Source organism: Meles meles, chromosome 11 (genome assembly GCF_922984935.1).
Source record: "Meles meles chromosome 11, mMelMel3.1 paternal haplotype, whole genome shotgun sequence".
Classification (NCBI taxonomy): domain Eukaryota; kingdom Metazoa; phylum Chordata; class Mammalia; order Carnivora; family Mustelidae; genus Meles; species Meles meles.
Genome location: NC_060076.1, coordinates 9,924,263 through 10,380,242, shown reverse-complemented (window position 1 = coordinate 10,380,242; position 455,980 = coordinate 9,924,263). Strand labels below are relative to the sequence as shown.

General features: G+C 46.2%; 8 protein-coding genes and 1 pseudogene across 16 annotated transcripts; 4 read left to right on the top strand and 5 right to left on the bottom strand.

Annotated features, from left to right (window-relative positions):
- Window positions 1-23,208: 23,208 nt before the first annotated feature.
- On the top strand, window positions 23,209-47,430 carry ADGRD2 (adhesion G protein-coupled receptor D2). The gene is made up of 27 exons (XM_046021801.1): window positions 23,209-23,329; window positions 26,892-26,992; window positions 27,376-27,439; window positions 27,775-27,987; window positions 28,314-28,955; window positions 29,369-29,467; window positions 29,831-29,916; window positions 30,191-30,472; window positions 31,626-31,737; window positions 32,336-32,470; window positions 32,975-33,098; window positions 33,517-33,622; window positions 36,305-36,360; window positions 37,023-37,149; window positions 38,378-38,481; window positions 38,675-38,777; window positions 39,060-39,213; window positions 39,522-39,655; window positions 39,742-39,857; window positions 40,689-40,809; window positions 44,740-44,781; window positions 44,898-44,951; window positions 45,034-45,148; window positions 45,708-45,766; window positions 46,042-46,065; window positions 46,825-46,971; window positions 47,317-47,430. The coding sequence occupies exons 1-27, from the start codon at window positions 23,209-23,211 to the stop codon at window positions 47,428-47,430; spliced, it is 3,555 nt and encodes a 1,184-aa protein (XP_045877757.1).
- A 4,520-nt stretch (window positions 47,431-51,950) lies between these two features.
- On the bottom strand, window positions 51,951-71,478 carry NR5A1 (nuclear receptor subfamily 5 group A member 1). Its single transcript, XM_046023486.1, has 6 exons — window positions 71,377-71,478; window positions 71,109-71,250; window positions 68,440-69,065; window positions 61,762-61,881; window positions 59,878-60,025; window positions 51,951-52,316 (listed from the first exon to the last, which is right to left on the bottom strand). The coding sequence occupies exons 1-6, from the start codon at window positions 71,476-71,478 to the stop codon at window positions 52,069-52,071; spliced, it is 1,386 nt and encodes a 461-aa protein (XP_045879442.1). The 3' UTR covers window positions 51,951-52,068.
- Window positions 71,479-85,994: 14,516 nt separating this feature from the next.
- NR6A1 (nuclear receptor subfamily 6 group A member 1) lies at window positions 85,995-316,465 on the bottom strand. 6 transcript variants are annotated; one of them, XM_046021989.1, is made up of 10 exons: window positions 316,157-316,465; window positions 277,283-277,324; window positions 123,833-124,063; window positions 113,102-113,157; window positions 104,667-104,821; window positions 102,808-103,032; window positions 101,224-101,478; window positions 93,758-93,879; window positions 91,537-91,689; window positions 85,995-89,772 (listed from the first exon to the last, which is right to left on the bottom strand). In XM_046021989.1, the coding sequence occupies exons 1-10, from the start codon at window positions 316,254-316,256 to the stop codon at window positions 89,684-89,686; spliced, it is 1,428 nt and encodes a 475-aa protein (XP_045877945.1). In that variant the 5' UTR covers window positions 316,257-316,465; the 3' UTR covers window positions 85,995-89,683. The 6 variants fall into 6 exon arrangements, with proteins under 6 accessions (XP_045877945.1, XP_045877943.1, XP_045877944.1 ...); XM_046021987.1 differs by having other exon boundaries at window positions 123,833-124,075; window positions 316,157-316,463; XM_046021988.1 differs by having other exon boundaries at window positions 102,808-103,035; window positions 316,157-316,463.
- OLFML2A (olfactomedin like 2A) lies at window positions 315,112-350,895 on the top strand. 2 transcript variants are annotated; one of them, XM_046021984.1, is made up of 9 exons: window positions 315,112-315,211; window positions 321,401-321,746; window positions 329,898-330,161; window positions 336,567-336,674; window positions 338,383-338,592; window positions 340,414-340,663; window positions 342,859-343,089; window positions 344,949-345,134; window positions 346,498-350,895. In XM_046021984.1, the coding sequence occupies exons 2-9, from the start codon at window positions 321,624-321,626 to the stop codon at window positions 347,100-347,102; spliced, it is 1,977 nt and encodes a 658-aa protein (XP_045877940.1). In that variant the 5' UTR covers window positions 315,112-315,211; window positions 321,401-321,623; the 3' UTR covers window positions 347,103-350,895. The 2 variants fall into 2 exon arrangements, with proteins under 2 accessions (XP_045877940.1, XP_045877941.1); XM_046021985.1 differs by lacking the exons at window positions 315,112-315,211; window positions 321,401-321,746 and adding an exon at window positions 323,161-323,178.
- A 7,782-nt stretch (window positions 350,896-358,677) lies between these two features.
- On the bottom strand, window positions 358,678-358,776 carry LOC123953682 (annotated as a pseudogene).
- A 24,246-nt stretch (window positions 358,777-383,022) lies between these two features.
- WDR38 (WD repeat domain 38) lies at window positions 383,023-387,700 on the top strand. Of its 2 annotated transcripts, XM_046023960.1 has the most exons (9): window positions 383,023-383,141; window positions 383,654-383,774; window positions 385,316-385,432; window positions 385,536-385,633; window positions 385,949-386,029; window positions 386,276-386,407; window positions 386,487-386,636; window positions 387,323-387,370; window positions 387,474-387,700. In XM_046023960.1, the coding sequence occupies exons 1-9, from the start codon at window positions 383,073-383,075 to the stop codon at window positions 387,546-387,548; spliced, it is 891 nt and encodes a 296-aa protein (XP_045879916.1). In that variant the 5' UTR covers window positions 383,023-383,072; the 3' UTR covers window positions 387,549-387,700. The 2 variants fall into 2 exon arrangements, with proteins under 2 accessions (XP_045879916.1, XP_045879915.1); XM_046023959.1 differs by having other exon boundaries at window positions 387,323-387,700.
- Window positions 387,701-387,842: 142 nt separating this feature from the next.
- RPL35 (ribosomal protein L35) lies at window positions 387,843-392,212 on the bottom strand. The gene is made up of 4 exons (XM_046023961.1): window positions 392,138-392,212; window positions 391,577-391,713; window positions 390,189-390,270; window positions 387,843-388,022 (listed from the first exon to the last, which is right to left on the bottom strand). Exons 1-4 carry the CDS (start codon window positions 392,138-392,140, stop codon window positions 387,873-387,875), a joined length of 372 nt encoding a protein of 123 aa, XP_045879917.1. The 5' UTR covers window positions 392,141-392,212; the 3' UTR covers window positions 387,843-387,872.
- Window positions 392,213-397,242: 5,030 nt separating this feature from the next.
- ARPC5L (actin related protein 2/3 complex subunit 5 like) lies at window positions 397,243-404,197 on the top strand. The gene is made up of 4 exons (XM_046023598.1): window positions 397,243-397,537; window positions 401,628-401,700; window positions 402,617-402,793; window positions 403,651-404,197. Exons 1-4 carry the CDS (start codon window positions 397,389-397,391, stop codon window positions 403,711-403,713), a joined length of 462 nt encoding a protein of 153 aa, XP_045879554.1. The 5' UTR covers window positions 397,243-397,388; the 3' UTR covers window positions 403,714-404,197.
- A 1,006-nt stretch (window positions 404,198-405,203) lies between these two features.
- GOLGA1 (golgin A1) lies at window positions 405,204-452,587 on the bottom strand. Of its 2 annotated transcripts, none has more exons than XM_046022565.1 (23): window positions 452,456-452,587; window positions 451,594-451,643; window positions 450,449-450,751; window positions 445,082-445,172; window positions 443,007-443,081; window positions 441,979-442,076; window positions 440,598-440,630; window positions 437,871-437,999; window positions 437,382-437,551; window positions 436,820-436,931; window positions 428,531-428,656; window positions 426,701-426,796; window positions 423,507-423,602; window positions 421,891-422,040; window positions 421,080-421,175; window positions 414,662-414,751; window positions 413,760-413,862; window positions 413,473-413,630; window positions 412,843-412,986; window positions 409,106-409,165; window positions 408,388-408,558; window positions 407,877-407,963; window positions 405,204-407,385 (listed from the first exon to the last, which is right to left on the bottom strand). In XM_046022565.1, exons 3-23 carry the CDS (start codon window positions 450,581-450,583, stop codon window positions 407,305-407,307), a joined length of 2,301 nt encoding a protein of 766 aa, XP_045878521.1. In that variant the 5' UTR covers window positions 450,584-450,751; window positions 451,594-451,643; window positions 452,456-452,587; the 3' UTR covers window positions 405,204-407,304. The 2 variants fall into 2 exon arrangements, with proteins under 2 accessions (XP_045878521.1, XP_045878522.1); XM_046022566.1 differs by having other exon boundaries at window positions 450,449-450,679.
- Between the last annotated feature and the right edge of the window lie 3,393 nt (window positions 452,588-455,980).

The following is a 455,980-nucleotide window of genomic DNA, read 5'->3' as shown; positions in this document are numbered from 1 at the left end:
GCTAGGAAATGGAGGGAGGAGAAAATGGGGAGTGAGCGATGGGCACAAAGTCTCTTTTTGGGGTAATTAATATGTTCTGAAATTGGACTGTGGTAATGGTTACATGACATTGTGAATAAACTACTACCCACTGAACTGTACATTTTAAAATGGTGAACATTATGTTAAGTCAATTTTATTTCCATTTGTAAAAGGCTGCTGTGAGAATTGAAAATGGTCCATGGAAAGCATGTATCCCAGGCATATAGCAGCTTTTCAATGAGCAGCTATTAATGTAAATACATTCATTTCATAGCAAGTAAGTGACAGCCTCAGGAATGGTGGAATGAAGTTACATTGGTGACTTGGTGGAAAGAAGAATCTGTCACAACTGTGTGTTCAATAAATATTTGTCAAAAATTAAATCCTCTTTCATTACTTTTCTGGGTCTTTTGTGGGGAATTAGGAAACTAAGGCCTCACCTACCTGTTTCCACAGGAATCTGATGAAAAAGTCTGAGCATCTCCTTTGGTGAAAGTCAAAAGTAAGAAGATCTAAGCTCTGCTCTAGAGAAGTCCATTTCCTGATGACAGAGACTCATCTCCATAAGACCTAGACAGGATGGGGGATAGTTGGACATGTCCTGGACACCGTGGGGGTCAGCAGATAATCCAAGGATGAAGGACTTCTAGAACATTCATCAGATTCTCTCACTCTTGCACTGGGCTCAGCCCCAAGGGAATGAAAACAAGGTAGACCAGATGTACTTCCTCTCCTAGTGTTAGGGGCTGATATGTGCCACCCTAAAATTCTTAGGTTGAAGTCCCAACCCCCTGTACCTCAGAATGCGACCTTATTTGGAGACAGGGCCTTTACAGAGGTGATCGAGTTAAAATGAGGTTAGAATGAGGTCATTACTATAGCTCCTAATCCTGTATGACTGTTGTCCTTTTAAAAAGGGGAAATTTGCCGACGGACAGTCACACAGGGAGAGCTATGTGGATATGAAGGCAGAGATGGGGTGATGCTTCTCCACACCAAGGAATGCCAACGATGGGCAGCAAACCACCAGACCCACCAGGCAAGAGACCTGGAACAGCCCTCAGAAGGAACAAATCCTGCCAACACCGTGATTTCAGACTTTAGCCTCCAAAGCCGTGCAACGATATATTTCTGTTGTTTGAGCCACTCAGTTTTGGGTACTTCATGAGTTCGCATTGAGGGGAGAAGAGAAGCCCCCACGAAGACTCACAACCCACCTAGGGGCTGGGTGCGGGATGGGACCTCCAGAAGCCTGGAGGCTCAGGACAGAGCCCATGCTCGCTCGTGGAATGCGAAGGCAGAAGGGACAGACATAGGAGCGAGGGCTTGGCGTATAGAACAAACAAAACCAAACAAAAATCCCTGGGCGCCCACTGTTTTCCGGAAACAGTGATGTATCTGATTAAGTAGCAGGCAGTGAAGGAAGGGGAGAGGCCTGCAGCCCCGGAAGGTGAGGCCAGGACGCCTGTGTCTTCCCACAGCATCTGGGGGGGGGGGGGGGCGGGAGGAGCCAGGAAAGGATGTGGAAATGATCTGAGATCCCAGTTCGTCGGGGGGCTCTCCTCATCTTAACTGGATCTCTTGGGCATGGTTTTCATGCCCAGACAACTGAAGAGGTGGCATTGCCTGTCTTAGAGCCTCTAGAGGTGGCCCAGCAGAGGGCGACAGAGAGCCTCCAGGCAGCCTGGGCCTGGACCTGGAGAAGCCCAGCCCAAAGCCAGGCAAACTGCGCTCAGCTAGGACTGGGTCTCAGTACCTCCCACTGTTTGGAGGGCAGCTCCAGGTCCCCAGTACCCAGAGACGCCCTGCTTTAGCCACCCTGTCCAACATGACTGCTGCCCCCTGGAACTGCAGCCCAGTCCAGAATGCCCTCCCCAGGGCCCAGACACAGTCCCACTTTATCCCTAGCAGTGGTTTGCCTCATGCAAACCCGACAGACCAGTAAAGTCACCCCTTCTGCTCTGGATTTCGCTGTGTGATCTCAGGGGAACCACCATGCTCTGTGCCTCAGTTCCCTAATAATAGAATAACAAGCAACCTTCCCTGGGAGCATCCAATCTACTTTATATAAAGGAGCTCATGATCATTCTAGGTACCTAGGACTGTGCCAACACAGGGAAAATAGATGATCAAGAGACAGACACGCTGTCTGCCCTCCAGAAGCTACCCAAGGAGCAGGCGTCATTGCCCCACTTTATAGATGCAGTAACTGAGGCCCAGAGAGGGAAAGTCAATGATTCAAGGTCACACAGCGGCTAAGTGGCAAAGTCAAAATTCAAGCCACATGCCTCTCAGTCCCAGACCAGCCACAGCACCACTCTGCCCTTCCACAACCCCCATCAATTATGGCCCAGCTGGACCCCAAGTTCCCGTGTTCTCTAGGGCTTTGCCAGAGCAAAAGCAATGTTTCCTCCTCAAGGACTCTCATCCAGCCCAACTATTTCCCAGCTGATCATGGGCTGATCTCTTCATCTGTCTGAATCTCAGTTTCTTGAGCTGTAAAATGGGAGAACATTACAGTGTGCCCCTTACCTTGTGTGTACTGAGTAAGGACATGGCACTATAAATGTAAGCACTTCATTCATTCATTCATTCATTATTTATTAAGCCCCTCCTCAATGCCAGGCTTTGGGCCAGATCACAGCCTTAAGGGGTGCTGGTCTGGGAAACACACTGTCAGTTCCCTGCCCTACGTGCCCTAAAGGACATGTACCAGAGCACAGCCAAGAAAGTGCTCCCAATAGCTTCTCCCTGAGGCAGCAGGATGGGCACCCAGAGGACAGGAGTCAGCACCAAGACCAAGAGACCAGACTGTACCTTTCCACAGAGAGTTCAGCTGTGCACAGCCCTCTGCATCAGAGAGGGGCTTCCAAGGGCCTGGCAGGCTCCCTCCCCCAACCTGTAGGCTGCTAGGAATCCAGCGTGGGAAGGTCTTAGAAGCTTCACCCCTGTCCTCTGTCAGGATACACACACATCTGGGGGTGCCCCCCACAAGGAGACTTGGCCAATTTCCCACTGCAGAGAAAGAAGGCCATGATGCTCCTGGTTGCTAAGGCAACTGGGCCCTTGTTTTTCCTTCTTCATAAATAAGCTATAAATAGACGGGGCAAACCTGGGTGCCTTCCTTTGCATGAATTAGAGCAGCTGCTTCAGGCTCTCGGGCTCCTGGCACAGCACCCAGGTGCTGAGCCTCGCCGCCCAGCCACTGAAACACAGCTTTGGTGGGAGGGCACAGTGGGGTACATGGCCGTGTCTCAGTGTGGATTCCCACCACCTGTTCCAGACTCCCCTGGGACACTTAGCAGGTTTGGGGACAATGAGACCCACAGAGTCCCAATTGCTGTAAGCAGGGCCTGGGATGGGTGTTCAACTGCCTGTCCCCAGAAAATGAGATGGGCCCTGAGTTTAGGGCCCCCAGCTAATGGTGAGCAGGAGTGGGGCTTTTTCCTATCTAGGGTTTGTGCAGATCTCTGGGAAATCATGAGAATATCTCCCACTTCCCTAGCATGCTAGAATTTACAAATCCTTTCTCTACCTGGTTTAACCATCATGGTCGACACCCACTGAGAGCTGTCCACATGCCGGGTGCTCTGTTAAGCACTATACATTCCAGAACCCCATGAATACTCCTAACCACCCCAGTGGTGCTACTAGATTTCCACCTCTCCGGTGCGGAACTGCCAGCTGGGAGAGAGGCACGTGCCTGGCCCAAGGTCATGCTGCTGGTTAGCAAGGGAAACAGCACTTGAATCCAGTCCTGGCCTGTCCATTTGTTCTTAACCCTGGCCTCTCTTTTCAATGTTTCTGGTTCTCATAATAACCCACAAGGGCAGGAATCACAGATGGGATGCCCCAAGTGGGGAGGAACCAAAAGAGAAACTAAGATTCAGAAGGGCTAGTGACACACAGTGAGGGAGAGTCAAGGCTGAGACTTGGGTCCCCGGAGGGTGGGCTGCAAAAGTGCGATTGTTTTCATTACAGAAGATGCAGGTGGACAGGAGTACCTGGTCAGCGAGGACAGGTCTCTTAGAGGAGGTGAAGCTGACACCAGATCTTTTATGAAGGCGACAGAGAGAAGAGCTTTCCAGATAAAAGGACAGCCTGTACAAAGATGTGGAGGACGGGTAGGGCATGCCAGGTCTGTAGAAGAGCAGGTAGGTGGGTGTGGCTACGGGGCAGGGGCGGGGTGGGAGAGGAGAGGGTAGTAAGCTGGTTGGGCTCCAATTATGAGGGACTTGTAGGCTGGCTCAGAAGCCTGGGCCTGTCCGGAGGGCACTGGAGAGCCACAGAAATCTTGCAAGCAGAGAAGCAGCATGTCCTCTCTTGGGAGAACAGGCTGCCCATCTGACAAAGAGAGTTTGAGCAGAGAGTGTTGCCCAGACAAGGCATCCTGAAGGCTGCCAGATCAGAGCTGATGGATGCTTTCTCCAGTTAAGCCTTGCAGGGTCCACCTCTGAATGTGGACACTGTGTGTCTCCCAGGCACATCCCGCTCTGTGTCTTCTCCATAGTTCTAGACCTTTCCGCAGCTAGGCAAATTCTACCCCACTCATTCATGCATGCATTCATTCATTCCTTAAACTCCTGTTCTGTGTCTGGCACTGTGCTGGGCACAGGAACACAAAGACCCTGCCCTCAAGGAAAATGAATACAGAAATAAATAAGAAAGTTAAAAGACCAGAAGTTTCTGATAGGGGCAGGCAGGACCCGGGAGCACATCCTGGAGCATTAGTCAGCGGGATGATGTGATCACATCATCAACCTGGCAACTGGTCAGAGGATGATGGACAGGGAAAGACCGGAAGTAGGAAAGCAGAGAGGGAACTACAGCCATAGAGCAGGAAGGAGAGGAAGGTGGCCCGAACTTGGGTGATGGCAGTGACCACAACAAGGGAGGAGTTTCAGGAGCTAGTACAGAAGGTTGGATAGACAGGATGTGGTCAGAGGTTGGAAGTGAAGAGCAGAGCGGGGGGGCGGGGGGGCGGGGGTGAAAGGAGGTATCAATGTTCTCCAGGGCTCTGACTTGGGGGTCAGGATGGATGGTGGCAGAAAGGCCCCTGTGGGTCCCTTTGGGACATCTTGCATTGGAACTCAGGGCTGGGGAGAGGCGCTAGAGTTATTGAGAAGCTCATGCAAGTCCCAAGTGTGGATAAGATGCCATAGGAGGGTGGGCAGAAGGAGAGAGGAGTCAAGGACAAGGACATGGTCAGTAATTTATCAGGCAAGTCAAGACAAGGCAGGTGCAAAGTGGGGTGAGAAGATGCAGGCAGGGAGGCAGGTGGGGAACAGGGGAGAATAATGTCAGAGCTGCCGAGATGGAGGAGAAGTCTGGGGATGGAGGGGGAGTCCCAAGGACAGTCAAGCAAGAGGAGGACTGAAACAAGTCCATGGGACCATTCTCACCCACTGTGCTGTTGTTACTTTCCTAATAAGAATACACACTGTTAGGGGCACCTGGGTGGCTCAGTGGGTTAAAGTCTCTGCCTTCGGCTCAGGTTATGATCCCAGGGTCCTGGGATCAAGCCCCGCATCGGGCTCTCTGCTCAGCGGGGAGCCTGCTTTCCCCTCTCTCTCTGCCTACTTGTGATCTCTATCTGTCAAATAAATAAACAAAATCTTAAATAAAATGGTAAAAAAAATAAATAAAAAAAATCTTAAAAAAAAAAGAATACACACTGTTAGTAATGATGCTTTCATAGTTTGCCAGCAAGTGTATAGAGTGGTACAAGCTTTCTGAAAAGCCATTTGCCAAAATGGTTCAGAATCCTGGACAACTTAGTGCCTAGAGTTCACAATGCAGTACCGTGCGCTTCCAAATTTGTTAAGAGGATAACTCTCGTGTGTTCCTGGCACACACACACCCCGATAAGAAAAAAGGCACACAAGGAAGCTGTTGGAGGTGACAGATACATTCATTACCTTGATCGTGGTGATAGCATCTAGGTGTAGGCATCCGTATGTCCAAACTTCTCCAACAGTGAATATTAAACCTACACAATCTTTTCCTGGTGTATCAATCCTATCTCAGTAAAGCTGGGTTTTTTTTTTTTTAAGTTTAAAATCCTTGAAAATGTTCGGAACATTTAACCCCCAAGTTCCCCTCCTCAGACTTGTATCCTCAAACAAAGATTGGTGTGTAAAGATGTCCACTGTGGCAAATTAGATTATACTGAATTTTTTAATGTATTATATGTTGGATATATATTGGATTTCACAGATTAGATATTATAATGGATTCTGCATATTATAGTCTATAGCAATATGATAATGAGAATCTGGAAACTTTTTTAATGTCAACAGGGAGTGTGGTTGAATATTTTATGACAGAATATAAGAGGCATTAAGAGTGTGTTTTTCAATGCGTGTTTAATGACAGAAGAGAAGCAAGCAAAATGTATGTGGTTCCAACTTTATAATATATATGCATATTATATATGTATATGATATATATGTGTGTAACATATATGTTATATACATATGTATATAATATATGTATATGTTATATATAACATATATGTTATATACACATGTATCTAATATATGTATATATATTATATATTATATATATTATATATGTATATATGTGTGTGTATATGTTATATACATATATATATATTATATTTTAAGAGAATCATATTACCAATAGTGATAGTTCCTCCCTAGAATATCAGATCATTCTCATTTTCCTCTTGGTGCCTCCTACAGTATTTTTCAAATTCTCTACATAGACATTATTTTTTCCCAACTTCTGATTTCGAAGTTTTTCAAAGCTTCAGAAAGTTGCAAGAGTAATACAACGAACCATTCCCCTTCCCACCCTCTCTCTCTCTGCCTTGCTGTCTCTGTCTCTCTCCGTTCAATCAACTGAAAGTTACACGACTTTACACAAGGTTCCATCCCTAAATACTAGAGCACAGATCTCCTCTAAAACAAGGACATTCTCCTACATTTCACACCACCATTGTGAGGATTTAGTATTGCTATCAAATATTTAGTCCACTTCTCAAGTGTCCCCATTATGGGGGAAACCATTCTGAGGGCACTTTAGAATGTGGGACTCTTGATCTTGGGGTCATGAGTTCAAGGCCCATGCTGGGCATAGAGATTCCTTAAAAATTTTTTTTAAATTAAGAAGAAACCACTTGTGATCTCTGTCTGTCAAATAAATAAATAAAGTCTTTTTTAAAAAAACTTAAAAAAAAAAGAAGAAGAAAACCATCCATTACAATTTTTGTGATCCAGGAGCCAGTCAAGTTATCACACACTGAATTCAGTTGTCCCTCAAATATTTCAGCAGGATTCTCCTAAAAACAAGGGCATTCTCCTACAAAACCACAATACCTAGAAACACCGTATGACCCAGTAATTCCACTACTGGGTGTTCGCCCAAAGAAAATGAAAACACTAATTCGAAAAGATATACTTGCTTCTCTACGTTTACTGCAGCATTATTTACAGTAGCCAAGGTATGGAAGCAGCCCAAGTGTCCAAGAACAGATGAATGGATTAAAAAATATATAATATTATATACATACACATATTTATATATGTGTGTATATATTTATTCATTTATTCATTTATTTATCTGTCTCCAATGGCGAACTACTCATCCATAAAAAAGAATGAAATCATGGGGCACCTGGGTGGCTCAGTGGGTTAAGCCTCAGCCTTCAGCTCAGGTCATGATCTCAGGGTCCCGGGATCGAGCTCCACATTGGGCTCTCTGCTCAGCAGGGAGCCTGCTTCCCCCTCTCTCTCTCTGCCTGCTTCTCTGCCTACTTGTGTCTCTGTCTGTCAAATAAATAAATAAAATCTTAAAAAAAAAGAATGAAATCTTGCCATTTATGACAACATGGATTGACCTAAAGGGCATTATGCTAAGTGAAATAAGTCAGATGAGAAAGACAAATAGCATACGATTTCACTTTTATGTGAAATCTAAAAAACAAACTAAACACAGACCAAAAACAGACTCTTAAATACAGAGAATAAGGGGCACCTGGGTGGCTCAGTGGGTTAAACCCTCTGCCTTCGGCTCAGGTCATGATCTCAGGGTCTTGGGACCGAGCCCCGCATCGGGCTCTCTGCTCAGTGGGGAGCCTGCTTCCCCACACACCCCACCACCACCATCTGCCTCTCTGCCTACTTGTGACTTCTCTCTCTGTTAAATACATAAATAAAATCTTAAAAAAAAAAATACAGAGAACAAAATGGTGGTTGCCAGAGGGGAGAGGCGTGGGGGGGATAGGTTACACAGGTGATGGGGATTAAGAAATACAAACTTGCAGATATAAGTAAGTTACAGCAATGAAAAGTCCAGCATAGAGAACGGCATCAGTAGTATTGTAACAATATTGTATGGTGACAGTGCTACAGTTACCTTGGTAGTCACTGAGTAACGTGTAGAACTGTCCGGTCAATAGGTGTACAGGTAGTCACTGAGCAACGTATAGAACTGTCTGGTCAATAGGTGTACACCTGAAACTAATATTTGAAACTAAGGACATTGTATGCCAACCACAAAAAAAAGATAAACGAGTTCCAAGGATGTAATATACAGCATGGTGATTACAGTTAGCAGTACTGTATTCTATATGTGAAAGCTGCTTAGAGAGTAAATCTTAAAAAGTCTCATCACAAGATAAAAAAAGATTTGTAACTACATAAGGAGATGGACGTTAATGAACTGTTAATAATCATTTCTCAATATATGCATATATCAAAGCATTATGTTAGACCTTAGACTTGGACAATGTTATATGTCAATTACATCTCGATAAACCTGGAAGGAAAAAAACACATCCTTGAGAATATTAGACGTATCGTTATATGCTCAAGTTAGATTTTTATTGTATGCAATTCCTCCCCAAGTGGAAGTCACGTTGTAGTTGAAGGAGCAAGAAATTAAGTTTAGAGACCAGTGGATTCGTCTCAACCCCCACAACAGAGCAGGTGGCTTTGGAGAGCTGGGGACGCCAGTCTCATCGGGGACTGGGGATCAGCTGAGAGCCTGCAGATCTAGCTGTGATCTTGCTACCAGGTCAGGGCTCCCTTGGGACTGAGAGCATGTCCTCTTTTCCTTCTATTTCAGCACCCAGAACAGCACTAGGCACCCTGTCCAGGGGTAGTAAATACTTGATGAGTTGAAAGCGAAGCATTCTAGTTATTCTCTGGGGAAATGTACATATGCAGACATTTTTGGAAAGTGTGAGAAGCATTCTGACTACGGGCACATGTTAACTATGAGAGATGACGGGTCTGTTAATTTTCTTAATGTACGTAATCATTCTGTCGTGCATATAATGAAACTGAATGCTGTAGATATACTCAATTATACTTGTCAATTATTCCCCAATAAGGTTGAGGAGGAAGAAAAAACAAAACCATAATATCGCTGTCACATTCAGACGATTTAATAAGGTCGCGATACAATTTTCTAATATTTAGTCCACACACTCGAATTTCCCCAATTATCACCTTTATGGTTTTTATGACTTGGATCTGATCCCCATTGAATTGGTCCTTGTCACTCTTTAGCCTCCTTCAGTCTGGAACAGTCTCTCATGAAGAGGCTAGGTCTGTCGTTCGGAAGGATACTCTTCAGCGTAGACTTGTCTGATCATTCTGGAAGCTTTTCTGGCAGAAGTTCCTCATAAGCAATGTGTCCTTTCTTAGGGTCCCAGACATACAGGCTTGTCCTGAGGTTAGTGGTCTTAAGTTCAACCATTTGGGTAAAGGGGTGTCTGTCAGATTTCTCCATTTGTCAAACGATTATTTTCCCTACATAATTAAAATGTCACTTTGTGGGTCATTCTTCCAGACTGAGGGCATGGCCTATTCCCAGTGATGCTGACACCTGCTGAGGATTTTTGCCCCAATCCCTTATTACAGTGTCCACTGTGAGATGCCACTTTCTGTTTCCATCACTTACTAGTTGACCCTCTTCCTTCTTTGTTTTTTTCTTAAGATTTATTTATTCATTTTAGAAAAAGAGAGAGAGCACGGGGAGGGGCAGAGAGAGAGAGAATCCGAAGCAGACTCCCCACTGAGTCCAGAGCCCAACTTGGGGTTCCATCTCAGGACCCTGAGATCATGAACCTGAGCCAAAACCGAGAGTCGGCTGCTCGACCGACCTAAGCCACCCAGGTGCCCCCCAAACTGACGCGCTTCTGTTAGGAATCTTTTTTCCTTATCCTGGATTGTCTGAGTTTTTAAAATTCTTCTTTCTTTTCCAACTTCAAGGACTTTTTAAATTCTCTGGGTCATAATCCATTCATGTTATTCATCATTTTGATCTTCCATTGCCCCCAGTCTGGCCATTGGAAGGAGCCCCTTCCAACCAGCTCCCCACAAGTTCGAGTCCCTCCCTGTTTCCCGGCACAGTGGGTTATGTCCGCGGAGTTCTCGCTCCATGCATCCAGCCTTGTGGGCCCAGAAACAGCCACTCGCATCTGGACCCTTGCGGGCCTTGAAGGAACACAGCGGACAGCAAGTGCAGCAACAGGGGGCGGGTGAGCCCCTGAAGTTCCCTCCCCAGAAGGACCACGAGCCGGTGCTTTATTTCCTCACAGAGGAAAAGGCGGGAAGAACGCTCTGATGTTAGGGAGGACAAACATATGTGTGCCTGCAGGATGTGTGTGTGGGCGTCCACGTGTGTGTGTGCACGCCCGTGTGTGCACACGTCCCCAGGTTCTCCCCAGCCCTCTCCATCCCCCTCTTCTTTATCTTACTTTTTTCATGTTGAAGTGCGGTGTGCATCCAGTAAAAGAAACAGCTTTAAAGGATACAGCTGGGTGGTTTTTGATAAATGTGGGCACCAGCACCCCAACAGGACTATGAACATTTCCACCACCCTCAGAAAGCTCCCTCATGCCACTTCCAGTCAGTCCCTTGGAGAGGCCACCACTTTCAGAAACCCGAACATTCTAGAACTTCCACAAACGGGGTTGTGCAGTGAGTGCAACTCCTTTCCTTCACATGCCAAATAAAATGGTGGTAGAAAGTCTGGCAGTCCCACCTTTACACCCCCAAATATTTCTGAGGCTTTCCTGGGGAGAGAGAAAGAAGCAGCACCCCGCTTGCTCCGAATCCCCGCTCCCAGGCTGGTGGCCAGGGAAGGGGTCCCAGGCCAGGCTCATTTCACCACCCAGAAAAAGTCATCTTCGGTGGCCCAGAAAAAATGGCCTTGAAATCCCGTCTTCCCAGCCTTGAGGCTTGGACACTCGAATGGCCCCCCAAGCCCCTGACTGGGGGAGACGCCCTGGGGGACTGTGGTCCTATCCATCTACCAGCAGGAGCAGTGAGCGGCACCAGTGGCCGGCCGGCCTCCCGCATCTCTCCTGTCAATCTGCCCGCTGCCCTGGGTTGTTTACTGGAAGCCGGCCTCCCTGCGAGGGTTCAAAGCGCTGGCCCTGGGCACGTCTGCGGCAGGAAGCAGGCCGGGCGGTAATTGGCGGTGCAGCTGTGCTGAGCGGCCAGCCCTGACCCACTATCCTCCTCCAGCGGTCGCCTTTGAGGGGCTCCATGCTGACCTTCCAGGCCTGCAGGGACTTCCTGCTGAATGCCAAGCCGGCACCAGCAACAAATTACTCATTCCCTGAGAAATCTATTAAAAGGTGACAGCAGTTTGGGGGCCGGGTGGCAGGGGAGCCCCCAGCTCCAGAAACCTAACATCTTCTGTTCCCAACGGCCACTAGCTGACTCTTGCTGAACTAACTGAGCTAGAACTCTAAATTTGGGGGCCCAGGGAAAATGACTCAGGGACGATGAGAGGCTGCCATCCTGGAGACCCATCTATGGCTTCCTGAAGACGGAGGAGGCAGCCTCTGAGTCCCCTGGACCCCATTTCCAATCTGCTACTTCCACTCTGTGTGACCTTGGGCCAGCCACTTGGCTTCTCTGGGTCTCCCATGCCCACAAAGGACATAAGAAGCCCAGCCCGCAGATCGGCAAAAGCGAGTGACTGCCAAGTGCATAACAGATGCTCTGTGGGCGTTGCTGGATCAGAAGCAGACTATGTTCATTGCAGTCTCCAGCCGAGAGAGGCATGAGCACGGTGACCTGCGTGTGTATGCTCATGTCCCAAGGAGGACAGTGGCCAAGCCTCAAGATCGAGGGGAGGAGAGCTGCTGCTGGAGGGCCTGGGGTTGGGGCAGGGCCCAGCAGCCTCTGATTTTCTCTGGGGAGGGGTTCTTACCCTCTCCAGCGCGGCTCTGGCTGGGTACTGAGCCCCTGGGTGGATCAGTGAAACTGACGAAGGAATGTGGTAGGCTTAGCAACAGCCCCCAAAGTTGCCACCTGTGAAGGGGTCACCTTACCTGGTACAAGGAACTTTGCTGATGTGATAAAGTTAAGGATCTGGAAATGAGAGGATTATCCTGATTATCCAGGTGGGTCCAGTGTAATCACCAGGCCCTTCTAAGAGGGAGGCAGGAGACTGGGAGTTGAGGCCTAAAGGGGGAGGAAAGGGAGAGGTATTTCTAGTAGGCCTGGTGCCATCCAGGCCTGGGCCTCCGAGTCCTAGAACTCGGTCCTCTGGACCTGGCTGGGCAAACACCAATGTACTATCTTCATATGTGTTGAGGTGTTGCTGCACCCACCTGACCTTGTGACTTGGGGGATCGCAAATACCAGCTCATGACTTGTAGCTCAATCCCATAGTTACTGGATGTCCCACGGTCAGGTGCTGGGGCTCCACTTGGGTCCAGCAGGTCACAGGAGCTCATTCTCTGCTACAGAGGTTGTGGACTTGCTTGTAAGCCCTAGTTAAAATAAATATATTTTTTTAAGATTTTATTTATTTATTTGACAGACAGAGATCACAAGTAGGCAGAGAGGCAGGCAGAGAGAGAGAGGAAGAGAAGCAGGCCTCCTGCTGAGCAGAGAGCCCGATGCGGGGCTCGATCCCAGGACCCTGGGATCATGACCTGAGCCGAAAGCAGAGGCTTTAACCACTGAGCCACCCAGGCGCCCCTAAATATTTTTTTTAAGTTTTTTCTTCATTTATCCGAGTGAGAGAGTGCACGCACACGAGTGGGCCAGAGGAGCAGAGGGAGAGAGATAAGCAGGCCTTCCACTGAGCAGGGAGCCCAACTCGGGACCCAGACCTAGGACCCTGGGATCACATCTGAGCTGAAGGCAGACACTTAACCAGCTGAGCCACTCAGGCATCCCAAAAGAAGTAATTTTTGCTTAACAGATACATTTGATTCATTTGGCAAATTGCCCATTTCTTTAGTGATGGAATCATTTGTTAATTGGTTTGTGGGAACCTGGATTTGGAGAATTGGGTCTTAGCAAAACTGATCAGTGCGGACTTCAGAGACAACTGGATTCAGTAGACAAAGAGGGCCTCAAGAACTCTTTCCTGGGTGCCTGAGGAGCTCAGTCGTTACGCCTGCCTTCGGCTCAGTTCATGATCCCAGGGTCCTGAGATGGGCCCGCATCAGGCTACCTGCTCAGCTGGAGGTCTGCTTCTCTTTTTTATTTTTAAGATTTTATTTATTTATTTGACAGAGAGAGAGAGACTGCAAAAGAGGGAGCACAAGCAGGGGGAGTGGAAGAGGGAGAAGCAGGCTTCCCGCCAACAGGGAGTCAGATGGAGGGTTCGATCCTGGGATCACGACCTGAGCTGAAGGCAGACGCTTACGACTGAGCCCACTCAGGCGTCCTGGAGGCCTGCTTCTGCCCTCTCCTGCTCCCCCGCTTGTGTTCTCTCTCTCGCTGTGTCTCTCTTTGTCAGATAATAAATAAATAAATAAAATCTTTAAGAAAGAAAAAGAACTCTTTCCTGCTCTTGGTTTTGCTCTCTTCTTGCTTGGCTTTGCTTTCACTTGACTTTTCCCTAAAGTGTGGAATAGAGATGAAACACGGTTCTCCCGGGCTGGCTGCCCCACTTGGAAGAGCATGACTGTCCCAGCAGTTCTCATAGAAGACTCAGGGACCCACCTCACTCACGTGTCCATTCTACAGTGAATCTCCTTGGCCAGGGATGTGCAGTAACACCGTGACTAGATGAACCCCCGTTATTTGTCCCCCTATGGGAGGCAGAATTCTAAAGATCCCCTCCCACCTGATTTCTACTGTTGGTTATTCAACTAAGCACTAGCCTAGGTACTACTTGATACATGCAGTAATTTTATATGTCAGCTTTCTCCCAGATGTTGGGTAAAACAGTATTTGGGATTTTTTTATAAAGGTGTTTGGGATGAGAATCACATTTAAAGCAGTGGACTTTGGGGGTGCCAGGGTGGCTCAGTCATTAAGCATCTGCCTTCAGTTCAGGTCATAATCCCAGGGTCCTGGGATCGAGCCCTGCAGGGAGCCTGCATGCATCTCCCTCTCCCTCTGCTCTTCCCCCTGCTTGTGTTCCCTCTCTCCATGACTTTCTGTCAAATAAATAAGTAAATAAATCTTTAAAAAAAAAAAAAAGGCAGTGGACTTTGAATAAAGCAGATTTCCCTCTGCAATGTGGGTGGGCCTCGTCAAATCAGGTGAAGGGCTTAATGGAACACAAGACTGACCTCCTCAAAGCAAGAAGGAATTCTGCCTGCAGACTTCCTTTGGACTTGAATTAAGACTTCCCTGGGTCTCCAGCCTGCCAGCCTGCCCAGCAGATCTTGGGACTTACCAAGCCTCTATAATCTTCTACAAGGCAATTCTTTAAAAAAAAAAAAAAAAGGTCCTTTTGTTTCTGTCTTTCCCTCCATATTATACATATACATAACTCTAGTTGGTTCTGTTACCCTGATATATGGACTTTACAGATGTAATTAAGGTCATTAATCAGCTGACCTTAAAATAAGGTCACACTGGATTATCCAGGTGGCCTGGTGTAACCAAAGGAGCCCTGAAAGGCGGAATGGGAAAGCAGAAACAGCAGAAAAGAGATGGGACCAAAGAGGAAGGTGCAAGAGGAGGACAAAGAAAGGGAAATTGGCAAGACATGAAGCAAAGCCCTGCTTTGCTGGAGGGGCCACGTGAGAAGCATAAGGACTGTGGCCAGCCACTAGGACAAAGCCCAGCCACTATTGACAGCCACCAAGGAAATGGGGACCTCAGTGCCATAACCAAAGAAACAGAATCTGGCCAACACCCTGAATAGGCTTGCAAGCGACTGACCCACAGAACGTCCAGAAAAACGTGCAGCCCAGCCAACAGCTTGACTTTGGCTTTGGGAGACCCAGAGCAGAGGAGCCCTTTGAGCCAACCTTGACCTTTGACCCCCAGAACTGTGAGATCACGGATCCATCCTGTTGTGATCTGCCATGTTGGTATAATTCGCTTGGCAGCAATAGAAAACAAATACCACACATGGAGAATGGAGCGGGTCAGCCCCTCCCAACACCACAGGGGCTAACCATGGAAGGGGGCTCCCCCCAAATCAGGTGCTGTTCCCAGAAGGAGCGGGAAAGGGGCCTGGACCTGAAAAAACATTCACTGCTGGCTGGCCCCCTGGAACTGTCAGTGTCAGGGTCTGACCCGCGCTGGGACAACCAGGTGGCAGGGGCCATGTCTGCTCCTGGCACTTCTCTAGCTCCGCCCCACCCTTCTCTCCAGTTTCCAGATTCTTCAATGTTCCCCCCATTACTCAGGCATCCAGAAAACTCACCCGAGCCTGACCGGTTCCCCGCGTCAGACAGGAGGTGGTTTCCAGTAAACCCTCAGTGATGGGGGTGGTGGTGGTGGTGAATCGCTGGAGGGGGACAGGAGCAAGTCCCAGGAGGAACAGCAGGTCCCCAGGCGCCTGGCAGAGTGTCGCCGTTCATCTTTGTCACAGCTCCACCTGGTGGGCAATAGGATCCCCATTTCTCAGAAGAAAAACATCAAGGCTCCAGAAAGGTAAATCCTTCCCCAAGGTGAGCATACTCTTCTGGTTACAAGACACAGAAACTCCTCGGTTCAACCTGACTTGAGAAAAAAAGGACAGCAGATGCTGATGCAGGCAGCTGGGAAGGCTGAGGGTAGCGCTGGCGTCGGGGGTCAGTGAGGTCCTCATCCCCCTCTGCCTCTCTGCCTCTCGCTATCTTTCTCTCCCTTCCGCTCTATGTGCTTGTTCCTTTCTGTCTCCTAAGTGCCCTCCTCTTGGCTTGGTTTTATTTCCTCCCATTGCAGACAGATAGGACAGGAAACGTAGCCTGTGGCAGAGATGAAAGCCTGGTTTTATTTGGAGGGTGAAATGCTCAGGTGATAAAAACCATTTCTCCCTTGTGACCAGCGATATGTAAATAGAAGGATTCTATGGTCCTTTGGGGAAAGTTGCCTCAGGGAAGGCAAGCTGACTCAACTGGAAGGAGCACCTCTCTTGCCCTTCCCCACTTTCCTCTCCTTGTTGCCTAAAACATGGGTGAAATGGCTGGAGCTCTGGTAACCATTTTGGGCCATGACATGAGGCCGGACGTCCATGCCAGCAATATGAGCTCTGGACTGACCACCACCAGACTTCTTTCCCATGATAAACAAACTCTTGAGGGTTTAAACTGCTTTATTTAGAAATTTTGTTAGATGCAGCTAAACTTAACTCCATGATACCTGGCCACAAGCAAGTTCTGATTTCACACTGTTCCTACTCAGAAACCCCAGAATCAGGAGGACCCTTGCTCTCGTCACTGCACAGGACATCTAGGGCAGAGCTCTGAATGGCACGGCTGGTGCACATACACAATGACCGGAGAAATGGCCATGCCATGGCCCAAACCCGCTGTCAGTGTGTTTTGTGTGGCTTGTTGCTTGCTTCTGAGGAGAGGCAGCCAGAGTGGGGTCACATGAACAATGGGGGAGGGAGATTCCCCCGAAGTCGTGGGAAGTGATGGGCACCCACTACAGCTAAGTATGCAGGGAGCCCCAGTTTACATGACCCCAGTTTACATGGGTACTCTCCACCCTACTCCGTAGTAGTTCAGTCGTTAAGACAGCTTCCCCATCCGGTGGAGATCATGAAGGAACCCACTGGGGCTGGTGAACCTCTTGCAGTGAGTCCACCTGGAGTCCACTGTGAGTGGGGTCGGGAGGACAAAGGTGTGGAGAGCTCCAAGGTCAACCCCAGGGATCATGTCTCAAGCTAGCCCTGCCAGTTACTCACGGAAGGTGAATGTGAACATTGGAGTCAGACAGAGTTGAGGTCAAAGCTCCCTCCAGCTGCGTGGCCTTGGGTGAGTTGCTTTACCTCTCTGAACCACCATATCAATTCCCTCAGATCTACCTGGCGGCTTATCGTCGCTCCCTCCCTGCCAAACCCACACACACCTAGGATCCCATCTTCTGCCTCTCACCCCATCTACCCATCCTCCAAAAGGCCTACCTCAGCAATACCCACGCTCCACACCCCATTATCTGCACAGACCCTCCCCCCCACACACACACCGAGCCCCCAGCCAAGACTGAGCTGACATACTCTCCTGGATGCTAGCACATTCCAATGAGAGTCTAAGAAACAATGAACATTTTCAGATATTCTGAATTACCAAACACGCAAAAACAGACCACCTCTATCCCACCCAGAGCCCCATCCCTGCACAAATGACTCCCCCCAGCCATGGCCATGAGGGTCACAGATCAACAGCCCCTGGAATCCTACCCCAGAGCACGGAGGCAGCAGGACAAAGGTTCCTTGTCGTGGTGGAACCCAGGGACCCTCCGCTCCTAACCTAAACTAACCTAATGTAACCACACACGCTGAACAAAAATGTCCTCCTGGGGAGGCAGGCCTTAAAGACCGAGGGAAAAGGTAAACCTTAATTTTAAAATTACTTCTATTATTAGCCTCATTTTATTTTTTTTAGTTAATTTACTGTTTATCTGATATGCATTACCATTCAAAATTTAGAGAAATGAATACACTAAAAATGTAAGTCTCTACTAATTGTAGTGGAAGTACAACGCCTCTTGTGCTCATCTCTTGATTCAAAAAAAAAACAACAGAGGAGGATAAAAAGAGACAAAAATGCAATTCTTCACTTTGTCACCGGGAAGCAGCTGTTTCTGGGTGGCTATGTTACTGGCCTGTCCCCACCGCCCACGAGCCACGTCTCATCATGCTGACAACCGTCCACACAGATGCCACTTGAGGGCAGGGATTTGCATCTGCCCCAAGCAGCCGGCACAGGGCCTGGTGGAGAGGAGAAGCTCAGTGTGTTTGTTGGAAACAAGGGAAGAAGAGTGGGATAGAAGAGGAAGGAAGGCAGGCGGGGAGACACCCCAGTTCCTTGTTAAAACAAGAGGATGAACAAAAAAATCCTGCGGGGATCCACAGAGAACAAGTCAAGTCTGCCTGGGGTGGGGGGAGGAAGAAGCCAATGATACTGAGCTGAGTCTTGAGGAATGCCTAGGAACTCTCTAGAACTTGTGGACATCCACCAGGCAAAGAAACAGGAAAGGCAGTTCAGGTGGAAGGCGTGGTGTGCAAAGGCATGAAGGTGGGAGAGAACACAAGTCTGGGCCTTCATGAAAAGCCTGGCACAGTCCCAGAGGGGGCGCTGGAGAAGAGAGAGGGAACAGGAGAGGAGACAGGACATCAGAGAGGAACTTCTGAGCAGGGCCGCGTTGTGACCTCCCCCACTTGATTTCAGGGAACACCTACTAGATGCTCTCGGAGCTTTGGCTGAATTAACCACATGGGCAATTTTTGAACCAGATTAGGAGGAGGGGACCCCAAGTCCAACCACAGGCGGGACAGAAGCCGCGGACCCCATTCCCAGCCTGGGCCCCCAAGCAGCTGCTCCTTCCTCCCATTTACTCCAGTCTGGATGTTTTTCTCCGTGCTTGATGAAGTTAAAATAAGCCCTCTCTGGGGGGAATCGCAGGCGTTCAAATTGGATTGGCACGCAGACGTCGAGCAGTTGGTGGCAGGAGCCAGGGGACCTGGAGAGCAGGTTTTCGCTGGAGGGGACATGAGCTTTATTTCCCTCTTGGTTGCTGACAAGGAAGCAGCTGTCCTTCCCTGATTATTTTTACCTCGAGTCACAGCCGCTGACGCTGAGCCTCCCCAGTGCCCGCCCGCCTGCCAGGACCAGGTGAAGAGCCCAGCGCCCTGGCCCAGCTCTGCCATGAGCCTCGAGCTCCACCTACCGCCACCTTCACACAGGACCAGAAGACAGCCCTCGGTCTCAGGTCCACTCCAAGGTGGGGGTCCCTGCCCGGAGGACAGAGAGCCAGAACAGTCTTGAAGAATATCTGGAACATAAATTAATTATTTAATTAACGAATGAAAAAGAAAAATATTCATGATCAATTCTCCCTAACACAACAGCTCCTTCACTGTTTTTGCATTAGTTCAGACTTTTAGTTTGATAAGTCTAAATCCAAATATCACTTTGCTGTTCACTAAATGCTTCCACATCTGCCATGTCATTCTAACCTTGAAAAGCCCAACAGGTGGATGTCATTAGCTCCATTTTTTTGCTGAGGAAATGGAGGCTCAGAGGTCAAGAGGCTTGACCTGAAATCACAGATATACAAACAGAATGGGAGAAATGGGATTTGAATCCCTGTTTGTCTACCTCCAAATCTCGTATGCCATCCAGTGTATTTTCATGTCTTTGTCCATGTACCAGTTGAGAATGGTCCCAGCTGCAACTAACAACAGTGCTTTAAATTAATGGGGTTATTTTCCTTATATAACAAAAGACTGGCAGTAGGTGGTCTCTAAGTTGGAAGGCTGCACAATGATGTTATGGACCCATGGTATGTCAATCTTGCTGTTCCTATCATTCTTAATAGATTGCCTTTTGACATGACATGTTGTAGCCTCATGGTCACAATATGGCTGCCACAGCTCCAGGCACCTCACCTGCATTCAAGACAGAAGAGATTTTTTTTAAAAAAGAAGAGATTAGGAGGAGAGGATGGTGAAAACAGTAACAATCCCTGTTATCAGAAAAGCAAAATATTTCTCTGAGTTCCGCCAGAAGACTTTGGTTTACATCTTAGTGGTAACATGATGACCCACAGCTGCAAGGAAGTCTGAGAACAGAGAAGAAGGATACAAATGCTATGTCAGTCACCAACAATATCGGCCAGTCTACACAGAGTTATACTTAGTTTTAATTATATGATAGCTTTTTTTTTTTGCTTCCTACTTTTCTTACTTCCTACTTTTTTCTTTCTTTTTTTAAAAATTGAGGTATAATTAACATACAACATACTAGTTTCAGGTGTACAGATAGTGATTAAATATTTGTCTAGATTGCAAAATGATCTCCACCATAAGTCTAGTTAACATTCATCGCACCGTACATACAAGAATTTCTTTTCTTATGCTGAGAACTTTTCAGATCTATTCCCTCAGCAACTTTCAAATACACTCTCAATATTATTAGAGCCTCCATGCTGTACTTTACATCCCCATGACCTACTTACTTATTTGTTGATTTATTTATTTTTAAGATTTTTTAAAAATTTAATGACAGGGAGAAAGAGTACAAGCAGGGGTAGTGACAGGCAGAGGGAGAGGAAGAAGCAGGCTCTCTGCTGAGCAGAGAGCCTGATGTGGGGCTTGATCCCAGGACCCTGAGATCATCACCTGAGCTGAAGGCAGATGCTTAACCAACTCAGCCACCCAAGCACTCTGGAGAGAAAATCTTAAGCAGACTCTCCACTGAGCACAGAGTCTGACAGTGGGCTTGATCCCAAGATCCTGAGATCAAGACCTGAGCTGAAACCAAGAGATAGACAACTAACTGTGCCATGTAGGCACCCCTTTGATGCTCTTAATATAGTACTCTGTTGGTTTCCAAAAGGATTGTGCCATTCTGCCTGGTGTAACAGTACTTGGATATATCGATTTCACCACAACCGTGCCAGCACAGAGTTTTTCCATTTTAGAATGATACCTTAAAGTTGCTTTTTTGTTTTCACTCCTTTGATTAAAATTGAGGAGGAACATTTTTTTCCCCATATATTTTTCTCTTTGTTTTTCTTCTTTGGTAAAGTATTTGTTCATTTCTTTATCCAGTAATCTTTGAGAGTGAGAGAATCATTTTTATGGAAATGGCCGTATCAATACTATTGACACTGGTATCAACTCTGGGAATATTACAACTCAACTTCTTCATTTGATCTTACAAATTCCTGGGAGGAAGGCCAAGTGGGGAACAGGATCCAAGTGACAGAGCAGGGGACTTGGGGTCAAGAAGCCCGTGCAGCTACACATCTTCTGTCTGGCGCTTTTTCTTGCACACTATGGTTATTTTTTAAAATAAAAGTTTACTGGGATATAATTCACATTCCATGCAACTCTAAAGTATACAACTTGGGCACCTGGGTGGCTCAGTGTGTTACCCTCTGCCTTCAGCTCAGGTCATGACCCTGGGGTCCTGGGATCAAGCCCTGCATCAGGCTCTCTGCTCAGCAGGGAGCATGCTCCCCCCCCACCCACCTACTTGTGATCTCTGTCAAATAAATAAGTAAAATCTTCTTTAAAAAAAAAAGTTTTAAAAAAATAAAGTATACAACTTAATGGTTTTTAGGACATTCACACAATGGGGCAACCATGACCACAATCAATTTTAGAACACTTCATTGCCCGCCCCAAAAGAAACTCTGAACCCGCTAGCATTCACTGTCATGTCAGATCGAGGTAAAAGTTATTTTAAGCTTGGAGAGAAGTGATGGGGGGGAGGCTGCTTGGGGGAAGTGAAGGCTTAGGCTGTGCCATGGATTGCTATGTGACCACAGGTCACTTTCCCTCTCTGGTTCTTGGTTTTCCCTAATACAAATAGACATTTATTGAGCACCTGCTGTGTGCCAGGTTCCACACCAGGCATGTCGCAGATATGCAGCACAACCATTCTCTCTAAACTGGGGTAAGAAGCCCCCAAGAGAGGAACCAAGACCAAGAGTGGAGATGTGGTCATTTGGGTCCCTATTCTTGTTGGTCACAGAAAGGGGCCCAGAATGGAGCATGGGGCTGGCCTTGACTCCCAGCTCAAGGCCTCTGCATCAGCTGCCTCTGGCTTCTGGAGCTGCCCTAGTGACAGGTAAGGACATGTGGGGACATGTGGGGACAGGACTAGGAAGAGCTGAGAATGGCTGGAAACAGCTTGGCAAGAAGTAGTTGTTGCTTCACTCTCCTGGGGCCATAATCACTGTAGGTGATTATGGCCTGTGGGCAGCAGGTGTGGGGGTCCACTAAGCAGAATCCTTTCCCCTCACCCCCCATACCAATCCCCCAGGCACACACGCCCCAATCTTAGAGTCACAAGGTATCTGTCTGGGTATGCCTAGATCCGTTAGATCATTCCTTCTGTCCTTCAGCAAACACAAGTACTCACTCTGTCAGGCCCTGGACCTGGCACTGCGGGGCGGCGGCGCGGATGGGGCCAGTAGAGACAGACAGACAGTTCCCCAGCATTTACAAGGATCTGGGGTTCCTGAAACAGTTTAATATTGGGGGCAGGGAAGGTATCCTAGAAGGTCTAAGCTGAGACCTGAAGGATGGGTAGAAATGAGCCACAAAGGATTTGGAGGAGGAGGGCTCCTGCCTATTCCTGAACAAAGGAACAGCCTGTGTAAAGGCCCGGGGGTGTGAACTGACAGAGGTTTCCTCTGGCTACAGGTTGGGCTGTGGAGTGTGATGGGGAAGAGGCACAGTGAGGGCGGACAGCAGGGGTGGAGGGTGGGGTGGAGAGACCGATCATGTTAGGCACATGCAGACCTTGGATTTCCTCCTGGAGCACGAGGGAGCCACAGAGAGGTTTTGAGCGGGGGAGGGACAGGAGCAGAAGGAAACTTTACAGAGCTCACTCCGCCTGCTGAGTGGAGAAGGGGCTAGAGTGGGCAAGAAGGGAGGCAGGCTGGTTCTGGGCACATCGGTTTCTCAGGAACCGAGGTGTGCAGGGCTGGGGGGAGGGGAAGGGGCTCTTTTACCTACAGAGCAGGAGGCAAGTGCCACCAGCGAAAAGTGACAACTGGGCCAGGTTGTGGGGCTCCCCCAACCCTGACACTCACACGTCTCGCCTCACAGCCACCCTTTATGTCCCCAAGAAGAGGGGGTGATTCTCTACATTCTGTGTGAGAAGACACAGGGCACAGAGACTGGCCCAGGTCACAAAAAAAGTTGGCTAATGGCCAAGTTCCAATTCTGTTGGGCTGGTGGCAACCCCAAGGGGAAAGTGTCCCAGCTGCTAGCTCCTCTTTCCAAATTCCTACACTTGGACTGTGAACAACTTCGCTGAGGAGACAGGGCAGGGCCATGCCCCAGGATGAGCACACCGCTGGCTGCTCCCAGGGCCCCCCACCCCCGCCCCATGACAAAGACAATGAGCCGGGGGACCTCAGTGGCTATCACTCCACTCACAGCCTCCAGGCCCTATGTAAGGAGACAAGAGGCCTGTCAGAACCACCGCCACAGGCACGATGAATGGCCCTGGGCAGCCGGTCGGACAATACCCAGGCTCCGGAGCGGAGAGATTAGGCTAGAACAGCGCCCAAATGTGTGGGTCCATGGAGGTGCACCCCCCCCCCTCGCCCCCTGGAACTTAGCCATCTCCAGGAGTGACTCCCAGGAAATGTGACCCCACTGAAGGAAGACGGTTGGCCCAGAGCCCCCCGGCAGGGACATTACTGAGGCTGGGAATGTCGTAACTCGGGCGACAGGGCAGAGAGATTGGGGCTGGGAACAGGGAAGGCCGGGAGAGTTAGAAGGCGTACAAAGGAGGCTGGGAGAATCAGGGTAAATACCAAGGCCACCCCACCCACAGAGAGAAAGTGGCAGACCTGGGCTTCGCCTCTTCCTTGCTGCCCGGAGTCCTGTGTTCTCTCTGGGCTCAGTTAGCAAGTATGGAAAAATGCTCCCCCCACCAAGAGTCCCTGTCTTGAATGACAGTGCAAATGCGGGAGGGCCCAACCGGACCAGGCAGCAAGGGCTCCCTTCTGGGTGGGGTGCCGGTGGGCCACAAAGACAAGGGACAGCCACGTCCTGCAGACATTCTGCAGGCCCAGGAATCAGGGAAATGCTCAGGACTCTGCCCCAATGGGACCTCCTATCTCCCAATTTTATATTGCAAATTCTCAAACCTGGAGAAAGCTAGAAGAGCCCATTGCACACCAATATATCATCCAGTTTGATTCCCTGCCCTTTTCTTTTAAAAATAAACCATCATATGGGGCCCCTGGGTGGCTAAGTTGGTTAAGTGTCCGCCTGCTTTCGGCTCAGGTGGAGATCCCAGAGTCCTGGGATCAAGTTCAGCAGGGAGCCTCCTTCTCCCTCTGCCTCTGCCCTCCCCCGCGCTCTCTCATGCTCTCTCCCTCAAATAAATCTTTAAAAAACTAAATAAAAACCGTCATAAGATGGTAAATTCTGTTCTACATATTTTACTACAACAGAAGAAGGTGTGGGAGAAAAACCCATGAAGCATTGTCTGGCCAGCATGGTTTTGTAACTGTAAGCCAAATTTTGACAAGAACGATAAACGTACTAAATGCCTGGTACAACCCACAGGCTTTGTCAAGGTCACGTAAATCACACAGCAGCCCCTTGACGTGTGTATTATTATCCACATGTTACAGATGGGGAAACCGAGGCTCAGAGAAATTAGGTAACGCGCCTGAGTCAGTCTAGATCAAACTGAATCGGTCTGACCTCCCTCCCAAGCCGGAATTCTCCCTACTGAGGCCAGGGGGTGCCTCCGGTCCCAGCTGGGGGCCGCTCCTACTCAGAGCGCCACCTCTGCGTCCCTCCTCCCTCTCCTTAACCTCTCCTGGCTCCTGCCCCCCCCCCACCCAACCTGGCCCAGGCTCTGCCCTCAGAGGCCAAAACCCTTTCATTTTAATTCCCCCCACCTCACACACGTGGGTTCTCTCCGGCCCACTTCGCCCTCACCTTTTGAATGGTCTGGATGAAGACCCAAAAAGCCAGGTTCAAGGCCGGGCTCCGCCTCCCAATAGCTGTCTAACTTGGAGAGAGCCCTCAGTCCTTATTTGGAAAATGGGTATAACAGTCCCTCCTCAAAGTGGGGTTAAAGGTACAAGAGAGGAGGCCTGTAGGGGGCCAGCTCGGAGTCCTGAACGTTCCTTCCATTCCCACCGTCCAGCCAGAGATGCGGCTGGGAAAGTCCAAGGATCCTTCCACTTCCACAAGTTTATTTGGGATCCAAGCCTCACAGAGGCTTCTAACCGAGTGCCTTTTCCTGCGTGTCGTGGGGAGAAGCACAGCAGATCCGGTTCAGGAACCGAGGAACTCCCTGACACAACCCTTCTCCCCGCCCGGGCTCTCGGGCCAGCGGGAAGACTGGACAGTCCCGCGCGCATAGGAGGGCGGGGAGTCCCTGACTCCAACGGGCTGGGGCCCAGGGGCGGGGTCTCCTAGTACCGCCCCCGGCACCGCCCCGCGCCCTCGGGCTCCGCTGCCAGGTGGAGAGCTAGCACAGAGGTGCAGCCACCGGACCTCGTCTGTCCCCGAAACACTTCGCAGCGGCTGAGCCGGCAGTAGGCGCCTGGCCTGGCCAGACGGAGCAGGTGAGGAGCTCGGCTCTGAATAGGGGAGGGGTCAACGCGGGTGAGGGAGGGGGAGCCCTTGTCCTGGCCCATCAGCCTAGGAGGCATTCCCCACTGGGCCCTCACGGAGGAGGCAAGGACATGCAGTGTCACAGTGTCCGCTGGACTTCGCATCTCCCTCTCGGGTGCCAAAGAGTGTACGGTGAGCGAGGAGGGTGGGGCAAGGAGTTTGGGGGCAGGGGCGCAAATACAGGCAAACGTGAACAAGGGAATGAGGCGGTCCCCATTTATTGAGCCCATACTATGTGCCCAGCACATGCTAGGGACCAAGCCTCAGTCTTGGTCTCCTACCACTGCCCACCCACTGAAGGGTGGGGGGTGGTGGAGGGTGGGCACAGGTGCTGTTTAAAAAGGGGAAAAGTGGGGCGCCTGGTTGGCTCCTTTGGTACAGCATGCAACTCTTGATCTCGGGGTGGTGGGTTTAAGCTCCATCTTGGGTGTGGCGCCCACTTAATTTTAATTAATTAATTTTTTAAACGGGGGAAAGTGACAATAAATGGGTGTTTTTCAGAATCCAGGTATTCCTGCAGGAATGGGTCTGATTTCCACACTTAGGCATTTTATCTGGAAAGGGGGAAAGGGTATGAATTGTCACTGGGGATGGCTCCAGATGTCCAGCTGGCATGAGGCCGACTGGTGGGACACAGTGGACCATTCTTTGTTCTCCAGTATTTTCTGGGACCCACTGGTGCTCGGCCACTGCTGGAGTAGAGACCCAGGAGGCCTAAGGCCCCCCAGACTGCCAAGAGCGACCCCCAAGCCACCCATGATTAGGGTATCCTCAGCTCACCACAGCGTGTGGCCATCAGTGCAGGCGGAGGCCGGGACGGCAGGCTGATCGGTAGAAGGTACCCCTGAGGGAGTGGAAGGCCAGTCCAGGCAAGAGGGACTGTGCACCCCAAAATCTGGAGAAGAGATGCTGCCTGGAGAAATGGGAGCAGCTTGGGGGACAGGGGAAAGGTGACTTCAGGGGAGCTAGGAGGGAGGTGGGTAGTGAGACTGGTGAGGCCAGCGAGCTCAGCAGAGCCTCATGAAGTCAATGCCAAGCTGTGAGCCCAGAAGAACACAAGGAAAAGCCTAACAGGGATCCTGTGCCCGGTTCCACCTCTCTCTGGCCAGTCGGCTACTGCTGCCTTCCCTCCCCACACCCAGCCGTTCCCAGCTCACCAGGGCTACAGCGTTCCCAGCTGTGGTCCTAGAAAGGGCTCCTGGAGACCAACCTTTTGTGCAAGTAAATGTCAAGTAGATGTGCCCAGCCCATCCTGGGCTCCCGGCCCAGTAAGTTCTGGGAGCCAAACCTGGGGGAAGATGACCCTGCCGGAGACAGAGCAGGTAGCAAGTCAGGACGCTGAATGTTCATTTGCTTTTTTCCTCCTTCAGTCCACAGTGGCAACATCTGTGACCCTTGCTGTCCCTCCCCTGTCCCTGCTGGATTCCAAATGACCTCCTGGTCCTACTGCCTCATCTACCTCCTGGTACCTGTACGTGGGGGATGGGGGTGGGGCAGCCAAGGGGACTCAAAGCTGCTGGCTTCCAAGTGGGCACCTCTGAGGTCACTGTGAGGTCACACGAGATAAGCCTTTGGCAATAATAATAGAGTAAAAGCACCCACTGCTTTTACACTGCATCCTTTTACATTCATTCAACAGCTTGTTAATTCCTCACCGGTGGGGTGGTGGGGAGTGGAGGGGGGCTGGAGGACAAGCTCAAGGCAGTGAAACGCCCTGCCCAAGATCCCCTCTAGGTGGGACTAGAACCCAGGTCTGACTCCAGAGCTTGGAGCTTCCAAGGCATCCTGCAGGAACACACAATAAATAATTAGTCACTGACTGACCCAGCCCCAACCTGTCTGCTTCTTTCTCAGATAAGGAGTCTCTCTGGGACCCTCTCCAACTCACCAGCTGAATCAAGGGGCTCCTGGGTCACAGGTTGGTATGAGGGTCCCAGAGGGGTTCCTCCGTCCTCCAGCTCAGCCAGGCTGTGGTCCACCTGGTGTGTTGGCGTCTAAGGCAAAGGAAGGGAGGAGATGCCATTTAGTTCAGCCCCATCATCCCCGGGCCCTGGACTGAAGGTTTCAACCGTGTCCATCTTATTCTTGGCTCTAGAGAGATGACAAAACAGGCTCAGCAAAGGGTCTACACCCGGCGGGTCACAGAGCATTGAGCTGCGAATGACTCCTAGCTCGGTGTGCATGGCCGGCCCCACCGGAAGGGTCACATGGCCCACACCCTGCTATCCCACACTCTCTCCTCTGACCCTGCAGCTCCAGTGGGTCCCGGGGAGGTGGTGGAGACTGCAGATGGGGTGTGCACGTTTCCAGGACAGCACCTGACCTGGTGGCAGGCTCAAGAGGCTTGTGAGCAGAGGTTTGGCCACCTGGCACTCGCGCCCCCTGCTGGGGCCCTGGCTCTACGGCTGCCCAACCCCATCTGGGTGGGCCAAAAAGAGGGCTCTCTTCGGAGAGCCCAGAAAAGGCGTAAGTGTGGGCCCAGGACCTGGGAGGAGGAGGCGGGGGGGGGGGGCGGGGGTGCAGAGGCTTTGGTGACCTCCAGAGATGGAGCCCACAGTGACAGTCCTCTTGGGTTGAGTCCAGAAAAAGTCCCCGTTGCATCTCCAGTTCCCTTGTCCTGGACTAAAATAGAGGGTTGACCGCATGGGTATGAGCACAGGAGCCCCCATTTCTTCCTTCCCGAGAGACGGAGATACCCGACGGCCCACAGGGGCCCTGCAGCTGCGCCAGTGGGTAGCCAGAGGGTTTGCGCCGCTGGGGACACTGAGGGGCCGGCCCGCGTGTCCCCGCAGGCGCGCTCACATCGGCCGCGCTGGTGTTCGGGGAGCGGACCGCGGACAGGGCGGCGCGGCTGCGGTCGCCCCTGCCCGCGCTGGGAGCGCTGACCGCGTGCGCGCACGTGCAGTGGGACGCCGCCTCGCCAGACCCCGCGGCGCTCTTCTCCCTCGCCGCGCCCGCGCTGCCCAACGCGCTGCAGCTGCGCGCCTTCGCCGAGCCCGGTGGCTCGGTGCACGCGGCGCTGGTGGTGCGCGGCCACCACGCGCCCTTCCTCGCTGCCTTCCGCGCAGACGGCCGCTGGCACCACGTGTGCGCCACGTGGGAGCAGCGCGGCGGGCGCTGGACTCTGTTCGCCGACGGGTGGCGGCGCGCCGGGGCGCGGGGACTGGGCGCGGGCCACCCGGTGCCGGCAGGCGGCATCCTCGTGCTGGGCCAGGATCAGGACTCCCTGGGCGGCGGCTTCTCGGCGCGCGATGCCTTCAGCGGCAACCTCACCGACTTCCACCTGTGGGCTCGGGCGCTGAGCCCCGCGGAGCTGCGGCGGGCGCGAGCCTGCGCACCGCCAGCCGTCGGTCTGCTCTTCCGCTGGGACTTGGGCGCCCTGGACGTCACGCCCTCGCTGCTGCCGCCCCTGCGGGTGCGCCTTCTCTGTCCGGGTACGGCCAGCTCCGCCTTAGGGCTGCTAGGCCCCGCCCTCTAGTTGCTGGGGCCCGCCCCCTCGTTGCTGGGCCCCGCCCCCTGACTCCCGCAGGTTCCCTTCCGAGCTCGCGACCCAGCCCACGTTTCCTGAACCTGGCCACGCCCATCTCTGGTCACGCCCTCCCCAAGCCGGTCAGGCAAATACCCAGTCCGAGCAGCTTGACTAGGCTCACCCCTTAGCAACCTTGCCCCACCTTGTGCTGGCTGCAGCACACTTCACCCAGGTTCCCATGTTGCCCCCTAAGTCGGGGGCTGTGCGTTTTGGCCCCCAAAGGGGTACAAGTGCCTTCAAAGCCCGAACAGGCCGGTGGGTCACAGGGGCTCCTGGGGAGCCACGATAGGGGCCTGACCCCTGTCCCATCCCTGCCAGTGCCTTCAGAGGAGTGCCCTACATGGAACCCAGGATCCCGTACTGAGGGCTCTTCGCTCTGCCTTCAACCACGGCCCTTCCTCTGCTGCTACCGGACAGGTGATTCCTGTCCCAGGGCTCTGCTGAAGGGGAGGCTGGGTATGGACAAGTGTAGGCTGAGGGGGAGTAAGCAGTTGGCACAAACTGGGAATTCAGAATCTTCTCGAAGTTTCAGGGCCTCCATGGAGTCCAAACTACAGGACAGGGGGTGGAGGGGGCAGAGAGACCCGGAGGTGCGTGCCAGCTGTGTGTCCTTGGGCAAGTGATTTTGCCATTGTATGACTCAGTTTCCCCATCTAGAACACTGTAAGGCTCCAGACACGTAGCAGTGAACATACTCTTCCTCCTAGAGCAGCAAATGGTGGATGGGGCACCTCTGGGCTGTGTCGCTCGGGACCCAGCCTGGCCTCCCCTCCTTTGCAGAGACTTACCAGCAGCTGCAGGATGCCCCGTCATGGCCTGGCCAGGATGTCATCAGCCGAGTCAATGCCTTGGCCAACACCACTGTGGTGAGCCCCCCATCCAGGGAGCTGAAGAATTGGGGACGCTCTGGGTCACCTTCCTGCATCTCAGCTTCCTTACCTACAACGGGGACACCCCCCTAACATGTCTTCAGCAATCAAGATTGTTCATATTCCCTCTTTTGGAGCCCTTGAGAGCTGGGGGCTTGTGATATGTTTGACATGGGTCACCAAGAAGACCCTAGTGGGGCACAAGTGTGGCTTGGGCTGGGAGACCCCTCTTAACAGCCAGACCTGCCGTAAGGAGCTCCCCTGCCCACAGCTCCTCCCGGACCCTCTCTCTGAAGTCCATGGACACCTGTCGCCAGCTGAGGCCTGCAGCTTCCTGGGTATCCTGGAGAGAGTCCTGGCGAAGGAGGCGGCTCCCCTGGGGCCCGCGGCACTGCTGGCCGTCATCCACTTCCTGAAGAGGGTGACAGCCCTCGGGGCTGGGGAGCCAGACCCCTTGACAGGGCCCTGGGAGCAACTAGGCCAGGGTATCGTGTCCGTGGCCAGCTTGGTCCTGGAGGAGCAGCTGGCCGGCACGTGGCTCTCAGTCAACGAGGTGAGGCGGGCAGGGCTGATGGTGGGGGGCGATGGGGGAGGCCTGGGCTCCCATTCCGTCCTTGCCTCCAGCTTCTTGCGTAGCCATGGGCCTGTCAGCACCCATTCCTGAGCTTTATCTCTCCATCTAGCAAAAGAAGCTCCTCTTAAAAAAAAAAAAAAAAAAAAAAGAGAGAGAGAGTTTTTTTGTTTGTTTTTTGTTTTTTTTTTTTTTGAGAGAGAGAGAGCCGGAGAGAGAGAAAGCGCAAGCAGGGGGAGCAGCAGAGGGAGAGGGAGAAGCAGACTCCCCACTGAGCAGAGATCCTGATGTGGGGCTCGATCCCAGGACCCTGGGATCGTGACCTCAGCTGAAGGCAGACGCTTAACCCACTGAGCCACCCAGGTGCCCCAGAAGCTCCTCTTTTATCTGTTATGAAAGTTGGACTCCCACACACAACCACACTTGAAGAATAGTTTCTACAGTCGACAATAAGAGCTACTAATCCATAAGGACCTCCCCCATATCCAAGAGTCTGGCACCCCCCTAAGAGGGAGGACGTCTCTGCTGAGTGTTCAGCCACCTGTCTTCCAAAGCAACCCAGACGCTCAGGAGAACAGGGCAGCTGCTACCCAGATGGCAAGGGCGTTGGAAACATCCTCGGGCAGAAGTGGCTGTAGGCTTGGGAGTAGTCAGCCTAGAGAAAGGAGAGAACGAAGGGTCATAGACATCATCTGAAAGTCTCTGGGGCAGGAGGAGCAGAGGTGGTCCCTCTTGGCCTGAGAGGACGGAACCCAGCCCGAGGCTTGGGACGGGCTGGAGATAACACAACAGGGGGCCCTGGTTGCACGGAATGGCTCCCCTGGGGAAGTGAGCTTCGGAGGGTGCCCAGATGGCAAAGAGCCAGCAGGCACAGAGCCCTGGGAGGCCTTTGCCTGGGCTAGCGCCAATGACGGCTCAGGAGAGGCTCGGAGAGGACAGAGGAGGCCCGTGGGGCCGGGTCTCAGACACCAGCCCGAGGACCCAGGACTCGATCCTGGAGGCCCTGAGCAGCCACCAAGTGTCTGGAGCAGGCCGGCCACTTCACAGCTCTCTGGGAATGCGTTCATGGCGGTCAGGGCGGGCGGCAGCAGGATGTAGACAGAGCAGGAGGGAGCTGAGGTGCAGCTCCTTCCAGGTGGTTGGCGGCCCCATGGCCTTGGTGGCAAGTGTCCAGCGCCTGGCACCCATGCTGAGCACCGTGCTGACCTCCGAGCGGCCGGGACTGCGTATCCAGCGCCATGGAGCCGGTGAGCCTGCGAGCTACCCGTCCCACCCAGCTGGGCCCTTGGAGCTCAGACGTCTCTTCTCAGCCTCCATCACTTCCAGTCGGTCTCCTGCCTTTGCCTGCGCCGTGCCCTCCCTCCAGATGCCCTCTCCCCCTTGACCTCCTAGTGGACTCCTATCTATCCTTCAGAACCTTGCTGGAGCATCAACTTCTCCAGGAAGCCTCGCCTGGTTTTAGTTCTCCTGAAAGTCATTTCCTCCTTCTGCCGACACCCCAAACGCAAACACATCTCTTTGCATTTGTGGTGATGACCTCCTTCCTCCTGAGGCCCCCGAGTACCAGGACCGTCTCTGAGTCATTTCTGCCTCTCAGGCCAGACCCCAGTACACACTCAGTGTTTGTGGATTGATGGTTGGAACTTTGGCAAAAACCTGTGTCCTTTGGGAACCCAGTGGTTTCTGGGGTGCATTGATATTCAGATCCTGGCCTCCAGGGACGCCTCTCCATGATTCCCCTCTCCTGGACTTGAAGGAGAGGGGAAGCTGACCCTGCCGCGGGGGCCAGTTCAGCAGAAAGACCTCCCTCCGGAGGTCCAGCCACTCAGCCCTGTTTGATCCCAGGTCTGGAGGTGCGGACCCTACACCTGGGGGAAGCCAGCAGAGAGGGCTGTGTGTTCACGATGCCCCGTGGACATCTGGAGGGGCCCGGCCACATCCGTATCCCCGCAGGAGAAGTGAAGCAGCTCCTCAGGAAAGGTGGGTACGGAAGGTGGGGTGGGTATTGGGTTCCTCTTGGGGTCTGGGTCAGCTGGTGTTGCTAACTCCGCTACTTTGAATAAGTCACCTCACCGTTCAGAGCCTGTTTCCTCGCCTGGAAGACTGTCCTCTTTGTACTTGCCTTGCGGGTGATTATGAGCTTAGAAGCACTTATCACATCATAGATGTTCGCTGAGTCTCCTCCACACGTTGCCTCTTGGAAGCGGGTGGTGGAGGAAGCCCGCAGGCTTGCTGCCGCCCGGGGTGGGAGGATCAGGACGGGCAGCAAAGGGCCTTAGAGCTGCCGGGTTAAGCGCATGAGCCGTGGCTGGTTGGAATTCCGGTTCCACCACTTATTAGCTGTGTGACCTTTGGGAAGGCAGTCAATCTCTCTGAGCCCCGGTTTCCCTGTCTGTAAGGTGAGCAGAGCATCTCCCTCGGGGCCAACCCGTGGCACTTGCTCAGACACAGGGTGGGGTCTTGGGCCCCCTCCCACTCAGCCAGGCCTCTCCGGAGTCACCGTGATCCATAGCTGGTTCAGCTCCAGTATCTTCCAGCACACCCTCGGGGAGCCCGGCCTAGAGCCCCAGGCCCCTGACAGCTCAGAAGAGGCGAGCAAGGCGCAGAGGTGAGTGGGCCCCAGCCAGTAGGCTGCTGAGGGTCTGGATCCCCTCCCCAGGGAGGGCCAGGCCTCCATCCCATCCCAGAGCCCTCATTCTGATAGGCAAATCTGCCTTTAGCAGCCAAGACCAAACCCTCCCCATCCCCAACACACACAACGCTGGGTGTGCCCCTGGAACCTGACTCGACCGCTGTCTGGGGTCCAGGTTTCATTGTCGAGACTCAGGGAGAAGACAGGACTTACTGAATTTCCTAGCAAGTCCCCAAGGCAAAACCGGAACTCATCACCCTAATTCCAAGCACAGGACATTTCCTGATGCTTCTTTGGACACAGAAGGTGTCATCTCTGCATATCTAGGCCATCCACAACCTCTCCTGTACAGCCAGCTGGTGCCCTTAAAAGCTCCCTTTCTCGCTCCCCACAGGTTTCTAAGCACCCAGGTGGGCTCAGCCATCATCTCCTCTGAGGTATGGGATGAGACCGGGGAGGTCAGCACAGCCGTGACTTTTCACCTGAAGCACCAGGTGCAGGTACTGGGCACGGGGGGTGCTTCTGGGAACTGCCACCGCACTACACTTTTCCTGGTTTGGTGTCCCCATTCCCCAATATGCATTCAATTGAACAAAGTTCTAAAAATGTACAAGAAAAATACTCATTCCCAAGGCACCCCATTGTCTTCCAGGGACCTGAAAGGGAATTGGTTTATTACACACTCACTTTGTGCTGGGGGACTTAAATAAGCAACGTCCATGTAACTCTCCAACTGCCCATTCGACATAGGCGAAGAGTGAGCTTGGCGGAGGGGCTGTGATGGGCCCCAGCCTGTAAGTGGCAGAGCTGGGATTTCATTATCAGTGTGCATGACTCAAAACATTGGTGGTTCCCATTGGAACATCCAGGGACATGTGCAGAGACCTGCACGGCCACGTGCTCCTGAGAGCTGGAAGAGTCCGAGAGTCCACTAAGGGGGACTGGGCAAAAAGCCATACACAGCTACGCACTGGAATCATCCATCCGCTAGGGTTATGCAAAGAACAGTTCTTTTTCTATAAACTGATCGGGAAAGATCACCAAAAACCTTGCTTCATTTCATTACGTGAAATACACACACTCCTTCCCGCTTTTGCAACGTTAATTTCAGAGAAATCTAAAGTTGGTTTTTACCCACGACCACTAATCCTAGACACGAACACACACATACACACCCCCCCCCACACACAGTTTATCAGTCTTCGGAATGTCATCCCAAGACTGTAAAAATCAATCTCCATACACTGCAGTGTCCATTTTAACTATATAACGTGGTGGGTTTTGGCCCACATATACATTCAGGGACCACTGCCCCAAGCAAGGTAAAGACTGTTTCCACCTTCCCAACGGGCTTCCCAAAGGCAGGTTTCCCTTCCTTTCACCCCAGGGAAACACTGATCTGCTTCTTGTGACTGTAGATTCTGTCTGTCTTTTCCAGCATTTCCCATAAATGAAATCATAGTGTATGCTGTGCTCTGGGGTCTTTTGTCACTGGGGATTTTGGGAGAATCATCCATATTGTTTCCTGTTTCAATAATTTGCTTCTCTTTAGTGCTGAGTAAGATTCCACTATATGGACATACTATGATTAGTTTGTCCTGATTTCTATAGTTTTTTCTTAAATTTTTCCTAAAGCCTCAATTTTGTCTTTTTGTTTTTCCTTTTGCAAAATCAAAGTCCTGGCTCCTTCAGCTGGGTCACGTGAACATTTGTGTTTCTTACTTTCCCTGAATATGTTTTCTGCATTGTCTCAGTCACAGATGTCCCTTCGCCGCCCTGTCTTTTGTCATGGCTGCTAAATCCTAGCATGCATAGGCTTTGACCAAGGTCAAGTCAGAGCCACCCCTTCCCCAGCAAGGGTCCAAAATGAACTTGGGTTCTGCAGGGTTTTTTCGATTACAATGACCCTGCCTGACTCTGTCAGAAAGCAAGAGAGATCACAGAAGAAGAGGGACAAGCAGACTCCCCGCTGATCAGGGAGCCTGACAGAGGGCTCCATCCCAGGACCCTGAGATCATGACTTGAGCTAAAGTCAGATGCTTAACCAACTGAGCCACCCAGGTGCCCCCAAAATCATCCATTTTAAAAGCAATCAACTGGTTTTCTTTGTGTTCCCAGCACCCAACATAGATTCAGATACTTAGAAAAAAATATTACGAGTGAATGAATACATGGGGTGATAATTCAATCACCCCATGAAATAGCAAGAAATGCTACATTCTCTGGAGAATCACAGAGTGGCCGAAACAGCATAACCAAGTCAGGGCCCACCCTCAGCTCTGTGCTGTGTGATCTTGGGCAGACTAACATCCCTCTCTGAAGCTCAATTTCCTCATCTGAAATTACATGAATTTATGCCTGTCTCCAAGGTTGTTATGAAGATCGGCCACAATAAAGGATATGAAGAACATGACACAGAGTCTCCTGTTCTAGTGAGGTCACACTGCTGTTACCCTTGTCCGTGGGGACACAGAGCCCAAGTCCTGAGCTCAGGCTGCTTTCCCTGCCTGCACTGGGGCTGGTACCATGGATTGCTTATGCTTAATGACGTCTTATAAAATCCATGTAGTTGTCATTGTTTAATGACATATTGAAGAATTAATATGTACATTACGACACATTCAAACTGAGACCGAGCCATGATTGAATTAGCTGTGCGTTTAATCCCAGACTTCGTGTGTGTATGTGTTCACAAGTACATAGACCGTATGTATGTATTTTATTTTTTACGTAAGTGAGTTCATACTATGCGTGATGATATGCAGCTTTTTTCTTTATTTGGCAAAGAATAACGGAGCTCTTTCCCCACCGGTAGATGGAGACTTGTCTGTTCATCTTACCAGGTGCAGAGCTGGTCCCCAAGAGGGACGAGTCACAGTGGTTTAACCGCTCCCCAAAGGATGGGCATTTAACTTTTTCCCAGTATTTCAATATCACACATGATGTTAGCACACCAGCCTCCTGCCCTTCCCTCCCCTCTGCCTCCCCACTGGTCTTTTTTCCCACCTCTTCACTTGTGACCCACGCTGGGCAACCCCCGGTCCCTCCAACTCAGAGACCTCACCATCCTCACCATCCCCCTGCACCCTCCTGGTCTCCGCTCTCCATACGCATCCACGCTCCTGCCCCAGGTCCCCCATATACCCTCACACGCCTGCTCTGGCCCTGTTTCCTGCCCTTAGGCCTTCCCGCTGAGACTGGTGCAGCCTGTCTGTGCTTTCTGGAACTTCAGTATCAGGTGAGTTTCCATTTCCCAGTTCTTTAATTAAGGCAATTTGGTGTTAGTTTTTTTTTGTTTGTTTTTTTGTTTTTTGTTTTTTTAAGCCATCCATTCTGCTTGAGGGTGAGGTGTGTTTTGGGTCACCAGTCACCACCTGTCTTGCTTCAGGCCCCTCCCCAACTCCAGGACAAGCTGGAGAAGAGAAGCTGTTACCCAGGAGATAGTGAGCTCCCCATCATGGGAGATACACGAGCTCACTCTGTGGGGTGCCTAGGGAGAGACCCATCTGTCAAATAGGTGTTAGACTTGATGATATGACCCAGGCCAGGGCGCTTGGATGTTTGAAGGAGCGGAAGACAGTTCAGAGATGAGCCCCAGCTCCCAGCCCTGGATCCTTGGCTGAACGTTGATCACTGTCACTTAGCAATTAATGCCATTAATCGGTTGTAATCATTGGTCTTGGCCCCATGACCCCCTATCACCCCTAAGAGTGTTAAGTCCATTTTACAGATGGGAAACTGAGGCCCCAGGAAGGGCAGAGGCTTGCCCAAAGTTGCAAAGCTGGTTAGAGTGGCCATGGGCCCCAAGGTTTGGAGAGAGGCTGTCCCCTGCTTGCCACCTACCCCTACCCCCACATCCTCCCCATTTCAAGAGCCCTTCTGTTCCCTGCCCTCCCCCAGCCCGGACACAGGGGGCTCATGGGCCACCGCTGGCTGCTCCGTGGCCGCCCTGTACGAGGCCTCTACCGCCTGCTTCTGCAACCACAGCACCAACTTTGCGGTCCTGCTGCAAGTGTATGACGTTCAGGTGAGTCCCAGGGAGGTAGGGTTGGGACAGAGGCGTGGGGGAAGGCGATGTCGGAACAAGTCTTAAAGGATGACCAAGAACTGAACAGAAAGGCATCCCCAGCAGAGGGCCAGTCTGAGCAAAGGCAAGGAGACTAGAAATGGCAGGCTGACTCCGACACATTTGAGAGCTTCGACGTCTCTGGAGCTGCCTGTGCCGGGCCCAGGAGTGGAAGAAGATGGAGGGACGAGTTGCAGGGGTCAGAATCCAGAGCCCAGGATGCTCAGACGCTCAGATGGCGATCCTGTGGATCCTATCTGCAGGGGACCTTCGTGAGGGTGTTCAGCAGGTGTTGGCTTTGCCCCAAGGGCGCCCTCTGGTGCCAGGAGTGAGCTGGAGCGGCAGAGAACCTCAAGGGGTCTGCGGGCAGGGGGCAGGCCCTGCATGGGGGGACAGCGGGCCAATGGAGGACACGGGACTGAAGGAGGAGGAGGTGGTCTAGGACAAAGGCCTGGGCAGCCGGAGGGTGAGGGAGTCATCTCAGAGAAGGCCCAGGACAGTAACGGGGTGGGGCAGGCCACGGGGCTGAGGGTTTCGGGGTGGGAGAGGTCTCAGCTAGAGACGAAGGGCCCGCAGGTGAAGCCATGGCTGAGATGAGTCAGAAGTAACCGAGACCAAACCAAGGGAGGCCCCTGGAAAGACCCAGCATTTACACCCAATCCCAAGAGCAGAGCCGGACCGGTGTGCTCACTAGAGCTGACAAGGGACGCAGAGGGGTCACTTGCTAAGAGACTGAGTGACACAGGGCCAGAGGCTCAGGAACGCCAGGGTTCCGAGGAACTTGCTGCAGACACATTTGTCCTGTAAAAGCAGAGAGTGGCCATGCTTGCGTGTGAGCTCCATGCCCCCTCCCCCCAGCGTGGGGGGGTTGTGACATGCCATCCTCTCCCTGTGGCTGCCTCAGTCACCTCCCAGCCTGGGCTCTCAGGAGCTTTGACATCAGCGAAAGCGGGACCGCTCAGGGCCAGGTTAGGGAGAGCCAGCAGGAGAGGACAGGTGAATGCTCTTGTAATAAGTGCCTGCTGTATGTAAGCCTGGCCTTGCCGGCTGCTGCCGTCGCCATCCCTGCGTCACCACAGACAAGGAGGTCTGGGGAGCCTTGCTGGGCCGGGACAGGGCGAGACCCGTTGTGCTCAGGTCGGGGCCGTGATGGGGTTACTGTCCTCTGGGCTCTTCGGCCGGCCCGCAGAGGAGCGCCGAGGAGGAGTCACTGCTGAGGACACTCTCGTTTGTGGGCTGCGGCGTGTCCTTCTGTGCCCTGGCCACCACCTTCTTGCTCTTCCTGGCAGCTGGGTGAGACGAGCTCCCGTTGTGTCCATCCTCGTCCAAGAAGCCCCTGGTCCGGGTCTCCCTTAGGGCTGGGGGCCCCCGTGAAGCCACCATCTCTGTCTTCATTAGCTCATGCACAGGGGCCCAAGCAGGCACGGGCAGATAGTGGGTGGGAGCTGCGGGTGGTGACCGTGTTGACGGACCCCTCCCTGTCCAGGGTCCCCAAGTCAGAGCGAGCCACGGTCCACAAGAACCTCACCTTCTCCCTGGCCTCGGCCGAGGGCTTCCTCATGGCCAGCGAGTGGGCAAAGGCCAATGAGGTGAGCACCCAGCACGTGTGCTTGTGAGCTCAGGGGGACCAGCCGTTTCTGGGTGGCCCCCACTTCACTTGGCTCCATTTCCTGGGGGGGGAGCATGGCCCAGAGATGAACAAAGCCCCGAATGCTGGAGGTGGGCGGGGGGGGGGGGGGGGGGGGCGCTGTCCAAAGACCTTCCTTACGGATCCGTCCTTGTATTGCTGATGCCAGACACGGGCGTGGGACCCAGAGTTGGCTGCGCCCACAGCTGGCCTTGGTGGGGCTCTGCCCCCCTCCCACCCACAGGTGGCCTGTGTGGCGGTCACAGCCGTAATGCACCTCCTCTTTTTGGTGGCATTCTCCTGGATGTTGGTGGAGGGCCTCCTGCTCTGGAGCAAGGTGGTGGTCGTGAGCATGCGCCCGGGCCCCCGGATGGCGCTCTACTACACCACAGGCTGGGGTGAGGCCCCCCTGCTCCCCGCTCCTGCTCTGTTGTCAAGTCTGCTTCGTGCGGCCTCTCGATGTCTGACACCGCCCGGTCTCCGTCTCCACCTGGGATCCAGAGCCCCACCCAGAGCTCCCCGTGCCCACAGCATCTGCTGCCACGGACAGCTCTGGGCGGGGTGGGGAAGAGGGCCTGGGGGCGGGACCAGACCCTGGGGGCGGGGCCGGGTCCTGGGGGCGGAGTCGGGTCATGGGGGGCGGGGCCGGGTCTGGGAGAGGACAAGCTGAGAGGCAAGGTCCGAGGGACACCCATTCTTCTCTTAGGTGTGCCTGCAGCCATTGTGGCCGTCACCCTGGCCCTGTCTCCCCATGACTATGTGGCGGCCGGGCACTGCTGGCTCAACGTGCACACAGACATCATCTGGGCCTTTGTGGGGCCTGTGCTCTTCGTGCTGACTGTGAGCCGGGTGGCCTGGGGGCCGAGAGGGGTGGGCCACGCTGGGGAAGGGGGAGGCCCTCTCACCTGCTGACGCCTGGTCTCCAGGCCAACACGTGCATCCTGGTCCGCGTAGTGATGGTCACTGTGGCCAGCGCCCGCCGCCGTGCCCGCATGCTGAGCCCACGGCCCTGCCTGCAGGAGCAGGTCAGGATCCAGACATGGTGAGGCCCAGAAGTGGGGGAGCGCGCGGGAGGCTCACTGGATGGGGGCCTGTGCGAGTCTGTGGTGGCAGGATGTGGTCCTAAGGCCATGTGTGCTCGCGGGGCCAAGGCTGGACCTGAGCAGGTGTCACATGCTCACGTGTGGGGACGAGGGTGAGCACGTGACCTCGCAAGTCACCTGGGGGGCAGTGATCAGTCCTAAGTGCTGATGGGTTGGAGGGTTTGTAGACACAAGCCGCTGTCCTGGGGGCTCACTCTCTACTGATAGCACGGATGGCCTGGAAGGGACAAGGTAGGGGAGACCCCCAGATCAGGCGGTCCCCAGAAGTTTAGGTTCAGAGTGAGGATTTAGGTCCCTACCCTGCAAGAACTCTCCTCACTCTCCAGGGCCATGTCCTGCTGAAAAGAGGATGCCCCTGGCTTTCCTCTCCCCACCCTCATTCTCTGCCAAGGGCAGGGCAGCCCAAGCCAGTGGATCCCTGAAAAGCCAGGGAGCCCCAGGGGTCCCAGAGAAGGAAAGATTTTGGACTCCATGCCACCTGGATCCCCTCCTCAGTCCTTAGCCCTCCCTCTAGGCAGCTGCCGCACCCTTCCTCTGAGCCAGGTTTGGGACTGGGACCCCATCTCCACAGTGCCAACCACTTCTGGGTCTGAGAAGGGACAGCCAAGTCCCGCTGAAGATCCCAACTGCACCTAAGTCCGGAGCAGCGGTCCCCGGTCTGCACGTCCGACCCCCCTCTCCAGGCACTGCCCACGTGCTGCCCTACCCAGCTGCCTGCAGGGATTCCCAGGCCAGCCTGGCCTCCCTCAGCCCGGCCTGTTCTCCTGCAGGGCCATGGTGAAGCCGGTGCTGGTCCTGCTGCCCGTCCTGGGCCTGACCTGGCTGGTCGGAGTGCTGGTGCACCTCAGCCCGGCTTGGGCCTACGCCGCTGTGGGCCTCAATTCCTTCCAGGTACTTCTAGGCCCTGGACCACCTGGGACCAGGGCCCTGACACATAATGGAGCTCAGAGGGCGGGACTGGGTTGTCAGCAGATGGGAAAAGGAGTGTCCTGTCGGTCGTGGGAGGCACCAACAGCGACTAGGGGACATTGTCAAGAGGCAGGAAGTTGAGGACAAGAGTGGGAACCAACCCTCAAATCAAAGAGGCAGCACGTCAGGGAGGATTTTGTGCCCATTTTACAGTTGAGGGAGGTGATGTCCAGACCCTCAGGGGTGTGGCAGCGGTCCCAGGCCCCGGGCTGGCGCTAGAGCCACTTCAGGCCTCAGCAGGAAGCCAAGGACGGGGCGCAGGACCCCTGGGGCCTCTGCCCTCAGGCTCAGTGTGGGGCCTGCTGTGGGGCACTGGTGAGGATGGCAGTCAGGAGAGGCTGTGTCAGGAGGACAACACTCAGCCCATGTGAAAGAGGCCGTCACAGGGGCGCCACGGGAGGCCTCTCACAGGCCTGTGTCCAGGAGTCTCTGAGAGGAGTCAGACTTGGTCCTTGTCCTCAGAGGGTGGCAGTCCTGTGGGGGGACCTAAACATAGACACAGACAGGCACACCCCAGGGGCCTGAGTGCTGGGAGGGAGGTGGGTCCAGGCAGGGCCTCTCCACCCTGCCCTTCCCCTCAGCCTCCCTTGCACCCCCGGCCCCTCTTCCTGCTGTCCGCCCTGACACCGCCCAGATCCTATCAGGCCTGAGAAAAAGGGTGGCTCGGGGATGGACAAAGAAAGCTCAGGAAATAAGATACAAATTCTGTCCAGGTTCCATGTGTCCCAGAGGTCCTCCTGGGGACCTTTCTACCCTTCCTGGGATGAAGGGGCCCCAGGGTATTAAAAGGCATTTAGATCCCCAGGTGCTCTGAGGCCCGGGACAGAGCCTCTGTCCTGTATTTGTGTCTGCGAACGGGCCTTACACATGAGGAGACAGACCCCAAGAAGTCATCGCCCAGGGCCTCGTGGGAGGAAGGAGGGGGTGGCGGGGGGGGGGGGGGGCGGCTGCCAAATGTGGCCTGGCTGATTCCTGGGAGAGCTGCAGAGATCGTGAGGGTGGGGAGTGGAGGGGGGCGGGGCTGGCATCAGGAAGGGTCCGATCCAGTCGTTCATCCATCCTCCTGATACATGTCGAACATCTAGGAGGTGCCGGCTGCGGGCACTGTTCCAGGCAGTAGGGACAGAGCAGGAACGGAGGCTACAAAATGCCGTGTTCTTGCGGAGCCCGCCACAGCCAAGGCCAGGCGTGAAGTGCTGGGCGGGAGCAGAGAGCAAGGAAGGGCACCAGGGGTAGTGACTACCAGGTCCTCGTCCACGTCACCTTCTTGGCCTGGGACGTGGGGACCCTCGGCCAGGCGTGGGGGTGGAGAGAGGAAAGAAGGGACCACTGCTGGGGAGCCTGGAGGCCATGCCCAGAGACAGGCCCAGAAAATGAAGAAAAACGGGGCTTCCAGGTATTCCCAAAGAAACACAGCTCCCAGACACCTGTGTGGGCCTGAGCAGTGGGGGACAGAGGGCAGCGCTACACCCCTTCCTGGACACAGACAAGCCCTTCCTCAAGCCCCATGCTCCAGAGCATCCTGGGTTCAAACGTGGGCACTGCCGGGTTACCTGCGACCCTGCCTGGGGTGCCCCCACCCCCCTCCAGGGGTGGCCAGATGGCAGCAGCCCATTGCCATGGCCACCACCGCAGGGGCCACCTCCCCGCCTCCCTCCCTTTGTCCCCCTCCCTCCTTTCCTCTCCCCTTGTCTCGCTTCTTCGTCTCTGTCTCTGAATTTTCTCTAAATTTCCCCTTCTCCTCTGGCATGGTCCTCCCTCTATGTGTCCCTTTCTATTGACCCCTGACCCCCCCAGCTTTTGTCCTTGAGCCTGACCCCCCTCCTCCTCCCAGGCAGCCACAGACCTTCCTTGCCAAGGTCTCCTGCTGAAGGAGGGAAAAGGCTGCCTTGCAGGGTCAGCTGGCGTGTGACCTGGGCCCACCCTGCCATTCCCGACACCGCCTCCAGGAAGGTCCCCCAGTCAGGCTGAGTCCTCTGGGTCCCTCCCCATGCCTGGCCTTTCCTCTCCTCCTGCCATGCCTCCCTGTCCTCCTCACCCCGCCCACCTCCAGGTGTCCCTCTCGCACTGTGGCTGGGCCATCAGCTGGGAAGGACCTGACCTCAGGACCGCCCTCCTTCCCTACAGCAGGCCTGGGGCAGAGGGACTGAGCTCAGCGGGGCCTCATTCCCTCTGTAGGGCTGATGTGTCTTCTTGTGGCTCTCGGGCCAGGTTTCCGGGCAGGACAGCCGCGCCGCCCTTCTAACCAGCTCCCGGTCCCGGTGCGGCGTCCTGCTGGGAGGCCCAGAGGAGTTGAGACAAGACTCAGCTTCCACATCTCTCTACAGGGGATCCTAGTCTCCACCTCATGGGATCCTGGTGGGGTTCAACGGAGGTGATGTTTGCAAAGGGCAGAGCGCCACACGTGGCACCCTCCAGGAGCACCATGGGCGGGAGAACCTTTGTGTGCTCTGTGCTGGAGAGAGCTTGCTAGTGCCCAGGATCTGAGCACCGGGCCACACGCCCACGGCAGGGCATGGCAGAGGCTGAGAGGCTGAGAGGACATGGCGGCAGGCTCGGGACAGAGGAGCCACTCGGGGGGACACAGAAAGGGTGCTTCCTGCAGGGAGTGATTCTCGGCTGAGATTCAGTGAGAGAGAAGAATGTTTTAGGTTAGGGAAATATGGGGGGAGTCAGTGGAGACATGAAGGGGGGGGACACGTGAGCTGGTGAGAAGTGGAACAGGAGGAGACATGGGGGCCAGACCGTGCAGGGTCCCCAGAGCTGTTGTAAGGAGCTCGGACGTCATCCTGGGGGTGCCAGGGAGCCTCGGAGAAGGCTAGGCAGGGAGGTGCTGGCCGGGTTGGGTGCAGTTTGGAAAGCTGCCTTTGTTTGTTTGAAAGGCTGCAGAGGGAAGACAGGCTAGCTGGGGGTGGGGAAGGGCGGGAATCTGGGGGGCACCAGGGTCTGTCTTAGGGTGGAGGGTGGTACCAACCCAGTTAGGGGCTAAGAACCAGGGGGAGCAGTCAGGCTCTGAGGCTGAAGCTAGAAGGCCTCAAGGAGGGCCCCCGGACCCCAGCCTGTGTCCTCCAGTCTGAGCCTCCGGGCAGGGGCTGTGGCCTGTCCAGGTAAAATCTGAAGAAGGCCTAGGCTCCGAATTCCACCTGCTGGGTCACGCTTTGGCCTAGGACTCATTGTTCTGTCCCCTGCCCCAGGCCCTAGGGTCCCACTCCATCAAACAGGAAGGATTAACCCACCCCCACGCTCTCAGCATGGAGCTGCTGTGAGGGTCGTCACCTTGTGTGTGACAGTACTTCGCGAGTGGCCAGGCCCTCTTGGGCCTCACGTGTGTGAGCAGGAAGAGCCAGCTACAGCTCAGACACCGTGCTGAGTCCTTCACACACAGCAGGAGCTGAGTCCTGGCTTCTGCTTTCCAGAAGAAGAGACAGAGGGTCAGAGACACACGCAGCTAGAGGCATGAATCAGCATGCATTCACACATCTGCTGTCCCAGGACTGGAGTTAGCCTTGATTTCAGGAACTCCTGCAGCCATGATGAGGCTGTGAGGATGGGGCAGGTTGGGGTCGGGGGACAAAGAGGGACAAGAGGGCAGAGAGGCTGCCTGGTGGCCAGAGGCTGAAGGTATGGGGTCAGGTAGGGGAGGGGCCCTTCTGGTTCTCTCTGCCATAGAATGTCACAGATGTCCCCTCCCAAGTGCAGGAGGGGGACAGAGGAGGATTTGTGTTCATCCGCCTGTGTCTCTCAGTGTCTCTGGGTATCTCTGGGTGTGTCTCTGTTGTGGCCCCAGGGCCAAGCTGGAGGGGGCTGGCTCCAAGGCAGTGACACCCACCCACATGCTGGGTCTGTCCCCAGGGGCCGTACATCTTCCTGGTCTATGCCGCCTACAATGGGGAGGTGAGTTGGGGATATGTGTGGCTGAGGGGTGGCATGGGCAGGGCTAACTTGCATGGCACCTGTGCCTGAGGGTCAGGGCGAGGGGCCTAGGCTTGACCCTGATGCCCAACCCCCAGGTCCGGAGCGCCCTGCAGAGGATGACGGAGAAAAAGGCAACAGAGGCATTGACGGTGGGTGCGGGCAGGTGGGGATCCTGGGGCGGGAGGCCCCACTCCCTGCCAGAATTCCAGTGCCCACACCCCTTCCTTTCAGGCCTGCTCCAGCCCCATGGGCCCAGCATCCCACCCGAGGTCCCTGGGTCCCTGGGAAGTGGCTCAAGACAGCCCTGCAGCCTTGGCTCCAGCCCGAAGACACTTGGCTCTTAGAGGTAAGGCCACACCAGCCCCCAGTCTGTACTACCCAGAGCCTCAGTTTCCCCGGTGCGCAGGTAAAGCTGGGAAGGCGATGGCGATCCTGTTGGCCCATCGAAAGGCAAAGAGACTGAGGCCCAGGGAATTCTGCAAGCATGGGGCCTGGAGGATGGCTTAGAAGTGGCTTATTTTTTTCCACCACCACCAGGGAGCAGGGGTCCCAGCTGCCCTGCCCAGAGGCAGGGCTTGCCCAGGGTCAACTTCCTTGGGTCTCCATCCAAAGGGGTTTTGGGGGTTCCAAAGCCAGGTGGGTAGATGAGGTTTGGGACCCTGAGACAGAGCATGGGCTGAATGACTTCAAGGCTGGGCCAGGAGTTTCAGTCCCATCTCCTAGTTTACCTGCTGTGTGCCCTTGGGCATGTTACCTTCCCTCTCTGGACCTTGTTTCTTCATTAGTCTGTGGAGTAAACCTTTGAGTGGATCCTTAGGGTCTTTGATTATGGGGTCCTGTCCAGGGCGGGAGAGCAGAGAGTGAGCTTCCTGTCTCAGTCTCTGAAAAAGGTTTTTCTCCTGTAGGGACCCACAGCCCCAGAATCCCCACAACCTTCTCCTCCATTGCAGAACCTGAGAGGCCGGTGAGGCTGGGATAAGGGTGGCAGGGTGCTAGCAAGTATGTCCCACAGGGTAGGGGAAACCACAGGGACCAGGGGAGGGGTGAGGGGCTTCCTCTGGGAATCCAAGGGGCCCCATTCCTCAGTTACCAGGTGGTAGGGCCCTGGGAGCCGCCAGGCAGAACCTGAATGCCAAGGCCACTGGGCGTGGGGAGTCATTACCAAGGTTTCCCAGGGCCCCAGGGCAAGGGGGAGCAGGAGTGGGGGGCCCCTCCCCTGACGATCTCTTCTGTCCTCAGGCTGTGGAGCTGACAGCATTCAAGGTATCAGGTACAACTCCACCCCCCCCCCCAGGAGGCTCCCTTTTCCCCTTGGCACCTGGACCTCCCCCTCCCCTGCAGCCCCACTGCACCAGAATGGAAGCGATTGGAGAAGGGAGCACACCCGAGCGCTCCCACTGCTTGCGGGGCCCTTTCCCATGCTCTGCTCCTCGCTGGTGCCCAATCGGTCCTCCATTAGCACACTGGGGGCCTGTCAGGAAAGGGCAGTGCTCTTTGGGGGAGGCGCACTCAGGGGACAGGTTTGGGACCCCTTCCCAGAGCGGGTGCTGCAGGAGGGGCAGTGAGCCAGGAGCCTGCCTTCCTCTGCGCACCTGCTCTGTCTGCCTGCCCCCCCACCCACCCCAGGCCCAGCTCTCTCAGAGCCCCTACCCTGATGCCTCCTGGGCGGAAAGGACTTCCAAACCTGGTGAGAAGCGAGCACTTCCCTCTCAGGCTCCGTTCCCCAGCCACAGGGCTGACGGGGCCTGCAGGCAGTGGGGCGAGGCTGGGGCCGCGAGGGGAACCCAGGGGCCTCTGGCCGCTGTCAGCCTCTCTCAGCCTGAGTCCCGCAGACTTAGAGCACAACTGGCTGTAGGAGAGGGCCTGCAGGCACCGCCCCGCCTCAGACCGAGGGTTCCTTCCCAGCATGGGCAAGAGGCCTGTTTGTCCGGCTCTAACTGGGGCTGGGCTCAGGGCTAAAGCCCTGCGTTGGCTGACTCCTTTAACCTGGGGACCTGGGGGAACTATCCTCCCATTGTGCAGATGGAGAAAGTGAGGAACCGGGGCAGTCACACCGGTGTAAGCGGAGGCACATTCGAGACCATAGTCAGTGGGACCCCAGGTTCCCGCGGGCCTCCTCCCCTGCTTGGTGTCCCGGTCCCCTGGAGCCTCGGCTCCCCCTTCCGCAACGTAGGCAGGAGGCGCCCCCTGCAGGCCGGCGCGCGGTGGGCCTTCCGCGGGGCCGACAGCTCCCCCGCTCCCGCGAGCCCTCGCCACCCCCCGCCCCCCACCCCCGCCCCTCCCCCCACCCCCGCAGGCGAGGCGCCGGTGGGAACAAGAGCGGTAGCGGCGCCTCTGCGCTCAAGTGACAGCGCCTTTGTCTCTGCTGAATGGGTGCGTTGCTAAGGCCGCTCGTAGCAACGAGCCGCTTCCACCTCGGCCCGCGGCGGCCCCACCCTCCGGACCCCCAACCTGCGTCGCCCTCCCTCCGGACGCCCTAGCCCCCTCCCCCTCCGCACCCTGCGACCTTCTCAGGTGGCCCGAGACGAGGTGCGGGGGAGCGAAGTCTGCCAGCCCCGGTCCCTCACGAGGCAGCCACCGCCCTTCCTGAAAGCCTCGGGGCATCAGGTGTTCTTCGAGAGAAACTGAGGCTCCGAGAAGAGGGAATGGGGGACACTGCCCAGGGGCCCCCGGGGCCAGAATCCCCCTGAGGGCTTCCCCCCAGCCTCAGTTTCCAGACCCCTCCAGGGACCCCCATCATGATCATCTGCCAGCTCAGCGCCCCCCGCCCCACTTCCTCCCAGGTTTCTAGAGAGAGTGTGTGCAGACTTGACCCCAGGCTCGTCGGGGGGACCTCTAAAAAGGTCCCACTGGGGGCCCCTACGGGACAGACAGCGGCCTCAGCCTCCCCCTGCTTCCAGTACAACTCCTGCCCCCGTGCGGTGCCAACACAGCTGCGCCCCACAGCTCAGGCCCCCCAACTTTGACCAAGATCGTCCCCCGCACACCCTTCCCGCCTGCCTTGAAGTTGACAGCCCCGTGGAAGCTCTGTAATAAACGGTACTCCTGTGACCCGTTCCTCCCTGGGGCTCACCCTGGCCTGGGGAGGGGGACAGGATGCTGCCCCGGGAGGGTGGGACAAGGGAAGGGGCCTCTTTGTCTTCGGGACTCAAGACAGCCCCAGTTTCATCAACAGGGTCGGCGCCGCCAACACGCTTGCCAGCACCCACTGTGTGCCTGGCTGGTACTGAGCCCCCACCTGCCTTAGAGCTGTGGGTCCTCCCTCAGCCCCGAGACCACCGTCACCCCTTGTTGTACGGCGGAAGAAGTGGAGGCTCAGAGAAGGTCTCCCCTGCCGGTAGCATGGGCGCCAGTCACCGTGAGGGGGAGTCCTCCAGGCAAGATTGCTCAGAGAAGGGGGTTAGGCTCCAGGTGTGACGGGCCATGCTGCGGGGAGACCCCAGCTCACACTCTGGTTACAGGTCCGGGTCCTGCCACCACTGATTCCGTGGCCAGGGGCAAGATTCTGATTCTTCTGTGAGTCCGGGTCATTTCTTAGGTAGAGCTGGTTTCCGGGCGGAGGTGAGCAGCGTTAAGGCCTGGCACTGGGTGGTCCCTGAGGTGGAAGCCAGGCGATGGAGGGGCCCGGGGACAGCGTACGTGGTCCTGCTGACCTCAGGCTGGCCCAGATGCTGCCGGAGGATGTGGCACAGCCGGGGGGCATCAGAGCAGCCTCCCTGAAGGAGGTGCCCGTGCGTGGAGGCGGGGCAGGGCTGCACGGGAAACCCCGGGACCCAGCCAGGCCCAAGTCGCTCCCCACAGCCTTTTGTGTCGTTTCTACTCTGGGCCCCACCTGGGCTGTCTGGGACAAAATCTACCGGGGGGAGGAGGGGACCCATCACGCAGGGAACAGGGGTCTGGGTATTTCATTCCGGGGGTGGAGGCTGTCGAAACTTCTAAAACCCATCATCTGCAGAATGGGGATGTCTGCCCCCCACCCCACAGGCGACAAGGGGGCGGGTAGACGCAATCTTGTGCGGTAGTCACTGGGCCCAGCACAGGGTAGGAATGTCGGCTGTCTTTGGAGAAGGATATGGGGGGGACTGGGGTGCACAGCAGCCGAGTAGAAGAGGTGGAGTATAGGGCTTTGGAGACCCCCAGTAGAGATGGATGCCGGCAGGTCTGAGGGGTTGGGGAAGTCACCAACGGTCCGTGCACCTGCTCTGGGAAGACACAGCAGGGCCGCAGGAGGAGTGGAAGGCTGGGGACCACGGCTGAGGCTCCAGAGAACAAGGCACTCAGCCAGGGTAAGGGGCACCGCGACATGGGGAATCGAGAAGGCGGCTCTGGATTGGGCAAGCACTTGGTCTCTACTGCCTGCGTTTGCCGTGTCCTCTGACGGCTTCCCCTCACCTCCAGGGGTTTCCTGCCTCCCTGCCCACTAATCATGTGGATGGGTGGGAAGGCAGGAGGGCGGGAGGAGGGGTCCAGGGGTGGGCACCAAGAAGTCCTTCCCAGTCTCCCCTCCTCCTGCTCCATACCCTTCCTCCCACCACCCCCTCTCTTTAGTCTCCAGCCCACATAGCTTAGCTTAGGTCCCCAGACACCTATCCACGCTGCCCGCAACTCTTGTCTTAGCTGGCGAACCCCTGAACATCCCTCAAAACCCAGTTTGGATGACACCTCCCCCCAGAAGACTTCCTGTCGCCCCAGGGGAAGAATTAATCCCTTCCTCACCTTCGCTGGCTCTTAGTGGTGGGTCACCCAGGGTCACAAAATGACAGAGAGTGGCCTCACGCGGGACTGGATGCTCCCCAGAGGCGGGAACCAGAGCATCTGCTTCCCTTCTGAAGGTGCCAGGCGGGAAAGGGACACACTTTCTTTGCATGAAAGCCACTGCCAATCTGTGTGCCTAGGGATACTTCTCCCTAGAGGGGGGGAGGGGTCTTTTTTCTAATCGGCACAGAGGCCTGAAGTAGACCCGGAGTGGCCCAGGGGTGAACTCAGGGTGGTCGGGATGATGGTCGCGGCCATGATGGCTCCGCCCCTTCTTGGTGTGTGATCGTGGACAGGCCACTTCAGCCCCGCCCCCCGACCTCGGTGTCCTCATCTGTAATCCGGAGCTGCCACCTACCGAAGTGGCTTTGAGGAGCAGATGGGACAACAAAATGAGACAAAGCCCGTGAAGTCCTGAAGGACATCTCAGAAGAGGCAGCTAGCCTCAGAAATCAGCCAAGCTCACTGCTGCCTCCTAGCGGTGGGGGAGGCAAGAGAACCAGCGAGAAGGCCCAGGCCCAGGGCCACCAGAGGGACTGAGAGGAAAGGTCCGGTGCTCTGAAGTCAGAGGGACCCAGGTTTGAATCTGTCCCTTAAGATTCCTGACTGAGGGGCACCTGCCTAGTCCCTCTCCTGGATCATAGCCCCTGGCTGACTGGGCTTCTGCAGGGACAGAGAGATGAGGGGACGGCACACAGTAGGTGCTCATGAAATGACCGCTCCCTTCTTCCCAAGATGACGGTTGAGATGCACCGCTGGGCTAGAACTCTGGCCGAGGACCAGGAAGACCCAAGCCTCTCCCAGGCCTCCTGAGTATGGCAAGATCCCAGGGATGACGTGGGGCCCACAGGCTCCCCAACAGTGCCTGGTGTTTTGAACCAAAGCTTATCTGACCGTCATGCCCACCCCAGTCAGAGCATCGCCCCGCCCCAGACCACCCAAACCCAGCTTGGAGGCTCTGCTTTGGCCCCAGAACGTAAACAGACAGAGGGAGCTGGAAACTAATTGCAAAATTTATTCCAGGGCTGCAAGGGCTGGGGGGATTCTTAAGGGCACTTCTCATTTCGGGGCTGTGGGTCTCTGGCCTTGGCAGGGGCACATGTTTCAGTGGGCAGGGGCGGGGACAAAGACAGGGCGGTGGGAGGCAAGGGGGGCATGGATGCCCAGTCACCTCCAACTGGGCGGGCTCAGCACAAGCTGCAATGGCAACGTGAAAGCAGGAAAGACGGCAGACACCCAGCCCGGGGACCAAGGAGAGCCAAGGCCTCCCCTAGCGCCTGGCCCTGGAGAGTGTCCTTCAGGACACAGGGCAGGAGGAGGCCAGGGAGCGGAGACCCAGCTTCAAAGGTTTGCAGCAAGGGATCCAATGGGATGGGGCCAATGCAGAAGGGGCTTATCAGCAGTGTCCCCCGTCTGGAGACCCATACACCCTCCTCAAGTTCACCCGTATTCCCACACACACAGACTCTGAGCCCCGACAGGACATCCTGCTGTTCATCGAAGGAGGGGCAAGCAACAGCTCCTCTCCGGACCAAAACAATGGTCCAGCACGACCCACGGGGTCCTTGGCACGCGGTGTTTGGAGAGAAACCATAGGCTGTACTTGGGGCTAATCCTCAAGTCCCAGCCTCAGTCCTCAAATCTGTTCCCTGCCCCACCCCCCACTACATACCCACCTTTCCAAGAGTATGTAGATTACTAGATTAAAAAACGAAGCCCCCAAACCCACAAACCTCTTGACTACAGCCTTTGCAGACACATACCAGCCTGGGCTGGCCAACTATGGGTGGGGCTAGAATGTTCTAGCTCCCCGGCGAGAGAGGGATAGAAACTTCTCCTTCGGTGGGAGAGAGATAGAGAGAGCTGACTGCGGAGAAATTCTTTTCAGACAGCAAGTCACATTCTCCCCTGCACGAGTCAGAGGGGGTGGAAGGGCTGGGGAGGAGGGCTTGGTCCTAACCCGCCCCCTAGTGTCCTCTTGGCCCCACAGTGCCTGCCTGACCAACTTCACCAACTCAGTGACCCCTCGTTGACAGAACAGAGGTCTGCCCTTCTGGTCTCTGGGAGGGAGTTCTGGAGACCCTCTCTTCTCCTCCACTTGGTGCCCCCTCAACGTCTCTCTGCTTCTGTTTCCCGGAGAGGGGAAAGGGACAACTTGGGACCCAAGGGACATGGAGGCCCACCAGGGAATCCCGAGCCTCCTCCCCGGACCTGTGCGTCCAGACTCCAGGACAGGCAGGGGAGCAAGGGGAGGGTGAGAGGGTGGTTAGCAGCCGCCTTCTCGGGGGCCCTCCGAGCGGGGACCACCCTACCTCCACCAGACCCCGTCCCCCCTCACCCACCTTCCCAGACACAGGGCTGCAGAGAGCGCAGGGGCAGGGGCGTGCAGGGTGGGGCTCCCTGGGCGGGCAGAATAAACTCAGTCCCCTGGAGGGCGGGGGGGGGGGGCGGCTGCGGCTGCGGCCCCGCCCACCTGCCCGGCCCCCGCCCCCGGCCCCGCCCAGCCCAGGCTCAGGTCTGCTTGGCCTGCAGCATCTCGATGAGCAAGTTGTTACGCGGCATCTCGTTGCCCAGGTGCTTGTGGTACAGGTACTCCTTGGCCTGCATGCTCAGCGCCCGCACCTCCACCAGGCACAGCAGCAGCTGCTGGAACTTGTCCCCGCAGTGCGGGTAGTGGCACAGGGTGTAATCGAGCAAGGCGGCGTTGGCCTTCTCCTGAGCGTCCTTCACCAGGCTGTGGTTATTCAGGAACTTCACATCTGCAAAGGGAGGGGCTCCGTCACCATCAGCAGCCCATCGCATCAGCCGCCGTCACGGGCAACGCCAACGCCAACACCCCCTAGAAGCACCAAAGACACGGGCGCCACTACCGTCAGAGACGCGACCAGGCCTCCCGGGGCCACCACACCGCCATCGCAGCGGTGGAGGAGCACAGCCCCCAGCATCCATCGCCCATATGGACAGCCCCGCGTCCCTCCCAAATGTGGCCACTGCCGCCACCATCCCCCCAACCACCACAGCCGTTCCTGTCACCACCGTCCGCCGCTGTCACCAACACCGCCCTCTCTGCAGTTATCCCAAACATGGCCACTGCCACCATCACTCCCCTGACCGCGATCACCTGCCACCATCACGACTGCCACTGTCACCCTCCCACTGGTCAGGATGAACACCTCCATCGTCTCCAAAACCATCCCCACCTCACCAGCTGTCTCCCTGCGCGTGTGACAGGTGACAAGAGTACCTACTTCGCAGGACTGTCGGGAGAATTCAAGGACATGGTCGGTGGGAAGTGCTTGGAGAACAGTGTCGGGCACATAAGAACACCGTATGTGGTGACATACTTGAACACAAGTAACCCCTACTCTCACCCCACCACGATCAACACCAACCCCAGCCCGACGGTCAGAACCATCGTGGGGCGCCTGGATGGGGCAGTTGGTTAAGCGTCTGACTCTTGATCTCGGCTCAGGTCTTGATCTCAGTGTCATGAGCTCAAGTCCCACGTGAGGCTCCACGCCAGGCGTGGAAACTACTTTAAACAAACAAAACAAAAAACCATCCTGTTGCATCATCCCCACGACACCATCAATGGACAGGCCCGATTCCAGACAGCGACAGGCACTCCTCTTGTCTACCGATCAAGAGCCTCCGGTATCACAAGGAGATTCTCTCATGGGGCTATGGGGGGATGTGGATGCTCACGGCAACTACATTTTGGGGGGGCACCCCAGGGAGTCCCGCATGGGAGACACGAGCAACAGAACAGACATAACACAGAGCAAACGGGCAGATCTTTAAAAGCATAGAGCTATGTGGAAAAAAACAGAAAAGGAAGGTCCAGAGTTCAATCTACAAGGCAAAGCCGTCTACATAAATTAAAAATGCTTGCACAGAAGACTGCACATTATGTAAGAACAGGGAACAAACAAGGAATCCAAGTTAAACATGAAGGCGTGGCTGCCTGTGGGAGAGGCAAGGGCTGTCCGCTCTCCGTAGGCCAGTGATCGCTTGTGCCAGGGACAGAGGAGTGTGACCAGTGCCTTCTGCACGCCCAGGAGAGGTGCAGTGAAGACACGAAAAATAAAATGTCTTTGGAGAGAGGCGATTGGGGTTCAAGACCCAGTCCCACCAGTTAGGAGCCGTGGCATTGTGCCCTGTCCCCTCCTGACCCACAAGGCCTCCTTCCTCTGTGAACGGGGCACTCCCACCTTGCGCAGGTGCCTGGGCCCCGGGGGCACCCAGAGAGGGTCAGTTTGTCACTCAAGTCCTCATCACGGCTTGGTGGGTGTCTATCAGCTCCTGGGCCACACCCCAGGAGGTTTAGCAGGAATCTACGGGATCTGTCCCCCAGCCCCAAATCTGGCCCGGCCTGGCCTGTGAGTCGGCCTCCAGTGGTTCAGGCAGTGGTCATCCTTCCACTTCCCCTCTGCCCCCATCCCCATCAGCTCTGTGGCTGCGGGGGAGTCTGGAGCCCAGCATGTGCAGCCCTTGGCCCTTCTAATCCCTCTTAACACCCACTGCGCCAGGAGGACTCGATGCTCCTGGCAACCCTGATCCCCAGCCGCCCCCGCTGCGCCTGCTGAGGCTTGTGTTGTCCAAAGTTGGATTTAGGGAAACCTGAGCTGCGCCCAAGGCGTATGGCAGGATCTGGCCCCCGTCCTCCACCCCCACCCCTGGCCGCCTCACCTCCCTGCTGTGAGCCAGGGTCACTTTCTCCCTTGCCTCCCCAGGATGACCATGAGCCCATAAGGCACCTTGGTGCCAATTAGAAAGAACTTTCCCCTTGTCCACAGAGACAGTATGGCAAGGGGCTCACAAGCTGGATATCAGCCCCTATTCATGCCCTGCCTAGGGTCCCTTGTGCAGTGAACAACGTGTTCAACTGTGCATTGCAGCCCTGCTCCTTAGCCTGGACTACTCCAGACACACTCAAAGGTCATGGGAAGCCCCCACCCTCTATGAACCCGGCCTCCTAGGCACAGGCACAAGAGGTGACTACTGGCCCATCCCTGTCCCAACCTGTTTTCATCCCATAGAGTCCCGTCTACCTTCACCTCCCACCCCCCACCTCTCCTCATTGCTCCCTCACCCCCCAGCCCCCAACCCTAACCCAGGCTGGCCAATTCTCCTGATATTGTCTTCTGACCATATGCAATAGGAGACTGAGGGTCCAGAGAAGGGTAGGGACCAGCTCAAGCCCACAGAGCAGTAAGGGGCGTGTCTCCCCCCCCAGGAAACAGCGGGGGGTGGAGGAGGATGGGCTGGGATGCTGCAGTAGAGGCAGGAGTGGGAGGGGGCTGGGAGGACCAGAGCCTCGGCTTTACCAGGATTTACTGTTCCCCACAGCCCCGCAGCACCGCACAGGGACAATGGGGTGGAGCGCAGGGGGTGGTGCGGACAAGGACAGCGCTCAGGGACAGCCCCCACTCTTAACAGTTCTCTGGATCTCTCAGCTCTCTGCAGCCTGGAGACCCTCACCACACCCATGCAGTGGGCTACTGTGCTGGGGAAGTTAGCCATCACCAGTTAAGCCCCAGTGACCACCCTGCAGTGTGGGCGCACCCAGGTTCCCGGGCACCCGCAGGGCATCGTGCTCCAGCTCAGTTAATCCCCAAAGACACCCAGGCAGGCAGAAAAGGGCTTCCCCCAGGCGCAGGGACCGTGGGGTGTGCCTGGGACACCGAGTAGATGCCAGAGTCTGGATGCAAAGCCAAGTCTCCTGGCTCCAAAGCCTGGTGGGTAAGAGCAGGAGGGGTCAGGCTTGGACATCAGTTCCTGAGAACTGGGACATGAAAACTTTATGTTTCATCCAATCCAGGAGTCCTGTCCAAGGGCCCCCACCCCCCGGGGATCCTAGGTTTCCCAGGCTACTGTGGACTCCGGACTCCTCTTCCTCCTCACCCTGAAGGAGACCACTGTCAAGTCGTGCCCCCTCTCCCACCTCCCCGCACCCCCTCTAAGGGGCTGTCGTGAAGATTCTGTGGAATAACAGGTGTGACAGCCAACATCCCACTGAACGCCACGCCCTTCTTCCACTGGATGGGGGGAGCCGGAGTCGCACAGACCTGGAGGTGCCCCCTTAGTATGTCAGGGGTTCAAATCCCAGCTCTATCACCAACTGGGTGACCTTGGGCCAGGCCCCTCCTCTGAGGGGTTTGTCACCTGCAAAATGGGAACCGGGTCTGATGTGTGTGCCCAGCTCCGGGCCCTGGGACACCGCAGGTTGGAGATGGGCCCAGGGGAGAAAAGCCTGCCGTGTCCTCCCCCCCTGCTTAGCCCCAGCAGTCCTGGAGGTGGGAGGCGGGAGGGGGCTGGGAGATGGCACCCCCACCTCGGAGAGCAGCCTGCTAGCGCTGCGGAGCTGGGGGCCCCCAGGTTCTCAGAAAAGCCCCCTTTTCACGGTTTAATTGAATATTTGAATAATCCTTTCATTCCAGCGAGGCATAAAGAATGTTGTCCCAATAGCGGTGACTCAGGCAGGCGCCCCCGCGCACAATGGCCCCTCGAGTGGGGCTGCTATTCAGGCCGCCTTTTGTTGGCGCGGAGCAGTGGGTAAATTGCAAACGCTTAAGGGAATGCTGCGGCGGCCGCCTCAATGGGAGTCAGGAAATCGAATGTTAGGTCAATCCATTAAGCTTCGATTAAGTCCTCTGCGGAACAATGCCAGCCGGGCCCATCTTCATAAACACCGCGATTGCCAGGAGAGAGGCACTAATTTTAATTAAACCTCCTTACCTGCCTCCACGCCTGCAGGGAGAAGGCTATTTAGACGCCAAATGGCACCCTTCTGCGGAGGCAGGCAGGAAGGAGGCGCTGAGGGGGCTGCAGGCGATGGGGTGGGGGGGTGGGGGGGGGAACAGTCGTCACAGGGTCAGGGCTGCCCAGCCCAGGGAGGCACTGCCCCAAGGGTGATATCCAGCATGCCAGGTGGCGGTCTAAGAGCCAGTGGCCATCCCTCTCTGGGCTCCAGGTCCCTTAGGGACTTACTCCTGGGGCCTGGGGCCGGGGACCATGGGAGAGCCACCCCCCTCCACCTTCCAAACTCTGGGCAGATCTTCCCTCCCATCTTCCCCCAAACTTGTCCACTCTACTCCAGCCCCAGGTCTAGCCTCTTGCAGGGCTCCAGGCTGCCAACTGCCAACCTTCTCCCCTGCAGCAGCTGGAAGGACCTTGCTAAAATGCAAATGCGATCATGTTACTCCAGCTGAAAAGCCTTCCCAAGGGAAGGGTCAAGGTCCTTGGCCTGACATTCAAAGCCTTGCACAGCTCAGTCCCTGCCCGCCTCCCCAGCCTCCGCTCCACCCCTTCCCTGCCCCACACCACAGCAGACCGCCTGGATTGCCCATCTCTTTGCCTTTGCTGCCGCTTGCTTTGTTTCACCTAGAACACTCCTACTCATACTGCAAGGCCCAGCTCAGAGGTCCTTCCTCCAAGAAGTCTTCCTTGATATCTTAAGTGTGGGGTGGTTTCTTCTTTTTGCCCCAACCCTGATCACACTGGCCTGCTCAGGCTCCTCCTGGAACCTGGAACTTACCAGCCAACAGCCTCTGTAGCTCAGCTGGCCTCCTCTCTTACTTCTCCAAGGAGCTCAGGCAGGTGCAGGCACCGGGGCCTCCTCCTCCTCCCCTCCCAGATTCAGCCTCACTACAGTTTCTGACCTGCTGGGCTGGGCATTCCCCCACCCACCTCAGCCAGACCTGCATCCCTGTGATAGGGCACTGTGCCAGACAGCACGCGATGAAGATGGAGACTAAATTGATCATTCATTCACTTCATTCCTTTGCTCACTGGTGGTAATGATGGTTAGGAAGAAAACACCACCAATGCACATTCCAAGTGCCCACGCGATGCACTGAGCACTTTGGGGGAATTCCCTCATGAAACCCTCATAAGCAAATTAAGGATTATCAGGATGGTCATCTTACAGATGGGAAAATAGAGGCTCAGAGAGGAGAGTGACTTGTTCAAGGGCACACAGCCAGAGAGAGAGTCCAGATTTAGAATCCAGGCAGTCCGTCCCTGGCTCCCATTCCTAAGCACTGTTCTGCTGTGCCTCACATGTGTGAACACACACACGCGCACACACACACACACACACACACACACACACACATCCACACACTCTGGCTCCTGTATCCAGCCCCTCCATCCTATGCCAGCCAAGCCCTGGAGAGTGTCCCTGTCTCTCAGGCCCTAGCAACCCACTTTGGCAAACAAGAGGAAGACTAGCAAGAAGGAGGGGCCATGCACTTGGACCCTGGGAAGAGGGCTGGGCTGGGCTCTGCTAGGCTTATCCCCCCCCCCCCACCTCCCATACAAGGAGAAGTCCTGGATTTATCATCTGGCTGAGGCCAGAGCTGCACTGGGCCTGGTAGTCCAAGCCCCCGAGGCTTTATTGGAAGAGAGGCAGGGGCTCCAGGGGTGTGCCTTGGGCTCTGGGGGTCTAGAAAGCCAAAGCAGGGCAGCCGCTCACAGGGAGGCCTGACCAAGAAGGCTGGTGGCTGGCAGCCCACCTTCCACCCACCCCACTTCTGGACCTCCCTGGAGGCCTCCGGATTGGGGTCAGGTCAAAAAAGCAGCCCTACCGCCACAGCCCTACACTTCAATTCTATGCGCACTCCACATCCTTCCCACCTCCAAATCTCCCATCACTCCCCACTTACAAACAGATTCTTTCTACGATGGGACATGGAAAAAGCCACCAGCCCGTGAAAGTTCATAGTTTGCTCATGTGTGAGAAGTGATACAACCGCAAAGGCACAAACACGCACATGCCTTCTGGAGTCTCCACACCCCCAACCACACGCTCCCATGCCTGGCAGCTCACAGAGACACGGCTTGGAGGCGGGTCTCGCTGGAGGGAAGAGAGGGCTTCCCCCAGCTGAAGACAGCCTGGCCCGAGCCCCAGAGGCCCCTCCATGGGCTCCGGGCCACAGCTCCTAATTGGCTGCCCAAGATTCTGTCCCCAGCCAGCACCGTGGTTGTCCCCTACCAGCCCTGTAGCCTTGCATGGAAACCCTCCAACTACTGCAGTAGTGGGGAGAGGAGACCCGCCCAGGAACCATAGTCAACCTTAATACCCGCCCATCCCGCCCGGCTCTCCCCAGTCTTGGGCAGGTGCTCCCTTGCCGGACAGGGGCTAGGGTGTCAATTACCACAAAGATGACATCTGAATCCTGCCGCCTCCCCAAGTGACGAGGCAGTCATGCCCCTCCATTCTGACCTTCCATCCCATCTACACCTCTGCGAAAAGACTGATCCCTCCGGCACACTCCTACTCATCTTCTAAGGTCCTGCTCAGATGTTCCTCTTCCAGAAAGCCTTCTAGGCAGAGCCCTTGTTCCCCACTCGAGTTCCCCATCTCTGTCCCCGCCAGGGCAGCACAAGCTGGAGGACTCTACTGGACTGGGAGCCACCTGAGAGCAAGGACACAGCCGCCTTCACAGCCCTGCTGAACCTGGGGAAGGCACGGATGGCTTGCTAGGTGAGGGAGGACAGGAGGCCAGCCTGAAGAGAGCCCCGAGTAGGGCAAGGCTGGAGCAGCATTAGCTGGGCAGTTCAGGAGGTGATAGGGCAGAGACCCCTGACTCAGGACACGGGGCTGCTGGGCTGGGCTCACCCTCTGCTACTTCCCTGCTTTACTTCCCTCCTCAGCCCTACTCACACTCTTCCGGGCTGTACATTTCACTGATCATTTCACTCATGTCCATAGTTTACTAACCGGATTATGCTTATCGTCTCTCCCCCAATAGGGCTGGCTCCGCGACAATACGGACAGGAAGACACTCTGTGTCCCCAGTGCCTTGCAGAGTGCCCATGCTCAGCACGTTTATAGAACGAATACATGAGCGCATGAATGAATGGGGAGCCCAGAACCGGAATCTGGGCCCCTCCTAGAGCAGGGAACCTGGAAAATGGGATCCCAGGATGGGAGCCAGGGAACAGAGCCTCCCCAACTCACACGGGCCCTTTTCTGGAGGCGCCCTGGGCACTTTTCTGGTGCTTCCAGCCGGGAATTTACCGAATTCTCCGGAGTCCTTCCCCACAGAGGGCCAATCTTAGACCCGGTCTTGGTCCGCCCTACTTCCAAACAGAGAAACTGAGGCCCAGGGAGGAAACAACCTCCATTTTAACAGCCGGGCCAGGGCCAGGTCCCTTCATGCCCTGACTCACCACGGGAGGGGTCCCCGCGCGCCGCAGAAGCCCCCTCGGGGGCGGAGCCTCACGGAGCTGGACGGGGGTGGGGGGGGCTCCAACCTCGCCCCCTCCCCACCTCAGGTCGCCCTCCCGCCGCCGCAGGTGGGCAGGCGCACTCACCGAGGCTGAAGAGGATGAGGAATTTGAGGCAGACGAACTCCTGGCGGTCGAGCTGCAGCGCGTGCAGCTGCAGGACCAGCTCCTGCGCCCGCAGGACCAGGCTGTGCAGCAGGGACCCCGCCTGGGCGGCCACCGTGCTGAGCTCCACCTGCGCGGGCGGAGGGCAGGGTCAGGGTCGGGGGTCGGGGGACACGGGGCGGCGGGCAGGGGGCGCGGCTGGCAGGGGAGGGGAGGCCCGGAAGGAGGCTGGGGAGGGTGGCCCGGTCCCTGGAGCTGAGGGAGTGGGGGCCGCTCCCCCGGCCCCAGAGACCCTCCAGCCCCACCGCGCGGACCCCGCCTCCCCAGGGCTCCTCACTGCCGGGCCAGCTGAGGGCCCCACGGCCGCAGAGCCAACTCCGGGGTCCCTCACGCTCGGAGAGCTGCCGCCGACCCGGTGGCTCGAGCGTTTTGTGTTTCGTGTGGTGTCCGCAGCAGACACCGTGTCGCGCTGGGTGCGGGGACAGGGTGGGGGCTGCTCCTCCCGGATCCCCCTTCCCGGGGCTACAGCCTCGGCTACGGCCACGGGACTGCCCCGGCCCCCATGCCCACTCCCGGCAGCTCAGACTGGGGACGTGGTCACACCTCAGTTCACACACACTCCTGGGCACACTTGCAGGGTGGTCCAGCCATTTCAGGAAGTGAACGCGCATGCGCGCACACACACACACACACAGGCGGTTGTATGGTCACCTCACAAGGTAAGGGGACAGACACCCACCGGTGTTTGCGTTCCCACACGTGGTGACAGGCAGATCTCAACGACCACAGGCTTACGTGTGTGGAGATACACTTGGGCCTGCCTGTTGACATAGGCCAACAAACACGCTCACCCCGCAGACTCTCCTGTCCTCAGACTCTCCTGTCCGCACTCCCAGGGGGCCTCCAAGCCACAGCCTCAGGACCGGTACTCCCTGGCCCTGGAGGCCCTGAGACACCCAGCGTGAGAACAGAGCAGGAGGACCAACAGCCTGGGTTGGAAATGTGGGATGGGGAGCAGGGCCTCAGCTTCCAAACCCCACCCCCGCCCTTCCTCCCGTCCCCCCCTTGGGAGTGATGCTCCCCCCACCAGCCTAGACCCTGGCATCAGCCTCTCTTCTTTCTCTCCCTCCTTCCCTCCGTCTCTCCCACACCTCCTCCCACCCAGGAGGGGTCTTCCTCCTTGGACTGTCCCCTCCCGGGTCCCCAGCATTACACAAGGGCCTCGACTTCCTTGCCCCCCTCAAATACAACCTGGATGAGCCCTTCCTCACTTAATACTCTCCTGTTGCTCCCTGCTTGATCTCAGGAAGTCCCAGCTCCTATGCTAGGGCCCTAATTCCCTGCTCAGGGCGGGGAGGGGACCCTAACTCCTTCACCCATTCCTTCATCCACCCAGGAATTAGGGCCTGCCCCCCCCTTACCGCTCGCCTCACAGGGCTCCTGGCCCCCAAACTCACCTACGAGCACCCACATACCGGCAGCCTCCGGTAACTCAGAGGTTCTGAACACCCCCATGTGTGCCTTTGTCCATGCTGTCCCCTCTGCTGTGACGGGGGTGGGACTGGCCCCCACCACCCTTTACAACCTGACCAACCCCTATGTGTTCTTTCAAGACCCAGGGCCACCTTCACCTCCTCCAAGAGCCTCCCTGACCCTCCCCACATCCCTGAGCTGCTTCCTCGGGGCAGGAACCTGTCAAGGTCAGGGCCAGGGCTGGTCAGGGGGTGCTGGGGCATGAACTTGGGGAAAGGGCTGACATTGGGGGTGCCCAGGGCCAGCCCTGGAGAGGCCTAGGACCTCTTCTGGGCTCAGAATTCTGGAAGCATCCTTCAGGGCACGGCACAGGACACAGTAGGGTCTGGTCACCTCCTGCCCGGTGACCAGCAGGATGCTGCCCTCCTTGCCGTGCTGGATCTGGCGGTAGATGTGGTCGAACACCAGCAGCTCGCTCCAGCAGTTCTGCAACAGCGTCATCTGGTCGGCCACCTGCAGGGAAGAGGCACGTGTGGGGCTGGGGTCCAGCGGGGTCTGGCCGGGGACCTTCCTCCCACCCCTCCCTCTCCCAGTCCACGATGCAGAGGCTCACCTGGACATGTGACCTAGGCAAGCTGCTTCCCCTCTCTGTGCCCTTTTTGCTTATCTGCCTGCTTCATCAAAGGGTAGCAGGGATCAAGCAAAAAAAAAAAAAAAAAAAAAGCCACTGGAAGTGCTCAGAACTCCGACGGGCCTGGCTTCAGGCCCCAGCTCTGCTCCTACAAGGAGTATGACCTTAAGCAAGTTCTATAGCCTTCTGAGCCTCGAGTCTCTCATCTGTGAAGTGGGCAAAGTACGGCACCCGGTGGGGGGTGTCCTTCCGCCCCAGAGGGTCAAGACATTCTAGCACCGCAAGAGTGGACACTCGTGACCATGGTGAGCGGGACTCGGGACCGTGGGATGCCAGAGCCAGAAGGGCCCTCAGGCATCCTCTGGCCAAAACTTCTATTGTTTAGATGACAATCTGCTGCCCAGAGGAGGCGAGGGACTATCCTGGGCTCACAAAGAGGTACAGCAAGGCCAGAGCCATGGCTGGCCTTTTCGGTCCACAACCCTCTACAGTGACAGATACCGCGCTCTCCCAGGTGCTCCGAAGTGCCCGGGGCACAGGGGCCCGCAGGTCACCCTGGGGAGACACACTAAGACGCCAGTCCCTGCCAGTCCCTCCCAGTCCCCGCGACTCATTCGCCCGCCACCATCTGCCCAGCTGGTACTTCCTGGGTACCTTCCTGGGCCCTGCCCTGTGATGGGAGCCAACTCTGACAGCTACTAGTCTCCATGCTACAGCTCCATGCCCCTAGGAGGCTGGGACAGCCCCTAACCCCAGTCTAAGGACAGAAGACACCCCAAGGAGTCAGGTAACTTGCCCGAGGTCACACTGCCCCGTCTGGTTCCAGATCCACGCTCTGAACTGCCAGGGATGGAAGAGGACCCAGCCCGGCCACCCAGGAGTTCAGGGCTCACTTGTTCCCTCCCCACGAAGCTCCCCTCAATCCCTCCTCCTCCTGCGGTGCCCTCACCATCCTCTGGCTGTGGCACCTGCCACATCCGATGACACCAGTTCACACCTCTGCCTCCCCCAACACCTGCGGGGGCTGGGAAGGTCTGGGAAGGCAAGGCTGGTGGCCAGCTCGTCGCTGGGCTCCCCGAGGAGGGGGTCGGTGAGCAACTGATGAGCGTGTATGTGCTCCCGAGATAGGCACAGGGAGCAGAGAGGGGCTGCCCCAACCCTGGAGGGCCAGAGGGATCCAGGCAGCCTCTGGCCTGAGGGGAACTAGCAACAGGCCAGTGACCAGCTCTCTCTTCTTGGGGACTGAAGCCCCCTCCTCCCGTCGGTTCCCCCCTCCCCCGGGGGCAGCCTGGGGCCCATCCTCAGGCGGATGGAGGCCGAGAACAAGTGCACAGAGAACGAGTAAGCAGCTGGACACACAGGCTTCCTTCGGGCCTCGCCCGCCCACTCTCTCCACGGCCCACCGCGGCTGAGAACAAGAGGGAGGGCCTGTCTCTGTCCTGCTCTGCGTCACCAGTCCCCCACCTTCCCTTGCTCACCTCGTCTCTGAGTCAAGAACCCGCACACCTCTCCCCTTCCCTCCTAGCAGAAAGTGCTTCCTAGAGCCCAGCTACGGTCAGAGCAAGAAGCCCGGCTGGGGCCCTAGGCTCAGCCGCAAGGAGCCCTGGACTGAAGGGGCCAGGAGAGAGGAAGGCCCGGGCAAGGGTGAATCACAGAGACATCTCCCCTATCTCTCCTCAGGAAGTGGCCAATCCCCAGAGAACCACAGGCAGGAGGCCTCCCCACCAGCTTCCGAGGAGGAAGGCAAGGTTCGGGGAGTGCCTGTGACCGGGCCCAACTCTCAGCGCGCCTGCCCCGGCCTCCTCACCCCTCCTGTCAACATTCTGCCCATGTTACAGATGAGGAAACGGAGGCTTGCCTAAGGTAACCAGGGGCCCCTGATTGAGCCGGGCTGCTGGAGGGCCCCAGGAAGTCCCGAGGCCCGCGTGGAAGGCGCCGGCCAGGAGTCAGTAGCCTACCCTGGGCAACCCAGATGGAGGCAGAGAGAGAGGGAGGACGTGCGGGGCTGGGCTCTGCTCACCGCTCACTGGGGCCCTTGGGCCGGCTTAAAGGAGCAGGGGGTGGGGAGGTGGAAGAGTGGGAGATAAAGGGGAGAATTAGGAGATAAGCAGGCTGAGCTTCGGGCAGAAAGCAAGAGGGGTCACAGTGACCCGGCTGGCCAAGCCCTGGGAGCAGACTCTGTACCCAGACCTCAGACCCCAGGAGTGGGGGCAGCCCTGCCCACGGGGCTAATGGGGGTGGCAGGGCGGCGAGATGCAATATTGGCTGAGCCGCGGCGCCCTGTCCCTCTGTTCGAGTCCCCACTCAGCCACATCGCCTTCTCTGCCCCCCGGATTTTCTGTTCTGAGGAGCTGGAAAAACAAATGCTCCCTCTTTGGGTTAGAGAAGACGTGTGAGCCCAGGGGCGTCTGTCGTGAAGGGCTCTGGGGCCCCGTGGCGGGCTCTCCTGCAGATCCTGCCCCCGCTGACCTGGCCACCTACCCCTGGCCAAACGGACTTGTCACTTGCTCCTCCTCTAGGTGGACAGATGGATACATCCCAAACTCTCAAACACTGCCCACACACAGATGAGCATGCGTGCGCGCGCGCGCACACACACACACACACACACACACACACACACACACACACCTCTTTTTATTTCAAAGAAAACCAGAAGGCCCGCGCTGCAGGCCCCTCTCCACAGGAAAGCAGGTGGCTAAGAGCCTCACTTAACCAAAGAGGCTGGTTTTCACCTTGCTTCGCTTTCTCCCTAAGCAAAAGTTCCTCCTCTGCCCTCGGACCTCCCTGGCACCCGGGGAACAAGGACGTTTGCCGGCGCCCTGGCCCTGGGGTCCCTCGCCGGCCTGGCCTGTCTGCTCAGCCCCCCAGCCGTCCACCCCTCCCGCCGGTCTGCCATAAATCCTCCCGGAGCCTTGACGCTTCGCAGCCTGCCCTGGAGAAGGGGTATTTATGGGTGCCGAGCTGACCTCCCTCCCAGCAGGGTCCCCCCCTGGAGCCCCCGGGGTCTGATCCGTCTGGCAGCCGAAGGCCAGCGGGCCCTGTAACTCTCCGGTGACTGACATGCCGCGGGCCAGCCAGGGCACGGTCCGGGCGGAGCGGTCGACGGGCCGTCGTTTGTCAGGCCGGGAGCAACAGAGTTCCTGCTGTTTAAATGAAACCATCAATCTGAGCCGTTCAATCTGTTGCCGATCGGGGGCCTCCCAGTTGGATGTTGAGGGTGAAATGATGTCAAATGGGTCATTAGGCACTCTGGGGGCTCACCTCCCCCTCCCTGACTCCTCTGGGCCGTCCTGCCTGCCTGCCCTTCCTGGGAACTGTCCCGAGAGGCTGACGGCTTGGGCGGACACACCGCCCTCCACCGAGCAGAGCAGCAGGGACAAGTGCTTCTGCCACCTTGCTGCCACACAGTGGCTTTCTAAGCCCAGGGCAAGGTGGCCTGGGACATAGTGCCCAGGGGAGCGTGGGTAAAGCCTGTGCTTCCGCACTCCTCCCGGCCAGGCCTGCGCACCTCCTGCAAGTGCAGGTTGCAGGGGCAGCAGCAGAGGGGACAGGAAGGACAGGAGCCACCGCTGCAACCTACCAAACTCTCCTGTGCGCTGCGCCCTGTGCGGGACCGCTGACCCGTCCCGGCTCACTAAATCCTTGCAAGAGCCCTACGAAGTAGAAGTTCTTTCAACTCCCCTTATTGTAGAGCTAAGGACACCGCGGGCCGAGGAGTAGTGCCTCGCCCACCGTCATGCCCGGGGTTAGGCAGCAGAGCAGAAGGAGCTGGAACTTGAACACAGGCTGCTCTGATCCTGGTCTCTGTTATGAACTTCTCTGCCACGGTCAGCGCCAACACATCTCGATTGCGTGAGATGAAAAACAGAGGAAGAGGGACATCGAAGCCGGGAGAGGGGATGGAGGAGGAGAACCCCAAGAGGGCGGGCGTCCAGGCTCCCAGTATCCCTGGCAGCTCAGGAAGGACCCCAGGCCCTCCCCTAGACAGCGAGATGTCATCAGCATCACAGCAGGCTGGGTGGCCTCTGGGGAGAGCTCAGTCTCCGTGGTAGGACCCGTCCCTGTCCCAGGATTCGGGGCCTCTGCCAGCCCTGGCTCCTGGTCCAAGCTCTGCTTCTGACCCTGCCAACCTCTCGGGACACAGAGGACCACCTGAAACTCCCTGACATATGACACCTTTTCACATTTCTAGGTCTTTCCCTATGCTGTTTCCCCTTCCTGGGATGTCCTTAACCTTCTCAGACTGCTTTCTGGAAAGGCAGAGATCAAAGAAAACCCTGATTTCCTTAGATAGAGCCTTTTGCCCTGCTGCTGGGCCCCACTACCCCCCCTTCCATCGCTCCCAGAGCCCTGGATGGCCTGTGTTGGCATCATCTGCGTGCCTGTCTGTCTCCTGCAAAAGCCTGGCTGCCTCCTGGGTCCAATTCATTTCAAGGTGCCCAGTGCCCAGCCCAAGTGCCCCACTCTCCGAGCCAGAGAGCTCCCCACTCGGTCTCCTAAGATGTATTCTGCTGGAGGTGGTGGGGGGGATGAATGGTCACCCAAGAGGGAGAACAGAGTCATTCAGCCCCACTCCCACTTTTCTGCTTCCCCACCTCTGGTTTTGCAAAGTCAGTGAGCCAGGCTCGCTGGACCAGTAGGAAAGAAGTTCCACGTGGCTGATGAAGAGGCCCGCTATGGGCTGGGCTGGTACTTATCTGCAAGGTTCCTTTACAGAAGATGGTGACCATGGTTCATATTCCTGGGCTCGATTCAGAGATTCTGGGAAGGGGAAGCAGGAAGGTTTGGACCACAGAGAAGCCAGAAGCAGGAAAAAACACTCAGCAAAGCTGGGACAAAAGCCCTTCCCATCCTGCGTGAAAAACCCCAAGAGACTAGGAAGGCGGCCAGAGGAAGTGCCCTGCCCCTGGATCCAGGGTTCTGGAAAGCCAGGAATGCTCTGCTCCTCCTCCCCTCTGCACAGGGGGCTCATGGGAAGTCTGGAGGGGAAGCTGGCAACCAACCCAAGGGTCCTGGGATCCTCATCCCCAACCAGGGCCTCCAGCCAGGAGTGAAAGGCAGATGGGATTGTTCAAGGTCCCACCTCTTGTCCCATCCATGAGGTTGGGCTAGAGTGGGGACAAGGGTGAGAAGTCCCAGCCTGTGGCAGATGGAGGGCACATCCCCAGCTCCTCCATTGTGGAAGCAGGAATCATCACCGCCAATTCCAGGCCCCCAACTCCATGATGCCTCAAGGGCTTACAGGCCCAACCTCCTATTTTATCCCGCCGGTGGCCAGTCCAGGCAGGCAGTGCCCCCGGCCCATCCGGCCACATGCCCCTGGAGGAAGCCCAGGCGTCAGCATTGACAATGCTGCTCAAGGCTGCAGTGGCCCCAGCAGGGAGGGCAGCGGGCCTTGCTGTTTACACCCAGCCCGGGAACAGCCAGGGAGGCCGGCCGCGGAAAGCTGCACACCGATCAGCCCAGACTAAAGATTGTCTGTGCCCCAGGCCAGCGAGAAGGGCCTTGCCTGGGCTTGAGCGGCCTCACCTGTTCACAGGGAGCCAGGGCCCCAGAAGGGCAGCTCCCAGGCCTTGGGCCATTTAAACCACCAGGCAGAAGGACTGGGAACCTCTTCCCTATCTGGCCTCAGTTCCCCCCCCCCGCCCCCCCGCTGCTTTCTTGCTTACTTTTGCTGCAGGTACTTCAATCCAGGGGAAGGGAAGACTTGGGAAAAAGGTAAACGGGCTCCTTTGGGAAGATCCGTGATAGGACTCCCAAGCCCCACCTAGTCCCCACTGCACACACAGACACACAAGACCAGAGATGCAGGGACAGCAGGAAATTTCACCTTAGCTGGGAAGGAGGATGAATGTCCATAAGCATTCCAAAATCTGGGATACGAAGACCCCCACCCATGAGATTTGAGGCTGGCAGGGACTGGCGGCCTCTCCAAATGGGAGGACGGGATCACATGTGTCCTCTTCTCGACACTGGGCTGGGGCATCCAGAGACAGCTTCCAAAGGACTCAGCTAGTCCTTTGGGGGAGCTCAGGGTCTCAGAGGAAGAGAGATAAATGCCTACAGAGACCCTGACCGGAAGAGAACGGAACAGAGACCTAGAGGCCCAGAGAAGCAGAGATGCAGAGAGACGGCACATCAGGGAGAAAAGGATGACAGAAAGAGACAGAGGCAGAGACGAAGAAGCAGAGTCTGTGACAAATAGAGACTCAAGGCACAGAGAAGGAAAGAGAGCAGGAGGGGTGAGGGAGAGGGGGGAGAAGAGCAGGGAAGGCTGTGATGGGCCAGAAACACTCCTCAGTGTTCCCACAGAAACCTGTGCCCAGATGAAGCCAGTGGGCAGGACAGCTCCATCCAGAGGTTAACTGGGATGGAGGCTCGGGCGCCAGGAGGACACTCCAGGCCCAGCGGCCAGCCAGGTGGGAGGAGGGACTCACCTCCAGCTCCTTGAAGACCATGCACCTGCGTGCCCAGTCCACGATGGAGATGAAGGTCTGGTCAGCCATCCTGCACAGGAGGCTGAAGGGCGCGGGCTGGTCAGGGCGGCCTTTGGCCGGTTCCTGCAGGCAGCCCACGATGCGAGCCCGCACCTGGTCCTCTTCTGGCTCCAGCTGCAGCAGCTGCCGGATGAGCTCGGGCACACCAGGCCCTCCGGAGAAGGGCTCTGGGTAGCCATAGGGTGGCCCAGGTTGCGGGGGACTGGCATAGGGCTCTGGGTACTCAGACTTGATGGCACGGCCAGGGAAGGTGGGATAGAGGTAGCCGGCCAGCGGCCCGTGGGCACCGGGCACGGCCATGGGCAGTGCTGGAGCCCCAAAGTCGCCCAGTGGCCCAGCAGGTGGACCAGAGGCCAGGCCCTTGGGCTCAGGCGCGTGCAGGCCAGGGGGCAGCATGTAGTCCGGCGGCGGAGGGGGTGGGGGAGGCACCCCCATCGGGGGGCCTGTCTCCAGCTTGAAGCCATTGGCTCGAATCTGTGCCTTCTTCTGCTGCTTCAGGGCACGGTCTCGTTTGTACATGGGCCCAAACTTGTTCCGGCCACCCCGCATGCGGTCAGCACGCACAGCTGCGGGCAGAAGGAGAGCGTTGGTCTCAGCCCCTCCAAGCCGCCTGCCATAAGGCCGCACTCACGGATCTTTCCCAAACTGTGTCCCTTCTCCCGCTCAGTACCTTCCCGTGGCTCCCACTGCCCACAGAGGAAGTCCATCTCCTTAGCCTGGCATTCGAGGCTCTGTTTGCCTCCCGGATCACCCTTTCCAAGACCCCATGTTCTTTCCCCAATCGTCTTATCTCTCTGCTCCTCTGGCTTGGCGCGTGTCCTTCTTCCCCAACCCCCGCTTTCATATTCTTTCTGCCTCAAACCCTTTCCTTCTCTCGTGCCTGCCAAACATCCAGCCCTAGGGTCACCACCTCCAGAAGTGTTCCTGGATTCATCTAGGCACACTCCACTGTCCTTGCCCCAGATGTCCCGCCTCTTGTCCACTATCATCCTGCTGAGTGCTATCATGGCATGTGACCCAGGCTGAGAGTTTCTAGAGACTCAGCAACGGGTTCAGGTGCCTAGTACAAGGCCGGGCAGGGAGATGGTGGCAGGAAGCAGGCCCCGGTCAACCTTCCTCACAGCCTCCCCCCATGCCCAGGGTCCAGCTGCTTGCTTCTTGACCGGCTGCCCGACTCTGTCGAGCCCCTCCTGCAAAATGACTCGGGCTTCCCCCAGTGCCTTCAGATATGACGCTGAGTTTAGGGCTGGCCGGGGTTCCGAGCTGGAAGAAGGGACCTCCCTGGCTCACCAGATGTCCCACTGCCTGGCCAAGAATGTGTCACTGGCCGGACCCAACAGGTGCATCTCTGCAGCTGGGGTGTGGCCCCAGGCCCTGCTCACATAGGACCCACCCTGAGTTCTAGCAAAAGGGACAGAGCAGGAGGGAGAGGGTGGTCCCCAGGAGGGAAGTGTCTTGGAGGTCCATTCAGCCCATCTTCCTGCCGCAGGGGTGAAAAGCCCCGCTCTGCTCTCTCTGCTGCATCCGGAGTGTTGCTGCTCCTTGCACACAGCTAGCTCCCCTGGCCCCAGAGGACCCAGAGCTGGGGATATTGGGACAGTCCCCTCTCATCTGGGAGTCCTTCCTCTAGGTGGCAGGACTTATGGTCAGCGGCTCCCAGAGCCACTAGGGACCTTCTACATTGTTTGAAAACTTGAGCCAACAGCTGCCTGCTCGGCGCACAGCCCGGCTGGGGCCAGCAGGGCGGACGCCAGGACTGTCCACCCTCAGAAAGTTTGAGGTTTTCCTGCTGAAACGTTTTCCCTCCCCTGTGGATGGAGGGGGTGGGAAGGGATGGGCCTGGGTCCTCTGGGACCCGTTGTTCCCCTTCCCTCATCCTCTCAGGGGCCTCCCTAGAACATGGCAGAAGGACTTTCACCCACTAAGTGATCGACCTGAGCGAACTTTTGGACGGACAAACATTTGGGTGGGCTGGATGAATGAAGGCTGTGATGATGGACAGATAATAATACAAATAATGATGATAATAATAATAATAATAGGAATAGCAGTTGCTCTATACTAGCCTTTCATACAATTCCCTCTCTCTGACTCAAGAAGGACATAACTACTATTAGGTCCACATTTCAGATGGGGAATCTGCCGCTCAGAGAGGTTAAGGAAGTTGCCCAGGATCAATCATCCTGTGCGTGGTGGCCCTGGAACTTGAACTCTGTCTGGTTAAGGTATTAAACACCCTGGCTCCCGTGGCTGTTGGGTGTCAGTGGGGGGTGTCCTAAGTCTCCTTGCAGAGGGAAGAGGTCGGCCGGGCTCTGCCCGGAGCTGCGCACCCTCTCAGAGGCTGGAGAGACGGTCCTCTCCCTGGGGTTCCCTTGCGGATGCCTCTGGACCCAAGCCCGCGGAGCCTGCACGCATCCCCTCGCCAGACAGAGCCACTCCTTACCCCTCCACGCGGAGAGCCGGCCTCACTCCACGTGCGGGGCCCACCGCTGGCCCCAGAAACTTTAAGAAGGCCACGGGTGCCCTCCTCGCACCCCTTCCACCACCCGCACCCCCGGAGCCGGGCTGTCAGAGGTCAGCGGTCCCCGGCCGCCGCGCCGCGCGCCCACCTTCCAGGCGCATCCCCACCGTCAGGCACTTCTGGAAGCGGCAGAAGGGACAGCGCTTGCGCTGCGTCTTGTCGATCTTGCAGCTCTGGCTCTCGGTGCACGTGTAGTGCTTGTTGTTCTGCACCGTGCGCTTGAAGAAGCCCTAGGGGAGAGCGGAGTCCGCGCGGGAGGCGAGCAGGCCCCGTGTCCCCCTCCCCGGGCCCGTCCCCGCGTCCCGGCCGCCCGCGCGGCCCCCGAGCGCCCAGCCCGCCGCCCGCCGCCCGCTCACCTTGCAGCTCTCGCATGTGAGCAGCCCGTAGTGGTAGCCGGACACCTTGTCCCCGCACACGGGGCACAGCTCATCCAGGTCCTCGTCGTACGAATAGTCCATGCCCGCGGCGTCCGCCTGCGGAGGCAGGAGAGGGTCACCGCGGGCGGGACGCGAGGGGCGGCGCGGCAGACCCGGGGCCGGCGGGGTCGGCGCCCCCACGCCGCTGCCCCCCCGTCACCGCGCCCGGGGCGAGGCCGCCCATTCGAGCGCCCCGAGCAGCCCGTCCGGGGATGCGGCCGCTGGGCCCGCGCCTCGGCCCTCGCCGGCCCCGTCCCCCTGCTCCTGCTCCCGCTCCCGCTCCGCGCGCCCCCGCCCCCGCCCGCGGGCTCCCCCGGCGTGGTTTGCGGCGCGCCCGTTCCGGGACCCTCGGTTCGGTGCGCTCGGGTCTGGATTCGTTCGTCTGAGGACAAAACCCCGATTCTGAGAAAACGAGATGGGCTCGGCCGCGGGGGAGACACCGGCGAGCCCGGCGGGAGTGGGGCCTCGAGTGTTCTGCGGCTCGGACGGGGACGAAGGAGACAGAGACAGAGTCCGGGGGAGACCGAGAGATGCCAGAGCGAGGGCGAGAGACACCGACCGACGCCGCCTAACGGAGCGAGCGCCCTGGGGCGACAGGGACAACGAAAATCCGAGGCTGACAGAGACACACGGATGCCGGGCAGAGAAAACCCGGGGGGGGGGGGGGGAGACGAGACAGAGAGGTGGAGAACGAGAGAGAGAGAGAGAGATCAGAGACGCCGAGAGGCAGAGGCCCGGGAGAGAAAACCTGAGAAGGAGACGCGGAGCCAGAGACACAGCGGTAGACGAGAGACAGCCCGAGACACGGAGAGGCGAGAGAAACCCAGGAGGGAAGAAGGCGGAGAGGGGGACAGAGACACTGGGGGAAAACCTGGAGAGACGGAGGCGCCCAGCAAGGGGGCCGGGGCCGGGAGACGCGCGGGAAGCGGCCGGACCCGTGCGCCCGAGCTCCGAGGCGCGGCCCCGCAGGGCCGGACCCCGCCGGGGACTCGCGCCGAGGGAGGCGGAGGACGACGGCGCCCGGGACCCGGAGCCCGAAAGCGCCGAGCCGCCGGGGCCCCCGGGCTGTGGGAGACAAAGCCCGCGGCAGCGACGGCAACGGGAGGCGCAGCCTGTGCCACCGAGACCGAGACGTCGGGCGGAGGGCGGGCGCAGCGGAGACGCCGGCTGTGGAGCCGCAGGCCGGGCGCGAGGCGCGGAAACCTCGGGCGGAGACCCCCGCGGGCCCCGGGGGGCCGAGCCCGAGGCGGGGGAGCGACCTCGGGCGGAGAGCCGAAGTCCCAAGGAGGGAAGCGCGCAGAGCCGGGGCCCGGGAAGAGAGAAGGGGCGCAACGGCGGCCGCGGCCCTCCCGGCGCCCACCTGGCTGCTCCTGCGAGCAGCAGCGCCCCGCGTCCCGCCCGCACGGAGCCCCGCACCTCCTGGCCGCGCCGCCGCCGGCGATGAGCCGCACCCGGGCGCAGCGCCGCCTGCCCGCGATGACGGCCGATCGGGCCGGGGGCGGGGAGGCGGGGGCGCGGGGCCTCGGAGTCCCCCCACCCCCCAGCCTCTCCACCCCCCGCCGCCTCCAGGGCCGCGCACCAAGGCGCACCTGGGACCCGGGCCCCTCCGCCTCCAATGCGCGCTGCGCGAACCCGCCTCGCCCCGGCCAGGGGCCGGCCCCTCTATATCAGCGCGTGCGGTATCCGGGGGCGGAGGCCCGGCCCGCGCCCTCCCCCGCCACCAAGCCTGGCTAGCGCCTTTACCCTACCCTCTCCGTCCCCCATCCCCAGCCCGGGAGCCTCGGAATCCCGGCAGGTGCTGGGCGCCTGGAAGCCTCCAGCCACCCAGGAGGCGAGCCCCTGTTTGCTAATTCAGCTTAGTCGTGGCAAGGGCCACGCTGGGGGCGCTGGTCGTTTTGCAGCGTGGAAGTGGGTAAGGGCGAACGTGGGGGTACATGGCCAAGGCACGGGTTCAAGGCTAGAAACCGGGTTCGAGCCGTGGCCCTGCCGTATTTTCTCACTGGAGACAAGCAAATTTACACACACACACACATACACACACGTCCTCAGTTTGTTTATCTGCGAAGTGGTAATGATGACTGGACTTCCTTAAGAGTGGGCGTGCGGATGAACCGAAGAGGTGTTGACAAAACGCACGCCTTAACACTGTGAAGCGGTCAGTGGCACCCCGCTGGGAGACCTGGGGCAAAGCCTTTCTCCAACGGAGACCTCAGTTTGCTGGGCCGGAAATGGGAATCCTCCGAGGACTGGCGAGGACCTGAAGCCACCAAGGGCGCGGGAGCTCGGAGAACAGAGGGACGTCTGCCCCCTTTCCGTTCTGAGCCCTTCTCCAGGCTGAGGGAGGCGGGAAGGGAGCGTCCGGCATCCCCGGGACAAAGGGGTCCACCGAGCAATTGTTCTGGGTAGGGAAATGCTACTTGATCACTCTCATTTTTCAGATGAAAAAATTGAGACCAGGGAAAGGGGCCTGCTCTCATCTTGCCCCCACCCGCTCCGCGGAGACGTGTATTGAGATCAGCAAGGCCAAAAAGCCACGATCTTCAAGCGGACGGAGGGGGGGGGGGTTGACCACAGTTAGGCACCCGCAGCAACGCGCGGATCTGAAGGCTCTGGCCCTTGGCGCTGGCCAACTTCGCCTGGGCCCCCGACCGGAGCCTCCCCCGCCCCAGGAGCCTCCCCCGCCACCCGGCTAGGGCTGGAGCTGGCACCTTGGTCCTGCCCGCCATGGCTGGAGAACTGGGGCAGACCATTCCTCCTCTCTTTCACCCGCCGAAGAAAGGACGAAAGGACGGAATAGGCAGCCGACTTGCTGTGCAAGCTCTGCGAGGTCACTTTGCTTCTCTGAGCCTCAGTTTCTCGGCTTGTAAAATGGAAAAGTCCGGCCCTACAGAAGGGGTCCTGCAGTCTCTGTGAGATGCCATAGATGAAACTCGGTGAGAACAGAGAGAGCTGAGCCTGAGTTTAGCTGCAGAGGCCCCCCATGGGGACCCCCCCCCCCAAGAAACAGGAGCATCTGCGGGAACTGGAGGTGGGGAACTAGTGCCTCTGAACAGCTCTCCTTCGGGGAGGGGCCTCAGAAGAGGGAAATCAGGACCTGCACTACCTCTGTGGGGGAGTGACGGGGATTGAAGGTGAGGGCTGGGGTCTACTGGACATTGCTGAGGAGCTCAGGCAATGTAAGCACAAGTCTGGGCTGGGGACCCAGGCGGTCTATGGAGCTGCGCCCCTCTCCCTCCACCTCTCTCTACCCCGTTTCTCTCCAGAGGCTACCCTATCCTAGGTTGGGAGCCCTGGGGTTGACCCGGGCTCCATTGCACCCCTGTCCACCTACCCAGGGAAGGAAACCTTGATTTGCACCAGCCACAGAGCAAGGACTGACAGAAGGACATTGGAGACAGACACACAAATCCATACAAATCCACGGAGACAACACAGATAGACAGGCAGGGAGACCCAGAGACCCAAAGACAGGCCCAGAGACCACGGGCGCATTCCCGGACCGCTAGGCTTGGGCCAGCACAGCCCTGTGGACACTCGGCCGCTAGCAGACAGCGGGACACCGCAGACCCCCCTGGGGCCTGTCCCCATAGGCCTAGCTCCTCCCATCAGCTGCCCAGGGAAGAAGAGGGGGAAGCATGATGGGAGGGCAGGTTGGGAGTAATCTCTGGCCCCTTCCCTGCCCAGAGCCGCGGGCACCAGTCACCCAGCCGAGCAGGCAGTGGCTGGCCCAGGCCGCAGGGAGGCACTGAGGAGGGAGGCTGGCCATTAGAGGCCTGGGCCCAGGCCCTCACTTACGGAGCGGAAGGACAGCTCTCACGCCGGATGAGGGTGGACAGTGGGCACCAGGGGTCCGAGGGAAGGCTCCGGCAGCCCAGGTGGGGCAGTGGTGACCGTGGGCACACGGGAACTCCTTCACGCCACGGCGGGCGGCAGGCGGACAGTAGGCTGGCCCTGTCCGTCCGTCCTCCTCCTCCCCGCCCTGGCGGAGGTGGGGGGGGGCACCGGAGGCCCAATTGGTCTCTGCCCCCACGTGACTCTGCAGGCCTCTCTCCTTCTTTGTTGGTGTTTCTCTTCATTTAGGTCGATTTTTTTTCTTGTCCTAAAAGAAAAAAAAAATACCCCTATCTATCTGGGGGCCGCGGTGGGGGTGGAGGCCAAGGCACTCTGGAGGCCTTGGCCAGCTGGCTGTTCCAGGCCGCTGTGGGAGCCCAGAGGCAGGGACCCCATGTAGGCGGTTAGGCAGCCCCGCTTGTTAGTGACTGGGTGGGAGTGGGGCCTGATTTATGGGCGGCTCCCCCACCAGGCCTGCAGCCTGGCCTCTCTCCCCTCGGATGGCTACCTCCCTGAGGCCTGGCCCGCCGGGGTCCGGCCTGGTCCAGACGAGGGAGTGGAGTCAGGTCGGGCTGGAGTGGAGGCAGGGGCATGGATGACTTGGCCAGGTGGCTCTCCTGCTTTGGCTTGATCTTTTTACTCTTGAAGAAGGTGAAGAGAGGAAGAAGGGAACGGACGGCAAACAGGTGAGCCGGCTGCACACCGCCCGGGCGCATTCCATGGTGGCTGCTCTGAGGGTCACCATCTGCTGGGGGCTGCTGATACTCCCCGTGGACAGCTGGGGAAGTTGAGGCTGGGCTGAGACTGCCCCAAGGCCAGGTGGTTGCCTATCGTGGTCGCAGGTTGGGCCAAGTGGGTAGCTAGGCCAGAATAGGGCAGGGCAGAGGGCATGGGGTTTTGTCTAGAAGGCTGGGCCTTCGCACGCAGCCAGGGACGTCCCCGTCCCACCTCCAGGCCCAAATGGGTCCTGAACTGTCCTAGTTCCATGGGGCCCCAATTGCTCTGTTTTGCATCCCTCTGCTGCGTGATACCCTCTTTCGTGCATTCCTGCAATCGTCTCACATTTCCTGAGTGCACCCTAGATGTTAGGCATGGGTCCAGACACTGGGGAAAAGGGAAGAAAAAGGAAGAAGTTTCTGTCCCTGGACCATTTACCTCCTAGACATAGGTCCTGGGGGTTGGGGAAGGACACAGAGAGGCCATGGGGCAATCACTGTTGAGAACCACCACCACACCCTTTCATTTAAGGAAACGGGCCCATCACACAGCATCTCACTTATCTGGCTTGGGAGGAGAGGGATTTTCTGGATAACTGAAGTCAACAGTGTTTAAAACCTGGAGTGTCTTCCTCATTGTGCCACTTAACGCATTTTTTAAAAAAAATTTCTTTATTTTAGAGAGAGTTTAGCAAGAAAGAGAGAGAGAGAGAGAGAGAGTGAGAGTGAGGCTAGGGGAGGGGCAGAGGGAGAGAAAGAGAAGCAGACTCCCTGTTGAGCACGGAGCCCCTCGGGCTCCATCTCAGGACCCTGAGATTATGGCCTGAGCTGAAACCAAGAGTTGGTCACTCAAGTGACTGAGCCCCCCAGGTGCCCCCAATACTTTTTTTTTATCGTGAAAATACCTGCAAGACAGAAATTTTGTTGACAGTCTTATCTAACCAATTCTACAGATTAAATGCACAGTAGTCCCCCCTTATCTGTGGTTTTGTTTTCCACTGTTTCTTTTAAAGATTTTATTTATTTATTTGCCAGACAGAGATCACAAGTAGGCAGAGCGGCAGGTGGGGAGGGGGGCGAAGAGAACCCGATGCGGGGCTTGATTCCAGGACCCTGGGATCATGACCTGAGCTGAATGCAGAGGCTTTTTTTTTTTTTTTAAAGATTTTATTTATTTATTTGACAGAGAGAGATCACAAGTAGGCAGAGAAGCAGGCAGAGAGAGAGGAGGAAGCAGGTTCCCTGCTGAGCAGAGAGCCTGATGCGGGGCTCGATCCCAGGACCCTGAGATCATGACCTGAGCCGAAGGCAGCGGCTTAACCCACTGAGCCACCCAGGCACCCCTGAAGGCAGAGGCTTTAACCCACTGAGCCACCCAGGCACCCCTCATTCCCATTTTAATACAATGATTTCGTTTCTGGATTAATACCATTCATTGTGTGGATTTAAGAAACAGCCCAGCACCTTGACGTCGCTGACATGTCACGTCCACGGAACAACAACGAACAATCCCGGTCTTTTGTGCTTCCTTTGCTGGGAGACTGTGAACTGGGGTTCACTTTGACTGCCTTTGTGAACAGGGCAAACAGGGCCTTTCAGCACGGTGGCGCCGTGGGAAGAACTCGATTGGTCTTGTCAGTCTCCCGCTGAGGCTCTGAGCCCTAAGGAGAAACGTGAGGGCCTAGTGGTAGAGACTCGGGTTTAAATCCCAGTTCTGCCGTTCCCTAGCTGTGTGACCTCGGACCAGTCACTTCTCCCTCTGGACCTCCCATCCTCTCCAAAAAATGGGGACAAAATGAGACAACGCCTGCACCACGCTCAGTGGCTGCCTGGTATTTGTCATGCGTGCTCAATAAATGTTTTGCAAAACACAAACAAACAACAAGCCCCAGGACCGGCATGTCTGGCCTCAGGGGCCCTTTTGGTGTGGAGTCTGGATTGCACCATCATCCTGAGCTCTGTTTGCCCTTCTGGGAGAGCGTGACTCACCCTAGCCTGGGGAACCCTCAAGGAAAGGCTCAGGGCTGATTTATCTCTGGGTCCACAGCGGCCAGCAGAGCCAGCATCAACGCGCATTTGTTCAATGCCTACTTGTCTCTGCACCAAAGGCCCCACATGCTGCCTGCTGGGGTCGAGTTCTGCCGCCAGTCCCTCCTGTCCTGTTGCATTCTCTGTAGGCGGTCATTGGACACGTTCCACTGCCCGGGCTGGGCACTGCTCACCTCTGATCACCCTCGACACCTCTATGGGCATCCCCTTCCTCTGCGCTGCCCCTCCTCGGCCCTCACCCTTGCTGGGTGAGGCAGGCAGGGAATGTGTTGGGGACCTAATACAGAGGTCCCCAAGCACTGCGTCCCCTACTATTCCACCCTTGTGGTCCGCCTCCACCATCCTGGAAGGTAGGTAGTATTTTCCCCTCACCTTGCATGAGCAGCATTGGAGAGATGAACAAACTCGGGGTCAGGGAGAACCCAAGTCTTCCCAAAGTCACAGAGCAAGGGTGTGATGGAACTCGGATTTGAATCCAGGCAGTGGGCTTGGAGAGTCCGCATCCTCTCTCCTCTGCCAAAGCCCCTGGGTGGCCCATTTGTCTTTTCCTTCAAGCTCCAGCCCAGGTGGTCCCAGGCCATGAGACCCACCCAGAGGGGAAGGAGAAGGGGGTGATCCAGGCTTCCCCCTCCCACCCTCCCCAAGTAAACAAAGCACAGGGTCTCTCTTCTAAGTGGGGACTTTCCCAAAGTGCCAGGCCTATTTCCTGGAGGTGGAACAAGGAACAAACAAACTAGAGACTTAGAAACTGAAATGAGAGGAGAAAGAGAGTCAGGCAGGGCTTGGAGCACAGTGTGGAAAGACAAAAAAAGAACCCACAGAGAAATGAGGCAGAAGATGAGAGAAAAGAGACCCACTGACAGCATAACAGACCCAGAAATGGTCAGAGAAAGAGAGAGAGGGAAAGAGGGAGGAAGGGAGAGAGGTGAGGGGGAGAGAGAGAGAGCAGGACTGAGGAAGGAGAGAGGCAGAAAGAATGAGAGCAATTTAGAAAGAGGGAAAGTAGAAATGGGGGAGAGGGAGACTGAGGCAGAGAATGAGAAAAGAGAGAGGGGCAGGGCCCGGAGCTGGAGGCAGAGAGGATGTGGATGTGGAGACCCCTCGCAGGGCAGTGGAGGGGGGCGGGGCTGCTGGCAGCCGCAGACGCTGTTTCCGCTGCACCCCTTATCAGCCTGCTGCCAGATGTTCAGATCCGATGCCAATGTCAGAGAAGTCCATAGTGCCAGGTCAAGGCCGTGGCCAGCGGGAGCCTCAGCTGCAGTGTGGGGAGGGGAGCTGGGGGCCGGCAATAGACCTGCTTGCTCTTCTCCCTGTGCCTCCTGGTTCTCTGGACTGGACCACCTGGTGGGGGGTGGGAGACACCAGGTGCCTCGGGGGGCCACTTCTCCAGGCTGAGAGCAGAGACTCGCAGCGGCAGAGTGGGGCTCCCGGCAGCACGTGGACACACACATGTGTGCAAGTCCCCACGTGTGTGGGAGCACATGGACACAGGCGCACAGACCCACACGGGTGCACGGGGTGCACAAAGTTACAAGGGGACCACGCACAGGCCGGAGCACAACTGCCCCCACCGTGGCACTCCTCGGCTGGAGGCCCTGCTCTGCCTGGTCTCCCTCACCTGAGCCAGGAACGCAGCTGGAGCTGGAGAAGGAAGGCTCTGTGGCCGGCAGGGTTCCCAGGGCCCACCCTGCTCTTCCACAAACGGGACACTCACGGAATCTGCACGCCCTGAAGGGCCGGCCAGCCAGACCTGGCACCTTCTAGAATCTAAGGCCTGGTGCAGATCCTCGGGAGGAGACGCAGGAGCTGGGTGTCTGGCAGGGCTGGGGCTTCAGCCTTGGGCCCGGGCCCCTCCGCCATGCTCCTGGAGCGTGCAGCCGCAGCTGGGGCCCCCTTCCTGGGATAGTTTATCTCACAGTGCACACGCTTGGCCCTCAAGGGGTGACCCAGCCTTGCTCCCCACATTCCTCTTCAGCCACGCAGCCGGTGGGCCCCCCACAGCCCTGAGACAGGGCCTGTACTTGGGGGGTGGTCGGGAGCAACAACTCAGAGCCGTCTCGCTGACCTCTTGGCCCCAGTCCTTTGCAGCTGTCTCTTTGTTTTTCTCTGCTTTCGTCTCTGAGTATCTCTCTAATGCTGTCTCTGCCATGATTAATCTGTGTCTATCACTATTTTTGCCTCTGTCTTTCTCTGGGCATGTTCCAGTTTGCTTCTCTCTGTTTCAGTCTCTTAGTCCATCTCTCTCTGGGGTCCTTGAGTGGGGCTCAGTCTGAGGATCCCCCCGCTCTGCTCTCTGCCGCAAGGGCCAACTGCAACGAGACGCCGGCTGTGGGCAAGAGGGCAAAGGGCTGGGCAAGTGGAGGCCCTAGACCTGTAATGGGTGAACTGGGGTGGCCCAAGCCGAAGTCCAGACCCCCTGCCACCCACCTGCTGCAAGCCAGCCCAGATAAGGGACATCGATCAGGGTGTGCAGCTGCTGAGCTCCCCCATGTAGAGAAGACTGGGAGGGCGGGGGGCGTAGGAGGAGGAAGCTGGGGCTGGAGGTCTCCTGGCCTAAGGGCCTCCTTCCTGTTTGTTGGGAAGTGAGTGCCTCAGAAAGCTGCTCAGGGGAGAGGAGGGAGGCCATGGTGACTTCCGGGAAGCTGGCCAAGGGCCCGAGGCCACCCTCCCTGTGCCCACATGGGGCCTGTTGGCCCTGGCTTAAAATAGTGCAGTTCCTCTGCTGCTGCAGGGCGCAGCCCAGGCCTCAAAGGGCTGCTGGCTGCTGCTTGTGCGACAGCCAGGGCCCAGGGTGGAGGGGATTCACCCAACTGTCCGAGCCTCCCGGGTTTGCAGCGGCCGTGCCTCGACACTGTGGGTGGGGAGTTGCAGGGGTTCCTGAGTCAGAGACCCCGGGTTCAAGCGTCAGCTCCAACAGTGACCAGCTGTGGGACCTCGGGCTGGCCCACTGTGTCTCCATGAGCCTCGGTTTCCACTGTGTAAAATAGGGTAAGTGCTGGGCTTTTGATCTAAATGAGACCACAGTATGTAGACGCCTCAGAACCTTGCGAGGCTCAGAGCGGACACGAAATTGGAAGTTCCTTTTGCCTCTCTTGCCGGCTGTGTCCCAAACTCCTCACTCCGAGGAAGGGCCCCCCTGGAGCTCTCCTCCATTCCTACACTTCTCCTCAGACTAGGTATTGAACAGGGACGGTCTGTGGAGAGGCAGATTGCAAGGGAGGGCAAGGATGGGGCTGTGGTCTCCATGGTGAGACTTGTTGCCAAGGGAACAAGACTCCAAGAGCCCTGGGTCTGACAGTTGGGCACTTTTGCCACAGGATCTCAGGCAGACTGATTACCACCGTGGACCTAAACCCTGGTGGGCAGGCAAAGCCAGAGAGGTAGCTTCTGGCTCTGCTAGGTTTCCGTTATTGGGGGGTGAGGGCCCGCGGCTCCTCTCATACAGCTTTCTCTTACGGATTGACTTAATTAAGCCCTACTTTGAACCAGCCACAGTGAGTCCTCCTTAACTCCTAAGACAAAGGCACGTCATCTCCGTTTATCTGACCAGGAAAGTGAGAGGGATCTATCTGGGTCAAGGCCACGCACAGCTCGTAAGGGAGAAGAGCTAGAATTAGACCTCAGATGGTGAGACCCTCTGATGGGCCTCTGTCACACAAGCTGCCTGAGAATGGTCCCTGAGAGAGCGTCCATGTGGCCACATCCAACCTGATCCCAACACCCTCCCCCTAAGCCGTCATATCTGGGGGTTTCTGGCTTCCGACTCTGACCTGTGCCAGAGCTCCGTTTCCTCTTCAGTTCCATAGAGATGATCTTATTTACCTCAGAGTGTCGTGTAAGGATGAAGATCTCAGCACAGATCCGAACAGGAGGCACTCAGTAGTGCTTGTTTATGTTCATTCCTGAGGTTATGTACGAGTTATGCAACCTTGGGCAAATTACTTACCCTTTGTGGGCCTCGGTTTTCTTATCTGTAAAATGGGATCTTTTACAGCATCAACTCCATAGGGCGGCTTGGAGGAATTCAGTACCGTAATGCATATAGAACGCTCGGTGCCATGCTTTGCTGCCCTCCACAAATACTCTCTATTCTTCCAGATTATTGCCAGGCACTCAAGGAAGTCAAAAGCTCAGCATTAGTTCAGTAGCAATTTATAAATCTAGAGCAGTGTTCTAAATTTTATGCCACAGAACAGTGTCCCAACGGAATTTTAACAGGAAGAAAAAATGTTCCATGCTGGAACACTTTTTTGGTAGGCCCTGGGCAAGACAGAATTAGTTTTCTTCAGGCAAGACTTCTCAAAGCCTTTAATATGCCAACGAAGGTTGAGAAGCAGTAAGAGGACGATAGAGTGAGTGCAGTATTTCCCAGATTTTTGCCAGTGGAACACCTACTTCTTTTTCCATGAAGCCATCTTGTTGGGTTGTCTATGTTGAGAAGCCACAGATTCGGTGTCTACAGCATTCTACATACTTTGGGGACAACATTGCTTTTCAGATCAATTTGGTTGGGTCTGTTCACTTACCTCTTACAGAAATTAACCCTTTATTAGTTTAATAGTTCGTTTTGCTAATAGCAAGAAGTTCAACCAAAGGCCATTACGGAGTTTTGTTACAAACTCCAGACATTCGTATTCAGCACTAGAGAACGGGTCAGGAAGAGCAGGGAGGAAGCCCGGTGTAACATTGGTATCAGAAAGACCTGGATTCAAAAGTGAATTCTGGGCGCACCTGAGTGGCTCAGTGGGTTAAGCCTCTGCCTTCGGCTCAGGTCATGATCCCAGGGTCCTGGCATCAAGCCCCGCATCGGGCTCTCTGCTTAGCAGAAAGCCCGCTTCCTTCTCTCTCTCTGCCTACTTGTGATCTCTGTCGAATAAATAAATGAAATCTTTAAAAAAAAATGAATTCTGCCACTTACTCAGCTGTCATGTCAGCTTAATGTCTTTGGGCCTCAATTTGCTGCTGTGTAAAATGGGGCTGAGACATGAGCCTCATGAAACTGTTACGAGGGTGACAGGAGACAATGCGTGCAAAGCCCCATAGTGCCTGGCACTCACTAGGGGCTCAGCAAATGTATTTCTTCTCCTCCTCACACCTCTGTGTCCTATCTGTCCCCTCTTGCGAGGCAAGGGAGTCTATTAATTAGTTCTGCAGTGTTTCCTTTGCTCTAAAGCCATCTCTTTCTAACCTCAAGGGCTCTCTGGTCCCTTGTGCCAGAGAAGGCTGAGGTGTGGGATGGCTGCTGGGCTTCCCCTCATTTCACACATGGGGATTTAATAGACTTTGATCAGACTCTCCTCAGCCTTTATGACTGCAAACTGGGAAGTCTTCACCTTTCCTGTCTTCATACAACCCTCAACCCAAACTCTGCTGCTTCTCTGACCGTATGCAGAGGGATTACAGGATGTTGGGCTTTGAAGTTGGGCAGATCTGGGTTCAAGTCCTAACTCTGACACTTCCTGTGTGACTTTAGACACATCCCTTGATCTCTCAGAGCCTCCATTTTCTCAGCTCCAGAAAACCTCATCTATTTCCTGGGCATTTCCTAGGTATTAACTTGCTGGACCATGGTGACAGAATAGGCAGGCTACCACCAGAACACTGCTGTCATGGAGATGTAGCTCTCTTTCCTGGGACTTAGCAGACAGCTTTCCTTCCTAAACTCCTGAACAAGGCGAGGCGCCTGGGTGGCCCAGTAGGTTAAGCCTCTGCCTTTGGCTCAGGTCATGATCTCAGGGTCCTGGGATCGAGCCCCACATCGGGATCTCTGCTCAGCAGAGAGCCTGCATTCCCCCCATCCTGCGTACTTGTGATCTCTGTCAAATAAATAAATACTTAAAAACAAGCAAACTCCTGAACGCGGCATTCAAGGTCCCCAATAGCTTCTCCAGTCTTGCTATCCCTTCCATCTGCCACCGTTCCTGCCATGGCAGTCCCTTGTTATGCCTGAATATCCCATGTTTCTGATTCATGGCCAGGTGATCTCTTACCTCTACCTGATCTAGCCGCCTCTGCCTACTGCCTTTCTTCAAAACCCACCTTCAGTGCTCATCTGTAAAGCAGTTCCTGAGTAGAACAAGCCACTCCCTCCTCTAGATCCTTACCTCATAGATATCCTTAATTATAACTACTGCAAAGGTCCGTGTTTGCCTCCCCCACCAGACTAAGTGCCTCTATTTGTGCCACTTTCTAACTGGGAGTCTTTTCACCTCACTTCAACAAAATAGAGGTAATAATCCTTGAAGTTCGAGGAGGTTCAGGTTTGTGAAAAGTCCCCAAACAGTGCCTGGCACACAGGGTAGACAGCTTGTTTCGGGACTGGTTCATCGATTCAAGCAGCTCTGACGAAGAGCCCTCTGCCAGACCCTCAGCAATAGAAACTGAGTTTCTATTAGAAGCAGACACCAGCCAGGTCCTTAGGACACCCCACGGTCCCTCCCTAGAACCCCAGACAAGCTTCACAGACAGATGCCATGTGCAGAAGAATTCACATTTATTGGTTCAAATACAGTACCTAACATTTGCTAAACATGCATTTCACACTAATTGGTCACATTTCCACAGGTAGTCAATTCACAGAAAAGGGCCCATCCCTTGCCAGCTGGCAGGGTGGGAGGTAGCAGAGGGCCTGGGTAGCCTGCAGAGCCCACCAACTATCATTTGGTCATGCAGGGTTGATGGAGCCAGGTTGGCGGGCAGCCCTTGGCCGGCCCCTTGGGGACAAGGGCTCAGAGACATCCCATTTACACGATTCCTACACTGGCCTGTGGGCAGAAGCGGGCCTAGGGTAGGCAGCCCAAGGATATGTTCACTGGTGCTTGTGCCACCACGGCCCCTGGACATGGGGTGGTGACAGGTGGCGCTCCCTGTGCCCTGGATCACAGGAAAGAAATGATAGCCTCTTCAAAGGGGTGGCTAGTCCGTGGCTGGGCGGGTGACTGGGACTCTCCAGACATGGCCCAGACATCACAATGCAGCCACAAGCCCCTATCGCAAGCCTGGGATGGCAACACAGACAAAAACAGCAACACCCCAGGGCAGGCAGAGTTTCTTTCCCGACAGAAACATGTAAACAGAGCAGGAGCTACGGTATTCTTTTTCCCACAGGACTCCTCAGAGAGGAATCGATCAGGAATGTCACTCAAGAGGTAGTTTTATTTTTTTTTCTTTTTCATGGAAATTTGAGTCAACAACATTATTATCTATCATAAGACATTTCAGAGAAAGAAAAAAAAATGGTCACCAAAGGGCAAAAATGATCCTTTGGCTGGCAGGGCTGGCTCCAGGATTTGGAAGACTAGCCTCCACCAGTAACACAGCTTTCTTCCTGGGCTTGGAGCAAGCCCTGGCCTAACCCACAGCTTCCCTTTGAGCCTGCAACTGAGTTCTGAGCAGGCTGTGCTCCACGGAGGGCTGCAGGCCCAGAAGAGGGAGGCCGAACGGGCATGGACTGGGCAGGGGGACTGGGCATTTCATGGGCTGGGGGAGGCAGGGCCGTAGTGGCTCCTGTTGCAGGACAGCCAGAATTCCTCAAGTTTCAAGGTGGCCCAGGTCTAGCCAAGAAGGAAGCCCCAGTGTGTTCCTCAACTCCGCATGTTCTCTGGGGCTCCTGCCTCTGAGGAAATGGTCCAGGTCCGGTTCTCAAGCCCAAAAAAGAAGCTGCTGCTTGTGGCAGCCAAGAGAGGGGTTTCTGGGGACCCTGTAATTAAATACACATCCCTGAGCTATGGCCCTAGAAACCCTTGCCTCGAGGCTAATCAGTTTCCAGCACCTGGTGGAATGATTGCCGTTTCTCATCCTGAGACACAGATAAAACATCATTTCACAGACACTGGACATAGATGCTTCGAGCTGAGGAAAAAGGGAGGAATGATCAACTACAAAGGCAAAGGGGAGTGCAGGGAATTCTCATGGATCAAACTGGGGAAAGTGAGAACAGTGGTATTTTTGTTTGTTTTTTTGTTTTGTTTTGTTTTGTTTAAAAAAAATCAATAAAGAAAAACTTAAAGTTTAATAAAAGAGCTGATCTGAAAGACTGGATTTCTTAAAATAATTGCAAAATTTTAAAAAGCAACAAGGAAAAAGACATAGACCAGGGGTCCAGAGCTAAAGACTTGGAACCACTGCCCAACTTCCTGCCCTGCTGGGAGGCCAGGGTCCCCTTACTCTGGTCAACCTTAGGCGTGGCTTCGATGCTGCCCATGCTGGGTTTGTCCATCTGTCTCCACCTGCCCCACTCTCCAGGAAATCAAGAACAAACAAAGGTAGGAAATGGGAAGCAGAAGCAGAGCAAGGCAGCTCAGAGCCCAGGTTTTTAAGGACCTGGTGACATGTTGGCCACGGCAGGTACTCACATCCCTGAAAAGGGGTGGCAGGTGAGAGGCAGGTCAGTGTGGAGCGGGTGACTGTCAGCAACGCTGTGAAGACCCTTAGATTCCCTCTATCCACCCTCTGGTTCTGGGGAACAAGACCAGGGGGTTCCTGCATGCTGCCTTCTATCCCGGGAGGTTCGCCCACCTCGGTTACGGGTTAAGCATGGGGCTGGGTGTCCTCTGAGCCAGGTGGAGTGCTTTGAGACAGGTTCTGGGGAGTTTCTCCAGACTAAGGGCAAGACCACCAAACCTTGTGAAAGACTCCAAAATTCTACAAAGGAGCCAGAGAGCGTAAGTTGTAGGTGAAGTTCCAAGATACCAAACTTTTGTCTTGGGTCACGAAAACATTTAAAGGGAAAGGAAAGGAAAAGCCTGTGTGTTTCAACGCAGTGCAAGGAGGTAGGACTCTCCTCTACCACACAGCTTTCAGGGTTACATTTTTGTGGTTGAAAAACTCTCACTCAAAGTGAGTGCTGTTGGTAGCAGGGGATTGAGAGAGGACAGAAGAGAGGGGAATTAGAGACAACATGCACAACTTTTTTCTTCTTCCACTAGCAAAAAGGCTACCTGTTAACCAAATGTTATGGGAAGAAAGGCAAAAAACAAACACACCAAACCTCCCCCTCCAACCTTTCTCTGTGTCCTTCAAACCAAATTCACAAATACATCTAGTGGCTGACCTAATGTCTCCACGCTGCTAGCTACACTCCTACCTTCTCCTCATAATACCTGAGTTTGCAATGCAACACATTCACTTTACCCTGTTTAAAAAAAGCCCACGTCATAAAAGGACTGGGTGCAGAAGACATTAAAGGCTGTCCACAGGTCAGGCTCCGGCTTGGAACACACGGCCACTTGGCTCAGAGATTCTGCAGGGCTCTTGGCAATGAATGGGCTCTTTGTTCTGTGGAATCTGCTGCAAACATTTGTAAAAATGGATTTGTACAATGGCAACTTGCAGAACCTTTCCCCCACTCCACAAATTAACAACTTGCTCTATTTAATGCTGCATTATTGGAGACATGTTCTTGTCTTGTCAGAGAGCAATTTCCTTTGATACCCAACACAACCAGTAAAACGCTTAATTTAAGAGAAAAGCAATTTCAAAAAATAATAATTTGACAGATGGAGGTCTAAGCAAAGAAAGATATGGCACACAGGAGCAGTGTTGGAGAAGGGACTCTGATATGTGTCTCCTCCCCTATCTTGAGGAAAGCAGCTCGGAGTCTGACCTGTAGCCAAAGAATGTGATCTAGTTGGTTAAATAAAAAAATCAGGGAAACGAAAATATCGTGAACTTAGAAATAAACAGATACACAAACATAAATCTTCCCATCAACATGTGAAGAACATTCTGGTTGGAGGTTTTCCTGAGGAACATGTCTCTTTTTTCTTTCTCAGAGCAGCTGGAGAAATGGCAGTAAGGAGTAATACTCTGAGTTTTAGATCCATCAAGGGACAAAGTCATCACTCTGCTGGTACCCGTAACATTTCACTGGAAAAAAAAATTCTCATCTGACACAGACTACCTGGTGTGCACACGATGTGGTGGCCACTAGGTAAATTTGCTGGCTGGGTTGGGAAGAGAGCAAACGGCCTTTGACTGAAACAGGCAAAACAAAATGCTGTAGGCCCCTCAAGCCCACCCAGGGAGGTACCCAGCTACAGTGGTCTGTGTACTGCACTGGCTGTGGGAGGTACCTGGGTACGGGCAGGGACAATTACAATAGTAAGGTACGGAAAAGCACCTGAAAGAGTTCTAAGACAGACATGGTGTGGCCATTGGCCAAAGCCAAGAGGGTAAAGAACATTTCCCAGGACTAGGCAGGGTAGGTAGTGAAAGAAGAGGAGGTCTAGGCCGTATCTGCAGAGGGGGGCAGCCAGGCCCTTAGGAACATGAGGTAGTTTCAAGCCCCCCCCCCCCCCCTTCCAGGTGCTTTGGACTCCAGCCCTCTAGGCTTGCTTGGTCAGCCAGGCCACCAATAACCTAACGGGCAGGTGGGCCAATTCTGGTACTTGGACTTTCTGTTCTAAGGAAACCTGGTCTCATTTTGGAGAGATTAGGAGAACTTGGGAGAATGAAGGGGCAAAGCTTCTGTTTAGCTAATGGGTGAATGGTCCTTCCCACTGTATGAAAGACGGCAGGTTCTGGATTCAGTCCTGAGGATGAGACAGGATGGAGTGAGGGGAACAGGGAAAGGAAGATTGTTTATTCTTTTAGCAGTCTGGCCTTTGTCCCACTACCCTTTGAAAAAAAACAAGGTGAAAGGAGAATAAATCAGTAGTGGGCACCAGGATTCAGAGCATGACATTTTGTTCAGTTGTTCTTTCCAAGGGCCAAGAGGAAGTCAAATGTGTAAGACAGAGTGGCAAGGAGTCTGAGGAAGGGAGACCTTGGTAGACTCAGGTAAAGACACTAGGTAGCTGTGAGCTCCAAGGGTGCTAGCAGACAAGTCCCAAGAATTAACTTACTGCCAGGACCACGTGTGGATTAAAAAGTTGACAGTAGCAGAAACCAGTAGTGGCGGTTCGGACGGTGGGGTGGGGGGAGCCCACAGCACGGTGTGAGAACAGAAACCCTTCTCCCGGAAGAGTTGTCTGGAGGGAGGACATCTTAGATTCGGTCACTGCACCCTACTCCCTCAACTACCATGCTTTCCAAAGAAAAGAGAATGCTAAATCCTCATATCCCGTTTCCAATTATTTCACCCACTTTGCTTAATAAATCTCCCAACACCACTTTGCCCCTTTATGGTGTGCTCTTTTACTTTTACCCGGTAATTCGGTGACTAAGAAAGGCAGTCTGCTCTCTGACAGACTAATGTCGGAGTCTGCTGAGAACATGTGGAAAAAGTAGGGATGGTTACACCCCTCCCTTTCCACTGAGGTAGTCGTCTTTGTCAACATTATGGAAATATTCATCTCAGCCCCATCCCACCCTCTCCCTCAAAATACAAAAGAACTATCTCTAAACAATGACAACACTGTAACATTAAACGTCTTCACATTCTGTAAACCGCAAGGAAATGCATCGGCTGCATTCACACAAAAGCATGTGCATCATGTTGAAGGCCATACATTCAACTCTGTCGTGAAATAAATATATAGAAAAATGAGGTTAAAAAAACAGACAAACAAACAAAAACTCTTCTTGCTATGGAGGCAACTGGAAACACTGCTCCGCAGCCTCCATCTTGGTCTCTCTGGCTCTTTCTTCCGGAGCCTGTTCTGCCCACCCAAGGCGCCATGGCTGGCCCGAGGAGGGGCGCCGGGAACAGGTCATTCCTTGCCCACGCTCGTCTTGCAGGAATGCAGCACCACCTTAAAGAGGAGGGGCAGCTGCTCCAGGGGTACATTCACCATCTTTCCTGGTAACACGGTGGGAAAAGAAGAGTTAGTAATGGCCGCAGTGGAAGAGTGTGTCTGCCTCCTCTTGGGCTGGGGCAGGGACGATGTTGCTTTTTCGAGGGACTAGAGCGAGAAAGTGCCAGGAGTATCACAAAGACAGGAGTATCAGACAAACTGTGCTAACCACCTGATACCCAGACCCGTGTCGGTACCCTAGAGAGTCTAGTAACGGTGCAAGCTATAAGCGTCGCTACCATCTACTTACTCCATGCTAGCTGTTTCGATGCATTATCTAATTCTCGTAAAATTTCCAAGTAATAGATATGACTTGTTATCTCCATTTTATAGATGAGGAATGTTAAACTGAAAGGTATTCCCTAGGTATTTTCTTCTAAAATATCCTGAGAAACATACCCTATTTTTTTTTCCTGGTGGAGTCTCTAATTAACTCTTCTAATTAACTCTTCTAAACTGTTCTTTAGAAGAGTATAAAGGGTTAATAAAAGTACTGGAAAAGAAAGAAGGGTTGGTCACAGGGGCAAATAAATTTGAGAAATTCGGGTTTGACAAAGGTGTACAGGTTTCTTTACTGGAAAACATCTCAGAGCATTCAGTGTGCTAATATACTTTGTAAATACCAGACGCCATCATTCTTCTCCCTGCCAGTACCTTTGAGTCACCTGGGGGTTTTAAAAAAATATTGATGCCCAGGTCCCACTCCATACCAATTAAATCAGAATCTCTGCAGAACAATCCAAGCACAGATATTCTTAAAAAATTTTCCAGGTGATTCAAAATGTTGCCAGAGTTGAGAATCCAGCTCTCTTGGGGAGAGTAGGGTATTAATCACTGACCTCCCTTTATTTCGGAGAGCACCTGATTAATACCTTATTCAGTAAAACATAGATTTGGAAATGCCAAGCCATAAACTATCAAAGCACCCCTAAAATTCCAATATTTTAGGTCCAGTTCAGATCTGCTAGACTACCTAGGTCCAAAAAGTTGGGGAAAAAATTCCTTTGTCAGACTGAAAATTTTTTCCTCCAAAATTGGGTGGCTGAATTTGACAGAACAGTTTTATCACAGAGGTCACATTTCTGAGTTTTTCCTCAGTATATGCTATTACTATACACAAGAATCTTTACCAGAAGACCTAAAACAACAATAAAAACAAAACCCAGGATTTTATATTGGAACGGACCTATTTAAATGTCAAGAAGCTCAGAAGGGGGTCAAGATTACAAAGCAAGAACAACAAAAATTCCTTTGCAAAGGTAGGATTCTTGAGAATTATTTTAAAGATATTGCTTTAAATGAATAATCTCCAAAAATCTGTAAGAAATTCTATGAAATGAAGTTAATTTTAAAAATTGAGATAAAATTAATTCACATAGCATAAAATATATCATTTTTATTTCTATGTTTTAAAGTATAAATGCAGGAAATGAAGTTAATTTGAGAAACTCTGAGCCTATTTCCCCATCCATAGAAGGACCATAAATATCACCAACAACCAGCCTTGTAGAGTTGGTTCTGAGATTAAAAAAACATAAGGCTACAAAGCATCTTGCACATGACAGGCACTGGGGAAATGTTAGACTCTCTTCCCTACAAAGAAAACACAAACTTCTCATTACAATATAACTTTTCTGACGGCAATGGTAGTAGCTCTTTTATGCAGTTGGTGACGAGCCTGGAATGAGCATCTTGAACACACTGCTTATCTCATTTCTTTCACAAGGCAAGAGAAGCGGGAAGGTTTGCAAGCCCCGCCCAGACTGTACCTGCAATATAGCGAATCTCAGGTAAGCACATCATGAGGTCAGGAAAGCGGTTCGGCTGGTGGGTATATTTATATTCAGTGAAATCCTGGCAAATGTACCAGTACCGCTTGTTCAACTGTTCCAGCTGTGAGGCACTGGTCAGACCCCTGATATCTGTGGAAAAACAAAAACAAAAACAAGAACAAAAACCACACAGGAAAAGGAGGGGCTTTCTACTGTAGAAGAAACATGAGCTCCTTGAATATGTGCATCTTTCGATTAAAAACTATTCAACATTGTCACAACAGGAGATCTCTTTCTCTTTCTATCCCGGAGAAACAAAACTCTGGATATGGGAAGAGAAATCAGATAAAAAAGGAAAAAAACTATAAAGGACAGTCACTAGACTGAGACACTTGAGCGCTGGGCGGCATCTTTCTCAGCTTCCTGCACAGCTCCCAACACAGGGCTCGACACAGAAGAGGCACCAGCGGATGCGGAACAACTGACTGAGTAATCTCCCCTTCACGATATATCCGTCAAAATATCTTAAACTGGCCCTTTGCTGGAGCCAATCAAAAAGTCTGCTGATAGCTGCACGTATTCCCACATGGTCTCCTATGTGCGTCTGCTCACACTACCCGACCTCAGCGGTCCCTCCAGCTTTTCTCTATATAGACCTCTCTCTCTCTCTCTCATTCATTTATATATAAACGCATATGTGTATATATATAATGTATACGTACGTGTGTATATATAATGTCTATGCACATACCTCCTTTTTATACACAGAATATAAATATAACTTATCTATATAATTTATACATAAAATAGGATATAAACATCCTCTACATAAATCCTACCCAGCCTTTGCGGCCCAGCTCAGATTTCTCCTCCAAGTAGCTGTTGCTGATCTCCCCCAATATGAGGCTCATGTAATGTGTCAGGTCCCATTAGAATGTGTACATCTTTTTTTTTTAAAGATTTTATTTATTTATTTGATAGAGATCACAGGTAGGCAGAGAGGCAAGCAGAGAGAGAGGCGGAAGCAGGCTCCCTGCTGAGCAGAGAGTCCGATGCAGGGCTCGATCCCAGGACCCTGAGATCATGACCTGAGCTGAAGGCAGAGGCTTTAACCCACTGAGCCACCCAGGTGCCCCTAAAGTGTGTACATCTTGAAGCCAGGGACCTGCGATCTATTTTATTTAATGTCTTTAATGGTCAACACAGTGCCTAGTCTAAGGGAGGCATATGGAACAGCAGATAAATGAAGATGAATGAATGATCGAAGAAGCAGCTGGAAGAAGGAGTAAGCCAGAGGAGGGGTTCAGACTCTGGATTAGGAAACTGACTATAGTAACAGAGCAATTTCAATGTCACAGGAAGCAAAACAGCCCTGTTCCACTGTGAGAACAGAGTAGTTATAAGCTACTTTGGAAAAAAGAGAATATAAATTCTCCTTCATGCTCCAGTTATAAGCAGCTACCAAGCACCACTTTGTAGGTAATGCCCCACATAAACTGCACCCAGCAGTCTTCTAATTAAAAGCCATGCTTGAGGGGTGCCTGGGCGGCTGCCTTCAGCTCAGGTCCTGACCCTGGGGTTGTGGGATCGAGCCCCGCATCAGACTCTCTGCTTGGTGGGAAGCCTGCTTCTCCCTCTCCCACTCTCCCTGCTTGTGTTCCCTCTCTTGCTCTCTCTGTCAAATACATAAAAAACCTTAAAAAACAACAACAAAAAAAAGCCACGCTTGATCCACGTTGTGGATCCATGTTGTTTTTATACGCCCCCCACCCCCACTCTGCCCTGAAGAGGCCGTCAGAACCACTGCCAGCCTGTCACACACGCCTTATCTCCAATAGTTTCATCAGTCACCCTGCTCTTCTTCAGCCACTGGTAAACTTGGTACATATTTTAAATGACGCATGTACTGTCCTTGGTGTCTGTGTTTAAATGCATTAAAACTGACTAAACAAAGCAAATCTTCTTCCTTCCTCTATGAGTTATAGAGACTGTGGCATTTAGGTTTGAAGAAAAAAATCCAAAGCATGCCTTGCGCTATAGAGGGGCAGGCTGAGGAAAGCATAGGTCTTCTAGGACTGGTACCCACATGGTGTGACAGATTCTGTGTGACAGTCCTGAGGGGGTGGGAGGTGGTGTGTGAAACATGAGGGAAAATGCTCTCTGGCAAAACAAATAAATAAACAAACAAAATCCCCTTTTCTCACCTCGAGCTACTTACCTTGATTTAAGAAGTTAATTGCTTTCATGCACGCGTACTCCTCATTGCTGACCTTTAGCTGATGGAACTTGTGATACAGGTAGATGAGCCGCTCGATCACCTCCATCCCTTCATCACTGAATCTGGGGAACAGACAGGTGTGAGAGGGCTTTGATACCAGTGGGGGTTAAGGAAGGGGAGAAAGAGGTCTCCTGCAGCTCCTTAAGGCATCTAAGATAGAAAAGAGTCTGAGCTTGAGGGAAATGGAATCCAAAATCATTACGAAGGACAGGTAGATCCACGGTCTGTCTAGAGGCAAGGCAGCTCAGACAAGCTGCTGTTCCTAAGGTCAGGTGGGGTCAGTCAAATCTAAGTTCACATTCAGCTCCAACATTCAAAAGCTGTAAGACCTTGGGAAAATCATTTGACCTCTCTAAACTTTGAGATTCTCTTTTGTAAAATAATAATGCTTGCCTGTTTGCGGGTAACAAGGGCCAAAGGCAGTCTGAAATGTAAATGTGGAAAAATACGACACTATCAAGATACTGCTATAGCTGAGACGTAGCCTCCAGGTTCAATGGCAGCTGCCATGGTGATTCTACCTGAGCCTTTGCCACCGTGAAGAAAAAGCTGATGATTGTATTTTTTAGGTTCACTGCTTCCAGCAGGGCTGAGGTTACACACAATGAAAAATTTTACTGGCATCCCTCACTTTAGGGAGGAAGGGAAACATTACCTAGCCTCCATGCCCTGCCGGTCTCCGTGCTAGGCACTTATTGCACTTTCTCACTGAGCTTTCTCAGCTCCATGGGCTATGTGAGATTATCTTTACCCCTGGACAGATGAGCGGCTCAGGTTCGAAAAGCAGAGGGGACTGGTCCACAAGCACACAGCTAGCTGGTGGCAGGGCTAGAACTTGGAACCTAGGCTCACTTCCCAAGCCCTTGGTTCTTCCGGTATCTGAGGGCAGCCTCACACTGTAGCAGAGAAGACTCTGTGCAGTCCATGCTCCTTTCTTTGGATGAGAAGCAAGCTCCTCGAGGAAAGACCAAGTTTTAGAAAAAGGAGCCCCAGGTTAGGGGACTAATACTCTGGGTCACAGTGGGACATACCTCATACCAGAGGTGGCGATACCACCAAACCAAGCATCAAAAAGGCTTAATGGGGAAGCAAGAGTTTATAATAGCTGGGGTCATGGTCAGTCTCTGCCCTTCTAGCAGTGGACTAAGGGGAGTTCCAGACAGGCCTCCGACGCAGCTCAGTCAAGGGGAAAAGATGCCCGGCACTGGGCCTACGCTCTGGGGACATACTCAGACCTGAGTACTGCAGCTCTATGCTGGGCAAGAAGTCCCTATGTGGGTAGGGTCCTGAATGCCTGTCTGGGCTCTACTGCCTTCTGTGTTGACACTGAAAGCTTTGCAAAGGCTTGGCCTCTGGGCAAGCAGCACATCTCCTCTCCCTGGGGGGAAAGCCTGGCTTCGTTCTGGGCCAGAAACGTCTGTACTTCTCAAGCAGCAGAGGGAGCTATAGGAGAGCTACCCGCAATCTAGAGCCTGACCCCTTCGCCTCAACGCCCCATCACAACCCATCACAACCCGCGGCTCCTGTCCTCCATCTGCTGATTTGAACAATGAGGGCTGATTCCATTTCTCTCTATGCCTGGCCCAATGGCTTTTACAACTTTATTAATACTTCCCCAAACTGGCTGATAGACAAATTGATACTGAATAACTACTATACTAACCTTATCTATCATTCTATCCTTTGTTGAGTGTTTGCTACCTGCCAGTTAACCTTGTTAAATATTCTACGCTTATTTCACTGGATACTCCCAATAAATCTACAAAATTGGTATTACAGCCCTCTCTGTGCACATGTGGAAACAAAGCTCAGACAGGTTATCTACTGGGTCCCTGGGCCCCTCCTGCATTCTTACATTTTACCTCCCTGACAACCTGGGGGCTAAGTAAGATCGTGCGTTAGGGATGAGGAAACAAAAGAAGAGCATCCTGCCTACCCCAAAGCCGCACAGCAAGTAAGTGGTGGTGGGGTGGGGCCAAAGTTTAAACCCAAGTTTTCTGACTCCAAGACTTTTGCCTTCTTAGCATTACACTGTCCACTCTGTCTTGTCCTTAACTGGTAACTGGGAAAGGCTGCCTCATGCCACCACAGGGACTTCAGGAGCTCTGGGTTCCTGCAGCGACTGAGCCCCCGGCCCGGCTCAGTCAGGCGTGGGCTCTACTGCAGTGCCTCCATGGTGCTGAGCCATGCGGGAGGCAGCAGGCCTGGGAGTGAAGGGCGCACCCCATCGCAGGACTCTGATCACGGTTTCTGTTCTTGAGAGGGAAAAGGTCTCTACTGTGAATTCCCTCTAGTAGCCGGCTGGAGAGCTGGTGTGGGGAGGAAATGTGGTAGGGCGTCAAAAAGGAGGACGCCGGCAGAGCGGCAATGCCAGCATCTGTCTGCGGCCGAGCAGTGTAGCAAACAAAGATAACGTTCTCTGCCTTAATCAGCAACCGCTTGGCCCAAGTGCTCCCTCTGGCACCGCAGAACCCGCAGGTGTGTGGTTATCAGCCAGACCCTCGGCCAGCAGCACTGAACTTACTGCCGGCTGAGTCCTGATGTGAGCCACACAAAGGAGCTCCCAACTGTCCTGCGTGAGCTTCTGTCCCAAATCTGACCTTTCTCTTGGGGACAGCACGTACTTTCTTTTCCACATTTCCTAGGACAGGCAACCATCATGGACCCCTGGCAGTGGTGGGGGGCTGGCAGCCAGCCCAGTAGCCCCCACTCAGTCTCCACAGGCCGACTGCAAAGCCTTCCTCCACACCCCGCATCCCACCCTTGATAAACAAATCGTTCTCTGTTCCATGGGCCTGCTTTCTCCTGCAGCCGTGCCTCCTCCACATCTGCCCACTCCGCAGTTCTAACGCCCCTGTATTCCCTGTCTGCAAATTATCAGCATTTAAAGCCAGAGAGTTGGACAAACACACCCATTCTTCTTCGAGGTTCCCATTACACAAGCATGCTGGGACAAAGAAAACATTCCCGCCAGGATCCCCCAAACCACTGGACCATTCAGTCAGCAATTGAAGCTGACACTGGGTAAGTTATGTCCCATTAAGGGGGCTGAGAGGTCCAGCTGTCTCTTTTTCATTCAGCTCAGTGCACGTACCCCCAGGAGCAGTCATAGCTTTAAAGGAATTGTCACCTCAGCACCCATGTAAACACTCCGAGACTGAAAGTAAGACTGTTAAGTCTAGGACACACTGCAGAAAGCTAAACTTTTTAGAAGGCTAAATTATTACGTAGAGGGTACTGGTAAGGATTCTGGGCTTTGGAGTACAATAGATTTAGGTGATAATCTCAACTTCATCTCTTTCTAGGTTTGTAGCCTTGAGTTTTTTCACCTCTCTGAACCTCAGGCTCCTTATCTGTGGAACAAGGGGAACATTAGTGCAGTTGCTTGGGGTGGTGGTGAGGACTAAACAATGTTTGTAAAGCACTGAAGATGGAATTTGGCACAATGAACAGTCCATACTTGTTAGCTATTATCATTAATGGCATCATCATCATCACTCCCGTTATCACAACAAAAAGAAGAGATTGTTTCTTGAACCTTACAGCTAGAGTGTGAGCAGGGAAGCTGGGAGGCAACTTCCCAGAGATCTGACAGAAATGGAGCTACTGCTCACGAGACAGAAGTGCCCATTAAGGCCCATCTAGTGCAAGGCATCTTCTCTTGAGAGTGAAGGAGTCTTGATTAGGGCCAGGAGCAGTCACTGGCTGGTGCTACAATCTGCTTTAAATCAAATTTGCCCAGCTCACTGTCTGATAACAGCCTGATTAAGGAAAATGGGTACCATAAATTTGATTCAATATTTGAGAAGAGAAAAGGAGGTGGTCATGTATCATCAGGGAAAAGCCTTTTCATGACAGCAGGAACTCACTGGCACTCAGGAGTCGTGAAAAAGTAAAGGCATTTTGGGGGAGTAGGAGTAATGCAGGAGCAGGCAAGGTAGAAAAGAGCTATGGCCAATTACAGACTCCACACCCTGAGTTTCCAGCGGAGTAAGGAATGCTTTACTCTGATGTACCTGATTCCAGAGGTTCTCATACTTCCTTTTCCTCTGACCTCTTGGGCTCTCAGGCTCAACAGACTCCAAACCAGACTCAGAGTGGTGCATCTCTTGGCCTGTTCTTCTCAGGCTCCATTATCTTGGCTAAGAGAATTCGCACTCACCTGCCCGGCAGCATCCCCAACCCCAACTTCTGCCTCCCTGAAGTCTCACTGACTATACCTCCTTGTTATCTCTTAACTCTGTGCAGCCTTCTCTATTCCCATAGTCACTGCTGCCTTGTCCAGGCCATTTTCCCTTCTACCTGGGTTATAGAAAAACCTCCTCCCAACCACCATCCTCTAGTGATGTCCATGCCAGTCCATCTTGAGCTTTACGGCCACAGGGATCTTTTCAAAATGACACCTGACCATGTAACTGCTCCACATAAAAGCATCTTATGACTTAATAGTATTTACATAATATAATACAAATTCTTTTGGTAGGCATTTAGTAAATCTTTTTTTAAAAGATTTATTTATTTTCTCGAGGGAGAAAGTACACGTGTGTGTGTGTGAGCACGGGGCACAAGCAGACTCCCTGCTGAGTGGCCAATCCCAGGTCCTTGAGACCATGACCTAGCCAAAATCAAGAGTCAGACACTTAACCAACTGAGCCACCCAGGATAGCATTTGAACACCTCCATGATCTGTTTTTTTTTTTAAACCTTTTTCTCCAGTCATTTCTCCCTTCATTTCTATCTCTCAGATTTTCTCTATACCCTAATCCACAGAATTGCTTTTGATTTCCTGCACGAACCAACCATCCAGGATCTCTAACTTCTAGGACTTTATCTCCTGCCTTCTTCCTATTCTCTACAATCTACCTAGAGATACCCACTTCAAGATGCAGCTCAAGTGTCTTATCCTCCGACAAGCATTACTTGATTAGGCAAGAGAGGTACTTCTTCCTTGGCTGTGCTTGCACAGTCCCCCATATGCCCCTCGATCTCCACCAGTATCCCCCTGGATTACAGATTGTTATCTAAGTCTCTGTTTGTCTCCCAGTCCCCCAAGCTGAGAATAGTGGCTCTCACGTCAGAGTCAGAAATCACGTCTGCACCATCTCAACCCCAATACCCCTCCTTTTGACACACACAACAGGGTCCTAGGTATATGGGCATGGAATCGGAACGAAGGTATTGAAGTTTAACTCCTATTTTCCATGGATGGATTCCATAAGCTTCTTGCATGGAGTAGTAAGTCCCAACCATAAATCTATTTCTTATCCTCAGAACACATTGTAGAATCCGCATTTTCAACAGAACTTTCTGAGATGATGGAGATGTTCTATATCTGCACTGTCTGGTACAGTACTCACTGAGCACATGTGGCTAGTGCAAATGAGGACTGAATTTTTAATTTTATAAAATTCTAATTAACTGAAATTTAAAAAGTCACCTGAGGCTACCAGGTAGTATATTGGGACAGTGCAGCTCTACATTCTCCTCGGTAAGGAGCCTTCCTAGAAATAAACACTCCCTTACTAATTTACTAGCCTCTGCCTTGCTCCTGGGACTTAAGGGACCGCACAGAATAGGATGGGGTGTTCTATGAAGCTCAGAGCCACAAAGAGCCCTGCATGGCCAATGATCCCTGCCTACCTGCAGAGGGCCTAGAAAAACCCATCATTCTACAGGAACTGGAGCTCACAGGCCGACTTTCTAGACAGCCCCGGCTGCACTGGTGGATTCCAAGCAAATTCCAGGCGAATAAACGGGCCAGCTCTGCAAACCCTGGCAATACTGAAGTCTGCTGACTACAATTCAAACGTTCAGGTTGGCCCAGAATGAAGGACCAGCAGATAGGAATTGGATGGAAATAATGAATTAGAGGCTCAAAAGAGGGGGTTTGGTCATCTGCAAAATCAGATAGCTCTGTTTACAGGACAAAGTGTCACATGGGTTCAAAACTCTGTCATTTATAGATTATCCTGAAGCCAGTAAGCATCACTGAAAAGGAAATATTAGAAAACCAGGGCAGAGTGTCAGCACCCAGACTCTTCCCTCCCTCAGTGGTGCAAAGGGCCCTGACGGTCTTGGAACTTTACTTTCAGCCTCAGCCTAACACATAGCCTGTCTGTATTCCATGGTATTTGGGTGGCAGAGGAAAGGCACTTTGGTCCTGCGTAGGGAAGTATGGGGGCTAATACCCCATCTCCTCCACTTTTCATTGATGGGGGTATCTCTTCACCCCTCTTTCTTGGTGTTCTGGAATCTCATGACTTCCATTTTTAAAAACTGTCCAGTAAAGGTGAATTATTGAAATGTCTATTTAAATGTGATTTGTTTTATTTTTCACGTGATAAATTAATAAGCCAGAAAAGTTGTATCAACAGCTCACTTGTCCTGATTTTGAGGACTCACCCAAAATCTAGGAGTTCAAAGTGAGAAAGTAAACGCTCTGTGCTAGACTGGGAGATTAGGATCCTGCCCAGATAGGATGAGAAGTTCTGCCAGAAAACACTGAAGAGCGTGGCTTGGTCAGTCCCACTGCATCTCAGATGCAGTTAAAGAGCCTAAAATTTGGCATTAGGCAGGCAAAGGTTCGAATTCAGGCTCTGGGTTCAAACCCAAAACATTAAAGGGCAGGTCAATTTAACTTCAGTTTTTTTAATCCATAAAACAGGCAAAACAATGCCTATAATGCTAGAGGCTGTGAGAAAAGAGGAAGACGGTAATATGAAATACCAAGCCCAGTGCCTGGCATATAGTAGGTAACACAATGACTTCTACACCTTCTTTTTTTTTTTTTTTTTTTTTAAAGATTTTGTTTCTTTATTGACAGGCAGAGATCACAAGTAGGCAGAGAGGCAGGCAGAGAAGAGGAGGAAGCAGGCTCCCTGTTGAGCAGAGCCCCGATGCGGGGCTCCATCCCAGGACCCCGAGATCATGACCTGAGCCGAAGGCAGAGGCTTAACCCACTGAGCCGCCCAGGCGCCCCAACATCTTATTCCTGAATTGTAAACTATAGCTCAGAGCCCCTCATTTTATAGACGAAGTTTAGAGTTTAGGTTTTTGTTCTCCCCAGATATATTCTCTTATCTGAGTAATCCGGATGTGACAAAAAAACAAAAATAATAATAGTCTAGCGCTCTGCTAAGGCTTGCTGCACAGTATCATTTATTTTGCACAATTATCTTGTTGCAGAGGTACTGCTATTACCCCATTTTATAAATTTGGAAGGTAGGAATCAGAGACTTGACTATGGTTACAAAGCTAGTCAGTGGCAGAGTAAGGATTCAAAGCCAGGCTGTTTGTGGCTTTAATTCCTATCCTCTGGAGTGTCAGTGGGGGCACTCCATCCCCACCTTGCAGGGATGACAGTGTTTTGGTTGCTTGGGACTTCCTCCCCAGCCAACAGCCCTTACCTGTGTAGTTCTTCATCAGAGGGTGAGTACTTGGCAGTGACATCAGCCAGCTCCCCAAAGATCTGTTTGCTATAAACGGTGAGGGAGGACAGCAGGATTAATTCCTGCCAGGTAGAGCTCAGGAGGCACGTGTAATCCTTGATTGAGAGCTCGCAGAAGAAAGGCAGTTTCTTGATCCAGGCAATCTGCCTAAAGAGTAGCTCATCGGCCAGGCGGCAAAGCAGGGCAAATAGCTCTGCCTGAGTCACAGCGTACCTGGAGGGACAGTGGAAAATCACTTCCAGTGGCCAGAGAGAGAGGATGGGGGCACAGGAAAAGGGTACTCCTAAGAGTAAAAAGGGTCTCTGGCAGTGGGTTCCTTGCCCTTGATCATGGGTCTCCAGCTCCATTCAATTGAGTCTAATGATAAAGGGGCAAGACTGGGGCCAGCAGCAAGCTCAGGGCTTAAGAGGTGGTTTTGGTGAGAAAAGGTTGAAGAAAGGCAAAGGAAGCTTGGAAACTTGTGCAATTATTAGGGAATATGACTTTTAATGTTAACATTTCAACATCCCACTAATGTTCCATGTGTTAGAGAAAATTCCATCACTCCTGCATTATTTTTGGAAACGAGAGCTCCAGTAGGGCGGATCTGGTGCCCACCCAACACAGGGACTGGCGCAGAAATGCGCCCAAGGCCATAGGGCTGAAAGAGAAGAGAAAACACGGTTAGCTTTCCCTGCTCTCATTGCACCCCCTGGTGGAGAGACTTCAGAAGCTAAAGTTGCTCAGCCCTTGTAAGCTACCCTTGCATGCAAGGAGCAGGGCATTTCTCATCGCTGGGATGGATGAGACAGGGTCCCAGTTTTCTTCTTCGCAAGGCCCCTGGCATGACTCGTCTCCACAGCCCCACGCCCAGGTTTATAAAGATTTTGTGTGGCCTTCTTGTAAGCAGATCTTTGAATTTCCTCTTCTGATACTGGAGACTAGCTTGAGAAATCTCAGGATACGTCCTAGGAGGTCTAAATTGATAACAAACAGCCTGTGCCTCAGGCCCAAAGAGTAATGGGTGCAGCAACTGATGGGCCTCGAGGCTGAGCGAGCATCGACTCAGGTAGAGTGACAGAGAACAAGAGTACTCCTGCCCCGCACTCAGGTCTGTACATGGCGCACACGGCACCAGTGCCCACGGTACATTGGCTGGGGATGCGGACAGCCCGCACACAGGTAGTGCCTTGAATGCCTTGTTCAGGAGCCTAGACTTGCTGTAGAATTACTCCCAGAATTACAGCTCATATCTGGCTCAGAGCCAGAGAAGCACTCAGGCCACTTCAAGGCATGGCTTACCTAAACCCAAGCAGAAACAAAAGTCCTTTAGTCCCAATTCCCTAAGGATTAAGAAACAGCCCCAACTCTGAAAAAAGATGCTCAAGAGAAAAACACGGGATTGCTGACTTCAAAAATAAATACAGATTTGTCCTCTGAGGCGAGTCATTACTCATTACCCCCCTGACTCATTTCAGAGCCTATGGTATTAGCAGCCAGGGATGAAGGTGGGTGTGGGGTAAGGGTCATTGTGAAGTTGTAAGGGCTAAACGGGGCACTCACCCATCTTCGATCAACATGGGCGTGCCCAGTGGCTCCAGGTCCTCGGCTGACACCAGCTGGTGAATCAGACTGTATGACTGGGGATCCAGGCTGCGAGCTTGTGGGGGCAGGAGTGGCGAGTGGGCAGAATAGCTAAAAAGGTGCGGTATGTATTGGTAGTGTGGAGGCACAGACATCCCCATGTACTGCTCCCTGAATGCCATGAATCCATTTAGTTCCACAGACCTACTGAAGAGAAAAGTCTCATGTCAAGCAGAACCATAGCAGGTCTACTGTCTGCTCAAGGTGGCTAGGGTGTTTTTTGGCCATGCAGTCTGTCTTCATCAGGGACATAATTAATGGTTACCTGCATGTCTCCCCCACTAGACAGGGACACTTTGCAAGTGTGTGTATGTGTGACTTATCACTGGACATCCAGGACCTGGCAAAATAGGTACTGAATAAAGAGTGGTTGAATAAATTCTTTGTATAGGTGTCACGTTTAAAGAGATTTTTTTTTTTAAATCTTTTTATTTTTTTAATTTTTTTTTTATTTTTTAAAGATTTTTATTTATTTATTTGACAGAGAGAGAGGTCACAAGTAGGCAGAGAGGCAGGCAGAGAGAGAGGAGGAAGCAGGCTCCCTGCAGAGCAGAGAGCCCGATGCGGGGCTCGATCCCAGGACCCTGAGACCATGACCTGAGCCAAAGGCAGCGGCTTAATCCACTGAGCCACCCAGGCACCCCATGTTTAAAGAGATTTTAATGGATACTCACAAACTATGATCCACAAATGTGGGGGTATGTATTTTTCTTACTGTTAGGAAAACTAAGGCATAGACAGGCTAAGGGCCTTGCCAGGCCATAAAACAAACCCACCACCTAGCAAGGAATCTGACATGGAATCTGGCAAAGAATGTGGCATGAACTCCCTAAACATTTAAAGGAAGGAACAAAAAAGGAACAACCAAATGAATAAAAGTTATAACAAAATACCAAGAGAAAGGCAGATTCTTATCTTCTCTTTCCTGGAGAAATCTAACCACTCTGTCACCCAAAACAAAAATCCTCACCTAAAATCCAAAATCCTATATGCATTTGCTGTAACAGGGGTTGACGAACTGTAGCCTATGGCCCATTTGGTAAATAAAGTTTAATGGAACACAGTCACATTCCATCATTTATATAGTCTCTGGCTGCTTTTGCTCTGTAATGGTAGGGCTGAGTAGTTGAGACCCAGACTGTGTGGCCCACAAAGCCTAAAATATTTATTATCTGGCCTTCACAGAAAAAGTTTATCAATCTGTTTCCTCTAAGAAAGATTTCTGCAAAAAAGGAAATCTATCCTGGTAGTTGATGGCTACATTTTTTATACGTAGCGACTAACTTAAGATAATATTCTTGAACCAAGAGTCTCCAAATTAGTATTCCACGATAGCAGCAAATTTAATTAGCTTAAAAATTTTCAGTTTCTTGAAACTTATAAAGTGAAAATCTTCACTCTTGCTGAGACAGAGAAATGAGAACTTAATTCAATACTGTCAATGTGGTGTGTTTTATTTCCGTGATCAGTGTGAGAGAAGAGCTACATCTAAAATGGTATTGTGTTAGGTAGAGAAAGTATGGGCACAGACGGCAGCAATATCACTTTACTAGCCTACTAAGAGAATGCTGACATTTTTCAAGGTCTTTAACAAAGAGTATGCTGTGAAAAAAAAAAAAGTATGCTGTGAAATGCTGCTTTGCGTCATCCTGCCCCCCCCCCCCCCCTCCAAAAGACTGAGGGAGCAAGAGTGTAATGGCTGAGACAGACTGGCAGGAATACCTAGCCCAGAGATTCCCTGTGGGTCTACTCTTTGGGTGGTTTGCCTTGAAGCTCACCTGGAGGACAGTGTGGAGCCTGGTGAGGGCTGGTTGCTCTCTGAAGCTCTGTTCCCAGGGGAACTGTGGTCGCTGTCACCATGGTTGCTCCAGTGATTGGCTTCTTCCTCAAATTCCTGCCCAGACATGATCCTTTCGATCTCTTCCTCTGATATCTTTGATAAGGAATTGATACATGTTAGACTGGGTGCTCGGGTTAGCCTCTGTTCCTTCTTTAGGACCAAGAATTCATTTAAACCTCATAAGGATTCCCAGATCTCTCTTGAGAGATACCCAGATTCCCTCCCCTCCATCTCCATACTCCAGGGCTTCTCACTCATCTTAGGACAGCTCAGTTGCTTGCTTCCCAGCGCCATGGCTCACCACGGCCTTCCTCTTGTCCGTTTAACCTCCTCTCAAGTCACAAAGCCTCCATGTTCTTCAACACTCTTTGAGTCTGTTCTTTCCTACCCCTGACACACTACTCTTCAAGAACAAACTCCTGCTTGTCTTTTAAGACCCAATTCAAATGTCACCTTCATTGTGAATCCTTCTACACTACTTAGACAAAATTTTAGGTCCTTCCTCTATCCACTTCTAATTCTGTGTATTCTGAGATAAAAAGAATAGCACAGTAGTTAAGAGGATGAATTCTAGAGTCAGACCACCTTTGTTCCAATATAATTTCTGCTACTTTCTAGTTGTACAAGTCATTAAACTATTTGAACTTAAATTCAAAATCTGAACAAAAATTATCCGTGTGATAGAGAAAATAACAGTAGCTGTCTCATAGGATTGTTGTGAGGATTAAATTAGTTAATACATCATCACATGGTTAGAAAAGGGCTTAACACATAGCAACAATTATGGAAGGTTGACAAGGATATCTTCACCATCACTGCTGTTTTTTATAGCACTTATGGTAATGTATCATAAAAATACCCTCTATTAGGGGAGCCTGGGTGGCTCAGTGGGTTAAAGCCTCTGCCTTCAGCTCAGGTCATGATCCCAGGGTCCTGGGATCGAGACCCGCATCGAGCTCTCTGCTCAGTAGAGAGCCTGCTTCCTCCCTTCTCTCTCTCTGCCTGCCTTTCTGCCTACTTGTGATCTATCTGTCAAATAAATAAATAAAATCTTTAAAGAAGGGGCGCCTGGGTGGCTCAGTGGGTTAATAAGCCTCTGCCTTTGGCTCAGGTCATGATCCCAGGGTCCTGGGATCGAGACCCGCATCGGGCTTTCTGCTCAGCAGGGAGCCTGCTTCCTCCCTTCTCTCTCTGCCTGCTTCTCTGCCTACTTGTGTTCGCTGTCAAATAAATAAATAAAATCTTAAAAAAAAAATCTTTAAAGAAAAAAAATACCCTCTATCAGACCTAAAGCTATAATAGAACCCAGAAAAAAGTACTCAAAGAATGCACATTGGATAAATAAACAAATGTTCACTAATTAAGTACTGTCCATGAAACTTCACAAGGATTTTCAGGATGAGAAAGACATTCCCAAGCCTACAGAATAAATAAGAAGAAATTTTAGCTCAGACAAGTGAATTGACTTGCCCAAGATCATACTGTGTGCCTGTGTCTTGGGAGGAGTTTGAGGAAGAGGCCAAAGTACCCAAGTATTCAGTCTACGGCTCCTGCTACCATACCGTAAAGGGAGTGAATAAATACATCTTCTATGAAGTGTTTAAATCAGAGTTGAAGTCTAACTGCTAAACTTAGCACAGAATGAGAGTGAATAGGAAGGAGTTAAAGGGCCAGATAAATTTTTATTTCTTGCTCCTATAGTATGCCTGGGAGGACATTTTCTTTCAAGTCCGTCTGACTCAAACCTACATAACTCTTTGTTCCAGCAGCCTGTGAGGAAACCTTGAGCTGCTCTGATCATCAATACAGGAGGCATCTAGAACTGGAAGCCAGCCAGCACACAGGACTTGGGAGGGAAAACAAGAAACATTTAACTGGTACAGAAGTTGAACGGTTTGTCTTAAACTTAGATTGTATTCTGAGTTACAGGGGTAGTATTTCTTTAGTCAATAACATGTAACAAAACAAACAAACCTCTTCTCTTAGTGATCTTTAGAACACTGAAATCTCAGATGTTATAAGACATGTAAAGACAAAAGACTCCATCAAACTACAAGACATCTACTGAGACCCTGACTGAAGCAGCCTCAGTAATGGTACTGAGAGCAATTCCAGAGCTTGGAGGTCATGCAAGTACTTGAGCTGGGTGAAAAGAAGCAGTCTTAATAAATCAGATTATTCCAGCTGGGAGCCAAAGTTGGACTGCATCTGTTCCTCCCTATGGGTCCCACAGGACACTGGGCAATCACTATTAAATTAAGGGGATAGAACATATCCGGAGGGCTTGTATCTAGGTTCAGATCTCATCTGTCATTTCCTAACTGGGTGCGTACTCTTGGGCACGTCACTCAAGTTCTCTGAGCCTTAGTTCCCTCCCCTATAAAATGAAGCTAGTACCACCTACTGAGTAGTTTGGTCTCCCTCTTAGGGTACAGAACTGAATCAGTCAGACTTGAGAGGCTAATCTAAGGTAAAGTGATGAAGTGCACAAGAGGTACTCAATAGATCGTAATTTTATCCCTGATTTTTAATTATAATTAAACATAGTTAAGAACTTGGGAGAACACAGCTCTTTCTTCCTAACACTCCCTAAAAAGTAAGAAAGAAAGGAAAAATTATATGCTCAGTATCAGAAAGTCAAATGCAATGACATATAAAATCGGTTTCTCTGAGCATCAGCTCCCTCCATTCTAGAAAGAACAGAAAGTCTAGAGACGTAAGGGCCTGAAGATCCCTACCATGGTGGGAGAGGGGTACTCAAAAGACACTGAGTAATGAATGCTGAGAAGGTTTTTCATTGCGGAAACGCTTTAAGAATTCTTTCCAATAGATAAACTTTCTACTACATCTAAATATAAAAAGAATGACTATAAATAAAGGCTATACATGAAAAGTCTACACTAACATCATACTCGATGAAAACCTAAAAGTTTTTTCTCTAAGATCAGGATCAAGGCAAAAATGCCCATTTTGACATTTCACATTTCTCTTCAACACAGTACTGAAGTCCCAGCCATTGCAATTAGATATGTAAAAGAAATAAATAGCAACTAAATCAGAAAGAAGTAAAATTATCTCCGTTCACAGATGACATGATCTTATAAATAGAAAACCAAAAAACTGTTAGAACAAAAGAATTCAGCAAAGTTTCAGGATACAAAATCAACACAAAAAAGTCAGCTGCATTTTTACATAGTAACAGTGAATCTGGTAAGGAAATTAAGAAAACAATCTCAGTTACAATAGTATCAAAAAGAATAAGATACTGAGGAATAAACTTAACCAAAAGGATGAAAGACTTGTACAGCGCTGAAAGAAATTAAAGGTATACTGGGGTGCCTGGGTGGCTCAGTGGTTAAGTGTCTGCGTTTGGCTCAGGTCATGATCCTGGGGTCCTGGGATCAAGCCCCGCATTGGGCTCCCTGCTCAGCAGGAACCCTTGCTTCTCCATCTCCCACTATCCCTGCTTGTGTTCCTTGTCTCGTTATGTCTCTCTCTGTCAAATAAATAAATAAAATCTTCAAAAAAAAAAGAAAAAAGAAATTAAAGAAAGAAAGAAATGGAAAGGCATCCTTTGTTTACAGATTAAGACAATTATTGTTAAAATATCCATACTATCCAAGGTGATCTCCAGATTCAATGCAATCCCTATCAACATTCCAATGGTATTTTTGGCAGAGATAGAAAAAAAAAATCCCAAAATTCATATGGAAACCCAAAGAACCCCAAATAGCCAAAACAATCCTGACAAAGAACAAAAATCTAGAGGTCTTACACTTTCTGGTTTCAAAACACATTAAAAGTTACAGTAACTGAAAGAGTATAGCACTGGCATGAGGACAGGCCTACAGATCAATGGAACAGAACAGAGACCCCCCCAAATAAACCCGCGTATATATAGTTAAAGCTGCCAAGACTACATAAGAATAGTCTCTTCGACAAGCAGTACTGGGAAAACTAGATATTCATATACAAAAGAAGGAAATTAGATTCTGTTCTTATACTTCATACAAAAATCAACTCAAAATGGGTTAAAGACTTAAATATAAGACCTGAAACTATAAAAGTCCTAAAGGAAAACATAGAGAAAAAGCTTCGTTTTTTTTTTTTTTTAAAGATTTTATTTATTTATTTGACAGAGAGAAATCACAAGAGAGGCAGGCAGAGAGAGAGGAAGGGAAGCAGGCTCTCCGCTGAGCAGAGAGCCAGATGCGGGACTCGATCCCAGGACCCTGAGATCATGACCTGAGCTGAAGGCAGCGGCTTAACCCACTGAGCCACCCAGGCGCCCCGAGAAAAAGCTTCTTGACACTAGCCTTAGCAATGATTTCTTGAATATGATATTCAAAGTACAGGCAATTAAAGAAAAATAGACAAATGGAATTACATCAAACTAAAAAGCTTCTGCAAAGCAATCACAAAGTCAACAGGAATATACACAATGAGAGAAAATATTTGCACACCATTTATCTGATAAAGGTTAATATCCAAGAGATATTGGGAATTCCAACAACTCAACAGCAAAACCCCCAAATAACCTTATTTAAAAACGGAGCACCTGGGTGACTCAGTTGATTAAGCGTCTGCCTTTGGCTCAGGTCATTATCCCCAAAGTCCTGGGATAGAGCCCTGCACCAGCCTCCCTGCTCAGTGGGTAGCCTGGTTCTTCCGTATCCCTCTGCCTGCCACTGCCCCTGCTTGGGGTTTGCCTCTCACTATTTCTCTCTCTCTCTGTTAAATAAATAAATGTAGGGTGCCTGGGTGTCTCAGTCATTAAGCATCTGCCTTCGGCTCAGGTCGTGATCCCGAAGTTCTGGGATTGAGTCCCACATCAGGCTCCATGCTCAGTGGGAAGCTTGCTTCTACCTCTCCCACTCCCCGTTTGTGTTCCCTCTCTTGCTGTGTTCTCTCTCTGTCAAATAAATAAATAAGATCTTTAAAAATAAATAAATAACATTTAAAAAAAATTAAAATGGGCAAAAGAGACACTTGGGTGGTTTAGTCAGCTAAACATCTGCATTCGGCTCAGGTCATGATCCCAGGGTCCTGGGACTGAGTCACGCATTAGGCTCCTTGCTCAGTCAGGAGCCTGTTTTTCCCTCTGCCTGCTGTTCCCCCTGCTTGTGCTCCCTCAACCCCTCTCTCCCTGACAAATAAATACAATCTTTAAAAAAAAAAATAAAAATGGGCAAAAGATTTGAATAGACATACAAAAAAATACCTTCTCCAAAGACATGTAAAGAGCACAGCCAATTATGTGTATGAAAAGATGCTCAATATCACTGATATTGACGCAAATCAAAACCATAATGAGGTATTGTCTCACAACTATCCAGAATACCATTATCAGAAAATAAGAAATACCAGAGAAGATACAGAAAATTGGAACCCTTATGCACTGCTGGGTGGGAATGTAAAATGATGGGGCCACTATGGAAAATAGTATGGAGGTTTCTCAAAAAATTAAAAGTAAAACTACCATATGACCCAGTAATCCCCCTTCTGAGTATTTACCCAAAAGAACTGAAATCAGGACCTCTAAGAGATATCTGCCCTCCTACATTTACTGCGGTATTATACATAATGGCCAAGACATGGAAACAATTTTTTAAAAATATTTTATTTATTTATTTGACAGAGAGAGAGAGAGATCACAAGTAGGCAGAGAGGCAGGCAGAGAGAGGGAGAAGCAGGCTTCCCGTGAGCAGAGAGCCTGATGCAGGGCTCGATCTCAGGACCCTGAGATCATGACCTGAGCCGAAGGCAGAGGCCTAACCCACTGAACTACCCAGGCACCCCAGAGATGGAAACAACTTAAATATCCATTGATGGATTAATAGATAAACAAAACAAAATAGATAAATACAACAGAATATTTAGTCTTAGAAATCCTAGCATATGCTACAACGTGGATGAAACTTAAGGATATTATGCCAAGTGAAGGAAGTCACAGAAGAACGAATACTGCATGATTCCACTTATATGAGGTATCAAAAGTAGTCAAACTCTTAGAAAGAGGAAGTAGAATGGTGGTTGCCAGGGACAGGGAGAAGGGCAAATAAGGAGTTGTTGTTCAATGGGTATACAGTTTCAGCCCTAAGATGAAAAGGCTGTAGAGATCTACTGCACAAAAATGTACATATAGCAAATAATACTGTGCCATATACTTAATTTGTTAAGGAGATAAATTTCATGTTATGTTTTTTTTTACCACACGCACACAAAAGAACACATATGGGTATAGACCAAAATAAACTAATTTTTATTAAAACATGAATAAAAATGTTTTATTATTTATTTATTTTAAAAAGATTTTATTTACTTGACAGATCACAAGTAGGAAGAGAGACAGGCAGAGAGAGGAGGAAGCAGGCTCCCCACTGAGCAGAGAGCCCAATGTGGGGCTCGATCCCAAGACTCCGGGATCATGACCTGAGCTGAAGGCAGAGGCTTTAACCGACTGAGCCACCTAGGTGCCCCAAAATGTTTGATTTAAAAAAAAAAAAAAGATACGAATACAGCACATGCCCATAGCCCAATTGAGTGCATATATGTGCTAGGAACTGTCCCATATTTCATTGGCATATGTCTCAAAATAACTACAAATTTCTGTCTTTCTCTCATTCCCTCACGTTCAACTGGGTAAATCCTATTAATTTTTCCTATTACATCTCTCTTGAATCTATTCTCTCCCCTTCAAACTGTACTACCACTGCCCTACTTAAAACCACTATCTGTATCTCTTAGCTGGACTGCTGTAAAATCTTTGAACTGCTTTTTCCTCTGGTTCCAGTTTCATGGACACTTACCCAGCTCCTCAGAAACCACTGCTATTGCTAGAATGATCTTTCTTTTTTATTTTTATTTATTTGACAGAGGTAGAGAAAGAGAGCAAAAGCAGGGGGAGCGGCAGAGGAAGGAGAAGCAGACTCCCAACTGAGCTGGGAGCCCAATGTGAGACTCGATCCCAGGACCCTTCGATAAGGACCTGAGCCGAAGGCAGACTGCTTAACTGACTGGGCCACCCAGGTGCCCCTTTCTTTTTTAACTGTAATTTTATAATTTCTTTTCTAAAAGATTTATTTGTTTTAGAGGAAGAGAGCATGTGCATGGGGGCAGAGGGAACAGGAGAGAGAAAAATCTTCAACAGAATCCCTTCTGAAAAAGGAGCCTGATGTGGGCCTTGATTCCACAACCCTGAGTTCACGACCTGAGCTGAAATCAAGGGTGAGTCACTCAACCACTGAGCCACCCAGGTGCCCCTAGAATGATCTTTTTAAAATGCAAATCTGACCATGTCTCTCTCTACTTAAAAGCTTTTAGTAGTTGCCTCTTGGTCCAGAGCAATAATCCCTGAGGCATGGTCCTGCTCACTGGTGTGCTGAGGGATTCGCTTGTTGGGTCATGAACAGATCCAATTTTCTACCTTCATGAAGTTCTTCTGTTGGCAAGTGAGAACAAGTTGGCGCAGGCTGGCCCTACAAAGAATTTAGCTAAGAAACTATAATCAAGGCCATTCTTTAGAGAACAGATTCCACACTCAAGGAATCTGCCCTCTCTTCTGCCGCTCCACTACATGTGCCCAGTGCTGCAGCCCAACTCCATCACCTTCCTGTGATTCCTTAAAGATTCATCTTGTGCTCTTTTTACTGTCTGTTCTGTCTAGCAGTAACAGAAGATATTTGGCTCCCCAACCCTTCCCAGCATAGCTAATTCCTCCTTTTCCTTCAAGACTCGGTTCAAACTTTACCTCCTCTAGGAAGGCTTCCCTAAATGTCTTCAGTTCCCAACCATGCTCCAATTAAAAAAAAAAAGTCCCTCCTTTCTGTACTCCCTGGGCATCCTCTGTTACCATTCACTATACTCGGATGCCCATTCACACATCTGTCTCTCCCACTAGACTGAGTTCACAGTACAAAGGACCTGCACACAGTAAGTACTTAAATATCGGTGGGATAGAATGGTTATTATTATTCTTATTCTACAAGTAAGGCAATGAACTTTCCGCTGATATATCTTTAGAGACATTGAACAGCAAAGTAGTCTTACTGATTTCTGCTAGGCTAAGTTACCAACAACCTTGAGTGATTGACATAAAAATCCTCTGGCTGGTTTAGAACCAGAATTAGATTCATTTCCTGTGAAATCCTTGGGATAGGTTGAGAGAATCACAAGAAAAGCTTTAATCATTATGTTACATATTTAAGATTTTCAAAGCACTTTCATAACCAGGCTCTAAAAACAATTTTACGGTAATGAAAGCAAGATGGCTCCCCCCATCAGGAGGTGAGAGGATCAAGGTAAGTGGCTACAGGAACATGGAAAGCACTGGGCTTCCAGGACAGATGACAAGGACTGGGGCCTAGAACTCACCTGGACGGGCCCGATGCTCTTATTTCGGCCTCCGGGCATGCCATCTTCTCTGATTGCTGGAAGGAAACATAAGTCAAGACAGTCAAAAGCATACCCACAGAAATCTAAGCACAGAAAGAGAATTTATTTGGCCAAAAGCACGAGGTAGTAATTGGTGAAATCAAGACTAAAACAGAGGTCTTTCTGGACCAAAGTACATACACTTTGCATTATTGTAGGCTACCTCATAAGCAACAGATTCTTCTGAGCCCCCAAGGCAATGGACACATACTGCACACCTGCATACATTTAAAATGCTCAGCAAAGGTGACGACATTATTAATAGTCCTGTGCACAATTATGAATATCTCACCAGGATGATGCATCTGAAGGCTTCAGTAAATTCAAAGAGAGGAATAGAACATTTCCATTTTTATTGTATTTTATTTTTTTAAGATTTTATTTATTTGTCAGAGAAAGAGGGAGCACAAGCAGGGGGAGCAGCACACAGAACAGGCAGAGGGAGAAGCAGGTTCCCTGCCTGTGGGACTCGATCCCAGAACTCTGGGATCGCGATCTGAGCTGACAGCAGATGCTCAACCAACTTAGCCACGCAGGCGCCCAGAATATTTCCATTGTTAAAGAAAGTTTTTTCGGGGGCACCTGCATGGCTCAGTGGGCTAAAGCCTCTCAGCCTTTGGCTCAGGTCATGATTCCAGGGTCCTGGGATCAAGACCCGCATCGGGCTCTCTGCTCAGCAGGGAGCCTGCTTCCTCCTCTCTCTCTTGCCTGCCTCTCTGTCTACCAAATAAAAAATAAAATCTTTAAAAAAAAAAAAGTACTTTTTTATTTCCAGGCTAAGTTTGAGTCTGGATTGATCTGACTGGCTTCTCCCTACAAAAGCAGTCAATAAAGGGGTGCCTCGATAGCTCACTCCGTTAAGCATCAGACTCTTGGTTTTGGCTCAGGTCATGATCTCGGGCCCTGTGTAGGGCTGTGCACTGTATGTGGAGTTTGCTTGGGATTCTCTCTCTCCCTCTGTCCCAACGTGTGTATGTGTGTGCGTGTGTGTGTGCGTGCGTGTGTAGAGTAGCAAGAGATGGAACTTGGAAGTTGAAGAGGCCAACTGGGGCCAGATCAGAGATAGCCTCTCATGTCAGGGTAAGAGTATGAACTTCAGCAGAAGAAGCTGAGGGTAAGACGGAATGCAGCGGATGTGGTCAGGTTGGCATTTTTGAAAAAATCTTTGTGATGGCTGCTGTGGAGGCTAGCTTGGAGGAGACAATGTTAACAACAGAAGATAAGCAAAAAGCATCATATGACAGTAAGCTCTGCTATATATACATATACATATATAAATAATGTACCTTCTTCCAAAAAAATTAACATGAAGAATCTAGAAAGTCTTTGGGGGCAGGATTGAGGGTTCTAAGCATAACGCTCAGTTCCTGTGGTAACTGAAAGGCTAAGAGGAAGTTCATTTTCCTTAGACATCATCCTCGGTATTCTTAGAAGATTACACATTTCAGAATTAGACAAGCTTGTCTAAATCCAGTTTTGGGGGCACCTCTGTGGCTCAGTCTGTGAAGCGTCTGCCTTCAGTTCAGGTCATGATCCCAGAGACCTGGGATCAAATCCCACATGGGCTCCCTGCTCAGTGGGGAGCCTGCTTCTCCCTCTGTTCCTCACCCCTAATCCCACTAGTGTGCATTCTCTCACAAAAATAAATACATTAAAAAAATCTTTTAAAAATAAATAAATCTGGTTTTTGCCTGGTCTGTGTAACTACAGGCAAGTTTCTTCACCTCAGTTTCTTGAAGAATAAATGGGGCTACTGGACCCTGTCTTCGAAGTTTTACTGAGGATTACGTAAAAAATAACATAGCTAAAGCAACAAGCATAGGTATTCAGTAACTAACCTTCCCTCTAACCAGCCTCTTTTCTATGTACACAGTAATTAAAAAACCAAGGTTCTAGTGCCAGCTTTGATGGAGCCTTAACATCTTCATCTGTGAAACAGAGACAACATAATCTTCTTTACAAGGCTGCTGTGGAGTTGGAGTGGGAAACATTCACAGCTTTTATTAGAATCAGATGCATACTGGTTTTTGTCTGGAGATCTCTTTCAACCTAACTGCAAGCTTAAAAATCCTTAAAATTCCCTCTCTGCTGTTCTAGAGTCAATGATAGACTTCGGACACTTCTATATCAGTACTGAGTTTTCTATGTCTTTGCTTCAGCTCACAGGTGCAGAATAAAGATCTATCAGCAGCAGATCCAACACCGAATACATTTTACTTGATATCTCACTCTGTCTTGGAGGTGAGGAAGAAACTGAACAGGTTTTTCTTTTTTTTTTTTTTTAAGGGCCACAGATCTTAAAGATTTACAACTTACCAATTTTTTGTTCTGATATTTAAAAGCTCATGTTATCTCTCAACCCTCCCACCCCTTGGACTAAGGAAATTCACATATGATGGACATGTACTATGTTTTAGGTACCATCTTGTGTAAAACAAACCCATGAGGGAAGTGTCAGCATCACTCCCATTGAACGAATGAATATAATAAGGCTCAGAAGAATGAACTATTTGGTTTACGGTAACAGAAACTAAACAGCAGAATCAGGGTTGGAATCCAGACTATTAGATTAAGACCAGACTTCTTTCCACAACTAGTTTTCCCCATAGTATGTCCATATACCATAGCTGCATAAACTCTTAATTACACTACCCTAACATTAATTAAAATACACGATTTCCGGGGCGCCTGGGTGGCTCAGTGGGTTAAAGCCTCTGCCTTTGGCTCAGGTCATGGTCCCAGGGTCCTGGGATTGAGTCCCCCATCGGGCTCTCTGCTCAGTGGGGAGCCTGCTTCCTCCTCTCTCTCTCTGCCTGCCTCTCTGCCTACTTGTGATCTCTCTGTCAAATAAATAAATAAAATCTTAAAAAAATAAAATACAGGGGCACCTCAGTGGCTCAGTGGGTTAAGCCTCTGCCTTCTGCTCAGGTCATGATCTTGGGGTCCTGGGATCGAGTCCCGCATCGGGCTCTCTGCTCAGCAGGGAGCCTGCTTCCTCCCCTCTCTCTGCCTGCCTCTCTGCCTACTTGTGATCTCTGTCTGTCAAATAAATAAATAAAATCTTAAAAAAAAAAATAAAATAAAATACACTGATTTTCCAGCCACTGAGGTGATAAAAAATTCCCTTTGAAAAGTAACTTTGATTTTCTTAAAATATGATTTAAAGAAGAATATAGGGGCACTTGGGTGGCTCGGTTGGGTGTCTGCCTTCAACTCAGGTTAGGATCCCCGAGTCCCAGGATCAAGCCCCACATTGGGCTCCCCGCTTGGTGGGGCATCTGCTTCTCCCTCTGCCCCTCCTCTGGCTCAGGCTCACTCTCTCTTGCTCTCTCTCTCAAATAAATAAAATCTTAAAAAAAAAAATAAAGATGAAATAAACAACAGTACTGGTTTGGTCAAAGATGGTAAAATTTGTCAAGATGGCATGAAACTGTCTGAAGTGTGGGAAATAATACAATATGTCACAGTGCTCCTGTCAAAACAAAAACTTGGATCACAGTTTAAAGCTTATAATATATTCACATATATGGTATCACATATGATTCCTGGAAGGTCTACATTATTATTATCCTATGTAGTATAGAGATGAAAAAACCTGAAGCTCAGAGAGGTTAAGGGACTTGTTCAAGACCATTCAGGAAAAAACTGACAGAGTGGGGAATTTTAGTTTAGGTTTATATGTATTGTCTTAACTGCTATACTTCTGTAGCAGTTTCTATATCTTAGCTATTTCTAACTTTTCTTAACTCTGATTCTATATGCTATACTGAGCAAGTTTCTCAATGGGGCTGAAAATCTGATAGTGAACTGATCTGGAAAAAAACAAAAACAAACGGCTTCTGGGTATAAGATCACAGGAATGGTTTTGCTGTATCTCTTATCCAAGTCTGAGTGGCAGCAGCTATATTCTTCTACCTGCTTAAAAGAAGTACGAATACTTTTTCTGCTGTAGAACTCATGTATCTACCATTTCTCACTTAGGCTTAGGCAGCCAAACCAAACCCCAAAACGGAAAGGAGAGTAAGACATAAAACTAACTGTATCAAAGTCCTGCTCAAAATGCACTGGTGACTCCCTTTGGTCTATGGGGTCAACCTTAGCTCTCTAGCTTATCATTTAAGACACTCCAATGATCTGGTTTTTCTGGGGTTCCCCATCTTCATCTCTGCACACATTGTTGCCTGTACCAGAAGGTGGGGAAGTCTGGCAACACCACCTTATCTAAGTGACATCACTGCCACCAAGTAATTCAAGTCAACATGACCAATAGCAGAGCAAAGCTATACCACACACTCTTGATAGAATGCACAAAAGGACCCAACATCGTCGTTGTGGCATTCTTGGAAAAATGCATAACTTGATTGTACTGTGAGCAAACTGACAAGACCAAGTTGAGGAATAGTCTACTTGTTTTCTTCGAAATTAACAATTATTCAAGACAAAAAAAAAAAAGGAATCATTTCATATTAAAGGAGATCAAAAAGACTTTATAAAAGCTAAATGTAATGCATGATCCTGGAATGGCTCCTGGATCACAAAAAATACACTGCTATAAGGACACTGAAATAATTGGTGAAATTTGAATAAGGTTTGCTAATTAGATTACAGTTTATGCCATGTTAAAGTTCCTGATTTTGATAATAGTACTGTGGTTATGTTAGAAAGCAAAGAGGAATGATGTCTTTAACTTCCTCCCAAACAGTTAAGAAAATATATATAAACACACACACTTTCCTTTCACCCTCTATTCCCCTCCCTCCTTTTCTCTCTCTCATGCTTGGAGAGAGCAAGAAGGGGAGTTGTTTTTAAAAAGCTCTTAAGTGGGGGGGCACCTGGGTGGCTCAGTGGGTTAAGCCTCTGCCTTCGGCTCAGGTCATGATCTCAGGGTCCTGGGATCGAGCCCCGCATCAGGCTCTCTGCTTAGCAGGGAGCCTGCTTCCCCCTCTCTCTCTGCTTGCCTCTCTGCCTACTTGTGATTTCTGTCTGTCAAATAAATAAAATCTTTAAAAAAAAAAAAAAAAGCTCTTAAGGGATGCCTGGCTGGCTCAGTCAGAGAGCGTGCAAGTCTTCATCTTGGGGTTGTGACTTCAAGGCCCACACTGGGTGCGGAAATTACTTAAAAATACATACATACATACATACTTATTTAAGCTTGTAAGGAGCATGAACTTCTATGCCTTCAAGATTCTGCTCAAATATTCTCACTTGGGATTTCTTGGTGCTCCATTTTAATCCTGGTACAGCAGTATGGCAATGCTACAGAGTCATTCTCACGATGACATCAACCCCTTCAAAGAAATTTTCCTTAACCTTTTTACTTTTTAACTAGTTAACTAGTAAGTTATGAGATGAGTAAGTTAGTTTAAATTTTCTCAAATAATTTTTTTCCACATTAATTTCTGCACTGAATAAATTCCCTCATGAGGTTCAGTGTAACTTCCTCTTGCCTCAGATGAAATTAACAGTATTTCCCCCATTCTGCTTCATGCTCTGGCCCCCCCACCAGAGTAAATCCACCAAACCAGAAAGCATCTTACTCATCTTGGTTAACTGGTGAAGGACAGGAGGAACGTAGGACTTGGCATAGCCCTTGAGGGCCACACTGACTAATAATGGGGGGGAACAGAAAAGGAAACAAAGATAGCTCAAGGTAATTAGGGCTATGGCGGAGGGCAAAAGGGGCTATGGAAGTCCAGGAGGGTCAGCTTTCTGGTTGAGGGGTGGTGTCAGAGAAAGCTGGTTAGAGGATGTTACAAAGAAAAGCTGAGCCTCCAAAGAAAAGTGTATACAACCAAGTGAAGAGGAGAGGGTAACTCATTCAGGAAGATGGAACCACATGTGCAAAGCCCCCCAAACATGAAACATCATTGAGTTTTCGGAGAATTAGGATGGAATGTGCATTGCATGGGGGGCAGCAAAGGGAGAAGGGATGAAGCGACTGATGCCAGCGTCAGAGGGGCTTTGAAAATCATTCCGAGGAGCCAGAATTCACCCTGAAGGCTGCAAGATGGGTGAGCAGTTGGTGTCTGGGGGGTAATGGGGTAGTAGTGAAGATGGACAGATGGGACCCAGCCTCTACTCACCACCCTTATTTAAATTTCCCTCACTGTCTTGCTAACTAATTTCCTGACTAGCTAAATTCCAGGTATGAAGATATATCTCTGTCCAGAGATGAGGGACTAGAGAAGGCTGACTCACACATGTCAGCTGAAATTTTTTGAACATTTTAAAAAGTTTTGGGGTATGTTTAGACTTACAGAAGAGTTACAAAAAAAAAAAAATAGTACAGAGAATTCCTATATACTCTATACCCAGCTTCCCCATCGGTTAACATTTTACATAACCCACAGACTATTCGTCAAAACTAAGAAATTAACTTTAGCATAATAATATTGACCGAAGTATAAACTTAATATTCAGATTTCTCCACTGATGTCCTCTTCTGTTCCAGAATCCAATCCTGGATTCAACAATGCATATGGTTGTCATGTCTCCATAGTTTCCTTCAATCTTTCTTAGTCTTTCCTTGTCTTTTGTGACCCTGACACTTTTGAGAATATTCTGCATAATGTCAGTTATTTTAGGGGTACCTGAGTAGCTCAGTTGGTTAAGTGTCTGCCTTAGTCTCAAGTGCTGTCAAATGTAGTCTTTGAAAAAAAAAATGTCAGTTATTTTGAAGAATGTCTTTCAATTTGGGTTTGCCTGTTTCCTCATGAGTAGATTGGGAATGAATCCATCCCTGTGTGTCTATGTGTCTTTACGTTATCATACCAGGGGGCATATGACAGCAGTGTAAATACACTGGTGATATTGACTCTGCCTGCTTGGCTAAAGCGCTGTCAGAATTCTCTACTGAAAGTTACTATTTTTCCCTTTGTAATTACTAAATATTTTGGGGCTATGCAAATACTCTCATTCTGTTTAAAACTATGCTATCTTATTTAGCATCCATAAGTCAATTCTGCCTACAGCAATTGTTACTGGTTTTTTTTAATGGTGATTTTCTATTTCCCATATGCCTTCTAAACTTATAATTTTTCTATGAGAAAGAACGGTCACTCCTCTATTTATTCAGTTAGTTCTATCAGTATGAACTCATGGATATTTTATTCTTTGGGTTATAAACTAATACATAGTTATTTTGTTGCTCAAGTTTTTCCAACTTTGGCTACTCAAAGTGCTTTTTGGTTGACCTCTCTGACCTTTTGATAATGCCCTGCCCCCTACAGCACATTCTAACTTTCTGGCATCAGAAAAACACTCCAGGCTCCTCTTATGTTTTCCCTGCCTCAATGCTTAAATCAACCCCTTCTCCAAAGAGTCCTTATTCCTTTTACTGATATTTGGAAACCAAGATCTGGCTTTTCTAAATCTTTTCTCCTAACCTTGAGTACATACTGATGCTTCCAATCTAGCACCAGAGGTTTCAGTTCAGCCTTCCCCTTCCTGATTTATAACTTTTTTCTCTGATGTGAGCAACCTAACTTTCATCATCAGTACATGCACTTGTTTGTTCAGCTCTAGTATACAAACAGTGCCAGAATTCCCAACCCATAACCTTGAGAGAAGTAAATTTACAAACTAGAGAGCTTTGTTTGTATACAGTTTTTTGTCTTCAGTCCTACAGTGTACAGTATATAGCTAAAACACTATTTCCCAAGGTCAGATCCTTTCTCTCCCATTCCCTTCAGTGTAGCTATGTGATTCATTTATCACAGTCTACATTCTGTCTTTTCCCCATATACTGGTTGTTTATAAGCAAATTTATATACAGTAAAATTCACTTCTTTGGTGGTGTATATTCTATAGGCTTTGACAAATGCATAAAATTATGTCAAACGCTACAGTTCCATACGGGACAGTTCTACCAATCCAAAAACATTCCAGTGGCAACTGTAATTTTAATTCTGCTTTCTCAGCACCAACCAGGAGGTGGCAGGGTTTCTCTCCGAGAGGCAGCCTTCTCAAGGCAACTAAGCCTCTTGTAATGCATGAAAATGGACATAGGAAGGCAGTTCCCACCCCTCACACTCCCCGTGTCATCTTCTGGCTATGGCTACAGGAATTTAAGTTGTTAAGCTGCTTCTTCCCTGAAATAGGAGATTTTGGTTAGAAGTGCCAGAATCTCACACTCCAACTGAATAAGGAGGATGAGTCATCAGAGAGAGTCAAGAAGGCAACCCATAAATGTGCTTTGATAAAATACAGTTAAAACAAAAAAGGGAGACGAGAAAATGAGACCAAGACCAAATCAGATGAAAGTGGGTAGATGCCCACAGACCATCTCTTCAGGCATTACCTATTGGTACTGGTGGGAAAGAGTGGGGAAGGGAGAGGACTTCCAGGCAAAGGAAAGAACCTGAGCACAGGCAGGATAATGCAAAGCAGGCTTGAGGCACAGGAAGAAAGTTCCAGACAGAAGATGAGATCAGAAATACAGGACAAAGTTGTTAAGTTTTTAAATGCTCTATTATAGGTATTTATCATCCAGTGAACACAGGCTATTCCATCACGCAAGTAGCTATGCCATATGATAGACATGTTGTCCATGTGGATAGTTAGGTACAAGCTCTGCTTGATTAGTAACAAACTACAACTAATAATTATTACCAACATAATCAATTATTACCAACTAATCTATCTACTGGTAAGTCATTTTACCCCCCCCAACTGCATATATAAACTGAGGGTAATATTTTTTTAAAGATTTTTAGGGGCACCTGGATGGCTCAGTCATTAAGCGACTGCCTTCGGCTCAGATCATGATCCCAGGATCCTGTGATTGAGCCCCCCATCAGGCTCCCTGCTCAGGGGAAGCCTGCTTCTCCTTCTCCCACTCCCCATGCTTGTGTCCCCCCTCTAACTCTCCATCAAACAAATAAAATCTAAAAAAAAAAAAAAAAAAAAAAAAAAAAAAGGTAATTCTTAAAAAAAGAAAGAAAAGAAAAAGATTTTATTTTTAAGTTATCTCTACACCCAGCTTAGGGCTTGAACTCGTGACCCCAAGATCAAGAACTGCAACATTCTACCAACTGAGACAGCCAGGTACCCCTAAACTGAGGGTTATATTTAATAATAGGTGCATATTCAATGGCATAATGAATGAAAAGTGTATAAGAGTTCTCTAATATAAATAGTAATCAATAAATATTAGTATTATAAATAAATTATAAATGACCTAAATTTATCTTAATGCCCTTCTATAACTTTCTTACCTTCATAATGAGCAAATTTTCAAAAGATCCTTCTTATCCCACACACAGTAAAAAAAAGTCTGAATATCTGATAGTCTGCATTTATTAATGTGACAAATCCAACTTGAATAGTTCGCTAAACCTAACTCCTACCCCTATACACTACTATTATGAACCCCCTAGTACCTTCCTGAGTAGATATACGTTGTCATATTTAATCCTCTAGAGAACTCTGAAAGGTTAAGTATTATCATACTATTTTAAAGGTAAGATAATTGAGCATTAGGGACAGAAGGCAAACTGCCAAAGGTCACAGAGCAGTCTGTCACCAACCTTTGCCTCCGTTCTTTCTACTGAGCTATACTGTACTACTCTCTACCCTCCATGAAAATACGGAGTTTCTGACATTGGCCCTCTCCTCTTCTGTATCCAAGTTCTCTCTAGGTGATTTCTACTCACTAACAAAATTTTACCATCTGATTGCGAACAGTTCCACAAACATCCACTTCAAGGCAGGACTTTTCACTTCAGTTCCAGTCCTACATACCCAATTCCGTGATGGACACTGTGTGTGTCCTCCTTAGATACCTCAAACAATGCACAGCCAAGGCCAACATTTTGCCCCACCCTGCCTTTTTAGCCTGGTAGGGTTTTTTGGGTTTTTTTTTTTTTTTGGCTGTTTGTTTTTTTTTGTTTTTTTTTTTTTTTTTCTGGTGGGGCCATTACTATTATTCCAAGTCTGCAACTTCAACTTCTGATGCTGCGCAATACCCAGTGTGTTACCAACTCCCATCAGGTAAGCTTCCCCACATCTCCCCACTTGTGCCATTACTTTTCCTGCGCCTCCATTCTTCACACCTTTCTTCTGGACTCTTCTAAAAACTTTCTAGGTGGCCTTTCTGCTTTCCCCACACCAATCCATTCTTCAAAGCCTGCCCCCTTGGATAACCCTCTTAGAATATTGGTTTATTCACATAATCTCAGGCTATCAGCTCTCGAAAAGCTTCCCAATAAATCCCAAACTCTTCACCAATCTGGTTGCAGATTTCTGGGCATGCCCAGCCTCCTGAGTATGCCATGATTTGTAGCAAGCAAAATGATACCACATTCAGGTGACATACTGCCTTTTTGCTTCTTCATCTAAAATCCCCACTTCCTGTCATTATGCTCTGAAAGAAGAACTAGTGGAGTATTAATCCGAGTTAGGACTTGGTTGTTAATTGGGGTCTTGCCAATTGGAGCCTGTGAATTCATTCTCATAGAATCTGTAACATCTCACCCAGTCTTTCTCCCCACCTAGTCTGGGAAATCCCTGTAGGCAGAAACTGTGTCAAGTGTGTTTTGGGGGTTATGAGCACATGGGACAAGACCTGCCATATAGTGCAGGCCTGGGAAATGAAAAACTCCAAGGCTTAATAGCTAACTCTAAAGGTAAAGTGATGGTAAAGTGCGTAGTCGAGCCACAAGCACCACTCACCCTTCCGATTCATCCCCATCTGGAGGCATTTGAGCAGACGGCAGTACTGGCACCTGTTTCTCTGCTTCCGAGACATGACACAGTTCTTGTCACGACTGCACCGATATACCCGCTTGTTGCAAATGCTCCGCTTGAAAAATCCCTTGCAGCCTTCACAGGAGATGATTCCATAGTGCAAGCCTGTGGCACGGTCCCCACAAATGAGACAGGTTCGTTGTTCAGCCCGATCATCTGGAACAGAAACTGAACATATTCAAATCAGAACACATGGAAATAATGGCTTTAAGCCTGCAGTTCTCAAGTAAGCAAACTTGTTCTGGGAGGATCAAGAACATCACTCTTTTCCGGCTAACTGGTAAATAGGGGTCATTTTTAGAGCCTTCGTCCTAGGAACAGACCCTTGCATCTACCTGCAGGTATCACAAACACAGCCTATTTCAGAAAAATAACTCATGGTACGCCTAGGTGGCTTAGTTGGTTAAGCCGTTGCCTTCGGCTCAGGTCATGATCCCAGGTTCCTAGGCTCGAGTTCCACATCGGGCTCCTTGCTCAGCAGGGAGCCTGTTCCTCTCTCTGCCTCTGCCGCTCCCCCTGCTTGCTCTCTCTCTCTCTCTCTGACAAATAAACAAATAAATAAAATCTTAAAAAAAAAACAACAAAAAACTCATGCTCCTCTCCCTGGGTTTCATCATCACTTGGACCAGTATCCAGGTCAGAAACTTAGGTGATATCCTCGACTCCTCTATCTCCCTCACCTTCCTCAGCCACAGTCCATCACTTAGTTCTACCCTGTAGAAAGGAGATAAGGGTTACTGATAATTAATGTAAGTGCCCAGCAAACGGCATGCACCTAGTAAATGAAAGTTGTAATTACTAACCAGTGAAGAAGTGTTAACCAAGCCCAGCCAGCCAACCAGTCTTCCACCTATTAAACAGATAGGTATTGGACAACTATTCTGTTCTACGCACTGTTGGAAGGCATGGCTACAGCAGTGAATGAAAGTCCCTGGTGACGCTTACGTTCCAGCAGAACATCTACTCTGTGACCAGGCCCTGTGTTCGGTACTGGGTACTCAGAAATAAACCATCATGATCCCCACAGTCAAGGAACTTACTGCCTCGTAACAAACAAGTTAGTCAAAGAGGAAATTCAGGCTGGAATACAACTCTCTAACTTCCTCTTCCCTTAAATTTCACTTACTTGGGATCAAGCAATTGCCAAATAACAGGCATATGACAAAAAAATGCAGATCTGTGATGTCAGATCTTGCCAGCAGGTACAAGAAACCTCCAAGAAAAGGTTTTGATCAGAGGCCAAGGCAAGAAACCAGAGATCTGAACCACGTTCCTGAGTAACAGGCAAGATATAATGATTAAGAACACAGCCCTAAGAGTTTGAGAAATCCTTACTTAAACCCCTGTTCTGACACCTACCAGCTGACTGACCTTGGGCAAATTAAGTTACTTCACCTCTCTGAATCTAGTTTCTCTCATCTGTAAAATGGGGATTATAATGGTACCTACATACATAAAGTATGCAGCACAACGCTTGGGCTACAATGGGCATTTAATAAATGACAGCTATTATTTCCATTATCATTGTTATCCTAACAGGTCCATGCTTGATGTGATAATAACATTCCTGAAAAGAAAAGCATTTGAAAGCAATGTTACAGGAGGAGCATGGTAGTATACATGGGAGAGATGTAGAGAAGCAAGGAGACTACCATTTAGGCAACCTTTATTATATGCCAACTTTGAGATGTCTTTATGATCCCTATTTGTAGTAGGTTGGATAATGGCCACCCAAATATATCAGGTCCCAATTCCTGAAACCTGTAAATTTTATCTTGTAAGATAAAAGGATCTTTGCAGATGTGATCAAATTAAGGATCTTGAACTGGGAGATTATTCTGGATTATAAAGGTGGGCCCTACTTGCAATCACACATGTCTTTTTTTTTTTTTTTAAGATTTTTATTTATTTATTTGACAGAGAGAGAGAGATTACAAGTAGGCAGAGAGGCAGGCACAGGGAGAGGGGGAAGCAGGCTCCCTGCTGAACAGAGAGCCCGATGCGGGGCTCGATCCCAGGACCCCGAGATCACAACCTGAGCTGAAGGCAGAGGCTTAACCCACTGAGCCACCCAGGTGCCCCCACACATGTCTTTATAAGAGAAAGACAAAGGGAGATTTGATATAAACAGAAGAAGAGAACACACACACATGCATGCACGCACACATGTACACACAGGAGACGTGATGTGAAGACAGGCAGAAGGTAGCCAAAGCCAAGGAATGGCTTCCACTACAAGCTGGATGAAGAAAGGAATGAATTCTCCCCTAGAGCCTCTGGAGGAAGTGTGGCTCTGCCCATCTTCCTTTTCACCCAGTGATACTCATGACTTTTGAACTTCCGGTTCCAGAACTGTGGGAGAAGAAATTTGTGGTAATTTTTAACAGCAGCACAGGAAACTAGTACACAATATCTTTTTCATACAGGTAAACAGACATATATTAAGGCCCTTGCCCAAAGTCACACAGCAAATAGCAGGTATGCAAAGAGAAGCAGATACTAGGGAAACAGAGAAAGATTCATGTGGAAAGAGGAATTGCCTAGGCTCTTGAGGACTTTGTATTTCCTAGTTATAGACCTTTCCAAACCTTTCTTCTTCTATTTTTTTTTAAAGATTTTATTTATTTATTTGACAGAGATCACAAGTAGTCAGAGAGGCAGGCGGGGTGGGGGTGGGAGGTGGAGAAGCAGGCTGCCTGCTGAGCAGAGAGCCCGACATGGATGCGGGGCTCAATCCCAGGACCCTGAGATCATGACCTGAGCCGAAGGCAGAGGCTTAACCCACTGAGACACCCAGGCACCCCTCCAAGCCTTTCTAGGGCTTGGATGAACTTCCTAACTATGGGCAAAATGGCATACCATGACAAACTGACTTCCCATGTCTTGTAACACAATACCTTCTTTTCTTTTTTCTTTCTGGAGCTAACTTAAAATTGAGTTTTTGTTATTTGTAACTAAAAGAAATTTGGTTGAAATATAAAAATGGCCCTCATGTAATAGCCATTCTTTTTCCTTTCCTTTTAAAAATGCAAAGGAAAAATAAACAAACTAAAAAAAAAAAAAAGAAATGCAAAGGAAACTCAAGGTAAACATTAGAGCAAAGTTATGATAGAGAATTCAAAAACTAAACCAGGAAAGGCCAAACAGGCAAAATAAATGGCACAGCAACAGTACTCTGTGTGGGATGGGATTTCCTAGAGTGCTGGGCTTGAGATGCTGAAAGGGCTTAGAAACAGAACAAACAGGGAATGCTGTGAAAAAAATCTAGATTGGATACAGAGAACTTAAATTTTCTCATTTAAAATTCAAACATTCAGTATTATATATAACCTTTCTATACACACACACACACATATGTGTATCTCACATTCTACCATACATAGGATACATATCATACATATATACACATTGAAATATACACCAGAAGTCTTCTAGAATAGACTTAAAAATCAATATCTAGAAGAACCACACAATCCCTTTTTCCCTTTCTTCAGATCTATGACCTCACTGAGCACTGACCATAACTAAGTACCATGCTTTGTGTTGTGTCACATAATTCTCATAATCCCAAAGGTGGATACAACGGCTATTACCATTTTTGTAATTGAGAAAACAGAGATATCAAAAAAAGTTAAGGAACCTGTCCGTTTAGGAAGTGGCTGACCCTAGTCTGCCGATATCCGAACTGGAGTTTAGTAACCTTTTCAGAAAGCATTCGTATGGTGTTCTGTGCAGCATCTGGATCCAGGGCAAAGGGTCCACTGGACAACAATCACATACAGAACTATTAAGAATCTGCTTGTGGGGGCACCTGGGTGGCTCAGTGGGTTGAAGCCTCTGCCTTCGGCTCAGGTCATGATCCCGGGGTCCAGGGATCGAGCCCCGCATCGGGCTCTCTGGCTCAGCGGGGAGCCTGCTTCCTCCTCTCTCTCTGCCTACTTGTGATCTCTGTCTGTCAAATAAATAAATAAAATCTTAAAAAAAAAAAAGAATCTGCTTGTATCTTGTAACACTACTTGATCTTTTCATGAGCACTTAAAAGGCCACGATAAGATCAGAGATGCGGTGGGACTCTCTCCACTGATGGTCACAGATTGGATTCCCTTTGGGTCCTATGACTGCTTCTCTTCCACAGCTATTCTTACTGCCATTTTCTGTTTCTGTAAAGAGCACTGGTCTACACCACAGACCAGGAACTAATTCAGAAGGAAGTCTCTCAAAGGTATAGGAGAAAGGCCCTCTCCCAATCAACTGTGAAGCTCTCAAAGAAGCATTTTACAAACTTCCCTCACAACGTGTGGGAAAGGATCATAAAAGCAGGAGAAGCTATTGCTAACTGACCACTTGGGTACCAGGTTCTGTGACAAGCACTTAACACGTTATTGTGGTGAATCATAAAAAATAAGTACCCATATTTACCAGAAGCGGAAACTGAAGCTGATGAGGTGATACCACTTCTCAGTGGAAGCTGGGCTGGAACCCCAAAGTCTGTGAACCTAATCATCACATTCTGTGGCCACAGCAAGTCAAACCTATCTATACTATATGCAGGTAAGTCAGGTCCTTCCCTACTTGGGAAAAACAGTTAAAAAGTCAAGCCCTTTGTAAGTGAATAAATTGAAGCAGAATGTCCCAGTGGTGCCCTGCCAGATGTCAGATACGGATTTCTGCATCTCCTATTCTTGTAAAGAACTTGAAGGACAATTAAAGCACGTCTATATTCATTATCTCACTTGTACCAGGCCAGGGTGAGGATTATTCTTACAGCTACCACAAAGAACATTATTGAGCACTAACTGTGTCCCATGCAACATTCAAGAACTTTCTACATGGATGGCCTTACTTATTCATCACAGTAACGGAGAGGTATCATTATCCCCGTATTACAGAAACCTGGAATCTTATGAGTTAAAAAGTACCTTAGAAATTGCCTTGAGCAGACCTTTACTGGAGGCATGAATTCCCTCTAGGATATCCCAAAACAAAGGGTTACCCCACACGCTATTTACACATCTTTAGTGATTTAGTAAGGTACTTCATTCCATTCATTTCATTTTAGACAGTTTTAATGATTCAGAAGCTTTTTCTTACACTGAGCTGAAGTCTGTTAACCTGAAGCTTTCCCCACTGGCCTGAGTTATGTGCTCATGGGCAAAAAATAATGTATAATCCAACCCAGTTCATATACCAACCATTCAGAAATTTCAAGCTAACTGGGGTTCCCAACTGTAAATTTTTTCTTCTCCTATTTCTTAATGAATCATATAGTATCAAAATTTCTTGAAGTATCCAGAACTAAATGGGGACTGGGGGGTAGGGGGGTTCTTAATATAATTTAAGATTTCATTAGCTTTGTTTATGTTTCTGCAGCTATCAATACCAGTAAACAAACAATATTTAATAATTACTGGTACTATAAAAATGCCACACATTTTATAATGGGCAAACTGAAGCTTAACAAGGTAAAGAACTTTAATCTTGGTTACACAACCAGTCAGCAGTAGAACTGGAATTTGAATTCCATACCTCTTATTTCCAATCCTCCCCACACTTAATTAATATCTGATTCATAGACATCTAAAGCTTGAAGCATTACATATACTATTAACCCATGAAGTTCTCTTTTTTTGTTGTTTTTGTTTTAAAGATTTTTCATCTTTAATCTCTATACCCAACATGGGGCTCAAATTTACGACCCTGAGATAAAGAGCCATATGCTTTACCAACTGAGCCAGCCAGGGGCCTCAACCCATGTCTTTCTTACTCCACTCTTAAGAAGGTAAAGGTTGAACCCAAAGGTAGGACTTTGTATTTGTCCTTGATTTTTTTTTTAAATATTTATTTATTTTATTTATTTATTTTTTTAATAATTTTATTTTTATTTTTTATTTTATTTATTTGACAGAGAGAAATCACAATTAGGCAGAGAGGCAGGCAGAGAGAGAGGAGGAAGCAGGCTCCCCGCGGAGCAGAGAGCCCGATGTGGGGCTCGATCCCAGGACCCTGGGACCACGACCCGAGCCGAAGGCAGAGGCTTTAACCCAATATTTATTTGACAGAGAGAAATCACTAGGCAGAGAGGCAGGCAGAGAGAGAGGAGGAAGCAGGCTCCCTGCGGAGCAGAGAGCCCGATGCAGGGCTCGATCCCAGCATCCTGGGATCACAACCCAAGCCGAAGGCAGAGGCTTTAACCCACTGAGCCACCCAGGCGCCCCTGTATTTGTCCTTGATTAATTTTATCTTTATATAATAAATTCTGCATGTCTTGATATATCTTGATATATAAACACATTTTAAAAAATATTTTATTTATTTGACAGAGAGAGATCATAAGTAGGCAGAGAGGCAGGCAGAGAGAGAAGAGGAAGCAGGCTCCCCGCGGAGCAGAGAGCCCGATGCAGGGCTCAATCCCAGGACCCTGGGATCATGACCTGAGCCGAAGGCAGAGGCTTTAACCCACTGAGCCACTCAGGTGCCCTATAAACACATATTTTTAATTTATATATCTTTAAGTAATAATTTATTTAATAATAAAATATATGATTATATATTATATAATCATATAATTTATATAATAAATCATTACAAATAATAAGTCATATAATATATTTATGTATCTTTATATAATAAATTCTGCATGGCCTGCTGAAATCTTTAGGGATCCAGTCCACTCATTATTTCTCCCATATCCTTCTTTTCTCCATGTATGGTATTAGATTATTTTCCTTTTTATCCTTAAAACAATACAGAATGTGGCCTTTGTTAGAGCCTCTTTTCCAATCTGACTTAACCGTTAACATTCTGGAAATGGATGCTCATTAGCTTTGTCTCTTAATTAGAGTAGATACTCTAGTCTGGCTGACATTTCTCTATCTTATTCGTAAGGATATCATGAATGACTATGTCCTATAACTTACTGAAATTTCAGATTCATACAGCATCTACAGCATTCTGATGAGTGAGATAACACAACGGAAATGTTCATAACCATTCCTAATTCAGCACTGTTAATCTTTTAATTCCATGTCATTAATTTGTATTATTCTACATAAAATTACAATGGAAAGAAAATCAAGCAAATAAGTACTTCAAATTGGAGATTATGGATCATAGTAACTGTAGCGCTCAGAAATCAGTAAGAGACAGAGGAGTTGATGAAAAAGTGAGGACTTGAAAAATGACAGGTATTTGAAACTGTGAACAAGTAGTTCGCTATCTGCAAAAATAGCAATGGGTAAAAAGTACTGTAGGAAAGTGAAGACTTGCTAATTTATCAGAGAAACTGAATTTATCTTGATCAGCAGTACCAGAAGGGCTCAGATAGTGAACTTTGAAAATACTATTTTCTACACACATTAGCCCAGACTTCTTGGAGAAATGTTTGATTCCAGGTTTGAGTGTTGTTGTGCTACCTAAGACCAATAATGGGGTCATGTCAAAAGGATTCAGGAAACAACAGGGCGCCTGGGTGGCTCAGTCGGTTAGGTATCTGCCTTTGGCTGAGGTCCCGATCTCACAGTCCTGGGATCACGCATCCGCATCTGGGCTCTCTGCTCAGCGGGGAGCCTGCTTCCCCTCCTCTGTCTGCCTCTCTGCCTACCTGTGATCTCTCTTTGTCAAATTACAAAATAGGATATAGGAAACAACATAAAAATCCTCCCACTGGCCTAAAATGGAGCAACCCATGCATCAAAAAGAATAATGATAGCAATGGATTAAAATGCTTCGAATATAAAAATCAATGCATTCACAATAATATTCAAAAGAAAAATCTCACTAGTTACCATGGAGGTTGCTAGGACACCAATTCATTATTCTGAAAATTGATGTATTAAGGGAAAAATCAAACATTAAAAATAAAAACTATTGGAATCTTTCTCTTGCTCCTGTCCCCAAGAGTAAAAGAAGAGAGGAGGGTAGAAACTAAGACAGTTTTTTAAGAACTTTAAACTTTTAAATTTAAATGAAAAGGCTGATATTAGGTGAGTAAATAGATCAGCCTGGCAGTCAAGAGAAATGGGGTTGGATAGGAAGGTCGAGTTTATCTCAGGGTCTATGGCAAGGTAAATCTCAACCCAGGGATGGAAAGGAAAGAGACAACTCTCAGCTCTCTAAGTCTCTCGAACATAGGCAGTAGAACAGAGAGATTAAGAACTTGGGCTCTTAGGCTCAAATCTAGGCTGTCAATTGCCAGCTGTGCTACCTTGGAAAGTTCCTTTACCCTTTCAGAGGTACCTCAGTTTCTAGTCTATAAAATGGGGATATAACTGTTGTAAGAATCAAGGATTAACAGATTACCTACAGCTTATAAAGTCCTGTCTTAAATGGAGCTGAAAAACCTCTCTCCAACTTGGGTTTCTGCTGAGAAGAATCTCATTCCTTTCTAAAACAGCCAATATAGTTCATTAAACTTTAGCAAGACTATCAAGATGAGTTACACAGAAATAACCACAGATATATTATCAGGTTATGTCCTACCCCTTTATATGTAAAACAGTCATGATCTGCCCACAATTTTGTTCCTGTGCAATGTTCTAAAAGGAGTCTGCTGGCTATTCATGATAAATAAATGTAACCAGACATAAGCAATATTAGAAAAATCATAACATGCTTGTCATTGCTAGTTTTCCAAACCTTAGGAATAATCTTAAGAATTTTTTTTTAAAGATTGTATTTATTTATTTGGGAGAAAGAGAGAGAGCACGAGCAGGTGAGGGCAGAAGGAGAAGAGGACCCCCTGCTGAGCAGGGAGCCAGACCAGGGGCTTTATCCTGGCACTCCAGGATCATGACCCAAGCTAAAGGCAGACGCTTAACCACCTAGGCTGAGCCACCTAGGTGCCCGAAGAATTTTTTTTTAAACCAGTAATTATTCTAGTGGAGGTAACAGGAACTATCATATTAAGTTTCATTTCTTCAAATTTTAACACTCCTGCTGAGATTGATAAGGGTAAATGCAGAGCTCATTTGGGGTCTCTATGGACACAGATTAATTTTTTGAGGCAGCTATGTCAAATTCAAATGAAATAATGAAAACGACGAATAAAGTAGCTGACATAGTTGGTGTAGAAAAATAGATGACAACCTGAATCAGGTAGAGAGCCCTAGAACATCTCTTCAGAGCACCACTGACAAGCGTCTGCTCAAATAAATGGATGTTCCCATCTCTACATCATTTATCATGAACAGTAAGTAAATGAGAACAAAAATATTCATGAACTAATCTGTTCATCAATCTGAACAGAATTTTACAATAGTTAGGTTCTTGTTTTACAAAAGTAGCAGGACCCCTTAGTAATACCTAACCAAAGTTACATTGCAGGTTAAGTCTCAATCACAGCATTAAAAGTAACATCTGGCACCATGAATGCTACAGAGAAGATGCTCATTTTGTTGAATAAATGAATGAAAAATGTAAAAGTGTAAAAAATCTGAAATACATTGGCTTGGTAGTTAAGACACAGTGAGTGTGGATTCCAGCACTGCCACTTCCTACCTCTGTAACTGTGGGCACATGCCTCAGTCTCACTGTCAACTGAAAAACAGGGATAACCATACCATTCATTTCATGGACTTACTAGAGAATAAATGATATAGGTTACAATGATAATAACATGTACCCTGGTGCTATGCAACCAGTTCTGTTCTTTATGTATCACATATAATTCACTCTTTCCTCACAATTCTATGTAGTAGATACTACTGTTATCTCTATTTTGCAGATGAAAAAACTGGGACACACACAGAATAAGAAATATGCCCAAAGTCCTCCTAAGCAGGGGAGCCAGGATTCTAAGCACACAATCTTGCATCAGAATCAGAGACCTTTCACACTAAACTATACTGCTGAATACAATGCCTAATATATAGTAAACACACAATCGATGTTAGTTGTTTTACTGTTGTTAAAGATAAATTTTCTGTAAGATTAGAACCTGATAAAAATTTGCAACTTTAGGGACGCCTAGGTGGCTCAGTGGGTTAAGCTGCTGCCTTTGGCTCGTCATGATCCCAGGTTCCTGGGATCGAGTCCCGCATCGGGCTCCTTGCTTGGCAGGGAGCCTGCTTCTCTGCCTTCTTGTGCGCTAGCTCTCTCTCTCTCTCTGACAAATAAATAAATTTGCAACTTTAGGAAACATTTTGGAAAGTACTTTGTTTAAAAAAAAACATCTTAGGGGCATCTGGGTGGCTCAGTAGGTGAAGTGGCTGCCTTTGGCTCAGGTCATTATCCCAGTGTCCTGGGATCAAGCCCTGCATCGGCTCCCTGCTCAAAAGAGAGTATGCTTCTCCCTCTCCCTCTGCCTGCTACCCTGCCTGGTTGTGCTCTCTCTCTCTGTCAAATAAATAAATAAATAAATAAATAAAATCTTTTTAAAAATCTTAAATAAAGCAATAAATAGTACTTTAATTTTAAAAGTCTTTGATAGGGGCGCCTAGGTGGCTCATTCGTTAAGTGTCTGCCTTTGGCTCAGGTCATGATGCCAGGGTCCTGGGATCGAGCCCCGCCTCTGGCTCCCTACTCTGCGGGAAGCATGCTTCTCCCTCTCCCACTCCTTGTGTTTGTGTTCCCTTTCTCACAGTCTCTCTCTCTCTGTCAAATAAATAAATAAAATCTTTAAGAAGAAAAAAAGTCTTTGATAGATTTCAACATTATTATTGTTCAATTCTTAGCAAACCAGGACTAAAAACTTGTCTAATATAATAAAGGTTATCTAAAGAAACCTATTCCAAATATCATACTTGACGGTGAAATGCTTACAAAAGGTTTTTCTTTTCAGATCAGAAGTAAGACAAGGATGGACCATTGCCAACACCTTCATTCCACAGTGGAAGTACTGGAGGTTCTAGAATGCACAGTGAAATAAGAAATATACACAAACTAACCATATTTCTATACTATCCACAAAGAGATGAAATTTTTAAAAGATGCCTCTTAAAACAGTATAAAAAAAGAGGATGCGATCCAATAAAGATATGTTAAGATTTCTATGGAAAAACTATAAAACAATTAATATAAAATATTTCTAACATAAATGGGAGAGTTCAGTAAATGGAGAGGAAGACTATGTTCACAGATTGCAAGTTATTACTGTAAAGATCAAGAGATAAAATGAAATCCCAACTATGTGTGTTCATGTATAATTTAAGCTAACTGTAAAATATATGTGGGAAATGCAAAAGAACAAAAACAGCACAGATATTTAAGAAAAACAAGACTTTACCATACATCAATATTCACTTTAAAGCTATGGGAATTAAAATATGTTTTATTGGATTAGGGATAGACAGACCAAAGGAACAGAATGAAAACATACCATTCTGCACCATAACTAGGCATATTATGGATATCTAATTTATGACAAAGATGGCACTGCAGAGCAGTGAGGAAAAGACAAGTCTTTTCAGTGAACAGTGTTGGGACAATTAGATATCTATAAGGAAAGAAACTTAACTTGACCCTACCTCGTACCATGCAAAATACTTAATCCCAAGTAGACAGAAGACCCAAATACCAGAAGCAAAATAATATACCTCTCAAAAGATAATAAAAAAATCTTTATGATCTTGGGTTAGGAAGAGATTTTTTTTTCAAAGATTTTTTTTTTTTTTAATTTGACAGACGGATCACAAGTAGGCAGAGAGGCAGGCAGAGAGAGAGGAGGAAGCAGGCTCCCTACTGAGCAGAGAGCCCAACGCAGGGTTCGATCTCAGGACCCTGGGATCATGACCTGAGCCAAAGGCAGAGGCTCTAATCCACTGAGCCACCCAGGTGCCCCAAGGAAGAGATTTTTAAAACAGTCTACAAAAAGCACTAATCATAAAGGAAAACTTAAAAAAAAATTAGACTACATTAAAATGAAGAATGTTCAGAGAGTGAAAAGGCAAGCCACAGTGTGCAAGAAGACATAGGCAATACATACAACCTACAAAGAACTCATATTCAACATATGTAAAGCTCCTATACAACATTAAGAGAAATGCAAACCAGTAGAAAATTAGGCAAGATGCTTAACAAGCATTTCATAGAGGAGACTATCTACCATCATCAGTAAACTTCAGGGGGCGCCTGGGTGTTGTTAAAACACAATGATGGGCAGGTTGCAACAAGGTGAATGGCATGGGCATCTGGGTAACAGGAATAGGGAAAGGGTTACAAATGAACCTGAGGTTCTACACCACGGTGGCTATAAGAAATGCGGTATCACTAAAAGAAGAGGTGAAAATTAAAGCTGTGTGAGGGACAAAATCATCCTCTCTTTAACAGTCAAGCAGAAATATTCCAAAGGCAGTTATTTAGAGGACAATGATTAAAACTAGGATGAAAATAGGGAGTCAACACATGGAGGAATTGAAGCTATGACAACAGACTAGAACTCTATGAGACAGAGGGGTTTATAAAGAATACTGTCAAATGCAATGCAGGTCAAAGGGTGCGAAGAAGTAGGCTCAAAAGGTCACCACTAATAACATTTTCAGTAAATGATTAGAACAAAAATCATACCGAGTTAAAAAACAGGAGAGTGGTGGGGCGCCTGACTGGCTTAGAAGAGCATGTGACTCTTCATCTCAGGGTTGTAAATTCAAGCCTCACAATGCATGTAGAGATTACTTAAAAAATAAAATCTTAAAAAAAAATTGTTGAGTGGTAGAGAAATAAAATAAGCAGTATTTTATTGAGTAGTTATCACTCCATTTAAAAGTAATAGAAAAACACTGCAGGAAGAAGCAACAGCTTTGAAGCAGATGCTTATTTTTTTTTAACTAGGGTAGATTCATATGTATTTAAAGAAGATAAACATAAGAACAAGGTTTTTTTTTAAAGATTAAAAAAAATTTTTTTAAAGGCTTTATTTACTTTTTCGACAGAGAGAGCTCGTACACAGAGAAAGAGAGAACAAGGAGGGGGAGCTGCAGTGGGAGAGGGAGAAGCAGGCTACCATTGAGCAAGGAGCCCAACGTGGGGCTCAATGGGGGAGCCAGGGTGATAACCTCAGGCCAAGGCAGACGCTTAAACAATTGAGCTCTAAGATGGGACTGGGAGGGAGACAAACCATAAATGACTCTTAATCTCACAAAACAAACTGGGGGTTGCTGGGGGGAGGTGGGGTTGGGAGAGGGGGAGGGGGTTATGGACATTGGGGAGGGTATGTGCTATGGTGAGTGCTGTGAAGTGTGTAAACCTGGCGATTCACAGACCTGTACCCCTGGGGATAAAAATACATTATATGTTTATAAAAAAAAAAAATTGGAAGGGGAGGCGAACCATAAGAGACTATGGACTCTGAAAAACAACCTGAGGGTTTTGAAGGGTCGGGGGTGGGAGGTTGGGGGAACAGGTGGTGGGTAATAGGGAGGGCACGTATTGCATGGAGCACTGGGTGTTGTGCAAAAACAATGAATACTGTTACGCTGAAAAAAAAAATTAAACAAACAAAAAAACAACAACAACTGAGCTCTAAGATTTTATTTTTAAGTAATCTCTACACTCAACCTGGGGCTCAAACTTAAAACCCTGAGATCAAGAGTCACATGCTCCACTGACTGAGCCAGCCAGGTACCAAAAGAACAAAGACTTTTAAGAGAAGAATGAACTATATATAATTCAGACATATGTTCAAAATAAAAACTTGTATGAAAAGAAAAAAAAGTTTAACATTTAAATTTTTCTTACGTATTTTATTTTCATTAAGAAAAAAAGGGGCGCCTGGGTGGCTCAGATGGTTAAGCGTCCGCCTTTGGCTTGGGTCATTATCTCCAGGTCTTGGGATTGTGACCCATGTTGGGCTCCCTGCTCAGCGGGGAGTCTGCTTCTCCCCCGTATCTCTCAAATGAATAAATAAAAATCTCTAATAAAAGAAAAAAGAAGAAGAAGGAAAAAAAAAAGAAGGCAAAAAACAAAATTAAAAAGAAAAAGATAAGTTACTTGGCCACGGTCAGAAAAGTAAACTGATTCGCCCAAGGTCCCAAAGTGAGTCAAAGCAATGGAGCTGTCTCAAACTTACTACTTTTCCGAAGACCTCCCATTAAACCAGATCACCTCCTACAGAGGCAGAGTGCAGGAAGAGGAGGACGGTATATATCAAAATTGAGTCCCAGTGTTACTGCTGCCTCTTTTTCCCCAAACCAAAGAAACAACAGGAATCACAACAAAATCTATGAGACAAAGAACTAACTAGATGTATTCTTACCATCTTGTGCGTGATCACTTAGTACCACCATATAGCAACTAGTTCTACTTTAATTTGGCCAAATATTGAAGAAAGCCTGTTACAAAAATTTCTCTTGTGCTCATCTCTCCTTTCAGCCCTACTGTTACACAAATACCTCCCCCACTCCAAGAAGGACATTTTACTCATTCCAAGGGCTCAGGTTACGCAAATTACAATTGGAACTGATTTTTATCAAAACCTGTTTTACAGACTGTGATGAAGGCCAGATACAGGAAATGGAGAGTACAGCTGCTTACTTGGCCAAAATTACACTGACAACTGAGGCAATTTGGAACTTGCCTAGATAAAAGGTATTTAAAACAAAGGGTATTTAAGGGGCGCCTGGGTGGCTCAGTGGGTTAAAGCCTCTGCTTTCGGCTCAGGTCATGATCCCAGGGTCCTGGGATCGAGCCCCGCATCAGGCTCTCTGCTCAGCAGGGAGCCTGCCTCCCTTCCTTTCTCTCTCTGCCTGCCTATCTGCCCACCTGTGATCTCTGTCTGTCAAATAAATAAATAAAATCTTTAAAAAAAAACAAAAAACAAAGGGAATTTAAAACAATTTCAATTGGATTACTGGTTCTAACTCCCCTGATCAGCTGCCCATTCTTCTAAGTACTACTGACTCCACTCAGTTTCATAGGTCACCACCATCTGAAATGAAGTCCTTGAAATCAGGAATGAGTACTCTTAAAATTTCATCTGAAAACATAGAATTTACACGGAAATAAGTGAGCATCAAAGAATTCTCCACTACTGCACATACCATTATAAAAATCCATTTCCAGAGGCCACACGTGGAGTACCTCCGAGGACATTTCCTTTTTTTTAAAATTAACATATAATACATTATTTGCTCCAGGGGTACAGGTCTGTGAATCATCTGTCTTACACATTCACATCACTCACCATAGCACATACCCTCCCCAAAGTCCATAACCCAGCCACCCTCCCTGCCACGAGCAACCCTTAGTTTGTTTCCTGAGATTAATGAACCCTATCCCTGAGATTAAGCCATCCTATCCCTCCCCGGCCTCAGAAGACATTTCTAAAAAATATTACCAGTTGAATGAAAACAAGTGAGCAATTCCCAAGATTGGTATGGACTGAATATTTAGGAGTTATCTTTACAGGTCACTGAATAAAAGATGGGAAAAGACAAAAGACGGGTGCCTGGTTGGTTCAGTTAGTGGAGCATGCAATTCTTGAACTCAGGGTTGTGAGTTCGAGAACTCTGCTGCTTATAGATCTAACTTACACACACACACACACACACACACACAGAAAATGTTACCATCATTAACTGCTTAGGCCTGGAAACAGAAATGGTTCACAAATTACAATTAGCTGAAGTCACAGGAAATGAATCCAGGGAAAATGTTAACCTCTTCATTCAACAGGTGGGGCCTAGAAAATAAAAATTCAGACCACATCTCTAGTTCCTTCCTATCTCTTATACACATGTGGGAATCTTCAAATTAGGAATCAAGTTTCTATTTGAAGTGAAATAGTTTTCATATTCCTGTAAATTCAGGTTTTCCAGAGGGAGATAAGAACCTGCAAGTCTGTGGTTTGTCCTATTTGGACTGCTACCGGGAACTCTTAAGGATCCCTTATTTATTTAGGAGGGAAAAAAAGAGTTGGTTGAACCTGGGGTGTCTTCTCTGAAAAAATATAGATATTTCATTAATGGCTAGCTTGGATCCATGCACTAGAGCTCTAAACAAGTACATGTTTTTGAAGCTGGAAGTACAAAGTAGACAATGATTCACTATGTAATAATTACTACTTCTTGCTTCAAATCATTTTGTGACATTTATTCACTGAATAAACATTTGAGAGTTCCTCAGCACTCTTCACATATACCTCGCAAGAGTGGAGGAGACAGACATCCATTCCATAATTTCAATACAGAGCAGTCAACACTAAACTAGAAAGAGAAGGTATACTGGGCACAGTATACAGCACTGGTTCTAGTGCTAGATGAGGAAGCTGAAGGAAATATTATCTAGAAGAGGTGTCACCTGAACTGGGCGTTAGAGCAGAGGTATGTCAAAGGGAATTTCAGCCAGAGGGAACAGTTAAGGCAAAGAGGCTTTCTGGCTACAGGTATTTAATCGTATTTTAGAGGAGTATAGTTATCTGAGATAGAGGGAGGTGAGGAAGGCCTCAATGAATGCCTCGATGAATGATGTAACATGCAATTCTGGAGTCAGATTGACTTGGGAGTCTTCTGGCAGGGAGGCTGTAGGCATGCATGAGATTGCCAGAAGGCAGTGTATTGTTAGAGAATAGAATCTGTAATAGGTAACTTTTGGGTTGTCTGCTCAGCTCACACAAACCCTCTTTTCTTTGAGAACAGCCACTGCTGTGGCCTGTAAGGCAGCAGGCTTACACCGCTAGAAAAACAGAATGGAGCAGACGAGATAATGGCTACTGCTAACTGGACTACAAAAAGACAATGGCCCAAGCTGGTTCAATGAAATTCTCTGTTCCCAAGATTTTGAAATGAGGACACAAGGATTGCTAGCTTCTGATGAGCCTGGAACTGTGAATGTGACTGGTGAGACGGCCTTGTTCCAGAAAAGGAGAGGATGCTCATCTCTGTGGTAGTGGTGGTGGTGAGGGGTGGGATAATGTGAAGCAGAGGGGCTATACCTCATGACTTCATAAGGATTGAGAATGGTTGCTATGGTTCCTGAAGCTTAAATATGTAATTAAAACATACTTGTCTCAATTCAATCTGTTGACACTCCCAACCTGAGCATGCCTACTTCCTCCCTTCTACCAAGAGTTTTATAGCCTTTGGAGTTTAATACTACTAGTCTCAACAAGTAACTTACATAGTTACATGATTTCTAGTCCCCTTATCATACTGGTCATCTGCCTTTCCCTCTGGACACGTTCCTGCTTGTAAGGATCGTACGAAAATAGATTGTTCAGAATCTACTGTGCTTGGGGTGCCTGGCTGGCTCAGTCGGTAAGAGCATGCAACTTTTGATTTTGGGGTCGTAAGTTCGAGCCCCATGCTGGGTGTAGAGATCACTTAAAAATAAAATTAAGGGGCCCCTGGGTGGCTCAGTGGGTTAAAGCCTCTGCCTTCAGCTCAGGTCATGATCCCAGGGTCCTGGGATTGAGCCCCGCATTGGGCTCTCTGCTCAGCAGGGAGCCTGTTTCCACCCCCCCCCACCTGCCTCTCTGCCTACTTGTAATCTTAGTCAAATAAATAAATAAAATCTTTAAAAAAATAAAATAAAATTTACAAAAAAAAGAGTACTGTGGTTTGATGAGTATAGAACAGAGAGGGAGTCTATTTTTCTTACTCCCTTTTGTATACTATGTTTTAATTTTTCTCTGAAGATTTTATTCATTTTATTTTAGAGAGAGCTGCGTTTAAGTGCAAGAGTGTGAGAAGAGGGGGAGGGGAAGAGGGAAAGAATCCCAAGCAGACTCTGCGCTGGGCCCAGAGCCCAATGCACAGCTAGATCTCACAACCCTCAGAGATCATGACCTGAGCCGAAAATAAGAGTTAGAAGTTTAATCCACTGAGCTATCCAGGTGCCCTGGTTTTGTCTTTTTTTAAAGATTCTTTTATTTCTTTAAGTAATATCTACACCTGAAGTGGGGCTTTAACTCACAACTCCAGGATCACGAGTTGCATGCTTCACTGACTAAGCCAGCCAGGTGCCCCTACTATGTTCTTTTTTTTTTTTTTTTAAAGATTTTATTTATTTATTTGACAGAGAGAGATCACAAGTAGGCAGAGAGGCAAGCAGAGAGAGTGAGAGGGAAGCAGGCTCCCCGCCGAGCAGAGAGCCCGACGCGGGACTCGATCCCAGGACCCCGAGATCACGACCCGAGCCGAAGGCAGTGGCCCAAACCACCGAGCCACCCAGGCGCCTAATATAAATCTAGTCTATCACCTTTACATCAGTTGTAATGTATTTGTGAAAGTATACACTGTATGACTGCATAAAAAGATGATGGATTAATATTACTGATCAGTACTAAGTATATAGGGACTCAAACCTCTCAACTTTTTTTCATGTTTTGGTGCTAAGCTGCCTCATTCACATCCTGTAATGGCAAACTTAGACCCTGGCACCAAATACAAGACTTTGTATTGCCTTGAGTCGCTCCTGGTATGAGCTTTTCCTCCTAGCTTTGGATCATCAATAGAAGCACAATATCCACATTCTACATCTGTACTTCAGTTTTTATGTAAAACAGGTAAGGATTAAGCTAGGTTTGTGACCTTAGGCTGGTTATTTCTCTATATATCAAAAAAACAGTACAGTAAGCATAACTTTTTATATCAAATATTTTTATTTTAGCTATGTTTTTACATTTATACTCCTCTCCCCAAGTTTTGCTGAGATGTAATTGACATATAGCACTATATAAATTTAAGCTGTACAGCACAATGACCTCACATAATTGCCGCAAATACAGTGAAGTCAGCTGAAGTCAAACCGTCTGGATTCAAATCTCAGCTTTTACATTTATTAAATGTATGGTCATACTATTTCAGTTCCCTCATCTGCAAAACGTGGCTATGCAGGATCTGTATCACTAGTTTCTGTGAAGATTGAGTTAATACATGTTATGTGCTTATAACACAGATAATACATGCAAACTTTCTGACACATAATAAATACTCAATAGGGGAGCCTGGCTGGCTTAGTCAGTAGAGCATGTGACCCTTGATCTCCGGGTTTTAAGTTCAAGCCCCACGCTGGATACAGATTCCTTAAAAAAATAAAATCCTTAAATAAATTTTTTGAAAAGCTTAATAAATGTGAGCTATTATTATTACTAGCATCACTAGTTTCTCTCAGGATATTCAACAGAAAACCAGGGCAGTGATTTCCCCTTAAAGTTCCTATAAGGACTAAGCAGGAATTTATAAGAAAGTGCCCTATAGGGTGCCTGGGTGGCTCAGTTGGTTAAGCGACTGCCTTCGGCTCAGGTCATGATCCTGGAGCCCTGGGATGGAGTCACACATCGGGCTCTCTGCTCGGCAGGGAGTCTGCTTCTCCCTCTGACCCTCCCCCTTCTCATGCTCTCTCTCTCTCAAATAAATAAATAAAATCTTTAAAAAAAAAAGTGCCCTATATACTCTAAAGTTCAGGGTGCATATGAAGAAGGATGGTAGCGGCGCCTGGGTGGCTCAGTGGGTTAAAGCCTCTGCCTTCGGCTCAGGTCATGATTTCAGATTCCTGGGATCGAGCCCCACATCAGGTTCTCTGCTCAGCAGGGAGCCTGCTTTCCCCATTTTCTCTACCTGCCTCTTCACCTGAGTGAGGTCTAACTGTGGCATGCCTGGGGCCTCCTCGGTTTGCCTACGAGACTGGTATAGATAGAGTAGCTTCACATATCTTACTTTCTTCAGCAGCATGATTGTTCCCATTTGTATCTACTCACAGTTTTGGAGATTACTATTTGGGTTAGAGAATGAAAAATTTATTTATTGGGCCTTTGTAATAAATTGTCCTCTAAGTTTTTTGTTTATATATTTTATTTTTACTGTAATTATAAAGTCTAAAGCAAAAGCAACCCCAGCTTTGCATTGTAGCTATTCACTATTTGAGTTCTGAGATAATCTCTCTGAGCTTCAATTTCCTTATCTATATTCATGTTACAGAACTGTTGTGAAAATGAAGGGATTAAAATATGTAAAAGACCTGTACAAATGAAGATGTGGATCAAAAAATGTAGTTGCATTTAATTATGTTGTGGCTATTATATCTCCACCCAGGGTCTGTAGCTCTCTTTTTAGAAATACCTTCCATGGGACACCTGGCTGGCTCAGTTGATAGAGCATGAGACTCTTGATCTTGGGGGTGCAAATTCGAGCCCTACATTGGGAGTAGAGATTACTTTACATTAAAATCTTAAAAAAGAGAGAGCAAGAGAATAAAAAGAAATATCTTCCATGAATTTGAGCTTAATTTACAGGTCCCTACAGATAAAAACACACACAGTGCAATTACACCAGAGTTAAGCCAGAGTTGTCAAAATCTCCTTTAGGAAAGTGTGCATACACAAAATTGTCTCTGCCTTTATTCCAAAGAGACTCTTAGGGACTTTCATTATAGTATAGCTTGCAACTGTTAAAATCTTGTACTTCCACTGTCAAACCCTGATTTAGAGACTGATCTGGCTACCAAAGGTTCCACTGATGAGGATATTACTGACTTTGAGAGTTGATGTGTTTGTTATTACATATTTTGCGATTTGTGACTTTTCTGATTACTTGATCCTGGATTTTGCAGTTAAATTTCAGAGCCACAGGGGGCTTTAGAAATACACCAGTTCCTCATTCTCACTTTACAGACGGAGAAACTGAGGTCTAGAGAATTAAAGTAACTAGCACATGTTTGCATTACACGCTGCACTCCACACTCCAGCTGCTTCTGCATTTCATTTAGCTTTTAGATGACCTATCTATCTACAACACCTGATGGCTGCTATTCTGGATCGCATGAATTTGCATTCCAGACTTTCTGTTCTAGTGAACTGATAACTCTTTGCAGAAATTGGGAATACTATGGAATCCTGAGAAAGTGTTCAAGGCAACTTCCTGAAATTTAAATATCAGAACTGAATATAGATAGGTCCTCAGAATTACTATACAGCTCCACACTGAAATCCTTAAAATATACGTGTAAACTGTATGTGGACCAGCACTTTATCTGTCCTCATCATTGTGGGACCTATCCATGGAGTTTTACAAAGTGAAAGTACTCAGGAATGTTTGCTGAATGAATGAAAGAAATCGGACAAGCATCTGAACTCTTTGCTTTTTGAAACACTTTTTTTTTTTTTTAAAGATTTTATTTATTTGACAGAGATACAGGGAGAGAGGGAACACAAGCAGGGGAAGTGGGAGAGGAAGAAACAGCCTTTCCACTGACCTGGGAGCCCGACGTGGGGCTCTATCCCAGGATCCTGGGATCATGACCTGAGCCAAAGGCAGCTGCTTAACAACTGAGCCACCCAGGGGCCCCTTGAAACACTTTGTTCCCTTGGCTTTCATAATACCACTCTCCGCATTTTCTTACTGAGTTAAAGATAACTCTCCATTTCCTTTCTCAGACTACTAGTTTCTCAGTCACTTTTATTGAATATCTTTGGAACTCCTAGATGTTGGCTGGCATATCTGCAGGGGATAGTCCTGGGAGATATTGCTATCAGAATTCTCTCTTTAAAGGACTCAGTCTTCCATTTATTATTTTTTTTTCTAAAGATTTTATTTATTTATTTATTTGACAGAGAGAGATCACAAGTAGATAGAGAGGCAGTCAGAGAGAGAGAGAGAGGGAAGCAGGCTCCCTGCTGAGCAGAGAGCCCGATGCGGGACTCGATCCCAGGACCCCGAGATCATGACCTGAGCTGAAGGCAGCGGCTTAACCCACTGAGCCACCCAGGCGCCCAGTCTTCCATTTATTTATTGTGATAATTCCCCCAAGGTGTACTTTAACCAAAAACCTCTCTTGAGTTTCAGACTTCAATATCTAAAAGGCCTATTTAGCATTCCATTTAGCTTTCTAACAGGCATCTTAAATTTATTGAATGTAATTCTAGGTTCTATTCCTACATTCTATACTCAGTAATCTTCTTCATCTTATTAACTGAAACCCATATCCACTAGCTGTTCAAGCCTAAAATCTAGGAGTCACTCCTTAATCCCTTTGTCTTATATTCTATCATCCAAACCATCAGCAAACCCTATCAATTCTCCCTCTAAGACAGATCTCAAATCTCCACTTCATCTCCACTACCACTAGCACTACTTCAAGCTATTACCATCTCTCACCTGAATGACCATTTGGTCTACTACCGGTCTCCCTACTTCTCTTGGTTCTTATGAAGTTAAATATATACTTACCATAGGACCCCTTGAGTCCACACTTAGGTAATTCATCACAGAAAAATGAAAACTTAGGGGGCGCCTGGGTTAAGCCTCTGCCTTCTGCTCAGGTCATGATCTCAGGGTCCTGGGATCAAGCCCACACCAGGCTCTCTGCTCAGCGGAGAGCCTGCTTCCCTCCCCCACTTCTCTCTACCTACTTGTGATCTCTCTGTAAAATAAATAAAATTTAAAAAAAAAAATCCAGAAAAATGAAAACTTAGGTTCACACTCAAACTTGTACATGACTGTTTATAGCAGTTTTATTCATAATCACCCCAAACTAGAAATAACTCAAATGCCCTTCAAGAGACGAATGGCTGAACTACCTACCATACAATGAGATACTATGCATCAATAAAAAAAGAGAATCAGTTATTGATTGATACAGGTAGCAACTCGGATGAATTACAAAGGCATTTATATTGAGTGAAAGAAGCCAGCTTCAAAAGGTTACATGCTATGTAATTCCACCCATATAACATTGTCAGAAAGATAAAAGTATAGAAACAGAGAACAGACTGACCAGTGGTGGCTAGAGGTGAGTAAGGAATAAGGTGTAAGTAGGAGTGAGTAAGGTGAGTAAGGAGTAAGGAGTAAGTAGGAGTAAGGTGAGGTTATGACCACGAAGGGATAGTAGTATGAAGGAGTTTCTGGGGGTTAAACTGCTCATATCTTGACTACAGTGGTAATTCTACAAATCTATATTTATAGAACTGCACACCACCTCAAAAACTCAATTGAACTACATGTTTATTTTACAATAAAATTTAAAATTAAAAACAAAACAACTTAGTGGTACTTAACCAAAAACATTGTAATACTTTGGTCACTAATCATCAACTATTTCACCTAGATAACTACAATGAATATCTTAGTAAAAACATACACAACTTGCCCTAGAAAACTAAAAAAAAACTTTTAGTCTTAACTACTGAAAGAGATATTATTAAGAGAACACATTACTAAGATATTATTAAGACTCTATTTCTCCATTCATTAAAGAAATACAACAGAGCCCATTTCTGTCTGAAACATTCCTACAGAGCACAGATGGCCCTAGGCAGGGAGTATAACTTCTTAAAACCATTTAACCAAGATCTCTCCCTCTGAAAGGAACTGGCAATTTGCAACAAGGTTAAGTAAGGTTACAGCATATTCTCTGTAAATCCCAGGTACAGTGGTAAACAGGCTTCCAGCTCTGTGGCGGACCTGTGTTGCCTTCTAGCAAAGTACTACATTAATCTCTTCGATATATTTGCAAGGCATGGATTAAGAGGAATGTGAAGAGGGCTCTCTTCTGCTCAACAGGGGTAAGGGCATCCATTCACAGACTAAAGCTCTCTCTAGGGATTCCTTTGCATCTAGAACCTTTATGGGCCTTACTTATAACTCACAGGATGCCCTGTCAGGTTGTTTTATATATATATATATATATATTATTTTGTTGTTGTTGTTTTAAAATATTTTATTTATTTGACAGAGAGAAATCACAACTAGGCAGAGAGGCAGGCAGATAGAGAGGAGGAAGCAGGCTCCCTGCGGAGCAGAGAGCCCGATTCGGGGCTCGATCCCAGGACCCTGAGATCATGACCTGAGCCGAAGGCAGAGGCTTTAACCCACTGAGCCACCCAGGCGCCCCTATATTTATATTTTATAGTGCCTTCGCTCATGCTGTTCTTTTCTGCCTAGGAGACCCTTCCCCACTTTACCAGCCTGGCAAATGTCAACCAATCTCTCATGATGCCTTCCTGGGTGAAGTCTGACAGCCCAAACAGAAATGATCACTCCAACCTCTGCACAACCTCTGTACCCTCCAGGATTGCTATCATTGCTCCTCCAATATTTTATTGCACTTACCTATTTATTTCCCTCTACTAAACGGTATGCTCCACAGAACAGGGGGAGATTCTTACCTTTTCTGCATCCCAATATATACCAAGCACAGAGCAACCATCAGTGACTATCAGTTGAATGAAGAGTATAGCTTCTCTACTTGCAAATCAAAATGCACAGTTTGTAAGGATTCTAGATGGCAAAACAGTGGGCAAATACAGATACCTTGTGCCAATGCTTAAAAGCTCAGTACTCAGTTCCCAGGTCCTTCTAGTTCTAAGGTGAAAGAGAGACCAATTAGCATGCTTTAAGTAAAACCATATGCTCTAGGAGAGTGGAAAATGTAGTTGCCTCATTTTCCTTTGACTTACCAAAAGGAAATCTTCTGACCAGATTTAATTTAATGGGGCCAGAAAAGATACATGTGCATTACTGGAGATTCTCATGCTATTTGCCAAAAAGTACATTTTTAACTATTTCCACATGTAAAATAATGTTCAGAGTAAGTGGTACAGTCTCTCTACATTCATCACTAGGACCAAAAATCATGAAACTTAAACAAGGAATATAAGCACTCCTTCATACTTTATACACGCACACAGTTTTACTAATGTAGCCAAAGGGTTCGGTTTCCCTGAGGTCTAAATCAATACTTTCACCTTCCATAAAACTAGCACTCCTTTACCCAACCCCTCCCTAGACATTCATCATTCTCTTACTTTGGGGTAAGACTAATGGTTGGTAGAGATAAAGAATGAAGAAACTGAATCTATGTATGATGAATTTATGATATTTTTTTAAAAGATTTTATTTATTTATTTGATAGACGGAAATCACAAGCAAGCAGAGAAGCAGGCAGAGAGAGAGGAGGAAGCAGGTCCCCAATGAGCAGAGAGCCTGATGTGGGGCTCGATCCCATGGATCATGACCCGAGCCAAAGGCAAAGGCTTTAACCCACTGAGCCACCCAGGTGCCCCTGAACTTATGATATTAAAACTATTCTATGATGGGTAGTTTCTATCTAGTATAAGATTGGTAAACTCATGGCAAATATTTTAGTGTATATGATTCCAAAAGGCATGTGGTCATGACAGCAAAGGTGCTGAGGAAGAATTAATTTCTACATATTCAAAAGGAACCTAGAATCCTAAGCAATTAACAACTATCTCATGGCAAACTTAAAAAACAAAAGCCATTGGGGTGCCTGGGTGGCTCAGTGGGTTAAAGCCTCTGCCTTCGGCTCAGGTCACGATTCCAGGATCCTGGGATGGAGCCCCACATTGGGCTCTCTGCTCAGCAGGGAGCCTGCTTTCCTTCCTCTCTCTCTGCCTGCCTCTCTGCCTACTTGTGATCTGTCAAATAAATAATTAAAATCTTTAAAAAAACAAAACAAAACAAAAACCCAAAAGCCATTAATGCACATGAGTGTGTGTGCATGTACATATACTCTTATAACAATAACAGTAGCCAAAACTTCTGTGACTAGCACCTATTGGGCACCAAGCTTTTCTGACTTTTTTTTTTTTAAGATTTTATTTATTTATTTGACAGAGAGAGCAATCTAAAGTAGGCAGAGAGGCAGGCAGAGAGAGAGAGAGAAGGAAGCAGACTCCCTGCAGAGCAGGACTCCATCCCAAGACCCTGAGATCCTGACCTGAGCTGAAGGCAGAGGCTTAACCCACTGAGCCACCCAGGTGTATCCAAGCTTTTCTCTTAACACACCTTTTCTTTCCACACTGACTCATGTTTATGCACTTTGGGATTAAATGGCCACTGGGACAGTGTTTACTTTTTTCTTTTTTTAGCGTCCAAAACATGCATCTGCCATAGAATGGTTATTTAATGAACTGTAATTGACATTTAATAAATTACTGATAAGTTATCACTCCTTTGAAAAGCAAAGCTAGGATGCCGCAGCCATCACTCTTCGGGGAGCATACTGAACCTCAGAAAAGGAAATGTTTTTTGCTAACAGTGAAGAGAATGCAAACAGAGTAATGTTGTTTAGAGTATTTCCCCACTTTTGCCAACTGCAATCCAGAACTCCAATTTTACCATGTTAAGAAAAATATTTGAATATTCTATTTTGGAGCCATAAATTTGGAACAAAACAAAATTTCAGAAATGTAGAGCAAGCTTAGTTTAAAAAAAAAAAAAAGCTAAAGAAATACAGGGCCCCAAAGTGAAACAAATCCTTCTGCAAGTTTTGAATAATGCTTTTGCAGCCAAATGTTCCTTGTCTCCTCGCAATTGTTAATATCTGTTAAGTAACATTAACATTATTAACTTTTTGTGGTTCAAAACTGAGAGCTGCAATTCTAATTCACCTGTGTTCCCAGGAATTTGAATACAGTAAATGCTCAATGAATGTTGGCTAAATAAATTATAATTTTATACAGAGAGATCAGAATAATGAGCCACTGAAACAAGCTCTTAACCTCCAGAAGGCAGGGACATCAAAGATTCCAAAGTTAACTCGGGCAGTGATTAGCATGATAACAATATTCCCAACTTTACCACTTCATGGTAAAGCTTCTGAGAAGGGGCTATTAAACATGGCCACGGTCACAGTCTTGGCATCTATTTATCTAGCAAACACATGGAAGGAAGTGGCCATCCTGACTATCCTTCCTTTCCTGTGGATTACTTAATGTGTGTGTTCACTAAGAACCCATCCTCTCTCCTTTTTCTTCTAATCAGCACAACTGTAAAGACTCTCGTAGGGGAAAGAAATCCACAAATTTTGCAGAGACACTGTCATTACTAATTATTTTTATTAGCCCAGGAACAGATTATTAGCACAACAACTAGTTGTAAAGGAGAAGACTCAGCAGCTCATCTCACTGGTTATACATTTTCAAAGCTAAATTTCCAAAGGGCTCATCCCTGAATGTTGTTCACTGAATGAACTAAAACAAAACATTTGTATGCCCAGCTGTGACACTGGGGGGCATGCAGACTTTTCTACTTGGAATATTAAACAGTACCAGCCACAGGCTCACCCAAGAATCTTCTCCTTCCTAATCTCCCTAAACTTGACATTCTGTAAAACTCATTTCAATGTCAAGGCATGTTAAGCATGTGCTGGGCACTATGACAGAGGTTCTCTTATTTAAATCTTATAGCAACACTGTGAGATTGGTATTACTATCCCCTGTTGTACATATGAGGAAATTGAGGCCCACAGAGGTCAAGTGACTTGGCCAAGTGACAGAATCAGGCTGCTGAGATTCTTTCCCCAATACTGGGAATCCTATAGCAAAGCAATGGTTGCAGCCAAGTTTTTAGGGGCCACTTGGGCAACAGAGGATGCGTCCTAACCATAGAGATCAAGAGGTCTGCTCAGAGGCCATGAAAGCAGCAGCAGGTTTTATTTTTGTTTTTATTTCATTTTAATGGCTAAAAATCCTATAGGAATTCTTACTGGCCCCATTGAGAATCCACAGAGGCCACCAGTCAGTTGACTCCTGACCTTCCACGCTTCTCATCCTAATTGATGCAAGGTCCTTGGATGACAGTGTGAGCATCAAGACCTTGTTAGAGTTAGCAATGACCTTTACATCTATCAGGCTTTTCAAAATATGTAAAACAGCTGTGCATTGGGAACGCCCCCAAATTCTCAACCTTGAAATAGGAGTAGATGCATTTTTCCTAATTATGGTGTTTTTACCAAATCTTTTTTGGACATGACTTTTTACATGGCTAAAAAATATTTGGGGAGTGGCTTGTTTTTCGATTGCCCAAGCAAACCAATGAGGCGTGCAGAAAGAAGACTCTTACAAACTGATTTCTCTTGCTTACAAACAAAGAATAGATAGTAGCAGGGGAGATAGGGAAAAGAGAACGATCTGAAAAAATTGGGGGGGAAGGGAGAATGTTTGGTTACCATGCTTGTGCCTCTAATATCCTTTTGTTTTCCCACCTCATTGTATTAAGGATGCTAAATAAAACACGATTGCAGTAATGTTTGTGTGTGAAAATGACAAAATGACAAAATGACAAAAGCAATGTGCTAAAATCCCAACCTCATCTTGAACCCTGAAGACTTTTATGGCTTTTCCTTCAGTAGACCCTCCCCCTTAAAGCACATTAAACACCACATTGTTCAAAAGGGTCATGGTAGTTTTCATACCCCATTTTAATACAATGTAAATGGTAGCTGAACTTCCAAGTTTTGTCAGTAATATTTGTATCTCTCTGGAAAATGCCCATTAAAGCAAATGAACTCTTGGTTTAAGTATTAATGAAGGATGTAATGTATCACAGAGGCAAAGCAATGGTATCAAGGAGGTACTGTGATGATTAAGTTGGATTTTAATACATCATTTTCCCAGAAAAGGGATATAGATAAGAGATGGGTTAAAAATATCCAGATGATCCTGTTCAGTGTCTACATATTCTCTCAAGCCTCAAAACTGTCCAGGAGACTGTGTCACCTCAACTCAAGAAGCATAAGATAAATTAAACTTGGGACTCATTTCAACCAAAGGTCTTTCTTCCTGCCCACCCCCCACCCCTGCCCTTATTCCATTAGCATGTCTGCAAGTCACATTATGGACCCCAAGTTGGCTTATGCATTTATTCCTGAAAGATTTCGAATGGTGAGAACGATATTAGAGGCTCTTTCTGATTCCATTTCCCACAGCTGTTACCATCAGTTGTCACCAGCACTTCGGGGGTTTAGTGGGAGAGAGGCAGCAATGACTCCATTACTCTTTCCAACAGCCATAAAGAATTTGCATCATAAAAGCACCTACTGAACAACTGCCTTAGTCCTCTGAAAAAGGATACAGTAAAAAAGGAATGTTACAGGTGGGTTTGGGAAAGAAGAATTCAAAAACTGAAAAACTAGACTGGAGTAAAATTACAACAAACTTGGTAGTGCTTTTAAAATCATAATTTCATTGGTGGAACTGCTCACTTTCCCAAACTCAGGTATCTCTGTTCAACACCCACATATAATATGCATTAAGATGTGGCATGACATCATGAGTTAAATGCATTTTAAAATAAACCCTATGATTTTTGTAGATTTCTTGGCTGTGAAACTGGTTTAAATGATTTCAAAATAACCACTAAGAAGAGCATCTGTTTCGTTCAGATGAAGTTTCAAGAGCCAATACCAGCTGTTGGGGGAGGGATTTCACACAAGTGTTACTCAAATCCTAACCAAAAATTTTTTTTTTCATTCCCTTAATGATGTTTCCAACCCCAGTAGGGTAAAGCAAACGTTAGAATTTGAAAAAGAAAAAAGAAAGGAAAAGGAGGGGAAAAGAAAGGAAGAGAAAGAGAAAGAAAGAAAAAGATTACTCAATGCATTGATGCATGTGACTAAGACCAAAATGATCACCCTCTCCAATTCAATACAGTATTAGCATGAGGACAAAGGCGTTTAAAAATCAATTTGGAGTTATTTCTAGTGGGGACTGCATGATCCTAGCAAGTTGAGGAACGAGAATATTCCCAACATTAAAAGGGCACTCTTTTAAGTATTTTCTCCTTTAAGAGCAATCTGATTTTCACAAGGAATTCATTTGGTGGCATTGTTTTGGTTTTAGGTGTCTGTCCTGGCAGGCAGGGGCCATGCACAAGGGCTGCATCTATCTTGAAGTGTGCACAATGGCCTCTCTTGCGGCTCCCTTTCTGTTATTGATCCTTACAGATGCTCCAAGGCCCTTCCCCCACCTTTCTCCAAATCCCAACCCCCCATTCTGAAAGATAGCTTAAGAAATAAGACTTCCTGCCTAGCGACTGGCAGGGCTGAAAGACCAGATTGTATGACTCCACAGATCAGGCCTGCCACAGTGAAAGCTTGAATAGAGTTAACCCTCTGTGAACTAAAACAAAACATTTGTATGCCCAGCTGTGACAAAGGTTAATTTAAATGGACAAGGGCCCGATATCTAAAACCAGGCAACACTTTTTTTACAGTAGCATTTTCACTCAACTCTTTTGTAAGTAGTCTGCTTTTGCTTTTTAAGCTTCCAAAGGTCTTCAGCTGGGATAATTCATTTTATTTTAGAATTATATACAGAAGATTCGGTTGAAAATTTTAAAATTCACTTCCTTGTTTTTAAAGAGTTGTTTTAGTACAATAATTTATTTTCTGCCATTGAACAGCTAGGAAAAATCAAAGTTTCAATACTTAACTAAATAAGAAGTGAGGGAGAACTTTCCCTTCTTTTTTTCTTTCAGAACTTGTGGACTAAGATTCAAGCTGGTTGGAAAAATATCTAAATCCTCCAGGGCTATCCCTTCCAAACTTATGCAACCATCGCTCTGGTATCTCTGCCTGCCCTTAAACTCCTATTTTAATGGGTCCAGGGCAAATCTTACTTCTTAAATGACTCCTTTTTGGAAAAGCTAGTATATCCAGAATACAATGAATTTTTCTGTATTTTGGAAGAAGAGGAGGAAGCTGTTCAAAATTTAAAATAACAGGAATTGCATGTAACCAATAATTTCTACAAACATTTTGTTCCCACTAATAGACACTAAAAACCAATGAGGTTGTAATCCTGGCATATATGGTGCTGGGAGAGAATATACAGGAAGTATTACTATGAAGAATAATGTCGTTTGAGAAAAGACCAGTTCCCCTTCCCTGGGTGTGTGCATCCTCAGAGTGAGAACGAAACTGCAAAGCTGCCTGTGGCAGATGTTAGCCATGCTGCACGGGGCTAGGAAGCTTTCCTAGGACTAGCTATTTATTAGTTAATGTCCTAGAAATTTACTAATTTCCTCAAATCTGAAACTCTTCTAGCTATAGCTCAACAGAGCTTGTCTACAAGAAAGAAAACTTTTGGCAAAGTCATAGACTCTATATTTTATAAACACAGCAAACAAATACAGGAAATCTTTAATGCTAAGATTCATCTTCCAGCTGTTTCTTTTAACTGTTGTATCTGGCCCAAATAATAAAGTTGTGGGGCACTAGGGTTTCCTCACACAAGTAGGAGCTTTTCTCTGAATATACAAATTGCAATACCAACCAGTTGCTATTAAGGAAACACACACACACACACACACACACACACACACATATGAATCTACCCATTTTGAAAACAACCTACTTAAAAAGAAATTAGCAGTGGCTTAGTCTTATACCCCAAACCGTAAAATATCTAAATTCCCCCAAAGGAAATGAGGCTGCCTTATCAACGGCCTCATGACCCCAATACTATCTATAATTACAGTACTAAATAAGGCTTTCACAGATGGTGAACTGGATTAAGGAATTTAACATATAAACAAATTCTGTCAAGAGGTAAACAGAACAATTTTTTTAAAATGTAAACTTTACCTAAGGACTGTGATGTAAAATTAAGTTGAAAGTTTTTTTCAAGTCACTATAAAACTTACATCCTGGTTTTTTTTTTGTTTTGTTTTGTTTTTGCCTACTCTTTTCTTACAATCATCAACCCACAACAGTCAATTTATTACACTCTCCCTCACTTTTCTTTCAATCCAAAACATTTTCATGCTTACATGAAAGCTTGTTGGCTGAATTCTGCTAAGACACAAAAACGGAGTGAACTGCCTCCCTCCTCCCTCAAGGCTACTATTTGTTCTGAGCCTTCAAAGGAAATTTCTAAACCTCAGATTTGGGCCCAGACTTAAACAGTCAGTTCCTTTACCTTCCCATGTCTCCATTTCATGCTTCTGGGAGTCTGTTGAGAAGTTCTATCGCAGCCATGAAGAAACAGAGATTACGGGACAAGTCCAGCTTGATGACTACCCTTCCGACACTTGGCCAATTTCTCTCTTAGCTGGGACTACAACAGTCATCCTCACAGGTCAGTTTACAAGCCAGTCATGTGATTAGAAAGTTCAGGCGCTAAGGTCACAATGTGTATGGAGTTCGTTTATTACCAAAGGTTATCTAAGTGGAGCTGATGGACTTACTTTCTTTTTTAACAATACTGCCTAGAATATCTCTCTGAAAAGTACTGTGGGAACATGTAACAGGAAATACTTGTCTGGTCTTCTTTAAATTGAGATCCTAAAATTAAAAGGGAGCATTTTAGAAGATTGGATCTTCATCTAATTTAGAAGAGTTCTAATACATGGAGCTTTTCCCCTTTTTTCTTTCAAGAGCTATTCTATACTCTATTTTCCTATATTCTGGATTAGAAAATTTAGAGTTGAAATATTTGGCACAAGGAAAAGACAAAGCAAAAACTCCATGTTATGCATGTATTTGAGGGGGGAGGGTAAGACTGGGATTCCCTGCTTTTTGTCATTATAATAAACAATGACAAGGCAAATTCCTCTGCGAAAATTAAAAGTGGAGCTCTGAGTTATTTTGCAGGGCTCACTTTAATTTTGGTCCTTAATTTCCATGCTCTGGTTATACACACTAGTTTGAAAGAACGTAGAGAAAGAAAGCTATGTCTGCAAAATCCTTTTAGAAAGCACGATGGTTAGAAATATCCCCTGCCCCCAGCCAAAAGCTTAACTCTTCAAAGTAAGCTACCTGCTTCATTCCCTTAGAACTCCTAAGATCTTGAGCAATCTTGTGCTATGCCTCCTTGCTAGGGAATCATACCAGTAATACAGCAGAGTATGTATGCTTATTTATGCTCAAACTCTGCCACAGAGCTGCAGAGGCTGGCAAATCTGAGCCATATGCTAATGAATATGATGTCAAACAGCAGCTATCCATTCAGACAACACTAATTACAGGGCGAATTCCTCAGAGAAGGTGGTATGACCCAAGGACCGACTGATTTCAGGGATAAATTCTTTCTAACTGTGCAAAATGTTTCACTCTATGAAATCTCCCTTTTTCCCTAGCCTTGGGAATAACTTAAGGCCAAGCACATTCTATAACAGTGTTCCAGAAAAGGAGACCCTTCTTGGGGTGGAAGAGGAATGTGTCACTTGGCACCCATACAAACTGAATGGCAAATATTGCTACCACAGTCACGAGAGGGCTTTTCCAACTAACTAGTAGAGACCGTTAGGGTCATCTTACAAAGTAGGACCTAAAGAGAAAGTAACCAATGATTTAGAGGAGAAAAGGCTATGCTTTGTCACCTAAAAATCTATGTTCTGCCACTGCCACCACATACCTCACCACAATACAAATACATCAGCCAGTTTTCAAACTCCTCTAAGAGATTAACATTTTCTTCACAGTCTCTGTGGAACTAAGTGCAGTTCTTACAATTTTAGTAAAGTGACTATAAAAAGAATGAGGGGGAAAATCTGAACAAAGGGAAGGTCTAGCGGCAAAAAGCTATTCAACGGGAAACACTCAAAGGGCAGCTGTCTGTCTCCCTGAAGGACATAGGTATATCTAAAACTTAGTATCTGCACATCATAGAGTACATGCAGTACGCATCTTTGCTTTATTGTACCAACTTTTGGAGGAAAAATGAAAGGCGAAGCTATTCTTCTGGCTCCCAGATCAAGACTAAAGCAATGCACTTGATTTTTATTTATTTATTTATTAAAGATTTTATTTATTTATTTGACAGAAAGAGATCACAATAGGCACAGAGGCAAGCAGAGAGAGTGAGAGGGAAGCAGGCTCCCCGCCCAGCACAGAGCCCGATGCGGGACTCGATCCCAGGACCCCGAGATCATGACCTGAGCCGAAAGCAGCAGCTTAAACCACTGAGCCACCCAGGCGCCCCAATGCACTTGATTAAGGGCAGTTCTCTCTCTTTTTAGTATTTTATTTATTTGAGAGACAGAGAGACTGCATACCTGAGAGAGCACAAGCAGTGAAGAAGGAGAAGCAGGCTGCCCATCAAGCAGGAAGCCTGACCTGGGGCTCAGTGCCAGGACTCTGGGATTGTGACCTGAGCCAATGGTCGCTTAACCAACTGAGCCACCCAGGTGCCCCTAAAGCTGGGTTTGAGTAGTAATCTTTGATACACCCATAAGCCTGGGAACAAATCTTTAAAATAGCTTAAGAAGATGGGTAAATCTTAATCTTTGGATACAGAGTCATAAACTTCAGCATCCTCAGTACCACAGGTTTTCTTAAAAGTCCTTTATAGGTTCTATTGGGAGTAAGGGGAAAGAGAACATGAACATACATCTCATTTGCCAAGTGAATCCAAAAGACAAACTGTAAATCTTAACCGGGGGTCCCAGTAAGATTGTTAAAAACAACTACATAAAAATAATTTTATTTTATTTTTTATTTTTATTTTAAAAAGATTTTATTTGACAGAGATCACAAGTAGGCAGAGAGGCAGATGGGGGGGCAGGGGGCGGAGCAGGCTCCCCGCCAAGCAGAGAGCCCAATGCAGGGCTCCATCCCAGGACCCTGAGATCAAGACCTGAGCCGAGGGCAGAGGCTTTAACCACTGAGCCACCCAGCACCCCTTACTTTATTTTTTAAAGATTTTATTTATTTGTCAGAGAAAGAGAGCACGCAAGAGCACAAGCAGGGAGAGTGGCAGGCAGAGGGAGAAGCCGACTGCCCCCCCTGAGCATGGAAACCGGTGCGGTACTCAATCCCAGGACCCTGGGATCATGACCTGAGCCAAAGGCAGCCACTCAACTGAGTGAAACACCTAGGCATCCCAAGAAAAACAATTTTATAAAGATTAAAAGTATTTCTAGAATTTATGAATGGGAAGGAAAGAAAAGAAAAGAAACCAGCAACATTTTTACTTCCTAATACTAACTTTGTAATGTAGAAAAAAGTAGATGAACAAAATTCTACATCTAACCATTTACATTCTGCATATCTAACAGAATCCAAACATTGAGTCTGAATTATGGCAGAACCTTAGTGAATCTTGCAACAGACTGGTTAAACGTTCATTTTATAGATGGGGAAACTGAAGCCCAATGAAAGGAAAAGGCAGGAGTCATAAGAGCAACAATGAAGGAAATACCCTAGTCCCTTATTTTTTCCATTATACCACATATCTTGAACAGAAAAAAAAAACCCTCTGCTCAGATGTTACTATTTAACATTATTTCCCATCTGTTTATTATTCAAACGGCAGCTTTCAAAGAAGGCTGAAGATTCTGAAGCTAAAGGGAGGTATCAAGATGTAATATGCTTGGTTTTTCAATGTAAGACAAAAGAGAGCCATTCTAATGGCCACCCAATCACTGGAATCAGCTCAGCCTTAATTTTAAGAAGTTTCACGGAAAGTATGATGCAAAGTGAAAGCCATGTGACCACTATGACGGAGGAGGCCTAGTTAGAAAATCTCTATCCATTTCAGAAAATAAGAAATATTCAGAAAATACTTTAAATTCCTTTTTAGCCTTGCAAACAACAAAAAACAAGAGTCCAAGGTCTCTTGTTTCTTATCTGTCAGATCTTTGATATAGACATCCCCTGTGGCAAGGGAAAGAGCTGAATTCAACGAACAGGAATAAGGAAACACAGCCAGGTGAAATCCATACTATCTAGGACTAACAAGCAAAGCTCTTGAGTGCAGAAAAAGAACAAGAACAACAAATAACATACTTAGATATGATTTCCAGTTTTGCCTTTTATCATGGGGTTGGAGAAGGGAATTCACAGTTTGGGAAACAAGAAACAACAACAGCAAAAAAAAACTCAGAGTTGGAAACTAAAAATATTTCAGAAATTGGGGTTTTCATCCAATTCTACAAACATTAGTTGAGCATCTCCTGTAAGCTAGGCATTATGCTGCCTGAGACAACTGAAATTTGTATTACGTGATCCTAGCCCTAAAGGTGCTCACCATCTGCTGACTTCTCCAGCTTCACTTTCTACCACTCCACACTAATCCACTTATAGTATAAGCATAACTAAACAGATAACTGACTATTGGATGTTATGAGTGGTATAACAGAAGTACATATAGAGTGGTATAACAGAAAGTACCAAGTGTTAAGGAAACACAGAAGAAGGTATAATTCATCAGACTGGAGATGTAGAGAGGGCCTTACATTTGAGCTGAACCTTGTAGTTCTGCAAGTAGACAGGCAGCAAAGGTATTTCAGGACTTGAAGGGAGGAGTAGAACTGGGAAGATCTCAAAAACTTTTTAAATACTTTTTAGTACCTATGCAATAAAGTCATGAATGAAATCTGTATACAGAAAAGTAACATGACTACCTTAAGGAAGAAAAGACTACAGGGTGTGATTTAAAAACCACCTTATACAATAATAACCAAATGCAATGTATATAGCTTATTTGGATCCTGATTTGCACAAATCAAGTATAGAAGTATATTTTTGAGACAATCAAGGCAATTTAAATATGAGTAGGGCAACCACAGACTGAAGAACCTGGAAAGAGGAAGCCCTTCCTCTATATAAAAAAAAATTTTCCATGGGGTGCCTGGGTGGCTCAGTTAGTTAAGTATCTGCCTTCGGCTCAGGTCATGATCCCAGGGTCCTGGGATCGAGCCCCACTTCGGGCTCCCTGCTCAGAGGGGAGCCTGCTTCTCCTTCTCCTTTTGCCATTCTCCCAGCTTGCGCTCTTTGGTTCTATCTCCCTGTCAAATAAATAAATAAAATCTTTAATAAAAAATAATTCTTCAGTCAAGATTTTGTATGTAAAATTGTAAAGTATCATAATCAAGAACAGATTATAGTATGAATAAATCAGTCCCTTCTGAATAAAAAGAAAAATAACCAGATATACAGTTCAAACAAACAAAATATATACAAACAAAAATGTAGTCAACTATTATGTCTCCTGAGAGGTCTGAAAAGGCTGAAAAAGTCATCCCATACACCACGCCTGCCTGTTTAATCTTCTTCACAATTAAGACCCAGGCCAGCCCAGAGAGTAATGGAAATAAACACTGTAGCTCTGTATATAGACTAGCTCAAACTGTTATTAAGCCGCATGTGCAAATGAGGTTTAAAAAAAATTGAGAGAGAGAGAGACTTAAGTAGTAAAAGCAAGACTTAGGGGCAGGTCAAATGGACAGGTAACTTTCTCGTGGTGCTTCTAAAAAGGAAAACCACTTGAAGCCCAATAGTTTCTGGACAGACTCAAGTTTCAACCCTGACTTCTCAAATGGTTTCATTTTCTATTCATCCATCTGCCTAACCCAGAGGGGTAAAAAAGTCAGATAACACAAGAGGTTTCTGTCAATAAGTAATTAAGTTCTACCTAAGGGAGGAAACTGGGCAAAGGCCTGTAAGGTACACGACCACTACTACCATCGGCCTGCACCACCAATAACTGTGGCATAAGCTCACCTAGAGAATAAAGGTCCACACTCCCCACACCCTTTACAATCCAGCCCCTGCTGATCTCCGGCTTCATCTATCACCACTCCCTGTAAGTGCACAGCACTCCAGCCATACTGACCCACTCGGAGTGCAAGCATGCTACTATCCCATCTGCCTGGAGTAACTCTTCTTACTACTTCCTTATTGCTTCCACTACTACTTACTCATCTTTCTGGAATCAATTTAAATATCTGCTGCTCTGTGAGGCATACTAAGACTCCATCCTCTCAGCCCCCAAATCAGACAAAGTCAAATCACACCCTTTTTGTTTCCACCTGGATCCCTAAAATACACCATGACAATACAAATCACTTAGTGTTTTTATTTACAGTTCCATATTCATTATTAATCTGAATGTACCCCCCCCACCCCCGGCCAGAGTCAAGCCTTGATAATCCCAGGGTCCAGCCTTGGGTTTAGCAAATTGCAGGCATTATGTTAAAGCAATTAGAAGGCTCTTGGTATATGTGTTGTGTGGGTGGATGGATAGTGTACAGTTCCTTCATTAAACTTAATCATGTGTTAATATTCTATTTTATTTCCACATTTTCTAACTCCTTACTTCATAGGAGGATTTTTCCCCTGGATGAACTCCACTTCAGAGCCCTTTATGTGTCAGGCCCTTTGTTTTCTATGATTTGTAAGCCTATGTGACAGTGAATCTTCTAATAAATAAAGGTCCAACACTGGTTGTATAAGATTTCTAGCCAGTATGTCCCATGTGGAGTTCCTATATTAGTGTGGAGTCATATGTTGCTGGTGATCTTTTGATTAACATGTATATCTTGTTAGATTCCAAGCTATATGAAGGCCGAGACTGTGCCCCTTATTCTTGTTCACCATTATGTTCCCAGTGTGTTCCCAGTACCTGACATAAAATTGGTGCTTAATGAATACATGTTGACTAAAGTAAGGAAGAAAGAAAATAGTTACACTTCAGAGAGGAGGAATATAGAAGAAGAAAAGAAAATGTCAAGAGTACAAATATTCACAAAAAGGGTTACACGAGGCCACTCCTGCAAAGTCAAAACCAGTTCACGTAGCCTCAATTCCAATTCCAGTAAATCCTACCCATACACACAGCTCTCCTCTAATTGAGGGACTGGGTGTAATAAATCTGAAAACCAACAGGACCGGTTGCAAACCAGCCAAGTGGCAATCCTACCTGTAACCAACCCTGTCCTTCCTACTCTACTGGAGATTGAACCTGACTCTCTAAGGATAGGCACAACAAGAGAGAAGGCAGGCAATAGGGGCTTACTAATCTTGCTCTGGGGTAGAATGTGGCTTCTGACAGCAAAGAGACTGATTTTTATCAAACAAAATATAACATACATAATCCTAATCTGAGTCAACTACACATAGCAACTGAGCCCTATCCTGGGTCCTGGAGTCATGGATCGCTCCCCTGAGCCTTACATCTTGTTATCTAGCTGCCTCCTGGGCATCTCCACCTAGAGATCATAATTACCTCAGACATGTCCAGACACATCCTCTCTTTAAAACCTGCTCTTCTTTCTGAGCTCCCTGTTTCAGTGACGGGCCTCAACTCCCAAGCCAAAAGGACTCTTTCCTTGGCTCCTTTTCCTCCTTTGACTTCACCCACATTCAACCTGCCATCATTCCTCTTTTCTATCCCCTCAGAAAGCTGCCAAAACAGCCATTTTCTAACCAAAGATGGACAATTTGAGTATCCTTAAAAAAAAGTTACAATTAACAGAAGCACAAATGTTTAAATCCAAAATTATTAATAATTCTAAAAAAATTAATTTGCCACCACTGAAAGATGATAGGGAACCAACACAGCATTTTGAAAATTTTTACATAAAGGGAAAGAATCATGCCTTCCCTAGGTGAAATATACCACAACCTACTCAAATTTCTCTCCATAGAAGCATTCCAGAAAATAAATGAACAAAAAATACTGGAATTAGAATATTACTATGAAATAATGGATCCTAGATACTGACTACAAACAGCTAAAATAACAAGAGAAAAAGGCAGTAATACATATTCTGATGTAAGAACTCAATATCCCCATGAGACAGTAGTCTTGCCAAAAAAGTTGAATCTGAAGATGGTCATGCCTCTAGATCCAACTACTAAAATAAAAAAACTACTACAGAGGAACATATTCATCTAAAACACAAAGACGCAATTAGCAAAATCTGGGCTGTGGCAAACTCAACAAGACAAATTACTCAATCTCTCAAATTAAATTAGAAGAAAAAAAGATGGAGGAGAAATCCGTAGGTAAAAAAATCTTTTAGAGATGGGGTGCCTGGGTGGCTCAGTGGATTAAGTCTCCACCTTCGGCTCAGGTCATGATCCCAGGGTTCTGGGATCGAGTCCCGCATTGGGCTCTCTGCTCAGCAGGGAGCCTGCTTGCTTCCTCCTCTCTCCCTCTGCCTGGCTTTCTGCCTACTTGTGATCCCTCTCTCTGTCAAATAAATAAATAAAATCTTAAAAAAAGGTCTTTTAGAGATATACACTGGAATCTTAATGGATGAAATAATATCATACCTAAGATTTGATTCAAAATAATATGGAAAAAGTGAGTGGATGTATGGATGAGACAGAATTAGACACTAGACAGATGACAGCTATTGAGGATGGGAACATGGTTCATTATATTACTTTATGTATTTCTATGTATGTATAAAATCTAATAATATAAAGTAAAATAAGCAAATCTTCCTGAACTCATATATTTATTTCATCTCCACTGTACTATTCCTGGCCACCATATCTCTCATCTGTTTATTTCAAGAGCTTCATTATAGGTTTGTCTTGTTAGCTCCTATTTTTTTCTACATGTCTTTTCTCCATCCCTGTCTCATCATACCCTCCCCATCATACCACTGCCCCCCATTCTGCCTCCCCACTGCCCACCATCCATTCTCTACTCTGGCTGCTTTCTAAAACTCAAAACCCTGACATTCCCACTTCAAATCTGTCACTGCTTTCAGAATAAAACACCTTCCCAAGCTTATGAGAGTCTTCGTGATCAAGTCCCTCATCAACCTCTCCATTCTCTCTTATTATATTCCCAACGTTCTCAACAAACTGCGTTACTGCAGTTTCCTCAATGTACCTTTGCATGTACTCTTCCTTCTGCCTGGCTAGTTTATGAATCATTTACTTCTCAGCTAATTCAGACATTATAATCATCAGTTCTTCCCTACCCTAATGGTTCTAATCCTATTAATTTTTACAATTTCATCTTTTCGTATGCCTGCCTATCCATGGATCTGTGAGTATTACAAGAACAGAAACAAGATTTGATTTATCTCTGTATTCCTGGTACCTACCATAGAGACTGGCACAAAATGCATGCTTGATTCACTTTTGAAGAATTGGGGTGGGAAAAAAGCCTAGGCTTCCAAGAAATCCACAATTCTACAGAAACCGCTAATTAAAATTAAAAGCAGCCTGAAACTACATGCTTTGGAGTTAGACAAAGTCAAACACCAGGTACACAACTTACGCAGGTTTGGTAAATTTCACCAGGGCACCGTGGGCACCGTCAGTTCTCTGAGCTCAGTTTACAAACCCATTAAAGGGGAACAGTGACTCCACAGGGTTATTGATTAAGAAGAATAAGTTCACAGATCAAAGAAACTAGAACTATCTTTAACAACACAACATATCACAGAGGATTTAGCAAACTCCAGGAACCATGAATTTTGTACCCTCACTTTCCCACTGGAAGCCTGTCTAATTCCAAAGGCCTTGGGCATCCTTCCTATCAATAGGGTCAAACTACCACTGCTTGGCATGTTGAGGAAAAGGGCAACTGCTTCCCTGATACTTTCCTACTATTTGCTGCAGCTCTGTGTACATTCACTGCTCTTCCTCTTTGACAAATGCTGAATTATGATCCAGGGCTTTGGAACTCAGAATTTTGCCAAGTTGACCTTTAAACATGTTGAATAAAAGGAATAGATATATGGGATACATACTCCAGCACAAGGAACAATAAACCTTCTATGCTGCACCAGAACATCTTGAAGCTGGAACTAAACTCCCATTCTCTCATGTGAAGGACTACTGTTTAACAGGAAAACAGAAATGGCAAGCAAATTCTAGGGTTGAATCTGGATTTAAATTTTGGTTCCTGCTTTTACTTGCTTTGTGACTTTAGGTAAATTGCCTAAGTTCGGTCTCAATATCCTCATCAATAAAATGAGTTAATAGAACCTCTCCCCTAGAGTCTCTGAGAACTAAAAGAGATAATGTTGGGGCATGTGGCTGGCTCAGTCAGTGGAGTGAGCAACTCTGACTCGGGGTTGTTAAGTTCGAGCCCCACGTTGAGTGTGGAGATTACTTACAAAAAATATCTTTAAAAAGAGATAAATATTATGAAAAATGTTTAACACAATGCTTGCCATACAGTAAATTCTCAGTACACTTATAGTTAATATAATTTAGGACAATATTTCTTATCATAAAGTAACATATGGTCAGTAGGGAAGAAACCCCAAAAAACAGGGGTACCTGGCTGGCTCAGTTGGTAGAGCATGAGACTCTTGATCTTGGAGTTATGAGCTTAAGTCCCATGTTGGGCATAGAGCTTACTTAAAAAACAAAACCAAACCAAACAAGAAAATATAAAGGAAAAAAAACACTCTGAATCTCACTACCTAGACAGACCCACAAGAAATATTAGTTATATTTTGGTGTATTTCCGGTATCTTTTTTTTTTCTTCCCTGTGTGTATATATAATACTTGAAGATCATTATTTTATGTGCTTTGTCAAGTACTGGGCTTTAGGCAGCGAAGGACAGTCAGTGATTCCTGAGAGGGGAACAGAGAGAAAAAGTCCTATGAATGCCCCACCTACCAGCCTTCAGAGTTTCCAGGATGGAACACAGGAAGGGAGAGCCCAGGTACAGCCCAACAAATCCCCCCAAGTTGAGGATTCACAGCTGACAGTCTGAAAGGCCAGAGAAGCTGGAGTTAATGGGGCAGAGGGCTGGAAGAGAGAGGGCTGCACAGATACTGTGATCAGTCACATCTGCAGAGGGCTCTCTTGAGCCTGCAGCTGAGGACAAGCCAGTGCATGTGTGTGGAAAGGCCACAAGGTTACGAAAAGAACCACCCAGAAGGAGTGGAGGAAATGATTTTGGGGGCTCACACAGGGCCAGGAATGTTCTTGTTCTCACCAGCCAGAGTGGAAAACTTTCAAGATGAGACAATGTGTTTCCTGAAGATGCTGGTTAGTATTCACATATCCCTGATACCTGGCCTTCAGGTAGTCTAAGTCAAGCTACTTGTCTGTCATTTTTCAATCCATAAAAGTTTCAATCTAAGACAAGTGGTGATGGCTGGTTTGTGGAATGAGAGGTGGATAAAATCAGCAGAAGCCAGAGAGGCAAGTCCAACAGGTTCAGAGAGTAGATCCTAAAAATAAACTTTGCCTCAGGCTCATCTTGACATAGACAAAATCTACCACTAAAAGCACAAGTCCCCTTTGTAAATTAGCCCTGCACAAAAATGACCGTGAAGATAACAACATCCTCATCCCTCTTCAATGACCTGGGCAGTACATTGAAATTCTCCCTTTTTGCTTGGATGCTTCTCAAACCTCTACAATTCTGTCCAGAACAGACGTTCCTGAATTCACCGTGTTTTCTTTGCAAGAGACACTAAAATTCATTAATGCAATCATTCTGAGCTTATTCCTGGAAAACAGCTCTTCATAGTCTTACTTGCCCTTTTGGTCCTAATGATGTAATTATGGATTCAAAGTCTGGTATTGCCTTTTAATGGTGTTTACTCAGTCCTGGAGAAGTTCACTTTTCACACAAATAAGAAACTTGGATTCACTGAACATCTATTTTCAGATCAAGTTAATACAAAATTGGAGAACTCAGATCCTTTATCACGTAACATAGAATTCTCAGATAAATGTAGCATAAAAAAACTGCTAAACTTGCAGGCTGAGATGCTGCATTGAATGCAATGCCATTTTAACGATCTCATTAAAAAAGAGAAATTAAACCAAACAAATGGCTAAGATGCTTTTTACAGTAAATGCTTCACTACGAGACTCACAGTGATTTGCAAATTAACACTCAGCAAAATGATATTGACAGGACAGATATCTGAGAGGGAGTAGGGGCAGGTATATAGTTGGGAGTTCTGGAATGGGAGCCAGGTACAGAGAACAGGAGGTAAATCTTGGTCTATTAAAAAAACCATCCACTCCTTTCAAATTCTAAATTTATGTATTTGGTGAATTCTAGAGCCCAGACACTGGAAAATATAAGTTTCCAGGGTAGCTTGGTTCCCAAGTCTATAATCCCAAAGCAATCACCACCAAAAGGGCGTATTACTTAGTTTTTATTACTTTCTGAATTAAAAATTCACCCCTTTTTCTTTAGCTAAAAAATATGTCTACAGTTCTTGAAACAGGAATTTCATGAGCTATAAAAGAACTAATCACACACATACACAAATTGAACTGGAAAAGCATTACAAGAAAAAAAAAACCGGAGAACATATATATATATATATATATCTATATAGATATATAGGTATATCTATATAGATATATATATATATTTTTATTTATATTGAGGGGAGGGTAAGTCTTTCTAAGCATAACTAAAACCCAGATATCATTAAGGAAACGATGGTCCTATTTGCATTCATATAAAATGCCTAATTTCTAAAAGGCAAACAAATACCCAAATACATATACACATTCATAAACACAAAGAACCCCTACAAAATCGTAAGGAAAAGACAAGCAAACTCCCCAAGGGGCAAAGAATATGACTAAGCAAAGATGGCCATAATGATTATAGTATTATTCAAATAATAACAAAAAAGTAACTAATAAAAAAACAAAGTAGAGGAACTATTATACACTATTTCTCATTAAAAAATGGCAAAAAAAATTAAAATGTTGAGACTATTTCAGTGTTGGGAGGTCTAAGAAAATACAAAATTGCTTATACATTGTCAGTGATGATAGACAGCTTGAATACAGCTTACAGTATCTATCAATATTTAAACTATGAACACATTTGACCCAAGGATTCCACTTTCACTACTTTTACAGAAATACTTACACATGTTCACGAAGATATATATATATATATATATATACACATATATATATATGTGTATATATATATATATATATCTATATGGATGATCATATGGATTTACAATTTTTTAAAGGTGGAAGAAAATATCATCAATATAGGAAAAGCAAAGCAAACCCCTTTGATTAAGGAGAAAAGAAACCAGACTTTGAGGATCTTAACCTGGTCACTTTGCAAGACTCTTTCTGGATTTTAGTCAGGCTGTCACTCAGTTAATCATTCAGCCAGTTCCTCCCTCCCCACTGCTATGTGCCTAGAATGAAGTCAGGCAGTAGGCAGGCAATCCATCCCTGATAACCTGCACAAGCCTCCCTTGATCACCTCCTCCCCCAACAATTTGGACAGAATCTCTAGTACACCATCACAGGCATTTCTCCTGGTATGAAGATCCTTTAGAAAATGGAATGAAGGGGGCACATAGGTGCCCCAGTCTGTTGGGTGTCTGCCTTCAGCTCAGGTCATGATCCCAGGGTCCTGGGATCAATCCCCACACATCAGGCTCCTCACTCAGCAGGGAGCTTGCTTCTCCCTCTCCCCTGCTCATGCTCTAATAAATAAAATCTAGAAACAAAACAAAACAAACAGAATGAGATGCAGCAAAGTATATTTTGGGTCAGGGTGTCAGAAGTATGTAGGTAGCACATGCTGGCACTGATTTTTAAGCAATTTGTTACAATCTGTTGATTTCGCAGGACCAGACTATCTCAAGGGCAAAACACACTTTTTTTCCTCTTAAGATGTATTTATTTATTTTAGACAGAGAGAGAGAGAGAGAGAGTACGCAGGGGGAAGGGGGAGAGGAAGAGGGAGAAAGAAAGTGAGGGAGAAAGAAATTAAGGCAGACTCCCCATGGAGCTCAGGGCCTGACACAGGCCTTGATCTCAAGACCCTGAGATCAGACTTGAGCCAAAACCAAGAGTCAGATGCTCAACTGACTGCACCACCCAGGCACCCCACAAAATACACTTTCAAGAATGAACTCATTATTGAGTTACTTCTCCTTGTGTTAAACCCACAGCTGAAAGCCAAGTGATTAATCAAAACCTGCTCAACCGAATAGCTGCTTCCAGGGCCCAGGGCCCCTAGGCTCAGTTTGAGAAAGGGTATGAATAATCTATCCCATCACACCAGGAATGATACTTTCCCCAGAACTGAGCTCAAGGCCTGACACAGTATGTATGCAGGGACTGTTTAAGAAACAGGGCTGATCTTGCACTTGCATGGCCCTGAGAATGAATGTTGTCTTAAATTTTGCATTGTAGGTATCTCATTTGCCTCACTCTAGTCCTGTTCCTGTTAAAAATGTAATAACTTACTGGTTAAATAAAAAGGACTAAGAAATATGAGTGAATACTTTTTATTCCCATCCAAATGCTGTATAACGAGATGCTGAGTTTCACAAAATAGAAGTTTTGGTTTTTCAAAAGTTTCCTTTCCCTCCCTAAGGCTTTTTACAAAAAGGAAATTCTTAGAAATATCAGATAACCTGTAGGCTGTCACCAGCCCACTGGGCATCATCTGAGGTAGAGACCCAAACCACAGGGACAGTCAGGCCATCAAATCACACAAAATAATGTCTACATTCTATTGGGTCTCCTTTATTATAAAAGACACCATGGGTTTAAAAAAAAAAAAAAAAAGACTGCCTAGGAAATTCCTGATAAAGCTGGGATCTGTGCTTTAGGTACCACTTTACTGTCCCAGAAAAACCAGACCTGGAGAAGGGCCACACATTATAGAGACATAGTACAGAGACGTTTGTAGCAGGCCACTCAAATACCAAGTATATTTTTCAGGAGAAAAGACAGCTATATATACGTAACAGTACTAAGAAAATGTAAGAGCATACTGTTTTACCAACAATATAAATGACATATCAAAGAGAATCATCCTAGCTTTGACAACTAGTTTTAAGGATTGCAGCTCAGTCATCCTACATGAGAGATATCTCCCATGGCTATAACTGGTATATTCTTTTTTTTTTTTAAGATTTTATTTATTTATTTGACAGAGATCACAGGTAGTCAGAGAGGCAGGCAGAGAGAGAGGAAGGGAAGCAGGCTCCCTGCTGAGCAGAGAGCCCGATTCCGGGCTCGATCCTAGGACCCTGGGATCACGACCTGAGCCGAAGGCAGAGGCCTTTACCCACTGAGCCACCCAGGCACCCCTATAACTGGTATATTCTGCATGGTTTTTGTTTTGTGCTAAGTATTTTCACTCCTCTGTTATCTTTTTTAAAGATTTTATTTATTTATTTGAGACAGAGACAAAGCATTAGCATGAGCAGGGGACAGGGAGCAGTAGGAGAGGCAGACTTCCCACTGAGCAGGGACCCTGACTTGAGGCTCAATCCCAGAACCCTAAGATCACGACCTGGTCTGAAGGCAGATGCTTAACCAACTGAGCCATCCAGGTGTCCCCATGTTGTCTTTTACATAGCCAATTTTAGCAAAGCTGTAAGCATAAGCCCAAAATCTGGACATCTAGGTTTTATTCTTTTGTCACTATAGATAATGGTTTTTTTGTTTTGTTTTGTTTTTACTATAGATAATGTTATAGTGAATCTCTACACTTGTATATTTTCTAGTGCTCAGCGATTTATTTTCATAGCAAAATCTTAGGACTGGTTCATGAAGTTGGACACTATGGAAAGCTTTAGGACTCTGATTCCACAAAGCCTTGTCAGTTCCCTAAGATCAGACCTATCAAACTGCTGTGGATATCCTGCAGTCCAACAGAAGAGGGCAGCATCCCCCAAACTAACAGGGCCTCAGAATGACGACACCAAGCTTGAGGAGTGGAAAGGAAAGAGATGGTCAAAAGACACAACCAAAATCCACACAGTAGTGGCTAGCCAGGGATCCCAAGATCTGAAAGGTGTGGTAGGCTTAGCTCCTGCAGGATAACAGGTTTATCCACAACTAGCAACATCCGACACTCACGTCTCTGATTCCTTTACTGGCACCATAATGTCCAACTTACCTCCCCTTAAAGAGATTATCTATATAGTGCTACACTGGCCATAGGGACCATGCCGATTTGGCCACAGAGATCCTGCCAGCAACAAAGATGAATGGAGCCTTACCCCTAGGGAGACTGAAAAAGGAATAGTATTGGTCTGTGGGCCTCATTTTGGCAGTTTTTGTTAAAGGAAAGAATGGAAAGGGAAAACAAACCTATCTATCACAGATGTCCAAGTTCTTGTCTATGGTCTTCTCAGATTCACTTTAAACTGAGTTGGAGGCAAAGCAAGAATACTGTAGGCAGCAGTGAGGTGAAAGGCAGCCAGCAGGCCATAGTACTTGGGATATAGAACAAAGAAAATGGAAACAGCTGTGCTGAAACGTCTCAGTGTTCATTTTAGATCATCAACCAAGTGAGTCATTCTAAATTAACCTGAACTACAGTCTGGACTACTCCAACATTTCAGCTCCTGAGAGCCTTTATAGATAAATGGCAATCCTTACCTACCAAAAGACTGGAAACTACTGTTGCCGTACCAGCTATTCACCACTGCCCTGCCCTGATGCTAACTTCTCTCTGAAACATTTATACAATTGTAGCCTACATTACACAGATACTAATGCAGCACTGATGCAGCCGGAAAAGCAGACTCTCTTATATCCTGATGGCAAGGCTGAGAGAGTTAAGGGACAGGGGTGTTATTTACCACCTTTTGGAGGGGAAGGGAATTTAATAACACCAAAATCTAAATGTACAATCTTTTTCATTTGGAAATTCTACTTCCAGGATTTGCAAAAGTAATGCCATAAGTAAGCCACATATTGAGATACATCTATAAAACTCCATGAAATTATGTCAGACAAGTAAGATAAAACAAGGTACAGAATAAAATAAGTATATAACTTTTGCTTTTAAAAACTGCATATTTTGGAAAGTCTAAAAGATATTACACCAGACTGCCCAAGTTCAAATTTTGACTCTGCCACTTACTAGAAGTGTGACTTTCCAATGAATCCTCAAACTTCAGTTTCTACAGCCATAAAATGGGGGGGAGGGATACTATCAAGTTTAGGTAAGTATATATATGAAATAATTAACTGAAATGAACACACATGTATACATATCAGAACAGTGCCTGACATGCAGTAAATGTTCAGAACATTCAGAAGATGATGACTCATTATTACTGCTAATCATTACTATCATCACCACATCTGGAAGCATAATTAAGGAGGTGACAGGGCGCCTGGATGGCTCAGTCACTTAAGTGTCTGCCTTCGGCTCGGGTCATGACCCTGGGTCCTAGGATCAAGCCCAACATCAGGCCCCTTGCTCAGCAAGGGAGCCTGCTTCTCCCTCTCCCTCTGTTCGTGTGCTCTCTCTTGCTCAATCTCTCAAATACTCTCAAATAAATAAATAAAATCTTAAAAAAACAATTAGGGAGGTGACTAATGCACCAAATTTATACTTCAGTATACGAAGAATTCTCCAAAACAAGCATTTATTACTTTTATAATTAAAAGATACCTTTATACTCAAAAGAAATGAAAACATATGCCCACACAAAGTATACAGGGGCACCTGGGTGGCTCAGTGGGTTAAAGCCTCTGCCTTTGGCTCGGGTCATGATCCCAGGGTCCTGGGATAGAGCCCCTCATCAGGCTCTCTGCTCAGGAGGGAGCCTGCTTCCTCCTCTCTCTATGCCTGCCTCTCTACCTACTTGTGATCTCTGTCTGTTGAATAAATAAATTAAATCATTTTTTAAAAACTTGTATATATATGATCACAGATGCATTATCACAATAATAAATTGGAAATAACCTTAATGTCCAGCAACTAATGAATGGATAGACAAACATGTAAGGTATATATCCATACAATGGAATACTACTGAATAACAGAACAGACTACTCGTATTTGCTATGACGTGGACAAACTTCAGAGCTGTCATGTTAAGTGAAAGAAGCAAGACACAAAGAACATGTATTGCATGATTTCAATTGTATGACATGTCCAGAAAAGGCAAATCTACAGAGACAGATCCAGGATTACTTAGAACAGGAGTTGGGAATAGGATTAACAATATGAAGACAAAAAGGATTTTATTGGGATGATGGAAATGTTCTATAACTGTGGTAATCATTACATAGCTTGGATAAATTTACTCAACATTACTGAATTGTATAATTAGAGTGAATTATATAAGTAAAGTGTAGCTAAATGAAGTCGCTAAAAAAAAGCTGGAAAAAAGATCCTTTGAACCATGCATTATTTCATCTCATAAAATGCTTTGCTCCTTGGAAAAGGAAATTTCACTTGCATTAGCCTGTGTGACCCTCCCAAACATCATGTGAGGTAGACAAAGTAAGGATCATGCCTTTTGAAGAGAAGAAAAAAAAAAATGACGCTCAGAGACATTATATAACTAGGCCTACAGCCACTGCTAGCAAGTAAAAGCATTTGAAGCCCGGGTCTAAAACGTAAGTAAGTCAATAAATGGTAGTAAAAATATACAAAGACTGCAAGTTTCCAGGGATAATCACCATATACTGATACTTACATCTATATATACCTTAATACTGAAGGAAAGGAGTTTTTAAAAATTCTTTAACTTTTTGAATAAATGTGAATGTAAGAAATTTTTCATTGAAGATGCTTTTTTCCCCTTTTACACTCTGGCTAAACATGAGATCATTCGCAGAAGCAACAAGAAAGTTTCCGTTCAGTCACTCATAAAATGCTCAGCACACAGTGGGGATTCAATATACACCTCTTAATGTCTATGAAAAGTAACTGTAAATTTTAAAAAGCTGAATATGAACATTATTCTAAATGCATCCCATATTTCATTTTGTACAAAATGACTGCAGAGAAAGACAAGAGATAAAATTCAAACCATAAGCCATATGGAACATTCCTTTTTTTGGTGAGATGGTTAATTTTTGGCAACCGTTTTGCTAAAAGGTAAGAAAGGCTGGCTGCTGGCATCAACAGTCTCTACAGGCCTTCCCAGCACCAACACTAGGAAAGCAACTCGAAAGTCACGAAAGCCTAGTATGATCAACCAGTATTTTCCCACAGCTTTCTCCTTTACTGACTGCATGCAGAGAACTGCAGTAGGAAAAAACTGTTTCTGTGTGAAAATTCTGTGTCTGTCACATTAAAGTGGGTTGATAATGTGAGTGGATCTCCCTCACTCCCATTTTAAAGATGGAAAAATAAGTTTGGACAGGCATTGTCCTTACCATTTTCTGTTATCACTGTTAAAAAGATCAGGGCTCTTGAATTGTTAATTAAAACCCTAAATCCCTTTTTTTTTTAAAGATTTTATTTCTTTGACAGAGAGAGAGAGCAAGAGCAGGAACACAAGCAGGGGGAGTGGGAGAGGGAGAAGCAGGCTTCCCACAGAGCAGGGAGCCTGATGCGTGGATCGATCCCAGGACCCTAGGATCAGGACCTGAGCTGAAGGCAGATGCTTAATGAATGAGCCACCCAGGCGCCCCCCTTTGCACTAAATCTTGACAACTGAGGTAATTTTACCTAATCATAGTCTCTGAAAAGGAAGGTCTCAGAGATAAAGGTAAACTAGAAAAGATACAAGATTAGCAAATTAAAATCCTGGACCACTCTAACGCATCTGGGATTTATTCCTGTCTTCATACTTAATAGTATATTCTTTAAGATCTCGGTACCTAGAGAAGGTGACGGCTATCAGGAAAAAACCACAAGCCATAAACAAACCTGGTTTTGGAATTTTTTTTTTTTAAAGATTTAATTTATTTATTTGACAGAGAGAGATCACAAGTAGATAGAGAGGCAGGCAGAGAGAGAGAGAGGGAAGCAGGCTCCCTGCTGAGCAGAGAGCCCGATGCGGAACTCGATCCCAGGACCCTGAGATCGTGACCTGAGCCGAAGGCAGCGGCTTAACCCACTGAGCCACCCAGGCGCCCCTGGTTTTGGAATTTTGAGCAGACCAAGAAAAGTGCTAGAAAATCTAACCAAAAAGCAGCAAATGACTCAACTCTGGTTCCTAGGGCCTTCTCACAGAGATGTAGATCCGAACAAGCAAAGCACAACCAACAAGCGGGTTTGATTTTTATGTAATTTTATACATAGACAAAGATCTCTTGGAAAACTGCTCATTAACCCATGGTTGTTGGGGTACCTCAGAAGACTCAAACTGTAACAAAACTAGAGAGTCATAATTAGAGGGCTATGAACCCAGCACCAAACAAAGAGTATCTAAAGATCCAGAAATGTATTTCCCTCTGCAGTGCACCAAATAAGAGGTGTGTCTCTGTAGGGGTTAGCAGGATTCTCTCTCTGTCCTTCTTTGCAGTCAGGACTCTGCAGAGAGGGTGGCATGACAAAAAAGAGAAAAGAACTGTTAAAATGAAGTTAGTTGAAAAAGGTAAGGAAGTAATGGTAGGGTATCAAGACTTGATCTTAGGCCAGTTCTGAGTTGTCCCAAGGTTTCAGGGTGGGAGTAGTGGTAGGGAGTAGATAGCAATTCAGACAAGCTAAGAGCTAGAAAGGAAAGGCAATTCTCTTCAGAAGGCCAAGAACAATTATCTATACCCTGTGAGTCCAATTTTTTAGAATTGTAATGCTGTTTTATTTCCCCTTCCTACTGCCTTTTAAGAAAGCCTGGTTTAATCATTCTAGCCCTATATCATCAGGCTAGGCACACTGTGGGGTCTTCAGGGAAAAACCATTTACATCTGCTTAGACCAAAGAGTTGAAGAACAGATGTCTAACTCCCTACTGATGTCTTTTTTTCCTGCTCTTACGTAAGGGCCCTTACTTTATGCCTGGCACCAATGCTAAATGCTTTGTATATCATCTCACCAAAATCTCATAAGAATTTCAGTCTAAAGACTGAAAGTAAGCTTTATTATCCTCATTTTAGAGATAAAGAAACTGAGGCTCAGAAAGGTTAGGTAAGTTCAAGTTCAACAGCTCATTTTATGAGCTAGAGTCAGAGGCATAGCTAGATTATGAACCCAAGAATGTCTAAGTACTAAAATTAAGGCACAAGCTCTTAACATGCCATAGTGGTGGCAGCAATTAACAATAGACCTCAAAGGTACAGTGACTTATAGAGAGTCGATCTATTTGTGAAGACTTTCTTCTAGGCACATGAAGTTCTATTTTTTTTTTTTTTTTTACTTTTTAAAGATTTTATTTATTTATTTGAAAGACAACAATCACAAGTAGGCAGAGAGGCAAGCAGTGAGGGAGGAGGGGTAAGCAGGCTCTCTACTGAGCAGAGATGCAGGGCTCTATCCCAGGACCCTGGGATCATGACCTGAGCCGAAGGCAGAGGCTTTAACCCACTGAGCCACTCAGGCGCCCCTCTGTTTTTTTCTTGAGGGCTGTCGCAATTTCCTTGTATGTGGTGGCAGTAGTGGGATCCTAGTCATAGACTGGCTAGGCTAGCAAATCAAAGCACCCTGTCCTTAGATGGAACTATTACTTTCTGCCATTTCATAGGTAGATTTTCTAATACCAAGTTGCATATTGATAATACTACTTCTTTATTTCATTCTCTCTAAATAAGTAATACCCTAATTAGGTTCATATTAGGCATCTTTTCTTCCAAAATCCCCATTGGCATCATGTCCTTGCCTAACCTGAGGATATACAAAGACAGAATGCTGGGATGGGAGTCTACCTACTTAGAAGTATGAGGCTAATTTCCAAAAGCTAAAATCAAGAAAAGTAGGTCCCCTGAAACAATAGTTTCTCCAAACAACATGAAACAACTCTTTGAGATATTAAATATTGTTCAGTCAAACCTTGCAATTTGAGCCTTGCCATTGGTTGAGTCTCTACAGTTTGCGCAGTGCCCTGGGTTTTGCTCCAGATCCGTCACATTGCATTAGTGCCCTTCCTCCTCACTGCCTACAGAAATAACAGCCTTGAACATGGCAGCACAATCCATTTGTCCTGCTCTAATTACTTTTTGACATTACTCTTTTTGCTAATGTCCTTCCTCCCTCCCCTCCCCTTTCTTTCTGCCTCAGGGCATCATTAGAGTCATCTGAAAAGAAATCTTTAGGTTCTGCCAACATGTATTTTTTTAACTTTCTATCACAAAATGGCTCCAAGGAGGAGTACAATACTAGTTGTAAGAAGAAAAGCCACAATGCTCTCAAAACCATTTCCAGAATTCTTCAGCTGCTGCAGAGAAAATGGCCAAGGGAGGAATACCTGGGCTTAAAGTTATAGGACCTGGACAAACTGCAGCTCTGCCATTCACTAGCTGTGAGAACTGGATCAAGTCTCCTAACCCATTTCAGTCTTAATACCCTCTTCAAACAAATGGGGTTTTATCTGTACTCTGATAATCTCACAAGAGCTGCTATGAAGTTCACTTGAGGTAATGTATGTGAAAATACTCTGGAAAGAGCTGCAGTCATATTATTATTAATAGGCACAAAAGTGATGACCAATATTGACACGAATCTCTAATCTTGTATTCTTTGTTAAATCTAGTGCAACAGTTAATTTCATGTGTCAACTGGGTATCCAGATACTTGAACAACCGTTATTCTGGGTGTTTCCATGCAGGTATTTTTGGATGAGATTAACATTTAGGTTGATGGACTTTAAGTAGACTGCCATTCACACTGTGGGTTGGCCTAGTCCAAGCAGTCAAGGCCTAAAGAGACAAAAAGACTGGTCTCCCTTGAGCAAGAAAGAATTCTTCAGGAGACTGCCTTTGAACTTGACCTGGGAAATCAGCTCTCTTGGGTTGCCAGCCTGCCAGCCTTTAGAGTGGACCTATAGCATGGGCTTTCCTGTCTCCAACCTACTGGTCCACTTCAAAATCATGTGAGCCATTTCCTTCTAACAAATCTCTCTCCACCCACCTACCTACCTACACACACACACACACACACACACACACACACCCATGTTGGTTCTGTTTCTCTGGAGAATCCTAATAAAAGTAGGATATAGTCTTGTTTAGAATTCACAATAGCCACCCTATGCTCTAATAATAAACAGAAATGTCATGCACAAATTAAATCCAGAGGTCTATCTCCAGAGATTGTTCTGTTCCAACAGAACAAATCCTGATTTATAAATTATATATGTTCCCAAAGTCCCTTTTAAGCCAGCTGCCTGGAACTTAAAAGGCTTTTCTCAATATAAAATGGAATGTAAGGAAAAGACTGAGAAGCTATCCTTATAGGAATGATTAATACAGTGATTTAATACATTTGTTGTTGACCATGTTCAAGAATCAGTACTGCTCTATCTATAAAATGCTTTTAGAAGAAAATACATTTATTGTGTACTTCTATGTGCTAATAAGCGCTGTACTAGGTGTTTCACATATATTGCTTTATTCAACACTTAATGCCAGTAAAACAAACACAGTATTTCCCATTTGTACAAATGACAAAACTGAGCTCAAAGATGACATGTTGTGGCATAGACCATACAACAGAATGTGGTAGAGCTGGGGGGTGCCTGGATGGCTCAGTTGGTTAAGCATCTGCCTTTAGCTCAGGTCATGATCCTGGAGTCCCGGGATCAAGCCCTGTATCAGGCTCCCTGCTCCACAGGAAGTCTGCTTCTCCCTCTGCCCCTCACCCTGCTCATGTTCTCGTTCACTCTCTGTGTCTATCTCAAATAAATAAAATCTTAAAAAAAAGAAAAAAATGTGGTAAAGCTGGGATCAGACACCATCGACCTATCTCAGGTCTCAGAATAGACAGTCATATTACAGTGTCTCTACCCTTACTTTAAGTTTTTAAAGATTTTATTTATTTATTTGACAGTGAGAGACATAGCGAGAGAGGGAACACAAGCAGCGGGAGTGGGCAATGGAAAAGCAGCCTTCCCACTGAGCAGGGAGCCCCATGCAGGGCTCGATCCAAGGACCCTGGGACCACAAGTTGAGCTGAGGGCAGATGCTTAACGACTGAGCCACCTAGGCGCCCCTCTACCCTTATTAAAAAAAAAAAAAAAAAAAAAAAAAAAGACAGAGATGATGTACCTCTTTCCCTTCCTCCACTCATGTGGAATGTGGAATGGCGAAAAGCTCAAAAGGTAGAAAAAATAAGCAGCACTGGGCTACTGCAGCCTTTGGCAACCACAGGCTGAGAGGTTTTCAGCTGAATGTCAAAGCGAGCAGTTCCATAACGACTGGATATAAAGAGTGACATCTTCACAAACAGGGAAAGGTTCTTTTTTTCCTTTTTTTAAAAAGGTTTTTTTATTTATTTGACACAGAGAGAGAGTGACCATGAGTCAGGGAGCAGCGGGCAGAGGGAGAGGGAAAAGCAGACTCCTCACTGAGTAGGGAGCCCAATGCAGGATTCAATCCTGGGACCCTGGGATCATGACCTGGAGCCGAAGGCAGACTCTTAACGACCGAGCCACCCAGGTGCCCTCTTTTTTTTTTTTTTAAAGTAAGCTCTATGCTCAATGTGGGTCTTGAGTTCACATCCCAAAATCAAGAGTCACATGCAGTACTGACTGAGCCAGTAAGGCAGCCCAAGAAGGGATTTTGTTTTGGTTTTGGTGAGTGCTATGATTGTGTAAGACTGATGATTCACAGGCCTGTACCCCTGAAACAAATATCACATTATATGTTAATTAAAAAATAAAAATAAATAAAAATTAAAAGCAACAAAAAGTACAGCGGTCCTAATAAATTAAATATAGATGGGGGAAAGATGGTATTGGGGGGAACCCTGTTTGGCCTTTGTTTTTACTCTTTACAGGTTAGCGCATCCTCTGTGTGTAGACCACCCTCAAGTGCAAGTGACAAGTCAAGCCAAAGCTAGGCCAGAGAGCCTTTGTTTCATGCACTGCTTCCCTTTACCCCCCTCAGATGGTCTTTCTGGATCCATCCTTAATCCACATTCTTCCTACCACAAATGCATACACTTGAAAGGGGAAACTAATTCTGTATTTTGAACTGTTGCGCAGCACCCACCAACCAAGGACAGGAACCTGCAGAATGATAATGAGCAAGGAAACAAGAATTGTTTGCTACTGGACCGAATAAGCTCAATTTTGACTACATTAAAATAGGTCAAGTAGAGACTAGCTCCATTGGAAGGTATTTTCCTGTAACAAAGTGTGACTGCTGGTTATTTAAATATAATTATTGCTGGAATTACATCACTGGTAAAGTTTCAAAACATACTCCTTCATCTTGATCATTAAAAAATCCACATAAACATGATTTCAAAATCACTCTGTAAGAAGATATCATTACCCCATTTTATCACGATGAAAAAATCAACACTCAGAGGGGAGTCAAATGCTCAAGTAGGCAGAACTAGGACCTGACTCCAAGTTTTGAGTATTTTTTCCTTTCTCAAGGACACTTCCCAAAGCTATCAAGGCTTCTTAGGCCTCTCACTTCCTTGAGATATACTGCGGTTTCTAACTTCCTTCATTTCCTGGGAAAATAGAATGGTTTCTTCCTGTTGTCTTTAGACATCATTCCATGTACAGTGTTAAATAAACATGACTGTATTTATAGCTTCTTAGACATTCCAACGTAAAGAACAACGAAGTCATGCCCGCCAAGTTTTAAATCATTAGCATGATTTTCCTAGATAAAGTAGTCACACACACAAGAAAGATTAACTTCCAGTGATACTGATGTTTTCCCTCCAAATTTTAGGGTAACTTCATCTCATTAATCATTTGTTAAATTGTAAACACTTTATGAACTAAAAGCAAGAGGTTTTTCCAGATAAATTTTTTTAAAAGATATTTATTTATTTGACAGATCACAAGTAGGCAGAGAGGCAGGCAGAAAGAGAGGAGGAAGCAGGCTCCTTGCTGAGCAGAGAGCCCAATGCGGGACTCGATCCCAGGACCCTGAGATCATGACCTGAGCCGAAGGCAGAGGCTTAACCCACTGAGCCACCCAGGCGCCCTCCAGATAAATTTTTGAAATGCTAAAGTAGTAAACCATGTTTTCTAAATTTTTTCACTCATGTAATCAAGAGATAAAGGAACAGAACCTGCAAATGACAGTTCTAAATCAACATGAATATAAGCACAGAGCTATCTATGAATTCTATCTTATAATATAGCACCTACATAAAACCCACAATGTTACATTTTGAATTATTACACCTTTCTGAACTTAGCCATTCTAGTTCTGCCAATCAGCCTCTTCTTAAAACTAGTAGATTGCTTACTAGGGAAAGAGCATGGATTCTGAGATCAAACAGACCTGGGTTCTAATTCTTGCTCTACTATTTCATACTTCTGACCCTTGGGCAAGTTACTCAATTGCTTAAAGTCTCAGTTTTCTCATACAAAATGGGGATACAATCCCTTACCTTTTATGATAATTGGAAAGTAAATGAACATATCAGGCAAGCGCAGGTCCTGGGATACAGATGGGTTCAATAAATGGCAGTAGGAGCTTAATGAATGCTCGTTATGAATTGTTTTTAAAGCCCTATAAAGAATATGTCTAGTGACACCTTTGCCTTAGAACATGATCCCAGGATCCTGGGATGGAGTCCCACATAGGCTCCTTGCTCAGCAGGGAGCCTGCTTCTCCCTCTGCCTGATGTTCCCCCTGCTTGTGTTCTCTCTCTGACAAATAAATAAATAAAATCTTTTAAAAAAAATGTGTCTATTGTTCCTCCTATGACCTAGAGAGAGGAAAATGAAAATTAGTTATATGACCTAAAGTAGCAAAAACTTGGGGCATCTGAGTGGCTCAGTTGGTTAGGCATCCGACCCTTGATCTCAGCTTAGGTCTTGATCTCAGGGTCATGAGTTCAAGCCCTGCACTGGTACATGGCATGGAGCCAAATAAATAAATTAATAAATGGGCAAAGCTTTTTTCCACTTCTAATATTTCTACATTTTAGCATTTATTTCTCCTGAATTAATTAGAATATAGTCACAACTGGAAGTTGACTTTAACATGAAATACCTGGATGGAGTAATCTACATTAGTTTATCAAACTCAAAAAAAAAAAAATTTTTAATCTATGTACTAAATAGTCTCCAAATTGCTCCAAAGAACAACCATTTTCCACACAGCTTGCATTTCTACAGCACAGCTTTAAAAAAAAAAAACAAAAAAAACAAAAAAACAAAAAACGAAACCACTCTGTAATCCCACAGATTATGTCTAAAAATAAGATGATGGGCCAGCTGTCAGATGCATACATTGTAAGGAAAATGGGGCCAAGAATCTCTCCCCAGCGATCACTGCAACTCTACTGGCACTTGCTCCTGTAAAGATGAAAAACTGACATCTGTTCAATGCCAGGAGCTACTGCTTTCTTTTTGGACTAGGACAAGGCTTGGAATTCTGAAGATTGGTGAGGGCTGCTGAAATCTCCCAAATTTGCAAAGTGCTACTTTTAATACGCTTAGAACAGAAGTGTCATGAATGATCTGGAATTACTACTTCAACACAAGCCCATTTTTTAAAGTTTTGCTTTTTTGTGAACTCTTCCTTCCACAGTTATTTAATCTTAAAAACAAGGCAATGTGATCCAGACTAGGTTCTAGATAACCTTAGGCACAATATGCCTCTCCAGGGCCTCAGTTTTCTCATCTGCATGAGAAAGTTGTAGGAGATATCCATATAATGCTATCTTTCAGATATGATGCTCTAGGATTTTTCTGAGCTTCAAAATTTCCAGACATGTTGAACATAAGATAGAAGAACACCCCTCTCCAGCTAAGCTATGTTTTGAGCTGCTTCAGTCTCTATTTCATAAGCAATCTTTCCATCTAACCAAGGATTCAGCAACCCTAAAAAGTAAATAGAAGAAATTCTAGTATCTTTTCTACTGACTGTTAAAGAAGCAAAGGGGCAATTACTATGAATAAGGGTGGGAAGTGTTCTGGTGACAAGAGAGGAAAGTGAAATCTGCCTGAAAAAACTGGACAGGGGTCAAGGTATTACAGCTTGCATGCTATGTAGGCTACAAATGCATTCATTCAAATACTTACGGAGTTAAGTACCTACTATTATGCAACTGGTACTTTTCTAGATGTGAGGGACAGAATGATGAGCTAGTGAAAGATACACTCCTTTTTCTTTTTCTTTTTTTTTTTAAAGATTTTATTTATGCATCTGAGACAGAATGCATGAGCACGGGGATAGGGGCAGAAAGAGAGGGAGAAGCAGACTCCCCACTGAGCCAGGAGCCTGACATGGGGCTCAATCCCAGGACCCCAGGATCACGACCTAAGCTGAAGCCAGACACTTAACCAACTGAGCCACCCAGGCGCCCCAATAGATACACTCTTGACAAGAGTCTCAGCAGCATTTCCTCATGGCACATACAGATCCGGCTCAGGTCAATTCCAAACCCTGACCCTCAAAATCCAAGTAGAAAGAATGTAAAAAATTTCAGCTTCACATCTGGTATACTGAACACATGCTGACTAAACCTGAAGAAACACCTTGCTTACTTCAATGCCTTTGCAAAAGCTGGCAGTTTCAAAGAAAAACAATCACATACTGAATTTGAGTGAGGAGCTGCTGGGTGAGATACTGGAAATCAAAATACTATGTCAGCCATTTTTAGCACTTGCTTCTTATTTCTTGTGGTTTTTGTTTTTAGGAACACTGTATCATTAGTATTCCTAAAAACTGACAAAGTGGCAAATGTAAAAGAAAGTAAGTCTCATGTCAGGGTTGTCTACTTTGCACTGTGGCTCAGAACCTGAGGGATTTCCTTATAAAGGACCCAGGTTTGGCCACTTAACAATGTCACTGTGAGGGCAATTAATTTGGTATGGTATGCTTTTCCCTCAAGATTGTAAGCTTGTTCTTTCATAAACCTCAGACACACTATACATTGTTGAGACAATCCAAGGACTTAATGAGTGTAAAGATTCAATTATTCATTCAAGAAGTATTTATTGGGTGCCTTTAATCCTCATGATAAGGACTCAGAGCAAACAAAACTGGCATGGTCTCTGCTCTTACAGGGTAGTAGAAGGGACAAACATTAAGCAATTATGTAAAGAAATATTTAATGCTAGTTGTGATAAGTGTGATAACTGTGATAAGTGCAAGAGATATGTGTAACAAGAGACTTAACTTGGCCTGGGAAGGGTGGGAAAATATTAAAACAATGGATTATGAGGGTGGGCAAAGGCCAAACTATCCACAGAAAAGTCAAACACAGGCTTTTTTCCTAAAAAATGGCCTAGGCTTTTCTGCTAAGTCTCAGATACGTCTTTCCTCAGGGCTCACAGCACCCTTTACATCTCAGCATTACTAAGCTAGTTTTACTGCACTATGACAATTAGTTTTATGAATCTGTCTTCCCTACTGGATTACAAATTTATCCGGAGTCAGTACCTTATCTAACCTATTTCACTGCCTCCAGTACCTAGTATTGAGCTAGACATGGAGAAGGCTCTCAGAAAAGAGTTGTTGTTATCATTTTAATTATTGCTCTTCAGACTGGTCATTACACAGTGACTCTGTTCCTATTCATTGAGATCTCTCTCCCACCACTTGGTAGCGAAACACCAGTGAGTCCCAAGAACAGATCACCTACCACTTATCCCAACACATGCCATTGCTCTCAGCTCCTTTCTAGTGGTGATTTTTGCTGCTTACATGGTTGATTCGGAACTGTCTTTTCCACTGTGCTATGATGACTTCCAATGCAAGACTATCAGCCAAGAATAGCGATGCCTTAAAAGGTAGTGATATGAAGATCACAAGGTAGGGAAGGGGTAGGGTGGGGAGAATTAGGACACAACTGTAGTGTTCTGTAGGCTAAAACATAGACTCAATGTGTCAAAGAAAATTAAATCAGAGGCTGAATGTAATTCCTGGTCTCCTGAATAAACATAAGCAGGGCCCCCAGTACTGTCACTGCCCACACTGAGGTCATGCTAAGTCCTCAATGACATCCAGTCCTATGCCCCAGGATCATCCTAAATCAGGGAAGCAGGGTCACTGATCCCCCAGGCCAAATTCTACAAAGCTCCAATTGCCCCAGACAGAAAAAAGAGGATGCCAACTGCTAAATCCATTTTGATAGCTAGAGGAGGATTAAAGAAACTGCACACACGGTGATGTCCAAATCTGAGCAACGAGATTAACCTTTGTGTACACCGCTTATACCTCAGTTTTAAAACAAAGAAAACCACCATCACATTTTTCATATCTAGAACTCAAACTGAAAGGGAAGTCCCAAGAGGGATATAATAATGAACTCTGCTACCTCCGAATTAGGGAAATACTAAGATAAGGTCACTGTCCTCCAGAAACTGTGGGGAAAACAGACCAGGAAATGATCTACAGTGCCACAAGAAAGCACAAACAAGATGCTGATGGGAGCTCACAAGCAGGAGCGATGAATCTGTAGGAGTGAGGAGACATCCAGTAGAAACTTTACAATCAGAAGTGGCACTGAGCTGAGTTTTGAAGGAGTAGGCTTCTACTAGGCAGAGAAGGGGGAGGGAGTGAAAAGTGCATTCTAGGCAAAAGCAGTAGCATGTACAAAGCAGCATACAAGCATTGGCTGTTCCGAAAACATGAGTAATTTTGTGTAGCTAGAGTTTAAGACACACAATAGTGAAGTGGCAGGAGAAGAAATTACAGGATGCTGAGGAAGGCCAGACCAGGAAAGGTCTTATATACCAGGCTAAACAGTTAAAACTTCTTTGTGTAATTAGTAACATACATTTATTAGTATTACAGCTTTTTTATTTTATTATATACCTACAATGAAGTAGGCATGGTGTCTTACACATTTCACTGCATTTCATGTGCAAAACTCTTCCATATGGGTATTTTTCTCCCAATTATACATATACAAAGGCTCAAGAGAAGTTAACTTTCTCAAATCAGATGTTTGGATTCAAAGACTATAAAAAAATCTCACCAAAAAAAGGATTCCAACTCTAGGTCTCCTGACTTCAAATAACCTAGGGCTCTTCCAATAAACTACAGGTTATAATATAAGTTTCAGAACACTCTCACTTGGCTCTAGAGCAAACCAAGTGAGCAAATAAAAATGTTCAAGGAGCCCTTGAAATCACAGACATCAAACTGAATACATTCATCTACTCTTTCTTAACAGTCTCTAAAACACACAGATAACTGAGAAACCTAAGATCAATTTTTCCAGTGGTCCTTGTCTGAAGGTTTTCTCTCTCCTGACATTACTTCAGTATTTGACATCAACAGCTTTCAGGAGGCAAGGTAGCCAGACTTCCAAAAACAGAGACAGGATCAGAATGAGACTGTGGCTTAGATACCACCGAATGTGACACCTGGCCATGAAAATTCAGTAATGAGGAAAACAAGGCTTTGTGGAAACATGTCCAGTCTCCGAAGCTTATTAGCTGGTTGATTTTGGTCATGTTACTGAAACTTTCCAAGCCTCAGCTCCCTTATATTTATAATGTATTAATAAACACTACCTTTTAGGATAACTACGAACATTACACAGAAGAACATAAAGAAGAACTCGACACTTAGAGCATGAAAGGTACCCAAACCTGCCTTTCCTACTTGTGTACATACTTAGCTAGCATTCCGTCTACCTAAGTCCCTGGGTTTTTGTGAGGTCAAATGAGGCGATGGCTATGAAAACCCTTAATCAAGTAAAATATAGCTGACATTTAACTAAGTTTAAAACAATGTTCTGGTCACAAGAATGAATATTTTATAATCCTCCTCTTCAAGGCGCTAAACTTCAGATAAGGGAGCTCCAAGTATACAAATGTGTGTATCACTGGTACGAAGTATTAAGTGCTAGAAGAGTGGGAATAATAAGCTAACATAATTGAGCACTGACCACAGGCCAGACCTAGTCTAGGTATTTTATCTATATTATCTCATTTAATGCTGAAATGAGCCCTATGGAAAAGTTTTATTTTATTATAGATATGGAAAGTGAAGCACATGATGCCCAGGTAGTTTAAGTTTACACAACTAGTAAGTGGTAGAGCCAGGATTTAAATGCAAGAATTGTGACTCCAGAGCACATATTATTAGAGATACAGAGGTGTGAATTAAAGAAATAGTGAAATAATATAGTAACTATAATGCCGTCTATAATGGACTAACATTCATTGCCCAGTCATTTTTTGTGCCAGGCCCTGCATTTAGCACTTTACATGGAAGCTGTCACTGGATTCCACAACCTGTGAGCTAGATACCATCATGATTTTACAGGTGAAGCAACAGACTTAATGAAGTTAGGTTACTTGCTCAAGGTCTCACAGCTAGTTACCAATAGAACCAAATTTCACACTTAGCCCTCTCAGTGTATAAAGCAATTACCTGATGTTTTTTATTCACGCACACAATACATGTATAGAGTATATTAGGTAAAAATAGGATCGCTTCATTTTGTAATCCCTACATTGTCAGAGGGGCTCTCAATTACCCTCTTCTGCCACTAAAAATAACCTTTTAAATTACAAAAGCAATGTTATAGACCATAAAAATATAAAGAAGCTAATATAAGAAAATAAAGCAGGGCGCCTGGGTGGCTCAGTGGGTTAAAGCCTCTGCCTTCAGCTCGGGTCATAATCCCAGGGTCCTGGGATCGAGCCCCACATCGGGCTCTCTGCTCCGCAGGGAGCCTGCTTCCTCCTCTCTCTCTGCCTGCCTCTCTGGCTGGTTGGATTTCTCTCTGTCAAATAAATATTAAAAGAAAAAAAAAAGAAGAGAAAGCATGTCTTAGAAACTAAAAAGAAGGGAATTTTTGAAAATTAGTTAGGAAGATAAAGTTCAGGGACTGACTACACGCCCTGGCCTTGAATACCAGGCTGGAGATCCAAGGCTACACGCTCTATATGCAATGGGAGACTGCGAGCAGAGAGGCAGCATAATTAGAGACTTATGCTGTGCTTCAGACAGACTTAAATGGAGAGACAAAAGGGAAGAGGATCAGGCAGGGGCCCATTATCATGGTTCAGGTAAAAGTTAAGGGCCTGATTTATGAGCAGGCTGCCTATCATTAACTACAATCTCAGACTGAGTGAGACAGACCTAAGTTTGAACCTGGTTCCATCACTTACTTGCTGTGTAACTCTGGCTAAATTACTTAAACCATGTGAGCCTCAGTCTTATCATCTCTAAGTGGGGATAATAAAACCCATCTAAACAGCTATTGTGGGAATGAAATATGTGAAACAATTAACATGATTCAGGTTTCTCAACTTCTACACTAATGACCTTTTATTTTATTTTTTTTTTTTTAAAGATTTTATTTATTTATTTGACAGAGATCACAAGTAGGCAGAGAGGCAGGCAGAGAGAGAGGAGGAAGCAGGCTCCCCATGGAGCAGAGAGCCCGATGTGGGGCTCGATCCCAGGACCCTGAGATCATGACCTGAGCCGAAGGCAGCGGCTTAATCCACTGAGCCACCCAGGCGCCCACTAATGACCTTTTAGGCCAAATAATTCCTTTCTATAGGGGAGCTGCTCTGCATATTATAGGAATATTTAGTAGCATCTCTCATCTCTAACTATCCCCTCTTCCCAGGTTGTGACAATCAAAAATGTCTCCAGGCACTGACAAATAAACGCCAGTTGAGAACAATTTGTCATAGTTCTGACATATAAAGAGATAAGTAAATAGAAGCTTTTAAAAATGGTTGCAGGGGAGGAAGGGAGGAGAAAGTGGTCACTTAATGATGAAAGCATAAAGACTCAGATGGCCAAGTTGGCTGCCTGAGTGGATACTGGAGGCCACGAAAAAAAGGAAGTAGCAGAGGGGACCACAGCTTTAACTGTATGTGACTTATGTCTCCAAAAGAAATAGGAGAACGTGCAGGTCTGAGGAATAAGACGAGCATGCAAATGGAAATATCTGAAAGGCATTAAGAATTCTGGCCCAGGAGCACCTGGGTGTCTCAGTGTGTTAAGCATCCACTCTTGATTTTGGCTTAGGTCATGATCTCAGGGTTGTAAGATCAAGCCCTTCATCAGGTTCTACACTGGGCATGGAGCCTGCTCCAAGATTCTTTCTTCCTCTTTGCCCCCAATCCCCCCACCTTGCAAAGGCACACACGTGTGCACGTGCTCTTTCGTTCTCTCAAAAAAAAAAAAAAAAGTTCTGGCCTGTAGTCAATGAGAAGAAGGGTCAGTGCAGGTCTATGTATCAAATATCAAAATCACTCTTTATGTTTCCTGAGCATTTAATAGTTTCAGTTTTATCCAATAGTCTCAAAGTGAGTACTAGTCACACATATTGATAAATAAACTTAAAGGACATGTTTGACAATGAATATGTATTACCTTTAGGATCAGAAAAAAAGACATCCTATTTTCAGAAAGAATTATACTGTAATCAGAAAAAAAATATAAAGCAAGTAAGACAAAAACTCTATAGATTTGTGCATTTGTACAGATCTGACTCTCTTTTAGCTTTCCATCCTTTTACTGGACAACTGAAAAGTACGTATGTACCAATACTTTTTCTTTTTTAGCAAAATAATTTTATTTTCTAAAACATGATAAACATATACATCCAACATGCATTCATCTTGCATATTCACAAATGACTTCTAAATTACAACAACTGCTTTGACATTGAAACATGTACTCTATCTTAGTTGAGATATGAAAAATGCTTTTAGATGCATAACATTCTGAATATATTGGTCACAGCAGAACTTACTTTAGTTAGATTAGTTCTATGAATGTGAAGCTGTGAGAAGCTGCTTTTGCATCTACGGCTCCAGATGAACAGGGTGCAGCATCACCAGCCTGTATTCCTTCTGGTGATGGAACCACTTATCCACATCTGTTGGTACTGTGCAGGCAGATTCGCATGGTGGATACCAATACTCTTTTTTTTAAAAGATTTTATTTATTTCACAGAGAGAGACACAGGCAGAGACGGAACACAAGCAGGGAGTGGGAGAGGGAGAAGCACACTTCCCACTGAGAGGGAGCCCGATACAGGGCTTGATCCCAGGATCCTGGGATCAGGGCCTGAGCTGAAGGCACACGCTTAACAACTGAGCCACCCAGGTGCCCCTGTACCAATAAACTTCAAGATTAAACCAATTTCCGAGCTTTATTAAACATGTAGCACCTATTTTTTTTTAAGATTTTATTTATTTATTTGACAGACAGAGATCACAAGTAGGCAGAGCGGCAGACAGAGAGTAGGAAGGAGGCTCCCCGCAGAGAAGAGAGCCTGATGTGGGGCTTGATCCCAGGACCCTGGGATCATGACCTGAGCCAAAGGTGGAGGCTTTAACCCAATGAGCCACCCAGGTACCCCTGTACAACATATTTAAAGACTTTGGTGAAAGAAAAGGAAGTTGAATCCAAACTGATATGTGTTCAAATTCCAGCTGCATGATACTTTAGGAGGATCCAGATCTGACTCTACAGTCTCCAGGTCCCCACTAGTCCCCATGACAGTTCTTGCAGCCTTTGCCAAGCCACCTGAGCAAACAAGACTACATCCTGGCTCCTCACCTGCTATGAGTCTATACCGAGGCCTCTCAAAGCACTAGCCAAAGCAGACAGGCACTGGGACTTATCTGAGGCATCTATATACAATAACTGCACTTTGGATTTTCCAAGAATACTCTGTTCTGTGGTCTCCGTGAACCAATATTTTCTATATTCCAATATTCAGGAATTCATAATATATCTCTCAAAATAAAAAGTCCATGTGATATCATGATATATTTGTCAAAACCCACAGAATGTAAAACATCAAGAGTGAACCTTAATATAAACTACAAATTTTGGGGGGCACCTGGGTGGCTCAGTTGGTTAAGCATCTGCTTTTGGCTCAGGTCATGATCCCAGTGTCCTGAGATAGAGCCCCACATGGGGTTCTCTGCTCCTTGGGGAGCCTGTTTCTCCCTCTGCCTCTCCCCCTGCTTGTGTTCACTCTCCCTCTCGCCCCCAAAATAAATAAATAAAATCTTTTTTAAAAACCCTTTTAGGTTTTTGGGTGATAATATTGTGTCAGTGTAGTTTCATTGACTGTAACAAATGTACTACACCATATGGAATATTAATAGGACGAGGCTGCATAGTATGTGTGAAAGAGGATTTATGGGAATTCACTGTATTTCTGCTCAATTTTGCTATAAACCAAAAACCCTATAATTGCTCTCAAAAAAGTATATTTAAAATTTTTTTAAAAATCCTTATGTGAGATCTGTTGTTACAATTTGGGATTCAGATAATGTGATCCTTGTAGATGTGCAGCAGCAGATGCCAGAGAGAAGAGTTATGCTAAGGGCCAGGAACTCCAGGGACAAGGTCTGAGAAAAAAAAAGCAAAGCCTTCAACTCTCTGGATGGTCATTAGGAAAAGAAAATGTTCCAAACAAAGATTCTGCAGAAATCCAAACTGTGAGCTTTCTCCCATTTCGTCATGGAGTAAATGTATATATACCAAATTTCCAAAGACGGAAACAAAACCCAATGTCTTATCAGGAAGCTCTCTAAATCAACAATTTTTGGAGAGTTAAAAGTGAAAAGAAATGATACCCTTATCCCAACTTCTATTAAAAACCAGTTTCCAGTAGAGCCATAAGGAGTTTAGAAGTTGCCACCCTGTCCTAACAACAAGAAAAAGCTGAACAAAATGAAAAATCAACAACTCTTCTCAGATTTGATAAAGTGAGATCACATGGCAAACAACTGCCCCCAAAATTGGAGAGACAGATACAGATAACAGAGAATTACAACTTACCAAAGCAGAAACTCATGAGCATAAAACTCCACAGGAACCAGTGCCAGAATAAGAAAACCTCAACTATAATTGAGGAATTGTCTGCTGGAGACTAAGTGTAGACAGCTCTGAGAGTTAAAAACTCCAGGGGGACCCAGTAACAGAAGGATCCCATACTTTTCATGAGTCTTACCTCCAAGAGCTCTACCAGGACATCACAGCAAATGGCAGAAAAAAATTCCCATTGCTTCTAGTAGAGGGAGGGGAAGAGGAACCATTTTTAAATGTATTAGAGCATTCAGGATAAATTATTTTACCAGAGCCTAACTTGCTGAAGTTTCATCAGAGCCTAATCTACCTGATAAATGGAAATACATAACAACTCTAGACCAACAATTCTTTCTCGCCCAAGGGTTTAAAAAAAAAAAAAAAAAAAAAGTGAGAAGCACTGGTATTCAAATTCCACAGTCCATGGGAAAAAGCTCACCAAGACTCAAACCTAATCAAAGGACTACGGAATGCTTTCCATTTTCCTAAATCTTATCACTACGTTATTAAAGTTTTACCATCGTTCTTTTTTTCTTTTTTTCAGTACATCGTATCTGACTTTCAACAACAAAAAATCACAAGGCAGGGGCGCCTGGGTGGCTCAGTGGGTTAAGTCCTCTGCCTTCGGCTCAGGTCATGATCCCAGGGTCCTGGGATGGAGCCCCGCATCAGGCTCTCTGCTCAGCGGGGAGCCTGCTTCCTCCTCTCTCTCTGCCTGCCTCTCTGCCTACTTGAGATCTCTGTCTGTCAAATAAATAAAATCTCAAAAAAAAAAAAAAAATCACAAGGCAAACTAACAGGCAAAAAACAGTTTGAAAAAGCAGAACCAGGGTGCATCTGCGTGGTTCAGTTGGTTAAACATTTGCCTTCAGCTAAGGTTAGGATCCCAGGGTCCTGGTATTGAGCCCTGTGTTGGGAAATCCCTGTTCAGCAGGGAGCCTGCTTCTCCCTCTTTCCTCTGTTCCTCCACCTGCTCCTGCTTTCTCTCTCTCTCTCAAATAAATAAATAAATAAATAAATAAGATCTTTACAAAGGGTGGGGGGGCAGAATGAGTATCACAATCAGATATTGCAGGAATGTTGGAATTACCAGACCAGAGCTTTAAAAAAACTGTGATTAATATGCTAAGGACTTTAATGGAAAATGTAGACACCATGAAAGGCAGATGGATAATGTAAGCAGAGAGATGGAAAATCTACTAAAGAATAAAAATTAAATTCTAGAGATAAAGAATACTGTAATGGAAATGAAGATGGCTTGATGGGCTCATAGACTGAGAATGGCTACAGAAAGCTATCTGACTTTGAAGATATATAATAGAAACTTCCAAAGCTGAAAAACAAAGAGAAAAAAGACTGAAGCAAACAAACAAAAAGAAGAGAATATTCAAGAACTGTGGGACAACAAAAAAAGGTTTAAATAGATAGGAAATACTAGAAGGAAAAAAGAGAAACAGAATATTTAAAGCAGTAATAAATTTCCACAAATTAATGTCAGATACCAAACTATAGATTCAAGAAGATCAGAGAACACCAAGCAGGATACCAAAAAAATACCTAGGCATATCATATTCAAACTTTAGAAAATTAAAGGTAAAGATAAAATTGGATGCCTGGGTGGCTCAGTCAGTTAAGTGTCTGCCTTCAGCTTAGGTCATGATCCTGGGGTCCTGAGATCTAGCCTTGCGTCAGGCTCCCTGCTCAGCAGGGAGCCTGCTTTTTCCTCTCCCTATGCCTGCTGCTTCCCCTGCTTGTGCTCTCTCTCTCTCATAAGTAAAATTTAAAAAAAAAGAAATTCTTCAGAGACAATGAAAACAATACAGGTCAGAAACTCAGATCTATGTAACGAAAGGAAGAACACTGAACTCAAAACCCTGAGATCAAGACCTGAGCTGAGATCAAGAGTCAGATATCTAACTGAATGAGCCACCCAGGCACCCCCATTTTTCTTATTCTTAAATGTTCTAACAGATACCAGTCTGATCAAAGTAGTAATAGCAATAATGTATTCTATTATGTATATTTATGTATTACTGAAATGAATTACAACAATGACATAAGGGATGGGAGTGAGGAATTAGGAATATTTTGTTATAAGATATGTGCACTACCTGTGAAACAGTATAGTGTTATTTGAAACCTGGATTTGTGTTACAGTGTGATTTAGTGTTATTTGACTTGGGTGAGTTGTAAATGTATATTGCAAACTCTAGGGCAACCCCCCTCAAAAAAAAATTAAAAAAGAAACATAATTGCTATGCTAAGAAAGGAGAGAAAACAGAATCAAATGAAATGTTCAATTAAAACTAAAAAGGTAGAATATGTGTGGAAGAAAAAAAACAGGAACAAAGAGCAAAAACAACAGATAGAAAACAGTAACAAATAGGTAGATATTAATCCGACTATCTTAATTGCCACCTTAAACATCAACGTCTAAATATCCTAATTAACAGGGTGCCTGCTGGCTCAGTAAGTTAAGCGTCCAACTCTTAATTTCAGCTCAGGTCATGATCTCAGGGTTGTGAGGTCAAGCCCTACACATCAGGCTCCACACTGGTCGTGAAGCCTGCTTAAAATTCTCTTTCCCTCTCCCTCTGCTCCTCTCCCCCTCAAAAAAATACAGTAATTAAAAGACAAAAATTGTCAGAGTGGATCCAGAAACAAGACTCAACAATATATAGGCCAGAAGAAACCCATATATAGATGAAAAGAAAAGGGATGAACAAAGATATAGCATAGTAACACCAATCAGAAGAAAACAGGAGGGCGCCTGGGTGGCTCAGTGGGTTAAGCCGCTGCCTTCAGCTCAGGTCATGATCTCAGGGTCCTGGGATCGAGTCCCGCATCGGGCTCTCTGCTCGGCAGGGAGCCTGCTTCCCTCTCTCTCTCTCTGCCTGCCTCTCTATCTACTTATGATCTCTCCCTGTCAAATAAATAAATAAAATATTTTTTTAAAAAAAGGAAGAAGAAAACAGGAGTAGCTATATTAATTTTAGACAAAGCAGATTTCAGAGCAAGAAGCATTATCCAGGATGAAGAGAAACGTTATATAATGATAAAGGGGTCAATATTCTAAGATGACATAACAATCCTTATTAGATACGTACCTAACAACAGTGTCAAAATATGTAAGGCAAAAACTGAAAAAACTGCAATGAGAAATAGGTGAATCCACTACTATAGTGACTTTAACATCTCTCTTTCAGAAATGGACATACCCAGGGACACCTGGGTGGTTCAGTTGGTTGAGCATCTGCCTCTGGTTTGGGTCATGATCTCAAGGTCCTGAGATTGAGCCCTGCATCGGGCTCCTTGCTCAGTGGGGAGTCTGCTTCTCCCTCTCTCTGCTTATGTTCTCTCTCTCTGTCTCTATCAAATAAATAAATAAAATCTTAAAAAAAAAAAAAAGGAAATGGACATCCAAAAGCCGTAAAATCAGTAAGGACAGTTGATTTCAACTGCACTATAAATCAACTGGGTATGACTGACATCTATAGACTACTTCATTCAACAACAACAGAGTATACTCTTCTCAAGCTTATATGGAACATTCACCAAGAGAGACCACATTCTGGGCCACAAAACAAACTTCAACAAATTTAAAAGAACAGAAATCATCATTCAATATCTGCTCTCAGATCACAATGGAATTAAAACAGAAATCAGTTAGCTGGGAGATGCCCTTAAACTTAGAGATTAAACAACACAATTCTAAATAATACATGGGTCAAAGAAGAAAATTCAAGAGAAATTTTAAAATATTCAGAAACTAGAACTTATCAAAATTTGTATACTGCATTAAAAACAATACTATAGGGAAATTTACAGCACTGAATTGATATATTAAAAAAAAAAAAAGAAAGAAAGATTTGGGGCACCTGGGTGGCTCAGTGGGTTTAGCCTCCCTCTGCCTTCAGCTCGGGTCATGATCTCATGGTCCTAGGATTGAGCCTCGCATCGGGCTCTCTGCTCAGCAGGGAGCCTGCTTCCCCCTCTCTCTTTGCCTGCCTCTCTGCCTACTTGTGAGCTCTCCTTCTGTGCCAAATAAATAAAATCTTAAAAAAGAAAAGAGGTCTTTTCTGGTTCCATATAAATTTGAGGATTATTTGTTCCATTTTTTTGAAAAAAATGGATGGTATTTTGATAGGGATTGCATTAAATGTGTAGATTGCTTTAGGTAGCATAGACATTTTCACAATATTTATTCTTCCAATCCAGGAGCATGGAACATTTTTCCATTTCTTTGTGTCTTCCTCAATTTCTTTCATGAGTACTTTATAGTTTTCTGCATATAGATTCTTAGCCTCTTTGGTTAGGTTTATTCCTAGGTATCTTATAGTTTTGGGTGCAATTGTAAATGGGATTGACTCCTGAATTTCTCTTTCTTCTGTCTTGTTGCTGGTGTACAGAAATGCAACTGATTTTAGATCCTGACACTTTACTGAATTCCTGTACAAGTTCTGGCAGTTTTGGAGTGGAGTCTTTTGGGTTTTCCACATATAGTATCATATCATCTGTGAAGAGTGATAGTTTGACCTCTTCTTTGCCGATTTGGATGCCTTTAATTTCTTTTTGTTGTCTGATTGCTGAGGCTAGGACTTCTAGTACTATGTTGAATAGCAGTGGTGATAATGGACATCCTTGCTGTGTTCCTGACCTTAACGGAAAAGCTTTCAGTTTTTCTCCATTGAGAATGATATTTGCGGTGGGTTTTTCATAGATGGCTTAGATAATATTGAGGTATGTGCCCTCTATCCCTACACTTTGAAGAGTTTTGATCAGGAAGGGATGCTGTACTTTGTCAAATGCTTTTTCAGCATCTATTGAGAGTATCATATGGTTCTTGTTCTTTTATTAATGTGTTCTATCACACTGATTGATTTGCGGATGTTGAATCAACCCTGCAGCCCTGGAATAAATCCCACTTGATCATGGTGAATAATCCTTTTAATGTACTGTTGAATCCTATTGGCTAGTATTTTGGTGAGAATTTTTGCATCTGTGTTCATCAAGGATATTGGTCTGTAGTTCTCTTTTTTGGTGGGATCCTTGTCTGGTTTGGGGATCAAGGTGATGCTTGCTTCATAAAGTGAGTTTGGAAGTTTTCCTTCCATTTCTATTTTTTGGAACAGTTTCAGGAGAATAGGAATTAGTTCTTCTTTAAATGTTTGGTAGAATTCCCCTGGGAAGCCGTCAAATTTATATGGAACCAGAAAAGACCTTGAATAGCCAAAGGAATATTGAAAAAGAAAGCCAAAGTTGGTGGCATCACAATTCCGGACTTCAAGCTCTATTACAAAGCTGTCATCATCAAGACAGCATGGTACTGGCACAAAAACAGACACATAGATCAATGGAACAGAATAGAGAGCCCAGAAATAGAACCTCAACTCTATGGTCAACTAATCTTCGACAAAGCAGGAAAGAATGTCCAATGGAAGAAAGACAGCCTCTTCAATAAATGGTGCTGGGAAAATTGGACAGCCACATGCAGAAAAATAAAATTGGACCACTTCCTTACACCACACACGAAAATAGACTCAAAATGGATGAAGGACCACAATGTGAGAAAGGAATCCATCAAAATCCTTGAGGAGAACGCAGGCAGCAACCTCTTCGACCTCAGCCGCAGCAACATCTTCCTAGGAATATCAGCAAAGGCAAGGGAAGCAAGGGCAAAAATGAACTACTGGGCCTTCATCAAGATCAAAAGCTTTTGCACAGCAAAGGAAACAGTTAATAAAACCAAAAGACAACTGACAGAATGGGAGAAGATATTTGCAAATGACATATCAGATAAAGGGCTAGTATCCAAAATCTATAAGGAACTTAGCAAACTCAACACCCAAAGAACAAACAATCCAATCAAGAAATGGGCAGAGGACATGAACAGACATTTCTGCAAAGAAGACATCCAGATGGCCAACAGACACATGAAAAAGTGCTCCACGTCACTCGGCATCAGGGAAATACAAATCAAAACCACAATGAGATATCACCTCACACCAGTCAGAATGGCTAAAATTAACAAGTCAGGAAATGACAGATGCTGGCGAGGATGCGGAGAAAGGGGAACCCTCCTACACTGTTGGTGGGAATGCAAGCTGGTGCAACCACTCTGGAAAACAGCATGGAGGTTCCTCAAAATGTTGAAAATAGAACTACCCTATGACCCAGCAATTGCACTACTGGGTATTTACCCTAAAGATACAAACGCAGTGATCCGAAGGGACACGTGTACCCAAATGTTTATAGCAGCAATGTCTACAATAGCCAAACTGTGGAAAGAACCTAGATGTCCATCAACAGATGAATGGATAAAGAAGATGTGGTTGGTATATATACACAATGGAATACTATGCAGCCATCAAAAGAAATGAAATCTTGCCATTTGCGACAACATGGATGGAACTAGAGGGTATCATCTTAGTGAAATAAGTCAATCGGAGAAAGACAACTATCATATGATCTCCCTGATATGAGGACATGGAGATGCAACGTGGGGGGTTAGGGGGATAGGAGAAGAATAAATGAAACAAGATGGGATTGGGAGGGAGACAAACCATAAATGACTCTTAATCTCACAAAACAAACTGGGGGTTGCTTGGGGGAGGTGGGGTTGGGAGAGGGGGAGGGGGTTATGGACATTGGGGAGGGTATGTGCTATCGTGAGTGCTGTGAAGTGTGTAAACCTGGCGATTCACAGACCTGTACCCCTGGGGATAAAAATACATTATATGTTTATAAAAAAAAAAAAATTTGGAAGGGGAGGCAAACCATAAGAGACTGTGGACTCTGAAAAACAACCTGAGGGTTTTGAAGGGTCGGGGGTGGGAGGTTGGGGGAACAGGTGGTGGGTAATAGGGAGGGCACGTATTGCACGGAGCACTGGGTGTTGTGCAAAAACAATGAATACTGTTACGCTGAAAAAAAAATAAAGTAAGAAAAAGAAAGATTTAATAGAAAGTATCTAAGCTTCCGTGTTAGGAAACTCAAAAAAGGAAAGCAAATTAAATACAAAACAAGCAGAAGAGAGATACTAAAAATCAGAAAAACAATCAATGAAATAGAAAACAAGAAATGAATAGAGAAAATAAACAAAACCAAAAGTAAGTTCTGTGGGAAGATAAATAAAATCAATAAAACTCCATCTAGGCCAACTAAGAAAAAAAGAGAAGACTCAAATTAATAATAGCAGAAATGAAACGGGGTAAAATACCAGTACAGATCTCATGGACATTAGAAAGATAAGATAATAAAGAAATAGTATGAACAATTCTATGCCCACAAATTTGATAACCTAGTTGAAATAGACCACTTCCCTTGAAGACATAATCTGCCAAAACTAATACAAGAAGCAACAGATAATCTGAATAGGCCTTTATCTATTATAGAAATTGAATCAGTATTTAATAACCTCCTGCTCTAAAAAAGCACCAAGCCCATATGGGTTCACTTAAGGAAGAACTTATTCTCTATAACCTTTTCCAGAATATACAAAGATTTAGAAGCAGAGGGAATAGTTCTTAACTCATTACATGAGGTCAGCATTATGCCAATAACAAAAACAGACCAAGACCTTATAAGAAAATTCCAAACCAATACTTCTCATTAATACAGATGCAAAACTCCTTAACAAAGTCTTAGTAACTGGAATCCAACAATGTAAAGAATTATACATCACAACCAAGTGGGGTTTATTCCAGGCATATAAGGCTTGTTCAACATTTAAAAATCAATTAACATAATCTATCCCATCAACAGGCTAAAGAAGAAAAATCACTTGAATATATCAATCAATGCAGAAAAAGCAAGACAAAATCCAACACCCATTCCTACTAAAGCTTCTCAACAGATGAGGAATTGTGGGGAACTTCCTTAATTTGATAAAGAAAATCTATAGCTAACATCATACTTAAAGATAAGAGAATCAAAGCTTTCCCGCTAGGATCAGGAAAAATGCAAGGTTCCTGCACTACCATTCAACATTGTACTGGAAGTCCCAGCTAATGTAGTAAGACTAGAAAAGGAAATAAAAGGCATACAGATTGGAAAGGAAGAAATAAAACAGTCTTTGTTCACAGACATGACAGTCTATGCAGAAAATCTGAAAAAATCCATACATAAAACCCAAAACTCCTGGAACTAATAAGCAGGGATAGCAAGGTTTCAGGATTCAAGGTTAAGGGGTGCCTGGGTGGCTCAGTCAGTTAAGTGGTTGCCTTTGGCTCAAGTAATGATCTCAGGGCCTTGAGACCATGCCCCACATCAGGCTTCTTGCCCAGCAGGGAGCCTGCTTCTCCCCTGCCTACCGCTCCCCCCTGCTTGTGCTTGCACTTTCCCTCTCTCTCTCCCTGTCAAACAAATAAAATCTTAAGAAAAAAAAAGGACACAAGGTTAATAAATAGGACAATTGCTTTTCTATGTATCAGCACTGAACAAGTAGGATTTGAAATTAAAAATATATTACCATTTATATTAGCATGCCAACCCAATGAAATACTTAGGTATTAGATCTAACAAAATATGTACAAAATCTATATGAAGAAAATTATAAAATTCTAATGAAAAATATCAAAGAAGTACTACATAAACAGGGATATATTCAATATTCATGGATAAGAGGAGTCAATATTGTAAAGATGCCAGTTCTTCCCACCTTGATTCAAAGATTCAACATAATCCCAACCAAAACCTCAGCAAGTCCTGGAATCCAGCCCTGCTTATCAGGGAGTCTGCTTCTCCCTCCCCTTCTACTCCCACACCTGCCTCCACTCCCGCTCTTGTTCTCTCTCTCTCTCAAATAGTCTTTTTTAAAAAATTAACATATAATGTATTATTTGTTTCAGGGGTACAGGTCTGTGAATCATCAGGCTTACACAGTTCATAGCACCCACCACAGCAGATACCCTCTCCAGTGTCTGTCACCCTGCCGCCCTATCCCTCACACTTCCCTCCCCTCCAGCAATGCTCAGTTTGTTTCCTGAGATTAACAGTCTCTTATGGTTTGTCTCCCTCCCTGGTCCCATCTTGTTTCGTTTTTCACTCCGTTCCCCCCACGAACCCCCGCCCTACCTCTCAAATTCCTCTTATCAGGGACATCACATGATAATTGCCTTTCTCTGATTGACTTATTTCACTTATCATAATACCCCCTAGTTCCATCCACGTTATTGCAAATGGCAAGTTTTCGGTTTTTTAATGGCTGCATAGGTAGGTAGGTAGGTGTGTGTGTGTGTGTGTGTGTGTGTGTGTCTGTGTGTGTGTGTGTGTGTGTGTGTGTGTGTGTGTAGCCTGATGTATGGGGACTGATCCCATGACCTGAGCCAAAAGCAGACACTTTACTGACTGAGTCATCCAGATGCCCCTCGTATAGCCACTTTTGAAAACATTTTGGCAGTTTCAAAAAAAACTTAACATATTTATACCGTAAGTCCATCAATTATACTCCTTGGTACTAACCCAAATGAAATGAAAATTCACACTGACACAAAAACTTGCACATAGATGTTTACAGCAGCTTTATTCATAACTGCCAAAACTTGGAATCAATCAAGATGTCTTTTAGTAGGTGAATGGATAAGCTGGTCTAGACAGACAATGGAATATTACTCATTGATAAAAATAAACAAGCTATCAAGTCTTAAAAAGACAAGGAAAAAAACTTAAAATGCCTATCAGTAAGTTAAAGAAGCCAATCAAAACAGGTCACATACTTACTATATGATTTCAACTATATGACAGCTGGAGAAGGCAACACTACGGAGTCAGTAAAAATACTAGTACTTGCCAGTTGTTAGGAGCGAGTGAGGAAATGAACAGGCAGGACACAGAGCATTTTTAAGGCAGTGAAACAATTTTGCACAACACTGCAAAGGTAACACACATCATTACACATTGTCACAATCCGCACAATGCACAACACTTAAGAGTGAACCCTAAAGTGGGTTTGGGGTGATAATCATATGTCAGTATAGGTTCATCAGTTTTAACAACTGCACCAGTGTGGTGCCTGACATGGACAGTGGGGGAGGTTATGCATGTTGGGGACAGGGGGTATATGAGAACTCTCCATATTTTACATTCAATTTTGAAATGAACCTAGAGCGGCTTTAAAAAAATAAAATGTATTAATTAAAATATGTATGAAATAAAAATACCAATTTTCTAAGTTTTCAAGTATTAATAGTTATTGCCTTTAGAACCCTAGAGAAAAATGAGAGGTTACAATTTTTATAAAGAAAAAACTATATATTCAGAAATGTTTAAGTTAAAAGAGGCTCCCTGGGGCGCCTGGGTGGCTCAGTGGGTTAAGCTGCTGCCTTTGGCTCAGGTCATGATCTCAGGGTCCTGGGATCGAGTCCCGCATCGGGCTCTCTGCTCAGCAGGGGGCTTGCTTCCCTCTCTCTCTCTCTGCCTGCCTCTCTGCCTACTTGTGATCTCTTTCTGTCAAGTAAATAAATAAAATCTTTAAAAAAAGAGGCTCCCTAAAAATTGCTTAATTAATCTCTGCCATCTTATTCAATGGGCACTTGTGATTTTAATGGGAATTGTGAACGTAAACTTTTAGAAAGTGTGTTAATTTTGGCATCACATATATCTTGGACAAGATCTTTATATAAAAAGTTAACAGAGCTGCTTAGAGAGGCCTTGTAGAAGCTACTACAAATAGAAAACTGGACCAAAGTGGTCTCAATGGTCCTGTGTCCATCCATGTTATTATTATTATCATCAGTACCTGAAGATTCTGATGGCCTGAATTTTTTTAGGGGGGGAACGGCTAAGGGAGAGTGAGAGAGGGAATCTTAAGCAGGCTCCACACCCAGCAGGGAGCTCAAGGTTGGGCTTGATCTCATGCTGGATCTCATGCTCATGAGATCATGAGATCATGACTTAAGCTGAAATCAAGTTGGGTGTTTAACTGACTGAGCCACTCAAAGACACCCCTTGATGGCCTGAATTTTAAATGATAAAGTCACCATAACCCAACTCTGAAAAAGTCTGTCCTAAGGGACATAATCACCACCAACACTCTCTGAACCCCATAATGCTCTTGAGAGTAAATGGACGTGCTTCAGTGAAGACAGTAAACAGGTAATAAAAAGAGAGGCCTTTGGATGCTTGGGTGGTTCAGTCAGTTAAGTGTCTGCCTTCAGCAGAGGTCATGATCCCAGGACCCTGGGACTGAGCCCCACATCAGGCTCCCTGCTCACTCTTTCCTCCTCTGCCTGCTGCTCCCCCTGCTTGTGCTCTCTCTGTCAAATAAATAAAAATAATCTTTAAAAAAAAAAAAAAAGGGAGAGAGAGAGTGCATGCTTTGGAGCCACACAAACAAAACAACCCATTAAAAATCTGAGCTACTGGTTCTGTCTTTTGAATCCTGAAAAACTTACTTAACTTCTCCACACTTTAGTCACCTCATTTATATAAAAGAGGAAATGGGGAGTGCCTGTGTGGCTCAGTGGGTTAAGCATATGCCTTCAGCTCAGGTCATGATCCTTGGTCCTGGGATCAAGCCGCCAATCACGTTACTTGCTAAGCAGGAGTCCTCTTATCTCTCTGCGCACCCCCCCGCCACCCGCCGGCTTGTGTGCACTCGCTCTCAAATAAATTCAACAAATAAAACCTTAAAAAAAAAAAAAAAGAAGAAATGGCAATACCATTAAAAAAAAAAAAAGATGAAATGGCAATACCAATTTCATAAGAATATTGTAAGAATTCAATGTAACAGTTTTGCAAAGCACCTACCATAGGATCTAGCCCATGGTGGTTCCTGTCTCTATTGTCTAATCTACATTGCCATCTTTACCCTTCATGTGATCCGTGGGAAGACAAAATGGAAGAGGATAATGTTATCTTCTGTATTTTTCAGAGTATTTCAGAATTTGAAAAAATAATGTGGGCCAAATACTAGCAATTAATCTTATTAGAATCAGAATATCTGAATACAACCTTATTTAAAAATACTGAGAAAGTTCCTTTTTACTGATCAATTTCAGATTCTTTATTTTCTTCACAGCATGCTTTTCTGTTTTACTTCCTTTTATTTTGCTGACTTATTTTCTATTTTCTCATTAGAATATAAGTTCCATAAGAATCTTTACTGGGGGCGCCAGGGTGACTCAGTTGGCTAAGTGTCTGCCTTCAGTCAGGCCATGATCCCAGGGTCCTGGGATAGAGCCACCAGCTTAGGGCTCCTGCTCAGTGGGGAGTCTGCTTCTCCCTATGCCCAACTCCTTCTGCTTGTGCCCTATCTCTGGCTTTCTCTCCCTCCAAATAAATAAATAAATAAATAAATAAATAAATAAATAAAATCTTAAAGAAAATAAAAGAAGCATCTTTTGTTTTTTTTTTTTTGAACATCAGATGGTTCCTACAAGGGAAATTCACCATCTTTTTTTTTTTTTTAAGATTTTATTTATTTATTTGATAGGGACACAGCGAGAAAGGGAACACAAGTAGGAGGAGCAGGGAGCTTGATGTGGGGCTCAATCCCATGACCCTGAGATCATGACCTGAGCCAAAGGCAGAGGCCTGACGACTGAGCCACCCAGGCACCCCTCTTTTTGTTCTTGATCTCTTCTTAACCTAGATCTCACTCACTCACTTATATACATATACATATATATGCACCATAAACATATGGTATATCTATATACATGTTTATGGGTGTGTATCTGCCAAATGAAAAGTAAAGAACATTGATGCATTCATTCCAGTATATTTCATTTAACTGCGCTTTCAAAATAATATGAGAAAGAATTTTCATACCAGGAATATCTGTAAACCGAGTTCAACAAGCAGTTGTTCAACTAAAAATCTGTAAAAGGTCCAAGTTACTAACGTGCCAAGCTTTCCTCTGAGTATCTACTCGTGAACTGTATCTATCATATAGGGCTATAGCTCCTGGTGTCCAGTGAAAGAATATTTGACTTGGAATCAATGCTTAGGCTAAAACCCACTGACCATCACCTATGAAGACTATTAAATTTGCCTCTAGCATAATGGATCTGGAACTGAAAGAGACAAGGGTTCAAATCCCCATTATATCTTCGACATGCTATGAGGTCTTAAGCAATTTCCCTTATCTGTTAAATGAAGGTAACGGTACTTATACTGTAGGGTTATTTTGAAAATTGGATAAACTTATGTATATAAAATATCTGTCACAGTGTCTGCTACATAATACAACCCAGTAAAAATTATTGCTATTATTCATTTCTTTTTTTTCCTCCAACTAATATTAATGTCTACTTTGTTAATAGGTCCTGAGTCTACACAGGGGCACAGACACAATTCAAGAGGAAGTGGCTACAGTCCCTGCCCATGAAGAGCTGAAAGTGTAATAAGAAAGATAAACCCATAAACAAAAAGTATAAAAGAATTACTAGGAGTGTAGTCTGTATTATCTCATCCAGGCAGGCTGAAACGAATCTGCCCCTCTCTAGCAAACTTGATTTATTAGGGCCTGATTGGTCTCTAGAATTGATAAGTATATCAAAACCTTCCAATTTATAAAATAGAATAGCTTCTAAGATGGGTCAGAGCAACTCTGAAAAGAAGCCCTCGTAACACTCTAAGAGGAATGGTGAAGAATGACTGCCTTAACAGCCAGAAAGTAGAAGCAACTAGTGTTCACTGACAGATGAAAGGATAAATAAAATGTGGTATATACAAAATGGAATATTATTCAGCCCTTAAAAGGAAGGAAATTCTGACACATGCTATAACATGGATGAGCACAGTGGACAGTGAAGTAAGGCAGCCATAAAAAGACAAGCACTGTATGATTCTGTTTATATGAGATATTTTGAGTAGTCAAATTCATAGAGACAGAAAGTAGAAATGTGGTTGCCAGGAGCTAGGGGGATGGAAGAATAGGAGGTTAGTGTTATATAGAGAGCTTCAACTGGGGAAAAAGATGAGAAAGTTCTGGTGACGGATGGTGGTGATGATTGCACAACAATGTGAATGTACTTAACTATAAAGTTAAAGAACTGTATAGTTACAAGAACTGTACTGCTACAGAACTGTAAAGTTAAAAACGGTTAAAATGGTAAGTGTTATGTATATTTTACCACAATTTTAAAAAGAGTAATTGTCCTATAGAGAGAGTGAGTACATGCATCCCTTGTTCTCTGACTTTGGTGATTCTTATATCTGGTAGTCTATCAAGCCAGCTTTTTTCCCAGATTAAGACATGAGAAGAATTTCAGGGTAGTCCTCAAACACAGGACCCTGTAAATGTAGTCAGCACCTAAGAAACCACAAGTGCACAAACATCCAAACCCAGAATTTACAGCAAAATAGACAGTTGCTATACAGTACTACAGGTTTATTTATACAAGTGTAAGAAATGAAAAAATAAATCAAAGTATTATATGTCAAAAAACCAGTTAAGGATTATATAAATTAATCCCTAAAGAGATAAGTCCCCAGAAAAAAAAAAATGAGTGGCCCATGTGGAGTGGATTTCACATATCAGTGTCAAGGTCTCATAACACACCTTTATAACCTGAAATTTAAAAAAAAAAAAATCATGCTAATTTGCATTAAACAAAGCAACTTTTATATACTAACCAAAAATGTCACAATTGACAGTACTATACAATGAACTGGTTTCCTAGTGGTCCAGAAAGACGGGAAATAAATCCCAAGGACCCTAGTTCAGACAGACTGGAGAGCGTAGACTCTGGTCGTCTGGCATGATTAAAGGCTATGTCATAGCTTACTGAGGTCTACACTTGGGAAGCTTCCGCCAACAGTCCCCTATATGACTAAGGACTGGAATAAGAGTGACAGCTTCACAAAGGGGATAATAAGAGATAAAGCTTTTTCCTAGTATGTTAAAAAAGACTCCAGAAGCCAAAGCTTAACTTCTCTGCTATCCATCTAATTTTCATTAAGAGCAATTTATATCATCTAGTAAGTCAGATGCACCTTTATTTTTACCTTACCAAACCCTAAAATAAAGGCCAGGGTGTGGTGTGGACATAAGCCTTGGTTAGGATCACAACAATTCTCACACCAAATAATTGGCTTAAGTTTGGGCCAAGTTCATCAACAATAAGATGACAGGGTTCAGGCAAAGTCGGCTGCCTTCTTGCATTTTAGAAAGACTAGCATTTCTCCTGACACTAGTACATAGGTGTAAGCAACCTCTGGGTGGGTAATGCCACCAAACAAAAGCAACACCTTCAAAGTCTCTCTCAGTGACTAGAGGCAGCCAGACACTCAAACTGCCACTCCTGAATTACGGCCTCTGAATGGTGAGGGCTTCACATTTCACTGATCAGGGCACAGCCCAATCAGAAGACAAACCCCTGCACTGCCAGGGACCAGCAAATCCGCTTTCTTCCAGAGTGCACATGACTGAATGTGCTTCTGTCCATCATCTGGGTCATATATAGTTCAATGCGAGCTCAGCAGACAGGGCTGCAAGGAAATCTGGCGCGGTTCAATATCTCGTCTAGCCTGGGTTCCAGTATCTAATTTTTTTTTTAACTGACAAACTCATTTCTCTACCGGGACAGGATGCTCTGCTGGCTGGAAGTTCCATTTCTACAGCAAGAATCCTATCTGGAAACACAGAAGTTGTCCTCTAGCCACAGCAGCTCGAACTTTTTTGATTGTTGTTGCTGCTTTCTCCCATCACCCCCACCCCCTTTTGACAAAGATCCAACTGTAAAAAGTCTTACGTAACAGTTCAGGACTACTTCGGTTCTTTTACTGGGTAAGCACTTTCAATTTTTTTTTTTAAACTAAAAACCATTTTAACATTGAATCTGTTGAGAAGCTTAACTAAAATCTTATAAGTAATTTGTGTAGTGAAATACTGTCAGTGGATTTTTTTAGTCTCATTTCTGCACGTGCTCCTTTGTTCTCAGAACAGAAGCTTTTTATACACACCCAATAACGCAGCTGGAGAGAGTTATGAAGTCAGTTATTATAAGGAACACAAAGGTTGTTTTGCATTCTTTGCCTTTAGAGAATTCATTTTGTATTTGTTTTCTTAAAACAGAGTGGTTAAAAAAGGGAGGGATTCACAAAAGAATAAACTGTTAGAGAAAAAAGTTTGAAGTTCTTACCACCTTTTCTATCTGTAGTTTTGTGTGGCCAAACACTTGTGCTGCCTGGGGCGGTGGGGGTAGTGGCAAGCGTAGACAGAGAGGAACTAAGCCAGACATGGACAAAGGCATGAGCCAAAACCAGACAGTCCTGGCCGTTCGATAGGCCAGCAGTGGGTGAGACAGGTCAGCCAGCTGCAGGGGCGGGAGGGGCGGGGGGAAGGGGCATGGATGTGTGAGGTGCTCATGCGTGCGATCGTGACTAGATTCTGAAACTGCCAGCCATTTTCCCAGCTATGCTTTGTGCAGTCTAAAGGAATGCATCTCCTCTGAAGCAGTCTTGCCAGAGCCCAGTGATAGAGAGGAGTGTGATAAATACCACAACATATGGAATCAGAAAATACCGGGATCTGGGGTGGGCAAGAGGGAATGCAGAGGGTGTGGAAATTTTTTAGTGATCTGGAATGTGTTGAGTGACAGGAAGTGCCCCAAGCTTCCCCCCCGCAACTCTTCTCAGTCGCGCCTGCTTTTGTCTAACTCTTGTAATCTACACACTACTGCTTACAAAGCTGTCTGAGTTTAAGACAAAAAGAAACATAAAAGGCTCTCCTTTCCACAGTACCTGCAGTATGGAAGGAGTATAAAAAAGCATGGCCCTTCTGGCCTATGGACATTTTTCCAGGTATACAAGACAAAGATAAAATAATAATTTCCCAAGGATAAATGAGAATTGTGACTTGGGTCTGGCTTCCAAATCTGATTTTTAAAAATTCTGATTCTGCTATACTTACAAATGCTGAAGTTGGTTCCTAATTTGAATAAGGCTTGTTTGTTTGGTTAATATACTGCCTTTGAAGTTGTTTCTATTTTCTTTGTATTAATTTGGAGTTTGGGGGGAAATGCAAATAAGTAGAATGCACACACACAAAAAGGATCTTTCCCTTCATTGGTTAAAAAGCATTTTCAAGGGTTGGTTTCTTGGAAAAAGCAGCTCTTTCTTTCTCATTTTTGTATATATACTATAAAGAGAACTTTATGCCATAATAAATGTGAGGTAGAAAACTTTTGACAGAAAATAATAGTGTTTCTAGGTGAAAAACAGCTTAGCATTTTCCCAAACTTCCATATAATCAACAGAAACACTAAAACACAGGAGAAAAGTAGCCAAATAACTGAATGGTTAACTCTACTTTTGGAGGATAAAATGGAAAATTAAGTATGAATAGAATGATACTTGGGAATGTTTCTACCTCCTACCATAAAGGATGTTAGTGGTCAGCCTAGGAGTTAATCTTTCCTAGTGTGGCTCTGAGCCTTCATGCCGAGCAGACCTTATTCACATGACGATTCGAAAAGTCCATTCATATATCTCACTACCTGGATTTGAATAGAAACCAGACAGCAATTCTTTAGTTCCAGCCACCATTCGCCCCACTGGACAATAGCGATTTGTTAGCACAGAGTCACAGGCTGTGGGACACAAAGCTTGGAGCTGCAGAAAGATGGGGGATTCAGAGAACAGGAAATTACAGGCCCGATGCACTCCTGGCAGCTCTGAGAATACCAAAAAAAAAAAAAAAAAAAAAAAAAAAAAAGGCAACACAGCGATGCCATGTTTAAGAGCTACTTCTAGCTTTTTTAACCACCTCCAATGTCATAAAAGCTCTATTGTTGGAGTACATAAAGTCACGAGTCCCATGTGCTCTCTTTTCTCACTATAGGGAACTTCATTCAATGCCCTGGCACAGTCAGAAAAATCAAAAGCATCCAGAGTTGATTAGTTGTAAGCTTTGATAGAAAGAATATTTTACAAATAAAATGCCAGAGGAAAAAATATGCTTAGTAACACAAGTAACACATAATAAAATCAGTATCTTTTACAAATTATTTCATAAGACCAATCAAAATGAAACCAAATGTACTAAGACTATAGGGAAACAAATTTTTCTTCAAAATATCATATAAAATCTATTATTTAATTCAATCAAAAGTTTCCTCAGATGATATGTATCAATTTAAAAACGAATCTTACATAGTACATTTCTGAGTTGAGTCGTATTTTCCAAAACAAAGAACTAAAATCAAAGCCCTAAGGATTTCTTTTGGCATATTAGAAAGGAAAACTACATTTTCTTTTGTTGGCTATCAAATTATTGTAGTTCATGACTAAATTTAGAAACTGCCTCTATTTCCCTCTCTTTAGACCTAAAAAATAAAATTAATGGACATTCTAGGTGAAGGGAGATGTAATTCTCCAATCTCAGTCAATGAGCACAGGCTCCCGTCCAGGTCCTCATGTTGCAACCTGAGCACCAACAGGCCAGAATGGTGTCCATTTCAACAGGAGGAGACCCTACACAAGGAAGTTATAAAATGGTTTTGTTCTTCAGCCTTTCTTCTGCGATCCATTAGCAGACATTAAACCTAAATGATAGCATACCTAAAATATTCATCAAATGAGATCATGAATGCTCAAAAAGTGCTTTGGAAACACAAACTGTTCTACTCTGGTCCCCTGGCCTGCTAAATTCAATGCTGCTGGGAAACAAATCAGCAACTTTTAAACTACCAATTACTGGATCTCTTCAAATTCTATCATTACCCACCAAACACAAGCATTAGTTACAACCTCAAGCTGTGCTGCTGTCCAATACAGTAGCCACCAGCTATACGGGCTATTTTTATTTGAATTTAAATTAATCAAAATTAAATAAAATATTATTTCTTCAGTCATGCTAGCCACATTTCAAACTCAATGGCCCCATGTAATTAGCAGCTATCATACTGGACAGCATAGATATAGGATATTTCTATCAGAAAGTACTACAGTGGGTGCCTGGGTGATTCAGTCAATGGAGCATCTGCGTTGGCTCAGGTCATGATCCCAGGTCCTGGGATTGAGCCCTACATCAGGCTCCCTGCTTAGTAGGGAGTCTGCTTCTGCCTCTGCCCCTCCCCTCCGTTCAGGCTCGCTCTCTCTCAAATAAATAAAATCTTAAAAAAAAAAAAGTACTACTAGACAGCAATAATCTAGACTATGCTCAATCCAGAACACCTATCTTCAACTACACGTCCAGCTGGACATGAAAGAAATTAATCTATAAGTAAAAAATACAATGACAAGTATGACAAGGCAGCTAGCACCATGATACTTAAGATATGCGCCAAAAAGCATTTTGATACTAAAGGTTTCTTTTTCCCTTGGTCCATAATAAAGAGGTTATGAAGAATATTTTTTTTTAATATTTTATTTATTTGACAGAGAGAAATCACAAGTAGGCAGAGAGGCAGGCAGAGAGAGAGGAGGAAGCAGGCTCCCCGCGGAGCAGAGAGCCCAATAGGGGCTCAATCCCAGGACCCTGGGATCATGACCTGAGCCGAAGGCAGAGGCTTTAAGGAGGTTATGAAGAATATTAAGGCAGTAGTGGCAGACAGGTAAGAGTGGCCAGAGTAAGTAAAATGTTCCAGAATGGTACTTAGTATCAAAAAGTTCTTCCCAGGGGCACCTGAGTGGCTCAGTCGGTTAAGGATCTAACCCTTTATATATCAACTCAGGTCTTGATCTCGGGGTGGTGAATTCAAGGCCCTCACTGGACATCATGGAATCTATTTAAAAATAAAAAATAAAATTAATAAAAAAGAATGTTCCTCCTAAACATATGAAGCAAATAATTCTATGGTCTCCTTCACATAATTGTCATGGATAATACAGAATAGCAAAGAACAAGGGGCTAGAAATCAGTCAAACCTGGGTTTGATTACTAGCACCTACCCTACCATCTAGTGAGTATCAGGCAAATTAATCCACCTCCCTTAGATTTAGTATCCTTATCTACAAAATGGAGAAACAGCTAACCTGCACGAGGAATGGAAGGACTCACAATAAAGTATTTATTAAAGGATCCAGAGTAAGATGCCAGACATGTAGTGGGAATTTTAAAAAGGGTAGTTATTATTTATTAATATATTTTCCCCCTACATCTTTATAATGTGACTCCTTGTAGACAGACAAATATTATTTGACACACAAAGCAAGCTGTCATAAACAGGTATCCTAAAATACTAACATGGCCATTCAGTAAATGAACTGGAATAAAATTTGTATGCTAGACAGCTTTCCCCAGCCAATATGTGACCACGCTGCTCCATGAAGCCTGACTTTTTTACTAGAACAATCTCAAGTCATACTTGGCTTAAATAACCAGCAAGGTCCCTGTGTGTTCGGACTCTTTAATTTATGGATTTGGACTTAGGTTTTATATAGAAGGACAGTTTCTATAGCTAAAAAGTAAACTCTGCCAAGGGATGCATACATTGTTGGGTGAATATTTTTTTAAAAAATGGCTTCCAAATAGGAAATCTGATGCCTGTTCAAGAAAATGGAAAAGGTTATTTTTTTTTTAAGATTTTATTTGTCAGAGAGAAAAAGACCACAAGCAATCAGAGTGGCAAACAGAGGGAGAAGCTGGCAAGGGAAGAGGGAGAAGTAGGCTCTCTGCCAAATAAAGAGCCTGATGCGGGACTCAATCCCATGACCCTGGGATCATGACCTGAGCCAAAGGCAGACGCTTAACTGACCGGGCCAACCAGGTGCCCCAGAAAAGGTTATTTTAGAAATGCAATGATAAGAAACCTCATTCTCCCTTGCTGAGATGACTGAACCACAGAGAAAAACTGTACATAGAAATCTCTTATTCAAGTATTGGACTGAGGCTTTTTTCAAGGAAAATTTAAGTAACTCAGATTATAATAATAGTAATAATGAACTGGTAAAACATCCAGTGCTTTATTGCCTTTAATTATTGTGAACTTGGTATTGGTCAAGACCAGATGCAATGAGTGGTACCTCCCCAAGGCTTTAGTGGTTAAAAAAAAAAACTTCCAAGTGATTTCTTCATGACCATGTCTTAACTTCCAAATCTACCATTAAATAAACTGGACATGATAAATATGGATATGAGGTTCTTAATTTTTTTTTTAAGATTTTTATTTATTTATTTGACAGAGAAAGATAGCGAGGAGAGGGAATACAAGCAGGGGGAGTGGGAGAAGGAGAAGCAGGCTTCCCGCTGAGCAGGGTGCCCAATGCGGGGCTCAATCCCAGGATCATGATCTGAGCCAAAGGCAGTCGCTTAATGACTGAGCCATCCAGGCGCCCAAAGTTCTTAAATTTTGATATCACTCTCAACCCGTCCTATGTCTGCTAGGTGTAAGAACGATGAGTCTTTTTTTTTTTTTTTAAGATTTTTATTTATTTGACAGAGATCACAAGTAGGCAGAGAGGCAGACAGAGAAAGAGAGAGGAGGAAGCAGGCTCCCTGTCAGGCAGAGAGCCCGATGCGGAACTCGATCCCAGAACCCCGGGATCAGGACCTGAGCCGAAGCCAGAGGCTTTAACCCACTGAGCCACCCAGGCACCCCAAGAACGATGAGTCTTAATGTCAAGTGAACATGGGCGGGAATCCTGATTCTGCTAATTATTTACTATATAAGGCTGATTTACAGCACAGGCCATTCTCTGTTTAAATTTTAATTAAAACAAACTTAAAGATGAAAGCTGTCAACACTGCACAAAGAGTTTCAAGTCTTAGAAACATAAATATTTGGGGCACCTGTGTGTGCAGTCGGTTAAGCATCCAACCCTTGGTTTCTGCTCAGTTCCTGATCTCAGGGTCATGAGACTGAGCCCTGAATTGGCCCTGAGCTCAGTCCAGAGTCTGCTTAAGACTCTTTCTCCCTCTATCTCTGTCACTCCCTGACCCCGTACTCTTCTCTAAAATAAATAAATGAATTGGGATACCTGTGTGGTTCAATCGGTTAAGCATCTGCCTTGGGCTCAGGTCATGATCCCGAGTCCTGGGATCAAGTTTGCACTGGCTCCTTACTCAGCAGGGAGTCTGCTTCTCCCTCTGCCTGCCGCTCCCCCTGCTTGTGCTCTCTCTCTCTCTGACAAATAAATAAATAAAATCTTTAAAAATAAATAAATCTGGGGCTCCTGGGTGGCTCAGTGGGCTAGGCCTCTGCCTTCGGCTCAGGTCATAATCTCAGGGTCCTGGGATCGAGCCCCGCATCGGGCTCTCTGCTCAGCGGGGAGCCTGCTTCCTCCTCTCTCTCTGCATACTTGTTATTTCTCTCTCTGTGTGTCAAATAAATAAAAATCTTAAAAAAAATCTTTTAAAATAGAAAAATAAATATTACATAACTGGACTGAATAGAGGATAATTACCTGAAAAGTGAGGTAGAACCTCAGATTTTAATATTGTAAAATGTAATTTAATACTTACACTAATTTAATCTTATTAAATATGTAAGAATAATTTCCTTAAATTAAGAAATAATATTTCTTTTTGGAATAAGATTTCTACTGATTCTTATTGGTGATTAAAACAAAAATATTAAAGTTCTAAAGTACTGCCCCCACAGGCTCCTGGGTGACCCAGTAGTCGAGCGTCTGCCTTCGGCTTAGGTCCTGGGAATGAGCCCCATGTCAGGCTCCCTGCTTGGTGGGGAGCCTGCTTCTCCCTCTCCCACTCCCCCGGCTTATATTTCCTCCCTCGCTGTGTCTCTGTCAAATAAATAAATAAATAATCTTTAATAAAATATGTCCCCAATCAAGAAAACAGCCTCCTGCAAGTAAGGGAAAGAAAATTCATTACGTTTATTTTATTTATTTTTGGTTTTATTTATTTGACACATACAGAGAGAGAGACAGCGAGAGAGGGAACACAAGCAGGGGGAGTGGGAGAGGGAGAAGCAGGCTTCTTCCCGCTAAGCAGGCAGCTGGGACCATGACCTAAGCTGAAGGCAGACACTTAACAACTGAGCCACCCAGGTGCCCCGAAAATTCATTACTTTTAAAAACAAAGCCATAGAAGGAATTCCGGGGTGAAATGTTTTCCTATTACATCTATAGATTTATTTTGAAGTTGAAAATAATCCAGCAGAACTAGAAATAGTAGGTGTTTTTTAATGCCAGATAACTGAAAAATGTTGGACATGCCACATAACCTTTCAGAGTACAGAAAGTAGTAGATTTAAAAAAAAAGAAGATCAAGAAAAACTATAAGGGAGATAGTGGTGTAGTCAGACATTGAAAAGGTAGATTTGTCTCCAAGAAATGGGCTGGATTAGACAGAGGACATCAAGTTTCAGCTTGGCTGCTATCTAGCTAGCAAGGTGACTTTTAACAAGTCATTTCTGAGTCCTTGTTAAAAGTCACCTCGCTAGGGTGCCTGGGTGGCTCAGTGGGTTAAGCCTCTGCCTTCAGCTCAGGTCATGATCTCGGGGTCCTGGGATCGAGTCCCACATTAGGCTCTCTGCTTGGCAGGGAGCCTGCTTCCTCCTCTCTCTCTCTCTCTCTCTCTCTGCCTGCCTCTCTGCCTACTTGTGATCTTGCTCTGTCGAATAAATAAATAAAATCTTAAAAAAAAAAAAGTCAGCTCGCTAGATAGCAGATAGATAACCCATTCATACTAGATGCTAAAGGGAGGACAGCGCTTAGAGGTGAGAAATTTGGACTGGTTGAGGGTATTCAAATTTAGTTTCTGCAAAGCCTAGTTACCATCAAAGGTTTGACAGGACTGCTTAATCAGATAGGTTAGACAGACAGACAAGAAAGACAGTTAAATAAAGATAAAATAGATTAGACCGCAAGGATTTTCACAGATGCCATTAGCATACATAAAGAAATCACAAAAGATAACCAAAGGAAAGGCTCCTCGGCAGGCAGGTGTTTCTGAGTTCTTACTAAATGCTGATCAAGTAGAGCCTTCTTTTTTTGTCATTCATCCAATAAATATGAAGTTCCCAATATGTATAATACACAGACCTAGGTTAAATGATGAACAAAATAGATGTAACAGCTGCCCTCATGAGGCTGACAAGCTATAAACCAGGAGGATAACCATGGCCAGAGCTCTATCATTTAAAAAATGGTAGAGATCTGAGAAACTCTGAGAATGAACGCAGTGATCTGGGCAAGTGCCTGGCCATCTGTTGAAGCTGAACGAATACAGTCCATAAGAATATGGAAGAATGTACTCTCAGCTGTGTTTGATTCAAGCAAAGAGACACCCTAAACTACAAGATCTTAATGGTTTTTAAACCACTAAGGAAATGAAATACCTTCAAACACATAGGCTGGTTTCAAATGACCAATACTCAGATCTGTGGTAAACCACTATCTCGTGCAAAAACTCAGTCTCCTTTAGATGAATGATTAACAACAAGATAATTTCTGCAGGGGAGACAGTAAAGCGGTCTAGGCAAAGAATGACATTTCAGGAATCATGGTACACTGGAGCATTAAATGTGATACATACTGCCTTCACCCCCTTTCCTAATATTATGTTTATAGCACTCAGCATTCCTTTAATGGCACATGCCATGACCATCATGATTACACAGCTAGTGTACTCAAGAGTACTCAACCCATGAGTCAGCTAGTTCTTAACAACCAAGAATATTTGAGACATGCATGATAAATACGAAGAGAAGGAAAGGCTAGGAAAGAAATACGAAGAGAAGGAAAGGCTTCTGCAATGATTCATCTTAAAAACTAGAACCACTTATGCTTACAAGTCTAAATATTATTAATCTAATTATTAAACTTTCTTCCAATTGGAATTTAGTCTTCGCTGTCATAGAACTATAAAAAGAAATTGCTGTTACCAGTGAAATAAAGTATATCGATGTATCACAATGGCACATTGTTATTTCCACAAAACCTGAGGTTCCTAATATCCCAATCAAGAAATTCCCATTGTAGTTTCTTGACACTTACAGTACATGAGTTTCCACCTAGATTTTTTTTCCACTGGTAAAGATTCAATATCATTTATCTTTTGCCTTTTCTTTGTTCACTGGTTATCAAAGTTAAGTGGAAAAGAGATCTAGCATATGTACTTAGAAGAAATTAGACAATTACATCAAAAAAGATCCCAATCTGATCATTTGTTATTATGACCTAGATTTTGGTGTAAGTACCTCCATTTGGCTAATAGCATTATATTGTGTCAGCCTCACTTCTCTGTATAATTCTGTATTACTAGAACAGAACAATTAATTTTGCTTGGCCACTTAGAAGCTTCTAGGCATACAGCACATTCATTCAAAGGGTGTATGTTGAGTGCTTAGCATATACAGCTCCTGTTCTAGGAACTAGATATACAATAGGAAATAAGACAAAGGTCCCACATTTGGGCACTGCAGTCACAAAGACTTGAATCTAGTCTCAGCTTGAGCACTCCCTGACTGTGTGGCACTGAACAAATTTGTCTCTCTGAACCACAGGTGCCTCCTCTATAGGGGAAAAAAAGTAAAGAAATACAACTTCACACAGCTGTTGTGAAAATTATATAATGTTTGTCGGTGTCTGATACAGTGCCCAGAACACCACAGATGCTTGACAACTAGTAGCTATAGTTTTATAAATATCTATTATTATCCATCCTGCTTTCATATTCATCTATGAGAATAACTCTAGTTTTTTAAAGTAACAGGTTTCAAAGGCTTAAGCGTATCTAAAATATTTGTTTCAGGTGTTAACAGCTGGGCAAAATAAGCCATTCATAGATGAAATGCTACTTCTGGTTATTAAAGAGCTCCTAGCTCCATACAGTAAATACAACATAGCAAGAACATGGAAGAAAAATACTTTGAAGCTGGCATATCAGTAGTGAAATGGAGGGTCACACTCAAACCGATTTCAAAGGGTAGGATACTTTATCACTAGTAGTAATAACTACTTTACCCAATTCAATCAGAAATTGTACAGAAGAAACATATTTAAAAGATTCAGAATATCAAATCTACCATAGCTATCTAAATGCAAAAAAAGCATGTCTTTCCTCTAAAAATTATTACAAAAGTCTCATAAAGAAAATTCTCTTCAGGCAAATTCCTAGCTGACTGCAGTTATATCTTATAAAATAACTTATTTTTCATCTTATCTTACTGTAGACAGACTAGGAAACACAAAAACTAGGAACACAAAAAAAGTTATTCACAATCCAAAAACAGATATTCACAATCTATCTAAAGAAAACCATTGTCAACATTTAGTAAATTTCCTCTAGTCTTATTTTGTAGTTAATATATTAGTGATTTTTTTAAAATACTGGTAGTTTTCTGTCATTATACATGTAATACATGACCTATATAGAAAATCTACATAATAAAGAAAAAGATAAAGAAAACTTGTCATCTACAATTCCACCAACAGAGAAAATCTTCACTGATATCTTGATGTAGTTCATACACAATGGAATCAATTTTCTATTGTTTTATATTCTAATTTGTTCACATGCAAGTATTTGTAAAAAGTCATTAAAATGGGGGCACCTGGGTGGCTCAGTCGGTTAAGTGTCTGCCTTCAGCTCAGGTCAAGTAACCAGGGTCCTGGAATCGAGCCCCACATTGAGCTCCCTGCTCAGCAGGGGACTCTGCTTCTCCCTCTCCCTCCGCCCCGCTCATGTGCTCGTGCTCTCTCTCTCACTCATTCTCTCTCTCAGAAAAAAAAAAAAAAAAAATGAAGAAACATATGCATCCAATAAACTCTATTTTACTTATTTTTTTAAAGAGTTTATTTATTTGAGAGAGAGAGAACAAGAGAAAGCACGACCAGGGCAGGGGAGAGGGAGAAGCAGGTTCCCCACTGAGCAGGGAGCTCAATGCGGGGCTCAATCCCAGGGCCCGGGTATTCTCTACTATAGCAAACATATTTATACAAAAATCACTATCTGTATTCCTGATCTTTTTTTTTTTGGTCTGACCAATCTATACTCCTACCAACAGGGACTGATAGCACTTGTCTCACCCTAAGCTTACAAACACTGAGAATGTGCTGTAATTAGCTGCCACCCAAATAAAATAAAGTTTTTGTTTGTTCAATAATGAGAAGAGATTTTGGCTTTTAAGATTTATTTTGTTGGTTATTTGAGAGTGAGAGCACACATGCAGAAGTGGGGGGGAGGGGCACAGGGAGAGAGATTGGGGAAGAGAGAATCTCCAGGGAGCCCAACACAGGGCTTGATCTCAAGATCCCGAGATCATGGCCCGAGCTAAAGTTAGACACTTAACAGACTGAACAACCCACATGCCCCAGGAGAAGAGAGTTTTAAAGGAAAATTCAAATAGCGGAAGAAAGTAGAAGCCTCTCCATAGTAAAATAAAACAGACATCCCTAAACATGCTGAGCAGTTGACAGAAATCCTGAAAACCTTCCAACAGGACACAGGAAAGTTTAACATCAGTTCCAAAAGTCCCAGAAACAAAAACAATCTACTCAAAATAAAACAAAAATAATCTCATGGATGTGTTTCATTACTTGAAAACAGTACCATGAATCAAGAATCAGTTCCACCTTTGGGATAAAAATGAAATGGACAAATGTGCTGATAAATTAAGAGGCACAAAACTATTATTATCACACTGAAATTATTTTCAAATTTTAGGAGCAAAGATATAAATACGGATATATATTTTTGATTTCCCAAATGTAATAGAAAATTCTATAAATTCTTACCAAGAAGATAATTTATTCAAAAAATATTTATGGAAGGACAACTTTGTTTCAGATACTGTATGTGTAAGAAATCCAAAGTTGTTAAGAAAAAAAAATCCAAAAGCTGTTAAGAAAAAAAAGCTTGCCTTTAGAATCCTTCACAATGTGGCCCTCTAACATCATGTAATATTTGCCCTGCCTAATTGTTGAAATACCACCTTTCTCAGCCCATGGCTGGAAAAGGAAAACCTTTCAGGACACTGTACTAAGTGATCAACTTAAAAATCAAAATTCCTTGAGAGGGAAAAAAACAAAACAAAACATCTGAAATCATATAATCCAACTGAATAAATTTGACTCACATGGCTTCACACCAGCACCCAGTAATGTTTACCCAAGTACCTATGGTCAAGGGGAATTCAAATATTGACAGGAAGAAAAATACCTTCTACTTTCCACAAAATAACTAATAAAACTATTACCATTTTTCATTTCTTTGTAATTTCCCCTGTAAATCCTGCTTAATTTGAGTATTACAAGAGAGATTTCTCAACAGAAAATAATGTCCCCAGTTTCCTGCAGATGTTTGTACCACACAGGAGCGAAACTGTCACAGTAACTTCATTCTCCAGAAATAAAAGCTGATCAGCTCAATGTGAAAAGTCAGACTTCTGAGAAAGCTCTGCGTCTGCTAAAAACTTTGATACTTGCATATACCTAAAATGCTGCAGAAATACACCCTCTCCCAAATAACAGCAAGTAACATTTATCAAGGGGCTACCATTTATCAGACCCTATGCAATACTTTTAGAAACATGTCATTTCACAATAGAAACCACCTAAAAAAAAACCCGATACTGTTATTAGCCTCAATTTTTTTCTTTTTAAAATAAATTTTATTTGTTTATTTGACAGACAGAGATCACAAGTAGGCAGAGAGGCAGGCAGGGGGGGAGGGAGTAAGCTCCCTGCTGAGCAGAGAGCCCAATATGGGGCTCCATCCCAGGACCCTGAGATCACCACCCAAGCCTAAGGCAGAGGCCCCAACCCACTGAGCCACCCAGGTGCCCCTGTGATTAGCCTCTATTATCTGTCCATTGTTAAAAACGCTAGGAAACAAGAGAGTCCAGATTTGAACGCAGATGAATGGCGCTTAGGAACCTGCTAATTTCACTACTGCAGTTTGATTTTCTGTGGTTTGGTGGGACTTTCTTATCTTTTAATTTTTTCCTGCCAAAGACTAGATAAAATTTTTTCTGCTCCTGACTTTGAAAAGAACTCGTTTCCAAAATGACAAGAATATGGGGCAATACAATGCAATTTCACATACGATGAAAATAGATTTCTGGGATGTTAGCAAGTATAGCCAGTCTAAATTATGCATGGAACTTCTAAAAATAGCTAAATATCATTCATTTATTATGCTTCAAGTCTCCAGAAAAAGCAGAAAAAACTGTATGATTTCTTTAAAAAATTTACTGAAGTATGAACAATTTAGTCTAATTTGGAGAAATACAGTATTTGCTAAGACACTACAGTCTCCACTGCACCAATGCTCTATGCCAGTATTTTAATGCTATTTGTAAGAATTTATAATATCTTAAAAGAATCCATATTTAGCTTATCATATGTGAATCCGAAAGCTCTTTATAAATGGTAAAGCAAAATTATCATTAATATTATATTAAAGCATTCATTCTGCTTTAAAACAGTGTCTAGGGGCGCCTGGGTGGCTCAGCGGGTTAAGCGTCCGCCTTTAAGTTCAGGTCATGATCCTGAGGTCCTGGGATCCAGCCCAGAGGCCAGTTCCCTGCTCAGTGGGGAGCCCACTTCCCCCTCCCTCTGCCCCTCCCCCTCCTTGTGCTCATTCTCTCTCAATCTCTCCAAAAAACAAACTAAAATGGTTTTTAAAAGTTGTGGCTACCTGTTGATAACAGATGACTAGGATATACCTGATAAGACCCTTAATTTTGGGCAGACAGCAAAATGCAGAGGAAAAAAGCACAGACAGTAAGATAACATGGGTTTAATCAAATTACTAAATTTCTAACTAAAATTCTCTCAGTGTCAGTTGCCTCAGCTGTTAAAAGGGAAAATACTATGTTCCCCATATAGCCAAATGAAAGTTGTAAATAACAAAGTCCCTAGTGCCCAAAACAAAGCAGTGTTCAATTACTGTTAGTTCTCTTCCCTTTAGGGAGTTTTTTTTGTTGTTGTTGTTTTCTTTGTAAGGATCAGACAGATGTCCAAGTTTGCTGGTGAATAAGGCCTACACAGGAACAAGACTGTATTGCACAAAACTTATGATTAGAAATCACTTGGCTTCTTACTAGGTTTGGCATTAGGCTTTTGTTACTCCTTAAGTCATATACTTTTTTTTAATCAATCATTCAGTAACAATACAATTTATTCATTCAAAGAATCACTGAGAACCTATGTAGCAACTTAAACCTCAAAAGGAGCTCACGGTCTAGTAGCAGACACAAACCTTAAACAGGAACATGGTGCCCTAACGGTATGTATGATAAAGGAAAAGCCCACTTAACCTGGCAAGGGGAAGACAACTTGGAGGAGAAACACCTGAGATGAGTCTTGAAGGATAAATAGAATTTGTAGAAAAGAAAAGAACAAGATAAGGACCTTTTCAGGCATAAGGAATAATATGAGCAGAGCACTGCCAGGAGAGACCAAATCATATATTCAAGAAACCATATACACAACGCGGCTTCAGCTCAGGGGGAATAAAGAAGGCTCATGAGGCAGGAAGGGGTTCCCTTTGTCAAGCTCAAGCTGTGACACTCATTCCAGCTGTTTCAGTAATTCACTAAACTTGTGTAAAGAGGGTGACTTCAGTCCCATTTGAGAGTCTAATGTGCGAGTTCCTCCTCAATCTAACTAGCTTAAAAGAAAAAAAGATCGTACTTGGTTTTATGATGGGTATGTGAACTCCAAACACTAGCGACTTTCCATCTAGCAGTCAGGAAACACTGCTTGAGGGCCACCTGGGTGGCTCAGTCGGTGAAGCGTCTGCCTTCGGCTCAGGTCATGATCTTGGGGTCCTGGGATCCAGCCCCACATCCGGCTCCCTGCTTGGCAGGGAGCCTGCTTCTCCCTCTATTCCCCACTGTGCTCTCTGTCGCTATCCATCTCTCTTTAGTAACTAAAATTCTTTAAAAAAAAAAAAAAAAAGAAAGAAAGAAACAAATGAAAGAAAACACTGCTTGAGAAACGAAAGAAGTTATATGAACTGGGTAATTACTGAAATATGTACAGCTACTCAAGATGTACAAACTTCTCTCAGAATTTGACTTTGTTGATTCACAGCTTAAATGCATAGGAGGCCCTCAAAAAATAAATAATTAAATTACAGTGTGAGAGAAAGAGAGAGAGAGAGAGACAGAAGCCTTTAATGTATTCTTTATTAAAGGGCCAAGTGAAACGAAGACTTTAAAATAAGGAAAATTCCCTATTGTTTTTTTCCCCTTCATGTGAATTTGGTCAACATATTTCTTAAGTTTCTCTTGTTTTCAGATCAGACTATTTTTAGTTGAGAAAAGCTCTAAAAATGGGAAGTCTGTATTTTATTGTCAAATTATTACATTCTGACATTAAGTCTCTAAGTTAGTTCCATGCAGGGGAGCTGACAAGCATAGTAAGCTTCAGTCAAAGTCATGATTCATTCATGATTCTCTGTCAACAAATACTGGCTGAGAAGATAAAACATCATGATTAAGGAAAAAACTCAGAATGTATGAACCAGAGAGTATATCCAGTTTGGGAGCCATGAGGAAATGATGTGGCTTAGGAAATAGTTTATTAGGGCCTAACAGTGAAAACCATGTCAGGTTAAAGCATTTAAATTTTAAAAGATAGTCAGGGCATCAAGTTCTCAAGTCAGATTTGCATTTAGCCACTGGGTGGAAGACGAATTAGAGGTGGGCAAGACTAGAGGCAAGAGGGTCATTTGGACCGTTGCAGTCAGATGAAAAGATGATGGTTCTGACCACCGTGGTGGCAATAAAGATGTCACTTGCTGTAACATGTATGAACTTTGAGGACATTATACAAAGTGAAATAAGCCAGTCACAAAAAGACAAATACTGTATGATTCCATTTATATGGGTTATCTGAAAGTAGTCAAATTCATGGAAACAGAAAATGGAATAGTGGTGACCAGGAGCTGGGAGAAGGGAAAATGGGGAGCTGTTTAATGGGTATAGGGTTCCCATTTTCCGAGATGAGAAAGTTCTGAAGAGCCGTGGTTCAACATTATAAATATATTTCACACTAATGAACTGTACATTTTAAAAGGGTTAAGATGATAAATTTCAGGTGTCTTTTTACCACAATTTTTTTTTAAATGCAAAGAGAGGGCTAGTCTTTTTTTGTTTATTGCATTTGGTTTGGTTTAACATTTACTCTGTTCAACCTCTGAGTAATGTCTCTTGCTATTTTACCAAGTTGAAAAATGAACATGGCTAAATGGGATCTAATTTGTGGGGCACCAAAGTTCAGCATGGCACCAAATATCATACCTTATTACTCATCACGCTACTTAACATTTCCTCCATCAATGTCGTGGATTTCTTTTTTTTTAAAGTTTGATTAAAAAATTTTTTTCAAGGATTTTATGTATTCGTCAGAGAGATAGAGCACAAGCAGGGAGAGCAGCAGGCAGAGAGAGGGAGAAACAGACTCCCTGCTGAGCAAGGATCCTGATGTGGGACTCCAACCCAGGACTCTGGGAACATGAACTGAGCCGCTGAACTGACTGAGCCATGCAGGCTTTCCTTGATTAAAATATTACTGAAAAATCATTTAAAATGGGGGCATCTTGGTGGCTCAGTGGGTTAAAGTCTCTGCCTTCGGCTCAGGTCATGATCCCAGGGTCCTGGGATCAAGCCCCGCATCTGGCTCTCTGCTCAGCAGAGAGCCTGCTTCCCTTCCTCTCTGCCTGCCTGCCTCTCTGCCTGCTTGTGATCTCTGTCAAATAAATAAATAAAATTTTAAAAAAAATCACTTAAAATGTAAGAGGTACTGCACAGTATAAAAAGTGAAACCTCACAATTCTACTCCTGGCCAAAAGTATTATTGGTTTGGTATGACTCCCTCCAGATCTTTATTGTAAATAAGTGGAGAAAAAAGTCATTCTTTAAGGCCACTCTTTTTTTTTTTTTTTTTTTAATATTTTATTTATTTGACAGAGAGAAATCACAACTAGGCAGAGAGGCAGGCAGAGAGGAGGAAGCAGGCTCCCCGCGGAGCAGAGAGCCGGACGTGGGGCTCGATCCCAGGACGCTGGGACCATGACCCGAGCCGAAGGCAGAGGCTTTAACCCACTGAGCCACCCAGGCGCCCCTTTAAGGCCACTCTTAAGTGACTAATCCAAAGCCATTAACTAGAGATGGTATTTTAACCCAAGTCCTTGACCCCGATGCTTCCCCTCAAACTATTTAACCAAACTATTGCCTAGCTTTTAAAAATAATAAACTTGTTTATTCAAGTATAAACATACAATAAAACACAATTTATCTCCAATGTATATATAGTTCAATGAATTTTTTAAAAAGTGAACACATTTGTGGAATCAACAACTCCCAAGTCAGGATTAGAACATTAGTACTTCAGAAACTTCCTTTATGCTTCCTCCCAGTCATTATATTCTATCATTAAAAGTAACCACCCTTTTGACTTCTATCACCACAAATTAGTTCTGCCTATTTTTTTAACTCAATATAAAGGTAATCCCACATTATGTAATCTTTTGTGTCTGGCTTCTTTTGTTCAACATACTGTCTAGGACATTCATCAATGCTGTTGCATGTTGTAATAGTTTGCTGGTATCACTTCCATATGATATTCCATTTTATAGGTTATATCACAATTTATTTATCCACTCCACTATGGAAAGATATCTGTTTCCAGTTGGGGGACTCCTACAAATAATGCTGCTAGAACATTCTTATACATGTCTTTCAGCTCATACGTTACCATTTTTGTTGGGTATGTGCCTAGAAATAAAACTGCGTATGTCCAAGTTCCATAGATATTACTCAAGAGCTTTCAAATGTTTCTCTCAATTTATACTCCACTTCTGCTGACAGAGCTTGAGTACTTGGGTTGTTCCCACCAACACTTCAAGTCAATTTGTTTGCTATTTTAATTTTAGCCACTGAGGTGGGTATGCATTACTACCTCATTTTTTTAAATTTTCATTTTTCTGATATCTAATGATGTTGATTACCTCAGGTCAGAGTGACAGATCTATATTTGGGAGTTAGACTTAATAAATCTTAGTGACCAACTAGTTTGACAGAAAGAAGAGATAATCTAGAATGACAGAAAAAAAGACAATTAGGGAAAGAGATGAAGGACAGAAAACATACTCAGTTCTAAACCATTTAGATTTGACTGTGCTAATGGGAGAGAGGGAGTGAGATATGAGCGCATAAAGGTTCTACATAAAAAATAATTTAAAATAAACAAAAATGTTCAATACCAATCATATCTTAGAGGGTAAAGAAAATAGATTTACAATCCTAAGGAGGCAGATAAACTACTTAAAGATAAAGATAAACTGCAGTATTTCGGAAATAGAACCTCAAAGATGCTTAAGATCACCCCACTATAACTTTCAGAAATCCCTGTGAAGATAGAAAAGAAATCTCTAAAGTGATGAGCCCCAGCAAATGGAATTAAAGAAAAAGTCAAAGCCTTAAATAAAAGACCAAGTTCACCAAATGCCACGATATCGTGAAGACATCAGTTACAGAAGAATCTTGTTTTCAGACAAGAAGGCCATCTCTGATACCTTTATGAGAACATGAAGTAGTAAGAAAAGCCAAGGGTCATGATTAATCAACACAATATATGAGGATTAAGGATGAGGAACAAGAGTTGGCTCTGTCTTCCAAGACTCAACCTCACAGTACTTCTTCTCACCAAATATTACACGATAGTTAAAAGCTTGGGATCTGGAGTCAGGCAAACCTACAGTCAGGTCTAAACTCTGTTCTCCTCAGCTACTCCAAGCAAGTGACTTTCTCCACCTTTGAGAATAACAGTAAGGATTTACAGAACTACTGTGAACAATTACTGAGATAACACAAGTAAACTACTTAGTACAATGCCTGATCCATAGAAAGTGCTCCACAAATGTTAGCTGATATTATCATCTGTAAAATGGGACCAATTCACATATCCATAAAATTGAAAAGAAATAAAATGACATGTGGAATGCCTAGCTACACAGGAGGAACTCGAATGGTAGAAAATTAATGCCCCTTACTTTTAGCGAATTCTGTATCATTCAATGTCAAATTGAGTATGAAGCTGACAGTGTACTGATTAAGAACACAATGGGTCTGGAATTCCTGAGTTCAAATCCTGACTCTGCTGTTTATTAGTTATATGATCTTGGGCAAGTTATTTACCTCACTTTGCCTACCTGTTTTCTTTCTTTCTTTTTTTCTTTTTTAAGCTCAGGGCTTTAACTCATGACTGTGAGATTGAGACCTGAGCTGAGATCAAGAGTCAGATGCTTAAGTAACAGAGCCACCCAGGCATGCCCTGCCTTCCTGTTTTCATCTGTAAAATGGGAAAAATAATAAGTACCTATCTTACTGGGTTGTCATAAGGATTAGACAATGCTTCTTTTAAGTACTTTACAGATAAAGCCTTAAAACCAAAACCTGGAACATAAGCACTATGTAAGTATTAGCTTTTCTTATTTTAATAGTACATGTTTTGTCTGAGACTGTTTTCCATCAAAGAAATGAGAAAACTAGTTTGTATGAAAGCAATTTAACATTCTTTTTATGGTTAAGAGAAGCCCAATGGAAATATTCATCCTCAAAAATTGAGGGAGGGGTGGTTGAAAGAAAAACAAGTTAAAACATAGGAACTATATCATTACTAAATAAACGTAACCTCATCTATTCAGAAATAGTAATGACCAAAAAAATGTGCTATCTGGTTCTGCCCTAATTATGCAAAAATTCAGATGAAGTAAGCCTACTTTCCACAGAAAAAGGGAGTGATTTTTCCTAGTCTTACTTTGCATATAACCAACATATCTAGAAGGACTGACGCAACTGCACATTCCCTTTATATAAAGCAAACATCACTTAGAACAGAATCACCAATTCTAGAAGACTTCTTAGGAAAGTCTTCCTGCATCATACTAGCATTTTCTTTCCACACTCCAGAAAGCTTCATCCCTGAATAAGTCAGAAGAGGTTATCTAAAGAGGCAAAAATGCAAGCAAGTAAACATACTTTAGAATTGGAAGGGAAATCCCATGCTTGTTCTTAGAAGGTCATGAAGTCAATCCTGTGGATTGGTTTCTGTAGCTAACTTACGAACTGAACAAAATACTAAAACGCATCAACAACAAATAAAATGGGTGATTGTAATTTATCTGTTTAAGAGTTTAGGCCTCCCAAGGCTATGGGTCTCTTGAAAAAAGATCTTATTCATCACGAGTCTCTAGTACATAGCCTGGTACACATGGAAGGTGTTCAATAAGTGGTGACTGGATATAGTCAGTGAGGACCTCCCTCCTTGGGCAAGGTACTATGTTAGGAGCCAGAGAGCCCATAATGGTTCACTTATATGGATGCCAAATGTCTTAGACGATTTAAAAATGAAACGAGGCCAGATTTGGTTACGAGGCCGCAGCTGCAGCTGCACCTGCTCTCACCCCAGACTTACTCCCACAGCAAGGCTGGACTCTTCCGCATGCTGCTGAAGCAAGTCAGATATTTCTCTCAAGTGATGGAGAGTCACTTCGCATGCAGCTCTGACATGGTGTTCTTTGCTCAGCAAAGGAGGCAAACTCCACAATCTCTGGTCATAAAAATATGACGGTTGGCAAAAGCAGGTGCTGAGTAAGCTTGGGACACTTACAAATGAAGTCTTGCCATCTAGAATTCTGAATTGAGGATGCCAGACTGAAGAACATCTGGATCTGCTCCTCTGGCTTTGAGTTTTCTCTAAGAGAGGCCAGGAAAAAGTATACAGTTGCCAGTATGTGTATGGGTAATTGCATACTCAAATTCTTTACCTTGGATAAGAGTCAAAGACTTGGCAAATGGATGGAATGTAGCACAAGGGTCTTCCTGAATACAGAACCATGCAAGAGAAGGGTTTTCTTGCAAAACATAAACTAGGCAAGGTGTGAACTGCCCCTCTGTGTCACATTTTAGAAGAATCTACCCAGGAGAATACGTGGGAATTAGTCGGGGAGGAATGCTCAGGAGTGCATGAGAGGCAAAAGAGCACCATTACCTCAGAAAGCACTGAGTTTAGCAAACAATAACTCTTTATTTCCCTGCCCCCAAAGAGATAAATATATGTGATTATAACTCGGTACACACCAAAAAAAAATATTGAGCTGCGGACTCTGGCAGACAGACGGTGTTGATACTGAACAGTGTGAGTTTTGGCAGCTGCATTATGTACTCTTTCAAATTCTTACATCATTACTCTCGTAAGGGCCTTGTACCAACTTGGCATGGGTTCTAATGTGGTTTGGAGAGAAAATTTCTTGCCTTTTTAAAAAAGATGACCTACAAATAGCCTTTTTTCATACAATAAGAAAATGAAAATATTTCTCTTTACTCCAGATTTTGTTTTAAAGGACAATGCCATGTTGCTTAAGTTATTAAGAAAGTGTTAGAAATAATTCTGAAATTTTAAAGACCATTCAATATAAGCTCTAGAAAGACTTCTAAACAGTACATGAATGTCTCTTAAGATAGTGATAATCTATTTGTGGCAATAAAGAGTCAGTTATAAAAAATGATAATTACCTTCATATTTATACTGACACTGGCAGCTTAAGTACCCTTTAGAGGCCAAGTATGGGGGCCTCCTCACTTCATCCATGAGAACTCAGATTCTCTGGGTCCTCAAATGCAAAATGAAATAGTAACATCTCCCTACAAGACAGTTCTCACAACGTCAAGTACATGGAAAATCTTCAATAAGTATTGGGCTTATGAAAGACAAAACCTTTAAAACTGGTGTTTAATTAGATCTATCATATACCTAAAAGAGCTAAGTGGGCTGGCTTTTCTCCAGTCAGATTCAAGAATGAAATAAAATTATATATAAGCTGGTTTCAATATCAAGATTGAATTTGTTCTCTTTAAACAAGTGATATCAGTAAAATAAGACTTCATTCTCTATACTTCTCCAGTAATATCCAAGAAAAAGACAAAATTCCAAACCTGAAAAATGACAAAGGAAAAAAAAAGAAGGAAAAAACTTAGCTCTCATAAAAAAATGAAACAAAAAAAACCCTTAGCTCTCATAAATTGGTTTAATTTGACATGTTTAGAGTGACAGGATTTTTTTTTCATTTTTATCATAAAATACTTTAAATTTTCATGAAAACAGTAAATATGTTTTATTTAAAAACACTAAAATGAAACATCACTCATACACAATCATGATCAAGATTTTGCCACATTTGCTTCGTATATGACAACTATTTCATTTTTTGAGGTAAATTTACATATGGTAAGGTAAACGAATCTTAAGTTTAAGTATAATGAATTTTTACATATATATACATAACACATAACCATCAGTCAGAACAAATTAGGGAATATTTATAGCAAGATTCCCTCACGTGACCTTTCTTCCCCCCTACCCCCACCAAAGTGTCTATTATTCTGAACTCAGCATTAGTTTGTTAGGTTTTCCTTTTACCACTAATAATCAGATTAATAGCCTTTACTCTTCTGTTTTCCTAGATTACAAGTGTCTATTCTGATGATATATCTCGTTAGAAAGAAGTTTATATAAGACTTTTAATATCAGTAATAATAGTACAAACAGGCCAAACACCTAAAAACCATAGTAAAAAAAAGTCCACATATTTAGAATGCACGTAAACCCACTTTCCCCAACTTTCTGAAAGGAGAAAAAGGGTGAGAATAGTACCATAGAAGAGACCAAAGGGAAAAATGGAATTCACTTTGATTTAAACAAATCTTTTTTAAAAAATACACTAGGTTTTTTAAAAATAAAAAGATTGTAACCAGTATACACATCTAAACAATATTTAAGATAATATTCGATGAAAATATAAACCCTTAATATGTTAATTTTTATTGCCTGTCAGTGTCTAAATAAATCCCATTCCAAATACATTTTCTTTAAAGTTTACAACCACTTTAAGGCCATGCTCCCATGCCTAGAAGCTGACAGTCTTTCTAAATGAGCCAGACTTCTACATAATCTTAGCCCCAGTACACATACACAATTTGAAAAGTACCCTAATCAGCAGCTTTTTCATGGAGTAAAGTGCCTTCAGTAACTGTAGAATTTAGTATTTGAATCAAACAACACAACCTCATTGATCTGATATATTCAACAACATGTACCACTGTTCAATTAATATATTCATGTGACTGGACAACATATGACTAAATTATTTTTGTACATGGAAAACAGTGGAGTGGAACAGAGTATCTGGGTATAGAGACAAATGCAATAAACACTACCTTATCAGAAGGGCTGTTGGGAGCATTAATTAAGATAACACAAAGAAAGGGTGTTACTTTTCTCACCTCCTCAGCAGTTCTGAGAGAGCAGAACTCAGACCTACATGGACTAAGCTGTGATTTAACAAAAATGCCCTCTCCTCACCTCCATATCCTGGAGCAGCACAAATATTCTAATAGCCAAAACTTTCACAAATTCATTTGTGAACCAAATATCTCTGAAAGAGTTAAGAAGTGAACTTTGGGGTAAATTCCTTTCATGACTTTGCTTTCACATAACCTAGTTAAGACACCTTACAGAAACAAAACTTTGAGAAGGTGGTAAGAAAGCCCCAAAGGAAAGAGCTCCAGTCCTAGGAACTTCCTAGAAACAAAAGATATGCTGAGGGCATATCAGGAAGCAAATTGCATGTGGCTGACCAAGAAATGATCCCCACTCTCCCTCCTATACCCAAATCTCAAGTTTCCACTGAAGATGCTAGCTAAGCATTTATGGTTAGTCCCTTTTACAGAAGTTACTCTTCAAATAATCTTTTTATAGAGACTATACAAAAATAAAGCAATTATCATAACTGGCTGCTTCTGATCATTGTTTATTTTGAAGACAGTAATAATCGCCTGCCAGTTACTGATTTTACTGTGATGGACATCTTACAGAAGATGCTTTGATCTCCAAATTGATTTAAAAGCTGCAAACTGACTATCTCCTATGTTAAAAGGAGGACTGAGCTAGACTTTTACAACTTTCTTTCATATGCTTTGATCTAAAAAATAAATGTATCAACTCAACTGCCCCCCCATTCTCTTATTGTAGAGCCATCTCTAAGGAGTCAAAGAGGGTACAACTTAACACTAATAATATCAACAAAAATGTTCACATTTTTCATTGACTTTCTAACTTAGGTGTTGAAAATAAGACATTTGACACCTCCCCAATAGATACAAAATGCAATTTCTAGAACAGATAGATTACAGGGTTATTATTCACATCTCAAAAGGAAATACTGTATTTATTTAAAATCAACATATTCAAATAACGTTGTTTATACACTATTTACATAAACAATGAATAAAGCAAAGGACATGCACTTACAGTTTAATATAAACATTTATCAAGTGCCTGACATAATGTATATCTAAATAAAATGGGTTTGTTTTCACTGAGTTTATATCAGAGTAGAAAAGCCTTGCACACAATTCTACAATTCTAAAATAAGGTACACCATGAGACATGCTATAGAACCAAGGAGGAAAGAAGAGTTGGGGAGAAATTTGGGGAAGTGTTAAGAAGAATCTGGGATTGGGAAAATAATTAATTCTACCCCATCCCACCCATATTGTTTTCACCCCTCTAAGAACTTAGGCATTTACTGAAAAGTTTGGCACCAGACAGACCAAGGTTCTGTGACCTTGAGCAAATCTATGTCCTATTAGAGTCTCATTCCTCATCAGTGAAGTGAGTATAATACCAAATAGCTGGCAGGACTGTAGAGAAAATTAAATGTGAATGATTTCTACATTTACATAAATAAATTTATATAAACTATCTGCATATATACATATCTGTATACAAATATATCTATATATTTTATCTACTTATATATCTTGAATATATACACTTAAATTATATCCATACTTACATATATGATTTATACTTATATTAAATACATATATATTTATATATACATACACGTGTTTATATATATACAAATCACAATGCCTGACCCTGAAAGGATGCTCAAGAGGTGGTCATTATTACAAACATCTATTAAATGCTGAATCTTATGCCAAGCTACTTGTGCCTCTGCATCTGGACACTGTGCGGTATGTTGTTTAACTGCTTTTATATTCCCAAGATCATAAAAGAGCAAATGCTATGTGATTTACTTCTTATACATCCACAAGGAGAAAAAAACATACATAGTAACAATATTGTACAATACTGTATAATATTGTACAGAGGAATCAGCAAGACTCGGAAAATACACAGTATATATGAGAACACAGAAAATTGAGTTCATAAGGTATAGAAGAAAAAAGTTGATAAGTACAACATTTAGGCCATCTGCATTGACTGATCAACCTTCACTGAGGTTCCACTATGGGCAAGCCCCTTAATACTATGCTAAATGCCAAGGGGATGCCAAAACAATACCCCAGGGGTTGTCTTTCCTATAGCCCACTGCAGCCCTATGAGTCTTAATGATGAAGGAATTAGAGAAGTTTCAACTATCTGCATAGAGTTTTAATTTTTTTTTTAAAGATTTTATTTTTTTGACAGAGATCACAAGTAAGCAGAGAGAGAGAGGGAGAAGCAGGCTCCCCACCAAGCGGAGCGCCCAATGCGGGCCTTGATCCCAGGACCCTGAGATCATGACCCAAGCCGAAGGCAGAGGCCCAACCCACTGAGCCACCCAGGCGCCCTAGAGTTTTATTTTTATTAGAGAGGGAGGAGACAGATATGGCGGGGCGGGGGAGGGCGGGCAGTGAAGGAAGGGAGAGAGGGAAAGAGAGAATCTTAAGCAGGTTTCAAGCCCAGCACAGAATCCAGCTCAGGGCTCAATCTCATAACCGTGAGATCATGTCCTGAGCTGAAATCAAGAGTTGGACACTTAACTGAATGAGCCACCCAGGTGTCCCCATCTAAAGTTTCTTAACATTTGGACTCCGTATCAATGGTTCTCAGAGTGTGATCTACAGACGACTTCAAAACCTTTTCAGAGAGTCTGCTAGGCCAAAACTATTTTTGTACTGATTATAAGGCATTATTTGCCTTTTTTTACTATGTTGACATTTATAAGGATGATGCAAAGCCAGTATTGGGTTAAACTGCTAGCTTTAGCACTAATCAAAGCAATGCCCCCAAAACGTATTGGCAGTCATTGTATTTACCACCACCACACACTACAGGGGGAAAAAAAAGCCATTTTAACTTAAGAATATCCTTGACGAATTCCATCCAATGAAATCGTTTTCTTGGAGTGGTTGCTTGATGGATTTCATTTCCATTTTCATTTTTTTTTCCATTTTTATTTTTAGCAAATGCTTAGTTAGCATTCTTTCCAGAAAATACCACTTATTCCTTTTTTTTTAGAGATGTATGTATTTATTTATTTGACAGAGAGAGAGAGAACACAAGTAGGCAGAGCAGTAGGCAGAGAGAGAAGGAGAAGCAGGCTCTCCGCTGAGCAGAGAGCAGGATACAGGACTTGATCCCCAGGATCATGACCGTAACCAACTGAGCCACTCAGGTACCCCCCACCTATATACTTTTCTTAAAGATCCAATGAAAAGATCTAATTTATGGTATGAACGGTAACAGTATTACTAATTACTTCAGTCTATCTAACAAGGAAAAAAGACTGTGTTCCTTATTTCAAATTGTAAATGAATGTATGCGGACTTGGAATAATTGTTAATAATGAATTCTGGAACACTGAAAAAAATTAAATTTTAAAAAATGCTCATGGTAAATGTAAAAAAAAGAAAAGAATGTCCTTGATGAAGCAGTAAGATTTACTGATTTTAAATCTCAATGCCTGACTATGCAACTTTTTAATATTTTGTGTGACAAAATGGAAAAGACACTTAAAGCACTTCTCTACACTGACTGTCTCAAGGAAATGCACTTTAAGCTACTGTTTGAGTTGTGAGGTAAACTAGCTAATTTTTTCATGGGCTATCATTTTACTTGAAAGAACAACAGAAAATTACGGTTATTCAGATTCGGATGTTTAACAGTTATTATCTTGAAAATGAACAAAGTGAGCATGTCATTTCAAGGGAAACAACTGGCAGTATTTGTTGCCAGTGATAAAATTTAAGCCTTTAAATAAAAATTGGAATTTTGAAAAATTTGTATCTGCTACTGTAAGACTCAACAGCTTCCCAGGAGAATAGTGGTAATATTAAGAAAACTGATTTATTGGACTTTATATGATGAAATATGTCCATATTTAGAAATTCTATATAACTTGTTAAACCAGCATTTTCCAAATCACCAAAGCATGCTGTTTCAAAATCATTCATGGGTCAAAGACCCATGTAAACTGTAAGACAGACTAGGGGATTTTTAATGAAATAGAGAATGAAAATTTCATTGATATGGTTTCAGATTCTATAGTGCAACTAACCTTTAAGAGACTACCAACTATTGAGATCTGATACACATGAAAGAAGAAAATACACAATTATCCAAACTATTAAAATCCTTTTTCCATACATATCTGAGTATAGAGGCCAGATTTTCTTCATATACTTCAGCCAAAACATATTGAAACAGACAGAATGTAGATGCAGATAAACATAGCTATGAAAATTCAGTTGCCTTTTTAAAAAAAGATTTTATTTATTTATTTATTTGACAAAGAGAGGAACAGTGCACAAGCAAGGGGAGTGGCAGGCAGAAGGAGAATAAGAAGCAGGTTCCCAGCTAAGCAGGGAGCCCAATGCAGGGCTCGATCCCAGGACCTGGGATCATGACCTGGGCCAAAGGTAGATGCTTAACCGACTGAGCCACCCAGGCGCCCTGAAAATTCAGTTGCCTTTCACAAAGCCTTAAAAAGAGACATTAAAGAGACCTACAAAAATACAAAATAATGTCACTCTTCTCACTAAGATTTGTTTGTTTTTTGGGGGGGGGGAAACTAGAGATGTTTTTATAGTTATTCTTACTTTAAAATGTTACTTATGTTGCTATGCAGTAAGTTAATCCTTTCTATTTTAAATGAATTAATAAATATTTTTAAATTTCTTTACTTTTTTTTTAAGATTTTATTCATTTATTTGACAGACAGAGATCACAAGTAGGCAGAGAGGCAGGCAGAGAGAGAGGGGGAAGCAGGCTCTCTGCTAAGCAGAGAGCCCGAAGCGGGCCTCGATCCCAAGACCCTGGGATCATGGACCTGAGCTGAAGGCAGAGGCTTAACCCACTGAGCCACCCAGGCGCCCATCAACTTTAATTTCCCATAGAGTGAAAGGTGATAGGTGTAACTCACATAAGCAAAAGCTCTTGGGAACCTCAATAATTTTTATGAATGTCAATTTTTTGTGTGTGACAAGAGATCTCAGAGATCCTGATTTAGTTGTAGTTGGTTTAATTTTTTTATGAAAAAATCTGGAAATTGAAGTTACATACAGCATAGTCAAGACTTGCATCTGCATCTCCTGATCTCAATTTTACATTTATTCTACACCATGATTCCTATATTCACTAAGATAATGGTTTAGAAAACCCTCATTGCATTCTTCCCAGTAGGCAAGAAGTTTGCCCAAATAATTACAATATTAATAACTGAAATTTGAACATTATGGGTCATGCATTTTTATACTCCCGATTTCATTTAGGTCTCACAACAACCCAGTAGTATAGGTACAGTTAGTTACGTACCTCCATTTTGCAGGTGAGAAACAGAGGTTAAACCACTTGCCAAAAATCACATAGCTACTACATGGCAAAGCCGGGATTTGAAAACAACACTTCTAAGAAAGATATATCAGCAAAAAAGCTTTCTCCTAACTGCCAATCAAAATACTTGTGTGGTCATCAGCACTGGCACTTAAGGAAAGAAATAAAGGACCCAAAACTCTGGCCCAGTGCCATCAGATAGAGACAGAACAAAACACTAGCCTAGAGTATGGCCAGGAAACAAGCAAACAGGGAAATGTGATAGATATAACCAGGCTGCCTCTCTTCCTTACCCATCCAGCATCTCTACTATTACCCATTAAAAAGAAATGACAAGAGTCAAGGGTGAAGTATTTGTCACTGACATACAGCTGGGGCAGTGAAAACTCTTGGCAGGTGTTCTCTAAGCTGTAACTCCTCTTCTATGCAAACAAACCCCCAAGCTGAGTCCTCCTGGCTTTATCACACTGAGCCTTGACAAGAGCCATCATTAGTGTCCAAACTCCACTTTTTCCAAGCTGATGACATGTGTCAGGCCTTGATTCCTAGTGCCATTCCTGCCTGCCAACTCAGGAAAGGCTTCTGTAATGCCTTTGGCTTTTTTGAAATACCTCAAGTCACAAGACAGCAGCTGACACCAACTCCCTCCAGAGGATGGACACTTGGCCAGGAGCCCAAGCTGAAGTGGATTTGGAGGTTCTTGATCTTTACTGAAATCATTCCTACCTTCTCACTGGCAATTAAAATAAATTCCTCCCCTGAGAGCAGCGAGAGGTTCTGCAAGCCTCTTCCATCCAGTGGTAGTCACCTTTGATTAGAGTAAAGTGTTAAAGTGTAGCAGCAGCTGATAAATGTCAGAGCCTAAAGGGCCTTCACAGACTTTTGATCACTTACAGCTATTCCTCATTTCATACCATGGACAGGTTTTATGCCAACATCACTCTGCATCTCTTACTTAGTCAAATACTTCAGGTCAGGATGCTAAATTCAAGTCAATGGTCCATTTGCGCTAGTTCTGGGTGTATCCCTAAGGCTAAGATGTTTGACCCGCCAGACAGATAGACTTGAAGTACTTTTCAGATCGTCAGCAGAACATTAGGAAACTTCTACAAAAAGCCTGCTTTTTCACAATGGAGAGGCAGAGTCATATAAGTAAACAGACGTGCACGCGCACACGCACAGTCAAGAATTTTAATTCTGACCCGCTATCTGACTTTGGATCTTCATTTCCCTTGTACATCCATTTTCTCGGGGTGCCTGGGTGGCCCAGGCAGTTAAGCCTCTGCCTTCAGCTCAGGTCATGATCCCAGGGTCCTGGGATCAAGCCCCGCATCAGGCTCCTTGCGTAGCAGGAACGTGCTTCTCCCTCTGCCTCTGCTGCTGCTCCCCCTGTTTGTGTGTGGGTGCTCTCTCTCTCCCTGTCAAATAAATAAATAGAATCTTAAAAAAAAAAAATTACCTAGGGGCACCTGAGTGGCTCAGTTGATTAAGTATCTGACTCTTGATATCAGCTCAGGTCTTGATCTTAGGATCCTGAGTTCAAGACTTGAGTGGAGCCCACATACATAATGCAAAAATAATAAAAAGCATTTTCCCTAAATGTTTTAAATAATAAGTTACTTATAGGATGAATGTCTAATTACCTATAACTTACAATGTCTTAATACAATGTTATAATCTACATGAGACAAAAATAAACTTTGTAACAACAGACATCAAGTTTTTAAAGCATATAAAGTATCATATGATTACATTTAACCAGTAAACTAAAATATGTCAGAGGAAGAAATATTCTTTTTTTTTTTAATATTTTATTTATTTATTTGACAGACAGAGATCACAAGTAGGCAGAGAGACAGGCAGAGAGAGAGAAGAGGAAGCGGGCTCCCTGCGGAGCAGAGAGCCCGATGTGGAGCTCGATCCCAGGACTCTGGGATCATGACCTGAGCCGAAGGCAGAGGCTTTAACCGACTGAGCCACCCAGGCGCCCCAAGAAATACATATTCTTATGTTATTGTTAGATCGTCAGGGTTTCATCACTGTACAAAAGGAAAGATTTGAGTCCTTTGATCATTTTTGCTTATTTCATTAACTGTTTATTGCAAAACACATGCCGGTTGGCTCTCAAGGGCTTTTAAAATCTCTGCCAACACTTTTCACACACTGCAATAAAACCCAAGGTTCTTTCTACCTCATTCCTTAATGTCCATGAATATTAACTACCACATGATTTTGATCCCTATTTCTTTTATGACTTTATATTCCCAACTCACTTAATGTACTTACTCATTCAGGTCAGCTGAACAACAGTCCTTAGTATAGAGTTACTTAGAAGAATTGCTCACTGATTACAGATACCCTGTGAATTAATTTACCATGGAAAAGTGAAGTATTGCTTCCTATGGATTTGTAAAATAATCTGAAGTAGTAATATCTTAAACACATTAAGTCACTGTAACTAGGAGATGGAAAATTCTGGTGGCCCTTAGAATATTTTGATAGGTTTTGAAAAGAAATGTCCCATTTGAAAAGAAATACCATCTTTTGGCACTAGGCCAATTTGCTATTTCAGTGAGCTGGCCTGCCCACCCCCTGGTCTTCCCAACTCATAAAATGTCTGAAATAACCTGATATAAAGTTGCCATGTCAAAAAGTAAAATGTTCCAAGCTACAAAGTTTAAATTTCTCTTTCTACTTCTCAATTGTCTGGTAAAACCTCAGCAGGCTAAATATAAGAATGTCCAATAATTCCATATACAACTACAATCTTCAGCATACTCTTTTCCCCCCCTTCCCTAATACTCAAGTAAATACTCTGGATCTAGCAGGCTTTGTAAGCACTATCTTGAAACAACACATTCTCTGACCCTTATTTAAGGCCAGAATTAGTACTCATAGTGCTGGGATCAGCTCCAAACCAAATGGTTGCTGTGGAAGTGGGAGAGAAACTGTTGCAAAGTAAGTTAAATTCATTCAAATATTTGTGTAACTTCTCATCTGGCAACTTCTTCAGTATAAGTGCAGATTTACTAATTAAAGGTTGTTGATGAAGCCTAATAACTATTTTCTAGGGATCATCACTGTCCAGTTATCACTGCCTGGTTGTATTTTTTTTTTTTAAGATTTTATTTATTTATTTATTTGACAGACAGAAATCACAAGTAGGCAGAGAGGCAGGCACAGAGAAAGGGGGAGGCAGGCTCCCTGCTGAGCAAAGACCCCCCGATGCGGGCCTCGATCCCAGGACCCTGGGATCATGACCTGAGCCAAAGGCAGAGGCTTTAACCCACTGAGCCACCCAGGCGCCCCACTGTCTGGTTGTGTTGCACAGATTACAGCATAGGGAACAATGTGACTAGATAATGGTGACAAGTTGCAATAGCAGCAACATTACACCAGTGACAAGATGAAATGGTGAAATCTTGGTCTACAGCTCTGTTCGGAATGTCTGAACCTGAAGTTCAGAGGGAGGCTATGGATGCATTCTTGAATTCCGTAACTGAAATTGCTTTCAAAATTTTGTGTTTATGTGCACAGATTAGGGAGAGAATCTACAGCCTTCTAGAAAGCTTTTAATTATATTATCTAATTTTTTAATCCTCACAAGCAGTATGAGGGAGGTACTACTATACTATTATTCTTATTTTAACAGATTGAGGATTTTGAAGTTCAAGAGATAAAAACTTTTCCTAAGGTCACAAAGAAAGTGGTAGAGAATTAATTTCAAAAACGTCTTTGAAACACGCATATACATATATACATATGCAATGTAATAGTTTTTGGAAGTTACTTTAACTATAAAATAAGGGTTTTACATTAGTGTAAATGGACCAAAACCAGAATATGGGTAAAATATGCAATTTAATTTCATAATATATAAGTACACTATAAATGATTTTAAGAATTTAAATCATTTTGAAACATAGAAATTCATATAAATTTTAACGTGTTGTGCTGTTTTACACACTTGACATTTAGTTCTCACAATAGTTTTTTTTAAAGATTTATTTATTTATTTGTCAGAGAGGAAGAGAGAGCACAAGCAGGAGGAGCAGCAGGCAGAGGGAGATGCAGGCTTCCTGCTGAGCAAGGAGCCCAATGTGGAACTTGATCCCAGGACCCTGGGATCCACCTGAGCCAAAGGCAGATGCTTAACCAACTGAGCCACCCACACGTCCCTCACAATAGTTCTATGAGGTAGACACTATCATTATCTCCATTTTATAGGTAAGGAAACAGAGAAACAGAGAAGTTAAGTAATTTGCCAAAGGTCACATAGCTAGTAAAGTTGCAAAGCCAAAATTCTAGCTCCAAATCTGTATTCTTTATTGTTACGCTATTACTTCTCTGAACACTTAATACATGAAAATTTTAAACTATGGCCACTCAAAGGAAAAAAAAAAAGAGAACAAGTAAGAATCCAATTTGGAAAAGTCTATCATGATAAGGTATTTCATATACTCTATGTTAGCACATATGAACCAAGAGCAATGAGAAAACAGAAATCTAGAAATTATTAACATGCTATTTTCACATGCACAACCTCACTTGATTTTCACAGCTTTTTGCAAAGGGCAAGTGCTATTTGTCCCACATCTTAAAGATGAGTTAACGGATGCTGAGAGGTTAATCTCATCACTCATCATTACCTGAACTTTCCCTTCTCTAAGACTTCCCATGCAGAGCTTTCCCTCTATTGGAATATCTTTCCTTCTCTTTCTAGAAAAATTCAACTATACATTTGAGTCCCAACGCAGATGTGACCCTCAGATATATCTTTCCTGGGACTTTTGGGCAGAATTAACCCTTTTCTCTATTCTCCCTTAACATGATTTGTACCTTTCCACCAGCATAGCAGTCGTTCTCTTTGTCATCTGCTGTGTCTATGTCTAGATCCCTGGGCAGACACTGTGCTTCATAATGGCAAGGATTATATGTAAGAGAAAGGATCCTAGGATTTCACTGACAAATTAGCAAAAGTTAAAGCAGAACACTAGCAGTCTGGCTAAAAGAAATATGGGTTCATGATGACATGCTGTTGTCATCTTTATAACATAAGAATCTGTCCTCAAGGTTAGTAGCATTACCCCCAAATACCCCAAATATATGCTCCCTGCATAATGCTTGGGAAGTGTCTGGACAGAAGCCACCTGAGATAGTGACTCCTCTTCTCTTCTATGCTACTAATCTCTCAAATATGTGGCTTCATTAAGTTTATGATTCTTGTTTCTTTCAAGTATATCAAGAGGCCTCAAGAAGACTATGAAAACAATTACATGTCCAAGTTGGAGCAATGTGGGTTTCAATATTTCGTAGTACCTTTGGAAAAGGAAAAGAGGTAAGTGAAACAGTAAAGGATGGCATGGTAAATTTTGACAAACTCAAAACCAATCTAAATCAAGAATGAAATAAACCAACTTATTAAATTTGTAGTTTCTACAACTCTTGTTTAATTTAACCCTTAATGTTTTTAACCTTAGACTTTATCCTTGCATTAAATATATAAACCCCTTAGCAAGCTCATTAAAAATACCAGTGTGTCCTTCTAACTTGCCTGATGATAAAAACTTAAAGGCGTGAGGATGATGGTGGCCTTCCCTGCCATAAAAATTAATTATTTCCAACACAATGGGAAATACCCCTATGCCATTTTGGAAACCTACCTTTCACTCTGCTCTAGTTTTTCAAACCTATAAAAAGCATTCTTATTAAAATGCCATGAATTTAAGCAATGGTATTTTGTAAAATATCTCATGGCTTGGAGCAGAAGTCAGTATTTTTTTAAGGTCTGAACATCTGTCCAAATGGTTTAAGGCATTCACATCTCTTTCTACTATGAGACCAAGGGAAGACTGTTTAAACACATTAAAGAGTTTTTAAACTACTACACAGTAACAGTTGCTTGATTTTTTTGTTGTCGTTTGTATACAATTCACTGTCATAACACTGAGAACTCAACAAAGCTGGCTAAATGGAGTGTTTTGACAGAGGGTGAAATAATTAAATTGATGTAGATGTGAGGCGAACGTGATAACCACTACACTACGGAAACGAAACAAATTGATGTAGATGTTAAAGAGTTTACATTCAAACCAAATTCTCAGTGATTTTTTTTTTTAATGTGTACCATTTGGCTCCTTTAAAAATGAATTTGAGAAGAGTCAACCTTTACTATTTAAACCCAATCCCTGATTAAAGATTAACCTTAATTCAGCCAGCAGTTCTATAAGCCTTTCTTCGGAGCACTCCTCCATCTCTCCAGTAATAAAACTCTACATTCTGAAACCCTCTATCCCTATACCCATACAATTATTTCATTTTCCAGCTTTTTAATCAAGGATATTCAGGAGTCAATGAAAAATAACTAGTATGTCTATAATGTACCAATACTCTTTATGCCAAAGCAAAAAGACACCTGACATTTTAGTTGCTGTGATCTTACAGAGGAGAATGCAAGCTTTCTCTGAGGTGATAGGGGTTTTTTGTTTTTGTTTTTTCAAAATGGAAAATAATGTGTAGACTACCATTGAACCTCTGTGGCAACTCAGTGATCTAGGATCTCAGCTAGAGAGATCACCAACTGTGAAGGTCAATTTTTCCCATCTTCCTTATGAAAAATTTTGCCTACAGACCCACCTGCTATTTATACAGGCAAACAAGGAGAAAATCTTTACTGGTTTGATGTAGTTCTCACTGCAGATGCTACTTCCAATACAGAACAGTAAGTTTTATGGTGGACAAGAAAGAGGTGATATGATCAGGGAGCTGAGCACCGATAAAGTCCAGTATTCAAGTTCTGGCTTACAACAGTGACTCCTGGCTATGTAACTGTGCAAACCACTTAATCTCTCATTTTTTTCATGAGGTATAAATGGGTTGTTTTGAGTTTAATGAAATAAAAATATACAAATTCCAGCACATAACAGAGTCCATAATATATATTAACTTCTTTCTTACCCATGCCCTTTAATAATCAATCTACTCTAAAATGAGGCACTTGACATTTTCGGAATTAAAAAAATAATACTATTCAAAGCCATTTTCTCAACCATCCATTGGAGTCTGCTTGTATAAGTAACTGCAGTCTCACAAGACCATTAAGTTCATGAGCTCTCTGCTGTACACAAACTGATTTCATAGTCTAAATATTCTCAACCTGAAGCCTGGAAAAGAACATGAGAGCCTGTATCAGCAGTGGTTTCACTGCTCATTGGCTCCTGGAACATGCGTACAGGCTGAAGAAGGGCTGCCAGGGTCAGAAACCAGCCTTCAGAGGACTCCAAGGAACATTCAACGCTGTCGGTGAGTTTGGGATTTGAAAAAACCACCGACCGTTGACTGTACCTTGGGGTCCTTACAGACAACACTACATTTCCTGAAGCAAAGGAGCAGGCTGTACCTTCACATGTCACATAAGAACACCAGAACCAGTCCTGCTGCCTGTCCCTAAAGGTGGTCCAGTGAACTTGTTAAAGCTCTCCCTATTGCCCATTGTTCCTTGCTTTGTGTTGTTTTTGACAAACAAGTGTTTCACTTCAACAAAATAAGGAGAACTCCACTATAATACCGAGTGTGCTTAAAAATGTCTCCTAGAAATATGTCACTCTAGTGAAAAACAGGATAGAGCAAAGAGACATTAAAAACATATTTCAGTTTTGAGCGAAACCTGATTATTTTATAGCCATTTCTCCCACATCCCTTCAAAACTTTAATTAAGAGCAAGAGAAGGATTTAATAAGCAAACATAGCATACAACTGTCTAATGCCTGCACAACTCTTATCACATTCTACCTCCAACTACAGTTAATATGGTTAAGTTTTGACAGCCCTGTTAGAATATGAGATGTCTGAAATCAACTATTGCCTCACTACTTCTGGCCACACATATGCTTACTTAAACGTTTGTTAAATGTAAGTAAAATGTCAGGTCCGGAGTCAGAGATCTGGGAAAAATCTTGGTTCAACTCCCTAACTAGCTATGTGACCACAGGCAAGTATCTGAGTTTCTGTTTTCTCATGTATAAAATGGGAGATAACAAGAACACTTAACCTCAGGGAGTTTTGAGATTCAATGAGATAATATATAAAGTGCTTTGTACAATTCCAAGCACATAGCAAACAATATATGTAAACTGCTATTATTATTTAACCCAAAACATAACCTGTGCTAATTTACCTTGAAAAGTGCTCGTATTTCTCAGTCCAAAACAGAGAGGAAGAGCCAGGACCCTCGACTCTTGTTTGTATCTATCAGGTATGCAAGCACCTATCTGTGTGGTCACAGAGCTACCTGTTAGCTTCTCCAGGAGCTCCTTCCATTCCCTGAACCACAGTTTCTCATCCTGAAGAATCTCCCAGCTCTAGTATCTAGTGTTACCTATAATTAGGTGGGCCCTCAATCATCGGTTACTAAGAGAGATAACCAGACCTAGACCTCAAAGAACCAGTGTGGAAAAGAAGAGCCAGGAATTCAGGAGGGCGGAGGCAACGCCACCAAATGGAAACACTGATGGCTGCACTCAACATTCATTGCTGTCGGTGGGTTTGAGTCTGAATCAACTCACTGATCAATGAATGCAAACTGCGGACCAAACAACCTAAGGGAAACAAAAAAGCAGAGTCACCTGAGTGCATCAGCTACCGTGCTGGGTGGAAGCTGCCGCTGTCTCCAATACACCAGCTAAAGCCTCTTTTGCTCTCTTTGCTTCTAATATGAAATAAGTACTCTAAATACCTCGTTCTTTACTTTTTATTATTTTTAAAAAATGTTCTAGGGGTGCCTGCGTGGCTCTGTGGGTGAAGCCTCTGCCTTAGGCTCAGGTCATGATCTCAGAATCCTGGGATCGAGCCCCGCATCGGGCTCTCTGCTCCACGGGGTGCCTGCTACCCCCCTCTCTCTGCCTACCTCTGCTAACTTGTGATCTGTCTCTGTCAAATAAATTTTTTAAAAAAATTAAAAAAAAAAGAAAAAGAACTATAAAATTGTTCTAGAGTTAAAGAAATGGTATTTTTCAATTTTTAAATTTTTTATTAACATAAAATGTATTATTAGCCCCAGGGGTACAGGTTTGTGAATCACCAGGTTTACACACTTCACAGCACACACCATAGCACATACCCTCCCCAATTTCCATAACACAACAAGAAATGATATTTTATAGGAAGAACAAACTGTATACCTTGACATCACACAGTATTAAAACACCAATGGTTTTGTAATTTTTAAAATTTAAAAAAAACACATGCTCGTTATTTAAAATTTAAATATTGAAATAAAGTAAAAATTGAGTATCCCTTTCTTCATCATCTTCAATTTCCTCAATGGAAATCACCTATAAATATAATAAATAGTGGGGTGCCTGGGTGGCTCAGTCATTAGCGTCTGCCTTCAGCTCAGGTCATAATCCCAGGGTCCTGGGATGGAGTCACACATTGGGCTCTCTGCTCAGCAGGAAGCCTGCTTCTCCCTCTCCCACTCCCCCTGCATGTGTTCCCTCTCTCTAGCTTTGTCTCGTTCAAATAAATAAATAAATAAATAAAATATTTTAAAAATATATAAATGGCAAGTTTAATAACTTGTTATAATCAACAAGCTTATCTATATTATCTGATATTATTCAAATAATAAATATCATAAACTATACATTTATTTTATGTACTTAGAGACCTTTATCCATGCACATACAAATGGATATATATGTGGGGCTTTTGAGAGGTGGCTTAAGCACAAATGAGCTCATTTTATATTTACGGCTGTATAATCTGCTTTTTCACTCGACTATACTAGACAGCTATTATAGACAGCCTTCTGCAACAATCTTGCTATATTGTACTGGTTCTTTAAATGACTATATAGTATGCCTTAGTATGAAGGCCCTGGTTATTATTACGACCAAAACTTTGAGGCTCATCATTCTAACCTTTGCAAACCATGTCTCTCAAACAAGAAAAGAACCTAAGTGAAATGGGAAATGAACATCATTCATCTAAACAAAATGTAAAATGTAGTACCAATTCTCTGACTTCTATAACATAAGATGAGATGAGCCACTAAAGCTTTCATGATAATGAGAGGAAAACAAACCTTGGTCACCAATAATTTAATCATACACTTAAATCTGAGATAGAGAAAAACAGACTCTCACAGCAAAAGTCAAATTAAATAAAGCAATAGGAAAAGAGTGTTATCTAAAGTTAGCTTCCAGGATGCCTGGGTGGCTCAGTCGGTTAAGACACTGCCTTCGGGGGCACCTGGGTGGCTCAATGGGTTAAGCCTCTGCCTTTGGCTTGGGTCATGATCCCAGGGTCCTGGGATCAAGTCCTGCATCGGGCTCCTTGTCCAGGAGGGAGCCCGCTTCTTTGCCTGCTTCTCTCTCTGCCTCTGCCTGCCACTCTGCCTGCTTGTGCTCTCTGACAAATGAAATCTTTAATAGTTTTTTTTTTAAGATTTTATTTATTTGACAGAAAGAGATCACAAGTAGACAGAGAGGCAGGCAGAGAGAGAGGGAAGCAGGCTCGCTTGCTGAGCAGAGAGCCTGATGTGGGACTCGATCCCAGGACCCTGAGATCATGACCTGAGCCGAAGGCAGCGGCCTAACCCACTGAGCCACCCAGGCGCCCCGAAATCTTAAAAAATAAAATAAAGTTAGCTTCCAAAACCAGGGACAGGAAGGAAGTAGAAGTGCAGGTATAGTGAAAAGAAATCATAGTCAAGAGAAAAATGAAAAAAATGACGAGAATTCAGGAAAAATAGAGGGTTCGGGCCAGTGTTTCCAATCTGGTTATATATCAGAATCATCTAGATTAGTTGCTTTGAAAAATGCAGATTCCTGAGATCTACCCTAGACCAGATGTAGGGTCCTAGAATCTGTTATTATACCAAACATTCTAGGCATTATTTTTCAACCACCAATTACTTCCAAATTAGAAAAGAATGTCCAACACATTCTTTGAAAAATGTACACCTGAACAAGCATGCCACCTATTTATTTACAGAGAATCAATAGTCTTTAAATATGCCAATAAAAAAAATAATCCCTTTCAGCCATCAAAATCCTATGCTATTTCTCTTGGATAAAACTAAATGCTACATGGGCACCTGGATGGCTGTTAGTTGAGCGTGTGCCTTCAGCTTGGCTCATGATCCCTGGGTCCTGGGATTGAGCCCCCAGACTGACAGTCTTACAGGGAACAATTTTGGAGTGATAGTCACAGAAGAAAATGGAAAGGTAGTGATGAAGAGCTTGAGCTAAATAAGGGTAAAAATTCGAGTTATATGATTTATCAACTATGTAAACCTAGAAAAGTTACTTACCTTTAGATCTGTTTCTTCTGTGTAAAGGAGATATGATAATAGTATTTGCTTCACAAAACTACTTCTGAACTAAGAACACGCAATTATCATACGGTTTTACTCATATATGGAACATGAGCAATAGCAGGGCCATAGGGGAAGGGAGGGAAATCTGAAGGGGGAGAATTCATGGGGAGACGAACCTTCAGAGACTATGGACCCGGGGAAACAAACTGAGGGTTTCGAGGGGAGGGGGTGGGGGAAGGAGGTAACAGGGTGATAGGTATTAAGGAGGGCATGTGTTGTGATGTGCACTGGGTGTTATACATAACCAGTGACTCACTGAACACTGTATGAAATATGAATGATGTACTATACACATAATTAAAAAACATAAAAAGAATACATGTAAATTATTTCACACAGAGCTTGACACAACAAAATACCAAAATGTGCATACACACATATGTACAAGCAGACACTGACTGACAGGAAGTAAAGAGCAGACTGGAAGTTCAAACAGACTGGAAGCAAATATGTTAACCACTGAAATCTTAAGTTGTAGAATTAAAGGTGATTTTTACGTTTATTATTTATAACTCATCTATGCCTTCCATGTGTTTAGCAATAAGCATCAACTATTTCAACAATTAAGAAAATTATTTTTAAATGTCTTTTTTTTAAAAGCAAAGATTTCTTTTAGATGCAAGATCTACCTATGTTTAGCTGAAAAGCAGACTGAAGAATCCACAGTGGGAAAGGAAGAAAAGATGGACTATTTTTATCAAGAAAGGGAAACTGTAGAAAGCAAAGCTACAAGGATAGTAGAAAGTGACAGGTTCCAGGTCCATGTGGATGTGGTCACTTTGGAAGGCAGACACATCAGCCTCAGAGCATGAAAACAACGAAGGAAATTCCAGCCTACTTCTGTCCTCTCAGGCTGTTTCTCAATAGGATCCAACTGGACCTTGTGATCCTGTATCTTGGCAAGGAGACTGGCATGGAGTAGACACTCAGTAAATGTCTGTCAAATGAATTTCCTTTGATTTCTGGCACAGTTATATTTATAACTCAGGAAGTGGTCTAGCTCCTTGAACCAAGCACTGGATAGCTTCAAACCATCTGTGCCACGAATTATAGTTCTAACCCAGGTATATAATTTTAATAACTACCAGATATCAGGTTTGTCCTTGATTACTATACTTGCTATAGAACCCCTGAACTTACACTTTAGTCTAACTTCCCCTCCTTTTCTTCAGACTAAATCTACTGAAAACATATGCAATCAGTCAAAATTACATGCCCCTTCTGCTCCTCTTCCCAGTAAACAGCTGAGGCAAAACACAGAGTATTAAAGAAGTGGTTTAGAATATGGAGTCAGAAAACTTGAATTTAAGTCTAACTCTGCCCAAGTTGTATGCTCTTGGACAAAGGAGTCACCCTGTAAACCTTCCTTCTCTGTAAAATGGGGACTAAGGATACCTCTCCTATCTCACAGGATTGTTGTGAGGCCTCAGCAAAAAAACAAACAAAACAAACTAACAACAACAACAACAACAAAACAGTGAAAAGCACAAGACGTAGCAATACAGCCAAAAGCATCCTTATATGTGATGTACCACTCCACTGGCTCTTCTCTTTCAGCAGACAATATACCCTCATTTCTCAAACTCTCACCTACTTGTCAACCCGCAGGACGTATCTGCAAGATGTCTAGCTGGGACTGATCTATCTATAACCTGGGGCTCAAAGTAAGCAGTTTTCTCTAAATAAGTATCATCTGCCTAGACAGTCGATCAGAGCCATACTCCGAACAGTTGAGTCAGTTTCCCCAACAAAGAGAAAGTTTTCCGACACACTTTAGTGAGGCAGAGCATAACGTAAGGCTTTGGGAGCAGGGAGAGTCTAGGCCTCCAAGTGAAAGAGTAATATGAGATATCACAAACCAATAGGACGTCACCTGATGAACTTAAAACCACTTTATCAAAAAACCCCCACAAAACAGTTTTATCTAAAAGTCTCCAACCAATCTTAGGTACTTTTTCGTTTTACAGCTTTATTTAGGCATTGTAAATGTACGATTCGATGACTTTTAGTTACTCATTTAGAGCTGTGCAACTATCGCTGCAATCCAATTTCAGAACATTTTCATCTCTCCAAAACTCCCCTTGAGCCCATTTCCAATCTTCACTCCTACCTGTAGACCGAATCACTGATCTGTATTCTATCTCTGTAAATTTGCCTTTTTAATTTTTTTAAAAGATTTTATTTATTTATTTGACAGGCAGAGATCACAAGTAGGCAGAGAGGCAGGCAGAGGTGGGGGGAAGCAGGCTCCCCGCCGAGCTGAGAGCCCAATGTGGGGCTCGATCCCAGGACCCTGGGATCACGACCTGAGCCTAAGGCAAAGGCCTTAAACCACTGAGCCACCCCGGCGCCCCTAAATTTGCCTTTTTTAGATATTTCACATAAATGGAATCATATAATATGTAGTCTTTTGAGTTTGACTTCCTTCACCTAGCATAATGTTTTTGAAATTTATTCATGCTGTAGCATGTGTTAGTAGTTCATTATTTTTTACTGTTGAATAGCATTCATTATATGGATATTTCACATTTTGTTTATCCCTTTACCAGCTGATGGACATTTGGATTTCTTCCATATTTTGGCCATTAAAAATAATGCTGCTATAAACATTCATATACAAGTCTTTGTGTAGACATACATTTACATTTCTCCTGGGTAGATACCTTGGAGTGAAACTGTTGCATCATATGGTAAGTTTCTATTTAACTGTTTTGTTTTGTTTTGTTTTTAAGAAAAGGAGTTTCTTTATATGTTTTGGATACTCCTTTATCAGATAAGCAAATCTTTCTATAGCTTGTCTTTTCATTTTTTTTTAATAATGTCTTTTGAAATGCAAAAGTTTTACATGTTAATGAAACCAACTTACCAAATTTTTCTTTTATAGCTTGTGCCATTGGTGTCATGTCTAAGAAGTTATTGCCTAACCCAAGGTCACAAAGATACTCTTCCAGACATTTTGTAGTTTCAGACTGAGGTGTATGATCCACTTTCAATTAATTTTTGTGTCTAGTATAAATTAAGAGACTGAGTTTTGGGGTGGGTTTTTGTCTTTTTTTGTTTTTGCATGCAGATACCCGATTTCCCAGCATTATCTGTTGGAAAAAATTACTCTTTCCCCCACTGAACAGTCTTGGCACCTGTTTCAAAAATCAACTATATATTTCTGAACTCTCAATCCAGTTCTAGTACCTGTCCTTACACCAATCTATCACCCTCTTGATTACTATAGTGGATTTTTGAAACCATGTAATAAAAGTCCTTCCAATGTTGTGCGTTCTCAAAATTGTATTGGCTCTGCTACTTTAGGTCCTTTGCATTTCCACATATATTATAGGATTAAATTTCTTCAAAGAAGTCAGCTGGGATTTTTCTTTTAGAGAGATTACATTGAATCCATACATCAAATTGGGGATAACTGTCATTTGAACAACATTTGGACTCATAATCCATGAAGATAGAACGTCTCTCATTTAGGTCTTTTTAAACTTCTCTCAACAATATTTTATAGTTTTTAGTGTAAATCTTGTTAATTCTTCTGTTTAATTTATTCCTAAGTATGAAGCCAAACATGAATGGAATTCTCTTACTTCCATTTCTGGATTATTGCTAGTATACAAACAATTTTTAACTTTTTTGTGTATTTGGTATCCTGTGACCTTGCTTAAACTCAGATCTGTTTTGGGTTTTTTTGTGAATTACTTAGGTAATTTAGATGCTTCCCACCCCCACCCCACTGCACTAGGTAGAACACTCCAGGGAAGAAGTGGTAGGAGTAGACTTCAGAGTGGACATTCTTACCCACTTTGTTCCCAGTCTTAGGAGAAGAGGATTCATATTTCACCATTAAATATTATGTTAGTGTTAGGATTTTCACAGATGCCTTTATCAAGGTGAGACATTGCCCACTCTTCCTGGTTGTTGCAACACTTTATCATTTACATCAAATGTTTGTTCTGTATCTACTGAGCTGATCATGTGGGGTTTTTTAAAACCTCTTATTCATATGGTTTATTAAAAGACAGCAAACTACGACCTGTGCACTAGCTATTTTTGTAAAGTTGCAACAAAACACAGGCATATCCACTTATTTACATATAGTTTATTGCTGTTTTGCAGTACAACAGCAGAGCTGAGTAGTTTAAACAGAAATTGTAAGGGTTCAAAAGTCTAAAATATTTACCAACTGGTCTTTTTTTTTTCCTTAAGATTTTATTTATATATTTGAGAGAGAGAGACACAGAAAGAGAGGGAACACAAGCAGGAGGAGTGGGAGAGGGAGAAGCAGGCTTCCCGCTGAGCAGGGAGCAGGGAGCCCCACGCCAGGCTCAATCCCAGAGCCCTGGGATCATGACCTGAGCCAACACAGTTAACGACTGAGCCACTCACGCACCCACCAACTAACCTTTGAAGAGAACATGGTATGTTATATTGGTTTATACATATTAATCCAAACTTGCATGCCTGGGATAACGCCCAACTGATCATGATCTATAATCCATTTTTCCATATTGTTAAATTTGGTTTGCTAATATTTTATTAAAGATTACTGTGACTGGAGGCGCCTGGGTGGCTCAGTGGGTTAAAGCCTCTGCCTTCAGCTCAGGTTGTGATCCCAGGATTCTGGGATTGAGCTTGCTTCCCTTCCTCTCTCTCTGCCTGCCTCTGCCTATTTGTGATCTCTGTCAAATAAAATAATCTTTTAAAAAAATCTTAAAAAAGAAAGATTACTGTGTCTGTGTTCATAAAGGATACTGGTCTGCAATTTTCTTAATGTATTTTTGTCTGGCTTTGTTATCAGGGTAATAGTGTCCTCATAGAATGAGTTGGGAAGTGTTCTTTCCTCCTCTACTTTCTGAAAGAGTTTGTGAAGGATTAGTTTTAGTGCTTCTCTAAATGTTTGATAGAAGTCACCATTGAAGACACTTGGCCTGGGCTTCTCTTTGCAGTAAGATTTTTAATTACTGATTTGTTTTCTTTGTTATAACACAGAAAACATTTAATTGTTAATTCATCAGAGGTCCACAGCTTCATGGATACCCCTTCACCAGGCAAAAAGACAACTTTTATATGCAGACTGTTCAGATAAGACTCTTGGGGTTTATAAATCCCTGCCCTTTCTGTCTTAATTAGCACAAACTGACAGAGATGATCAAGCAGCACTTCAATGACATTTAACATCAGATGCGTCTGGTAATCATACAATAGCTCTCCATGGAATCACATTTAGTTTTGTTTAATAGAAACTAATTTTTTAATATTTGACAGGCCAATATCTGGGCAAAAAACTAATGGATGCCAAAAAGTAATGCCCATTTGTCAATGAGAGAATATCTTTGTGCTCAAGAAAAATGGTGAATTCAGGCTATCCAAAACTTCACATTCAACCTCATTTACTGTATAAATAGCATCAATAAATACTTGTGTTAATGAGAAAAACAAAACAAAACTAGGCCTGGGCTTTTCTTTGCAGTAAGATTTTTAATTGCTGATTCAATTATTTAATTGTTATAGGTCTATTCATACATTCCATTTCCTCTTGAGCTGGTTTTAATAATTCATGCCTTCAGCAATTGTGTCTAGGAATCTGACCACTCCACATAAGTTGCCCAATTTGTTCAAAAGAAAGCTGTTCATGATTTTCCCTTACAATCCTTTTAATTTCTTTTGAGTGACCTCTTTGCTAAATTCAATTAGTTCTATTTGTTTCTGGTTTGTTATAAATATGAGATTATATCATTTATGTAAAAAGACAGTTTTAATTCTTTATTTAACAATTTCATTTACAAAAATAGCTGTCCATATGTCAGTTTGGTGACCTCTGTAGCATGCCATGTTAATAAATATTTTTTTTAAATCCCAAAATGATTATCCTGCTTTGGGTTTGGTTTCTTATCTAGTTTTTTTTTTTTTTTTTTTTTTAAAGACTTATTTATTTGAGGGACGCCTGGGTGGCTCAGTCATTAAGCATCTGCCTTTGGCTCAGGTCACAATACCAGGGTCCGGAGCCTGCTTCACCGACTTGACTCCCCCTGCTTGTGTTCCCTCTCTCTCTCTGTCAAATAAATAAATATTTTCTTTAAAAACAAAACAAAACAACAACAACAACAAAAACATTTATTTGAGAGAAGGGGGAGAAGCAGAAGGAAATGGATAGAGAAACTTAAGCAGACTCCACAGATTCCACCACCCCAAGATCAAGAATATTTTTTATCTAGTTTCTTAAAGTGGAAGCCTAGATTAACACTTGAGACCTTTCTTCTCTCCTAGTATAAACTTAAAAGCTATAAATTTTCCTCTAAGTACTGTTTTAGCTGTCTTCCACGAAATATGCTATGTTTTCATCTTCATTTAGTCCGAAATATATTTAAATTTCCCTTTGGACTTCTTCTTTGACCTGTGGGTTATTTTTAAGTATGCTATTTAATTTCAAAATTTTGGAGATATCCTCTATTTCTTTCTGTTATGGATCTCTAATTCTGTTGCGGTCATAAAACATACCTTGTAAGATTTCCATCTTTTAAAAATAATTGAGACTTATTTTATGACCCAGAGTATTCTTAGAGACTGTTCTATGTGCCCTTGAAAAAAATGTATATTCTGCACAGAGTATTCAATAAATATGAGCTTGTTGCCAGTGTTAAGTCTTCTATATCCTTGCTAATTTTCCATCTAGTTCTTCTATCAACTATTGAGAGTGAGGCATTAAAATTTGTAACAATTATTGTTGAGTTTTTTATTTCTCTTAATTCCTGTCAATTTTTGTTTCATATATTCTGGTGCTGTTGTTAGGTATATTTTTATACTTGTTATATTTTCATCTTGATCCTTTCAATCTTATGAAATGTCCCTGTCTCTAGTAGTATTTCTTTTCTTTTTTTTTAAGATTTTATTTATTTATTTGACAGACAGAAATCACAAGTAGGCAGAGAAGCAGGAAGAGAGAGAGGAGGAAGCACGCTCCCCACTGAGCAGAGAGCCCTATGCGGGGCTCGATCCCAGGACACTGGGATCATGACCCGAGTTAAAGGCAGAGGCTTTAACCCACTGAGCCACCCAGGCACCCCTCTAGTAATTTTCTTAAAGTACATTTTATCTATTATTAATATAGTCACTCCAGCTCTTCTATGGTTACTGTTTGTATGATCTATTTCTTAGGATCTTTTTACTTTCAACATATTTGTGTCTTTAAATCTAAAGTATATCTCTTACTGACAACAAAGAGTTGCATCTTGCCTTTTTATCCAGGTTGACAATCCCTACACCTTTTGAACAGGCAGTCTATTTACGTGTGATACAATTATTGACATGGTTGCATTTATGTATGCCATTTTGCTGTTTTTTGTTTCATGTCTTTGTCTTTAATCTCTAACCTCTATTTCTCCATTACTATCTTTTTCTATGCAAAATATTTCTGGTATATATACCATTTTAATCCCTCTGTTGACTTTATTGCAATTATTTTTTGTTATATTCTTTGTGGTTGCTCTAGGCATCACAAGACACATCTTTTACTTATCATAATCTAACTTAACTCCAGAAAATATAGAAACTTGCTCCAATATATCTCCTATTCCATCTCTCTCTCTTTAGATTTTGAAAGAAAGAAAGAGTGTGAGAGACCTCAAGAAGGGGGAGCTGCAGGGGGAGAGGGAGAAGCAGGCACTGAGCAGGGAGCCCAACAAGGGGCTTGATCCCAGAACCCTGGGATCATGAACTGACAGAAGGCATCTGCTTAACTGACTGAGCCACCAAGCTCTCCTCCTATTCCATCTCTTTTCTGTTTTTATTACCGTATGTGTGTTAGAATCTCAATAATACAGTTTTATCATTATTGTTTTAGACAATCTTGTCATTTCAAAAATTGAAAGAAAGATAATCCTATTAAAATAGTAAGATAAAAATACAGTTGTGTTTACCTATATACTTACCATTTCCAATGTTCTTCATTTCTTCTTAGGGATTTGAGTAACCATCTGTTGTCACTTCCTTTCAGTCTTAAGGACTTCCTTTAATACTTTAAGGCAGGTCTGCTATCAACAAATCCTCTGCCTTTTTTATTTGGGAATGTCTTTATTCTGCCTTCATTTTTGACAATGAGTTTTGCTAGATAAAGAAATCCTGGTTACTGGGCTTTTTTCTTTTCACATGTTAACTATGACATCCCACTGCTTTCAGACCTCCTTGCTTCTGATGAGAAGTCAGCTGTAAATCCTATTGTTATTCCCTTGTATGTGATGCATAATTTTGTTCTTGCTGTTTTCAAGATTTTCCTTCTTACAACAGTTTGACTCTGATAATGTGTTTATCATGCTTGAGTTCATCAAGATTCTTGGATCTGCAGATGACTTGAGCCACAATTTTTTCTAATATTTTCTGCTCCTCTCACACTCCTTTCCTTTTATAGATGTATATTCTTAGGTATACATTTGATTTGTCCCACAGATCTCGGAAGCTCTATTCATTGTTCAGGCTTTTTTCTGTTCTTTGTAGTAATTTTTATTGACCTACCTACAAGTCCACCAATTCTTTCTTCTGCCATCTTAAATGTGCTGTTGAGTCCAGCCTAGTTAATTTTTCATTTCAGTTATTGTAATTTTCAAATCAAGCACTTTCATTTTGTTTCCTCTTAAAATTTCTCTTTGAGATTCTTTATTCATTGAGTCACTGTCATCATAATTTACTTTAACCCTTCAACCAAGATTCCCTTTATTTAACTGAAATATCTCTAATAGGGGCTTGAAGTCTTTGTGTACCAGATCCAACATCTGGGATCAGTAGAGACAGTTCCTACTCATTGATTTTTTTTTTTTCCTGAGTATGGATTACACTTCAGTTTTTTGCACATCTTTAAACTTTTTTGTTCAATACTGAACATATAAAGTAATCATAACCCCAGATTCTGAGCTTTTCTCAGCAAAGGTTTTGTGACGGTGGTGGATTTTGTTTTTGTTTTTAGTAACTTTCCAGGAAAAAGTTTGTGAAATCTGTCTCTCCTACAATGTGTGGTGCTTCAGGATTCTTCCCTTGTTTTTATTTTGAAGCCAGGCTTCTAACTGTCACCCCTCTATCTGCATAATTTATTGGTTCAGAGGTAGTTCTCACCTTGAGCCCTTATATTCCCTGCTGATCGATCTGTAGTTGGGATGGGGAGCATACTCTCACTTCAGGCCTTCAAGTCTACTATAATTTTTATCTTCTGCTGGGCTTTCTCACACATACTTTGCACTGGCCAAAAATGTGTAGATGGCTTGGGCTTGCAATGGTTTCTACTGCACACGAAGCCTCCAGGCAACAGGATACATACATGGAGAGCTTATCAAACTCCCTGTAGTTGCTTCACCTTCCAGAGCTCTCTGCTAAAGCCCTCTCTAGCCTGCTTTTCCACTGTTTGCCCCAAATAGGACTATAACCTTAGGCTAGTAGAGTTGTTTGGCTCTTCTTATTTCACTTGCCACCAGATCATAACTTTTAATTGATAATATTCCAAATGAAGTGAGCCCCCTCCCACAAGAGTAATAAAACTGCTAGTTTTCGGGGCACCTGGGTGGCTCAGTGGGTTAAAGCCTCTGCCTTCAGCTCAGGTCACGTTCTCAGGGTCCTGGGATCAAGCCCAGCATTGGGCTCTCTGCTCAGCAGGGAGCCTGCTTCCCATCCTCTCTCTCACTGCCTGCCTCTCTGCCTACTTGTGATCTCTGTCAAATGAATAAGTAAAATCTTTAAAAAAAATTTAAAAAAAGAAATATATATGTATGTATATATATGTATATATATATGTATATATATGAAAAAGTTTCCCTGGGGAAGACAAAGAAATAAAGGTATTCTAGAATATTGGAATTGTTTTCAATTCCAGAAGGCAGTAATACAAAAATTTGAGTATCAGGTAGTTATTTTCAGTTTCTACCTCCCAAAGCCCTAACTACTGGAGTCACTAGTACTCTGTACATTTATATACAATCTGAACAGCCCTAAAGCCAATCAAGGCTAGGATAAGAGTACACAGACAACCTCAGATCTTGTCACCAGGTAGGTACTCAAATAGGTCCTACACAAAGAAGGACACTGAGTGCTACAGCTGGCCCTGGCCACTGTAATTAAGCCCATAGCATGCCTGGGTGTATCTATCTCATGGGTTCCTTGCTCACTAGCCTGGGCTTAACTCTTGGTCCTCTGGTCATTACCATCCCAAGACCCAAAAGTCCTGAGTCTTAATAGTTGTACTCCCACCCAGCAACTGGTTAGTTCGAAATTATTCTACTTGCCAAATTTTGGGCATCACCTAATACCTGGATTCTCACTTCATTTGCCAGCTTCCCATGCCCTCCCACCCCAGGGCTGACAAATAACTCCAAATCAACCATCCCCTTGAATTTGCCCTACCTATACACTGTCCCTCAATGCCATGCTTAATGGTGAATTTCCACAACCTCCATCCGGCCCACTACCTGACTAAAGTTATGTCAGACAATCTGTCTATTTTATTCGTATTCTCCTTAAAATGTATCTGTACCTTCTACTAAATAGTCAAGGAGCTACAGCCCCTGACAAGACAAATGGACACCTAACCCAAGCTGGGCTTATCCTCTTTTCTGAGCATTTAAAATTTGAACACAAAAGCTTCAGTTAGCCTGTGCCGAGCACGGATGCTGGAAAGATATGACAAGGCAGAGCAGAGGCAGCCATTTTCCATCATGGATACAGAAGCAAAGAATATTCGTTTCAAGGAGAAAAGAAATAGGAAGCAGGGGCACCAGAAAAGCAGAAATAAGATTCCATATGACCACGCAGAGATGCGAAAGAAATTCCGGTCTTAACCCTTCATGAAATTCAAAAGAATGCTCTGTCTTTTAGCCTCAAGAGAAACCCTGTACTTTCCACAAATGTCCCCCTTTTAACCTGGCTTAAAGGGGAGGGGAGGGCAGGGGATGGTATTCTGTTCCTTGCAACTGAACTACTCCAGTTAACACCTCTGGTTTCTCCCTTGCTACCAGTCTATATTTCCCATAAATCCACATCACTCATACTCTGGTTAGACCAGTTACTTCTCCACCATATAGCTCCTTGTGTTCACCCTATGTTTTTTTGGTTATACCAAGATTCTTTACAAACCCCTAAAATTAGATCCTATTCTCTTAAGCTCTGGAGTTTTCTTTGGCTATGACGGACAGGCAATGAGAGGCAGTATGATCTTCACTTTTAGTCTCAGCTTCTTACCTGGGAACCACCATCTTCTTCATAAGCTTGTGACAGGAATTTCATAAGGTGAGAATAAAGTCCTTGTCACATCATCTGTCACATGGGAAGCCCCACTAAAGGTAGTTTCTTTTAGTACTACATAGATTAAACTTGTACAACCTGAACATTAGGTAAAAATTATTTCACTAATATTTAAGATCTGAAGGGCACTAAGTATATCGAGAAGATTAATCAACAGTAATTCCTGTTGGGAAGTATTATTTTCACATGATAGCACTTAAACTTGTGAACAACCATACCAACTCCCCAATCAACATCTATTTCTCCCAAATTTGTTTCTAGCCCCATGGTATTTCTGAAGTTTTGAAAATGACCCTGTTATCTTTCACCTGCATTTGTAGGATCATTTCTAATAACTGACCAATATTGCTTAGCAGATGTGTTTGCTTACTGTTTGTTTAAAAAAAAAAAAAAAAGTCAGCGGCTGAAACTAACTGGCCGCAAATCACATTTATTTAACTTATGTGAAGACACTAATATATATTTAGCGAATTATAGTCAAGGGCCAAAATTATCATTTCTATTAGGAAAGGATATAAGGCATTTTAATCTGAAGTTTTTGTCTAACAAAATCTCTAACAGAAAAAGAGAAAGGGACAGAGACTAAATGTCACAATTAAGGTTATTTGGATAAAAATTCCATTTAGGGTTTGGCTTTTACTGCATCTTATGGTTATGTTGACAGCTTCCTGGACAACTGAGGTGCTAAATAATCCAGACTCCAAACAAAATCAACAAAAGTTCCAGCACAAAAATCATTACGTAAAGGATTTTATTTCCTTCTCAATTACACAGATCTACTCCATTCAATAATAAGGAAAAATAATTCCTAGAAGAATTATTTGGTTTTAGACTCACACAGCAAATAATGATTGTCAACAGGACTGAACACATAATGAGGAGTAATTCTATCGGCAGTATTAGAGCTATTATTATAAACATCTGTGCATACACAATGACCACATACATACATATACACAATGGTAAGATTTTACTTTAAATCTCAGAAGAACACTCCTATTCTATTTCACACCTAGCTCCAAAGGCCCATTGCACTGAGCCTCCTTCTACCTTTTTCTACCTTCTCCTCTTCCCTCCCAATCTTTTAGCCCCAGGATTCTCAAGACTGGAACTTAAAGATCCTCTTGATGAATTAATCCAACATTCAATCACCATATGAGTGGCTGATGTTCATTCATTTCTACTTATGAATAAAGGTTATTACAAGTAACTTGTTAACTGTTACTAAAATTCTGTTTACAAACTAAAATTAAGAAGAGACTCCAGTCTTTCCACTTTTTTAGTGTTCCACCAAAAAGCCCGGCTGCTACAAAATGCATGACAATGTTGCAAAAAACCTTACAACTAATAAACATATAAAGTCACTTGGAAATACTGCAGTTCTTAGAAGAATTCCATTATCACTACTGAAAAAATTAGTGGTAGTTTTCAATTGCTGCTATTCTTGCTTTTTAATCTTTGGTTATAGCTCACTCAGCAATGTCATTTTCAAAGGTTTATTTACTTAAGAGAGAGAGCACATATGTGGATGCACAGGAGGAGCAGAGGGAGAGAATCTCAAGCAGACTCCCCTGAGCACAGACCCTGACTCATGACCCATGAGGCCACGACCTGAGCCAAAACCAAGACTGAACCACCCAGGAGCCCCTAGCGACGTCATTTTTCCAATCATTTTAATTTATGTTGTGTATGACAGGATGGCAGTACATCAACAGTATCCTTTTTTTAATTTTCCCATGATTAGTCTTTGGTGTGTACATGTCATGTTTCAATAGAAGTCCTACCTCAATTGCTAAAGCACGTTTATCATCCTTGCCCGAAAATGTATTTGTATATAATAGCCCATTTCCAATAGAAAACAGGAACACGCAGTTAAGTAGGTATTGGGGTTTTGCCTAAGTTGACTAAGGTCAAAAAAGCGGGTATCACTGCTATAACCAAGCAAGCTGCTCTAGGATGCTAGGTCACATTACTTCCAGCCTAGCAGTTCTCCCAAACTTTTTCTCTAAACTACCTCAAGGAGCATTAGACACTCACCCCATATATTCTGAGCCCCATATATTCTGCCCGTGATTTCTTGGAATTTCATATACCCTTAATGGACTTTCTTCCTTCATCATTACCTTAATTCCTTGTCCAGGATAATCTCTGTTCTGCCAATTTCCACTTTTATAAGAAAACCCCACACCTTAGACTATAATATTCATAACAAGTCCTTTTTTGATGCTCAAGGAAAGGAGTCCCAAACTCAATGGAAGAGATTTCCAACTCTGGGATATACACACACATCCTTCTTGTCCCCACTCCCCAAACTCAGATCTCTGCATTAATGGTTCGCTCCATCACCTTACTCCTCTGAACTCCCAATATTCAACTGGATAGCCACTGAATAAGCCAAGATTTTGAAGTCTGAGAGGAAAGGGAGGCAGCAAAATGGATTCTGACATACTTTAATTAGAGTTTCCATGCATCATTTTACAATGAGCTAAATAAAGGTTCATTCCTTCTCGCAGATTCTGAGGTTTAGCAGTACTACTTTTCACAAAGTCTTGGTTTTCTATTCTGTTTAATTATGAATTTTATAAGCATGTTCTTCTATTTTTCAGTCTGATTGCTTGTTCTTGGCTCTTCAGTTAGGGCCTGTTGCCACCTTGTGGACTAAGTGGGAATAAATGCCAATGCACTACCACAGGTTCTGATCTCTGTGCTTCCAGAAGAAGACCACTAGATGGTGACTTCAAATTTGAAGTAAGAGACTCTCCAAACCAATAGAGAAAACCAGACAGTTGGTTTATGACTACACACACACACACAAAAACAGATTCACATAAATAAAATATGAGTATGCAAATAAAATATTAAATAAAATAAATAAATAAAATAAAAATGAGTATGTCCAAAATAAAGAGTTAAATAAATGAATAAATATCTTTTGGAGGTAGTATGGCTTAAGGTTAAGAACCTCTTAACCCAGGCTCAGATTTAGCAAACCAGGAATACAAGTGAACTTCCTCATACTGATAAAGGGTATCTACAAAAAAATGCATAGCTTCCAGATTTCAAAACTTACTACAAAGCTACTGGAACCAAAACAGTGTGGTACTCGCATAAAAACAGACATACAGACAAATGGAATGGGATACAGAGCCCTGAAATAAACTCTCACATATATATGGCCAATGATTTTCAACAAGGTTTTCCAAACCATTCAATGGTGGAAGGGACAATCCTTTCAAAAAACAGTGATGGCAAAATTGAATATCCACGTACAAAAGAATTAATCTTGACTTTACACCATACAGACAAAAATTACCTCAAAATAGATCAAAGACCTAAATGTACAACCTAAAAGTATAAAACTTTTAGAAGAGAACACAGGGAAAAGTTTAATAATGTTGGATTTGGCAATGACACCAAAAGGCACAGGCAACAAAGGAAAAAAGAAGTTAAGCTGTACTACATCAAAATTTAAAATCTCTATATATAAAAGGACCCAATCAACAAAGTAAAATGCAATCCATGGAATGGAAGAAACTGTTTGCAAATCATATATCTGATAAAGGGCTAATATACAGAATAGATAAAGACAGCTTGCAACGAATAAGGGGTGTCTGGGTGGCTCAGTCAGTTTAGCATCTGACTCACTTTCAGCTCAGGTCATGCATGATCTCAGGGTTGTGAGACCAAGCCCCAGCTTGGGCTCCGCACTGGGTGATGGAGCCTGTTTAAGATTATCTCTCCCATAAAAAAAAAAAAAAGATTATCTCTCCTTCTCCCTCTGCTCCTCCCCCCACCCCACAAACAAAACAAAACACTCTTACAACTCAAAAGAACAAAAAAACTTGTTTAAAAATGAACAAAAGATTTAAATAGACTTTTCTCCAAAGAAGTTATATAAATGGGGGCGCCTGGGTGGCTCAGTGGGTTAAGCCTCTGCCTTCAGCTCCGGTCATGGTATCAGGGTCCTGGGATAAAGCCCCACATCGGGCTCTCCGCTCAGCGGGGAGCCTGCCTCCCCCACTCAATCTGCCTGCCTCTCTGCCTGTTTGTGATCTCTGTCTGTCAAATAAATTTAAAAAAAAAAAATCTTAAAAAAAAAAAAAGTTATACAAATGGCCAATAAGCACATGAAAAGACGTTCAACAGCATTACTCATTAGGGAAATGCAAATCAAAACCACAATAAGGTATCACCTCACACCCATTTGGATGGCTACAATCAAAAACACAGAAAGTAAGTATTAGAGAGGATGTAGAAAAATTAGAACTGTTGTACACTGCTAGTGGGAATGTCAAATGATATAGCCACTATAAAAAACAGTATGGTGGCTCTTCAGAAAATTATACATAGAATTACTATATGCTCCAGCAACTCCAGTGCATATACACCAAAAAATTGAAAATAAGGACTTGAAAAAATACTGCACATTCATATTTGCAGCTTTATTCACAAATCCAAAAGGTATAAGTGGCCCAAGTGTCCATCAACAGATGAAGAGATAGACAAAATGTAGACACAATGGACTATTATTCAACCTTAAAAAGAAAGGATATTCTGGCACATGCTACAACATAGATGAACCTCGAAAACATTATGCTAAGGAAAAGAAGCCACACATGGGAGCACGTGAGTGGCTCAGTCGGTCGGTTAAATGTCTGCCTTCAGCTTAGGGTCCTGGGCTTGAGCCCTGAGTTGGGCTCCCTGCTCATCAGAGAGTCCGGGTTTCTCCCTCTCCCTCTTCCCCCTGCTCATCATGCTCAATTCCTCGCTCACTTTCTCACTCTCAAGTAAGTAAATAAAATCTTGAAAAAAAAAAAATTTAAGAAAGAAAAGAAGAAGCAGCAGCCACACATAGCAGGGCAAATACTATGATTCTGCTTATATAAAATACCGAAAATAGTCAAATTCACAAAAGACAGAAAGCAGAATGGTGGTTGTCAAGAGGCTAGGGGAAATGAGCAACTATTCTTAATGGGTACAGAGTTTCAGTGTTAAACGATGAGAATTCTGTGGACAGACGGTGGTGATGGCTACACAATAATATGGACATACTTAATGGCACTAAACTGTACATTTAAAAAATTATTAAGATGGTAAATGTTATGTGTATTTTATCACAACTTTTAAATACAAAAGAAAAAGAATCTAAAAAAAATCTTACGGCTAACAACATATTTGATAGTGAAATACTAAACACTTTCCCCCTAAGTTCAAAAACAATCATGTTATTCTCACCACTTTTATCTACTATTAGACTAGAAATCTTAGCCAATGCATTAAGGTAATAAAAATAAACAAAACTCATAAACATCAAAAAGGAAGAAGTAGACTTGTTTTTATTCAAAGACATACACACATAAAGTCCCAATGAATTTATTTTTAAAAGTTACTAGGACTAGGAAACAAACTTAACAATGTTATATGATACAAATTCGATACACAAAAATTGCTTTTCTATACTAGCAACAAACAATGGGGAAACAACATTTTAAAATAATACCATTTACTACAGCATTAAAAAAAAGTATTTTGGATAACTTTAAAGAAAGATATACTAGACCTCAACACTAATCTTTCAAAAACTTGATGAGAAAAAAACAACTAAGTTCTAAATATGTGAAAAGATACACTAAGTTCATAGAAGACTCAGTTCTAAAATGACAACTCTCCCCAAACTGATAGAATCAATACAATCCAATCAAAATCTCGGGAGGCGGGGTGTCTGGGTGGCTCAGTGGATTAAGCAGCTGCCTTCGGCTCGGGTCATGATCTCAGGGTCCTGGGATCCAGCCCCGCATCGGGCTCTCTGCTCTGCAGGGAGCCTGCTTCCTCCTCTCTCTCTGCCTGCCTCTCTGCTTACTTGTGACCTCTCTCTGTGTCAAATAAATAAATAAAATCTTTAAAAAAAAAAAAAAAATCTCGGGAGGCTTCTTTAAAAAAAAAAAAATTGACAAACTGATTCTAAAATCTACAGGGAACTGAAAAATAAAATAAAACACCCTGGAATAGCCAAAATAATCTGAACAACTTTAAAGGGAAAATGGAGTTGGAACACTAACACGGCCTGATTTCGAGACTGATTATAAAGCTATGGTATTCAAGACACTGCAGTACTGGCAAAAAGATAAATAGATGAATAGAAGAGAATACAATCTATAAATAGACTCACACATATAAATATCAAATTATTTTTCAACAAGTGCATCAAAAATTCAATGAGGAAAGTCTTTACAACAAATGGCACTAAAACAAATGAATATTCATAAAGACTTGGACTTCTATCTCAAAGCATATGAAAATTTTAATTTGAGATGGGTTAAAGACATAAATATAAAAACTAAAAAAAGTTTCTAGTAGAAAACACAGAACACCACCTTTGCAGCCTCAGGTTACACCAAGATTTCTTAGAACACAGTATTAACCATAAAAGAAAAAAAATGAATAAATTAGACTTCCTAGAAATGTAAAACTTCTGCTAATCAAAAAAACATATTCATAAAGTAGAACAGAAAGCCACAGATTGGGAGAAAATATTCAAACCACATATTTGACGAAGGACTTGTATCCTAATTAAAAAAAAAACAAAAACCACAACTCAATAATAGGACAGAGAACATGATTTTAATAGTCAAAAGACTTTGAAAAGACATTTTTTTTTTTAAGATTTGAGAGAGGGAGAAAGAGCATATAAGCAGGAGGAGGGGCAGAGGGAGAGAGAGAAGCGGACTGCCCGCTAAGCAGCGAGCCTGACTCTGCCAATAACAGGACTCAGAGACCATGACCTAGGCCAAAGGCAGATGCTTAACCAACTAAACCACCCAGGCAGGCCTGAAAAGACACTTCTAAAAGGTGATATACGAATGGCCAATAAGAGCATGAAAAAATGATCTACATAATTAGTCATTAGGGAAAAGCAAATTAACAGGGCACCTGGGTGGCTCAGTTAACCATCTAACTCTTGGTTTCGACTCTGGTCATGATCTCATGGATCATGGGATCAAGCCCACATCAGGCTCTGCACTCAGCAAGGAGTCGACTTGGAAGATTCTCTCCCTCTGCCCCTCCTAAACTCGTGCTTTCTCTCTCAAATAAATAAATCTTAAAAAAAAAAAACAAAAACCATTACATGCCCACTAGAATGACTAAAATTTAAAAGGTAACAACACCAAATGCTTGTAAAGATGTGGAAAAACTAGAACTCCTACACTACTGGAACTTTACAATATTAATTACAATTTGGGAAACTAGCAATTTCATAAAGCTTAACATACATCTACGATATGACCTAACAATTATATATGTCTAATAGAAATAAAAACGTACAGCCACAAAAAACCTTGTACAAGAGTTTTCACAGCTGTTTTATTTATAATAGCCAAAACCCACAAACAGCCCAGATTATCAACAGGTGCTATAGAGAAACTGTGATATAGTCAATGGACTACGACTTAGCAATAAAAAAATAAACTACTAAAACCTGGAACAACATGGGTAAGTCTCAAACGTTATGATGTAAAACACCAGAGACGAAAGAGCACCTGTTGTATGATTACATTTATATGACATTTTAAAACAGGCAAAACCAATCATGACAGAGATCAGAAGTTAATGCTTCTTGGAGTAAAACAGTACAATCGACTAAGAAAAAAGCATAAGGCAATTTTCTGAAGGGATGACAAAGTTCTGCATCTTGACAGAACATGGATTACAGGGCGCATGCATTTGTAAAAAGTGCTTGAACCTTATACTGTGCATTTCACTATACGTAAATCATACCACTATTTTAAAAAGATAAAAAGTACAGTGTTTCTGTAATCATACAAGCTTCAGCTCTGCCAGTTACCAGCTGTGTGGCCTTGGCCAAGTGTTAAACTGTCAGTTTCTTCATCTGTAAAACGGAGGGAACAAGAGTTGAAACATCATAAGAATTGCGAGAATAAAAGAGATGTTTTAAAACCATTAGCATACAGTAAATGCTCACTGAATAATCCAAAAAGTTAGAAACCCTCTGTCATGTATTTCAGCAAAGAAACATACAGGACTGGCTAGAGCAGCTAGATGCTGAAGACTTCACATATATATCACCTCACTTATTTTTTAAAACAACCCATAACAGGGATTATTACTGTTGTATGGATAAAGGAACTGGTCACTCAGCAAAGAAGTGGCAAAAGCCAAGATGCAAACTCTCACTCGTGTTTTTTCCACTGCCCCATTCTATCTTCCATTAAGGTCATTTCTAGCAGTGTAACCCTGCAACTGCCAGGATAACAGAATCAAATGAGAAGCAATTAAGGATCCCTTTATTCTCGATAGTATGGTATATCAAACCTGATTCTGAAAAGCAGGCCAATGTTAAGAGCTTGATTGTGAATTGAGGGAAAGCTGCAAGTAGAAGCCTGCAAACACTGCTCTAGGCTTTTATCCTGTTCTTAGGCTTCAAGATGACTCCTGCTACTTGAGGATACTGATTCTCTTAGAGCAGATTTCAAGATAAGAGAATTCTGAATGTAAAAATCTGTGATCTAAGGTGGGAAACTAGAACGTGAGTAGCTTAATTTGTAGAACAGCCTTAGAAATTTGGCAACTGAAATGAGAGCCAGAAATTTTTTTTAGTATTTCTCTTTTGGGGCACACCTGGGTGGTTTAGTGAGTTAAGCCTCTGCCTTCAGCTCAGGTCATGATCTCAGGGTCCTGGGATTTAGGCCCCCCCCCAAATTGGGCTCTCTGCTCAGCAGGGAGCCTGCTTCCCCCCCCCCCCCGCCTACTTGTGATCTCTGTCAAATAAAAAAATAAAATCTTTTTTTTTAAAGATTTTATTTATTTATTTGACAGATAGAGATCTCAAGTAGGGAGAGAGGCAGGCAGAGAGAGAGAGAGGAGGAAGCAGGCTCCCTGCCAAGCAGAGAGCCCGATGCGGGGCTCGATCCCAGAACCCTGGGATCATGACCTGAACGAAAGGCAGAGGCTTTAACCCACTGAGCCACCCAGGCGCCCCCCAAAATAAAATCTTTTAAAAAAGTTAATATATCTATCTCTTTGAGGTGCCTGGGTGGCACAGTCGGAGGTCAAGCATTCAACTCTTGGTTTCGGGTCAGGTCCTGATCTCAAGATCATCAGATCCAGCCCTGCCCTGGGCTCCATGCTCAGCTCAGAATCTGCTTGACTTTTTCCCTCTCCCTCTGCTCCTCTTCCATATGCTCACTTGCTCTCAACCTAAAATAAATAAATCCTTAAGAAAATAACACAGAATAAAGTAAAATAAAATAAAATACAAATCTTTCAAGTGGCCTGGTGGCTCAGCGGATTAAGCATTCAACTCCTGATTTCCGCTCAGGTTATGATCTCAGGGTCCTGAGAGCAAGCCCCATGTTGGGCTCCACATTGGGTCACAGAGCCTGCTTAAGATCCTCTCTCTCTCTCCCTCTGTCCCACCTCTCCCCACACATGCATTCTCTCTCTCTCTCTCTCAAAAAATAAAATATGTACTTTATTCTTAATACAAGAGCTTTGTTAAAATAATGAAAGTTGCCCTGTGATCCCATTTGGCCAAAGATACTATACTGTTAACAGTTCCGTGTATCCTTCTTCCAGACTAAAATCTGCCTTCTCTTTAGCAATTCTATAGTAGTCCTCCATTGCATGGATAACCACAATCTACTATAACTGCTGAAAGGAATACATTTTGACTATGTATTTTGCATACCTGTCATTTCTTATAAAGACGGAGATGTGAATCGCTACATCTGTAGTTATTTTTAAATTTTAAACCACTAAATCTGTAAAAAAAATAATAAACCTGCATTTTCAGCTTTGACAGATATTATACTCGTAATAGTTCCCATTTTCCCACACCTTCATCTGCACTGATAATTTTCACTCTCTAGTATAGAAGCTATAGACTCAAATGCCTACAGAAGACACAGGTGACATAACTGGATGAAGGAGGCCATCTGGGTCTGTGACAAACCTGAGAGTGCACACGCTCACATCAAGAGGGCAGCCACTATTCTATTCCAGTCAACAGATGTCACGTAAAAATCTAGTCCCAATTTATTAAGAATGCCAAAGCTCCAAATTTTTATGAAAATCTTACAGGTTTTTTTTTTTAAGGTTTATTTGTTTATTTGATACAGAGAGCACGAGCTCACAAGTAGGCAGAGAGGCAGGCAGAGAGAGAGGGGGAAGCAGGCTCCCCACTAAGCAGAGAGCCTGATGTGAGGCTTTTTCCCAGGACCCTGCAATCATGACCTGAGCCGAAGGCAGAGGCTTAAGCCACTGAGCCACCCAGGCACCCCGAAAATCTTACAGGTTTTTAATGTTGACAACTAAAATGTTTTATTTAAATACTCAGTCAAACAAAATACACCCATAGGCCAGACTACATTTAGCACATGGAATTTTACGTTGAGATGAAAAAGATACAACATTGAATTTTCACTTTTTAAAAATATTATTTATTTAACAGAAAGAGAGAGCATGCACACAAGTAGGGGAAGCAGCAGGCAGAGGGAGAGGGAGAAGCAGGCTCCCCACTGAACAGGGAGCCTGACTTGGGGCTGGGATTCTGGGATCATGACCTGAGCTGAAGGCAGACACTTAACTGCCTGAGCCACCCAGGCACTCCATGTATTTTCACTTTGAATCTTATTATTCACATAGTTTGTTTTGCTATGCTTACAAACAGAGGACGTATTTATTAATTTTGGTTTATAGTGAGTGTTAGCACCCTTCAGAAGAAGATGCTTATCTTTTTTTTTCCCCAGATTCACATCTACAACAAATATTAGACCTAAATAAATAAATAAATAAATAAAGATATGTACCTTCAGGTTTTGAGGCTAAAAAGTGTGGTCTTAGTTGATCGAAGTGTGGCCAGAAAGGGTACAGGAAGACTCTTGGGACTGAGCTGCTATACTCTCCCCAGCATACTTAGAGCACAAGATTTTTAGGGAAAATAATTTATAAAACTACGTATAACTTTTTTTTTTTTAAACTACGTCTAACTCTTGAAGATGGCTTCAATAATCTAGTGTTTCCCTCTACTACCTGATACATTTGCCTAACAGCAAATTTTCTGATGAGTTATTTAAAAAGGAAGAGTTCTCATACATCTCCCTTACTATCATACTTGGAATTTAAACCACTTTCAGCTTTTTTTTTTTTAATGAAATAAAGCACAGGTTTGCAGAAATCTTTCCCTCTTCAGGAAATGTTACTGCAAACACTGCCTCTATAGAAAGAACACTGCAGCAACCTATCTAGCTAGCTTCGGTTTGCGCTCATTCCTTCTTAGTCATCCATTACAAATCTCCAGACCCAGATGTCCCAGCATTCCCTGCACCTACCAGAGATAATGGCAGAGATCCATGACTATCCAACGGCCCAACAACAGCCTTTGAATGCAACTATCTTTTCATCAACTGTAAACAAGTCCTAAACTCTTGGCTCCACAGGGAGTCCCTACCAAGTTGGTATAAACTCCATAACAGGGGCAGAGGTCAAGGGGATGAGAGCTCAGAGCCTAAGCTCTGAATCTCATCCCATCTCTACCCTGTTCAAAAGAATCCTTATCAGAAGAGAACTCCCCAGCAAAAGGCCACATTCAGGAGACCTGATCCAGCAGATTCAGCTTAAGTTTTGGAAGCAGGCTTTCGGAACAGTTATGAATGTGAAATACCTAAATCGCTAACGGTGTTCTGAAGGGAGGGGAACAATAAAGAGAAAAACAAGGGAGATTTGTGAATCCATCTTCATTTGCTTCAGGAAAGAACCGGTCTGAAAAGTAGTGGAATAACCCTGAACCTGAGCCCAAGAAATCTCTTTGGAAAGCTATCCCACAGAGTGAATTATTCTGTTTGTGTCCAAAATCATTCTAATATATGCAAAAGAGCCCAAAAAACACTTAGAAAATAGTATGTTCTTCTGTATGCAAAACAAACAAACAAAGAAAAAACCCCATTATGTATGTTATAAATCATACTGCTTTAGGCTCTTCCGTTAGCATTTGAGACTTGTTACAGTCGAGAGAACCAGAGACAGGACAGAAGAGGAGTTAAATGAAATAAGTCAATCAGGGAAAGACAATTATATTATTTCACTCATGTGGAATTTAAACAAAACAGAGGAGCATAGGGGAAGGGAGGGAAAAATAAAACAAGATGAAATCAGAGAGAGAGACAAACCATTTAACCATAGGAAACAAACTGAGGGTTGCTGGAGAAGAGAGGCTAGGGGAATGGGGTAACTGGGTGACGGACATTAAGGAGAGCATTTGATGTAATGAGCACTAGTATGCAACCAATGAATCACTAAACTCTACCTCTGAAACTAATGATACACTATGTAATTAACTGATTTTTTTTTTTTTAAATTTGACAGAGAGATCACAAGTAGGCAGAGAGAGAGAGGGGGAAGCAGGCTCCCCGCTGAGCAGAGAGCCCGATGCGGGCTCTATCCCAAGACCCTGAAATCATGACCTGAGCCAAAGGCAGAGGCTCAACCCACTGAACCACCCAGGAGTCCCTAATTAACTGAATTTCAATAATATAAATTTTTTATATTTAAAATATAAATTTTTATATTTTATATTTTATATCTGGTCATGATCTCCGGGTCCTGGGATGGAGTTCCCTATCAGGCTCCCTGCTCAGCGGGAAGCCTGCTTCTCCCTCTCCCACTTCCCCTGCTGGTGTTCCCTCTCTGTCTCTCCCTCTGTCAAATAAATAAATGAAATCTTAAAACACACACACACACACAAAACAGTTCTCAAATCTCCGATACTCCTCCACGGTATACTTTGGAGTGAGTCTTTTAACTTCTCCAGGCCTCAACATTCTCATCAGTAAGATCAGGATAGCATCTTTTTTTTTTAAACACGTTTTATGAGTGCTTACATGTGAAACATTTAGTGTGTAATAAGTATTAGCTAAAATCATTATTGTTATTATTATTATTACATAGTAGTAGTAGTAGAAGGCACTTAACAAGTTTCATATCTGTTTTCCTGACTAAACCAGGGCATGAACTGTGTCATAGCTTGACACAGTTTGGCACACACATCAAAGAGAAAAAGAAAAGTGGGGAGAGAAGAAAATAACAATGGACTAGGTATTACAAAGTCAAACTTAAAATTAAGATAATTTTACAGGATATAATCCTCATTCCTACTGAATATATGCAAAATGCCTGGAACATAAAGAATACCCAGTAAATGTTAATTTTCTTTCCTTCCTTGATCTCTAACACCCAGCCTTAAATTCATTCTCTGCAGACCATACTTGGGCTTATATGAAGTGTCTTCTGAGATCAAAAATGGTGACAGTTTGACAACTAGGAATGAACCCATTAAGACACAGTACAGAATATCAGAATTTTGGACAGAACCTAGAAGACTCTAGCTGAGAAGTACATTCTTCTTTTGTAGTCTGAAGAACCCACAAAAAGTCACAAGGGGCATCTGGGTGGCTCTCCCCCTGCTAGTTTATGTGTGTGCATGCTTTCTGTTAAATAAATAAAATCTGAAAAAAAAAAAAAAAAAAAAAAAACCACACACATACACAATAAAGATTTTATTTATTCATTTAACAGAGAGAGAGAGAGCACACAAGCGGGGGGTTCGGGGGGGGAGGAGCAGAGGGAGAAATGGGACTCCCAGCTGAGAAGGGACCCTGATGTGGGGCTCCATCTGCGGATGCAGGGATCATGACCTGAGCCAAAGGCAGAGCCTTAACTGACTGAGCCACCCAGGTGCTCCCCTCATGTTTCTTTTTAAATGCCCATTTATCTACATCTAGATCCTTGATCAGTAGTGGGAAATATATATATGTATCTTTTTTAAGTCTGAATCAGCAAGAATCCCAAGTATGCAGTGTTTTTAAAACACTAATAGTCGGGTTTTTAATTGTATAAATTTTTTCCCCAACATAAGCATGGTACTGATCAAAGAGTACATAATATGAGTATGTGTTTTAAATAAGGAGAGGGTTAACTTCTTTAGTTTCCTATTAGGTTAAATAAATGGGCTGGCAGATGGTCACTTGGGAGGTTACCTGCTGCTGGCTGGGGGGGGAAGGGGACCAAAACACCCTAACAGTCAACCAGATGGTAAAGAACAGTCTTGGCCAAAGTACTCAGCAGTATATGAGCTCTGCTCTTCTGAGGGATATTCACTTGAAGCAGTAACTTATACCTGCTAACATCTGGAATCATTATCTTTGTGTCATTAAGAAACACAGGCTAGTTTAATTGAATAAAGTGCAGTTACAACAATCCATTAATACAGAAAGACCAAGAATTTCAACATTATGTTACACAGACTAGAATAGCATACACTTAACAGTGTTTATCATTTGCCAAGCATGGTTTTAAATGTAAATATAAATATATGTGTGTGTATATTACTTCATTTAATCCTCAAAACAGCCCTGTAAAGTATAAACAAATTTTTATTGTCCCCATTTTACAGATGAAAACACTGAGGCCCAGAGAGGTTAAATAACTTAGCCAACATTATAAACCTAGTAAATACTGAAGGCAAACAGAATCCAAACAATCTTGAGCCAGAGGCCATGCTCCTAATTAAGAAGAGTTTTGATTTATATGCTAATAGTTCATTTGAAATGCAGACAAAAAAACTTATACAAAAAAACATGTTACTGTGGTATTATAGAATGTAGAAAACCTGGAAGCCTAAATGCCCAACGACAGAAGAATGGTTAAATAAATATGGTGATAAAGTTGTTCCCTTACAAACAATTATCCTTCCATTCATTAAAAATATTTATGAAAAATGTTTGATGACTTAGACCAATGCTCACAATGTAATGATGGGGGGGAGGGGCAAGAAAGGATACAGAGTTGTACATATATTGTGATTCCAAATTATGTAAAAAACAAACTCAGACATATGCTAGAAGGACATAATCTCAAATAAGAAACAATGGTTATTTCTGGGTGGTGGGATCAGGGTGTTTATATTTTTCTCTTAGTGTTTTCCACATGAACATGCATTAGCCTACTACTATCAGTTTAAACAAAGGCAACTTTTTTCTTTTAATCAAGCTACACCAAGATCTTCAAGCAGCTGATAAAAATAGCTAAAAAGCTTCTAATCTAACTTCAAGTAGCTACTTTCCTTGGAATAAATACCCTCTGAACATCAAACAACATAGCACATACAAAAAGAATGCTCACTTTCAACTTTGGAAACTGAATTAAAATATGAGCATTTTCAATTTTGATCAATAATTATTTACAAGGAAAGAAATGGATTTAACTATTTAGAGGGCAAAAACTAAGGAAGGACTCTGCTAAAACAGATAATAAGAAACAAAAGTTTGACTGAGGAGAAAGAACAGCTGTTGCTAATCCAACTATTTACCCTTTGACCCTCTATCTGGCCAATAACTGAAGAGTATCAATTGTTTTCCTGTATTATGTGCTGTTTACAATCCCTGAGAGGCATGAAAGGAATTAATAATTTAGCCTAGAAAGCTGACAGCCTTTATTGGGGAGCCCCTTGTCTGTGGGACAGAAATCAGAGCAAGTAGCTGTCCTAAAGTCATAGGTCCCTTTACTGTTCCTGTTTTATAGCCTAATTGGCCCCCAAACATAAATCAATTATTTCTCCTGTTTTAAGCAACAATGACTTCTGTTCTCTAACTTCCCTTGTATCAAGTCAGTCCTTGTTCTCTTGAGTTTTACAACTACATGGTAAACACGATGGTTGAGGAAAAAACTCGGGGAGCACGGTGGACTGGGTTATTTGGACACAGAAGCAGAAAGGTTATGCTGTTTTGAACTTTTCTTGACCTTTGACTGCCCTTGTCCCTAGCTTATGCTAATGGGCAGGGTACAGAGATGCTTCTTGTAGAAATGAACTTAGCCTGAACCTGTGCCATAACATTGGACTCCAGGAAGCCCAGGAATCATAAGAAGGCAGTCAGAGTGTGAACAGCTGCCCATATTCTAAACATGGCTACCCATCTGCTCTATCACAGAAAAGGTTGGGGGAAAAAGCCATCTGAATAGGACAAAGTCAGATATTTTTCCTCACCTATGTTCCAACACATCCTAGCTGTTGTCCCAAACTTGCTATCTACAACCACTGCCACCACAATGGGAAATCAGCAACAATGGTATTTCCTGTTCCAAAATAAGCAAGCATGAGCAGGCTTTCCCTATCAAAAATTTGAGGGATAGAGGAGACATTGGGGCCTCTAAATTCCAAAGAAGTATTGGAGAGAAATTTCTATTTTTCTCAATCTGTGAAATTCGTGAGACATTAACATAGAAAATGTTATTTCTTCCCAGTCAGAAGCCATGAAATCTGCAGTATCAACATTCATAACAACTTAAGACAGCACATACAGTCCATATCACTCTTGAGGTCTCCTATCACTTGTTATGACTGTGCATGCTTATTTGAAGCCCAAGATGTCTGAGACAGAGATGATAAAGTTTTACTTCTGCCCATTTGTTATTATAATAGTACTATAGTGATACTGTAAAAGAGAGAGGAATTTCTACACTATTAACTTCACAAAGATAATATGGGATTACTGAGAATATTGCCTACATAAGCTAAGCACAGTTTTTAAAAGAAAAGTGATTTTATTTTTTTAGGTGACTTCTATTCTAACTCATATACAAAATTATGATTAAGTATCTATTCATTCTTATGGAATGGACAGGTGTGTAAATCACATCTGGCTAGAGATTCAATCAGAAATGTTCAATGAGTTAGGATTACTTGGCCCAGAAGGAAGCATAATTCAATAATAATCTTAATGAGGGCCTTTCCTGGAAAATGGGCAGGAGCTATTTTCAACTGCTATTAAGTGCAGAAAAGAATAAGTTTGAGTAATATGTACTAAATTAGAGGCTCAAAGAATGCCTTTTCAAGTAATTCCAGACAAGTAAATACTTTCCAATAAAATTAATACATGAGGGGAAAAAAAAATTAATACATGAGGACAGGACCCAACCCAGACTTATTTGTTTGTGTATTGCTACTAGAACTAAGCCTGGAGCAACAAGAGCATGCAATGGTTAACAGAGTTCTCAATTATCTGGCTCATTTTTTGTGTAGTTCTGTCTGAAAGATTTCAGAGCATCTCAGTGTCCTTCCTAATGTTAAAAAATCCAAGAAAAGACCATGACTCAAGAATTTACCTTTTTCCTCCTCCTAAATGAAGGCAATTCATAAGAGAAGGACAATGAGAAAATATTATGTTCACTCAGAGATACTGGCAGCCTATACTACCTATAAAGCTGACTCTGAACTTTACAATTTCTAAAAAGACAATTCTATTTTCCTGCTGTTTGCTAAGCACTGTAGGACATATTTTGTCTTGAAATTAATAAGTATTAGTTGAACAGACATGAATTTTTATATTGTTAAGGTATGTGGAAAAAATATATGAAAAGGTCCACACCCTCAGAGAGCCGGTATTAGCTAGGATGGTGAGAAGGTAAACTTTACCGCTTATATCAACAGCAGATTGGTGAAAATTAGCCAGTCTCATGACCCTAAAAAGTACTAGAACTAGAAAAAATAACTCTAAGATCATCTCATGAATTCTCAAATCTGAATTATCATTCAACCTTTTGGCATTAAAGCAAAACAAGGTCTTTGTACTTTTGATATTCCCATGCCCTATTTCTAATAGCTATAACCGTATCTCAGAATGATGTATGCCACACTTTGAGAGCAACTGGAAACACCAATGGTTATCTACGATCAAGACAGACACCTGAAAAGCATCATTAAATTAGACCTCACAACCGTAAGTTCAACCTTAATGTAGATAAAAGTGCTTTAGAAATTAAACTGTGGTTCAAAGGTTATTGAGTATAAACACCTAAACCAAGCATAATCCCTCTTAAAAAAAAAAAAAAATCCACCCCTCCAACCCTTGCTATTTCAGAAAAAAAAAAAAAAAATTATGTCAAAGTCAGTTAATACTTTGGAGAAGTGGTTATGAATACATGGTTGTATGTGTACATAAATGAAAACACAATTTTTGTTGTTGGTTTCAACAACAAAAAGGAGATTAATATGAAATAGAAATTTTTTGCAAACCAATTTTCTACTAAATTATTACATTTCTGACCAATGAATAATATAAGAAAAGGAAAGCATAACAAAATAGAATGTCCTCCCCATAATTATAAACCAAAATAAAGTAAGATCTGAGTCAATATGGCCACCAATGACACCCTCAAGTTATATATTTAAAAGGACACACACACACATCTTGTTCTTACTCACAAACACTGGGGGACATTCAGAACTTACTAGTGCCTGGGTCAAGCTCTGGCAATTCATCCTGACAAAAACCTAGAGAGAAAACAATAGGGAAAAAAAGATTATAATTCATGAATTACTCTAAGGTCACTCAAAAATTCAGACCGAGAAGTCAAATTTGGATTTGAATCCTACCGCTATTACATTTATCTACGTATATCCCTCCCTGAGCCTCCATTTCCTCATCATTGTATTAAAAAATGGAAAGAGTAACCGCACTTACCACAGGTAGTGATGAGGCCTGAGTAAGCACGCCAGTATTAGTTGGAATAAAAATTCACAGAAAGATTACAATTCATTAAGTATCTGACATGCTCTATGTAACGTTAACAATGATTTTCCAAAAGAAAGCAAAATATGCAAAATATGAACTGAAAAATATCAAACAGGGTAATTTTACTTAGAATTTTCACAAATGCTATTTACCTACATATACAACTGGATGCAATTTTCCATTAATAAGAATGCAGTTCAGGAATAAATACCTCTCAAAGCCCATTTCAGGCCCAAAACGTCTGAGCTAAATCTGTCTGACTGATGTGTAGCTATCTCACTGCGGAGAAAAATCAAGCATAATGAAGAGCAAATATACTGTAGGTCTACATATAGCTGATGCAACTTTCTCCAGTTTGCTTTCTACTCATCCTTAGCTTAAATATTTCCTCAGAAAAGCTTCTTTTGCCCTTGTACTCTTGTCTATACACAAGGTTAAAGCACCCTAAAGTTACCTACTACCCTCTGTACTCATCAACAAGAAATTACTTGTTCAATGTCTAACTCCACTATGAGACTATTCTACAGAAGAAGGGACCTGGCCTGTCTTGTTCACAACTATATCCAAATCACCTCACAAGCCTAGCATAAAGCTGTTCAATATACATCAACTATAATATCTCCATGGTCAACTCAAGAATAATGGCGCAGGGGCGCCTGGGTGGCTGTCCCACTTGGCTGTCCACCAAGTGTCCAACTCTTGATCCCAGCTCAGCTCTTGATCTGAGAGTTATGACAAGCCCCTCATTGGGCTCCACACTGAGCATGGAGCCTACTTTTAAAGAAACAAAAGGAGCAAAAACTAGGACTAGAGGAATATGAGAGCATTTTCCTTTTTTCTTCTTCTTTCTTTTTCCTTTTCCTACCCTTATGAAAGCATTTTCTGTCACCATATCTAGGCCATCATAAGCCAGACCAGCCACTGGGAATCACTGGAAAAGAGGTATTTAAACAGTAGGGACACTATTTAAACACCACAACTTGGGGCGCCTGGGTGGCTAAGTGGGTTAAAGCCTCTGCCTTCGGCTCAGGTCATGATCCCAGAGTCCTGGGATCGAGTCCCGCATCGGGCTCTCTGCTCGGCAGGGAGCCTGCTTCCTCCTCTCTCTGCCTACCTGTGATCTCTGTCAAATAAATAAGTAAAATCTAAAGAAAAAAAAAAGATTACTGCTTAAAATAAATAAATAAACAAACAAACACCACAACTTTTAAAGTCTTCTGCAGTCTTGACTGTTTGGATTCACTAAACAGGCCACATCTCTTCTTGGCTTCCTGTGCTTCCTCTTCCTCCTCCTCCCGGTAAAGAACTATTCATCCTTCAAGATCCAGATCAAATATCAACCACCACTGTGAAACATGGAAAACAGGAGAGGCCCATCCTGCATTCACCAAAGGATAAATGAACAATTTTTTAAAAGATATTTATTTATTCATCTGCGAAAGAGAGAGCCCAAGCACATGCATGCAGGCCGAGAGGTAGTAGTTGGAGGGGAGCAAAGGGAGAGGGACAAGCAGACTTCCATGCTGAACATGGAACCCAACATGGGGCTTGATCCCAGGACCATGAGATCATGACCTGAGCCCAAAACCAAGAATCAGACACCCAACCGAGCCACCCAGGTACCCCAGGAACAATTTCAATAACTGCCTCATCCACAAGACACTGAACTCTTCAAGGTTAGGAACCATGCTCCACCATTTGCAGAGCTGCTTCTATGCCCAGAACAATTGCCAATATGGCATGGAAGGTGATCAACTGCAGGATGAACTAAACAGAAAACACCACCCTACCTCTACCTCTACATCAGTGTCACAGAATTAGAAGATCTAAGTCTAGCATGAAAACTGTGTGGAAGGTCTGAGTAAAGGAATTGGACCTGAAATGGTAGAATTCGGAAGCTATTAAATAAAAGTGGCTAAGATCCCTGAGAAGGCTCACCTCAAAGCAACTTCAAAGTCTTTCTACATACATGAAGGTCAGAAAAGTTGTAGAGAGATGCAAGGCAGTAAGGAAATAACTCAGCATTACAAATGAGTTCAATACAGGACATCCTGCCAGAAGTGAAACTGAGAGTAAGTATTTACTTAATACAAGCTGACTTGAAAATAGGAGAAAAGCCTGAGAAGGTAAGGTAGTATAATGGGAAAATTAGGTCTTTGCTAAATTCTTTTGGTTTAGTGATAGGACTTTAGGCAAGACACACCTTATTCTGAACCTTAAACAAAAAGAACTATAATAGAAGTCTCAAAAAAGGACAAAATTTAATGCATTTTCTGAAAACAAACAATATTCTGAACTCAAATTAACTAGATCAAACACAAATAGAGGGTCAAAAAAAAAAAAAAACCCAAAGAAAATACTAACAAAAAATCATTAAAGCGGACATCTATTGTTTTTATCTGTCTAGCAATCACTCCCCCCCTTCTTCTGTTAATGGCATCCTGATTTTTCTTTGGAGACTTATCTCTTTGACACATTCGGTCCATATGACCCAAGGAGAATTGCCCCTTACCCTGCTATAAATTGGAATTAACAACATGACCTACTTTATAGGTCAGTTAAAAGAAATAAATGAGGTAGTTCATGTATAAGTTTTTATAGGAGCACCTGGGTAGCTCAGTCAGTTGGGCATGTGCCTTTGCCTTAAGTCATGATCCTGGGGTCCTGGGATGGAGCCGCACACTGGGTTCTGCACTGCTGGGGAGTCTGCATGAGGATTTTCTCCCCCTCTCCTTCTACCCTTACCCCAGCTTGGGCATACACGCTTAAGGGCACACTCTTTCTCTGCCCCTCCCCCCACAATGAATCAACATCTTTTAAAAATAAAACAAACAGGGGCACCTGGGTGGCTCAGTGGGTTAAGCCTCTGCCTTTGGCTCAGGTCATGATCCCAGAGTCCTGGGATCGAGCCCTACATTGGGCTCTCTGCTTGGCAGGGAGCCTGCTTCCCCCCCCCCCCCCATTCTGTCTGCCTCTCTGCCTACTTGTGATCTCTGTCTGTTAAATAAATAAATAAATAAATAAAAGATAAAACAAACAAAAATAAATAAATAAAGGCTTTTCACATTACTTGACAAAGTCAGAGCTCAACATATGTCAGCTACTACTAAGCAATCCCCAGGATCCATCCAATCCATGGCTGAGTCTGTGGGAGCAAAGAGCAGTTTATAGCAGAACCACTGACCCATTCATGACTCCATCCTCAAAGCCTTGGTATGGAACCCTAATTTCACTTTAGTTACTTGCTGTGATTTTGAACCTTTTTAATATTTCGAGCTTGCAAATTCAATGCCTGATGCAGCAATTCCAGATACATACTACCCCCTGAGTAAAGGAGGAATCTTTATATTTGTCCTAAAACAAATTCCTCCAATGGGTGCAGGGATTATGGATGTCAGTAACTGTATCTACATTCCCTCCACCCAGCCCTGAGACCATCAGCTAATAATGCTGTCTCTGGTTTTACAGATCATCACTAGTGCAGGAGGCCTAAGAAGATATGTAAAAACAATGTTAATCCTACTTCCTGAACAGCAAGTCAATGGAATGAATGGCTGGATCTGGCTATACCATTCTCAGTCTTGCCTAGATTCTCAATAACCAGATCTAGCTGGCAAAATGATTCTTAGCTAGAAGACTGGAAGTAACCCCAAATATATGTTCAATGCATTCAACACAACAGCAAAAAATATCAGAGTTTTTTAAAAAAAAAAAAAAAAAAAGAGACTCTCCTAAGTCACATAAATACATGACTATATCCCCAAAACCATCTGCCTCACAAAATATAACACATTAAACAAATGAGGAAATATTCTGAGAAATCAAACGCTTTTGGCTACTGACTTAAATTGTTTTAAAAATGGACAAGAAAGGGGCACCTGGGTGGCTCAGTGGGTTAAAGCCTCTGCCTTCGGCTCAGGCCATGATCCCAGGGTCCTGGGATCGAGCCCCGCATCGGACTCTCTGCTCAGCAGGGAGCCTGCTTCTTCCTCTCTCTGCCTGCCTCTCTGCCTGCTTGTGATCTCTCTGTCAAATAAATAAATAAAATCTTTAAAAAAAAAAAAAATGGACAAGAAACACAGATCCATTCCTAAGATGATATGTATCACCAAGTCAGTGTGCTCACACCAATCTAAAATTTAGCACAAAGCTTACCACAGGTCTGAGTTAGAGTTGGATTCAAATCCTGGATTTGCAGCTATTTTTAATTTACTACCCTAGGGCTATTTCCTGAAATGCGGATAAAAATAATCCTCCTGTTCAACGATCATGAGATTTGGAGAATATACATAAATTACCTACTCTGTGGCAAGTAATCCTCAATAAATGGGTTTGGGCCGCCTGGGTGGCTCAGTGTTAAAGCCTCTGACTTTGGCTCAGGTCGTGATCCCAGGGTGCTGGGATCGAGCCCCACACCAGGTTCTCGGCTCAGCGGGGAGCCTGCTTCCTCCTCTCTGCCTCTCTGCCTACTTGTGATCTCTGTCTGTCAAATAAATAAATAAATAATCTTAATAAATAAATAAATAAATGGGTATAAATCTAGGAATTTTCTTTAATACAAAGGAAGATACAGTTGCAAGCTTTTCTCCAACAGGCATTTGGTGAAAAGAAAAACATCAGTGACTCCTCAATCTGACTGGCTACAAAGACAAGTTACTGAATTTTTTTTAAAGACTTTATTTATTTGACAGAGAGAGAGAGAGAGACAGTGAGAGCAGGAACACAGGCAGGGGGAGTGGGAGAGAAAGAAGCAGGCTCCCCACCAAGCAGGGAACCCGCTGTGGGGCTCAATCCCATCCTGGGATCATAACCTTAGCTGAAGGCAGACACTTAACGACTGAGCAACCCAGGCGCCCCTGATCTTTTTCTTTCTTTCTTTTTCTTTTTAAGATTTTATTTATTTATTTGAGAGAGAGAGAGAGAGAGAGAGATCACAAGTAGGCAGAGAGGCAGGCAGAGGGGATGGGAGAAGCAGGCTCCCTGCTGAGCAGAGAGCCTGATGTGAGGCTTTTCCCCAGGACCCTGAGATCGTGACCTGAGCCTAAGGCAGAGGCTTAACCCACTGAACCACCCAGGCGTCCCTGATTTTTTTCTTCAGTTACCATTTTGAGGACAATACCACGTATTTACCACAATAGGATCCTAAATGAACTACGAGTATCCATTTTTATCCAAATGTGAACAAATAAAAGCTATGAGTAATGCCAGTAAATAAATTTAAGCATGAAATAGTAGTCAATTTTACTCTGTAATGTGTCTTTTACAAAATCAAGTTAAGTATTACTCAGGAATGTTTTGATTTAGTATGACTGTATGCCAGTCACTCAACTCTGAAGCCTCCACAGCACATAAGCAAAATTAAGAGGAGGCTCTTAAAAGGCAAAATTCTACAATTCTAATCAAACATCACACCTTTCCCCCAAAAGAGAAAACATGTATATCCTTCATGATCTGTCTACAGCTTCAACTTTTATCTCTTGCTTCCCATTCCATCCAACTGTGTACATTCCGTCCACACCGTACTACACTGTAGCTCCCTAAATTCGACATCCTCTTTACCTTTAGTCTCTATTCCTTTGCACACAGTTTTCTCCACCTGAGCCTTCTCTTACCATTCTGACGTCAGGGCTCGGGTCAGGTCTCCAATCTTTTCCCCTCCTTCTTCCTACACTCACTCAAGCCCAAGTTAGGCATTAGAGACACAATGACTGAATCTATGAGCTTTTCAGGGACCTTTGAAGACAAGGGCGGGGAAATTGGCTTCAAAATCCAAGAAACGAACAAACCAAACCAGCAAATATTATATTAAATGTTTTAATTAAGAGATCTGATATTTTTTTCATTCAGTCAACTGTAACTCAACTTCTACACATTGTTTAAAATGTGAGATATAGGGGCACCTGGGGGGGCTCAGTAAGCTAAGCATCTGCCTTTGGCTCAGGTGATGATCTGAGTCCTGGGATTGCGCCAGGGCTCCCTCTTTTGTGGGAAGCCTACTTCTCCCTCTGCCCCACCCCGCCCCCAGCTCATGCTTGCTTGCTCCCTCTCTCTCTCTCAAATAAATAAATAAATTTTTTTAATGTAAGATATGAAGTGAAACAGGACTTCCAGAAGGAAGTCAGGGGTCTAAAGGGTTCTGATATTGTTCTGGTTAGTGTCCCTCCTCTGTGCTTCCGGATTCCTATGCTTCCAACGCCGTATCATGACAGGGCCACTGACCATGAATTCAGCTTCTAGAGAAACTGTTCTCCACACTCCCCACCAAAAAGCAACAATTTTTACCCAGGATGTGTACTGATATGCAATAGTCATTCTCTGGTCCTTTCTGAACTAACCAGCTCTGGTCATTTGTATCCATTGTCCACCTGCCTTGTTTACTTCTGATCATGATTAGGTCCTCAATGAAACTTTTGTTCTTCTTTCAGTCAGATCTGGTCTCAGCCCTAGTTATATTCTAGCCCCAAAGTTGAGACATGTCCCGGATCCCAAGAAAGGCTACTCAGTAAATACTGAGGAACTGCTCTTTCTCCAAAAACCAATAGTAATAAAATATAATGCCACAACAATGAATTTCTTAACATAATATCAAGTTCTGAGAGAACACAACAGTTTCACTATTCTGACTTTAATGTCTAGAATAGCAATGTCCAACAGAAGCTGCTACAATAATGAGAATGTTCGGGATGCCTGGGTGACTTAGTTGGTTAAGAATCTGCCTTCGGCTCAGGTCCTGATCCTAGGGTCTTGGGATGGAGTCCCAAATTAGGCTCCTTGCTCAGCAGGAAGCCTGCTTCTCCCACTGCCTGCCACTCCCCTGCTTGTGCTCTCACTCTCTCTCTGAAGAGCAAATAAAATTTAAAAAAAAAAAGAAAGAAAATGTTCTCTACCTTTATTTTCAAATGCAGCAGCCACTAGCTTCATGTGACTAAGCACTTGGAAAGTGACAAGCATGACTGAGGAACCAAATTTTAAACTTTTTTTCATTTTAATTAATTAAAGTAGTTACATAAGGCCAGTCTCTATTAAGATGAACAATGAACAATGACTAAAAAGAGAGCATCCCTCCTTTTAAACTTGTTTTGCCACATTTTGGATTCTGTTACAGCTTTAAAGAAACCAAAATACAGAAATGCTTAGGCTAGTGTTACTACCCAATTTATAAATATATATATTATCCAAAAAATAATTCCATCAGCCTGCAAATACACTATTTCTTCAAATGTCATTAAGTATATGCCCACACTGTAGCTGAAAGATGGAGAGAGATGGACAAGATGCAACTGGGAAGTAGTACAGAGAATTTTTATATCAGAATAGATTTGAGTTCTGTACCATAACTTCCTAATTATGTTAGCTCAGGAAGTGGCCTCACCTCTCTGAGTCAGTTTCCTCATCTATATATTATTGTAAGGATTCAATGAGATAACACACTTAGGTCAGTGGAAAGTGCTTAGTAGCTGTGATCAGTATTAGTGAGAGAGCAGAAACAGCAACCATGGGGTAGAGGCATGTGGAAGGAATAAGCATTCACCAGACAACCGGGCTATTTGAGAAACATACGCAAACGAAGCTGGAGGTACACAGCATGAACGGAGAGCAGAAACAGAATGTTACCTGGTAATCTGATCTAAATGAAGTCCCAACCAGGACATCACAAAGGATTTTAACTGCCATACATGAGTTTTTAGTTTTCATTGTACAGGCAACAGAGTCACTGAGGAAAGAAAATGTATGTATTTATTGGAAGTTTGTCGATGCCAGCCCAACTCTGACTACTTCAATACAGTGGCTCTAAAACTTCAACAAAAAAATAAAAAAATAAAATGTCAACAAGGAAACTAAAAGCACTAAGAATTTTTTAAAATTAAAAATATTTTAGGGGCGCCTGGGTGGCTTAGTGGGTTAAGCCTCTGCCTTCTGCTGAGGTCATGATCTCAGGGTCCTGGGATTGAGCCCCGCATGGGGCTCTCTGGTCAGCAGGGAGCCTGCTTCCTCCTCTCTCTCTCTGCCTGCCTCTCAGCCTACTTGTGATCTCTGTCAAATAAATAAATAAAAATCTTAAGAAAGAAAAATTTTAAATATTTTAAAAAGAGCTCTGTGTGGGGCGCCTGGGTGGCTCAGTGGGTTAAAACCTCTGCCTTCAGCTTGGGTCATGATCCCAGCATCCTGGGATCGAAACCCGCATCGGGCTCTCTGCTTGGCAGGGAGCTTGCTTCCTCCTCTCTCTCTCTGCCTGCCTCTCTGCCACTTGTGATCTCTGTCTGTCAAATAAAATCTTAAAAAAAAAAAAAAAAAAAAGAGCTCTGTGGAAGTAGCCAACATAAACATGGTAAACCATCCTCAGCTGTTTAAATTCTAGGAACTCTTCCCATTTTTTTCAAGGCTCTGCCCAACTTCTACTAGGCTCCTTTTGATAGAATGAATGGCTTGGATAGAGGCTAAGAAATGTGTGTGCTGGGTACAGAGGGCGGGAGGACGGAGATAAACAAACATAAGCTAGTCAGACCATGGCCCACCCTACAACCAGGTTTGCAGCCTGTAAGCTATCCCAGACCTAAAACACTTTTCTTTGAATTGGCTGAGCCTAAATTCACATCTGCCTCTTTCCTTTCTACCCAGTGAGAGGAGTGCCACTTGGGCCATTAGCTTTTGTTTCAGAAAACAAACCATACTTCAGAAATAACAGAAAATGCTTTTGAATGCAGGGACATAGCACCACAAGTCCACATAGCAGAAGCTAGCTGGCTGGCAGACCTTCAAGTCGCATCTCCTTTTCTCCACCTACAAATATCAAGGTCACATTTTAAAAACCACAACAAAAACAATGCCCTTTTCCCAATGTCATTTTAATGTGAAATCTTAGGGGCAAAAAAGAGTAGGGGGAAGGGAAGCCAAGGATTCCCAATTACATTCATCTGTTGTATCCACATATTTGCTCAGCTTAAATGTCACTTACAAGGAGTATCTACATTTCTATGGAAACATTAAAACTTCCATCTAATCAACCTGCATCACCTTTCATGCAGTATTTCAGGCTTCTAGCTTTGTAATTACAGCCTTGAAATCAGACCGAAGGCAGAAAATCTAGGCCAAGATTATGACATTTCAATTTTATGGCATTCTAAAAAAATAACACAGTACACACAGCTTCAAGGCTGTGGCCACAGAATCAGAAGGTGAAAGTAGTTTAGGAAGGCAATTTGATTTGAGAAGTCAGAGGTCACCAGTGTTTCTATGGAAATATAGTAAAGGCATTTCTCAGAAAACTGCATGTACTGATGAACCTCTGACATTTTTCTTTTACAACTGCTGGTTCTCTAACAGAAAGGATTACTGATAACTCCTCATTCCACCTAGAAGTTAAAGAAATTTCATAATGCTTACATATAAGAAAATCTGTAAAATAATCTGTCAGTTGCCATTTATTGAATCTTTATTATATGTCGGGCAATGGCTTGGTGCTTTATATAAATTCTTACTGACAGTAGCTAGTATTATCTCCATCTTATAGATTTAAAAAGATTATCATACTCTGTTACTCTTTATGGGAAGAGCAACAAAAGTCAAAAAAGAACAACTTATATTTAGCGCAGTATCTCTAACAAAAGCCCTACCTTTGCACTTACGTGCTTTGCAACAGCCAAACAGATGGGAATCAGACATTATTTCAAAGAATAAACCCTGACAGGGGCGCCTGGGTGGTTCAGTTGGTTAAGCATCTGCCTTCCACTCAGGTCATGATCCCGGGGTCTTGGAATCGAGCCCAGCGTCAGGCTCCCTGCACAGCAGAGAGCCTGCTTCTCCCCGCTGTCTGCAGCTTTGCCCATTTGTGTTCTATTTCTCTGTCAAATAAATAAGATCTTTAAAAAAAAAAAAAAAAAGGAAAAAAAGAACAAGCCCGACATTCCCAAAACAGCAGGGCCTTAGAGTCCAAGAAGAAATCCATACCTCAGATGGATCCACTTAGAAACTTCCTCTTGAATAATCCAAGATGTCCATGTCAGAAGCAGCTAGAATAACTTTACCAACCAGCTGCAATCCAAAGTATAAAACTTTAAATGAATGAATAAATAAAATAATTAGGAAAGAACTTCTTTCAAAAAATTTTAAGTTGCTCCCAGCAAGAGTATGGAGAGTGACAGAGATTTTTTTGTTCGTTCATTTCAAAGACTAACTGAAAAAGAGTCTTACGACCAATGAGTTTGTTTGAACGTGGTCAGAAAACATTTGAGGTCATCTTAGAAAGTGCCCCATACCAGCCTAAACAGATGGTTTGATGGAACAGAAGTCAGCTCTGTTCCGGAAATCCATTAGTAAGAAGCAGATGCAACCAAGACGTGCCCCACAAGCAGCAGAATGTACTTTTTCCTTATCCTCTTCGAAAACCCCCATATAAAAACAGAACAAAATGGATGCACGAAGGGCCTTGAAGACGTTTGTCACTCTAGATTAATCGTGGAAATATATCCTAAGAAAAGGGCCAGAAATAAACAGTACAAAATAGAAAGTTACTTAAAAATCCAACCACACAGGACACCTGGGTGGCTCAGTCGGTTAAGCATCTGCCTTGGGCTCAGGTCAAGATCTCACGGTCCTGGGATCAAGTCCCACGTTGGGCTCCCTCTTCAGGGGGGAATCTGCTTCTCCCTCTCTCTCTGCCCTATCCTGCCTGCTTGCATGCACGCCTTCTCTGACAAATAAATCTTGGAAAAAAAAAAATCCAACCACAGGAGAATGACTAAATTATGGTATACCTATACAATTAGGGTATTTTGTGAGCATTTTAAATGTTTATCAAGGGACACCTGGGTGGCTCAGCCAGGGAAATGTCTGCCTTTGATTCAGGTCATGATCCCAGGGTCCTGGGATCAAGTCCTGCATCAGATTCCTTGCTCAGTGGGGAGTCTACTTCTCCCTCTGCCTGCTGCTCTCTTTCTCTCTCTGACGAATAAACAAAACCTTTAAAATAAATAAATAAATAAATAAATAAATGTTTATCAAGATTTTATAATGGGCAAATGTCACTTTAAAAAAAGATGTAGGGGGGGGCGCCTGAGTAGCGGCTCAGTGGGTTAAAGCCTCTGCCTTCAGCTCAGGTCATGATCCCGGCGTCCTGGGATCAAGCCCCCTTGTGGGGCTCTCTGCTCAACAGGGAGCCTGTTTCCCTTTCTCTCTCTCTGTCTGCCTCTATCTACTTGTGATCTACTTGTGATCTCTGTCTGTCAAATAAAATAAATAAAATCTTAAAAAAAAAAAAAATAAGGGGGTGCCTGGGTGGGTCAGTGGGTTAAAGGCTCTGCTTTCGGCTCAGGTCAAGATCCCAGGGTCCTGGGGTTGAGCCCGACATCAGGCTCTCTGCTTGGTGGGGAGCCTGCTTCTTCTTCTCCCTCTGCCTGCTTCTCTGTGATATCCGTCTGTCAAATAAATAAATAAAATCTTTTAAAAAATAAAATAAAAAAATAAAAAAAGATGTAGGGGCGCCTGGGTGGCTCAGCGGGTTAGGCCTCTGCCTTCTGCTCAGGTCAGGATCTCGAGGTCCTGGGATTAAGCCCCAAAGTGCTCTCTGCTCAGCAGGGAACCTGCTTCTCCCTCTCTTCCTACTTGTGATCTGTCAAATAAATGAATAAAAATCCTTTTAATAATTAATTAAAGGATTAAAGATGTAAAACTGTACTCTCAGAATGAGCTCAGCTATTCTGACACATACATAGATGTAAAAGCACATTTTAGTCTATTTTATCCCAGTGATTATCTGTAAGTGTGGGAATTATGGCTGATTTTTTTCCCCTCCATTCTACTTTTCTGTTTGAAAATTAGTTGTTTTGGGGTGCCTGGGGTGGCTCAGTGGGTTAAGCATCTGCCTTTGGCCCAGGTCATGATCTCAGGGTCCTGGGATCGAGCCCCGCTTCCCCCTCTCTCTCTGCCTGTCTCTGCCTACTTGTGATCTCTGTCAAATAAATAAACAAAATCTTTTTTTTAAAAAGTTGTTTTTATAAACAGAAAAATGTACATTTAAAGAAATCCTGAAAACAAAATAATTTGGCTTAATTCACTAAAATTGACGAATTAAAGGAAAAAAATCTACCAGACATTCTCTAAGTGACTTTTATTTTTTGAGATTTTATTTAATTATTCAAGAGACAGTGCATGGGACAGAGACAGAGCAGGAACAGAGGGAGAGGGGGAAGCAGACTCCCCGCTGAGCAGGGAGCCCGATGATGCAAGACTCAATCCCAGGAACCCCCCAGGATCCCCGGATCATGACCTGAGCCGAAGGCAGACACTTAACCCACTGAGACACCCAGGCGCCCCTCTCTAAATGACTTCTAAATTACTTTTTATTAGAAACACAATTCTGGGCACTAATCTTTCTGACATACTAGTTAGTCACTAATGTCTAAAGCTCAGTACCATCTCTCTTAGCCCAGCTTCAAAAATCCATTGTGTAACAGCAAAGAGATAAAATATCTTTAACCTTTCACCCCAGGATTTTTCAAACCTGAAGCAAATCTAGTTAATCATATGGATGAAATAAGCCCAGAAGAAATTTAAAAACCATTCAAACTTGAAGTCAAGATAAAAGAGCAACAACCAACGTATGTTTATAGCACTACATAAATACAAAGGCTACTTCACAAATAGGATAGTAGGTGGAAAACTCCTGCTGCTTCTTAGATCTAAACTTTCCTACATCCTAAAATTAAATTCAACAAATACTTAGCAATTTCAATGTATAGGGCACTGTGCTAGATTACACAAGGGATATAAAAACAAATGAAGCTGGCTACCCCTAGATTCTTACAATTTTAAAAAGAAAAATAGATAACTGTCTGGATACAGGGAATTACGAACAATGTCCTGATGGAGAAACTAGCACTAGTGGCCAAACAGTACTTATCTCTTCCTAGGGGGAACTGGAAAAGACTTTGATGGCAAGTGGTACTTTGAATCAGGCTAGTCAGGAAGGAGAGGGAGAATGTAAACAGACAGATTGTCAAGACTATTCAGTAAGCCATGTCTATCTTATAGATGTCTTTACTCACTCTGCTGGCAAATACTTCCCCCAGAGGTAGTCATATCCTACCAGGTGAAGATCATAAAGGTCCTGTCTGAGACATGTCCTTCCCTGAATGAAGTCAAGAGGGCAAGAAAGGCCTATCTCCACAAACACATTAACCTTTCATCCTGGGCTGGATGGTCTCATCCACACACATTTTCACCTGTACTTCCCAACTGATGACACCCAAACTTTCGATTTCAGATGAGACTATTCTCCTAAAACACAAATCCACCTATCCAAATGCCTACTGTCAAAACCTACCAGGATACCCCATAAACTCCATCAAATTAAACATGTTGAATTGAACCTATTATTTTCTCTTTGAAACCTGCTTTTTCTCTGTTTCCACTCCTGTACCAAGTTCCAGCTAATACCAGCTCTCATCCCCTAGGCCAAAAAATCCCTAAGGACTCCTCCTACCCCACCACTTTACCATCCTCTTTCCCTATGTCCCCATTCCAATTAAGCTAATGAATGACCAAAGCATTTTCATTCTCTCTCAAATCTCTACAGACCTAGTTCAGACCTTTTCACCATACCAGAATCTTAAGACTATTGTAACTGTTCTTTCCGCTACTTTTCTTTTCTCACTTCCTAGAACTTAGATTTTCTAATCCACTTAAAATTCATCTTTTAGCTCCCCCATTTTCAACTCTTTAGCATGACATTCACAGCCTTAAGTTATAGGAATAAATCCAAAATCTGGAAAGCTACTTTTTGCTACCTTTATGTCCCTGACACATCCTGCATCTCGAAAAGGTAATACATACATTCCTATTTCCAAACTCTAACTCTTTATACAAAGATTTAAAAAATGTCTATACCAACTTTGATGTTAAAGTAATTTTTTAATATTTAGACAGTAATAAAGTGAGGCACAAGGAAGGCAAGACACCTAACATCAACCCTTCTCTGGTATTACTCCCTCTGTCCTCCATTTTCTCTTCAGTAAAAAGAGAGGTCGGGCGAATCTTCTTAATATTCCTATCAGCTTTCAAGTCTGGGTTTACAAAAGTTGGCAGTTGTTGGGGCGCCTGGGTGGCTCAGTCATTAAGCGGCTGCCTTTGGCTCAGGTCAGATCCCAGGCTCCTAAGATAGGTCCCACATCCGGCTCCCTGCTTGGCGGGAAGTCTGATTCTCCCACTCCCCCTGCTTGTGTTCCCTCTCTTGCTGTGTTCTCCCTCTATCAAATAAATGGATAAAATCTTAAAAAAAAAAAAGTTGGCAGTTCTATGTTCTAGGGCGCATAAATCGTATGTTAACACTTGAGGAGTTGCCAAGATTCTTGGATTTTATTTTAAACTAGAAGGAACCTTATAAACCATCTCTAATCTGCAAAAATGACAATGTTACTTCCCTTGTAAGACTGCTACATATAATTAGCACCAAGAGAGCACACAATGTACTTCAGATTAAGAAAAAATAAAACTCTTAACTACAAAATTTTCAGAGAAAGACAACGGTCACAAACTAAGTACTAATTTGACCAGTTTTACACATGAATACACAATTCAGCTAAGAAATCAGTGTGAGACAAAAAGTTTTCTTTTTAACAGGGAGAACACAATATTTCAATGTACACAGACAAAAGAAAAATCAAGTTTTTGTTACTTAAAATTTAAGTGGTAAAATTCTAAATGAGAGCACAGTTGAGTTTAATAATAAAATTTCCAACTCTTTGATATGAAGTTTCCATTACTTCACATACCCAAGCACAACAACATATCCTACCCTGAGCTAAGCTCTGGGTTAAAACCCTAGATTCAAAATGTCATAGAGCAGTGAATCATATATTCTGGTTTATGCTAAGTATTAGAAAAATTTCATTAAGATATCCATTGAACCAAGTTTGGCCTGCCATACACTACACCAGCCTGGTCCCTAGGATTAGATACCTATTAGATAGATACCTATCATAGGTTTCACATAACAATTTATCAAGAATCCAAAGTAAATATTCTAAGAAATTACATAACAAAGTATAATAAAAGATAGGAAAATTATGTTACCAAGTAAACTCTGCCTATTATCTTTAGATCTGCATATTATTATAACTGTAATTTCTTTTTTTTTTTTTAAAGATTTATTTATTTGAGAGAGAGAGCGAGCGCACACGCACTCGAGTGAGCACAGGAAGGGGCAGAGACAGGGAGAAACAAACTTGAGCAGACTCCTCACTGAGTTCAGAGCCCCAGGCAAGGCTCGCTCTTACAACCCTGAGATCATGACCTAAGCCAAAACCAAGAGTCAGATGTTCAATTGACTGCCACCCAGGAATCCCTCGTAACTGTGATTTCTAAGAAAATTCTTCATAATTTATTTCCAAGTACAAAATGTTTCCATGAAGAATTTTAAAGATGCTATTTAAAATAATTCAGGGGACGCCTGGTTGGCTCAGTTGCGAGACCATGCAACTTTTTTTTTTTTTTTTTAAGATTTTATCTATTTATTTGTCAGAGGGAAAGAGGGAGCACAAGAAGGGGAAGCTGCAGCAGGCTTCCCGCTGAGCAAGGAGCCCAGCACAGGACTTGATCCCAGGACCAAAACCCAAGCTGAGAGCAGACGGTTAACCCACTGAGCCACATAGGTGTCCTTTTTTTTTTTTTTTAAAGATTTATTTGAGGCGCCTGGGTGGCTCAGTGGGTTAAAGCCTCTGCCCTCGGCTCAGGTCATGATCCCAGGGTCCTGGGATCGAGCCCCACATCAGGCTCTCTGCTCAGCGGGGAGCCTGCTTCCTTCTCTGTCTCTCTGCCTACTTGTAATCTCTGTCTGTCAAATAAATAAAATCCTTAAAAAAAAAAAAAAAGATTTGAGAGAGAGAGAGACAGAGAGGAAGGGAGCACCAGAGGGGCAGAGGGAGAGAGAGTCTCAAGCAGACCCCACACTGAGTCTGGAGCCCAACAAGGGACTAGATCCCATGACCCTGGGATCATGACCTGAGCCAAAATCAAGAGCTGGACACTTAACTGACTGAGTCACCCAAGGACCCCGAGAGAGTGTTGTAGGTTTAAGCCCCACACTGAGTGCAGAGATTACTTAAAAATAAAACAAAAAAATAACAAAATAAAATAATTCAGAATTAAATATTTTTCTTGTATAATAACTAGTGAAACAAACTTTCAACGATAGGATTACAAAATTCCTTTTGTAGCAACTGGTACAATACAAAATTAAATAAGAAAAAAGTGATATTACAAAGTTTTTCTTGGGGGCACCTGAGTGACTCAGTCGTTAAGCATCTGCCTTCAGCTCAGGTCATGATTCCAAGATCCTGGGATCAGCCTGCATCAGGGTCCCTGTTCAGTGGGACACTCCCCCTGCTTGTGTTCCCTCTCTTGCTGCGTCTCTGTCAAATAAATGGATAAAATCTTTAAAAAAAAAAGTTTTTCTTGGGGTGCCTGGGTGGCTCAGTCAGTTAAGTGTCTGACTTCAGTTTGGGTCATGATCCCAGGGTCCTGGGATGGAGCCCCACATTGGACTCTCTGCTCAGTAGAAGAGTCTGCTTCTCCTCTTCCCTCTGCCCCAATCCCCACTGGTGCATGGTCTTTCTCTCTTGCTCACTCTTTCTCTCAAATAAATAAAATCGTTAAAAAAATTTTTTTTCTTATTCAAAGAGCTGTAGAGATAAAAATCAAATTAAAATATAAACAATCTTTTTAAAATGAACTTTAAAAATCTGAAACCAGAGACTCCAGTTATGACAGTTACATCAAGTATCTAAGGTCTCCATTGAAACATAATGTAGTAAAATGTTAAATTCATAATTATTGTAAATATAAATCACAAAACTTTAAAAGACAAAGATCAAAGAAACTGTCTTTTATTGCACTTTGAGATATTAGTTTCAAAACTGCTGGCAGTATCTTTTTCAAACTTACCTTTCTAACATTATCTAATCAGTAGTCAGAGGAAGGTTTGTGATGTTTTTGGATTTATTTCTACAAATACTTTACATAGGAGTACAAATATCTACAAAATTACCATATACTGTATACCCAACTTCTACAATCCAGTAAGCACAAGAAATGCAATGTTTGGAGAAAGACCTGAGTTCCTTAGGATGAAATCATGTCTCACATCAGTCAAACAAACAAAAAACCAGAAAAATCCATCTAAAATCTTCTGATATCTCCTAGAGGATGGAGAAGAAAAGAGGAAGGCTGAGAAGGGAGGAAGGAAAGGCAAGGTAAGGTGAGGATGGGTGCCTAGACAAGGTCTGTGGGACTACAGGTTCAACTTTGAATAAATTTCCTCCCCAGTTTACTCATGTGGAAAATGAGCACACCATCACCTCGTCATTGTTTCCCAAAGTGAGGAGATCACTAGAAGATTTTAAGTGGTACAAACAGAAAACATTCAAGGGGCACCTGGGTGTCTCAGTGTGTTAAGCCTCTGCCCTCAGCTCAGGTCATGATCTGAGGGTCCTGATCGAGCCCCACATCAGGCTCTCTGCTCAGCGGGGAGCCTGCTTCCCCCTCTCTGCCTACTTGTGATCTCTCTCTCTGTCAAATAAATAAATAAATTCTTAAAAAAAAAAAAAGAAAGAAAAAGAAAACATTCCAAAGTTGTATGTTGCCTTTTCAATTCTTCTAATTACATCAGAAGAAAAACCTCAGTTTTACTAAACTTGTTTGTTCATTGTCTCTCTAATGCTTGCAAGATAGAAAGGCTTGATCAGAGAGACCTGGGCAGACAAAAGGTAGAATTTTTTTTTTATATTTTTTTAAGATTTTATTTATTTATTTGACAGAGAGAGATCACAAGTAGATAGAGAGGCAGGCAGAGAGAGAGAGAGAGGGAAGCAGGCTCCCTGCTGAGCAGAGAGCCTGATGCGGGACTTGATCCCAGGGCCGTGAGATCATGACCTGAGCCGAAGGCAGCGGCTTAACCCACTGAGCCACCCAGGTGCCCCAAAAGGTAGAATTTAACACCGTTACTATTTTTATAACTTCTTATTGTTACTTTCTATTTATGACAAATATTTTTCCATTTAGAATAATAACCAAATTTCCTTTTAAAATAAATGGGGGGGGGGCGCCTGGGTGGCTCAGTGGGTTAAAGCCTCTGCCTTTGGCTCAGGTCATGATCCCAGGGTCCTGGGATCGAGCCCCCCATCAGGCTCTCTGCTCGGCAGGGAGCCTGCTTCCCCCTCTCTCTGCCTGCCTGTCCACCTACTTGTGATCTGTCAAATAAATAAATAAAATCTTTTTTAAAAAAATAAAATAAATTTGGGGGTGCATGGGTGGCTCAGTTGTTAAGGGTCTGTGTTTGGCTCGGGCCATGATGCCAGGGTCTTGGGATCCCTGATCAGCAAGAAGTCTGCTTCTCCCTCTCGCACTCCCCCTGCTTGTGTTCCCTCTCTCACTCTCTCTCTCTCTGTCAAATAAATAAATATTTTAAAATATAATAATAAAATAAAATAAATTTGGGGTTGCAAAGTATTTAACTACATAATGTTTAAAATATTAAGTAAACAATATAGTAGGAAATGACAAAAATCATGATGATGATACAAGAAAGACTAAGGTCTGGGAAATACTGGTTTGGTGGAGTAGTGGCGTAAGTAGTGGTAAGTTACTTTCAACTCTAAACATCAGTTAACTCATTTGTAATATGCGACTGTCACCACCTAACAACGAAAAGTTATAGAAAGGAATGTATTAGTTTAGTATAGTGACTGGCACACACTGAGCATTCAACAATCACTTTGTTCCTTTTTTTCTTCCTTTAAAGATTTTTATTTATTTATTTGAGAGAGGGAGTGAGAGAGCACAGCAGGGAAAGCTGCAGAGGGACAGGAAGAAGGAAAAGCTGACTTGCCACAGAGCAGGGAGCCCAATACAGGGCTCAGTCCCAGGACCATAGGAGCTGAAGGCTGACGCTAACCAATTGAGCCACCCAGGCACCCCAGTCTTCTCTTCCTTTTTTAAGGATATTACCAGAAAACCTTTTTAAAGTTTTCTAGAGAAGCTTGGGATGGGGGTGGGGAAGCAAGGGTTCCTCTGTATTAGAGACAAGAGCATTTGCTCTAATCCTGTATGTCCCACCAAGAACCTCCAGGGACTTGGCCTTGCATTTTACTCTGACAAAGCTACCATATACTCTCTAAGGCTCATAATAGTTATAAATGACTAGGAATAAAGTGTTTCAGAAAAGTGGTACAGGGGCCCCTGGGTGGCTCAGTGGTTTAAGCCTCTGCTTTCGGCTCAGGTCATGATCTCAGGGTCCTGGGATCGAGCTCCGCATCGGGCTCTCTGCTCAGTGGGGAGCCTGTTTCTCCCTCTCTCTCTGCCTGCCTCTCTGCCTACTTGTGACCTCTCTCTCTGTCAAATAAATAAATAAAATATTAAAAAAAAAAAGTGGTACATATCTTAAATGAATGAGAAATCAGACCCCAAAGGGTACCAAAGGCAAGGCCATTTCACAACAGATGTCCAAGCTAAAAGAAGGTATTTCATTTGGGGTAATTCAACAATGCTGGAATAGGAAGTGAAGTCACTAGGTGGTCCATAAACCAAGCTTGATCACTTCATCGTTTGCTACTGTCTAACCAGAATCCACAAGTGAGAAAATTGGGGCAGGTAGGGAAGGCGGGGGGTGTGCCTCAAGTTCCTAAGTAGAAGTGCTTTGGGAAAAGAAACCCCAACCGAGTACCTACTGAAGTCCAATTGTCACTTTTTACACATATTCCCTAATTTCTCCAAACATACCTGTGAGGTAGTTCCAAGTCAATTCACCAAATGGCCAAATCTCCCAATAGCCAAATCTCTAACTTTATCAAAAACTTGTTTTAACTATTTATACAGTTTATAATAATTCATATGAATGAGACAATTTAATTAGCTTTTAAATAGTTCTGCCAAATTAAGATCCACAGCATAGCAGCATTTTCAATAATGTTAATTTCTCTACCCCAGCTCTCTGCTGCTGTGGTTGCAAAGAACTAGGGCAGAGAGGGGGACCTCTATTGGTGGAAAGATATATCCTGGGCCTGGGGTGCAGATGATGGGGGAGAAAAGGGTATAGGAAAAGGGGAGAATAAGGAAAAAATGGTAAGATAGCAATTAAGGAGAAGGAGAGTGACAACAAATTCTGTAAGTTCTACAAATAAGATTCAGCATATTGATTTTTATTCAGTTACATACTGGGTTAACTGGACATTGGCAAACTAGTTTCAGTGACTTGGATTTTGGTGAGTTAGCTTGCCTTTCTATAAAGTAGATGATCTTAACCTTACTTACAGATAAGGAAATTGAGAAATGTTAAATAACTGTGCTAAAGTAATACAGCCATACTGTAGGTTCTTTACACACTACATCATTTCACTCACCAGTAACCTGGTGTGTAGTGATTCTACCATTCTTTCACCACCACTACCCTCCCCCCCAAAACTCCACAAAACTAGATTAGGGGCATGTAAGGTGGCTCAGTCAGTTAAGTGTCTGCTTTCGGCTCAAGTCACCATCCTGGAGTCCCAGTACGGACAGCCAGGCATCAAGCTCCCTGCTCAGCAGGGAGTCTGCCTCTCCACTCTGCCCCTCACCCCACTCTCTTGCTCTCTCTCAAATAAAAAAATAAAATATTAAAAAAAAAAAAGGGTAGGAGTGCCTTGGTGGCTCAGTCCTTAAGTATCTGCCTTTGGCTCAGGTCATGATATCAGGGTCCTGGGATCAAGCCCCCCCATCAGGCTCCCTGCTCAACGGGAAGCCTGCTTCTCCCTCTCCCATTCCCCCTGTTTGTGTTCCCTCTCGCTGTGTCTCCCTCTCTCTCAAATAAATAAAAATAAAATCTAAAACAAACAAAAAAAAGATTATACAGGATTTAAAGCCCATGCTCTGAAGCCCATGCTCTAACACACCTACTTATCACTATATCACAATTACAGTTCACTGAAATCAGTTATAATTGTCTATGTGGTTTGTCTACCATACTACAATGCTTACTCTACCCTTTTTTTCTGCAAAAAACTTCTATCTGCTATTTAACAGCTGAGTGGTAGTGTTGCCAGACAAAGTTAGAATAATTTCAGACAAAAGTCAAAAGATCTCATTTATTTAGCCTAGACAACTTTATTTCTCATATGATTTAGATCAAATTTTAAATAACTGCAATTGCTTGAGAATCCCCATTACTATCTTTAAGGATCCCAGACTGGCAATATCTACTGTACAGTACGACCTTTAAATTATCTTGGTGCATCTGTCTCTCTCCCTCTCTCTCTCACATACACACACACACACACACACACACACACACACACACACAAAGAAGTACACAATTTTATATTTTGATCAAACTGTAGGCTAGTCTCATTAAATAAATGTAAAAACCAAAATAATCCTAAAATCTATATAAGACATTAGTGCTTGCTCAAACTATTTGCCTATGACTGGACCCTTCAGGGATTTATCACATTTATGATGCTAGAAGACATTTCTTATCTCACCAATTGACATATAAAACTTCACTTAACAGTGAAAGTGGCAAGTTTCCTTCTATCATGATAGTAGTTCAAGGCTCTCTGAACAACTAAGAATGTATTCTGCCCTTTTTGGTAAGCAGAACAATTCTCTATTCATAAATATTATGATATGGCCTATTATATAAAGCATTTTTAAAATATTTTTTTACTTTTACACTGTGTCAGTATAATCAAACTTTTACTAGCAAAGTTCCCACTCCTGCAAAATGTTTTAAGAACCAATTACAGGGGGGCACCTAGGTGGCTTAGCCATTAAGCATCTGCCTTTGGCTCAGATCATGATCCCAGCATCCTGGGATCGAGCCCGCACAGGGCTCCCTGCTAGGTGGAAGGCCTGCTTCTCCCTCTCCTGCTTCCACTTCCCCTGCTTGTATTCCCTCTCGCTGTCTCTCTTTGCCAAATAAATAAATAAATATCTTAAAAAAAAAAAAATCAATTACAGGGGTGCCTGGGTGGCTCAGTTTCAGTTGGTAAGGCATCTGACTTTGGCTCAGGTAGTGATCCCAGGGTTCTGGGATGGAGCCCCATATCTGGCTCCCCGATCAGCAGGGAATCTGCTTGTCCCTCTCCCCCTGGTCCTCCCCCCATTCATGTTCTAACCTCTAAAATACACAAATAAAATCTTTAAAAAAAAAAAAAAAGAACCAAATACACTGCTACTTTTAAATACCATTAAACATTTGTTCTGATTTCCCATTGGGTTCAAACATCTCTTTGATGTTAAGATTGGTGGGGGGGAGGGGGGACAGATTTGTAACAAACCAAAAACTGACAGTTTGAAAACTGCCACCCTATCTTAAACCTATTCAAGTACATATTTTAAATGCTCAACGAAAAGATGACAAACTTAATTTTTTTTTCTTTTAGTCCATTCCAGGCCTCTCCTCTGCACTTTAATAGTGCCTCTTATTCTGATCTTCAATGTGCACCACCCAAGGCTACCTTTAATGTTTTTAGCAAACAGAATACAATTCTTCCTAATCTCTTTTGAAATCAACAAAAGCTATAAATTTAACTCAATACAGCTTTTTGTAGTTCAGTTGGATTCAAGGTCATCCCGAGCCTTTTAATTACTAACCAGGACTTGAGGAGGTTTGCAATTGGTATAGTTAAGGGAAAGAGCAGCTGGCTTATTCACTTTCTTATTAAAGAGCATTATAAAAACTGTGTCTTGGCAAATTGCAAGTTCTTTGACCACCAGTGGTGAGAACAAAGAAGCAGAGCAAATGATCTTCAAACATTTGTGTTTACCCTCAATCAACATAATTTCACAAATTACTAGAAGACTCTTTAATTTCAGCAAACACAATTTATGCTTTAATTCAAAATTTGTAGATAGCCAGCCTCCAAAAAGGTTACTATTTCCATTCTGAAACAAGCCCTCTTAAAAACTGCCAATGCCTTTCAAATTAGCACAAAATTTACTTAGGTCTTTTTCACCATCAAACCCTATGCAGATCAGGATAAAAGCCACTAAGGAACCCAGGAGGATTATGCTGATTTCTAAAGGAATGCAAGTTTAACTTTTCTTTCCATGTATTTAATTTGTAAGTTTCTGGATCTATTCAAGACGTTGAGGAAGGTGATAGAGTTGTACTGGAATAGAGAGAAAGTTGGCACACATACCCCCCAATCCATCCTTCAGAGATTTTTTGAGCCAACCAGAGAAGGCTCTGAAAGTGTCTTTGCTACCCATTCCCTAATAATCCATAAGAGAAAGAAGGCAGCCTCAGAAGGGTCCCTAAACACTCCTCTGATGAAGCTGGAGATACTGGGATGGAGGTGGAAAGCAATGTGCATGGGAGGCCTGATGCCAGAAATCTATGATTCAGGGGACAAAAGGCATTGGGAATGACTTTATCCTTCTAAAAAATGAGAACAGAACAGCCTATCACAGTGTCTCAGTTCTATCTTGTGCAGCAGGCATTTAAAAAAAAAAAAAAGGTACATTTAATAGACCTAGATGTCAGAGTACAAGATACCTTAGAGAAAAAAAGAAAAAAAAAAAAAAAAAAACCTTAGAGTAAATTAAACTGGTTGCTAAAGAAGATACAATGAGGTAGATACATACTTCTAAAAATCTATCCCCCCAAAATAAGCCCAATTAAAAGAAAGCACAAAATGGTTTGAGCAGTATTGTTATAAAGTGAGAAATGTCGAACAATTAAAAACAACAGGCTGTGATATACTATTAACAGTTTTAATTCTTGTTGAATGAATAAAGTTTATGAGAAAAAAGCTTTAAACAAGAAGTATAAAATGTAATGGCATATACCATATGATTACAACAATAAGCTAAAAACTAGGATTTGAAGAAAGTCTAGAAAAAAAAACAAGAAAATGTTAATAAAGTTACTTGGAGGCAAGATTAATGTATGTAATTTTTCCTCATTTTCTGTATTTTCTACAATGATCACACATTTTTAATTTTAAAAATATTAGATTCCTAGGAAGCTCACATCTACGTATCTACGGGCTATATCAAGCGCACAGTTCAGGGATCACACCACTTAAAATCTAAATGTAAGATACAGCTAAATCCCTCCTGCTTTATTTATATGCAAGCACTTCCAACTGTGTTCCCCAGGATGTGTCCCTTAAATGCTCTAAAGTTGTTTTCCAAATGAAGTACTGGAAACACTGGGTATTCTCCAGCCAGGAGGCCCATCTATGCTCCTTAAACTAGCACTGGAGAATAAATCTACCGTACTTCACACTTTGTATTACCGTATGTGCTCAGTAATTGTTTATTAATGGAACACACTGTATGAAACGCAAACTCACACTGCAACATTTTGAAAAAACTCAAAACAGACAAGAAATTTTATCTTCAAATGTTAAATGCATTTCTTCATCACAGTAGTACTTTCAGTTAGCTCTGGATTCTGGCCAGCCCAACTACCTTTCAGATTTGATCTGTCCGTAAGAGAATATTTTTATGTGTGTGGGAAAGCAATTGTAATTTCCCACATTAGGTGATTGATTAAGTTCTCTCCTCTAAAAGGCTGATTGGCTTCCTGGTGCCAGTAAAATGATTGATGAATATTTCAACTGCTACTCCCTTGCTTACTGCCCCCCCCCATTTTCCCCTCCCCCAAGCACTGCTGCCCCTTTCCTGCTGGGTTCCCTTTTTACAGACCTACAGCATTTAAGGAGGCTTTGCAATTTTCCTTAATGAATCCAAGTTCTCAAATGCAGGGCATTTAATCTTAAAAGGACAGGACACTCATCAATGTTGAATTAGTTTTGCAGATAAAAATCCATTTACAAGGAAAGAGAGAAAAACTGAAATTAACTATAGGTTTGACTCAATGAGTGAAATTGTACTTAAAAAAGAGACAGTGTAGCATGGAGGGGTTATAAATGGGAAGAAAAGTGATCATTTTAAAAAGAAAAAAACTACAACGAATTTCAAGTTTACATTACCAATTGTAGCATTAGAACTTTAATTGTAAACATTTGTATAAAAGTGCACAGAGCAAATGGAATTTGCATGTAGATTATGTGATCCTACAGACTTTAAAGCAGCCAGGTGTTCTAAATTCAAAACAGGTAAACAGAATATGTACGGTAAATACAAACGTTCTTTGAGGGATGACTGAACAGTATCTGAAATCAAAATCCTCCCAGATAATCTGTGCTATATCATAGCTATTTGCTTTAGGCAGGGCTTTTCTAAATTGCAACTTCCTGTTTTACCCAACTCATTCCATCATAAAGCTGGAAAATCCCTTGAAGGATTATCTAATTTACCTCTTTCATTTTATAGGTGACATATAGACATGAGTTTGTAACAAGTTAGAATCAGAACCCAGGCAAAACCCAGGCATCAACTAGTTCCTCGGCATCCTACCTCCCCAAATAATGTGGTTGGCTGGCCTCTTCTCTCAAGTCCTTTCCTATGCAGACCATACTGCTACCATAATTCACCCACACTGCCACATTTTTCTCATTCGTTTTCTGTATTTTATAAGCTTTGGACAAGTGGTTCTTATACTTCCATTTTCAAAGAGTTACATCAACCTTCTTGGATCATCAACTCTTCTTCTCCATATAGCTAGCTTTTGTGTGGCAAAAGTAAAAAAGGTACAAGAGACAAAGCCATCCTTTCCTAAACTGAATTCCCCAATGCAGTCAAACAGCCAGGAGTTTATTGGCCTTCTCATCTTAATCTGGTTTATCTAGTCATTTTAGTTACAAGGAGAGCCACATTTCCAAACAGAAACTACATTCTGGTTTGAAGGCCCTTGATCAAATCTTGGATTTACCTTTTAACACACTGCTTGACATAGATACTGGCCCCAATTTCCCCAAGTGACTAAGAAGCACATCATTCTCTTCCCGTATGTTTTGTAGACTTTCTCTACCAGCAAAGGACTCTACCAGCAAAGGACTCAGATTCAAAGGTCTCTGATAAAATCAAGACTCAAATCCCTGACCTAACTGTTCTTTCATTCATTCAACATTCATAAAACACCAATTCCTTGTGCTCAGTGTTGAGGACACCGATACAAGATATGTTACCCCTGGCTCTGAGTAGCTCAAAACCCCTTCTTTCCTTAGCACTCTTTAGGGCCACCAAGGATTGCCCCTTACTCCACAAAATCGTTTTCTGGTTGGCTTGTCAAAGCGAACATGAGAGAAAGAAAAAAGTGACTTGGAATTCTAAAATTTTATTTATATGACAGAGAACACAAGTAGGCAGAGAGGCAGACAGAGAGAGAGGGGAAAGCAGGCTCCCTGCTGAGCAGAGAGCCGGATGTGGGGCTCGATCCCAAGACCCTGAGATCATGACCTGAGCCAAGGCAGAGGCTTTAACCCACTGAGCCACCCAGGTGCCCCGTGACTTGGAAAAAGTGGATCCTGTGACTACAGGAAGCTGAGTTCTGGGCCTCCTCAACAACTATAAATAGCCTGGATTCACAAGAGTCTGCTTTGGGACATTTTGTTTGGCACTTTACAGACCTTGTCATTAATCCTTAATAACCAGGAGGTGGGGAGGAAAATCTAGGAAACAATTTTTCACAATGTTACTAAGTACAAAATTTGGGGCTTAACCTCTATGGGCTTCAGTTTTCGCACTTGCAAAATGGAGAGGATAAGAGCACCTAATTCATAGAGTTATGAGGATAAACTGAGTTAATATATGTAAGGTGCTTAGGGTATTATATAAATGTTAGGGCGCCTGGGTGGCTCGGTTGGTTAAGCAACTGCCTTTGGCTCGGGTGGTGATCCTGGAGTCCCAGGATGGAGTCCCACATTGGGCTCCCTGCTCAGCGGGGAGTCTGCTTCTCCCTCTGACCTCTCCCCTCTCATACTCTCTCAAATAAATAAAATCTTTTAAAAAGGATACTATATAAATGTTAACTGCTATAATTATTAAATAAGAACACCAAAGTTCAGAGAAGTCAAGTGGCAAAGTCATGTAGCTGTGATCTTTGTTCTGCCACACTCCGGAGTCCATGCTCTTTTCCTCTCAACACCATCTAACCAAAATCCTTTCTCCCTGACAAAAACTACTGCTACTTCCAAAAAAACAAAGCCATCTAAATAGATATCAGTGGGGGGTTTCCCCCAGGTGGTTTATTATCCTGCTAAAAAGGGATTTGGGAGGAAGAAGGATTGTAAGGCTAGAGAGGAAGTCTCTTGACAGGTTAGATTTCAAGAGTAAGAATATGGAAGAAAAAATAATCTGGCTAGGTTATTAATTTTAGTAATTAAAACAATTTAAACCAATTCATGAAGCATGAATTTAAGAATTTCATCTGAAATTTGAAATTAAGTATTAAAATGAAAAAGGAAACACTTGTATCTTTCGACTAAGCTGCAACCCTGAGGGAATACAAAAATGCTTTAAAAGGTTCATTACATGAAACTCCAAGAACAAGGTAATTACAGAGCTCTCAAGGAAGGAAGTCCAAACATCTCACTGATCTTTCATCACCCACCAAGCTTCATCTTAAGTTCTGATCCAGTAACTCCTTATTGTTATTCACATTGTCATGTGACATTTCTTCCGCTAGCAAGCTCACTACAGAATGAGTTCTATCTAGCAACTACCCTTAGGAGTAAATCCCTAACTTTTTAACAACACAGTAATTGACTTACACTAAAACGTTACTCACACTAGGAAAGGGTATTCTTAGACCAGAAGAGGAGATACTTCTTCTATACAGGCTTTATTACCACTTCCCTCAGTGAAAATCACGTTAAAAGGCAAACCAATCTACAAAATGACATTGCCAAAATCACAACTTTAAAAGACTTAATGAAAGCCAAACTTGTCTGAAAGCAAACAAGCAAGCTATTCTTGGAAGTTTTAAAAAGCAAGATAGGATCTTTTTAAATCCCACATAAATATCCCACTTTTTTACAGGAATGATTCTTATTATTTGTGTGTCACAGATTTATTTCCACAATTATAAACCTCCCCTTAGTGAGGAAACAGGTTCTGTTGGAAAATTTCTACCACAAGATAATTAACAGTTAAGCAACAGGTTTCATGTAACAGGTAACAAAAGCCTTATCAGAGAACTCAGTGAGGGTGAACTATGACACACTTCATTTAGTCTCAAGCAAAGAAAACTTAAAATATGAACTCTTTCATTTTTTTCCCCTCTCTGCAGTCCCTTTACAGAGGAGAAAAAAAAAAAAAAGGCAATAAAAGGACAACCCAAAGTAACAAAGTACTAACAATGGTATCTTGTGAGGTCACCATTTTCTTACACCTTAGATTCATTCATTTATAACAGGGTTCTCACATAATTTTGGTCTGAGTGATTAGAACCCCTTTTACATTCTTCAAAATCATTGAGGACTTCAAAGAGCTAATGTTTATGTGGGTTATAACTATCCATCATTTATCATGCTAGAAAACTTGAGAAATTTTAAAACTATCTACTCATTTAAAAGTAACAAACCCGGGGCGCCTGGGTGGCTCAGTGGGTTAAAGCCTCTGCCTTCAGCTCGGGTCATGATCCCAGGGTCCTGGGATCCAGCCCCACATTGGGCTCTCTGCTCAGCGGGGAGCCTGCTTCCTCCTCTCTCTCTGCCTGCCTTTCTGCCTACTTGTGATCTCTGTCTGTCAAATAGATAAATAAAATCTTTAAAAAAGAAAAAAAAAGTAACAAACCCATTACATTAAATAACATTTTTATGAAAAATAACTATTTTACAACAAAAAACTGGTGAGAAGAATGGCATTGTTTTGTATTTTTGGTAATCTCTTTAACATCTGGCTTAATTCTGGCAGCTAGATTCTTCTATATGCATCTGCATCCAGTATGTTGTGATAAAATGTTTTGGTTGTCGTCGTACAGGCAGAAAATATGGCCTGAGATTTATTACTGGAAAAGGAAGAAGTATTTGCTTACTAAAATAGTGGGCACCTGGGTGGCTCAGTGCGTTAAAGCCTCTGCTTTAGACTCAGGTCTCAAGCCCCACATCGGGCTCTCTGCTCAGTGGGGAGCCTGCTTCCTCCTCTCTGCCTGCCTCTCTGACTACTTGTGATCTCTATCAATAAGTATTTTTTGAAAAATAAAATAATTGTAGATATTTTTCTTTGATAATCCACCAAAACTCAGTTAAATGTTTTGGAAGTAATTTCTTAAAGGTTAGTTCAGTGTGAGGGGTGCCTGGGTGGCACAGTCGGCTAAGAATCAACTCTTGGTTTTGGCTCAGATGTGATCTTAGAATCATTAGATGGGGCCCTACATCTGGCTCTGCATGGAGGCTGCTTAAGACATTCTCTCCCTTGGGCACCTGGGTGGCTCAGTCAGTTAAGTACCTGCCTTCAGGTCAGGTCATGATCCCAGCCAGGATTCTGGGATCAAGTTCTGCATGAAGTCCTGCATTGCATCAGAGCAAGGAGCCTGCTTCTCCCTCTGCCTCTCTCTCTCATGAATAAATAAAATCTTTAAAAATTTTTAGAAAGGGGGGGGTGCACCTGGGTGGCTCAGCCGTTAAGTGTCTGCCTTGGGCTCAGGTCATGATCCCAGGGTCCTGGGATCAAGCCCTGCATCAGGCTCCCTGCTCTGCAGGAAGTCTGCTTCTCCCTCTCCCACTCCCCCTGCTTGAGGTCCCTCTCTCACTGTCTCTCTGTCAAATAAATAAAATCTTAAAAAAAAAAAAACTTTTAAAGGCACTCTCTCCCTCTCCCTCTGCCCCTTCCTTACCCCCATCCTTACACTCTTGCTAAAATAAATAAATCTTCCCCAAAAAAAGGTTAGTTCAGTGTGAAATATAAAACTGTATCAATGAACTCTGTGTATTCTGTCACTTAAAATCCACTGGTCTATCGACCTTTGAACAGATCTTTTATTCATACAGGATTCTGTACACACCAGTGACTTATAAAATATTCCTTCACTGAAATATGAAAATGAAAAACCAAATTTGTTAATAGTGATACTTTTCTTCTTCAGAAAAGGCCTTAGGGGCACCTGGGTGGCTCAGTGGGTTAAAACCTCTGCCTTCCACTCAAGGTCATGATCCCAGGGTCCTGGGATTGAGCCCTACATGGGGCTCTCTGCTCAGCAGGAAGCCTGCTCCCCTAGCCTCACCTGCCTCTCTGACTCATCTCTGTCTCTCAAATAAATATATAAAATCTTAAAAAAAAAAAGAAAAGAAAAGAAAAGGCCTTAAATACTGGGTAGCTGTCAAGCTCAAAGTGGCAGGCACAAGTTTTCCAAAATTCCAAATGCCATCTGAAAGCTCAGATTTTACCCACTAGCAACAAATATTGTCAGTTTTCCTTGATGTAACAAGTTCACTGTTCGTTTTCCAAAAGAATGGACTGCCAAATACGTAAGTCCAAATAAACCATAGTCTGTCAACTGTTCTTTCAAGTGAAAACAGTGTTCCACACACAAAAAAGCAGCTACTGGTTCAGCTTACAACATAACTGCACGAGCACTTTTCCTTAAAACAAGTACTCTGTTTTGGTATGCAGCAGAAATGCTTTGTGTGTACTTGCCTACTTGCCATTTCCTCAAATGGAATATCAAAAACATGTGTACTGAGGGTCAAGATTTAATAACATTAATCATTTTTACCCCTTCATCAAAGTCAGACTTAGGTGAAATGCCTTTTTTAAAAAAATACAAGGGCATGGGGCACCTGCGTTTATCAGATGATTAATCATCTGCCTTCAGCTTGGGTCCTGATCCAGGGATGGAGCCCCTCATCAGGCTCCCTTCTCAGTGGGGAGCCTGTATCTCCCTCTCTCTCCGTCACTCCCCCTGCTTGTGCTCTCACTCCCTCTGCCAAATAAATAATAAAATCTTTAACAAATAAAAAAACACAAGTGCAGGGAGGTGACAAATACAATGACTACTAGTACAGTTTGGTGCCTTGATTTCTTCTAAGGTGAAAAAAGTTTTCAACGACCGTTGTTTTGCAACATCAGTACAAATGTCAACAAGGTGAAAAAGGCAGATAATGCCAATATTACAATAAAAGTAGCTCTGATCTCAAGAACCTCCTGAAAGTGTCTCAGGGACTCTCCCAGAAGTCCTTGAAATACCCTTTGAGAACCACTGGTTTAGATAATATAGATAGATAATAACGGAGTTAAGGACTCAATGAATGGGAAGAAATTATATCTAAAACAATCCAGTAACCAACGATCAACAAATGATGAATGACAGAAAATAATACAATGGAACTGAGTACTGTCATTACTCTTTTATAAAATTTTAAAAGGCAAGAGATGAGGAAGCAGGATAAAAAATGTGTAAGAGGGGCACCTGGGTGGCTCAGTGGGTTAAGCCGCTGCCTTTGGCTCAGGTCATGATCTCAGGGTCCTGGGATCGAGTCCCGCATCAGGCTCTCCGCTCAGCGGGGAGCCTGCTTCCCTCTCTCTCTGCCTGCCTCTCTGTCTACTTGTGATCTCTCTCTGTCAAATAAATAAATAAAATCTTAAAAAAAAAAAAAAATGTGTAAGACTGGGGCGCCTGGATGGCTCAGTGGGTTAAGGCCTCTGCCTTCGGCTCAGGTCATGATTCCAGGGTCCTGGGATCGAGCCCCACACTGGCCTCTCTGCTCAGTGGGGAGCCTGCTTTTTCCTCTCTCTCTCTCTGCCTGCCTCTCTGCCTACTTGTGATCTCTGTCAAATAAATAAATAAAATCTTTAAAAAAAAATGTCTAAGACTTCATAAAATTGTCTTTTTTTTCTGAGAAAAACTAAATTGAATTAAATTAGAGTTAACTGTGATACAAAGAACACTGCATTTGAGCTATAAGAAGTTAACAAAAATGGGTAACGAGACTTAATTTTTAATGCTTCCAAAATGACACAGCTTCAAGATTGAAATGAATGCAAGAGTTACATAAAATTAATTATTTTAATGAAAACTAAATATAGGATAAGGCAGTTCCCTTCAATGAAATCAGCCTGTCCTTCATTTTGGCACAGATTTGTTACTGAAATGCTTCCCGAGTCTTAAATTATATGATTATACTTCTATTTCCTTTGGATTCAAAGGAAAGATCACAGTAGTTTTAAAAATTTGGTTGATCAAGTATGTCCTTTTTCAAGCAGTGTTTTAAAGGAGAAAATTAACAATACAGGAATCTTGACGCTATAGTGACTGACTAGAAGAGCAAGCAGAACCCACCCACTCATAGACCTCCGAAATGCTTTTATAGACAGATCTAAAATTCCATGAAACTATGAAATGTATTAAGTTGCAAAGAAAGGCTGAGAAGGCTAGTTACTTCTCCCACATAAGGAATTCAGTTGTGCACTTCTCTCAAAATTATGATTCTGGAGTACTTTTTAAATGAATTATGAATTGTTTCCAATGCAAACAGTTGTTCAAGCAAATATCTATGGTTAATATATCTTTTGCTAATACCATAGCCACAGTTCCAATGTGTTTATTTCTCAAACAATGCCCTCAATCATTATTATTAATAACTTGTTCTTATAATTTACCCCTTCAACAAAGTCACTATTCTGGTTCCAACCACTCACAGAGTGTATCTTCAAATCAAATGCTCGGATTTGTTTCCGGAATACATTACATGTTGCTGCCTAGGGAACTGGGTTTTGGAAACATTACACTTGCCAGCTGACTTATCAACAGTGCGCACAGAATTGACACCAACTTAAAAGCAAGAATCCCCCCAGAAAATAGAAAAATATGCTACTACTGCCATCTGTGGTTTATGCTTGAATAGCTTCTCTGATATAAACAACTGAAGGGTGTACAGTTTGCAATTAAGATCCAAAGACCTCATTATTTGAATATATTTTAAATTAACTCTTAATATAACAAACTGTAGAGTTTAGTATATGACATAAGAATTTTTGATTCTCTATTTGAACTTATTATATAATAGTGATAGAAAAACCACAAACTACCTTGAATGAAAATTTTTCCCCTGTATAAAGGCTCATTTTCCCCAATACCCATTCATTTCTAAAGGAACTCAAACACTTAAATGTCTCCTGTGAATTTATAATTAGAAGAATTTCTTTTGAAATAGTGACTGTCAGTATTAAAACAGCCCCAAAATTCTTGAAGAAATGTACTTTTAAGGAATTTTCTACTGAGACATGAGAATGTGCTCCATCCAAGACAAATTTTGAAGGTCCAATTATCCCCATAATTTTTTCAAAAACAAAAATTCAAAAATCGAAGTGAAGCCTCAAAGTAGGCTAAGTTCAGAACATATTTTCTCTCAGTTTGCGTTCTCAAATGACAACCACTGTAGCTGAGGGATCAAAAGATTTGGTGCAGCTGGGGGTGGGGAAAAAAGCAATTCAGCTCCCCAGCAGCCAGCTGAGGAAATCCAGGTTAGCTCCCCAACTAAATCACTGTTAATTAGAATTACCGGGTTACATAGTGAAGTCTTATTTAAATAATCATAACTAGCAAAAACTGTTTTCTTGAGAAGGTGTTCTACACAGACTGCTATTTAATAGCAGGTTAGTAAGGGAAGGACGAAATAAAGTCGGAAATATCTTACAAAGTTCTCTCTTTTACAGTTAGTTCTAAACCACACTGAAAAGCAGGTAAGACATCTCACAATGGTCTCCTCCTAATTTTCCATTATCTGTAGTCTGACAGCCTTATCTTTTTCCGCAAAGAAAAGCCATGTTGGAAAACAATAAATACTGGGCTTGATTCTGGTAGTACTGTATGTCTGGAGGGGTTTTTTGTTTTTGCGGGGGGGTGGGTTTTTTTCTTTTTAGGCTAAACTCAGAGAATCTGAAACTTTGGCTCTAACAGGACTCAGCACCGAAAATCAATTACCTGCTCAGGACTTCTTGCCGACTTTCAATAATTCTGGTATTTCTGATCTCTAGTTATCAACCAAAAGCATCCATAGACTCTTAAGAAATTACCTGAGCCAGGGAAAAAGCTGGCCTTAAAAATGCCAGTTTGAATCAAAAAAAGAATACAAAAGTTTGAAACAAAAAACACTCTCTTTTACAATGTCTTGGTTTTGGAAATACTTTCAAAGCACTGCAAAGAATTAAGTATTTGCATGGGATTCAGTAGCTACCTTCTGTTAAAATTGTTTCAAGGACAATTTGGTTTTTTGCAGGAATGCAAATTTTATCTTTTGTTTCAGAACTTTAAATTTTTTTGACTGTGACCCATTTTCACATATAAGGTGATTGGTTCACACAAAATAAGGCATTTTTATTGACCTAGTTTAAAAGAATAGATATGACCAAGAAAGTAGAATTTACTCTTAAAAGGCATCTTCTTGAATTTAGCCTTCAACCTATATGGAAACAAATACTTAAACAGAAAGTGCCCTTTACCTTGGCTAGAACACAAAGGTAAATATAAGAACTAAAAATTATGACAAAGCCCCGAAGAGATCTAAGTGAGCTTGTTGAAAACTAAGTCTCTTGGCTTTTGAAATTCTGAAGCCAGAGGTTGTGATCTGAACACAATTCATCAACGGACCAACTTACTCAACACAAACCAAAAAATTATCTATCTAGTTATAAAAAGTTTAAGTGATGGTGTCTCAATTACAAGATGAAACACACTAACGCAGCCCAGGCCCCCAAACATACAAACATTCATTAGCAATTTAAGGCAACTTGCACAACAAGCACTACAAGTGGCATAAAAAACTTCTTAATCAATATCATACTAGCAGTTGGCATTTCTAAACCCTATTCTCCACTAACCTAAAATTAGGTACTTTAATCTAGGGCTTGTTTTTTACCTTTGCCCCACAGGAAAAGGGGGAAAAAAAGAAAAACCAAGAAGTTATGAATAAAATACGGAAATGCACGATTTGGCCATAGTTTAGTAAATCTACCAGTTTTTTTTTCCCCATTAGCTCTCCCTCCTCCTCCCCATCTAACTTTCTTTCACGTGCCAATGCACACACACCACACACTTTTTCCTATGTAATTCAGAATAATTTATAGATTATGAAGCATTTTATGATCATATTTTCATTACAAGAAACAGAAATGCTAACAAAGATTTTGATGGTAAACATGAGATCAGAAACGTGGTCATCTCACACCTCAGCTGCTCAAAAATCAGCAGTGAACCTGTTTATTCTTTGTAGCCTTTCAGTGTTCTTTGGAGGTCAAAGAATTTACTAAAAAATTCCCGTGTGCCCTTTGTATAAAACAATATCACAGTATGCCTTTTTTTTTTTCCCAATGAAAGTAGAAAACTCTGAGTTAACTCAGAATTAACTTTTAAAGTCACAGAACTGACTGAAATGTTAAATTGTCATGGAAAATATCTGATATTTTTCAGATATTTTCAGATTTGCATGACACGCTCAAAGAAGAAAAAGGCGTCAAATTATTAGCGAATTTCTCATTTCCTCCAAAGTATAGTTACACAAAACATGCTTTTAATTACTGGTAATGACTTATAACCCTCCTTTTACTTAAAATATCAAAAAGACTACATCATTCTGTTAAAATACAACAAACTTAAGAGTCAAGCATATACTTCCTCAAATCATCCTCCTTTGAAACCCCAAAAAGAGAGCAGTCTTCTATTATGACTGAATAAGTTCATGTTTGTTACGAAATCCTAGAGCAACAACTGAAAATACCTAGCGCAACCACTACATGAAATTCCTGAAAGGGTGATGGTGCATCAAAAGGCTAGCAACTCTGTTCTGATAGAATAATAAAAAACATCTAAAAGACTGTAAATTCAGCATTAATGACATTTCCGGCAGGAAAACATTTCTAAAATTCCACCTCCAGTTTATTTCTTCATGATACAAACCGAAAGACCTCCTATCTAGATAGCTATCCACTGCAAATATTTCATACAAAATGGAAATCAGTCATTAGGATAAAAAGCCAAGAGAATTCATTTACTCTGCTTAGAACTTAAGCAGTTTCATTTACTTTTGGAGAAAAATATTAGTAAGTATAAAAGCGGGGAAAAAAGTCCCCACCATTTCAAAAGTAAATTTTTTTTTTCTATTCTGGTAATTCTACTGTATGCATGTCAAATTACAAGAGAAAATGAACATAAATTGTAAAACACTACAAAATGCTCATTATTACACTGAAAAATAAAACATCCCACAACAGTCTAATGTTTCGTGTATTTTCTTTTAAGCCCTATCAAACTGCTCAAAGTCCCATTGTGTCTTCAACAAAAAGGAAATATTTGTAGCACTAAAATGGACTGATGTAAAATATTAAAGCCAGCCTGGTCTAAATGGAATGTTCAATAACATTCTTTTAAATGGTTCTGACCAATTGAGGAAATGAGACTATGAATGGGAAATTTGATTAAGAGTTAAAATTACCACTGAGTTCTTTAAAATGTACTAATGAATAATTAATAGCAAATGCAGTTCCTAGGCTTCCCTTAAAACATTCTCAAGTAGAACTGAAAGTAATATCTGCACTAAAATCGATCATCTACATGTTATGCACAGGTGGGTACAGGAAGTACACACACATAGAAAGACATTATGAGAATATATGCCCTTACTATGGGCTATAAGATAGATGTAAATTGGGTAAAAAAAAAAAAAAATCAGCATAGTAAATTTTAGATCAGGATTTACAACGTTCATACATCAATATAAAAAGAAATCTCTGCTTAAAAAGCTTAAAAAGTCAAAAGCCTTAAAGAAATCCTTTGTTCTTAGGATACTGTCTTCTACCCTCGATGGATTCCAGCCTCCTCCTTTGTGACACGGGATTTTATTGATCTCAAACATGTTCACATTCAGAAATTATTCTCCAAAGACATCCCAGGGGACTGCCAGCCACCTAGATACCACACATCACATACATCTTAAAAAAGGACAAGGGCTTTTAAAACATACCACTATTTGGTCAGCAACATCAAGTGAAATTAACCAGGCTCTCTGCTAAACCGACTTTTCCCTTAACTGGTAAAAATACCAGATCTACTGAATTGGCAGTAAATGTCTGATGAGTTTGTAAGTATACGAAGGCGCAGATTAACCCCCAAATCTCTCTCCTTCCGTAGCTCCTCATTCATTCCACAACTGAGCGCCTAAATGACCTATTTTCAGGTTATTTACACCTGCCCGGTCACTGTCCTGATTGAGAAACTTCTTGCTGAAGCAATTAATTTTTAGTGCCTCCTAACTGTCCCGGGTGTTTGCATTCAATTTGAAATCTGTTACTTGTTAGACACTGTTCGGTCCTAGATCTTTCAGAGAATTGCGAGTTTATGGCGCAGAGAGGGGAGGAGGCGCGGATCTCCGAGAGCCTGCCCTTTATTCGGAAATGAGGAGATGTGAAAGGTGGAAGGCAGGGCAAATAAATAAATAAATCGGGTTTGCAGCCGGAGCGTTTGCCGGCCAGTACGAGCACCCTTTGTAATGCAGGCCTCCCGGGGCTATCGCCTGCGCTAATTGCTCCAGGGCGCTTTCCAAGTTCAAAAGTTCACCTTTTACGACCTCACAAAAGCTCCTTACACGTTACCAATAAAAACATTCCGCAGCAAACACCGAGGGGGGAAAATATCAAACAGATACAAATAAAACACCCCGCAGAGGAAGGGAGTTGGGGGCGGGGGGGGGGGAGAGGCAGGTCGTCCCGGAGGAACCCAAGGACTTGGCCCGGACGTGGGGGCAGGGGGAGAGCCGGAGGAAGGGCCGGGCCAGGTGAGGAATTTTCCGCGCCGGGGTCCGGGACCGCGAAAGGGAAGGGGAGAGCTGAGCATGGGAAGGCGCGGACCCGGACGGGCCGCTGGGAGGGAGGGAAGAGGCAGGTGTCCCGAGCCCCCGGTCGGGCCAGGGAGCTGAGCCTGCAGAGAAGGGGGCTGAGTACGGGCGGAGACAGGAGCAGAGGAATGGGGTGTGGAGCAGGCACCGAAAGATCCGAAAAGGAAGCGCTGAGCCGGGAGCTAACGAAATGGGGGTCGGGGCAGAGGTGGAGGCTCGCGGTGCATACAGGGGTGGCAAGAGAAGCGCGGGACTGCAGAGTAGGAAAGCGGCTCCAGAAAGGTGAGGGCAGAGAACGACTAGGACAAGGGTGTGGCGTTCGCAGAGGGAGGGGGCACCCGCGTGGGAGGGAGCCGAGGGGACTGGGGGAGGGGAGAGGAGGGCGCTGAAGGGACCCTCCGAGGGGAAAAAGGGGAAGCTCTGAGCACAGGGGACCCGAGGGGGAGGGAAACCCCCCACTGACGGGACGCGAGGTGGGGGGGGCCTCCGAGGGTCCGCACTGAAGGGACCCAGGGGATGGGGAGGGCTCAGCGCTGAGGGGACCTGGGGGGAGGGAGGAGGATTCGCGCACAGGGGACGGGGGGAGGGGAGGCCTGTGCTGAAGGGACAGGGGGGAGGGGGAAACGAAGGTCCGGGTTGAAGGAACCGGGCAGGGGGAGGGTCCGCACTAAGGGGAACCGGGAAGGAGGGGGAGGGTCCACACTCAGGAGCACGGGGGAGGTGAGGGAGGGTCCGCGCTAAGGGGAGCGGGGTGAAGGTCCACGCTGAGAGGACCCAGAGCCGCTGCGGCTTTCCAGAGAGTCCGCTGAGAGGAAAAGAACCCCGGGGGCAAGGGAAAGGCGGTCGGTTCTTCCTGGGCCCGGGCTCCGCGCGCCCCTCACCCACCGTTGCGCGGCGGCGGAGGGAGCGCGGCGGGCGGCTCTAGGAACCCCGCCGAGCCCCCGCCGCCTCCCCCTCCGCTAGGCGGCCGTTCGTCCCGCTCCATGCGGTGGTGCTCAGGGCCCGCGCTCGGTTCGCTGCTCCGCCATGACCGGCGCCCTCGTCCTCGTCGTCGTCGTCCGCCGGGGGGAGGGGGCTGTCAGGGGCCGGCGGAATCCCGGCCGCGGCGCTCTCTGGGCCCCGAGCCGCCCGGCTCCGCGCCCCTCCGCGCCGCGCCCCCTCAGCACTGGCCAGCTCCCTCCCCCGACGTCACGCGCCGCTGCCACGCACGGGCCCGAGGGGCACTCTGGGAATTGAAGTCCGCCGGGCGAGGCCGACCACGCGGGACCCCACTAATTGAGGGGGTGGGAAGAAGGATAAGCAGCCCTGAGAAGTGATGGCCAAGGGCTGTCAGTGTCACCAACCGAGATAAGAACTTCTGATAAAAATTTAACAAAGATTACTTCAGGGCCTTCTCTTTATTTAATTTTTCCAAGATCAAAGTACCCTGCGACTCCCCGTATCCCCCCTCATAGACAATGAGTCTTTCCTAGGGGCGGATCGGGAAGGAGCTGGGTGAGCACGTGCAATCAAGCCCAGCCCTGTGGGCGGGGCTTAAAGAGGGCGGAGCTTTGAGGTATTCACGAGGGACTTCCTCCGCGGCTTCTAGACAAATTGGACCGGAGATTAAAGGGCCGGAGTTTAACTCCAGGTGACTACGTTCGTATGCAAATGGAATCTATAAAAGTCGGCTTTCCGGGGTACTCTTAAAAGCCTTTTACCTCCGGGTGGGCGGGAAAGACAACGGTTTCTCTTCCTCCTCTTTCATTTTCCCCCTGCCCAACAGAATGGAAAATAAAGCTCCAGGCCATTGATGCCATTAAAAGAAACTCTCAGGCTCTTGACTCCTGGTGTCTTGAAGCCCCCCTCTTGAGAAACTCTTTACCCAGCCTTGTTCGCCCTCCATTCTCCTTGGTTATCTTATCTGTAAAATGGGGTCAGAATAGGGACAAAGTCCAATCGAAGGATCGCAAACCCCACCCTATCCCCCCCGCCCGCCGCCTCAGTTTCCCAGAGCAAAATGCCGGCTTTTGCGGTCTCCCCTGCTCCCAACCGAGCCTGACTTATGCAGCCACCAGGTGGCGCGCGGCCACCGGCCTCTGGGCCTGCCGGGGCATCTGCCTTGGGCGACCCTCTCAGGGAAGGACTTATTTATTTATCCTTGCTGCCACCCCAGGTCTAACTAAGCCCTACCTGACCTGCTTGAAGATAAAGAACATGAACTCTTGCTTTGCCCGCCTCTCCCCTGCCGGGTCATGCCACAGCTTCCTCATGGCTGCCCCTTCCTCACCACCCCTGAATCCCACCCTACCAATCCAATGGCTCATCTCTCATTCCCTGCTTAAATTTTTAAAAAATCTTTATCCTGGCATTCACACCTCTGCCTGGTCTGAGCCCTGCCCACATTTCTCATCACACCCCCTTCCTCCCCTGCTGCACAGGACGTTTTGCAACGCTTCCTTGCACTTTGAAGGTGTTACTTCATTGGTCAACCTGTATTGTATCTTTAATCAGAAAAGTGCTGACCACTTTTCTGAGAGATTTACATGAACCCTATCTTGTCTAACCCTTGCACCTGCTCTATGAGGTAGTTCCAATATTGTCTCTCTGACACACTGATGAAGTGACCCAGCAGTAACGGGGATTCCAAACCTAGTGCATCAGACATCAGAGCCTGAACCTTGGCTCCTTCAAGCTAGAGCTCTGGCTGGCTTCATCTAACCCACTCCCAAACTCCTATTCATCTTTCAAGATCCTGTTCAAATATATCCTCAGGGACATGTTTTTAAATACTTCCCACAAGGGACATCTAGATCCCCTCTGTGATCCCTTACTGCCCTATTGAGCTAATTGCTTCCCTACTACCATTCCTCACCCTACTACCATTTCCCCCTGAGGGGGGGAAAAAGCCTTAAGTGTGGTGTGAGGGGGAAGGGGTGGACATATCTAAGTTAACCCTCAAAAATAGGCCAAAAAGCTCACCAAATACTCAGCCCTTCGAAGCAACTCATCCTCCTCCTTCAGACTCCAGCTTCGTTGCCGCTTTCTCCTAAAAGCTTTTCTAGATCTGACTAGTCAAATCCCTTTCTTCACTCCCTCCTCATTCTAACCCCAGCTGCTGAGCACAGAGCCTGAACATAAGAGACACTCAAGAAATAATTACTAAGTGGGTGAAAGGATGAATAAAACAGATCAGACTTTTCTACTAAATAACTGTGACCTTGGGCATGTTACTTCTGAGCCTCAAAGTCCTGGTTTATAAGGCCAGGGAGAGAAAATAATGATAGTCTCTTCTTCACGCGATTGTTATGAGAATTAACATGATGCGTGCAAAGCAGGTAATATAAGGTCTGGCCTAATAAATGGGACCTGTTACGTTAAAGAGGATCCTAATTCCCATTCACCCCTTCTCTGAAAACGCCCCTTGGGAAAAGTCAACTATGTTGAGACTGAGAAAGGTGAGGGAAATGACAATGTGCTAAGACCTCAGCCACTGTCCTAAACATACAGAGTCCTATAAGGTAGGCAGCCACCATGTGGCCGGCACCTACAATGAAATCTTTTCCCTGCTGTGTTCCCTACCCCCTTAACAATCCTGAGAAGTCAGTACTTTACCTCAATTTATGAATGAGGAAACAGGCTCCGAAGGACAGATGGAAAAGACTCCCATCATCTGCAGAAGTCCTAACAGAAGAGCTGAGAAAGAAAGTATGGAAGGATATGGAGAGATCTTCAGGGAAGTTGTCCTGAGGCCAGAGGCAGACAGAGGAACAGGACAAAACAGGGAGACACTTAAGAACAAAGCAGGTTTAAAAAAAAAAAAAGAACAAAGCAGGTTTGAGCCCATCATGGGTGATGCAGTCAGACACTAATCAGATCAAATAACCATACAAACCCACAAGTGCACAGAAGTTCTACAACTAACGACACACCTAGAAGTTCCTGGTGCTGTGGGAATGTGTGACGGGGTTCATTTCGGTCGGGGGTGAGGATCAGGGAGGCTTTCTGGGATAAGGAACATTGAAATAAGATGGAAAGAATGAGTAGGAGTAAGTGAGATTGAGCAGAGAGACAGTTTCAGGAGGAAGGAACAGCGTATGCAAAGGTCCCAAGGCCAAGTGGGAACTGAGAGAATCCATTGTGACTGGAGCCTGCTGAGGGAAAAAGGGGTAGGAGAGAATGGTGAAAAGAAGGAAAGCAGAGACCATGGGGCCCTCTTGTGGAGCAGCCAGCAGAGGGCAGAGTTTGGGGCGACAGTGGACCTTTTCTTCCAAAGCTAGCCGGAGAGCCAGAGCCAGGCTGGGAAAGAGAACCCCTGTGTTTTCAGTACATTTGGTCTATTATTTGAATAGCTAAGACGCTTTACAAAATTCCCAGATGCAAAAAAAAGTATTCAACGAAAAGCAAACCTTTCTCCTTACTCGGATTCCCAAAAACTGGTTTCCCTCCTGAGCGATAACCATCATACTGGTTTATAGTGTGTCCATTCACAGATAATCTGTGCACATAATACCACACACCAGGGGCACCTGGGTGGCTAAGTCAGTTAAGCTTCTGCCTTCGGCTCAAGTCAGGATCCCAGGATCCTGGGATCGAACCCCTGTATCAGCGGGGGTCTGCTTCTCCCTCTTCCCCACCCCCCTGTCTCAAATAAAATCTTTTAAAAAACAAAACAAAACACAAAAAGCAGCATATTCATGTTTTATACTAATCCAGCCCTGGTTTTGACACATCCCCTGATCTCTAGTCTTGAAAGAAGCTAATCTGTACTGAACACCGGCTGCACGTGACTTGTCACAGCTCAGAGTCCAAGAGCACCAGACCTTGTGTTAATCCAGTAGTTCTCAAATTATAAATCCTCTGGAGGACTTATAAAAACAGATTGCCCGGCCCCATCCCTAAAGTTTCTGCTTCCTGAGATCTGGGTTAGGGCCTGAGAACTTGCATTTCTAAGTTCCCAGGTGATGCTGAGCCTGCTTGCTGGTCCTGGGGCCACGCTGCCAGACCACTCAGCTAGCTGCTCGTGCGCAAGGTCTGTGCACTGTTGATTTATGTCTCTCCCACAAGGGAAGGCATAAAGGATGCAAGGAAACACGCATACCAGCTAGAAAGGTTCATGGGGCGATAAATTCTATGAAGAAAAGGTGCAGGGGAGGGGATATGCACGAGGGGGAAGTTCTTGAGAGTAGCTGTAAGGAAGGGCATTTGCTAGGCATTCCATAAATACTTGTTGATTTTTTTTTTTTGAAAAAAAAAAAAAAAGGAAGGGCATTTGAGGCACAATTAAATGTTCCTTTTTGAGCAGCTGAAGTTTACAAGGGCAGGGAAAGACACACACAGGTGGCCCAGGGGAGGGTCACCTACAGAGTCAGTGTGGAGAGGAAAGAGAAGGGCGTCTGGCCCCGCGGGGGTACGCAGAGGTGGACGGTCCTGCGAAGTGACTGCGAAGCAGCCTAGGGTGAGATAATTCGGGGAATCCGAAAGAAACCGAGAGAGGAGAGGGTTTGAGAAGGAAGCGTGATCCAGAGCCGTCGATTCTGGGAGGGTAAAGAGGTGCCGCCTTGGGTGCGGTTACAGGAGCTCTGGGGGCCCTCCACAAGCCACCTCCCAAGTGAGATCAAAGAGCCCCGGAGCGAGGGGAGGGGCAGGGAACCTGAGGAGTGACGACAGGAGGCGGCTCCATTTGAAAAGTTTTGCAGCCTAGGAACCGGAGAAATGGAGCTCTCCCTGCCGAGGATGGGGAGGAGAAAGGGTGTTTAAACGCCAGGAGCTCCTGAAGTTGAGTTGGTGGTCCACGGGCGGGATTTTGGAGGGAAGAGGAAAAGAAACAAGTGTGTGTGTGGGGGGGGGGGGGGGGGTGCTGAGCCGTGAAAAAGGCAGAGCTGGCGGGGTCTGGGTGTTGGGAGAGCTCAAAGTCTCGCCTGCCTTGGAAACACGACTCATCTGAACTTTACAACCACGCCAAAAGGAAAGCACTATTTCTCCCATTTTACAGATGAGGAAGCTGAGGCTCAAAGAGGTGAAGGGACGCACCCAAGGTCCCCCATCTCACAGAGCAGGACCTCCGCCCGTGGGGGGACCCCGCGCTCCGCTCATTGGCCCCGCTGCTCCTAGGGACTGGGAACAAGACCCTTTTTTGTGTCCTCGCAGGGATGCCCTTGGGAGAGCCGCCCAATGGCGAAGAGGCCCCGCAGAGGCCCGGGCGGGGCGGGATGCCCCCTCCACCCTAGCTCCGCCCCTGGCGGCGCGGGAGGGGGCGCGGGGCGGGGGGCGCGCCGCGCGGGCTTTGCTGGCTGCGCACCGAGCTCGCAGTGTGGACCGCGCTTCCCAGCGTCCGCACGCGGCTGTCCGTGCCCACCGTGCCCATCCCGCCATGGCCGCGGCCGCCCTCCTGTCCCGGCCCCGGCCCGGACTACTGCCCCTGCTCCTGCTGCCGCCGCTGCTACTGCTGCTGCTGCTGCCGCCGCGCGCGGGCCGGGTGCGCGCTGACAGTAAGGTAAGGCGCGGCCCTCTGACCCGGGCTCAGCTCCGCGGGGAGCCGGGCGCGAGGGGGCGCTGTGGTCGGGGTGCGGGCCAAGGAGGGTGTCAGGGCGGGGAGCGGAGGACCAGAAAAGGGTAGTAGACCCGACAGGCTCAGCACCGAAGCCGCTCGGGCCACGACCCAGGGAGAGGAGCGCGTGAGGCAAGAAGTGCTGGAGATGGTAGGGGTACTTGGGACCTGCGGGTCTCAGGAAAGGGCTCTGGGACCTAATCCAGTGCGGGGAGATAAACCCTGAAAACCAGGGCCAGGAAGAGGGGAGCCTGAGAGTTTGGAGGGGGGCGCAGACAAGAGATGCAGTCCCCAGCCTAGGGAAGGGATTCCCAGGAGCGCTGGGCAGGGGCAGCCTGGGAATCCGGCTCAAAGTTTCCATGGGAGGTTAACCCATGTCAGGCCGACTCCTGCGTAACTGCTTCCCAGGAATTCCCAGGTTTGCACCAGGCCCTGAGACAACGCTTTCCAGCCATGCTGGGGACCCAGAGTCCCCACGCAATGACCTGGTGGGCTAGTCACTTGCCTGACCTCTGATAGTCCTACCGGGAATCTGTTGCACCCTCTGGAGGACACCATGCTTCCAGAAGGGACCTGAAGTCTTCTCAGTTGTGGCTAAAAGGATCTGCTGTGGTGTCAAGCAGGCCTGAGTTCAAATCCTCCCTCCACCTCTCAGCAGGGTGATCTTGGGCCTTTCACCCCTCCCAGTTCCTGTTTCCTCACTTTTTAATATGAGAATAATAAGAGCTCCCACTTCGTGCATTTGGTGATCATGCTGTAAAATGTTTAGCACCACACCTGGTACCTAGTAGGTGCCCGATAAATCATGCTGTGATTACAGAATCTTACTAAGGGAACACTTGAGGGTGTTCTGGAAATGACCCAGTAAGGACGAGGATGGGACTGGGAATGAATGAGGGGCAGGAAGGAGGTAGGGCCCTGGTCTTGGTGCAGAGCAAAGGAGTGACTATTCCTGATGTTGCTCCAGCCTCTTTCCTGGGTAGAAGGTGAGGCTGCACTGTCCAGAGGCCAGGCAAAGGGTAGAAGCCACTAGCCACACGGTAAGTATGAGCGCTGGGGACCAGCAGACCCTCATCCTAAAGATCCAGCTCTGGGTGTGAAAACAAGGGAGCCGCAGTCTTGACCATGTGCTCCAAGGACAAGAAGGGAATGAGTATCAGTCGTACTTTACAGGTGGGAAACGAGAGTATATAATAAACAGGTGGCTAGCTTGTGAATCAAAAAACCTGAGTTCTGGCCCTTTGTTGTTCTTGGGTTGTGCGACCTTGGGCAAGTAAGTCGATGCCTGCCTCTGGGCTTCAGCTTCCCCATCTGAAAAACAATGTCTGCCCACTTCCTTTCCATGCAGGACCTTCTTGGAGTCCCTGACCTGGCTCAGGTAGGGGAACAGCAAGCAAAAAACCCCGCACGTAACCTAATCAGTGCTTTGCCCCTCCCATCCCTCTGGCCGGGAAGAGTATTTGGTCCTGGGCATCCTCCGAGCTGTGCACAGTGCATGTAGGGCTTGTGGGGGAGGGCTCGCACACAAAACAAAGCAAAGACAAAGAAAACCTAACACCCTGTTTATGTAGTGAGTCAGCCAAACACTTGCTAGGTTGTGCGTGTGTGTGTGTGTGTGTGTGTGTGTGTGTGTGTGTATGTGTGTGTTTAGTTGTCCCAGGGCAAGCTGGGGCTGGTGGGGTAGGGAGGCGCACCCTAGAGACTGGAGGACGAAGCAGCTGGGGGACACAGCACAGGCCTCCTTCAGAACCTCCCACCCCACACCACTTCAGCCAGCTGGGAAAAATAAAAATCAAGTGATGGGTGAATTTACTCCGCATTCCTCAGCACAGCCGGTCTCCTGCTGGCTCTACAGGGAGGGCTGTTTTCATAATCACCCTCTCCCTCCCCCATAACCATCCTTCCTCTCCAAGCCTGTCCGATTTGGTGGGGTGGGGGGACGGAGAACTTGGGGGAGGGAGAGAGCCCTTCAAGGGCCAACCTGGGACTTGAAATCTATCTATCTAGGACCCTGAAGGGTTAAGTTGGCTCTCTCCTTAGGCTTCCTGCTCCTGGGAGGTCCAGTCCCCCCTCCTGCCCCATACTTTCAGGGGTACAGCGGCAGCTCAACCCCAGTACTCACCAGAGAACTCTGTGGTCTCGGGCAGCTCCTCACTCAGCGTGTTTTAATTTTACGTTTATAGCAAGGTCTCTCCTAAACAGGACTTGGAGTTTTCATCTAGGGAAGTGCTTTGTCCGGCATGGGAGTGGGAGAGGGGGCTTACAGCTTCCCTGGCATTTCTGAGGGGCTGTCCAGCTCGGAGTTTGGGATGGACAGACAGGGAACCACATGAAACCCAGGCATGGCAGCACAGACCTCTGGGAACCTGCTTTCTGCTATATGGCCTTGGAAGGTGGCTGAGAATTCCCCATGGCTACCTCAGTTTCCCCATCTGTGAAAGGTGCCTCACTTCCTCTGTGCATCCAGATGTGGGAAGGGGGTCTTGGGTCATCCCTGCCACTGACCAGGGACCCAAGGGCAGAGGGAAGGTCAAGGCTTGTGGGAACTGGGAACAGGGGAGCAGGAGGATCTGAAGGCAGCAGGCGGGGGTGTCGAAGCCTCGATCAGATGTTCTAGACCAGGCTGGTCCCGGGGGCTTAGGTGTTGCTGCGCCTCCGCTCTGGGAGTTTCCGCCTGTGGGTGTAATTGAAAACAGGCTCAGGGAAGACAGAATACAAGTGGATAGAGTCCTTCTGTACACAAAGAACATGGGGCTAGGCCAGGCCCCACAGGGTCTCTCTACAGGGAAATTCTTGCCCCAACAGTCCCGTTGGCTGGGGCACCTAGAACAAAGTACTGAGAAATATCCTGTGTGCCAAGCCCCATGCACAGCCCTTAAATCCAGAATCTGACACAACCCTGCTGCCGGTCGCCGCGCCCCCTCCATCTGACAGACTTGAACAGTGAAGGTCAAAACAGTCAGATGGAGGAGTTTGCAGAATCCTGGGGTTCCAGGATGCTCAGCTTTCAGTGGGCATCCAAATGACCTGGGGAACCTGAGAGCCTGAGTTATGAAGTGTGGACTAAGGCCAGGGCGTCTGCATTTTCGAAGTGCATTCCAGGTAATTCCAAGGCACATCCCCCTGTTGAGAACTCGGCGGAGATACAGAGAGCCATGGAGGTTTGTGGAGCAAGAGAGTCACAGATCATCACAGAGGAACTTTTGGAAGATTAAGCCAGCAGGGAGGAGGGTAATGCATCCTTAAAAGCAGTTAACAGGGTCCGAACTCGGCCTGTGGTCATGGAATGGAGAGTCGGAGAGAGGGATGGGAGATATTCAGGATAAAGAATTGGAAGAACATGACTGATGGCTTGTCCGGAGTAAAACAGAGGCTCAGAGGCCTGGGGTGGGTGGCAGGTACGTAGGTATCAGTTGAGAAAAGAAGCCGGGTCCAGCTTTGGGTGGCTCCAGATTGGGGGTCCTGAGCCATCCAGGGAGGTGTCGAGCTGGCAGTGGGCTCTGGGGGAGGTCTTTGCCTGCAGGAGGACATGGAAACAGGCTCTCAGGGACTCTCAGGCCATGAGAGAAGAGGGAAGACTCCACCTCAAGGTGACACAATTTGAATCTGCTCATTTCTAGAACATTTCACAGCTTGAGCCCCCCTCTTCCCACTGTGGCCAGATTTATCCATCTCTCTTAAGACAAATCTCAAGTATGACCTCTTGCCATCTCATTGTAGGACTTCCTTGCAAGGACGTTTTTAAGCACGAGCCATCCACGTTTCTGGGGTCTTTGGTAGCAGCGTGTGCTGAGTGAGGCTGTAGAAAGAGGTGGTGCACAGGGGGGTGGGAGGCTGGGACTTCCCTGCTTCACAGTTGCTCTAGCCCTTGGGCCCAGGGCAGGATGGACCGGCCCCAGTGGGAGCCCCAGGCTCTCTACTGCCCCGCTGTGTCCCACCCCCCAAGCCCCCTTTTTGTCACAGTTTAGTTGCTATTATTGGAGGAGCCCTCCTGGTGACGAAGGGTGATCATGGGGGGAACAGCAAGTAAACCAAATTTTTGGAGTCAGGCTCTTCATAGTGACCCTGAGCGAGCCTCAAGTCTTCCCTGACGCTCGGATTTCTCCCCTTTAAGGTGGGGTTGTGAGGAGAGGAGAGAGGTAGAAAATGGCTTCCGGACATGAGGGAGGGTTTTTGGCGACTACCTGGGCAGCAAGTACCACAGAAAGAGCAGTGACCGTGTGCCAGGTTTGGTGTCGGCTGCTCTGCGTGCTTGGACTCATTTCAGCCTCAGGACAGGCTTATGAGGCAAAGACGTATCCTCCCCATCTTGCAGGGGAGGGTGCAGAGACTCAGAGGGGCCAAGGCCGCGCAGGGAAATGGAGGACCTGGGGCTGGAGTCTGGGCATGGTCCATCCCCCCTCCGCCATGGTGCTTGGCTGCCTCCAGTCAAGCACCACGGGGTCCAGCAATCAGGGAGGAAGGGCCTTGCCTAGGCTCCTGGCAGCTGGGGCTGGGAGCCAAGGCCCTCTGCCGACTCCTGGCCAGTGTCAGGGCCTTGGCCGCCCCCCTCAGGACGTCGCACCTCATCTGAGGAGAGAAGGAATGTTGCAGTCTGATATGGAGGCTGCCGCCGGGGCGGGTGGATGCCAGGGTGATGGGTGGGTCCCCAGGAGGAGGCCTGGTCGGCCTGGCCACGCAGAACACAGCCACATCTGCCCACTGGGGAGTGGGTAGGGGTGACTGGGAGTCCACAGCAGAGCTGGGAAGGGGCCCAGGAGACTTGAAGAGAAGGCAGGCTCGAGGCATTGCCCGAGATCTAAGGAATGTGTGGGACCATAGCCTGCCTGTCAGCGTTCGCAGGCAGAGGAGGACTGCCCGGAGGAGTTGCCCAGAGTACACTCCACCCTCAGAAGGCCCAAGACAAAGCTTCCAGCCATAGCTTCCTCCTTCCCCACCGTCCTCATCCCCCAAGGGACTGCAGGTCTACCCACACCAGGCTCTAATCCCCTTGAACGGGTCATTTGATGGCTCCAGGGCTCAGTTGTCCGTCTGTAGGACGCCGCTAAGTCTGTCTGCCACTGCATCCACATGGAGACATGAACACAGAAACAACCCCTTTCAGGATCATTGTTAGTAAAAATAACGGCTATAATATGCAGACTATGCTGTGGACTCCTGGCATTGGACTGAGCGTGCTCCTGGCCTCCTGTCTCTCAGTCCTCACACAGTCCTTCGTTGGGTAGAGAGTAGTGGTACCCTCATTTCACAAATGAGGAAATGGAGGCACAGAGAGATTAAGGAATCCACCCAAGGACACACAGCTGTAGGTGGCCCATGGCTGTGTGCCTAACCCCTGCCCCACACTTGCCCAGGACTTAGTGAGTTCTCAGTAGATGTCTCCTTCCTGGGCTCTGTGCCCCAGGACGCCTCCTCCATCCACCATCTATCCACGAGGCAGCCCAAGTGAGATTTCCATAATGCAGATCTGACCCTGGCTCTTGCCTGCCTAAAATCCTTCCATGACTCCCCAGGAAGAAGCCAAGATCCTCAACCAGCTTTCAGGGTCCTTCACAAGCTGGTCTCTGCCACCCCCCAGCCTAACCTCCTCCTAACCCCAGGGTCCCACAAGCACCACCCAGCGCGAACCTTCTCCAGGCCCCCAGGTGCCAGGCCCTTGCTTGTCTTTACGTATCTGGTTTGCACTTCCTGGAATGCTCTTCTCCTTAGAGATGTCCCTCAAGGGGGTCCTCCCTGAGCAGTTTACTTGAGTATCTTCCTCTGTGCTCTCCAAGCCCATCCCGCTGGCTTCTCATATAATAGAGAAACTCAAGAAGGTACCTCAGTCTATTTCTCCTACACCTCCAGCTGTCACCCAGGGTCTGACAGAGGTCAGAGGCTCAAACAGGTGTTTGACAGCTCAGAACAGAAATGGAATACCGGGGCGCCTGGGTGGTTCAGTGGGTTAAAGCCTCTGCCTTTGGCTCAGGTCATGATCTCAGGATCCTGGGATCGAGCCCTGCATCAGGCTCTCTGCTCAGCGGGGAGCCTGCTTCTTTTCCCCTCTCTTTGCCTGCTTCTCTGCCTACTTGTGATCTCTGTCTGTCAAATAAATAAAATAAAATCTTTAAAAAAAAAAAAGAAAGAAAGAAATGGAACACCTATGGCCCTTCCCCAGGGGCTCTGGGCCACTTGTGCGTACTGGGATTGGCAGAAAGCCCAAAGGAGCCACAAACTCACCTGAGTCCTGGTGGCTTCCGTGAGAGCTGAGTAGCCCTGAGGCCTGGGGCGTTTGTTGCTTGAGCCACAAAGAGCTGTGTCCCAAGAGCCTGGAGCCCAGGGTGGGCTGTGGGCTAGCTGAGCCAGCCCAGGGAGTGGCAGGAAAAGGTTGAGCTGCCCACCATCTCACAGCTGCTAACTCAGATGGTAATAGGTGTAATAAACTTCAGATGGTAATAGGTATAATAAAGAAAAACAAAGCCACTAGATAAGGGGACAAAGAGTAAGGGGAGGCGGGTAGTCTGGAAAGTCTTCTCAGAGGAGGTGATGGGTAAGTAACATGAGGGAATGGGCCAAGGGAGTATCAGGCGGTAAAGGTTTCAGGACAAGGGTCCCAAAGCTGCAAAGTTCCTGAGGCTGGAGTGGAGGGACCCAAAGGACGGAAAGGGCGCCAAGACAAGGGGTTGTGGAGAGGCTGGCAGCTCACATAGGCCTTCTTTCCCAGTGTCATGCAGCCATCAACGCTACTTAGTTCCAGAACATTTTCATCACTCCACAAGGAAACCCCCGTGCCCGTTAAACAGTCACTCCCCATTCTCCCCCTCCCAAGTCCTGGCAGCCATTAATCTGCCTTCTGTCTGTGGGTCTGCCTCCTCTGGATGCCAATAAATGGAATCATCCAACAGGTGGCCTTTTGTGACTGGCTTCTGTCACTTAGCATCAGGCGGTCAAGGTTCATCCTTGTTGTAGCAGCTGTCCGTACTCCATTCCTTTTTATGGCTCCGTAATATTCCATCGTTTGGTGAGACCAGCTTTCCTTTCTCCATCAGCTGATGGACATTTGGACTTGGTTCCACCCTGTGACTATTGTGAATCACGCTGCTATGAATATCCGTATAGGAGTTTTTGTTTCAACACCTGTCTTCAGTTCTTTGGAGAATAATTCTGCCTAGCAGTAGAATTATCAGGTCCTATGGTAATTGGTAATTCTATGGGTTTTTAAAGATTTTTTGAAAAGATTTTATTTCTCAGGAGGGAGACAAACCATAAGAGACGCTTAATCTCACAAAACAAACTGAGTGGTGTTGGGGGGTAGGGGGTGGGGATAGGGTGGTTGGGTTATGGACTTTGGGGAGGGTATGTGCTATGGTGAGTGCTGTGAAGTGTGTAAGCCTGATGATTCACAGACCTGTACCCTTGGGGCTAATAATACATTATATGTTAATAAAAATAATTAATAAAAAACCTAAAGATTTTATTTCTTTAGTTGATAGGGAGAGAGAGCATGAGTGGGGGCGTGCAGAGGGAGAGGGAGAAGTAGACTCCCCACCGAGCAGGAAGCCGGATGTGGAACTTGATCCCAGGACTCCAGGATCATGATCTGAGTTGAGAGCAGACATGTAACTGACTGAGCCATCCAGCTGCCCCTAAGATTTTTTTTTTTTTTGAATTTTTTTTAAGTAAGCTCCATGCCCAATGTGGGGCTTGAACTCAGAACTCTGAGATGAAGAGTCGGATCCTCTATCATCTGAGCCAGCCAGGTGTCTCTGAAATGTTTTTAAAATAATCCCTACACCCAATAGTGGGACTCAAACTCACAACCCCAAGATCAAGAGTTGCACACTCTGATTGAGCCAGCCAGGCCACCCCAATTCTGCACTTAACATACTAGGAACAGCCAAACTATTTTTCAACTATTTATATTTTCAGGTATTATTACCTTAAGGCTGCTGGACTCTGTTTCCTCCAAAGGGCTACTAGCTCCTCGGCTACCTGCAACCATGCCCACAAAGGCGGGGTGGGGGTGGGGGCTGGATTCTGCTGCCTGTCCCTTCTAGCTCCTCCTCTCCTCCCCTCCGGCCAGCACTGGCCTTCAGCTCACCTGAGCCCCTCTTGTAGGTGTTTGGTGACATGGACCAGGTGCGTATGACCTCGGAGGGCTCCGACTGCCGCTGCAAGTGCATCATGCGGCCGCTGAGCAAGGACGCCTGCCGCCGAGTGCGCAGCGGGCAGGCGCGGGTGGAGGACTACTATACCGTGGAGACGGTGAGCTCAGGCACCGACTGCCGCTGCTCCTGCACGGCGCCGCCCTCCTCGCTCAACCCCTGCGAGAACGAGTGGAAGATGGAGACGCTCAAGAAGCAGGCCCCGGAGCTCCTCAAGGTAGGCTTTCTGGGGGAGGGAAGGAAGGGAACACCTCCCAGAGGAGATCCTAGCACGGGCTGGTGCCAGGCTGTCCTTCCAGTGGAAAATCCACACACTGGGGAGGCGCTGTCATTATCCCACTTCACAGGTGGGAAAACAGAGGCTCCCTGCGGGGAAGCCACGTCTTGCTCTGGACTATTTGCCAGTAAGTGGTGGAGGCAGCGTTCTTCAGCTAGCTCACCCTGTGCTCTAGCGTATCTGCAAAACACAGGCTTCTGTTCAGAGAGCACCTACCACCGACCAGGCAGGCACTAGTTCTGGGAATATAGGCGGAAACCAGACAAAGTCCATGCCTTCCGTGTGGGAGACAGAAAAGAAGTAAACACAGAGAGGGCATTTTATCATCCAGTTCAGTGTTCTGTATTTTACCCAAACCTGTTCATCTGTCAGCACCTGAATACAGTATTTTAAATTTTGTAGCATTTTATTGTTTTTAATGTAATAACACGTCCCCTATGCAAGCCCCACCTGCATGCCAGATGTTGTGCTAAGCTCTTTTTATGCATGTTTTCCTCTAAATTCTTAAACCATTCTGGGACATGTGGGATCACTGTTCTCGTTTTATAGGCAAGAAAACGGAGGTCTAGAGAAGTTAGGTAACTGGCCCAAACTCTCACCTAATGGCACGTAGCCTTGGATCTATGCCATACTTTCAAGTGAATTTTATGCTTACCTTCCCCCGCCAGCCACCACCATGGGCAGATCAGAAAGAAGCACCACCTCTGGGGAGCACAGCCCCATGCCACGGCCACATGCAGGGTCCATGCTTGAATAGACACATGCAGCCTACGTCACCGTCCCCACAGCGAGCTAGGCACTTTCACACCATTCATAACACGCCCAGCTCAGTGCTTGGTGGGCCTGGGTCTGCTGTATCCAGAGCATGTGTTCTAAACCACTTTTCTCCTGTCTTTCTTTCTGTAATGGACTAGATAGTTTTGGTGTCTTTCGAGAGTATCCTTTTCTTTTATAATTTCTTCCAAACATATGAGCATCTGCTTTGCCTTTTTTGGTATCAAGAACTGTGAAATTGACTGAGATGTTACACTACTTGTAAGCTAACAACTTGGCAGTCAATTTCATGGATGCTGGCAGAAGACACAAGCCTCCTGGGTCAGAGACAAAGGATTTTATTACTCACAGCAGCCAGAGAATCTACATTTTCTTGAGCTGATTCTCCCAGCTCCAGTTCCCATGGGGTGACTCAGTGAAGACTTGCACACACACTGGGGTATTTTCCAGAAGTGGAGCCCCAAGCTTAAAGAATCCAAATTTTTTTACAATGGGCACTGAGCACGCCTTCCCTACTCTGGAGGGAAACACTCTCTCTGTGTTCCAGGACTGTTGCCTATACAAAAGATGTCTTAGAACAAAAATGCTCAGTGCCTCTGTATGCAAGACATGTGAAAAATTGTCTTCAAGGGGCGCCTGGGTGGCTCAGTGGGTTAAAGCCTCTGCCTTCGGCTCAGGTCGTGATCCCATCGGGCTTTCTGCTCAGTGGGGAGCCTGCTTCCTCCTCTCTCTCTGCCTGCCTCTCTCTGCCTAGTTGTGATTTCTCTCTGTCAAATACATTAAAAAAAAAAAATTGTCTTCAACATTTCGCTAAAAATGTTTCCTTTCTTTCTTTCCCTTTTTTTTTTTTAAAGATTTTTAAAAATTTTTTTCAACAGAGAGAGAGCACAAGCAGGCAGAGCAGCAGGCAGAGGGAAAGGGCGATGCAGGGCCCTATCCCTGGCCCTGGGATCATGACCTGAGGCCAAAGGCAGATGCTTAGCCAACTGGGCCATCCAGGCACCCCTAAAAATGTCTTCTTTAAATTTAACTTCAGCTTTATTTTTGTAACAACTAAGTGGATAACAAAGCTCTTAAAGTTAGAGGGTTGAATTTTAGGCCAAGTTGCCTCTCAACTTGTCAGTACCTGGACCCCACTGTCTCCGTGGGGCCTTGCTAGGGCCCTGCAAACTCCAGGCGCTGAGGCCATAGGTCAGTCTTTAGTTGTAGGAACAATTCCAACTTCTGCTCAAGTCCACCTCTCAATAACTAAATTGTAAGCATACTTTACACAGGGATATGCAAAACCTTTTCATAAATCCTGGCTAATTTCATCCTTACCACAATCCTTTGGCAAGGGAACTTACTGTTCCAGCTTTACTTATGGAGGAATCTGAGGCCCAGAGAGGGCTTGTGACTTGCCTAAGATCTCACAACGAGAAACTGGCAGCATTGGGATTTGAGCTCAGGAATTCTCTGCTATGTCCCCCTGCCCATGGAAGGAGTCCCTAGGCAGCTCTCAGCCTGGAGTCCATAGTCCCTTGGGTCTTTTCAGAAGCCATGGTGGTTTTCATTCAGCCTTATAGGACTGGAGTGGGGTAGTGGAGGGATTGACTCAGCAGGAGGTGGTATAGCAGGAAGAGAAAATATGACAGGGGCAGGTACCCCAGAACCCTAAAAGGAGAAGGGGGAAGAGGCAGTATGAGACAGGGCTGAGGCCCCACCCACTAGATTCGGCTCCTCCTCCCTCAGCAGGAGGCTGTCTATGGGAAGCCCTCCAGGAGAGGAGGTTAAGGGAAGCCCGTGGAGGAGGGGGCGCATACCCATGATATACCTTTCCCTTATTTCTACCCAGCCCTTTCCCTCAAGCTAAGAACTCCAGCTTTGGAGTGATTTGGTCTTGGTTACATGACTGCGAGTAGAATGGAGAAGATTCTAGATTTCCTTTCTTGGGGAGGTTGGTGGCAAGTGCATGCTTTTCACCTCTTTACTCCTTTTCCTTCTGGACATGAACTAGGCATGGTCCCATCCTTGAGGAATCTCTGATCTCTTGGGGACACAGTTCCTGACTCCAAAGATTGGTCACTGGTGCTGGGCCAAGGGATGTCTCAGGGACTGTGGGAACCCAAAGGAGGAGATAATATTGGAGCTGGGCTTTGAGGGATGGGTAGGAGTCCCTCAGGCAGAGAAGAAAGGAGGGCATTACTGGTAAGAGCAAGTGGAGTGCATGTGGCCCAGAATGGCTCCCTCCCCTCTCTCTGCTGCAGCCCCACTAGTTGCCTGCCAATTCCTCTAATACGGGGCTTCTCCAACTATCTGTGGTGAAAGACTAATTTTTTTTTTTTAAAGATTTTATTTATTTACTTGACACAGAGAGATCACATGTAGACGGAGAGGCAGGCAGAGAGAGAGAGAGAGAGAGGGAAGCAGGCTCCCTGCTGAGCAGAGAGCCCGATGCGGGACTCGATCCCAGGACCCTGAGATCATGACCTGAGCCGAAGGCAGCGGCTTAACCCACTGAGCCACCCAGGCGCCCTGGTGAAAGACTAATTTAAAAAAAAATAAGAACCAGCACTTTGGGAAAATGCCATAAAAATGAATTATTAGAAAAATGAGGCAAAAACAGACATGCAAAATACAAGTCCACTGTTTGACTGTTAGAGTCAACAGATAAAAATTTCTCTGTCGGGTGCCTGGGTGACTCAGTCGTTGAAGCATCTGCCTTCAGCTCAGGTCATGATCCGGGTGTCCTGGGATGGAGCCTTGAGTAGGGCTGCCCGCTCAGTGGGGAGTCTGCTTCTCCCTCTCCCCATCTTCCCTGCTTGTGCTCTCTCTCTCTCTCACTCTCTCTTAAATAAATAAATAAATCTTTTTAAAAAAAATGTCTCTGTCAAAGCGTCTGAAAGTTTATAAAAGTCTACTTTCACTTTTTGCAATTTTTTTTAAAGATTTTATTTATTTATTTGACAGAGAGAGATCACAAGTAGGCAGAGAGAGTGAGAGGGAAGCAGGCTCCCTGCCGAGCAGAGAGCCCGATGCGGGACTCGATCTCAGGACCCTGAGATCATGACCTGAGCCGAAGGCAGCGGCTTAAACCACTGAGCCACCCAGGCGCCCCTACTTTTTGCAATTATTTTATCACCGATGAGTAACCTGTAGCTTGGACCCGTGCTGGTCTGCAGACCGCACTTTGAGTAGCGTGGCCCCAACACAACATGTCTCTTCTCACCTCCCGCTCTTTGCATAAGCTGTTCCCTTGGCCTGGAATGCTCTTCTCCAGCCATCTTTGCCTAATCTGTGCTGTTGCTGCAGAGCTCAGCTCCAACAAAACTCCCTGCTGGCATAGTTCACTAATCCGCATCTGCTCCTCGACAAAGTCAGCGCTGTGTCATTAATGATCTGGGTACCTCTCCGCGACTCTCTGTTCTTTCACAGCCAGCGAAAGACCCTGAAGGCTTCTGTCTGTCTTACTCCTCACTGTCCTTAGTGCCTGGCCCAGAGGAAACATTTGCTGAAGTCAAAGAGGGTGCAGGGGCAGACCATGGGGGACTCGAACGCCAGGCTTAGGAAGTGCAAGGTCACGCACGAGCAGTGGGGAGCCAGGACAAGTTATCTAGCAAGGGAGAGACCCAGGGTCAAACCTGTGCTTTGGAAAGCTGGTTTTGGTGGCCACGAAGGGAACAGAGTGAAGCTGGGAGGATCCGCTGTAGCCCCCATGATTGTTGATATCCGTGAAGCCCTTGCTGCGTTCCCGCTCTGTGCTGAGCCCTGTCCACACACTACTGCTCCTCACCACAGCCCTACGGCCTCGTTTCCCTGAGAAGGAAGCTGAAGCACATAAGAGTCTACGTGCATGGTTCTCCCACTGGGCTCCACAGAGCCTGCGGGGTACAGAGTAAGTCTTCAGAGTCCGAGCAAGGTTCCAGGGGAGCAGAAAGACTCAAGGTCCAACCCCTGCTTCCCTAAGACTTCTCCACTCCCTTTTTTCCATTTTAGAGATTAATGTCTACTCCAAGAAAGGCTCTCTGGCTTAAAACAGCTTGAACACCCCTGGGAGAGTGGGAGTCAAACTGTTTTGGAAACAGCTGGCCGGGGCCAGACAGGAGCGCTGGTGGGCTGCTCAAACCCGAGCGATGCCGGGGGTGGGGGGCAGGGGATGCGAGAGGGTGGGAGGAACTGCCCTTCTCAAGAAGCCAGGGGAAGCTGATTTCTCAGCCAGCCTCTTGTGCCATGGTTTGTTTCCCTGACCCTCACTGGCTTCTCGGCCATCTGGAGAGAAGGTCCCATCCTCACGACACGTGATGGAGAGTGGAAAGGGAGGGGCAGCTGCAGTGGGAAGGAGCCCCGGGCTGGGCCAGGAGGACACAGCATCTACCACCCACCTATTTTGCTATGCAAGCTCCTCCCCTCCTCTTGGCCGCAGCTTCCCCATCTGAGCACAGGAAGGAATGGCATGATAGGAAAGAGGTTTCGGTTTATACAATCTGGGTTCTGCAGCCGGCCCCGTCTAACAACTGGGTGGTTTTGGACAAGTCACTTCACCTAAGCTGCAATTTCCCATTCTACAAGATGAAGATAAAATGAGTCCAAACCAGCCAGCCTGGCTGGCTCAGTGGGTAGAAGCACGCAGCTCTTGGTCTCGTGGGGTTGCGAGTTCGAGCCCCATGTTAGGCATAGGGATTACTCTAAAAGAAATAGTTGTTTTGGTCCCTAGGTGCAGACTCTGAGACAAGTGATTCGTGTTCCAGTGATTTTTTTTTTTAAGTTTTTTTTTTTTCTTTTTTTTTTGACAGACAGAGATCACAAGTAGGCAGAGAGGCAGGCAGAGAGAGAGAGGAGGAAGCAGGCTCCCCGCTGAGCAGAGAGCCTGATGCAGGGCTCCATTCCGGGACCCTGGGATCATGACCTGAGCTGAAGGCAGAGGCTTTAACCCCCTGAGCCACCCAGGTGCCCCTCGTGTTTCAGTGATTTATTATGAAAATGTTCCCAAGAGAAGCGGTACCAAAGTGAGAGAAGTAGGGGTGGGGAGAGAAGGAAGAAGCCCAATAGGGTGGGGTCTCGGGCCAGGCATCAGCCTTAGCCCCAGGGGGCGCTGGAGTGCGAAGGACAGCTCAACTGTCCCCACTGAGGTTAGGGAGCTGGGCCTTTGGATGCCCGCCCCTGTCAGACACTGCCTAAGGACTGCCCCAGGGGGACCTACTCTCCCAGGTAGTTTGGGGGACACAGCGTCTCCCTGAAGACAGTCACAGATGCAGGCTGTTAAGAAGGAGGAACACGGAAGCCAGGTATGGGATCAGGTATGGATCCCAGGGCATCCAGACTGATCTCCTCCAGTATCCACTACACACCTCGAGGGGTTGTCTTGAAGACAAAGTGAAACAGCTCATTACAGCCCCTCACACAGCGCCTGCCACATCGTAAGTGCTCAAAAGATGGAATCTGTGGCTTTTCTCATGACAATTACCACCAAGCTGGGTCTGGTGGGTGCTGAGGGCCCACATAGGCCATTGCAAGTGGTGGGGCTTCTTTCGCAGCCTTTGTGCCTGACCCTGATCTCTGCCCTTGCCCTGACGCTCACCCTCTCTTGGGCAGCTCCAGTCCATGGTGGACCTCCTGGAGGGCACCTTGTACAGCATGGACCTGATGAAAGTGCATGCCTATGTCCACAAGGTGGCCTCCCAGATGAACACGCTGGAAGAGGTAAGGGCAGAGCTCTCCCCAGGACCCAGGATGGGTCAGCACGGGGTGGGGGAGGGCCCGGGGGGGGGGGGGGACAGGGGCTGTGTTGGAAGGGGCCCTGGCCATTCTGCCTTACCCTGCTGGCTGTTGAAAACTGGACTTCAGGGGCGCCTGGGTGGCTCAGTGGGTTAAAGCCTCTGCCTTCGGCTCAGGTCATGATCCCAGGGTCCTGGGATCGAGCCCCGCATCGGGCTCTCTGCTCGGCAGGGAGCCTGCTTCCTCCTCTCTCTGCCTCTCTCTCTGCCTGCCTCTCTGCCTAGTTGTGATTTCTCTCTGTCAAATAAAAAAACAAAAAAAACTGGACTTCAGCAGGGAGCCGGGAGAAGGAGAGGCAGGCCTCCAGGTCTAGACTTTGGAAAAGAGATCTGACTGGTGCTCACAGGCCTACAGGAGGCTGGAAGGCTGGCTGGAGAAACTGAGGCACCGGCTGATTGTCTGAAAGGGATGTGGAGGGGGCTGGCAGGAACTTGCCATGGCCCTCAGTTCACCAAGACCAGGAGTTACACATGGCACAACTCTAAGGCCACTGGTCACATAGAATGCCACGTAAAAGCACAGGACTGGCCAAGCCCACTGGGGCAGGGCTTAAGAGAGCATGGCTGGCCCAGGACCCACTTGCATTGGAAGCAGAGATGCTGAGCATCTCCTGGTCAGTACAAATGTACTAGAGGTCTAGGCAGGTGGCCAGGACTGGCCCCTGAGGGCAGCGACGGAGTTGGACCATCATGGGGGTCCAGGCTGCAGGTTCAGGGTTTGCTGGCACGCATCTTTGCTGGCACGGCCCGGCCTCCGCCTGTTTCCTGCATCCGGCCCCTGCTGGGCTTCTGGGAGCCTGGGGAAATGCAGCTGCCAGGAGCCGGTGTGGGGGCTTCCTTTCCCAGCTTCCTTTCTGGAGGGAGGGGGCACCTGGGCATCCTGTGCCCCAGGGTGGGAGATTAACCCCTTACTTTCCCCAAAGTTGGGGGTCACAGTGGCTTTAATTATCCAGAAAGTGTTTGGTGTGTGTGCCCTAGGGGCTAGGCCCTTGCCAGCACAGGAGTAGGGTACCAGTTGCTGGATTTCCACGGTGCTCCAGTATTTTCTGCGCACCTAGGACATGCTAGGCTCTCCTGTCACTAGCTCTGCAATTAGCCCCCTTTGGCCCATCCTCCTGTAATCTTAGGAAATGTTAACTCACTTCATGTAACCATGAGCCAGACGATCTGGAGAGTATGTCTGCTGCGGCTGGAACAAATCAGAAGTGATTTCCGTAGCCACAGAGAAATGATTTTTTAATTATCTTCTGTTTTGCATTATCTGTGCTTTGCTTCTGTTCACTAAGAGATAACTCAAAAAAATTTTTTTTTTTTTTTTTTTTTGCTTATTGCTAAGTCTGGGTGGAGATGGAGAAAACAGCCTCACCCAGGAGGGACCGGCTCCCTCTGCCCAAAGGAAAAACCTCACTCATTCACTTACTAAATAAGATTTTAATAATTACGTGGGTTCTCGGCAGCAGGCTTTATCCACCCGTGGCCACGGGGGCAACCACCCTGCCCCATCCCCTTGGGCCCCGCTCAGGAGACTGGGCCGCCAAGCCTGATGCCAGAAGCTGGGGTGTCCCCTCCAGGGTGGCGGGGGGGTGGCGGCTGTCAGAGGGGGCTAGAAAGACCCTGGAGTCCTGCCCCCACAGAGCGTCAAGGTGAACCTGAGCCGGGAGAACGAGGTAGTGAAGGAGAGCATGCGTCATCTCAGCGAGCAGCTGAGCCGCTATGAGAATCACTCTGCCATCATGATGGGCATCAAGAAGGAACTGTCCAGCCTGGGCCTCCAGCTGCTGCAGAAGGACGCAGCCCCGCTCTCAGCCGCTGTCCCCGCACCCGGCCCTGCTAGCAAGGCTCAGGTGAGGCCATGGCCCTGGTGATGGGATCAGAAGGTGGGTGGGCTTGGGAATATGGTGTGCCAGGACCTCCGTCCCGAGGGCCAGCTGGATGGGGTTTCGGGGTCCCAGGACGGGGCTGAGGGTTAGCACAGCTGGAGAGTCCCTGGCAGGGTGGGGGACGGGGCTGCGGGCAGTGCAGCGAGCATCGTTGCTGAGAGGAAGGCATCTGGTGGCCTCCTGGTTCCCGTTCCCAAACTAGCGGAGACAAAGGCATAGAGACGACCCTCTCTGCCTGGCCCTGAGGAACAAGGCTGGCTGCTGCAAAACCACTTCAAGCCTCCCCTAGTGTGGTTGGGTCAGGCCTGCTCAGGGTCGGGTGCAGAATGTCCTGGGGACCCGGCAGACTGACGCCACTTCGCCGACCCAGTCTGTGATGCAGAATTCCTGCAGCAGACATCCAGACATCCCGTATTCAAGCTCAGCACAGAGTGGGCAGGCACACCAGGCGGGGCCCCCCACGATCTATAAAACACCTTTATGCACATTTGAAAAAGGCCCTCCTCCAGGCAGACAGTTGGTGAAAAGGCTGTCCCTCTGGGCAAATGAAGAGAAGCCCCCCGCAGGTGGGCAAGTTGTCCAGCGGCTCCTTCCTATGATAGCTACTCATGAGGGGGTACAGACTCGATTTCAGTGCCATCCGTGCCCCTTAGGCCAGTCACCCTCATGCAGGACACAGTCGCTCCGTTCCCCACAGCAGCCTTGTGTTTTAGAGTGGAAACAGCCAGCAGCCTCCAAATCTGACTTCTAAAGTCGAAACCCGACTTCCTCACAGACATGATCACATAGCCACCTGCAAGAAGGGACAATCATGGCCTGTTGGACAGATGAGGAAGCGTAGGGTGAGGGCCCGTGGGGAGAGGAGGGCTGTGCCGGGACTGGAACCCGCGGCTGCGTGACTGGCAAGGCCGCGCTCTTCCTCTCCACCTCCCAGCCCCCCTGTGCTGACATTGTGCTGATGGGGCCAACTGTGTCTGCGGCCAGGACCGCCTCGCTGCTGATAAAGCATGGAGGAAACCTGGTGCCTTGGCCCGGGGCAGGCTTCCTGCTCATTCCCGTGTCAAGTCCACGGGCGTGAATGAATGCTATTCAGGCCACAGCACGGAAGGTCTAGAGACTGTACTTGCTGTATCTCCCGGAGATTCTGCCTAACTGTGGGCGATGTCACAGGGCCTTTGTTCTTGTGCCAAGCCAGCATTAGAAGCATGTAAGAGGAAGTGAGAATAAAATTTATAGAATGTTAGAAACTTCATGCGCTAAGGGCAATGGCCTTGGTGACCAACCATCCAAGTTGGCCTGGGACTAAAGGGTTTCCCAGGATGCAGGACTTTCAGGGCTGAAACTGGGAAAGTTCCAGGCGCACTGAGCTGGATTGGTCACCCTGCCTTGGAGCCTGAAAACCTCGCCCCTGCCCACAAAGACCCATGAACAAGAGAGACAGGGATGGGAAGCTGATCTGGTGAGCAGCTCCCTCCTTTGAGAATTAACCATTATAATCTACCCCCTCGGGACGGGTACGCAGTGGTTTGGAAATGGAACAGGAATCTAACCTATCAGGTTGGGCTTCTTCCAGCCAGGGAACTGGAGAGCTGACTGGGGAAACTGAGGCATACCCCAGTCATGGACGTAGCCACTATGGGAGGAAAGCTGTGAGTTCACAAGCACCTGAGACCTAGGGCCTAAAGCATCATGACCACTTCCAGCCCCCACCCACAGACTGAGCCTCCATGACCTCCTGAATACCTTTCCCCCTCCCCTAAGTCTGAGATCTCCCTTCCCTCTCAGGACACAGCTGGAGGGAAAGGGAAAGAAAACAACAAATACGGCAACATTCAGAAGACCCTGGCAGACAGGGGCCTCACAAAACCTCCTAAGGAGAAGCTCCTGAAGGTGGAGAAGCTGAGGAAGGAGGGCGGCAAGGGCAGATTCCCCCAGCCCACAGCAAAGCCCCGGACCCTGGCCCAGCAGCAGGCTGTGATTCGAGGCATCACCTACTATAAGGCAGGCAGGAAGGAGGCAACCGAGGCCATGGCCGGTGAGTTGGAGGAGGACTGGACCCTGGGGATGTGGGGGCTTGTTGCTGGATGGCTGCACCCCAAGCAGGGGACCCAGTGTCTTCTCTACAAACTGCCCCAGATTTCAGGTCTGCTGGTTGGTTACCTATTGGTGTCCGTCGCTCATCCACACAATGCGACGGTACCCCTTGTGGGGTCGTTGGGGATGAAATGATTGAATCAACGCAAAGGGCCGCGAGGTTCTTCTCCGGTATTTTCAGCGGTCTCTGCCCTCACTGGACTTTTCCTTTTTTATTTAGAGATTTGCCAAAGGTCCACTATGTACGTGCCGTATCTCCCAGAGATTCTGCCTAATACAGACTTCACAGTCCAGTGGGAAAAAAGACCCATGAACAGGCAGCAGCCACAGGTGGGGCGGGACTCTCCAGGGGCTGGAGCCAGGCCAGGCTCTGGGACGTGTTCTGGAGGCTTCGGAGCACCTCTCATTTCCAGAGTGGCCTTTGCAGGGATGCCTCCCACTTCCTATTTCCCCAAAGAGGAGCCCACAGACTCCTGTATTTTTCCTGCAGTCCATGGGGGATCACAGTGAAGGGCAACCAAGTAATTAACCAAAAAACCCCACAAGGGACAAAAGTCCCAAGAGTACCCAAATTTCTGGGCCAACCCCATTGGTTTGGCTCCTGATTTTTCCTCTGAGACCCTCCCCAGATGCCTGCTTTCCTCTTATGTCCCAGAGAGGTGACCCAAGCCTGTTCCCCCACCCTGGGTCCTGCTGATCACCTCCTTCCATGAAGCCCTCTGCCCGCCCCATGTCCCAAGGCGCCAGGAGGTAGAAATGTGAGGGACCAGACTCCTTCAAGAGCCCCCCTAAATTCTTGGCCTCTCAAGGCTCAGGGGCCTCTTTCCAGATCCCCCCGGTGGCAGCTGCTGGCTCTGAGTCCTGCCAGCTCTGCCTGGCCACAGTACAGAGCTTCTGACCCCTGGCTGGGCACTGCCCAAGAACAGCTGCAAACAGCTGGCTCTACCAGCGAGGCCCGTGGGAACCAGGCCCTGGCCCTGGCTGGCTGCCAAAGCCAGGCCCCCCCAGAGGGTGTGCCCCATTCCCAAGAAACCCCAGGGGCTGCCCCACCGTGGGACCGGCTAAACCCTATGCAAAGAGGAAGGCTGGCAGGGAGAGAAAATGAGGGAAGTCAGGTAATTGTCCCAGCATCAAGGGACCTCAGCCCCGGGAGCCACACCATTCCCTTTCCTTTGTCCCTGGCATCACAGTTTTCTGTGTACTTTCACACACACGTTGGACTTGATCCAAGTGAGGAAACAAACTCAGAGAGGTGAAGAGATGAGCTCCAGGTTTCACAATGAGTTGCTGGGACTGGAACCCAGGTCAGCAGACTGCAAAACCTGCCTGGGAGCCCTCCCCAGCTCTGTGCCCTGCAGTGGGGCATTGAGTCTTCCTGTCTTCTTACCCAGACCCCATCCAGCCCAGCCCAGACAAGTGTGTAGGTCAGAGATGGCCCTAAACAGGTCCCACAGGAGCTGAAAAAGTCATCCTTTCAGCAAAGGCCTTGCCAGCGAGATTTGGCTGGGGAGAGGGGGTTGGCCCAGAAACCCTCGCAATTAGAGGTAGGAGCTGAGTGAGGGCACAGAGAGATGGAGACCTGGGGTCCAGAGGTGATGGGAGTCTGACTGCATCTGCTCCCCCCTGCTTGAAGAGGCACATGCTGTGTGAGAGGACCGATAGGCTGGGTTCCAGAGGAGAGGACCAGGAGAAAGTCTGTAAAATGGGAGCAAGGGTCTGTCCCTCCTAGAGTTGAATCTGGGGTGTGAAAGAATTGGGACAAAGAATCTGACACTTAGGAGGGAAGGGGGGGCTCATGTTTGGCACCTCGTGCTTGCCAGGACCCGTGCAAATGATGTATACCTTTTCCTCTAATCATAGCACGAGCCTAACATGCTGGGCCTTTCGACTCTCGTTTCACAGAGGAGGAGGCTGAGGCCCACTGAGGCAGGGGACTTGGCTGAGGTCACTCAGCTGGGGGGCTGGGAGCCGGTCTGTTGACCACCAAGCCTCCCCACCACCCTCTTTTTTGAGACCTTTCACTCCTCAGGGCCTCCCCCATTCTCTCCACCATGGCCCCAAGGCTGGGAGCCAGGTGAGCCCGGGGAGGACCCTGGGTGACGGCATCAGACGTGAGACAGAGTCCTCTCTCCACAGACAACGCCCTCAAGAGTGCTTCCTGGCTAGAACAGCTGCCTCCCAGGGAGGAGGGCAGGCCTCGGGAGCCCAACTCCGCGGAGCGTGATGAGGCTGAGCCCAGGGCCTCAGAGGGAACAGATTTGGCCTCTGGCACTCTCAGTTCCGACCCTGCCGCCACCCCTACCCCAACTCCCACCATCCGGCCCCAGCCCACCGAGCCACCTTCACACGCAGACGTCCCAAGCCAAGGTGAGTAAGTGCCACGGGGTCCGCAGAGAACAGCCCACGCGCCAGACCCAGACTGCAGCTTGGTTTTGTCTGGCCCTTGAGCTAAGAACAGTTTTACATTTTGGAAGGGTTGTGAAAAAAGAATACGGGACAGACGTATGTGGTCTGGGAAGCTTAAAATCTTTACTATCTGATCCTTTGTGAAAAGTGTGAGGATGGGGCGCCTGGGTGGCTCAGTCGGTTAAGCAACTGCCTTGGGCTCCGGTCATGATCCTGGAGTCCCAGGATCAAGACCCACGTCAGGCTCCCATCTCGGTGGGGCATCTCCTTGTTCTTCCCCCTGCTTACTCTGTCTCTCTCGCTTGCTCACTCTCTCTCTCTCTCAAATAAATAAATAAAATCTTTAAAAAAACAAAAGAAAGTTTGGGGGCGCCCGGGTGGCTCAGTGGTTTAAGCCTCTGCCTTCGGCTCAGGTCATGATCTCAGGGTCCTGGGATCGAGCCCCGCATCGGGCTCTCTGCTCAGCGGGAAGCCTGTTTCTCCTTCTCTCTCTGCCTGCCTCTCTGCCTACTTGTGACCTCTCTCTGTCAAATAAATAAAATATTTTAAAAAATAATAATAATTAAAAAAATGAAAAAACGAAAGAAAATTTGAAGACATTGATAGTCAAACAGGTAGTATTTTTTTTTAAAGATTTTATTTATTTATTTGACACAGAGAGAGACACAGCGAGAGAGGGAACACAAGCAGGGGGAGTGGGAGAGGGAGAAGCAGGCTTCCTGTTGAGCAGGGAACCTGATATGGGACTCGATCCCAGGACCCCAAGATCATGATGCTTAATGACTGAGCCACCCAGGTGCCCCCCAACAGGTGGCATTTTAAACAAATCCTTCCTAACACGTCAGTTAGAATCCCATCATCAAATCTGGCAACTATTTTCACTTCTTTATCTTCTTATGTCCACGTTTGTAGCTTTGGTGTGTGTCTTCCAGTAGAAATCTTTCCCATTAAATCATCGAGCCCATCTTTCTAGAGGGCATCTTGCTACCTGTGGTAACGAGGTGTTGTTAAACCCATTCCCCACTTGGGCCTGAGTGCATTCAGCTTCCAGGAAGCTTTCCTAAAGGGCCTATCAGCGGTGTGGACAGTAGCTGCCGCTTACCTGCCTCTCACCCCTAGCCTGTTTCCGATGTCAGAAAACTGGAAGTAATCTGAAGGCCTAACACTGGGGCACAGCTGTCTGGTGGCCTGGTAGAGCCTTGAAATCACATCGTTAAAAGCCATTTAATGATGTGAGAAATTGCTCAGTGGAGGGAAAAAACAGGATACATAAAACTGTATATTCAGAAGAATCATGATATTTTTTAAGTACATCTGCCTGACTGCATATGCAAAGAAAAAAAAGAAACAGAAGGAAATACAACATGTTTAAAATTTTCTTGGGATAATGACATTTTTCATTATTTTTCTTTTCCTCATTTTCCTTTGCTGAATGTTCTGTTTTCTACATTGATCAGACATTGCTTTGATCATCAGGAAAGTGGGGAAAAGGCTGCAAATACGGGGCGCCTGGGTGGCTCAGTCAGTTAACTGTCTGCCTTTGGCTCAGGTCATGGTCTAGGGGTCCTCAGATCAAGTCCCATATCAGGCTCCCTGCTCAGTGGGGAGGCTGCTTCTCCCTTTCTCTCTGCCCCTCTCCCCTCCTTGTGCTCTCTCTCAAGCAAATGAATAAAATCTTAAAAAAAAAAAAAAAAAAGAAGGTTGCAAACAAAATATCGGGAGGGGTTTTAAGTAAGACCCAGATGACGTTCCCAGGACTTGCTCTGGCTTCGGGGCCTTTGGGGCCGAGGACCTCATGCTGCACCCCTCACTCCCCACAGGCAGAGAGGTGAGCTGTGAGGGCACCCTGCGGGCTGTGGACCCCCCCGTGAGGCACAACAGCTACGGGCGCCACGAGGGAGCCTGGATGAAGGACCCCGCTGCGAAAGATGACAGGATCTACGTCACCAACTACTACTATGGGAACAGCTTGGTGGAGTTCCGCAATCTGGAAAACTTCAAGCAAGGTTGGAGAGCTGGGAGATGGGACGAGGGCTGGGGGTGGGCGGCCTGGGAAGGGTCTCCCATGGAGACTGGGCCCTCTTGTGCCTGTTCTTTCCCGTGGTCCAGACTCCCAGCCTGGCCTAGCTCCAAACGATCAGCCACCCCCCACGAGGGGCAGCTGAGGGCACCCCCTGTGTGCTGGAGCCGGGAGCGGGAATGAGGCAACAAACAAGATGAATGAGGTCCTGTCCGCAGGAGCCTAAATTACCGTCAAGAGGAGCCAAATTTCAGGTTTGCTCTTCTTGAGCACTTACTATGTGCTCATCACGCCGCGTGAGGCAGCTCATGGTAGCTTCTTACTTCTCTGATGGGGGGCGGGTTATCGCTCTGCTTTGCAAGTGAGCAGAGCCCCAGTACTTAGAGGAGCTGCAAGTCTGGGCAAGGAAGGGCAGGATTTGGGTGATCAGATCTGGGCCGTGATGGGGGAGGGGTCCTTTAGGCCTGACCCGCCCTCCAGAAACGCACAGTCTGACGTGAGAGGCAAAGACCTTGGGAAATAACTCCAGTGTAGTGTCGGAGGGAGAGCTCAAGGGACTGTGGAACCCAAGCCTGGACGTCAGAGACCTCCCAGAGGAGGAGATGATGTTGAGCTGAGCCCTGGAAAAAGAGCAGGAAGAAGCCACAGAAAAGGGAAAGGGCCAAGTGTTCCAAGCAGAAGGCCCAGTGTGTGCCAAGGCCCAGCAATGAGAGGCAGAACGGCCCTAGAAGGGAGGTGGGGGAAGCCTAAGGAGAGAGTAGGCTCAGGCAGACCTTAGGAGCCACATTAAAGTTTGGGTTTATCACGAGAGCCATGGAGTCAGAGTATGGCTTGGAACAGCCAAAGTCCTTCCTCTGCCGGGTCAAAAGTGACCTGACGCCTGCCTCCCGTGGCTCACAGGCTGGTGTGGAGGACGCCAGTGAAAAGTGCCAAGACAAGGGTGATGGGAGGCCAGAGGAGTGGCCCTCCCTCAAGCCCCGGGAGGTGGTGGAAGGCTTCCTGGATGAAGAAATATTGGGGGAAGGCTCTAAAAGATAAGGAGGCATTGCCAAGGCAGATAGGATGGGGAATGGCAGTCCAGACAAAAAACCTGAGCAAAGGCCCTGAGACAAAGCCTAGGGGCTGTCTAAGTCCTGGCTGTGCCATTCCATAACTGGGTGACCTTGAACCCTCTGACCCTATTTCCTCCTTGGCAAAGGGGAATGCTAATAGTACCTGCCGACTCTCACAGGGTGGGGGTTGGACCCGCAGGCGGTAAGATGATCAGCCCAGCTCCCAACCCAGAGCCTGCTCTGTATCCCTGCTTACTGGGGTACTGCCCGTTGTGAGCAGCTGCCTTGCACACACAGGCCGCTGGAGTAACGTGTACAAGCTGCCCTACAACTGGATCGGCACGGGCCACGTGGTGTACCAGGGCGCCTTCTACTACAACCGCGCCTTCACCAAGAACATCATCAAGTACGACCTGCGGCAACGCTTCGTGGCCTCCTGGGCGCTCCTGCCCGACGTGGTCTACGAGGACACGACGCCCTGGAAGTGGCGCGGCCACTCGGACATCGACTTCGCCGTGGACGAGAGCGGCCTGTGGGTCATCTACCCCGCCGCGGATGACCACGACGAGGCCCAGCCCGAGGTGATCGTGCTGAGCCGCCTGGACCCCGGCGACCTGTCCACGCACCGGGAGACCACGTGGAGGACGCGGCTGCGGCGGAACTCCTACGGGAACTGCTTCCTGGTCTGCGGCATCCTGTACGCCGTGGACACCTACAACCGGAAGGAAGGCCAGGTGGCCTACGCCTTCGACACGCATACGGGCACCGACGCCCGGCCGCAGCTGCCCTTCCTCAACGAGCACGCCTTCACCACCCAGATCGACTACAACCCCAAGGAGCGCGTGCTTTACGCCTGGGACAACGGCCACCAACTCACCTACACCCTCCACTTCGTGGTCTGAGCCGAGACCTGTGCTCACAGGAGAGGCGTGGCCGTGGCTGTGGGCGTGGGTGTGGCTGTGGGCGTGGGTGTGGGCGTGGCTCCCCCACAGCAGCTCCTGCAGGGGGTTCCGCCAGCAAATATTTATCAGGGTCCAGGCCCAGGGCAGGTGCTGGGCACGTGGAGCAGCCAGGATAAAGCTTCCTTGGCACCCAGTGGATTAATAATCCCTTCCCCTTGCAGAGCACTATGCCAAGAGCTTCACATGCACAAACCCATTCATTCCTGCCAGTAGCACCCTTGGAGGTAGGGATAGTTAAGCCCATTTAACAGATAAGGACACTGAGGTGCAGAGACCATGTCCCTTGCCTAAATAGCCTCAGCTTGGATCAGGCAGGCCATACTGTCCCAACAGTCCTATGTTACAGAGGAGGAGACCTGACCATGCTCCCCTACACCTCCAGGCCTCTCCCTACTCCTCTAGTTTCTCTTGTTCTCTCAACTCTGTCTCCCCGTTCCCGGGACCATTCAAAAGCAGAGGCCTCAGGGACCTCTGCACGAGTGTTGTTGGAGGCCCCCGAGCGGTGTACCACCCCAGGCCCCTGTTCTGGGTGAATTGCTTGTGGCCCTGGGCTTCAGGTCCCTTGGCTAATGTCCCTGCTCCTTGCCTTTGGCCACCCCCCCCCCACCCCACCTCACCCTCTGTCCAACCACATTCCAAACCTCCACGGTCACCCAGCCACTGAGCAGAAACCACACCCCGAGGAAAAATACCGGCCCCTGTTCCAAGTTCCCCTCCCTCTGTATTCATGTTTATTTTCTCTTATTCCTCCTCAGTGCTGTCATTTGTTTCTGCAGCAGCAGCTGAGAAGGCCCGCAGGCAGCTGAGAAGGCCCGCAGGCAGCTGCCTGCCAGCCCCGACTCTACCAGGGTGGGAGGCTGGGCCAGGCCCCGGGGCTCCCTCTCCACCCAGAGTGCCGGCTTTGGCCACACACCCCAGCCACAGGACCCTTCCTCAGCTCCTCCCAGAGCCCTGGGGCTTGGGGTCCATGCTGTCCTTTCCTTCTGGACCTTTGAACCCACAACCTATATGTACTCAGGGATACCTCCAGGTCTGCCATGAGCAAGACCCTAGATCCAGGGCTGGGGTGGTGCCAGGACAGAACAGAACAGATTGCCTCTTCCTTGTCAGTCCCCATCCAGTCATTTGGTGGAATGGCCCAGCAGGTTTTGTGTTCTTTTGGTGGGGGGGGGGGGAATTGCTGGGGAGACTGAGATCTGAGCCGTTGGGTCCAGGGGAGGCATTGGACCTTACGGTTGCAGGGAAGTCCTGGAGGGTGGAAGCTGGGAAGGAAGGAGAAGGGGGAGTATGGACTGCGGTTTTCCAGGTTTCAGAGTTACGGTGCCAGGACCACCCTGAGCCCGGGCCTTGGGGCCGAGGATGCACAGGCAGGCCGTCTCTGCTGGCTCTGCTGGTGGCTCCCCTGAGCCTCGGACCCGGACAGCCCACGGACATACACCTTCAGGCCAACTCCCTGTTTCACCACAGGAGAAAGAAGCCTAGAGAGGTTTAGAGAGTAGCTTGGGGCCACACTGCACAATAGGACACAACCGATCTTCCAGAAGGGCTTTGTATATTTCCTTTATTCTTCCGGCTTAGAGGCCGCTCTGCCTGGGAAGGCCATAGATCCCCGAGCACCCAGTCCATCCCACCGCCTTTAAGGTGGGATGATCCCCAGGCCACCCGCTGAGCCCGCTCCCGTCATTCTGTGCCCGTGCCGGCTCCTGCGTATCTGTATATTGGAACGCTCAGCTGCCAGGTTAGAAAATTCAGCTGCACACCCAACAGTAAGGAAAAGCATTTTGTGCAGAAGACATTTCTTTCAGGCATCATCAGGTGATGTTTTGATTAAGCTATAACTCACCCCTGAAATAACGGGGAGTGGTGATAGCGAGTCAAGCAGGGCCTGACTCATAGTGGTGGACCCATCCAGCCTCCCCCACCCAACGCCAGCGGCCTCCACTGAACGGTTCCTTCAGGGGGCTGTGTTTCCCTTGGCCCTGGGTGTGGGTTTTACAAGACTGTGTCTTTCATGATATCACAGCCTAACCATGCGAGCAGTGTTCAGACTCCTCTCGCTCATTAGTCTGAGAAAAAGGAAAAGTTAGCAGGGACGGGATTTGGGAAAATGAAAGGATAAGCAAGATTGTTTTCGGGGGAAGGCGATGCTGGCTGCGGCCTCCAAACCTTCCCAAAGCCCCTTCTGTTTTCAGGCCTGAGTGTGGGGGGGGTTTACGGTAGACGGAATTATTTTCCTCACTTTACAGATAGTCGAACTGGAAGGTAGACATGGGTCACTTGTCATGAAAGCAGTTAAGTGGAGAGCCGAGTCTCAAAACCAGGTCATCTAACCATCACCACTGACTGAGCATCGGGTAGGCCAAGCCTGCCAGGTGCGTATTCTTGCATCATTGCAACAGGGAAGGTCTATACTCGGAATGCGCCCATTTTATAGATGAAGAAACTGAGGTGAAGGGACTTACCCAGGGTCACACAGCAACTTAGTCTGTGGCAGATCGGGGTTTCAGGGCTCGTCGGTCCATGTCGTTTGCCAACTGCATGGCATTCCAGGGGCAACTCCGGAAGTGTAACCAGGCATCCACAAAGGACACCCAAGAAGGAGGTTGGGGTCAGCTTGTAAAGAACCTTGAATGCCAAGCTAAGGACTGCCTCCAATCACATTTGGAACAAAGTCAATTGTAAGTTAACAGAGAGAAGACAATTCTAAGACAACTGGAATTGATTCCATTGTTGATGGGAGCCAGGGACAGGTTTTTGTCATGGACTTTATTGCATTTGGCCACAGGTACTTCAAATAAGAAAGGACCTGGACTGGGGAGGGCCAGCGTTTCTTTCTGACCTTTGATGTGAAGGCAAAGGCAACTGTCTCTGGTGTTCTGAACACATGAAGGGGCTTCGACTGCCACCCCGGATCACCCCCTAGAGATTTCTAGCCCTTGACATTGAATTTGCTCTGTCTGCGGAGGAGAGAAGGGGGCTTTGCCTTGGGAGCAGCCCAGGGTTTTCCTGGGAATCATTTGAATGTTCCTGAAAACCTCTATGTTCTCCTTGACAGCGCTGGAAACCACTCTGGTGACAGGAGCACACAGCACCAGACAGCTGTCAGGGAGCCTGGGTAGGAGGTAGGGAAGCCTGGGTTGGGATCTGGCTCGGCCTCTTTCGTGCTGCATGCTTGAGCAGGGTAGGGACTGACAGAGGGGACAGATGTCAACTCCATTTTGTGGCTGAAGACCTGCAGCTTAGGGAGGACTGAGGGCAGCTGAGGACCCAAGCAGCACCCTCCTAGAGCCAGAAGGCGCCTTGACACACGTTCTCACTGATGCACCCAGGAACCCCCAAGGTTGGCATTACTTTCCCCCCGACAGGTGATGAACCTCAAGTTCAGAGAAGTTAAGCAACCTGCTCAGGGTCCTGAATCTAGCAAGTAGTAGAGTCAAGATTTGAACCAGGTCTGTTTCTATACCAAAGCCCCAAACTCACTGTTAGGAATCTTGTAACGAGTCGTGTTTTGTCTTTTGCTTTGGCCGCTGAGAACCTCAAAGTCAAATTTGAGATTACTTTTAATAATTGTACTGAGTCACCAACTGGACTCGGACTTCATTCTAGCTTTCTGCTTTAACCTTTACCCTGATCTGTTTATTTTTACTCTATTGTATTTTATCTATGTTTGTAAGTTGCCACAATACCTTTTTTTTTTGCAACAAGGTGGATATACCCAAATAAATACATGATCAAAAACTCCATTTGAAAGTCTTGACTGAATGCTATGGTCTGCTTCCTCATCATAACACAGACATTTAATAACAAAAAGAATTGCTTTCCTGGGAAAAAGAGTGTCTGGGGACTGGGGAGGGGGGCCTTGAGCATCGTAGTCTCACGTTTCCCAAACTTGTCCCTCCTGCACAGACCTTCCTCGTGACTTCTGCTGTTCCCATTCCCCCCCCTCTTTTTTTAAAGATTTTATTTATTTATTTGACAGAGATCACAAGTAGGCAGAGAGGCAGGCAGAGAGAGAGAGGAGGAGGAAGCAGGCTTCCTGCTGAGCAGAGAGCCCAATGCGGGGCTCGATCCCAGGACCCTGGGATCATGACCGGAGCCGAAGGAAGAGGTTTTAACCCACTGAGCCACCCAGGCACCCCCTGCCATGCCCCTTGGCCATCTTCAGTATGGTTTACTACTTCTTTCAGATGATTTCATTCTTTTTACTAAAATAATTGTATTTCAAAGGGAAGCTTAAAAAGCTGTCAGCAAAAACAAAAACGAGTCTTTAAAGAAGGAAAATTACAATAGTAAAAAAAAAGTTAGTGACCACCATGCAAGGTGGCTGGGGCGGGACACTGAAAACAAGCAGCACCACGGCTTTCTTGTGGTTACTGCGCCTGTGATCTCTGGCCCAGATGTTCTTTGTGTCAAAAGCAAGGTTAGCAAATGTCATGGGTATAAACGCCAAACCATCAGCGAGTGGACATTGACCTTGATAGGATCAGTGGGATGAGACGGGAGGGAATGGCTTCTCCCATGTGATTCAAGGGCCTTTCACCTGGCTTAGATAACTCTAAGGAGCTCTCAAACCGCTGATGGTGACACGGATTTAGACAAAATTTCCCAAACACAAACACATACATATTCAGCTAGGCCTCCGCTCCCCAGCCTTGGCAGAGCTGGGCCCCATCCCTTTGGCCCCTGGCAAGAACAAGGGTCCTACTTCCCCCAGGACAACCAGCCAGAAGCACGATGCTAACAGGGGTTGATGGACCCTGTCCCTCTCACAGTGCAGACCCCGCTGGGGCTGACTCAGGCAGGCCAAACGTGGCTGGGCTTTGGGTAGTCTCCACCATGGCCTCTCCACTCAGACCATTGGCCAATCCTAGCCCAGCCTCTTCCCCACCGCCGCATCTTCTCCAGCCTTTGTGTCAGCTGTTCCCTCTGGCTGCTACACCGGTACCTGCACCTGAGCGTGGCTGCCTCCTTCTGGCCATTCATGTCTCAGCTGAAATCCCACCTGCCCAGGGAAGCAGTCCCTCAAGGCTGGGTCTGAAGTTGGCCCCAGTCACACTGAGTAAGGGACAGGCGAGGGCAGATAGGGAAAGATAGGTAGGAGGCAACGTGCCTAGGGTCACAGAAATCCCAGATGTAGAGAAATGATATAGACAAGATATTAACCAGAGAGAAGGGAACATAACAAATCCACTTGCTTGTCTTCAGCATTTATAGACAAGATATATACCAAGGTCCCTGGTGAGTTTTCTGTAAAAGACTGTCCATAAAAGCCCTCAGTGGCAACCCATCTGGGACCCCTCTCACTCTAAAGAGCTCCTTTTCTTTCCTTACTGTTCTCACCTTCACTTAATAAACTTTCACTTCACTTCGCCCTTTTGTCCACGAGATTCATTCTTGGTCTCCGTGAGCCAAGAACCTGCCCCACGGTGGTCTTTTGTCTCTTCCCTGTGGGCACCTACGTTCGTGTACTTGAGCTCCATGCAAGCAGAGCTGTTCCCACCATGTCACCAGCACCCAGGAGACCCCCAGCAAATGGCTGCAAATGACTGAGGGTCAGAACTTTGGGCAAGTTCGTATGGGGTCTGCTGAGCAAGCCACCCTTGGCTCCAAATATGTGACCACCTGAGGGGCCCCGCTTCTTTCATTAATTCGCGCAGCATAAGTCAGGTTCCACACGGAAATCTCTGGAATGCTATCTCGGATCGTTAATGCTGGAAAGCAGATTGGATATTCCCAGAGGCTCCCTCCATCCCGCAGGTGGGTGTAACTGGGGAAACCCATCTTAGGGGGAAACACCCACCCAAACACTGTTCTGCTCCGCAGCCGGGCGCTTACACAGCAAGGAGAGCTGTAGCTTCACGGTGCCGGACGCGACAGGCACTCGGCTCTGGGTCCCGATTCAGCGTTCAAGACAGCTCAGTGGCCAGCAGAGGCTGGAAGATGTAGAGTTCAGTGGGCTGGCGGGGGGGCTGGACGGACTCATCTCTGACCCTCACCCGCGTGGTTGACAGCAGCCTCTGTCGGGGGGAGCAGCAGTAAGGCTACGGAGCGATTTTGTAAGCCCTAAGCGTGACGCCCAGCACGCGTGGGCCTTCGAGAAGTAGTGCTACTGTTGTCCTTGTGGCCAGTGACTGCCCTGCTCCGGGGGACTGCCTGTTCTCCATGTCCTGCGCTGCGGGCTCTCCACTGTGTGCTGGCCCCTGGGCACCGAGCCGAGCAGGACTCATCCGTGCCCTTGAGAGCTTGCTGGGAGGCGGGGAGCCAGACGCAACACCACCCATGTGGGGCACTTGGGGCTCCTCCAGCGGAGATCCCCAAGGGGCTCCACGTGCCTTGCTAGGGAGCCATGGAGGAATCAAGCCCTCCCGACATGCCTCTGCATCAAAGCAGAGCCTCCCCTGGCCCCCCTACTGATGTCATCCTCAAAGAGGACCTCTCTCTCTGCCCTGTCAACTTTCCTCCCTGGTTTCAAGCCCTAAAAGCTCCCCTTGGCTGGTGTGGAAAGGAAGAAATAAAAATACCTAACTATCCCTAGGCACTGAACATCTGAGTGTGTGCCCGTGCAGGGGGGTGGTGCTCCGTCTTTACAGCAAGTCCTTGGATCCTTCCAGTCACCCCCCACGCGGTAAGTACTATCGCTGTCCACTTTTCACAAGTGAGGAAACTGAGCCGCCCACTGCGACCTCTTGAGTTCAAGGTCACACAGCTGGTGGAGTCCTCACCCTCTCAAAATGCACAACAACCTCAGCTCGTTCCAGAGCCACTGGGGAGTATTAAGGGTGCCGAGGGCCAGGCAGCCCAACTGGCTGATGCACCATAGGCTCTGATGGAGGACTGAGATGGAGTGTTTTAAAGGCTCCCCGAAGATTGTGCTGTGCATTCAGGGCTGAGGCCCCTGCCCCTGCCCCTCCCGCTGCTCAGAAAGAGCACCCCGAGCACAATGGGGAGGATCTGTCCGATGCCAGGTTGCACCCAGATTAGCGTCCTCTGCCCCCGCTGCCACTGGAGAGGGAACAGAGAGAGCAGGGCTCAGCCTAGCGTGTCAGCCACTTCTCCCCTGCGGGGTGCCTGCGGCTAGGGGTGGGGCTCCTAGGGGCTCGGAGCACAAAGGCTCCCTCTGCCCCCAGGCGGTGCCCAGACGCTGCCCTGCCTACCCAGCCCGCTCTGAACTCTGCCCACGTCTGGGGCCAGCCCCTTGACCCCCCACATTCCAGCAGGGACCCCGCGAGGCAGGAACAGACAGGGCTTTCAGGGTGCATGCCTGCCAGGGGGAACGAATTATTAACGAGAATTATCTGCCATGAGCACAGGGTGCCATTTCACGTGCCAAAGGTTGGCTGGCCCCGCCCCGGCCCTGGCTGCTTGGCTCTGGGGCCCTCATTCCAACTGTGCGAGGACAGAAACTTTATTCTCTTCCACAGCCAGAGGCCTCCGCCCCTCACCATCTGTGCAGCCCCCCCTCTCGGCGAGCCCCCCACCCCCACCCAGGGGCGGGAGCTTTCCTTCTTCAAGACTCAGCACAGAGCAGATTACATAAGGGTGATTTGAAAGTCAACTTTCCCAGGTCTTTTTAAGCCAAGGACAAGCCAAGTCATTGCTGTCAAGACGTTGCCAAGATGCCAGAGTCATTGTTGCCCCAACCTGTCCTGGCTTTTCGGCACAGGGCCCTGACAGATGCAAACAGCCCCTGCAGCCGGGACAAGCTTCCTCTGGAAGGAGTCAGGCCGTTTGAAGCCAGACAGCCCTTGGTGTGAATCCCGCCTCTGCCACTTAACACCTGTGGAACTTGAGGGCTCTGCTGGAAGTTTCTTACCTCAGTTTCCTGATCTGTAAAATGGGGGTGATGACCTTGACCTTCCAGGAATGCTGTGGGCTTGAAATGAGGCAGTGGATGTGAAAAACCCCTAAGTGGGAGCATGGAGGGCATACAACAAGGCAAGGCACAGTTTCGGTCAGGAACCTCAAAGCCTGACTTAGGGCATCATCTTGGTCCTACTCCCAGAAGCTCAGGTTGGGGCAGACCCAGAGTGACAATTGTCAGCAAATGTGTTAGCATATTCTCAAAACTTTTGATGACTTTTCCTTGCCTTATATAACAGAACCCAGAGGGCAAATTTCTTTCATCTGGCGTGCCTACTCAGATTGACTGGTACTGTCTACTAAAGCTGCCCAGCGTCAGGGAGAACACTGAGAGATTAGTGATGTCTGCCGCGAGAATAGAAAGTCAGGGCAGTGTTACATATGATACGTTTTACCAGTGCTATTACAGAGCAAGGTCTAAAAATACTTCTCGCTTGAGTTTTTGTCTAGATGTGTGCGGCAGCCTCCACACGGGTCTTCTGGCTTCTTGTCTCTTCCCACCCTCCCATCCTCAACTTCTGCCGCTGGAGGGGATTTTCTAAACTGAAAATCGGATCATTTCATCCCATTACCTATCACTGTCCCCAGGCTCCTGCCCTTGCTTGGAGGATTCAAACCACACTACAAGGTTGATATTCCAGGCCCCCACTGGCCTTCCCCGTCTCTTCCTTGGCCACTCATTTCCAGACACCCCCACCTAGACCCCACCTAGGTCAAGATCAGAGGGGCAGCCAGAGACCCCTCGGCATTTGCCACCAGTATGTTTGACAAACGAGAGGGGGTTGGTAAACTTCCAAGGACCCCTGTGCTGCGGTTTACCAAGGCTGTCATCTGGCTCACTCTGAACCACACTGACCTGAGTTGCCCCTGCAGAGGGGAATGTACCCTACTCTCTCTCCTGATTGCCCATTCCAAGACAGCTCCCTCATCAGCAAGACACAGGATGGAGGCTTTCAGGCACTGCTGGGTCCAAAGCTCTCTTGCCCAGGGTCCAGACATGCATAAGGGTTCCTGCCCCACCAGAGGCCAGTAGGGTTCCTCTCCAAACCCCCTCAGTACTAACTCTTGCTAGTCCCCTGAAGGCAATCAGATAATTCAGTCTTTCAATTTCACAAACTTTACTACGCTGAGCCCCTGCTCGGGCCAGGCTCAGGGATGAGCACAAATTGCTGAAGCGGCCCGAATGAGTGTCTTGAGGGAAAATACCTTCTTTAAAGAAAAGAATCGGAACAGACTTTTTTGTTTCTTATTTTCTATTTAACTTTTACTTTTCAATAATGTCAAGGTTCTAAGTTATAAGAGTAGCACAAAGGGTTCCCGCATACCCTTTCCCCAGATTTGCTGATTACTCGCATTTGTGACATTTGTTTCACCATTCTTTCTCTCTAGGTAGATTTTCTTTCTGAACCATTTGAGGGTAACTGGCAGAGACGATGCCTTCTTTGCCCTAAATACCTCAGTGTGTATTTCCTGAGAAGACAGATACGCAGATACCCACAGGACAATTAGCAAAATTGGGACATTTAGCACTGACATAACATTCTATCTAATCTACAGGTCTCACGCAAATTTAGCTAACCTTCCCAGTGATGCCCTTCGGAGCAGTTTTTCTCCCAGTTCAGAACCCTATCCAGAATTATGTATCACATTTAATTTTCATGTCTCCTTAGTCTCCCCAAACTTGGGAACCATCCCTCGCCCTTTCTTTCATGACGTTGCCATTTTTGAGGAGTTCTGGTCATTTACTCTGTAGGATATTCCTCAATTTTCGTTTGTCAGGTATTTCTTCATGATGAGATCAGGCTGTGCATTTTGGGCAGAGCAGAAAAGATTATTGTCTATTGTGCATTCTATTAAGAAATACTTGTTGGGATGCCTGGCTGGCTCAGTTGGTAAAGCAGGCAACTCTTTTTTTTTTTTTTTTTAAAGATTTTATTTATTTATTTGACAGACAGAGATCACAAGTAGGCAGAGAGGCAGGCAGAGAGAGGGGAAGGGAAGCAGGCTCCCCGCTGAGCAGAGAGCCCGATGCAGGGCTCGATCCCAGGACCCTGGGATCGTGACCCGAACCGAAGGCAGAGGCTTTAACCCACTGAGCCACCCAGACGCCCCAAGCAGGCAACCTTGATCTCAGGGTTATGAGTCTGAATTCCACGTTGCATTAGAGATTACTAAAAAAATAAAATAAAATCTTTTAAAAAAATTAAAAAAAAAAATTCTTAATGTCAGGTTGTCCCGTTACAGGTGTTGGTTATTTTGGTTACTTGGTTAAGACGTGTCTACCAGTTTTACCTACTGTACAATTACTATTTTCTCTTTGTAATTCACAAATAATTTCTAGGGAAGTACTTTGAGATTATACAGATATTTTATTCCTTTTTTTTTTCTTCAAGATTTTGTTTATTTATTTTGAGATAGAGTGAGCAAGAGAGAGAGAGCGAGAACACGTGAGCAGAGCCAGAGGGAAAGGAAGAAGCGGACTCCACGCTGAGTAGGGATTCAATCTCGGGACCCTGGAATCATGACCAGAGCCGAAGGCAGACGCTTAACAGTCTGAGCCACTTAGGCGCCCCAGATATTTTATTCCTCATCAAACTTTCATTCTCTATGTTTAGATATTGACAATTCTTATCTATATTAATTATTACTCTGATGACTGCAAAATTGTGGCTCAAAATTTCTGTTGTTATTTGCAGTCTACTGTAAAGGAGAGCTTACAGTAGTTGTACATGTATGCTTGTCTAGATGAGGGGCCATGAATTCTTATCTTATCCAGTGGGTTATAATTCACTACTATCATTATTTACTTGATAACCAAACTGTCCCAGATTTGTCTGGGATGAAAGCTCATTCAAGCTGGCTGCTATGGCGTTTTGCTGGATGTCTCTTATTCATTGAGTGCTTGCTTACTTTTAAGGGCAGAGGGATGCTCCCGGCTCATCTTCTACTCTCTCTGGCCTGACCCAGAAATCACCCCTTTCTCCACAGAGCTCTAGTTCCCTTGGTAGAGGACGGTATTTAGAAGCTAGGAGATGGGTGCCTAGGTGCCTGGGTTAAGCGGCTGCCTTCAGTTCAGGTCACCATCCTGGAGTCCCGGGATCAAGTCCTGTATTGGGCTCCCAGCTCAACGGGGAATCTGCTTCTCCCTCTGACCCTCCGCTCTCTTGTGCTCTCTCTCTCTCTCAAATTTAAAAAAAGAAAATCATTAAAAAAAGAAGAAGAAGCTAGGAGTGAGGCACAGGGTGGGCTTATTAATTCTAGGTCCTCTCAGTGGACAGAACTAGGAAGTTCATGCGTACCTAAACAGAAATCCAGGAGTTCCTCCTGCTACCTCCTAGTCCAGCCCAGTACCACAACATTCTTCCTTCCCCATGGCATATCTGGGTGTCTATTTCAGTGAGAAACCTGGTTCTCAATATCCTTAATGTAGTTAATCTTTTACTCAATCCTCCAGTACACAGAGAATAGTTTTAGAATTGCTAATCCATGCCACTGTGAAAAACAAGCTTATTAGGTAACATTTTCAATATTTGTTTGCAATTCATTAATTTTTTTTTTTTTAAGTAAGCTCTACACCCAATGTGGGGCTTGAACTCATGACCTGAGATCAAGAGCCACATGTTCTACCGACTAAGCCAGCCAGGTGTCCTTTTAATCTTTTCTTTTTTTCTTCACAAATTTGCATATCATCCTTGCTCAGAGGCCATGCTCATCTTCTCTGTATATGTGCTGTCAAAGCAAGGACATAATTCTTCTTCTTCTTCTTTTTTTTTTTAAATTTTATTTATTTATTTGACAGACAGAGATCACAAGTAGGCAGAGAGGCAGGCAGAGAGAGAGGAGGAAGCAGGCTCCCCGCGGAGCAGAGAACCCGATGTGGGGCTCGATCCCGGGACCCTGGGATCATGACCTGAGCCGAAGGCAGAGGCTTTAACCCACTGAGCCACCCAGGCGCCCCAAGGCCATAATTCTTCTTATCTTCAGACTGAGAATATATATCAAAGTTCTGTATTCAGTGGAAGAAGATATTTGCAAATTACATATCAGATAAAGGGCTAGTATCCAAAATCTATAAAGAACTTATCAAACTCAACACCCAAAGAACAAATAATCCAATCAAGAAATGGGCAGAGGACATGAACAGACATTTCTGCAGAGAAGACATCCAGATGGCCAACAGACACATGAAAAAATGCTCCATATCACTCAGCTTCAGTAAAATACAAATCAAAACCACAATGAGATACCACCTCACACCGGTCAGAATGGCTAAAATGAACAAGTCAGAAACGACAGATGCTGGCGAGGATGCGGAGAAAGGGGAACCCTCCTACACTGTTGGTGGGAATGCAAGCTGGTGCAGCCATTCTGGAAAACAGCATGGAAGTTCCTTAAAAAGTTGAAAATAGAGCTACCCTATGACCCAGCAATTGCACTACTGGGTATTTACCCTAAAGATACAAATATGATCTGAAGGGGCACGTGCACCCGAATGTTTATAGCAGCAATGTCCACAATAGCCAAACTATGGAAAGAGCCTAGATGTCCATCAACAGATGAATGGATAAAGAAGATGTGGTATATATATACAATGGAATACTACACAGCCATCAAAAGAAATGAAATCTTGCCATTTGCAATGACGTGGATGGAACTAGAGGATATTATGCTGAGTGAAATAAGTCAATCAGAGAAAGATAATTATCACATGAGCTCCTTGATATGAGGAATTTGAGAGGCAAAGTAGGGAGTCTGGGGGGTAGGGAAGGAAAAAATGAAGCAAGACAGGATCGGGAGGGAGAAAAACTGTAAGAGACTCTTAATCTCAAAAAACAAACTGAGGGTTGCGGTGGGGAGGGGGATATGGAGAAGGTGGGGTTATGGACATTGGGGAGGGTATGTGCTATGGTGAGTGCTGTGAAGTGTGTAAGCCTGATGATTCATAGACCTGTACCCCTGGGGCAAATAATACATTAGATGTTAATTTTAAAAAAAAGAAGATTTTCCCTGAGGCCCCAAATTTACAGTTGGTGTACCACATGCCTCCAGACTACCAGTAAAGGTGGTTATATAATAGACTTTCTCAGAGGCAGAGAAAGTCAGGTCAGGCATTAGAAAGTGCTACAACTGGGGCACCTGGATGGCTCAGTGGGTTAAAGCCTCTGCCTTCGGCTCAGGTCATGATCCCGGCATCCTGATATCGAGCCCCACGTTGGGCTCTCTGCTCGGCAGGGAGCCTGCTTCCTCCCTCTCTCTCTGCCTGCCTCTCTGCCTACTTGTGATCTCTGTCTGTCAAATAAATAAATAAAATCTATAATAAAAAAATGAAAGTGCTACAACTTATGAACGGTCTTAGAGGATTTATAATATTGATAGGGAGGAAGGACTTAGGAAGGCATCTGCCAATACTAACTTGCCAGCCTTAGTTTCTAATGAGAAAAGCTAAACGTACCATTTATAGTAGTATCAAAGTATGAGTACAGCACTGGGCCAATACTAATTATATTTAAAAGAGCTTATTTATCGCATACATGTAAATAGTTCGGTTTAGTTGTTATAGAAGACTTTGTCATGTCAGCAAGTCATAAAAAAATCTGTCCTGTGTACTGGGGAAAAAAAAAGTTCTGTATTCAAAAGTTATCTGGATTGGTTCTTTTTTCCCTTCAGTGTGGTTTGTTATTCATTTGAAATATAATTCACTAATTTATAAATTATAAACACAGAGTGATTTCATTGGAGATTACTTCTTTCCGAGGCTTGTTTTAGTTCCCTTATCAATAACACACAACTAAACTTTCTTTTTCTGCTTTTTCACTTATCTTCTTGCTGCTTTTTGTTTTAATAAAGGAAATTAACCAATGTACACGTAAAGTGAAAGCTAGTATGTCTGGTCTTTTTCCTGATACTTTGTTTTTGTTTTTTATTTGTTGACATCTTTTTTTAAAAGATTTTATTTATTTGACAGACAGAGAGATCACAAGTAGGCAGAGAGGCAGGCAGAGAGAGGGGGGAAGCAGGCTCCCTGCCGAGCAGAGAGCCCGATGCGGGGCTCGATCCCAGGACCCTGAGATCATGACCTGAGCCGAAGGCAGAGGCTTAACCTCCTGAGCCACCCAGGCGCCCCAGTTTACATCTTTAATATGTCTCTCTCTCTCTCTCTCTCTTTTTTTTTTTTTTGGAAAGTAGGCTCCATGCCCAACATAGGGCTTGAACTCACAAATCTGAAATCAAGAGTCGGAAGCTCTACTGACTGGACCAACTATCCCCCACCCCCCACCTTTAATAGGAATGGGAGAGGGGCGCCTGGGTGGCTCAGTGGTTTAGGCCACTGCCTTCGGCTCAGGTCATGATCTCGGGGTCCTGGGATCGAGTCCCGCATCAGGCTCTCTGCTCGGCAGGGAGCCTGCTTCCCTCTCACTCTCTCTGCTTGCCTCTCTGCCTACTTGTGATCTCTCTCTGTCAAATAAATAAATAAAATCTTTAAAAAAAAAATAGGAATGGGAGAGAATCAGCCCCTTTCATCTGCCAGTGTCCAGCATCTGGTCTGGAACACAATAATGCTCAGTACGCATTTGTGGAATGTTCACTAAAAGCTCAGCAAGTAGCTTTCCCTTGTACCTGGATAGATAGACACGGAGTCTTTGACCTCATTGAGATGATAGCAGTGACTATCGCAGTGGTTGCCACGAAGCTGAATAATGATGCGGAAAGTCTACGCAGAGGGACTGAATGTTGTAATCACTGAACAGACTGTACTTGTTACTTCTGAACACTGACTAGGAACCAGGCATGGAGCTTTGTTATGTTATTTGATCCTCACAATGATCCTATTTTACAGATGAGGAAACAGGGTTTAGAGAAGTAATTTGTCTTCACAACTAGGAAGCAGTAGAGGTAGAATCTGAATCCAGACCTGATGTCGAAGTCTACCTTTTGCCCATCACATGTCCCTGCATCTCCATATTCAGAGACAAACACATACACGGGCAATCCCAGGAACTCTGAAGCTGTTGTTTACAAGATCAAAGTTTCCTTAGCCGGACCCAACTGCCAGCCAGATGGCCGGGATGGAGGCTAATCCCACATGGTCATGCCCATGAAGGGATAAGGAAATGCTCCTTTAATGGTTTCAAAATGTACCACCCTACAATGTCCTGACCATCAAAGGTAACTCGGATTTGTAAGGTTTGGCCAAAGTATGAGGAAATGAACATTCTTGGGTTCTGCTGGTGGGAGTGTAAATGACAGGCAACATTGATGAGACCTTATTACAGGCCAGGCCCTTTACACCGGGGTTTTTCAACCTCAATACTGTTGACATTTGGGACAGGATCATTCTCTGTTGTTGGAGGGGCGATGTTTAGCTGCCTCTCCCGCCTCTTCCATTCAGATGTTCATGCTACCGCACTTTGGCTGGACAACGGAAAACGTCTCCAGACATTGCCGAGTATCTGCTGAGGGGTAAAGTCACCCCCAGCTGAGAACCGCCATTTACATGTATCAGACTAACGTTAATTCTCACAACAATCCTGTGAAATTGATACTTTCATTACCCCCATTCTATAGATAAGGCAGCTGAGTCATAGATAGGTTAAGGTCCTATCTTTAAAGAGCAGTAGAAGACACAGATTAAAACCCAGGCAGTTAGAGTCCAGAAGCCACAACGCTTCACTGTAGTGGGCACCCTTTCTGATCTGACATTTCCCTAGAACAATCTGGGACAATATAAAAAGAAATAAACATGAATGCCATTTGGCCCGCAGTCTAGAACTTTAAGGAAATGTACACACAGGATGCTCATCTCATCGTTTACTCTCACGAAAAGCTGGAAGGGCAGTAAAGACCCATCCAGAGGGGGTCATTCTTTCCTTTCCTTACGGGCCTGCATGCTTAAGCACTGAACTCAAACCAAAATTATTATTATTAAAAGATTTTGTTTATTTATTTTAGAGATTGGGGAGGGGCAAAAGGAGAGAAAGAGGCAGAGTCTCTGCTGATTGCGGAGCCTGATGTGGGGCTTGATCCCAAGACTGAGGTCATGACCTGAGCCGAGACCAAGAGTCAGACATGTAACCAACTGAGCCATCCCGGCGCCCCAATATTGTTTTTTTAACCTCATAAATTATTCTACAGACATTAAAAAAGGTTATACAGTACTGACACAGATAAAGGTCCTCCGTATTTTACTGAATAATAATTTAAGAGTAGAAAACCCCATGTAGACTATGGTTTTATTTAAAGAAAAATTTTATGTACATAAAGCAAGGGGGAAAAGTACTGTTTGTCCCTAGCAGTGATTTGTAGCAGCGCGTTCACTTGTTGAGAATATTACCTGATGGGATGCTTGGTGTGAGAGAAGGGCCAGTCACAAAGGCCACATACTGTATGATTCCATTTATGTGAAATGTCAGAATGGGCAGGTCCATGGAGGCAGAAAGCTTGGCGATTGCCAGGGGCTGCGGAGGGGGGCCGGGGGAGTGGCGGCTGATGCGTGTGAGGATTTTTTAATGAGGTGGTGAAAATGTTCTGGAATAAAATAGTGAGGATGGTCCCACAACCTCGTGAATATACTAAAACTCACGGAATTGTACGCTTTTAAAGTGTGAATGTTATCGTATCTGAACAATGTTTCAGGAAAGCAAATTCTGACAGAAATGCAAAAAGAAATTGACAAATCCAAAGCAATGATGAGGGAGCCATTGATGTGACGGAGTCTGGCTGCCTAGGAGGCCTTGGGACTCCTGGAGGGGTATTTCCGACAGAGCTTGGGAAGAGGAGCTACGGTTAATTGAATGTCAAAGAGTACCCGGACAAGATGGGGACATCCAGGGCTGACACAGGGCTTCCATGGCCACAGATGGGTACTCACTTCTGTCCCATTGCTCTCTATGTTCGAGCCCCAAGAGCCTCCTGGATTAGAGGTTATTCCCTTCCATGGGCTTTGGTGGAGCAAAAGGACAGATTGGGGGTTGATGGTCATAATCTCCACCAGCCCCTACTCCTACCCCTAGTAAGCCCACAGTCTAGGTAGAAAAAAACAAAACCAAAAACTGTGCAATTACTGCAGGACAAGCCCTTCAGTCCCCACCTCCAACTTGACCGACCTCCCCAAAACCCAACTCAAAATCACACAAACAACAAGGGGCCTTGTTTTCCTTGCATAATAAGAAATTCAGGGTAGGGCAGTACAGAATTGTTTATCCAAAAGCTAGAGGACATCGCTGAGGACCCAGATTCTTGCTTTTTTTGGCTCAACCACTGTCAGATGTTGGTCTCATCCTCAGGGGTGCAAGATGGCTGCAGCAGTTCCAGATATCACATACTCACCATCAGTGTCCAGAGGCAGAAAAGAGTTTGGCTGGTCCTTCCCAGAAGCCCTCCTACAGACCGTTTTCCCCTCCTCAGAGTCAGAGCTGGACCACGTGCCCTCCTCTGCCCCCAACCACTGGCAAAGGGATGAGGCCCACTGTGATCTGCTTAGACTCATTAAGATAAGCTGAGGAAAGTAGTAAGCTCATGGCTGGTGGGGAACACACCAGAACAAAATCTGGTTTTTATAACAGTGGAAGAAGGGGAACTGGCTGCCAGCTGTGGTGGCCCCATTGGAATTCCTCCTCCAGAGGCTTGCCCTCTATGACATGATCTTTCCCAATCTCTCCAGGTTAATATCTCCTCTATACTCACAGCAATCTGTCCACTCCTCTAGGAAGCCCTCCCTGTCCTCACTGGCTAGGTCAAAGAACCAGCACCTTCTTCACATCTCTGCCACAGCTGCAACTAAATAATCACATACGTCATTCTTGAATGAAAGTCGGTCCCCAGAAGCAGATCTACCCTTTATTCCGCGAACGCAGTCAAAGTCTGACACACAGTAAGTACTCGATAAACAGTTATTGGTTAGACAAATGCACCAGTATGTTACGAGAAGCAGATGTAAGTTCTGGAACATGACATTAAGAGCTTTCTCTGGGTGGTGAGATTTTTTTTTTTTTTTATTAAAGTATAACACACAGCAGAGTGCTCACATCTTAGGCGTAGCTCAATGACTATATAAATGTGTAAGCAGCTGGGGGAGTAACATGGAATAATTCTATTTTCCTCTCTGTCCTTTCATGGGAGGTTTAAATCTTTTTCAAATTTACAAGGGGCTGAGTCATTTCTACAAAAACAAACCTTTATTATTATTATTATTTTAAACAAAGAAAATGTCATTTTCAACTATTGGGGATGTGGAAGGAACCCATGGGGTGCTAAGAATTTCTTCCTTCCTCTGTTTTGTTTTCCCTTCCTCCCCAATCCCTCAGCAGGAGCACCCTCCTAGAGTTTTAGATAACCTCCTCCTTCCTCCAGGGGGTAGGTAGGAGTGGTTACAAAGGCCCAAAAGACTGTGCTGGGTTCAGGATTAAAATGAGGCAAAAGGTAAATTTTCATGAGAAAAAAGGTATAGGTGTTTGTGCCTTACTTTTCTTTTTCTCCAAATGCAGGAATTTGGGGGATTTGAAACATTTGGCTCTTTTTTTTTTTAGGATTTTATTTTTTTATTGGACAGAGAGAGAGGACAAGCAAGGGGAAGGAAGCAGAAGGAGAAGGAGAAGTAGGCTTCCCACTGAGCAGGGAGCCCGACATGGGGCTGGATCCCAGAAACCCGGGATCCCGACGGGAGCCAAAGGCAGACGCCCAACCAACTGAGCCACCCACGTGCCTCACATTTGGCTCTTTAAATAAAGAACGGGAATTTACTCCTAAAGATATGCCCATCTTAATCATTTGTATGTGATGAAATGTTCATTGGTTCATTTGTTCAGTCACTCATTCATTCACTGGGGTCTGCCTGTAGGTGTGGGGAAACAGAAATGGATCAGATCTGGTGCCTGACCCCGGGGAGACAGACGGCCATGGCAACAATCACTTCAGAGGGTGACTGGGGCACTAATGACTGCTCAGTGGGCACGACATAGAGCAAGGGCTACCGTCCCAGGGAAGGGGCATCTGACGTGGGTTTTGAAGCAGAGAAAGTGCAGAAAGGCATTTCAGGCAGAGAGAACAGCTGAGCCAAAGCCCGGAGGCTAAGACGGCATAGCACGCTGAGTGCGGCGGTCAAGGGCATGGATGCACAGCCGAAAGACCCGGGTTTGCGTCTTGCCTTAACCCACCTCTTAGCTACACCATCCTGAGCAAGCTTTTCACTCCGTGCCTCAGTTTTTTCATCTATTAAATAGAGCTAATGACAGTACCTACCCGATAGGGTTCATGAGGACTAACTCAGACTAACTCAGACAAATCACCCAAGAGTTTACTCCTTTTTTTTTTTTTTTTAAGATTTCATTGGGGGGGCGCCTGGGTGGCTCAGTAGTTAAGCATCTGCCTTCAGCTCAGATCACGATCCCTGGGTCCTGGGATTGAGCCCTGCATCGACCTCCCTGCTCCGTGAGCCTGCTTCTTCCTCCTCCTCTGCCTGGTGCTCCCCGCCTGCTTTTCTCTCTCGCGCGTGCTCTCTCTCTCTCTGTGTCAAATAAATAAATAAAATCTAAAAAAAAAAAAAAAAAAAAAAGGATTTTATTTGGGTGCCTGGGTGGCTCGGTTGGTTGGTTGGGTGTCTGCCTTTGGCCTGGATCGTGATCTCGGGGTCCTGAGATTGAGTCTCATGTCGAGCTCCCTGATTCGAAAGGAGTCTGTTTCTCTCTGCTTGCTGCTCCCCCTGCTTGTGTTCTCTCTGTCAAATAAATAAGTAAAATCTTAAAAAATATATTAAAAAATATTTTATTTATTGGGGCACCTGGGTGGCTCAGTCATTAAGTATCTGCCTTCGGCTCAGGTCATGATCCGGGGTCCTGGGATTGAGCCCCACATTGGGCTCTCTGCTCAGTGGGAACCCTGCTTCCTCCACTCCCCTTGCTTGTGTTTCCTCTTTCACTGTTTCTCTGTCACATAGATAAATAAAATCTATTTTAAGACACCCCCCCTTAACTGCCTCTTTAAAGGCCTAGCCCCAGGGGCGCCTGGGCAGCACAGTCCGTGAAGCGTCTGCCTTCGGCTCAGGCTGTGGTCCCAGGTCCTGTCTCCGGGTCCTGGGATCGAGCCTCATGTCAGGCTCCCTGCTCGGCAGGGAGTCTGTTTCTCCTTCTGCCCCTCCCTGACTATGCTCACTCTCTCTCAAAAAAAAATTTTTTTTTAAATAAAGAGGCAATTAAAGTAAAATGAGATCATTAGAATGGACCCTAATCCCGTTTGACTCTTATCCCCGTAAGAAGAGAGAAGGACAAGACAAGCACGCGGGGAGGACCATGAGGGCACAGGGAGAAGCCGGCCGTCTGCATGCCAAGGAGAGAGGCCTCAGAAGGAATCCGTCCTACGGCACCTTCATCAGCAACTCGCCGTGTCGAGAACCGTGAGAAAGTCAGCTTCTCTTGTTCCAGTCTGAGGCACTCCCCCATGATTCCCCGACTCATCCAGAGTCCAGGGGTGCAGTGGAGGGACTTGGGTTTGACTAGATGTGGGAGCTGAGGGACAGAGAGGACAACCGTGGATTCCGGCTGACGTAAGTGGAAGGAGGTGCCGTCGCTGAGATGGGACAGGGGTGAGGGCAAAGAGAGTGGATTCTGTCTCAGGCTGGTGAAATAGGCCAGGGGAGGAAACGCCTCCACGCCCTCCTGTCTCTGCGTCCTGGCCTCTGAGTGTCCTGGCCCCAGGCCTGCATCGGCTCTACCAGCCACGCTGTGGTGACAGACGGTGTCCCACCCAGGCCCAGAGCAGCCTGGGTGGGGTGCAGCCAGCTGGGCCTTGCCTCAACGTGCAGAAGTGGAAGGAAGGGTGGGCCAGCTACCGCACAGGCCTCAGAGATAGAGCCAAGGGCGCCCATCCTTCCAGGAAAACAGTCTGGTCCCCAGGATACGGCTCGTATGTCTTATGTCACCTTGGCTCTGTCACCTTGCAGCTGGCCCAGTCCAGGCCACAATTTACTTGGGCATAGGGACTGGGCTTTCACCACTATGAAGGGTAAGAGGGCCCGCTCCCCGGCTGTCATGCGTCTCCAGGGCTCGTAGGGGCGCGGTGCCTTGTCTGGCTGCTTGCACGTGTCTGTGGCCCCCTGGAGTCCGCGCTCTTCAGAGCTCTGATGGCCGGCTGGGTTCCAGGTTTCCCTCAAAGTGGACTTGGGCCATCGGCCCCAGACTTCCACAGTCACTCCTTCAGAGGTCATCTCTGAACATGTATTCCTAGATTCCTAGATTTTATGGTTAAATCTGTTTTGTTTTGAAGGAGTTTCAAGGCTCATGTGCTATAAATATTTAATGTGAGAACTTGGAAGACTTTGGAGGCCGGAACTGTAATTACCGCAAAGCGCTCGGGTGGCACAAATCCCTGCCAATTCCTGGGCCATCTGGGGAGCCCAGGCCCTGCCCCAGTGTAGCCCTTGGGGATCCCCCCCACCCCTTCAGGGGTCCTGGCCAAAGCCACTTCCCATGGACTAGGTCCGAGCTCAGCCCGCCGGGAAGCTGGCTGGCTTCCCGGCTGTGGTTTTTGTCCTGATGTGCTGGGAGCTGTCCCACGGTCTGAGGCCTGGCTTTGGCGAATGTCTCTCCTCCCAGCAGAGGGCTAGGGGAGAAATGGGGCTTGCATCCAGTGGGTCCTGGGTTCAGATCCCACCTCCACCTCCTAGAGGTCCACAGGACCTGAGTGTGGGCTCAGGAGCCAGATTCTGGAGTAGAACCCAGATTCAACCACTTTCCAGCTACGCCTTGGGCATCTGGCCCAAGCTGGCCTTGGGCATCTCATTTTCCTCCTCTCACGTAGCAAAGTAGAAGAGCACTGACCTCACACGCCTCGGAGGGCATTAAATGACCCGATATGTATAAAGTGCTTGGAACAGTGTCTGACACAGACTAACGGCCCAGCGAATGTGGGATTCTACAGTTATTGTGCCTTTGAGGAGTGTCCCTTCAGCTCCCTGAGCCTCAGTTTCTCCATGTAAGATGGGAGTGATAGGGGACCCTACCTCAGAGCACTGATCAGCTGATTCGATGAGATGATACAAGGAAAACGTTTAGCACAGTCTCTGGCAACTAGTGAACGTTCAGCAAGTTACTAACCATTATTTTCATTATCCCAAACCCTTCTGGCAAGCTCACCCTCCAGAAAAACCATCTGAGAGGTTAAAGGATGGAATTAGTGAGAAGAGAAGCAAAGCTCCACATGGAACAATTTCTAGAGTAAGGCTGCCGGCCACCCTGAAGCCCTGTAAGCCCCTTGGCGAGCAACACATGTCGGGCGAGGGACGGGGAACGTGAAGGGCCCGCAAAGCAGCATATCCTGAAGGCGAGGTCTGGCCGCGGACAATCGGAAGCGGCTGGGAGGATGTCAGCTGTGGGGCTGGGGGACTGGGCTGGGGGAAGGCAGAATGCCAAGGCCAAGGGTGGGGCAGGGAGGGGCCTGGAATCTGAGCCAACGGGTGGGACAAGGGGCACCATTCCAATCTGGCTGGGAGCTCAGGCAAGTTCCTGCCCCTCTGAGCGGCACTTTGCTCATCTGTTAAGTGGGGCCAATGATGCATCCGATGACTCAAGGAACACATGTGCGCTCCCTGCCAGGTGCACCGTAGGTGCTCAGTCCCAGGGCTGTTGCTATGACCTGGAGGCCCAGACCAGTGTGGGGGAGAAAGTGCGGACAAAGCCCCCTGTCTGTACGTGGGACGGAGCACAGAGAGGGGGCAGCACTGCTGACCCTGGCCTTAGAGCCTCTTGGCTTTTCCTCCTCAGCATCTTCTGCAGGCTGTGCAGACCCGGGCAGGCTCCCCGGCATCCTGAATGTGGAGCAGATTTTCCAACCTAAGGGTGGGGTGGTGATGCCAGTGGGTACTGGAGAGGGACCCTGTGGGCCAGGTTGCCCTCCCAGGGGCTGTCTGTACCCCCGTCCCCAGGCTCTGCAAACCGCTTCTTCCTGAGACTCACTCTGGGCCCTCCCTCCAACCAGGAGGCACCAGGATCATCATACATTCCTCCCCAGCCTCCAGACTCCCGGTCTGCCGCGCTGGGAGTTCAGACCCACTCCTCTCCGAGCACTGGGACCCTGACCTCCAGCTGCAGCTACTGTCCTGGCGGTGGGTCAGTGGTAGAATCAGCTGCTCCCAGACCACAGCTGACCACAGGTAACTGAAACGGTGGGAAGCCAAACCTCAGGTAAGGGATCTAATGCATAACACAAATCTAGGACCCTGCGTCCCACACCCGCAGAAGGCACAGCCAGCCGTGACAAGGACAGTGGGACATTTGCAAAAAAGTGACCACATGCTGGGATTGAAATCATTCTGAGCCTGGCGTGACCACATGCATTAGAAATAAAAAGACCCCCTGGGGACCTGGGGGAGGGGAGCTGCCTAGGCACCCCATCAGTCTTGGTCGTGAGAACAATGGGATGTGTGGCCATCCTGCCTCGTTGTTCCTGGGGTGTTTTTCAAAACCAGCATTTACTGAGCATCTCCTGTGCCAGGTCTGTGCTCTCTCTAGTGACTTCCTGCCGGAAAGTGGCAGGTGTCATTATCATCTCCACTCTGTAGAGGACTAAGCTGAGGGTTGGAGAGTTCAAGTGACTTGCCCAAAGCAAGTATAAAGCAGCCCAGGGCTGTAAGACTCCATGATTTTAATATCCTGTGGAGCTGGTAACCCCCCATTTTTCAGATGAGGAAATAGAGGCTATGGCGCGAAACCCGTAAGTGGTAGATTGGAACTGGGGATCTGAACCCAGGTCTAAAGATGGGTATTAAGCCTTTACAGGGTGGGAAACTGAGGCGGAGGGCTGCTGGGACTTGCTCGGGGAACGCACAGCTGGGGGTGGGTGGCAGGAGGCTGAGATTCAGGCCTGAGCTTCTAGAAAGGGAAACGAGTCTTAGAGGAAATGACCACAAATGCCTCCCACCCGATCCAAGACAGAAAGGGAAGGACAATGCCCCAGACAGACTGAAGGAGAGGGCTTCTCACCCCCTGGGCCCCAGACCCAGGGGGCCCTAAGGCGGACAGGCGTCCATTATCCCATGAGGTCTCAGGGTTGGGGCAGCTGAGCAAACAGCAGTCCCCTGGCAACGACACAAACTGGCCATTGAGGAAGATCCTGGGGGAGGGGTGGGGCTGTCGTGACCAGTCCCCAAGTGGAGGAGGGAGGGGCTGCCTGCAGGGCATCCCAGCCACCAACCCTCTCAGTCTGTGGGTGAGAAAACTAAGACACTGCCCTGGGATCACAGAGCTGGTCAGTTCCGTTCCCATCACTCTGGAGTCGGGTGGAAGGCTGGGTGTTGCCCTGTGGGGGCCAGTGCGCGGTTCCAGGCATGAGGAGATGAGCCCAGGAAGCCTCAGGTTGCTTCTAGTTAATCCCCGAGCCCCAACTCCAGGTGCCTCAGAGCAGCCAAAGCCCGAGGAGCTCAAGGTCCCATAGCAAGCAGGGGCTGCGGTTCTCTCCTTGCCCTGCTCCTCGGCTCCTGCTTTCTGGCAGGAGCTCTGCTTCCCACCCTACCCTTCTCTCCCATCCCCCCAGACCAGCTGCGTCCTTGCAGGGTGCACAGGGCTGGTCAGATTGCCACAGGGCACGCGGGTGCCAGGTGTGGCTGAGACAGCTGGGAGGGCAGGTGGGCAGAGGGGGCGTGGCTGCCGGAGGCTCCAGCCAGGATGGAACCCACAGCAGCTGTGCCACACCTGCTCGGGGCTGCCCAAGGGGGCCCAGGCTTCCATGGCCGCCAGTCCCCAGGGCCTGCATCCTGAGTCTGCCACTGAAACTCGCTGGTGACCCTGGTTTTAAGTCTGTTCCTCTGCCAGGCCCTCGATATCCTCATCTGCAGAAGTATTTGCCTGGTGTGAAAATGTGGTGTGGGGCGCTGTGCATGGCACCGCGCCTGCCGGCACCGTGATGGTTGGGTTATTATGATTATTATTGCCTCCTGGTGGCCTGAGAAGAAAAGGGCAGGAAGCCAGAGACCCTCTGCACAGAGGCCGGGGGCGGGGGGGGGGTGCTTGACCCCTGGAGTTCAGTTCTTCCTCCAAGTTGGGCCACCCCTTGTCCCTGCTGAATACCATTCCTCGTTCCCATTGCTCACCCCACGCGCAGCCCATAACTGCTATGAAATTAGAGTCATTCCGGCTGGAGCAGGGCCAGCGGCCCAGAATTCCACACCTGGGTCTCCTCTTCCCAACCTTTCATTGACCCCGTCAAGGAATTCCAAGGTTGTTCTCTTCTTCCTCTTCCTCTTCTTCTTCCTCTTCTCCTTCTCCTCCTTCTCCTTCCTTCTTTCTTCTTCTTCCTCTTTCTCTTCTTCTTCTTCTTCTTTTTTTTTTTTTTAAGTAGGCTGGATGCCCAGTGTAGAGCCCAATGCACAGGGCTTGAACTCACAACTTCGAGATCAAGACCTGAGCTGAGACCAAGAGCGGGAAGCTTAACTGACTGAGCCACCCATGCACGCCCCACTCCCCAGGTTCCTTCTTGCACCCACTGGGTTCCATGACATCTACTCTGAGAACCACTGCCCAGGAGATGTGAACCAACCCCCTCATCCTGGCATTTAAGGCCTCCATTTCCTGCAACTCTTTTCAGCTTCTTATTCTTGCTCCCCATAGTTGTCCCTCCAGGTGCCCCCACCCCGTTGTTGCCTCCCAGATCTTTTTCTCTCCGTTTTGCATCTGACAGCTACCTCCTTAACTCCAGGAGCCTAGAAGCCCATAGTCTTCTATGGGCTCTCCAGCTGACCTCTCTGACTGCCCCAAGGGGGCCCAATCCTCCTCCCTGAGCTCTCTCAGGCCCTGCAGAGCTCAAGCGGCAGGTGCACAGGGGTTGAGGGGCAGGATTTGGCAAGAGCAGGGGAGAGGGATCTAAGTGGGAGAAGGCAATGGGGGTAGAGGACAGAAACAAAGAAAAAATGAAAAAAAAAAAATGGGGGAAGGAAGAAGAGAGGAGAGGCTGGTGTGGGGTTTGGCAGAATGACTATCCCATCTCTTTCTTCCCCACTTTGCCCTGAAGCCAAGCCCGTCACCCCCAATTCCAGTGGGATTCCAGGAGCTCCATTCAGGGCCCAAGGTGGATCAGCAGCCCAGGGACCAAGGGACAGACAGGGAGACCACCCATCCTGGGGCTCTGGTCCCTCAGTCCTCTGGGTCAAGTGTCAGGACAGAGCTGGCCCAGGTCCCAGCTGGGGCCACACTGGGAGGACTCAGTGAAGTAGGACAGGGTTTAGTCCCACTCCGTGAGCAGAGCTGTGGCCGTGCCTGTCTTTCCGATGCTGCTGGGTCAACCAGGCTAGGGGCCACAGGTTTCATCTCTCAGGGCTCTGCTCCCAGATGATCTGCCCGCCGCGGCTCTTCCTAGGGTAGGGTCAAGTTCCCCCAAACCACCAGGAAGTGAGGGTAGGGCCACCAGATGCCAACTTTGGTTCTCTACCTTCACAGATGCCCCAGAGCCAGGACCAGTCCTCACCCTTCTCCCCAGCTGTTCTCCCCCAGAGCCAGGACGGACGCAGGGAGCCCAAGGAGCTGGACACCAGCTTCATCTGGGATGTCTCTATATAGAATCCAGGGGAGGCTGAACCCAGCGAGGGTAGGATGGTCATTCAGGGGACTTGGGCAAGTGTTGCAGGACCTGATCATTTATTTGGCTCCAAGCAAACAAATAATGCGTGTGTTTTCTCAGGGGACTCATGCAAGCCTCTGGTGGTTCACCATGTACTGAGCACTGCTTTATGTCCCACCCACGCCGGATTCCTCCAGAGGTCCCCACAGCTGGCCCCGGCACCATGGAGAGAGCAGTGGGGGCCAGGGGAACCATCCACAGGACCTCTGACTTCAGACACTTTGGGCCTGAGTTCTGGCTCTCTTTCCTTGTTGTGCTGCGGCTAAAGCCTAGGGCAAACTGAATCTCAGTTTCCCCATCTGCGAAATGGGTGTGAAGTTTCCTGCGAGGTAGGGTCTCATGAGAAAAATCACAGGGAATAAGGGGTATGAGAGGAAAACCAACGCTGTACTGATCGGAGCGACATGGAATATATATAATGCAGTCCGACTCATTTATTCCTGCGTCTCATCACTCAGAAAGCATTCTCAAGACCTGCTCTGGGCCTGGGCTGAGCACAGCAAAGACAGACTTGCAGTCAGGGTGGCAGGGCAAGAAGGACAGTATAGGACTCAGGCTCTGCCTCCATTCTGGCTCTACTGCCCCCTCGCACTGGTTTGGGGAAGTTCCCTCCCCACTCAGACCCCAGTCTCCTCATCTGCAAAAAATAAGATTGTACTGGGTTGTCCTTATCAACTGAGACTGGCAGGCCTTTGAGTGCTCTGAGTTTCACTTCCTCTCCTGCCCTGATTATTGTTGGCCTGGAGTTCATTTCTTCTGGAAACATCTAGAAAGCAGTGGGTGGGGCTTGACCCCAGGCTGCGAGCTGGGAGACAGATGGAGCCACTGAGGCCTGAAGCGGCACAAGTTCTTGGTAACCACTGGAAGGGAGCAGCCGTTTCCTGACCACTTATTGGGCCCCAGGCCCCAGGCCAGGTTCTGTTTGTCCCATTTAACGAGGCAGCCCCTCCTTTCTCAGAGGCCCTTGGACCAAGTGTCACTGTTTCCACTTTACAGATAGAAAACAGGGTTCAAAGGGGAAGTCACTAGAAGGATGCCCACCCCCACAACTGTTCACAGCTGCCTCCTTTAAGGAGTCAGGCTGGAGGTGTGGGGGAGTGAATGGACACTTGCATCTCTTATTTTTTTAGCATATATATACATATATATGTATATATTTGTAGCACGTACTTTAAGACATTTTTAAGATGCAGGCACAGACCTCACCTGAAGAAAAACAACAGCCACAACCCCGGGAACTTGGGAAAATGGGAGACTGTCCCTCTGTTGTGTCCCGGATATTTTAAGAATTTTAAAAAGTAAATAAATACCATAAAAGTCCTCTCGGGCTAGGCTGAGGTCCTGTCTCCACAAGTTGGGTGAGCGCAGGGAGGCCCTGCCCAGACACCCGCCCCTGCCCCCCTCATTCCATCCTAATCTGGGCCTGGCTCGAGGAGTGTGTTCATGACCTTCGTGGTGCTCGTCCCAGGGCCTCAGAGATTTCTCCTTCTAAGAGTTACTGGAACGTGGGATTGGCCCAAGAAGCCTGTGGATAAGTGTCCCTGAACCTGAGAGAGAGCTTGGAACGGAGGCCCAGGGCCACGGCCCACGGTTGGGAGAGTGGGTGGTGGTCAAGCCCCCTGAGCTTCTCCGGTTCCCTCTGGCATCTGGGTCACTCTGCTACCCAAACAGAAAAACGGTCTTAGAAAAACACAGGCTAAAAATATGATAAGATAAATAAATACAACCGAGTTTCTAGGTCTAGCAAATTGTATGTCAAGAGAGCCAGAACAGAAGGTATAACTCTGACGCCACAAGGAACCGCCAGAGGCCAGGAACCAGAAGAGAAGAAAGCCACTGCGTTCCTGCTTTTCCGGAAAGGGTGAGTCCAGCAACCAGGGACTATTAGCCCAACACTGATTGCCAAGCAGTTCTGGACAGATTATCCAGCAGTGAGCTGAGAGTGCTCAGAAAAGGACACGGTGACTAGAAACGCCAAGAAGGGTCACTGGGAACGAAATCACTATGCTCCTCCCTCTCTCCTTTACCAACAGGGCAACCGTGCCCTTTCCAGATACACCTCCCAGCGTTCCCTAAGACAGGGGAGTTTACCTTCTTACCTTCCAGGCTACACTAGAAACCCGTGGATTTGCGATATAATACTTCAATAACACAGCTCACCAACACAGAGCACTTAACAATGTGCCAGACGCTGTTCCAAGCACTTTGCATGTATTAAAACTCAATGCTCAAAACAAGTGTAGGAGGCGGGTACTGATCATTATCCTCATTGTAGACACGAGGGAAAGGAAGCACAGAACAGATGGGTAACTTCCCAGGGTCACAGAGGATGGGCTCTGGGGCCAGATCTGAACGCACTTGCGGGCCTTCTGACCTCACTGTGCACAGCAGGTATTAAGCCCCGACATCCCTGATTGATTAGCAGAGGAGGGTGGGAATGGGGGTAAAAGCCCGGATCATACCAGAAGTGCCAATCAATGTGCCCCGCCCCGCCGTGCACGTGATCCATGCTGGGCCAATCATATACTCCCCAAGGATCCTGCAAGCTTTGGAGGCACTGGCTTAAACGCCCTACTTCCTGTCCTTCCCTAGCATGGAGGTGTTGCTGTCTTTCTCATCGTTGATTCCCCCCAGCCCCTTCCCATATGGTCTCTTTGGGCCATGGATGCTTTCTGTTCTTTGCAACCAGAGAGCCAGGCTTGAGGTAGGAGCTCGTTGCTCTCCTCCCTACCGGGATCTGCTCCTAAGGGAGAGGGCTCTCCTTCACCGCACAGTTAGTTCATGATTCATGAGCATGGATGGGTGCGGATGGGTGCAAAAACCCCCCAAAACAAAGCAGACTCAGTGGAAATCTCCAGTGATAGGCCACAGGGCTCTGTCTGTAGCATTTCCCAATGCTCATCATTTTCACAGTTTGAATTTGGAACACGGAAGACCTGCTCATAAAATTCGCAGCTGCCACAGTGGCGGAATCAACGTTTTGTGCGACAGAAGCCAGACTTAAGAATGATTTCAGGACTAGCTGGCTGGTTCGGATCCAAGAGGATGACACCTAATCAACATAACATAACAGTTTGCGTGTTTCCGATAAATCCATTGTGCAAGTACCATATAGGGAAGGGAGAGTTGGCTGGACAGCGCTCCGTAGGAAAAAGCCCTCCCTGCAAATTCATTGAGTCACCAGAATAATGCAGCTGTTGAAAAGACAAATGCCTCCAGTAATGCAGGCTGCATTGTTAGAGATTGTCTAGAAAACTGGAAATGACAGGACCTTTCAGCTTGGCACTCGTTGGCCCATACACAGGGAGCATGTTTCCAGGTCTGGTCCCCATACTTGATTGAGTAGGAGGGACAATAACAACGGCAGTACAGTCCGGTAAAGGTGGCCCCGGTGTTGCTCCCACTTGGAGAGCTAGGACCCCTGTGTGCAAGTAACTGCAGGGGACCAGGGCTGGGAGCCGGAGAAGCCCCAAAGATACAATCGTAGGGAACCAGCTGTGAAGACCACAGAGATGCTTTAGCTGAAGCCCTTTGGGAGGCAAGTCAACAGAAAACAAAACAATACACAACAACAACAACAACAAAAAAAAAACAAAAAACAAAAAAAAAACCAAAACAACAACAACAAAAACCACACTGGAGCTGACTCAGCAAAAACAGGACTTTGAGGAAGTCGGAGCAGTTTAGGCTGGCAGCCGCGGGAACCAGGGCTGGGAGCTGGAAAGCTGGCAGGAACCAGCACAGTCTGACTTTCCACCTTTGCTCTGCTGGCTTTCGATACAAAACCGCCTTCTGCGTTTCCTGGGGCGCTGTGGGAAAGCGCATCCCAACCCTGGCATTGCGTGAGGCCCTAAGCTGCTCAGGACCACAGGTGGTGGAGACAAGGGATGGAGAAGGGGGCGAGGAAGCCAGAAGCGGGCAGGAGGGGTGGACAGGGGCCAGATAGGCAGAGCAGAGTATTAGAGACCAACTCAACAAACACCTGGATGCCCATGGCCCAGGATCGAGGACTCAACAAACACCTGGATTACCACCAGGATCGAGGACTCAACAAACACCTGGATTACCACCAGGATCGAGGACTGTTCCAGGCCCCCTGTGTCTCTTCCCTTCTTCTCCTCATAGTTAACCACTCTGGCGATTGGGAAGTTTGTCATTCCTTGCTTTTCTTAAAGTTTCAGTACCATAGATGTATGCCTGAGTGATGGAGGGTTGCCTTCGGCATGTCTTAACTTTTATACGACGGGGACCATGTCTAGAGCACCCTCCGCTACGTTGCTGTTTGCTGAGCGTGTTTGTGAGATGTTCGTACGTCGATATCAGAGCTATCTGTTGTTCATGTCCCTGGCAGGGTAGCTGTCATGGTTTGGCTATACAATCATCTGTTTTTACAGTTTTTGACTATTTGGATTGTTTGTAGCCTTTCAGAGCTAGATGGCTGTGTCCCTGGACTGGAATTGCAGGGATGTGTGCTGGGCCTAGAAAACTCTTTTGGACAGTATGAGGCAGATTCTGACTCACCCAAGACTTTCCAACAGTGGGAGTTTCCTGGGGGCATCTCGGTGGCTCAGTCATAAGTGTCTGCCTTCAGTTCAGGTCATGATCCCAGGGTACTGGGATCAGGCCCCACATCAGGCTCCCTGCTCTGCGGGAAGCCTGCTTCTTCCTCTCCCGCTCCCCCTGCTTGTGTTCCCTCTCTTGCTGTCTCTCTCTCTCTGTCGGATAAATAAATAAAATCTCTTTAAAAAAATAGTGGGGGGTGCCTGGGGGGCTCAGTGGTTTGAGCCGCTGCCTTTGGCTCAGGTCATGATCTCAGGGTCCTGGGATCGAGCCCTGCATCGGGCTCTCTGCTCAGCAGGGAGCCTGCTTCCCTTCCTCTCTGTGTTGAAAAGATATTAAAGGGCGCCTGAGTGGCTCAGTGGGTTAATCCTCTGCCTTCCACTCAGGTCATGATTCTAGGGTCCTGGGATCAAGCCCTGCATCGGGCCCTCTGCTCGGTGGGGAGCCTGCTTCCCCCTCTCTTCTCTGCCTGCCTCTCTGCCTACTTGTGATCTCTGTCAAATAAATCTTCAAAAAAAAAAAAATTAAAAAAATAGTGGGAGTTTCCTGTGATGGGATAGGCTATCCTGAGGGGTAGTGAGGTCCCATTCACAGAGGAGTGGGCTGCGTGTTGGGGGTGGATGGGGGCTCATACCCCAACTTCCCCAAGCTATATTGAAAGAGTGTCTGGTTCATGGAATGAGCCAAGGCCTTGGGGGGTTATCGACATAGATCAGAATCTAAGCTTTAGGGCGCCTGGGTGGCTCAGCGGGTTAAAGCCTCTGCCTTCAGCTCAGGTCATGATCCCAGGGTCCTGGGATCGAGCCCCGCATCAGGCTCTCTGCTTGGCTGGGAGCCTGCTTCCTCCTCTCTCTCTCTCTGCCTGCCTCTCTGCCTACTTGTAATCTCTGTCTGTCAAATAAATAAATCTTTAAAAAAAAAAAAAGAATCTAAGCTTTACTACTTTTTTTTTTTTGTAAGATTTTATTTAAGAATGAGTGAGAGAGGGGTGCCTGGGTGGCTCAGTGGGTTAAAGCCTCTGCCTTCGGCTCAGGTCATGATCCCAGGGTCCTGGGATCGAGCCCCGCATCGGGCTCTCTGCTCAGCAGGGAGCCTGCTTCCTCCTCTCTCTCTCTCTCTGCCTACTTGCGATCTCTCTCTGTCAAATAAATAAATAAAATCTTTAAAAAAAAAAAAAGAATGAGTGAGAGAGAGAGAGAGAGAATGAGCAGGGGGAGGGAGAAGGAGAAGCAGATTCCCAGTGGAGCAGGGAGCCCGATGCAAGGCTCGATCCCAGGACCCTGAGATCATGACCTGAGCTGAAGGCAGACATTTGACCAACTGAGCCACCCAGGCACCCCAGGTTTACCACTTTCTGGCTGTGTGATCTTGAGCAAGTAATTTCACTCTCTGAATTTTCAGTTTCATCTTTCAAATGGCTGTGTACTCACGGCAGTTTGAGAGGGAACCAAGGGACCTGGGAAGGCAGGTATTTTGAGAAAAAGAAGAGAGGCAAGGCTGGTCCCAGGACCATGGGTCACCTTCAAGACTCAAAGTGAGGAGCGCCTGAGTGGCTCAGTCAGTTAAGCGTCTGTCTTCAGCTCAGGTCATGATCCCAGGGTCCTGAGATTGAGCCCCGCACCGGGCTCCCTGCTCTGCAGGAAGCCTGCTTCTCCCTCTCCCACTCCCCATACTTGTGTTCCCTCTCTCGCTGTCTCTCTCTGTCAAATAAAGAAGTAAAACTCTTTTTTAAAATGATAATTAAAAAAAGAGGCAAAGTGAGAGCAGAAAAGTCCAGCAAAACCTGCCCCCAACCCCACCCCGGACAATCTGGGGCGGGGAGAGAATGTGGCAGGCTCCCTGAGAAGGAAGAGACAGTCTAGGGGTGGCAAAAGGGATGGGCGAACATCCTCGAGGACCCTTTCGGAGAGGTTGGAACCAGACTCTCCCCATCCCAGCGCAGAACCTGGGCCGGTGGAATACTTCTGCTGCCGTGGTGACCATGATCCCCCACGCACGCCCTCCCTTCCCCCACCACGGACTGTCACACCCTCTGCCCAGACCCTCAGCCTCCACTGGGCATGGAGTTGGATTGCCCTGGGGAACCAGGTTCTCCCCACGTTGTGAGGTATCCCCCGCTGCGGGCCGCTTGGGTGAGCCTGGCAAAGGACATTCAGAGCGTCATGTTTGGATTTCCGGCTGGTGGCTGTCACAAGCTCTCCCACTTCTCTGAGGGCTTACTGCTTGCCAGGAGCCCTTGCTAGCATCATCTCACCGATTCCTTAGAAGACAGACGCGGTGACGGTGCTCATTTTACAGTTGAGGACACAGGGCCCTGAGCGATCAGGTGACTTGCCTGGTATGCCGAGCTAGAGGGGCAGAACTCGAGTTTAACCCAGACCGGTGGCTCTGATGCCCCATCTCTGGGGCAGGAGCTCTGACTTAGTGTGGGGGATGGGCAAGGGAAGGCGCCCTGGACAAGTGATATTTGAGCTAGAGCCCAAGCATCAGGCCAAGAGGATGGGGAGCCCTGCATACACAGGCCCAGGTTGGGAGTAAAGCTGGAGGGATGGGAAAAAGGGCCCTTGTAGCTGAGTGTGGGGAGCAAGATGGGGGAGGGAGGGGAGCGGACAGGGATAGGATGTGGCAGGAGAGATGGATAGGCTTCGGCTCCTGAGGCCCCTGGAATTCATGGTGGGTAGTTTCAGCCAAAACTCCGCTGTCAAGCAAAAAGTTTTAATCCTGGGGGCTGGCTCAGTCAGTAGAGCCTGTGACTCTTGATCTTTGGGTCGTGAATAGTTCAAGCACCAAGGTGGGCCTAGAACTTACTTTAAAAAAAGGATGGGTGGGGGGGCCTGGGTGGCTCAGTCAGTTAAATGTCTGCCTTCGGCTCAGATCATGATCCCAGGACCCTGGGATTGACCCTCCCAACTTCCCCCCACCCTCCTTTTGCCCCTCCTCCCTGCTTGTGCTCTCCTGCTCTCTCTGGCAAATAAATAAAATCTTTTTTTTTTTTTTTTTTTTTTTTAAGAGAGGGAGCATGAGTAGGGAGAGGGGCAAGCAGAGAGACAGGGAGAGAATCTTAAACAGGCCCCATGCCCAGCATGGAGCCAGACATGAGGCCTCTCACGACCCTGAGATCACCACCTGAGCCAAAAAAGAGAGTCAGGTGGTTAACTGACTGAGCCACCCAGGCGCACCCCCCCCCCCCAATAAAAGATTTTAACCCGAGCTCCAGCTCTACCAGCTGAGTAGTCCCTGGGCTGGTGGCCAAGATCTGTTCCCAGGGCTCTGGGAGTGATGGGCTGGACTAGGTTAGGTGGTTTGGGGACCTCCAGGTGGAGCAGGAGCAGCCAGTTGGCTGGGGAAATGCCAGATGGGGCATGGACTTGGGGGCGGGGTTGCCTGCGCAGAGGGAGCGGAGAGGGCCCAGGAGCCAGACAACTCTCTCGGGAGCTGTGTATGCACCCATGTCTGGGGATGACGTAGTGGCCTTATAGGCCCAACTCAGTGACCTGGGCCCTTTTGGAGTGAGGATGGGGGTGGTGCCGCCTCAAAGCCACCATTGTCGCCCCTTCTCCCGCCTGACTGTCTGGGACCTAAAATAGAGCAAGAGCACAGTGGATCTCGTGAGAAGAGTCTGGCAAAGAGGTCGGGGGGGGGGGGGGTTGGTGGAGGGGTGTGAGTCATGGCTGGGAACCCTTGAGTTTGAAGCTCCCAAAGCCCAGCTCCCCCACCTCCCCGCCTCCAGGGAGCCTGGAATCCACTGGACAGTGGCAGGGAGGATGTCTCTGTTCCATCCCTGGCCCATTGGAGGGACTGGGCCCGGCTCCGCCATAGAGGTGCTGGATGACTGGGCCACATATGCCCCTTCAGGGCCTCAGTTTCCCAGATGTAACAGGAGTTAGGGACCTTGGCATCTGCTTGAAGCTCCTGGAATTCATGGCAGATGGTCCTACAGGCCCACAGAGTCAGACAGACATGCCCTAAGTCCTAGTTCCTTTCCTATTGCCTGAGTGGCCTTGGGCAAGTCCCCCCCCCCCAGCCCCCACCACCTTGTGGAGCTTCTGTTCCCTCGTCTGTAAAATGAACATTGAAACCAAATCCCATTCTTGTCTGGTTTCAGCTTCAACTATCCAGCGAGGAACTTGACAGCTCCTGGAGCCTCCCCACCATCTCCACATCCTCCACAACCTCGGATGCCACATTTTGTGCTGCCAGGATGTTAGCAAGTGACCCCACTTTCTCAGGCCCTGTGCTGTACACACACCACCTCTGACTCCCCCACATTCGGCAGGGTAGAGCTGGGTATCTGTTCCAGCCCCCTCCATGGGAGCTGTTCAGCCTCAGTACTGGACACTCCAGGAGGAAAGAGGTCCTGGCACCAGGGTGGGCTCTCCTGGGCACCTACCCCACGTGCCAGGCCTTGCTCTTGGCTCAAGCCTGCAGTCCCGGGGCAGGGGGGGGCGGGGAATGTACCACCCCATTGCGCACATGGGGAAACTGGCTCCTTTCAAAGGGGTCTGGGAGCCCTGGGCTAATGACTCAGGCACGCGCGGTGTTTGGGGCTGGCATGCCCTCTAGCGGCCGCCGTGCGCGTCGTCTGGCCGGGCGATCCGAGTGGCCCAAAGTCCGGCTGGCGGTGGTGGTCGGAGTGGAAGTCCCTAATCCGGGCCGCCCGGAGGTTCTGTCCGCTGCGCCCCACCTCCCAGGAGCTGAGAACCGTCTCTTCCAACCTGTCCTCTTGGCTTCCCCGAGACTCTGAGGCGGCTGCGCACCCCGCCCTGATTGCCATGGAGACCGCTTGTACACAACTTCTCCCATCCCCTCTACCCTGTCCCAAGTGAGGGCGGCAGGCCGGACCAGCGCCCGCCTGGGAGAGAGCCCACCGGGCCGGGCGGCCTGGGGCCCATGAACAGCGGGGCCCCAGGGCCGCTGGCCGTGGAGAAAGTGAGATTCTTCGGCCGGCACCGTGGGGAGGTGAGGTCCAGTAGGGCTCTGCTGACTCTCGGCTCCTGTCTTTGGGTCTAGAGTGGTTCCTGATTCTGCCTTGGGTTCTCTGGCCCCCAGCTCCAGATTCTAAGCTCTGGTTCTTGAAGGCTCAAACTCTTGGCTGACTCCATTGTTCTTTTGACTTTGGCTTTAAAGTGAACTCAGGGTTTAGAGCAGGTCTTCAACTCCTAGGTCTAGGCTCTTGGCTCTGAGGTGTCAGGCTCTGCTCCTAGAAAAATCTCCAGCCTCTACCTTCAGCGAGGGCTCTGAGCTGCCGTCTCAGGTTTTACAGAATTCTAGAGAGGGTTCTGAGTTCGTCCTCGGATTGCAAGAGTGGTTCTGGCATTCTGGGCTCTGGTTGTCGAAGGAAGCCTGAAGTCCAAGCTCCCACCCGGGGTTCCGGGAGCAGTGTTTGGGGCTGTTCCTGGGGTCTAAGGTCAGGGTAAGCTGAAAGGTGTTTCTTGCCCCAGGCTGGAGCTACTCCTGTGCTCTCCTCCCAGGTCAACTCCTCCGCCTTCTCTCCGGATGGCCAGAGGCTGCTGACAGCATCTGAGGACGGCTGTGTGTATGGCTGGGAGACCCAGAGCGGGCAGCTGCTGTGGAGGCTGAGTGGCCATGCAGGTGGGGCTCCTCAGGCTGGATGTGGACGCGAAGGCCTGTGGTTCTGTCTGGCATTCTGCAGAGCCTATCACAGTGACCTCTGACATCTGACCTGGGCATCCGGACAAGACAGTCTGGGCAGGGCTGGAGCCGTAGGGAAAGGATACAGGACATGTTCCCTGGGAACTTTGATGCCAACAGACCCGGACTCAGATCCTACTACTGTTTTTTTTGTTTGTTTTGTTTTTGGTTTGTTTTTAATTTTGTAAGTAATCTCTACACCCAACATGGGGCTGGAACGCATGACCCTGAGATCAAGAGTCGCATGCTCTACTGATTGAGCCAGCCAGGTGCCCCAATTCTACTATTGTTCTAAAAATTGTTTAAAGATATACATATTTACCATCTTAACCATTCTTAAATGCACAGTTCAGTAATGTTAAGTATGTTCGTTATGCAGCTGGTCTCCAGAACTCTTCATCTTGCAAACTGTAAACTCTATACCCATTAAACTCCCCATTCCTCCCTTGTTTTAGACCCTGGCAACCACCACGCTTTGTCTCAGTGAACTTACTCTAGGTACCTTGTGTAAGTGGAATCATACAGTATTCCTCTTTGTGACTTGCTTACTTCACTTGGCATAATGTCCCTCAAGGTTTCATCTATGTTAAACGATTTTTTTGACTGTGATCTTAAGTTGTGTCACCTGAGCCTCGACTACCCTATGGGACGAGATAATTCAAGCGAAGTGCCTAGCACCCAGTAAGGACCCGGTAGATATAACTACTGTAATTATTATTTAGACAAGAAAAAAATCTGGTGATTACAGGGCAGATTGATTAATGCTATTAATACAGGAAGTCCAGGGGCACATGGGTGGCTCAGTGGGTTAAAGCCTCTGCCTTCGATTCGGGTCATGATCTCAGGGTCTTGGGATCGAGCCCCGCATCGGGCTCTCTGCTCAGCGGGAAGCCTGCTTCCTCCTCTCTCTCTGCCTGCCTCTTTGCCTACTTGTGATCTCTGTCAAATAAATAAATAAAATCTTTTTTTTTTTTTAAGATTTTATTTATTTATTTGACAGACAGAGATCACAAGTAGGCAGAGAGGCAGTCAGAGAGAGAGAGGGAAGCAGGCTTCCCGCTGAGCAGTGAGCCCGATGCGGGGCTTGATCCCAGGACCCTGGGATCATGACCTGAGCCGAAGGCAGAGGTTTTAACCCACTGAGCCACCCAGGTGCCCCTAAATAAATAAAATCTTAAAAAAAAAAAAAATACAGGAAATCCAGTGCTGGAACTCTGAACCCAGGGTGGGTCTCAAAAAGTTTCTGGGAAAGTCCCTGTATTTGCTTTTGGTATTGATTTTACAAATGGGCAAATTAGGGTTGGGGTGTTCTAGACGAAGCCATGGAAGCTTGGCTTGCCAGGGAGCTGGAGGGTGAGAGGGTTAGAAGGGAGTGAGAAGGCAAGCAGGTGATGAGTCTGGGAGAAATTAGCAGGGGCTGGCCTGCAAGGGCTGGAAGTGGAGGGCAGCACCCTGTTCCCTGACCATGGCTGCTTACCCAGGCCCCGTGAAGTTCTGCCGCTTCTCCCCTGACGGCCGCCTTTTTGCCACTACGTCGGGTGACTGTACCATCCGCCTGTGGGATGCAGCAGAAGCTAAGTGTCTGCATGTCCTAAAGGGTAAGCGGGATGGGACAGGAGCCAAGCAGCCAGGCCTGGGTTCCTTTTTCGATCTTGCTGTGTCCTGTTCCACCGTGACCCCTCTCCAACTTCGTATCTGCAGGTCACCAGCGGAGTGTGGAGACGGTCAGCTTCAGCCCTGACTCAAAGCAGCTGGCATCGGGTGGCTGGGACAAGCGGGTGATGCTCTGGGAAGTGCAGGTGTGTGGAAGGGTGGCCAGAGCGGGACCTGGGACCAGGAGGAGACACACCCCACCCCCAACAGTGGCCCCAGAAAGGTCGTTCCATCTTCCCTACTGCTCATGCCCACAGCTGGCAATCCATCTGCCCATGAGGTTGACCTGGCCTGGCCTGGCCTCCTCTACTGTCAGGGCCCAGGTAGTCTCCCCAGACCCTGTGTCATCACCTTACCCACGCAGCACGCAAGGAGGGCCTGATCTGACCCATCTGAGGCCTGGAATCTGGCACCACAAGACTTCTGGGCTGCCCTCCAAAGCTCAGGGCTCTCTCCTGCAGTCTGGCCAGATGCTGCGCCACTTGGGAGGGCACCAAGACGCCATCCAGAGCAGTGACTTCGCACCCAGCTCAGACTTCCTGGTGAGCCACACCTCCTCTGCCCAAGCCCACCTCAAGGAACCTGGAGCCCATACCCACTTTCCTGCCTGGGGCTGAGCCGTGGTTAGAATCCCAGACCTTGAGTGACTGCTCTTCTGAGCCTGTCTCCTCATCTGTAAGATGGGAAATTCAGTAGGGCTCGGAATGGCTGCTTTCTCAGAGTCTGGCTAGCTAGGAACAATGGTGGGCACGGGTTAGTTGGTTCATGCTCACAGCAGATGTCTGCAGGCCACTGGCTCCTGGGACTCCACTCTTTGCATCTGGGACCTGCGGATGGAGACCCCAGTGATCTTCCCCCATGAGCTGGAGGGCCACAGTGGTAACATCAGCTGCCTGTGCTACTCGACATCTGGCCTCCTGGTGAGCTGGGTTTCCCTGGGTTCTGGGCTGGTCCCCTGCTGGCTCCAGACCCATGGGCTTAGAGCTGTCTGCTGTCCAGGCTTCTGGCTCCTGGGATAAGACTATCCACATCTGGAAGCCCTCTACCAGAAGCCTGCTTGTTCAGCTCAAGGGCCATGTTACCTGGGTGAAGAGCATAGCTTTCTCCCCTGATGAGTCACAGCTGGCCAGCGCTGGCTACTCCCATACGGTAAGCCCACCCCACCAGGCCCATCGTCCTGGCAAACTCCTATCCCAACATCTTCCTTTAGCAGGACCCTCAGCAGTTTAGAAATGTCCATATCCTATTTGCCCTAAATGGGAGGGTTCCACAGGCAGAACCCAGCTGCCAACCACTTTTGTTACCTATTGCCTGGCACTAAGGTCTGTGCTGGCCCAAATGCCAGTGGCAATGACTTTTTCTTTTCAGAGATTTTGAGAGTGCCCAGAGGGAGAAGCAGATTCCCCACACTGAGCAGAAGCCCAATGCAGGGCCTGATCCCGGGATCATGACCTGAGCCAAGGGCAGTTGCTTAACACACTAAGCCACCCTGGTGCCTCCCCCCCTTTGAGAGTGTGTATGGGAGCAGGGCTCAAACTCATGACTGAGATCATGACCTGAGCCAAAACCAAGAATCAAAGCCTTGACCAACTGTACCACCCAGCTACCCCAGGCACTGACATTTCTAAGACTCATCACAGCTTCAGGGAAAAGAAAACTGCACTGCCCTGAATTTTTACATCAGATATTATGCTGAGCACGTTTAATACACCTCAGAGAACAAAACCCATGCCAAGAGGTTAAGAGGTTGGCTAGGACTCACCCCAAAGTGATTTCAAGGACGTCAGACTTATGGGGTGAGGTCTCCCCACCTTTCTGCTTGTTTTTATTTCCAGGTCAAAGTCTGGGACTGCAACACAGGAAAATGCATTGAGACCCTGAAGGTAAGGCCTGGGGGCGTAGCACCCAAAGGTGCAGTAAAAGGCCTGCCAGGGGAGGCTGGGGGCAGGCAGGACATGTACCCTGAAAGTGAAATGCGTTTGGCAGGGAGTCCTGGATGTGGCCCATGCTTGCGCCTTCACCCCAGATGGGAAACTCTTGGTGTCTGGAGCTGCTGACTAAGTAAGATGCCAAGTGCACTGCTCTACCAAATCACGCGGAGCTTCTGGGCTGTAACATCCCCAGATGGCTCTCAGATCTCAAGCCTGTCTCTCCCTGCGTGGGGCACGCGCAACCTGGCGGAATGAACTCATGAAAGGATGGCGAGCACACGTCCACATCACAGCCCCCAACCAATGACAACGGAGCACCCACCAGAGCCCCGCAGCCAGGACTGTCACGGCCCCACACCGGGCACAGCAGCCCACCTCTCCAGCAGGGTTACTCAAAATGCCCGCAAACACAAAGCAACACCAGCCAGTTTGTCTGTTTTATTGGCGCCAGTGCTCAGGCTTTGACCGCGTATTTCCGCAGCGGGTATAGCCGCTCCTTCCGCTGTTGCTTCTTGGTCTTCAGGTTCTCCTCGTGCTTGTTCAGCCGCCGGCGCATGGCACGTGTCTTCTTGGGCCGCAGATCCAGGGGCTTATACTTCTTACCCTGGGTGACCAGAGAGCAGGGGGAGTCTGAGCATCAGGGTTTAGGAGCTACTGTGGCAGCAAAGGAAGCCCCCAAGGCTGGAACTGAGCTGCTGGGGGGCATGGGGAGGATGCCGGAAGTGACTGAGGAAGGCCACTGGGGTGCGGAGGTCCCCTCTGTAGACCCGAGTGTGAGGAGGTGTGGTACATCCAGCGCAGCACGGGACTAGACCCTGTGGGGGGAGCTGCCCTAGTGTGAATCAGACGGTCCCTGCTCAAGGAGCTCTCAGCCCGGTGGGAAGACTGAACAGCTAACAGGGGGCCCACTCGGGGAGGAGGAAAGAGATTAAGGTTTCACCTAATGACCAGCAACAGCCTGGAAAGCAAGCAACTCGGTGAATACCACTTCCAAGGGGGAGAAAACAGCGTGCACAAAAGCTCCAAGGGATGGCAGCTCAGGGGCTTTCTGGAAACTGCCAACAGCTCAGAGAGGGAGGCACAGGACAGGGGTGAACAAGGTGGGGTAACAGCCTCAGGGCAGAGAGCTGCAGAAACCAGCTGCACAGATGAGGGTAAGCTCTGAAGTGGGGGTTTGGAAGCTAAGTCTTTGTCCACCCATATCTCCATTATCGAAAGCACAGGCAAGGGCCTCGTCCATTTCAGACTGAGCCCTCAGAACTCTGCTGTCCACCAGACGAGGCACTAGCCACACATATGGTCTACATTACAAACCCAGGCCTTCAGCCACCACAGCCGTGTGTGACCAGAGGTTACTGTACCGGACCATGCAGACACAGAGCATTTCGAGCACCGGAGGAAGTCTATGGGACAGAACTACCAGAGGGCAGAGGCCTCATCTTTACCGCCCTGAGTGCTGCCTGGCAGGGGCTGCACTCACTGGAAAAAGACAATTCTTCCTGACGACCACCTCTATGGTGCCCCAGAGCCTTCAAAGAGTTTGAAGCCCAATTCTCAAAAAGATGCTCCCACACACAAATCTATACACATCCAGGAATGACGGCATCCCCGCCCAACAGTACCTGCTAGAGTCCCCGAGGCAGCTAGTCTAGGTGGCTTTTTTTTTTTAAATGATTTTATTTATTTATTTGACAGAGATCTCAAGCAGGCAGAGAGGCAGGCAGAGAGAGCGAGAGGAGGAAGCAGGCTCCCCGCTGAGCAGAGAGCCCCATGTGGGGCTCGATCCCAGGACCCCGGGATCATGACCGGAGCTGAAGGCAGAGGCTTTAACCCACTGAGCCACCCAGGTTCCCCCTAGGTGGCTCTTTTTGACAAGTGAAAGCCTCCAGCTAGTCAAACACTAACTGGGATGTTGACGTGAAGCCATTTTGCAGATGTACTCAAACCCCTAATCAACTGACTTTAAGAGAGATTATCCTGGGCGATTTAGCAGGCTTGTTTCGATCAGCTCAAAGGCCTTTAATAATGCAGGGCAGAGGTTCTCCCCAAGAAATCCCACCTGAGAAGAGCAGCTTCAACCTGTGTCGTCTTAGTCCTGGCCTGCCCATGAACTTCCCTTCCTGACAGCCAGGCCTACTGATTCTGGGCTTGCTTATTAGCTAGCCCCCACAATCACAAAGGCCAATTCTCTGGAATAAATCAGATGCGTGTATTCACACATATAAAGTCTCTTGCTGGTTCTGCTTCACTACTTAAGCCCTAATAACACCAGTATTACGGACAAGACCAGAAAATGGTCTTAAAAATCTCCCAGAAGCATTCAATCCACCCCTCCCTAAGCCATGGTCTGGAACGCTGACCCAATCACTCCATTAACTATAGGTGACTCTGGGCAATTTAACCTCTCTACACCTTGAGATCCCATCTGAAAAACGAGTGTCAGGTGCTTCAAAGTGGCTGACAAAGTGATGGTAAAACAATCTGTAACATTTAAAGGTAACCCTCATAGACTGCCCAAACTCACTCAGCTGATGAGGATGAATTCCAAAGGCTCCAGCCAGACTCTTACCACACTGTTAATATCCCGACAACTGAGCCCTGAGGATATGCAGTCTGCGAGCCATGCCAGTGGCAAGACGCTGGTTAAGAAGCAAAAAAGCCCAGTCCCATGCACCCCAGCAGAAGCTCTTTATACTACCCTTCCGGCTAAGGGAGGACTGGAACTTTGCTGCCGGCAGCGAAGCATCTAACTCCCCCAGCCCAGACTCACCTTGTAGAATTTCCTGAGGTTCTCTTTCTGCGTCTGGTTGATGACTGTGAGAACACGGGCGATGGATTTGCGAACAACTCGGCTGCAAAACAGAGAGACGTCAGTGAAGGTGGTGGAGACATACAATGCTGCCGCCCCCCACCCCAGCTCATCCACGATCACCCAGGAGGTACCGAACCCTGTGTTTTGGGGGTTAAGGCCCAAAGACTCTAAGAGGTGGGCATCTTACAAGTAGAGACAAGTAGGACAGGGAAGGGGTTCTGAGAACGTATTAAGTATTCACTGAGAGGTGGACAGCAGATCAGGAAAGATCTTCCACCCCAGGCCACACAGCCTCAGAGTTATGAAGACCTAACCAGTGCCGACCTGAATAAGCTATGGGAAATCCTGCCACAAGCTGTGTGACCAGACTCAGGAGTAACAGGAGGGGCCACTTGGGAAGGAAAAACAAGACGTCTGACATTGCAGAAAGGCAATGAGGGGAAAGGAGGAACACAGGAACAGGCTGGGAGTCATGCTGAATTGGGGGCTTGGTGGGGAATGAGGGAGGGCCACTGGGTTAAATAGCTGGTAAACTCAGTCAGCATTCAGCATGCAACCTGTGTTCCCCAACTCATCCAACCCCCTCCCAGCCTCAGAGATCGGTTGTTGAGGACCTATTTTATAGAAGATGAACACAGAACAGAACAAAACAAAAACCTGGGTGGTGAGGCAGCACACGTTAGGTAAGATGTGGCAAAAGAAAACGTGTGCCCAGTTCAGCAGACTCCAAACCCACATCCCTTTCACAAGCCGATTTTTTTTTTAAGATTTTATTTCTTTACTTGACAGAGATCACAAGTAGGCAGAGAGAGAGAGGGGGAAGCAGGCTCCCTGCTGAGCTTTTAGAAAGCCCTGGGATCATGACCGGAGCCGAAGGCAGAGACTTTAACCCACTGAGCCACCCAGGCGCCCCACAATCCCTGATTCTTGATCCATGTCAATCAGTAAGTTAACTACAACTCAAGGGAGGGGTGGGCTCAAGGCACCCACCTACCAAGTGAGGGGAAAAAAAATCAAGTGCTGGTGGAAGGTGGTTAAAAAAGGGTCCAGGTAGATTTTTCCAGGCAGCCTGAAAAAGGGTCTGGAGGGACCATCTGTTCTTTCTCCCATCACAGAGAAACTGAGCAAGGGCACTCCAGGCAGAAGGGCAAAACGGTCCAGGGCAGACAAGAGGTCAATCAGACGGCGGTGTCCCATGTGGCTGGGTGCGAGCAAGGGGACCCTGGGGAGGCTGGTAGGACGGGCATGACCTTCCCACCGACGCTGCCTTTAGACAACCTCGAAAACCCACACATGCTTCGGGTGCACACGTGTGCCCCACACCCAGAGAACCGGGCTCCACTCACATCTTGGAGAGCTTGGAAGCCGCGCCGCCTGTCACTTTGGCGACGCGCAGCTGGGACAGCTCCACCTTCAGGTCTTCCAGCTGTTTAAGCAGCTCCTCCTTCTTCTTGCCGCGAAGGTCTCGAGCTTTAATCTTGGCCTGAGAGCAAGTACCGGTGTGGATCAAACACCACCCAACAGGGCCGCCCGCCCCCGCCCCCAACTCAGCGCCATCCTCCCTGGCCTGACCAGCCCCAGGAAGGCGCGCCGGGGCCAGCTTCCCTCGCCGAGGCCGTGTCTTGGGCAGGGTGACCGACGCCCCGGAGGGCCCGCCTTCACCCAGGTCTGCAGCGAGGTTGAGCCGCTACCCCCGTTCCGCAGACTGGAAGACGGAGGCGCCAGCAGCGCGGGCCCAACCCAGCAAGGGGAGAGAGCGGGAGACCGGCTGTGGCGGCACGAGGCCACTCCGCACGGCGCCTTACAACCTCGGCTGGCAGATGGGACCCCAGTGCTCACCTCGAGCTCCCCACCCCAGGACCCGAGCCCCACAGCGCGCGGATGGCACCCGATTCCACCGCCCTCACCATGTCTACACGATCTGCCGCAGCCGCCGCCGCCGCCGGAAAGAGGCAGAGAGAAAGGGGAAGGGGCGGGGCTGACCTCCACGACTACTGCCGGGTGGCGGCGGGCGCGGCCAATGGCCGCGCAGCGAGGGAGCCCTAACTCCGCCCCTGACGCCTCCACCCGCCTCGCCTCCTCGGTACAGCCGGGAGGCTCCGGGAGCTCCTCGGGAGCTCCTCGGTACAGCCGGTGTGGTACAGCCAGTCTAGCCCCGCCCGGAGGAGCGCCGCGTCTGCGACACCCCTGGTGGGCCTCGTCTCCCTAGCAGAGCGCTTGGGGAAACCGAGGCCCGGGTGACCGGCTGCTTACTGGAGATGGCACAGTGAGGACTCGAATTCCTCCCTTTAGTCCTTTACTAGTTCATTCATTCATTCGGTAGACCTTGCAGGATGCGCAGTCTGCTGCTCTGAGCTGGGCGCCAGTGCCGTAGGGGTGGAGGGGATGAGGGTTGAGGGTTTCCAGAGATGAATTAACATGGCTTCTACCTTGGAAGAATTTTTAAAATTCGAAGTGGGCGGAGAGAGGCAGGATCAGACAGCTGTACCCCCAACTCCGTAAACCGTTCTAGTGGAGGCAGCTTGTGGCAGGGGAAAGAGCATTCAGAGCCTTTGTTTTAGTGAAACCGTTCCGGTTTCAAATTTTTGCTCCGTGCCTCGTGCTCGCCGAGACTCTTGGCAAATCCCTTCCCCTTTCTGAGTCTCAGTTTTCTCACCTGTGAAACGGGTATTTTTGAGGATTAGGACCATGGAAAACTGAGCACAAGATCTAATGTATAACAGTCACTCAAAATATCATTGGTATTAATGCACCCAGTGGAATGAATGCTTGAGTTCATAATGTACCCAGTGGAATGAATGCTGAAAGTTAAAGGAAAATTCACAAAGCAGGGAAGGTGCTCCGGCTTTCTGACTGAGCAGTTTCGTTGCCTCAACCAGCAAGCACGAATCTCTCTAACAAAGATGTAAACAAAATGTAAAAAATGTAAAAAAAAAAAAAAAAAGCTGTAAACAAAGATGCACCAACACCTCTTAGAGAATAATGAAAGCCAGGTTGCCCCCTTGTTGCTGTGAAGTTCCAGTAAGCCTTCCATTCCCTTATGGGGCTCTATAAATGGGCTTAGCCAATTGGACTAAGTCGGGATACTACTTCCCCTTTGTCCCAACTTTTTCCTTTGTTGTCGTTTGTTTATTTCTAGTAATCTCTGCATGTTTCATGGTGCTCAAACTCTCTACCCTGAGATCAAGAGTAGTACTCTTCCAACGGAGCCAGCCAAGTGCCCCATGTCCCAGGCTTTCCAGGCAATCCTCTCTTTAGCCCCAAATGTCCTGAGTTAAATGTTTATGTGTCTGTCTCCACAGCCAGCCTGGAAGTTCCCTGGTAGAACCATAGCTGACATCTGATTTATTTATCTAGTCTCCAGGCCCAACACATGGATGCTTGTTGGATGAATGAATTGAGCCTTGCTACAGACCACAGTAAGGCAGGCTTCCAAGAAGTGGATGGGTATGGGGAAGAGAGGGCAGACAGAGGGCAACCCTGCCATGGATTAGTCTTAAAAGGAAGTTAAATGGTGCAGAGACTTTGCTGTCATACTTTCCAAATGCTTATAGTTCTTTTAGAGCTAATGACTGTGCACATCTTTCTGAACTTGGAAGTTATCTGTGACTCCCATTTTCTCTCACAATGCCATATCCAGCACACCAGTAAATTCTGTTACCTCTACTTTCAAAATAACTCAACATATTCCCACCACTCTTTTTTTAAAAAAGATTTTATTTATTTATTTGACAGACAGAGATCACAGGTAGGCAGAGAGAGAGGAGGAAGCAGGCTCCCTGCTGAGCAGAGAGCCCGATGCAGGGCTCGATCCCGGGACCCTGAGATCATGACCTGAGCGGAAGGCAGAGGCTTAACCTACTGAGCCACCCAGGCACCTCCCCCACCACTTTTTTTTTAAAAGATTTTATTTATTTCTTTGACAGACAGAGATCACAAGTAGGTAGAGAGGCAGGCAGAGAGAAAGAGGAGGAAGCAGTCTGTCCGCAGAGAGCCCGATGCCGGGGCTTGATCCCAGAACCCTGGGATCATGACCTGAGCCGAAGGCAAAGGCTTTAACCCACTGAGCCACCCAGGCGCCCCTCCCCCACCACTCTTAATGGCAGCTGCCTGGCCTAAGCTGTCATTGCCTGTCACCTAGACTGTTGGTGTCACCTTTTATTTTTTTATTTTTTTTTAAAGATTTTATTTATTTATTTGACAGACAGAGGTCACAGGTAGACAGAGAGTCAGCCAGAGAGAGAGGACAGGAAACAGGCTCCCTGCTGAGCAGAGAGTCTGATGCGGGACTCGATCCCAGGACTCTGGGATCATGACCTGAGCGGAAGGCAGAGGCTTTAACCCACTGAGCCACCCAGGCGCCCCACCTTTTATTTTTTTAAAGATTTTATTTGTCAGAGAGAGAGAGAGAAGATGGCAGAGGGAGAATCGGGCTCCCCACTGAGCCTGATGTGGGACTCGATCCCAGGACCCTGGCATCACGACCCGAGCAGAAGGCAGCTGCTTAGCCAACTGAGCCACCCAGGTATTCCTGGTGTTACCTTTTAAACTGCCTCTCTACTATTGGCTTACGTTCCCACGTATTCGCAAGACAGCTGTTAAAGGGACCCTTTTCAAACTTAAGTCAGCTCAACGTCACTGCCTGGAATTTCCAGTGTTGTCCCATGAGGTAGACCACATCCTTTCCTCAGCCTACAAAACCTTACAGCGCCCTCTTTACACCCCACTTCCATCTCATCTCTTTTCACTCCCACACTCCAGGATGACCTTTCTGTCTCTTGAATATACCAGGTCAGCCCAATCTCTGGGCCTTTGCTTGGCTCCCTCCTTCACTTCTTTCAGGTCCCTGATCATTGTCACCTCCTCAGGGAACACTCTCTCTCTTTTTTTTTTTTTTAAGATTTTATTTATTTGACGCAGATCACAAGCAGGCACAGAGGCAGGCGGGGGGGGGGGGGGACAGGCTCTCCACTAAGCAGAGAGCCCGATGCGGGGCTCAAACCCAGGACCCTGAGATCATGACCTGAGCCGAAGGTAGAGGCTTAACCCACTGAGCCACCCAGGCGCCCCTCAGGGACCTCTCTCTTGACCATTTTACCTAATGTACTGCCAGGCACAGTGTGGTTTTATTACCCTCAGCATGCAGTCATCCCTGACATAGACTTTTAAAATTCTGCCTCCATGGCTGGGAGATCCACAGTCATAAGTAGGGCCATTATTGCTTTCACAGAACAGGCTGTATCCTTACTTGTAAAATGGGTATTTCTGGTTTATTTTTTATTTTTTAAAAGATTTTATTTATTTATTTATTTGATAGAGAGCACAAGTATGCAGAGCGTCAAGCAGAGGGAGAGGGAGAAGCAGGCTCTCTGCAGAGCAGGGAGCCCAATGCAGGGCTGGATCCCAACCTGAGCCAAAGGCAGCCAGTTAACTGACTAAGCCACCCTGGCGTGCCAGCATTTCTGGTTTAAAGTTCCTTCTGACCAGGAAGTTCTGGGGATTATCAATTTCTGCTGTCTTGTGGCCAGCCTGAGTCATAAAGATTTCTTTCAAGAAATGGAGCTGAAAGGCAGGTGGGATTTGTTTCTGGGACGCTTGAGACTTTTACTCAGCACCAACTTCCCAATTAAGAGTCTGTATCTTTAGCACCCAAGATTAGGTAGCATCATTATCTGGCAATAATTTTTTTTATCTGTAGACACAATTCAGTGGAAAGTATTTGGGACAATAAAAATGAGTCATATTTCAGTAACTTTTGGCCTTTATTAAAGGCCAAAGTACAATTAGGGGCACCTGGCTGGCTCTGTCAGTAGACCAAGTGACTTTTTTTTTTTTTTTTTAAAGATTTTGTTTATTTATCTGACAGATCACAAGTAGGCAGAGAGGCAGGCAGAGAGAGAGAGGGGGAAGCAGACTCCTCGCTGAGCAGAGAGCCCGATGCGGGGCTCGATCCCAGGACCTGAGATCATGACCTGAGCCGAAGCCAGAGGCTTAACCCACTGAGCCACCCAGGCGCCCCGACCAAGTGACTCTTGATCCTGGGGCTGTAAGTTCTAGCCCCATGCTGGGTGCAGAGATTACTTAAAAACAAAATCTTAAAAAAAAAAAAAAGTACAACTGTATGAAAAAAAGACCCAATTTAATCCAAGGTTAAGGCCTATTAACAGAATCCCTCGAGCAACTCTCCAGGCACTCAATTCTGGCACTAGAGTCGTCCTTGACTCTGCCCTTCGTCCCCTCACTCTCATCTTTCCCCATCTCATGCTCTGGGGATTCAGCTTCCCACCAGGATATGCCTCTCCAGCCAGGACTGCCTTCTTAACCCCCCAGGACTTTGCCCTTTCCGTTAGGTTGGTGACCACAGGGTCACCTTCCTCTCCCAGCCCCGCGACCCGCCAGGTCCAGGTGACCACTACACTCGCGAGTCCAAAACCAAATATTTTGTGTTGTCAGCACTTTGGATACACTCTAAACGTCTTTAAAGTCTCCCAGTCCGTTAACAAAAAAGTCACTGTGTATAAGGCAGAGGCAACTTCCTCTGAGCTCTGTGGTGGCGTTCAAGTTTCCTAAGATCCGAGAATTAGGGACCCACACCCCGTCATTCCTGGAGCTGTAAGAACTACTCAGGCTTCAGCTCGAAGATTATTTTCTCAAAGAAGTCTGCCCAGCACTTGACAAGCAGAGCCGGGAGTCTTCTCCTGGGGCCCCGTGCACCCTCAATCTGGGCAATGATGACCCCCCGGGTCCGCGGCTGTGTCCGCGCAGGCCCCTTCCAGTACCAGGAGCTCCTCGGATTCAGGAGGGAAGCCGAGCGCAGTTATGATGTCCACGATGCTCGGCCTGCGCGGGGACAGAGTGCCCGCTCCTCAGACCGCAAGAATGAGGTGCCCCAGAGACGAGGGTCGGAGAGGACAGGTTGATTAACAGGCGGATTCTCCAGCGCTTCCAGCCACTCCCCCAGGCCCCGCCCTCCCGCCCACAGACACTTCCGGTTCCGGCGTAGCCCGGAAGTGGGCGGGCGGCGGCGTCTGCGCGCGGAGGAGGTGGAGGAGGCGCCGGCGGCCGCTTCCCGCCCCCGAGCCTGAGCCGGTGCCGAGCTGGGTAGAGCCGAGGTCGGACCCGGAGCGGAGCCGGCTGAGCGGGCGCCGAGTCCCCGCCATGGCCCGGAACACGCTGTCCTCGCGCTTCCGTCGGGTGGACATCGACGAGTTTGACGAGAACAAATTCGTGGACGAGCAGGAGGAGGCGGCGGCGGCGGCGGGCGAGCCAGGCCCGGACCCTAGCGAGGTGGACGGCCTTCTGCGGCAATATCCTTACCCAGCGCGGCGGCCCGGGCGCCCCTCAGGCCGGTCTCCGTACTCCTCTCACCCCGGGGCCCCTGAGGTCCGTCTCCCAAGTCCCTTCCCATCCGGTTCCCCTCGGGCCAGGTTCCCTTACTGCGGGTATCCCCCCTTCCCTCTCACCCGGTCTTCCCACTCCCCTTGTCCCGGGCTCCCCTTGTCCCGGGCTCCGGCCCACGGATCCTCCCTCAGCGCGGCGCCTAGTCCCTGTTGGACCCGCCGGCTCACCAGCCCCAGAAGCACGCCCGACACCCTTGCAGCCCCGCAGGTTCCTCACTCTACCGCGAGGCCTGCCCTCTTTTATCCCCCCCTGTCTCCTCATCCCCTCGGACTGTGCGTTTGGCTCCCCTTCACTCCATCCCTCCCTTCCAGGAAATGGGGCCATTCTCGAGCTAGATGGGCGGGAGAGGCCGGGGTGAGCCCCGCTGAGTAATTGAGCGGCCTAGACGGCTCCCGGGCACAGTCCTCTTGGGCGGGCTTGCAGCACCACATGAAGGTCGGTGGGTGGATGGCTGAGGGGTAGAAAGGAACCAAGGGGGAGAGAAGGCTGGAGCCTTAGTCCAGCCCTGAGGTGAGAGACTGTGCACCTCCCACCCCAGAAGGAGTCTGACCCTCCCGCTTAATGCCACTCTTTTTCATCTGTTCCCGGTTTCCTGTGAACACCCTGGGCTGTGGACCTTGATGGTCTCAGCCACGTTCAAGAAGTCAGTTTTGGCTTCCTCCCCAAAATAGCCTTCTTGTGCGGGAAGCAGGGAAAAACTAGTAGTTGGGAGCTAAGAAAATCCAGACAGCACCAAGTGAAATGTAAAAGTAGAACCTCATGACTGGAAATGACTATTCTTGTGGCCGCAGAAGGCAGGCGTCTAGAAAACAGGATTAAAAATAGAGGTGGTTGTCACAGCCTGCTTGGTCCCTTAGCAGTCTGAGTACAGGAAACTAACTTATTCTCACAGGAAGGATTTTTCTCTGTTCAAATGGTGTTACAGGAAGTGCCTGCCCCTCCCCCGCACTTGCCAGGGCAGGGTTGGAGGCTCATGCTGTATATAAATCAGGTTCTGGGTGTTTAATCAGTTGACTCACCTTGGGAAGGCAGGCCCATGGACTACCTTAGGGAGGAGTCCTGCGGGGTTCCTCCAGTGCGCCTTTGAAATAAAACCAGACTTTGTTTGAACAGGAATGTGCTTTCAAAGGTGGGGATTCAGCCTTGTACCTGCCCCATCAGGATCACCCTGCTTACCCCATTGATGAAATGGGGTCATGAGAAGGATCCTCACGAGGAAAGATTGATTCTGCAGTCTGGTGCAGGACGTGGCTTATGGGCAAGCAGTACCAAAAAGGCTCCAGGGGTGGGTCTGTGGCCAGGACCATCCCCAGATGGGGAGAACAGAGTCTGCTTATCTGCTGTCTTGGTCCTGGTGCTACAGATACTTGTTGAAGGTCATCTCTTGGCACGCCCCCTGACTAATGACAGGTTCCTTGAGGCTAATTGGAGGTTTAGCACATCGAGTTGGTGGCCGTTTCTCCACTTGTGACAGTGTCAGAAACCTTGTTACCCTAGACTGTCTACCTCGGGATTGGGGAAAGGGAGGTGAGCAGCGAGAACTGAAATCCTGGCACAGGTGGAGCCCAGGGAGGGAGGAGGAAGGACCTGGTATTTTCTGAGTCCCTACCATGTGCCAGGGATTGGACTTACATTAGATCACTGAATTTAAACTATAGAGTAGGCTGCTAGGAGCTTAGAACGGAGGCCAGAGGATTAGGGATAGAGATTGATTAATTGGAGTGGGGTCGGTAGGGAGGAGGAGGCCTGTCTTACTGTGGTATAGGGAATTGAGTCATGGTAGGAAATCACTCCGTTGAACTAGAACATGGGCCATGTATCCGTGCAGTCCTAACTCTGTTGTGCTATAGTTGCGTGACCTCATACCCTGTCTGAACCTCAGCATCCTCTCCTGTGAACAGGGGGGGAACAAGGCTGCCCTTACAGGTTCCGTGGGAGCATCACAGCAGCCTTGCAGAGGCTTCACAGTGCTGGGCACGCAGCAAGTGTCCTGGACCGTAGTTTGGGTCTTTGGGTAGAAAGACAGTAGGGGATTTGGTAGAGAGTTTAGCTTTGGAGTTGGGCGCACTTGGATTTGAACGCCAGCGAACAGCTTACCTTTTTGACATTGGGGAAGTCATTTTCCTTCTCTGAGCCTCAGATTCATTGCCTTTCAAATGAGAATAATGATTCTTGTCCCGGAGTGTTGGTAGCAGTATTGAGATGACATGTGAAAGCACCTGGCACAGGAGCTGAGACCTTGTAGGGAGTTTAAATATCCGTTCCTTTTCTTCCTCACTGAAGAACCTTCCGGTCTCAGGAACAGGGATGTGTCCAAAGCAGTGGTTTTGAATAATTTTGCACTCTCTCCTCCCCCTGAAGAAATCTGGCACTGTTTGGAGACATTTTTATTGTCCTGACTTGGGGGACGCTGCTGGGATCTAGTGGGCAGAGGCCAGTGAGCACACAGGACAGATTTCACACCGGCCGTGTGGTCTGAAATGTGAAAAGCGCTGTGGTTGAGAAGCCCCGACCTAGAGATGAGGGGCAGCGGTCCCCAGCCTCCACAGCATGTTCTGTAAGCTGAACCCGGGGCCCAGCCGGATATCTGCTGTGTACTCCCTGCTCCCCGGTTCTCACCCCGCTGCGAAAGGGCCTGTATCCATCAACACCCATGGCGAATGCTTGGTAGACTGGCACTACCGAGGTAACTAAAGCAGTGACCTTCTGCCCCCGTGGACTAGGGACCCTGCTCTCCCCCATCCATCCCTCGAATGATTCTGTTTGCCAGCCATGCTGGTTCGAGGGGAGGGCCAGCCTCCGTTTCCTTCCAGGCTGCTGAGACTCAGTGTATTGCTCTGGGATGCCAAATCCGAAAACAGTGCCAAGGTAGAAGTTATCTAGTGGCTGATACCAGACTGGCCCTTGCATGGCCGAGGAGAAGGAGTTCCACAGCCAGCAGCGACGGGGGGGTGGGCTGCCTCTCCATTGTAGAAGGTGGATCGCAACCGGCAGGGGGTGGGGAGCTCAGCAGGTGTGGCCCTTGGGTGGTGTGGGCCCAGCACGGTCAGGATGGAGCCCGCACACCCCGCACGCAGGAGGGAGGAAGGGACCGGGCTTTGCTCCGGAGGCTCCGTTCACACGTAGGTATCGCTGCACAACCAGGAGTAGAGACCTGATTGGGCAGAAGCCATCCCTTGTTCTATTTTTGAAGCTTTTTGGCTGAAGCCAGTGTTTCAGATGAGGAAATGAAAGTTGGCTGATGTAATTCAGTTTAAAATAGGTGTCACCTTTGGGGACCTAACCCAGATTGTCATTTTCTTGTCAGTGCTGTGCATTCAGACCTCAGGAAAGAATGTGTCAGGACCGCAACTGAGGTTGAGGGAAGTGGGGCGGATTGGCTCGTATTTTGGGGAGAAACTTTTAGATGAATAAATCTCCCTTCTAGTAGTAGTTGGGACGCTACAGACCCAGGGGGGTCTTGAAAGAGAGCAGTTTTAGGACATCTTAATTTCGTTAGCAGTGGCATCGATAAAACTGTGGAGTAAGCGTTAGGGGATCTCCACTTGTGCCTTCGTCCTTCCCTTTTGAGAACACACAGGTGGGAGGGCCGGCCTCGCTTCAGCGTGGTGAGGCGCCCCAGGGCAGACCCGGTGCCCAGGACCGAGCAGCTGCCGGTGGGCTCGGTCAGCCTCTATCGCGGGTCACCTCGAGAGGGCACTAGCTCTGCTCCTGCTTTCTAGGGTGGGAGGGAAGGAGTGTCCAAATGCGGTTTGGGGGCGGCAGAAGGAGGGGCCTTGCACAGTAGAGGGGCCTTCTGCTCTTGGTGTGGCTCTGGGGAGCTACAGGCTGCTCTCTGGCTGGGCTCGGGCCACACCCGACACCTGCAGTGGGGCGCGGGGAGGGGGCATATGGATGTTGTTTGATTCCTCTCTCTCAAGCTGTTTTTGAAATGAGTTTGTTAAGAAAAGCGTGGGCATGCTTGAGCCGAACCGTCCTTAACCGGTGTTGATGCACAGGGGACATGCTTCGGGCCTTCCACGCCGCCTTGCGGAACTCTCCCGTCAACACCAAGAATCAGGCCGTGAAGGTAAAGGGGGTGCAGCTGCGGCTTTGCGGGGTGCCGCCGGGCCCGGGGCCGTGACCGTGACGGTCTGTGTCCCCAGCTGAGTGAGCGCTCCGTGGGGCTCCGCACGGCATCTGCTGCGCGTCCGCCTCAGCGAGGCTCTCCTGAGGGAGTGAGTTGGCGCTGGGCAGTGCTTCCATGGCAGCCTCCGGCACTCCTGCCGACAGGCCTGTCTGCGTTTATAGCAAAAGCTCCCCAAAGAGACAGTCGCGCCTCCCCAGGGCTTCATGGGGCGAGAAGTCGACCCAGCCCTTGCTGCCTAGCAAAACTACAAATTAGCTTGCCCTGTGGGACTTAGCAGTGGTTCTGCTTTCAAGGTTATCGAATAGGCTTTACTTGCGTAAGGACTTTTAGTGCTCTTATGATTTCCTGCCTTTTCAAAACAAGGTGAGAAGATACGGTCACGCTGTATCACATCATGGCTGTTTAGAAGCTGTTGAAAGTTTACTCCAGGGAAAGGGGGCTCTCTGAAGGGGGGTTTTGCTGTCTTGTGACAGCATCTTGACGTAAGCCACGGCTGCACCTCTCAGGTGGAGGGAAACGGCCCCCTCTTACAGCGGTGAATGCAGAGGGGAGCTGCAGCTCTTCTTGGGCCTGTTAAGAAAATCGGTCTCCACGGTTGGGATCTTGGGGAGCCTGAGCCTTGCAGGTGTCCTTGGGAGCAGTGACGCTTCTCTCCCGTAAACCACTTACTCTCCCCCAAAGAAGTGGAATAACTTAGCAGCCACTTACTTCGTAACCGTCCCAGACAAACGAGAAATGGGGCAGTGTTTCTAAGAGTTCTGACCACTCGGTTTGGCATTTCTGTGCCTGTCCGGGAGGACGTGGGTGTGCCTGGGCTTAGGCTCCTGGCGTGACTCCCTTTCTCTCTCCTTCACAGGAACGAGCCCAGGGCGTGGTGCTGAAAGTGCTCACAAACTTTAAGAGCAGTGAAATTGAGCAGGCCGTTCAGTCGCTGGACAGAAACGGCATTGACTTGCTAATGAAGTACATTTATAAAGGCTTTGAGAAGCCCACAGAAAACAGCAGCGCCGTGTTACTCCAGTGGCACGAAAAGGTACGTGAGCACACTGCCCGCCTGGCCCCCGCCCCAGGGTTCACGTCAGGAGGCCAGAGGTTCCGAGACAAACACGGGACAGTGTGCTAGGCGTTGGAGAGTAAGGGGCTACACCTTAAACAACCTAGGACGCCTGGTCGCTTCTCCCGTGGCAGCACCTGGTAGGGGTTCACTGGTTCTGGGAGTTCTAATTGCTTTAGCTGCTGATTTGTGCCAGGCATGTCCTGGGGACAGGTGACATGGCATGGTGAGCCAGACAGGGAGTCCCAGGTGGGAGGGAGGCAGCTTCTTTGTGGTGGTGGGTGGCAGGTCACAGGAATGGAATGCAGGCTGAGCCCTCCAGCGGACTCTCAGGGCTTCCTCCTCTGGCCTCGGCCTCACCAGGTCGGAGGGGGCAGTGGCAGAAACCTGGATGTTCACTGAATAGGGTTTTCGGCCACCGGAAGCACGAAGAGCTGTGCCTGTCCTCTGCTCAGGTCGTTACAAGAGCAAGGCATGTCATCCAGCCAGCTTCCCCCTTGTGAACTACGGGAAGCTTGCTTGTCATTATCGTAGGCCAGGCTACTACTGACACCATGCCCTTCCCCAGAGGCTCTGTTGAGTTTGGAGGGGTCAGCTGCTTGGGCAGCCTCGGTGCTGGGCTGCAGTGGCCTTTGGTCGTGTTGCTGGGCATGCTGTGCCTGTTGTGGAGGCCAGGCACTTTGGTCCCTTTAAGGCGACTTGGTGCTGAGCCCTGTTGGCATTTCTAAGGAGGGCTCCGGAGGCAGCTGTGATGGGTCCCATGTCCCCTAGCAAGCCGGGCTCCCCCTGGGTCAGCCAGGTCTCATTTGACTCCTTTCCTTTTCCTGCCCCCACAGGCGTTAGCAGTAGGAGGACTAGGCTCCATTATAAGAGTTCTTACAGCAAGAAAGACTGTTTAAAAAAATAAAAGGACTCATGTTACCTTGAGAAGAATTTTGGCTGCACAGGCTGACGAAGCAGGGATTGCCAGTGGACCATCTTCTTAGGAACTTCCAACTAAAGTATTTCAGGACACGCATCCGCTGAAGTGTATTTTATTTTCAAGGTGGAGGGAGAACTTGTCTGTTTCCTAAATCCTTTGCAGGATCTGATAGTCTATGCCTTTGTCCACGAGTAACACAGAACTGACGTAACTGTCTACCAGAGCGGCTGGCCGGCGTCGGTCGGGTATACCTGTCTGCTCTGCCTGTTTCACGTGGGGGAGGGACGATCTGGGCAGGGACAGATCCAAGGGCTGTGGTCAAAGGGAGAGCTTGTGTTTTTGAAGTAGTAAAACTTCGAGGGTTTGTACAGACGCCCCGTCTTCCCAGAGAAGACGGGCTCTCTTGGATTCGTTGTAAAGTGCCTGCTGCATCAATAAAGCTCTTGGCTTATTAGTATGTACTTTGCGGTGTGTTTCATGTATGTAAAGTGAGTACGGAATGGGATGGTAATGGATGAGAAACTGATGTGGGGGTGGGCGTGCCCCCGCAGAGCCGGTCCCGGGGAGTGAGCGTGGCGTCCGGCCCTCTTGCCGCCGCAGAACCTCCGGCCTGGGCTCCGTGCTGCGGGCTGCTGTGGGGACAGAGTTTGCCGGACAACTATTTATTGGTTTTACTCCTTTGATTTGTATGTAATTTTGAAGCTTATTTAATAAAGTACCAAACATTAAATAATCGATCCAGGCTTTTTAACGTCTTTAGTTTGTGTGACTACATGTGGAATCTTTTGGGCGCGTGCCCCAGAAGGGCCTGGTCACCATCTCCTGACGCTGCCTGGGGCTCTGGCAGGAACACCCTTACTGAAATGCTGACAAATCTTTTTTAAAGGATTAAAAGCCAGAAACAGGTAGCATCAGCCTATAGATACAAAAGGAACATTTTGTTCCCATAACCACTAACAGCCAGCTTCTTTGAAGAGCAGGATGTGTTTGTAAGCCTCTAAGCACACGGAACCGTAGTCTGCATTCTGCTAAGGGACCCCACTGATGTGGTTCTCGGAGAGAAGACATTGACCAAAGTGACACAGTCCTTCCAATTCCTCTGCAGGACCTCCACCATTCCTGGGAGGTAGGACTAGGCTGCTGCCTTCATTAAATCACATATATTTACCTACATCCGGGGTGGGAGTGCTTTCTGGAAGACAAATGTTCTATAGCCGTCTCCCCTCGCTCCCCTTTTTGTACTTGCAGCAACAGCCAGATGCAGGAGACGCACCTGAGCACGTAAGGGGAAAGGACACGGAGCATCCACGCTCTCCGAGCGCGCTGCTCACCAGACTGGAAGGTCTGTTCCGTAGTCCAGGAAATTTGCCTCGGAGCATTAAATAGGAGACACAAAGCACTAACATTTCCTTGGTCAAATACTGATACACCAGACTATCAAGCAAGCCACTGTAGCTGCATCTCGATTAAAGAGCTTTAATCAAAAAGTGACACCACAAATGCATTTTCTACAGCAGTCTTAGATAGTACGAGTCCTATTTACAACATGGAGAGCGGTCCAACTCCGACGCTCATATAAAGGGTTATACACACTGTATCACAGAACGTTTTATACAAGTAAAAGTGCATTGAATCACTTGGAATATTTACTCCACTCTTCCTCTTAAAGCTGAAGGAGATTCGACATGCAGGAGGAAAGCCTACTCAGAATGAAGCCTCCCTTAGCTAGTCCAGGCCGAGTGACAGCTGCAGGGGGCCTGCGGGCAGGGAGGCCACAGCGAAGTCAACAGGGGACCCCCTGCGTTGTCGCTGTCTCGGAGCCACTGGCAAGCCCTCAGCCACCCAACGTGGGGAGACTCCTGGAACAGCTGGAGAAGCCACCTCTTACCACAGTTACAGAACAGAAGCAATTCCTATCTTGTGTCCCCACCAGATAAAGGAAAAATAATATTCTAAACAAAGGAAAGCCATCTGCAGGGAGGAGCCACTGGAGGAGGTAGGTGACTGGAGACCAGGAGCGGTGGTAGAGAGCCGAGCTGGGAGGACGGTGATGCTGCCCTTGCTGGGTACTTCTGGGTCTGCAGACGTAGTACATTTACTCGGCAAACCCCTGTTTTCCCGTGAGATGATATTTTACGTATTTTAACCCTATGCATTTTTGAGAAATGTGACTTTACATCATTGGCTAGCTGAAAATAAATTTAGGAGCTCCTGTTATTAACTCAGTTTTTTATTTAACCAGTGAGACTTGCGTCAAAATCAATTAGCAGTCTCTTGGGAGTCCGTACTGTGGGTTACCCAGCGCAAGCACGTTCCCCTTTCCTTAACAAGGGAACAAGTTTTCACGGGGCCCTGCCAGAGCCACTGGCATGCTGTCACGCACTGTGGCCGGCGGGGGGCTGTCTGGAGGCCGAATCGGAATGTAGTGTCGGTTTCAATATGCAGGGGCAGGGGCAGGGGTTGGGGGGAGAGGTGGTGGCTCCACACACAAGGCGATGTTTTGGTCGAGGACGGAGGGGACCATGACGGCTTCCCCTGGACGGAGCAGATGGTCCTTAACCGCCGCCAACGGGAGCAGCATTTGCTCCGTCTTACAACACGGAATTAAGAGCAAAGCAAACGAAATACCACCAGTGCTTCAGGGGGAAGCAGAGACCACAGAATGCTAGTGAAATTAAAGAAGGGAGAGGCGTCCCAATCCTAGAAATAGCTTCCTCTTGATGCTCTGATTTGCCTTCAAGAACACCAGCTAAATGGATTTTATAATACAGAGACATGTTTATAATAGCGAAGAACTTTAGCTATAAAAAATAGTTTAAAATGGTTTACCAGCAACCCATCCAAGACAAGTACATTCATTAAAAAGGCAATTGAGTGTATTTGGTACTAAGGATCTTTTTTAGAGATTCGCTAGTTCTCCTCAGTCAGGTGAGATGCCGTCCGAGTTGCGTACGCTGGAGTCCACACCGGCCCCAGAGTACCTTAGAGACGTGCACGCCTAAAGCTCTGGGTGGTTTGGGAAACAAGGTGAATAATGTTTTCTTGAGAGGAAGGGTTAAAAAGCCTCTTCTAGCTCATCCGACCCCAAACATGCTAACCGGGAAAGCCCAGCCCAGCGAGCTGCTGCGTGCGGCAGAAGCAGGCGGGGCAGGCCCGCGACCACCACTCCGGCGGGCCGCCTTCACGCCCCGCGCCAGCTCCGCGGGCTGGACCGGGCCTCCTCCCTGCCCGAGGCGGCCGCTGCAGCTTCAAGCGCGAACGCGGACACTGGCGGGCTCCGGCGCGGACGGGCAGCGGCCAGAGCTGGGCTGGGATGCGAGCAGCGCTGGGGAGATGTGGGGCGTGCCAGGACCCTCCGGCTCGGTGAGCGAGCGCAAGGACACTGGGTCAGCCAGCTCCGAGGCTCGGGTCAGTCGGGAAGGCGGCCTTAAGTCTTGTAAACAATATCTTGACGCTTGTACAAAATACTGCAGTTACAGTGATTAAAAACCCACCCGGACTGGTGTGTCAGTGTTCTTTTCACAGAAAAAGTGTCATCGCGTGGCGCTCCGCCTGTCGGTACCTCCATCTAGGACCAGGGTATCCGAGGGCTGGAGATGGAGGGCCGGATGCTGCCCTTGGGGGCTGGCTTGGACCCAAACCACGACATCTGTGTTTGAAACACAAAGGGTTTGAGATGAGCATTGGGGTGAGGGGCAGAGGAAGCCCGAAGAAGGCAGCCCTGTGGCGTCCCCCGACGCCCTGTGACGCCCGCCGTGAGCTCGCGGTGAAGACGCTGCTCGCAGTGACTGGTCTGCGGGCCCCGAGCCCGTTCCGAGGATGCGAGGGGAGCCGGAGAACATGGACTTGACCAGAACCAGGTGATGGAACCGGAGGTAATTCTGCCTTGAAATGTTTTTTTGTTCTATCCCTTCGGCACGTACCTTCTGAATATTGTATTTTTTTTTAAAGTCTGGATGCTGGGCCAGACCGGGGCTGTGGACGTCAGACACGTCAGTGACAGTGTCCGGGACAGCCCCAGGCCCGTCGGCAGGGCGCGGCGGGGCCGTGTGTGCAGGAAGCGAGTGCGTCCTCGGGGGAGCTCGCGGCCCCCGCCAGCACCGGGCTGAAACTCCAGTTTCTACGAGCCCGCGGACCTACCTTATACTCCAGGGTTTCTTTGAGCATGTTCTCCTCCTCTTGTGAGAAGTTCAGCAACACTGACACAGCTTTTATAAGGTGAAAAGCCTGGAACAAAGAAAGTTTTGCTGTCGTGGGCCCTGATGGGGGCAGGGCGGGGTGGTCGGGGGCCCTAAATGGCAGCGCTTCCCAGGTCCGCTCCCGCCAGCTTTGCTTAGGGCCAAGTTGGGCTTTCTCTGGTCTGACCACGATGACTGGTTCTTCTCCCTCCATCTTTTCCTTCGGGACCTGGCGCAATCCCCGGACTCAGCACCCAACAGCCTCCCCCTCCCCCAGAGCCTCCCGGGAGCCAGACCCCCTAGGCCCCCCAGAGCGCGCTGCAGTCAGCGGGTGAAAGCACGAGGCACCCACACTGGAGGGCAAACCGGAATGTGGGAGAGGAAGAAAGAAACGGACTTGGGGGAGGCCACGCGAGGCTCGGACCAATGAGCCGGGCACTCCGTACCCCACAGGCGACTCAGAAGCCCTCTACCTCAGATTCCCGACAGGACATGAATTTCAGCACCACGTGCTTCAGGTATTCAAAGTTGATCTCGCGGGCATCAGTCAGGTCTGCGTTGTTTGTGACAGAAGGAGCCATGTTTGGCAACTCAGGGCCGGGTTTGTCCCGGACCTCAAAGAGCTCGTTGTCGGGTCTGATTTTCTGAAAACCCAAAGGAAAGATGCTACATTGAACCCCCAAGTCAGGTGTGCAAACCCCCCGGGAGATCCCGGGGCCCATGCAGTGACCACAGGCCGTTCCTTTACCAGGCCCCGCGCAGGGCAGCATGACAGGGCCCCCCGTGGGCACGGAGTGCCTTCTGGGCCCCAGGAAGGCTCGGCCCCTCCAGTGCGGTGGCCGCTGATGAAGGAGAGGTCATCAGGGAAGTTCAGACATTTCCTTTACCCGGGTCAGGACACCTCTGGGGCAGGGAGCACCCCACAGGGGGCAGAGGCGCTGCTCCTCTAGGTCTGGGCCCGGCACCGTCCCATCCACACGTGGCGCACAGTCATGTCACTGACTTCTAAGAGCACCAACGGGCCCAGGCAAGGACGCCACATGCCCACAGTCCCGCGGCTACTTGGCAGAGGCCTGTTCAAGCTGGCAGGGCTGTTGTCCCACAAGCCAACGTCTGGCTTTCCAGAAGTCTCTTGCCATCGGTGGGGATGGGTGGGCTTCAACAGGCATGAGGCAGAAGAGGGGCACTTACCAGTTCCTTCTGGAGAGTCTTTCTGAGTTCCAGCATCCTCTGCTGCATCTGCTTTATGGTCTGAGACAAAGCCCCGCCCCCACAAGACACCATTCGTTAAATGCACATGTCGCCATTCTTTATATCAAGTGCAAAGGACAATGGAACAGCCAGCCGCTGCCTTGGGGCCCCATGTATCTGTTCTAAGACCCTGCCCTGTCTCCCAAGAGGCTTGCGTGGTCACACCTGCAGGCCTGGGGCTCTTCCCCGGCAGCTCTGCATGCACGTGCTCACCACGCCCCACAAAGGCCACTGTCACAGCCCCTCTGTGGAGCACCCAGGCTGCAGGGCCGCCCTAGCCTCCTCGCAGGGCCTCGGCCCACCGGATGGTTTCTGGCGCCTGCCTCTGGAGGGAGTGCAGCTGGAAACCCCTCCGGACAGAACATTTTGTCCTTTTTTTTTTTTTTTTAATACGATTATTTATTTGACAGAGATCACAAGTACGCAGAGAGGCAGGCGGAGAGAGGGGGAAGCAGGCTCCCCGCCGAGCAGAGAGCCTGATGTGGGGCTCGATCCCGGGACCCTGGGATCATTACCTGAGCTGAAGGCAGAGGCTTAACCCACTGAGCCACCCAGGAGCCCCAGAACATTTTGTTCTTCAGAATTATAATTCTGTGCCATGATCCCACATCACTGCTCTCCTGAAATATCATAGTTTTTATGCTTATTTTTAACAGTGTAACAGATCGTAGTTTTTTGTCCTTATCTGTTCAAATTTTCTTTTTAGTGAATTTAATTAGTGTCGAGTCTTAAGTGTTGTTACACACTCCACTGATCACTAGGCTAACCTCTGTTTTCCCAACGAAAGCACTTACTGTATAATCAGCAAGACAAGAAAAAATGTTAACCCAAGGCTCACAACTATAACATCAACATTAGTTTTTCCTGTGAATTTCTAGTCTATGTCACCAATCTTGGGATGAGTAGCTAGAATTTCGTTTTTTAAAAAATTTATTTATTTTTGATAGGGAGAGGGGAAGAGAGAATCAGTGAGTCGGGGGGAGGGGCAAACACCCTGGGATCACGACCTGGGCCCAAGGCAGATGTTTAACTGACTGAGCCACCCAGGCATCCCAGTGGCTAGAATTTTGAATAGTGTTTTTAATTTATCAGTTTTCACACCTTTCCACAGTTTTTTTTTTTTTTTAAAGATTTTATTTATTTGACAGAGAGAGAGATCACAAGTAGGCAGAGAGACAGGCAGAGAGAGAGGAGGAAGCAGGCTCCCTTCGGAGCAGAGAGCCCGATGTGGGGCTTGATCCCAGGACCCTGAGATCATGACCTGAGCCGAAGGCAGTGGCTTAATCCACTGAGCCACCCAGGCGCCCCCACAGTTTTCTTTTTTTTTTTTTTTTTGGTAAGTTCTATGCCCAATGTGGGGCTTGAACTCATGACCCTGAGATCAAAGTCACATGGTCCACCAACTAAACCTGCCAGGTGTCCCCTCAATTTTAACTTTAAATGTTGATAGTAACTCTAGGGGATGTCCCATGTCTTACAGTGGGGCTGAGCCTCCACTTTTTTTTTTAAGATTTTATTTATGAGCCCAATGTGGGACTTGATTGCATGACCTGAGCCGAAGGCAGTCACTTAACCAACTGAGCCACCAAGGCACCCTGAGCCTCCACTTTTTTTTTTAAAGATTTTATTTATTTATTTGAGAGACAGAGAGCACAAGCAGGCAGAGAGGCAGGCAGAGAGAGAGGAGGAAGCAGGCTCCCTGAGGAGCAGAGAGCCCGATGCGGAACTCGATCCCACGACCCCAGGATCATGACCTGAGCCGAAGGCAGAGGCTTTAACCCATCGAGCCACCCAGGCGCCCCCTGAGCCTCCACTTTTAAAGCGGTGGTCAGCTCTGCTTTCTCCAGAGGTATGCCCACAGTCTCTGCACAGAGTGAGACGGCTCGGTGAGAGGCTCAGCTTCTGTCAAGCACATTAAATGGCCTCCAAACACCCTATTTTATAAATGGTAATGTGCTGTTTCAGTCTGTTATTCTCTTGGCTAACCAAGAGGCTGGGCGCTCATTTGAAAGTACATTTGCTATTTTATGTCACCTGATTTTCGAGGCTTTTGGCTCATGGACTAATCCATCTAATAAATACTGAGTCCCTACTATTAGTGGCAGACACCTGCCTGGAGGCTGGGAAAAAACAATAAGGAAAATGAGAAAAATGTCTGCTCTCAGGAGGGAAAAGTGCCAATAACCAGTATTTAGTACATCAGAAGGTATTAAGAAGCATGGAGAGAAAGAGCAAGGTAAGGGGACAGGAGATTCTGGTGGTGACGGCTGCCAAGGGTAGCAGGGAAGACTCCTTGACAAAATGACACCATAAAGTAAGTAAGGGAACTGCAGGAAAAATCTTCCAGACAGAAGGCTCAGAAAGTGCAAAGGCCCTGAGGCAGGAGGGTGCTTAACATTCACAGAAAGGCAAGGCCCATATGGCTGACAGGGAGTGCTGGGGACGGCGGAGGGGGTGCAGTAAAAGGAGTACTAAGGGGCCAAACTGCACAGAGCTTTGTGGGCCACTGCAAAGACTAGGCTTTAATAGAGGAAGTCATCAGAGGGATGGAATTGTGGGGTGACAAGGAAACCAGTTAGAGGCCCAACACCAGCCTGGAGGAGAGAGACCATGGTAACCTGACCTTGGGTGGCAGCAGCGGGGGGCATGGGGAGCAGCTCAGTTTGGGTGTTGTCTGAAAGGAGAGCCAAAGGACTGGCTAACAGTGTGGCTGTTGCTCGTGCAGGAGACACAAGGGTTGAGAATGACACCGCGAGTTTTACTTTTCACGCTTAAGGGTGGCAGCCGGGGCTGGGCAGCACGGTGAGTCTGAAGCTTGGCTTTGGGGGGTTTAGCTTTCAGATGTTTTTAGACACTGCCGCAGAGGTACAGCAATGATCTAGGGTTCCTGGGAGCACCTGGGCTTGCGGGAAGGGCGCGGATGCGTGCAGCGTGCGGCAAGGGACTGGCGGCCATTACAGAGGGGGTCTGAGCTGGGCCCGGGGGCACATGGTGTTTTTGTGCTTTTCTGTATTTGGTATTTCATACTAAAACTAAATGTGTGTGTGCGAGAGAGAGGGAGAGGGAATGGGCCCTTTCTCCTTTTGATAAAGGTCTTTAAAAATACCCGCAATCACACACTGGAGGCCGAGCAACGAGCAGTCAGCACACTTGACTTCCCAGGGCCCTCGGCAAGCAGGAGGGAACAAGACCCCGCGCTCGCAGGCGCAGAGGCTGGCAGGGTGGGTGGAATCATGACGTTTATTAAGCCTCTGCCAATACCAGAAATGCTACACGACAGCTAACGGGCACTTTTCCTTTTGTCCCCAACACCCCTCCCCCCCAGTAAAACCACTTGAAGTCAGGCCTCACTGGGTCATTTCACGGCCGTGGCAAGGAAGTGGGAGGAAGGGGTCTGGTCCAATAGGACCCACGGGTGACAGCAGAGGCGGCTGCGATCTGAAGTCACTACTGCTCGAGCTCTGACACTGCACACGACCTCACGTCGGGGAAGGTGTGAAAGGAAGGCAGCGCAAGCAGAAATCCAGGAAGAAGGCCTTTTGCTGAAGAGGTAAGATCTCCCCCGAGACGTGCCCAGGGGCATCCGCAAAACTCTCTGGGAAGGAACTGGAGAGTGTTCGGCACAAACACGGGGACAGTGCAGGGAGATGGACAGCTGAGCTAGAGAGCGCCCTCACCTTATTTTTCTCCAGAAGTTGCTGCTCCAAGTCCTGTTTTTCCTTCTGTAGCTGCCCTAGGTCCATGACCCCCACCTCGCCGTTTGGGATTCCCTCTGCTGCCGGAAGCTGGTACACGGGGCCCCCCGCGGCCCTCGAGGTTACCTAGACAGCAAGTTGAGAGCCAGGACAAGGTAATGGTCAAGTTAAGCCAAAGGTCCATGGGAAAGGTTCCAGAGGTGTGGACTGATGAGCTCGAACAGGCAGCTGGCCAGGAACCACACCTGAACTGTGGCGATCCCGTCCAATGCCTTCCAGGGGGACAATGAGCTTTCCCTGCGCGAGCGTGCTCTAACACCTGACCCCTGACACGTGCTGCCACATCTGATGGGCTCCTCGACATCCTCGAGCTCTCAGTCAGTTAGGCACCTCCGCTTTAAAGACAGGAAGCTAGAGCACAGGGCAGTGACCTGCCCCACAGCCTGGAGCTAGCGAGCACCAGCTGTGTCTTCCTGTAAGTCTCCCCCCGCGACCCCCCAACCCCGACGTCTTCCCGCCTCCTCGTGGCCAACTGCAGCGGTCAGCCACGTGTCCTGCCACAACGCACACAGTGGCCACCACGCCTGGCCCGCGGCTCCGGTGGGGACTTACGTGTGGCTCGGGCACTGACCGCGCCAAGCCCTGGTCCGGGCTGGGCAGCCTCAGCACGGCGTCCGCTGCAGCAGCCTCGGCTTCCTCCGCCCTTAGGCTCTGCAGGGCTTCCAGTTCACTCTGCAGCTGGTGCATCTGCGACAGGGCAGAGTCGTGACCTAGGCCGGGGGTTGGGGGGGGGTCACTGTCGGCCAGGTGACTCCACGCCGCTTCCTGCCTAGGCCACTTCCGGGCAGGGGCACCGGGTGGGAGCAGGTCAGAAGGCTCGACAGGGGAAAACTCCTCACCTTTCTTCAGCTGGAAAATCTCCTGCTCTTTCTGGAGAATCACCTCGGTTTTTTCCTGCAGAGTCTGCTCCTTCTCATCGATGACAGCTGTGAGGTCAGCAGCCTTGGACAGAAAGACCAACACGACGAGGTTGGCAGCAGTCACCCTGTTTCCCCCAGAAGGAATCTCTACGTTTCCCCTACCCGTGGAAGGGGCCCCACGAGTCCCTCCCTGCAGTCCACAGCCTGGAACACCCGCCAGCTCAGCTCTGCTAGTCTGGGCACGTGCGGGGCTGGGGCCTCGCTGCCCACCTGGCCTACGCTGGGCCTCCCGGACATGTGGCTGCTCTGCCTGGCCTTCTGGGTCCTCACTGCCTGCCACACGCCTGGCATTTGATACACGTGACCCTGTCACACAGGTTTGTTACGCCTCCTGAAAGGTGTAATTATCCTAAAGTCTTTCCAGAGGCAAGTAAGACTCACATTTGTTAAGGACTTACTGAAGGCCTAGGGCCCATTAACTACGAGGTCTGGGACCTGACACTGAGTCTATCTGAAAAGGAAGGCGTTTCCCACCCTTCCCACTGACAGCTCAACTGTATTATACGGTCTTGGGGGCCTGCGGCCAGTGATGGCCCCCTCACAGAATCAGAGCCCAATAGGTACCTGGATATGGTTTTTCCCCCGGTAAGCTTTAGAATAACTGGCCATCAAAAATCAAAAAAGCCTATCCTGTGGGGTGAGGCTTTCTTTATAACACTTTCCTCCTACCTTCCTAGAGACCTCAGGGCAATCACGCAGTGGATGGCATTCCTGAGACCTAGGTCCGGCCCCTGTCCTGGACACACGGGAAGGTAGGCTGGTCCTGCTAAGGCTGGCACACCCCACCCCGGGGCCCACACCCCCGCGTCCGGAGGGGCTACCTGCTGCTGGAGCTCCTCCCTCTGCTTCCGCACCTCGTCCAGGGCTTGAGCCATGGCGACACTCACGATTTCTCTTTGGCTCCATTCTTCCTACGATACAGAAAACGGGTAGGAGACTGGGTCTCAAAACTCATTTCAGTTTTGAGCTGCATGCTACCTGAAGCCCATCAAGGATACGGTCTTGCAGGGCCAGATTAACGTTTGTCCTGCTTCTCCAGGCACCCGGGCTGCCCTCTCCCCGCAATGCCTTCTGTACCCCTCCAGGAACTGTCCTGCTGGGCAACCCACTGGCCTCTCTGCAGACAGGCACACTGCAGGGCGTGGTTATCCCCTGGGTCAACCATCAGTTCCTGGGCCAAGGTTAGGGGACCGAGAACCTGAAGAGAAGAGCTGGTCTAATGAAATCAACACAGGCCAAGAAGAAAGGCTCCTAAGCCCAACTGAATGGACTAGGGCAACCCAACTATGGGGAAAAGTAAGAAGCAATTACTGAACTGTAATAGGACAACATGCCACAAACTCAGCAAAATTATCCATTTTATAGGAGAGAAAAAGTCTCTGCGAGGTTGACGTGACCTCTGTTGAGGTCCGACAGCGAGTGGGATAGCCGAGTTGCAAGCCAGCATCTGCCTGAGCTCAGACTCCGCCACCCGGAATATTTCCTGCACGGAGCAGGGCTGCCTCCTCAGCCTTCCCCAGAGCACAGAACTATCTGCTGACGAACACAGCGGTCCTCTTTCCTGCGACAGATGCCAGGCTCACTGCTCAGTCCCCAGCCTTCTCAGGTGCCTTTGTTCTGGTCAGAGAAGTCCGTTTTTCCGGTCAACCCAGGATCGCTGCATTTCCGGGGGTTAGAGCCTCATCGCGCTCCTCCCCGCTCCCACCCTGCAGTCCCAGGTGGTGCTGGCAGGGCGGCAGGACCCACAGGCCCGTCGTGTGGCTACCGACATAAGCACGTGGCTCGGAGCCGGCCGGTCACAGTACTGCAGCCCCTGGCCACATGGCCTGTCCAAGGGGTGGCTCTGTCACCTCACAGGGACCAGAGTTCCTTGTTATATCAGATTCCTTTTTATGAGGTGAAGCCTCAAGGGAGAAGCCCTCTTTCCGGAGCTGGCATGTTGCTGCTGTGGTGATGTCTACTCGATTTGTGGGCCGCGGTGGGCATCGCGGAGAAGCAGGGCCAACAGCTTGGGTGACTGACGGGGTCGGGAACAGCATGGCACAGGAAGAAAAGAGGCCTGAGGCCCCGCACCCCCCGGTTCCTGTCGGACAGGTCTTTCTGGTTCTCTGAGCTACTTATCTCCCCTAGGGACACCTCCCTTTCCACTGAGGCCGGTACCAGGTGGGTCGTGGAGGGAGAGGCCGGCCTCCTGGCCAGGGGCGTTCCGGCTCCTGCCATGGAGTTGTCAGAACTGACCTTCCGTTGAGTCCATCTCTAGTAAAGACGAGAACGGTGGGCGCCTGAATTCAAGAGGAGGGACCCTGTCCTACCCCCAGGCAACACCCCTCATCAGGGGTCGCTCTGTTGACGCAGGAGATGCAGCTCTGAAACCTTGGCCCTGTGGGGGCAGAGGACAGAAGCCTCTTCTGGGGAGAGTGAGAGGGGAGCTCTGACTGCTGATGTTGAGGGGGCCGGCAGGACCGAGCGAAAGAAAGCCAGGAAAGCAGCCGAGGGCAGGAACTGGACTCAAAGCCCCTCCCAGCCAGGCACCCCCCGGGGCACTCCTCCTCGGGTCACACTGGGCCCTCAGGCTAATCCTCTTGAAGGCAAGAGGGAACAGGTTTGGTTTTTTTAAAAAAAAAAAAAAGGAAACTAGATTCCCTCAAGAACCAGCCAGTGAGGGGCCAGCTGGCACGCAGAACGGAGTCCACAGGACTGTGAGGCCCACACTGCGCCACAGAGCCACACCCGGTCCAGGACTGTGGGACTCAGGCCCCGGGCACCGCTCAGTGTGGCGCCTGCCCCCGGGCTCCCAGCCTCCAGCAGCTCTCTGCACCTGGGAATGCCTTCCCTGAGGGAATTCTAAATATGTATGCACCTAAAAATAGTGCTTCCAAACACCTGAAGCAGAGATCCACAGAATTAAAGAGAAAAAGAGACAAATCCATGATCATAGCTGGAAGATTCCGCACGCCGCCCTTACTAACTGATGGAACAGGAAGACAAAAAAGAAAACTCAGAAAACACAGAGATTTGGACAACTTGATCTAAGGGGCACTTAAGAGAATGCTTTCCCCTCACGGCCGCAGGGCGCGGAAATATTTCCCCAGACAGACGACAGGCTGGATCATAAAACAAGCCTCAATAAATATCAAAGAACTGAAATCAGTGTGTGTGTTATCTGACTACAATGGTATAAACTAGAAATCTAAGATATTGAGAACATTCCCCAAGCGTGTGAAAATGAACCACACTTCTAACAAACTGTGCGTGTGTGCTCGTTTTTCAAGTTACTGCCTACCGACCTCGCTCCCCCTTTTATATTCTGCTCTGTCCTGCTATGCCTGGGACTCAGCAAACCCCAATTCTGCTCATCTAGCTGGTTCATATGAGTCTCCGCCAACAGGAGGAGCTCGAGGGAGCCTGGAAGGCACCGGGACAGAGCAAAAGACTTGCTCCCTCCTGTCAGCTTCTGTTTCTGTGAGCAAGGCTGCTTCACGGGGGCAGCAGCAATTTTGTCCTGAGGCATCAGGTTTTCCCCAAGAGTGGGGCTGACTTCATTCTCTGCCTCGTTCCCCCGACACACACCAGGCACCCACTGAACAGCGTCCCTCGCTCAGAGGTCTGTCAGATTTGTGGGGCTCTTTGTCTTAATTCCTAATAATTCCAATTTTTTGGGGAAGACTTTATTAATTTATTTGACAGAGATCACAGGTGGGCAGGGAGGCAGGCAGAGAGCAGCATGGGGAGGGGGTAAGCAGGCTCCCCACTGAGCACAGAGCCCAATGCAGGGCTCGATCCCAGGATTCTGAGACTGTGACCTGAGCTGAAGGCAGAGGCTTAACCCACTGAGCCACCCAGGCGCCCCATAATTCCACCTTCTTCGCTTTGTTCCCTAAGTTGTAGCCATTCTTGCAGTGGCTACCTTTGTGATAGCTTGTAACTCTTTCTGTAAAAACCTTACATGAGAACATAAATTCTCAAATAACTGGTATGGTTCTTTCCCTGACTGGACCATGATGGACCCACTGCAGGGCAGATTTTGTTTCTTCTTGTGTACATTAGTTGCAATGATCATTGCTCCTCATTCTTTCTTACTGCCTTACATCTTACCTGTGTCTATCTAGAATCTTCCTTCACCTGAACGATGCTCTCTAGCACTTCCTTTAGTGCGAATCTGTTGGTGACTAATTCCTTGTTTCTGTTTTATTGGTTTTTCTAGTTCTACTGCCTGCTGTGTCTGGGTATAGATTTTAAAATTTATCCTAGGGGTGCCTGGCTGGCTCAGTTGGAAGAGCATGTGATTCTGGATCTCAGGGTCATGAATTCAAGCCCCACAATGGGGAAAGAGATTACTAAAACAAAATAAATAAACTTTTAAAAAATTAAAAACTGGGTGCCTGGGTGGCTCAGTGGGTTAAAGCCTCTGCCTTCAGCTCAGGTCATGAGCCCAGGGTCCTGGGATCAAGCCCCGCATCGGGCTCTCTGCTCAGTGGGGAGCTTGCTTCCTCCTCTCTCTCCGCCTGCCTCTCTGCCTACTTGTAATTTCCATCTGTCAAAAAAATAAATAAAATCTTTAAAAAAAAAATTAAAAACTAATGCGCACCTGGGTGGCTCAGGCAGTTAAGCATCTGCCTTCGGCTCAGGTCATGATCTCAGGGTTCTGGGATTGAGGCCCTCCTTGGGCTCCCTGCTTGGTGCAGTCTGCTTCTCCCTCTGCCCCTCCCCTGGCTCATGCTCTCTCTCTCCCTCTCTCTCAAATAAATAAATAAATAAACAAATAAATAAATAACATCTTTGAAGAAAATTTAAAAAATGACATTCACCCTACTTGGATTTGTAAGAATCCTCACACCTGTGCCTGTGACTTGACAGCTTTCAGCAGTTTAGAAACTTCTTAGCTATTATCACTTCAGTAATTGCTTTGGTCTCAGAGCGCATGCGGGTTCAGTCAGTTAAGCGTCCAACTCTTGGTTTCTACTCAGGTCATGATTGCAGGGTTGTGAGATCGAGCCCAGCATCAGGCTCTGTGCTCAGCACTGAGTCCACTTGGGATTCTCTCTCCCTCTGCCACTCTCCCTGCTCTCTTCTTCTCTAAAATAAACAGGGACACGTGGGTGGCTCAGTCGGTTAAGCATCTGCCTTTGCGCAGGTAATGATTCCAGGGTCCTGGGATCGAGTCCCACATTGGTCTCCCAGCTCAGCAGGGAATCTGCTTCTCCCCCTCCCTCTGCCCCTGCCCCCAGCTCGTGCCAGCTTTCTCTAAAATAAAAAAAAACTTCACAAAAATTAAATCTTTTAAAAAACTAAATAAAATCTTAAAAAAAATAACTGCTTCAGTCTCACCTGTGCATTCCTTCTGAGCTCCCACTGACCTGGGCTCAGGCACCTCGCAGGATCCTGTCTTTTATCATGCCTTTTCTGTGTTTCATTCGGTCCTTCCTTCCACTTCACTAATTCTCTCGAGTTCTAATTGGCTCTTAAATATATTTTTTTAAAACATATTGTTTTTTAAAATAACTTTCCTGAAATATAACTAACACCGCACGGCGCAATGTGGTGAGTTCGGGTGAAGTCATCACCACCACAAAAACCGTGAAAATACTCATTACCCCCGAAAGCTTCCGTGTGCCCTTTTGGAGTCTATACCATGTTCTTCGTTCCAGCTCCACATTCTCTGGCTCTCACGTTCTAATTTGTTTCCCTTTAAACACTACTGCCTTTTAGAATAATTTCCAAATCTCTGCTGAAATTTTCCATTTTGTCCTTTATACCCTTAAACATAGTGATTTAATATCTGAGCCTCCTAACAGGTCTTCCTCCTTCTCTACTTGCTTCCTTTCCAGAACATTTTTCTACAAAGAGCCAGAGTAATTGTTTTAAAACAAAACATCTCCTTCAACCCTCTCAGGCCCCATCCGTCTTCAGGAGCTTTGTATCGTCGCTCAATGAACTTTGCTGCTCACCAAAACCAAACAGAACAAAACGCCACACAAAACTTCTTCCAGCACTTTTTTGCTTAACCCTCGCAAGTCCTTCCCTGCCGGCCTCCTCCCATCTTGCTCTCCCCCAGCCCACTGAGCGGCAGCCACACTGACCTTTGTGCTGTTCTTGGAACAAACTTAGCTTTTTTCTGCCTCAGAGATTTTCTATTTGCTATATCTTCGGTCTGGACTATTCCCTTCCTGAACATGCACACCACATGACTCAGGGCTTTTGCTCAAATACCACTGTAGCCCTCCCTAACCCCCCTGTTGACAAGAGCCCCCCCCCCCCCACTCTGTCCCTCACTCTGCTTTACTCTCCACAGCATCCAGGACCACTGCTTGGCCGCTGTCTCCAGTTACGGGCTCCACAGTGGGGGAGGTTCTGCCTGTTTTGCTCCTATCCCAGCACTAGAGTGGTTACTATCCATACTCCAATGTCTGCTGAAGGAACACATGGAAACAGCTCGGACCCCAAGGCACAGGCTTCCCACGGTTTGGCGCCTCTGCCCGAGCAGTGGCCTCACGCAGCCGAGACTATTCTGAACGCGGACTTCATGCAGACCCGGAGCAAGGGAAGTTCTGAGAAGGCCTCTGCCAAAAGTCCCAAAAGATCCCTGGGTCATGACCAAGCTGGGCAAGCACTGCGATGATCCATCATCTAAGGGCTCCTTTGAAAGGGGACAGAGGAGCCTGGAGGCCTCCACGGAAGCGGCAGAAACTCTCTTTCCTTTGCCTCCAGTTATGTCCAGGCAGAGACGTGGGCGACGTCTGATGAAAGCGGCGAGTTCTCAGGAGGGAAAGGGACTGTCCGCAGACTGTCCCTTCATCTCTACACATGGCCTTCGACAGAAACGGGTAAGGTCCTTACGACCACTTGAGCCCGTGCTCCCCTGGTCCCACGGGAAAGCTCAATGACATCGGTGCCGACGGCATGACTTTCAGGCCATGTGGACGGTGACCCAGACGGGGAGCGGCTGAGTGAAGTCAGACCAGCATCACTTCGAACTAACGGTGGAACTTGGACAAATGACTTCTCCTCAGAGCCTCAAACGGCATTAATTACAAAATGAGCCTAATTCTTCCTACCATCGTGGGTCACTGAGAGGAATTAACGAGGTGACAATTTCCAGCAAACGTCTAAGAGAACTGTTGAACAAACGCTAGTTCACGCCCTCTCCACTTGGAGGACAGAACGTTCCCTGGGCTGCCCCGAACACACACGTAAAAGACAGGCCACTGCCGTGACACGCTGGCGCCATCAGATAAATACCTTTAGCTGCTTCAGCTCAAGTTGGTGGTGTTGCAAAGAACGTTCACATTCATTCTTACTTTCTTTGAGGGCTGCGTTTTCTTGCTCCAGCTTTCTCTGCAAACGAGAAAAGCACATGTGAGAAGAAAAGGGTTTACCCTCTTTCCCCAGGGCACCATCCTACAGACACGGAACCTTTTTTTAAATTTTTATTTATTTATTTTTAAAAGATTATTTATTTATTTATTTGACAGAGAGAGATCACAAGTAGACAGAGAGGCAGGCAGAGAGAGAGGGAGGGAAGCAGGCTCCCCGCTGAGCAGAGAGCCTGGTGCGGGCCTTGATCCCAGGACCCTGAGACCATGACTGAGCCACCCAGGTGCCCCGACACGTGGGGCCTTTTTAAAATGCACCCCACCCTGTGTGTCACTGCAGGGGCGGGGGGACAAGAATGAGGCAGGGGCAGGAGGAACCGGCCAACACAAGCCTCGCAAGAAGAAACATGGCACCTGACCTGGAAGATGGGGAGCGGGGAGGGGACCAGAGAGAGGGCGAGACCACGCCAGAGGAACCAGAACACTGCGGAGACGTGGCAGGAAGGAGCTGAAGGGGCTGCTCAGGAAATGCCGCCCCGAAGAAAAGCAAAGCCATCTGTTTGGGGTTTGAGCCTTTTTACAGCCAATCTCATGAGCCTTGCTGCAAAGACGAAAACGGCTCCAAAGAGTGGTTCCCTCATTCAGAGGGGGGCTGGTCTTCTCCCGTCAATGCCCTGGCTGCCCAGCAAGCAGGAAGCCAGCGCTCGCAGCCGAGCCTCACCCTCCTCGCCACTCACCGCCTCTTGCTCCGCGGCCGTCTGCTCCGCCACCCGCGCTCTCCCCAGGGCAGCGAGCTGGGCCTCCAGCGTGCGGACGCGCTCCGTGCCCTGCTGCTCCCGAGCCAGCACCTGCTGCTGCGCCAGGCTGCTCTCCCTGTTTGCGGCAGCCTATGGGGGGGAGGACAGGTACCCATGGGGATGACAAGGAACCCCTTCTCTCCCTCAGTGATCCAAAGATGGGTGTCCAGTAGAAACAACTCTCCTTCCTGATCTCTGGTCTGGGTGCTGCTGAGGTCCCCACCTGCAGCTCTGCCTACTGCCCCTGGCCTGTTCAGAAGCTGACATCTGGGACTGGTCTCGGTGCTGGGGGGCACCAGCCAGTCCAAAGACACAGCCCTCCTTCACCCTACTTGTGTGCTCACTTCGACGACTGAGGCTTTTCCTGGGGAGGCAGTGTAGATCTTCAACTTATGATGGGGTTGTGGCCCGATAATCCCATTGTCAAGTTGAAAATATGAAGTCAAAACAAGCATCACAGCTTAGCCTAGCCTAGTTAAATGCTCAGAACAGGGGTGCCCGGCTGGCTCAGTCACTCACTGCACGTGGCTCAATCTTGGGTTCTGAGTCTGAGCCCCACACTGGGTGGAGAGATTATTTAAACATAAAATCTTAAAAAAAAAAATTCTTTTTTTTAAACTGCTCAGAACACTTAGATTAGCCTACAGCTGGGCAAAGCTTATTTTATCCTGAAGTGTTGAACAGCTCATGTTATTTAGTGAATGCTGCGCGCAGAGTGAAAAACAGAGGCTGTACAGGTACAGAACTGGTTGTTTACCCTGTGATCGTGTGGCTGCCTGGGAGACGGGGTTCCCTGCCTCTGGCAGGCACTGAGGGAGAGTACTGGACTGCCCGTAGTTAGCCCAGGAGAAGCTTAAACTTCAAAATTTAAGTACAGTTTCTACTGAAGCCACAGGGATTTTGCATCTCATAAAGTGGAAAAAATCACAGAGCTGAACCACCATAAATCAGGGACCATCTGTATAATACAGCGATGATAAACAAGGACTCTGACCTAAGAAAGTGAGGGTTTTGCCATTTACTAGCTGGGAGACCACGACCACTGGGTTATTGATCCAGTTTTTCCGAACCAGCATCATCTAGAGAATGAGGCCAGCTGCACGCAGCCCTCAGGTCTGCAGCAAGGACTGAGTGAAACACGGGCAGGATACTCAGCACAGCGGCTGGAACGGCAAACATACAATAAATACTGTTTCTAGCTTTCTAGTTTCTAACCCAACACCCCATGTGGGGCTGCGACGCTGGCCAAGCCCTTGCCATGTTCTCCCCAGAGCTGGAACCTGTTCTCCGCAGCCCTAGCTTCGAGCCACCCCTCTAACAGCCCCAGACCGAGGCTGGGCCCTCTGGCCAGCTGTCAGAGGGGAACTGGTCAGGCTCCACCTCTTGGGGTAACCGGGCTCCGCCAGCGGGTCCTGACTCGATCCACACGCACCGCCCACCTGCTCACACCCAGCGCCACAACCGTACTGAAGGTCGGGTCCAGCTCCCTCAGCAGAGCAAGTTGGGGCAGCGGCAAAGGCGTAAAGAGCAAGCACTGGGGGCCCAGAACCACTTACAAGCTCCTGAATCCGAGCCTCCTGGGCCGCCACGACATCTCCGCTGTGCTTCAGCTTCTCCTCCGACACCAGCAAGCTCTGCTCGAGTTCCTTCACCTGAGGGGGGAAGAGAAGCCTTCTTTCATTCAAAAGAAGCTGAAGCGTGGTAACAAATGGCTTTAAAAAATCAAATCCGTTTACGTTGTAAAACGGGTACATTACAGAAAAGTTTTAAATTAGAAAAAAGACGCTGATACATCTATCATTCTGCAACGCCACCAGACTAACATCTTTACCTCTGGTGTATTTTTTTTTTTAAAGATTATTTATTTATTTATTTGAGAGAGATCACAAGCAGACAGAGAGGCAGGCAGAGAGAGAGGGAAGCAGGCTCGCTGCTGAGCACAGAGCCTCATGTGGGACCTGATCCCAGGACCCTGAGACCATGACCTGAGCCGAAGGCAGAGGCTTAACCCACTGAGCCATCCACGCGCCCCTTCTCTGGTGTATTTTTATGACTTTTTTTTTTTTTAAACAACTCTGTACACAGCTCTAGGAAAACTTTGCATTTTTCCTCCTCACTCAAGGTTCCTTCTGCGTCCCCACGTGTTCTTTAGAACTCAGATCGTTTCTCTCAAGGACACCTCACGATCCACTGAACCACAGCTGCCGGTGCTAGCCCCGCGTGGCTCCCGCTTGCCCATCTGAGACATTGCATTAGTGAACGTTCTCACCCAACATTCGGTGACCTGGTTTGAGCCACTTCCTTAGGACACATTCCCGGAAGTGGGATGACTGCTCGTGGCACAAACTTTCACTCATTCCACAGACATCAGCCCGTCTGACTTGGCACTGGGCCGTGCGGCCAGCCCACGGACAGGACCACACCTGGTCCACCCCACTGGATGTGGCTCTCCAACGGGGCATTCTGATCGGGTTCGAGCCATCTTTGCCCATCTCCCTGGTAAAGTCCTCTTGTTTGCTGAATAAGGTCCAACCTTGAGGAAGTTTATTATTAAAACATGAACACAAGGGAGGTTACAGCTTTGTCAAGGGGAAGTAGGTACCGAATGAGGGAAGGATACTTTCAGGTCTCATGGTTCCTCATAAACATTCACATGGAAGACTGAGCTGAAGCAGCTCCCGGAGAATGCCATATTTCCACAGAGAAGGACAGTAATGTTACTCATCCAGGATCACGAATTTTATTAGTGGTAGAGCCAGAACTGAAGCCTAGTTTTTTAAAGTCCTGGGTTCAGAAAACAGCTACCCAAGTCTCAACTTGGAGGAAGCGCTCAAGAAAGATTCAGATCCTCCAGAGATTAAGCACAGAGTTATAATATGACCTGGCAATCCCACTCCTGGGTACAAACCCAAGAGAAATGAAAGTAAAAGCTCACACAAAAACCTTATTCATAGCACTATGCTGATGTTTATTATTCACAGTAGCCAGAGGGTGGAAATAACCCAAAAAACTATTGACAAATGAAGGAGTTGGGGGCGCCTGGGTAACTCAGTAGGTTAAGCCTCTGCTTTGGCTCAGGTCATGATCTCAGGGTCCTGGGATTGGGCTACTACATCGGGCTCTCTGCTCTGTGGGGAGCCTGCTTCCCCCTCTCTCTCTGCCTGCCTCTCTGCCTACTTGTGATCTTTCTGTGTCAAATAAATAAATAAAATCTTTAAAAAAAAAGACAAATGAAGGGATAAGCAAAACATGGTACATATAAAGGAATGAAAGCTTTTTTAAAAAAAAACTTATTCAGCTCTGGGGCACCTGACTGGCTCAGTGGTACAGCATGTGACTCATGATCTCGGGGTCATGAGTTCGAGCCCCATGTGTGGTGTAGCGTTTACTTAAAATTAAAAAAAAAAGGCTTAGTCAGCCTTAAAAAGAATGAAATTCGGACACATGCTACAACAAGAATGAACCCTGAAGACATATGTCAAGTGAAATCAGCCAGACACAAAAGGCCACATACTGCATGATTCCACTAATATGAAATTACTAGAGTTGTCAGATTTATAGGGACAGAAAGGAGAATGGTGGTTGCCCGGGCTGGGGGTGGGAGAGAGTGGGAAGTTAGTATTTAATGGGGACAGAATTTCAGTTTGAGAAGATGAATACATTCTGGAGATGACGGCGGTGATGGCTATACGACAGTGTGAATGTGCTTTATCCCACTGAGCTGTACCCTAGAAATGGCTGAAATGGTAACTTTTATGTCACGTATATTTTATTGCAATAAAAAGATATTCAGAAACAGAACTGAATTCTCATAAAACAAAGCAAGCTATACTGAGAAATACAGAGCTTCAGGCATTTTTATTAGGAGACGAGTATTTAAAAATGAGCTAAGTATTTGCTCTGGTCTGAGGGATTGCGTGCCCCCATATTCACGTGGAAGTCCTAAGACCGGAAGTGACGATGTGACGGTAACAGGAGGTGGGGCCTCTGGAGGGGCCTAGGTGATGAGGGTGGAGTCCGCACGGTGGCATCAGGGCCCTTATGAACGAGGCCCCACAGAGATCCCTTACCCCTTCCACCACTTCACCCTCACCCAGCTGGCAAACAAACAAATGGCTGGACAAGGCAGCCACGCAGATGCAGAACCCCACATGCGCTCTGGGGGAGTAGAGCATGGGGCAGCCCCTGCAGGAATGTTCTTGTCTTACTTAGTCCCATTAGGTCCCATGCATTCTCTGTCCTGGAGGTGACAGGGACAAGGCTGTTGGGTGCAGTGTAGCCTGTGGGGAGAGGGGGGCGGCAGCCGCGGCAAGCTGGATGTCCGGCATCTGGTGGGTAGCCACCAGGTAGGGCAGCGAGCACAGTGACATGGACAGGGACCCAGCAGAGTGGGTGGGGACCGTGTGCGCAGCACTGCAGCGCTTACGTAACTCGCACACGTGCGCACACAGCAAGGCCGCCCACTTTAAGGTACACACAGATCCCCACACACAAGGATCTGTATCCACCCATCAGAATGGGTTCCTGTGGGAGGGAAGGGAACGAGGATAGAAGGGAATAAGCAAGAGAACAATGTTATGAGGAACCATGGTGGCGATGAGGCAAGAATGAAGGTAACACGGGCCTGCGGAAGTTAAGAGCCAAAACAGTCCCTTCCAAAGGAAACCTCTGAGCTCAGCGGATTCTCCCCCAGTGATGTCTGACCAGGCTACCACCCAGACACAGAAATCCCTGCGAGTGACGTCAGTACCCGAGTCTCCAGGACGTCAATGGCCTTGGCCTGGCTGCTTCTGGCTGCCAAGAGCTGCTGTCTGGTATCCTCCAAATTCTGCTCAGCAACAGTTTTCTGTAAGTTGAAAGAAGAGTAAATGGAAACAGTCATTTTTCCACTGAATGCTTGTTGATGTCTACTATAGACTGTGATTTGTTCGAGGCACGGGGGACACAAAGGCATTAAAAATAAAGCCGAGATAAAAATGCACACATCACGAAGTACACATAGATAAATTTGACATACTCCTTTGACCTTGAGCCTGAGGCAAAGACTAACAAAAAAACTAAGAGAGTGCAATTAGTGCCTGCGAAGCTGCCTAGAGCAGGCCACTCACTACCTCAGGAAAGTGGGTGGCTTCCTAATTCACAGGTGGCCTGGGGTGGGTGGAGGGGGAGTACCCAGGCAGAGTCATGATCAGTGGAGTCGTGAAACAGCCTGGGACATTCGGGGAGCTACAACTTGCAAAAAGCTATAGCCATGGTGGATTCAGGTCAAGAAATAAGACTAGAAAGTCAGGCAAAGGGGTAGATCATGGGAACCTTTTTATGCTGCAGAAAAGATTCTGAATTTAATTCGGTAGGCAATATTTTTTAAAGTGGGGTTGTCCACACGCTGGTTAGATTACCTTGGTGAGGGAGGTAGGTGGTTGTTAAACTTGAGGTCTAACATCCAGCCTACTGAAAACGGGATTCCTGGAGGCAGGAACAGACTCTATACAAAGTGCCCGGGTACCTCCCGTGCACACTAAGCTTTGTAGTAATGACGACGGCCCAATACTAAGGACCATGATATTAAGAGCTGAAATACACAAAGACCCTACTATGTTTCTGAGTTTCATTCCACACACTTCACATATTGTAGCTCCTTGAATCCTAACAATTCGATTGCTTGGTCCAATTATCCACCCTACTTCACAGAGGAGAAAACACAGATTCAGTTACTCGCTCTAAGTCACCAATTAGTACGTAGAAGATGCGAGATACAAACCTAGGTAGTTTGATTCTAGAAATCAATTTACACTCCAAACCCAAGCTAGACACACTGTAGGCTGCAGGGGAGCTGCGGAAGAAGGTTAAGGGAGCGAGGCGGCCAGGAACAGCAGCTCGGCAGTGGGCGCGGAAGACTGCCTCGGGGGTGAAGGAGGAGACTGCGGCTGCCTAGGCCAGTCTGGAGACCCTGCTCTGGACTAGCCCAGACTTGCTGGAAGCCCTGAAGTACAACCCTGGCCGTGGAGATGGAGATGTTTAGCTGAAACGAAGACAGTGAGGATCTAACCTAGGCCCAAGGTCTTGGCTTTGTCACCTTTGTCACGGTGAGGTCAGCCACTGGGATACAAAGAGGACAAGGAGCAGAATACGGGCAGAGAACGGGCTCAGGCCTGATGAGAAGGCAAGCTCATCTACACCACTGGGGAAAAGGCCAGTCTGCTCGACAGCTCGCTCAGGAAAGGGGGGTCTCCTCACTGCCAAAGGCGACTCTTGCTCACGCCACAGGCGGACAGTGACGACTGGCAGGCAGCCGATGGAAACCACGTGTGGAAGAGAACGGGGTGCTAGGATAAGACAGCCCGAGTGGCATAAGTCACCAGCTGGGTGATGCCACTCGTTCCTGACATCTCTGAATGAAGCCCTCCTTTTGCTGAGGAAAACGTGGCACACACAGCTGACAGGTGGCTGTTTTTGCCGTAAGCAGGACAATCAGAAGTTGGGGGGAGTGCTCTTCTCTCCCAGCTGCTTGTGGCCCTCCTGGCTCTGTGGCTCTGGGACTGTAGGAAACCTCCAGGATTCCCACCCCATCCCCAGCTACCTCTTTCAGCAGTTCTTGCACGTGTTCTTCTCCTGGTAAGTTCTGCTCTAGTCTCTTTTCCAAAGACGTGACCTTCTCCTGCAAATGGGTGATGAGGATCTCCTTCTCTTGAGTCTCAGCAGTGGCCTACAAGTGAAAGCAGAGATTACATCACACTATAACCCCTTTCTCCCTCCCACTTCCTGTCTCCTCTTGGACCATCACGTTTCCCCAAAATTCTGTTCTCAACTGCCTCTCAGAAGAACACACAGCTCTGAAATCTTCCTTGAAAAGGGACACAGAAGGGGCACCTGGGTGGCTCAGTGGATAAGCCGCTGCCTTCGGCTCAGGTTATGATCTCAGGGTCCTGGGATCGAGCCCCGCATCGGGCTCTCTGCTCCGCAGGGAGCCTGCTTCCTCCTCTCTCTCTGCCTGCTTCTCTGCCTACTTGTGATCTCTGCCTGTCAGATAAATAAATAAAATCTTAAAAAAAAAAAAAAAAGAAAAGGGACACAGAAGATGCCAGACCAGAACCCAGCAGCACCCCGGCATCCGTTCAGACCTAGTGCAGCAAGAGGCAATCACTCTTTCAACTAAGCAATGGATGATGTGGGAAAGAACAAGGCTATGACCTTAGTGGAGTGCAGCCAAGCGCCTGAGAAGATGCTCCTCTCCTTTAAGACGACCCGTTTGTCCTGCCGTGGTCTACTTCCCCTACTCTCACTAAGCACACGTTGAATTCTACTAATCCGTCGGACAGGACCTACACCTCTAGCCCAGATGCTGAACTTGGCAGAGGTAATCCCACTCAAGAAGGTCCCCACAAGGCCTACAAATGGTCAACAGAACAATGTACCTGGAAACGTACCGGGTGAAGCAGTAATGAACCCAACGCCGGTGACTGAAGGGCTAAGAGAGAACTTCTAAACCACAGGACCATATTCGCGCTGGCTCCCAGCACAGGAATCAGGGCGGGGCCACTGCACACCTCACACCTGGGCCCCAAACGAACAGCCATCTACTTTATCTCAGGCTCTCTCGGGCAATGACGGTGGTGGCGGCAGCTCGGGACTTGGTTCCTCGGATACGAATCTTTCAGTGCTGCTCAACGTCCAAGCAAAGGACCCAGGAAACTTTGATTACACAAGTTCTTAGATCCCCAGTGGTCTTTGCATCCACTGAAGATGCTCATTCTCCTCTCCAAAACACAAAAAGGTTGTATAGGGGATGGCTGGGTGACTTCGTTGGTTAAGTGTCTGCCTTCAGCGTGGGTCATGATCCCGGGGACCTGGGATTGAGCACCGCATTGGGCTCCCTGCTCAGTGAAGAGTGTGCTTGTCCCTCTCCCTCTGCCCCTCCCCTCAGCTCATGCTCTCTCAGGAAAAAAAAAAAAAGTCTAAAATAAAAAAAATTCCTATAGCATCAACATCTTACTGTGAAGACCTTTGCCTCCTCACAGGCACTCTGCTTCCTCACTTTATGCTTCTGTTGATGTATCCTGAGCTACAGACTTTTACGTTCAGCTTGGAACCCAGCCAAGCTCTCCTCAGAATAAAATGTAGCAACTCGGGCTTAGGGTTTTAGGATGAAGCACTTGCCATTCTAAATTCTCACAGAGGGGCACATGGGTGTCTCAGTGGGTTAGGCGTCTGACTTCGGCTCAGGTCATGATCTCAGAGTCTTGGGTCTGAGATCCAGACCCAGGATCTGCATCAGGCTCCTCACTCCCTGCTGTCCCCCTTGCTCTGCCCTTCTCCTACTCGTGCGCGTGCGGGTCTGTGCATACGCGCGCATGCATGTACGGTCTCTCTCTCTCTCTCAATAAAATCTTATACAAATAATTCAAATAACAAATAATAATGGAAGAGCGTATAGGCAGTAGTGAGTTCCAGAGACTGAACTCTCTAGATTCAAGTTTCCATAATTCAGTAAACTTTTATCAAGTCTACACTGCGTGTAGTCTTCTGAGGATACAACCAGACGAAGTTCCGGACCCACGGAAGCAAGGGCGCTGGTGGTAAAGACCCATATACACACAAACAGTTATGAAACAATACAGTCACGCTGCAACACAGGGACAGACGAGGTGCTCTGTCAGAGTCAGGAGGGATTAACTGCGGAAATCGGCTCAGACCTCCCGACTAGGTAAGTCCAGGGAGAAGGGGGCTGGGGCAGAATGAGCCTTCTGGGTACAGTGCAGCACCTGCAAAGAGGGGAGGGCCAAGTTCAGCATGACTAGGAAACTAGGAGAAGAGGTAAAGACAACTCCAAGTCTGTAACTCAGCAGCCTGGTGAAACCATACCACGACACCAAACAGAGAAGACAGGGAGAGAGAATGTAGTGGGAAGAAAAACAGTTTGGCCATGACGGCCAGTCATGGTGGGTCTCTCACTAACAATGCAATCTCCTAATGCGGAGCAGGGTAGGGCAGCAGCAGCCGGAGTGTGCAGAGCATGAGGAAGCACTGCCCATGCACCTGGTCCTTAAGACAGCCCTTTACTGTGTCCATTTATAAGGACTCTGAAGCTTAGGAACTAGCCCAAAGGCACGGGCCAGTGATAAATTAAAGATTCAAATTCAGGTCTTCTGGAGCCAAAGTCTGTATTCATTCTACCACATATCTATGCGAACTTGAGAGATACAGGTGACTCTACAGTGAAAACCAAAGTTTTGGTGTTAGGCAAAGTTAGGGACAGAAAAAGAATCGGTCACCAATTTCCATTTAGTCTTCTTGTACACCATATCCCATATGAAACTGCCCTCTCCACTCTGGGTGCTTTACTTCAGGCCCCCAACACCTTATATGCTACAGCTAACATTATCCTTAATGGTGAGAAACTCAAAGCTTTTCCATTAAGATCACGTACAAGGCAAGGATGTCCCCTCTCATCAATCCTTTCCAATACTGTATTAGAAATCCTTGCTAATGTAATCAGACGAGAAAAGGAAATACAAGTACATAGACTGGGAAGAAAACCTAAAATTGTCTTTGTTAGTAGATGACATGATCATTTATCTAGAAAAATCCAAGCAAGTTGGCAGAAAACTCCCAGAAATAACAAGTGGTTACACAAAGGTTGCAGGATACAAGGTTGTTATACAAAGGCAACTGCTTTCCTATATACCAACAATAAGTAAGTGGAATATAAGATTAAAAAACACAATTACCATTTACATCAGCACCCCCTAAAATGAAATACTTAGGTATAATCTAACGAAATAGGAGGAAGACCTATGTGAGGGACACTACAAAATGCTGACGAATTAAAAAAAAAAACAAAAATGAAAACTAAGTAAATGGATAGTCCATGTTCACAGATAGAATGGCTCAATATTGTTAAGCTATCAGTTCTTCCCAACTTGATCTACAGATTCAATGCAATCCCAATCAAAACCCCAGCGAATTACCTGATGGATACCAATAAAATGGTTTTAAAGTTTCTATGGAGATGCAAAAGACCCACAAAAAAACAATACAATATTGAGGGGGAAGGACAAACTTGGAGGACTGAGGCTACTTGACCTCAAGACTTACATGAAATTGCAGTCATCAAGACAGGATGGTATTGGTGAAAGACATATAGATCAGTGGAAGAGAAGAGAGAGCCCAGAAAGAGACCCCCACAAAGATATTCGGTTGATTTTTGACAAAGAAGCAAAGGCAGTACAATGAAGCAAAGACAGCTCCTCAACAAATGATGCTGGAACAAATGGCATCCACAGGAAAAAAAATGAATCTAGACATAGTGACCTTATATTTTTCCTAAGAATTAACTCAAAATGGATCCAGATAGAACAGTAAAACTCAAAACTATAAAACTCCTAGAAGATAATATAAGGAGAAAACCTAGATGACCATGGGTATAGCAATCATTTGTTAAATATACCACCGAAAAACAATAAATAAATAAACCACCAAAGGCAGGATGCAGGAAGGAAATTACTGATAAGTTAGACTTCATCGAAATTAGAAACTTCTGCTCTGCTAGAGACAATGTCAAGAGAATAAGAAGTCAAGCCACAGACTAGGAGAACATATTTGCAAAAAACTTATCTGGTAAAAACTGCTATCCAAAATATAAAAGAAACTCTTAAAATTCAACAATAAGAAAACAAACAACTCCACAGAACAAGGCAAAGAATAAAAAAGGTGTAAGAATCTGAAACAAACAAAGCCATCATTATTCACAGATGACTGCTACTTAAAAAACTCAAAAAAATCTGTAGACTAGTTATTAACCTTGCAAGAGTTAATAAGTTGCAAAAATAATCAATACATAAAAAGAATAGTTCTCAATATGCCAGCAACAAATATAGAAAGTAATTTTTTATTTTTTTAAAGATTTTATTTATTTATTTGAGAGAGAGAGAGCATGAGAGGAGAGAGGTCAGCAGAAGAAGCAGACTCGCTGCTGAGCGAGGAGCCCGATGTGGGACTCGATCCCAGGACTCCAGGATCATGACCTGAGCCAAAGGCAGTTGCTCAACCAACTGAGCCATCCAGGGGCCCCAAAAAGTAATTTTTAAAATGATACAATTTACAACTGGTATAAAAAAAATAAAGTACCTAGGAATAAATTAAACAGTAAATAACAAATTTTGATGAAGAAAATCACAGAATCTTATACGCATAAAAAAAACAAAAAACAGATCATGTTCTTGGATAAAGAAAACTCACATCATAAAGTAATCACCGGGGGCACCTCTCTCTCTCTCTGCCTGCCTTTCTGTCTACTTGTGATCTCTCTCTGTCAAATAAATAAAATCTTTAAAAAAAAATAATGTAATCACTGCTCTCTAAATGGATCTACAGATTCAATGACATCCAATCAATATCCCAAAAAGTTTTTTTGAGGAGTCCAACAAGCTGCTCTGGTGAAGAACAAGGAGCTAAGAATATTCACAATACTCATAAAAAAGAATTAGGTGAGATTTATCTTATCGACACTAGGACTTGTCCTAATACCATAGCTAGTAAGGTGATGTATAGTATCATGCAAATACCACGGTGGCGTATGCCCCAAAGCCCAGTAATTCCATGTACATTTGGAAACCTGACCTGACAAAGCTGACATTGCAGACTGGCGAGAAAAGAACAGATTTTTCAGTAAATGGTATCATAATTTTTTTTTTTTTTAAGATAAAGATCCCCTTCTCAAAACAAAATCATAGCTTAGGTGTATTAAAGACTTGACTGTAAAAAGCAAAACTATAAAACTTCCTATATAACAATATAGGAAAATAGCATTATGATCCTGGATTAGAAAAGATTTCTTTAAAAAAACAAAAGTGGGGGGCGCTTGGGTGGCTCAGCGGGTTAAAGCCTCTGCCTTCGGCTCAGGTCATGATCCCAGGGTCCTGGGATCGAGCCCCACATCGGGCTCTCTGCTCAGCAGGAAGCCTGCTTCCCCTCTCTCTGCCTGCTTCTCTGTCTACTTGTGACCTCTGTCTGTCAAATAAATAAACAAAAAACCCCACAAAATCTTTAAAAAAAATCACATTGAGGTAATATTTCATATTCACTAGACTGGCAAAAAATTAATGTCTGATAATACACCATGGCAGCAAGGAAACAGAACAAGTCAAGCAATCCCTTATATGCGGCTGTGGGACTGTGTGAATTACTATAGATACTATGGGAAAAAACTAGGCATTATCCAGAAAAGTTGAAAAAGTACAAAATTTTTTAAAAAGATTAAAAAAATTTTTTTAAGTTTTATTTATTTCTTTGACACAGAGAGAGAGAGAGAGAGGGCGCGAGAGTGCACAAGCCGGGGTGGGGGGAGGCAGGCATATGAGAGAGAGGGAGAAACAGGCTCCCCACCGAGCAGAGAGCCTGACGTGGGGATCATGGGACCCTGGGATCATGATCTGAGCCAAAGGCAGACACCCAACTGACTGAGCCACCCAGGCGCCTCTAAAAGATTTATTTTTAAGTAATCTCCACACCCAGGTGCCTGGGTGGCTCAGTTGGTTAAGCGACTGCCTTCAGCTCAGGTTATGATCCTGGAATCCCGGGAGTGAGTCCCACACTGGGCTTCCAGCTCCACGGGGAGTCCACTTCTCCCTCTGACCTTCTCCCTTCTCATGCTCTCTCTCACTTTCCCTCTCTCTCTCAAATAAATAAAATCTTTATTAAAAAAAAAAAAGTAATCTCTACACCCAATGTGGGGCTTGAACTCACAACCCCAAATCAAGAGTCTCACGTTCTACCGACTGAACCAGTCAGGCACCCCAAAGCTTTCCACATCTTAAATGTTCTCTAGAGTAACTTGCACAGATAGATGAAAGTTCACAGCAGCCTTGTTGGTAATAGCAAAAGACCAGAAACACTGCAATGTTGATGGTCAATGGAACAGATACATTTTGGTAACCTCATACTACATCGTTGAAGAAGGAACAAATCACAGGTGCATGACCCATATGCATGTTTTTTAGGAATACAATGTTGGGCACCGAAAGCAAGTTTTAAGAATACGTACAGCATAATTTCTGTAATTTTTAACAAGCATGAGAGACAACAGAAGATATATACAGTTTAGGGATAAAATAATAGTAAAATTATAAAGCAAAAACTAAAAAGGGAACGGAACAGTTTCTAGATTGTTTACAAAAGAAAAAGAAATGGGGCGGAACAGTGAATGGCACATGGGAAAGCCCAAAGGTAAGCATATTCTTTCTAACCTGTGGGTTAGCTACATAGGGGTTCACTGCCTTGTTACACTTGCTACCTGAAATAAATGTTACATCTATTCAATAACGATAAGGACAACAAAAAAACTGACTCAAAACTCATGATCTTCGTGAAAAAACTGTCTTTCCTCTGGCACTCGTAGCCCAATGACTGACACCATCAGCCGCTCAGTTGATCAATCATCACCAAAACCTCCTTTTCTCTTGTTCTTCTCCTACATACATTACATTAGCAAGTGGGTCAGTCTCCTCACGATTTCATAAATCTGTCTACTCCATTATCTTCATCGCCATTCTTGTCAAAGCCTCCATCTCATGCTTGGACAGGTACAAGAGCTTCCTAACTGGAAACCCATTCAATGGTTGCCTCCCCAACCAACCCATTCTTTTCTCACTCAGTGTGCCCTCTCCTCCAGGTCCCTGAATGGGCTCATCTTTCTACTGCCTCAAGGTTTCCGGGTTTATGGTTCAAACTGCTCACTGTTCTTGCTTCAAATTCACTCCCACTGCCCCTCCCCAGCTCGAATGTTACTTCCTCAAGGGAAGTATTGTCCGACTCCAAGGCTAGATCTGACCTGATGCCATTAAAGGATCCCACATCATCCTGTAGTTTTTCCTTCACGGCACACGTCACGGTTTGCAAGGGGTGTACAGACTTCTCTTCGCACAAATCTTACTCTACTGTAATGATGCCGTAAGTCTCTGCTGCACTTGGGACTAGCAGTTCTCAAGGGATGAGGGCAGGGTTGGTCATACCACCCCCACAGGGGGTGTTTTTTCATATGATGGAAGGGCGTGACTGCCAATGCCTACAGGTGCTACGGGCACTAGGAACGCAGGGGCTGGGAAAGCTGAGTGTCCTGCAATGCACGGGACAATCATACGGTACAACTGTTCCATTCAAAATGATGTGAAGAAACACACCGCTGAGAAACACTAGTCTACAATCAATAACAGATATATAACAATAATATATCTTTTATTCTTTATAGTTTCAAGACAGTACAGACCTATAATAGGAGGGAGATAAATGTATGTTGGCCGAATGAATAAATGAATTATAAGGATTACCTTTTTTTTTTTTTTGAAGATTTTATTTATTTACTTGCCAGACAGAGACACAGTGAGAGAGGGAACATAAGGAGAGGGAGAGGGAGAGGGAGAAGCAGGCTTCCCATCAAGCAGGGAGCCCATCTCTGGGCTTGATCTCAGGACCCTGGGATCATGACCTGAGCTGAAGGCAGACGCTTAACGACTGAACCACCCAGGCACGCCAAGGATTATCATTTGAAACAAACTGGATTAGGCCACATCAACCGCAAATGCTACATTTTCTTATGCTCATGGCCCACCGCGTAGTACTTAAAGACAAATCTGAGCAGATCAAATGGCGTGCTTTGAGACTTCCTGCCAGGACAACACTGACCTCTTCTGTTCAGCTGTGGCCGACCACCCATGAGAAGGCAGCCTGGCTAGACTGGGAACTAGGGTCACACAGGCTGCAGGAGAAACATAAGTTTCAGCAGCCACCTTGAGACAGAAATTTCTGACGGATTTAGTTTCTACCCCATTCATGGATCCTAGCAACCCGGATCCACTCCTAGTACTCCACTCACCTTCTGCAGATCCATGGAAAGCTGCTGAATGAACGCTTGGAGCTCTTGTTCCTTCTGCTCCAGGGCTGAAATCTTATTTTCCGCACCTGTGTTTGAAGCTGTCACATGATCTCTTCATTGAAAGAAAGCAGACAATAAACACATTTGGAAATCTCATCTAAGAGACATTCTTCTACAGGAAAAATACAGGTGGTTCTTTGTATGTCAGGGTTGCAAATGCTAGTCACTGGAAGATTATCAATGGAGAAGACCCTTTGGCTCTTTCTGAAGTAGAAGCCCACAGAAAAAATTCCACCCAGGTTTAAGTAAAAAATCGTGATCTCCCTTTGGTTACTCAATAGCTTAGAAAAAAAAACAAATCTGAATCACTTGGCAGGCTTGGAAGCTGAACTTAGGCAGGTGAAGGGGAGGGAGGGTCTCAAGCCCTGGGCAGGTAAGGACAGTCTAGAAGCCCTTGCCAGAACTGAGATCAGAAAGTGTTGCGAAGAGCAGTGGGAGAGGCAGGCAAGCTGTAGCCAGAGCTAACACCGCTTCCCACGGGCCCCACAGACCAAGCAAGAACCTCTGCTCTTCCAGCGCTGAGCAGTGTCTCTGCAATTCTTCTAGCTTCTGGCTCAAGTCTGATGACATCTGACTGGAGGTCATCAACTCCTCCCGGGTGTGACTAAGTTCTCTGGTTCGTGCCTCCAACTCTTGCTCCATTTTCCCCAGACTTTCTTCTTTTTTTAAAAGCTGATACAAAGATACAAAGTTTCACTGGGCCACTACTAAGAAATACTACTGAGACTTATTTTTAAAAATATGGACCAACAAGTAAACTTTCATAACAATTTTGTGGGCTTATAAGGGGCCCAGTAGTAAAAACAGAAAAGGAAAAGGAAGCACATTTCAAGCAGAACTTCCCCACTCTGATAAACTGAAAAATAGACACATATGATTAATATCAAAGACCACTAGGGTATGTTCATCAGCAAGTAGAGAGTGATAACTAGGAAAATCAGAGCAATTAAGCATCTATACAGCACGTAGCTATGAAAATAAAAATGCGTACCATGTGCTTTACTTTACTTAGTTCCTGTTGCTGGAACCCCTCTAATTCATCCATTTCATCCCTCCTTTGGAAAAGATTCAAACTCTGGTTCTTCATTTCCTGTAACTGAGCTGTCAGAAACCTTTTCTCCTATTTGGAGGAAGAAGACATCATCTCAGGCAATGAAGACACCACAAATCCATATTATGTATGCAGAATGCTTTTTAATAAAATCTACAGAAAGTTTTTATTTTTATTCAGCTGGATTATTATTATTTAAGACTTTTTTTTTAATTTTTTCCCCCATTTTATTTATTTTTTTTCAGCATAACAGTATTCATTGTTTTTGCACAACACCCAGTGCTCCATGCAAAACGTGCCCTCCCCATTACCCACCACTTGTTCCCCCAACCTCCCACCCCTGACCCTTCAAAACCCTCAGGTTGTTTTTCAGAGTCCATAGTCTCTTATGGTTCGCCTCCCCTCCCCAATGTCCATAAAGACTTTATTTTTAAGTAATCTCTCCACAATATGGGGCTCGAACTCACGACCCTGAGATCAGGGACTGCTCCCTCCACTGACTGAGCCAGCCAGGTGCCCCCAGAAGATTACTTAATAAAGAAAAATCTTTTAAAAACTCTCTTGTCAGCAGACAATAATAGATAGCAGGAAGCTTTACGGTGATATGACCAATACAGCATTATCTAACTCTAAGTTAAAAATAAATGTGTTTTAAATGATCCAGCTGTGAACAAGGGGAGTAAGAGCAACAACTGCTTGACACTTAAAAGTTCTTAAGTTTGACTAGAAATCGCAGATCCTCATTTTCCCGGTCTGTTCTCAGTGGCATACTGAACTGGATGAGCAACGTGAGTAACTGGAGTAATACCCTGAAAAAATTAGATGCATTTAAGTAGAACTGATGTCAGCAACTTCATTAGGAAGTCAACAAAAATTGGACATGACTGGTGTCAGCAGGTTACAATTTACTAAATGACAGCTTCCCAAGATAGACTCTTTTCAGGACAAACCCTGCTGCTACAGTTTCTAATTCCTGATTGAAAAGAAATCAAAACAGTCTAAAAATAACAGTTCCAAAAATGACAGTGGCTTCAAAGACCTACATAGATGTCTCACTGCTCTTCTGGGTCTAAAATATTTCCCAGTCCCTCTTTGGGCAGGGGAGAGGGGTGGGGATCGCCTTAGCGCACTGACCGTGGTTTTATTTAGTTCAGTCCTGCATGTTTCCTTAACAATTTTAAAAGATAAAATATAGTTCAATGAGAATGTCAACCACTATAATCTTAAGAGTTTCTTTTAAGAAAACTTTAACCTAACCAATACCTCCATATTTAAGAAGACCATCATTAACACCATGTTCAGATTTTTTTAAGCACAAGTTTCTTTGGGAGATAGCTTGACTTTTCTGTAATTCTTTCCTTACAAAAATATGTTCAAGCATTCTTTGATAAATTGATAACTAGATTTGTACAGAACACACAAAGAGAACTGATTTAACTTGGAGTTTTATTCCAAGAATGCAACAACAATAAAACTCATCTGCTTAATAAAATGAACAGTGTGGATATATAAATGTATATATATTTAGAAATGAGTTTTTAATTTCATTTTTCAAAAAGATTTTATTCATTCATTCATGAGAGGCAGAGGGAGAAGCAGGCTCCCTGGGGGGCCCAGTGTGGGACTCAATTGCAGGACCCTGAGATATTGACCTGAGCCGGAGGCAGACACTTAACTGACTGAGCAACCCAGGTGGCCGAACAGTAAATATATTTTGCAACTGAATTTATCAATCTAAGAAATAATTTTTTACCATGAAGAGTAATTGAGGAGTATTTGATGAAAACAAAAAATGAATTAGGTAGCAGCATATAATTTGGGCTGAGGGAGCGGACTTTTAAAATGTTTTTCTAACTATAGGCTTGAAATTTCATCTTCCTGTTCATGTCTGGGAGCCAGGAATACATTACATTAACACCGACACAGTGTTACACAAACTATGGTGCTAGTAATCAATTTTCCTCGTCTGTGTTTAGCCAAGAAATGCTCTTATCTGCTCAATGCTGAGCCTTGAAAAATGCCCCCCTTCCCCACTGCCTCCTCAAAAAGTATTCCTAACATTACCACAGTGCCAATTAGGGCCCCAGCAGGAAACAGATGGCAGTCTTGAATTGGGTATTTTGAGAAGAGTTTAATAAAGGGACTTTTGAAAGCTGTGGGTGGGTAAGAAAGCACAAAGCTAATGTGCTAGTAACAGTTGGGCAGGAAGGGGCAAAGGGATGTAGAGGTTACAAGAGACCCAGGAATATCCAACTAAAGCTGTGACCTTTGGCCATGGGATACAACTAACCCGAAGGGATGCCACATGGAGAAGGCTGGAGGAATAAATCCCGGCCACCCACAGTTCCTGTGGAGTTCCCCACTGGCAGAACCCAGTTGGAAACCAGAGGGCAATGCAGCCCGGTTGACGCAGTTTCCATCAGACTCCGGGGACACAGAGAAAGGTAAGAGAAGGGAGGGGAGGAGAGTGGGAGGGCAAACGAAAGACATCCAGCATGGCCCTCAAGCAAGGGCAGCCATGAGTGTTTCAAGTCTGTCAACTCAGCCAGCACCCCAAGTCTAAGAGGTGGTCGAGCTATCTGTACACTGGGTACCGGAAAAGCCATTTTCCAACCCCTGAGGAGAGGCCAACATTCATACTGAGATAAAAATAAAAGATGAACTAACCTTTTCAAGCTGATCCATTTTTTCTGACCATTCCTAAAATAAAACAACAAAAAAGTACAGTTTCCAGGGAAGAGTATCAGTAACATAAGGTTTTCAAAAAACAAAACAACCTAACTCCCCTGCAAAGTAAGCAAGCGACCAATCAAAACAGCAAATAAAAAACCCCATAAAGTTGGCTGAGTATTAAGAGAACCAAGAGTCCTAAAAGGAGAAGAAAATGAATTTTATAGAAACTTCTAGAACACAAATATAAACCCGCAGATTTTTACTAAGCGGAGCACCCAACAAAGCTGTAGTGTGGTGTTCTGATGCAGCTTTTCACTTTATTCCTAAGTGTTTTTCTATGAACACTATTATTATCTCTTGGGAGTGGGTAGATTGGGCAGCTGAGTTGGTAACTATAATTGATATTTAGAAATTAATTTAATGAAGGTAAGAGGGACTGTCCTCACCAGCCCCTCATAATTATTTCCCTTTTTATCTTGATTTTACCAATATGCTTTATGCCGTCTGGTATATGATGCCCTTATTTACAAATCACAGGAGGAAAAAAAAAAAGCCATATTCCAAGCGCCTACAATCAGAATTCACCAATTTTAGATGATATCATCATTTACATACATTTATACCGTAGTTCTCTAATAGGTATTGGTGAATAATGTCTTTTTCTGGCTAGCAAATGTCCTAATACTCACTTTATTTTTTAATTTTTTCCTAATACTCACTTTAAAACCAACCAACCCACCAACTATAGATGAATTATATTCTTAAGTGAAACATAATAAATTGATCCTGTCTTAATAAATCAAGATTACCAGTATAATATCTTGATGTTTTTCTTAAATTTAAAATGCCATCAAAAGAAGTATTTACTTCATAATTACTGTAATAGGTAGTAATAGTACTAATTTCCTTTCTTATTGTTATTCATTCAGCATCTATCAATGGATGGTTCTAGTGAGATTACAGGAGTTCCTTTGTCTAACTCACTGGGGTTAAACACACTGGGGAACAGACTAAGAACTATGTACATCATAGAAGCTGGGCTTGAGAGCATTCTCCACTCTAAGAGGCAAATGTTTGGGGTTTAGGGGTCTAGGCCTTGAGACAGGTTTTTAGAGGACAGAGACCATTTCCCTTCTTTTGGGATATGCCACCAGATAGAACACATCATTTCCCTTCTCCCTGTTACAAAGTTACACAGAATGATAGAATGATATTCTCATATTCTGGATGCATCTCACGATTACAAATGTAAATTACAGAGCATTCCTTTTGTCCTAGGCTGCAGATATTTTCTACCAGGTTTATGTCATGATTTTTGAAATCATGTCACTAAGTGAAATCTCTCCACCAGTCTTGGGCGTCACATATAAAATACCTGGTCCTTTCTGGCTAATGCCAAAGCCAGTCCTTCTGCCATTTTGGCTCTGTTGGCTTGGAATGTCTCATTCTGCTCTTGAAATTTCCGCATGGAAGCTGTTAACAAAGAGGCTCTATTTGAGATATGGCAATATTGCAGAAACGGCATGACAAACAGCCCATGTGATTATTTTACAACTGTAACCTAACAGAAAAGATCAAGGTCAAATAAGTGGATAATGAGACTGGGAAAAACCTGATCCGTCTCAACATTATCCCAGAATCTCTTGGGCTTAGCATTAGAGCATAGTTGGTTTTTTTTTTTGCTTTCTCTTGTTCTATTTTGGTAATAAGCAAGTATATACATTTAGGAAGATGCCAAAAGGTAACTTTTTCAACCATACAATGATAGTAGGTAGGTTGCTAGAAGATGCTAACGCTGTTGCTAAGTGATGGTTACTAGCATACTTTATCAGAATTAAAAATAAAATTCAAAACTATGCAAAACAAAAAACCTTTCTTTCACTTTGTTTTCCTTTAAAATTTTTTTAAGTATATATCAATAGAAAACTTCTTTAGCATCTTTCTTGGACTGAATCCAAAGGAGAACATATGAATTAGGACTAAACAAAATGTATGTTCTATTGCTGGAGAAGTGATGACAGTCAAAAGCTTCCCCCCATTCTGCATACAGCAGCATAAAGCTACGGCTACAAACAGGCTCCTAATCTAGGTTTAAGGGCCAGGCACATGATTTTACTAAAATCTAAGGGCAGCCAATAAACTGATCAACCGGATGAAGACAAGCTGATACACATAATGACCTTCTCCTAAGAAGCATGCCTGTAACACAACATCAACAGGAATTGTATGCTTATAAATATCAGACAAATGTTTTATCACTCTGATTAAGAAGTACACTTAAAAAGATTTGAGCTATGATGAAGGACAAACTTAGCCAATACACTATTGTTTCATTAAAAAAAAAAAAACAAACAAAACTAAACCTTGAAAAGATTGAAAAAAAGCAGGAAAAAAAATACGTACAATCCTGGTGTTTTTCTAATGCAATTTCAAGCTTCTCTTTTATCTTCTGCAAGTTTCGGACCTGCTCAGCATAGTCTTGGGTGAGGAGGGTGACGCACATACCAGGAATGGACAAACATCAGGAAAGGAAGTTAATTAAACAAAAAAATGAGTGAAAATGATGATGATTTTCTCAACCCGAAAACCATTGCTGTTAAGGAAAGCTAGGCAGACAGCCTCCCATTAACAATGAACAACACAAGCAAACAGGTATAGTACAAACCATCCACGGTGTAAATGGTGAATACAAACAGGCAGGTTTGTTTAGCCTGGATAGAGAGCAAGAAGTGGGCCTGGTCTGATCATCAGAAATGCCCTGCTCGTTAATTTCAAACCTCCGTTTTCACTTCCCCTTCCAGTATGAGCGATAGGATAGGGCAAAAGGAACTCACTGAACAGCTCACAGTTCATACAGCTGAGTTAACAGTGGTTGGGACAATAGCATACACCTTACCACAGGATGGTCTTTACCTTCAAAGTACTGAATTTTCTAGAAAAGTCAGCTTCCTTTCTACACAGGAACTGAGCTTCCTCTGCCATATGAAAGGTGGAAGTCAGAATTAATTATCTGGGTGGCCAAAGAAGAGAGTATGGTACAGTGGAAAAGTGGGTAGGCTTGGGCCAAATCCCAGTCTGTAGCTGAGAGACCGGAAGCAAATTACTGATCCCAAGTATTAGTTTCGTTACTTAGAATTAGTACTTAGAAATAGTTACTTCGAATACTTAGATGGTATTTATCGCATGGCCTCAAACGCACTTAGTAAATTGCTTTCCGTGTCCTAATTAGATAACAAATTAGGTGTTTTTCTATGCCAGAAGCAGCGGACATGCTTCAGTAAGAGGTTCAGGAAGAGGTACCCGCTGCTGCTGTCGTTCTTATGGAACCTGGAGGAAGATACCCAGGACACAACTGCTTTCTAAGTGTCTGTTCTCTGCCCCATCCCTTCCCTAATTTTAGTCGAGCCCAAATGATTCTTCCGTCTCTATGTCAGGGGAGGTATGTAGCTTTCTCCCCAACATTAAACAAAAGTAAAGTTACTTCACCTCTGTTCCTGATGTTATGTACAAGTAGGTATAATCGGATTGTAACAACTGAATTTAAAGAAGACTATAGTTAAGAGTATGGACTCTAGCAAGCAAATCTGGGTTTGGATCTGAGCTCCATCACTTACTGCTTGGTGACCTTAACCTCGCTAAGCCTAGTAAGGCTACAGTGAGGACAAAAGGAGATAGTGCACCAACTGGGAGCTGTGAGCTATACTACGGACCTTTGATAACCTCATAAACACAATTATTTGTATACAATTTGGTGAGTTTTGTAGTCTACTGTTTTCACTCCAATAAAATGTGCGTAAGGCCAAGGGACAAAAAGAAACACAGAAGCCATTGACCACTTCACAGGATGAAACTTTCAAAATGTACCTGCTGGCAGAAACCAAAATAAGAAACTCACAACTCTATCACAAACATGCCTTGCTCAGGCAAGGAAATAATGGAAGTTGTGTAAATTGTAAACTGCACACAAAAGACATAATGAGAGTTACAGCTTCTATACAGGTGTTGAGTATCATTGGAAAGTGGTCTAAAGACCCAGAAGGACACTTACACAAGTGATACGCAGCTGTAGCGAGTGGCAACGTAGCCACTCTGGTGCGGAAGAATCCATCTGTTGGCCATTCCCTGTAAGTACTATGCCCTACCCTTCTCCACCTGACAGCTATGCTAACAGGTGGGAGACTGTCAAATCTAGTCTATGTATACTTTTAATACCTTTTATATCCATGGCTAGAAACCTCAGGAGCAGAAAAACCCAAGTTATTCTTTTTAACTTTAAAACTCGGCTTTGAGTTTACAGTCTTCAGTACACTAACAAAAGGAGGGAACAAAACGGGCATAGATTGCTCCATTTTGACTAAGAAATACGTCAATATATAGCACGATAGCCATAAGGTGACACTATATCGTTATCTGACATAGACAGAGGGTCAGCCAAGGAGAGTGTTCTTAGCTTGTTTTTTATGAAGTCTTAGACATACCAGAAAGTCTGGCTTCTAGTTTCCGGATTTGTTCATTCCTTCTTAAGAGCTGGGATGAAAGATCTTCTCTGGAGCTGCTTCCATCGGAAGCCTGTTGAAATACACACCATAGGTCACATTCATACCTGGGTTTTCAGCAATGTGAGACCCCAATACTGAACCGGAAAGCAACAACTCTTATTTTGGCTTTCATTATACTTTAAATGTGATCACTGAAGAGCTTCTTAACATACCTAGGTCCTAGCTTCTCTACCTGTGAAATTGGAGCAACACTATCCCCTTCTACAACCTGGAAAAGGTAGGAGATGCAAAACAGACTCTGTGTGTGTGTGTGTGTGTGTGTGTGTGTGTGTACACAGTATTAGAATAAATAGTGGCAAACAAATCCATTATGGTCATATCACATCAAGTACATAATACAAAGAATATATTTTCAGTGATAAGAAAATCAGGGACGCCTCAGTGGCTCAGTCCGTGAAGCCGCTGCCTTCAGCTCAGGTCATGATCCCAGGGCCCGGGGACCGAGTCCCACATTGGGCTCCTTGCTTGGCGGGGAGCCTGCTTCTCCCTCTACCTCTGCCTGCTGCTCCCCTGCTTGTGCTCTAACAAGTAAATAAATAAAATCTTAAAAAAAGAAAAAAGAAAATCATTTTATTTTTCCAAAGGTAAAGTCCTGGCAGAAAAGGGCAGAAGGTTCTTTAACAAGGGTCAAAGGCTAGTGAAGAACTGATCACTGACATTGATAAAATTTCCGTCTAACTTTCAAAGACAAAATGCATCAAAGACAAAAAAATAAACAAATAAATAAATGCATCAAAGACAAAAAAATAAACAAATAAATAAATGCATCAAAGACTTTACCAGATAATACGGATTCATTTTAAGTTTTCCTAAATACAATGGAGAGCTCTCAAAAAAAAAATGGATTCAATAATCAATATATTAATTAAACATCTATTTTCCCCAACAATCTACTTTATTTTTTAAAAAATTTTTAAAGATTTTCTTTGAGGGGCACCTGGGTGGCTCAGTGGGTTAAAGCCTCTGCCTTCAGCTCAGGTCATGATCCCAGGGTTCTGGGATCGAGCCCCACATCGGGCTCTCTGCTCAGCAGGGAGCCTGCTTCCGAGCCCGCTTCCCCGCTCTCTCTCTGCCCGCCTCTCTGCCTACTTGTGATCGCTATCAAATAAATAAATAAAGTCTTTAAATAAAAAAAAAAAAAGATTTTCTTTGCGAGGTAGAGTGAGTAGTGAGCATGAGCAGAGCGAGTGGCAGAGGGAGAGGGAGACGCAGACTCCCTGCTGAGCAGGAAGTCTTGGGCTTGGCCTCATGACCTGAGCTGAAGGCACATGCTTAATGAGCCACCCAGATGTCCCCACAACAATCTATTTTAAAATGTCTGGATACTACTATTACTTTGGGCACTGCTTACTACTGCTAACAGGTAACTTATTTATCTTTTTTTTGGATTATAAATTTTTTAAAAATACAGAAGAGTAGGGAGAATGGTTTAATGAACGTTCTCCATCTACTTTAGTAACTGCTGATGTTTTCCCCTATTTGCTTTATTATTTTACTGAAGTACTACCAATAACAGACATGACATTTTGCCTTCAATACTTTGATAAACATTTCCCAAATATAAGGTCATTTTCCTTTGTAACCACAATACCATTATCACACCTAAAAATTTTTTATCCAATATCTAGTCTTTAGTCATGTTTCCCCATCTAATACCCAAAGTATCTTTAAAGGTGGTTGAAAAATTCACTTTTTTATTTTTTTAAAGATTTTATTTATTTGTCAGAAACACAGTGAGAGGCGGAACACAAGCAGGGGGAGTGGGAGAGGGAGAAGCAGGCTTCCCGCTGAGCAGACAGCCCAATGTGGGGCTTGATCCCAGGACCCTGGGATCATGTCCCCAGCCAAAGGCAGACGCTTAACGACAGAGTCATCCAGGCCCCCCCCAACATTCACTTTAAATATTCACTTATGTGTCTAGACACTTGTCCAGTCCAACATTTATTGAGACTTGGTTAAGTTTATACGTAAGAGGCAGTCACTGGAGGTGGAGGACCTGGGTTAAAGTTCCATCCTCACCACTTAAAAATAAGAACTTGGGCCCATTAGTCACCTTCTCTGTGCATTGATTTCATCATAAGTAAACTATGTCAACAAACATGACCAATCTCACAGAGCTGCGAGGAAGATTAAATAAATCAACACTTGTCAACTCCCTAAAACAGAGAACAGCACATAAGTAGTTTCAATACTTATCTATATTAGAAATTATGATTATTACTGTTAGTGAGACACCCGCCTCTCAGCTGTGCTAAGCACTGGGAATAGTGGTGAATCAAAGAGTCCCCAGCCTAGAACAGCAGGAGAAGCAGCTACTATTATGAAATGCCTGTTAAAGAGCCAGTCACTATGCAAAATGTTTTATTTATTAGGCAGAAGAGGTAACATTGCAGGCCTGCAATCACAATTCTTAGCAAGGTCTGTCTGTAAGGCCAGTCCCAGGGCTGAGCTATGGGAACTTAGACTCTGAAAGGGTTCCCACCATTACTGATAAGAAAGGTTCACTGTATCTAATCTGTTTGTGTACCAAAATATGGTTTATGCTGAACACCTATTTTCCTTCTGGGAGTCTGGAATTTTGGTAAATGCTTGGCAGATGGTGCCTATGTGAAGAGCCCCAATAAAACCCCTGGGCACTGAGTCTCCAAGGAGCTTCCCTGGAAGACAACATTTTCATATGCTGTCATGATTTTTTCTTGGGGACTTCAGTATGTCCTATGTAACCCCAGGGGGAGAGGACGTTTAGAAGCTTGCACCTGGTTTTCTCCAGGCTTTGCTTCATGCATCTTTTCCTCTTGCTGATTATGCTTTGTATTCTTTCACTATAATAAGTGACAGCAGTAAGTAAAACCACAGTGAGTCCTCTTAAATAATCAATTCTGAGGATGAACATTGGGGACTCGACACCCATGCTTTAATAAGACAAGTATAGTTCCTATTTTACAGATGTGGGAACTAAGGCATAGAAAAGGAGCTTGCCCCAAGTCATACAGTAACAATGAAGCTGGGAATCGAATCTAGGTCTGACTTCTTAACCTGACCTGAGTTCCTAACTACTACTCTCTACTGCCTTTCATAAGCCTCCCAGTTTAGTGAGACAGACAAGCAAACCACCAAGAATGCAGTGTAAACAGGTGCTGTTACAGAGGTCAGGAGGAGATAAGGGACCAAAGTTGGCCAGGAGGGCTGAGGAGTAGAGGGGATGACAAGGGCAGGTCAGGTCAAGGGGGCTTCCTGAAAGTAACATGTAAGTGGGGTCTTGAAGGAAGCACAAAGTCCGTTAGAGGAACTCAGGAGCAAAAGGAAGAGATGAGACATTTCAGAGAGAGGAGACAACAAGTGCAAAAAGCTGTGGGCATGAAGGAATATAACGCATTCCAGAAATGCAATAGGTTCAGTGTGGATGGAGCACAGGGTCTAGCAAAGTAGAGTGAGATGAGGTTGGACAGGGAAGCTGTGCCAAGGTCATGAGAGTTTAGCACTGTACTGTGTATGAATTCGAACTTCACCTTGAAGGTGATAGGGAAACTACTGAGGAGTTTTAGGCATTGAAGAGACATGAATACATCTGCTTTGGGGAGTTATTGGAGGCAAGGAGCCCAGAATGGCTGTAACAGTTGTCCAAAAACAAAAGACAGCTTGAAACAAAATGGAAGTAAATGAACTCCTGGCAATGGAGTAAAGAGAACAAGTCTGAGACATTTAGAAGAAGGAAAACCAAAATACTTGTTGACTGGACACCAAAAAAATGGAGGGAAGAGTCTAAAATGCTTCTGAAATTTCTTGCTGGTGACCTGGGTGAGTGGCGGTACCCATTTGAAGATGGAGTTAAAGAATTCAGTTTTGTTCATTTTAGAATTTGAGACACTAGAGGAAAAGCATTTGGTTGGAGAAATATATGCAGCTTTGGAGATAGGGCATGAAGATCAGAATGTAGAGATGGTAAGTTCAAGTAGATTACTTCAGCAGTCTCAAAGGAAAATACTTTCTGAATTCAGGCCAGTTTCTATATCTGGAATACTTTCAAGATGACAGACTTCATTTAGCATGTCATCATGAAGGCAAAGCAGGCACTTCTGCCACAGAACTCAGCATTGAAACTATATCCTTCAGCCTGAGGATCAAATGTGCATTACATTTCCTGTTAAATATAGCAGCCAATGATATCAGGTAATCTTATTGTTCCATCCCAATAACCCAAGAGCTTCTGCCATGTAATCTGACCCAGGACAGGTAGCAGAAGAAATGAGGAAGAAGACTCATCTGACCCTGGAAACAACTCAATTGTCTATCATCAGGAAAAGACAGAGATAAATTGTGGCCTTGTCAGATGCTGGAAACCTACACAGCAGTAAAAGCAAATGAATCACAGCTTCATGGAACACAAATGCATTCTAGAAACATGGTGAATTAAAAAAAAAAAAGTTCAAGAATACTATGGAATACCATTTTTATAAAGTTCACAAATAAGCCAACACTAAACAAAAAATTGTTTATAAATATATACATATCTGGGAGGATATTTTAAAAATCAAGAGAACGATAAACACAAAATTTAGGATGGGGTTATCTGGAGGGCAGGGAGGAAGAAAGTGAATTGGGAAGGAGCATACAAGTGCCTTCAACAGTACCACAATGTTTTAGTTCTTTGGATAGGTGATACATTAATAAGTGTTCATTTTATTTTTATGCTTTATACTTTACAGTTATATTACATACATTCTTTTACATACATCAAATATTGTAATTTTTTTTAAAAAGATAACTGACTTTGAGAGGATCCTGTCATATGCCAAAGACACACTTTCAATCCTAAGGCATGAGATCTACCTAACACAACAGCATCTTCATTGCTCTGAAATCTTTCAGGTCCTTTACAAATAAGGGACATACTGCAGTCAGGGGTGTCGTCTTCTCATCAACTTTCCTAGTAAAATAGAGTACTCTAATTCCACACCGTAATTCACAGGCCATGTTAGGCAACAATGACTTAAAGTATATTTGTCTGCAGAGATAATAAGCCAAGGCTTTTTGGAGAAACGAAATATAAAAGAAGATGCATACAGTATAAAAAGAGTGTAAGAGGTCAATGTAGAGAATATGAAAAGGGACTCTGAAAAAATAGGAAAAAACAGAAAAGCACCTTAGAGTAGGAAGAATTAGATATAAACCCCATCTAATCTTTCAATTTTAAAAGAAAATACTTATGGGGAAGTCTCTTTGAAATATGATTTTAAAAATATACCAAGAGTGTACCAAATACTAAAAATTAGAGAAGATACTTACAAAGTCATCTCCCGAGTCAGCTCCCATTGAGGCAACCGATTCCTTGCTCACTGACCGTGGTATCCTAGTAGCGCCCCCTGGCCTCTGAGTCACAGCAGTCTCTTCTGCAATTTTCTTCTTCAGTTTTGCAAACATTTTTGCTGTGTGGTTATCCTGCACGGATGACCAGCTCGTGAACCACCCCAGTAGTCTAGTCCTTAGGCCAGCAAGCAGGACTTCAGAGACTGGTGCCTAAAAAGTTCCAGACATCCAAGAAAACTGCATTCCCACTTCAATGTGGGCCAAGGGCTTACAGAACAGTATCTATAAATCAGACGAAAGAGAGCTAAGTTAAACACAAGAGCGATTTCAGCACTGAGTTGCTTTTTAAGCTTCAGGTTTCAAAATTAAGTTTCATAATTTTACATGTACATTTAACAGAACACAACTGCTAAACATTTAAAAAGCACGCAGGTGCTTCACGTGCATAAACAGATAAGGAAATCCAGGCTTGAGGAGATGAGGTAATCTGCCAAAGAGTGTGTGCTTAAGTGGCAGGGCTGGTATTTGAACCCAGGACTCTGACTCACAAGTCCTTACTTTCTTTATTATGCCACGTTGGCTATGGCATATAACACATATAGTAAAATTGCCCAGGGTACACGTTAACACCACATAATGGTTGGAAACCCTCCCCCCAATATTAACTAGAGCTTACTTTTTTTAAGATGAAGACAAAATATGTACTCAATATGGGGATAAAGGTATAACATTCCAACGTTCGAGGATGGTCTGCCATCAGCTCTTGACTAGAAAAAGCTGACAACCTAGAAAAAACAGGCAAGCCAGACATCTATCCTATATAAGCATCAGATACCCTTAAACATTTCCTAGAAATTCTGTATGGTTCTCTTTAAGGGTGACTGAAATGACCTGAAACTCAGTTTCGTCTTCAGAATGTTTTACATGATAATCAACATGAGATTCAAACTTCTTTTCCTCCCAGTGTTGTATGAAACACCAATATTCTGGTTCCAACCTTAACTTTTCATGTTCTGTGGAGGACACCTAGATTCTGCTCTAAGATCTACAAACGACTTCTTACCACTTCAGATTATCCATATAAATCTGTACAATTCTTCAATGTCTGTAAACCACCTACTCACCTGGCTTATCTACCAGATTTAAAACAGCTTGGAGGTCAAAGCATTCTGTCCTGCATGAAAACAAAGATAAAATGCATTGGGTATTTCCTTTCCAGTGTAAGGCCAAAATGTTCGGGGGGAAAAGGAAGAGGATAGAAGGAGAATTAACCAGAAGACAGGGAAGAATCTATCATTGCCACAATCTCAGTGGGATACCTTCTCCTTTGCATTTGTGATCGACCTGGAACTTCACTAACAGGCACAAAGAACAGGATCTCTCATTGGTGCCTAATTTACTTCACCTTGGGAGACTCGAGCAAAAACAACTTGAATGAGATTACGGTTTCCTAGGGCCAGTATTCATTTCTCAGTTGATTCTGACAGTCACACGTTGTTTACCTGGCGAGATCTGGGCAGTCTAGTCACAGAGCCTTGACTCGCACTAAGAACGTCGCCGAGGAAAAGAATGGCTAAACTGGGTAAAAAACAACTGTCTAACGCCCAGGGATAGGCAGGTACCTGCCACGCCAGTCTGGATCCCACTCAACTCAGGCTCCTTCTAGAACCGCCCGCGTTTGGACTGTCAAGGAAGGGAGAGGGACTCAACGTCTCTCCCATCTGACAGCAAGGAAACTGAGACCCAGAAAGGAGGAGTGACTTGTCCAAGGTCGCTGGTGGCGGGGGGCGGGGGGGGGAATCCTGACACCCTAGGCTCCAGACTCCCCGGCCGGGCAGCCCCTCTGCCCCCACCCCCGCCCTTTCAGCACCCCGGTACCGCCCCCTTCCTTGGGTCTTGGGCAACCCCGTCCGGGCCGCTCTGGGGCAGACGAGGCCACCGGGAGAAAGAGGGGCTTCCTGGCATCTCCGGCCCCCGCCCGCGCACCTGCCGCTCTCTGGGCAGCCGGCAGAGCCCCGCCTCCGGGACCTCTCGTGAACACCGGCCCGCGTCACCAGCCCCCACGGCCGGCCGGCGAGCAGAGCAGCGACCCGGAACCGCACCTCCACCAGCGCGCCGGAAGTGGCTGAGCGCGGGGCGGGCCTGCCACGCGCATGCGCTCGCGCGCGGTCCCCGCGGTCGACGATGACACCATCCGGGCTGCGGTTGGGCCGGAGCCGCTGGAGGGCGCGGGCGTGAGGCTGGGCGCTCCCTAAGGCCGGCCCGCCACGTCACCCAGCGGCCTGACCCGTGGATGATGACAGGGTGGCCATAAGCCTTTATTGTTCTTTTTTTTTCTTTTTAAGGGGGCGGTGCGGAGCGGGGGAGTGGGAGGAGCCTTGTGGCCGAAGGGAAAAGCACCCAGTTGGTGCCGTGGGGCCAGCGTGTGTTGTGGGGCTTTGAATCCTAAGGCCACTGCCGCGCGGAACGGAGAGGAAGTTTCCGTTCCGCTCCCCGCATCCCAATCCCACTGTGCCCTGCCCAGCCGCCTGGCCACGGCATAGCAGGTGATCGCTGCGGGTCCGTGCCTGCCTCCTCACACAGAAGCCTGTGGCTTTAGAAACTACAACTAGGTCTTCGCTCTTTGTGACTAGTTTTTTTAAAACTTTGGTGCCTATGACCAACTGCAGGTTATACGTTTTATATCTCGACACAGGACACACATAATGTACCACTGAAAGAAAAGTTCCCGGAATCATACTCTTATATCATAGACTCCGATATATTGCATTTCAAAATAAACAAGCTGATGGCAGCCCACTACATTATCTACTCATGGTCCTCCAACTTTGACAGCTGAACAAACTCCAGAGAGGTAACTGCCTCGTTCAAAGTTACACTGCAAATTAGCCTACGTCCGGTCTCTGGACTCCTCGATGCCAAAGAAGTCAGACATTCCACGTCGAAATCGCACATTTGAAAACCCCTAAACGACCAGAGGGTCAGCAGCTTCCACCCCCGCCAAAGAATCCTCCCTCCGCGTGTGACACTTTTGACCACTTCGAGCAAGGCAGGGGAAAAACCAAGACTAGGACTCACAAGAAACTTACCAACCAGAAGAATAAGCATAGAAGCTACGACCCCAAGACAGTCCGAAGTGTCTGAGGTATGTTCTGAAAGAAGCAAACCCTAACAGTTTAGCACGTAGGTTGTCAACAATTCTGAAGAAGTGTCAAAAACTTTAAGCAAATAATGTTTATTTTTATATTGATGATACACTTAATATACACGTGGATTCAAGATACAAAATTCATTTACAAGAGTTCACACCTGATGAATGTAGTCACATTCCTAGAGAACATTTATCAATGCAAAAATGTTTTCAATACACTGACAACAAAAATCAAATTTTCTGTAATCTTGTTATTCAATAAACATCAAAACAACGTTTAACTTTCCATCCTCTACCATTTAAGTGCCCTTAAGGTGGCAGGCACCGTAACAGAAGAAAACATTGGAAAGAAGGGCCTACAGAATCCACCTGCGGAATCACAGTGTTTACTCTGAAATTCATTTCGTGAAGTAGTTAGTGAAAGGCTTGCTATCCTTTATGACAAATCACATATCATACAAGAGTCAAAAGTGATGAACTCAAGAAAATAAAATGTTTCAATAACTTCTGAGTTTCTAAAATCTATGAAGTATTAACTGTAACAGACAAAGCAGGAAAAGGCTGAAAAAGAACACAACAGGAAAACATCCTTAAGAGTATGTATGGCTTAAGCAATTCAGAAACACAACAAGTAAGACTTTCACAATACCACGAATGTTCAAGTCAAATGATACTGACAAAATAATTTCCCCCTTAGTTATTGGTAGTAAATAGCCCCTTCAAAATTTATTCTACTGATAACACATAAAAAACTAATGAATCCCAATGGTTTGCTGTCTCACAGAGCTGAGTTGACAGATTTTGATCTAAAATATTAACCCACAATACCCCAAATTTAGTACAAATGAGCAACAAGACAAAGTCTCAAGGATTACAGTGATTTGTGAATAGCTAGATAGGCAACCAAATAGCTTCATTATTTGCACACAGATTAGCAGCACTTGGATAAGAACTGTTACATGAAAATTATTGTGCTTCAATCTCTTGAGGAGAGCTAATAAATATAACTCTATAATCCCTATAGTGTTACAATTCTATAACATTTCAGTTACAGACGAGCACAATTTTTAAAAAGTATTTCACACCACTACAAAATCAAGTAATTGTATTCTCCAAATGTAATTTCTGCTATGATTGAAACAAGTGCATTTATGCCTAATATCCATAATATAGACAATAGGTTCACTATTATTTTCAGGGAAAAAGATCAAACTTATTTTAATTCCTATGGGATTAGCTTTAGTGATGATGTGAATAAAGAAAAAGGATATTCAACCTTACAATGGAAATTCCCCAGAGAATATAATAATGTGGCCTGAAATGACAATAATCTTTAGAGCAAAGTAAGAAATGATTTATAACTGCTTCCTCTGATTCAAATCACTATTTGTACTGGTGCTACACAATGAAGATAACCTATTTGGATAATTTCCTTCACTTATAAGCTCTACTGTGAAAATGTTAGGACACTGTATCTGCTTTTCCTATTATCTAAGTCCTATCCACCCCCACTGGAAGATGTCTCTAAAATGTAAGACTCATTGATTGTTGAACAGCAAGGTTTATTAAAAACAAACAAAAAAATCATTGTAGAACTAGCCATATGGTCTATGTGGCAAAAGGAATGTATCCAGATAACTATAAAAAGCTATGAACATGAAGTCCTAAAATATTTTATCGACCATTAAAAGTCATTTTTAATAAGATACCCAAGAGCTTAAAACAACAACAACAACAAAACCAAACCAAACCCCTCATTTTTCAGGAAATAATAAAAATTCTTATTACCCTCTAACATTCTAAGCAATTTTTTTCCTGCAGATTTTTAATACATCACAACACATAATTTAGGAAAAAATCAAAACATGCAAAGGAGGGTAGGAATAAAATTTTTTAAAATGCAGTGGTTGTTTTTCTATAGTTTGTAAGTATTTACTTTGGGATTATCATATATTATCATCTCACAATTTATAACAGTTTTTCATACTGATTTGATGTTTGAGAAAACTTATGGGTCCAATTTTAATGTTCACAAATCCTAATTTTCATCACAGACAACTGGATATTCACAATAGCTTAAAAAGAGAAAATAATACTAGTGATATAAAAATTTAAATACTGCTTACTGCAGACCTATAGGAAAGCTAGCTATAATTCCCTATCTCATTCTGAACACAATAGAATCACTCTATTAACTTTCATTCCATAAGCCTATCATTAAGAGTAGAACTCTGAACCCTGAAATTACCAATATCTCAATAAACAATACTACACCTAAAAAGATGATTGTCTTAGGATATAGACTGGAAATGTTCACCAAAATAGGAAAATATTCCTAATAAGTAGTATGTTTTACGACC

Excerpts from the sequence above, each read along its gene's own strand:
- RPL35 (XM_046023961.1), bottom strand. Across the intron at positions 390,271-391,576 it reads GCTTCCAAGCTCTCCAAGAT|CCGAGTTGTTCGCAAATCCA; the intron begins GTGAGTGGAGCC and ends TCTGTTTTGCAG. Across the intron at positions 388,023-390,188 it reads ACCTCAGGAAATTCTACAAG|GGTAAGAAGTATAAGCCCCT; the intron begins GTGAGTCTGGGC and ends CTGGTCACCCAG.
- NR5A1 (XM_046023486.1), bottom strand. The coding sequence starts at position 71,478 with ATGGACTATTCGTACGACGAGGACCTGGATGAGCTGTGCCCCGTGTGC. Across the intron at positions 69,066-71,108 it reads GGTGGGGATGCGCCTGGAAG|CTGTGCGTGCTGACCGCATG; the intron begins GTGGGCGCGCGG and ends TTCTGCCCGCAG. Across the intron at positions 52,317-59,877 it reads CCTCATCCTCTTCAGCCTCG|ATGTGAAGTTCCTGAATAAC; the intron begins GTGAGTGCGCCT and ends CTCCCTTTGCAG.
- GOLGA1 (XM_046022565.1), bottom strand. The coding sequence starts at position 450,583 with ATGTTTGCAAAACTGAAGAAGAAAATTGCAGAAGAGACTGCTGTGACT. Across the intron at positions 412,987-413,472 it reads GGTCAGTGCCCGAGCCACAC|GTAACCTCGAGGGCCGCGGG; the intron begins GTAAGTCCCCAC and ends CTTGCTGTCTAG. Across the intron at positions 407,964-408,387 it reads TGTCCTGTCGGGAATCTGAG|GCTTTTCACCTTATAAAAGC; the intron begins GTAGAGGGCTTC and ends TCTTTGTTCCAG.
- OLFML2A (XM_046021984.1), top strand. The coding sequence starts at position 321,624 with ATGGCCGCGGCCGCCCTCCTGTCCCGGCCCCGGCCCGGACTACTGCCC. Across the intron at positions 336,675-338,382 it reads AGATGAACACGCTGGAAGAG|AGCGTCAAGGTGAACCTGAG; the intron begins GTAAGGGCAGAG and ends CTGCCCCCACAG. Across the intron at positions 343,090-344,948 it reads CGCAGACGTCCCAAGCCAAG|GCAGAGAGGTGAGCTGTGAG; the intron begins GTGAGTAAGTGC and ends CACTCCCCACAG.
- ARPC5L (XM_046023598.1), top strand. The coding sequence starts at position 397,389 with ATGGCCCGGAACACGCTGTCCTCGCGCTTCCGTCGGGTGGACATCGAC. Across the intron at positions 397,538-401,627 it reads GTGGACGGCCTTCTGCGGCA|AGGGGACATGCTTCGGGCCT; the intron begins ATATCCTTACCC and ends GTGTTGATGCAC. Across the intron at positions 401,701-402,616 it reads CCAAGAATCAGGCCGTGAAG|GAACGAGCCCAGGGCGTGGT; the intron begins GTAAAGGGGGTG and ends TCTCCTTCACAG.
- ADGRD2 (XM_046021801.1), top strand. The coding sequence starts at position 23,209 with ATGCCCCAGGATGAGCACACCGCTGGCTGCTCCCAGGGCCCCCCACCC. Across the intron at positions 27,440-27,774 it reads AAGGGGCTCCTGGGTCACAG|CTCCAGTGGGTCCCGGGGAG; the intron begins GTTGGTATGAGG and ends CTGACCCTGCAG. Across the intron at positions 46,972-47,316 it reads TCGGCTCCCCCTTCCGCAAC|GTGGCCCGAGACGAGGTGCG; the intron begins GTAGGCAGGAGG and ends CGACCTTCTCAG.
- WDR38 (XM_046023959.1), top strand. The coding sequence starts at position 383,073 with ATGAACAGCGGGGCCCCAGGGCCGCTGGCCGTGGAGAAAGTGAGATTC. Across the intron at positions 383,142-383,653 it reads TCGGCCGGCACCGTGGGGAG|GTCAACTCCTCCGCCTTCTC; the intron begins GTGAGGTCCAGT and ends CTCTCCTCCCAG. Across the intron at positions 385,634-385,948 it reads TGATGCTCTGGGAAGTGCAG|TCTGGCCAGATGCTGCGCCA; the intron begins GTGTGTGGAAGG and ends TCTCTCCTGCAG.
- NR6A1 (XM_046021986.1), bottom strand. The coding sequence starts at position 316,256 with ATGGAGCGGGACGAACGGCCGCCTAGCGGAGGGGGAGGCGGCGGGGGC. Across the intron at positions 104,822-113,101 it reads AGAGCATCGGGCCCGTCCAG|ATATCAGAGGAAGAGATCGA; the intron begins GTGAGTTCTAGG and ends TCCTTATCAAAG. Across the intron at positions 91,690-93,757 it reads AATTAACTTCTTAAATCAAG|ATATCAGGGGTCTGACCAGT; the intron begins GTAAGTAGCTCG and ends GTTTTTCCACAG.